This window comes from Ornithorhynchus anatinus, chromosome X1, assembly GCF_004115215.2.
Source record: "Ornithorhynchus anatinus isolate Pmale09 chromosome X1, mOrnAna1.pri.v4, whole genome shotgun sequence".
Taxonomy (NCBI): Eukaryota; Metazoa; Chordata; class Mammalia; order Monotremata; family Ornithorhynchidae; genus Ornithorhynchus; species Ornithorhynchus anatinus.
In genome coordinates this window covers 110,656,786-111,222,665 of record NC_041749.1, presented here as the reverse complement: position 1 = coordinate 111,222,665, position 565,880 = coordinate 110,656,786, and the positions used below count along the sequence as shown (strand labels likewise).

The window sequence follows — 565,880 nt, the reverse complement described above, 5'->3', positions numbered from 1 at the left end:
ACAGAGCCTCAGAACCCAATCTTTTTGCCCCGCTCTCCAACTGGTTATAGTTGCTTCCCCTCTCAGTGCCTTCTGAGTGACTTTCGGCTGGTCATCTTTTTGAGAGAAAGCTCTTCCCTCGGGCTTCTAATTCCCTTGGCTCTGAAGCCTGTAATTTCCTTTTCCGTTCCCAGGATAGGGTCCATTTCCTTCTTTCTTTATCCTCATTTCACCTTCATTTTGGTTTCTCTGATGAATCAGTAAAGACCCACCCATTTGGAATATTTGGACAGGTCAATTTGGATCATAGGGCAAGAAGTCATTTAGCCATTATGGAATAAACTTCTCATGGTGGGAAAGTGGGTCATTTGCAGTCTCTAGCCTCTTAAGGCTCTCTGAAGGTAGAGGGGAACCTCTAAGCCATGGCTCTTCTTTCTCGTAACTGTCCCTGCACCAGAGAACTTGTTTGTTCTTCAAATCCTAACAGTGGTGTCCATCACAATTGTCTCGAAGGCTACAGCCCTATGTAGCAAAGGAACAGAAGCGGCCACAAGGATGTATGGATGTGATTTTGATAGATGGTCATAATCTGCAAAAGACTTCGTACATAGATGGTGCTGCTGGCTTTCAAGACATTTTTAAGTTCACTGTGATATTAGCAGCTGGAAAGGTATCAGCAGTATTTATTGAGCTCTCACTTGGGGTGGTACACTATACTACTAATAATAATAATGTTGGTATTTATTAAGCGCTTACGATGTGCCGAGCACTGTTCTAAGCGCTGGGGTAGACACAGGGGAATCAGGTTGTCCCAGTGGGGCTCACAGTCTTAATCCCCATTTTACAGATGAGGTAACTGAGGCACCGAGAAGTTAAGTGACTTGCCCAAAGTCACATAGCTGATAAGTGGCCGAGTCGGAATTCGAACCCATGACCTCTGACTCCAAAGCCCGTGCTCTTTCCACTGAGCCACGCTGCTTCTCTACTAGGTGCTTGGGAAGTACAAAATAATAAAGTGACAAGTTCCCTGCCCACGGGGGCCTCACTCCCTAATGAGGTTGAAATGCCTTGATTGTTTTTGCCAGGGGTTGTCATCTCTCTTCTTCCCTGAGCATTCTCATCCACCCATTACCACTGTCCCAGAACCATCCCGCTAGAAGGGTATAGCAGTGAAACCAATAGAGCTAGGGGAAGGGCAGGGGGTGGGTAGTGAAGACCCAGGCTTCCTTTCCAAGCCACCACTGAATCTCAGTGCCCAACTCGAAGGAGACTTCCATGATACCTATTCCACTTCCTAGAAGGACTTGCCTACCTTATTCTTCCTCTTCACCATTTCCCAGATCCATAAATTCATTCAATAGTATTTATTGAGTGCTTACTATGTGCAGGGCACTGTACTAAGTGCTTGGAATGTACAATTTGGCAACAGATAGAGCCAATCCCTGCCCAAACCGGGCTCACAGTCTAATCCATTAAATCTTTCCCTCAGCATTAGGAACATATTCTGTCAGACCAATAGTCTATCCAGTCCAGGATGCTCAAAGGAAGAGTATGATGGTTGCTCTCTTAAATATCCATAAGACTTTTTTATGGTTCTTTGTTATGCACTTACTATGTGTCAAGCACTGTTCTAAACACTGGGGTAGATATAAGCTTATCAGGTTGGACACAGTCCATGTCCCACTTGGAGGTTACACAGTCCAAGTTGGAGGGAGGAGGATTTAATCCCCATTTTGCAGATGAGGTAGCTGAGGCACAGAGGAGTTATGTGACTCATCCAAGGTCACACAGCAAGCAATTGGCAGAGACAAGATTAAGACCCAGCTCCTCTGAATCCCAGGCCCGTGCTCTCTCCATTAGGCCACATTGCTTCTGATGATGATTGGACCTTCAAACATCCCTTACGGCCCTCTTAGTAACACGTTATGAACTGCTCCTGCATGAATTTATCCAAAGACCTCCTATATCTACTGATATTTTTGTTTGTACAACTTCCTGTGGGAACAAAGTCAATTATGCTTGCCACCTGATGTGTGAAGAAATATTTCCTTGGTTTTGTTTTGAACCTATCTCATGATGATCAAATGGTCCTATTAATTCCTTAGCCAGCTTCCTGATTCTGAAACATTTAAAGAATGTTTTGTTATTAGTTTTGGCATCCTTTTCCAGGTGCCCTTCAAACTCCTTTTTGATCCACCTAATTTCCTGCTTGTACATAGCTGCCACTCTTTAGGGACTTTCCTATTCTTAATAATAATAATGTTGGTATTTGTTAAGCGCTTACTATGTGCAGAGCACTGTTCTAAGCGCTGGGGTAGACACCAGGGAATCAGGTTGTCCCACGTGGGGGTCTCAGTCTTAATCCCCATTTTACAGATGAGATAACTGAGGCACAGAGAAGTGAAGTGACTTGCCCACAGTCACACAGCTGACAAGTGGCAGATCTGGGATTCGAACCCAGGACCTCTGACTCCAAAGCCCGTGCCCTTTCCACTGAGCCATGCTGCTTCTCTGCAGGTATTCTTATGTAGGTATACTCTCCATTTTTAAGAGGATAATCTTTTTTCCTCTGATATCCTCTTTTGCCAGTTAAACATTACAGTTTCTGTCTGGTCATATAGGTTTTTTTTTTCTATGACTCACATTTTACCTAACTTGTTTGGTGGTTTGCTTGTTTTAAACAGTCTCCAGTTATTGGGAAGTCATTTGTTTTTCTGGTTAAACCTTTCAACTTCTTCCTGTCAAGGTACACATGAAGCATTGTGACTTAATGGAATGAGCATGGGCCTGGGAGTCAGAGGACCTGCATTCTAATCGTGGCTCTGCCACTTGTCTGCCTGGGCAAGTCACTTAACTTCTCTGTATCTCAGCTCCCTCATCAGTAAAATGGGGATTCAATCCTAATTAGACTGTCAGCCCCATGTGGACCTTGATCAACTTAATTCAGTGTTTGGCACATAGTAAACACTTAACAAAAAACACTGTTATTATTATTACTATAATTATTATTGTACATATTTTCAGGTTGCTTTGCAAAAATTAATTTTCCTTGTGATGATTCCCCTTGCCAAGAATCCTGAATATCCCCTCTAGTCTGTAAGCTTGTTGTGGGCAGGGAATGTGTGTGTTTACTGTTTTATTGTACTCTCCCAAGTGTTTAGTACAGTGCTCTGCACTCAGTAAATACGATTGACTGACTGACTGACTGAGTTGTGGTCACTATTTTGGAGTGGCTCTTCCACAGATATTTCCTGCATGGATCCTACTACTCCAACTGTCAGAGCTCTTCTCCTCGAGCCTGTTTGGATGCTTCAGTTCCATAAAAGGTCTCTACTAGCCTACACATTACCCTTGCCTTCTCCAACCTTCAGGTGCAGCGTTTTTGCTAAAGGAGAATCACACCATGGTGTCTGAATTCATCCTCATCGGCTTCTCTACATTCCCCCGGCTCCAGGGATTCTTCTTTGTGCTTTTCCTGCTGATGTACTTGTCCACATTGCTAGGTACCCTCCTCATCATAGTCACAGTCCAGAATGAGCGCAAGCTCCATACGCCCATGTACTGCTATCTGTGCACTCTGTCCCTCTCAGAAATCTTCTACACCTTCGCCATCATTCCCAAGATGCTCTCTGATTTGCTCTCCACCCAAAGGACCATCTCCTTTCTAGGCTGTGCCAACCAGATGTTCTTCTCCTTCACCTTTGGTTTCACACACTCCTTCCTGCTGACCACTATGGGGTACGATCGCTATGTGGCCATCTGCTATCCCTTACGCTACAGTGTCCTCATGAAGCCCCAGATCTGCATCTGGCTGCTGGTCTCTTCATGTTTAGGAGGCTTGGTTATGGGGCTGGTGGTCACAGTTGCCGTTTTCCATTTGTCCTTCTGTGGGCCCAATGAGATCCACCACTTTGCCTGCCATATGCTGCCCATTGTAAAATTAGCCTGTGGGGATGTTTCGCTAACTGCCCTGGCAGTGGGGGTGCTGTGTATCATAGTCTTGATGAGCTGTTTCCTCCTCATCCTCCTGTCCTACGCCTTCATCGTGGCCACCATCATGAAGATTCCCTCAGCTGAGGGCCGCCTCAGAACCTTCTCCACCTGTGCGGCCCACCTCACGGTGGTGGTGGTGCATTACGGCTTTGCGTCCATCATCTTCTTCAAGCCCAAGACTCATGTCCTCGAAGGGGACTCCCTGATGGCTGTCACCTACACCGTCTTCACCCCGTTCCTCAGCCCCATCATCTTCAGCCTGAGGAACAAAGAACTGAAGAATGCCCTAAAGAAAACCTTCAAGAACGGTCTCTTCCCACACACAAAAAAATGAGGGTCTAGAAGAACTACAGAGACATTTGTACTGAATGGACTACAGTGCTAGAAAATACACTCTGTTCTTCTATAACATGTGTTTCGGCTAGAACACCATCAGCGGATTAGGAAATGTTCTTCCTTCAGCACAAGCCTGTTCAAATATAGCACGCTGTGGTGTCGGTTTGTGCCACATGCACGACATCTGACATGGAGGGAATGAATGAATTAATGAATGAGTGAGTAGTACAACCTGAGTTTTCTTTCAAGTGGGATTCTGCAATACAATTCCCGTGTTATAGGAGAACTGAATGTACAAGAAGATAGAGGTAGGTACAGCTTACACAGGTCAACCAAGTAATGGCTTCTAGGGCATGTTTTTGAGGAAGTCCAAAGCCTTCTAGTTATGCAGAGCTCCTGTCTTTGGATACATCTGCTCCCAATTTAGAGCACTTTTGTTCTTCTTGAATACATAGAAAGGCAAGCAGCAGAACACAAAATAGAACTTCAAATTGAGCATCAGGAGAGTTGGATTCTATTTTGGGACTGACTGAAGTGAATTCACCTCCCTGGGCCTCTCCATTAATAATAATGGTATTTGTTAAGCCGTTACTATGTGTCAAACACCTTCCTAAGTGTTCTCAAGTGACTAAGTAAAAAGTCCCAGTTCCTGAATTTTTTCTCCCAACAAGTTCTGTTTGGTTGGGTGGTTATGCTGAATAAGGCTCAGATCCAGGGGGTCATTCAAAAACTCCTCAGGACAAGAGCAGCTGAAGCTGAACAGACCCTCTCGGGACTAGTTGACAGTTATGACACTGATGATCGTCCAGATGAAGGTGACGGTGGCTCCTGATTTAAGGACGAAACAGGCCCAGAGAGAAGAGAGGCCTTGCCCAGGGGTTCCCAGTATCAGAAGCAGGATTAAGAACCCAGGCATCTTGGCTCCCAGCAAAGAACTCGTCTTTATTTCTTCCTATGTCCTCAACATTAGTACCCACCCTAAGTCTAAATAGGAGGGAGAACAGGTATTTTACAAATGAGGAAACTGAAGCACAGGGATGTTAATTGCCTTGCCCAAGGTCAGAGCAATCAATTGGCAGAGCTGGGATTAGAACCCAGGTCCTCTGACTCCCAGACCCATGCTCTTTCCAAATGACCAAGCTGCTTCTACTGTGTTGTGGCACTATAACACACCAAGGACCAGGGCCAGGACCCACTCCCAAATGGATCACATGGGAGAATCCTGAAATAGAAAATGAGAGATGATCTCACCAATTTATGAAACGACGATATGGCAGGGCAGGAACTCTGAGAGGCCTTTGCAAGCGGTTTATTTGTCCTCATTTCAGCAGTGAACATTGGCTACAACACAATTTTCCATTATCCATGAGTAGATGATATCCCTAATTTTATTTCTATTAATGCCTGTCTCCCCCAACTAGACAATAAGATCATGGTGGGCAGAGACCATGTCTATCAACTCTGTTATCCTGTACTCTCCCAACCACTTGGTTCAGTGCTCTGCGCCCAGTAAATGCTCAATAAATATAACTGATTGATTGACTGGAATATCCATTTTTTGGAGTTCTTACTATCTGTAAACCTAACCCCCAACGGCATCGCGGCATTGGTCCACAACAGAAATGCTCTCATGAGTCCATCCAATCTGAGCCTCCTGTCCCCAGCAGCCAAACATGTCTAACAGGTCATAGAATAGCTTTCCCCTTCCTGATCTCATGCCTCCCTGCCCAGAGCCTTCCCTGTTGGGCAAAACCTTAACCCGCCAATAGCAACAACTGTACAAACAATCAATCATATTTATTGAGCACTTACTGTGTGCAGAGCACTGAACTAAGGCTTGGAAGACTCCAGTATACCCGAGTTGGTAGACATGTGTTCTACAAGGAGCTTACAGTCTAGAGCGGGAGACGGACATTAAAATGAATTACAGACATGTGCCTAAGTGCTATGGGACTGAAGGTGGGATGATTAAAGGGTACAAATCCAAGTGCAAGGGTGAAGCAGAAGAGAGAGAGAGGAGGGGAAGCGATGACTTAGTCAAGGAAGGCCTCTTGGAGGCTATGTGGTTTTAATCAGGCTTTGAAGGTAAGAAGAGAGATGGTCTGTCAGATATGAAGAGGGAGAGAGCTTCAGGCCAGAGACAGGATATGCAGGGAAAATACCAAGCAAGAAGAAAAGAGTCAGAGCTCTCAGAGGGCAAACTCATTGGGCTTTATTTGAAATAATTAGCAGACCTGCTATTCCAGCTAAATCTATAAACCAAAGCAGAACACTTCAGAGACCCAGGCAAAATGCACTGCCTCAGATTGGAACAGCATGAAGTTACATATAGATAACTTGCAGCTAAGACAAAGAGATACAGATTCTGGGTTTCATGCTGACACAAGCCAACACAACTTCATTAACTTATTTACTTAATCAATTAATCACTTACTTGTGTGAAACACTGAGCACTCTACCTAGGGTGGGAAAAGGCCCAAAGATAATCATTCAGATGCCGTCTCTGGACCAGAAGGGGGTTCACAATCTATAAAAGGAAGGGGTGAGGAAGGCAACCCATAGGGAAGAATTAACCTAATAGCAGTAGTAGTAAAAAGAATAAATTAACACAACAACAATAAAACATTAAGAGCTGTGGTACATTATTCATTCATTCATTCAATAGTATTTATTGAGCGCTTACTATGTGCAAAGCACTGTACTAAGCGCTTGGAATGAACAAGTCGGCAACAGATAGAGACAGTCCCTGCCGTTTGACGGGCTTACAGTCTAATCGGGGGAGACGGACGGACAAGAACAATGGCAATAAATAGAGTCGAGGGGAAGAACATCTCGTAAAAACAATGGCAACTAAATAGAATCGAGGCGATGTACATTTCATTAACAAAATAAATAGGGTAATGGAAATATATACAGTTGAGCAGACGAGTACAGTGCTGAGGGGATGGGAAGGGAGAGGGGGAGGAGCAGAGGGAAACGGGGAAAAAGAGGGTTTAGCTGCGGAGAGGTGAAGGGGGGGTGGTAGAGGGAGTAGAGGGAGAAGAGGAGCTCAGTCTGGGAAGGCCTCTTGGAGGAGGTGAGTTTTAAGTAGGGTTTTGAAGAGAGGAAGAGAATCAGTTTGGCGGAGGTGAGGAGGGAGGGTGTTCCAGGACCACGGGAGGACGTGGCCCAGGGGTCGACGGCGGGATAGGCGAGACCGAGGGACGGTGAGGAAGTGGGCGGCAGAGGAGCAGAGTGTGCGGAGTGGGCGGTAGAAAGAGAGAAGGGAGGAGAGGTAGGAAGGGGCAAGGTGATGGAGAGCCTTGAAGCCTAGAGTGAGGAGTTTTTGTTTGGAGCGGAGGTTGATAGGCAACGACTGGAGTTGTTTAAGAAGGGGAGTGACATGCCCAGATCGTTTCTGCAGGAAGATGAGCTGGGCAGCGGAATGAAGAATAGACTGGAGCAGGGTGAGAGAGGAGGAAGGGAGGTCAGAGAGAAGGCTGACACAGTAGTCTAGCCGGGATATAACGAGGGCCCGTAGCAGTAAGGTAGCTGTTTGGGTGGAGAGGAAAGGGCGGATCTTGGAGATATTGTAAAGGTGAAACCTGCAGGTCTTGGTAACGGATAGGATGTGTGGGGTGAACGAGAGAGACGAGTCAAGGATGACACCGAGATTGCGGGCCTGAGAGACAGGAAGGATGGCCGTGCCATCCACGGTGATAGAGAAGTCTGGGAGAGGACCGGGTTACTTAGAACGGTTTGCAGGCTCCTCACCTCTTCGACAGGGCTGTCTCTAGTCCAACAGTTACAACTTCCCGGTGTTCCAACTTCTGCCTGATTCATTCCCCAGGGATACTAATAATAATAATATTTGTTAAGCACTTACTATGTGCCAAGCACTGTAAAAAGTGCTGGGGCAGATACAACATAATCAGGTCCCACATGGGGTTCATGGTCTAAGTAGGAGGGCGAACAGGTATTGAATCCCATTTTTCAGATGAAGAAGCTGAGGCACAGAGAAGTTGACTAGCTCAAATTGGTGGAGCAGGGATTAGAACCCAGGTACTCTGACTCCCAGGCCGGTGCTCTTTCGGCTAGGCCATGCTGCTTCCTTGTGGCCTAATGGAAAGATGTTTCTATGTTAGTTCTTGGTTAGTAGCTTGGCTTCAAACCCGTTAACCATAAACCACTAACGATTACTGTTAAGTTAGCCTTTGGGACCCAGTAAGTTCAGTGCTTACTGTGTGTCGAGCACTGTTCTATGTGCTGGGGTATATGCAAGTTAATCAGGCCAGTTATACCCCCTGTTCTACATGGGGCTCATACTCTAAGTAGGAGAGAGAACAGGTATTGAATCCCCATTTTGCAGTTGAGAAAACTGAGGCACAGAAAAGTGAAGTGACTTGTCCAAGGTCACACAGCAAGCAAGTGGGGGAGCCGGGATTAGACCCTACCTGCTATCTATCCATTTTCAAGGTACCAGGAAAGAAAAGGAAGTAATCCTCAGTAGGAGACATCTCTGTGGAGTCCTGCCAGAATATTCACATACTTGGAGGGAAGAGACAGTCCTTGATGGTTTTCTTTAGGATATTTTTCAGTTCCTTGTTCCTCAGGCTGAAGATGATGGGGCTGAGGAATGGGGTGAGGACAGTGTAGGTGACACCCATCAGGGTGTCCCCTTCAAGGGCACGGGGAGCCTTGGGCTTGAGGTAGATGACCGAGGCAAAGCCGTAATGCACCACTACCACCGTGAGGTGGGACACGCAGATGGAGAAGGCTCTGTGGCGGCCCTCAGCTGAGGGGATCTTCACGATGGTGGCCACGATGAAGGCATAGGACAGGAGGATGAGGAGGAAGCAGCCCAGCAAGGCTGTGATACACAGCATCCCCACCGCCAGGGCAGTGACCGAGACGTGCCCCCAGGCTAATTTTACAATGGGGGGCACATGACAAAAAAAATGGTGGATCTCATTGGGTCCGCAGAAGGACAAATGGAAAACGGCACCTGTGACCACCAGCCCCATAACCAAGCCAGAAAAGCACGAGGTGGCCACCAGCTGCATACATCTCTGAGGGCTCATGAGGACTTTGTAGCGAAGGGGGTGGCAGATGGCAATATAACGGTCATAGCCCATGGTGGTGAGCAAGAAGGAGTGGGTGAAGCCAAAGGTGAAGGAGAAAAACATCTGGTTGGCACAGCCTAGAAAGGAGATGGTCCTTTGGGTGGAGAGCAAATCAGAGAGCATCTTGGGAATGATGGCGAAAGTGTAGAAGATTTCTGAGAGGGATAGAGTGCACAGATAGTGGTACATAGGCGTTTGGAGCTTGCGCTCATTCCGGACTGTGATCACGATGAGCAAGGTACCCAGTAAGGTGGACAAGTACATCAGCAGGATTAGAACAAATAAAACGGGCTGCAGCCTTGAGGGTAATGTGGAAAAGCCAACAAGGATGAATTCGGATACTAAGGTGCAGTTCTCTCCAGGCATGGGGGCTGAGACTAGGAGGATTTAACATGAGAAGAGTTGAGGTCAGTCCAGATATATTAACCACATGATTCCCTACCCTTTCTCCCTCTAATCCTGGGAACCCTGGAGTGAGTGTTCTTAATAATAATAATAATAATTATGGTGTTTGTTAAGTGCTTACTATGTGCCAAGCACTGTTCTAAGCCCTGGGGTAGATACAAGGGAATCAGGTTGTCCCACGTGGGGCTCACAGTCTTAATCCCCATTTTACAGATGAAGTAATTGAGGCATAGAGAAGTTAAGTGGCTTGCCCAAAGTCACACAGCAGACAAGTGGCAGAGCCGGGATTACAACCCACATCCTCTGACTCCCAAGCCCGTGCTTGTCTACCTGTCCAGGAAGAATTCTATTCCTGGCTCTTATTCACCTTCTTTAACATTTTTATATTTGCCCAGGGCAGTTCTGGACTATTGCTACTCTGAAACCCTAGCCTTGTCTGCAAGTATCATGACATCACAGACTTTGTTGCTGACTGGGAACAGTAAGGCTGTAGCTTGTTGTGGGCAGGGAATGTGTCTACCAGCTTTGATATGTTGTCATATTGTATCCTCCAAAGTGCTTAATACAGTACTCTGCACACAGTAAGCACTCAGTAACTATGATTGATATTAAATACAGTCCTAATGTGATGATTAAGCACTCCTTCCTTGGAGCCACACGGCTATGACTCCTCTGGGCTCAGCAGATTCCTGGAAGGTGAAGGGGCAGGGTTATGAACTTCCATTTTAAATAGGGAAACCGATAACTCTCTTCCTCAAGAAACACGGAAAATCAGTTGAAGCTGCAAATCCCTGTTTAGGGATCATTCCACTCTATTTTACAAGGTCCGAGTCTTATTTGCTTCTGATCCTACCTTAAATGCAGGATAAGCAGCATGCTCAGGACTAACCCAGAGACCTTGCACTCCACAGCTAAATCTCTCTGGTCAATACTATTTTATGTTTATACACTCATTTTAAAAAAAAATAGTATTTGTTAAGCACTTACTATATGCCAGGGACTGCAGTAAGTGTTGGAGTAGGTACAAGCTAATCAAGTTTAGCACAGTCCATATCTCACATGGGGCTCACAGTCTTAATCCCCACTTTGCAGAAGAAGTAACTGAGGCACAGAGGTTAAGTGACTCATCCAAGGTAACACAACAGATATGTGGCAGAGCTGGGATTAGAACCCAGGTCCCCTGACTCCCAGACCCATGCTTTTTCCACTAGGCCACATTGCTCCACACATTCACACACATACACTATTCACAGCCAAATCCAATGGGCTCTACTGTATCCTAATCCTTGACCTCTCAATCACCTTTGAAACTGCTGATTACTCCCTATTTCTGTAAATGTTATTCAAACTTGGTTTTATTGACACAGTTCTTTCCTGATTCTCCTCCCACCTCTCTGGCAGCTCCTTCTCAGTCTTTTTAGCTGACTCTTCTTCCGTTTGTTACTCCTTAACTTTGGGGGTCCACTAAGTTATTTTGGGAGGCCCCTACTCTTCTCTCTCCATGCTCTCTCGGGGAGTTCATTCACCTACACAGCTTCAGCTATCGCCTGTATGTGGATAACTCCTAAATCCACCTCACCAGCGCAACCTGTTACACAACCTCACATTTCTTCTTTTTTCTTCTTTTTTGTATGTCATTTGTTAAGCACTTACTGTATGCCAGGCACTGTACTAAGCGCAGGGGTAGATACAAGCTAGTCAGTTTGGACACAGTCCATGTCCATGTCCCACATGGAGCTCTCGGTATTATTCTCCATGTTACAGATGAGGTAACTGAGGCATAGAGAAGTTAAGTGACCTGTCCAAGATCACACAACAGACAAGTGGCAGATCTGGGATTAAAACCCAGGTCCTTCTGACTCCCAGATCCAAGCTCTGTCCCCTAGGTCACGCTCCTTCTTACCTCCAGAATTTCTGCACATGAGTGCACATTTCTGTACACTGGAACCTTAAACCTAATATGTCTAAACTGAATTCCTCAACTTCCCTAAGCCTGCTCCTACTCCTATCTTCCCCACCTCCAGATAAAGCTTTGATGTTATCTTTGATTCCTCAGTATCATTTAAAATTCACAATCAGTGTCACTAAATCCTGCCATTTTTTTCTTCACATTTCCTGGATCTGCCTCTTCCTTCCCACCTAAATGACCACTACTCTGGTTCAAACTCTCAATTCCCAATTAGTGGCCTAGAAGAAAGAGCATGGGCCTGAAAGTCAGAGAACCTGGGTTCTAATCCTAGCTCTGCCACTTGCCCACTGTGTCCTTGGGCAAGTCACTTAATTGCTCTGGGCCTCAGTTTCCTCAACTAAAAGGCGAGGATTCACTATTCTCCCAGCTCCTTAGACTGTGATCCGCATGTGGGACAGAGCTTTGCTTCTGACCTGGTTATTTTGCATCTACCCCAGGGCTTAGCATAGTGCTTGGCACATAGTAAGCACTTAACAAACTCAAATAATAATTATTATTAGTCTACTGATCAGCTTCCTCCCTAGTTTCCCTGTCGCCAGTCTCCCCATTCCTTCAGTTCCTACTTTACAGGTGAGTCTCCCCATCCCTCTCGTTTTAGCCTTCTCCTCAGTTTCGGAAACACTGATAATATGCTATAAATGTTATGTAGAAGTCCGTGGTTCAGCAGTAGCCATAGTGACTTGATCATCTTTCTAAAATGACATTCAGCTCGCATCAGACTGTAAGCCTGTTCATTCATTCATTCAGTAGTATTTATTGAGCGCTTACTATGTGCAGAGCACTGTACTAAGCGCTTGGAATGAACAAGTCGGCAACAGATAGAGACAGTCCCTGCCGTTTGACGGGCTTACAGTCTAATCGGGGGAGACGGACAGACAAGAACAATGGCAGGGACTGTCTCTATCTGTTGCCGACTTGTTCATCCCAAGTGCTTAGTACAGTGCTCTGCACATAGTAAGTGCTCAATAAATACTACTGAATGAATGAATCACTCCACTCTTCAAAAACCTTCAGTGGCTACACATTTTTTATGGTATTTAAGAGCTTGTTATGTGCCAGGCACTGTACTAAGCACTGGGGTAGATAAAAGATAATCAGGTTGGACACAGTCCATGTCCCACTTGGGGCTCACAGTCTCAATTCCCATTTTACAGATGAGGAAACTGAGGCACAGAGAAGTAAAGTGACTTGCCTAAGGTCACACAGCAGACAAGTGGCAGAGCTGAGATTAGAAAACAGGTCTTTTGACTCCCAGGCTTATACTCTTTCCACTAGGTCACGGTGCTTCTCCATTTCCTTCTGCCTCAAGCAGAAACATCTGACCCTTGGCTTCAATCGTATTTATTGAGAGATTACTGTGTGTAGAGCACTGTGCTAAAAGCTTGGGAATGTACAATACAATAGAGTAGGTATAAGTGATCCTTGCCCACAAGGAGCTTTCAGAATAAAGGAAGAGAACAACATTAAAATAAATTATAGATGTAGAAGTACATAAGTGTTGTGGGGTTGGGATGAAAATTAAAATGCTTATAATATACAGACCCAAGTGAGCTTCAAGGTTCCCCATCAGTTTTCTCCTTCCTCCTCATCATATCTGCCCTCTTCACTTACTATTTCACAGTGTGTGCTCTAAGCACCTACCATGATCACCTCTTCCCTGTCTCTCAAACTCACCTCCTCCCTTGTCTGGTACATTGTTTACACCCTCCTGCCTGCTTGGTATTCCCTTCCCCTCCAAATCCTCCAGGCCACAGTTTTCCCCACCTTCCAAGCCCTCCTGAAATTCCCCCTCCTCCAGGAAGCTTTCCCTGACTAGTTTTTCTTCCTCCCAACTAACACTTCAGCTCATAGTTATCCACAGCCCTCATTTCTCCTACTCCTTACCCCTTTTGCGTTGACGTGCACTTGGATTTATACTCTTTATTCACCCCACCCTCGGCCCCGGGGCGCTTATGTACGTATCTGTAATTTATTTTAAGGTCTGTCTCCTCTTCTAGACTGTAGACTCCCTTTGGGGAGGGTCTGTGTCTACCGATTCTGTTATATTATACACTCCCAAGTGCTCAGCAGAGTGCTCTGCACACAGTAAGCGCTCAATAAATACCACTGATTGATTGATTCATTCCTCCCCAGGTGTCTTCCTCAGTGGCCGTCTCACTTTTCCCTCCTCTCCCTCCCTCAGATCCCTCCAAGATTCTCTGATTCCGGGCAGCCTCTCTGAAGTCCCGATTTGTCTATTATGCTAGCCTTCTGCCTCACCTTCTGCTCCCTCCTCCTGATCCATCTTCTCCTCTCCCAAGTTCTGTCTTACGCTGAAAGCCTGAGGACCTGGTGTAATGCTATACTCTGTGGCTCCTCCCAAGCCACAATGACTTGGGAAACATTAATAATATGCTGTAAATGTTATAGAAAACTGAGGAGAAGGCTAAAATGTCAGGGATGGGGAGACTCACTCAAAGAGGATCAGGACCCCCAGAGCTGCTGTTCTTCAGACTTCCTGTCACCATAAGATCCGTGTCTCTGCCCCCATGGTGGGAGGCTATGTCTCTCCCAGCAGCGGAAGATCTAGCTCAGCCCTCAGAGAAGACTGGAGAGGGTGAGGAGGTTCCCTCTCACCCAACACACTGAGAGGCTCTCTCTGAAGCCTGGAGAGTTGGGCGAGGGGTCAGATCCAGCAGGTCGACCCTGTTTTGCCCCGACCCATATCCTCCAGAGGCACTCTAGGCTACAGGAGTGGCAACAGCAGCAGGACTCGGAGGTCCTGAGGCAGCCCACTCCCTCTCCAAAGTCCCTCGTCAGCCCCTGAGTGAGACCTAAAGAGGAAGAGGGAGAAGAGAATGAGGCAGAGAGGCTTTGGAGAACAGAACTAGCCCAGCCCCAGAGGAAACTCACAACTCCCGCAGGAGAGAGGCAATTAGAGACAGATCTCTCGGGGCTCAGGCAGCGGAAGGGAAATAACTCCCTGCCTGAGCCCTGGACTAGTAGAAGGACACTTTCAAGAGCTAATTCCTTGTGCCCTCAAAACTGGGATTCGAAACCCCTTAGTTCTTTTCCCTCTGACCCTGTATTTCACTTCCATGCCAATGGGGTGATTGTAACTCTATGGCCAGCAGGAAGGGGACGGGAAACTTGTACCTGCTCACCGCAAGCCCGCCTGGTCTTGCTTTTGAGGAAAGCAGGACAGGAAACTCTAAGCTCTTTGTGGGAAGGGAACGTTATCTACCAACTCTGTTATATTGTAGTCTCCCAAGAGCCTAGCACAGTGCTCTGCACACCATAAGCAATAAAGAAATATGATTGATTGACTGAGGCATAATATTGTTCTTCCAGATTGAAGCCTTTGGCTTATCTCTCTGGGAGCTAAAGCAGGGCCAGACAAGCCCTGTGGCCTAATCACCAACATTCAAGCAGCAGGTAGCCCCACTCAAGTAGCAATGCCAGCTTTGCAGGCTGTATTATTATGATTATTATTGTTGTTATTATTAGCATTAAGAGCTTACAGTGTGTCAAGCACTGTTCTGAGCTCTGGGGCAGATACAAGTTAATCAGGATGGGCACAGACCCTGTCCCACATGATGCTCACAGTCTAAGTAAATAAGTACCAGGCAGTGAATCTTCATTTTACAGATGAAGAAACTGAGGTACAGAGAAGTGAAGAGACTTGCCCAAGGTAACACAGCAGGCAAGTGGCAGTGCCGAGATTAGAACGCAGGTCCTCTGACTTCCAGGCCCTTACTCTTTCCACTAGGCCACACTGTTCCTCATCATCTCTCTTGGGATAGCTGATATGAGGTTTGGGATGTATTAGCCAGTATTCTGGCTATGGAAAAAAATCACACTTCTTTGTTCACAATACCTTTCCTGATGATGCCCAGCATCTTATTGGCCTATTTGGCTGCTAAATCTCTAAGGCAGAAATGGAAGTCACAGACAATTTTATTTCACATTGTAACTCCCCCATAAAAGCACACATGTTCATTTCATGGTCCAGTGTACATGACCCTGTTGGCCTGCCAAGTGTGGCCCGCTGAAGGCTCTCCGTAAGTAGCATCCACTACATATCTTCTTAATTCTTTAATATAAATTCTTTATATTAATGTCTGTCTTCCACTCTAGACTGTCAGCTCCTTGTAGGCAAGGAATGTGTCTACCAACTCTGTTCATTCATTCAATAGTATTTATTGAGCTCTTACTATGTGCAGAACACCATACTAAGCTCTGTTGTATTATACACCCCCAAGTGCACAGTGCAGTGCTCTGCACAAAGTAGAGAAGCGGCATGGCTCAGTGGAAAGAGCATGGGCTTGGGAGTCAGAGGTCGTGGGTTCTAATCCCAGCTCTGCCACTTATCAGCTGTGTGACTTTGGGGAAAGTCACGTCATTTCACTGTGCCTCAGTTACCTCATCTGTAAAATGGGGATTAAGATTGTGAGCCCCACATGGGACAACCAGATTACCTTGTAGCTACCTCAGCGCTTAGAACAGTGTTTGGCATATAGTATGCGCTCAACAAATACCACCTCCAAAAGTGCTCAATAAATACCACTGATTGATTAATCCACTAGCCAAGGCCCCCACCCAGAGTAAGACACCTATGAACATCATGTAAAGGTGAGCAACAAGGGGAATTTCTGAGCCAGATGTGTAGCCAAAGAGATGGGAGGGCTGAGGCTGTAATAATAATAATAACTGTGGCATATGTTAAATGTTTACTATGTGCCAAGCACTATGCTCAGATGTGAAGTAGATACAATACAATCATGTAAGCCACAGTCACTGTCCCACATAGGGCTCACAGTCTATGTAGGAGGGAGACCAGGTATTGAATCCCCATTTTACAGATAAGGGAACTGAGGCCAAGAGGAGTGAAGCGACTTGCCCAAAGTCACACAGCAAGGAAGTGGCAGAACCGGCATTAGAATCCAGGTCCCTTGACTCCCAGGCCTGAGCTCTTTCTACTAGGTCACTCTGCTTCCCTCTTCCCCCTTCTCCCACACAGGGCTCACAGGCAGCAGGACTGTATATACATACATATCTATAATTCTATTTATTTATATTAATGCCTGTTCACTTGTTTTGATGTGTATATATCTATAGTTCTATTTGTTTATATTGATGCCTATTTACCTGTTTTGATGTCTGTCTTCTCCCTTCTAGACTATAAACCTGGTGTGGCTGGGATTATCTCTCTTTATTGCTGAATTGTACTTTTTAAGGGCTGAGTACAGTGCTCTGCACACAGTAAGTGCTCAATAAATATGACTGAATGAATGACTGGGGTTGGGGGGAGAAATGAGGAGAGGGTCAGAGACTTCAGGGGGATTGGCCAAGTGCATAAGGAATGAATTAACATAAACAAAAAGCAAAAACAATAAGTATATGAACACACCAGGCCAACAATAAAAACGGTAAGAACTGCTGTACATTATAGTTAATAGGATGGTTTTCGGGCTCCTCACTGCTCAGCTCTCTCTGACTCTAGTTCGATTTTTCAACATTTGGGAAGACAGATTGCAGAGGTGTCTTCTGCCCCAGACGATCAGAAAATTCCCCTAGCCGGGGCAAACAGGAGGGTAGCATCATTTGTCCAATCTCAGGGCTCAGGTGGAGGGAGAATTGGGTCTCTAGGACTGCATGGCTAGATCAGCAAAGAACTCTCCCTTTCGCTGTCAGCAGACATCGTGGCTTTACCAGCTCTTGCCCCACTGGGATCCTCCTACTTCTCCAGCTCTGTTTCAGTTCCACAGTAAAGAGCTAAGGGCTGGAAGATGTTCTGGACCCTTTATTCCCCTCCCTCAGCCCCAGAGCAGTTATGTCCATAACCACAATTCATTTTAATGTCTGTCTCCCCCTCGAGACTGTAAGCTTCCTGTGGGCAGAGCACGTGTCTACCAACTCCGTTGTACTCTCCCAAGCACTTAGTACAGTGCTCTGCACACAGTACGCACTCAATGAATGCCATTGATTGACTGATGGGGCTTACTATCCTTTCAAGTAGGGACTGTTCTGACATGCTTCTCCCCGCCCCCTCCCTGTTACACCCTGAGTGAGGGACCTACAAGCAAACTACCATCAGCGGCATTATCTTTGAATTCCTGTATAGCGAGAGTGTAGGCTCTGCCCTCTTGTTTCCGGCCCCACCCCCTCTTCTAATAATAATAATAATAATTGTGGGATTTGCTGAGCGCTTTCTAAGTGCCAACCATTGGGATAGATATAAGGTCATCAGGTAGGACACGGTCCCTATCCCCCAAAGGGCTTATAATCTAAAAAGGAGGGAGAATGGGTATTGAATCCCCATTTTACAGATGAGGATGAGGAAACTGAGGCAAGGTAACTGGCCCTAGGTCCCCCAGCAGGCAGGTGGAGGAGTTGGGATTAGAACCCAGGTCCCCTTAATCCCAGGTCCGGGTTCTTTCCACACTGCTTTCCCGCTCTTCTTAGGGAGCAGCCACAGAATGATCCGGTTCAAGGCACCTAACCCCTGATTCAAACAGTCTCTCCCTGCCCCTTCCTTCACTCCAGAGGGCAGATGGTGAGAGGGCCGGCGTTCTGTCCGCCATCAGCATGGTAGGGGTAGAGGTAAGGACGGAGTGGCTTGGCTGGCAGGCCGGTGAATGTGTAGAGGTGAGAGCGGGCATTGACATTGTAGAAGGAGAGCTCCCCAGCTGGGATATCCAAAAAGACACCAACGCGTCGGGGACGTTCCCTCACATGCAGAGTGGTCCAGGGTGAGGTCAACACCATGTACTCATCCCCATTGCGCAGATACGCTGCCCAATAGCCTGTCTTGGGCGAGAGAGTGATTTCTCCCTGACGGTTGGCCGCCTCCAGGCACACACCGATAGCCCAACGTGTCTTCTCGCCCACCTCTACCTCCCAGTAGCTGCGTCCAGCTGAGAAGACCTGGGCCCCCAGCACCATGGCACAGTGGCTGAAGCGGGTGGGGCCCGGGGTGACATCCTGTGGCTTGACGCCACAAGTCACGCTCCGGAGGTCTGGGGAGAGGATTAGGTTGGGATGAGCCGTGGAGGGGTCCAGAGTCACTTCCACTAGAAAGGAAAAGGAAAGATGCATCAGCTTTGGCAGCCACATCGTTGTCCAAGGTTAGTGACGCTCGGGTTTCTATTCCTAGTTTCCTTTCCCTTCTCCCTCCAGCCCAGTCTCACTTAGTGGTCCTGCCTCCCTCTGGGCCTACCTCCCTGTTTCTTCCTTTGTAACATGGTAAAGATTCAGGGGAGAGGGGAGGGAGAGATAAGAATCATTCAGTAGCGCTCTACTGAGTACCTACTGTGTGCAGAACACTGTACTCAGGGCTTGTGGGAATACAATAAAAAACCCTTGTGATACAGGAAAGAGAGACCAGAAAAATGGAATTTTGTTATTGATTTCTGATCTTAGGATTGTAAGTGGAGAGGTGACCCAAGGAGATTTGTCATCTCCTTCTCTGGAGACCTATACATAGTGCTTAGATGTGTTGCTGTCCAGGACAGATAGGGTTCAAAAGCATATGATTGGATGACTTTGACCTTGGTTCCTTCCAAACCTGAGGTTCTGTGGCCTAAGTAGATGGATGGGTCCAATCCTAAGGCGGCTGGGAAATTCAAGGCCCAAGGGCCTCTTGACCCTTCTCCTTTCCTTACCTGAATAGGTCCGGGCTCTTTGGAAACCTACAGACAAAGGAACAGACACAGAGTGGCTCTAAATCCAGAGTCATTGTCAAGATCAATATCAATGGTATTTACAGGGTTGGGGCACATTCAGAAGCAGTAGAGGATACAGTCCCTGCCTTCCTCGAGTTTACAGTATCATGGAGGAGATGGAAAACACAAATGTATAAACATAACCCATTTTAGAATAAAAGAATGGACATAAATCATAGCCCCAGTAAATACATTAGTAAATAATAAACAATGCCAAAGTGGCTGATGGGATAGCATAACTGGGAAAGTGGATGATTTCTCAGGGAAGGCCTCTTAGAGGATATGACTTTTGGGGAGGATTTTTAGGAGGGGAGAGATGGTCTCCCAGGCATAGAGAAAGGGGGAAGTAATGGGCCAAAGTGAGAGAAATCAATGTAAGGGGAAGTTGGGAGGTTGCTTGGGAAGGGAAAAATATAGGAACTCACCCAGCTCTGCCAGCAGCATCCGGGGAAACAAAGAAAAAGAAATTTGTCAACAAGCAGCCATTTTCAATTGACAGCAAATATGTCAATAGGCATCCCAGCATCATTAAGGGACAGCCCAGAGCCTAAAGCACTGTCTGGCGCAGCCCAATCCTGAAGCTCTTCCAGGGCCTGGAGAACGTTTTCTCTAGGCCTTGTGCTCCGAAAACTGTCTGATACACTGTGGACTCAGCAGAACCACAGGGATCAGGAGTTGGTGGAGAACCCAGAAATCTCTGAAGTTTTCTGACCTAGGGAGTCGCAGAGCCCCTCTCTCTGACCTCTCCGCTCCCACTCCCCAAAACGAAACCGCAATAGTAGCACCCAGGGAAGGCCTGAGCTATTATTATGTTATTATGTTGGTATTTGTTAAGCGCTTACTATGTGCAGAGCACTGTTCTAAGCGCTGGGGTAGACACAGGGGAATCAGGTTGTCCCACGTGAGGCTCACAGTCTTAATCCCCATTTTACAGATGAGGGAACTGAGGCACAGAGAAGTTAAGTGACTTGCCCACAGTCACACAGCTGACAAGTGGCAGAGCTGGGATTCGAACTCATGAGCCCTGACTCCAAAGCCCGTGCTCTTTCCACTGAGCCACGCTGCTGAGCTCCTGATAGACAATCAAGAAATATTCACTGATGGCGACCCCGAAGACAAACATGTAAATACCTTTCTCTGCCAGAAGTTCCTCTAAGAGAGAAAAAAGATTAACATAAGGGGAGAAGCAGAGAAGAGCTCAGACCTGTCACAACCCAGGCTTCCCAGTACCCTCTGCCCTGAAGACAACTTCCCCTTAGAGGGAATCTCTTCCATTCCCTTTCCCCTCCCCCATCCCCTTTTCCCACTTAAATTTACCCACCACTTCTCCCCTGCCAACTCATCTTCTTGACCCTTACAGTACACACCTCTGTCAGCCAAGAGTTTCTCTGCAACAGAAAAACCCAGAGTTAATGAGACAGGAGAGTAGTGTGGATCCGCCCCAACCAGCCCATGGTAAGCCTGGGGTTGGCTAGCCCTGGAAACCCTCTGTCACATTAAGATCTCGTTGTGAGGCTGACCATTTCCATGGGCACCAAGATCTTTAATTCTACATCAGCCACCGTCTGCCTGGGGAAATCAGTGATGCCACTCGGAAAGGCCAGAGGTGACCCAACCAGGTCATAGTGAACCTTGAGTCGGGGCCCAGGCTTCTAACTCCGTTACTGGGATGCCGGTGTATCCTCTAGTCTTCACCCAGGGATTGTCAAAGAGGACGACCATCACCCAGACCCCTCAAGGATCCTGGTGCCACCATTAGAGACAGAATACTGGGCTGGATGGACCATTGGGCTGACCCAGTAAAGGCACCTCATGTGGTCTTATTTCAGGTAATGATGGGTACAGCACCGAGGAATGGTGAGACCCGTGCGTTCTGCTAGCTGGGAGAGAGCAGTCAGGGAAATACCTGGCTGAGGCCACGCCATTAATATTATCCTCCCCGTCACTGCTCTTGTTGCCAATAGTCATTGTGATTCACCTCCATGCCCAACATTCATGGAAAAGGAAATCTGTGTCCCAGGGCTCCCTCCCAAGCCAAGGAATGGTTCTCCTGAATTTTGCCAGCCTTCTAAGGGCAGCCCTGATTGAAAGTGAAGTTCGTACCAAGGTGGTGGGTGGGTGAGGTAAGGAAGGATGCCACAGTTGTGTTTTTAACAACAAATCAAAAGGAGAAATGAGAAGCTACAGTGTGCCTGCTGAGTGATTTATTCCCCCAGCCCCATCCCCATAGCGGTAAGTTGGTTTCCAGCTTTGTTCTCCAACAACCTCTCTCCCTAATCCCTTCACAAACAGAAATGGCACCCAATTATTATTATTACTATCAATTATATAAGTATAATTGATAATAATAAGGCTGTCAGAGGTGCTCGCAGGCTTCATTGGAATAGAATTCAGGAACCCTGAATTCCCAGCCCAGAGCTTGTGTCCTCTATGTCCTGTTCTCTCAAGAAAACCTGCACTGAGAAATCTTTTCCCTGAAGAATCTTCTTGCAGCACCCACCCCCCTGCCCAGTAATAACACTCACCATTCTCAAAAATGAGGTTCTCTGCACACAGATAAAAAGAGGGTGAAAAGAAACAGAGAAATGTCAGAGTCCTAATCCCACCAGCCCCTCATACCCCCACCCCAGCTCTCCCAAATTCCTAACTCTTCAGAATTTCCATTCCCTAAAATTCAGAGTCCTCAGAAAATGGCTGATTCAAGAGGCTGCTCCACTATCAATCATTAAGCAGGCAGTAGGGAGCCACGTTTACTGAAGGATGCTGGCAGGAGGAAGGACTATGCTACTAAAACCAGACCAAAATTTCAATAGGTCCACCCCCCATCCTACCAAAGAAGAGTGGGGGAGGGGCCTGAAACCCAGAGCCTCACCTGGTTCTCCCCAACCCCAGAAAATAGAATCTCTTCCCTCAAAAAAAAAAAAATCCCAGTGCAGTTAGTTCTTCCTGGACACAACCCTGGGTCTTTGCCCAGAGTACTCAGTAGGCATTTCTCCTCAAATGAGCCGGGGGCTCAGACTTGTAAGAAGTGAGGACCATCACCAAAGTCAGACACTTAAGATCCTAATTACCTAAGGAAAGGTAATTGAGAACAACAGATCATGGATCTATGAGACGGAATGGCTTAAATTGTTAAAATCAACTTACGCTTTTCCTCCAATAGTGTTTCTAAAGGTACAGAAGAATAATAACAATTAACAACTATGGTATTTGTTAAGCACTTACTATGTGCCAGCCACTGTATTAAGCACTGGGGTGGATACAAGCAGATCGGGTTGGACACAGTCCCCGTCCCACCTGGGGCTCACAGTCTCGATCCCCATTTGACAGATGAGGTAACTGAGGCACAGAGAAATGAAGTGACTTGCCCAAGGTCACACAGCAGACAAGTGGAGGAGCCGGGATTAGATCCCATGACCTTCTGATTCCCAGGCCCGGGCTCAATCCACTACGCCACGCTGCTTCTCTACTATGCATTATTCTTCATCCTCTCCCCAACCTCCCACCCAATGGGGGCACACTCACCTCACTCACATTTTGACCATCCCTTCCTCTAAGAGCACCTCTGAAATCAAGGGTCATTCATGGAGAGCCCACCCCATGGAAAGGAAGAGAGATCAATGGGCATGAAAATGGAAGCAAAGAGGAGAGGAAAAAGCCAGAGAGAAGGCAAAAATAGGGGAGGGATAGAAAAGGGAGGAAGGTCATAGAAAGGAGGGTGACTGGGGAGGAAGAGGAAGAAAGGAAGGAGAAAAAGGAAGGGAGAGTTGAAGGAGAGGCTAAGGAGGAAGAGTAGGATGGAAGAGGAGACTGAAGTAGGAGAGGAGGACACATTCCCCACCACTCTGCTCACTTACCCTTTTCTTTCCAGTATATTTCTGAAAGAAACCAACAGACCGGGTTACTCTCAGGGAACCTTTCTTCCCTCCCACTCTCCTTGTTGCTCCTCTCTCTCTCTCTGGGTTACTTACGCTGCTTTGCTGAGAAGGCCTCTGAAACCAAACAGAGAGAAGTTGCTGGTGAGGAGAGGACAGGTTTGGGGAGCATGGTCTTGAGCCAAAGACAAGCCCAGGGTGAAGACCCAGCTCTCCCTCAAACCCAGCCTCCGCCCAGCTCCTGCCCACCCCCAGAAACTCCCTCACCTCGGGATTTCCAGTGCTTCCAGAATAGAAAGGCCACCAACAGAATGAGGCTGAGGAAAATTGCCAGGAGGACAGCAAGGGACATCAGACAATAAGAGAACTTGGGGAAAAAGAGACCTGCAAGAGAGAAGGAAGTCAGGAGTCCATCCTAGGAGTGCTCACCCACAGTGTGGGAGAAGAGAGCAGAGAGAGCTCCCCAGGGAGGGCCATGATAGAGAGATCACTGCATCCTACCAGCCCCTACCCCAGGCTCGCAACCATCACAGACTCAGGCTTGGGGTGAGAGCCGATGGGACAGCACTTACAACCGTGTAGCCCAAAGCCAAAAACCCCAAAAGACAAATTGATCAGGATGACTTGCCTGGACTTTAGGGCTCAGGCCAGAGCTAGTGATAGAGCTAAGGTTAATTTAGGAATAAGGTTACTTGCTAGGGATTAGGAAACTCTTCTTCACTTAATGTGAGGCTAGTGGTGAAAAGTAGGTAACATACGCTTCATTATTTAGTCTTTTGTCCCCTCTGCAGACTGCACTGTGCTGCTGCTCCGGCCCTCCCAGTAACCACATGGGCCGTAGCTGAGGAGATGTTAGGGACTACACCCAGCCCCTGCCCCTGCTGTCTCTTCCTCACCACAGCTTCCCGTCGCCATCTTCCCCCACCACCCAGAAGAAAGCTTGCTCTCTGCCACTCCCCAGGATGCCCCATCTGCACACTCTTCCCCATTAAAAATGCCTTTTTTGGATCTTTGGCTTCTGACCATATTATGTTGTAGGTTTGCCACTCTTCAGTTCCCGAGGCTTGGCCGTCCCTGGATTAGAGGTTGGCACTACTTACAGCGCTCTGCATGCAGGAGGTGCTTGCTAGGTACCATTCATTGATTAGGGTTGAATTTAGAGTTGGAGAACAGGGCAAATTTGCAAAATTATCCCCTCATGCCCTCCCCCAGCCACTTTTCCAACACCTCTTGGGAAAGGTGAAAGAAAGTGTGCTGAGGGGGTGGTGACTAGCCTCCCCAGCCCTGACCCTTGACCCTCCCCTCATCTCCCAGACACACACCTCTCCCTCAAACCATCGCTCCCATACTGGGTCACTGACACCACACCTGTTGCTGATAAAAAAGAGGCCACGGTCAGAAGAGGTACTGGTGGCAGAAGGAATTTTCCTCTTCCCCCTTGTAACTGCAGGGCTGGGGGCATGGTGACTCAGAACTTCAGCGGTTTCGTATTGCCCCACCCTCACCCCATCTATAATGGGGAGCAATATGAGATGAGGGAAGAGGAGGGATATGAGGAAAGAGACTCAAAGAGAGGTTGCTAGGGCCCAGCTGGAGCCACAGCCTGCAAAACCCACCTGTTAGGTAGATACGGGATTCAGCACTGAGGTTCCGCTGGGCGATGCTGATGTGGCAGGCTACAGTGTAGTTGGCTTCCTCCATGAGAATCAGGGAACTCTGCACCCTGAACAGGCCCTGGTTCTCCTGAGGTTTCAACTCCTTCTGAGCGGGCAAGACACGGCCTCCTTGCTCCCGCCACTGCAGATTCGGCTTGGGGTACCAGCCTTCTGAGGAGCACACCAGCAGCACCCCGCCAGCCTTATGCCCCGCAACCTGGAGCAAGGGGGCTGGACCCAGGCCTAAAAAAGAAAAGACCGATGTCTAGCTCAGGCAAGGACAGCTGACTCCTAACGTCCAAATCCCTGGATGTCTCTGGGACAGTCCCTTCACTTCTCTGTGCCTCTGTTTCTCCATTTTGGAGACTCGGAACCCTGCTCCACCACCCCCATCTGCTACCATCACTGAGAACCATTATTTTGTCACTTGACATCTCAGCCGAAATCTACTGGATAAAGCCCTGGGCCTCCTGGGATTCCTCCGCCATGTCTTCCACTAATAGAAGAACATAAGCAGTGCTACAGCTGAGTGAGACCCATGGTCCATTCAGCTCAGTGCCCAGTTTCTGACAGCATTGGTGGTCACCCTCCTATACCACCTACCATCCCTTACTCTTCCTCTGGCAACCGACTATGGACTTCTCATCCACGAACGTAGCCGAACTCCTTGTTAACTTATCAATGTTATCAGCTGCAAGACTTCCTGCCGTAACAGATTCTATGGATTTACCATCCACCGTGTAAAGAAATGTTTCCTTTGGTTTCTTCGGAACCCATTAACTTCAAGCTTCAGTGGACGGCCCCTCTTCCTGGCAGGGAGGATCTGGTGAACAATAATTCTGTGTTCACTCAGATTACTCCCATCATGACTTTTCAGTTCCTCTTCCTATACTGAAAAGTCTTGGTCTTTTCATCCCCATCTTTAGAGGGATGGGACTCTACTCACTGGATCACTTTGGCTGCTCTTCTCTGCACTTTCTCCGGCTCTGTTATGTGACCTTGGGCAAATCACTTCACTTCTCTGTGCCTCAGATACCTCATCTGTAAAATAGGGTTTGAGACTGCGAGCCCCACAGGGAACAGGGACTGTGTCCAACCCGATTTGCTTGCATCCACCCCAGTGCTTAAAACAGTTCCTGGAACATAGTAAATTCTTAACAAATATCATTATTATTATTATCATATACCGGCACACCCTGCCTTTGGCTTGGTTTCCCATCTCTTTCCCCATGGTGCCCAACATTCAGTTGACATTTGGAAACAAACCAGGAAGATCTCTCTGAAGCCCTCTGAGACCATCAAGTTGGAGGCTGCCCAGGTTGACACATCTCTCCTCAGCCCCTGCACTTTTTTTTTTCTAATGGTATTTGTTAAGTGCTTACTATGTGCCAGGCACTGTACTAAGTACTGGGGTAGATACAAGCTAATCAGGTTGAACACAGCCCATGCTACATGGAGCTCACAGTCTTAATCCCCATTCTACAGTTGAGGTAACTGAGGCCTTTCTGGGCCCAAGGTCACACAGCAGACAAGTGGCAGAGCCAGATCAAAACCCAAGCCCATGCTCTATCCACTAAGCCACTCTGCTTGACTGCTATCCTCAGCACTTTCGTACCTATGTATATTTTATTTGTTTATTGAAATATTTCAGCACAGTCTAGTGGAAAGAGCATGGGACTGGAAGACAGGAAATCCAGATTTCTCTCTTAGCTCTGCCACTGCACTGAGCAGCTGGGTGACCTGGGGAAAGCCACCCAACCACCTCGACCCTCGGTCTCTGCCTCTCGGCACAGGGCTCTCCTCCCTCGGACCCCAATCCCTCAGGCCCTCGACAAGTCCCAACACCCCGGCCCCAGCCTCACCGGTGACATTCAGCTCGACAACAGCTTGCTCATAGAAGTCCCGGGAGCGGAAAAAGCAGGTGTAGTTGCCCTCATCCCCAGGCCGCAGGTCTTTGAGCTGCAGAGTCACGACGCCATCCCCGTTGTCCCCGGAGAGCAGGTGGCTACGACCCCGGTACTGGGGTAGCTGGGGCCCAGGCTGATCGACCCCTTTCTCCTTCAGCAACACCACGAACTCATAGCTTCCACGGAACCAGCGCACCTCTAGGTTAGCTAGGCTCTGTGGAGGGGTCAGGAGGCAGGACAGCTTGGCCACATCACCCACCAACCCCGCCACACTGGGAACCTGGGCTCTGGCCGAGAACTGACCTATGGTTTTGAGGAAGAGGAAAGGAAGGATCCTCGTCATCATCGTTGTCATCATCAATATCAATCAATCCATCGTATTTATTGAGTGGTTACTGTGTGCAGGGCACTGTGCTAAGCATTTGGGAATGTATCAATCAGTTGTATTCATCGAGTGCTTACTGTGTGCAGATCACTGTACTAAGCACTTGGGAGAATCCAGTGTAAAAGAGTTGGTAGACACGTTCCCAGCATGCAATGAGCTTACAGTCTAGAGAGGGAGATAGACATTACTATAAATAAGTAAATTACGGAAGAGTACATAAGTGCTGGGGGCCTGAGTGAGGGGCGAATAAAGGGTGCAAATTCAAGTGCAAGGGTGATGCAGAAGGGAGTGGGAGAAGAAGGAAGGCCTCTTGAAGGAGATGTGCTTTTAAATAAGATTTTGAAGTTGGGGAGAGTGGTCGTCTGTTGGCTATGAAGAGGGAGGGTGTTCCAGGCCAGTATTTATTGATCTTAAGAGCATGGGCCTGGGAGTCAGAGGACCTGGGTTCTTATCCCAGTTCTGCCACTTATCTGCTGTGTGACCTTAGGCAAGCCACTTCACTTCTTTGGGCCTCAATTTCCTCATCTGATTCTAGGAGAACCCATCTCCTTGGACCCTGAGCCCCACGTGGGATGGGAACCGTGTCCCACCTGGTTATCTTGTACCTACCCCAGTGCTTGGGCAAGTCCCTTAACTTCTCTGTGCCTCCATTCCCTCATCTGCAAATGGGGATTCAATACCTGTTCTCCCTCCTACTTAGAATGTGAACCCCATGTAGGATCTCATCTTCTTGTATCTACTGCTTCATAAGAAGCAGCATGGCATAGTGGGTAAGGCACAGGCCTGGGAGTCAGAAGGTCATGGGTTCTAATCCCAGCTCTGCCACTTGTCTGGTGTGTGACCTTGGGCAAGTCACTTCATCTGTGAAGTAAGGATTGAGACTGTGAGCCCCACATGGGACTCACAGAGAAGCAGCATGGCTCAGTGGAAAGAGCACGGGCTTGGGAGTCAGAGGTCATGAGTTCGAATCCTGGCTCTGCCACTTGTCAGCTGTGTGACTGTGGGCAAGTCACTTAACTTCTCTGTGCCTCAGTTCCCTCATCTGTAAAATGGGGATTAACTGTGAGCCTCACGTGGGACAACCTGATGACCCTGTATCTACCCCAGCGCTTAGAACAGTGCTCGGCACATAGTAAGCGCTTAACAAATACCAACATTATTATTATTATAGGACAGGGACTGTGTCCAACCCAAGCCTGCCTTATACCCCAAAGCTTACTACAGTGCCTGGCACATAGTAAGTGCTTAACAAATGCCTTTATTATTAGTAGTAGTATTACCCAGAGCTTCCATTGTAAGCATTTGACAGATACCACAATTATTATTATTATTATTACCTGATTTATGGGGATTTCAGGGGTGAGTTAGTGTGGCCACGATAGGCTTAAGAGCAGGACTGGGAGAGTGATCTGGGTAAAAACCATGGAAGTATGGCCAGGAAGAGTAGGGAAAGGATAAAAAGCTAGTGCTAGATGTTTCCATGAAGGCTACAGAGAGATAAGAGGGGCTGAAAGGCAGACTGCCTGGTACCCACTGTTCTTGAAAATGGGACGAGGGATGAAGACAGTTAAAGACTGGGTGAATGTAGAGGGAGAGGCAGCAAAGGGGGTCCTGTTCTTGGAGGGGTGGACCTGTTTTTGTTTAAGAGAAAACCATAGCTGTGATAGGATTCATTCATTCATTCATTCAATAGTATTTATTGAGCGCTTACTATGTGCAGAGCACTGTACTAAGCGCTTGGGATGAACAAGTCGGCAACAGATAGAGACAGTCCCTGCCGTTTGACGGGCTTACAGTCTAATCAGGGGAGACAGACAGACAAGAACAATGGCAATAAACAGCGTCAAGGGGAAGAACATCTCGTAAAAACAATGGCAACTAAATAGAATCAAGGCGATGTACAATTCATTAACAAAATAAATAGGGTAACGAAAATATATACAGTTGAGCAGACGAGTACAGTGCTGTGGGATGGGAAGGGAGAGGTGGAGGAGCAGAGGGAAAAGGGGAAAATGAGGCTTTAGCTGCGGAGAGGTAAAGGGGGGATGGCAGAGGGAGTAGAGGGGGAAGAGGAGCTCAGTCTGGGAACGCCTCTTGGAGGAGGTGATTTTTAAGTAGGGTTTTGAAGAGGGAAAGAGAATCAGTTTGGCGGAGGTGAGGAGGGAGGGTGTTCCAGGACCGCGGGAGGACGTGACCCGGGGGTCGACGGCGGGATAGGCGAGACCGAGGGACGGTGAGGAGGTGGGCGGCAGAGGAGCGGAGCGTGCGGGGTGGGCGGTAGAAAGAGAGAAGGGAGGAGAGGTAGGAAGGGGCAAGGTGATGGAGAGCCTTGAAGCCTAGAATGAGGAGTTTTTGTTTGGAGCGGAGGTCGATAGGCAACCACTGGAGTTGTTTAAGAAGGGGAGTGACATGCCCAGATCGTTTCTGCAGGAAGATGAGCCGGGCAGCGGAGTGAAGAATAGACCGGAGCGGGGCGAGAGAGGAGGAAGGGAGGTCAGAGAGAAGGCTGACACAGTAGTCTAGCCGGGATATAACGAAGCAGGTCCTCCCTGGAGGCAAGCTAGAGCCAGAGATGCACATCCCAGAGGCCCTACTTGGGGTCAGTTGCGACAGCAAAAAGCGGGTGATCCCTACCTGAAACGGAGCTCCAAGGAAACAGGAGGCTCAAGAGGAACAGGAGGCCTGAGGCTGAAGCACAAACGCGGGGGCCAGGTTGCTGGGACTTCCCAGCCAGAGCTGGAGAGGGGAGAAAGAGAAGGGGACTGAGGACGAGGGGATCTGGGCCCACAGACTACTTAGGTTGTTGGCAGTCTGGGCTATGCCAAGCTTCCCCTAGGCACCTCTATGATGCCAGAAGCCAGATCCAGTTCTAAAGGATTGCTGAGGATTCTTTCTGCCCTTGACTCTCAGCTTCTCCTTCTTGCCCTTTCCCCTTGGGCTCAAGGAATTCTGAGGTTCCGTGGAAACGGAAACAGGCAGACATAAGTAATGCTGTTTGAAAGCAATGCTTTCAAAACCTTTGAATGGGGAGGATGGAGGATTCAACTTGCATCTCCACCCATCCCTGATCTCGCCATCAGTTTTCAAGCAACTTATCTTCACCACTGACATTTCTCAATGTTCCTCAGTTGCAAGCCATGGAAAAGAACAGTTTTCTTTTTAGCCCCTGCCTCGTCCCTCTCCGGGAAGGAACCTGGGGACTGAGGCCATTCTCCCTGCATTACAGAAGGGAAGCTGAGGCACAGAGAGAGGAAAGAGCTGGCCTCAAGGCACCCAGCAATCGAGGGATGAAAAATGGGACCAGAACTCAGATATCCTGCCTCCCACCTCCTCATTCTCTCCCCCTCCAGCCTTGTTTCTACAAACTGTCAGCTCTCGATGATTCATTCGGTAGATGTCGCAATCCCCCAACCCCACCCCAGAAGGGGAATTAGAAATTTGAGTGGAGATACAGTACTGGAGCCCAAGAAACTGAACGATACAAAGATTTACTCCCAGCTCGGGAGTAATGCTCCCCAGTAGAGTCACAAGAGCCCATCCCACGAAATAACACATCCGGTTAACAGCGGCATGAAGAAAAGGCTCAAAGAGTAACCAGTGGTATTTATTGAGCACCTGTGTTCACTGGACTAAGCGCGTGGGAGAGAACAATATAACAGAGTTGGTAGACACATTCTCTGCATGCAGCTGTCTCTCATATGAACTGCGGGCACTCACACTCCATTCCATCCCCTTTGTCAATCAATTACCCGCCCAGTCCAGATGCCACTCACATGCCATTCCCAGTGATCAACTGCCGTAGCCCGGGACAGTCGTCTCCCTCGGCCCCTCCGTGGCTCAGGCACAGGGAAAGTGCTGCTTCTCAGTATGGACTTCCTTGGCTTTACACGCCGGGTCATTGTGTAAGAACTGGTTTCCCCAAGAAACCAACACCCTTTAAGGCTGATAGGAAATCAAGAGTCATGAAAGAACGCACCCAGAGCAAGAAGTGAGTCAGCTCTGGGCTCGATTTCCTTATTGAGAAGAGGAGGGGCCTGGGAGGCAGGACCCTGAAAGACGGAAGTGTGGAATCCCAGGGTCATTAGTGTCCCCCTCTGCCTAAAGGGAGCAGCCACCAGTGGTGGAAGTTGCAGGTCCTGCCCGATGAAATTATAAACAGAGAAACGGAGCTTCCCCTGCCCCATCCCGCCTCTCCGTGTGACCCAGAGTTATTTCCTGAGCCGTTCCCGGCTAACGTTTCCTCCTGCGCCGCAGAGAAAGTGTCTGCCATCCGGGGGGGAGGAGAAGAATAGGCCTTTGCTTTGAGATCCTCATGAGAGCCGGCAGGGTGAAATGGCCCCAAGGGGCCACAGGAGGGCGATGCTGCCTCACCTAGAGAAGCCCTCCCTATCTGCTGGGTGCAACAGCACCGCCCCCCTGTGGCTTCTTGGCGTTACTTCCCCCTGTCAGCTCATTGGCTGGAACTATCGTCCGCCTTGGAATTTCCCCCACGTGACAGGGGAGCCTGATTGGAGGCCATTGGGGCCACCGGCTCGCCATCCGCCATTATTTGGGATTGGAGTTTACGATCCCTGTGGCTGTGTGATTAGGGATTAAGAAATATTTGTGAATCTGGAGATCCCCCACAGCCTCTCCTTCCCCTTCCCGATGGGAAACTCAGGAGAAAGAGAGACTAAAGCCAGGCCGGAGAGTTCTTCTAAGGGGAGAACGTCCCACAGGCCTCACCAGCCTTCTCACCCGTTGCCCGTAGGGACTTGCCCCACGTACCAGAAACCTGCTGCCCTATTAAATGACACACAATTCAGACCTGTGACAGTGAGCACCCACTTCAGACCATTTCTCAAGGGGCCCCCAGCAGAGGGAATTGCCGAATGAGCGGCAGGCCGGGTTAGACCTGACCCTGAGGGGCACGCAAGGGAAAGAGGAAAAGGTATGTGCCGTTCCCTCTAAAATACTTCTGTAGTTTGGTGGAAAAGCGAAATTGTGGCGGAGAGATCAGGGGCAGAACGGAAGATTTGAGCAAGGAAACTCAGAAACACGATTCCAGGAAAATAACAATTTATTGCCATCTCAGGTTCTCCCAGAGGATTTGATTTGACTGTCCTCAACTCATCCCTGTAGAGAAAGGGGGAGCCTACTCCAACTGCAAAGGAAAATTGAGGACCTGAAAGGGGAACAGGACAAGACTACCGACTGGCGGACATGTCTGTAACAGAATGGCATAGGTGCCAACTCTATGGGGACAGTGGGGACTTGCCTCCTTAGGTTCCCCTGTGGGGTAGGAAGGCAAAGCCGTTGTTTTAATCCCTCCTCCTCCTAGAGCCGTGAGGGAAAACGAAAGGACGGAAAATCACGTCTCCCTCAACGTTTACTTCTTTGATATTTGCTTGTCATTTCCAAATGCCAGCCTACTTGCTCCCCTTCTAAAAGCCCTCCACCTTTTTGTTATTGCATTTAAAATGAAAAGCTAGCAACTATTCCCGAGGGAACCCCACTAAACTCTAGGAAAGAGCTGTGGTTAGAACCCATCTGCCTTGCCCCTCCATCACATTTGCTGGAGCTGTGACGGGAGGAGGTCTCATTGCTACTGTAGTAGGAAACCTGTAACACGGATATTGTGGTAGCCAAATTGTGGGGGTTCCTAAACCCCTTTTCTATCTGTTTAAGATGCTCTGATGGTCTCTTTTCTTAGAGGACAGTCTCCCCCTCCCAGGTGAAAGTGTAATTGATGGCCCTAGAGAGGAACCTAAGTGTAGGGGAAAGATAAATGGTCCCCCACCTAGTGGAATCTTCCTTAAACAGGTCATCTGGGGATTCCCTTTCCCCTGCCTGCCCTGAGACAGGCTCAGCAAATCTGTTTCTTCTCACAAATCCAGTTATCAGAGTCACTTGTGCAGCGAAAGTCGTTCCAGCGGCCAGTGGTCAGCATCATGACACAATCCTCTACCCCACGAGAGTCATTGGGCTCCCCAGTGTTCCAGTAACTGCAGGGAGACCCCATATTTGTGTAAAGAAAGGTGGTCCTGCCACACCGATTGGGGTTCTGGACTTAGGAACACACCACTCAATTTGTAGATTTAGATACATGCAATCCAGAAGGGTTCTGGACTTCGCCCTGGGTCAGACCCAAGGACATTCTGCCAACTGAGGCAGAATGAGTTCTCAGGGTTGCGTGAGAACTTCAATCTGTCAATTTTGTGACAGGGCAGGATAGAACAGAAGCTCTGTCCTCTTAGAATTTCCACCATACCCCCTCCGCCCCCCCCCCATTAATTCCACCCATTCTCCAGCCTGCCCATTCAATCTGACCCACTTTTCCACTTGCATTTTACTTTTGAACTCATTGAGTTGCTTCATACAAGTTGACCGTGTGAGTGTCTGACTTTTCTCCCCTCTTAAACTTTTAGTGCCACAAGGAAGAGATCTATTCTCTAACCAGAGCTCCAAGAAGCTAGTATGGATCCCATCTGCACATTTCATTCCCTGGTCCTGCCACCATAATAATAATAATAATAGTGGTATTTGTTAAGCGCTTACTATGTGCAAAGCACTGTTCTAAGTGGTAGGGGGATACAAGGTGATCAGGTTGTCCCACGTGGGGCTCACAGTCTTCATCCCCATTTTATAGATGAGGTAACTGAGGCCCAGAGAAGCGAAGTGACTTGCCCAAAGTCACACAGCTGACAAGCGGCGGAGCCGGGATTAGAACCCATGACCTCTGACTCCCAAGCCCGGGCTCTTTCCACTGGGCCACAATGCTCCTCAAAGCAGACTTCCTATAAGAAGTCTGGGGCTGGACCTGCAAAGAGTCCTGCTTCCAGCTGAGACTAGAACACTAGTGAGAACTCTGAAAAGTCCAATCAATCAATTATATTTATCGAGCACTTGTGTGCAGAGCACTGTACTAAGCATACGGGCACTGTGGAATAGAGGAGAAGATAAAATAAAGCTACAGATGCTGTCACCCACAGCTCACCTAAGTGTTGAGCTCTGTCAGCCCGAGAGAGGTAAGTTCTATTCTTATTGTATGGCCCCAGATTCCTAGGACAACTCTCAACATTCAATAGGCATTCAATACTGATGATGTGTCTGTAAATGTGCACATCAGCATGTGTGTATGTGGGCCTTATTTCTACATCTCTCCAAATTTTTCACTCCCTGAATCTGTCTCTTTTCCTTTGCTTCCTTCACCTTCCACCTCTCCCCCCACCTGCTTTTGATCACTGACTCCATTTCCTGGAAGTCTCACTTTCTAGCCCATCTGGAATTCCAAAAAAACTGGTCATTTTATATCTGTCCCAGATCCCTTTAAATGGGGAAACAGAAAGTGATCAAGGGGGTGCGAGTGGAAACAGGGGCTCCATTTCCACCTGATCCTGAGCTTCGGCTACCCTACCCCGGTCTCCATAGGGAAACTCAAGCATCAGAGTTCATCAGCAAAGAACACTCACGTAAAGATAAGGTCAGTGCCATCAATCCACTGGTGTGTTCCTTCCGTGTCCATATCCGTGAGTCCGATCCAGTACCCTTTGCCATCATTCTGGGTCAGGAAATTCTTGGTGGAGAGAAGTTGGATTTTCAAGAAAATCCTCAAAAATCAAAATGCCTCTACCTCCCCATCCCTCACTCTCCTGACCCAGTGGTCGCACCTGTTCCTGCTGATTGTTGATGATGACCAGATGAGCTCCCTGTTCAATGCAGTGATCTTTGGCCTCCTGCCAGAGAAGAGTGGTGACGGAGAAGAAGTAACAGGAGTCTTCAAATTTCCTCCAACCAGGGGGGCAAGGCTGGCAAGAGGAAGCTGGGGGGGGACAGACAGGAGATTATCACACACCCCTAAGAGTTTGCCATGGTATTTGGAGATCTCCTTCCCCTGAGGAATCTTGAACAGACCTCATGTCTTTGGCTCTCCCCTGATGTCATTCAAGGTGGAAGCAAAGGGGACGCATAGCTGCTCAGGGAGAATCAGGATTTACTTACATACATATCTATAATTTATTTATATTAATGTCTAGCTCCCCCTCTAGACTGGGAGCTCATTGAGGGCAGGGAATGTGTCTGTTATTATATTGTACTCTCCCAAGCACTTAGAACAATGCTCTGCACAAAGTAAGCACTCACTAAATACGTCTGACTGATTTAGAGAGGAGAATGGGGGCTGGAAGGCAGGGACCTAGGTTCTCAGGGGTGGGTGGGGGTTTGACTTGAGGAAAGCTGGGTCCTGCCCTATCCCCAGTGGGAACAACACCCAGGGGTGGCCACCTTAGAGTCTTAGACACTGCTCTTTTTGCACCTGAAGATTGGCACCTGCATGTGCCTACCCACCCCCAGTCATGAGTGGGAGCTGCTGATCCCTTCTCAGCTTCTCCACAGACTCACCGTTGCCACTCTGTGAGGCACTCACGACCCGGAACATCTCGCCACGGAGGTCCTCTAGGGCTTTCCCAGACTGAGCCAGCTCCTTGGTCACTGAGAGAGAACAGGGTGCTGGGATCTGGGGGGCAGGCTGGGAGGAATGGGGGGCATGGGGAGAACAGTGGCAGGGAGATTAAGGTTGAAATCAGTCAGTGGTATTTGGGGGTGCCAAGCACTGTATCAGGTGATTAAAAAATGGATTCTGAGAAGGGGATTTGGGTTAGAAATAAGGTCTGATGGTATAAAAATGAGGAAAAAAGACTCTAGGCATAAGGTGGAGCACAACCTCAGATTTGAACAAAGAATGCATACCTCTGGTACTCAACCTGAACTGCTCGTCCTGCAATCGCCTCAGAGCTTCCGATCTGGCAGAGGCTGGAAAGAGCCAACAGAAAACCCAGTCTTGTCACACTCCCCTCTTGAAGATGTGGTGGGTAAGTAAAGTTCTCTCTAGGCCCTCACTCTACCCCCACCGCCCTTGGGTCTAATCCTTATATCCACTCGTATTTATTGAGTGCTTACTGTGTGCAGAGCACTGTACTAAGTGCTTTGGAGAGTAAAACACAACAAGAGACACATTCTCTGCCCACCATTCTCCTCACTAAGGTCAGGGGTAAAAACAAAGACTGGGGTGAGAGTTGATGGCTGGGAGGCAGGATGCCTGGGCTCTCCAGCTCTGCTCTTTACAACACAGCCCTGGTCTGTTTACTGCTTCAATTCTCCTGATACTGTGGGAAGTGGTGCCACATAAACCCCAACCACAGGCAAAGTGCTTCCAGAGCCTTAACTAGTGACCTTGCAGAGAGCCCGGTGGGTATTTATTCCTCACTGAAGAATTGAAAGGTTTCAGTTCCAAAGTCTTTCTTTCCCGCTTCTCCTTGGCTTACCCTGGGATTTGATCTCCAGATGTTGGCTGCCCAGTACCTCCAGTTTCCTCTTGATGGTTTCCAGCTGCTGAGTGCTAAGAGCCTCCAGTTTCTGCTTGGACTCCTGCTGCTGGCTACCCATTGTCTCCAGTTTCTTCTTGATGGTCTCCAACTGCTCCAACATCTCAGAACCTGGGGGAAAGAGAAGAGTTTGGCCAGGCTGCTGGACAAAGTTCTGTCCTGGAGGTCTGGGTGGGTGCTTTCCCACACCCTCACTCCCACTCTCCTGCTGTAAAACAGCCATGCAGAGCCTGAGCTCTGAGATCCCCACTGAAGGGTGGAGGAGCAGGAGAAAATGACTTCAGGGGGCCTTTTCCAGGAGTTGGGGAGAGCTCTGTGGCCAAATTACTAAGCTCCGTGGAGGAATCTGTTTCTGCCCCTCACACCCTTCCCATAATTCAATTTCTCATTCTGTTGGCCACTTCAGTGCCCAGTTCCTTATGGTTGGTAGGCAGCCTGGCCTAGAGGATAGCACATGGGCCTAGGAGTCAGAAGGACCTCGGTTCTATTCCCGACTCTGCCACTCGTCTGCTGTGTGACCTTAAGCAAGTCACTTCACTGGGCCTCAGTTACCTTATCTGTAAAATGGGGATTAAGACTGTGGGACATGGACTGTGTCCAACCTGATGAGCCTGTATCTACCCTAGCACTTAGGACAGTGTTTGATACATAGTAAACACTTAACAAATATCATTATTATTGCCCATCACTACTTGTGACTGCTTATGACTGGATTCTTGGTGGTGACCAGGAGAAAAAAAAACAAAACTCCATGGGGTGATGGAATTGCCTTACCAGAGACAAGAATGGGGGGAGGCAGAACCCAGGTGTGCTATCTCCCAAGTCAAAGTACCCATGAGCGAGGAAACAGGATGTCAAGAAGAGGGGGCTACAGAGTCCATGTAGGGACCCAGGGCAAGGGTCTCCCATGCAGGAGCACTGGAGGGGTGTCATTTCATACCATTTGTGCTCAGCCTGTTCTGCTCCTCCTGCAGCAGCCCCAGCTCCATGGATGTTTCAGAGCCTGGGTAGGGAGAGATACAAGCCTGTGATCCCACCCTTTTCCCTACTCTGAAGAGGAGTGAGAGGGTTGCATGTCCTCTCTGGGACCCATAGAAAGCATTTTCCTTTAAGGGACTCCATGAAGATTGTCAGAGCCTGAGTAGAACCCAAGGTTCAACTTGTCCCAGCTCAGGTGCACCTAACTAGCATAGGGGGAGGGCACTGTTGCTGACTGTAACCCAGTCCTCCAGTTAGCTGAGAACTTGGGAATCCAACCACCTCATCAAGTGGAGTTATTGCAAATGACATCAGACAGGGATATTTTTCTATGACAACTTAGCACAGAAGCAATTTGGATTAATTTATCAGATCTCTTCCTTAACTCATTCTCTGGTCTGTAGGCTCCTTGGGAGCAGGGATCATGTCTATCTACTGTATTGTACTCTCTCAAGCATTTAGTACGGTGCTCTGTACACAGTAAGTGTTCAATAAACACTTACTCTATCACCGTGGATGGCACGACCATCCTTCCCGTCTCTCAGGCCCGCAATCTCGGTGTCATCCTTGACTCGTCTCTCTCGTTCACCCCACACATTCTATCCGTTACCAAGACCTGCCGGTTTCACCTCTACAATATCGCCAAGATCCGCCCTTTCCTCTCCACCCAAACAGCTACCTTACTGCTACAGGCTCTCGTTATATCCCGGCTAGACTACTGTGTCAGCCTTCTCTCTGACCTCCCTTCCTCCTCTCTCGCCCCGCTCTGGTCTATTCTTCACTCCGCTGCCCAGCTCATCTTCCTGCAGAAACGATCTGGGCATGTCACTCCCCTTCTTAAACAACTCCAGTGGTTGCCTATCAACCTCCGCTCCAAACAAAAACTCCTCACTCTAGGCTTCAAGGCTCTCCATCACCTTGCCCCTTCCTACCTCTCCTCCCTTCTCTCTTTCTACCGCCCACCCCGCACGCTCCGCTCCTCTGCCGCCCACCTCCTCACCGTCCCTCAGTCTCGCCTATCCCGCCGTCGACCCCTAGGCCACGTCCTCCCGCGGTCCTGGAACGCCCTCCCTCCTCACCTCCGCCAAACTGATTCTCTTCCCCTCTTCAAAACCCTACTTAAAACTCACCTCCTCCAAGAGGCCTTCCCAGACTGAGCTCCTCTTCTCCCTCTACTCCCTCTGCCACCCCCCCTTTACCTCTCCGCAGCTAAACCCTCTTTTTCCCCTTTTCCCTCTGCTCCTCCCCCTCTCCCTTCCCATCCCCACAGCACTGTACTCGTCCGCTCAACTGTATATATTTCCATTACCCTATTTATTTTGTTAATGAATTGTACATCGCCTTGATTCTATTTAGTTGCCATTGTTTTTACGAGATGTTCTTCCCCTCGACTCTATTTATTGCCATCGTTCTCGTCTGTCCATCTCCCCCGATTAGACTGTAAGCCCGTCAAACGGCAGGGACTGTCTCTATCTGTTGCCGACTTGTTCATCCCAAGCGCTTAGTACAGTGCTCTGCACATAGTAAGCGCTCAATAAATACTATTGAATGAATGAATAAATGCCATTGACTGATTCTGACCCACATCTCCCACTTGTGGCCCTTCTAATTTTATCTCCCACTTTCCGTCCCACCAATCCCTCCCTCTGTCTAACTGGCCTCTCCCAACTGCTCCCCCTCACGCCTCGCAACTCTTTCAATCTCCCCTTTTCCCAGCGATCCCCTCTCCTTAGCTCCATCAGCTCAGGAAGTGGGGAACTCAGGGACCACCATCCCTCTCCCACTTACCCTTGGCCAGCATGACGCTGAGGAGGCTTCCCCAGAGGACCAAGGTCACAGCCATAACCAGGTAGCGGGGTAGTGTGGCCCAGCACCCCATGAGCAGCAGCCTGGACCCTGCGGGGGAGAAATATTGGGGGAAAGCAAAGCAAAGGGGGCTGAGGAAGAGAGGGAGCTGAAGTAAAAGCTTGGTCTTTGATCCTTGGCCCTGGAATGGGAGCAGAGGCTAATGGGACGCACAAGAGGCTAGGGAGCTCACTGTGGGAACTTGAACAAGTCCCTTCAATTTCCCCAGCTGGGACATAAGGCTCCAGGGGCAGGAGGATCAGAGGAAGTCCCAGAACCACAAGGGTTGACTAACCTCATTATGGGCAGGATACATGTCTGCTAATTCTGTTGCAGTGTACTCTCCCAGGTGCTTAGTACAAAGCTCTGCACATAGTAAGCACTCTACAAATACCACAATGATTTACTGATATGAAGAGAGGGTGGTTGAGGGCTGAAAGGGCGAGGGGGAGCTCGTTTTCAGAAGAGGAAAAACAGGCAGAGAGCAGGGAGGGGAGTTTGCCTAGGATCATGCGATGGTAGAAGCAGAAATTGGATCTTGGACACTCCGCCCCACCCCCCTATAAACACAGCTTCTCAGTATTAAGGACAGAACCCAGTCCTCCCAGGCATCTTGCCTCCCAGCTTACCACCAGTCCAGGAGTTGGAGGAGGATCTGGGTTCAGCCAAGGAAAATTGGTCAGTATCTTTCCACTCTCTGTAGCCCACCTGTTCCATGGTGGGCTGGGAATGGAGTGTTCTGGTCTGGGCAGGGGGTAAGTACAGTTCAGGATATTCAACTGCGTCACTTGGAAGGAAGTGCACCACAAACAGCCCTCCCTCCGCCTCAGAATCTCCTTTCCTCCTAGGTTAAGATTGCCCTGACTCAGCACAAAGTTCTTGTGACTCTGGAAAGTACCTAATCACTGAAAAGGGGAGAGATAAGGGGATCCCTGGGCCAAAAGTTAGGATTCCTGGATCCTGTTTCTGGCTTTGGGAAAGGCTCAGAAGCTGGTGAAATCACACCTAGGATGCCAGGAGTCTGTTCCCAACTCATCTATGTGCCCCGGGCCCAATCCTAATCCTTCCTGGCCTTCACTTGTCCCCTTCTTTGTGCCTCCATTTCTAAAGCATAGTAGGCCATGGCTGGAGAGGTGGCACTCTAAAATTCAAAGCAGCCCCATCTTATGAAAGCTGTTGCTGTGCTTCAATTCCACCCATGTGTAATTTTTCCAACCTCCCTCTAAGTGGATAGGTCTGTGACAAACTACCTGGAACTAAACCCCTAAATTCCAATGTGGACAAATTGATTGCTTAATGCTGAGTAGCTGACAACCCAATTAACTAAACTACCAATTGTTAGCAGGAGGCGGAGACCACTCTTCAAAAGTGCCAATCACTTTGCATACGCAAAAAGAGAAGCAGTGTGGCTTAGTGGCAAGAGCCTGGGCTTGGTAGTCAGAGGTTGTGGGTTCTAATCCTAGTTCCACCACTTGTCAGCTGTGTGGCTTTGGACAAGTCACTTAACTTCTCTGTGTCTCAGTTCCCTCATCTGTAAAATAGGGATTAAGACTGTGAGCCCCACGTGGGACAACCTGATTACCTTGTATCTATCCCAGTGCTTAAAACAGTGTTTGGCAAAGAGTAAGTGTTTAACAAATGCCATCATTATTATTATTATGAATGGCTGGGGTCTCCAAAGCCATTCAAGCCTTATTTCAAATAGTTGGTTGAAACTCTAATTACTCCCCTTTCACTTTCTCATCCCTTCCTTTCCCATTGCTCTTTCAGCAGCCCCCACCAACTCTGCTTAAGTACCCATCCTCTCCCAACCTAAAGAACCACAGCCCTTCTTCTCTTTCTCATCCTGGTCTATCCATTTCCTGTGGTGAGCCCACAGCAAGCTGCTTTAATAATGACTGTTTGTGATCCCGTGAACAACAACAAGGAAGAGACTTTGCGGAGACACTGATGGGCTCTCCCTGAGGCAGGGCTTTCTCTCCCTGTTCTACCCGGTAATGGGCCTGGACCAATTCACTGACTACTGTGTAGAGCCACAGCTGCCATGTCTAAGCCAGATAAAAGGTGGTTGCATGGGGGAGGTGTTCTGGCAGAAGTATGTAGAAGAAGCAAGCATGCTGAGAACAGCAGGAGAGCAGCACTGGGAAGCAGAAAGAAGAAGCTTTGGTAGAAAGGGCTCTTTTCATTCAATCACATTTATTGGGTGCTTACTGTGTGCAGAGCACTGTACTTAGTGTTTAACTAAGTGCTCCTTTGACCCCAGACTGCTATTGGACCCTTAGTGGAGGGAGGGAGTGTGTATATGTGTCACTCCCTTACATGTTGATAAAGCTAAGTAAAAACTTTCCACAGTAACCTTGGTGATCAGACATGAGGCCTGAACTCTACTTTGTATCACTGGTGCTTCCCTAGGTTCAGGATGGTCCTGGTTCATATGAACTGGGTGGACTCATGACACTTCCCTTTTTCTATGTTTATGCCTGGGCCTGAGAATTGAGTACTGGGTTCTAATCCTGACTCTGCCAGTTAACTGCTGGATGTCCTTGGGCAAGCCATTCTACTTCTCTGGGCCTTGATTTCCTCATCTGAAAAATGGATGTGGGAGTTGAAAGTGAGGTAAGAATCCTGGATAGTGCCAAAGTTATAGGGGCTTGAGGGACAGGGATGATGGAGGTATTTTCTTCTTAAATCCATCAGTAGTATTTATTGATCCCCTTACTCTGTGTAGAGCACTATACTAAGTGCTGGGGAGAGTACAATACAACTGAGTTGGTAGACATGCTCCCTGCCTACAAGGAGCTTACAGTCCAGAGGGAGAGACAGACATTTAAAATAAATTATGCATAGGTACAAAAGTGGTGTAGTGCTAAGAGTGGGGTGAATATCAAGTACTTAAAGGGTACAAATCCAAGTTCAAGGGCAAGCAGAAGGAAAGGGCATAGGAGAAATGAGGGCTTAATTGGGGAAAGCCCCTTGAAGGAGATGTGATTTTAATTAGACTTTGAAGATGGGGAGAATGGTGGTTTGTCAGATATGAAGGGGGAGGAGTTCCAATCAAGAGGGAGGATATGGGCAGGGGATCAGCGGTGAAATAGATGAGTGGAAAGACCATAGGCCTGGGAATCAGAAGGACCTGGGTTCTAATCCCTGCTCTGCCACTTGTCTGCTGTGTGAATTTGGGCAAGTCACTTCACTTCTCTGAATCTGTTACCTCATCTGTAAAATGGGGATGAAGACTGTGAGCCCCATGTGGGATATGAACCGTGTCCAACATGATTACTTTGTACCTCCTCCAGCACTTAGTACAGTGTCTGGCACATAGTAAACATTTAACAAATATCAATTTTTTTTTTGAAGGATGAGGAGGTGTGCACAAAATGTCATTTTAGAAAGATGATGCAGGCAGAAGAGTGAAGCATGTAATGAAAAGGAGGGAGGCCAGTAAGGAGACTGATACAGTAATTTAGTTAGGATAGGAAAAGGGCCTGAACCAGAGTTGTGGCCATTATGGGGAAGAGGAAGGGGTGGATTCTGAAGAGGTTGTGGAGGAAGAACCAACTGGATTTGGGAGTTGAAAGAGAGGTAGGAATCTAGGATAGTGGAAAGTTAGGGGGGCTTGAGGGACAGGGATGATGGAGGTGATGGGAAAGTTGAGTGGAGAAGAGGATTTTGGAGAGAAGAGTTCAGCTGCAGATCTACTGAGCTTAAGGTGCTGAAGGAACATCCAAGTGGAGATGTGCTGGAGGCAAGAGGAAATGCAAGATTGTAGAGGATATGAATAGATTTGAGTCATTGCATGGAGGTGGTAGCCAAAGCTGTGGGAGGAGTCCCAGACCAGTTAGAGGGTGAGAAGCGGAAGAGGAGCCAGCTGACAACAACTGGGAATTGACTCTGGTGGGAATGTAGGGAGGATTAGGCAACCAATCCCTGCTAATCTCAGCTCTGCCACTTGTCTGCTGAATGACCTTGGGCAAATCAGTTCACTTCTCTGTGCCTCAGTTACCTCATCTGTAAAATGAGGATTAAATTCTACTCCCTCCTACTTAGACTGTGAGCCCCCTGTGGAACAGGAACTGTGTCCAACTTGATGATTTTGTATCTACTCCAGCAGTTAGTACAGTGCTGGAACATAATAAGTGCTTAACAAGAACCATAATTATTTCTTCCCAACCAACTCCCTGCCACCACATGACCATAAAGCAGTGCTCTCACTGGAGGCCAGGGATTCTCATCCTGATGTGGAGCAGATGTGACTGGGTGTGAATGCCATTATTTCCTGGAGCATGGAGGCATGAGTGACTGCTGGCCCAAAAGGCATTTCTGTCTTCTGTGTTAAGCTTTGAGATACTGTAGGAATCATTCTTCATTCCCGGGTGGGATTTTTCTGGTATTAAGCACTTTGTACCAGGCATTGTACTAAATGCTGGGGTAGATACAAGCTAATCAGATAGAACACAGTCCCTGTTCCACATGGGACTCACAGTCTTAATCCCCATTTTACAGATTAGGGAACTGAGAAGTTAAGTGACTTGCCTAAGGTCTCACAGAAGGCAAGTGGCAGAGCCTGGATTAGAAACCAGATCCTTCTGAATCCCAGGCCCGGGTTCTATCCACTAGGGCATGCTGCTTTTAAGGACTGTTCTTCCAGGAGACACGGAGAATCCGCTAGCTCTGCTAACTCAGGCCCATCCTTGGATTGGGGGTGAAGGACAGAGGGGACAGGGGAGACCATCTGTGGCTCATGGCTGTCTCTATTTGGAAAAAACAATTTTGAAATAAGGAAAATGTGACAATAAGAGGGCCATAAAAATAAGCCCTGACCCCTGTGTCCAGGCCATAAGGAAATTAGCCAGAGAACCTAAAAGAAATTCATGCCTTCAGTTGCTCCTTTGTGTTTTATTTTATTTATGGTTTTTGTTAAGCACTTATTAGGCATTAAGTACTGCTCTAAGTGCTGAGGTAGATATAAGCCAATAAGGTCAAACACAGTCCCTATCCCACATGGGACTCACAGTGTAAGTAGGAGGGAGAACAGGTTTTGAATCCCCATTTTTCAGATGAGGGAACTGAGGCACAGGGAAGTGAAGTGACTTGCTCAAGGTCACAGCAGGCAACTGGCAGAACCTGGATTAGAACCCAGATCCTCTGACTCCCAAACCCATGCTCTTTCCAGCTAGGCCATGCTGCTTACTTTTTTGTTTGGTTTTCTTGAAACTCTATGGTGGTGGGAGGTTGGGATTGGGGGGAGGGGGTGGAAGAGAGGTGAGGGTATTTGCCATTGGAAGATCTGGGATACAAGAGGAAGAGATGCCAGTGTGGGTGAGGTCAATGCAGATTTTGTGGACCAAGTAGAATCTTTGCTGACTAATGATTTTGGAAAACGATTTCCAAAGATGGAATCAAATATTTTGTATCTCCTAGGAAATGTGTTACTGTGGAATACACTAACACATGTCTGATGTAGAATTTTCATGATTCCGCCACTTCAGAACAGGGTCATGAATTCCACTCGGGAAGCAGCCAGTTCATTGAACCTATTTTCCCGAGACTTGGAGGTTGGAACTCAAACCTCGGCCAACAACGGTTTAAGTAGAAAAACAGGAAATCGAATCGGAAATTGAGAAGGGCCATTCAGCTGGATCTGGATTAGGTTCTCCTTTAGAGATTTCCCCTTGGGGCCCCAGAGCCCAGAAAATTCAGAGATTAAATGAAAAAGGCCTAGGAATGGAAATGAACTGCAAGAGTGCTCATTCAAAGCTCAGCTGGGATGGTGTGAACACGAGTCTTGCCTTTCACCAGCAAGAAGGGGTCTCAGCTGGGTGGGCTCTGTCCCGTTTCTTTGACCCTTCCTATTGGCTATGGACTTGGCCATCTCTTATAGAGCCACTGCTGCTCATCACAGATTTGGTGGAAGGGGGTGATGACCGGGAAAAGGAGACCCAGAAAGGAGAAGGGGATAGTGCAAAGTCAGCTGGGAAAGCAACCTGGCCTGCAGCTCTTTCCAATGGCCCTAACTGCCCCAGTTTCCTGGGGAGAAGCAAAAGAGCTGGAAGGCTGTGCTAAGAACTGTGGTTAGAGCAAAATCCAGGAACCCCTCAGCCTATTGCACAAGTTGCATATGTTCATCCTCCAGAATAAATTTAGGATCCAAATATGGCTACTGCCATGATCTATTCATTCAGTCATATTTATTGAGTGCTTACTTTGGGCAGAGTACTGTACTAAGTGATTGGGAGAGTACAATATAAAATAATATAATATAAAACAGACACCTTCCCTGCCCACAATGATCTTACAGTCTACAGAGGGAGACAAACATTCATATAAATAAATAACAGAAATGTACGTAAGTGCTGTGGGGCTGGGCCGAGCGTTGCTTTGTTTTGCTGTCTGTCTCCCCCTTTGAGACTGTGAGCCCGTTGTTGGGCAGGGATTGTCTTCTACCTGTTGCCGAATTGTTCATTCCAAGCATTTAGTGCAGTGCTCTGCACATAGTAAGCACTCAATAAATACAATTGAATGAATGAAAGGAGGGATGGATAAAGGGAGCAAGTCAGGGCGACGCAGAAGGGAGTGGGAGAAGAGGAAAGGAGGGCTTAGTCAGGGAAGGCCTCTTGGAGGAACTGTGCCTTATATAAGGCCTTGAAGGTGGCGAGAGTCATTGTCTGTCCAATTTGAGGAGGGAGGATGTTCCAGGCCAGAGGCAGAATGTGGGCTAGGGGTCAGTGGCGAGATAGACGAGATCGAGGTACAGTGAGAAGGTGGACATTAGAGGAGTGAAGTGTGTGAGCTGTGTTGTAGTAGGACAGTAGCAAGGTGAGGTGGGAGGGGGCAAGGTGATTGAGCGCCTTAAAGCCCACTGTAAGGAGTTTCTGTTTGATGTGGAGGTGGATGGGCAACCCCTGGAGTTTCTTGAGGAGTGGGGAAACACATTCTGACGTTTTTGTAGAAAAATGATCCAGTCAGCAGAGTGAAATATGGACTGGAGTGGGAAGAGATGGGAGGCTGGGAGGTCAGCAAGGAGGCTGATATAGTAATCGAGGCAGTATAGGATAAGTGATTGTATTAATGTGGTAGTAGTTTGTATGGAGAGGAAAGGGTGGGTTTTAGTGATGTTGTGAAGGTGGAACGGACAGAATTTAGTGATGGATTGAATATAATAATAATAATGGCATTTAAGTGCTTACTATGTGCCAGGCACTGTACCAAGCAGTGGGGTAGATACAAGATCATCAGGTTGGACACAGTCCCTGTCCCACATGGGCTCACAGTCTTAATCCTCATTTTACACCTGAGGGAACTGAGGCACAGGGAAGTTAAGTGACTTGCCCAAGGTCACACAGCAGACAGTTGGAGGAGCAGGGCTTAGAACCCATGATCTTCTAGCTCCCAGGCCTGCGCTCTATCCACTATGTGGGTTGAATGAGAGAGAGAGAGGAGTCAAGGATAATGCCAACCCCCCCACACCCATCCCAGCAATTCCCTTGCCAAACTCAGCCGTCCTCCCAGAGCCCAAGAATTCCTCCCTTAGACTTTCTAGCCCTTTGACCTAGACAAGGAGGTGGGCAAGGAAAGTTAGCAGTGACTTAGTAGCCCACACCAGAGTAGCTCCCTGCCGCAGAGGAAGAAACTGAAATGGCGAGAATAGAAGCCTCAGGTGCAGGGCAACAGATTTCTAGAGACTTGGCGACAATGTAGATTTCGTTACTTTTTAGTGAGTCAAGAGGGTTTTGGTGGCAGTGGGATTCCTGAATCCAATGGGAGCAATGACAGGGTGTCCCCAGCAGGTGGCAGCACCAACTCGGGCGACAGCCCCGAAATCATTACGGGTGGCACTGCCCAGTCCCGGGCAGCTCTCGTTGCCAGTCATAGTCTACTGGCTCGGGAGCTGATTCCGATGTATCTATCGATTAAAAAAAGAAAGAAAAGTCCATGACCAGAGACTTTTCAGTTTCTTCTCCCCTTAACCTCCGAATCCCAGGGGTGGCATAAGTGGGTGGGCTGGGTGGGCAGGAAAAAATGTCATGCATAGGAAAGCCTCAGCGTTGCCCTTTTGGAACTGCCGGGAGGAGAAAAATCAGGTGACAGGGGACCTGGGAGTGGTCCTGGCAGGACTTGGTCCTAAGGGAAGGGTTGTGCCAGGAAGTAACTCCACTCCAATTCCCCCCAAGGCAGAAGCAGCCCACCAAGTCAGAATGGAAAATGAGAGTTGAAGACCAAAAAGCCCTCAGTAAAGGCCCCGTCCAATCCTTAGCCTCCTTCCTCCCCATCCCACCCCCGTGCCCCAGAAAGGAGCCTTTGGCTGTTTCAAGGGTGCACAGCTCCCCAGGTGAATAATCAGGCCTGTTAAGGCTCTGGAGAAGGGGGTGGATTTGGAAGACACTGTGAAAGAAGAAGTTGCAGAATTTGGCATGTAGACTGTCCTGGAAGAGTACAGGTTCTGAGCACTTGAAAATTTCTCTGACCTGGTGGCCTTGGCCACTGTGATGAGAAATGGTGGTAGATGAGCTGTTCCTGCCAAATTGAGTTGACTTCTGTCATAACAATAGTGATCCAGGGGCTAGCCCAAGGGGGATGGAGGATGCTTCTTCCCCGAAGGCACCCAAAATGTGACTATTATCTGACTGCACATTTCAACCTGAAAGACAGAGCTCTGGTGTACACGCAAGTGTGTATACACACACACACACACACACACAGTCTGCTTCTTTCCTGTTCCCACTGTGTCTTGACATTACTGGGGAGCAAAGTCAATCCCTAAACTCCTTCTGACTACCAATTGCCCTTTAAGGTCAACAGAAAGCGGGACCCATCAGATATGGACCAAAGCATTTTTATTTCTTCTTATCACAGCAATCACAATCAACTACAATTTGGTAAGCTTGGACTGGTCACTTTCTGACCAGGTCGGCCTGGTTATTCCCTTCCTGGCTTCAGGGGTGGGGCTGACGGAGCCTGAGGGGGATCCCTACATCCCAAATCAGTGCTGGGCCTGCAGAGGTACCACCTTCAGCCACAGCCCTTTCTCCGCTCGCAGGATCAGCTCCGGCTTCCGTCGGGGTGCGGCCTCTCCATTAGGTAGCACCCGGAAATGTAGAAGGGTCAGGGCCACCATTACCTTCATCTCAGACAAGGCAAACGTCTGGCCGATGCAGTTTCTGCCGAGCAAGGGGAAGGTGGGTTTGGAATCACCAACAACAGCCTCCTTGAATCTTGGACTCCAACCCACTTCTGGGGAAACCCAGGAGCCATCCTGGGGTGAGGTCTGGGAGCAGCCCTGATATCCCTGGGGCCACCTCAAGATGGGGGGTCAGGGGTGAGGACAGGGCAGAGAGTTACCTGGGTCCGGCTGAAAAGGGCACAAATGCCAGTGGTGACCTCTTCTCAGAGTTGTTAGGATCAAAGCGGTATGGATTATACACCTAGAGGGGAAATGACCAGAGGGTTATGTCCCAGAAACTAGTAACCATCAGTGGTCTTCCTCCTTGCAGGCCCAGGGCTGGTTTGGGCCAATCTGAAATCTGTGGTTCAGGTAGGGACTGGTCTAGTCCAGTTCCCTGGGGAGATCTGGACCTGAACATGGCATACCTCCTGTTCTGAGGACACACGGTAAATGGGTAAGGTGCAGGCTTCCTCTCACCCCTCATCCACCCCCACCTCGGGTTTAAGTTACACTCAAATAGCTCTCTTTCTACTTGTCAACTGTTTTCTCCTCAACTCTTTTCCTCTCAAGATAACATTTGTTTTTGTTGCTCTCACCACTGAACTCTTGTTCACACCCTCCCCCTTGCCTGGAACTCCCTCCCATTTCATATCTAACAGACCACCGAACTCACCATCTCCAAAGCCCTCCTAAGATCACATCTCCTCCAGGAGGCCTTCCCCCATTAATCTCTCATCTCCCCACTTTATAATCCTTAATCACATCAGCCTGTCCATGCCAACTAATCATGTAAGTCCTCATAACCCCCAAGAGATTTATCTATACCCATATCCATGTACATATCTTATACCCTGCATTGCTTCCTCCTCATTTATTTGTGTTACCCCCACCCAAACCACTATATTGTAAGATCCTTGAGGGCAAGGCTCACTGTCTACTAATTTTATTTCACTCTCCCAAACACATAATACAGTAGGTGTTCTCTAAATACTATTAATTGATGAATTGGTAAATATCAGTCTGTAGCACAGACTGAGAGCCAGGACACCTGGTGAAAAGAGGCTTAAATAATAATGATAATGGCATTTGTTAAGCACTTACTATGTGTAAAGCACTGTTCTAGGCACTGGGGGGATACAAGGTGATCAGGTTGTCCCACATGGGGCTCACAGTCTTAATGCCCATTTTACAGATGAGGTAACTGAGGCACAGAGAAGTTAAGTGACTTGCCCAAAGTCACAGAGCTGACAAGTGGCAGAGCCGGGATTTGAACCCATGACCTCTGACTCCCCAGCCCGTGCTCTTTCCACTGAGCCACTCTGCTTCTCTTAAAGGAGATTTTGGTTGGTTACCAGAAGGAATTTCTTGATGATCAAGGTGATCAAATACTGGAAGGGCTAATAATAATAAAAATAATAATTGTGGTCTTTAACCACTTATTATGTACCAAGCACTGGGGTAGATATGAGATAATCAAGCCAGACACACATGGGCTCACAGTCTAAGTAGGGGGGAATATAGGTATTGTATCCCTGTTTTTCAAATGAGGAAATAGAGGGTCACAGCAGTGAAGTGACTTGCCCAAGGTCATACAACAGTTAAGTGGGAAAGGCGGGTTTAGCACCCAGGTCCTCTGACTTCCTGCCCTGTGCTCTTTCCAATAGGCCATGCTGCTTGTCATCACTAACAAGGAGGTTGTGGTGGTTCCATCTTTGAAGAGCGTTAAGGAAAGATTAGCCCCCATCTGTCTTGGAGGCAGGGGACCTGATGATTTCTCAAGGGGGCTTCCAATTCCCTGATTCTGTTTCTTCTTCTAACTCGGTATGTAATGATGACCCGGCCCCTTCCTCCTCTCTGAGCCTCCGTCTCTCCCTGTGAAAGTGCAGAAGGCCAATTAAGGTGGCCAATGATGATGATGATGATAATTGTTAAGCACTTACTATGTGCCAAGCACTGTTCTAAGCACTGGGGGATATACAAGGTTATCAGGTTGTCCCATGTGGGGCTTACAGTCTTAATCCCCATTTTACAGATGAGGTAACTGAGGCACAGAGAAGTTAAGTGACTTGCCCAAAGTCACATAGCTGACAAGTGGCAGAGCCAGGATTGGAACCCAAGATCTCTGATTCCCAAGCCCATGCTCTTTTCACTAAGCCACGCTGCTTCTCGACCCTCGTCCCCTGTTACAATCCAGGACAGGGACAAACCAGTTACAAACCAGACAAATGGCCACCCTAGCTCCTGTTCTTGGACTCCAGCCCTTGGGAGGGAGACCATGTTCTGTGAATATATTTAGGGTGTAAAGATTAGAACAGCCACTGCAAAAAGGAAAAAAGGCCTGGTAACCATGGAAATGGAATTAGGACAAACCAAACTTGGATGACAGTTGACTGTCTCTGAAGAAGCAAAGTTGATAAAAGTAGGTTATCTGTGTAACATGAGGGAGGGATCAGTCAATTGTATTTATAGAGCACTTACTGTGTGCAGAGCACTGTACTAAGCACTTAGTGAGAGTGCAATAAAACAGGCACATTCCCTGCCCACAACAAGCTTACAGTCTAGAGGATCATCCGCCTACATAAAACGTTCAGGACATGTCACCCCGTTCCTCAAAAATCTCCAATGGTTACCTATCTGTTCATTCATTCATTCCATCATATTTATTGAGTGCGTACTGTGTGCAGAGCACTGTACTAAGCACTTGGAAAGTACAATTCAGCAGTGAATAGAGACAATCCCTGCCTAACAACGGGCTCATAGTCTAGAAGGCGGAAGACAGACATTAAAACAAGTAAACAGGCATCAGTAGCATCAATCTAAATAGAATTTTAGATATATACACATCATTAATAAAATAGAATAATAAATATGTACATACATACACAAGTGCTGTGGGGAGGGAGTAGAGCAGAGGCAGTGAGTTGGGGCAATTGGGCTGGGGGGCGGGGAGCAGAGGAAAAGGGGGGCTTAACCTGGGCAGGCCTCCTACACCTCCATATCAAACAAAAGCTCCTCACCTTTGGCTTTAAAGCACTCCCCCTCCTACCTCACCTCGCTTCTGTCATTCTACAACCCAGCCCACATACTTCCATACTTAACTCGTCTAGTGCTAACTTTCTCACTGTGCTTTGATCTCCTGATGCCAACCCCTGGCCCAAGTCCTGCCTCTAGCCTGAAATGCCCTCCCTCCTCAAATCTGACAGACAATTACTCTCTCCCCTACCTTCAAAGTCTTATTGAAGGCACATCTTCTCCAAGAGGCCTTCCCAGATTAATCCCCACTTTTCCTCATCTCCCACTCCCTTCTGTGTCACCCTGACTTGCTCCAGTAGCTCTCTCCCCCCAGGCCCACAGCGCTTATTTATGTAAATGTAGTTTTATTTGTGTTGATGTCTGTCTCCCTGCTTCTAGACTGTGAGCTCGTTGTGCACAGGGAATGTCACTGTTTATTGTTGTATTGTACTTTCCCAAGTACTTAGTACAGTGCTCTGCATACAGTAAGCGCTTAATAAATTCAAGTGAATGAATACACACACACACACACACACACACACACAAATCTATACCTCTCTCTCTCTCCTCTCTTCCTGCTCCCGCAACCTTTCACCACAAGATGAGTAGCAGAAAACCAGAGAGGAATTTCCAAGGAGAAGAGAGGGAAGTCAGAGAGAAATGGAACTTGTCAGCAGAGCAGAGGAAAGCAGTTCAAGGCCAGTTCAGAAGTGCTGTATTTTAAAACAGTCAGGCTGGGCTCAGATAAGGAAATTGAAATGCCCAAGGAAAGGTCACCTCAGAATAATAATGTAATAATAATGTTGGTATTTGTTAAGCGCTTACTATGTGCCAAGCACTGTTCTAAGCGTTGGAGTAGATACAGGGTAATCAGGTTGTCCCACATGAGGCTCACAGTTAACCCTTATTTTACAGATGAGGTAACTGAGGCACAGAGAAGTTAAGTGACTTGCCCACAGTCACACAGCTGACAAGTAGCAGAGCCGGGATTAGAACTCATGACCTCTGACTCCCAAGCACGTGCTCTTTGCACTGAGCCACGCTGCTTCTGTGCCCCTGGAACGGGACAACCCATCATCCCTGCAAGTGAGGGTGGGGTGCCTGACCTGCTGAGCCACTTTGCCAATCTGGTTCTGGACTTTTTGAAGAAGCATAATGAGTTGCATTCAATATAGCTGCACAGTAAATATCATTACCACTACTCAATCTGTCTTCTCCTAACCTCACTATAATAATAATAATTTTGGTATTTGTTAAGCGCTTACTATGTGCCAAGCACTGTTCTAAGCGCTGGGGTAGATACAAGGTAATCAGGTTGTTCCACATAGGGCTCACAGTCTTCATTCCCATTTTACAGATGAGGTACCTGAGGCCCAGAGAAGTGAAGTGACTTGCCCAAGGTCACACAGCTGACAAGCGGCGGAGCCGGGATTAGAACCCATGACCTCTGACTCCCAAGCCCGGGCTCTTTCCACTAAGCCACGCTGCTTCTCACTAGGGCATTGAGAGCAAATGCGATCATATCTGGGCCATGTCATTATAACCTTAGCACCCATGTGGAAGGCAGTTTATTTATTCTGCTTATTTATTCTTTCTGTAGTATTTATTCATGGTTGCTACCAGCTGTATCCATGGTTTCACTCTTATTCCCACTGAATGTATATGTTCTGTAGCTGCCTCTCTCTCATTAGATTGTAAGCTCCTCTAGGGCAGGGCTACTCCCTCTCCTGTGTCACCTATGCCCTTGGATATGCACCCTTTAAGCGCTTGATATTCACCCCACCCTCAACCCCACAGCATTTATGTACGCATCCATAATTTATTTTAAAGTGTCTCCCCCTCTAGACTGTAAGCTCTACCAACTCTGTTGTACCACCCTCTCCCAAGTGCTTAATGCAGTGCTTTGCCAGCGGTAAGTACTCAATAAATACCATTGATTGATTGATTTTGATTGAGTGTGCTCCCAAGCACCTAGTAGTTCAATCCATCAGTGATATTTATTAAATGTTTTCTGTGGGCAGAGCACTGTACGAAGCACTTGGAAGAGTACGATACAATAGAACTGGTAGGCACTAAGTAGGTGCTCCATAAACCCGGATGATGATCTAGGAAGCGTTTTGGCTCCTAGATCCGATAAGGCAGGGGAGGTAGAAGGCGAAGGCAAACTCTACTATATTGTACACTCCCAAGCACTTAGTATAGTGCCCAGGACAGTGTAAGCATTTAATAAATACGATTGATTGAGGAAGAAGAGGAGCAACAGAATGACCGTCATACCTCAGGATCCGGCCAGACAGCTGGGTTGTGATGAGTTCCAAAGATGCTGATCATACAGGTATTCCCTTCAAGAGATGAGAAAAGGGTACCATGCAGCTTATCCAACTTAAGGGTAGTGAGAGTGAGCAACAGGAGCTATGTCTAGAAATAAAGTCTCCTCCTCTTGGTCCGGACAAGAAGGGAGGGACTTCTTAAAATCCTCCTCCCTCCCCACCCCCCTGACAATGAAGGGTCCAGTCTCCTTAGTTGGGGGATTCAACAAGTCCTGGGGATCCAAGAAAGCCGGTACCTTTGGGGATGACCCGTCCATCGAGCAGGGTGATGTCCTCGGTGCAGCAGCGGGAGATGACCGTGACTGGGGGGTGGAGCCTCAGGCTCTCCTTGATGCACATGGTGAGGAAGGGCATCTGGGAGAGGTCCTCCCTGGGGACACTTAGATCTGTCACTTCTCTGCCTTATGGTCCACCGTGGCTCCCCAGGAACAGGCTTGACTCCAGGCCTCCCCTCTCCAGACAACAGGGACCTTCCCAAGGAGGAAGGGATCCAGACAGCCTCCCTGGGGCCAGCTCAGGCCTCCGCCCATCAACCCTCTTCCAGCCCAGGAACCAGAAGAGGGTTTAAAAGGACACCTGGAGAGAGAAAGCCCAGGGAGCAAAGGGAGCCAACACTGACCATTCAATCTCTTCTGTCTCCCTCCCCTTCACCAGTTCCCGGATCTCCGCCCGGCATTTCTCTTGATATTCCTGGTGTTGTGCCAAGTTATACAGCACCCAGGAGAGGCCGCTGGCTGTGGTGTCATGTCCTTCAAAATAATAATAATAATGATTATGGTGTTGGTTAAGTGCATATTACGTGCTCAGCACTGTAGTAAGAGCTGGGGTGGATTCAGTATATGCAGATTGGACAGTCCCTGTCCCACACGGGGCTCACAAGGGAGAACAGGTATTGAATCTCCAATTTACAGATGAGAAAACTGAGGTCCAAATAAATTAAGTAACTTGCCCAAAGTCACACAGCAGGCAAGCGGCGGAGCTGGGATTAGAATTCAAATCTCCTGACTCCAGGCCTGGGCGTTTTCCACTAGGCCACATACTGCTTCTGAAGGAAGGGAAATCCTCCCCAGCAGTGTCTGGGCCCTCTGGGGAAGAGCGGGCTCTATGGACAACTAGGCCTGAAGCAGGTGGGGGGGTATGGGGGTTGGTTGTCAGGTCCAAGAGGGGAAGCTGGTGGACGCCCACCCAAGCTGCCAACTCACCTCAACTCCAAAACCCAGTCCTCTCACTCCCACCCTCAGAGGTAAGTACCAACCAGGCTGCTGGGTTGGGATCTCCTGTCATCCCTTGTGCCCTCCCTCCCCACCTGGGCTCCAGGGGGACGTGACCCTCACCCTCAAACATGAAGGTGTCCACCTCTGCCCGGACATCCTCATCCGAAAGAGCATTTCCATCTTCATCCTGTAAATAGTAGTGGTAGAAGTATTAGTTGTAGTGGTAGTAATAGTTGTCATTATTTATAATAACGATGGTATTTTTTTAAGCACTTACTATGTGCCAAGCACTGTTCTAAGCACTGGGGTAGACATATGGTAATCAGGTTGTCCCACATGGGGCTCACAGACTTAATCCCCATTTTGCAGATGAGGTAACTGAGGCACAGAGAAGTGAAATGACTTGTCCAAAGTCACACAGCTGATAAGTGGCAGAGCAGGGATTAGAACCCATGACCTCCGACTCCCAAGCCGGTGCCCTTTCGTTGTTGCAGTTATTGAGCGCCCACTTGGAGAGGTGTACTGTTCAGAAGCCCCTGCGGGTGGTACCCAGCCTCCTTTATGCTTGGGCAGAGCTTGGCTTAAGGCACAACTTGCTTTTCCCATCTTCCCAGGCCTGGGACCCATCAGCCCCGAGCCTGAGAAGCAGCATGGCCTAGTGGAAAGAGCTTGAGTCTGGGAGTCAAAAAAAACCTGGGTTCTTATCCCTGATTCGCCACTTACCCACTGTGTGACCTTGGGCAAGTCACTGAACTTTTCTAGGCATCAATTCCCTCATCTGCAAAACTGGGGTTCAATGCCTGTGCTCCCTCCTACTTAGACTGTGAATCCCATGTGAGACCTGCTAATCTCGTATCTTCCCCCAGCGCTTAATACAGTGCTTGACATATAGTAAGCACTGAACAAATACCACAATTATCACTATTATCATGAGGTCAGAGTGGGCAGATGGGTGATACCCCTGCTCCCGACCCAGCTGCCCGAGGCCAGGGCTCCTCCCAGGAAGGTGGTGGGGCAAGAGAAGGGGAGAGAGAAGGAAAACGCTCCTCCTACTGTCCCCTCCCCAACCCAGACCGTTCACCTTGGCCAGCAGCAGCACATCAATAAAATCCACGGTCTTGCCCTTCTTGGCCTGCAGCCAGGACTCGGGGTCCTGGTGAGCGAGGGTGCGGCGCCGCTTCTGGATGACGTCGTCGGTGAAGTCGTGCACCAGGCGGCAGGCCTGGCGGAAACGGCGCCCTTCAGCCGTCAGGTTGTACAGGAAGTCCATGTGTAAATGTAGCTTCTGGTGCCTCTTCACCACCAGGGTGCTCAGCTCCAGGATGGCAGCAATGTAGTCGCTCGGCCTCCTGTCCGTAGCATGGGGGCGGAGGGGGGATGTAGAGTCGGGCCCTGTTCCACTCCATCTCCGCGGCTCCTTTCCCGGTGCCCTCACCCCCTCCACGTCTCTCCTGACTCCGTTCGCAATTCTCTTAATCCACCGTCGCTCCCTTCCCAACCTCGACCCCACTTCCATTCAAACCCCGACTTCCCCGTTCTACGATGTGTGTGCCTCCGAGCCCAGTTGCCCCTGGAGTTCCTCTCCATTGTTGTAACCCTACTCTCCCCGACACTCGGTCACCTCTTGTCTCCCCATCGACCGAGGGCCCCAGCCTCAAAGGTGTGCCTGGGGACTCACTCTTGGCAGTTGCTGTTGTAGCTGAAGACACATTTCTGCAAGCTGTCCAGAGTCATGAGGCTGATGTGCTCAAACATGTCCACGTTGATGCTGTTCCCCAGAGCCAGACGTCTCCATTTTGCCTACCAGAGAAAGTCAGCGTCTGCACTGAGCCCACCCTCAGTCCAAGGAGTCCTCTGCCTGCCCCTCGTCTGGGGCCTCGAGCCACTGGAGAGGGAAGGACACCTGGGTTGTACTTAGCAATAGGAATGAATCCTCCAATACTTAGGCACCCCTCATTCTGGCAACCAGGTGGAAGGTCGTTGTGGACAGGGAACGTACCTACCAACTTTGTCATAATGTACTCTCCCAAGCAGCGTGGAGGAGCAGTGTGGCCTAGTGGAAAGACCATGGGCCTGGGAGGCAGAAGGACCTGGGTTCTAATCCCGGCTCTGTAGGGATTGTCTCTGCTGCCGAATTGTACTTTCCAAGCGCTTAGTACAGTGCTCTGCACACAGTAAGCGCTCAATAAATACGATTGAATGAATGAATCCCTCATAATAATTGTGGTATTTGTTGAGCGCATACTATGTGCCAGGCACTGTACTAAGTGTTGAAGTGGATAAAAACAAATCAGGTTGGACACAGTCCCTGTCCCATGTGGGGGTCACAGTCTCAAACCCCATTTTACAGATGAGGTTACTGAGGCACAGAGAAGTGAAATGACTTCCTCAAGGTCACCCAGCAGACAAGTGGTGGAGCCAGGAATAGAACTCATGACCTTCTGACTCCCAGACCTGTGCTCTATCCATTATGCCATGCTACCTCTCACTTCCTCTCACTGCTATCTTCAACCCACTGACTCTGATGGCTCTTTCCCTTATGCCTTCAAATGACTTGTCTCCCCTCTCTCTATCTCGGCCCCCTCCAGCAGCGCCTCACCTTCCTGCTCCCATTCTGACCCCAACTCTTGGAATAGATCATATGCAACCACAGCCTTAATTTCCTTTCCAACAGCAATCTCCTGAACCCACCACAATCGGGTTTTCAACCCCTTCACACCACCGAGATTGCACTTTCTGACGTCAACAGTGACCTCCTCATAGCCAAATCCAATGGGCTCTGCTTTGTCTTTGTCCTCCTTGACCTCTCAGCTGCCTCTGACACTGTGGACCACCCCTTCCTCCTCAACACAATATCAAGCCTCAATTATGCTGACACAATACTGATCCGATTCTACTTCCCTGACAGTTACTTCTCAGTTTCCTTCGCTGACTCTCCTTTCTTAAGCCTAACCTCTCAGCCCCTGTCAGTGTCCCTCAGAGTTCTGGTCCGGACCCCCTACTCTTCTCACTTTACCCCCACTCTCTCGGGGAGCTCATCCAATGCCACCGCTTCAGCTCCCACCTCTATAATAATTATGGCATCTGTTAAGCGCTTACTGTGTGCCAGGTACTGTATAAGCACTGGGGTGGATAAAAGCAAATCAGGTTGGACACAGTCTCTGTCCCGCACGGGGCTCACGATCTTCAACCCATTTTACAGATGAGGTCACCGAGGTACCGAGGAAGTGAAGTGACTTGCCCAGTGTCACACAGCAGACAAGTGGCAGATCTGGGATTAGAACCCATGACCTTCTGACTCCCAGGTCCATGCTCTATCCACTATGCCATGCTTTCCTTTCCTCCAAGTTCATCCAAGTCTAAAGCTCTCCTAAAATCCTATCTCTTCCAATAAGCCTCCCCCAATTAACTCCCAACACCCTGAATGTATTAACCCATTGACCACTTCCAGCATTACTTCTAGCACTAACATCCTTATTTATCCCTCTTTTCGGCCCTTGTTATAATATGTATAATCAGCTGTACATTCCACTATTGATGGTAAGCAGGTTGGCCTAGTGGATAAAGAACGGATCTGGAAGTCAGAGGTCCTGGGTTCTAATCTCAGCTCTGTCACTTGCTTGCTGTGTGACCTTGCCCCATATGGGTCTCACAGTCTAAGAGGGAGGGAGAATCTAAGAGGGAGGGAGAACAGGCACTTTATCTCCATTTTACAGATGTGGTGACTGAGGCACAGAGAAGGGAAGTGACTCCCCAAGGTGACACAGCAGGCAAGTGGCAATTAAGAGTCCAGGTCCTCTGACTCCCAAGCCTATACTTTTCCCTGGAACATGTCTCTGTTCTACTTTCTCAAGTGCTTAGTACAACCATTGCATTCAGGAGATGCTCAGTTAATACCGATTCTATCACTGTTACCATGGGGTACTAGGCCAAACCAGAAGGCACGTAGAGAAATCTCCAACCAGCTGATCTGACAATCATTTTGCCCTGTGGGACACAAGGCGAGAAAGTGGTGCCATGCCAACCCTCACAACTACCCATAAGCCTTTGGGGAGACGCTTCTGAGAAACAAAGCTGCTCTAGAGTGAGTAATCCAGGGAGAATATGGAGAGTCAGCTCCAGGGATCCCCCCACCTTCCCTCCATGGACTGGACCATGGCCATGCCCACATCCTCACTCCCTCCTCCCTCACATGCAGGATATTCGTGCTCTGGTTGAAGATCTTTATATAAGGCTTGAGGATGTCAAAGTGGAAGGCCGGGGTCAGCATGCGGCGGTGACGGCCCCATTTCTCCCCTCTGCTCAGCAGCAGTCCATCTCCTGGAAGGGACAAAGCCAATGTAAGCAGAATTGACCAAACCACCCCTTCCATTGTAGGCACATGGCCTAGTGGGAAGGCCATCTGAGACCAGCACAGGTGGTTCCATCTATGGGCTCGTGTCTCCCTCTCTCCCTCTCTCCCCACCCCTCTCTCCCCGCCCCCCCTTTGGTTGCCACAGTGGTACTATCCCACTGGGCCCTCCACCCTGCAGTGCCCAGGATGGTGCCCTCATCTCCTCCATCCAGTCCTGTCTCACCACACCCCAGTACTCACCCAGCCAGGGTTTCAGAAAACCATAGAAGAGTTCATCCTTAGGTGCAATGGCAGCTGGGAGTAAGAGACAGGAGAGGTGACCAATCAGTATAGGGGACAGAGCTCCCAAGATGACAGACAGCAGGGGTGCCAGGCACAACACCCAAGCTCACAGGACCCAGGAATTGAGGAGACAAAGCAGGTAGATGAGACTGAGGAATTGCATAATGAACTGTGACTTTGAATTTGTTTTCTTCAAATTGTTGAATTTAGGCTGTCATTTGTTTTTCCCTGAATGTCCATCCTCCCACCTCTTTAGATCATGAGCCCCTCATGGGCCAGGGCCCAAGTCTGAATCAATGGCCATGGATTCTTCCCAGTGCTCAGGACACTGCTTTGCACTTCAAATACACTTTGCAAATGTTAGTATCGATTGAGTGATTGATTGATTAACAGAAGCCCCCTCCCCTCAGTCACAGCTGACTTAGCTTACACAGGGCAAAGAGAGAGGGGGAGAGAGAAGAAGGGAGAAGAGCTAGAAGAGAAGAGAGAAGAGGAGAGGAGAGGGAAGGAGATGAAAAGAGAGAAGAGAAGAGAAAATAGAGAAAAGAAGGGGAAAGAAAAGAAGAGAAGAGCTACAAAGGAGGACCCAGGCTAAGCAGGCTCTGAAAGAGAGAAATAGCTAAAAGCAGTCAGAGGGGATCAGGTAAATTCCCTGTACCCCCAACCCAAAGACAGAGCAAGGCTGGGGTCTCTGAAGAGGCGATAGCTTGGCTGGGCCACGGCCACAGGCAAGGCATGGCAAGGCGAGGCGAGGCTAAACTGTCTTCTGCTCCATCTCCCAGTGGGGCTCAGCCCATTCCCGGCCCTGATGTCAGTTCTGGGCACTCCCTGCTCCCTCGCTGGGCTGGCGGCACGGAGACATCATCGGCCAAGCAGGGAGCAGCAGGTGGCCAGGAACGGGGCATCTACCTGAGGCCAGGAGGACGGGTTTAATGCAACGGGGGTGGAAGAGCCGAACCACAGGGTTCCAGAGCCCAACCCACCAACAGCATGCGTCCACATAGGTCTGGGCCAGACCCTGCGTGTACAGCAACCCCTCCTCTGAGCTCTCGATCTGAGAAAGAACAGAACTCCATCTGAGGCAGGACAGATAGGACCCCCTCCCGAACCCTCACCCCCAGAGGTGGGCGGGACAAGACAGGAGTGGCACTCCGCTTTCTTCTTGTTCCTTTAGCGAGGCGGCTGGACAGGGGACGCCGGTCCCTCCAAGTGGCTTGGGAAATGGGTGCTGGGTGGACAGCAAAGGGGATGGGAGAAACTTTGCCTTGGCTCTTCCTGGACCTCAGCTTTCTCAGCCAGCACACAGGGTCCGAGACCTTTACCTCCTTCCCCAGGAGAAGCACAGACCTTCAGCTCAGCCTTGCCTACGTGTAGTGTTCCCACAGGGCTGAAGGAAGAGAAGGTAGCCTGGTCTCCCTCTCTGCCCTGGGAAACCACACCGGGCTCAGGGCCAAAACCCTAGACTTCCAGTCAAAAGACCCCGGCCGCTCTGCCGGACCCCTTCGCCCTCAGTCTTCTACAGCCCCTCCACCCCATGCCGGCCGGCCTCGGGCCACTACCTGATGCCCGCAGGACAGGGGAGATATCGTCAGGGTGGATAAGCCTCAGGATGGGGTAGAAGGGCCCCAGCCACCAGACGTGGACATGACAATAACGCCGTGAGAGCTCCTCAGCAAACCGCATTCCCTCCTCTGAGCACTGAGCCTATGGACAACGAGGCACAGGTTAGTCATCTGGATTCTTGGGGCCCAGGGTGGACGGGCCAGGGGGAGGCACTGCTACTGCATGACTCCCTGGCCTCCTCCTCCCCCTACTACCATGCTCCAGCCCCTGGTCTCTACCTGGGGAGGAGTGGGACCTCTCTGGGTGTGCGGTGCCAAACAAGAGTTTGGAGTAGGAAGCAACCACTCGTAAGAAGTAACCAGGCTAGTGCACCAGAGAAAGATACAAAGGATAGAAGAACATTTAAAAGCCTTGCTTCAAAGCCAACTGCACTAACCAGAAAGGAATCCCATGGAAAAGGCTGCCAGGACCCAGAATCTGGGCCCAAGGCTAGATTGTTTCCCACAGTATACCTCCCAGTTCTGCTCTGGAGGTTCATGCTATTTAGGGATTTCCAGGTATCCAGACACCCGTGGTGCCCTGCTTCTCCCGGGTAGGCCGACCTAGACTGAAGCTCCCTCTGCCTCTACTAGGGCAGAATTCCATGCTCTTTCTGTTCACCTGCACCTTCCCCTACTTCCTGACCAATAAAATTCCTGGTGGCACAAGGAGTCACAATGGGTATGTTCAGCCAATGCCTAGGTCAGGGCTAGGTACTAAGTAAATACTTGTTGACTGCCAGATTGAGTAACCAGTGTTTAATGCATTATTATCCATTTCATATCTGTAATTTATTTATTTATATTAATAAATATGAATATATTAATGTCTGTCTCCCCCTCTAGACTGTAAGCTCCTTGTGAGCAGGGAACCTGTCTACCAACTCTGAACCCAGAAAAGCACTCGATAAATACAGTTAAATGATTGATTGAAGTGCCACATAACTCTTAGGTCCGGTTCTCCTTCTTCCCACTCACCCTCCCTCCAAATTTCTTTTCATTGGCCTCACTTGAGCAGAGGCTCACCCATCATACAAATTAGAAATTCCCTTGGCTTGTAAAGACAGCTCTGCTAAGAGACGCTCGATTTCCTTCATAGGTCAGTATACACAGGGACAGGCAAACCCAGCTCAGAGTGGTGGAAAGTGAACCCTGATACACAAACACTATGTTTCTGCCAGGTCCTGGTCCCCATCGCCCAATTGCTTCTCACAGCCACCATCCTCCGCCTCAGGATGGGCTCTGCCTCAAAGCAAACTAGGCAACCACCTAGGGTGCTTTTCGGCTGGGGCATCTCCTTTCACTTTGTGGTTCCCCTCCTTTCATTTGCCCTAGGGTATCAGAATATCTTAAACCGGCCCTGCCAAACCCCCGTGTCCCTTATCCATCATCCTTCTTCCACCTCAGGGGGCCAGCGGACACTGAGGGAGGGCGATAAACAGGAAATTTACCCAGAGAAACTCATGACCATCAGAGACCTCACCACACTGCATCTCCCCAGCACCTTATCCTCCCAGTCCACCCCCAGAGGAAAAGAAGACCTTGCACAAGACCATTACTAGATCCCACCCAGGGCCTATCCAGTCCAAAGTTCTGTCTCCAACATCTGCAGTAGGATGTTTAGAGGAACTGGGAGAAACATGCCCAACTTAACATGCAACCTAATGGATATGGATGGACCATCAAGCATCCCTAACTTTCCCTCCTGTAATCCATTATGGCCCCCTCATCCATGAATTAATCCAAACTGCTCTTGGGCTGGCTGATATTTTCCATCTGCACAGCTTCCTGGGGTAACTGATGCCATACACTTACAACCCACTGTATTTGGAAAAGTGTTTCCTTTTACTTGTTTTAAACCTCCCATCCTCCAGCTTCCATGGGTACCCCTTCCTCCTGAGGCTGTTGGACCTGGTGAATAACAAAGAGGTTTGGGGAGAGGAGATTGTCCAGGAAAGAGCCTAGGGAGTCAAGACTCTCTTTATCCAAAATCCCATTTTAAACTATCACAACCGGAAATCTTTCTCTTCTTTCCTTTTTCTTTCTCTTTGCCCATGTTCCTTCCCTTGTCTTTCATTCAATAGTATTTATTTATTGAGCACTTACTATGTGCAGAGCACTGTACTAAGCGCTTGGAATGAACAAGTCAGCAACAGATAGAGACAGTCCCTGCCATTTGACGGGCTTACGGTCTAATCGGGGGAGACAGACAGACGAGAACAATGGCAATAAATAGAGTCAAGGGGAAGAACATCTCGTAAAAACAATGGCAACTAAATAGAATCGAGGCGATGTACAATTCATTAACAAAATAAATAGGGTAATGGAAATATATACAGTTGAGCGGACGAGTACAGTGCTGAGGGGATGGGAAGGGAGAGGGGGAGGAGCAGAGGGAAAGGGGGAAAAGAGGGTTTAGCTGCGGAGAGGTGAAGGGGGGGTGGTAGAGGGAGTAGAGGGAGAAGAGGAGCTCAGTCTGGGAAGGCCTCTTGGAGGAGGTGAGTTTTAAGTAGAGTTTTGAAGAGGGGAAGAGAATCAGTTTGGCGGAGGTGAGGAGGGAGGGCGTTCCAGGACCGCGGGAGGACGTGGCCCAGGGGTCGACGGCGGGATAGGCGAGACCGAGGGACGGTGAGGAGGTGGGCGGCAGAGGAGCGGAGCGTGCGGGGTGGGTGGTAGAAAGAGAGAAGGGAGGAGAGGTAGGAAGGGGCAAGGTGATGTAGAGCCTCGAAGCCTAGAGTGAGGAGTTTTTGTTTGGAGCGGAGGTTGATAGGCAACCACTGGAGTTGTTTAAGAAGGGGAGTGACATGCCCAGATCATTTCTGCAGGAAGATGAGCCGGGCAGCGGAGTGAAGAATAGACTGGAGCGGGGCGAGAGAGGAGGAAGGGAGGTCAGAGAGAAGGCTGACACAGTAGTCTAGCCGGGATATAACGAGAGCCTGTAGCAGTAAGGTAGCCCTTTGGGTGGAGAGGAAAGGGCAGATCTTGGCGATATTGTAAAGGTGAAACCAGCAGGTCTTGGTAACGGATAGGATGTGTGGGGTGAACGAGAGAGACGAGTCAAGGATGACACCGAGATTGCGGGCCTGAGAGACGGGAAGGATGGTCGTGCCATCCACGGTGATAGAGAAGTCTGGGAGAGGACCGGGTTTGGGAGGGAAGATGAGGAGCTCAGTCTCGCTCATGTTGAGTTTTAGGTGGTGGGCTGACATCCAGGTGGAGACGTCCTGGAGGCAGGAGGAGATGCGAGCCTGAAGGGAGGGGGAGAGGACAGGGGCGGAGATGTAGATCTGCGTGTCATCTTCTCACCCTCCCTCTTCCTCCATCTTGTCTCTGGCCCTAGCTCTACATGCTGCCATCTCTGACCACAGGCAACTTCATGATGAGTCAGGAGGAACTCAGGAAAGAGGGCCGAGGTGAGAGCAGAAAAGATAGAAGGTGGAAGAAAGAGAATGGGAGAAAGATGAAAGAGGGTGAAAAAGTGGAGGGTGAAAACGTGCTACAGGAGGTCTAGAATGTGAGGAAATTAAAGGCAGGATGTAAGGGAGGCAAGCACATAAGCCACTTCCCACTGGAGAAGACTGAAGAAAGGATGAAGATAATAATAATAGTAATGTTGGTATTTGTTAAGCGATTACTATGTGCAGAGCACTGTTCTAAGCGCTGGGGTAGATACAGGGTAATCAGGTTGTCCCACGTGAGGCTCACAGATCCCCATTTTACAGATGAGGTCACTGAGGCACAGAGAAGTGAAGTGACTTGCCCACAGTCACACAGCTGACAAGTGGCAGAGCCAGAATTCAAACCCATGACCTTTGACTCCCAAGCCCATGCTCTTTCCGCTGAGCCATGCTGCTACCGGTCCATGATCAGAGATGCATGCTGGAGGGGCTGGGGGGTCGGGAGGGGAAGTAGGCAGTAAGGAGAGGGGTGCAGAGGGGTGACTCTTCATCCCTATAAGCATAACGCAACTCCCACCACCACCGTCACCATCACCAGTGTTGCTGAGATTACTGTACCTGATGCTGTGACAATAAACTTGTTGAGGTCAGGGTGGTAGAAGTGGAGGACAGGAAGGAAGGGCCCCAACCAAGTCTTAAAAACCCCAGGATACATGGCAACCAGCTCACTCACCCGACCCAGACCCTCCTCCGTGGGTCTGATCTGCAAGCAAGGGAGCAAGGAAGAGTTACTACCACCAGTTGGCCAGAAAGGCAGTGGAGAACGAGAAGAGGTTAGGAAGGGCCAGGGCCTCAGAAACACCTCCTTAGGCATAGTCTCACACCGTCCCTCGGACGATGGTATCTGCAGAGTTAGTTGGAAAAGTATTCTCCCACTCTTGGAGCCAACTCCCTCGCTGTCAGCAGAGTGGGTGAAGGGTGCCCCTCAACGCAAAAGCACTCAATCGCCTTGCGGCATCCTATCTTACCTCACTGATTTCCTTCTACAACCCAGCACATTCACTTCACTCCTCTAATGCCCAACTATTCTCTGTTCCTCACTCCCGTCTATCTCACAGCCGACTCCTCTCCCACATCTTGCCTCTGGCCTGGAACTCTCTCTCCCTTCATATCGACATACCACCACTCTCCCCACCTTCAAAGCCTCATTAAAATCACAACTCCTCCAAGAGGCTGTCCCTGATTAAGCCCTTATTTCCCCTATTACTGTTCCCTTCTGTGTCACCCTCACACTTAGATTTGTACCCTTTATTCACCCCATCTGGAGCCCCACAACACTTCTGTACATATCCGTAATTTATTGTAAAGTCTGCTTCTGTGACAATAAACTTCCATAAACTCCCCCTCTAGACTCTAGGCTCCTTGTGGGCGGGGAACATGTCTACCTACTCTGATACACTGAACTCTCCCAAGTGCTTAGTTCAGTGCTCTGCACACACTAAGTGCTCAATAATTATGATTGATCCTAAGATCCAGAGAGAGCCTTCAACCTTCTGGCAGCAGGTCTCCCTGAAGAATTATGAGTTTTCTTGTGCTAATAATAATAATAATGATGATGGTATTGGTTAAGTGCTTACTATGTGCCAAGCACTGTTCTAAGCTCTGGGATAGATACAAGGTTGTCAGGTTGTCCCACATGGGGCTCACAGTCTTAATTCCCATTTTGCAGATGAGGTAACTTGAGGCACAGAAAAGTTAAGTGACTTGCCCAAAGTCACACAGCTGACAAGTGGCGTAGTAAGATTAGAACTCACAACCTCTGACTCCCAAGCCTGTGCTCTTTCCACTAAGTCATGCTGCTAAACCATCTTCCAGGATGGCAGGAGGCCACTGGCTCCAGATTAAGCAATTATCCCAGAGTTCAGAGGGTCAGTTGTTACACCCAAATGAACAAGAAAAGGGAAGGCTTCCCAAGGTTTAGGCAATGGTTACCTGTTGGGACATATCCGTCCATAGGGCCCAAATCTGCAAAGTCAGTCAGTTCACACCACCAGCTCCACTGCCCATTCTCACTAGAGGAAGGGCACAAAGCAACTCTTGGGCCACTCAGTGCCAAGGCACGTGACAGTCATTGCCCAAGGGTGCTGACGGCTCGATAATAATAATAATGTTGGTATTTGTTAAGCGCTTACTATGTGCCGAGCACTGTTCTAAGCGCTGGGGTAGACATAGGGGAATCAGGTTGTCCCACGTGGGGCTCACAGTCTTAATCCCCATTTTACAGATGAGGGAACTGAGGCACAGAGAAGTTAAGTGACTTGCCCACAGTCACACAGCCGACAAGTGGCAGAGCTGGGATTCAAACTCATGAGCCCTGACTCCAAAGCCCATGCTCTTTCCACTGAGCCACCATGAATGGTATTTATTGAGCGCCTTCTGTGTGTAGAGCCCTGTACTGAACACTTAGGCGAGAACAGTAGAATTATTAAACGTGAGCCCTGGCCTTGGTGCACTCAGCCTGCCACCGCCACTTGCCCCTTTCCAGCCTTCGCCACCCGGGTTCTGTGGCCCCCATCTGCGTCTCTGCTCAGGTCTTCCTGCTGCTTGGATCTCCTTCTGTGCTGCCTTGAGATCCCTATTTGCCAATTGCTAGGGCTCCTGGCAACCCTGCCCTCCTCTCATAGTCAGCATACACAGCCAAATGGCATTAAGACTGTGAAAAGGTCCAGGGGTCTCCTTGCCAGCACCATAATAATTATAGTATTTGTTAAGCACTTACTACGTGCCAGTCACTGTTTTAAGCGCTGGGGTAGGTATAAGATAATCAGGTTGGACACAATCTCTGTCCCACATAGGGCTCACAGTCTTCATCCCCAGATGAGGGAAGTGAGGTACAGAGAAGTGAACTGACTTGCCCAAGGTCACACAGCCTGCAAGTGGCAGAGCCGGAATTACAACCCATGACCTTCTGATTCCCAAGGCCGTGCTCTATCCACTAGGCCATGCTGCTTCTTCAGCACCATGGCCTGGGCTAGCCTCCAAAGGCGCTCCAACCCCGGCCTTAGGGACCTCATGAGCCTTGTTCCGTGACAGCCTGGTGAGTCGAGTGGAATTACCTTGGAGAGCTTCGGAGATGAGGCCACCGTAAAACTGATGACACCAGAGAAGGGACACTGGAGTGAGAACAAGAGAGGCCGAGGAAGAGGGAAAACACGGAACAGGAGAATGGGTCTCTCTGGGGATCAGTGTGGGGAGGTCACAGGCAGGCAGTTGGATAAACTAGCTTGGCTGGAGGGAGGTAGTAGCCAATAATAATCAAGGTATGTGTTAAGCACTTACTATATGCCAAGCACTGTACTAAGCGCTGGGGTAGATACAAGATTATCAGGTGGGACGGAGTCTCTGTCCCACATGGGGGCTCTCACAGTCTGAGAGGCACGCAGAACAGAAATTGAATCCCCATTCGACAGATGAGGAAACTGGGGAGCCCAGAGAAGTGAAGTGACTTGCCCAAAGTCACACAGTAGGAGAGTGGTGGAGACGGGATTAGAACCCAGGTCCTCAGGTCCCCGATCCTCTAGGCTAGCCAAGCAGGCTTCTGTTGATATTGGGGTAGGATGGGGATGAGTGAGAATCCCAGTGCAGCAGGGAAAGCCTGAGCCTCAGCCCAGCCTCTCTGTCACCAGCTCTTTGTGAGGGCCCAGGTTGTTTCTGCCTCTGTAGCTTGGCTCGGATTACTGGGAGAATCAGGTTGGGTGTGATAGTCACCCTAAAGTTAGCTGGCATCCTCGGGTTTCCAAGGGCTAAGGCTTATCATTATTTGGCTGTACCCTGCCTCAATTCACATTTACCAAGTGCCCCCAGCGGTCCTGGCACCATTTGAATCTATTACCATATAACTGAAAAATGGATATAATCTCTGCTCAACTCAGCCTGAGAAGCTGTGACATCTCTGCCCTTTGCCAAACTGCTTTGGAGAATGAAGAGAGAGAAAAGGCTCTGAGAGCAGCTGGCAGCTGCATCAGGCAGTCCCAGCCACTTCCCTTCCTTCTCACAGGATAGGGGCTTGGGAGATTGGGTGAGAGATCGTCCTCGTTCAGGGGGATCAGGCTTCTTCTGATGCTGAGACATCTGGTCTGGCCGGCTCTCTCCAGCCGCCCTTCTTCACAACCGATTCCCGCCTTCCTTGGCAGCCTCATTAAGCCCACCAGTAGAGCCCTGGGGCAGCTCCGGAAGAGCAGAACAGGTCAGGCTTCATCAAGTTCTCAGGGTGCCCCTGGCCAGTCTCTAAAGCCCATATTGGGCTTCTCCCAACCCCCACTAACAGTTCGAAGAAGCCAAGGTGGGCAGGGCCCTTCCCTCACCCTCACCCTCCCCACCAATTCCATCAAAGTATTTCCCCCTCCCATCCCCCAAAGCCCCGCTCTCACCATCCCCAGATGTCCCAGCAGCCAATTCCTCCGAGGTGGCTGGGGGAAACAGCGGAGCCGCTGGCAGTTGACATAGTAGCGGTGAGCACGGCCCAGTAGCCGGCTGAGGAGCCAGGAGAAGGCGAGGAGGAAGATGAGGAGCAGGAGAGATGGAGCACTGCCGTGGAATGAGGTCTTGTCCAGCCCTAGGAGCTGCAGGATGTGGTCCGGGCTGGGCAGCATCCTGTAGGGAATGAGTGAGGGCACGCGGTGAACAGAGGACACAATGACCAGAGAGGGATGATGCCTTTATCCAGAGAATCAGGCCAGAGGCTGGGCTGGGCTGGGCTCAGCTCAGAAGAAGCTCAAAGGAGGGGAGATGAGCCTGTTGGAAAAGTTGTGTGGCTTGGAGAGTAGAAAAAGGGCCTGGGGGGCTGCTGGGCCTCAGTCACCCCTTATGTAACTCCCGGCTCTCAAAGCCCCAACTAAGTTCAGAAGGCAGCCATTTTCCTTCCTTCCCCCACTTCCCAAATGGGGAAACTGAGGCCCAGAGCAGGGAAGGAATTTATGTAGCTAGGGTAGAACTACCACCCCACAGTCTTGACTCCCAGGCCCAATATACTCTCTCCACCAAGCCAAGCTGCCCTCCCTCCCAGCTGCTCCCCAGATCTTCTCCCTTTCACACAGTCATCAACCAGGTCCCATCCCTCTAGCCAACGGCTGTTGTCAGGATTTCACTCTCTCAGTCTTCAGGCTCCCTTCTCTCCTCTCCAGGGCCTGCTCTGTGCTCTCTGTGACCAGCAAGGCTGCCTAGGGGAAATCAACTCCTCTCTGCCTGGGACAAAAGACGCCTTTGTGTCTAAACACAATAACCGGGATTGGTTTTGCTACCAGATCACGTTACTGCCTGTCTCTGCCCCTGCTCTCCTCAAGGAAGCAACTGATTGGTTCATTTCCTGTCCCTCCCCAGAGAGCTCTGAGAGGGCATTGATTTTTCTCCAAGTGCAGTAGCTGGTGCAAGTGCCAGCCTGAGTCCAGTCCTTCTTCCAATTCCTCCTTGCATGGGAGGCTTGCAGAGGAGAGCAAGGGGTGGGCAGCCAGAATGTCGGAATTCTCTTCCTGGCTCCTGTTCCAGAAAGGGCCAGAAAGGGCTCTCCCCTTTCTCTGGGTCTCTAGTTCCAGTAAGTAAAAGCTGGAAAACCCTACAGGAAGCTCTCTTGAGAAATCAGTTACCAGTAAAAGGACCCAAGGGGCTGAGGAGGTGGAGGCCCAGCATTCTAAGGAGGAGGGCAGGGGCAACGCTGCTTTTAGTGAGAAAAAAAAAAACGGAGCAACATTCTTTCCCTTTGTTCTATCTTCTTCCCCTCCTCTTTCTCCAGGCTCCAGGGAATCAGATTCCCTTAAGAAACAGCAGCAGGTGGGAGAGGCAGAGAGTACTGGAGAGATCATTCAGGGACCATAACTGGAATCAAGGTTGGTCTTCTCCTCCCCCTACCACCTCTCCCACCCACTGATTGACCCAAACTGAGCCCAGAACTGAAGGGATTAACCCCTTTAACCCTTGATTAGGACATCTGTCCCACTGCCAGACAGTGCCTCATTTCCAGAGCTGGACCGCTAAGAGAGGATCATCCCAAGGGAAGACTGCCAGGTAGGTCCTGCGATCCCATCCTGCTGCTGCTGTTACCCTCTTCACCCAACCCAGAAATACTACTGTGATGTCCCAGGAACAGGATGGGTTGGAGAACCCAGAAGCCTCCCAGAGCCCAGGGAATCTCCCAGACCAGTTTAGAGCTTAGTGGGAGATGGAGAGATTGGGGAGAACAATAGTGATAATAATAATAATATTTAAGTGCTTACTACGTTCCAGGCACTGTACTAAAGCGCTGGGGTAGATTCAAGCAAATAGGGTTTGACACAGTCCCTGTCCCACATGGGGCTCATATTCTTAATCCTCATTTTACAGATGAGGTAACTGAGGCCCAGAGAAATTAAGTGACTTGTCCAAGGTCACACAGCAGACAAGTGGCAGAGCTGGGATTAGAATTCAGTTCCTTCTGACTCCCAGACCTGTGCCTTAGCCACTAGACAATGCTGAAGAGTTGTTCCCCCAGGAATCTGGGTCTGATTTGCCCACTCCAACATTCCTCCAGTTCAGTCCTCCCTAGGCTCACCCATTCCCATCTGGACTCTGCAGCCTTTCCCCCTCAAGCCTCCGCCTCAATCTACCACTGATATTTATTGAGCACTTACTGTGTGCAGAACACTGTACTAAGGACTTGGGACCTCTCTCTGCCATTAATCCACTGGCCCAGGGTCATCCAACGAGCCGATGAGGGAGCCTAGACAGGAAGCTGGTCCCCATGACCCAGTCCAACGCTCTTTCTCCATCAGGACATCAGCATCCTTCCTGATCTCCCAACCTCCTGCCTCTCCCCACTTCAGTCTATACTTCACTCTGCCACCCAGATTATCTTTCTACAGAAACGTTCTGGGCATGTCACCCCCCTCCTCAAAAATCTGCAGTGGTTGCCCATCAACCTCCGTATCAAGCAAAAACTCCTCCCTATTGGCTTCAAAGCTCTCAGTCACCTTGCCCCCTCCTACCTCACCTCCCTTCTCTCCTTCTACAGCCCGGCCCGCACACTCCGCTCCTCTGGTGCTAACCTTCTCCCTGTGCTTCATTCTCGCCTGTCCCGCCGTCGACTCCTGACCCACGTCCTACCTCTGGTCTGGAATGCCCTCCCTCCTCAAATCTGCCAATCACACTTCCTCCCTTCAAAGCCCTACTGAAGGCTCACCTCCTCCAAGAGGCCTTCCCAGACTAAGCCCCCTTTACCTCAGCTCTCCCTCCCCTCCTCATCACCCCAATTCATCCCTTTTGCTCTACCTCCCCTTCCCCACCCCACAGCACTTGTGTATATATGTACATATCTATAATTCTATTTATTTATATTAATGCCTGTTTACTTGTTCTGATGTGTATCTCTATATATAATTCTATTTATTTATATTGATGCTATTGATGCCTGTTAAATTGTTTTGATGTCTGTCTCCCCGCTTCTAGACTGTGAGCCCATTGTGGGCAGGGATTGCCTCTGTTGCTGAATTGTACTTTCCAGTACTCTGCACATAGTAAGCGCTCAATAAATATGATTGATTGAATGAATGAATGAAGGACAGGGCATGTCGTAGGCATTCCTAGCCCCAGTGCTCATTTCTAGCCCCAGTGCTCCCTAAGCTCCACCCCTCCCCCCTCCACCACCATTATCACCACCACCACCAAACTTCAGGACATTTCAAACAATCAATCAATTCCTGAGCACTTCCTGTGTGCAGATCACTATACTAAGCCCTTGGGAGAGTACAGTACAGTAGAGTAAGGTAGGCGCAATCCTGGCCCACAGGGAGCTTAGAGACTAGACGATCTACTGATAATCGACCTGATGCCATCATACCTGTAGGACAGCGGACACTTGGAGATGTGGAGTCAGAGCCGGGGTTGCAATCCCAGGAAGGTAGGTGGCCCAGGCTCAGAGGCGAACTCTGTGGGACAGGGCTCCTTCCTGGGCTTTTATGCATCAGCCAGGACCAGGTGGTGCAGCACTTCCTGTTTAGTCACTGACCTGAGAGAGGTATTAGCCATCTGCCCGGCAGAGACAGAGCAAAAGGAGGCTAGAGATTAGCCAAGCTTTCCAAAGGGAGTCACCAAACATCATGGATGTGGGGAGGAAAAAGTGAGAGGAGGTGATGTAAAATAATAATAATAATAATAATAATGATGACATTTGTTAAGCGCTTACTATGTGCAAAGCACTGTTCTAAGCACAGGGGAGGATACGAGGTGATCACGTTGTTCCAGGTTGTCCCACAGTCTTAATCCCCATTTCACAGATAGGGTAACTGAGGCCCAGAGAACTTAAGTGACTTGCCCAAAGTCACACAGCTGACAAGTGTCTGAGCCGGCATTTGAACCCATGACTTCTGACTCCCAAGCCCTGGCTCTTTCCACTAAGGCATGATGTGCAGGAAGCTCCCAGGCACCTCAACCCCAAGACCATCTAATACTAACAATAATAATGGTGGTGTTTAACTCTTCCCTCAGCTTCCCCACTGACTGTACATTCTTCCAGGAGGGACTTTGAGGAAGCAGAATTCAGGGTAGCCTAGCTGCAGTGACTCTAAACTCCTTGTGGAAAGAGAACCAGTCGATCAATCAATGGTATTTATGGAGCGAATGCCTTCTCTGTGCAGAGCACTGTCCTAAGCACTTGTATAATAGAGTGTGTAAATATGATCTCTTCCATCTCTCAAGGATTGTACAATGTAGTGGGGAAGACAGACATGAAAATCAATTACAGGTAAGAGGAAGAAGGAAAAGGGGGTGTATACATATGGATTAGTGTTTAAGTAATAGGGTGTGTAAGATATGCCCATTAAGTATGTCCAACCTAATTAACTTATACCTACCCCAGTGCTTAGAACAGTGTTTGACACATAGTAAGTGCTTAACAAACACCATAAAAAAGTGCTTTGGGAGGTTGCGAATACTTAAATGCTTAACTAGTGCAGAAGAGCTGAACAGACAAGTGGGATATAAAGTGCAGAGATGTGAAATTAATCAGGGAAGGCCTCCTGGAGATGTGATGTTAGAAGGGCTTTGAAAAGGAGAAGAGCTATGGTGTATTGAATGTGAATGGGGGGGAGGGGGCGTTCCAGGCAATGGGGAGGATGTGAGCAAGAAGTCAGTGACGAGAGAGACGGGAATGAGACATAGTGAGTAAGTTAGCTTGAGAGGAATGAACAGTGTGAGCTGGAATGTAAATAAGAGGAATTGACTGAGGGAGAGAACTCGTCAGAGGTTTCTGCTTGATGCAGAGAGGAATAAGTAACCATTTGAGGTTTTCAGGGAGTGTGGGGATGTTTGCAGAACTGTGTTTTATAGAAATGACCTGGGTAGCAGAATGAAGTATGGACTGGAGAGGGGAGAAACTGGAGGCAGGGAGGTCTGTGAGGAGGCTGATGCTGTAGTTGAATCAAGTTATGACCAGTGCCTGGACCAGTGTGGTGGCCATTTGGGGCAGATTCTGGTGATGAAGAGGAAGAGCTGACAGGATTTGGTGACAAACTGAATATGGGAGTTGAAAGGGAAAGAGGAATCAAGGGAAAAAGCAAAGGTTATGAACTTGAGAGACCGAGAAGATGGTGGTGGTGTCAGCCACGATGGGAAAATTAGGTGGAGGAGAGTTGGGAGGGAAGGTGAGGTCAGTTTCAGGAGTTGAGAAAATGTATCTTTTACTTTTACTATACTTTCCCAAGAACCTAGGACAGTGTGTCTCACTCAGTAGGCACTCGATAAATACCATTATTATCCAGTGTGCCGTAGTGGAAAAATCACAGGCCTCAGAGTCAGAGGACCTGAGTTCTAATGCCGACTCCTCCACTTGCCAGCTATGTGACCTTAACCTCTCTGTGCCTCCCTTTCCTCATCTGCCAAATGGGGATTGAATTCCTGTTTTCCCTCTCCTCTAGACTCTGAGCCCCTTGTGGGACAGGGTCTGTGTCCAACCTGGATTAACTTGAATCTACCCCAATGGCCTAATGGACAGAGCACTGGCCTGGGAGTCGGAAGGACTGGATTCTAATCACAACTCCGCCACTTGTCTGCTGTGTGACCTTGGGCAAATCACTTAACTTCTCTATGCCTCAGTAACTTAAGCTGTAAAAAGGGAATTAAGACTGTGAGCCCCATGTGGGACAGGCACTGTGTCCAACCCGATTTGCTTGTATTCACACCACCGCTTAATAGAGTGCCTGGCACATGATAAGCGCTTAACAAATGCCACAGTTATAATTAGTACAGTGCTTGGTCCTTAGAAAGCACTTAACAAATATCACAATTATTATTTGTTACCTCATTTGATGAAATCTTCAAGAGGGATCCTCGGCTCCTCCCTCCCGGACTCCATCTTTGCAAGATTCCACTACTCTCACCTTGTTTGCTAGTGACTTTTTGATTCTCCCCCTTTCTTCAATAGCAGTTCTCCCTTCTCCTTAGACCATGACCCCATATGGAACAGGAACTGGGTCTTAACTAACTTGCACCTTCCCCAATGTTTAGTACAGTGCTTGGCACATAGTAAGCACTTAACAAATAACCATAATTATTATGCACTTATTTATTCCCTTGTCTGATCCTGCATGTCTCTGCCTTATTTGCTTGGATGTACCGCCTGCCCCCACCTCCAACTCAACCCCATGTTAGCCAAAACCCTAGTCTTCCTCCCCTCTCAAGTTCCCTGCCCTTGATGTTCTGTTTGGCTTTGCTGTCTGTCTCCCCCGTCTAGACTGTGAGCCCATTATTGGGCAGGGATTGTCTCTATCTGTTGCCAAATTGTACATTCCAAGCACTTAGTACAGTGCTCTGCACATAGTAAGCATTCAATAAATACTATTGAATGAATGCCACCATTTGCCCTGCCCAAAATCACATTATGTCACTGTCAGTTAGTACTCCTCTTTCTTCTTTAGAATAATAATTATGGTACTCATAAAAAGCTAACTGTGCAGAGCACTAGGGTAGATAAAAACCCACATGGGGATCGCAGTCTAAAAGGGAGGGAGAATAGGTATTTTATCCCCTTTTAACAGATGAGGAAACATAGGCCCAGAGAAGTTAAGGGTCTTGCCCAAGATCATACAGCAGGTCAGTGATTGAGTCAGGACTAGAACCCGGGTTTCCCAACCCCAAGCCGCATGTACTTTCCACCAGGCTACGCTGCCTCACAAAAGTTGCCCAATCCTGGTGCTGTTTTCCTCCTTAACATCCCCCTTTCTGTCTCCAGCTCTCCCCTCCTAAATGCTTCATCCATCCTCTGGTCCTCACCTGTGCAGATAGATGACTGCCCCACATCTCTAGTGCTACACACTGTACCTCGATCCCATTTATCTCGCCACTGACCTCTCACCCACATCCTACCTTTGCCTGGAATGCCCTCCCTCCTCATATCAGGCAGAAAATTGCCCTCTCCCAGTTCAAAGCCTTACTGAAGGCACATCTCCTTCAAAAGGCCTTCCCTGACTAAGCCCTCCTCTCTTCTCCCACTCCCTTCTGCTGCACTCTTAGTTGCTCCTTCATTAATTCATTCAATAGTATTTATTGAACACTTACTATGTGCAGAGCACTGTACTAAACTCTTGGAATTCATGCTACCTCACAGCACATATGTATATATCTGTAATTTATTTATTTATATTAATGTCGGTCCCCCCGCTCTAGACTATGAGTTCCTTGTGAGCGGTATGTGTCTGTCTGTTGTTACATTGCTTTGCACGCCGAAAGTGCTCAATAAATACAATTGAATGAATGAACCTTCTCCAACCCCCACCACATCCCTCTCCAGCCATCACAAAGTGCTGCTGTTAAAATCAACATGTCACCCGCTGGGGCCACCTTAAGACTTGGGCCTACGCCTCTCAAAGCCTCCCCCAAGGTCGTAATAAAAACATTCCCCACCCCCATTCCTTAATTCTGCCAGAGCCCTGGAGAGCCACTGTCAGAAAGGGAGTTACTTGCATATCTGTGGGCAGTAGCGCGTGAGACTTCTGTGGAGGCTGAGAGACCATTAAACAAAGTCCAACCCCTCCTGGGCTCCTTGGAGCACACATCCCTTAATCTGGCCCTGTCTCCCCCTGCTATCTCTCTCCTCTCTTCACAGGGAGAAAAGGTAGGGTTCTGGTGAACAGGGGAGTTTGTTTTCATACTAAGTCGAAGGGGAGTTTAACTCTTATCACTGACCAAGCCAGCACTTGCCAAGACAAATGTCCTTTTCGTTTTGCCCCGCCCATTCCAATGGAGGGGGAAGGGAAGAGGGGAGGAGAATTGCAGCCTTGTTTTCGTGGCAAGGCCTGGGAGATTGGCAAAGATGGGTTTTGTCACAGTTTATTCAGAGAAGCTAATACCTAAACCGGGGGTAGGCCATTCCAAGTTCTTTTGATCTTGAGCCTGAGTCCTTTGACCGGCCTCCTGCCCGCTGGGGAATCTGCATGAGTGCAGCTCCCCTCACCCCACTGTCGGCTTGCCCGGTTCCCCGGACCGCCGCGTGGCCTGCCGTGGTGATGATCGGGTGGAAGGAAAAGGTTGGAAACTAGAGAAGTCCAAATATCTATTCATCTATGAGGAGGACACACTGGGGGCCTTGGGAAGCGCTACAGATAGTGTAGGGCTCCAAAATCATTCGTTCCCTTTATTCGGGAATCGTTTAGCATCTGAGGTATGTTGGGCCCTAAGTGGATTTTGGAAAATATGAAGATTTTCAGCAGCAAAAACATCCAAAAATAATTGAAGAGGTAGTGGGGCCTTGTGAAAAGAATCTGGAGCCTGTGGAAAGAGTCAGGAGACGCAGTTTCTAATCCCAGCCCTCCCACTGGTCTGCAGCGTGACCTTGGGCAAGTCACTTAATCGGTCTGTGCCTCAGTTTCCTCATCTGTCAAACGAGGCTGAGGGACCCACTCCCCCTGCCTTTTGGATCGTGAGCCCTGAACGGACAAGGGCCGCGTCTGTATCTATCCCAGCACTCAGTGGCTAGTAAGGACTCAATGGCTTCCAGAATTCTCATTAGACATTTTTCCTGCGAAGTTGGTCACTGGGGAGGTTGGGTGGTTACGGTGAGCAATGAGCTCAGGAGTTTAGAGCAGAGAAGGTGAGTCTTGCTGGGTTTTAGAATCCCCAGCCGAGCTCTGCAAACAGAAACACATACCTGCAGAGTTGTCACAAGGTATGTGGCCGAAGGGAAAGGCCAGCTCAGCAGGATCCCTGCCCCCTGGTCCACCTGCTTAACCTCCCTACTCCAGTTGCCCTCTCTGGAGTGTTTAGAACCAGAATTCAAGCACTCAGGGCCTGGGTCTCCGGACCAGGGGCTATGTGTTTGTAGGGACTTGGCTCAGGCTTTCCTGATCACCGAGGGTCCATGACAGCTCCGCTGGCTCTGGACAACTACAGAATCTCCATCTCCAGAACTCTCAGTTCTCCCCTGCAGACCCGGATTCTCGCTCTTCGCCACCCCCCCCCCCCCCCCCACACACACACACTTCCCCTTGCTGGTTCCCTATCACCTTGCATCACACATGCAAACTTGTCACTTCCCTTCCCACTCGCTCTCTTTTTCTCACCCGTCCCCTCCCCACCCCCATCCACCCCTCTCCTTTTATCCTGTTTTTTTTTTTATCATTTCCCTTTGTCCTGTACCTGCTGGGCAGGAGTGGTGGTGGCTCTTAGGAGGAAACTCTGTGAGTGAAGACAAGGAATCGGCCTGTTCTGTGCTCCAAACTGCAAGATCTAAACACCCTGCAACTGGTTCATCAAGGACGCTCAAGCTTGAGGTTAAAGTTCCATGCTCATCCTCCTCCTTCTCCCCCTCCGTCCCTCCTGACTCCTCCTCCAAAGCTCCATCCACAGCAGTAAAAAAACAAACAGGAACTAGACCAACTCCTATCCATATTCAGCTTTCTGAAATGATCAAACAATCCTAGTAGCTATGGAGTTGAGCTGTCTAGTTTCCGGCATATATAATAATAAGAAGAAGAATAGTATTTGTTAAACAGTTACACTCTGTTGGACTAAGTACTGAGATGGATTCAAGATGATCATGGGCCCAGAGAAGCAGTATGGTGCAGTGGGAAAAGCATGGGCCTGGGCCTCTGCTACGTGTCCCCTGAGTGACCTGGGGCAAGTTACTTAACTTCTCTGAGCCTCAGTTCCCTCATCTGCAACGTGGGGATTCAGTGTCTGTTTTTCCCTTCTACTTAGACTGTGAGCCCCATGGAGAACCTGATTATCTTGTATTTGTCCCAGTGCTTAGTACAGTGCTTGGTACATAATAAACATTTTAATATCCAAATTGTTATCATTATTATCATCATCATCAGGCTCCTGAAGGGCTAGAACCATGACTTTGCCTCTCTTGTGTCTTCCTTCTGCATCCAGTACAGTGCAGTGCACAGTGTAGGTGTTCAATATGTACTATTTAGCTAATGGCAACAACTCCTCTCCCTCTCCAATCTCCTACAGGTTCATCTGGGGACCACGCACCCATCCCAGTTGGACAGAGGACAAAACTGAAGCATAGGTAAGGGAGGCACGTGTGGTCCCCAGATGAATCTGCAGGAGCCTTATTCAAATCCCATCTCCTCCAAGAGGTCTTCCCCGACTAAGCCCTCATTTCTCCTACTCCCTCTCCCTTCTGCAACACCCTCGTGCTTGGATTTGTTCCGTATATCCACCCACCCTCAGTCCCACAACACGTATGTACATATCCCCAATTTATTTTAATGTCTGTCTCTCCCTCTAGAGACTGTAAGCTCACTGCGGGCAGGGATCGGGTCTACCAACTCTATTGTATTACACTCTCCCAAGTACTTAGTACAGTGCTCTGCACACAGCAAACACTCAAATACCATCGATTGATTGAGGGGACTTGACAGCTATGGTGGCCACCCTCCAAAGCAGCAGCTGAAGAGCAGAGGGCAGTGACCTCCAGGATATTTCTGATTTGGGGCCCAGCAGCAGAAAATTGATTGATTGAGAAAACAATAGGGGGTAGGAGCAGATGGCCAGCCCACTACCCCCCACCACCAACCCTCCCAACACACATACATATACCATCCTTCTTTCCTTTCTTTCCCATTGCTTCCTCTTTCCCCTACTCTCTCTCTCTCACTCTTTCCCTCTTCCCTTCTTCCTTTCCCTTTTCTCCTTCACCCTTCCACTTCTCCCCCTCCCTCTTCTTTCTCCCCATCCTCTCTTTCCTCCCCACTCTGTCCCCTCCCCCTTTTGTCCCCACTCTCACCCCTCTCAACATGACCCTATTCTGGTTTGCTTTAGGCACTGGCCTTATGGCCCCAGCCCCAGGGCCCCACAGGACCCCAGCCTCTTTCTACCCACCCCCAGCAAGAAGTCCCCGCCCCTCCCATCATTCAGCCTGACTCTTCTGCATCTGCATCTCCCAATCTATGATAAATGGCCCTATTTCTCCTTCTCATGCTGCCCGATTATTAAAATGGGCTCTGGTCCCTTCCAAAGCTGGTGATATTTACAACTCTTTCTATTGTCCTCTTCCAAGCACTTAGTACAGTGCTCTGAACATAGTAAGTTCTCAATAAATATTGATTCATTGAACTCTTAGGTCTCTTTGCAGTCCAGACTCTTGTTTCTGGGTGGGATAGAGAAAAGTACTGCTGGCAACTCCAAACCTGTTCCCAGAACCAGCCAAAGCCCACCCTGCCCCAGTCCCTGTCCCACCTCCTCAGCCCAACCCCAAACACACCTCTATGTGAGGCTCCTTCTACTCTGACTCCAGTATCTCTTGCTGGGACACTGCCTCTCTAGGTTCCTCTTTTTTTTAATGGTTTTTGTTAAGCACTTACTATGTGCCAGGCACTGTATTAAGCACGGTGGTAAGATACAAGCTAATCAGGTTGGACTTAGTCCCTATCCCTTGGAGAAGCAGCGTGGCTCAGTGGAAAGAGCACGGGCTTTGGAGTCAGGGCTCATGAGTTCGAATCCCAGCTCTGCCACTTGTCGGCTGTGTGACTGTGGGCAAGTCACTTAACTTCTCTGTGCCTCAGTTCCCTCATCTGTAAAATGGGGATTAAGATTGTGAGCCCCACGTGGGACAACCTGACTCCCCATGTCTACCCCAGCGCTTAGAACAGTGCTTGGCACATAGTAAGCGCTTAACAAATACCAACATTATTATTATTATCCCACATAAGACTCACAGTCTTAATTCCCATTTTATAGTTGAGGTAACTGGGACACAGAGAAGTCAAGTTACTTGCCTGAGGTCACACAGCAGACAAGTGGCAGAGCTCTGATTAGCATCCTCCTGTCTCCCTGCTCCAGTCTATTCTTCATTCTTCCTACAGCAACGCTATGGGCATGTCACTCCCCTCTTCAAAAACCTCCAGCGGTTACTTATCAACCTCCGCACGAAACAAAAACCGCTCACTCTTGGCTTCAAAGCTCTCCATCACCTTGCCCCCTCCTACCTCACTTTCCCTTCTCTCTTTCTACAGCCCACCCGCGTACACTCTGCTCCTCTGCCACTCACCTCCTCACGGTCCCTCATTCGCGCCTGTCCCACCGTCGATCCCTGGTCCACATCCTACTGCTGACCTGGAATGCCCTCCCTCCTCACATCTGCCAAACTAACTCTCTTCCCCTCTTCAAAGCCCTACTGAGAGCTCACCTCTGCCAGGAGGCCTTCCCAGACTGAGTCCTCCCTTTCCGTCTGCTCCTCCTCCCCTCCCCCCTTCTCCTGCCTTCTGCTCTCCCCCCTTCCCCTCCCCACAGCACTGTGCATATTTGTATATATTATTTATTACTCTATTTTGTTAATGATGTGTATATGTCAATGATTCTATATATCTTGTTGGTATTTACGCCAGACTACTTGTTTTATTTTGTTCTGTTTTGTTTTATTGTCTGTCTTCCCCCGTTTAGACTGTGAGCCCGTTGTTGGGCAGGGACTGTATCTGTTGTCGAATTATACATTCCAAGCACTTAGTACAGTGCTCTGCACACAGTAGGCGCTCAATAAATACGATTGAATGAATGAACCTAGGTCCTCTGACTCCCAGGCCCACACGCTTTCCACTAGACCACACTGCTTCTCTTTCACTCCTCTCTCTATTGCCGGATTCCACTGCTAACACCATCCAGTTCCCATCCCTCCTCAGCACCTTAGGGAGAAGATTCCCAGACACTGTAGATGGATCAGTAATTGAAGAGCTTCAGGGAGAAGATCTCGGGAAACAGCGTGGCTCAGTGGAAATAGCACGGGCTTGGTAGTCAGAGGTCATGGGTTCTAATCCCAGCTCCGCCACTTGTCAGCTGTGTGACTTTGGGTAAGTCACTTAACTGAGGCACCGAGAAGTTACCTCATCTGTAAAATGGGGATTAAAAGTGTGAGCCCCACATGGGACAACCTGATTACCCTGTTTCTACCCCAGCGCTTAGAACAGTGCTCAGCACATAGTAAGCACTTAAATACCAACACTTCTCTGCGCCTCAGTTACCTCATCTGTAAAATGGGGATTAAGACTGGAATCCCCACCTGGGACAAACTGATTTCCTTGTATCTCCCCCAATGCTTAGAACAGTGCTTGGCACATAGTAAGCGCTTAATACCAACATTATTAATGCCCTCCCTCCTCACCTCCGCCAAACTAACTCTCTTTCCCTCTTCAAAGCCCTACTGGGAGCTCACCTCCTCCAAGAGGCCTTCCCAGACTGAGCTTCCCCTTTTCCCTCTGCTCCCTCTCTGCCCCCCCTTCACCTCCCCTCAGCTAAGCCCCCTTTCCCTCTGCTCCTCCCCCTCTCCCTTCCGCTCCCCTCAGCACTCTGCTCATTTGTATAGATTTTTATTACCCTATTTATTTTGTTAATGGGGTGTACATCCCCGTGATTCTATTTATCGTGATTATGTTGCCTTGTTTTCATCCATCTGTCTCCCCCAGTTAGACTGTAAGCCCGTCATTGGGCAGGGATTGCCTCTATCTGTTGCCGAATTGTATATTCCAAGCGCTTAGTACAGTGCTCTGCACATAGTAAGCGCTCAATAAATACTGTTGAATATTAGTATCAGACCGAGGGACGAGCAGGGATTTAAGGGGACTTTTTTTAGAGGGAAACACCAATTCACACCTCTCCAGTAGGGGGAGCTCTGAGACAGTGGAAATCTCACCCAGGTATGATGGGCCAGATCCCTCTAAGTGGCCTCCTTGAGATAGGGGAAAAAGTGGCCACCACCCCCGCACCCCGTACTACATCACATCATTACGTTCCACCACATTCTCCATCACATCAGGCTGGGCACCCACAGCTCTCCTCAGTCACAGCATTTTGTGGAAAAGCGTTTCCCCACTGTCACCCTTTTTGATGGTATTTAATAATTATGGCATCTGTTAAGCGCTTCCTATGTGCCAGGTACTGTACTAAGCCCCAGGGGGGATACAAGCAAATCGGGTTGGACACAGTGCCCATCTCGCATGGGGCTCATAGTCTCAATCCCCATGGAGAAGCAGCGTGGTTTAGTGGCAAGGGCACGGGCTTGGGAGTCAGAGGTTGGAGGTTCTAATGCCGGGCTCTGCCCCTTGTCAGCTGTGTGACTTTGGATAAGTCACTTAACTTCTCTGTAAAATGGGGATGAAGACTGGGAGCCCCAAGTGGGACAACCTTATTACCTTGCATCTACCCCACTGCTTAGAACAGTGCTTGGCACATAGTAAGCGCATAACAAATACCATCATCATCATTTTACAGATGAGGGAACTGAGGCCCAGAGAAGTGAAGTGACCTGCCCAAGGTCACACAGCAGACAAGTGGTGGAGCCGGGATTAGAACCCATGACCTTCTGACTCCCAGGCCTATGCTCTATCCATTGCCATGATGCTTCTTAAGCGCTTACTACCTGCCAAACACCTTTCAGAGCAGTGGAGCAGATACAAGTTAATTAGGTGGGACACGGTCCCTGTCCCACATGGAGCTCACAGTCTAGGTAGGAGGGCGAACAAGAGAACTGAGGCACAGAGAAGCTAAGTCACTTGCCCAAGGTCACACAGTACACAACTGGCAGAGTCAGGATTAGGACCCATGTCCTCTGACTTCCAGGCCCAGACTCTTTCCACTAGACCACGCTGCATCTCGGCCTTCAACCAAACACCCTGGGCAGCTCGGCTCCGAGACCCCAAACTTACTCTCTGCTAAAGGTTCACTTCCATCAAGGGTGACACCCCACCCTGCTTCCGCCATCTTTGTGAGGGGTCCCAGCTCCCACCATGCCACGCTCTGAGGCACTTGCTTGCCTCGCCTGCCCTCTGAAGCCAGTCCAGCTGCAGAGTACAAGAGGATATGAAGTCCCAAGAAATTCATGTGGGGACAAGGAGATGGAGAGGAGAGGGGTTTGGAGGAGCCATTCTGGCTTCAAAGAAGGAGCACACAAATAGCTGGACAAGCCGACTGAGAGCCCAGGTCAATGACAAGGTGATCGGAACATTTCCGAACCGACTCTTGTTCCCAGTCTCCGATGGATGCAGTGACAGGTCTGTCACTCTCAGAGCCAAGAGGTTCATTTTGAGCCCCCAAAACAGCCATACTGTCAGATCAAAACACTGAAACCGGCCTTTGATGTTGGCTCCCTAGATTCACTGATTTATTAAAGTCACACCTCCTTGATTTTCTTTTGTACAAACATAACCTAAAGAACAAAATTAATGTCAGGTTTGAATTTTGTTTTCACAATCATCTAACTAGAGGGAAGAGTGGAGCCAAAATGGCTTCCTGATCCCCCACCCCCCACCACCCGCGCTCCACCCAGGGATCAAAACGTCTGCTCTGGCTCCATCCAGGAACTCCCTGCCATAGCAGGGCATGCGTGGGGGTGGGGATGGCGGCGACCATGACGAACAACCTCTCTCTGCCCTTCCCCTTCCCTCTGCCATAGACGTTCTCCTCTCTTCACCAGCCTAGGGAGACGAAAGGGTGCCCAAGGCTTTTCAATGCTGCCACCATGGCCTTCCCCCCTTTTCCACCCTGTCTAATCGCATCCCCAGTATTCACCCCTGGTAGGAGAGAGGCAAGTTTGCTGTCTGCAACTGTGGGATTTCCGATTCCAGTCCTCTCCCTGCTCCCTTTTTTGGTGCCCCTTCCCCAGTCTCTAGGGTGCGTGGGGATGGCAGGTCAGTAGGGATGGGCAGGGAGAGGCCCCGGGCCCCCCCCCTCATTGCCGGGCCGGTAGCGGCTCTACATTCAGCCAGATGCCATTCTCGGTCCGAAGGATCAGCTCGGGCTTCCGTCGCACCTTCTTGGTCCTGTCCACGACTAGCTTGAAGCGCAGGAGGGTCAGGGCCACCACCACCTTCATTTCCGACATGGCAAAGCTCTGGCCAATGCAATTCCTGCAACAGGAGGAGGAGGAGGAGGAAACAGCGTGTTGGCCTAAGATCTTTCATTAATAATAATCATAATAATGATGGCGGGGGCATTTGTGAAATGCTTCCTACGTGACAAGCGTTGGGTTGGAAAAGAGATAAGATCAGACACCGTCCCTGTCCCACATGAGGCTCATAATCTAAGTTGGAGGGGGAGAGGGCACTGCTTTCTTAACCCCATTTAACAGATGAGGAAACTAAGGCCCAGAAAAGTTAAGTGACTTGCCCAAGGTCACACAGCAGGCCAAGTGGCAGAGCCAGAATTACGTCATTATGGTATTTGTTAAGCGTTTACTATGTGCCAAGCACTGTACTGAATGCTACGGTGGATACAAGCAAATCGGGTTGGACGTAGTCCTTCTCCCACATGGGGCTCACAGTCTCGATCCCCATTTTATAGATTAAGTAATTGAGGCACAGAGAAGTTAAGTGTCTTGCCCAAGGTCACACAGCAGACAAGTGGCAGAGCTGGGATTAGAACCCATGACCTTCTGACTCCCAGGTCCGTGCTCTATCCACTGCACCATGCTGCTTCTCCAATGAGAACCAAGATCCTCTGATACCCAGGCCCGGGCTTTTTCAACTAAGGCCATATCACTCTTTCCCACTCATCTTCCCCAAACCTCAGACCAAAGAAGAGAGTTCATCTGTGGGGCCAGGGCTAATGGAGAACACCAGCAGGGGCCTCTGTGGTGGTGTCTTTTTCCAGTCAACCAATCAACAGTATTTACTTAGTGTTTACTGCGCGCAGACCACTGTACTAAGCTCTTGGGAGAATACAACTGCTAGTAGCACATTCCCCGCCCTCAAGGAGCTTACAGTTTTGAGGAGCATCACTGATAAGAAGCCCAGATTCCCTGGTCCAGGCTCCTATTAACTGCTCTAAATCTATAGCCACTATTCAGGAATCAATCAATCCATCAATCAATGGTGTTTTTAGGAGCAGAGTGGCCTAGTGGATAGAGCACAGGCCTGGGAGTCAGAAGGACTTGGAGTCTAATCCCAGCTCTGCCATTTGTCTGGTGTGTGGCCCTGGGCAAATCTCTTCACTTCTCTAGGCCTCAGTTATTTCATCTGTAGAATAGGGATTGTCGGGATTAGAACCCAAGTCCAGGTATCTATTGAGCACTTACTGTGTGCAGAGCACTGCACTGAGCTCTGGGGAAGGTACAATGCAACAGAGCTCATAGACACATTCCTTTCACCATCCCTCACCCCAACCTTCGCCTGAGGGAACAGGGGCACACCCAGTCCTGACATAACAAATGCCCCGAGAAGTGGAAGAAAGGATTTGTGAGACTGTGCAGGATTGGGGCCTGTGGGGCTTACCTGGGTCCAGCTGAGAAGGGCACATAGGCCAGTGGTGACCTCTGCTGGGGGTTCTCTGGGTCAAAGCGGTACGGGTTAAATACCTGGGGAGAGACAATGACTAGAGCTGGGGACGCAGCAACACACTGGTCCCGCGCCCAGTGAGCCAGAAGGAGGGACCCACAGCTTCACTAAAGCCCAATCGAGGGGCCCGACTGGATGAGGGGTTGAGTGGGAGGGTCCCATTGGGCAGGACTCCTCACTAACTCTGCTGAGGACAGCTCAGGGTAGGAGGTGGGAGGTCAGACAAGGTGAATCCCCGAGAAAGCAAACCCCAGAGAAGGGAGGTCACTGACCCGTTTTAACACAGCACGTAAGTGACTTAACACATGGCCCAGGTCTCTGCCCGCCATATTCAGCCAGAGCCCCAAACAAACATCTCATCGGACCCCGGTCCGACCGAGACTGGAAGAGAGGGGGAGCCGACCGGGGGCGAGAGGAAGAGGAGAGCAGCGTTACCTTGGGTTCTGGCCATACTGTTGGATTGTGGTGGGTCCCGTAGATACTGACCAGACAGATGGTTTCTGAAGGAGAGGGGTCAATCAGACATACGAAAGGTGGGCAGGAATGGCAGAAAGGGAGCGAGGTGGGGCGAGGGAGCAGGAAGGAACTCCAGAGATTAAGTCCTTTATCGGATCCAGCGCGGTGGCCTCACGCCATGGGGAGAAGTCCATCTCCCTGCTGAGGTCAGCAACCCTCCTGCCCCTGGTCCTCAGCAAACTACCCCAGCCCTGCATTCGGGAGATCCACTCTCCTTCGCCAGGGGGGATGGGGCAGTTTTCATGGGAGGCGCAACTTCAGGTACACAGATCCTGGGCTGCTCCTCTCCTGCTCCTGGCAACTTGGAGGCAGGGGAGACAGCAGACAGTACCTTTGGGGATGACCCGTCCATCTGGGAGCTTGATGTCCTCGGTGCAACGGCGGGAGATGAGGGTGACGGGGGGATAGAGGCGTAGGCTCTCCTTGATGCACATGGTGATGAAGGGCATCTGGGTCAGATCCTCCCTATGCCAAATAAAACAGCATCACCTCCTGTCATCAGTCGGCTAGCCCTAAGTACTCACCTGGATCCAATCTGGGGCAAAGTCTGGCAACAGCTAAAAAGGGCCAGGGCACTCAAGGTCTGAAGAAGGCCCTGAGGCTGCTCAACCCCTGCCCCGCATCAGATGTTGGTTAGGTCATTATTATTAGACTGTAAACTCATTGTGGGCAGGGAATTTGTCTGTTATATTGTACTTGCTCTGCACATGGTAAGCACTCAATAATAGTAATAATAATTATTACTATTCTAGCATTTAAGTGCTCACTATGTACCAGATTCTGTACTAAGCACTGGGGTGGATACAAGCAATTCTGGTTGGACACAGTCCCCTGTCTCACATGGGACACACAGTCTCAATCCCCATTTCACAGATGAGGTCACTGAGGCACAGAGAAGTGAAGTGACTTGCCCAAGGTCACACAGCAGACAAGTAGTGGAGCCGGGATTAGAACCCATGACCTTCTTACTCCCAGGCCCATGCTCTATCATTTAATGTGGAAAGTACAATACATTAGAGTTAGTATTCATTCATTCATTCATTCATTCAATAGTATTTATTGAGCGCTTACTATGTGCAGAGCACTGTACTAAGCGCTTGACATAACCTCTGCCCATAAGGAGCTGACAGTCTTCTATTCCAGGCATTTATCCTCTCCACCACTTCCCTGGAACAACTTCCATCTCTGGCTCACCTCTTTTCTCCCCTCCTTTCGCATTTTCTAACCCCAGATGAAATTGCTTCCCCTTCTCCTGGAAATATTATCCAACCTTGGCTTCACTGACACTGTCCTCTCCTAGTTCTCCTATTTCTCTGGCCACTCAACCTCTTTAGTGGGCTCCTCCTAAAGAGGAGCTAAAATCCGCCCTTTCCTCTCCATCCAAATTGTTACCACATTAATCCAAGCACTTATCCTATCCCACCTGGATTACTGTATCAGCTTCTTCGCTGAACTTCTTGCCTCCCGTCTCTCCCCACTCCAGTCCATACTTCACTCGGCTGCCCGGATCATTTTTCTACAAAAACATTCAGTCCACATTTCCCCACTCCTCAAGAACCTACAGTGGTTGCCCATCCACATCAAACAGAAACTCCTCACCATCAGCTTTAAAGCACTCAATCACCTTACCTCCATCTACCTCACATTGCTGCTCTCCTTCTAAACCCAGCCCACACACTTTGCTCCTCTAACGCCAACCTACTCACTGTACCTGGATCTCGTCTATCTCACCTCCGACCTCTTGCCCACGTCCTGCCTCTGGCCTGGAACGCCCTCCCTCTTCATATCTGACAGATGATCACTCTTCCCACCTTCCAAGCCTTACTGAAGGCACATCTGCTCCAACAGGCCTTCCCTGACTCAGCCTTCATTTTCTCTTCTCCCACTCCCTCCTGTGATACCCTGGCACTTGGATTTGCATCCTTTATTCACCCCTCCCTCAGCCCCACAGCCCTTATGTACACATCTATGATTTATTCATTTAAATTAACATCAGTCTCCCCCTCTAGACTGCAAGCTCGTTGTGGGCAGAGAACATGCCTACGAATTCTGTTATACTGTACTCCCCCAAGCGCTTAGTACAGTGCTCTGCAGACAGTAAGTGCTCAATAAATACGATTGATTGACTGATCGAATGCTGTACATTGAAAGTGAGACCAGAAAATTCCACGCAGAACACCTGTAGTTTCTATTCATTCCATCGTATTTATTGAGCGCTTACTATGTGCAGAACACTGTACTAAGTGCTTGAGTACCACAGGGTGGCAGCACTGGGATGGATTATTTTTCTGTCAAGTAGGTCCTGGCTTGGGATTCCACTAGTAATGGTATCTAGTAAATATTCATTCATTCATTCATTCATTCATTCAATACTATTTATTGAGCACTTACTATGTGCAGAGCACTGTACTAAGCGCTTGGAATGTACAAATCGGTAACAGATAGAGACAGTCCCGGCCCTTTGACAGGCTTACAGTCTAATCGGGGGAGACAGACAAAAACAATAGCAATACCCACTGGTACTAAGAGCTGGAAAAGTCCACCAGAAACAGAAGGCACATTCTGACCTCTAGTCAGCTATTTTGACCAATCTTACAAAATCATGTATATATTAATGACTGTCTCCCCCACCTTTCCCCTTAGACTGTAAACTCACTGTGGGCAGGGAATGTGTCTGTTTATTGCTGTACTCTCCCAACCGCTTAGTACAGTGCTGTGCACAACATAAGTGCTCAGTAAATATGATTGAATGAATGAAGCATCTGACACCATCAACAGACCTGGGCTCTGGCTTAAACGTTTACTGTGTGCAGAGCACTGTACTCAGCACTTGGGAGAGTACCGTACGACAGAGTTGGTAGACACGTTGCCTGCCCACAAGGAGCTGACAGTCTAGAGGGGGAGACAGCAGGCTAACTCCACACTTAGAAAGGGTGGAAAGGCCCAGAGATTTCTTGCTCTTCCTCCTGCTCCCACTATTATTATTATTATTAACAACAACTGTGGTACTTAAGTACTTACTCTATGCCAAGCACTGTGGCTGACAGAAGATCAGATCAGACACGGTCCCTTTCTCACACAGGGCTCACAGTCTTAATCCCCATTTTACAGATGAAGTAACAGGCACAGAGAAGTTAAGTGATTTGGCCAAAGTCACACAGCAGACAAGAGGCAGAGTCAGGATTAGAACCCAGGTCCTTTCTGACTCCCACGCCAGTGCTCTATCCACTAGGCCATGCTGCTTCTCAGTATGTTTGTTCACCCTTATAAGCTCCTTGATGGCAGAGGACATGTGTCTTGCTTCTGTTGTAATGATAATAATAATTTTAATTATCAGTGTACTTGTTAAGCATTCACCATGTGTCAGACACCATTCTAAATTAATAAGGTTGGGCAAAATTCCCATCCCACATGGAGCTCACAGTCTAAGTAGGAGGGAGAACAGGTATTGAATCCCCATTTTACAGATGAGGAAACAGACGCACAGAGAAGTTAACTGACTTGCCCATGGTCACGTAGCATGCGAGTGGCAAAGCCGGAATTAGAACCCAGGTCCTCTGACTCCCAGGCCAGGGCTCTTTCCACCAGGCCAAGTTGCTCCTTCCCAAGAGTTCAGGGCAGTGCTTTGCACTCAGTGAATTCTACTGAGGATAATAGTGATGATAGAATGAGTAATCAGCTCATTTCTCAGGAATCCTCCCAGGGGAGAGCTCTTTTGAAAAATATACCAATCACCTGGTGATACCAGTTAGACCACAGCCAATTCCTGATGCTACCTAAGAGGAAACCCCAGTAGCATCAGGAAAAGATAGTCCTTATTAAATGTCTAACGGGAATGGGTGTGGAGGTTGGTGTTCATTGAGAAGACTGAGGGATGATGAACCACAGAGCAGCCACTCTGAGAAATATAGCAGTGGATTAAAGCGGGTGGGTGGTAACTCTTGGGATTAAGTTAAGAACACATTTCAGATGAGGGATAGGTGGTTATTCAATAAATCATATTTACTGAGCGCTTACTGTGTGCAGAGCACTATATTCTCTCAAGTGCTTAGTACAATGCTCTGCATGCAGCAAGTGCTCAATAAATCAATAGATTCCAGTGAAATGAATGAATACAACAGAGTTGGAAGACATGGTCCCTGCCCACAGCGAACTAATTCCTGGAGTTAATTTTAATATCTTGTTGTATAACTACTGATGCCATTCAAATCCTTCACTGTGTAAACACCAGTTATTCATTTATAACCCAAGAGGGTGCCAGAACCATCTGTGTGTGGTTAGGGAGAAGCTGCAAATTCAGAGACTCGCTATTACAAGGGCCAGAGGGGCATTTAACCTTTCTCTAGACCTCAGCGGCCAGTTTGTCGGGTGTAGGATTGGCTAGCTCAACCCGTGATAACTCCTGAGGGTTCCAAATCTTAGAGCCGTGGGATCGTGGCCAAACACTGCTAGGGCAAACTCGGGGTGCTCTCATGTGGAGACCCAAGACAGTCAGTCCCCTCCCTGCCTCTAACTTGTCAGGGTTACTATGTTATAATAATGTCTGCCTCCCCCTCTAGACTGGAAGCTCGCTGTGGCCAGGGAATGTGTCTGCCAACTTTGTTATATTATACTCTCCCCAAGCACTTAGTAGAGTACTCTGCACACAGTAAGTGCTCAATAAATATGATTGACTGAATACTAGAAACTGGAATCCAACCCCCAGAGCAACTGAAAAGTCACACTTCAACAGCGTGTTTTTCATTATACATTTTGGAGAGAACCCCATTGAAGAACTAGGGAATGTTGTTTCCACATTGTGTGTCTGTGTAGACACAACATGATGCAGTGTCAGAGAAAACGGTTCTGCTCATGAGTGTGGTGTCAGTCAAGGTGTGAGTGCTTTGAGTTTTTCGTAACACAAGGTTCTTCAGAAGCACAACCACATAGAAGAATTGTCCATACACTAGTCAGTGATGCACTACTAGACACAAAAGCAGACAACCAAAACGAAAAGCTGTCGGGGATCTGTAATGTAGTAAGACTTACGCCAAGGGCTAACATTTAATGTCTGCTGTGTGATCTTGGCCAAGTCACTTACACTTCTCTGGGCCTCAGTTCCCTCATCTGCAAAATGGGGATTCAATTCCTGTTCTCTCTCCTACTTAGACTGTGAGCCCCTTGTGGCACCTGATGATCTTGTATCTACCCCAGGACTTAGTACAGTGCTTGAAACATAGTAAACTCATAATAATAATCACAGTATTTGTTAAGGGCTTATTATGTGCCAGGCACTGTTCTAAACGCTGGAGTAGATACGAGTAAATCAGGTGGGACACCATCCCTGTCCCACATAGGGCTCACAGTCTTCATCCCCATTTTACAGTTGAGGGAACTGAGGCACAGGGAAGACAGGTGACTTCCCCAAGGTCACACAGCAGACAAGTGGCAGAGCCAGGATTAGAACCAAGGGCTTCTGTCTCCCAGGCCCATACTCCTTCCACTAGGCCATGCTGCTTCGCTAAATAGAAGGTTCGCATACCCTTGAGAAAACTGACAGTTTGGTGACAAGGGGCATCAAACCTCATGCAAACCAAAAGTCAACACACTGTTATGGTGCCAGATTTTCCACAGGGTTGTGAGACCCAAACCCTTTAAGGAAGGTACATCTGGCTTCTAGAGCAGTTTCATCAGTATCACCTATGAGACATACTCAACAACAAAATGACAAGGCAGGGTTACCAATAATAAGGTCCTAGAAATCGGCCAGCTCAATAGCATATCGACACAGCATGACTGGGTGGGAAATAAGGCAAGGATAGACCAGAGCAGGATACCCAAGCCACTTCTGTACAGTGAACTGAAGTGAGGCACTCTTAACAGGGGGAGCAGAACATCAAAGTGACAGATTACTCATATGTCATTTCAAGCACCTTTCCCCCCCGACCCAAACATAAGGCTAGGTTCTTGCCAAAAATGTTACCTTCAAATATGAAGGATGGCTGTAATATAATAGTATTTGTTAAGCGCTTACTATAGGCCAAGCTCTGGACTAAGCGCTGGGGCAGATACAAGATAATCAGGTGCCACATGGGCTCACAGTCTAGATAGGAGGGAAAACAGGCACTGAATCCCCATTTTTCAGACCCAGGAACTGAGGCACAGAGAAGTTAAGTGTCTTATCCATGGTCCCACAGCAGGTAAGTGGTAGAACCGGGATTGGAATCCAGGTCCTCTGACTCCCAGGCCTGGCTCTTTCCATTAGGCCACGCTGCTCCTACTTAGCCTGCTATACCCATTACATCTCTTTATACTGTCCACATGTCTCCAACTGAGTTTACCAGGCATGTATGGCTCTTTTATAGAAAGACTATGGGTGAGGTCACTTTTTTATGTTATGTGTTAAGTACTTACTTTATGCCAGGCACTGTACTAAGCACTGGGGTAGACACAAGCTAATCAAATTGAACACAGTCCATGCCCCCCATGGGGCTCACGGTTTTAATCTTCATTTTGCAGATGAGGGAACTGAGACACAGAGAAGTTAAGTGACTTGCCCAAGGTCACAGAACAGACTAGACTGTAAGCTCATTGTGGGCAGGAAATGTGTCTGTTTGTTGTATTGTACTCTCCCAAGCACTTAGTACAGTGTTCTGAACAGAGTAAGCACTCCATAAATATGATTGAATGAAAAGTGGCAGAGAGGGGACTTGAACCCAGATCCTGCTGACTCCCAGGCCCATGATCTATCCCCTAAGCCATGCAGCTTCTCTGTTACTGTTAAACATCATCATAAGGGGTATCTACTTCTTAATATTCATCTCAGAGAGCAGAGCTGGGATGGTCAGAACAGTTGCTTGATGATGATGGGTCCAGGTTGGCTCTTGAAAAACCCTCCTCACTTAAGAGGCAGTATGCACCACTGTCCATTTTATGGATGCACGGAAGAGAGGAGGAAGAGGTAGGAAGGGATGACAAAGGAGGAAAGCCTGGAGAAGGCAAATTTGATGCCACAGTGGATGACAAAAGGAACTGCCACTGACCATTCAATCTCATCCATCTCTCTCCCCTTCATGATTTCTTGGATCTCTTCCCGACACTTCTCCTGATATTCTGGGTATCTTGCTAAATTAAACAGTATCCAGGAGAGGCCGCTGGATGTGGTGTCATGTCCTGCAGAGGAGAAACCAAGGAGAAACCCAGTGAGAGATTCCCGTGGGAGAAAACAGGCTACCAAGATACAGAGAAGATCAAAATGGCATCCAAATAACTATCAACCATATTTCTCTGTTTGCTTACGGTATTCTTTTAGCACTTACTAAGTGCCAGTTACTGTCCTAAGAGCTGGGGTAGATGCAAGCTAATCAAGTTGGACACAGTCCCTGTCCCACATGGGGCTCACAGTCTTAATCCCTATTTTACAGATGAGGTAATTGAGGCCCAGAGAAGTTAAGTGACTTCCCCAAGATCTCATAGCAGACAAGTGGTGGAGCCAGGTTTGCGCACCTACTGTTTGTGAGGGACTGAATTAGGCACTTGAGGAACATACAGAAATGTAAAACTTAGTCCTTGCCCTCAAGGATTCTAGAGTCTAAAAGAAGATAAGCAGACATCTCCCACAGCCCTATCTGTTATGGTCTATTTCCAAGGGAGAGGACCCATTTCCAATCATGCCCACAACTTCCTGAACTACTGCCAAATGAGAAAAGGACTTAGCTGAGATACCCAGAGATCAGCCACATTTACCAGTTCAGAGAATTGAACCGAACATCTAGGCTCCAACACTGTCATGCTGTGTGGCCTTGGACAACTCATTTAACTTCTCTGTGTCTTGTTTTTCCAAACTGAAGAAAAAAGAATGACATCTTCCTCACCCTACTCATAGGAATACTCTATGTATAATTCAAATAATATATGTCTGAGATTTTTGGAAGAAAGATATAAATTCAAAATGTTTTTACTATTATAGGCCTAATTAGGGAGATGGCAGCTGAATGCTATACCAGGGAAACTAGTAGAATCAATAAATGAGTTTTAGATCAATGAGCACTTAGATAAACACAACCTGTTGGGATTTGGATGGTCTGATTTCTGTCAGGGGAAATTGGGCCTTACTAATCTGCTGGAGTTCTCTGAAAGGATCAACAAGCATGTGGACAGACAGAGGGGAGCCTGTGAGAATGATACGGTCAGATTTTCAAAATCCTTTGACTAGGTTTTCCACCAAAGACTTTTTAAGTAATCATGGACTTGAAGGGAGTATTCTGTCATGTTGGAAAACTAGCTGATCGATAGGTAACAAAGAGCAAAGATAGATGGCCACTCTCCAGGTTGGAGAGGGGTAAATGGCGGGGTCACCAGAGAGAGGTGCTAGGAGTTGTTTTGTTTAACATCTTCATAAATGATCTGGAAGAGAGGGAGTATTCAGTGAAATCTCCCAGCCTGCAGATGCCACTGAGCCCTTGCGGGAGGTGGGAGGCCATGTGGACGGGGACAAACTGCCGGAAGGTCTCCTGGAGCTGAGGGAGTGGCCAGAAAAAGGCAGATGAGCTTCAGCATGAGCCCATGCCAGGGGACGCCCCAGGGAGAAATAATCCAAACCACAACTCCGAGATGAGGGGCTTGGAGCACCCAGTCACGACTGAGGAAAGAGATCTCCGTGCCTTGGTTGACTGTCTTTTTACATCGTCGGTCCAGTGTGGGGCAGCAACCGGACAGGCCAACCAAATGCTTGGCACCATGGGGTGGGTTGGGGCGGGGGGGAGAGGAAACTCAATCAAAGGCCAGGTTTGCCCCCGTATTAACACTGGGGCGCCCACACCTGGAACGCCATGTGCCATCCTGTCTGCTGCCTTTCGCGGAGGACATAGAACGGGATGGAGAAGGCACAGGGGAAGGCAACCAGGGGGATCAGGGGAATGGAGAAACTTCCACATGAGGACAGCCCGAAGAGATCGGGACTCTTCCATCTGGAAAGCGAAAGACTGACAGGGGACGTGATTGATACTTAGAAAGCAAGAAGGCCATTCAAAATGCATCACTCCCCTCCTCAAAAACCTCCAGTGACTACCCATTTCTCTCCACGTTTCTTACCTATTTCTTCTTCAGCTTGCACTCTTCACTCCTCCCAAATTAACATCCTAACTGTATCCCACTCTCAATTTTTCCTCTCCAGCCCACTGCTCACAACATTCCATCTGCATGGAACTCCTATCTCCCTCAAATCTACCAAACTACATCCCGCCCCACCTTCCAAGACTTCCTAAAAATAGTAATACTAATAATAATGGTATTTATTCAGAACGTACTGTGTGCAAAGCACTGGACTAAGTGTCGGGGTAGATGCACAATATCAGATAATGGGAAGCAGTGTGGCCTAGCAGAAAAAGCACCGGGAGCCTTAAGTCTACACCACACTGTTTCTGTAAGCCCGTCGATTAGACTGTAAGCCCGTCAAACGGCAGGGACTGTCTGTATCTGTTGCCGACTTGTTCATTCCAAGCGCTTAGTACAGTGCTCTGCACATAGTAAGCGCTCAATAAATACTATTGAATGAATGAATGAATGGTGTTCCTTGGGGGTCATCTGATACTTACCTTCAAACATAAACGTATCAGCTTCTGCCCGGATGTCTTCATCAGACAGATACTTTCCCTCTTCATCCTGCAACAGAGAGGCCCTAACAGTTAGTAATGGCCCCCCTCTCTGTCCGGGAACAGCTCAATCAAGGGACCAAAGAGTACAACATCCCAATAGCACCTTTTTTTCCCCGGAACTGATGGAATTAGGCTTAGGGACTGAATACTCGAGAAGCAGAAACACACCCCATCCTCTACTCTGCAAAGCTTTAGTTCTGGGTGGTTTTCAGGTGGAGAGCGCACTGGAGGCAGTAGGTGGGGCCTCGGGCTGGGGCTCATCAGGGTAAAGGGAAGAAATGGCCAGCTGGTGTGTGAAAAGAGAGGATTGGAGTCTGCCAATAGGAATCAGAAAAATAATAATAATAGCATTTATTCAGCACTGTGAGCCAAGCACCATACTAAGGGTTGGGTGGATGCAAGATAATCAGGTTAGACACATTCCCTGTCTACATGGGGCTCACAGTTTAAGTCAAAAGGACAACAGGTATTGAATCCCCATTTTGCAGATGAGGGAACTGAGGCACAGAGAAGTGAAGCGGCTCGCCCAGGGTCACACAGCAGAAAAGTGGCGGAGCTGGGCTTACCAACTTAGGCCCTTTCACTCCCTGGCCTGTGCTCTTTCCACTAGGCCTCGCTGCTTCTCACAGAGACCCGGACGATGCCCGGTGAAGGGAAGAATCCTCTCTGCTCCCCAGATGTTGCCAACAGGATACCCCTCCCTCAAATCGGCCTCCAGGCTCCACATCTACCCTGCTGACCCCACACACCTTGGCCAGCAGCAACACATCGATGAAGTCCAAGGTCTTGCCCTGCTTGGACTTGAGCCAAGCCTCAGCTCCCTGCTGGTTGAGGGCGTGCCGCCGCCCCTGAATGACTTCAGTGGTGAAGTGGTGCACAATATCACAGGCCTGCTGGAAGCGGCGCCCGTCAGCTGTGCGGTAGTAGATGAAATCCAGATGGTGGTGCAGTCGGTACTGTCGCTTCACGACCAGGGCACTCAGCTCAATGATGGCCGAGATGTAGTCACTCATCTTCCTGCCAAGCAACAGGGGTGGGAGGAAGATGAGGAGGAGGAAGAGAGTTGATATGTAACCATAATGGTGGGGAAACTGACGCGCTAACCAGGTCCAACATGAAGGTCACCAATTCCACATGAGAAGCTGAAGAGGGGAAGCACCATGACCTAGTGGCAAGAGCACAGGACTGGAACACCTGGGATACAATCCCGGCTCTGCCGCTTGTCTGCTGCGTGACCTTAGGCAAATCACTTACCTTCTCTGGGCCTCAGTTTCCTCATCTGTAAAATAGGGTCTCAGTTTTCCATTCTCCCTCCCCCTTAGACTGTGAGCCCCATGTGGGGCAGGGACCATGTCTGATCTGATTGCCTTTATCTACCCTAGTGCCAGGCACATTATAAACACTTAAACATTCAAAACAGTGCTCCTTATCTTCCCTCCCAAACCCTGTCTTCTACCGGATTTTCCCATCACTGTGGATGGCACCACTATCTTTCCCGTCTCACAAGCCCATAACCTTGCCGGTATCCTTGACTCCTCTCTCTCATTCAACCCACATATTCAACCTGTCACCAAATCCTGTCGGTCCCACCATCACATCGCTAAAACCTGCCCTTTCCTCTCCATCCAAACTGCTACCAAGTTAATACAATCACTCATCCTATCCCGCCTAGATTACTGAATTAGCCTCCTTGCTGACCTCCCGACCTACTGTCTCTCCCCACTCCAGTCCATACTTCACTTGGCTGCCTGGATCATCTTTCAACAAAAATGTTCAGGATATGTCACCCCCGCCCTCCTCAAAAATCTCCAGTAGTTGCCTACCCACCTATTTACCAAACAAAAACTCCTCACTTAAAGCACTCCATTATCTTGCCCCCCTCTTACCTCACCTCACTTCTCTCCTTCTACAACTCAGCCCACATACTTCGCTCCTCTAGTGTTAACTTTCTCACTGTGCCTCAATCTCGCCTGTCTCACCACCGACCCCTGCCCACGTCCTGCATCTGAGATTGTCTCTATTGCTGAATTGTACTTTCCAAGCACTTAGTACAGTGCTCCGCACACAGTAAGCACTTAATAAATACGATTGAATGAATGAACAAATAGCACAAGTATTATTTATTATCAGGAGAGTCTATCCCAGGCTCAAACTTGTCAAACTTTCCCATTTCCAAACAATCCCAACTATGAGATGGAACTGGCTTTGAAACTGGAACGCTCGTATTTCCCACATACAGAAAGAAAAGAGAACCCACTCCTGAGAGAAGACATTTTATTGGGTCCCCACCAGACCCTAATGGAAGAGTTTCTCTCTGCAATAGGGCTATTCCACTGCTCTAGAGAAGCAGCGTGACCTGGTGGAAAGAGCATGGGCCTGGAGTCAGAGGCCCTGGGTTCTAATTCGAGCTCCATCACTTGTCTGCTGTGTAACCTTGGGCCAGTCACCTAGCTTCTCTGTGCCTCAGTTTCCTCATCTGTATAATGGGGATTCAATCCTAATCCCTCCTATCTAGACTGTGAGGCCCACGTGGACAGGGACTCTGCCCAACCTGATTATTTTACGTCTACCTTGGGACTTAAAACAGTACTTAGCACATAGTAAGTGCTTGACCAACATAATAGTAATTCCACCCAGGTTCTGGGTGATGGAATCTCTCCCACCCAGACAGCGGATCTCGGCCTGTGAGCCTGTGAAGGAACCAGGATGGAAGAAACTGGGAATCTCAGAGGAAGAACTCACTCTTGACAGTCGCTGTTGTAGCTGAAGACACATTTCTGCAAACTGTCCAAGGTCATGAGGCTGACGTGTTCAAACATGTCTAGGGAGACAACGGCCCCTGCAGACAACCGCCGCCACTTGGCCTGTCAGAAAGAAACTGGCGTGTTGGAGCTGAGCACACCCCATGACCCGGAGGGCTCTCGAGACTGAAAACCGGCAGGGCGTGAGGCTGAAATGCTTCAAGAGAGGGTGGTTCTTGAAGTACAAAAGCGACTCGGGAGGGGCTTCCTGCTAGCAGTGATCGGAGGGGCCATAGGGAGCAAGCGAGTGCCACTCACGTGCATGATGTCCGTGCACTGGTTGAAGATCTTCATGTAGGGCTTGAGGATGTCGAAGTGGAAGGCTGGGGTCAGCATGCGGCGGTGGCGGCCCCATTTGTCCCCTCTGCTCAGCAGCAGCCCATCTCCTGAAAGAGACAAGGCCAGCATATGCAGAATAGACCAGACCACCCCTTCCATTGTAGACATGTGGCCTAATGGGAAGACCTCGGTTCCACCCCTTGACTGCTGGGTGACTTTGACCAAGTCTCCTCACTTCTCTGGGCCTCAGTTTCCTCATCTGTAAAACGGGGATTCGATAGCTGTTCTTCCTCCTGCTTAGACCATGAGCCCCAGGTGGGACAGGGACTGTGTCCGACTTGATGACCTCGTATCTACAGCGATTAGGACAGTGCTTGGCCCGTAATAAGCACAGCAGATAAATCACAATTGTTCTCATCATTAAGCAGTCTAATTGGCAGCAGGGATGGACCACCCCCAAAAGCCACTGCTTGAAAGATTTCCCTGAGTGCCCAGTAGGCAGGGCTAACCCTCTCCTAATCAATCTGATGCAGGTCACCCTCCTTCCCAAAGCATCTGAAGAAACACTCCTCTCCACTGTGGCTGGCAGAGATCCCACCCACGGCAAGCCCCCTCCACCCTGGATCGAGACCCTTCCCATTCAACCCCTTCCACTCACCAAGCCAGGGTCTCAGGAAACCATAGAAAAGTTCATCCTTAGGAGCTACCGCAGCTGTGGGGAAAGGAGGGGTGGCCATTGACCAGTATGTTCCAAAGGAATCCCTACACCCCCTGGCTCTGAGTATTCCCCCTTTACTCAATGTTGACAATCTGGGTCAGTGCTAGTAGGCAGATGAGAAGGAAGAGAAAAATAATACAAAAAATTTTAACCAAGGGTAAGAACAATGAAATTTGAACTTGAAAATTCCTTGACAATAGACTGCATGGCCTTTGGGGCAGATGCAGAACAATGTGGTGCCCCTAGTTTATTTCAGGCACTTGGATATGAGAAACAGTGTGGCTTAGTGGCTAGAGCATGGGCCTGAGAGTCAGAAGGACATGGGTTCTAATCCCAGCTCTGCCACTTGTCTGCTGTGTGAGTTTGGGCAAGTCACTTCACTTCTCTGGGCCTCCATTATCTACTTGTAAAATGGGAATTGAAAGTATGAGTCCCATGTGGGACAGGGACTGTGTCCCAACCTGATTAACTTGTATCTACCCCAGCACTTAGAACAGTGTTTGCAACATAGAAAGTGCTTAACAAGTACCATAATTATTATTATTATTAGGATTTAGGGATAATCCTTGAATAAGGCGATCATTCATTAATTCAAGCATATGTTTTGAGCGCTACTGAGTACAGAGCACTGTACTAAGCACTTGGAAAGTACAATTCAGCAACAGAGACAATCCCTACCCAACAACTGTCTCACGGTCTAGAAGGATCATAATAATGGAAGCTCAAAAGTGAGGCCTGGAGTGTGTCCAAGGGCCAGGCTTCCAGAGGTTGGGGCTGTAAAGGTAGGAAAGACAAACAGATAAGGGACCAGGGAGTTTCAGAGACAGAGGGGAAGAAAAAACAAAGACACAGATAAAGAAGAGAGTCACAGAGAAAGGAAAGCCAAAGAGGAGGGGAATGTGGGACGAGGGACAATGGACTCTCTCTCTCTTTTTCTCTCTCTCCTTTGCCTCCACCTCTGCTTTCCGGCCTGTATCATTGGGGCTTCCCACCCCCAGCTCTCTCCTGGAAGTTTCCAGCACAGCTAGAACTAAGTCTCAGTGGCCATGCTGGATATCTCCAGGAAACAACCAGGAAATAGTCATTTCATGGCATCAGCAGGCTGTGATTGCTGCTACAGAGGATAAGGAGGAGGAGAAAGAAGAAGAAGGAGAAGAAAAGAAGGTAAATGGGGAGGAGAAGGAGAAAGATGGGAAAAGGAGGAGGACGACGACTAGGCTGATAGCTTCTTCCTCCACAGCTCCACTGTCACCAAGGCTGTTGGATACCTTCCCATCAGCTCAGTTGAAAGCAAGACCCTAATGGATCCTTGCTGTTGTCTTATGTTATCAAGTCGTGTCCAACCCATAGCGACACCATGGACACATCTCTCCCAGAACGCCCCACCTCCATCTGCAATCGTTCTGGTAGTGGACCTTGAGAGTTTTCTTGGTTAAAATAAGGAAGCAGTTTACCATTGCCTCCTTCTGCACAGTAAACCTGAATCTCCACCCTCGACTCTGTCCCTGCCCAGCATGGGTGAGTTTTGACTTGTAGCAGATTGCCTTCCACTCGCTAGTCACTATCCAAGCTAGGAATGGAATGGAATGGATAGGCCTCTGCTTGACTCTCCCTCCCGGAGTCGAGCCTGGCAGAGTACTGGAAACTCCAGGTGCGACCCTGAGAGGTGTAATGGGTCCTATGAGAGGCATTTCTGGTAATGGGACAGAATCCCCACAAATCATGACCACCCCAAGGCTGACTTGTTGCATTATCCTAGGTGTGATCCCATACTCTAGAAGATCAGAGCACAGAGAGGGATACCTCTTCCTACCCCAGCTCCTTTCCCCTGAAATTTTCCAGCAAGATGCTCCCAATGAATCATCACGGCTTCTAATTCTATTGTCCTCTCCCAAATGCTTTACCTGGAAAGGGTGGAGCACTCCAAAAAGCCAAGAGTCTCATCAAGATGAAACTTAGCCACCACATAATTAGAGGTGGAAAGGTTTTTAGCCTCAGGGTCAGAAGCAATCAATCGATGGCATTTATTGAGTGTATATGGTCTGCAGAGCACTACAGTAAGTGCTTGGGAGAGTACTGTGTGACCTTGGGCAAGTCACTTCACTTCTCGGGGCCTCAGTTAACTCATCTGTAAAATGGAGATCGAGACTGTGAGCCCCCACATGGGAGAGGGACTGTGTCCATCCCAATTTGCTTGAATCCATCCCAGCGCTTAGTACAGTGCCTGGCCCTTAGTAAGTGCTTAACAAATACCATAATTATTATTATTACAATACAACTGTGTTGGTAGAAGGGGAAGCAGCGTGGCCTGCTGGAAAGAGCGTGGGCCTGGGAGTCAGAGGACCTGGGTTCTAATCCCGGCTCTGCCTATTGTTTGCTGTGTGACCTTGGGCGAGTCACTTTGTGCCTCAGTTTCCTCAACGGTAAAATGGGGATTCATTCATTCATTCAATAGTATTTATACCTGTTCTCCCTCCTACTTATGAGAACCAGCATGGCTCAGTGGAAAGAGCCCGGGCTTGGGAGTCAGAGGTCATGGGTTTGAATCCCGGCTCTGCCACTTGTCAGGGGTGTCACTGTGGGCAAGTCACTTAACTTCTCTGTGCCTCAGTTACCTCATCGGTAAAATGGGGATTAACTGTGAACCTCACGTGGGACAACCCGATTACCCTGTATCTACCCCAGCACTTAGAAGAGTGCTCTGCACACAGTAAGCGCTTAACAAATACCAACATTATTATTATTAGACTGCGAGCCCCATGCAGGACAGGGATGGTGTCCGACCTAATTAACGTGTACCTACCCCAAAATTTGGAAGGTGGTGAGCCTTAACAAATGCCATTAAAAAAGTCTCCTGGATTCTATTCCTGCTCCCTCCTTGGCTCATCAGGTGACCAGGAGGGAGGTCTGCTCTGGGACTTGATTTCTCCAACAGTGAACTGGGAAGCGCAGTCCCAGACCAGTCCTTCCCTCGCCCACCCGCAGCCTTCCTACTGTTCTAAGTGTGGGATAAGTGCTCCCTCTGCTGCCCAGTCAAGGAGGCTGCCTCTTGTTACCTTAGCCAGGGGTCTTGGGTGGGATCTGCAGAATTAAAAATAATAATAATAATAGGAGTATTTGTTAAGCACTTACTATGGTACATTTTATGGTATTTGTTAAGTGCTTTACTATGAGCCACACATTATACTAAGCACTGGGATAGATACAAGTCCCTGGTCCACACAGTGTTCGCAATCAAAGAGGGAGAACAGGCACTGAATCCCCGCTTTAATAATAATAATAATAATGATGGTATTTGTTAAGCGCTTACTATGTGCCAAGCACTGTTCTAAACGCTGGGGGAGATGCAAGGTTATCAGGTTGTCCCAGGTGGGGCTCGCAGTCTTAATCCTCATTTTACAGATGAGGAAACTGAGGCACAGAGCAGTCAAGTGACTTGCCCAAGGTCACCCAGCAGGCATGTTGCAGAGCCGGGATTAGAACCCAGGTCCTCCGACTCCCAGGCCTGAGCTCTTTTCACTAATAGTAATAACGGTTTTCGTTAAGCACTTACTGTGCGTCAAGCACTGTTCTAAGTGCTGGAACACTGTTCTAAGCACTAAAACCCTACCCTGAATAGAGAGGAAAAGTTTGTCCTTCGGAAGGAATGCTTAGGCTTAGTGTGGGGGTGGAGAGAGGGGAGGAGGAGCGATCATACACCCTACAAGAATATCGTTTGTGAGACATCAGATCGAGAGGCAGCATTGCCTAGTGGAAAGAGCACTGAACTAGGAATCATGAGGTACAGGTTTTATTCCTGGCTCTGCCACTTGCCTTCTGGGTGACCTTAGGTGAGTCACTTAACATCTCTATGTCTCAGTTTCCTCATCTGTAAAGCAGGGATATAATAATAATAATGTTGGTATTTGTTAAGCACTTACTATGTGCAGAGCACTGTTCTAAGCGCTGGGGCAAACACAAGGGAATCAGATTGTCCCACGTGGGGCTCACAGTCTTAATCCCCATTTTACAGATGAGGTAACTGAGGCACAGAGAAGTTAAGTGACTTGCCCACAGTCACACGGCTGACAAGTGGCGGATCTGGGATTCGAACCCATGACCTCTGACTCCAAAGCCCGTGCTCTTTCTACTGAGCCACGCTGATATAATACCGCCCCCTTAGACTGAGGGTCCCGTGTAGGGCAAGGGCCATGTTTAGTATTGGTGTCTTTTATCTACCCCAGGGCTTGGCACATAACAGTGCTTAATAGATGCCATCATTATTACCCATCTTGCTGAAAATCTTGGGTCCCCAACCTCAAGTGGAACCACCTTTTAAGATCTGAATGGGGTCCTTTGGTAATCCCTACACAAGTTCCTATTTCATGAAAACATGGGGAACAGAAGAGTGACAAATCATCTTAGTTGTAGAGATAACCAGGAAGCAGAGTGGCTCAGTGGAAAGAGCATGGGCTTGGAAGTCAGAGGTCATGGGTTCGAATCCCGGCTCTGCCGCTTGTCAGCCGTGTGACTGTGGGCAAGTCACTTCACTTCTCTGTGCCTCAGTTACCTCATCTGTAAAATGGGGATTTAAATTGTGAGCCTCATGTGGGACAACCTGATTACCCTGTATCTACCCCAGCTCTTAGAACAGTGCTCTGCATATAGTAAGAGCTTATAGCAACATTATTATTATTATTACTGGGTATGGAATTCTAATCAAAAGGGACTAAGGAAGCACTAGGAAGCTTACTCCTGTAACCCTCCCTTCCTGGGAACTACATTTCCCTAGATTCTGAAGGACATTGTCCTGGAATCCCCTGGAAGGCTGGCATTTTCTCAGAGGAGGTGGGGCCAGCCAATAGGAGAATAGGAGGAGTGCAGGCAATCAGCCAAACAGCTCTTAAATTCAGGGGAATCATTCAGTCGTATTCATTGAGTACTTACCGTGTGCAGACCACTGTACTAAGCACCTGGGAGAGGACAGTACAACAGAGTTGGTTGACGTGTTCCCTGCCCATAAGGAGTTTACTGAGGGGGAGACAGACATTTAAATAAATTTTGGCTATGTACATAAGTGCTGCGGGCTGAGATGGGGTGAATATCAAGTGCTAAGGAAGCAGTATGGCCTAGTGGATAGAGCCTGGGAGTCAAAAGGACCTGGGTTCTATTCCCAGCTCTGCCACTTGTCTGCTGTGTGACCTTGGGCAAGTCACTTAATTTCTCTATGCCTCAGTTGCCTCACCTATAAAATGGGGATTAAGACTGTGAGCCCCATGTGGTACATGGACTGTGTCCCACTTGATTACCTTGTATCTACCCCAAGCACTTAGAACAGTGCCTGGCACATAGTAAGCGCTTAACAGATACCTTAAAAAAGTGCTTAAAAGGTACGGACCTAAGAGCATAGGCGGTGCAGAAGGGAGAGGGAGTAGGGGATATAAGGACTTAGTCTGGGAAGGCCTTTTGGTGGAGATGTGATTTTAATAAGGCTTTGAAGGTGGTGTGTTTTTTTCTATGGTATTTGTTAAATGCCAGACATTGTACTAAGTGCTGGAGTAGATATAAGCTAATCAGGTTGGCAAAGTGAGGAGGGAGTTCCAGGCCAGAGGGAGGATATAATGAACTTCTGCTTTCTCTCCCTCTCTTTTTTCCTCTCCCTTTGTCTTTCCCTCTCTCTCCCTTTCCGCAGCTCTGACTGGCAGTTGTCTCCCTGCATAAGATGAACTGTGAGTATTGTACAAGTGTCCAGGCCCAAAAAAGCTTATATAGAGATTCAAGCTGGAATAATTATTGAAACACTTTGTAACTGGTTAAGTTTAAGAACTTAGGTCTAGGCTCATCTCTCCCCTTTTACTTTCATTTTGTATTAAAACTAAATTCCTTGGTCTAAGATTTATGTTGTCCTGGTTCTTCCACCATTAGCCCTGATAGACTAGCTTTCCCAGAACCCCACATGGATGATATCTGCAATCCTGTGGTGTGAAAGCATGATATGAAAGATTCTGAAGGCCTCAAAATCTAACACTATTCCTGCCAAAGACGCCTAAAGTCAGTTCTGTGAAGCATGGGGCAGAGAGGGAATAAGGAGTTGAAAATGAGGAGAGAAAGGATAGTGAAGAAGAGAGAGAGCAACCAAGGGGGCAAGTGGGAAGCCAGAGGAGCTAGTAGGAAGCCAGTGGCTAGAGGGAAGTCAGAGAGGCTACAGTAGGAAGCCAAAGAGTTTAGTAAGAAGTCAGAGGATCTATAACAGGAAGCCAGAGGGACTAGTAGGAAACCAGAGAGGCTATAGCAGGAAGCCAGAGAGGTACTAGGAAGCCAGAGGAACTACAAAATGATTTCCTGATGTCAAGACTAGCCTGCCTCCTACTAGGGGCTAGTAGGAAGCCAGTGGCTAGAAGGTAGTCGGAGACACAGTAGAAAGCCTGAGGGCCTATAGCAGGAACCCAGAGAGGTAATAGGAAGCTAAAAGGACTAGTAGGAAGCCAGAGGGGCTAGGAAATGATTTCCTAATGTAAATCAATCAATTGTATTTATTGAGCATTTACTGTGTGCAAAGCACTGTACTAAGCACAGAGAAGCAGCATGGCTCAGTGGAAACAGCGCAGGCTTGGAAGTCAGAGGTCATGGGTTCTTATCACGGCTCCGCCGCTAGTCAGCTGTGTGACCTTGGGCAAGTCACTTAACTTCTCTGTGCCTCAGTTACCTCATCTGTCAAATAGGGATTAAAAAACTGTGAGCCCCACGTGGGACAACCTGATCACCTTGTATCTCCCACTGCTTAGAACAGTGCTTTGCACATAGTAAGCGCTTAACAAATACCACAATAATAAACACTTGGGAGAATACAATAGAACAGCAGACACATTTCTGCCCACAACGAGCTCACTGGCATCTAACTCCCCTAAAGACCTACAAGGCCAAATGACTCCTGCCCCCCACCCAATCCCCCCAGGGTAGCCTGGAGGACCAACAGTAGAAAACTCCAGGGAACTGGCAGCTGTAGCTCGGAGACACATAGGGAACAGTGACTCCACAGTTCTTCCTCAGCCTTGCTTCTGGACCAGATTGGCCCCTGGAGGGAAAACATTAGGAAACCATGGCAGGAGCCAGAAGGGAACCTTGAACATGAAAAATGGAGCTAGAGATGCCAATCAGTGCATAGGCAAGAGGGACATTCCACTGGAGCCCAGCTCCCAGGGGATTCCTCCTACACAGAGAGGTCACAGGAAGAGAGCCAGCCTAGCAGAAGGAAGTGGGGGGGAGGGGAAGTAGAGAACTACAGGAGTAGGAAACAAAGGAAGAAAGTTATCTCAAAGTAACAACATTAAGCAATGAGGTTCTAAAATCAACAGGCTCAGGAAACAATTAGAGATTGGGACACTTCCCTCGACCTAGCTAGCCCAAAGCTTCTGAAAATAAATGGCTTCAGGGACCTAAAAACCAGGAACCACAGGCCCCACTATGAGCGGTGGAACCATTCTGCGAAGAGAGAGAGCATTTAAGTGCCAAATCCATAGTCAATGACCAATGGGAAGCTCATTCCCCATCCTCTAGTCTGTCAGTGCCTTGTGGGCAGGAAATGTGTCTACCCACTGTGTTATCTTGTCCCCTCCCAAGTGCTTAATACAATGCTCTGCACACAGTAAGCGCTCAATAAAGATGACTGATTGATTGATCCAGCGTGGCTTAATAGATAGAGCATGGGCCTGGGAATCAGAAGGACCTGAGTTCTAATCCAGAATCCGCCAAGTGTCTCCTGGGTGAACTTGGACAATTCACTTAACCTCTTTGGGACTCATTTACCTTATCTGTAAAATGGGGATTAAGAGTATGAGCCCCATGGGAGACAGGGACTGTGTCCAACCTGATTAACTTGTATTCATTCATTCAATAGTATTTATTGAGTGCTTACAATGTGCAGAGCACTGTACTAAGCTCTTGGAATATACAATTCGGCAACAGAGACAATCCCTACCCAATAACGGGCTCACAGTCTAAATGGGGGAGACAGACAGCAAAGCAAAACAGCACAAAACAAAACAACTCCATCAAGATAAATAGAATCATAGAAATATACACATCATTAACAAAATAAATAGGATAATAAGTAACATAAACAAATATGCACAATGCTGAGGGGAGGGGGGAAGAGCAGAGGGAGGTAGAGGGGGGAATGGGGAGCGGAGGAGGAGCAGAGGGAAAGGGGGGCTCAGCCTGGGAAGGCCTCCTGGAGGAGGTGAGCTCTCAGAAGGGCTCTGAAGAGGGGAAGAGATTAGTTTGGCAGATGTGAGGAAGGAGGGCATTTTAGGACAGCGGTAGGACGTGGGCCAGGGGTCGACGGCGGGACAGGTGCAAACGGGGGACCGTGAGGAGGTGAGCGGCAGAGGAGCGGAGTGTAGGGGATGGGCAGTAGAAAGAGAGAAGGGAGGTGAGGTAGGAGGGGGCAAGGTGATGCAGAGCTTTGAAACCAAGAGTGAGGAGTTTTTGTTTCATGTGAAGGTTGATAGGCAACCACTGGAGGTTTCGAGGAGGGGAGTGACATGCCCAGAGAGTTTCTGTAGGAAGATGATCCGGGCAGCAGAATGAAGAATAGACTAGAGTGGGAAGAGACAGGAGGAAGGGAGATCAGAGAGGAGGCTGGCACAATAATCCACTCGGGATATTATGAGAGCTTGTACCAGCACGGTAGCAGTTTGGATGGAGAGGAAAGGGCGGATCTTGGCGATAATGGGAAGGTGAGACCTGCAGGTGATGGTGACAGATTGGATGTGTGGGGTGAATGAGAGAGCAGAGTATGAGAGAGCAGAGCCAAGGATGACACCAAGGTTGCAGGCCTGTGTGACGGGAAGGATGGTAGTGCCGTCCACAGTGACGGGGAAGTCAGGGAGAGGACAGGGTTTGGGAGGGAAGATAAGGAGCTCAGTCTTAGACATGTTGAGTTTTAGATGGCGAGCAAACTTCCAAGTGGAGACGTCCTGGAGGCAGGAGGAGATACGAGCCTGGAGGGAAGGGGGGAGAACAGGGGAGGAGATGTAGATTTGGGTGTCATCTGCGAAGAGATGATAGTTGAAGCCTTGGGAGCGAACAAGTTCACCAAGGGAGTGAGTATAGATGGAGAACAGAAGAGAGCCAAAAACTGACCCTTGAGGAATGCCTACAGTTAGTGGATGGGAGGGGGAGGAGGAGCCGCTAAGGAGACTGAGAATGAGCAGCCAGAGAGATAAGAGGAGAACCAGGAGAGGACAGAGTCCGTGAAGCCAAAGTGTGGAGGAGAAGGGGATGCTCGACAGTGTCAAAGGCAGCTGAGAGGTCGAGGAGGATTAGGATAGAGTAAGAGATATTAGATTTGGAAAGAAGGAGGTCATGGGTGACCTTTGAGAGGGCAGTTTCAGTGAAGTGGAGGAGATGGAAGCCACATTGGAGGGGGTCCAGGAGAGAGTTGGAGTTGAGGAATTCAAGGCAACGAGTGTAGACGACTCATTCTAGGAGTTTGGAAAGGAAGGGTAGGAGGGAGATAAGACAATAACTGGAAGGGGAAGTGGGGTCGAATGAGGGTTGTTTTAGGATGGGGGAGACATGGGCATGTTTGAAGACAGAGGGAAGAAGACGGAGAGTGAGTGGTTAAAGATAGAAGTTAGGGAGGGGAGGAGGGAAGGGGTGATAGTTTTTATAAGGTGAGCAGGAATGGGGTCCGAAGCACAGGTGGAGGGGGTGGCACTTGTGAGGAGAGAGATCTCCTCTGAGGATACAGCAGGGGAGGATGGGAAAGTAGGGGAGAGGGTTGGGAGCAGGGGGGATGGGGAAGGGGGAGGGGTGACTTTGGGGAGCTCAGACCTGAGAGTGTTAATCTCCATAATGAAGTAGGAGGCCAGATCGTTGGGAGTGAGGGATGGGGGAGGGGAAGGGGTCTGAGGAGAGAGTTAAAAGTCCGGAACAGCTGGTAGGGATGATGGGCATGGGCGTCACTGAGGGAAGAAAAATAGGTTGTCCCACGTGGGGCACAGTCTTAATCCCCATTTTACAGATGAGGTAACTGAGGCACAGAGAAGTGAAGTGACTTGCCCAAGTCACACAGATGACAAGTAGCAGAGCCAAGATCAGAACCCACGACCTCTGACTTCCAAGTCCGGGCTCTTTCCACTGAGCCATGCTGCTCCAAATAATCAACACTCCAGAAGGTTTTAATAATGATCCCATCAAAGCCCGATATTGAGGCAGCTAAACCAGCCGCCTCCAAATCAGCAGGAAAGGAAAAAGGGTGATTAAAAAAATAAAAATAAAAATAGGGGATACAAGGAACGAAGAGTAAAATTCCGGGCTCTGGATCCGTCGGGCTGACACCGCCCCCTCCTGCAGGTTCCAGGTGCCCCCTACGCCGTGACTAACCCAGAACTGAGAACAGTGCTTGATACATAGTAAGTGTTTAACAAGTTCCATAATTATCATTATTATTATTATCATAAAGGGATTTTGGGTAGTCCAAGTGACAGCACCAGGAATTAGATGCCCTCAGGGGAAGTAGCTCAAATTCCAAGAAATAAGACAATCTGGGAGAGGGGTCACGCACAGGCCTGAGCCTCCAGGGACTGCACCAGTGACCTCTAAACAGGTATGTTCCCCATCCACACACAGCTCAGTATCACTGGAAAAATTTGGAGACCCAGATCTGCCTCCCACAGTTATCCCTCACATCTGAGAGTCTGGATGTGAGTCTAGACTGTAAGCTCCTTGTGGGGAGGTAGCATGTCTACCAACTCTGTTACAGTCTACTCTCCAAAGTGCTTAGTACAGTGTTCGGCACACAGTAAGCACTCAATAAATACTATTGATTTGATTAGAGGTTGTGGGATCCTCCACCGCAAAGGGGTAATTGAGGGGGGTAACGTGGCCAGATCCACAAAGAGGCAGAGTGGCCTCCTGGAAAGAACCCCAGGCCTGAAAGTCAAGGGACCTAGGTTCTAATCCCGGCTCCACAATTTACTATCACTATTATTATTATTATTATCGCATTTGTTAAGTGTCTACTATGTGTCAAGCACTGTTCTAAGTCCTGGGGAAGAGACAAGTTAATCAGGTTGGACACAGTCCCCGTCCCACATTGGGCTCACAGTCCCACATAGGGCTTGGGTTCCTGCTGGGTAAGTCACCTGACTTCTCTGAGCCTCAGTTTCTTCATGTGTAAAATGGGGAAAAAATAACCGTGACCTCACATATGGGACAGGGAATGTGTCCACAATGATGATCTTGAATCTAACCCAGTGCTTAGCACAGTCCTGGGCAAATAGTAAATGCTTAAATCCCATGATTCTTATTGTTACTGTGGAGAGACCAAGTGGGCAGTGCCATCTGACTGGCGCTCAGAAACAGGAGTACAGGTCAGGTGAAGCATCCTGTGAGGGACTGAGAAACCGGTGATCCCGGGCCTCTCAGAGACGGGAAATGGAGAGGATGACAAATGCCAAGAATGAGGAAACACGGTCCTCAGAGCTCCAGACCTAGGTGGGGAAGGGGCAAATTACTATACCTGAGGCCCCCACCAGGGGCTTGATGTAATCGGGGTGCACCAGCACCAGCAGGGGCAGGAAGGGTCCCATCCAGACCAAAACCACATGAAGCAGAGAATTCAGGACCTTCACCTCATCCCGTAGGCCCGTCTCGTTGGGCAAGAACTGCAATCGAGCACAGTATGGACCAAGGTAAGAGAGCAGTGCTGATGCAGCAGCCAGTTTTGCCTCTAGCTTTCAGTCTTATGTACCCGAGAGCAAAGACAAGGGTAAAAGCTGAGCTGGGGGACAGCTCAGGCCTTCACAGGCCAGTCCTCTTTCCCGATGCCCACTGAGTCTCGCCACCACGGCTGCTGTCGGACAGTCCGGTGATTCCCCCACCTGACTGCCCGGCCACCGGTCCCCGCCCATGTAAGTGACTGAAATGCAAATCTACTCTTTACTGCAAAAGTCAAGGCTACAATAGGGTCACCGAGGCAACAGGAAGCAACATCTTTCTGAGGTCCCGGCTACAGTCGCGGGGGCCCCTCATTTCCCACCCAGCCTGCAACCCAGATTTCACAACTCCCAAATGTCCTACTAGCTCTCCACTCCAGCTCCTCGCTCTCTAAAGGGAGTGGACGAAAGCTCTTACCTGCTTCCCTAGAAAACGTATTACTTAGAGTTGAATCATCTGTTTCACGTCTCTCCCTAGCCCCGGAAAAATCATGAGCATGATCCAGGACCCTGGTGCTATCCCAGCAAATGTCCTCCTTGAGTGTCTTATTTCCTGTCATTAGAACGAAATCATTCAAACCTCATCTGACAATCACCGGGCCCCCAGACTTCCGTAAATAGATAAACCAGTGAGGAAACAGTACCTAGAACCACACAAACAGCTTTTCAAAAACAGTCCCTCTAGACTGTAAGCTCCTTGTGGGCAGGGATTGCCTCTGCCAACTCTGCTGTATTGTACTTGCCCAAGTGCTCAGTGCAGTGTCCTGCACATAGTAAGTGCTCAATAAATATCATCGATTGACTGATTGATTGAAGTTCTAACTCCAAACTCCCAGGATCTATACCTTAGCACACCCCACGAGTTCTTAATAATAATACTAATAATAATTGTGGTATTTGTTAAGCGCTTACTGTGTGCCAAGCACTGTTCTAAGCACTGGAGTAGATACAGTCTTAACCCGCCATTTCATAGATGAGGTAACTGAGGCACAGAGAAGCTTGGTGACTTGCCCAAGTTCACACAGCAAACAAGTGGCAGAGCCGGGATTAGAATCCAGGTCCTTCTGACTCCCATAGCCAGGCTCTAACCACAAGGCCACACCACTTCTTGACCCTGTGGGGCTGCAAGCAGATTTGTAGTATGTTTTTGTGGCCCATGGGCTCCTGGCTTACGATTTCTCCCCTGCAGTATCTCACTGTAGCCACCAACTGGGCAAAATCTGGTCATAGGACTAGAACCAAAGAGTTCGTCAACCCAGGAAGTGCTAGGTGCCAGCAGGAGGAGACCATCTCCCTGCCAGCTGAGCTGAAGAAGCATTTGCAGCTTTACCCACCAACCTGCTCCTGTTATAATTAAATGATATTTATTCAATGCCCAGGTCCAGTGAGAACTGGATTCAACCTTCTTAACCATACCACCAAATCTCCTCCTGCTCCATTTCCCAGGAGGTCTGTGTCAAAATGGAGGCGAGGGCCGAAGGACTTGGTGTTTCACCTATCAGTGGATCTCTGGGACCAGGTAAGACATGGAGGCAGAGAGGGACAAGCGAAAGGCACCAGAAACCAAATTAGAATTTCCTCCGGCAAACTGAATTGGCTTCTTGAGTTGTCTTGAAATCAGATGTGATTCTAGCGTGTGATTGATTGCTTATACTGATGCTCTCACTCTGTTTTGGCCTAGGTCAACACAATGATCTGATTTAATAGCTTTCAACACAACACTGTTAGAAACAGATCTTCTCACACACACACACACACACACACACACGCCGCCCCTCCGAGTTACTGCAGCTCAGAGATGGGCAGCCAGGTCCCAAATCAAACAACTTGCACCCATCCCAAATGCAAAGATGAGAGTGAGATACACCAGAGAATGCATTAGGCGGATGTCAAGCCATTGAGTAGAAGCAATGAGGCCCAGTAGAAATAGCATGAGCCTGGGTATCAGGAGACTCGGTTCTAATCCCAGCTTCCCCACTTGCCTGTTATGTGACCTTGATCAAGTTATTTTACTTCTCCATGTCTCAGTTTCCCTATCTGCAAAGATGGGGATAAGACTCCCTCCTCCATTAGACCGTGAAATTCATGCGAGGGAGGGATTGTGTCTGATCCACTTCTATTGTACCTACCCCAGCTCGGTACAGTGCTCGGCTCAAAATAAACTCTTAACAAGTACTATGAGTATACTATTATGGTATTAACTATATTATTAACAATACTATTATCATTATTATTACTTAGAACTTAGCTTGACTGTTAAAGGCCTCTCTCAATCACTGACTGCTTTGACACTGGTTTTCTGATGCTTATTGTTGTTGATTTTTCAAGGTATCCTCTTGTAAATTTAATTTTTCCATGTGGGTTGTAGATCTCAATCCCCCTCAGATTATAGTCAAATTTATTGAGCACTTACTGGGTGCAGAGCACCGTACTGAGTGCTTGGGAGAGTACAATATAAGGGAGTTGGTAGACGCAGTCCCTGGGCAGTACAGTGCAAGCGCTTAGTACAGTGCTCTGCACACAGTAAGCGCTCAATAAATACAATGGAATGAATGAATGGCCACAAGGAGCTTACAGTCTAGTGGTTACAGTCTAGGTTACATATTCCTTGAGGGCAGACATTGGCCCTATTATCATTTCCATTGTACCATCCCAAAAGTACAGTCCTGTGCTCTGTCTATTGTATTGCTAGTTGCCCTGTGTTTTCAAAGACACCATTAACAGTGAAATTAACCTATGAGTGGCTGCGTGACTGAAGAGGTCAATGTGGGACTCACAAATCTGGCCCCACTGTGTGCACATGGTGGTCATAATGTGGGAATCCAGTAGATTAACTGATTGTGTTGGGCTTTTCTCTCAAGGGAAAGTAGGAACTGTGCCAGACGACTATGCTGGACAAGTTTCCATCAATCACACAATCAGTCGTATTTATTGAGTGCTTTCTGTGGGCAGAGCACTGTACTGAACTCTTGGGAGAGTACAATAAACAGAGTTTGTAGGCATGTTGCCTGCCGACAAGGAGCTTACGGTCTAGAAATGGGAAGGGTAAACTGATAAAGGGTCTGTCTTCAGAGTAGAGGGCAGAAAAGACATCTCTACTGCTCAACTTTTTGTTGGGAGTTGGTAACTTCTTGCTGGGAGGAAGAGGCTTGCAGTAATGGCAAATTCCCCTCTACTCCCTAGAATAGATACCACCGATCCAAACTCTGTTGCAAAACAATCTGGAAAAATTAAAATCTAAAAGCGAGAAATCATCATCAACTCCTTCTCTCTGTGTGGCCAAGGGGCCTAGGTGGAAGACCTGTGGGCGATTCAATCTATCATTGGTATTTATCAAGCACTTACTGTATGCAGACCGATCCACCAATCAGTAGTATTTCATTCATTAGTATTTATTCCGCTACTGTACTAAGCGCTTGGAATATTGAGCGCTTACAGTGTGCAGAGCAAACCAACAATCAATGGTATTTATTAAACACTTACAGTGTGTAGAGCAAATCAATCATATTCATTGAGCATTTACTGTGTGCAGAGCAATCGATCTATCAATGGTATTTATTGGGCACCTTTGTGTAGTATACTGTATTAAACACTTGGTGCAATAGAGTCTGTAGAGATTCAATCATTCAATAGTATTTAGTGAGCGCTTACTATGTGCAGAGCACTGTACTAAGCGCTTGGAATGTACAAATCGGTAACAGATAGAGACAGTCCCTGCCCTTTGACGGGCTTACAGTCTAATCGGGGGAGACAGACAGACAAGAACAATGGCAATAAATATGATCCCTACCCCTCAAGGAACTTACGATCTAGAGCAGTAGACAGACATTAGGATAAATTACAGATAGGGGAGTAGCAGAGTAGAAGAATAGGAACATAAGTGCCGTGGGGCGGTGGGGGAAGGGGGTATCAAAGTGCTTAGGGGGTACGCTAGGTGAGGCAATAGGGAGGAGAGACAGAGATTAACCAGGTAAGGCTTCCTGGAGGAGACCTGATTTTAAAAGATGGGAAGAGGGGTGGTTTGACAGATATGAAGTGGGAGGGAGTTCCAGGCAGGAGGGAGGGTGTGAGCAAGGGAGATGAGATTGAGGCAGAGTAAGTAGATTGGTGGTGGAGGAGTGAAATAGGCGGGCTGGGTACTAGAGGCAGAGGAGCGAGCATAGGTACGAGGGAAAAGAGCCAATTAAGTGCATAAACACAGATGGAGAGGAGTTTCTGCTTCAATCGATCAATAATAATAATAATAATAATGTTGGTATTTGTTAAGCACTTACTATGTGCAGAGCACTGTTCTAAGCGCTGGGGTAGATACAGGGTAATCAGGTTGTCCCACGTGAGGCTCACAGTTAATCCCCATTTTACAGATGAGGTAACTGAGGCACAGAGAAGTTAAGTGACTTGCCCACGGTCACACAGATGACAAGCGGCAGAGCCAGGATTCGAACCCATGACCTCTGACTCCCAAGCCCGGACTCTTTCCACTGAGCCATGCTGCTTCTCAATCAATAGTATTCATTGAGCATTTACTGTGTGCAGAGCACTGGACTAAGCGCTTGGGAGAGGTCAATGCAACAGAGTTGGTAGACACAATCCTGCCCCTACGGAGCTTACGGTCTAGAGGGGGAGATAGACATTAAAATAAATTACAGATAGGGGAAATAGTAGAGTAAAAGGCTAAGCACATAAGTGATGTGGTGTTGGGCTACCCGGTAACCGTACACCTAAACCAAGCAGGCTATAAGCGCTGGATAAATAATGACTATTAATACCTGTAGCTATCTGACTTGGCCAAGTGCCTTTGGATTACTGCCCAGCCACATATAGGCAACCAGAAGGAGTCAAATCCCTGTGATCAGAGAACTGGAACAAGTGCCTACATCGGCCCTGGGAATTCCACCTCAGGGAAACTCCCGCTCTTTGGGCCTGCCCACTCTGCTTGCTCTAAACCTGGGTTCTCAGCTCTCAGCCAGAGGTACATTCCCTGTCCACAGTGAGTTTACAGTCTAATAATAATAATAATGTTGGTATTTGTTAAGCGCTTACTATGTGCCGAGCACTGTTCTAAGCGCTGGGGTAGACATAGGGGAATCAGGTTGTCCCACATGGGGCTCACAGTCTTAATCCCCATTTTACAGATGAGGGAACTGAGGCACAGAGAAGTTAAGTGACTTGCCCACAGTCACACAGCCAACAAGTGGCAGAGCTGGGATTCGAACTCATGAGCCCTGACTCCAAAGCCCGTGCTCTTTCCACTGAGCCACGCTGCAGTCTAGAGAGGGAGACAGACATTACTGTAAATTATGGAGATGTACATAAGGGCTGTGAGACTGAGGGAGGGGTGAATAAAGGGGAGCAAATCCAAGTGCAAGGGCGGAGGCAGAAAGGAGTGGGAGAAGAGGAAATGAGGGCTTAGTCAGGGAAGAGATATGGAGATGTGCCTTCAATAAGGTTTTGAAGATGGGGAGAGTGATTATCTGTCTAATATGAAGAGGGAGGGCGTTCCAGGCCAGAGGCAGGACGTGGGCGAGAGGTTGGCGACGAGATAGACGTGGGAGAGAGGTTGGTAGCGAGACAGATGAGGTCAAGGTACTCTGTTGCATTGTACTCTCCCAAGCTCTTAGTACAGTATTCTGCACACGGTAAGCGCTCAATAAATACGATTGATTGATTGATTGAAACCCTACTAGTCCAAGTATCATGACTGCTACTTCCCCGTACTCACCTGGGAGAAGAAACAATTCCCTAAACCTCAAGGCTCATCAGGTGTTAACCCCCTGCACCCAGCCTGGCCATCCAATAACATCTACATCTGGATAGTAACTCATTTCCCAAGTGCTTGGAGAGGGCTTTGCACACAGTAAGCGCTCAATAAATATGATTGATTCTGGGCCCCTAAAGACAATTGTTTGGCTGTTATCTGCACAACCAGAGTAAGTTATTCATTAAAAAGTGTGGAAAACGCCCAAGCAAAATTACTGGATCCGTTCAGACTAATCTGAACTGGTGTTTCTTCACTCACTTCCCAGTGGATTGATTTGACATTGGGATTGTTTTCTTCAGTACTCACGGAACTGAGACTAAGAGAGTTTCCTTCCTCCACCTTGGGGAACTCATGCAGGCACCAAGAAGGGGCCAGCCCAGCTTAGTCCACCCCAGCCCAATCAATCCATGGAATTTCTTGAGCACTTACTAGTCAGTCAATCATATTTATTGAGTGCTTACCATGTGCAGGGCACTATGCTCAGCATTGGGAGAATTCAGTATAGTTATTAGTATAGTGCTTTGCACACAGTAAGCACTCAATAAATTCAATTCAACTGAATGGACATAACAGCATTCTCTGCCCACAACAAGCTTACCATCTAGAGAGAACTAATTCTCTTCCCCTCTGCAAAGCCCTACTGAGAGTTCACCTCCTCCAAGAGGCCTTCCCAGACTGAGCTTCCCCTTCTCCCTCTGCTCTCTTTGCTGCCTTTCTACCCCCACTTCACCTCCCCTCAGCTAAGCCCCCTTTTGCCCCCCTTTCCCTCTGCTCCTCCCCCTCTCCCTTCCCCTCCCATCAGCACTGTGCTCATCTGCTCATTTGTATATATTTTTATTACCCTATTTATTTTGTTAATGAGATGTACCTCCCCTTGATTCTATTCATTGATATTGTTTTAATGAGATGTACATCCCCTTGATTCCATTTATTGCTATTGTTTCTGTCTGTCTCCCCCCATTAGACTGTAAGCCCATCAATGGGCAGGGACTGTCTCTATCTGTTGCCTATTTGTATATTCCAAGCGCTTAATACACTGCTCTGCACATAGTAAGAGCTCAATAAATACTATTGAATGAATGAATATGGGGGAGAGAGACATTAATAGAAATAAATTAAAATTACACATCTGTACATAAGTGGTGTGGGTCGGGATGGTGAATAAAAGGAGCAAGTCAGGATGACAAAGAAGGGACTGGGGGAAGAGGAAAGAAGGGCTTAGTGAGAGAAGGCCTCTTGGAGGAGACGTGCCTTCCGGAGCACTTTACTAAGTGCTTGGGTGAGTACAATACAATAGAATTAGCAAACAGTTTCCCTACCCACAATGAGCTTTCAGTCTAGAGGACTAGAGGGCCAGTGTGGCCCAATCCAGCCTAGCTCTGCCCAGTCGGGCCTAGCCCGGCCCAGCCCACCCCCGGGCAACACTCACCATTCCCAGATGTCCCAGCAGCCAGTTCCTTCTTGGGGGTTGGGGGAAGCAGCGGAGCCGCTGGCAGGTGACATAGAATTGGCGGCAAACCTGAAATAGGTGCAGGAGGAGCCGGAAGAAGACAACAAGAAGAGAGAGGAGCAGTGCAGAGATGGTGTAGGTACGGAATGAAGTCTTCTCTAGATTGAGCAGCTTCAGCACTTGGTCTGTGATGGGCAGCATGCTGCAAGGGAGATAGCCCGGGAGAGATGATTGACAAACAATAGAGCCTGACTGACGCACAGTATCAATCAATGCTATTTATTGTGTGCTTCCTATGGGCAGAGCACTGTACTAAGCGCTTGGGAGAGGACCATACAACAGAGTTAGCAGATTACAGTCTGGAATACTCTGAAAACCAACCATTCAGTTCATTCATTCATTCAGTAGCATGGATTGGGGCCCTATTGTGTGCAGAGCTTTCTAGGTGCTTGGGAGAATACAATAAAAGTCAAAGACAGGTCCTTGACTTCAAGAAATTCACAAACTAATAGGCATTTTAGAATCCCATGAATCCCATTACAAATCATCCCGGCCAGTAAAAAGGGTTTTGTTTGTTTGCTTTTTATATTATTTGTTAAGCACTTACTATATACCAGGCACTGTACTAAGTGCTGGGGTAGATACAAAATAATCAGGTTGGACACAGTCCTTGTCCCACATGGAGCTCACAGCTCTTAATTCCCATTTTACAGATGAGGTAACAGACACAGAGAAGTAAAATGACCTGCCCAAGGTCACACATGCACAAGTGGCAGAGCCAGGACTAGAATCCAGGTCCTCTGACTCTCAGGCTATCAGGCCATGCTGTTTCAGAAAAAAACCCAAACCAGCACCTCTCTCATAATGGTTTTAATGGGGAGGAGGATAATCATTCATTTAATCAATCATATTTACCGAGTGCTTACTGTTTGCAGAACATTGTACTATGCACTTGGGAAGTACAATTCAGCAATAAAGAGAAACAATCCCTGCCCACACTGGGCTTACAGTCTAGAAGGGGGGAGGCAGCCATCAAAACAAATAAACAGGCATCAATAAAAATAAATAGAATTATAGATATATACACATAACAAGTAAACAGGCATCAATATAAAAATAGAATTAGGGATATATACATAAATACATAAGTGCTATGGGACGGGGAGAGGGGGAGAAGAACAAAGGGAGCGAGTCTAGGTGATGCGGAAGGGAGGGGAAGCCGAGGATAAAGGGGGTTTAGTCTAGGAAGGCCTCTTGGAGGAGGTGCACCTTTAGTTAGGATTTTGAAGGGAGGTAGAGTGATTGGCAGATTTAAGGAGGGAGGACATTCCAGGCCAGAGGTAGGATGTGGGCCAGGGGTTGACGGCGGAGCAGGAGAGGTCAAAGCACAGTGAAAAGTCAGGACCAGAGGAGCGGAGCATGCGGGCTGGATTGTAGAAGGAGAGAAGGGAGTTGAGGTAAGAAGGGGCAAGGTGATGGAGAGCTTTTTTTGATACAGAAGTTGATAGGCAACCACTGGAGATTTTTGAGGAGGGGGGTGACATGCCCTGAACATTTCTGTAGAAAGATAATCTGGGCAGCAGAGTGAAGTATGGACTGAAAAGGGGAGAGGCAGGAGGGTTGGGAGGTCAGAAAGGAGGCTAATGCAGTAATCCAGTCGGGATAGGGCGAGTGATTGTACTAACGTAGGAGCGGTTTGGATGGAGAGGGAAGGGCAGATCTTGGCGATGTTGTGAAGGTGAGATCGGCAGGATTTGGTGACGGATTGGATATGAGAGGTGAATGAGAGAGTGGAGTCAAGGATGACATCAAGGTTCTGACCAGAAGTACTAAAGATCCCGCTAGGGAACATGCCATAGAGAGGAACATGCCTGATACCCAGCTCTGTCAATCCCTCATTAACCCAAGCCCCACCTGTATTTTTTCACATTTCTTCTTACACCTAATACCTGTGGCTTGTGTTAAGCACTTACTATGTGCCAAGCACTGTAATAATAATAATAATGTTGGTATTTGTTAAGCGCTTACTATGTGCAGAGCACTGTTCTAAGCGCTGGGGTAGACACAGGGGAATCAGGTTGTCCCACGTGGGGCTCACAGTCTTCATCCCCATTTTACAGATGAGGGAACTGAGGCACAGAGAAGTGAAGTGACTTGCCCACAGTCACACAGCTGACAAGTGGCAGTGCTGGGATTCGAACTCATGACCTCTGACTCCAAAGCCCGTGCTCTTTCCACTGAGCCACGCTGTACTAAGCATCGGGGTTGATATAAGATCATCGGATAGGAGACAGTCCCTGCCCCGCATGGGGCTCTTAGTCTAAGGGAAAAGGAGAACAGGTCTCATCTTCTATGCTATTTTTTGGTGGTATTTGTTAAGCACTATCTGTTAAACACTGTTCTAAGAGCTGGGGTAGGTAGAAGTTAATTAGGTCAGACACAGTCCCTGGCCCGCAAGGGGCTCACAGTCTAAACAGGAAAGAGAACAGGTATTTAACCCCATTTTACAGTTGAAGGAGCTGAAGCACAAAAAGGTTAAGTGACTTGCCCAAGGTCACACAGAAAACACAAGAAGCAGCATAGCTTAGTGGAAAGAGCATGGGCTTGGGAGTCAGACGTCATGGGTTCTAATCCCAGATCCACCACTTGTCTGCTGTGTGACCTTGGGCAAGCCACTTAACTTCTCTGTGCCTCAGTTACCTCATCTGTAAAATGGGGATTCAGACTGTGAGCCCCAAGTGGGACAACCTGATTACCTTGTATCTACCCCAGCTCTTAGAACAGTGCTTGGCACATAGTAAGCACTTAACAAATACCATAATTATTATTATTACGGCAGTGTTGGATTAGAACCCAGGTCCTCTGACGCCCAGGCTCATGCTCTGTCCACTAGGCCATGCTGCTTCTCACGCTGCTATGGCCACAAAAGCAAAGAAGTAAAGGTTACAGCAAGCACACCCCTTCCGTAGATGCTTCTGGGCTAATGATTTGGGCAACTGGTTCCCTGAACAGCAACTTGATTTCTGTCTGGCCTGTTAGAAAGTGGCTGACTATCCATAGGCCTTCCAGAAGTCACCAATCTGGAGGCTCAGGCTGGCTGGAACTCTGGGAGTCCAAAGACCCAAAGGTGTTTGGCCTCACCTCCAGGGAGGGGCAGGGCCACCCTTCCCCAAGAGGACATGCACACTCGGTTGTTCCTGTTGGCTGCTGGGACACCTCGTCCCAGCAAACACAATAGGACCTCTGGGTGTGGATGTGATTCTTTACTCATGCACAGGGGTGTGACAGCACCACAGCTGCTATGCTTGGGGAGGCAGCACAGTCTAGTGGAAAGAGCATGGGACTGGGAGTCAGGAGCCGTGGGGTCAAACCCTGCCTCTGCCCTGCTGGGTGACCTTGGGCAACTCACTTTACTTCTCTGTGCCTCCAAGTTCCCTCATCTATTAAAGGGGGATTATGACTGTGAGCCCCATGAAGGACACAGACTGTGTCCAACCTGATTACCTTGTATCTACCCCAGTGTTTAGAACAGTGACTGGCACCTAGGAAGCACTTGAGTACCATTATTCAAAAAAAATTCCATCACTGTGACTCCCCCTGGCCCTGCCAGCTGAAGGACACAGAACAGGGAGGCATAGCTGACCCAAGGCCTGGCCTTTGCCATTTTGGAACCCATCCCAACCCAGCCTGCGCACGGCTCTTCTGCATCTTCCTTTGCAGCAGGTGTTGGGCTTTGTAAAACAAGGTCCAGTGACACATATCCTGGTAGGGACAGTGGTGGTGCCTCAAGATCAGAAGTGTGGGTGCTGGATAAATATTAACTGGTCACAGCGATGAGAAATGTAGGTTAGGGCCTCGTTGAAGGAAGGAGGAAAAGGAGCTCCCAATAATGGTCTTAATCTAAAGGCCCAGCCTACACTAGAGGATAGAGCCCCGATGCTACATAAATGATCAGGGAGTGAGTTAACCCCCACTCCCTGCCTTCTGAACAATCCAATGTGGTTTAATTTAATCTAATGGAAAGTTCCCCAGCTTGATCGAAGGAACTAAAAATTCTTTCCAGGTGTTATCGGATTCACCCACCCAACACCTCTATGAGATGGTAGGGGTTATTATTACTATCATTATTATTATTGTCCCCACTTTATAAATGAGAAAACTGAGACACCAAGGGCAAGGAACTTGGCTAAATCTTACAGTCAATGGGAAAGCTTGGGTCGAGAGCTCAGGATCTAGACTGAGCCAGTGGAGCACATTTCCAGTTCCTAAAATCCATCATAGTATTTATTGAGCATCTGCTATGTGCTATCTGCTAAGCACTTGGGAGAGTATGATGAAATTAGTATGTATGATCCTTGCCCTCTCATAGGGGAGAGAGACAGAAACTTCTTACCATGGGTTTTAAGCAGTCATCTTCACCCCCTCCTAGTTTATCTCCCTGATTTCCTACTACAACCCAGCTCCCTCCTCTAATGTCAACCTACTCACCACACCTCGATCTCGTCGATCTCGCCACCACTTCACCTACTTCTTCCCTGAAGCCGGGAACTCTCTCCCCCTTCATATCCAACAGACCTCCATTTTCCCCCCACCTTCAAAGCCTCATGACATCTCCTCCAAGAGGCCCTCCCAAAGCCCTCATTTGAGAAGCAGCGTGGCTCAATGGAAAGAGCCCGGGCTTGGGAGTCAGAGGTCGTGGGATCTAATCCTGGCTCTGCCACTTGTCAGCTGTGTGACTTTGGGCAAGTCACTTCACTTCTGTGCCTCAGTTACCTCATCTGTATAATGGGGACTAAGACTTTGAGCCCCACTGGGACAATCTGATCACCTTGTATCCCCCCAGCGCTTAGAACGGTGATTTGCATATAGTAAGCACTTAAATACCATCATTAGTATTATTATTATTTCCCCTACTCCCTCTCCTTTCTGGGTCATCCTTGCATTTGGATTTGAACCTTTTAAGAATTTGAAATTCACTCCATCCTCAGCTCCACAGGATCTATGTACATATCCAAAATTTATTTTAATGTCTGTCTCCCCCTCTTGGCAGTAAGATCCTTGTGTCTACCAACTCTGTTATACTGTACTCTCCCAAGTGCTTAGTACAGTGCTTTGCACACAGTAAGTGCTCAATAAATACCACTGGTTGACTCATAAATTAGAGAGAGGAGAAATAATGGTCAAGATGAGATAAATTACATGAGTGCTGGGGGTGCTGTGTGTACTGAAGCAGCATGGCTCAGTGGAAAGAGCCCGGGCTTGGGAGTCAGAGGTCATGGGTTCGAATCCCGGCTCTGCCACTTGTCAGCTGTGCGACTGTGGGCAAGTCACTTAACTTCTCTGTGCCTCAGTTACCTCATCTGTAAAATGGGGATGAAGACTGTGAGCCTCACATGGGACAACCTGATTTCCCTGGATCTACCCCAGCGCTTAGAACAGTGCTCTGCACATAGTAAGTACTTAACAAATACCAACATTATTATTATTATTATTATTACTGAAGTGCTTAGGTGGCTCAGAAGCTCTGAAGTGGCACTTGGAAGGAATATAACATGTGGGGATTTGAAATGAATATGGGAAGCCCCCCTGGAAATGGAATTTCAAAAAGATTTTGAAGATGGGGAGAGCTGCGGACTGTTGGATAAGAAAAGGGAGGGAGTTCAAAGCAGGAGGAACAGCATGAGTAGGAGATAATAATAATAATAATAATGTTGGTATTTGTTAAGCGCTTATTATGTGCCGAGCACTGTTCTAAGCGCTGGGGTAGACATAGGGGAATCAGGTTGTCCCACGTGGGGCTCACAGTCTTAATCCCCATTTTACAGATGAGGGAACTGAGGCACAGAGAAGTTAAGTGACTTGCCCACAGTCACACAGCCAACAAGTTGCAGAGCTGGGATTCGAACTCATGAGCCCTGACTCCAAAGCCCATGCTCTTTCCACTGAGCCACGCTGCTTCTCCACAGTACACAGTACACAGTACTAAGTACAGAGATCACAGTACAGTGCTCAAGTACTTAGTTCAGTGCTTTGCACACAGTAAGCTTTCAATAAATACAATTGATTAAATGAATGAGAGCACCAGCAGGAGAGACAAAACTGAGGAACAGTAAGTAGATTAGCTTGAGAGGATCAAAGAGTGCAAGCTGGAGTGTAGTGGGAGAAGAGAGTGGATAAATAGTAGGGAGAGTGCCCTGAAGCCAAAAGTCTGACGTTTCTCCTTGATGCAGAAAGGAATAGGCAACCAGGAGAGGCTTTTAGTGTCGTGCACACCAACGTTTTAGAAAAAAGATCCTCACGGCAGAGGAAAGTATGGGCTGAAGAGGAGAGAGATTAGAGGCAGGGAACTTGGCGAGAAACCTGATGCAGTGGTCAAGCTGAAACACGCCAAGTTCCTGGACCAGGGTGGTGGCTGTTTTGATGGAAAACGTCAGACTCTGGAAATGTTGTGGAGAGAGAAAGGACAGGCTGAATATGGGCGTTCAAAGAGTGAGAGAAGTCAAGGCCCTACACTGGTGCTTTGTGTTATAGCAACTAAGGCTCAAATCAGCACAAACTAATGGAGTCTAGCAGGGGAGTCACTGGTCTTATTGATATTCTATTGTACTCTCCCAGGCGCTTAGTAATAATAATAAGAAGAGGAATGATGGTATTTGTTAAGTTCTTACTATGTGCCAAGCACTGTTCTAAGCGCTGGGGGAGATACAAGGTAATCAGATTGTCCCACGTGGGGCTCACAGTCATAATCCCCATTTTACAGATGAGGTAACTGAGGCACAGAGAAGTTAAGTGACTTGCCCACAGTCACACAGCTGATAAGTGGCGGAGCCGGGATTAGAACCCATGACCTCTGATTCCCAAGCCCGTGCTCTTGCCACTAAGCCATGCTACTTCTCTAGTACAGGGCTCTGCATACAGTATGAGCTCAATAAATAGCATCGATTGATTAATTGATCAAAAAATCATCACTCAAGTAACTGGAATTCTTTGCCAAGCTCCTCTCCCCCCAAATTATAGTTTCAGAATCTGCATCCCCAAGTCCTGACTCCAGAAAGGTCTGAGAGGTATTCTGGCTCAACTCCTTCATTATGAAGCATTTGCAGAGCATCCATAGTGTGCTAGCGGTAAATATGCCAAGACTCTGCTTTATCTCCTTCAAAAGAGCTTACAGGCACCAGGTGGACCAACATAAATGTGTACCTGTTGTTACATTTTTCTTTTTTTGTTGCTTTAGTAGAGTATTTGTTTGTTTTTCAGGGTTACTTATTTGTTTTCGATTGTGTTCCAGTAGACTTGGGGTGGCCCTAGGTAGCAGATTAAATGTGGGGGTGAGTGGGTGATTTCACTCTGCATATAGAGGTCAGCGCATAGAGGCCAGCAACTTGGAGAGGAGAAATCAAGGTCAGATGATTGAAGGGTGAACTCAAGTTGGATGGATAAATCCTCCCCCCCCACCCCGCCCACTTCCAGGAGGAAGGGGGACCTGAGGAAACCTTTTAGGACTAAGACATCTGAGGGAGGCAGCTTGGTGGGAGGCTAGAAGGCCTGTATGGAAGCGGAAGTGTGATAAGGGAACAAAAAGAGTAGATACAGGCAAGCTTTGCTGAACCAAAGAAAGCAAAGAAGGAGTGGGTGTTGATTAGATGTATTAAATGACACATTCAATCTACTGACCTCTAGGAGTGTGAACCAAAATGCCACCACCAAACATTCAAATCTGTCAACAAAGAATAACATACATGATCCACTAGACTGTAGGCTCTTTGAGGGCAGGGATTGTGTCTGTCTATTGTAGTCAGAGAAGCAACAGGGCATAGAGAAGCAGTGTGGCCTAGTGGAAAGAGCCTGGGCCTGGGAATCAGAGGACCTGGATGCTAATCCTGGCTTCACCACTTGCTTGCTATGTGACTTTGGGCAAGTTACTTAACTTCCCTGTGCCTCCGTTTTCTCATCTGTAAAATGGGGATGAAATACCTGTTCTCCTTCCTACTTAGACTGTGAGCCTAATTAATTTGATTAATTTGTATCTCCTCCAGTGGACAAGTCGCTGACAGTTCTGCTTGGTAAAACTGCCCAGGTGGAATAAAGAAAGAGAGGACATCTTCAGTGTACAGAACAGCTATAGGTAACACATGCCAAAGAAGCATGGATTTCCCAATCATCTCACCACTTGCAGTTCAAATGAGAGCAGCGTTGGAACAAAAAGGGAAGATATTCATGGAATAATCATAGTAATTGGGGGTATTATTATGGGCTAAGCACTGGGGCAGATACAAAATAATCAGGTGGGACACAGTCCCCATCTCACTGGATCTCACTGTCTAAGTAGGAGGAAGAACAGATATAGAATTCCCATTTAATAGATGAGGAAACTGGGGCCCAGAGAAGTGAAATGACTTGCCCAAGGTCACCCAGCAGGCAAGTGGCAGAGCAGGGATTAGAACCCAGTTCTTCTGACTCCCAAGGCCCTGCTCTTCCCTTTAGCCCACACTAACTGAGAAACAGGACAAATCAACAGCCAGTAGGCTTGAAAGTCTCAGAAGGAATCACAGTCTGGAGATGGAATTCTTCGGAATCAATCAATCAATCAGACGTATTTACTGAGTGCTTACCGTGTGCAGCACACTGTATTAAAGCGTTTGGGAGTGTACAATACAACAGAGTTGGTAGACACGCTCCCTGCTCACAAGGAGCTTACAGTCTGGGGGGAGACAGGGTGGAAGGGGATGATCTAAGACTAACAAATTAACAAAAGATAGGCATAGTATTTATGAACATCCACACATATTTGACACAGTAGTAAACCTATATGAAGCAAGGGAAATGGACTCAGTGCCTGATCTCTAAGAACTTATATTCACGGAATCATAAGTTGACTAGATCTAGGGTGGAACTGAATCCACTGCTCTGAGAAAATGAGATTGAAAATAGTCAACCAGAGCCACCTGACAGGGGTCTCCAGCAACCTGAATGAAATGTTCCGTTCTTAGTCTATCCAGTGATCCGGGCCAAGGACTTCAGCCCTTGAGACCTCTAGCTGATGATCACTCAAATAATGAACGTTGATACATGGGAGAGTGGACTCAAAAATGTCAGGACCTTTTCTTCTCAAAGTCAAGACAATCCATCTATCCATCATATTTATTGAGTGCTTACTTTGTGCAGAGCACTGTACTGAGTTCTTGGGTGAGTACAGTATGACACAGATTTGGTAGACACATTCCTTGCCCACGACGAACTTAGAGTCTAGAGGACTCCAACCTTCAGAGAACTGAAATTCCCAGGGTGGCCTGTGGAATTCCCAGAACCACCTCAGTTTCCCATGGCCCATGCCCCCACCCCTCTCCCCTGAAAATAGGGTGGCTTTCCCGAGGCGGTCCTCCCTGGGTGACTCCCAGCCTGATGGGTGTCTACTGTGTGCACGCTGAGAGCCCCATGTGCGACAGGGACTGTGTCTGACCTGATGATGTTGCATCCATCCCAGTGCTTCGCACATAGTAAGTGCTTAACAAATACCACAATTATTATTATTGTAATCAAGCCACCCGGAGATTTTCATTCCCTTGAAGGTCCTGAAATGACTCTCCAAAATGACTCAAGTTGTAGCCCAGTTAAGGTTTCTGATGGCCCTGACTGTGCCCTTTGATCTTTCCTTTGATTTGCAGGTGACCTTTATTTGCTGTACATTTTTGGTAAAGGAGATCTGGAATCTCACTAGTAGATGACTGAGAAAGAACAGAGAAGAGAGAACACCATAAAGGAAGCAGTAACTTTTATCTGAAAATCACCTGAGATTCTAGACAGTGACAAATGATACAATACATAATTATTATGGCATTCATTAGGTGCTTATTATGTGCTATCCCCCCTCTAGACTGTAAGCTCATATGGACAGGGAACGTGGCTGCTAATTCTGTTGTATTGTCTCCCAACCTCTTAGTACAGTGGTCTGCATCTAGTAAGCATTCAATAAATACCACTGATTGATTGAGAGATTGTAAAGGGCTGGAGTTGATACCAGGCTATAGGATCAGACAATGTCCCTGAAGGGTGCTCCCAATCTCTCCTATCCCCATTGTACAGATGAGGAAACTGAGGCCCAGAGAGCCTAAGCAGCTTACTCAAGGCCTTCTAGCCGACCAGTGACAGAGCTGGGACTCAAACCCAGGTCTCCTGACTCTCGGTTCCTCTACTCTGCCCATTAGACCACACTGCCTCTCCCTCACTATATGCATTTTTCAAAGCAGGCTCTCTCGTGACTCACCAGACTATTTTGTAATAGGTCCTGCTTGAGCTCCTACTGGAGACCATTTGGGTAGACCAACTTGGAATAAATCAAATTCATTACCATAATCGGCTCTATGCAAAAAGGTATCGACAAATTCCCATAAACTGGAATGAAACTAACTGGCACCTGGAAAAACTTGGGGCTTTGAGCTGAAACCAGGGAACAAATTGTGCAAGAGAAATAAATGCATTTAGTCTTAGCAAGAAAGCTGCAGGCAGAAAGGCTCACTAGCTGCCGCCCAGAGAAAACACACCCTGGTCACTCCCCGAATCGGTTGGGAGGCAAAGAGGAGTATTAAAAGTCCCTAGTGTTTCTTCTCCACCCTGTGTGGGAGGCACTGCCATCCCAGGAAAAAATTCCCTCACGTGACTGGCAAGGTTTTCCCCTTTGTCGAATGAAGCCTTTCCTAATTTCAATGGTTACATCATCCAGCACAAACTTCTGGAATAACAGGTTTCCCTGGGATCCTTAACCTCTTGCAGGTCAGGGTAAATCCTAGGTCCATCTGCTCGCGAAGATGCAAGAAAACCTCAGCCGACAAACTGCACTTCCCGTACTCACGTAACCCCAGTATTGATAGCATTCACTAAGCACTTATGGTGCGCTGGGAGAAAATGCGCAGGTGGGAATTTAAAACACGGTCCCTGCTCCTCATGGGGCTGCCAATCACTGTTAAGGTGAAACCCACACAATGTCTAGATGGGTGTCAAAATGGCAAATGTCCAAGAAGGTTCCTAGCCTGAAGCAGGTCACCCAGCTGGTCCGGTGTTTCTGATTAATGTCTGTCTCCCCCTCTAGACTGTAAGCTCTATTTTGGCAGGGAATATGTTTGTTATACTGTACTCTCCCAGGTGCTTAGTACAGGGCTCTGCACACAGTAAGTGCTCAATATAACTGGACGAATGACTGTTCACTAATGTCCATATCTGTATTTTATTTTAATGTCTGTCTCCCCCTCTTGACCGTAAGCTCCTTGTGGGCAGGGAATGTGGCTACTAACTCTGTTACACTGTATTCTCTCAAACACTTAGTACAGTGCTCTGCACACAGTAAGTGCTCAATAAATACCATTTTTTGATTGATTGATGTTGCTATAAAGCAACTTAAAATTTCTTTAAGGTTTTGGTTCATGTCCAATGGGCTGAAAGCAGAATCAGCTCCCAATTGGGGAATTAGGAGACCTCAGATTCAACAACAATATGGTATTTGTTTGTGCCAAGCACTGTTCTAAACACTGGGGTAGATTAAAGGTAATCAAGGTAGATACAGTCCCTGGCCCACATGGGGCTCACAGTCTTCATCCCCATTTTCCAGATGAGGTAACTGAGGCACAGAGAAGTTAAGTAACTTGCCCAACATCACATAGAAGTCTAGTCACAGAGCTGGGATTAGAACCCACTTCCTCTGACTCCCAAGCCCATGCTCTTGTCACTAGGCCATGCTGCTTCCCATATTCAGATTCAGATCTGCCCCTGCCCTTAAATAATAAGAATAATAATAATGATAGCATTTGGTAAGGGCTTACTATGTGCTAGGCACTAAGCGCTGGGGTGGATACAAGCAAATCAGGTCTCAGTCTTCATCCCCATTTTCCAGATGAGGTAACTGAGGCACAGAAAAGCAAAGTGACTTGCCCAAGGTCACACAGCAGAGAGGTGGCACAGCCGGAATTAGAACCCAGGTCCTTCCAACTCCCAGGTCCGTGCTCTATCCACTAGGCCACGCTGCTTCTCTAAACAATCTCTTAAACAATCCCAACTCTTTGTTTCCAATGTAGTCCAGTGGGAACAATAGCACGTCTGTGCTCCGTGCATTGTATTCTCCCTCCCGAGCACTTAGTACAGTGGTCTGCACATATAAAACTTTGAATAAATACCATTGATTGATTGATCACTACAGAATTTTCATACCGGCTAGGTGCCTTAAGACACTTTGAGATCCTGGGATCCTATAGAATCCAAGGAGACAGGCAGGACCTCTAGCTGCTACACCTGGGCAGCCAGTGATTGGAACCTAAGCCTGCATTTAGGTCAGAAAAGTCCACAAGGCCTGTAACTTGAGCAGCAGCATTAGCCTAGTGGAAAGAGCCCAGGCCTAGGAGTCAGGAGATCTGGATCCTAATCCCAGCTCCACCATTTGCCTGCTGTGTGACCTTGGGCAAGTCATGTGACTTCTCTGGACCTCAGTTCCCTCAACTGGGAAACAGCGATTCAATCAATCCCTGTTCTCCCTCCCCCTTAGACTGTGAGCACCCTGTGGGGCAGGGACTGTGTCTGACCTGATTCTCTTGCATCTACCCCAGGATTTAACAAATACCCCTATCATCATCATCATTATTACTACCTGAAGAAGCAGAGCCACTGTTAGTCACACACCCCCATCCATCACTTGGTGTCCCCACCTGGGTGGATGTCTTGCACCCCAAACCCAACCTCAGATCCCCACTGCCCAAAGAGAGGTTGCTAGGGAGGGGCAGCCTAATGGACGTTCCAAGGACGTGAGAGATGCCACAGGGAAAGGAAGGCGGGGCACATGTTACACCCACACTGAGCCAGATGTTATCTGCTGATTCTGCTGCTGGTGGAGTATGATGCCACTACAGCTTAGCGGGGGTGCAGGCCAACACCCAAATAACTCCATCAGGTTTGGCAGGTCAGCCTCACCAACTTGTAAGGAGACCTGTTTTACAAGGTGTTTGGGGCAACATGAACCAGAGGTGGGAGAACGCGTGAAGTTTGGATTTCACTGCGCCTAGTCTGTGCCAGTCCCCATGGCACTGAAATGTATTTTTCTTGTTCATCTGGACACCTCAACCTCATCAGTGGGGCTTACATAAACTGTCAGCTTTCTATGGCATACAAGATCACCTGAGAAGCTTTGGGGAGAAGGGTGAGAGAGAACCTTTTTGCCAGGTGGTCTGGGTCCCGGAGACAATCAAATCCACAGCCAGAGAACCACATGGACTGCCACTTCTTGGGAGACTGGTCCCTCTCCTCCTGCCACTGAAAGATCGGATAAATTCTCTGACAAATAGACTGGAAGTTCCCTGTTGACAGGAAACTCCTCGTGGGCAGGGACTATGTCTAGCAACTCTGCTGTACTATCCTCTCCAAGTGCTTAGTTCACAGCTCTGCACGCGGTAAAGCGGTAACTGATAGGGAAAGGCAGGGAAATGAGGTGGTGGGTGGGTAGTGGGGGGGGTGGGGGGGAATCTAGTCAGTCATCCTAGTCTCCTAGGATATGCCTCGGCCACCTTGGGCCCCTTCCACCTTCATGGTAGGGGGAGGGACATATCGACGCACAGTGCCCTCTACCAACAACCTCAATGCTTTAACCCTGCCTCCTTCCAACACTCAAAATAGCTCACTACCATGAGAAGATCCTCAGTAGTTCATCCTCTGGGTACCAATGTTTCCCTCTGAAAGCTGAAACAAAAGGGTTATGAGGTTAAGCTCTGTGGGATTCTACATGTGAAAGCCCTGGAGGAGGAGTGGATGATGACTCTAGGAGTCCACCTGTGATTGCTTAGAAAAGGTATATAATTCTTTTTCATGCAACACCATCCACCCACTCCCAGGGCCCAGGGCAATTTAGCAGTACTTCTTGATTCATTGGGTCAGAAGTGAGTGGTAAGACTCACCATCTGGGGGGGAGGGGGGACGGATGACATGTCAATCAATGTCCACTGTCTGTTCAACCTTATGCCCTGAGCACGGCAGTCGGGGCTCTCTCAAATCCAAGCACTGGGGTAGATTCAAGACAATCAGGTCAGACACTGTCCCTGTCCCATATGGGGCATAAAGCCAATGGAGGAGGGAGAACAGGTACCGAATCCTCATTTTCAGATGAGGAAACGGAGGCATGGAGAAGTGAAGTGACTTGCCCACAGACACATGTTGGACAAGTGACAGAGCTGGGATTTGAACCCGGGCCCTCTGGCTCGCAGACCCTAGCTCTATTTTATGCCATTTGTTAAATGCTTACTATGTATCTGGCACTGTTCTAAGCACTAAGAACGTAAGTGGGCTCTGTCCACTAAGCTACGCGGCTTCATCTCTGCTCTCCTACCAATATGATTCTGCTGGCATCCAATAAAGGCTAACAGAAGCAACTCAACTGCTACTTCATCTCTAACCTATAAACCCACTAAAGACTTTACCTCCGTAGTTTCCAGTGGTTTACCCAAGGGTTGGGGGTGAAATGAGAGGGTTAATCAGGGCAAGATCAGAACACTTCTAAAATACGGTCCCCACCTATCTTTCAGAATTTTCCCCAGTGTATCGTGTTCAGTTATCATGCCCTTTCATGCCTCGCATGTGTTTTCCTCAACTTCCAACCTCCTGAAAACCTTCTTTGGCAAAGGTGTCCAGTCTTGGTTGGCTCCTCTATCACCACCTCTTCAAATGCCAGTCCATCCCTGTTTGACATGTCTGTGTCAAGTGGTGATTATTAAGGCCGTATCTTACTATTTAATGTCTGGGTTGGGCCCCAAATGAGTTGGAAAAGCTCACTCTCCTGGCGCAGACAGATGAGTAATTCCCAGACAATGGGAGAAAGAATAAAGATGGCCTCAGCTCTAGTAGCCCAAATTCTGCCTTGTACCAGGCAGCCTCAGACCCAGCTCATCACCTCTTCCAGGGCCTACCTACCAGGAAGTTGCCAGCAGGGTCTCAATTTGAGGCATTGAGATCCAATACTCCTCACTTCATTGGCTCTCAAGGCCCACTGTACTCCTCAGGCATTCGCCACACTATGAACTCTACCACGTTGCTTCACTATCAGGCCAAGGCACCAAATGGATGAACAAAAAAGTCAGGTGCCTTCTCCTGACAGACGGGAGCTTACCTACTGTCAATCAATCAATTTATTGCACGCTTACTGTGTGTAGAGCACTACACCAAGCACTTGGGAGAGTACAATATAACAGAGTTGGCTGATACATTCCCTGCCCACAAGAAGCTTATCGTCTACAGGGGACTATAACTTCCAAAGTAAAAATGTGGCCAAAGACAAAATGCTTCCAGGATAGATTTGACCTTAGAGCTTTGAGATAGCACTCTGTCCCTCCCGCTCCTAATTTCCCTCTTGTTCTTTGTCTCTCTCTTCCTCTCTCTCTGTCTTTTTGTCTCTCCTCCTCCTTTCTCTCCTCTCCACTCCTCCCTTAGCCCTCTTTCCCCTTCTCCTTCTTCTCTCCCTTACCTGGGTGCCTCGCTCTTCCAGCTCTCTTTCAGAATCAGTATTGATACCTAACTAGAAGTATTAATGGTATTTATTAAGCACTTAGGGTGTGCAGAGCACTATATACTAAGCTCTGGGAAAGAATACAGGTCAGAAAAAGACATGGTCCCTGGTGCTTACAATATAACATACTGAGATCCTACTACGGGTCCCTAATCTGTACTTACAAAGTAAGTAAAGACTCCCAACTTTTCCCCTTCTGCCTCTTGACCCATCTCCTCCAGGAAGCCCTCCCTGACTAAGCTCTCATCGCCCCCCCCCCATTTGCCCTCTCTTGTGCATCATCTCTGCATTTAAGTCTGTGTTCCCCTGAGGTCTTTGATACTCATCCCGCCCCTTGCCCTGCAGCACTGAGGTCTACATCCTTATAGTCTGCCGCTTCCCCTCTCTGAAATTTATTTTTATATTCATTCAATCGTATTTATTGAGCACTTACTGTGTGCAGAGCACTGTACTAAGCGCTTGAAATGTACAATTCGGCAACAGATAGAGACAATCCCTGCCCAACAACGGGCTCGCAGTCTAAAAGGGGGAGACAGACAGCAAAACATCTGTCTCCCCCACTAAACAGTAAGCTCCTTGAAGGCTGGGATCATGTCTACCAATTCTGTTGTACTGTACTCTCCCAAGCAAGCTCAGTACGGTGATCTGCATGCACTCAAATACAATTGATTGATTGATGACTCACACTGTGCAATCTGCCTAGAACAACCTCCCCATTCATAGCCACCAGAATGCGTCCCTCCCCAACTGCAAAATCTTCCTGAAGAACCACCTCCTCCAGGAGGTATTCCCAAATAATTTCCACCTCCTCAATTCATGGCATCCCAACAGCCACCATTATCACTTGTGGATATACTGATTCCACTCATTTGTATATTCATTTATTGAATTCTCCATATTTTGCTGTTAGCAGATGCCTCTGTTTTTTCTCCAGATCCCACTATTCTTATACAATTTCATTCATTCATTCAATCCTTATTTATTTAGTGCTTACCATGTGCAGAGAACTATCCTGAGCACTTGGGAGACTACAAAGTAACAATGAACAGACACATTCCCTGCCCACAATGAACTTACAATCTAAAGATTGAATACTATCTCTTCCATTACACTGTAAATTCCTAGAGTACAAGGGTAATTTTTTTTTTTAACTATTATTGTACTCTCCCTGGCATTAAACTATAGAGTTCTGCACACATTCATTCATTCAATCGTATTTATTGAACACTTACTGTGTGCAGAGCACTGTACTAAGTGTTTGGAAAGTACAATTCGGTCTCGGTCTCGCCTATCCTGCCGTCGACCCCTGGGCCACGTCCTCCCACGGTCCTGGAATGCCCTCCCTCCTCACTTCTGCCAAACTAATTCTCTTCCCCTCTTCAAAACTCACCTCCTCCAAGAGGCCTTCCCAGACTGAGCTCCTCTTCTCCCTCTACTCCCTCTACCGCCCCCCTTCACCTCTCCACAGCTAAACCCTCTTTTCCCCCCATTTCCCTCTGCTCCTCCCCCTCTCCCTTCCCATCCCCTCAGCACTGTACTCGTCTGCTTAACTGTATATATTTTCATTACCCTATTTATTTTGTTAATGAAATGTACATCGCCTTGATTCTATTTAGTTGACATTGTTTTTACGAGATGTTCTTCCCCTTGACTCTATTTATTGCCACTGTTCTTGTCTGCCTGTCTCCCCCGATTAGACTGTAAGCCCATCAAAGGGCAGGGACTGTCTCTATCTGTTGCCGACTTGTTCATTCCAAGCGCTTAGTACAGTGCTCTGCACATTGTAAGCGCTCAATAAATACTATTGAATGAATGAATACAATTCAGCAATAAGAGAGAGAATCCCTGTCCATACAGGGTTTACAGTCTAGTATGTATACAGTAGGTGCTCATCACCTGTATTGAAAAGACAAGATCCCTCCCCTCAAGTAGTTTATCTAGAGGGGGAGACAACAAATGTAAATAGACAACTATTCCTCTCCACCATCTTTCTCCCTTTCTCCACCAATTTTCCTTCTCATCTCTTCTCCTTCCCCTTTCTTTCCTACAGTGGAAAAAAGAGAGAAAACCAAGGGGCTTTAAAAGGGCGGCTTCCTTCTGGAGCGGCAACGGGAGGTAACATGAAAGGTAGGGAGTATGCATGAAGAGCCCCAACTATGATGGCTCTGCTATGGTCTCTGGAGAACCCAGCCGCTGCCACAGACCAGGACACCCAGGAGTAGTGGGTTCAGATGCCCCAGGCCCAGCCCCAAAACAGTGAAGTCCAATGATGCCCAGAGCAAAAGGGGCTAGGCCCACCAGAACAAAACTGGCCCTTAAAACGAAAAGTTTGGGTCTGCCCCTGCTTGTTTCCCTTTCATTCCTTTTGCTTCCCCATCTCCTCTTGACCAAAATGGTTCCAAAAGGAGCCTGCATTTCACTGAAATTGAGGCTGAAATTGAGATCTGGTCTACTGATTTTTAAAATCAGTCATCAGGTAATAACAGAGCCAATAATAGATTTGCAGAAAAATTCTATTTCCCTAAATACAAAATATTATTTATCAAATTACCATTAAATCACTATTACTAATAATAATGGTACTTTTTAAGCGCTTACTAATGCATCAAGCACTGTTCTAAGCTCTGGGGTAGATACAAGGTAATCAGGTTGGACACAGTCCCTGTCCCACATGGGGCTCACAGTCTTAATCTCCATTTTCCAGATGGGGGAACTGAGGCCCAGTGAAGTAATAATAATAATAATAATGTTGGTATTTGTTAAGCGCTTACTATGTGCAGAGCACTGTTCTAAGCGCTGGGGTAGACACAGGGGAATCAGGTTGTCCCACGTGGGGCTCACAGTCTTCATCTCCATTTTCCAGATGAGGTAACTGAGGCACTGAGAAGTGAAGTGACTTGCCCACAGTCACACAGCTGACAAGTGGCAGAGCTAGGATTCGAACCCATGACCTCTGACTCCCAAGCCCGTGCTCTTTCCACTGAGCCACGCTGCTGGTCACACAGCAGACAAGTGGCAGAGCTGGGCTTAGAACCCAGGTCCTTCTGACTCCCATGCCCGTGCTCTATCCACTAAGCCAAGCGGCTTCTCTAAAACTTGGTTTACTATAGCACTTTTATTACCAAAGCGCTCTCACATTAATCAGTTCATTTCAACCCTCACCACAACCCTGTGAGGTAGGGAGACAAGGCAGTATTATCCCCATTTTACAGATGGGACAATTGAGGTACAGGGAAGTTAAGTGACTCGCCCCCGGTCACACAGCAGGTTAACAGCACATCTTGGGCCCACACTTGAGTCCTCTGACTTCTAGACCGGCACTCTGCCGCTTCGCCAGATGGCTTCTCCTAAATACTATGTACTAATAGTAAATTCCCTTAATACTAGTTCCCTTACTCACTTACCTTTTGTAAAATCCAGAGCAAGAAAAATCACCCAAATACAGAGTCCCCAAATTCATTAAGCCCTCTATCCTCCCATCGAGTCAGCCGCCGACCCCAGTCCTTTCCGAGGGTGTCTCGAACTTACCCTGTTTCCACCGGTGCAGCAAGTTTGGCGATGAGAAAATGTACATTGAGTTTTGGTAGATGCTTCAGTGATTCAGCCACGCTGACTTGTATTCACTTGTGCACTGAAGTCATGACTAAAAATGCTCAGCTATAACCCCTTAACGCCTCCATGCTCGTATCACCTGTCTGCACATTCACAACCACCCCCATATTTTTACTCCTGTTGGGCGTACCTACAACCACCCCCATGCTCACACCTCCATCCTCCACCCCCACAATTCCTTCCAAGCTTGTACCCTCATTCTGTACACCAATAATTTTGCACACCTGTATTCCATACAAATATCTAATTTCTGGGTTCAAATTCCTTTCCCCCACCACACACATGCACAATTCCTCCCTGTCCATGTTTGGTCCCATGGGTTTTTCCCCCATTATACAAACACTGACTCCCCTCATTTACACCTCTTGCTTTCTTCACACAATCACTCCAATGCTTCTTCTCCCCCACGCACCTTAAGTCACATTTCCCCCACTCTCATTTCCTCCACCTTGAATTCAAGTTGCCCCTACACGTGCTTTCTTCCTAGCACTCAAATGTGGGAATGTACACACACACACATGGAAAGGGAATTTGGTGACTGCCCACTCCAAGACATTTTAAATTCCTCCCCTCTTCGGTCCTCTAAGTCCCTTCATCCCCCACGTTGTTATTCGTATGACTTCCCATCTCTACAGAACTCATCATCAAGAATTTACTGATGCCTCAAGTGTCTAGCTCTATGCTGGGCACTAGTAAGGCTCCATCAAAGTTTTCTCCAAGCAGGGAAGGAATAAATACATGGACCCTGTGGGTTCCTTGAGGGAATTTTCATTCAGCTCAAATGAGAGCGAGACCCCAAACCGCCAGACATGTAGATAGAACTTCTAGGAGTCCAAAGAGCCCCCCTCGAGGCTAAAAGGCAGAAAACTTACCTGGCTGGTGTCCTGGATTCAAATATCTTGCTGTCCAACTGATGCAACTCACACACCAGCTCCCTCCCACGCTCTCCTCCAGCTGAGACTCCAAGCATGCGCAAGGAATTGGTGGAGTTCAGAGACCCAGCCACTCGAGCTCTTTGGGGAACTGGAAAAAGCTGCTTCTGCCCTCTGGTGTCTGTACAGAGACATCATTTCCCTTCTCTGGGGAATGTCGAGCTCAACTGTACTTCCTATCTGCTGTTTCTGACAGTGGTGGGCCCGTGGTGGACGTGTGTGATGCAGTGCCAGCCCGAGAGATGTGGGACACAGATTTCATTTTAAAGGTCCCACTCCCTCCCTCCAGGACAGGATGACCTATCAGTGGGTGGGTGATCTCAGACCACTGCCCACACAACCGCCAAGTAAGCAGGAGGAAGAGCCAGGGGTCACAACCGGCCCTGGACAGACCATCCGACAGGGAGTGCCTGAGGGAGATTTAAAAGACCACGGAAACTCATCTGAAAGGGAGGAACTGCTCATGGGAGAGGAAGAATGACATTCGTAGGACTTGGGAAAAGGAATGGCTTGGATTAGTAAGAGTGATTAGAAATGTGGTGTTTACCAACTCTCTTATATTGTACTCTCCCAAGCGCTTAGGACAGTGCTCTGCACATGGTAAGTGCTCAGTAAGTATGATTGATTGTTTACTACCCTGGAGGAGATAAAATATATCAGATCAGACACAGTCCCTATTCGACACAGGGTTCACAGTTTAAGTTGGGGGGGGGAATAGACATTTCACCCCATTTTACAGAAGAGGAAACTGAGGCACAAAGAAGTGAAGTGACTTTGCCCAAAGTCACACAGGAAAATAGCCAAGCCATGATTAGAACCCAGGTCCTCTGACTCCCAAGCCCTTATTCTTTCCACTAGACCACACTAGGTTAAGGGGAAAAAATTGATATTTCCCATTCTTCAATGCCCTTCTGAAAACACATCTCCACCAGGAAGCTTCCCCCAGTTAACTGCTCATCTCCCCAACTGCTGCTTCCATACCACCTAAAACAACGCATCCACCTCCTCTACCAGATTACAAAGGCCTTGAGAACAGGCATCGAGTCTACTAATTCTACTATACTCCCCCAAGTGCTAAGTGCTGTGCTCTAGACACTGTAATCTCTCAATAAACACCCCTGCATAATTAACTGATTTCCTCCCTCCTCCCCCCCCCCCCCCAACCTCATGAGTACTCTGGAAACACCAAGCTCAATGTTGTAGTGGTCCTCCTTTGGTTCTTTAAATAGTCCCCTAAAGAGCAGCACTGAAAGGAACCAGAGGAGTTAACAGCCTCACCTGGGGTCCACCTGACAAATGACATCTTCTCTAAACCAGGTGATCACAATTCCCCGGTGTATCAAGGGACCACTGTAAAACATCTTTGTTGCTGGATGAGGTGTATAATATTTAACTTGCTTTGCTTCAGGAACCAGCATCAAACCTGAATTGCTCTCTTGCATCTCCCACTTTGGCAAGGATGGACTGTAAGCAGCCAACAGCTAGACAAAGAGGCCCATCCTCTCCCCAAATCAACATCACCTCTGTTGGGCCTAGTAATTAATGCCTCTTAAGTGGTTCCATCCACTCTCAGGATCACGCTTGGAGAGTTTCCAGTACTCTACCAATCTCGGCTACAGGATGGAGAGTCAAGCATAGGCATACCCATTCCATTCCTATCTTGGGCAGTGGCTAGTGAGTGGAAGGCAATCTATTACAAGTCAAAACTCACCTGGCCTGGGCAACAGAGGCAAGGGAGAGAGTCGAGGGCGGAGACTCAAGTTTACTATGTGGAAGAAGACAATGGTCAACTATCGTATTTTAACCGAGAAAACTCGATGGATACGCTACCAGAATGATCGCAGATGGAAAGTGGGGCGTTCTGGGAGAGATGTGTCCACGGAGTCGCTATGGGTGGGAGATGGCTCGACAGCATATGACAAGGCAAGCGGTTCCATGAAAATAGAGAAAATGAAGTATCGGTTCCCTAGGAAATAATGTAAAGCGCATTAGTGTGTTACCAGCATCCCAAAATAATTGTCTGAGACAATATAAATAGATATATTACACAAATAAAGTTATCAGAATTATATAGTTGCATGATCAAATAGCAATGAAAATATATAACAGCATAAAAGGTTTTTGAATTAGATGCAAATAACTTTCAGTCTTATCTTTCACACCCTATTCAGCAAAAAGGCATCCTGTGCTAACATACTGGATCAGTCATAGAGCAGAAGGACCTGGGTTTTAATTCTGGCTCCCTCACTTGTCTGCTCTGTGACCTTGGGTAGGTCACTTAACTTCTCTGTGCTTCAGTTCCCTCAGCTGTAAAAGGAGAATTAAGACTGTGAACCCTATGAGAGTCAGGGACTGTGTCCGACCTGATTACCTTCTATCTACCCCAGTGCTTAGAACAGTGTCTGGCACATGGAAAGAGCTTAACAAATAATATTATTATCAATTAATAATAATAATTATTAATAATAATAATAATTGTGGTGGAGGCACTGGTGGGATAAGAAGGCAGCTGGAAAGGAGTAGACTGAGAGCTCCTCTAGACTGTGAGCTTGTTGTGGGCAGGGATTTTTAGTCTTCATTGTTGTAATATACTTTCCCAAGTGCTTAGTACAGTCTTCTGCACACAGTAAGCGCTTAATAAATACAATTGAATGAATGAGTAGGAATGTGTGGTGGCTAAGTGGGGGTTGCCTTAAAGGTAGGAGGCAGCCAGTTGGGGCAGTGGGCCTATTTTGTGCAGAGAAGAAGCTGAAGACTGGGATTGTCAGATTCACCCAAGGTCACACAGCAGACAAGTGGCGGAGCCAGGATTAGAACCCAGGTCCTTCTGACTCCCAGGCCCATGCTCTATGATCAATCCAGTATGTTAATAATAATAATAATAATGTTGGTGTTTGTTAAGCGCTTACTATGTGCCGAGCACTGTTCTAAGCACTGGGGTAGATACAAGGTAATCAGGTTGTCCCACATAGGGCTCAGATGAGAGCCCATTAGAGAAGCAGCGTGGCTCACTGGAAAGAGCATGGGCTTTGGAGTCAGAGGTCATGGGTTCGAACCCCGGCTCTACCACTTGTCAGCTGTGTGACTTTGGGCAAGTCACTTAACTTCTTGGTGCCTCAGTTACCTCATCTGTAAAATGGGGATTAAGACTGTGAGCCCCACGTGGGACAACCTGATTCCCCTGTGTCTACCCCAGCGCTTAGAACAGTGCTCAGCACATAGTAAGCGCTTAACAAATACCAACATTATTATTATTATTATTATTAGATGAGGTAATTGAGGCACAGAAAAGTTAAGTGACTTGCCCAAGGTCACACAGCTGATAAGCAGTGGAGCCGGGATTACAACCCATGACCTCTGACTCCCAAGCCTGTGCTCTTTTCACGAAGCCACGTTACAAGGTGCCTTTTTGCCAAATAGGGTATGAAAGATAAGACTGAAAGTTACTTGCATCTAAGTCAAAAATCTTTTATACTGTTATATATTTTAATTGCTATTTGATCACATGACTATATAATTTTGATACGTTTATTTATATTGTCAGTTTATATTAAAAACTTAATCAATTAATCATTGGAATTTATTGAGCAATTACTGTGTAGAGCACTGTATTTAGTGCTTGGGAGAGTACAATACAACAATTGGTAGACGGGTTCCCGGCCCTCAAGGCGCTTACAGTCCAGAGGGAGAGCTAGATATTAAAATAAATTATGGCTATGTACAAAAGTTCTCAAGTGCATAGGCGATGCAGAAGGGAGCAGAAGTAGGGGAAAAGGGAGATGAGTCAGGGAAGGTCTCTTGGAGGAGATGAGATTTGAATAAGGCTTTGCCTGTAGGAAGAGTAGTGGCCTGTCTTTTATGGAGGGGGAGGGAGTTCCAGGACAGAGGGAGGATGTGGGCATGGGGTTGGTGGTGAGATAGACGAGACTGAGGTACAGTGAGTAGGTTGGCTTTAGAGGAAAGAAGTGCGCAGGCTGGGTTGTAATAGGAGATCAGCGAGGTAAGATAGGAAGGGGCAAGCTGATTGAATGCTTTAAACTCGGTGGTAAAGGGCGCAGATCACCTCTCTTCTCTGTTCCTCAGTTTCCTCATCTGAGAATAATAAAAATAATAATAATGATGGTATTTGTTAAGTGCTTACTATGTGCCAGGGACTGTTCTAATCGCTGGGGTAGATACAAGGCAATCAGGTTGGGCACAGTCCCTCCCACATGGGGCTCACAGTCTCAATCCATCCCCATTTTAAAGATGAGGGAACTGAGGCACAGAGAAGTGAAGTGACTTGCCCAAGATCACACAGCAGACAGGTGGTGGAGTCAGAATTAGAACCCACAACCTCTAATTAATATTTATTATTATTATTACGGTAAATGCCACAATTCTCCTTCCCAAGTGAAGAGAGAACTTGGGGGAACGTTCTAGTAGTAGTAACATTTATCGAGCACCCGTTTAGTGCGATACACTGTACTAGCCATTTGCGGGGGTGGTGAGGGTGGAGGTTGGGGGAGGGGGTGGGAGTTGGTGGAGTCGGGATTAGAACCCACGACCTCTGACTCCCAAGCCTGGGCTCTTACCACTAAGCCATAGTAAACGTACAAGATATTACACTTGATCTTAGCCAAAAGGCCGAGAAGCAATGGGAAGCAATGATAATCAGAGTTGAATAATCAGAAATGGCTTTTTCCAGCAGGCGTCTAGGCTCCTGTCGCCTTTATTTGACAACTGCCCTTGTGAGGAATTAGACGGTTCTTTGGGGCTGTCGTCAAGGTGAAGAAAAGTGTCTGGAAAGGGCTTTGAGCGGTGGGGAGGAGGTGGGGGCTGGGGCTTGGCGCTAACCTGGTACTAGGCCATTCTTCCTTGTTAAATAGGTCCATTTACTTCTGAATACCTCCTTGCCCCTGCTCTTGACCTTCCTGATGAAAAACTCCAAGACCTGTTCTCAGCAGCTGGAGAGTGTTGATCTGGGGAAGGTCAGGAGTGAGAGGAAATGAAAGATGTACATTCAATTACTTTTGATGATTTATTCTGATAGCTTATCCTGGCATATTTCGATAAACTCTCTTTCTGATGCTTGTTTTTCCTACTGCTCCTACTTTTTGTAAATATTTTGTCTGTCTCCCCCATTAGAGTTCAAGTTTTTTACGAGTAGGGAATGTGTCATTTGTTTCTGTTGTTCTCTCCCCAGCTCCTAGCACACAGTTTTGCCCTCAGCTGGCACCTAATAAATACTATTACCCCCATTACTATGCCTAAAATTAGATCGATGGGAAGCCAAGAAAGCCAGTGCCCTTCCAAAATAGGCCAAAGAAGGCTGGATAGTTGGAATGAGTGGAACGTGGGGCCTGATGGGAGAAAGGAAAGGAGGAATACACTCTTCGTTTAGTCTAGGATAAAGGTGCCCTGTAATGATAATAATGATGGTATTTGTTGAGTGCTTACTATGTGCCAAGCACTATTCTAAGCACTGGTGGAGATACAAGGTTATCAGGTTGTCCCACATGGGGCTCACAGTCTTAATCTCCATTTTACAGATGAGGTAACTGAGGCACAGAGAAGTTAAGTGACTTGCCCAAAGTCACACAGCTGACAAGTGGTGGAGCCGGGATTAGAATCCATGACCTCTGACTCCCAAGCCCGGGCTCTTTCCCCTAAGCCACACTGCTTCTCATAACCATGGATAACATGGATAACATGTAGATAACATGTTCTTGAAACCCTGGCATTGGGCTCTGAGGTGGAGATGCAGCATGGCCTAGTGGCAAGAGCACAGGCCTGGGAGTGAGAGGACCTGGGTTCTAAACCCAGCTCTGCCACTTCTCTGCTGTGTGATTCTGTGCAAGTCATTTAACTTCTCTGTGCCTCATTTGCCTCATCTGTCAAATGGAGATTGACTGTGAGCCCTTTGTGGGGCAGGGTCTGTGTCCAACCCGATGGTCTTGTATCTACCCTAGGGTTTAGTTCAGTGCCTAACACAGAGTATGCATTTAACAAATACTATTTAAAAAAGAGAGAGATGGATTCCATCCACATACCCAGTTGGGGCTCTCAGGAGTTCAGGGAGACAATGGGTACCAGGTCCTGGATCAGGACATAGACCCCTTAGACTGTGAGCCTCACGTGGGACAGAGACTGTCTGTCCTGATTATCCTGTATGCATTTCACAGATACACTTCACAAATACTATTATCCTTCTTCATTCCTTCATTCATTCAATCGTATTTATTGAGCGCTTACTGTGTGCATCATCAAGAGGGCACCTAGAGGAGGCACTAAGGGAGGGCGGCTCAGTGGGTTAAAAAACACAGGGTGGCGAAGGTGGATCTGGGAGAAAGTAACCCTTTCTCACAATGTTTTGAGGAATTGAATTTAGAATCAATCGGGAAGTTGGTAGTGCTGTTCCTTGTAGGGGCTTTGCAAATCATTGCATTCAAAATGCAAAAATCACTGACTAAGCCCTCATTTAAGAATAATACTAACAGTAATGATAACGGTATTTGTTAAGTGCTATGACCCCAGTCACCTCTCAGGGTCGCACCTGGAGAGTTTCCAGCCCTCTCCCAGTCTCGACTATGGGAGGGAGAGAGTAGGCAGAGGCCTACCCATTCCATTCCTAGCTTGGCCAGTGGCAAGCGAGTGGAAGGCAATCTGCTACAAGTCAAAACTCACCCGTGCTGGGCAGCAGCGACACGGGAGAGAGTCGAGGGCGGAGACTCAGGTTTACTCCGCCGAAGGAGGCAATGATAAACCACTTCTGTATTTTTACCAAGAAAACTCTCTGGATCCACTACCAGAACGATTGCAGATGGAGCTGGGGCGTCCTGGGAGAGATGTGTCTATGGCGTCGCTATGGGTTGGGCACAACTCGACAGCATAAGACAACAACAGTGTGCCCAGCACTGTTCCCTTACTCCCTCACCCTTCTGCATCCCCCAACACTTGGACCTGTACCATTTAAGCACTTGATATTCTCCCCACTCTCAGCCTCTCTGCAATTATGTCCGTATTCATAATTTATTTTAATGTCTGTTTCCTCCTCTAGACTGTAAGCTCCTTGTGGGCAGGGAGCATGTTTACCAGCTCTGTTGTATTGTACTCTCCTAAGCACTTAGTACTGTTGTCTCTCATTATGGGCAGGAAATGTGTCTGTTATATTGTTGTGTTGTACTCTCCCAAGCACTTAAAGAGCAGCATGGCATAATGGCTAGAGCAAGGGGCTGGAAGTCAGAGGTCATGGGTTCTAATCCCAGCTCTGACACTTGTCTGCTGTGTGACCTTGTGCAAGTCACTTAATTTCTCTGGGCCTCAGTTACCTCATCTGTAAAATGGGGATTGAGACTGTGAACCCCACGTGGGATAGGGACTGTGTACAACCCAATTTGCTTGTATCCCTCCCTTACAGTGCGTGGCACGTAGTAAGTGCTTAACGAATACCACAATTATTATAATTAGTACAGTGCCCTGCACACAGTAAGCACTCAATAAATATGATTGATTGATTGCCCTGCATACAGTAAGCGTTCAGTAAATGCCATTGATTGTTTGATTAATCCATTTGTCAAGGGCAGAGTTGAAAATAAAGCTTGCATTCGTTATTCATTCATTCGTGCATTCAATCGTATTTATTAATAATAATAATAATAATAATGTTGGTATTTGTTAAGCACTTACTATGTGCAGAGCACTGTTCTAAGCACTGGGGTAGATACAGGGTAATCAGGTTGTCCCACATGAGGCTCACAGTTAATCCCCATTTTACAGATGAGAGAACTGAGGCACAGAGAAGTTAAGTGACTTGCCCACAGTCACACAGCAGACAAGTAGCAGAGCCGGGATTTGAACCCATGACCTCTGATTCCCAAGCCCGGACTCTTTCCACTGAGCCATGCTGCTTCTCTATTTATTCTTTATTGAGTGCTTACTGTGTGCAGAGCCCTGTACTAAGCACTTGGAAAGTTCAATTCAGCAATAAAGAGAGACAATCCCTGCCCACACCGGGATTGCAGTCTAGAAGGGGGGAGACGGATATCAAAACAGGTAAATGGGCATCAATTACCTAACTCATCCTGGACCCCAGGCCATCATCGTCCCCAGAGAGCTATCCGGGGAGCAGAGTGACTCATGGGTGGCGGCTGGCCAGGACCAGGACATCAGCCTTGTTTGTGAAGCTAAAGGAGGGCAACCACAAGCAAGGTGGAACCTAATAGATGGAACTGTGACATGACACACCGAGATGCAATTGGAAGCAGTGTGGCTAGAGGTTGTGGTACAGGCATGGTAAAAAAAAAACAAAAAAAAACTGACCACACCATCATACAGCAGCCTTCAGAGTTGTGGGGTGGAAACACCAATTATGAATAATAATAGTCATATAATAATTATAGTAATAATATGGTTTATTGAATTTATAGCACACCTTTCCTCCAAAGAGCTCAAAGTACTTTCACACGTATTACCTAATTTAGCCTCACACCTCTGTGAAATAGGTCAGAGCAGGTATTATTATCATCTCACCCAGGCAACTAGGGCTCAATCTTCCAACCTGCACCGCTTCCCCTTTGAGCAAAAATGTGCTGTTGCCCATTATTATTGTTAAAAAGATAAATGAAAACACCTATCTGTGAGCACATCAATTTGCAACACTGCCTTCCGCAAACTCAGCACCTACGGGGTGCTAAGCATTCGAAATCCAACCCTTGATTTCTATCTATCGATCAATGGCATTTACGGAGCGATTACTGTGTGCCGAGCACTGTATTAAGCACTTGGGAGAGTACAACAGAGTCAGTAGACTCTGCCCACAATGAGCCGACAGCCTAGGACTGTTTTTGAAAAGCTGTTTGTGTGGTTCCAGGTACTGTTTGCTCACTGGGGTTATCTATTTATGGAAGTCTGGGGGCCGGGTGGCTGTCAGGTGGGGTTTGGATGAGGGACCATCTTCTCGCCACCTTCATTTCATTAGCATCAGAGGCAAAGTCCTTGCCCTATAAGTTGTGGCCACAGCCACTAACGAGAGACTCTGAGTCATTCAGCAGCGTCTCTGCAGCCTCATTCGTACTCACAGGAACAACATCACCAACAACCTCCGTTTGGAATTCGGGCACCCCAGTGTACGCCAGAGACACAGAGGATCAGTGACTCTTTTCAAAACTAGTAGTGAGAGGGCAACAGACCAGAAAAGGAGGCAGGAAGGCATAGCCGCGGGCAGTTACTCATTTCAGTTTCCGTCCTCTCGGTGTATGAAGGGAAGTAGTGGGCCGCCCCACATCGTGTCAGCAAGATTTTCGAGTTACATAGATAAAGGCTGAATTTGAAAAGAACAGGAGAGCAAAGCTCACTCATTGGGTAACCACCTTTAAGCTTCTGGCTCAGAATTCAGCTTGAGAACCATTACGGTGCTGAACAGGTTTTAGAAACTGATAGGGAACGCAGGGCCAGACTGAAGAGGAGGTAGGATAACAATCTAGCTGCATTGTTCTCTTGGGCGGAGAAGCTGTGTCCAATTTTCTCAAGTCTGACATTTCAGAGAATCTAGTTGCCTTCGGGGTTGAAAGATTGCTGGTCACGTGTCCCAGAAATGACCTTAATAATAGCAATGGTAATAATAACGGTAATCCGTTGTATTTTTATGGCTTCTCTTTTCCAGGAACTCAAGACAAATTACAAACCCGAACACCAAATCTGTTGATCCCTGCGTCATTCCCTTGAAATAAGGACAGTGCAGGTGAAGTGCTGTGCCTAAAGTCTAGGCCATGAATCAGTGGCCAAGCCCACAATACAAATCTCCTGACTCCTTTTCTAGTCCTTTTCTCTTGGATTTATGGACTGAGACCTAAGGAGGCTGGGGTAGCCCTGTAGACAATCCGGATTTTCAAGTCTATTCTAGGGTGAGGCCAAGGTGGCCCTGATGGGGGAGAAGGGTTTCATAGACCACACCAGACCAGACTCCCTCCCCGGCCCCCCAACCCAGCCAGCCCTCCCAACCCTGCCTGCCCTAAAGGGGCTATTCTGATTTCCCCCGGGTTTCTCAAATGAGGAAATGACTCAGTGCTGGGCCTGTGACTAATTGATTAACTTGTGTTTACCATTTAATCTAGTCTCACTCTAAACTGGTCCATGTATGTCCACTTTTTTCCCCTATTTGACTGTAAGCTCCTCATGGGCAAGGATTCTGTTTCATCCTTCTTCTAGTACAGCGTGCTGTACCCGGTAATAGGTAATACAGCTCGTTGTGGGCAGGGAATGTGTCCGTTTACTGTTGTATCGCACTCTCCCTAGCACTTAGTATAGCGCTCTGCACACAATAAGTGCTCAATAAATACGATTGAATGACTGAATGAATGATCCTGAACACTGGGCCAGATCCCTACATCCACTGTAGACCGAAGCGGAACCCCAAGGCTGATTCAGTCCTGGCTGTTTGTCTCACTCTGGCCTTCTCCCGGTCCATCAGTCAAACAGCTCCACCAGGACCAACCCAAATGAGGTACACACTGAGAACATGAGGACTTTATGCACACATTCACACACACATATGCTGTTGTTGGGCAGGGATTGTCTCTATCTGTTGCCCAATTGTACATTCCAAGCGCTTAGAATGTACACAGTAAGCGCTCAATAAATACTATTGAATGAATGAATGAATGCACATACATACACGCGCACACACACACCATCTGCCTAGTAGACCATCTGCTTTCAAAAGCCAATTAGAGTTAGGGGATGCATTAGGTGGGAAGCTGCAGATTATTACCCTTATTCAGGTTTCAATGGTCATACTGATGTCTTTAACATTCCAAGATAATAATTGGTATTTAATAATAATTGTCATATTTGTTAAGCACTTCCTATGTGCCAGGCACCGTACTAAGTGCTGGGGTGGATACAAGCAAATCGGGTGGAACACAGTCCCTGTCCCAGGCGGGGCTCACATTCTCAATCTCCATTTTACAGTAGAGGTAATGGAGGCACAGAGAAGTGAAATGATTTGCCCAAGGTCACGTAGCAGATGACTGGCTGAGCCGGGACTAGAACCCAGCTTCTTCTGACTCCCAGGCCTGTGCTCCAAGGTGAATGCTGCTGACACAATACAGGTATATCAGTAAAGTTGGACCTCTGGACACTTTTCCACATAGCATAGATGGTTTGCTGTGTTGCCAGTTTTAAAATAATTTGCTATTCTGACTTTTGTTCTGTGGTCTTCCGAGTACCTTTGCTCATAAAAATGCCACTGTTTCTGATTTCTGCCTACCTACTTGGTCTTCTTGCTGGGCTATTTTCTGACAGTTACCATGGCTCAGTCACATCATTAAAATGTTACTTTTGTTCATACCTCTGAGCAACCAGAACAGTATCACACACACTCTGTGAGTGTTCAATATTCATTGATGAGGATAATGATGATGATGAACCATCCATTTCATCAGTTCACCCGACATTGCATTCTTTTCACCTTGCTAAGTGACAGTGAGGTCATTTTTTTCTCTGAAATATTCAAAAGTCCCCAGTTTCAAAACTCAGGCCTAGATGCCATTTAGAAGAAATCATCTCCAATTTCCTCCAGCTGATGAAAACCTTTAAGTTGTGGCTGAGGTGTGACCCCTTGCTCGCGCCATTGACCCTGCCTGGAACTTCCTCCCCCTTCAAAACCAGACCACAGTTCTCCCCATCTTCAAAGCCTCCTGCAAGCCCACCTCTTCCAGGAAGTCTTCTTGGATGAATTCCCACCTCCCCCGATCCTATCAATCCCAACAGCCCCCTTAGCACATAAGCATTTACACCCATTCTCAGCCCTTATACATATACCAATCAATTAATCAGTGATATTTTTTGAGTGCTTACTATATGCAGCTCCCTGTCCTAAGCGCATGGGAGAGTACAACAGAGTTGGAGACATGTTCCCTGTCCACCACAAGTTTACATTCTAGAAGGGGAGATAGATATTAATATAAATAATACAATAATACACAGTAAGCACTCAATAAATATGATTGAATGATTGATTGACTGGGTGGAGGGAAAGGCTTTAAATGTGTGACATCTGGAAGACCATAAAGCATAAATGTCTGGACTTGCCCTCCTCTACTACATAAAATCACTTTTCTCACCCTAGGTGAGGAGAATTGCCTCCCTTTAGCATGCCAGGCAGATTCCCATAGTGCCAGGCCAGTAAGCAGAACATTCAAGGTGCGGCTTCTGTAGACACTCTGATTCTCTTTTAAGGTGGGATTTGGGACAAGAAAGAGGCGAAGCATCAGTTGGTCTTTGATGCTACATACTCTCTCTCTTTCTTTTCCATCCCCACCCTGGAAAGGTGCAGATTACTCCATGGGTTTCTAGGCAGATGCCCCAGTGCCCTCTGGAAGCATCCAACCCTGGCCTCAGAGCAAAGGGTGGAAACGAAAGGACTGCCAGGATCATGAACCTGAGAGGTGCCCCGGAAGAGAATGATGTCACCAGGTTTTTTCCCCTATTTTGTTTATTCCTTGCAGTTCCTAAACATATTCCCCAGAGTCATAACCTCGATGGGTGACTCAGCACTCTGTCTTCCCTCGGCTTTGCCTGTTCCCTTTCCTTTTCCTGCCACACACAATGCAATGAACAGCTGGCTATTAATAATCAGAATCAGAACCAGAAATTCGCCTTTAGAATTCACCTCTTCGGTTTCACTTCTACAGGCAAATACCCTATCCAGACTCAAGGAGTCACCCACCAGGGGAAAGGTGGGTGAGAAGCAGCAGGGTCTAATGGATAGAGCATGGGCTTGAAAGACAGAAGGACCTGGGTTTTAATCCTGGTTCCTCCACTTGTCTGCTGTGTGACCTTGGACAAGTCACTTCACTTCTCTGAGCCTCAGTTACCTCATCTGTAAAATGGAGATGAAGACTCTGAGCCTCATGTGGGACATGGACTGTGTTCAACCTCATTAGTTCCTGGCACATAGTAATCCCTTAACAAATACCATTAAAAAATTAAAATTAAAAAATAACAGTGCTTATGGCCATAGTGACATTCTCCAAGTCACAGGGTCCTCAGACACAACACTCCTGTCATAACAGCCACTTTCCCCCAGCGACCCCTCTGTTCTCCTGGGCTGCCATGGCCAGTGAAGGGAATTCTTACCTACCATCGGCAAAGAACCTTATAGAGGCAGAGGGTGGCCCTGGCCGGACCTTACCAACTTCACACCCAGCTTTTTCCCCCCAGCCCCTCAGCCACGAGGATTCTCCCTAGCCCCTGACAGACCCAAGACTCCTGCTAGTTATTCCTCAAAGATTTGCCCCTTCTCTATCTTTAGCTAACCTCCTTAATATATTCTCCCATCACTTCCCACCTCAACTACTCGCATGAAACTTCTCAATTTTCAAATAAAAGAATAAACTCCTTGCCTACTGGCTTCAAAAATTTCATTAGCTGTTTCTCTCTTATCTGTCTGCTCTCTTCTTCCACTACATCCAGATTGTGTTCTCTGCTCCTCCCAAGCAGAGCTTCTAACTGAATCTCGCTTTCCACTCACTAGCCTTTGACCCACTGCTCACACCTTTCCCCTGGCCAGGGGAACTTCACCAAACCTCATCCAACCCTCCCCTCTTTCATCCCACTTCAAAAGTCACTTCTTCCAGTAGGTTTTCCCTGATTAATCCTCCCAACTTCCTGGTCATCGATCAATCTATAATATTTATTGTCTACCCTGTGCAGAGCGCTGTATTAAGCACTTGGGAGAATACAAGAGAATTAGTAGACATGATCTCTGCCTTCTGGGATCCTGCAATCTAGTGGGGAAGACAGATGTGAAAAAAAAATTTCAGATAGGGGGAAGCAACAGATTTAAAGCTCTCTATGTAAATGCTGTGGGCGGGGTTGAGAATGGGAGTGGGGTGGATGGGTAGGTACACAGGTGTTTAGGTGGCACGGAAGTGCCAGAGTGGTAGTAGGGAGGGAAATAGGGTGGGGAGGTAAAAGACCATTAGCCACTTCAACACCTGGAGATTTATTTATTTAATTAGTTCATTCATTCATTCAATAGTATTTATTGGGCGCTTACTATGTGCAGAGCACTGTACTAAGCCCTTGGAATGTACAAATCGGTAACAGATAGAGACAGTCCCTGCCCTATGATGGGCTTACAGTCTAATCAGGGGAGAGACAGACAGACAAGAACAATGGCAATAAATAGACAATGGCAATAGTTATTCACTCGTGTCTATTATTTATTTCTATTCTCTTACTTATAACCATGGTATATCTGTAATTTATGTCTTCCGCACACCCACCTCATTAGATCCCTCCTCAAGAGCAGGGATCACCTCTTTTACTTTTTTGTATGTTCCCAGAGTCTAGTATGGAGCTTCACCGACAGTAGACATTCAGTAAATACTATTACTCTAAATACTGATTGAGAAGCAGTGAGGCCTAGTGGAAAGAGCACAGGCCTGGGAGTCAGAGAACCTGGGTTCTGATCTCATCTCTGCAACTTGTCTGCTGTGTGACCTTGGGCAAGTCATTTAACTTCTCGGTGCCTCAAGTTCCCTCATCTGCAAAATGAGGATTCAATTCCTGTTCTCCCTCCTACTCGGACTGTGAGCTCCATGTGGGATCTGATTAACTTATATCTATCCCAGGGCTTAGTACAGTATTTGACACATAGTAAGCGCTTAACAAACACCATTATTATCATTATTATTATTATTATTACCGATTACCACGGAATGCCTCTAAACTGAAGGATCTTCTCTTCTCCTGTGGGGCCAGGTGGGAGGATGAGAGCCTTCTCTTCCACAATTGACTGAAGATACCTGAGTCCCTCCAGCTTCTAGGGCCCCTAATTCTAGTCTCTAGTGCAATCAGGGAACTAGAGCCCCACCCCTCCCTCCACCCCCTCCCCAGTTTGCCTCAGGCGACTCCCAGCCCCACACTAACTCAGATGCTTAATCCCTTTGGGCAACACAGGGGAATCCCAACCTGACTGTGACGCCTTCCTCTCTCCTTCCCTCTCTCCTCCCGCCCGCACCCCCCTCCCCCCCCAGCCTGTTACTCCGCCTGGTGCTGCGGATAAAGGGTTGGCAGGGAGCGGCGGGCACTCAGCCTCTGAAGCCTGGGGAAGGAGGGACCCGGCTCGCCACTCTGTCACAGGTGAGTTCCCCTATTCTCCCTAGCTCAGAGCTGAGCTCTAGGATCAGTCTGTGCCTTAGCATCCCCCTTTGCCCAGGATCCATCTCCCTTGGGTCCAAAGGGGCCAAAAGGAAGCTAAGAACCAAACCTCGGGGGGTGGGACTCCTGGTTCTGTCCCCTGTCCAGGGAGAGAGAGAGATGGAATGATGGGAGCAGGCCCTGGGGTTTGGAAGGTCTCAACCCTTTCCCAGGCCTGTGCTGCCTCATAGGGTGATTCCTCATCATGGCTGGCGGTTTTCCTTTTATCTTGAGAATCTGCTGAGGTCAGTGGGGTGAGAATTGGTACATCACTCCAGGAATTGCTGCTGGAGAAGAAGAAAACAGGGATGAAGAGAGAGAAGACGGCTTTGTGTCCTGAAGAAATCCCTTCCTAGGGCAATGCTCCCCACCCCATTTTTTGCCTGAGCTGGACAAGGAGCCTCTGGCTATGGAATCATCTTTGCTGTGGTGGGGGGAAAATCAGTCGCTTGATATCCTGCCCTGGTAAACTTAAGGAGGAAGACTGCTGGACTCTATCCCTAGTTCCAATATGCTAGGTGACCTCAGGTGACCCTAGGACTCTTTCTCTCCCGAGGCCTCAGTTTCCCTTGTCTGTACAGTAGAGAAAGACTGTGGTCTGGCCTCACTCTCCCACCTTCCCCAACCCCCTTCCTCCCACCCCCCTGCCCACCACCAGCCCCGCCGCCCCCACACACCCTCCCTTCCCGGGTCCCACATAGGGGCAGGCCCTGTAGGGTAGGGGAGGAGTTGGTCTGTGGTGACCTCTCCATCTCACGCAAACCCTAGGGGGAGAACCTGTCTTTCCAGTTTGCTCTGGTACTGAACAAGTGCAGTCCCCAGGAAGGTAGTAGAAAGCTACCAGTAGCACAGATGAGGAGAGGAGGGAGTGAGCCCATGTGTGGCAAGTAGAGTGGGGAGAAGAGGGTGTGCCCTTTTGGCAGCTCTTAGAAAGCTGTGATTCCACCTTCTGGCTGCCTCTGCTTGCTGTCTGACTCCACCCTTCACACTGAGCTTTTTTTTTTTTTATGGTATTTGTTGAGCGTTTACTGTGTGCCAGGCCCTGTACTAAGCACTGGGGTAGTCACAAGCTAATCAGGTTGGACATAGTTCCTGTCCCATATGGGGCTCACAGCCTATCCCCATTTTACAGATGAGGTAACTGAGGCACAGAGAAGTACAGTGACTTGCCCAAGGTCACACAGACACATGGCGGGGCAAGGATTAGAACTCAGGTCCTCCTGACTCCCAGCCCAATGCTCTGTCCACTAAGCCACGCTACTTCTCCCAAATTCTCAAATTCTCACAATTCCCAAACTTCTTCCCCCAAATTCCCTGTGTGATTCTGCCAGCATCGTCCCCCAGGAAAACAGCCCATTCAGTTCTGCTCTGTGTTCTGGAAGGTCTATCCCCTTCCCTCATTCTGTCCCTTTCTCATCCCTTGGCGTGCCCAGTTGGCAGGGGAACAAAGGAGATCATCTAGGAGGGCTGAAATTGTATCTGGAAGTTGGGACTTTGAGATCCTCCCAGGGTTCTTCTGGAGCTGAGTTTACCCTCAGGTTCTCCCTCCGAGTGCAAGGGGCTCTTCTGGAGACCAGGACTTCCGAACAGTTGGACGGGAGGCCCCTCCTTTGGGTTTCCAGCAAAGGTTGGATGGAGGCAGGCAGATGGGAAAGAATTCCCTCAATCTAACGATTTGGTTGTCAGTGTTGTCGCTGAAGGAGGGTTCGAGAGCTGAACCTACCAGATGCCACAGTAAACTCTCCTTGCCATGATCCTCGAATGACCCCAGATGTCCTGGTTGCTAGTTTGAAAATGTGTCAGAATGAAAGGATCAAAATTTGGCTTACACATAAATAGCTCTGTCAGTTTCAGAAGCATTTTAATCTTGTTATTATTATAATATTTATGAAGTGTTTACTCTGTGACAAGCACAGTGCTGAGTGCTCGGGTCCATACAAAATAATCAGGTCAGATACGGTTCCTGTCCCACCTTGGGCTCACAGTCTAAATTAGGAGAGGAAACAGGCGTTGATCCCTATTTTACAGATGAGAAAACTGAGACTCAGACAAGTGAAGTGACTCAGATGGTCCTCACTTTTCCAACTGCAGTCCCCCAGCTCTCCCCATGGCCCCGTCCCTTCCTCCCTGCTCCGCCCCTTCATGTCCGACAGACCATCACTCTCCCCACCTTCAAAGACTTTATTAAAAGTACATCTCCAAGAGGCCTTCCCTGGCTGAGCCCTTATTTTCTCTCTTCCAGCTCCCTTCTGTGTTGCCTTGCACTTGAATTTGTCCCCTTTATTCGCCCCTTCCTCCGTTCCACAGCACTTATGTCCATACCCATCGTTTATTTTAATGTCTGTTTCCCCTTCTAGTGAGGGCCTAATGGACAGGGAACATAGAGAAGCAGCATGACCTCGTGAATAGACCTCAGGCCTAGGAGTCAGAAGGACCTGGGATCTAATCCTGGCTCCTCCACTTGTCTACTGAGTGACCCTGGGCAAGTCACTTAACTTCTCTATGCCTCAGTTACCTCATCTGTAAAATGGGGATTAAGACGTGAGCCCCACATAGGACAACCTGATTACCTCGTATCTCCCCCAACGTTTAGGACAACGCTTGGCATATAGTAAACGCTTCAACAAAAACCATCATCATCATCATCATTTAGTACAGTTCCTGGGACATAGGAAGCGCTTAACAAATACCATAAAAAACCACCCCTACCAACTCTGTTATATCGTACTCTCCCAAGTGCTTAGTACAGTGCTCTGCGCACACCAAACACTGAATAGATACCACTGATTCATTGATTGATTGAGGGAGGGAGGCAATGCCACGCTCAAGAGAGATAGGGAGTAGCGACATGAGGGGCCTGGTCACTGGTCACTGAGCTTGTGCAAATTCAACAATTCCCTTTCCAGCGAGGACAAAGCCCCTGAGGGGTCAAAGGTCAATCTTGTTTTGATTTCTGGGGACTTTCCCCAAATCACTCATCGCCCCAGGACTTTGGCCTCCAAAGGATTGATTTTCAACTCCGCCTTTTCTGCCACCCCCTAGTTGGAACGACTCAAACCAGGCCAGATCTGGCCTTCTCAGACCTCCCCACCAGTAGTACTTCATGATGTCACCCTGGGGTTTGATCTCTCTGCTGCTTGGTCTCCTGCTATGGCTGAATCCTAGCACAGGTAAGAGTCCCTTCACCCTAGATGGGCTTGGGGGTGTCAGGCCCTGAGGAAGAGAGCAGGTCTAACGGGCTCCAAGGGGAACTGGGGGAAGCTCAGTACTCCAGAGTAGAGGGAGAGAAGAGACAAGACGCTGCTTGAGGTTCTGTTCCCAGGGGGTCAGTGGGAAGGAATGAAGCTGGAGGTGTGGGGAAGTTTAGTGTGGGGAAGTTTAGCAGGGAGGGCTGAGTTCTTGAAGGGGAATCAGACCTAGGAGACATGGGGACTGGAGGCTGAACCCCTGAGTCTTATTGGACAGGATCGCGATCAGGAGGCTCTTGGGTTTTGAAGCAGAAAGGAAATGGAAAAAGGGAAGTAGAAGCCAGATGTCTGGGTTCTGTTTGAATAAGGGAGACCAAGAGGGGAGGTGAAGGTTTGTGGGTTGTTGGAGGGGGGAGGGAGGGGCAGGTCCAGAGGGTGAATGCTGAACCCCCCAGCCTTTGTTTCTGCTCTGCCTCCACAGATTCCTTGCCCCTGCACATGGATTCCATCATCCAGGTCCTCGCCCAACTGGAGCAGGGATCCCCCACGCACAACCACACGGCTCCAGGACGGCTACTGGCTGCCAATAGCCCCAGGGATGCCTTCCTCCAGCTCCTCCTGGAGATGGAGAGCCCCCCACCCGACGAGCCCGACCCTCTCAGCCCCGTACAGCGAGAGCTGGCCTCCCTCGTGGCCCAGCACAGTGTGGACTCAGGGCTGGAGCACGGGGTGGTACTGGCACCCGATGGCTCTACCGTGGCCGTGGCACCGCTGCTAGCTGGGCTGGAGGCTGGGCTACGGGGCAGGAAAGCTGTGGCCCTGCCCGTGGACCTCAGAGCTGCCCCCTTGGATGCCAGAGACAACCACCTGGGAGCCGGAGCCAACCTCTCCATCACAAATCCCAAGGCCTTCCCAGATGTCAGTGATGTTTCCCCAGAGCCTACCTCCCTTCCCCCAGATGGCAGTACGACCTCTCCAGGGACCGGGGCTCATTCCCCTCCCAGTGTGGACAACCTGCTGGCAGTGACCCTGGCCCGAGCCCTGGGTCTGGCCTTCCTCCCAGTGCCGGGGAACCCAGACCCAGATGGCTTGGGCTCCGATGGCTGCTGGGACCGCATATCTAAACCGAAGTCCTTCTCCTTGATGGGGAACGGGTCCTCGGCCCTGACTGTCGCCTTTCTCAATGGGGCTCTGGATGGGGCCCTGCTGGGGGACTATCTGAGCCGGGCCCCGGAGCCCAGGCCACCCCTGAACCTTCTACTGTCCCAGTACTACGGGACGGGACCAGGGGATACTCCCGTCCAAGGGGTAGCTGGGACCCCTGACCTCCGGAGCAACTTCCGGCGGCAGAACGCGGCAGACCTGATCTCCCAGGATGAGTTGACCGGCCAGGTGTGGGCTTCCCTGCTCATGTTGGGGACCACGCAGCCTGCACACCCCCAGCTGGCCCCTCTAGCCCGCACGGAGCTGGCCCACGTCGCTGCCCGGGCCGCCGAGGAGTTCACAGAGTCCTTCCTGAGTAAGTGGCCTGTTAAACGGCCCTTCTCTCCCTCCCTCCTCTCCCCCAGGTTCAGCTATCACTGTGACCACAAGAAACCACCCCAGACGATGCTGTCCTTCGGGACCCTGATAAGCCGCTGCTGGAGCCACCCTGGGCCAACCCCCGGTCGATTCCAAAGCCCCTTGGCGCTAGGGACCTGTTGGGACTAGGGAGAGTGATGGAGGGGTGGGGGGTTTGACGCTGCTGCTCACCCCCAAGTACAGCTACATTTCAGTGCTTGGAGGAGGAGCCGTGTGAGTTATTCTCAGTGGCCCCCAAAGACCTCAGAAGCAACCGTACTCGGGGCCGTTCCTACTTAGTTCCTGCGGCCCGCCCCAGAAACAGCCACCTTCCTCTCCCCAAATCCTCTTCTGACCCCGAGGTCTCATCTCCCCAACAGAGTGCCCGGCCATCTTGCCCCGCTGCCGCTGGCAGGCAGCTCCTTACCGGGGGAGCCCGGTGCCCCTGCGCCTGCCCCTGGGCTTCATGTACATCCACCACACCTACATACCCCATCAGCCGTGCACCACCTTCCACCAGTGCACGCTCAACATGCGTGGCATGCAGACCTTTCACCAGGATGACCGTGGCTGGGATGACATTGGCTACAGGTGAGGGACAGGGCTGAGGAAGAGGGCTGAGCCATAAAAGGGCGGAAAGGACGTAGGGCCAGAGAGGACTGGGACTACAGAGAATGATGAGAGGAAAATTATGAGGAGCTGGGGTCAGAGAGGGCTGGGACCAGAGAGGATCTGAGGCCAGGGAGAACTGTGAGGGGGTCAGTAAGCAGGAGACAGCAGAAGGAGCAAAGAAGAAGCATAGTGGCTTAGTGGATAGAGCACGGGTCTGGGAGTCAGAAGGACCTGGGTTCTAATCCTGACTCCGCCACATGTCTGCTGTGTGACCTTGGTCAAGTCACTTCTCTTCTCTGGGCCTCAGTTACCTCATCTGGAAAATGGGGATAAGAGTGTGAGCCCCACGTGGGACAAGCTGATTACCTTGTATCTACCCCAGCGCTTAGAACAGTGCTTGGCACATAGTAAGCACTTAACAAATACCATAATAATAATAATAATAAAAGGGGATGGGAAAGCAAGCCAGTGAAGGAGTTTGGAGCCTTGGAGATGCTCACCTCATCCCTCTCTCTCTCCCAGTTTCGTGGTGGGCTCAGACGGCTATGTGTATGAAGGTCGAGGCTGGCACTGGGTTGGGGCTCACACTCGAGGTGTGAACTCCAAGGGCTTTGGTGTGTCCTTCATCGGCAACTACACAGCAATGCTGCCTGATGCCCGGGCCCTGCATATGGTGCGCGATGCCCTCCCTCACTGTGCCCTGCGGGCCGGCTACCTACACCCCGACTATATCATGCATGGGCACCGGCAGGTCGTGGCCACAGATTGCCCCGGGGAAGCCCTCTACCAGCACATTCGCTCCTGGCCCCATTTCAAGGTGAGCCAGACTGCTGCTCTTCTCTTCCTTCTCCTTGTTATCTTCTCTTCTCCCTTTCTGGGCTCTGCCTCTGTCCCTGGGGCTTTGCCCCAATCCCCTATTCCCATCCCGGCCAAAACACATTCTCTTTCCCTTCAGTATGCTCACCTTTATCTGACCCCTCTCTTTCTTCTCTTACTCTTCAACCCATCACTCCCTCACCCTGGGGTCTTCCTTCCCACATATCTTTCCTCGACTCCTCCCACCCCCAGCACTGCTTCGTTCCCTCCCATTTTCCTCTCTGCCGATCCCAAGTTTTGATCTTGTTTCCAGCATCTCTTCCTGCCCCCTCAGATTACCACCACCCAGAGAGCCTGGGAGTCCAAGCTCCTGGGTTCTAATCCCAGCTCTGCAACTTGTCTGCTGTGTGACCTCGGGCACTTCCTCTATGCCTCAGTTACCTCATCTGTAAAATGGGGGTGAAGACTCTGAGCCCCATGGGGACCAGCACTGTGTCCAACCCGATTTCCTTCTATCTATCCCAGTGCTTAATCCAGTGCCTGGCGCATAGTAAGCGCCTAACAAATACCACAGTTATCATTACTATTATTATTATTACTGTTATCGTTATTACTCACAGCTCAGAGATGCATCTAGATGCATGGGGCAGGGAGCCTAGATGCTTCATCACTGAATCAATTCTCTTTCCCTATGGCTTTTTCTGTTCCAGGAGGTGGAGAAGAAATCCCCCAAGGGTCACTCATAGCCCGACTGTCCCAACCTGTGCCTGTGCAAGGGAGCTTGTCTCCCGACCCTTGGAAACTCAACCGGGAACAGGATCAGGTTCCATCCAATAAAGAGGCTGCAGGGATACACGTTTGAGTCGGTGATTCGCGGGGGCATGATCAAGTGTCACAGAGGGGAAACAGAAGCACAGGGGAGGCAGCAGGAGACTAGGGTTGACCAAAATGGGGGGGTTTAGCCATGGAAGGAACCCAGGCATCCTGACTTCCAGCTCCCCTCTCTTAAGTGTTAGACCTCACCCCCCACCCAGTGGACCCAGATCCTCTGGCCCTGCACTAGTTATTGTGCCCACCCAAGGAGGGCTTCTGGTGCTTGGGGGAATCCATCCGTAATAATTGGAGGCTCTGCCCACGGCCCTCTATTCCTCCTTCCCCTGAGGAAGTCAGAAGGAGTCTCTGGGAAGTTTTCCTGCTCTCATGCTCACTGAAGTACTGATGTTCTCTGTATCCTCTTACAGATCCAGGACAATCCCAGGTTGCTCCCAGTTAGCTGCAGTTGGCAGGTCATCGTGACCTCCTGAGAGCCTCTCGGTCCTGAGAACTTCTGCTCTGCCACCTCCTGTCTCATATCCCTGAGATCACACTACCCTGCGGTCTGACACAGTCCTGGGAGGAAAAGGAGTAGGATGGGGGGGGATCACATCCAGAGAACACAGGGGTTAGGGTCTCCACTCTGCCCAAAACACAAGTTCCTCCCCCACTGTTAAGGAATGGAAGGGTGCTGAGGTTGGGGGGCTGGAGGGGGTCCCTCTTTCCCTGTGCCAATAGAGGCTGTCAACTCTATTCATTCAATAGTATTTATTGAGTGCTTACTATGTGCAGAGCACTGTACTAAGCGCTTGGAATGTACAAATCAGCAACAGAGACAGTCCCTGCCCTTTGACGGGCTTACAGTCTAATCGGGGGAGACAGGCAGACAAGAACAATGGCAATAAATAGAGTCAAGGGGAAGAACATCTCATTAAAACAATGACAAATAAATAGAATCAGGGTGATGTACATCTCATTAAACAAAATAAATAGGGTGATGACAATATATACAGTTGAGCAGATGAGTACAGAGCTGAGGGGATGGGATGGGAGAGGGGGAGGAGCAGAGGGAAAGGGGGGAGAAGAGGGTTTAGCTGCGGAGAGGTGAAGGGGGGGTAGAGGGAGCAGAGGGAAAAAGGGGGGAGCTCAGTCTGGGAAGGCCTCTTGGAGGAGGTGAGCTTTAAGTAGGGATTTGAAGAGGGGAAGAGAATTAGATTGTCGGAGGTGAGGAGGGAGGGCATTCCAGGACCGCGGGAGGACGTGGCCCAGGGGTCGACGGCGGGATAGGCGAGACTGAGGGACGGTGAGGAGGTGGGCGGCAGAGGAATGGAGCGTGCAGGGTGGGCAGTAGAAAGAGAGAAGGGAGGAGAGGTAGGAAGGGGCAAGGTGATGGAGAGCCTTGAAGTCTAGAGTGAGAAGGTTTTGTTTTGTGCGGAGGTTGATAGGCAACCACTGGAGGTTTTTAAGAAGGGGAGTGACATGCCTAGAGCGTTTCTGCAGGAAGATGAGCCAGGCAGCAGAGTGAAGAATAGACTGGAGTGGGGCGAGAGAGGAAGAAGGGAGATCAGAGAGAAAGCTGACACAGTAGTCTAGCCAGGATATTATGAGAGCCTGTAGCAGTAAGGTAGCCAACTCTACCCAGGGACCCTGCCAGCAGTCCACTTCAGCTGTACGCACGAGTCCTATCAGCTGTACTATGGAAAAGCCTCAGCCATCAGGTGTCCTGGCTGTGCCAGCTGAGTTGTGTGACAGCTCTAAGGAAGTAGGGAGAAGCACCCAAGATTGGCCCCCGGGGGTCCTAGGCACGTCTCAGGGTCTGTGAGGAACCAGTAGCCTCAGGCAGTAACACAGACTTGGGAAGACAAGGCACTCCTCTCTGCTCCTCCACCATTCCCAGTCCTCTCCATCCTCAGAGCTCCTCAAAGATAGTAGTGTTATCGGGAAGCAGTGCGGCCTAGTCGAAAGGGCATGGGCCTTGAGGTCAGAGGACCTGGGTTCTAATCCCAGCTAAGCCACTTGTCTGCTGCTGTGACCTTGGGCAAGTCACTTCACTTTCCTGTGCCTCAGCTATCTCATCTGTAAAATGGGGATTAAGACTGTGAGCCCCATGTGGTATAGGGACTGCGTCCAACCTGAAAATCTTTTGTCTACCCCAGCACTTAGGACAGTGCTTGGCACATAGTAAGTGCTTAACAAATACCATCATCGTTATTGTTATTTATTAAGTGTTTACTGCGTGTCAGGCACTGTACTAAGCACTGGGAAAGAAATACATGGATTAGAAAGGGTGAATGGCCTACTCCCAAGGAGGCTATCCTGTCACCATTGCTCCAGAAAGGTCACCAGGCCCCCAGTATCCTTATTGATCCCACTGGCCCTTAGATTTTGTTTTAAAATGGTATTTGTTAAGTGCTTACTATGTGCCAGGTACCGTTCTAAGCACTGGGATCGATACAAGCTAAGATCAAGTTGGACACAGTCCATGCCCCACATGGGGTTCATAGTCTTAACCTCCATTTTTATGGATGAAGTAACTGAGGCACAGAGAAGTTAAATGACTTGCTCAAGGTCACACAGCAGACAAGTGGCATTGCTGGTATTAGAACCCAGATCTTTTGGACTCCCAGGCCCGTCTCTATCCAATAGGCCACGTTTCTTCCAATACATCAATCAATGGTATTGAGTTTTTACTGTGAACCAAGCACCGGACTAAGCAGCTGGGAGAGGATGATAAAGTAGGCAGGATCCCTTCCCTCAAGGAGGTTGCGGTTTAGCAGGGGAGGCAGACATTAAAATAGGCCCTTCCCTAGACCCTCCTGGTTAGGTGGGCTGACCCCAAACGTGGATCTGGGAATGGGGAAAGGGTCCGGGTGGTGATCTGGTACCCTGGAGCTGCTGGATATTTGTCTCAGAGCAAAAGGAGCTTGTTTGTTGGCTCCCATAAGCATGGATCTCTTATGTCTGTAAAGCCACCTTGTTGGCCCAGCTAGAATACCCAGTGGCTGAAGATTTTGAGGCCCTGTTGATAGAGTTCCTTAAGACTCACTTCCCAACAGGCAGCATGCTCCTTCAGAGCAGAAACCTGCTCTTAGGCATCGCTGGCATCCCCCTCAGTTCCCAGACTGACTGGATTATCTTGCACCTACCCAGCTGCTTAGCACAGTGCTTGTGCATAATAAACATTCAATCAATAACTAAATAAAAATCATTTTGCTGCCTAAAGTAGATATTCATTCAGTGCTGCCACCCATAAGGGCCGTCTCTAGGGGAGTTGGGGAACTGGAACAATTGCCTGGGGAGAGAGGGAGAAGAGTTTTAATCAGTGTTGCCAGCCCGACCGTACATTCGCTGATGTCCCTGAAAAGGAGCTAAAATTGGCCGTGTCCATAAAGCACGCACATCAATCAATCAATATTTGCATGGCGGCACGAAGAATCCCGAGGGCATCGCCGCCACCGCCGCCTCAGCTGCCACAGCCGCTGTGGCTTTGCTGTGACCTCCTTATTTAAAGCAGCTGGTGCCTGCATGTAGAGTTCATTGTGAGTCTGGCCTGCTGCTCCTGTGGGGATGGCTACCATCACCCAATCCCTACTGCCTGATATTGCCTGCCCTCTGCCACTTTTGATCCATTAGTAAAAAAAAAGGCTGAGTACTCTCAACAGTTGACAACCCTTGTTCCAAGAGTGGTCCAGCCACCCCAACTCCTACAAAACAGAGAGGCCGCTCTGGGGCGAGTGAGAGAGCATCAGGCTGTGGCTCGTGCTGGAACCTGGGGGTGGGACCATTCCCCCTCTCCGCCCCGCATGGCAGCAGATGCCTGGAGTCTCACTAGCCAGGAGGCACTATTGCTCTGATTGGCCTAATCCGAGAGTCAGAATAATGGAGAGCTGGGCCCAGAGAGAATTATGGGGGGCTGGATCAAGTCACCTGACCCAGCACCTCTATACCACAGACCCGGCCCCCAACACACACACACACAGCATATTCAGAGCTCAGACACATATACATACACACATGCAGACACTGGTAGATTCAGACATACTGTGATAAGGTGGTACGGTCATAGACATGCAAACACACACATACAAATTCATATCCTGTCCCACATAGACCGAAACACAAAGATCCCAAGAGGAGCCAGGCCCAGAGAGACACACGATGGACTTACAAGTGTACTGATGTTCATGTTTAAGAAATCTTTAGGCCAAGGCAAATTGTTAGCCCTAACCCTCTAAGCCTCTAGCCTTTTTTAGCCTATCCTCTCTGTCCTTCTGTAGCCTCCTACTACCCCTACTACCCCTGGCCTGTCCCCAGACGCAGTGCTGCAGGCCACAGGGTGCAAGCTGATAGGCGGAGCCGGGGAGCAGGGGCGTCATGTCACGTGGGCCCCAGAGCTGAGCCTGGGAGGAAGCCAGGCGGCTGGGCAAAGGCACGGGCTCTGGGAGCAGGAAACTGAGGTAATGGGTTGGAGAGGGGTGGCCCCGAGACCTCCAAAGACCCTGATGTAGGCACAATGAGTTGGTGGGGTAGGGGCCTCTTGACCACTCCGGTGAGATGGTGCAGGTAACAAAGGGCAGTGACCAGGACCAGGGGAGGAAGAGCAGGGCTGGAGGCAAAACAAACTGTTTGGGGAAGGAGGTAGCACATAAATGAGCAGGAAGCCTGAGGAGAGCCTGAGGGGAGCATGGGGAGAGGGTGAGGGAGGCTGAGGAAGGCTGAGGGGAGCCTGAGGGGACCCTGGGAGGAGCCTGTGGGAGGCTGAGGAAGGGTTAGAGGATCCTGGGGGTGACTGAGGGTGGGGTTGAAGAACCTTGAGGGGAGCCTGAGAGGACCCTGGGGGAAGGCTGAAGGAGTCTGAGGGGAGCCTAAGGGGAGCCTGGGGGTGGGGGGACTGAAGGGAGACTAGGGGAGGCTGAGGGAAGTCTAGAGGGAGGCTGAGGGAAGCCCAGGGCTAACAGCCTTTGTCTACCCACAGGAGATGGAGGAACCATCCCCACAGACCGTTACCCAAGTCCTGCAGCCCAAGACCCCATCAGTGCTCAGCTCATACCGCTGGCGCATGAAGGGTGAAAAGGCGCCGGGGAGCTCTCGCTGGGGCAAGCTGCAAAGCTGGGGCCGCGCCCTGAGTCACCCAGAGACCACAGAACCCCAACCCGGCCGTTCTACCCGCTCCCTCTTCCGTCGGGCCTTCTCTGCTCCATCCAAGGAGCTCCGAGGGGGTCGGGGCCTCAAGCTGCCAAAGTATTGGCGCTCCGCAAGTCAGCAGCAGGAGTTGGAACCGGAGTCGGGACCAGATACGAAGCCAGAGGCAGTGCCAGAAGCCAAGGCCACAGGTAGGGGAACCCCCCCTCCCCCCCCCCAACACAGACACACTGACTCTCTGGATCCCCATGTTTCCTCTGAAACCTCATAACTTGTCTTTCTGCCCATCTGGCTGCAGCCACCTTCTCTCAGACTTCAGTCTTGGAATAAACTATTTAATATACGCTACTCAGATGCTGGGCTCCTCCCAAGAGGAGGCTGTGTTGCGAAAATTCAGTCCTTTTCCCTGAATGCTCTGGGACTGTGGCAGCTTCTCCCCAGAGCTAAATACAATTGAGGGTGGGAACAAGAAGACCTTTCTCTTTCCCTTCCACTCTCTCAAGTTGGTTCCCTTCCTCTGGCCCTTTTTTCCCACCCACCCAAAGGCAGGGAATTTACAGGAAGAGGAAGAGAAGGCAGGTGAACTGGGGGGGATCCCAGCCAGAGAGGATGCCGCAAACCAGGATGGAACTCACCAGACAATCGACAGCAGGGCTCTGGGAATGGGGTTATGGTTGCTGGGGCGGATACCCACTGTTAAATGAGTTCCTCTAAGAAGAAAGGGAAAGGGCAGAGAGTGGTCTTTTTTACAGGTGGGGAAACCAACAACAGGGTGAGAAGTGATGGCTTTGGAGTGAACAGAACTGAGATCTGCAGGGGTGTGGCAACCCTGCAGAGTATTTCCTCTGAGAGCCCAGACCAGAGGGTGGCCTCTGGGCCTTCTCTCAGAATCTCTAAGGATCTCTAAGAACATTGCAGTCAGACGAAAGAGGATGGAAGGCAGAATGCTCAGGCCCCACCCCCACCCCCATCCCACCCACCAGTTAACATAAAGGAGTCATCTCCCCACCCGACTAAGACACACAGGAAACTGTGGTAAGAGCTCTAAAGGAAGTGGCGTGGGCCGGATTTACCCCCTCCCATCCTCTACCTGTTCCTGAGGAGAGGTTGGGGGAGGGGAGATGAGAAACTCCAGGTACAGGATAAAGTTGCGGTCTGTGACCCCTTCAACGCCTTCCCCCGACACCTACCTCCCAACCCCCTGTTCCCTAGGAGGGTCAAGATCTACCCAAAGTGTACTTGAAAAAGGAAATCATCACTTGGTAAAGCCACCTCTGAAATGAACAAATGTCGGTCATTTAGCCCGACGGGATGAACGCTTTCAAGAAAGTCAACTCACCTGTCGTGGTACTGGCAGGAGGCCTGGCTGGCTTCCGCTGCAAGACCGAGGGGAGTGTGGTTCAGTGGTTAGAGCCGTGCGGCTCGCAGCAGAGCAAGGCATTGACTCTGTGAAGAGAGTGTGTTCCTGCAATCCCCCATGCCCTCTCTGACTCCCTGGAAGAATGATGGAGGCGAATCCCAGCTCTGCCACACAGCTGTGTGACTGTGGGCAAGTCACTTCACTTCTCTGGGCCTCAGTGACCTCATCTGTAAAATGGGGATTAACCGTGAGCCTCACGTGGGACGACCTTATGACCCTGTATCTCCCCCAGCGCTTAGAACAGTGCTCTGCACATAGTAAGTGCTTAACAAATACCAACAGTGGTGATTTCCCCAGAACTTCCCCTTCAGCTCAATAAACTCCTTCCCCTTCCCAACCACCCCACACTACTGAATGCCCCCCAACACTTACCCATCCCCTTCCGCACCCCTCCCCTCCCATTTCAGGACAGAGGAATGTGTCTACTGGGCCCTCTTCGGTGGGTTTCCTATCAGTAGAGGCAGGGTAAAAAGGCCCAAGAACTCCCATAGTCTTGTCTCGCAGTCTTCCCTCCTCTTAGGATTACCCACTTCATGCCCCACCCACTACCCTTTCTCCAGATGTATATCCCCAGCCCCTGCTACAAACTGCTTGTTCTTTTTGCCAGAGCCCACCCCCCCTGCCCAGAGGATCCCAGCTGCCCCGGCGCCCAACGTGCCTGTCTGGGACATTGGTGGTTTCACCCTCCTAGATGGGAAACTGCTATTCCTAAGGGATGAGGAGGTGAGAGGGAGGCCTAGGAAAGGCCAAAAACTGTGGACCACGGAGGGAGGGGGAAAGGAGGGGCAAGCGGAGCAGCAGAGCCATCAGTCGGCACACTCTCTTCTGGGCAGGAATTATATGGGCCCCATACCCAGGCTGCGAATTTTGGGTCAGAGAGCAACCTGCAGCTGGGAGCTACAGGGTCCCGGGAACCAGGTAAGATCAGGAGGTGGGATGGAGGGAGGGGCATGGGAAATGAAAGTCTGAGGGGATGGAGGGGCACATGCCAATCAAAGCTGAAGGGTTGAGCTCCAGCCCCAAGAAGGTGAAGCCAGGGAAGTACAGTGAGATCTGCAGAGCGGGGTTCTCTCCCTGGCCCCCAGGCAACACACACACACACACACACACACACACACACACACACACACCCCTTGAACTAATCATGCTTTGGGGGTTTCAGAAAGGAACCCAGGGAGAGCAGAAGCCGAGCCCTCCAGCACCAACCAGTTTCACAATGTCAAGGTAAGAGCCAGTGGAGGGATGGGGGAGGGAGAAGGAAAAGACCAAGGAGAAGCCCCCTATGTTGCAAGGGGATAAGTATGGAGGAAGCTGTGGCAGGACCCGCCAGCAGGCTCTAAAGCTGAGTCAGGCTCTTGGGGGCTGCTTGACCCGTTTCTTCCTAGGGGCTGCTGTGGAAGAGACTGAAGGACAAGAAGAGGATGAAGGGTGACTCCATGACAGGGAGCCCTGGGGATGGGGACAGGTAACTGGGGAAATGAGGGTAAAGAGGAGGCCAGGAGAGGGGATGGGCAATGGGGTGAGTGGGAAGGAGAGAGGGAGAAGGGGGCCTGGAAGAGGGGGAGTAGCTGAGAGAGGGGAAGTGGGGACTGGGAGATCAGAAGGGGAGTCGGGGAAGGTATGATACTGGGGTGAATGAGAACAACCATCCCCACCCCCAGGTCTTCCAGTACACAGGGCTCCCGGGAGTCCCTGGTGGGCCTCGGGGCAGCCAGCGAACTGGACCTGAGTACTGAACAGGATGTGCAGGTGTGGCCACTGCACCCCAGCCTCCTCAAAGAGCCCTACTGCTTCCAGGTGCGGTCCTTCTTCCCTGCCCCCAAACCCTCAAATACCTTGGTCGGGTCTTCTAGGGAAACTCAAGAACTGGGCTTGGGGAGGAGCTCCTACCTCACCTCTCTACTCTCCTACTACAACCCAACCTGCGCACTTCACTCCTCTGATGCTAACCTTCTCGCTGTATCTCAATCTCCTCTATCTCACCGTCGACTTCTCACCCACGTCCTGCCTCTGGACTGGAACACCCTTCCTCCTCATATCCGACAGACAATTACTCTTCTGACCTTCAAAGCCTTACTGAAGGCACATCTCCTCCAAAAGGTCTTCCCTGACTAAGCCCTTCTTTCTTCTTCTCCCACTCCCTTCTGCGTCGCCCTGACTTGTTTCCTTTATTCATCCTCCCTCCCAGCCCCACAGCACTTATGTACATATCTGTAATTTATTTATTTACATTAATGTCTGTCTCCCCCTCTAAACTGTTAGCTCGCTGTGGGCAGAGAATGTGTCTGTTTATGGTTATATTGTACTCTCCCAAGGATTTGGTACAGTACTCTGCACACAGTAAGCACTCAAAAAATATGACTGAGCTGAAATGAGGGAGAAAGAGAAATTTAGAGGCTAGAGCAGGATGGGGCCTGGGAGGAGAATGAACCCCAGGCCCTGAGACCGCACCGCCCCCCGGCCTGATCTTCTCAGCCTCACTGTCCTCCCACCCCCCCCTTCCATCTCCCACTCCTTCAACACTTCCTTCCCTCACTCACTCTCCATTTTCTCCCTCCCCGGCTCCCAATCCTGCTCTCCGTGCAGGTATCCTGGCCAGGTGGGAGTCGCTGCTTCTCCTGTAGCTCAGCAGTTGAACGGGATCGTTGGATCGAGGATCTACGTCGCAGTGTGCAACCCAACCAGGTCAGCGTCCGATCCTCCATCCTGACCTTTCAGCCCAACCCCGATTCCTGACCTTGGTAGGGGACAAGGCTCCTTCCTCCTCTAGACTGTCAGCTCCTTGTTGGCAGGGAATACGTCTACTATCTCTGTTATACTGTCCTCTCCCAAACGCTTAGTACAATGCTCTTCCCACAGTAAGCAATAAGTACGATCGATTGATTGACTGGCACCCCACACCCTGACCCCTCCCACCATAGTCCCCTCGAGCCCCATCATCCCTGATTCCCTGACCTTTCTCCCATCTGCCTTACCCCCTCAGGGCCCTGAATCTCCAGGGATCCCCTCTGAGCCACCCCCATGATACCTCCCTGGCCCCAAAGGACTTCCCTGCTCCCCTCTGCCTCCCCGGTGACCCCTTTCCCCACCCTCTTCCCCCAGGACAATCATTATCGGGAAGAGACGTGGCTGAGCTTGTGGGTGTACGAAGCCAAGGGGCTGAGGAGCTCGGGGGGAGCAGGCAGTGCGGGCGTGCACGTGGAGCTGTGGCTGGATGGGGCCCTGCTGGCCCGCACCGCCAGCCTCCCTGGCCCCGGGCCCCACTTCTGGGCCGAACGCTTCCATTTCGAAGCCTTGCCCCCGGCCCGCCACCTCTCCCTGCGGCTCCTGCAGGCCGGCCGGCCTCTGGGTGCCGTGTCTCTGGAACTGGGCGAGCTCTGTGGCTCCCGGGGGGCTCTGGAGCGCTGGTTCCCGCTGTCAGGCGGGCCCCCGAGGGCAGCCCTGCGGGTGAGGGGCCGGGCGCGCTGTCTGCGAGTTCTGCCTACTGAACGCTATAAGGAGCTGGCAGAGTTCCTTACCTTCCATTATCCGGAGCTGTGCCAGGCCCTGGAGCCCATGCTGCCGGTCCAGGCCAAGGAGGAGCTGGCAGCCGCCATGGTGCGCGTGCTACACGGGACAGGCAAGGCCCAGGTATGGGGGAGGACCAAGGGGGTCGGGAGAGACACGAGGAGGGTGTGGGGTGGGGCGCCACCCAGGTGGGAAGGAGGGCCCTAGGAGCTGTTGGAAGGGGACAGGGAGCATGGCGGGCGAGCGGGGGTGGGGGAAGAAGAGGCTGGATAGAGGTCGGGGCAGGAATCTAGGGCATTGGCTAGTTGTCGGGGAGTTGGCCACAGGCTTTCCCCGAGGGTGGACTGGGAGCAGACACTGGGGCTGACCGGGAGCCGAAGGTATGACCTGTGAGTGGGGTGCCACAGGCTCTAGTGACGGACCTGGGTGTGGAGGAGCTGGCACGCTGCGGAGGACGGGAGGCGCTGCTCTTCCGGGAGAACACCCTGGCCACCAAGGCCATCGATGAATACATGAAGCTAGTGGGGCAGACCTACCTGCAAGAAGCACTGGGTGAGCTTAGATGGAGAAGAGCTGGGTGGGACTGTGGACTACGTTGGGGACAGGGCGGGACCACGGTGGAGTCAATGATGAAGGGCCCTAGGAGGTTCCAGAGGGCCGTGGGGGAAGGGTCCCAGGGAGGTGACCCGGAGAAGCCCGACGGTGGAGTGGCAGGGCGGGGGTTGGGTAGGGGAGCATCCCGGAGTGGTAGGTGAAGGTGTCTGTGCCCCAGGGGAAGCTGTGCGGCGCTTGTGTGCATCAGGCGATGACTGCGAGGTGGACCCCAGAAAGTGTCCCGGCCCTGACCTGCCCCAGCACCAGGCCAGCCTGAGGCGAAGCTGTGAAGATGTCTTCTTGAGCATCACCCGGTCCTATGAGTGAGAACAGCACGATGGAGGGCTATGTCAGAGGAAGATAAGGGCCCGGGGTGGGGTGTGGGAGAGAGAACAGAATAGCAAAGTGACCCCTTTCCGACTCACAAGAAGCGCCCACTCTAAAGGGAGAGACAAACACATTTACCACACACTGTCAAAATAGATAAAATGTCCTGGGTACTCTGGGTCGGAAACGACTCGACAGCATAAGAGACCCCTTCCCTTCCCCCATACCCCTAGTCACCACAGGACCCCCTCGTCATTCCTTGCCCCTCAGGTCCTCCTGAGCCCTGAGGCCCCCTCACCCTGGGTCTCCCGTGACCCCACAGGTGGTTCCCAGCAGAGCTGAACACAGTGTTCTCCAGCTGGCGGGAAGCGTGCCGGGCCCGGAGAGTAGAGCCCCTGGCAGAGCGGCTTGTGTGCGCCTCGCTCTTCCTCCGCTTCCTGTGTCCCGCCATCCTGTCCCCCAGTCTCTTCGGCCTCACCTACGAGTACCCAGGACCCGGCCTTGCCCGCACCCTCACCCTCGTCGCCAAGGTCATCCAGAACCTTGCCAACCAGGCCACGTAGGTGTTGGGGATCTGAGGGGGCTGGGGTGGGAGGGACCAAGTGACCGGCTGGAGCCATTCTGCTCCACAGGGCTCCGAAGGGAGATGGAAAAGGGGCTCATGAGGCTGAGCTCCGGCCTTGCCTCCTGCCCATATCCTCCCATCTACCCCTCCCTTGCCCCCCCGGGTCTCTGGCAATCCCACTCCCCCCCCCCCCATGCCACAGGTTTGGGGAGAAGGAGGACTACATGAGCTTCATGAACGATTTCCTGGAGCAGCACGGGCCCGCCATGCAGCATTTCCTGGGGCAGGTGGCCTCTGGGGATGGGAATGGGGCTCCGGGCGGCTGTCAGGGCAGCAGTGACCTGGCCCGGGGCCTTGCCATTCTGCACGCCCAGCTCTGCACCATCTTCTCTGACCTCAACCAGGTGCCCACACTCTGTCCTCCTGCTTCTCCCAGCCTTGCCTGTCCCATCCATAGCCGCCCCTTCTCTCAGCCCTGCCACCCTTGCCCGATCCCTGTGCTTCCCCTGCCTTGTCATCTGCCCAGCCCACTCGAATGCCCAGACATGGGGCTCAAAGCCCTGGAGGAGTGTGGGGGAAGGTGGTCTGGTATCAGACTGTGAGGGTGATGGCACCAGAAGGGACTGAGGGGCCAGAAAGATGGGAGGGACCGAGGGAGAGAGGGAGGCTTGCAGAGGGTGGGGTTAGAGGACCCCCAAGGGATCTCTGCCAATACCCCTAAAGACTCCCACTCTTTCTGCCAGCCCACCCGAGAGAGCTTAGAGCCACTGCCCACCATCCTGCGAGCCATCGAGGAGGGTCAACCGGTGCCAGTGTCGGTGTCCATGGGACTGCGCTCTACGCCCAACAAGTAACTCAGAACAGGATGGGATAGGGGAGGGGTGAAGGAGGCTGGAGGTGGTGGGAGCTGGGGGTGAGGCACAGGCACCAGCTGCTTGGAGGAGCTGAGGCTGAGCGTGGGACAACAGGGCTTGGGAGCTGGGAAAGAAGGGCTGGGGGGTGGGATGGGGAGGTTGGGGTGACATGGGACCCCTTTCCCCCCATCCCTCCTGGGGCACCTTCCTGCCCCTCCTCCTCCTCCCGGTGCCCACCAACTGGAAAGGGTCAGATATGGAGACCTGATAGATCTGGCATCCTGATGAAAAGCAAGGAGGAAGATGGGCTAGGGCCATGTGGAGTAGGGTGGTGTTTGGGCTTTTGAATTTGGGTCAGGGTCTGAAAAGGGCTGAATTTAGGAAATGGAATGGGGTCAGGATTTGGATCCGGCATATGGGTTGGAGCTGGGATTGGGGATGAGGTATCAAAATGAGAGTTGGGGTTAGGATTAAAATCGGAGTCAGGGTCATAGCTCAGGATGGGGTTAGGGGCTTGAGTCTAAATTGCGATCTGGGTTGAGGTTCAGGTGGGGTCACAGTTGGGTGGGGGTCAGATTGGAACTGGGGTGGTGCTTGGGGTTAAAGTTGAATTAGGGCTGGGGGTCCTAAGCAGCTTCTCTCCTGGGTGTCTACTACAGCTCTTCTGCCAGGGAGAAGCCAGGCTTCCTGGCCCCCCGAGACCTCTCCAAGCACACTCCACTTGTCTCCAAGAGCCAATCACTACGCAGCATACAGGGACAGGGGCAAGGCGAGGAGCAGCTCCCCAGGAGGCCTCGGGGTGGGGGCATCCAGCGCACTCAGAGTGTCCCCGCCCGTCAGGCCTCCCACCGGCCCTTCCCTGTAGGCTCTCGGACCCGGCCCAAGGGCTCCCCTCGGCCCCCCCGGAAAGGCCCTTCCCAACAGGTGAGAAAAGGGGGAGACTCCAGTGGAAGGGCAATGAAGGGGCTGGGGTGGACGGGAGCGCGATTGGAATCCTGAGCGCCCGCTCATTCTCCCCCCTCACCCCTCAGGGCCGTCCCTGGCTCGGGACCTCGGTTTCCCTCCCCCGGAAACCCTCGGTGCCCTGGCAGCGCCACATGGATAAAAAACCACAGGACACAGATGCGGTGCTCTTCGCCCAGCGACCCCAGGGGAAGGTAATTCCCAGGCCTCTTCTCTGTCTACCCCTGCTGGGCCCCAGGCCCCGGTCCACCTCCTCATCCTCCCGGTCAAGGGCCAGGTCCTCCTCGCACAGCCAGGATCGGGCTTCTGGCCCCAGATCTCAAAGCACTTTACCAAAAGAGCCAAGCGACTGTCATAGAATCCGGACACCCTGCTTTCAAGCCCACAACACAACTCCAGTGGGGCAGTGGTATTCATTCAGGGTCGAAAGTGTACAGCGCACTGTACTTTGAGCTGGGAATTAGAAGCTGGCCCTCAAGAGGCTCACAAGCTAAGAATGAGGGGGAGGTGATGGACGAAAACAATAAAAACACAAAAAACACCACGAAAGCCGAAGCCCAGAGTCCAACAGAGCCCAGAGTCCAACCAGTCCAGTGGTAAAGAGGCCTCAGGGTTTTCCAGAGTCCAGTCACAAGCGAAGTCTCCCGATGCTCTCAAATTTGTGGAGCCCTCATCCAACCGCGGCAGCAGCCCTGCAGGCCCAGGGCAGGTTGGGTGCGAAAGTCCAGGATCTCCTTCCAGAACCCAAATGTCCTGCCTCCCCAGCCTGGGCCACCCTCCCCATTTCCCCAGCGAAGCCCAGGCCTCCTGCCTCTCGGCTTCTAACGTCTCTCTCCGGTGCAGCTGGAAGAACTGCAGCAAGAGGTGTCCTTGTTACGAGAGCAGCAGAAGGGGCTTTCTGGGCAACTGGAGGCCCTCAACAACCACAACCGGACCCTGGGGGAGCAGCAGGAGAAGCTGCTTGCTCAGTTGGCAGAGGAGTCCCAAACCCAGGACAGGCAAAGGTGGGCAACAGGGCTGGCTTCACCCTCTGACAGCCTCCCCTCCCCACGCCCCACCTCCCCAACCCCTTTTCCGCCTGCCCCCCACCCCCCGGGGAGGGGGCAGATCAGAGTGGTCTTGGGGTGAGGGAAGAGTGCCCTCTGCTGCCTCCTCCCTATATGACACTCAGCGAAGGGTATCTTTGATATCCCCCCAACTGGGTGTCCCGGGGAGCCCCAGGGAGCCCATCATCCAGACTCCGGGGGGGCTCTAGCGGGAGCTGTCTGAGGACACAGCCCAGTGGATCTCAGGAGGCTATTTCTCCCCCACCAGGGTGACTAAGTCAGAGACAGAGCAGGGCCAAGATGATGCAAACCACAGGTTGGAGAATCTGGTAAGAGCCCGAGGTACCGCGGATGGGAATCTGAGCTGATGGAGATGGGGAACCGGGATGTGAGCCATCCTGGTGAGGCTCCCTCCAGTTGCCCTTCTGTCTCCTTTTTGTCCCCTTCCTTGCCTACTGCCCAACAGGAGCGCCGTCTGGCTCTTCTTGAGAGAGCAAACGCAGAGCTACTGGATATGGTGCAGCGACTGCAGGACGGGCAGAAGGATCCCGGTGCTCAACTCAGGCCCCCGGAGATACCCTGCACCAACGGAGATGCCACCTGACCTTTCTCTATGGGGACTGATCCAGGCAGACTTAGGTTCAGACTGGATGAACACTGCAAGCATCTACCTGGGCAGTCCCTAAAGCGCCAGAAGGCCTTCCCTTGGCAATCGCTGTGGGAAAAGCTGGGAACTCTGCAGTGCCAGCCACTTCCCTGCCTGGGCATTGCCACCTGCCTATCTGACTCCTATTTCCCCCAAGGTCCCAGACATCTGTCCTTCTGCTAAGGCTGGGGCCCGCCTTCAGACCTCTGTCTCCTTCTCAGCCTGAACTTGCCCTGGCAATACCCACCATGCTTTGCCCCATCTCTAGTTCATGTGCCCACTCCTTGTAGGCTATATCTGCCCCCAGCCCCTACTGACCGGAGAAGGAAGGAGAAACCTGAGACTGGGGATCGCCCTGAAGATTTCCCAGAGGAGCACGGAGATGGTGGGAAAAGAAGATCTGGGGAAACAGGCCGGGAACCTAAAACAGGAAATAAAATTCTCTTTTCAAGCAGCACAGACTAGGACATGGTTACTTCTGGGGTGGGAAATAGGACACTTGGAGCCATGGGGGCTTTGGACCCAGGATACCCAGGGGGCCAGGACGCTGGATTCCTAGGTTCTATTTCTGGCTCAGCCTGGATTGGCCTGGATCGGCCTGGCTCTTAGCTTTTCCCTCTGCCAAGGGGCCCTACCTTTCTGCCATGTCATTCTTGCAGGATGCCGTTGGATGAGGCGGGCACAGGCTTCTCAGGGTCAAGAAGGACCCAAGCCCTCCTCCCCAGAGTGCAGGGAACCCTCAGAAAGAATATTTTTCCCAAAATTGGTAGCATTAATGGAGTGCTCACTGAAGGCAGAGCACTTTACTGAGCACCTGAGAGAGTACAATAAATGTAGGAGACAGTGAGGCCAAGTGGAAAGAACATGGGTGTGGGAATCAGGAGATCTGGGTTCCCATTCCGCCTCTGCCTCATGCCTGCTGTGTGACCTTGGGCAAGTCAGTTAACTTCTCTAGGCCTCAGTTTCTTCATCTGTAAACCGGGACTCCAAAACCTGTTCTTCCTTCCCCTTAGAGCGTGAGCTACACGTGGAATAAGGTCTGTGTCCTATCTGCTTGTCTCATATCTATCCCAGTGTTTAGAACAGTGTTTGACACATAGTAAGCACTTCACAAATCCACAGTTATTACTATTATTAGGAGACTCCATGTCCGGCCATGAGGAACTTACAATCTAATGGGGGAGACAGACGCACAATAGTTTACAAATAGGGGAAGAAGGGCTTAGATAGCAAAGTAGGTCCATCGATAAATGCAAAAGTACATCGGAAGGTCATGAGTGCAGCCAGGACTCATTGTATACTGTAAGCTCCTTGTGGACAAGGATCGTGTCTACCGTATCTACTGTGCTGTACCCTTCCGAGCGCTTACTACAGTGGTCTGCACACACTATGCGCTTAATAACTGCTACTAATTGATTGAGTGATTGAGGGGCAGCCTTGCCCTGTTTCCAGGGATGTGGAGGATAGCTATTCATCCAGTTTTCATCTGATCCATACCCCATCCAATTCATTTACTCAACTGTATTTACCGAGCACTTACCATGTGCAGAACACTGTACTAAGCACTTAATCTGTTTGGGGTCCCCTCCAGCTCACAAACTTTTCACAGAATCCTCTGAAATCATTTTAGCTCTTTCCCCGCGTCGGCATGGGACTCTACTCGTTCTCAGAGATTCATTTAAATGTCAGAAAAGAGTTTTCCCCAAACTCTTCAGTGACCTGTTCGAGATAAGCAGTGTGGAGAGAAGCAGCGTGGCTCAGTGGAAAGAGCATGGGCTTGGGAGTCAGAGGTCATGGGTTCGAAACCCGGCTCTGCCATTTGTCAGTTGTGTGACTGTGGGCAAGTCACTTCAGTTCTCTGTGCCTCAGTTACCTCATCTGTAAAATGGGGATGAAGACTGTGAGCCTCACGAGGGACAACCTGATGACCCTGTATCTACTCCAGGGCTTAGAACAGTGCTCTGCACATAGTAAGCCCTTAACAAATACCAACATTATTATTATTATAATAATAACAACCCCCCCCCCCCCGGGGGTAGGAGCTCTCCTGGCCGGCTTGTCACAGTAGCAGCAGGCTCCAGCCAGCAGGGGGCAGCAAGCTCTTTACCTTGACACCCCCGTCTTTGGAAGGGGGGCGGGACCAGGGAAGGGAAAAGGAGAGGAGCAGAAGAAGAGATGGGGGTTGAGGGGGGCAAAGGAAAGGCGAAAAATGGAGAGGGGCAGAGGGGATGAAAGAGGGAGATTGGGGGGAAGAGGAGAATAGGGAGAAGAGAGGGGAAGAAAGGGGAAAGAATCCCCATGCTTCGCCATGGCACTACAAATGAGGGAAGGGGACTTAAGATGAGACTACTGTCCTCCACCTCTGCCTCCAGGGCAGCAGAAAAAAAAAGGGGGGCAGGGGGATTTGTTAAGCTCTCACTGTGTGCTAAGCACTGTGATAGGTACAGATAATCAAGTCAGCCACAATTCCCATCCCACGTGGGGCTCACAGTGTAAGTAGGAGGAAGAACAGCTATTGAATCCCCATTTGACAGATGAGGAGACAGGCACAAGCAGTTGGATGACTTGCCCAAGGTTACACAGCAGGCAAGTGGCAGAGCTGGGATTAGAACCCAGGTCCTCTGAGCCCTGGGGCCGGGCTCCGTCTACTAGGCCACAGCAAAAAGGGCCTCAGGACCAGCCGGGGTATGCCACATGGGTAAACGTGAGAAGCATGAGAAACATGAGAAGCAGCGTGGCTCAGTGGAAAAAGCCCGGGCTTGGGAGTCAGAGGTCATGGGTTCGAATCCCGACTCTGCCACTTGTCAGCTGTGTGACTGTAGGCAAGGCACTTAACTTCTCTGTGCCTCAGTTACCTCATCTGTAAAATGGGGATTAAGACTGTGAGCCTCCTGTGGGACAACCTGATTACCCCGTATCTACCCCAGTGCTTAGAACAGTGCTCTGCACATAGTAAGTGCTTAATAAATACCAACATTATTATTATTAAACTTTAGGGTGGAGGTTTGAGAGGACATGGTGTCCAAGGACATGAAGGATAGCTATTCATCCAGTTTTCATCTAGTCTATACCCCAACCAATTCATTTTTTCAACTGAGCACTTACTGTGTGCAGGACATTGTACTAAGCACTTAACATGAATATGACACCGTATGCCTTTATATCTGATATTCTTATTTACAACCCCCACCTTTCCCATCTCAGCTCTTGTTGCCCGGTACTCAGCCTAGGAATGGTGCCCATGTTTAGTGGGACCTGGGAGGGGAACACAAAGGCTCTGGAGCAGAGAGGAGAATCGGGGTCTCCCCCTCTGTGACACATTTTAGATTAACGTGAATTTGCTGTCCTTGGGCAAAATGGCACTAATGATGTCATTACGTTGCTCCGCATGCCTGCCATAACACTCTTAACATCATGCGCATCTGAGTGTCTGGTATCCACTTGCTCTGTTACTGGCCATCCTAGGGCATGGATCCTGGGGGATGGAACTTCCCTGGGTAAAAGCCCCTCCTCCTGGCCTTCAATGGGGGCCCAAAAAAGTCCCAGCCAATGCCATTCCCAGTTGGGGTGCAAAGAGTCTCCACCTGGGCCCTAGAACCCACCAGAAGCAAGAAGCCTCCCCCCTACGCTGTCCAGAACGGTCTAAAATGGGTTTTACCTTGGCCATTTTGAGGACCCCAAGTTCTGTGACTGCCCCACTCCTTTCAGGATATCTGGTCCCTTTATTCCTCTCAGCTTGCCTCAGCTTAATTCAGTCCCATGGCAGAAGGCCTTTGGGCATCTGAGGGCTCCCCCCACCCCACGTTGCTAAAGTCAGGTTTGAGAGCTGGAGTCAGGGTTCTCAGGGTTCCGGGCAGGCCACACTCCCAGACTGGGGACCCTCCGGTCAGCAGGATGAGACTCAGGGTGTCAGCCAGCCCCACAGAGGCACGTTGACAAACTTGTGTCTACCCCATCCCGACCCCTTTCCTGTCCATGCCTATCTGTCAGTCTCTCAGAGTATGTGTCGTCTATGGGGCCAGACCTCGACTACCTGCTCCCATTGGGTTGCCTCTCCTCGCCAGTGCAGGGAAATGTGATGAAGAGAGTGGGAATTAGAACTCTCCCAGCTCCCCCTCTAATCCTCCTCACCTCCTACAGTCATCGGGGCTTCCGATAAAGAATGCCTTAAAAGATAAGGCTGAAGAACAGTACTTATTTTATTAATTTATTTGTATTTGTTAAGCACTTACTATGTGTCAAGCACTATTCTAAGTGCTGGAGTAGATACAAGTTAATTGGGTGGGACACAGTCCCTGTCCCACATGGGGCTCACAATTTAAGAAGGAGGGAGACCAGATATTGAATCCCCATTAGCCCATTACAGCATTATCGCCCATCCCCCTCCTACCATTCCTTTCCAAACTTATTGAGCGAGTTGTCTACACCCGCTGTCTCAAGGTCCTCTCCTCCAATTCTCTGCTTGATCCCCTCCAATCCGGCTTCCAACCCCTTCACTCCATAAAAACTGCCCTCTCAAAGGTCACAGATGATCTCCATCTTGCCAAAACCAACGGCCTCTACTCCATCCTAATCCTCCTTGATCTCTCATCTGCCTTCGACAATGTCAACCAGCCACTTCTCCTGGAAATGTTATTCAACCTCTGCTTCACTGACACTGTCCTCTCCTGGTTCTCTTCCTATCTCTTTTTCTGCTTATTCTGAATCTCTTTCATAGGTTCCTCTGCCTCCCATCCTCGAAATGTGGGAGTCCCTTAAGGTTCAGTTCTGGGTCCCCTTCTATTCTCCATCTACACCCACTCCCTTGGAGAACTCATTCACTCCCATGACTTCAACTTCCACCTCTACGCAGATGATTCCGAAATTTACATCTCCAACCCTGCTCTCTCTCCCTCTCTGCAGTCTTACATTTCCTCCTGCCTTCAGGACATATCTACTTGCATGTCCCACAGACACCTCAAACTTAACATGTCCAAAACAGAACATCTTATCTTCCCACCCAAACCCTGTCCTCCCCATGATTTCCCCATCACTGTAGACAGCACCACAATCCTTCCTGTCTCAAAAGCCCGTAACCTTGGTGTTATCCTTGACTCATCTCTCTCATTCAACTCACATATTCAATCTATCACTAAGTCCTGTCAGTTCAACCTTCACTGCATTGCTAAAATTCACCCTTTCCTCTCCATCTGAACTGCTACCACGCTAATCCAAGCACTTCTCCTATCCCACCTGGATTACTGTATCAGTCTCCTTGCTGACCTCCCCACCTCCTGTCTCCCCACTCCAGTCCATACTTCACTCTGCTGCCCGGGTCATTTCTCCACAAAAACGTTCAGTCTCTGCTTCCCCACTCCTCAAGAACCTCCAGTGGTTGCCCATCCACCTCTGCATCAAACAGAAACTCCTTACCATCGGCTTTAAAGCATTCAATCATCTTGACCCCTTCTACCTCACCTCGCCGCTCTCCTATTACCACCAGCCCATGCACTCAGCTCCTTGAACGTCAACCTATTTACCGTACCTCGATCTCGTCTACCTCTCCGCCGACCTCTCACCCACGTCCTGCCTCTGGCCTGGAACGCCCTCCCTCTTCATATCCAACAGACAATTACTCTCTCCACCTTTAAAGCCTTATCGAAGGCACATCTCCTCCAAGAGGCCTTCCCTGTCTAAGCCCTCATTTCCTCTTTCCCCACTCCCTTCTGTGTCGCCCTGATTTACTCCCTTTATTCACCCCTTCCTCGGCACTGCAGCTCTTACGTGAATATCCATAATTTATTTATATCAATGTCTGTCTTCCCCTCTAGACTGGTAAGCTCGTTACAACTCTCTTATATTGTACTCTCCCAAGTGCTTAGTACAGTGTTCTACTCAGGGTAAGTGCTCAATAAATACAACTGATTGATTGATACTGAATCCATGGTGGAACAGTCTTCTTTTCCCCGCTTTTGTCCCCACACCTAATCGATCATTCCCTCATTCAATGGTATTTATCGAGTGCCTACTACGTGCAGAGTGCTGAACTAGTCACTGGGAGAGCATAACCCTTATCCTCAAGGACAGACCAGGACTTGCAAGGCGCTGTTACAAAATGCTTTCAATGGGGGATCAGAATCCTATTCTTACTCCCAGCAAGTAACCACCTCTTGGTTCTTCTAGCCTTTGACAACTATTGCACTTGCCACACCCGCCCCACGGCTCGATAGAGAGTCCCCAGCGTCTGGCTGCCATTACGAGACAGCTATATGGAGCTCTGCAGCATGGCTTTCCGGGACCCCTTTGAAAGTCTCCCGTGACCCCTGGCAGGGATCCCAACCCAACCCAGTTGGAAATTGAATCCATAAAAACACCCCAAGAGGCCTCTACTTACAGAATGCCAAAGAAGCCAGTGACATAGGAGCTGGTACTCGGGCCCCTTCAGGAGGAGGAACCAGGAGACGGGAAAGGAGGCAGGGCTATTTTAATGCTTGGGTGGAAGAGGCCACTATATGTGGCTCACTGCCTGCAGGGAGCCCCTCACCTGCTCTTCGGAGAGCCTGCTCTTCCCTCTATGGCAGGCAGTGCCCTGGGCTAAAAATAGCCCGGCAGCAGCACAGAGGTGGGAAATACGCACCAGTGAGATAGGAGCCGCTTTGGTGCCAGGTAAAATCTGGTCCTGATGGGACGGGGAATTACGTAAACCCACCCTGAACCTAGGTTTGGCCAATCCAGTTTCTGTCCCACCCTCCGGGCCTGCCCTCCCCGTACCTCACACGCATGTCACCTCAGCCCTCCTTCTGGACCTTCTGGAGAAGGCTGCTGGCTGGCTGGCTGGCTGCCCCTTGCTGAGAGAGATGATGATGGCAGGAATGACAGGCTCCTTTGTTTGGGGCGTCTCCAGCAGGTTCTCACTACTGATGTTGCCACTGCCACTGTGGCTCCACAACATTTCCAGAATCCGCCTCTTCCTCTCCAGTCGAATGACCAACGTGCCGGTCCAGGCACTTGTCATGTCCTGCCCTGACTACTGGGTCAGCCTCCTCTCTGGTCTCCCTGCCTCCAGTCTCTCCCCACTCCAGTCCTGGCTTCACTCTGTGGACCAGATGATTTTTCTGCACATATCTCCCCACTCCTCCAAAGGTTACTCATTCCTCTCTGTATCAAACAGAAACTCCTGACCATTGGTTTTAAGGCACTCAATTAGCATTCTCATTCTTAATTAAGTAATTAAGGTATTTGTTAAGCATTAACTATGTGTCTAGCACTGTTCTAAGCACTGTCGTAGATATGAGCTAATTAGGTCGGACCCAGCTCCTATCCCACTAGGCACTTAAAGTCTAAGTAGGAGGGAGGACAGGTATCGAATCCCCATTTAACAGATAAGGAAACTGAAGCACAGTGACTTGCCCAAGGTCAAACAGCAGACAAATTACAGAGCTGGGATTAGAACCTAGATCTTCTGACTCCTAGATCCGCGCTCTGTCCACGAGACCATACCGCTCCTACTTATCTACTCTCCTCTCCCACTATACCCCAGCTCGTACTCTTTGGTCCTCTCAAGCTAATCTACTCCCTGGGCCTTGTCCTCATCTTTCTACCACTGACCACTTGCTCACACCCTTCCCCCTGCCTGGAACTCCCTTCCCCCTCATCTCCAACAGATCACTACTCTCTCCATCTTCAAAGCCCTTCTGAAATCACATCTTCTCCAGAAGGCCTTCCCTGGATGATCTCTCATCTCCCCATTTTATATCATCCCAACTGTCACTTCAGCTAAGCTCTTAAGTACCCACAACCCCTCCATAACACATGCGCCTTCTCTCCAACACACCCCTTCCCCCAAATCTGTCCTGTTCCCTCGCAGAGACCTCCAATCTTTTGATCCCATCCAATTTTCTAAAGTCGTCACGCCCCGTTTAGTCTCCATACTTCAACTACCTTCCCTTGATGCACAAATTGACACCCTCAACACAGCCCCCTCCACATGTCCAAAACAGAACTCTTCATCTTCCCTCCCAGACCCTGTCCCATCCACCTCCACATTAAACAGAAACTCCTTACCATCGACTTTAAAGCATTCTATCACCTTGCCCCTTCCTACGTTACCTCGCTAATTTCCTACTACATCCCAGCATGCCGACTTTGCTCCTCTAACGCTAACCTACTCGCTGTACCTCGATCTCATCTATCTCTCCAATGACCTCTCACCCATGTCCTACCTCTGGCCGGGAACAACTTACCCCTTTCTTCATAATAACCACTGTGGCATTTATTAAGCACTTACTGTGTGCCAGGCACTGTACTAAGCAAAGTGAATACAAGCAAATTAGGTTGCACACAGTCCCTGTCCCACGTGGGGCTCCCAGATTCCACCCCCATTTTACAGATGAGGTAACTGAGGCACAGAGAAGCGAAGTGACTTGCCCAAGGTCACAGCAGGCAAGTGGCAGAACTGGGATTAGAACCCACGACATTCTGACGCCCAGGGCCTGCTCTATCCACTAGGCCAGGCTGCTTCTTATCTGACAGACCACCACTCTCCCGACCTTCAAAGCCCTATTAGAATCACATTTCCTCCAAAAGGCCTTCCCCAACTAAGACCTCATTTCCCCTACTCCTTCTCCCTTTTGTGTTGCCCTTGCACTTGGATTTGTATACTTTATTTGCCCCAGCTTTACTACTACTACTACTACTAATAATAGTATTTTTTAAGCATTTACTATTTGTCAAGTACTGTTCTAAGCACTGGGGGTAGATACAAGGTAATCAGGTTATCCCACTCATGGCTCACAGTCTTAATCCCCATTTTACAGATGAGGGAACTGAGGCGTGGAGAAGTTAAGTGAGATCACACAGCAGGCAGGTGGCGGAGCCGGGATTAGAGCCCATGTCCTCTGACTCCCAAGCCCGGGCTCTTCTCCTAGCCCCACAACACTTACGTACATATCCACAGTTTATTTTAATGCCTGGCTCCCATTCTAGACACTAAGCTCCTTATGGTCAGGGAACAGGTCTACCATTTCTGCCATACTGTACTCTCCAAGCACTTAGTACGGTGTTCTGCACACAGAAAGGAGCTCAGTAAATGATCGATTGATTGATGAACCTATCCAATATATGTCATTACTGCTCTATAATTTATTTCAGTGTGTCTCTCCTCTACTAGCTTGTAAGCTCCTTGAGGGCAGGGGGTCGTATTATTATGATAATATACACTAATTCTATTTTACTCTCTCGAGAGGTTAGAATAGTGCTTTGCGCTCAGCACAGACTTCATAAATATTAAGGCAGTGTGGCCTAGTAGAAAGAGCAAGGGTATGGGAGTCAGGAAACCAGGGCTCCACCAGTGGGCTGCTGTGTGACCTGGTCACTTAATTTCTCTGGATCTCAGTTTCCTCATCTCCCCTCTTAGAATGTGAGCCCCACGTGGGACAGGGACTGTGTCTCATCTGCTTATTTCCATCTTCCCCTGTGCTTAGCATATAGTAAGTACTTAATCACATCCATTAGTATTGATTGATGAGATGCTTCAGCTGCCATCAGTGCCATGCCCACCCTCCGGGGAAGAGAAAATCATATATTTCTGGTCACCTTAGGTGAGATGGGAATGGGGCCTCCAAAAGTGGGTCAGAATGAGGGCATGGAGAAGGAGGGAGAGAAGGAAAGACAGAGAAAGAGAGGGAAAAGGGAGAGAGAATCATTCAATCATATTTATTGAGTACTTACTGTGTGCAGAGCACTATACTTAGCACTTGGGAGAGTACAGTACAACAATAAACAGTCACATTCCCTGCCCATAATGAGCTCACAGTCTACAGCGGGAGACAGACAGTAATAGAAATAAATTACAGATACAGACTTGAGTGTCGTGGGGCTGGGAGGGGGAATGAATAAAGGGAGCAAGTCGAGGCAACACAGAAGGGAGTGGGAGAAGAGGAAAGGGGGGGCTTAGTCAGGGAAGGCTTCTTGGAGGAGATGTGTTTTCAGTAAGGCTTTGAAGGCGGGGAGAATAATCGAGATCTACTTAGATGGCCCACTGACACCTCAAGCTTAATAAATCCTCATCTTCCCACCCAAACTCTTTCCTCCTCCTGACTTTCCTATCACTGTAGACAGCACTACCATTCTCCCTGTCTCACAAGCCCGTAACCCTGGCATTATCCTCAACTCATCTCTCTCATTCAACCCACACATTCAATCTGTCACGAAATTCTGTCGGTTCTACATTCACATCTCTTGAATTCACCCTTTCCTCTCCATTCAGACTGCTGCCACCCTGATCCAAGCACTCATCATTTCCCACCTTGACAGCCACCTCACTGACCTCCCTGCCTCCTGTCTCTCCCCTCTCCAGTCCATACTTCACTCTGCTGTCTGGATCGTTTTTCTGAAAGAAAGTTCGGTCCATACCTCCCCACTCCTCAAAAACCTCCAAAAGTCACCCATCCGCCTCCGTGTTCAACAGAAACTCCTCACCGTCAGCTTTAAGGCACTCAATCAGCTCTCTCCCTCCTACCTTACCTCGCTGATCTCCCACTACAGCTCAGCCCATACACTGTGCTCGTCTAACGCCAACCTCCTCTCGGTACTTCGATCTCATCTATCCCACCATCTCCCCCTTGCCCGGAACTCCCTCCCCTTTCAGATTCAACAGTACACCACTCTCTCCACCTTCAAAATTCCCCCTAAAATCACCTTTTCGAAGATGCCCTCTTTTCCTCTATCCACCCATCCCTCTGCATCCTGGGTATCCCTTAAGCACTTTGATTCTCACCCCCCCCCCGTACTTACATAAGTATTTTTATACTTTACTCTTTCCCCTATGTTAATCTTCCCCTTCTCTTGACTATAAGCTCAGTGTGGGCAGGGAATGTGTCTCTTTGTTGTTATATTGTATTTTCCCAAGTGCTCAGTACAGTGCTCTGCACACGGGAAGCGCCCAATAAATTCAGCGGTCTATTGGCTAATCTATTTTAGTGTCCGTCTCCCCCTGTAGCCTGTAAGCTCCTTGTGGGCAGAGATCTCATGTACCAACTACATTATATTGTGCTCTCCCAAGTGCTTATTACAGAACTCTGCACACAATCAACACTCAATAAATACCATTGATCAATTGAATGTTAGACTTCCTGGGCTCATTTTACAAAGACTCCAGCTTGCCTTCATTTCTGTTTTCCTCCTTATTTCCTTAGCATTGCTTTAGTCCCACTCCCGCCGGCTGCCCGTTTTGTCCCTCTTTGTCCTTTTCCCTACAAACCCGCCTACTCTTCCCGACCACCGAGCTGTCCCTTTCTCCCCTCACCAAACCTATTACAAAGTAATTGCCCAGAGCTGAGTCCAAAACCATGCTGAGGGTGTGGCAGAGGTGGTCATTATAAGAGCTGAAGGACCAGGGGGAGCAAATCCTGGCCCTGTGAGTGTGTGTGTGCACGGGGCGGGGGAGAAGAATAGGAGGCAAATGGGAAGGATGGAAGATTTCCATCCATGTTACAGTAGCTGATTGGAACCATTTTAACCATGTCCTCGATCCCCCTACCAGAACTAGGTGCTAGCCAGGTGGGATTAGTTTGATGATTTTTTTTGTCCATTTCACTGGGAGGGGAAGGGAGGAGAAAAGGAGGGATGGTAAAAAAAAAACCCCTAACCCTACTGGGGGCTCAGGCCTGGTCCCATCAAAGACACCGTGAAGCCTCTAGGCACCCTGGACTTTATACAAATCCTTCTTTCATGCTGACCTTCAGGAAGTCCCTTATCCCATGCCATTGAGGCCTCCCATCAGTACCTGCTCCAGACTAGGAAAGGCAAAGAGACACCAGAGGCCTTCTTAACTTTTGAGAGAAGGTTGCGATTCTTTTGACTGCTGTGCCAACTGGACTCTGAGCTGTGAGGAGCCGGACGCTCTGCTGGTCTAGGCACAGTACCTCATTGCTGTTTCTGTGTCTTTGTAATCGTTCTTTCCTTTCATGTTGTCTTGGTGCTTTTCTTGTTATCTTTCCTTACGTGTCTGTCGCTAACCCACCACCCCCACTTTATAAGGTTTTGAGCCTCTTGGCCCCTCTCACAATTGCACCTGGAGAGCTTCCAGGATTCTTCCAGTCTCGGCTATGGGAGGAAGAGTCAAGCCGAGGCCTACCCATTCCATTCCTAGCTCGGGCAGTGGCTAACGAGCGGAAAGCAATCTGCTGCAAGTCAAAACTCACCCGGGCTGGGGAGCAGCGGCACGGGAAAGACCCGAGGGCGGAGACTCGAGTTTACTGCGAGGAAGAAGGCAACGGTAAACCGCTTCCGTATTTTTACCAAGAAAACTCTATGGATACGCTACTGGAACAATTGCGGGTGGAGGCGGGGTGTCCCGGGAGCGTCCATGGAGTCGCCGTGGGTCAGGAGGGACTCGACGGCACGAGACAAGACAAGACGAGAGCCAGGGATGACATCTAATTCTTAGAACAGTGCTATGCACGCATGTTTTAATGCATGCTTTTACTACTACTGACCCAGGAATAAATATGGTGATATACCAACGGTAATTAAAAAGTCCTGGAGAAATACCAAATAACTATCACAAGCCCAGAGCCACAACGAGAAATATGAACCCACTTTGAGCTATCAGGTACAGAAGATTAATTCGTTCACAACTGAAGAGGTTCTGCTCTCGGTTCTTCTTGATTAGGAGACAGTGGAGTAAATTAAGTTCATTACCTTTCTCATTTGTTAGAGGGAGGACCTATATAAGAATGGGGTGGGGGAAGCGAGGAAGAAACCAGAGGTGGAGCGGCCTTCTTCCGAAGTAACTAGGGAGGAGTCCGACAGGGAGGAGTCCTAGAGCGTTGCTGTCGGTGAGGAACTCTGCGGGGGGGGGAGTCGTTACGGGAAGCAGCAGGAATGCTCGACTGACGGGACTGTGGTGGTGTTGCCCCCTCGATATTTTGACCCACTTCTGCCCGGGTCGATGATCTCGTCGCAGGGAGTAGTGTTTCCTCTAAAATTCCAGGCACCTTTCAGGCGCATCTAGCCCCAGTAGTTTCCAGATGACACTGGACGTGTTCCCAAACCGCCTTAGGGGATGAAGGTGTGGCTCAGTGGAAAGAGCCCGGGCTTGGGTGTCAGAGGTCATGGGTTCGAATCCCTGCTCTGCCACTTCTCAGCCGATTGTGGGCAAGTCACTTCATTTCTCTGTGCCTCAGTTCCCTCATCTGTAAAATGGGGATGAAGACTGTGGGCCTCACGTGGGACAACCTGATGACCCTGTATCTACCCCAGTGCAAGCCTTTAACAAATACCAACATTATTATTATTATGAAGATCCCAGAGGAGGGAAGTGAGGCCCCCCGGGGGGGCGGGGGGGAGGAAAGGCAAGGTCGGGGGAGCTTCCGGGGGAAGGAGGGGACGAGGGCGGCCCCACCAGCTCAGAAGAGTCAAGTATCAGGCGCCTCGTCCGTCAGCCAGGCCCCGAGGGAAAGGGTGGCCGGGGAGGCGGCTGTCCTCCTTTCATTCGTTCATTCATTCAATAGTATTTATTCATTCATTCATTCAATAGTATTTATTGAGCGCTTACTATGTGCAGAGCACTGTACTAAGCGCTTGGAATGGACAAATCGGCAACAGATAGAGACAATCCCTGCCCATTGATGGGCTTCCAGTCTAATCGGGGGAGACAGACCGACAACTTAACCACGATAAATAGAATCAAGGGGATGTACACCTCATTGATCAAATAAATAGGGTATTAAAAATCTATCCAAATGAGCCCAGTGAGGAGGGGAAGGGCGGGGAAGGGAGAGGGGGAGGAGCAGAGGGCAAGGGGACTTAGCTGAAGGGGGAGGGAGCAGAGGGCGGAGGAGGAGCAGAGAGGGAGCGGAGGGAAAATCTCCCCTCGGCCCGTGGCGCCCCCTAGAGGAGGGGGCGGGCCAGCCCCGGACCTCCCCAACATGGCCGCGCGGCGGGGCTGTCGCGCTGAGGTCACCGTGGCGCGCCGGGGGGCGGGGCGGCCGGGCCGCGGGGGGGCCGGGGGGGGCCGAGGGAGAGATTTAAAGGGACAATGTCCCCGGCGCGGCGGCGGCGGCGGCTGCGGAGGCCGCGGGACCGGGCCAGGCGGCGGCGGCGGCGGCGACGCTGCTGCTGCTGCTGCTGCTGAGCGGAGCTCCGAGCGCGGCTGGCCGGCGGCACCGCCCCTCGGTGAGCGCGGGGCCTGGGACCCCGCCCGGCCCAGGGGAGCCCCCGGCGCCGCGGGCGGGGCGGAGCCGGCGGGAGGGGGGAGGCCCGGCCCGGGCCGGGCTGGGACCCCCCCTCCGGGGGAGGGGGCGCGTTGGGGCGCGGGTTCCGGGGGGGCGGGGTCTGGGGCAAGGGGCGGGGAGGGGGCGGGGCCCGGGGCAGGTGGGCCGAGGGGGCAGAAGGGGCGCCGCCGTGGGGGTGAGGGTGGAGGCTGAGATGATGGGGTGGGGGAGGGTCGCGGGGCAAGGGGGCCGGCCCCCCTAGGGCGGGTCTGCGGGGGGGAGGGCCGGGGGTGCTGGGCCGATGCTGACCCCAGGGGCAGGAAGTAACGGAGATGCTGGCAACTGCCGTGGGCTGGGGGTGCGGCGGCTGGGGGGGAGGGGCCAGCGTGCAGCCAGCTGGAGACTCGCCTGGGTCGAGTGAGGGCATCGGGTCTGTCGAGGCCACCGGCCGAAGAGGGGGCCGTTTGGGGCGGGTGGGCGAGGGGGGACGTTGGCACCGCCGAAGGGAGGGGAGGCAGGTGCCAGGCTGGCAGTGCCCCCGGCGCGGGCGGGATGCTGGCGTGGCCCGAGTTGCCCGCTGCACCTGGCGAAGACGGCCAGGGTTCGGCGAGGACCGCGGAGGTCGGCCGATGGAGCCTTCCGAGCCCCCTCCCCAGTAGTTGCGAGGCCTGTCCCAGCAGAGTCCCCGCCGGACCCGCCTCTCGGCTCTCCGTTAGGACCTCAGCGAAGGAGCCGAGGTCTCCTGAGGTCCTGGCTTTCCCCCCTTCCCGGCCCCCAGTCTAATGACCAATGGGCCAGATGATGTTAACTGGGGGGGTTGGGGGAGGGAGAGAGACAGAGGGGGAAAAGTCACCTGGCGGGGGGGGGGGGGGAGATGTGCCCCTCCGTCCAATTCATTTACTGCTCCCGGGATGGAAAACCTGGACTCCTGCTTTGTCTCAGCCCCAGGGATGGTCCCACAACCTGCTCTTGACAGGCCAGGGAACGTGTCTGTTTATTGTTGTGTTGTGCTCTCCGAAGTGTTTAGCACAGTGCTCTGCACACCGTGAGCGCTCAATAAATAGGATTGGCTGACTGACCCGGCCCCCTCTTGGACTCTCTCCCCCTCTGCCCACCGCCCCATCCCCCTGGGCCCGAGGCTGACAGGACAAGCCCTGCGCCTGTGGGAAGCTGGGTCTGAGATCTTCCTAAGGTTCACTCAGAACTCTGGGGGCAGGAATTCTCTAACCAGGGCAAGCCTCCTATTTTTTTTTTTGTCGTATTATTACTATTACTACTACGGAAATGTGTGAAGCGCTTACGGTGTGCAAAGCACAGTGCTTAAGGGGATAAAAATCAATTAAGACGATTAAAAAGATCAATGTAAAATTTCTCTTGGAGGGGGCTGCCCAGGTTGTCTCACTGTTCTGGCCAAGCAGGGCTGGGTGAGAAACAGCTACAGGTTTTCTAACGTTTTAAGTGTTGTTCGGTGGCTTGTGCCCTCCCTGTGCTCCTGTAGGGAGTTGAGATGATCTGCCACAGTGTCAGGTTGGGGGAGGGGAGGGAGAAATGCCCCAGCCCTCTGCGGACCCCAGTTGATGGAGGGCCCGTGGCCCTTCTACCTCTTCCACTCCAATTAGACCTGGAGAGAGGAACCCGCTACAGTCACCCCGCTGTTGGCTTCAAGGATGAAGTCAGTCAATCGATCAATCAGTCCGTTGTACTTATTGAGTGCCTGCTGTGTGCGGAACACTGTCCTAAATGCTCAAGACTTCATTAGAGTTGGTAGATGCCTGCCCCCTAGGAGCTTACGGTCTCGGGCAGGGTGCGTTCTATAAACTGTTCCCTGGGGCTGAGTCTCAAACTGGCCCTGGGTCAGAGAAGATGGGGTCCCGATCTCTCCCCCTACCGCTGGATGATGATCTGGATACTTTTCTTGGATGGTCCCCAAGTGCAGGGTTTTCACTAAATACTCCTGGTCCTGACTGGGCAATGCCGTTGTGCCCGGACACACTGCCAGGGCATGGCCTGTCTGCTGTTTCCCACACCAGCTGGCTTTAGTTGTGGGTCAGGCAGGTATTTGGGAAGAATGGGAGTTGGCACCTTCCACATACTTGGCTGTGATCTGAGGTGCGGCGGGCCCCAGGCACGTGTGGCTTGGCTGGAAGGAAGTGGGCCCGGGTAAGCCGACAGAGCTGGGCATCCGAACCAGCCGAACCGAATCGTGGCAGGGCCCATCGCTCCCCGTGCGGGGCATGGGGAAAACCGGAGGGGTTGCAGGGGTGATCCGCTGGCACTGCTCCCTCTAGACTGTAAGCTCCTCATCGGTAGGGGGGTGTGTCCGTTTACTGTTGTATTGTACTCCCCCAAGCGCTTGGTACAGCGCTCTGCGCACAGTAAGCGCTCAGTAAGTACAACTGAATGAACGAACGAGTGAATGACAGTCCCAGTACCGTTCCATCCTGGGCCCCTCACCTCCTTCCATCCCAGCCCTCTGGCACCCCCTGTCCCTGGTACCCTAGCTGGGTAGCTGTCACCCCTCTTTCACTTTTAACCTTTGTTCCCCCCAGGCCTCCCCCGCCCCGCCATCCCGTTCTGAGGGTCCTGGCCATTCTCTCCCCTGTTCCTGGAGTTGTGAGCTGAGTTGGTGGCCACCTCTTTCCCTCACCAAGTGCCAAGCTCCTAGTTCTGTCTCCTGAGAAGGCGCCTCATTCCCGTCCTTCAGTTCTGCCGTTACCTTGAAGGTATTTTTAGGCAGCAAGCATGTCCTCCTCCCTCCCCCCAGGGATCTCCTGGTTTCTGGACCATCCATGCCTCCTACTCCCTGTGCCTGTCTTGGGAGCCTTGCTGACACCGTGAGAATCCGAGGCCTTTTTAGGCACGACCTCATTTGTCCTCACATCTGGGTCAGGTGGAGGGAAACTGAGGCCGGGAAGGAAAGGGGAGAACAGTCCCAGTTTGTCCTGTGCTGAGTATGGGACCCAAGCATCCTCTTAATAATACTCTGTGCCAAGCACGGTACTAAGTGCTGGGGTAGGCGAGAAAATCAGGTCAGATCCAGATCCAAGGACTTAGAACAGTGCCTGGCACGTAGTAAGTGCTTAACAAATACCATCATTGTTATTATGCAGTCCCTGCCCCATCTGGGACGCTTAGTCTAAGGGGAGGGAGAACAGGTGTTTAAACCTCATTTTTACAAATGAGGAAACTGAGTCCCAGAGCAATGAAGTAACTTGCCCAAGGTCACACAAGAGACAAGTGGCAGAGCCAACAAGTTGTTCCCCTTGGGCCGCCCACTGGCCCCTGCTGTCTTCCTGGGTTTGGGGAGAGAGAGAGAGAGGTTATTCCTGAGACCTCAGAAAGGTGATGTTGGGAGAGGGGGCAGGACTTGAACACACAAGAGAAGCAGTGAGATCTAGTGGATAGAGCACAGGCCTGGGAGTCAGAAGAACCTGTGTTCTAATCCTGGCTCCGCCACTTGTCTGCTGTGTCCTTGGGCAAGCCACTTAACTTCTTGTCCCTCAGTTACCTCATATGTAAAATGGGGATTAAGACCGTGAGCTCCATGTGGGACATGGACTGTTTAGTGCCTGGCACATAGACTGTGAGCCCACTGTTGGGCAGGGATTTGAGAAGCAGTGTGGCTCGGTGGAAAGAGCACGGGTTTAGGAGTCAGAGGTCATGGGTTCTAATCCCGGCTCCGCCACCTGTCAGCTGTGTGACTTTGGGCAAGTCACTTAACTTCTCGGTGCCTCTGTTACCTCATCTGTAAAATGGGGATTAAGACTGGGAGCCTAGACTGTGAACCCGTCATTGGGCAGGGATTGTCTCTATCTCTTGCCGAATTGTACATTCCAAGTGCTTAGTACAGTGCTCTGCACATAGTAAATGCTCAGTAAATACGATTGAGTGAATGAATGAATGAGCATAGTAAGTGCTTAACAAATACCATTTAAAAAAAAAAAAAGGCCAGTGGTTTACTGCCCCAGGGTAGGAATTCCACATGGGTGGGGTTTGTGTTGGTTTTCTTCACTGCTCCCTTGTTGGAGGTGGGGGAGGTGGTGCAGAAGACAGATAAGACCCTTTCAATCCCCAGGGCCCAGGCACGGAGCCCTCAACACTCTCCAAAGGCTTGATGCTGCCCCGGCTGCTGGACCCACTGGGAGACCCCTCCTGCCCCCCACCCCCACCCCACCATCCACTTCTTCATCTCAGCTTTCTTCTTTCCTGTTTCTCCCCCCAACCCCACTCCTCCTCCAGGTATCTGGTGAGCGGGGTCTAGGCCATGATGAATTGCTGAGAGCCCGCTGGCGAGCCGAAGGATGGAGAAGTGTGGCCGGTCTCCTGCCTCCGAGTGGCCCAGGGAGCGTCAGGGAGAAGGGACACCGGGGCCTGCCCCCCTTGAATGTTCCCGGGGCCTCGAGAGAATCTCCAGTTTGGCCCAAGCCACGGGGACCCTGGTGGAGAGCGAGGATGGGACAGAAGCCGGGGAAGGAGAGGGAGACAGCCAGCAGGGAGCTGCCTTCTACCCAACCGGAAGCCCAGGCGCCCTGAGCGTGGAGGGGCCACTGGAAACAGGAGAGCCCTGTGTTGGAAGCAGTTTCTCGTTGGATTCCAGCTTGGATGCGGGTAAAGGCGGGCATCTGTGGTTGGGGGAGGAGGGCGGGCGGGATGCGCCTCTTCCGGGCCTGAGACCGAGAGAGTGGCTGGCAGTTCAGGGATGGAGTGGAGAGGGAGGGTCAAAGGGCGGAGGTCAGCTCTCTTGTTTGGCTCAACTTGTAGGAGCCGGAAGTGGGGCAGGGACCCAAGCAGTCTGGCTCTAAGCTTCCCGGGCCCCTGCTGTGCTAGCTTTCGGTCCTTTGCCCTGCCAACATTTGTTCCTGGCTCTCGGCTGGTGGCAACATGGAGAGTTGAGTCCCGGAGGGGAAGGGAGGGTGAAGAAGAGGTGAGTGGGATGCAGGCAGGGGACTCCTCAAGTCAGCTAGCTCTCTGCACTTGGGCAGCTAGCCGGCAATCCCATCCAGAGAATGTGGTGGCCAAGTCAGCCTGCTCTGGAGGTTGTCTCCCCACTCCCTGAAGGACTTTGAAGTAATGGGAGGAAGAGGGGCTGGGGGCATCCTCCCTCAGTTAAAGCGAGGAGAAAACCGAGACGCCCAGGGCCTCAGAGGGGTAAGCCAGGTGACTTTCTGGTTGCCGGCTGAGTATTCTGCCTTCTCTCCCCGGAAGGAAGCCTTAGGTCTGTCACCTACCTCTTCACCTCCCACAGAAAGTCATCCCTTGGGCTCAACCCTGGCAGACAGAAGGAGAGCCCAGGGAGTTGGAGGCTGGAGGAAAACTCCCAGCTTGGACTCCTGCCCCCTCAGCCTCAGTCTCTCCCTTGGTCAGAGAGGCAGCAACTCCATCCGGGCTTCCCCTTGTGCAAAGCTCAGCCCCTCTGGAAGCTGCATTTGCTCTCGGACTTCTGTGGTCTGAGGATGCCGAAGTTGAATGGGCTCAGTAATCCCCTGTGGCCAAGAAGTTATCGCGGCTTCCAAACCGGCCGCGTGTATTCCGAGGGAAGAGCCGAGGTCTAGGAGCGTTCGGGGAGGTCCTTGGAGCGACAGCGTAGCCTGGTGGAAAGAGCCCGGGCTTGGGAGTCGGAGGCTCTGGATTCTAATCCCGGTTCTGCCACTTGTCTGCTGTGTGAACTTGGACGAGTCTTAGTCGAGCACTTAGTATAGTGCCAAGCGCTTAGTACAGTGCTGTGCACACAGTAAGTGCTCAATAAATACGACTGAAGGAATGGAGTCACTTCACTTCTCTAGGTTTCAGTTTCCACATTGCAAAATAGGGATTCAATACCTGTTCTCCCTCCTACTTAGACTGAGAGTCTCATGTGGGATCTGATCAATCAATCAATCGAGCACCTACTGTGTGTGGAGCACTGTACTAAGCGCTTGGGGGAGTACAACACAGCAATAAAACAGATCCATTCGCTGCCCACAATGATCTTACAGCCTCTTGTATCTAGCACAGTGCTTGATGCATAGTAAGGGCTTAACAAATATCTCAATTATAATATTATTATTCTATTACATATTATTAGTATTATCAAGTATTGGAGCTGGTGGGCTGATTTCTTTATTGACTTGGAGAGACCCTGGATTGGAGCAGCTCAGAGACTTTACAAAGGCTTTATCATCCGCCGTCACAGGAGCCTTGTGAAAGACAGGCAGCTCCCCCCGGGGGAACCTCTTTCTATCTAGGTGGTGAGTGGCATTTAGCAAAGATAGAGACACCGTACTAGGTACTCAGACACATACTGCAGAAGTTCAACCTGGTCCCAGCCTTTGAGGAGCTTTACATCCCAATGGGAGACCAACCTCTCTAGATGAGAAGCAGCATGGCTCAGTGGATAGAGCGCGGGCCTAGGAGTCGGAAGGTCATGGATTCTAATCCCGGCTCCACCACTTGTCTGCTGAGTGACCTTGGGCAAGTCACTCCACTTTTCCCTTTTCTGGGCCTGAGTTACCTCATCTGTAAAATAGGGAATAAGACTGTGAGCCCCACAGGGGGCAGGGACTTTGTCCAACCTGATTTTCTTGTATCCACCCCAGTACTAGTACCATGCCTGGCACAGAGTAAGCGCTTAACAAATAGTATGATAATAGTCATTATTATTATTATGTGGTGCCAGTGGGATGTCCGTGGAGGAGCCAGGACTGCAGTCCAGTTTCCCTAACCCTATCTGTTGCCGAATCATACATTCCAAGCGCTTAGTACAGTGCTCTGCACATAGTAAGCGCTCAGTAAATACGATTGAATGAATGAATGAATGAATGAATGAACCCTAGAGCCATGGTGCTCTCCTCTAGATCCCAGAGACTGTCTGCTTGGCACTGCCAGCCTTGTAGAGTGTGGTGCCTTGATCCGCCCTGCTCCCTTCCTTGAGGATGGGTCCCCGTTCATCTTCCAACATATCTCTGCCTCTCTGCTTTGGATGTGAGTTGCTACAGTTCCCCCCTCAGGACCTAAAGTCGGGGAACCTGCGGCCCAGATAGGGCAGAAGCGGGGCCGGAATCCAGCCATTCTGGCACCCTAGTCCAGTCAGCTTCCTGCTGGAGAGCCTTTGTGAGGGAGAGGGGGATGCCAGCCCCCTTAGTACTCTGTGCCTCTACTTGCCCTGAGCTGGAGCATTTACCACCCAGGCCAGGGGTAGGGAGAGATGCTGAACAAGCCTCTAGCTGTCCCCCAGGTTGCTCCAAAACGTCACATGTCTTTGGGGCCGGAGTGCTCCCGTCCATTTTTTTATTCATGATAATAGTAACAATAATGATAACAGTAACAATAATTGTGGCATTTAAGGGCTTAGTAGGTGCCGAGCACTGGGGTAGATACAGAGTTCACTAGGTCCCACATGGGGCTCACAGTCCAAGGGAGATGGAGAACAGGTTTGAAACCCCATTTTGCAGACGAGGGAACTGAGGCTCAGAGAAGTGAAGTGACTTACCCAAGGTCACACAGCGGGTAAGTAGCTGACCTGGAAGTGGAACCCAGGCCCAAGCACTTTACACTAGGCCACGCAGCTTCTCCTAATTCAAGGAATCTGGGAGAGGGGTTCTGGAAGCCAGTGAAATTCCTGAACCTCTTCCCCACCCCCCGCCAGCCTCTCTCCTGCCATCTACGCCCCCAGTTTCAGCCTGTTTCTCCCCACCTTGGCCCCTGCCACCTGGAGTCCCAGCCACTTCGCGACACTGACACCCGGAGCCGGCAGCATTGCGGGATGGTCTGAGATGGGCTTGTCGGATCTAATCCTGGCCCCACTCTCAGTGGGAGGAGTCCAGACCACTCCCTTTCCCCGTATGGGTCTCTCTTTATCCACCTCAGAAAAGGAGGAAACCCTTAATTGTCACTGCTCCCCACTCCCCATAGCCCTCCTACCTGTCACTCCCTAGAATTGAAGACCTCCTGCTTCTTGGAGATTGCCCCCCAAACAAGGCAGGGACCGTGCACCCCAGTGAAGGGGAGGATGGGGGCTGGAGGGGTGCTGTTCATTTACCCTGCTTTGCCCTACTTGAAGAATAGGAATCTTTCTCTTCCCACCCAGATCTGTTCCAAGAGCAAACCTGATCCCAGCTTGCATTCCCCCTCTCCCCGTCCCCCCCTCCCCTTTTCCCCCCTCCCCCCCAGCCCACCCCCCCACGCCCCCCCACCAGGGGAGTAGTAGATCTCAGTGACCTTTGACCTGAGCCAAGGTGGAGGCATCTTGGCTCAGCTGCCTACCAGGGAGCTTTCTCTGAAGATCTCAAAGCATTTTCACATTGTTCATTTCCAGCATTCTTCCCTTTTTAAAGGGCAGGGATGGTCAAAGGACTTGATCTGCCCCCCCGTTTTACTTTTTATAGGAGGTAAAACTGAGGCCGAGGTGAGGGAAAGGTCATTCAGTGAATTTGCGTAGGCAGTAGGGGAGGAAAAAAGACAGGAATTGAGGGGAAAAGACACAGAAATCCAAACCCCCCCCCAGTCCAGCCTCTGATTCAGGCACTGACAGTTTCTAGATTACAGGGACAGATAATAATGATTACGGTGTTTGTTAAACACTTACGGTGTGCCAAGCACTGTGCTAAGTGCTGGGGGAGATACAAGAGAATCAGGTTGGACACAATCCCTGGCCTACGTGAGGGCTTACAGTCTAAGTGGGAGAGAGAACGGGTATTGAATCCCCATTTTACAGATGAGAAAACGGAGGTACAGGGAAGTTGTGAGTTGCCCGAGATCACACGGTGGCAAGCGGTGGAGCCGGTAGTGGAACTCGGGTCTCCTTGCTCTGTCCTGTGCTCTTTCCACTAGGCCGTACTGCTCTGATCACATCTCCAGCCGCCTTCCCTCACTTTGTCTCCCACTTCCCAGGCTCTTCTCACCACCATCTTGGAGCTGGCTAGACTAAGCCTCCAGGGCAAGACACTCAGGGTGAGGTGGCCCCGGGTGATTCTCGTCAATTCCGGCCAAGGAGACACAGGAGCGGTCACACGCGTTATGCGGGACTTGCGGTGTAAGGGGGTGGCATCGCAGGGGCCATTTCGCAGAGGTCAGCGCGATTCGACCCGTCCTAGAGCGTTTCTCTGGTAGGACCGTGCTCCACGGCCCCTCTCTCCACTCGCCCCGGAGCCCTCAGAGCCCCTCCTGAGTCCCCGGGGACATGAGCCCCAATTCTGAGCCCCAGAACACGGCGGCAGGAGCTGCGCAGAGGGATGCTCGGGTGATTAATACGATGACCACCGGACGTGAGGACGTCGGGTTCCGTGACGGTACCCGACGGGACAGACCAGCCCGAAATGGGACAGATGACCCCTCTATGCCTGGGGCTGGGGAAACTGAGGCAGCGAGTGGTTAAAGGCTGAAACCCTGGGTAGGGAGCCCTGAGGGTAGTCGAACCAGAAAGAGAAACCACATATCCTGCTTTTGTCGAAGTCCTCCCCCGTGTCACCGGCCAGTGGCAGGCGGGGGGATGTGGGGGGACAGTCTAGAGTGGAGGGTCTTTATTTGGGGAGCTTGCTCCCTCTGGTGGCTGTCGGGAAAGAATGCAGGGCCGGTCATGTGGCCGGGAAGTGGATTTGAATGCTGTCACTCTTCCTTCTCCCACCTTCCTCCTCTTCTGTGCCCGCTCCCCAAGACCGTGGGAGCTCCACTTCGACTCACTGCCTGGCCCAGAGAAACGCAGCACGAAAGCACTAGTACTCCTCGGTTCTTTTGACTTTGCTGTGTGGCCTTAGGAAAATTGCCAAACCTCTCTGTGCCTCAAAAGGGGATGGTAATTACCCCCCCACACACACACACACCTGTTTCACTGAGCAGGGCCTGGAGATAAGGCAAGAATTTTCTCCCGAGCCTCTCGCCTCTCAGCACACTCTCAATGCTTTCCAGTCACACACTCCCCGGGGAAGTTTGGATCAGAGGCTTCACTCTCCAGGTTACAGAGGAGGCTGTGGAGGGTCAGGGAGCCAAGAGTTGGGAACAAAATCCAGCTCTGCTCGATTTGAGGTGATGCTGCATAGCGGCGGTGTGCTCAGAGCCCCCCCTCCCCACTACCAGATAGCGATGCTGAGCTCACGGGGTGCTGCCCATTAACCGCCTCAGTTTCTCCAAGTACAGGTACGGTCTCGTGACCAGCGCGAGTCGCGGGATCAGGACTTAGGAGGTTTCGTGCTGCCACCTGAAAGGCCTAGGGCAGGGCCCATTAGGGTCTAGCTCTCAGTGGGTGAGGAGCGTTATGTTCGGCCCCCGCCAGGCACTGTACTGAGAGCTGGGGTAGAGCTGAGGGAATCGGGTCGGACACCATCCCTGTCCCACACGAGGCCCCCAGTCCGAGTAGGAGGCAGAACGGGTCTTGAATCCCCATTATAGAGATGAGGAAAGTGAGGCCCAGAGAATTGAAGCGTGGCTCAGTGGAAAGAGCACGGGCTTAGGCGTCAGAGGTCATGGGTTCTAATCCTGGCTCCGACACCTGTCAGCTCTGTGACTTTGGGCAAGTCACTCAACTTCTCGATGCCTCAGTTACCTCATCTATAAAATGGGGATTAAGACTGTGAGCCTCACGTGGGACAACCTGATTACCCTGTATCTACCCCAGCGCTTAGAACAGTGCTCAGCACATAGTAAGCGCTTGACAAACACCAACATTATCATTATTATTATTATTATTATTAAGCGAAGTGACTTTCAAGGGCACCCAGCAGGCATCTGTGGTGGAGCTGGCATTAGAAGCCAGGTCCTTGCCCTTTCCACTGTGCCACACTGCTTCATTCATTCATTTAATCATATTTATTGAGTGCTTACTGTGTGCAGAGCACTGTACTAAGCGCTTGGGAAAGGACATTACAACAATAAGCAGCTGCTTCTCGAAGCGTCCCCTCTCTGCTCTTCCCAGTGTGGCCACTCCATCTGGACTCCAGTCCTCTAGACTGTAAGCTCGTGGTGGGCAGGGAATATGTCAGTTTGTCGTTGTATTGCAGTCTCCCAAGTGCTCAGTACAGTGCTCTACACAGTAAGCGCTCAATAAATACCTGTTAACTGACTGACTGGTGCCAGCGGCGGCCGCCTTGGTAGCAAACAAGCCAGTTCATTGGCTGCCGCCACCCAGATGCAAGCGACAGTGGTAGCCTTGGCTAAACTGGTTAATAATTATAATAATCATAATTGTGGTGTTACTATGTGCCAAGCACTGCACTTAGCCCTGGGGTAGACACAAGGTAATCATTCATTCAATCGTATTTATTGAGCGCTTACTGTGTGCAGAGCACTGTTCTAAACTCTTGGAATGTCCAATTCAGCAACAGAGAGACCATCCCTGCCCAACAACGGGCTCCCAGTGTAAAAGATAATGATGATATTTGTTAAACGCTTATTGTGTGCCCAGTACTGTTCTAAGCGCTGGGGTAGATACAAAGTTAACAGGTTGTCCCACGTGGGGCTCACAGTCTTCATCCCCATTTTACAGGTGAGGGAACTGAGGCCCAGAGAAGTGAAGGGACTTGCCCAAAGTCACACAGCTGACAGGTGGTGGAGTTGGGATTCGAAATCATGACCTCTGACTCCCAAGCCCATGCTCTTTCCACTAAGCCACGCTGCTTCTCCTTTAATCAAATCTCACATGGGGCTCCCAGTCTAGGAGGGAGAACAGGTATTGTATCCCCATTTTGCAGATGAGGGAACTGAGGCAGAAAAGTAAAGTGACTTGCCCAAGGTCACACAGCAGGCAAGTGGTAGAGCTTGGATTCGAATTCAGGTCCTCCAACTCCCAGGTCCGTGCTCTTTTCACTGGGCCATGCTGCTTCTCGACTTGTCCGTGGTGGTTGGCCACTTGATCGCCCGGGGCCACTTTGTGGGTGGTGTCGACAAGTCTCCCCTTTCTCTCCTTTCTCCTCTTCCCTTCTCTGGTCCCCACCCTGCCTAGGTGACCAAAAATAGAAGTGTATGCAGTGAGCAAGACCCCAATTCCTTCTCGGCCTCTCTTTTGACCTTCTTTCAATCTCACCATCCCAGTCCTCCTCAATCCCTGGACTGCTTGCGGGGTGTTTTTAATAACAGTAATAATAATTCCATTCTCAGTCAAGGGTGAGCAACAGGTTAGCCCAGGGTGCTAAACCTCAAATAATGATAACAGTAACTGTGGGGTTTTTGTTAAAGCGCTTACTATGTGCCGAGTGCTGTATTAAGCGCTAGAGTAGATAGATATGAGATCATTCATTCAGTAGTATTTGAGCGCTTACTCATTCAATAGTATTTATTGAGCGCTTACTATGTGCAGAGCACTGTACTAAGCGCTTGGGATGAACAAGTCGGCAACAGATAGAGACAGTCCCTGCCGTTTGACGGGCTTACAGTCTAATCGGGGGAGACAGACAGACCAGAACAATGGCAATAAACAGAGTCAAGGGGAAGAACATCTCGTAAAAACCGATGGCAACTAAATAGAATCGAGGCGATGTACAATTCATTAACAAAATAAATAGGGTAACGAAAATATACAGTTGAGCGGACGAGTACGGTGCTGTGGGGATGGGAAGGGAGAGGTGGAGGAGCAGAGGGAAAAGGGGAAAATGAGGGTTTAGCTGCGGAGAGGTAAAGGGGGGATGGCAGAGGGAGTAGAGGGAGAAGAGGAGCTCAGTCTGGGAAGGCCTCTTGGAGGAGGTGAGTTTTAAGTAGGGTTTTGAAGAGGGAAAGAGAATCAGTTTGCCGGAGGTGAGGAGGGAGGGCGTTCCAGGACCGCAGGAGGACGCGACCCGGGGGTCGACGGCGGGATAGGCGAGACCGAGGGACGGCGAGGAGGTGGGCGGCAGAGGAGCGGAGCGTGCGGGGTGGGTGGTAGAAAGAGAGAAGGGAGGAGAGGTAGGAAGGGGCAAGGCGATGTAGAGCCTCGAAGCCTAGAGTGAGGAGTTTTTGTTTGGAGCGGAGGTCGATAGGCAACCACTGGAGGTGTTTAAGAAGGGGAGTGACATGCCCAGATTGTTTCTGCGGGAAGATGAGCCGGGCAGCGGAGTGAAGAATAGACTGGAGCGGGGCGAGAGAGGAGGAAGGGAGGTCAGAGAGAAGGCTGACACAGTAGTCTAGCCGGGATATAACGAGAATGTGCTTACTATGTGCATAACACTGTATTAAGTGCTTGGAATGTGCAATTAGATCAGACACAGCCCCTGTTCCACATGGGGCTCACATTCTAACCAGGAGAGAGAAGGCATTTTGAATTCCCATTGAACAGATGGGGAAACTGAGGCAGGGAGCAGTGAAGTGACTTGTCCAGTGTCAGACAGCGGGCAAGGGGTGGAGCTGGGGTTAGAACCCAGCTCCCTGACTCCCAGGGCCGTGCTGCTTCTCCAAGTGTCCACAGTAGTGGAAAGAACCTCATGGCCTGAAGAGAGGGGGAGGCCTTGCCCCCCAAGCCCAGCCTGGAGGTGGAACAGAGACCTTCCAATGTCTCTGCTTTCATTCATTCATTCAATCGTGTTTATTAAGCGCCTACTGCTTCTGTCTCTTGTCTTAGGCCAGCCTCTGAAAACGGTGGTCCTCTGCCCCAAGTTAGAGCCTTAACTTCCACCTGGGGAGACCAGTCGTCCAGTTGGGTACCAGACTGTCCAGTTTTCAGCTGGCCCGTTCCCTTTCCAGTATGAAGCCGGCACCAGATGCCTTTATTGTAACTTGTATGTTTATTTTTAAATGCCCAGGCTCCCCCTTCTTTGGCTTCTGCTGCCGAGTTCCACAGCAGTGCCTGTGTTCAGAGGGACCTGGCAGGGGAACACAGCGGCCCTGGAGCAACTGGGAGCGGGGCGGAGGAGAGGGGGGCAGGACAGCCGGAGAAACGCTCTAGGTTCGGACACAATCCGGTGGATTCCGGCACACGTGGAGTTCATGTGATGTCATGCGGTTTGGCTGCATGCCGGCCTAGCGCTTGTGATGTCACATGTGTCACGGCCAGGTTTGTTTTCTGGGTGCCTTGACTGGTCACCCAGCTTCTACCTTGGGCTTCAAAGCATGAAGAGGTGGAGATGGTGTGGCTGGGAGAGTCTATGAGGGGGGAAGAGAGGACTCTCAGCCAGGGTCATATGCAGAGAAGCTGCGTGGCCTAGAGGAAAGAGCATGGGCTTGGGAGCCGGAGAACCTGGGTTGATAATAATAATCGTGGTATTTGTTAAGTGCTTAAGTGTCCTCAGCACTGGGGGAGTGGATACAAGCAAATCGGGTTGGATGCAGTTCGTGTCCCACATAGGGCTCACTGTCTTAAACCCCATTTTACAGTTGAGGTAACTGAGTCCCAGAGAAGTGAAGGGGTTTGCCCAAGGTCACATGACAAAGTTAAGGACCTGGGATTAGAACCCAGGTCCTTCTGATTCCCAAGACCATGCTCTCTTCACTAGGCCATGCTGCTTCTCTAATCCTGGTTCTAATCCTGGCTCTGCCAAATGCTTGCTGTGTGACCTTTGGTAAGTACTTCACTTCTCTATACCTCAGTTCTTCTGTTGTCCCTCCTACTTAGACTGCGAGTCCCATGAGGGCCAGGGTCTGGGTCCGACCTAACTGTATCTACCCCAGCACAGCATTTGATACATAGTAAGCATTTAAAAAATACCATTTTAAAAAAAAAAGTCAGCCCAGCAGGCCGGGTGTTATTCTGCTGGAAACTTGTCGGGGTCATGTATGAAGACACTGGAGGTAGAACAGGGTTAGGGCTTGGCAGCTGGGCACCTCTGCATCCTCTCCCAGTAATAAGAAGAAGAATCATGGGGTGCTATCTGTTAAGCACTCAATGGCCACATTCAGTGCTAAACCCTGGAGTAGATGGTCTTGTCTTGTCTTACGCTATCGAGTCGTCTCCACATAGCAACACCATGGACACATCTCTCCCAGAACGCCATCTACAATCGTTCTGGTAGTGGATCCATAGAGTTTACTTGGTAAAAAATATGGAAGAGGTTTACCATTGCCTCCTTCCGTGCTATAAACTTGAGTCTCCGCCTTCGACTCTCTCCCATGCCGCTGCTGCCCAGCACGGGTGAGTTTTGCCTTGCAGCAGATTGCCTTCCACTCGCTAGCCACTCCCCAAACTAGAAATGGAAGGGGTATGCCTCTGCTTGACTCTCCCTCCTGTAATCGAGGCTGGTAGAGTACTGGAAACTGTCCAAGTGTGACCCTGAAGGGCGGCGGGGTGTAGGGAGGTAGATGCTAAATACAGGATAACCAGGTCGGACCCAGGCCCTAATACGGATAATAGTAATTGTGGTATTCAGTGCTAAGCACTGTAATAATAATGACAATAATAATTGTGGTATTTGTTAAGCGCTTTACTGTGTGCCAGGCAGTGTACTAATCGCCGGGGTAGATGCAAACAAATCGGATTGGACACAGTCCCTGTCCCACATGGGGCTCACAATCTTAATCCCTATTTTACAGATGAGGTATCTGAGGCACAGAGAAGTGAAGTGACTTGCCCAAGGTCACATGGCAGGCAAGTGGCGAGCCAGGATCAGAACCCAGGTCCTTTTAACTCCCAGGCCCGGGGTCTATCCACTAGGCCATGTTGTTTCTCACTGTACTGAGCACAGGGGTAGATACAGAGAATCGAGTAGAATATAGTCCCTGTCCCATTTGGGCTCCCATTCTAAGTAGGAGGGAGAATAGGTGTTGAATCCCCATTTTACAGATGAGCAAAGTGAGACACAGAAAGGTAAGGTGACTTGCCCAAAGTCACCCAGTAGGCACGTGACTCCCAGTCTAAGGGGGAAGGGAGAACAGATGAGCCACATTTTACAGATGAGGCACAGAGAGGTTACAGCAGGACAGTGGCAGAGCCGGGATGAGAACGTAGGCCTCCTGACTCCCAGGTCTGGGTTCTTTTACCCAAGTTAGCTGGAGAAAAATACAGTACCTCAGAAATGGCCACATGCCCTCAGGGGTAGCCCCCCAGACTTCAGGTAGAGGAAATTGCTCTCTGTCTCATATTGAGCCAGTCACCTAGATTCCCACACAGTCAGCCACACCGGCAGCTAAAGAGGATGTGAGTTGGGTAGAATCTCTGAGGATCTCAGATGAGGTGAAGGGAGAAGAGACAGGGCCGAGCCTTCATTTGGTCTGAAGTGTCGGTCAGTCAATCGTATTTATTGAGCACTTATTGTATGCAGAGCACTGTACTAAGCGCTTGGGAAAGTACAACACAACATTATAACAGACACATTCCTTTCCCACGATGAGAGGATAAAGGTCGGGAGCTGGTGAAAGCAGGGCCAGCAAAGCCCTTGGGCCTGGCCTTGCCCTGTTGTGGTGACCCTCTGCAAATGTTCTGTGAGTGCACACACTAGGCCTTGATGATGGGGGCTCGGGAGGCAGAAAGCTGAAACGTCTGCCCTCCGGGGATCTGGCATAAAGATTATGCAGTGACAAAATCTCCCACCTGCTCCTAGTCGGTCAAACATTCAGTCTTCAGTTCCCAGTAGGGCCAGCACATTGGACAGACCAGGGTGCACGCATGGGGTACATAGCTGGACCTGTGCCCGAGAGGGATCAAGAAGCAGGAGTCTTGGCATGAGAGTGATGGTGAATTCCCCTTCCCCGCTTGAGCTGCCTCTCCTCCCCGGGGGCTCGCTGAGGCCTGCAGCCCACCCCCCAGGCCCATAGGGGGCTTCACCTTCCCCCCCAGCACCTCTGAGTTAAACCCAGACTGAGGCCCCTTGGCGCCAGAATGCTCTTCTGGGCCCTTTAAGTGGCCGGCTCCCCATACGGGGCAGGGGGCTGAGCCTGGGCTCGGTTCTTGAACTGGAAGTTCTTGATGTAGGTCTCCATGACCCAACTTCCTGACTTGATGCTCTTCTTCTGGCGGGCAGTGCCTAACCAGGCGCCCTCCTGCCCCCTTACAGGTCCTCCCTTCTTCCTCTATTTCCTGTCTCAGAGAGCTGAGGCCTACCACATGGTCTTGGATTTCCTCTGCCTTATCCAGGTCCAGGTGGAGCCCATCAGCTCTGACTCCCCCTGAGAGAGCTAGGCCTCTGGGAGAGAGTTTCCTCTTCCCAGGATGGAGAGGATGGGTTTGGGATCTGCTCCCTCCCTCCCTCAGACCAGAACGAAGTCTCTGAGCCTGGTGGCAACTCCCCTTCTCGCTTCACCCAGCTCAAGGCTCGTTCCCTCCAGGTCTCACTGACCACTCCAGCGAGTCCTTTTTGAGCGAGCTTCTCTCCTTCTGGAGGAAACTGGGGATTTGGGCCTCTCCAGGGATACCCAGGGCCTCTCGGAGAACAGGGAGCAGCATAACAGTGTTTACCTTTCCTGGCTGGTGCTGAGTAGTGATTGAGTCAAGTGCGCGAGCGACGTCTGCTCAGTGTCGCAGAGCTGGAAAAGCGAGGTGTCCCATCTTGGAGGTAAGAGAGGATGCCCCCAGTTGCTGCACCCCCCCTACTCCTGGGTTCCTGCCAGGTGCCTCTCCACATCACTTACTTCCTCTGTGCTGATTTCCTCAATTGTGGCCTTTTTCCAACTCCCCCCCGCCCCTCCCCATCACCCCAGGTCTCCCCCTAGGAGCATTGGCTCCTAAATTGGCCCAGGCTGGGCCCAAATCTCTGCCCGTGCCCAGGAGAGGCATTGAGGCTCATCACTACTGGGGAGGGGGTAAACAAGTAGGTAAAAACAATGGGTTTTTTTGTCTTTTTTGTTTTTAAACCACTGTGGGGTTTTGGTCCCAAGCAGGCAGTATGTAGTCTGTCCCCTGCCCCTTTGCCCTACACCCCCAGCCTTCTTCAGGAGGAGCAGTGTGGCCTAGTGGAAGTGTGGCCTAGTGGAAGGAGCACGGGCCTAGGAGGCAGAGGATATGCGTTCTAATCCCGCTCTGCCATGTGCCTGCTGTGCGACCTTGAGCAAGGCTCTTAACTTCTCTAGGCCTCAGTTACCTCATCCGTAAAATGGGGATTAAGAATGTGAGCCCCATGTAGGACAGGGACTGTATCCACCCTGATTAACTTGTATCTACCCCAGTGTTTAGAACAGTGCTTGGCATTTAGTAAGGACTTAATAAGTACCATGATTATTATTTCATTATATTATGACTTCTCTGTGCCTCAGTTGCCTCATCTGTAAAACGGGGATTCAATACCAGTTCTCCCTCCTACTTAGATTGTTAGCCCTGGGTGGATCAAGGACTGTTTCTGACCTAATTATCTTAGCCCTTAGAACAGTGCTCGACACATAGCGATCGCTTAACGAATACCATTATTATTATTATTGTTGTTCTTATTGTTAATACTACTATTCCTAGGTGTGGGAGGGGAAAACTGAGGCCTGGAAAGGGACTTGTTCTGCTCCCACAAGTCCCACAATAAGGTGGTAGTAGAGCCAGGAATGAGATTTGGTGGTGGGGGGTGACCTCCCAGCGTGGCATGCTGGGCCCGCTGAAAAACTGTGGTGATTTGGTTTCCACTTCCAACCAGCTAAATGTCTCACCACCACTTCAGTAAGTGGGAAAGTTAGTTTTACATGTTCAGAGAAAGGTAGGTAGGGATGGCGGAGACAAGTAATAGAGCCTGGAAAGAAAGCCAGTTGTAGGATGAGGTATCACTGAAAGGAGTAAAAATATATATATATATGGAACTAAAATGGCTACCACCTTCCTGCTGGCAGCCATGTTGGGTGTGTCATGGGTCCCTCTGTACCTTCAAAGGGAGCCATTTCTCTATTCACTGATCTTTTTTTTTTCCCCCAAATGATTTACTATTATTATTGCCACTATTACATTTGGGAAGTGTTTACTTTGGGCCAAGCAGTATACTTTGGGTTGGGGAAAGGTACAAGAGAAGCACCAGGGCTTAGTGGAGAGACCAAAGGGCTGGAAGTTATGAGATTTCGGTTCTGATCTCAGCTCAGCCACTTGCCTCCTGTGTGACTTTGGGCCAGTTACTTGACCTCTCTGTGCCTCCATTTCCTCATCTGTAAAATGGGGATAAAATATCTGTTCTCCCTCCCTATTTGGCTGAGAGCCCCATGTGGGGCGGGAATGGTGTCCACCCTGTTGATCTTGTATTTACCAAAGTGCTTGGCACATAGTAAGTGCTTTATTATTATTATTATTCAGACACAGACTTGGCATTCCACCCTTTCCATTCTTCTTCTTTCCTGACTAGACTGGATGGTTACAATACTCTGAACATTCCCATCCCAATCAGTGACTTGGTGATCTATTGATCCCTTACTTGAATGTTGCACCTCCTAGCTTATCTCAAAGCCCTTTCAAAACCATACCACCTAATTCCTGCTTTGATTGATTCTCCCCAGGAAGGCGACTCAAGAGTAGAATTTCATGCACCCATTTTACAGATAGGGTGAAGAGAGTCACAAAAGAGAAAGGCACCTGCCGGCAGTAACCACCAAATTGAGAGCGGAAGTGGGAATAACCCCCTTGTGTGAGAGCAGCCATGGGTCTTCCTAGTTGGTGTCTTTCTCTGAAATGCCCAAACACCTTCCAGAAGTTGATTTTCACCTCCCCACATTTGCCAGGGATGGGATTTATGATGATGATGATGATGATAATCACAATAATTGTGGTATTTGAGCATCCGCTAAGCCCCATGCTGAACGCTGGGGTCGATCCAATCAGCTCGGACATTACCCCTATCCCACATGGGGCTCACAGCCTAAACTGGGGGAGAACGGGTATTTCATCCCCATTTTACAGAGGAAGAAACAAGGCCCAGAGAGATTAAGCCACTTGCCCGAGGTCACACAGAAGGCAAGTGGCGGAGCCGGAATTAGAAGCCAGGTCTCTGGACTGCTGGTCCGGCGCTCTTTCCACTGGGCCACGCTGCTTCTTCCCAAGGAAGAGAGCTCCGGAGTGGGGACGTGGCCTGCTTGGGATCTCCCCACGAGGCTGCGATGGAGAACCCAGGAGTCTGGCTCCTGGCCCTTTTGGTCTCCCTGCCAGCCCCTGCTGCCTTGCGTGTGATTGACACCCACTGGGTGGGCATGGATGGACACCGCCAGTCACCGTGGCAGCCCGGCCCGTCTCCCAGGGTGACTGAAGGCTGAGGGGTGTTTGTTTTGGATCGGGGTTGAGGGGGAAGGCCGGCGCCCTGTGAGTCGGGATGAACCGCGCTCAGGGAGCCTTGCCACTGTGTGTCTCTGGCAGAGCAATTTGGAACAGCTCCGGCGTGAGGGCCCCATGTCAAAAGCCGGGCCTGGAAAGGGCGGAGCATCTTTCCATAGCCGCTTCCCAAAGGTTTCTCCTTTCCTGTTGATTTTCCACGTCTCTGCCCGGGTGGGGAGAGGACAGCCAGGCCCTGGCTCCTCTCGGTGATTGTCTTCGCTCAGTAAACACCTGCCCTGCCAGTCTTGTGATCACTATAAATAGGCCCGGGGCGCCCTGCAGAAAGTCAGCCTGGCTGTTTCCCCCCCAACACACCCCCATCATTTAGTGCTGCCAGCCTCACTTTCTAAATAAGCTCTGGGAGAATGTCCAGGCCAGAGGGCTCCTGTTCCCTCAGCGGGACATGAGCCAACCCACGACTGGACAGGGAATCCGGCCTACCAGGGCAGAGCTCCGTGGGGCCCAGCAGGGAGCACCCTGCAGAGCTGCATTCTGGGAAGACTCCCCTTTTCCCATGTACCACCTCCATCCAAGGAGGCCTGTTCCACTTGCCCCTTGAGCAAAAGAACCCTTTCTTCCTTTTCAACTTCACTGATGCTTTCTCTATCCACTCCCCCTCCAACCTCAATCAATCAATCAATGCCGTTATTGAGTGCTTACTATGTGCAGAGTTACTGTACTAAGCGCTTAGGCAAGTACAGTTCAACTGAGTTGGTAAGCACGCTCCCTACCCTCAGTGAGCTGACAGTCTAAAGAAGCTTAAGTGGCTTCTCAGATTTTCTCCCCTCCCTCACCCCCGCAAAACAAACATCCTTTTGCAATCTGCAGCAGGAATTACTGAATGACACTTAATAGGGAACCACTCCCGAGTATCCTGGGGTTTTTTGGAAAGCTTCAGCAGGTGCCGGAGCTCGAGATACTTCAATCAATCAACTGCCCCAGGAAACGAGATTTGGGAAGCGGGTGGTGCAGAGGTCTCCCCTCTCCCACCCAAACCTCCCTTCTCCCCTCATCCTCTAGACTGTAAGCTCGCTGTGGGCAGGGAATGTGTCTACCAACGCTGTTATATTGTACTCTCCCAAGCACTTAGCACACAGTGAGCACTCAATAAATATGATTGATTGATTGGCTGATCTCCCGCCGCTGTTTTTGGTAAACTGGCATAGTGGTGGTTTTCATTTCCTCTTGGGAAAGGGTCTAGGGAGCCCAGTGCAGGGCCATGTATGGTGGTCTTGGGCCGGCAGTTCCATTTCCTGCCTCGTTCCCTGGTCTGAGGCCTTGCCCTGTGTGTGAGAGATGGCTCAAGCTTATGGTGTGACTGAGGGGGCGACTGTTTTCAGGTGGCCCCCTGGTATGGCAAGAGGATCAGTTGGCTCCCACCGCCGGGTATCACCAGCACACATAGGTCGAGCCCTTCCCGTGGGTGTGACTCCTCACTAGGTCCTAGAGGGCAGCCGGTTGGCCAGCCTGCAGTCAGTCAGTCAGTCAATCATATTTACTGAGTGCCTACTGTATGCAGGGCTCTGTACTAAGTGTTTGGAGGAGAGTCCAATATAACAATAAAACAAACACATTCTCTACCCTCCAGAAGCTTCTCGTCACTTTGAGGTTTCCAACTGGGGATTGTCAGCTTGGGCCTGGCCCCCAGTTTGGGGGCTGGTGAAAGGCACATGGCTCAGCTAGTGGCGAGGACACTTTTTTTTTAATACTATTTGTTAAATGCTTACTATACTGTACTAAGCACTGGAGTAAATAGAAGCTAATAATAATAATGTTGGTATTTAAGCGCTTACTATGTGCCAAGCACTGTTCTAATCGCTGGGGTAGATACAGGTCATCAGGTTGTCCCACATGGGGCTCACAGTCTTCATCCCTTTTTTACCGTGAGGTAAGTGAGGCACAGAGAAGTGAAGTGACTCACCCAAGGTCACACAACTGTCAAGTGGCAGAGCCGGGATTAGAATCCTCAACCGCTGACTCCCAAGCCCGTGCTCTTTCCACTAAGTCACGCTGCTTCTCGTTTGGACACCGGCCCTGACCCACATGGAGCTTTGACAGTGTTCTTACCAGTCAAGAAACAGGAGTGAACCGTTGGACCCTTTGCAGGGCATTGGTTCCACTGCTTACCTGCTGTGTGACCCTGGGCAAGTCACTTCACTTCTCTGTGCCTCAGTTCCCTCATCTGCAAAATGGGGATTCAATACCTATTTTCCCTCCTACTTAGACTGGGAGCCCCATGTGGACCCTGATGATCTTGTGTGTACCCCAGCGCTTGCTACAGTGCTTGAGCTCATTCTGTAGACTCTCAGCTCATTGTGGGCAGGAAATGTGTCTGCCATTGTTATATTGTACTCTCCCAAGCACTTAGTACAGTGCTCTGCACACAGTAAGTGCTCAATAAATACAATTGAATGAATGGATGACATGTAGTAAGCACTTAACAAATATCACAATTATTACTGGTGGGAAATGAGCAGTGCAGCTGGAGTTGGAATCAACCACAGTTAGGATTTTTAAATAACCTCTACTGTAATCAAAGGCCTCCTCAACATCCCCTCTTCCCTGGAGCTGCCTCCTCCACTCGATCAATCGATTATCTCGTCAAATGCCGTCGAGTCATCTCCGACCCATAATCGATTAGTGGTATTTATTGAGCGCTCACTGTTCTGAATTAGTACAAACGGCCTACTTTGGGTTGAAACCGGATGTCAGATTGGGGAGGGGAGGGCATGTGGGTGAGCGGGTGCCAAAGGGTTCCATGGTTTCTGGGGAGCGGTGGGTACCTGGTCTTCCATGTCCATCCGAATGGCTAGTAGTGGCAGTGACCACAATAATACCAAACCCTCTCCCTCCCCTTTCTTTTTCAAATGGCATTTAAGGGCTTACTTTGTTCCAGGCAGTGTACGAAGCACTGTGGTAGATGCAAGATATTCAGGTTGGACACAGTCCACGTCCCACAAGGAGCTCACTGTCTTAATTTCCATTTTACAGCTGAGGGAACTGAGGCACAGAGAAGTGAAGTGACATGTCCAAGTTCACACAGCAGACAAGTGGTGGAGCTGGGATTAGAACCAAGGTCCTTCTGACTCCCAGGCCCACGCTCTATCCATTAAGCCACGTTGCTTCCCTCCTGGAAGTCCAGGCCTACATCCATCCCTGAATCCCTGGGCTGATCTCTCCCTCTTTGTAATGTGCTCTCAAACCCTCTGAGAAAGGATTGCTGGAGGAAGGTGTTTTTCTCCTCATCAAATGATCTGGAGGTACAGCATATCCTTCCCCCTTCACATCCGACATCCAGCATCTGTCTCCCTGTCTTCAAATCCCTACTAAAATCACAGCTCCTCCAAGAGGCCTTCCCCGACTAAGCCCTCATTTCCCCTATTCCCTCTCCCTACTGCATCACCTATGTACTTGATACTCACCCCACCTCCAGCCCCACAGCGCCTATAGCTGTAATCCTCATACGCTACCGTTGCTCCTATCTGGAATTTATTTTAATGTCCATTCCCCTCACTAGTGTGTAAGCTCCTTGAGGGCAGGGATCTGGTCTACCAACTTCCCAAAAGCTTAGCACAGTACCCTGCACACAGTGGGAGCTCAACAAATACCACTGATTGAGTGATATCCAGCACAGATTAGGGACTTCATATTTAGGAGAGAAAGTCAGGAGAAACTGTCCAGCAGCAATCACTGCCCCCTTTGTCCTTCAGAAGCCAGCCGAGTGAGAAGATTTTTGTCTACTGAGGTTTCTGACGGAGGAGAGAGCAAGAGCTTGGGGCTGGCTCGGTGGGGAGGCAGAGGCAGTGTGTCTGTCTTGTCTCCCGCCCCCGACCCCAGGCCCTCCTCCCGGGGTCCTCTCCGGATCTCCCTCCCCACCCCCTCCTCAGGGTCCTCTCTGGATTGCAGGGTATTCGAGCATGTTTCCGGCCACTGACCCTGGATCCTACCCATCACAACCTCCCCCTCCCCGGCCTCAACCCGCTCTCTGGGGAAAAGGATTGGAATTGGGCAGGTCTCCATCCTTCAACTGCCCTCTCAGTGGGCTCCCCCTGCCCGTCATTGCCCGTCCCTGTTGCCGCCCCGGGGGCATTGGCCAAGGGCCCGTGTCTGCAACGTGCCTCTTAAATCAGCCTTTTGTTTCACCTGCCAACATACACAGCCCGGTCTAGGGAACTTGTAGCCAGCCAGCCAGGGATCCAGCCTCCAGCTTCGATTGAAGTTGGGGGCCCAGGGGGAGGGAGAGGCAGGCCATTTTGGCTCCCAGCCATGTGTTACTGGGGAGCGGTTCTGGACAGGTGGGAAGGGTGGCGGGAGACTCTAGAGCGTAATCTGGCTTAGCCAGAATTTGGGACAGAGAGTCCCTGCACTGGGGCCCTCTGCTTAAAAACTCCTCCCTCCGGCTCTGAGTTCTTGCCCAGAATGGACAGCTCATCGTCATCATCGTCATCCTCATCATCCAATGCGTTTCTATTTCTGTGTCACCTTTCTTTCCCAAGCACGGTCGCAGATATTAGTTCATTTTAACCTGAGGGCTTTTTGTTTTGCTTTTTGCTTAGAAAAATGTTTCTGGGGCAGCATACGAATGCATGTGCACATGCAATTCTTCAGAACACTTAAGCTACGTACAAATTCCATTGCACTCTTCCTGCATTACTCATCTGTGCACATTTCCATTTCAATCGGTTATTGCCCCTCCTCTCTCCTAAACCTCGACTTTCCAACCTGCCATGACCAGGACGATCTGTGAACCTCAATTTTCTTAGGCCTTCCCCGCTTCTTATGTTTTTCCAGCTCATGATTGGCTTCCTTGTCCTCTGGAGATGGGTTTATCTTTTCTCTCCTCTCCCCCCACCCCACCCTTCCTAGTACAGTTTCCATGTTTTTCCTCTATTGGCAATTTTTTTTATAATGCCAGTTTTGCCCCTAATGTATTTCCTGCCAAGACAGGCACCTGGTCCTCAATTCTCACCCCAAACCCCTCCTGTTCGGTCCCGTCCCTATTCCGTTTCTTTATTTTCAGATTCCCGTGTTCTCTCCAAAACCCCTTGTCATTGATCATCCTACAACTGGGGCTTCTTGTATTTCGTCTTCCTTCTCCAGAGTCTTTTTTTAATTCCCCCAAGACTTCCTTTCCACCACCCCCCTCCCCCCAAAGCAGGAGTTTCCCTGGCGCTCTTAGATTCTTAAAATCTCTCAGCATCTTTCACTTCCTTTTCCTGTAGTCTTCAAGCTCTCCTTGGTTCGTACACTTTCCCTCCAGGATATCTGCATAGAGCCTTTTATAGGCTGGGGCCCTCAACTCCCCCTCTCGCTATCCTCTGTAATCTCTTTTTCATATCCTGTCCCTTTCCAAGTTCTCTTCTTGAAGGGGAATGTGCTTCCCTCCAGGAGTCCAAATAGAGAGGATGAAATTTCAACTGTTTCCCGTCACTCTCCTTCTCTTCTCCTCCTCCCCCCTCCCCACTTTTTATTACAACGGTCACATCAAAACGCTGCTCGGATGGGCGAGCTCTCCTTTCCGGGGAGGTCAAACGTTAGCTGCCTTTTAATCCTATTGGCCCCAACAGATACCACAGAGCCAACTGGCAGTATTGCTAGAGATAACTCATGTAGAAAAAGAGCAGAGTTCAAAAACTGTTGGAAGAGGCAGACTCTGTCCCCCAGGGCTAATCACCCTCCCTATTTATTGAGCTCCTACTGTGCGCAGAGCACTGTAGTAGGCGCTTGAAAACCTCCATTCGAAGTGAAAGGCCCGATCCCTTCCCTCAAGGATCTTGCCATCTAATGATGGGCACAAACTGTAAACATTCATTTAGTTGTATTTATTGAGCACTTACTGTGTGCAGAGCATTCTACTAAGCACTTGAATATGCTAAGTTAAGGGGAAGAGCCTAGATATAAGTGATAAAACCAAAAGAAGGCAATTAAATGAGCAAATAGATGTGCATATTAGTGTTATGCAGATAGGCATATGTGCGTAGAGAAGCAGTGTGGCCTAGTGGAAAGAACACGGGCCTGGGAGTCAGAGGACCTGGGTTCTAATCCAAGCTCCACCACTTACCTGCTGTGTGACCTTGGTCAAGTCTCTTCATTTCTCTGTGCCTCAGTTACCTCATCTGTAAAATGGGGATTAAGACTGAGCCTTATGAGGGACAGGGACTGTGTCCAACTCGATTATCTTGTAATAATAATTATGGCATTTGTTAATAATAATAATGTTGGTATTTGTTAAGCGCTTACTATGTGCCGAGCACTGTTCTAAGCGCTGGGGTAGACACGGGAAGCAGGTTGCCTCACGTGGGGCTCACAGTCTTAATCCCCATTTTACAGATGAGGTAACTGAGGCACAGAGAAGTTAAGTGACTTGCCCACAGTCACACAGCTGACAAGGGGCAGAGCTGGGATTCAAACTCATGACCCCTGACTCCAAAGCTCGTGCTCTTTCCACTGAGCCACGCTGCTTCTCTAGCGCTTACTATGTGCCAGGTACTGTACTAAGTGCTGAGATGGATACAAGCAAATCATGCTCTTTCCACTAGGCCACAGTGCTTCTCAAAAATTCAGTGGCCCTACAGGGATTGAACCCCCGACCTTGGCGTTATTAGCACCATGCTCTGACCAACTGAACTAACCGGCCCTCACTAACAGGCCCTCAGTAAGCTGCCCTGACCACCGTCTTTAACTGTTCATTCATTCAATAGTACTTATTGAGCGCTTACTATGTGCAGAGTACTGTACTAAGAACTTGGAATGTGCAATTCAGCAACAGATAGAGACAATCCCTGCCCATTGCCAGGCTTACAGTCTAATCTGGGGAGACAGACAAAAACAATAGCAATAAATAGAATCAAAGGGATGAACATCTCATTAACAAAACTGTTCACACTCCAGTGGCTTCTTCACCACTGTTTTCAAACATGCTCATGTCTCCCCTATCCTGAAAAAAACCATTCCTTGATCCCACAGATCCCACAGCTCCCTCCAGTTATCACCCCATCTCCCTTCTACCATTCCTCTCCAAGCTCCTTGAGTGAGTCGTCTACACCTACTGTCTCAAGTTTCTCTCCTCCAGTTCTCTCCTTTGACTCCCTCTAATCTGTCTTCCATTCCCTTCACTCCACAGAAACTACCCTCTCAAAGGTCACAAATGACCTTCTCCTTGCCAGACCCAATGGCCTCTATTCCATCCTAATCCTTCTCGACCTCTCAGACGCCCTCGTCACGGTTGACCACCCCCTTTGTCAGCCTCAACCACCAGAGGACTGACACTGTCCTCTCCTGGTTCTCCTCCTATCTCGCTGACCACACATTCCCAGTCTTGTTCATGGGCTTCTCCTTTGCCTCCCACTCCCTAACTAGAAGTTCCTCAAGGCGCAGTTCTAGGTCCCCTTTTATTTTCCATCTACACCCACTCCCTTGGAGAACTCATTCACTCCCATGGCTTCAACTACCATCTCTATGTGGATGATTCCCAAATCTACATTTCCAACCCTGATCTCTGTCTCTCATTCTCTGCAGCCTCATATTTCCTCCTGCCTTCAAGACATCTCTACGTGGATGTCCCTCTGACACCGCAAGCATAATGTGTTCAAAACAGAATTCCTCATCTTTCCACCCAAATTCTATCCTCCCCGTGACTTTTCTGTCACTGTAGACAGCATCACCATCCTCCCTGTCTCACAAGCCCATAACCTTGACATTATCCTCGACTCATCTCTCGTTCAAGTCAGATTTTCAATCTGTCACCATATTCTGTCAGTTCAACCTTTTCAACATTACTAAAATCCACTCTTTCCTCTTCAAACTGGTACCATGTTGATCCAAGCATTGATCCCATCCCGCCTTGATTACTGCATCAGCCTCCTTGTTGACCTCCCAGCCTCCTGTCTCTCCCCACTCAAGTCCATACTTCACTTTATTGCCTGGATCATTTTTCTACAAAAACTTTCAGTCCATGTTTCCTCATTCCTCAACAATGACCAGTGTTGCCTATCCATCTCTACGTCATACAGAAACTCCTTACTATTGGCTTTAAAGCACTCCATGACCTTGCCCCCTCCTATTTTTACCTTGCTGATTTCCTAGTACAACTCAGCTCACACACTTCTCTCCTCGAATGCCAACCTATTCATTGTACCTCATCTTGGCTATTATCACCGCCGACCTCTCGACCACATCCTGCCTCTGGCCTAGAACATCCTCCCTCTTCATATCCAACAGACAGTCACTCTCCCCACATTCAAAGCCTTATTAAAAGCACATCTCCTCGTAGAGGTTCTTCTTGACTAAGCCCTTATTTCCTCTTCTCCCACTCCCTTCTGCATTGTTCCTGCACTTGGATTTGCACCCTTTATTCACCCCTTCCTCAGCCCAACAGCACTTATGTATATGTCCGTAATTTATATTAATATCTCTCTCCCTCTCTAGACTATAAGCTTTTAGTTTGTGTATCTACCCACTCTGTTATATGCACTCTCCCAAGCATTTAGTACAGTGCTCTGCACACAGTAAGAGCTCAATAAAAAAGATTGATTGGTAGGAGATCAGCGAGATAAGGTGGTGGTGGGAGCTGATTGAGGGGTTTAAAGCTGATGGTAAGGAATTTCTGTTTGATGTGAAGATAGATGGAAGCTCATTGTGGGCAGGGAATGAGTCTGTTTATTGTTCTATTGTACTCTCCCAAGCGCTTAGTAGAGTGCTCTGCACACAGTAAGTGCTCAATAAATACGACTGAATGAATGAATTAGAGGGATTTGAGGAGTGGAGAGATATGGGCTGAACTTTTTTTAGAAAAATGATCTGGGCAGTAGAGTGAAGTATGGGCCAGAGAGAGGAGAAACAGGAGACAAGGAAGTCAGCAAGGAGGCTGATGCAGTAGTTAAGGTGGGCTATAGTAAGTGCTTGGATCAAGGTGGTAACAGTTCGGATGAAGAGGAAAGGGCAGCATCTAGAGATGCTATGAAGGTAGAACCGACATGAGTTCATGAACTGAATGTGTGGGTTGAATGAGAGAGCTGAGTCGAAGATAACACCAAGGTTATGGGTTTATGAGACAGGGAGAAAGATAACGCTGTTTACAATGATGGGAAAAGTCAAGGAGAGGGCAGGGTTTAGTTGGGAAGATGAGGAGTCCTGTTTTGGACAAGTTAAGTTTGAGGTGTCACTGAGTCATCCAAGTACAGATGTCCTGAGGGCAGGAGGAAATATGAGACTGCAGAGCAGGAGGAAGGTCAAGGCTGGAGATGTAGATTTGGGAATCATCCGCATAGAGGTGGTAGTTGAAGCCATGGAAGTCAGTGAGTTCTTCAAGGGAGCGGGTGTAGATGGAGAATAGAAGGGGACCCAGAACTGAGCCTTGAGGGATTCCCACAGTTAGAGGTCCTATCTCGTCTTATGCTGTCAAGTCGTCTCCATCCCATAGTGACACCATGGACACATCTCTCCCAGAACGCCCCTCCTCCATCTGCAATTGCTCGGGTAGTGTATCCTTAAATCCGATTGAATGAATGAAGAGAGTTTCCTTGGTAAAAATATGGAAGTGGTTTACCATTGTCTCCTTCCGTGCAGTAAACTTGAGTCTCCACCCCGACTCTCTCCCATGCCGCTGCTGCCCAGCACAGGTGAGTTTTGACTTGTAGCAGATTGCCTTCCTCTTGCTAGCCCTTGGCCAAGCTAGGAATGGATATGCTTCTGCTTGACTCTCCCTCCCATAGTCGAGACTGGTAGAGTACTGGAAACTCTCCAGGGCTACCCTGAGAGGGTACAGTTAGAGGGCAGAAAATTTAATAATGTTGGTATTTGTTAAGCGCTTACTATGTGCAGAGCACTGTTCTAAGCGCTGGGATAGATACAGGGTAATCAGATTGTCCCATGTGAGGCTCACAGTCTTAATCCCCATTTTACAGATGAGGTAACTGAGGCACAGAGAAGTTAAGTGACTTGCCCACAGTCACACAGCTGACAAGTGGCCGAGCATGGCCCCCTGGAAGAGATATGATTTCAGAAGGATCTCGAGGATGGGCAGAACACTGCTGAACGTAAAGGAGAAGGGAGTTCCAGGCAGAAGAGAGAGGATGTGAGCAAGAGGTTGGTGTTGGGAGAAATAAGAACAAGGCCCAGTGAGTAGATTGGCTTGACAGAAGCGAAACGTGTGAGCCAGGATGAACCGGAAGAGAGCTGATTGAGCTCCTTAAAATCAGCGGTCAGGAGTTTCTGCTTGATGCAGAGAGGAATGGTTAGTCTTTGGGCAGCACCTATCATTCCACACATCCACCAGTGATTAAAAGCAGTCGATCGATAATACTGTGTGCCTGTTGGGTGCAGAGCACGGGACGTGGGTTGGGGTGATACTTTGGTAGATAAGATCCCTGCCCATCAGGAGCTTGCAATCTAACTTCCATCTACAAATAGATGGAAGAAATGCTCAAATATCAGAGGATGTATAACGGCGTGTACAAAAGTGCAATGAGAAGCAGTGAGGGTATAATTGCTGAGGTGATAGTAAGGAGGAGGCAACCTGGAGAGAAAATAATTCCAGTGGGAAGTGGGATTTCGGAAGAGTTTTGAAGATGGGAATAGTTGTGGTCTGGGGAATTTGAAGGGGGAGGGAGTTCCAGGCAGGAGGAAGGGAATGAGCCAAAGATCGCAGGCAGGAGAGTTGAAAACAAGGCGCAGTGAAAAGGTGAGTTTGGGAGGAGCTGAGAGTGAGAGCTGGGATGCAGGTGGAGAAGAGGGTGTGTAGGTAAGAAGGAGAAAGCCAATGGAATGTCTTAAAGTCAATGGTCAGGAGTTTCTTTTTGATGCGGAGATGAATGGGTGAGCTTGGGAGGATTTTGAGGAGTGGAGAGGTGTGGGCAGGATGATGTTTCCCAAACATGATCTGAGCAAGGGAGTGAAGTATGGCCTGGAGAGGTAAGAGGCTGGAGGCAGGGAGGTCTGCGAAGGGGCTGGTACAGCAGTCTAGCTGGGGTATGACGAGCGCCTGGAAGGGTTGTGGCCGTTTGGATGGAGAGGAAAGGGTGGATCCGGGAAATGTTGTGGAGAAAAACCAACAGGATTTAGCAACAGACTGGATGCAAGAGTTGAAAAAGAGCGATGAATCAAGGATAATACCAAGGTTGCGGCAACAGTGCCAACTTTTCATTTTGCACGTGGGAACGAAATGGGGGCAGGGATCTTTCTGAAGGGAGTGAGCCTTGGGAGGAGACAATCTTCAAAAAGCTAATTGGTCAGCCACAATTTGGGGTCAGTCAGTCAATCATATTTATCGAGTGCTTACTGGGTGCTGAGCACCGGGCTAAGCGTTGGGGAGAGTACAGTGAACTTTTCAGCCCTGATTGGAAACTCTGAGGTCTTTGTCAGAGACCTGTGGTGAGCAACTCTGGGAATTCAGCTCAGAAACTCTTTGGGGGGCATCACCCCCATTCCCCCTTTGGAGAAGGCACCTAGGGGTTATAGGTATCGGCAACAAAGGAGGATGGTGTTGATGCCAACTGTAATGGGAAAGCGAGGTGGAGCAAAGGTCTCAGGAGGGAAGATGAAGAGTTCAGTTCTTGACTTATTGAGCTTGAGCAGGAGGTCCATATGGAGATGTTTTGCAGGCAAGAAGAAAAGCAAGATTGCAGGCATGGGGGAGAGGCTGGAGTTAGCAAGATTCAGCAGCGTGGCCTGGTGGAAAGAGCCCGGGCTGGGGAGTCAGAGGGACCTGGGTTCTAATCCCGGCCCTGCCACTTGTCTGCTGTGTGACCTTGGGCAAGTCACTTCACTTCTCTGGGCCCCAGTTCCCTCATCTGTTAAATGGGGATTGAGACTGTGAACCCCATGTGGGACATGGCCTGTGTCCAACCTGATTAGCTTGGATCTGTCACAGCATTTAGTACAGCACCTGACATAGAGTAAGCATATAACAGTGCCATTTTAAAAAAAACAACACCCGGGAGTCATCCACATAAAGGTGGTAACGGAAGCGGAGGGAATGGGTTTGAAGTGAGAAGAGTAAGGGACCTAGAACAGAACGTTGAGGGACACCCACAGTTGAGAAAGGGGGTGAGAGGTGGAAAAGATACCCATGAAAAAGAGTAAGAAAAAATAGCCAGAGAGAAAAACCAGGAGAGAACCATATCCATGGAGCCAAGATTAGATAGCATTACTAGGAAGAGGAAATGTTTCTAGACTCTATCAATCAATCGATTGTATTTATTGAGCACTTACTGTGTTCAGAGCACTGTACTAAGCGCTTGAGAGAGTGCAATATAACAGAGTTGGTAGACCTGTTCCCTGCCCACGACGAGCTTACAGTCTAGAGGGGGAGATGGACATTAATATAAATAAATTACAGATAATTAAGTGCTGTGGGAATGGTGTGGGGGGTGGAAGTGAATAAAGGGAGCAGATCAGGGTGATGCAAAAGGGAGCGGGAGAAGAGGAAATGAGGGCTTGGTCAAGGAAGACTTCTAGTAGGAGATGTGCCTTCAATAAGGCTTTGAAGGTAGGGGGAATAATTGCTCAGGGCGGGGAGAGTGGGATTGCATAACAGTGCTCTGCACCCAATAAGTGCTCAATAAATACTAACGATTGATTGATTTCCACCCATGCCATAGGTGGTGGAGAGGTCAAGGGGGATTAGAACAGAGCAGAGTCCATTAGACTACGGCCAGGAGGAGGTCATTGATGACCTGGAGAGCATGATCTCAGTGGAATTAAAGAGGCAGAAATTGAGTGGTAGCAGGTCAAGATGGGAGTGGGAAGAGAGGGAGTAGAGGTAGAGGGTGAATTCGACCCAAGCCAGAAGTTTGGAAAGCAGCCATCCGTTTCTTTTCCTCTATCACAGCTGTTATAGCTGAGTTCTAGCTTTGGGCTCTACATTCACATTTCCTTTGCCTTATTTGCCTGTATCCTGGACTGATTGACCTTAAATCTGCTGCACAACTGCCCGTTGGGGTTTCTAATAATAATAATTATAATAATTGTATTTGTTAAGTGCTTATTTGGTGCCAAGCTCTTTACTAAACACTAGAGCACATGCAAGACAATCAGGTAGGATGCAGTCCCTGACCCGTATGGAGCTCACGGAGTAAAGGGGAGGGAGAGCAGGTATTGAATCCCCATTTGACAAATGAGGGACCTGAAGTAAAGATACAAAACAGGCAAGTGGCAGAGCTGGAATGAGAACTCTGATCCCCTGACACCCAGGCCCAGACTCTTTCCACCAGGCCATGCTGCTTATGGCCCAGACCCATGGCAGATGGCTGCATATTCATTCATTCATTCATTCATTCATTCAATCGTATTTATTGAGCACTTACTAAGTGCAGAGCACTGTACTAAACACTTGGGAGAGTATAATATAAGAATAAACAGACACATTCCCTGCCCACAACGAGTTTACAGTCTAGAGACCTTCTCCTTTCCACCTCTTTTGGTGATCTTTATGTAATTTCCAATCTACCCATTCACCTATGGAATGCCCATCACATTGGTTCCCATTACCCTATTTATTTTGTTAATGAAATGTACATCGCCTTGATTCTATTTAGTTGCCATTGTTTTTACGAGATGTTCTTCCCCTTGACTCTATTTATTGCCATTGTTCTTGTCTGTCTCCCCCGATTAGACTGTAAGCCCGTCAAAGGGCAGGGACTGTCTCTATCTGTTGCCGACTTGTTCATTCCAAGCGCTTAGTACAGTGCTCTGCACATAGTAAGCGCTCAATAAATACTATTGAATGAATGAATGAATTCCCATGAATCTCCCAAATATTATTATTATTAATAACAATAATAGTAATGGTATTTGTTAAGCTTTTATTATGTGTCAAGCACTGTACTAAGCACTACGGTAGATACAAGTTAATCAGGTCCCATATGGAGCTCCCAGTCTAATTAGGAGGGAGAACAGGTATGGAATCCCCATTTTGCAGTTGAGGGAACTGAGGCACAGAGAAGTTAAGTGACTTGCCCAAGGTCACATAGCTGACAAGTGGCAGTACCAGTATTAGACCCCAGGTTTTTTTTGTCTGTTTTTTAATGGTATTTAAGAGCTTACTGTATGCCAGGAACCATACTAAGCGCTGGAGTAGTTGTGAGCTAATCAGGTTGGACACAGTCCCTGTCCCACATAGGGCTCACAGTCTGGCTCAGTGGAAAGAGCCCAGGCTGGGGAGTCTGAGGTCATGGGTTCAAATCCCGGTTCTGCCACTTGTCAGCTGTGTGACTGTGGGCAAGTCACTTAACTTCTCTGTGCCTCAGTTACCTCATCTGTAAAATGGGGATTAAGACTGTGAGCCCCACTTGGGACAACCTGATTACTCTGTATCTACCCCAGCGCTTAGAACAGTCCTCTGCACATAGTAAGCGCTTAACAAATACCAACATTATTATTATTATTATTTTACAGATGAGGTAACTGAGGCAGAAAAACGAGAAGCGAGTTGCCCAAGTTCACCCAGCAGGCGAGTGGCGGAGCTGGGATTAGAACCCAGGTCCTTGCTCTTTCCACTAGGCCAAACTGCTTCTCTTGTCTGGCAACCCCAACTCCTACATTCTTTTCAGTCCAAAATGCTGCCTGGTCCTGTCAAATGCCTTCTCACTCAGTAATCCAGCTCTTTCTCTTCAGGTGACTCAGCAGTCTGGGAGCTTCCTCTTGTGGTGTGGGGCCCCGGGCATCGTTCCGCCAGCTCTTGCCCTGGTCTTGGCAATGAAATTCCCAGAAACACTTTACAGGCTGTACTTAATAGCATGGAGGGCCTCCTGCTTCCACTGCATCTCTCCTTTCTCAAAGAAGCCAGTAGCCAGGGGGTCAGGAACTTTTCTCCAAAATTATTCATTCAATTCAATTCATTCGGTCGTATTTACTGAGCGCTCAATGGGTGCAGAGCACTGTACTAAGCGCTTGGGAGAGTACAACATAACAATAAACAGACATATTCCCTGCCCATAATGAGCTTGCAGTCTAGAGGGGGAGAGAAAAGTTAATATAAATAATACAATATAAATAATTGCGCGGGCCCCTACCACTTTCCCCACCAAAGGCAGTTGAAGTGATTTTTCTGGGAACACTCCTTTCCCTCTCAGGTGTCATTCTGCTTTCTACCTCTGAGAAGGTGACTTTGGCCTCTCAATCAATCAATCAATTGTATTTATGGAGCGCTTACTACATGCAGAGCACTGCACTAAGCCCATGGGCGAGTACAACAGAACAGTACAACAGACACAGTCTCGCAATATTCATTTTCTCTTCGTGTGGCTAGAATTTAAGGAGGAACCCCAAATTCTGCCCATTTTATGCTCTAATAATATTAATAATAATTGTGGTATGTGTTAAAAGTTTACTGTGGGCCAAGGACTGTCCTAAGCCCTGGGGTAGATACAAGATAATCAGGTCCCATATGGGGCTCACAGATTAAGTAGGAAGGAGAAGAGGTATTGAATCCCCATTTTACAGATGAGGAAACTGTGGCACAGAGAAGTTAAGTGATTTGACAAGCAGACAAGCCATGGAGCTGGGATTAGAACCCAGATCCTCCGACTCCCAGGCCCGTTCTCTTTCCACTAGGCCATACTGCTTTTCTGCTATTTTAAGGTAAGGCGCACATAGGGCTCTGCACAAAATGTGTAGTGCCTGGCACATAGTAAACACTTAATACCATTAAATAAATAAATAAATAAATAAATAAATAAATAAATAAATAAAACTTCCCCATCACTGCTGACAGCACCATCATCCTCCCTGTCCCATAAACTTGAAAAGAAACCCAAACCCTTAAGCAGCATGGTCTAGTGGAAAGAGCATGGGCCTGAGAGTCAGAGGACCTGGGTTCTAATCCCCGCTCTGCCAATAATTTGCTATGGGACCTTGACCAAGTCACTTAATAATAATAATAATGTTGGTATATGTTAAGCGCTTACTATGTGCCGAGCACTGTTCTAAGTGCTGGGGTAGACATAGGGGAATCAGGTTGTCCCACGTGGGGCTCACAGTCTTAATCCCCATTTTACAGATGAGGGAACTGAGGCACAGAGAAGTTAAGTGACTTGCCCACAGTCACACAGCTGACAAGTGGCAGAGCTGGGATTCGAACCCATGATCTCTGACCCCAAAGCCCGTGCTCTTTCCACCGAGCCACGCTGCTTCTCAACTTCTCTGTGCCTCAGTTTCCTCAACTGTAAAAAATGAGGATTCAATACCTGTTCTCCCTTCTCCATAGACTGCGAGCCCCTTGTGGGACAGGGACTGTGTCTGACCTGATTGATTTGTATCTACTCCAGCTCTTAGAATAGTACTTGACACATAGTAAGCCCTTAACAAATATCATTTAAAAAAAATAAGACTCACAGGCATTCTGTCATGATTTCTAACTGTTTTTTTAGGTTGGGTTTTGGCTTGACCAGTGTTGTCTTCTAGCACCATGATGACTGACTTCCTTTGCTCTATCTCTAGGTGGGTTCCCATATCTTATTATTATTGTTATTATTATGATTATTATCATGGTATTTGTTAAGTGCTTACTGTTCATCAAGCTCTATTCTAAGCTCTGGGGTGGATAGAAATGAGGTTGGACAGTCCCTATCCCACATGGGGCTCTCAATCTAATACCATGACCAAACACTTAGCACAGTGCTCTACGCACAGCAGATACTCAGTAAATACAATGATTGATTGTGCAGAGCACTTTCATATCTCCAAAGCACTGGCACATCAGTTATTTCATTTTATCTTCACAACAGCTCTGTGAGGTTGTGAGGGGCAGGTGTTGTTATCCCAATTTTACAAATGAGGAAAATGAGGCACAGCAAGGTTAAGTGACTTGCCCAAGGTCACACAACAGGCCAGTAGCAAATGTGAAACCAGAACTCAGATGTCTCGAGAAAGATGAGGTAGAATGGCCTAGGGAAAGAGCAGGATAATTGGAGTCAGGAGACCTGGCTGTGGGGAAAATTTTATTTTGGATCTGCTTTTATTATGGTATTTGTTAAGCACTTACTATGTGTCTAGCACTGGGGTAGATGGCAGTTAATCAGATTGGATGCAGTCCCTGTCCCCCTTGGGGCTCACTGCTCATTGTGGGTAGAGAACGTGTCTGTTGAGTGTTACATTGTACTCTCCCAAGCATTTCATATAGTGCTCTGCACACAGTAAGTGCTCAATAAATATGATTGACTGATTGACTAAGGAGGGAGAACGGGCATTGAATCCCCATTTTACAGATGAGGACACTAAGGCTCAGAGAAATGAAGGTGACTTGCCTCAGGTCACACAGCAGGCAGCTGGCGGAACGGGGATTAGAACCCGGGTCCTCTGGCTCCCAGGCCGGTCCTCTTTCCTTATGGCCATGCTGTTCTTTCTCTCTTTGTATCACCTCAGCTTTCTGTTAATAAGCTTCTCCTCTTCTTTAATCTCCATTACTTGTGTAACCTTTCTTCCCCTCCCACCGCCTTTTTTCCATCGATTATTTTCCTGGAGGTGTGTCTCTTCAGTTTCGTGTGCTGATCCTGTTCCCTAAATTGCCTTGCAGTGATTCCTACTCCTCATTTTCTCCTTTTGTTCAGCATCTCCCACCCGTCCCAGATATTCAGAAAGGGAGCAATGTGCCTCATACCTTCTACTCTATTGTCTCAATCTCTCCATCTCTCTATTATCTCTTTCTGTCTCAATCTCTATCATCTCCTCTGTGGACCCGTGGCCTTTGTCTCTTCCTGTTCTAAGCCAGATTTACTCAAGCTCTTTCCCTCCTTCCCATTTCCCTGCCTTCCAAAGTGAATTGCCATTTTTAATATCCCATAATCCAAAGTGCACACCTCCCTTACTTTCATTCCACCGTCCCCGTGGGTCCTTTGTGTCTAGATTGGTAATCTATTCAGCCAGTTCTGTCTGAGAACTCAATAGCATTAGCGGGTGCTGGGAGGTAGGAATGCTTCCACCCTCCTATCTTACCTTGAATTTTTTTGACCTTTTCCTGCCCCCATCAGCTTTCTGTGAAGAGCTATTAAAATCTCTGAACCCTCAGAAAGGACTGATCTCTATCAACTACACTTCTGCTTTCTATTGTAATACCTAGATGTTAACTAACGTTGTCTTCTCTGCCCTCCCCATTTACTGTCTAGTCTCCTTCTTGCCCATCTAAGATCTAGCCACCTCTGGGGTCTGTGACTGAATGGCCAAGCCTGAAAGACTCCTTTCTCCCCAGGACCGACAGAGGCTTCCCCCTCCCCCAGCCCCCCAGGTTCAATCCTTCTAGCATTTTTTTGATGGTATTTGTTAAGCACTTACTATGTGCCAGACACCATTCTAAGCACTGCGATAGATACAAGCTAATCAGGTTGGACACAGTCCTCATCCTACGTGGGGCTCACCATCCCCACTTCGCAGATGAGGTAACTGAGGCCCAGAGAAGTTAAATGACTCATTCAGGGTCACCCAACAGACAAGTGGTGAAGCCAGGATTAGAACCTAGGTCCCTATGATTCCCAGGGCTTGCTCTACCCACCATTCATTCATTCATTCAATCCAGGCCATACTGCCTCTCTGGAATTCAGTGATCTAATTGGGGGAGGGAAGCAAACAGGGGACAGCTGACCTGGGCTCAGTGAGAACCTTTGAGGAAGAGGCGGGGACCCATCTGAGGGTTTTGGGGGAGTACCTGAACCATTAGGGGGCCCAGATTTTACAGTCATCCTCATCCCCCTGCCCTGCCCTCCAGATTGTTTTTGCCTCTCATCTGTGAGGTGGATGGGACCAGAGGTGTCCCATTTGGGCAAAACTGGGACAGACATGGTTTCCCTGGGTTTCACTGGGACAGACATGGTTTTTGAAATCTGCCCAGATTTCTAAGGTATTCAGTTAAACCTCTACTAAAATTGAATTCCTCTCTCTGTGTCCCTCCAGAGGGAGATAGCCAGCCTTTCTTCATTCCAAACCCCAATAGCTCTGGTCCTACCATCTGGCTCTTCATTACATTACTTTAAAGCACTCAGTCACCTTGCCACCTCCTCCCTCATCTTGCTACTCAGAGAAGCAGCGTGGCTCAGTGGAAAGAGCCCGGGCTTGGGAGCCAGAGTTCATGGGTTCATATCCCAGCTCTGCCACTTGTCAGCTGTGTGACTGTGGGCAAGTCACTTCACTTCTCTGGGTCTCAGGTCCCTCATCTGTAAAATGGGGATGAAGACTGTACGCCTCACGTGGGACAACCTGATTAACCTGTATCTCCCCCAACGCTTAGAACAGTGCTCTGCACATAGTAAGCGCTTAACAAATACCAACATTATTATTATTATTAACATTATTACTCTCCTACTACATCCCAGTAGCATTGACTCCTCTAATGCTAACCTTCTCACGGTACCTCAGTCTCATCTATCTTGCCACCGACCTCTTGCCCACGTCTGGCCTCCGGCCTGGAACACTCTCCCTCCTCATATCTGACATACTATTACTCTCCCCCACTTCAAAGCCTTATTGAAGGCACATTTCCTCCAAGAGGCCTTCCCTGACTAAACCCTCCTTTCCTCTTCTCCCATTACCTTCTGCGTCACCCTGACTTACTCCCTTTATTCATCCCCCATCCCAGCCCCCAAACACTTTTGTACATAGTAATTTATTTATTTATATTAATGTCTGTCTCCTCCTGTAGGCTGTAAACTCATTGTGGGCAGGGAATGTGTCTGCTTATTGTTACATTGTACTCTCCTAAGCACTTAGTATAGTGCTTTGCACATATTAAGCGCTCAAATACGAATGAATGAATGAACTGCTTTTGATCATCTCTTCCTTTAATGATGCTCTGCCATTGTTGCCCTGTGCTCTAGTCCATGCCCAGCGATGGTGTTGGTAATTGTGGTGTTTGTTAAGCACTTTACTATGTCCTAAATGCTGTACTAAGCACTGGAGTAGATACAAGATAATCAGGCTAGACACGGTCCCTCTCCCACACAGGGCTCTCTCAGTCCAAGGAATAGGGAGAACTGGTTTCTTATCTGAGGAAACCGAGGCACAGAGAAGTTAAATGACTTGTCCAAGGTCACACAGCAGGCAAGTGGCAGAGTCAAGATTAGAACATCTGACTCCCAGGCCTGAAAAGGATGATGCCACTTTCCATCTTCTTCCAACTCTGTTATTTCCCTGGTTCTGTTATTGCTCAAAGACCTTCTTTTTGAGTGTCACATCAATCCCATCAATCATATGTATTAAGTGATTACTGTGTGCTACTAAGTGCTTGGGAAAGGACTATATAACAGAGTTAATAGACACGTTTCCGTGCCCACAAGGAGCTTACAGGTCTGGGGGGGAGCAGACAATATAAATAAATTACAGGTATGTACAGAAGTGCTGTGGAACTGAGGGTGGGGTGAATAAAGGTTACAAATCCAAGTGCAAGGAGGACACAGACGGGAGAGGGGGTAGGGAAATGAGGGTTCAGTCAGGGAAGGCCTCTTGGGGGAGATGGGCTTTTAATAAGGCTTTGAAGTTGGGGAGAGTGATGGTCTGTAGGATGTGAAGAAGGAGAGAGTTCCAGGCCAGAGGCAGAGTATGGGCGAGGGGTCGGCGGTGATTTAGATGAGATTGAGTTACAGTGAGCGATAGGTTGACAGAGGAGAGAAGTGGGTGTGCTGGGTTGTAATCGGAAATCAACAAAGTAAGATAGGAACGGGCAAGGCAATTGAGTGATTTAAAGCCAGAGATAAGGAGTTTCTGTTTGATGCAATCAGTCAATCATATTTACTGAGTGCTTACTGTGTGCAGAGCACTGTACTAAGCACTTGGGAGAGTACAATATAACAATATTGTACCATATTGTATAAGACAGAGAATGAGTGGCCAGAGAGAGAGGATCAGTCAATCAATGGTATTTATTGAGCACTTACTGTGTGCAGAGCACTGTCCTAAGTGCTTGTGAGAGTCCAATGTAACAGAGTTGGTAGATCCATTCCCCACCCACAGACTCTTACACTCTAGAGGGGGAGACAGACATTGATATAAATGAATGAATTAAGGATATGTATGTAAGTGCTGTGGGACTAAGGGAGAGGTGATTAAAGGGTGCAAATCCAAGTGCAAGAGCGGCACATGAGGGAATGGAAGAAGAGGAAATGAGAATCAAGTTGGGGAAGGCCTCTTAGAGGAGATGTACCTTCAGTAAGGCTTTGAAGATGGGAGAGTGATCATCTGTTAGATATGAAGAGGGAGAGCGTTCCAGGCCAGAGGCAGGACATGGGCGAGGAGTCAGCAGTGAGATAGACTAGATCGAGGTACAGTGAGTAGATTGGCATTTGAGGAGCAAAGTTTTTGGGCTGGGTCGTAGTAGGAAATCAGTGAGGTAAGGTAAGAAGGGACAAGGTGATTGAGTGCTTCAGAGCCATTGGTGAGGGGTTTCTGGTTGAGGAGGTAGATGGGCAGCCACTGGGGGTTCTTGAAGAGGGAGGAAACATGGATTGAACATTTCTGTAGGAAAAATGATCCCGGTAGTAGAGAGAAGTATGGACTGGAGTGGAGAGAGACAGGCCTCAGGGAAGAGGTTGATTCAGCAATAAAGCCGGGATAGGATAAGTGCTTGGATTAATGTGGTAGCCGTTTGGATGGAGAGGGAAGGGTGGATTTAAGGGATGTTGCAAAGAGTTGAACCAACAGGATTTGGTGACAGATTGAATATGTGGGTTGAATGAAAGAGATGAGTCAAGGATAATGCCAAGGTTACAGGCTTGTGAAACAGGGAGGATGGTGGTGCCGTCTACCGTGTTGGGAGGGATAGGGTTCAGGTGGGAATATGAGGAGTTACATTTTGGGCATGTTATTTTTGAGGTGATGGTGGGCTATCCCAGAAGAGATATCCTAGGAGAATCAGGAGAGGACAGTGTCAGTGAAGCCAAGGTTGGATAAAGTTTCCAGGAGAAGAGGATGATCGACAGTGTCAAAGAGCTGAGAGGTCCAGGAGGATTAGCAAAGAGTAGAAGATGTTGGATTTGGCAAGAAGGTGATCAATGGTGAGTTTAGAAAGGGCAGTTCCGGTGGAGTGAAGGGAGTGGAAGCCAAATTGGAGGGGGTCGTGGAGAGGAAGTTGAGGCACCGTGTGTCGACAACTCACTCAAAGAGTTTGGAGAGGAATGGAAGGAGGGAGGCGGAGTGATAACTGCAGGGAGCTATGGGATCAAGGGAGTGTCTTGCTTTTCCCTTTTCTCCAGACCTGGGGTGGAGAGGGAATTCGAGTCAAGTCCCTTCCTACATGAAGGGACTCCCCACACCCCCCCCCAGCCTCCCCACCCTCTCCCCATCTCCAAGACTCACAGCACCTCATCTTGAACCCTCCTTAGGTGGACGGCGAGCTGTGCTGATTTTAATTTGTACTCTCTCCTCCTTCCTCTCCTGCCACTATGTCTCTCTCCCTCTCATTTTTCTCCTTTTGGCCCTATCTAGGTTTAAATTAACCCCCTCCCCCATCCTCCATTTCCACCCCCTGCTCTCTCCGACTTTAGTTTACAAACTCTTTCCTCCTTGAATCTGACCCCTCAGCCTCTATGCCCTCCGCAAGAGACCCTAGGTTGAGTCCATTAGAGTTATTCCTGCTGCCTAATAAAAATTGTAATATTATTATTAGTAGTGATTGTGATGGTTAAATGCTTACTATGTACTAAGTGCCAGGCTGGATACAAGATAACCAAGTTGGACATAGACTCCATCCCCCATGGGGCTCACCTTCTAAGTGGGAGGAAGAATTGAATGAATGAATGAATGAACTGGTATTGAATCCCCACTTGACAGATAAGGAAACTGAGGCACAGAGAAGTTAAATAACTGGCCAAAAGTCACATGGCAGGCAAGTGGTGGGACCGGGACTAGAGCCCAGGTCTCCTGACTCCTAGCCCTGTGCCCTTTCCACTAGGTCAAACTGCTTCTCCTCCTCCTCCCATTCGGTTCTGATTCTAGCCTTACTTGCTACTTCGTTATTTCCTCTCTATCGTGTCCCTGTTCTCCAGCCTTTAAGTGTTTAAGCATGAGATATCCCACACTTATGGTCTCCTTTGATCCACATGTATCTTATTTATTTCCCTTGTGCCTTCACCGTCCCACTTGGAACCAGCGCAACTGAGGTCCGCAAAGGTTCAACGACTTGGCCAGCAAGTGCGTCGCATCAAACAGAAACTCCTTTTTGTCAGCTCTAAAGCACTCGATCACCTTGGCCCCTCCTACCTTACCTCTCTGATTTCCTGCTACAACCCAGCCCACGCACTGCTCCCCTCTAATCCCAACCTCCTCACTAAATCTCGTCTTTCTCACCCCTGACCTCTTGCTCACGTCCCGCCTCTGGCATGCAATGCCCTCCCTCTTCATATCCGACAGACGATCACTCTCTCTACCTTCAAAGCCTTACTGAAGGCACTTCTCCTCCAAGAGGGCTTCCCCATCTAAACCCTGATTTCTTCTTCTCCCACTTCCTTCTGCCTCGCCTTCGCACTTGGATTTGAACCCTTTACTCACCACTCCTTCTGCCCCACAGGACTTAGGTACATATCCATAATTTATTTCTTTATATTAAAGTCTGCCCCTCTAGACTGTAAGCTCATTGTGAGCAGGGAATGTCTCTACCAATTCTGTTTTATTGTATTCTCCCAAGCGCGTAGTAAAGTGCTCTGCACACAGTAAGCGCTCAATAAAAATCATTGATTGATTGATTGTGTCACGTGGGCGAGCCAGAAGTAGAACCTCGGGCCCTTGCCAATAGACCATGCTGCCAAAGCCTAGACAATCTGGGAGTTCAAGGGCCTGTTTTGTCTCTGGGTCTCAGTCCAAAAGGGACCTTCAAGATTTGGGTCAGAACGCAAACTCAAACCCCATTCCCTCTTCACAGCAAAAACCAAGGACTGGGGTCAGGGCTTTTCTATGCCCCATCACTCAACCATATTTATTGAATGCTTATTTTGTGCAGAGCACTGTACTAAGCACTTGGGAGAGTGCAGTATAACATTGATAGGCATGTTCCCTGCTTATGTGAATTTACAATCTAGAGAGGGAGACAGACATTGATATAAATAAATTACGGATACATACGTAAGGGCTGTGGGGCTGAGGGAGGGGTGATTAAAAGGTGCAAATCCAAGTGCAAGAGTGACACAGACGGGAGAGTGGGAGGAAAAATAACGGCTTAGTCAAGTAAGCCCTCTAAGAGATGTGCTTTTAATAAGGCTTTGAAGGTAGGGAGAGTGATTGTCAGATATGAAAGAGGAGTTCCAGGCCAGAGGCAAGACATGGGTGAGGGGTCTGCATCTAGATAGTCGAGATCGAGGTAAAGTGTGTGGGTTGGCGTTAAAAGGGCAAAGTCAGCGTGCTGGGTTGTTCGACAAGGTGATGAAATGCTTTAAAGCCTATGGAAAGGAGTTTCTGTTTGTGGAAGTGGATGGGCAACACCCGGAAGCTCTTGAGGAGTGGGGAACCATAGACTGTGAACAGTTTCGTAGAAAAATAATCCTCGGCTTGCCCTGACTAGGCTCAGTAATTATAGTAGTGATCAGAATAACATTTACTAAGCACCGATTGGGTGCAAAGCACTGTAGTAAGCATTGGGAGAGAATACACAGGAGGGAATTAAAGTCGGTCCCTATCCCTCAGGGAGTTCCCAGTCTAGGAGTTCAGAACGGAGGAGTTGGCTCGGAGAATACTCAGATACACTGGGAGCTGGTGACCCGGCCCAGGCCCATTGTCTTCTCTGAAAGAGTCTCATGGGCCCTGAGCACTCACTCACCCGGAACCAAGGACCACAGACTCCTGGGCACCGGCAAGGGGGACGGGGTGCCCTCTGCCCGGCGCCCTGCCCTGGTCTTTGTGCTGAGACCTCTTGACCCCCAATTTCCCTGCAAGGGGGGGTAGGGAGGGGGCTGTAGAATTGGCAAAAGCATCTGGACGGAGGGGTGCTCAGTGAGGCAAGGACTCCTGCAGCTGCTGGCTGCTTCCAGCCCGCTTTGCAGAGAGGATAAAGGATAATCGCCTGCCTGGATGCAAATCCTGCACAGATTAGAGGGGACGGGGGAGGTGGCAGCTGGAATCCTCCAGTACTACAAGCCATCAAGCAGGGTCAGGGCTCGTTAGTCATTCAGAGACAGAAGGCCCCAATCTTCCACCTTCTCTGAAAGACATTCACTCCGGAACCCTCTTACGTTAGGCTGGTACCGTAGAGGGAGTCAAGAATAATAGTAGTAATTTGTGGTATTGGTTAAGTGCTCACATCTCTTCCAATAGGCCTCACAGTCGAGCGATCAATCGTATTTATTGAGCACTTACTATGTGTAGAGCACTCTACTAAGCATTTGGAAGAATATACTAATACAGAATTGGCAGACATGTTCCCTGCATATAATGAGCTTACAGTCTAGAGGGGGAGACAGACATTAATATGAATAAATAGGTAAATTATAATATGTAATTTAAAGATATATATGTAAGTGCTGTGGGCCTCCAACTAGGCCCTTATTTCCTCTTCTCCCACTCCCTTCTGCATCACCCTTGTACTTGGATCTGCACCCTTTATTCACCTCTCCCTGAGCCCCACAGCCCTTATGTACTTATTTATTTATATTAACTTATTTATTTATATTTTATTTATATTAACGTTTGTCTCCCCCTCTAGACTGTAAGTTTGTTGTGGGCAGAAAACGTGTCTATCCACTCTGTTAGAGTATACTATCCCAAGTGCTTAGTACAGTGCTCTGCACACAGTAAGCGCTCAGTTACAGAGAAGCAGCGAGACTCAGTGGAAAGAACACGGGCTTTGGAGTCAGCAGTCATGGGTTCGAATTCCGGCTCTGCCACTTGTCAGCTGTGTGACTGTGGGCAAGTCACTTAACTTCTCTGTGCCTCAGTTACCTCATCTGTAAAATGGAGATTAAGACTGTGAGCCCCACATGGGACAACCTGATTCCCCTGTGTCTACCCCAGTACTTAGAACAGTGCTCTGCACATAGTAAGCGCTTAACATATACCAACATTATTAATAAATATGATTGATTGATTACTATGTGCCAAGCACCATACTAAGTGCTGGGGTAGATATAAGATCATCAGGTCCCACATGGGACTCACAGTCAAAGTAGGAGGGAGAACGTGCAATGAATGTGTCTGTTTATTGTTGTGCTGAACTCCCCAAGGTGCTCAGTGCAGTGCTCTGCACACAGTGAGCCCTCAGGAAATATGATTGATTGATAAACAGGTTTGAATCCTCATTTTGCAGTTGAGGGAGCTGAGGCCCAGAGAAGTGAAGTGATTTGCCCAAGGTCACACAGCAGGTACATGGCAGAGCTGGGATTAGAACCCAGGTCCTCTGACACCCAGGCCCGTACTCTTTCCCCTAGGCCATACTGCTTTTCATAAGAAGAGGGTTGGTGGCAAGAAAATGCAGATATAGCAGATGAACACAGTCCAGCCCCTTCACAGTGCTTGGACAAAAATGGCACGTAGAGCCAGAGGTTGGGGTGAGGTTGACAGATGACAGTTGCAGCCCCAAGGCAGATGCAGGGTTCCCTTAAGGTTATTTTAGGGGGCTGTTGGCGCTTAAGCAGTGGTATTTGTCTTATAATTGTACCACGCACCGTGCTAAGTACTGGGGTGGATACAAGACAATCAGCTTGGACACTGTCCCTGTCCATCACTGGCTCACAGTCAGAGGGGGGTTGGGGGAAACAGGGATTTAATCCTCATGTTACTGCTGAGACCCAAAGAAGGCAAGTGTCAGGGAATGTGTCTGCTGATTCTGTTAAACTGTACTTTCCCAAGTGCTTAGTACAGTGCTTTGTACATAGTATGCGCTCAATAAATATGATTGATTGACTGGTCTAACATCCCACAGTGGGCAAGTGGCAGAGCTGGGATTAGAACCCAGGGCTTGCAACTCCCTGCCATGTGCTGTTTTCCCTAGGCTTCGTGTCTTCTCAGAGTAGTGTCTTCCCAGATGTGAGGCAGGGACTCGTACTCCCAACGGGCCAGATTTGCTCTTTCTCGGTAGTTTCAGAACTTGGCTCAGGTTGGGTTGTATTTATTGAGTGCCTACTGACTGTGAAGCATTGTACTAAACTCCTGGGAGGAGGAGAAGTGGTGATATTAGTGGTAATGGTATTTGAGTGCCCCCTGGGAAGATTCAACAGAAGCAAGAAGCACATTCCCTGCCTACAGTGAGTTTTTACACAATGAAATAGACCTAAAAGTATTTACAAGGAGTCATGAGAATAAATTATCAACTATCCACTTGATTTTACCTCTCTCTGCAAGTTCAGAGGAAGGAGCAAAAGTAAATACTACGCGCTAGATGTGGCTGATGGGGTTTATACAAGTTGGGGTGGTGGAAGGAATCGGGATGGGCCTGTTGGAGGAGGAGAGACTTGAGGAGGCTTTGAATAATAATAATAATAATGTTGGTATTTGTTAAGTGCTTACTATGTGCAGAGCACTGTTCTAATCGCTGGGGGAGATACAGGGTAATCAAGTTGTCCCAAGTGAGGCTCACAGTCTTAATCCCATTTTACAGATGAGGTAACTAAGGCACAGAGAAGTTAAGTGACTTGCCCACAGTCAAACAGCTGCCAAGTGGCAGAGCCGGGATTCTAACCCATGACCTCTGACTCCCAAGCCCGTGCTCTTTCCACTGAACTACGCTGCTGCGGGGAGAGCTGAGGTCTGTCGGATTTGGGGAGGGAGGGTGTTCCGAGCTGGGGAAACAGCATGGGCACGGCAGAGGGACATGGTTTCTTCCTCTGTGTCTTCAAGCACTTGGTGGAGTCCTCTAATTTTGGTAAGCTGGGAGTCGGGGGTGAATGGAGGGGAGGGAAAGGGAGTGGATTTTTCTCCCCAGGAACTGGCTGAGTTTATTCTCAGTGCTCCTGGGACCTTCCTAAGCCTCTGCCTGACACCTTCAATATGCCAGGAAACAGCAGAGCTTTCCCAGCTGGCGTATTCCCTGTGGGTTAATGATTAAGGTGGACGGGGAAAGGGTCATGCCAAGCAGTCAATAGAGGCCAGTGGACCACTCTTCAAGAGGGCAGTGGGGACACCCTAGGGAGTCCGCAACTGGGTTTGAGGCGTGCACGGGGTATTAGGTCTGGGTGGCCTTCGTGATTGGGTTCTGGTGCCGAATGCTGCTCTACAGAGGCCCAGTTGGTTCCCCCGGGGCAAAGTGGGGAGTCTCTGCTCCCCTGGGGCCCTGCCCACTGTGGTCCCACGTCCCCTGCTGGGGATCTGGGTGGTGAGAGAACAGAGTCCCTGGGCTCTTGGCAAACCCGCCTCTGGGGATTTCCAGCAGGGGGGGGGGGGGCGGGAGGGGGGAGTGAGTTGTGCAGCACTGTTGTCTCTCACCAATTGTTTCCAAGGAGCAGAGCCTTTCCAGGGAGCGCGATTCCGTGCTCATCAGGAGCAAGATAAATCACTGCCTGTTTCCTCGGAAGGAGACAGCATCTAAAAATAGGAGCAACGCTGGAACTACCCAGAACAAAGGAATGCCTGGGAGCCACCTCAGTCATTGTCCTCCTCTCTGAGCCCGGCTCCCTGCCACTCCCTCCCTCCGTCTCTGCCGCCGCTGGCCTGGCCAACACACTGCTCCACACACCCCATCTTCTGTTCCCGAGGCCATTTGAATTGGGGTTTCAGCAGCAGGGGCCTGAGCGAATGAACAAACGCAGCCTCCGCGCCTCTCCTCTCCCCCCACCTCCCCCGCCCCCCCAGCGCACGCCATGCCGACGTGGTGTCAGACATGACTGCTGTTAGCCTGAGTGCCCTTGAGCTCTGCTTGTTCTTCTCATGGCTGGGGCGTCAGGACAGTTTTTCTCTTTTAACTGCAGCTCAAAATGTCAAAGTCAGACGGGCCCTTCACCAGAGCGGACAGGGCTGGCTGAGGGGATGAAGCAGTGGCTTGGGAGCTGGGACTCCAGGGTTCTGCGCCAAGGGCGTGCCCTTTATTCCCTGCCTGGCGGCTACCTGGGAGGAATAGCGATCGCCTCTGCCCTCCCCGGAGATGCTGAGAGAATGAGGGAGATATGATTTGAGAAGCCCCAGCCACTGCTTGGTTTAAGAAGAACGACATTCATGATGCTCTCCTGCATGCTCGGTTTATTTATTTTGACCGCTCTAGTTATAAATATTATCTTTGTCTCCCCTGTTATAGAGGAAGCTCCTTGTGGGCAGGGAATCTGTCAGTTCTTTGTTCTGTACTTCAGTAGTTCATTGAGTGTTCAATATATGCCACTGCTACCCTCTGGCTTGGCCCACCCTTGCTGAGAGGACAGTCACCCTGTAACACCCTGAAGTTGCCCTTAATGGGAAGGAATTAGACAGCCACCTCAGTCCATTATTATGTGAATGGCAGAGGAGAGCCTCAGAAACCGTCCTTTTCCCGCCCCCAACCCCACCCCCGCAACTTCTTGGAGCAGACAGTAGCTCTGAGTCCTGGTGGTGCTGGAAGGAGAGGAGGGAAACGGGAGCTACAGAGGGTCAAGGTAGCTCACATCCTGAGAAAGAAATGACAGTCAAGGACAGTTAGGAACAGTCTTCCTGAATGAAGGTTCACCTCAGGAAGGGAGAAGGACAAAAGAGCAGATGGGAGAAGTAACCAACATAGGAGAGGCAAGACTGGGGCTGAAATGGTCCGTGGCAATTGAATGTGGCTGTTGAATGTGGCAGTTGGAGAGATGGAGTACGGGCCCCAAAGGTTTCAGGGCACTTGGACTAGCAATCTGAAGAGAAAATGACCCAGCTCTGCTGATGTTGTCTGGTCTGAGAGCCTTTCTGCCTGGGCATGGAGCCAGGGCACATAGAAGACTGTGATTTTTTGATGGACATCAATCAATGGCATTTGAGTGCAAAGTAGGAAAGTAGCAAAGACATGGTCTCTGCTCTCTAGGTGTCATATAATAATGTTGGTATTTGTTAAGCACTTACTATGTGCAGAGCACTGTTCTAAGCGACAGGCAAAGATTAGTTACTAATAATGCGAGAAAGAGGAAGAAGAGGGATATTATATTACTAATAATACCTTTTTTGTATATTGCTTTTATTGTTTCCCCCGGCGTTTTCACAATAATGGTCTCATTTTAGCTTTAAAACATTCCTGTGAAGTAGGTATTATTATTCCCATTTTATGAAGGAAGAAACTGAGTCTCAGAGAAGCTGTGACTTGTCTAAGGTCAAGCAGCAGATCAGGGGCAGAACTGAGACTAGAACCTGGGTCTCCTGATTCCCGTGCTCATTGTTCTAGGCCACAGAAAGTTATGAATATAGCCTTATAGATAAATAATTGACTGTACAATTGAATCAACACGAATGCTGAAGGGTTAAGGATGACTGTAAGTACAGAGTACTAAGCGTAGCAGCGGGGTTGATGGGAATTAATTGGGGCAAGCTTCCTGGAAGAAGAGGGATTTTAGGAGGGCCTTGAAGTTTGAGAGAGCAGGGGCCTGTTGTGTTTGAAAGAGAAGGGTGTTCCAGGTAGGGGGGGGCCCTGTGAGAGAAGGGTTGGAGGTGAGAGAGAGTGGAGAGTGAGGTATGGTTAGGAAGTGAGGTTAGGGGAGCAAAGATTGAGAGCTGGGGAGGAAAAGTGGGTTAAGAGACTGTAGACTGTAAGCTCCTTGTGGGCAGAGATCGCATCTGCCATCTGTCTTGTATTGTCCTCTCCCGAGTGCTTTCTATAGTGCTCTGCACACAGTAAGCGCCCAATCAATACCGTTGATTGAAGAGAGCCAATATATAAGATGGCCAAAGCTGGTGATGATTAGTCTTTTGAGGAGTACAGATCTGTGTGCAAAATGACATTTGAGAAAGATGCTCTGGGCGGCGGAGGGAAGCCTGAACTGTGGAGGCTCTTTATAAAGGAGACTGGCGAGGAGACCAATCTGATAGAGGATTCAAACTCATGCCATGGCAAAAGCTTGAAGCGCTTGGTGAGTTGGATCTGACAGATGATGTGGAGAAACGTGGGCAGGTTTTGGCAGTTGATTGCGAGCTGACAAGGCGTCGAGGGGGACACCGGGTCGTTGACTTCTGGGACCGAATGACCAAGAGAAGGAGCAGGAGGGCGGATGGAGAAGTCTGTCTCCCCCTATTAGACTGTAAGCCCGTCAATGGGCAGGGATTGTCTCTATCTGTTGCCGAATTGTACATTCCAAGCGCTTAGTACAGTGCTCTGCATATAGTAAGCGCTCAATAAATACTATTGAATGAATGAATGAATGAATGAAAAAAGAAGCCCAGCATCTGCCGAAGGACAAGGTTTTGCAATTGAAAAAGCAGCCTGGCTAGCGCTCGGCTCGCCTTTTTCCAGCTTGAGGAATGCCAGTTCAATATTTGACTTGACTCTGAAACCCAACCAACTTGTATCTACTGGCTTGGGTCCAGTTGAGAACATTCTCTGCTCAGGAATCCCAGGGGTGGAAATGAGAAAGGCCATGATGCCAAGATGGGGATGGAGGTTCGGGGGATGGTCAGGAAAACAAATGTGGGGAGCACCAAGGAAACCCATGCCTGCAAAAGATTGCCCATGCCTTGGCTTCCCAAAGGGAGCCAATGACCACACGATGTAGGGAACAGAATGCTGTTGGGGATCAGAAGACCTGGGTTCTAGCTCCAGCTCTGCTACTGATCTTCTGGGTGACCTCGGACAAGTCATTAACCTCTCTGTGCCTTAGCTTCCTCATCGGTAAAATAGGGGTGGTAATACCTGTCCCTTCCTGTCTCACAGGGATGTTCTGAGGACAAATGATATCATTGAATTGAAAGTGCTTTGGAAAATGAAAGTGCTCTACAAATTCAAGGTATTATTAAGGAGAGGATGGCTCAGGAGGTTGGTTGGGAGCCATGAAGCCAGATCCAGGTGAAAAAAGAGGGAAATGACAATGTGGGTGAGGGGAGATGGTTTAGACTTTCCACCGCTGTGGTCCATCAATCAATCAATCTATAGTATTTAGAGAGTGCTTACTATGTGCAGAGCACTGTACTAAGCCCTTGGGAGAGTACGATAAACCAGACATGATTCTCAACCTTCTTCCCAAGTCCCCATCCCCCCTCACACCCATTCCCCTCGGCTGCTCAGAGGAAGGAGAGGATGCTGGTGGTGGTGGTGGTGGGGTGTCCACAGTCAGCAGGAACGAGTGCACCGGGGAGGAACTAGAAGTTGCATTTGATCGAGGGAGCACTAAGGAAGAGGAGAGCCACATGATGAGGACTGACGCCTCAAGATTTCCATCTCTCTGTTGCAGAGGGGCCACCCCATCCTGTCCCGGGAGGCGCACTCCCCGCCACCATTCACCGGAAGAGCAACTGGTAAGTGCCAAAGTTGCTGGGTTCACCCTGTCTGGCTCCACAGCCCATCCCCATAACTCTTTGGGGGAGGTGGTGTCACTCCTCAGGGTGGAGCTGGAGGGATTTCCCAGGATTAATCGCCATTTCTAGCACTTCTAGACTAGGACACACTTCTTCTGGGGCCAGTCAGAGAGGCTCCTTTTAGGGATTACCAGAGGATCCTGACCCCTGTGCCCTGGGTCACTGGAGCCGGCTGATCCCTGGGTCCTTGTCCTCCAGACATCCCTCAATGCTCCATCTGGGAACCCTTCCCACTGCCATTTTTGGGCAGCTCCTCTCCAACCTCACAAGCTTGACTCTGAAATCCTACTTTGGACTTTGTGGGATACTGTCTCCTGCTACTTCCATAGTGGCGTTTTAGACAAACTCTTCTTGTTGGTCAGACTCTTGGGAGCCAGGCCCCACCTCAGGATTCCTTTCTCCCAGTCTCTCCCAGGAGTGTTCTGGCCTCCAGATCATTTTCCTCGGGCCAGAGCTGGCCTGTGAAGATGTTGGACATGCCTAGGCTTAGCATTCCCAGATGGGTCCATTTAATAATAATAATAATAATAATGTTGGTATTTATTAAGCGCTTACTATGTGCCGAGCACTGTTCTAAGCGCTGGGGTAGACATAGGGGAATCAGGTTGTCCCACGTGGGGCTCACAGTCTTAATCCCCATTTTACAGATGAGGGAACTGAGGCACCGAGAAGTTAAGTGACTTGCCCAAAGTCACACAGCTGGCAAGTGGCAGAGCTGGGGTACCTCAGAGCCCCTAAGAGTCAGTTCCATCCCAACCCAGAGGAACTGCCTCCTCCCTACCCCTCCACAGGGAAATCGCTATTGGCCTCCAAGGGCACAGGAATGTAGTCTCGGACTAGGCCTAGAGAAGAGCCGGGAGTTGGAAACCCTATGTCTCGGCTCCATCTAGAGTTGGCTGGCTTGGTCCATGCATGTCCCCTTTCTTGAATTGTACCACCTCCAGCTGGCATCCTAAAAAGACAAAGCTGGGACTCATACCAGCTCCCAGGGAAGGCTGACCTGCTCTTCAGCCTCGGGGACTGTCTCAGTCCCTGCAGAAAGCCCAGGTAGCTGGTGATTCTTCAGGGTCTTTCTGGTTGTTGCCAACCCCGCCCCCTGCCTAGCCACATCCCCAGTGAGGCCCTCTACTCCAACAGCTTACACAGAGCAGCCTTGTTGCCTTTATCTCCCTGGTCCAGTGAAGATGAAGGAGGGTCCTTGGGGCGGATAGTATCAGATTTCGAGCTTCACGGGGAGAAGACAGTGTCTCTATTCTATCTTTCCTTGGCAGGGGTGAGGGGGGTGGGGAAGGCTGGAACCTGGGGAGGCGTAGCTGCCACTCCAAAAGGAAAACTGGAGCAATGGGAGGGAAAAAAGTCCCAAAAAGCTGAGGTCTAGGGGAGGGTATTGTAACCGAGATCCGACTGCAAACTGGGGTGAGACGGTAACTTGCCAGAAGCCTGAATGTCAGTTTCCTCTGACCCTCGTGTTAAGCACAGGCCCTTAGCCTGAAGAGACTACAGCTCTCAGGACGCAGTGGGGTCAAGCCAGATGCAACACTGCCTGATGGAAGCTGCAGTGCAGGGGCCACATCCTCCCCATCCTTAGAAAAGTTGTACAGAAGGCTAGAGCTCACATTTGGGGCCCTTTGACTGCTCGTCTGAGGCTTGGGATGCCAGTCGGGGAGTGAGAGCCACCTGTTTCCTTAGCAGTTCCTTGGACCACCCGAGATTAGGTAACAGTTGGCAAAAATCTCCCACGGAAATGCCATGCTCGGTACTAATGGCTGCTCAGCAACAAAGCTTTATTCAAACAAATAACCCTGCCCTGGGTTCTTCAACTCTGCGAAAGACTCCCAACTCTCCCCACGTGTGAGCATTCCCCCCTTCCTCTCCCCCCCCCCCACCCCCACTCCTCTGAGCCGCAGATCCCGCCACGTGGTTCAACGCAAAACCCTGAGGGCGCCTTGGGCAACAGACAGGGAAAAGGTCTTCCAGGAACCAGTGCTGCCGGACAGGGAGCTGTGGAGAGGCGGCATATGTGGGAGAGGAGGTCAAGGGCGGGGCCAGAGGCACGGTGGAGAGGCCGATTCGAAGTGGGAGAGCGGAGAATGTTTAAGCCATCAAGTCAAGTAGACTTTCAGGCGCTAACTCTAAGAGCTAGGGAAATCCAGGGTGAGTGGTGGGGGTGGGGGCAGACCTTTTTTCTTTTTTTTTTGCTCTCTTTCTTCCAAATGTCAAGAGCCCAGGTTCCCCTCTACCACATCCCCCCTGCCTCTCCCCCACTGCCCCACCACCAGGCCCATTACTCCTGCCCAGGCTCAGGCTTCCCCATCCCACACCATGACCTCCAAAGGTTCTTTCCCGTGTCCCCTTTGGATTTTAATTGCAAAGGGAAAGCAAGGCCTATTGGATCGTCCTTGTATTTCTGCCTCTGGCTTCGGAACTAAACTATCGGCCCTTCTTTGCAGCTCCCAGGAAGGAGGCAGTGCGGAATTCCAGAAAGGCTCACTGCTGCTGCAAAGCCGGTTCCCGGGCTTGGCAGATGGGAGGAGTAGCCGGGTCTCCAGCGGCAGCCTGTCGTGGGAGTGCTCCCTGCGTGATATGAGAGGGGACACCACCAGGGAAGAAAGCACTTTAGAGAGACTGCCTGGTTCCAGGGAGCCCTTGAGCTCTAAGGAGGCCTCCTTCATGGGGGAATCCCCGAGTGTCAATACTGTGAAAATGAACCCCGAGCTGGAGGGTGAATCAGAATTGTTGGGCCCTCGGGAGGCTCCAGCAGAGACTTGTAGTGTCTCGGGAAGCCGGGAGGATAGACATGCCCACACTGAACCAAAGCAACATGAAGCCTTCCACAAAGAGCACTTAGAGAAGAGCAAGAAGGGTATCCAGAGGTTCGACTGGATTTCAGATCCAGGCGAGGGGCCCCACTACAAGGAGAAGAGCAAAACTGTGGAGGCTGGGGGGGGAGGATCGATCCGAGCCCAGGCCCTGATAGAAGTGCCCCCGCAGTTAACGCTCCCGGTTTTCAGGAAAACGGTAGCCCCTAGCGGGAGCAAGACCCAAACGATGGAGGTTGTGCCGGCTCCTCAAAGGAAAGGGCCGTCAGTGGTGGACTCGGAGCTGACCGAGTTAGGCCCGCTCGGCGCCCCCGAGTGGACCCTGCAGAAGGCGGGCCTGCAGCCTGGGCCCGAGCTGGCCATAGGCAAGCAGTCTTGGATGGTCAATGCCGAGGATTCGGTGGAGCGGGTCCAGCCCGGGTCTCTGGAGGCCACGTCCTGCGGCGCCTACGACTTGGAGCTGAGGCCCTACGTGTGCGACGTCTTGCTGGAGGACCCGGTGAAGGAAGACCTGGCCCAAGAGGAAGATCCCACTGTGTACACCTGCATCGAGTGCAGCATCTACTTTAAGAAGAAGGAGCACCTCTTGGAACACATGATGCAGCATTCCCGGGGGCCCGGGCAGGATCCCGAGGGCGAGTCCCTGGCGGGTCAGTGTCCGTTCTCTTGCAGCGAATGCGGCTGGGCGTTCGGGGACCCTGGCTCCCTGGAGCAGCACCGGCGGCTCCACCAGGAATCTCGGGAGAAGATCATTGAGGAAATCCAGAAGCTGAACGAATTTCCTGACGAGGGGCGGGAGGCCCGGCTGCAGTGCCCCAAGTGCGTGTTCGGCACCAACTCCTCCAAGATCTTCGTCCAGCACGCCAAGATGCACGTCAAGGAGAGGAAAGATCAAGGAGCCAAGCCCCTGAGCCTGTTTGGCTCAGCTAGTGAGGTGCGGGAGAGCTCCGGACCGCCGATGTACAGGCACTTCAAGCCCAGTGAACTCGGGCCTGCCCTGGTGCAGCCTCCTGGCGGCGGCCGAGGCCTTGGTGCCTGCGTCCTCTGCGGGTTCCCCGCTCCCAGTGAGAGCATTTTGAAGGAGCACATGAAGTACGCTCACTCGCACCCCTCCTGGGATGCCGAAGCATTCGAGGAGGACCCCGATCGGCCCGGGACGAGCCGGGACACCTATAGCTCCGCCCGACTGGTCAGGTTTCCGGAAACGGACTATTTCAGCAAGGGGGACCGGCTCTTTGCTCCGGCTCGCCGAGATACCAGCTCGGCCCCTTATGACCCCGCCCGCGGCTTTGTCCCGGGCCACCAGAGACAGGAGAAGAACAGCGGAGGGAAGAAGGACTACCCGGCAGCAGGGTTCCAAGCCAAGAAGATGGCGCCCTTCAGCTCCGCCCACCGGAATTTGGGAATGTCGGCCTGTTCCTCAGCCAAAGTGTACGCCCGCTACTCCCTGCCGCAGGGTAAAAAAACCAGCACGGTTCTCCTGAAGGAGGTGGAGGGTGAAGGCTTCCGGGCCCCCCCAGGTGGGTTGGAGGAGTTAAGATCACCTTGGGCTACCACCCATGACTTTGGGAACATGGAAGAGGAAATTTCCTTAACCACGGAGATTGACTTAACGGAGAACCGGAGCTTTAAGCCTTTTGTCATCCCCCAGTCAGCACTGGACCTCAAGAGGACTTTCCGTGACATCTTGAAGGCCACGGAGTCCTCCGAAGCGTTGGGAGCGCAGCAGCAGCAGCTCCGGAAGATGCTGCCCATTGTCCTCCTGGAGGAGATTAACTTGCGGCCCAAAAAGTCGAAACCCAGGCCCAAGAGCCAGATCTTCAAGAAGAGAGGAGCTGTGCCAACCAAGGAGTTTGTGATGGACGAAGCCCTCCCCTTGGACATTCTCCTCCTCGAACCTCCGCTGGAGGGCCCTCTGGGCATCGACGACCTCTTTGACGTGGATTCCCCCATGCTGAAGAATGAAGAGAGGAAGTGCCCTTATTGCCCAGACAGGTTTCACAATGGGATTGGTCTTGCCAATCACGTGCGGGGCCACCTGAACAGGGTGGGGGTGAGCTACAACGTGCGGCATTTCATCTCTGCCGAAGAAGTGAAAGCTATTGAGCAAAAATTTTCCTTCCAAAAGAAGAAGAAAAAAGGTAGTATGTAATCAATTTAGGAGTTTTCTACTTTTTGTCTTAACTGGTTTAAGTTGCGTCTTCCCTTCCCTGATGATGGGTATGTATCCCTGCCTACTGGGAATGTAGACACCTGGGTCTCTTCGAGGGACATCCTGGGGTTGGGGTGGAGGAGAGAATGGGGAGGGGGGGCAGCTTTGGCTCTGGATGAAATGCCGCTTTGGGGGAAGGCCACCCATCTCTTACCTTGTTTCTCCCAGGGTCGGTGTTCAAAAATGGGAGTCTCATGGAACACTTAGCGTGCCCAGCAGTGTACTAGGTGCTGTACCTAACGCTGGTACAGATCTGAGCCCTGCCCAGGAGGCAACTCATCTAAAATGATAGGACAGTATCGGAGGGTGTGAGGGTGTCGGGGTGCGGGGGAGCAGGGAGGCACTCAAGGGAGAGGTGAGGAAACTCCAGGTAGGGGAAAGAAGCCAGTGAGGATCTTAGTCTGCTTAGTTACCGCTGAGGCTCCGGTGCTGTTTCAGACAGAAATCATGGTCAGAGATTCGAAATTTACGAGGGAAGCCGACTGTTAATGGACCAGTGGAAAATGATTGCAGAGTCCTAGGACAGGAGATCCGAAGCAGCCAGGGTTGAGCAGATGGAGGAAAGAGGAGATGAGGGTGGTGGGGGTGTGTGTGTGTGTGTTGGGCACCTTGTTTTAGTCCCCTCCGTCTGTCTTCCCCCCGACCCATTCCCGCTGGGCAATGTGCCCTGGACCTCCTGATGCGACCATCTTGTCCTTCTCTCCACAGTTGCCAACTTTGACCCTAGCACATTCAGCCTGATGAGGTGTGAATTCTGTGGGGCTGGCTTTGACACTCGGGCTGGCCTCTCCAGCCACGCCCGGGCACACCTACGGGACTTCGGCATCACCAACTGGGAGCTCACCATCTCACCCATCAACATCCTTAAGGAACTCCTGGCCAACTCAGCTGAGCGCCCAGCCCTGCCGCCCGTGGCCGAGGGGGAGCCCGCATCTCCCAGCCGGGAGCGGGAGGCCCTTGGCTTTGACCCCAAGAGCCTGACGCCCATGTCTGAGGGCAGTATGCCCCGCTCGCCGCTGTCCCCGTACCCGCCGGCCTGGGGCGATGAGTCGGTGCAGTCCTACCGAGACGGTAAGGGATGCTGGTACGCTGAGCTCTTCGCGGGTAGGAGGAGAAAAGGGGAGGAGAGCTAGTCCCAGTGGGTGGGGAGCTTGGGCCAGAAACCGTTGCTCTCTTCAAGAGGTTCTAGTCTAGTAAATCTTCTCCTTTCCCTTATCACAAGAGAAGGTATTTGTTCAACTGTAGTAGTCAAGGAATTTACTGAGTGCCAAGCGCTTGGGAAAGTACGGCAGACATGAAAGGGAAATTCCCTACCCACCAAGAGCTTACATTCTAATGGGGAAGACATCAAAATAGACACACAAAATGGGATCAGTTGACAAGCAGCATGGCGTAGTGGATAGAGCACGGGCCTGGGAGGCCCGGCTCCGCCCCTGTCTTCTTTGTGACCTTGGGGAAGTCACTTGAATTCTCTGTGCCTCAGTTACCTCATCTGTAAAATGGGGATCAGGACTGTGAGCCCCACGTGGGACAGGGACTTTGTTCAGCCCGGTTTGCTCGTTTCCGCCCCAGTGCTTAGTACAGTGCCTGGCGCATAGTAAGTGCTTAAAAAATACCGTCATTATTACTATTCTGCGAAGCCCTTCTCTTCATCTGAAGCTCAGATCATCTGCCTCTACCCAGTCATTACAATTACGAGTTGCTGTGAACTACCACACCCTGGCCCCACCTCTAACTTTCCAAACGATTTTTGGCACCTTCCTCACCTTCCCTTTCTCCTTTTCTTCCTCCTCCTCCTTTTCTTTCTCCTCCTCCTCTACCCTGATCCTCCCGGATGTCACCATCCATCTAAATATTCCTGGTGGCCACCCACTTCCTTCCACTCCCTGATTCTACCAACTCCCTGCCCCTCTCCACCCCCCCCACTCCCCAACTTGGACACATGGTGGATTTTTTTCTTTTACGGTATTTGTTAAGTGCTCACTATGGTCCAGCCACTGTACCACGCACTGGGGTAGATACAAGCTAATCAGGTTGGACTCAGCCCCTTGTCCCACATGGGGCTCACAGTCTTAATCCCCATTTTACAGATGAGGTAACTGTGGCACAAAGAAGTTGAGTGATTTGCCCAAGGTCACACAGCAGACAAGTGGTGGAGTCGGGAATAGAACCCAGGTCTTTCTGACTCCCAGGCCCGTGCTCACTCCCCTAGGCTACACTGCTTCTCATCATCACCGGTCATCGTACCATATCTGACCATATCACCTCTGAATCTTATTCTTCAACCACAACTTCCTCACCTGCTCCTCACCCATAGTACCCCATTTGTATTCCCTACCCAGCCTCCTCTCTCAATGCACAAATCCACGCCCTCAACTCCACCTTCTCCTCCAAATTCATCCCACCCCTCACCCAAATCTCTGTGTCCCCTCTTGCACCACCAATCTCCAGCCCCAGATCACTTCCACAGTTAGCTTCCTCCCCTCCGCTGCTCCTGCCGTGAAGTACTCTTAGCAGAAATCAAGACACCGGGCAGATTTTGGCCACTTCAAACTCATCCTTACCTGGTACAGATATAACTCTGTCCTTTCTTCATTGACTCTAAGCCCATTTCCCATTCCCCCCTCAACAACTGTTCCAGACCTTTAACTCCCTCCTGAGACCCCTCCCACCTGCCAATGTCCCCACCTCGCCCCATCTCTTGCCCCTGATGACCTTGGCAACTATTTTGTTGACAAAATAACCTTCAGGAATGAGCTCCCCAGAATTTCCTCACCTCCCACCCACCCCCCACATCCACTCTCTCATCCTTCTCATCCATCTCTCAAAAAGGTCTTCCCACCTGTTTCAAAATCTATCCCTTCCACCTGTGCCTTTGACCCCATCACATTTTCTGAAAACAATTGCACCCACTCTTCTTCCCTCCCTGACAGCCATCTTCAACCGCTCACTCTCTAATGGCTTCTTTCCCTCCTCCTTCAAACATATCCACATCTCCCCTCTCCCTGGATGCCACTGCACCATCCAGCTGCTGCCCATTTCCCTCTTCCCATTCCTGTCCAAACTCTTCAGACGGGGTGTGTACACCCACAAGCTTCACTTCCTCTCCTCCAGTTCCCTCTGTGACCCTCTATAATATGGTTTTCGACCCCTTCACTCAGAGATTGTCTTCATGCCAAATCAGATCAATCAGTGGTACTCATTGAGCGCTTACTCTATGCAGAGCACTGTACTGAGTGCTTGGGGAGAGTACGATGTAACAGAGTTGGTAGACATATTCCCTGCCCACAACGAGCTGAACTCAGTCTATTCATTCTAACCTTCCTTGTCCTCTTGGCTGCCTTTGACGCTTATGCGCCTGAGTTCTTTTCCTGGAAAACCTACCTAACCTTGGTTTTTCTGATACAGAGCTATCCTGGTTCACCTTGTGCCTCTCTGATGGACCCTTCCCCATCTCTTTGGCCAGCTCTTCCTCTGCCTCCCATTACCTCTGTGAGTCTCAATCAATCATTAGTATTTATTGAGTGCTTACCGTGTGCAGAGCACCATACTAAGCACTTGGGAGAGCACAAAACAACAAGAGTTGGTAGACTTTAGTTAGTACATAGACTGTGAGCCCCATGTGGGACAGGGACTTTGCCCGACCCGATTACCTTTTGTCTACCACAGTGCTTGGCACATAGTATGCGCTTAGAAAATACCATAATTATTATTAGACATGATCCCTGCCCACAAAAACTTTAAAGCAAAGAGGGGGAAACAGAACAGAGCCTTAACAAGGTTCTCTTCTGGGTTCCCTTCTCTTTTAAATTTGCCCTTACTCCCCTGGGGAACTCATCACAGCTTCAACTACCACCTCTATGCGGAAATAGATTTGAATCACAAATCTACCTTGCTAGCCCTGACCTTTTCTCCTTCTCTACAGTTTGCATTTACTCCTGCCTCCAGGACATCGTAACACGGATGTCCTGCCTCCAACTCAATATGACAAAACTGAACTTGTCATCTTCCCTTAACTTTCCCAATAATGTTGACACCACCATCTTCCCTATCTCTCAGGTCTGCAACCTTGACATTATTCTGGAATCTCCTCTGGTTTTCACCATGTGTTCAGTCTGTCATGACTGTTGGCTCTGTTCTTCCTCCACCACATTGCCAAAACCTGCCCCTTCCTCTCCATCTAAAGGCCTCCACATTGATCCAAGGACTTGTCGTAGCCTGGCCTGTTACCCTTTCAACTATCCCCCTATCTCCCTGCCTCTAGCCTCTCCCCTCTCTAGACCATGTTTTGTTCTCCTGTCTGGATTATTTTTCTAAAATGACGTTCTGCATCTGTCTCTCCACGCCTCGGAGACCTCTAATGATTCCCCGTTCCACTTCATGTCAAGCAGAGCCTCCTAAACATTAGCTATGAAGCACTCCATCAGCTCTTCCCTCCTACCTATATGCTCTCTCCTCCCACTGGGTCTCAGTTCACATACTTCACTCTTCTCAAGCCAAAACGCACTGTGCCTCGGTCTCGCCATTGATCTCTGGCTCACACCCTCCCTCCCCTTTCACATCTGACAGATAACCGCTCTCCCTATAATCAAGACCTTCCTGAGATGATATCTCCTCCAGGTGACCTTCCCTGATTAATATCTAATCTCTCCACCCCCTCCAACTACCACTTCGGCACATCTGCACTACCGGAACCCTTAGATACTCACAAACTCCATAGCACTTTTTTAATATATGGTATTTGTTAATTACTTACCGTCTATAAGGCACTGTGCTAAGCACTGGGGGAGATACAAGCTAATCGGGTTGGACACGGTCTATGTCCCACATGGGGCTGATAGTCTTAATCCCCATTTTACAGATGAGGTAACTGAGGCACAGAGAGGTGAAGCGACTTGCCCAAGGTCACCCAGCAGATAAGGGGTGGAGCCATTCTAAATCAGGTCCTCCTAGCGCCTAGGCCCGTGCTTCTCCTGTGTACATATGTTTATTCTTTCGTTCTTCCGCTTGCCTATAATTTACTTGTGCTGGATTGTAAGCACTTTGAGTGCAGGGATCACATATACCGAACTCTTGCAAGCATTTAGGACAGGGCCCTGCACGCAGTAGGTGCTGAATAAACACTATTGATTAAGACTCAGAAGAGGTGCCAGGATAAAATGTCAGAAAAAATAATGGACTGTACTGTTGAAAACACACGCATCGGTCATGAGGGAGGCCATAAATATATATGCTATTGGTGGCTGCTGGTTGATATAACTCGAGGTATTGGAGAATTAATCAGGGAAGGGTTCCTGGAGAAGGTGGTTTTCTTTTTGTTTTTGGTGGTCTTTTTTTTTTTTTTAAGTGAGGGCACTGAAGGTGGGGAGAACTGAGGGCTGGCAGATTTCATTCATTCATTGAATCATATTTATTGAGTGCTTACTGTGGGCAAAGCACTGTACTAAGAGCTTGGAAGAGTACAATAGAACAACAAACAGATACGTTCCTACCCTCAACGAGCTCACAGTGTTGGGAGGGGAGAGGAGTTCCAGGCCAGGGGAGCAGTGTGAACGGGTGCTCGGAGGCAGGTGAAACAAGCGCAGGGTATAGCTAGAAGTGAGCTTGGGGTGGAACAAAGAGGGCGAGCTGGGGAGTTGTGGGTGAAGAGAGACATAGGTCAAATGGAAAGAACAAGTGGAAAGCCTTGAAGCCAATGGTAAAGATTTTCTTTGAAGAAGAGGGAGGTGAGCAGCAGCTAGTGGAGAGATGTGTGCTGAGCAATGTTGGTTTCATGAAGATGTTTCAGGCAGCAATGTGGAATGTGGATCTCAGTTGGGACGGGCTGGAGGCAATTTGGAGGAGCATCATGGCCTAGTGGAAAGAGCATGAGCCTGGGAATCAGAGGCCCTTGGTTCTAATGCCAGTTCTGCCAATTGCCTGCTGTGTGACCTTGGGCAAGTCACTTCACTGCTCTGGGCCTCAGTTTCCTCATTTGTAAAAATGAGATTTAAATACTTGTTCTCCCTCCTGCTTAGACTGGGAACCCCATGTGGAACAGGGACTTGTATCTACCCCAGTGCTTAGGGTTTGACTCATAGAAAGTGCTTAACAAATAGAACAGTGCTCAGTGCTTAGAACAGTGCTCAGCACTTAGAACAGTGCCTGGCACATAGTAAGTGCTTAACAAATACCATCATCATTATTACATACCATTTTTAAAAAAGGGCAGTGAGGAGGCTGATAGCATAACCCAATTTGCTTGCATATACCCCAGTGCTTAATACAGTGCTTTGCACATAGTAAGCATGTAACAAATACCATAATTATTATCCATCATTATAATCTAATCATTATTTGATAAGAGCTGGGACTAGGGTGGTGGCTTGGGGGAGGGGAAGGAGCAGTTCTGAGATGTTTGGAGGAAGAATCGGGAGGATTCAACAGTTGACTGAATGTGAAAGCTGAAAGACAAAGAGGAGATGGGGGGGGCGGGGGGGGCTATGGTAGAGGGCTAGAAAGACGGACAATGGTGGTGTTTTTGACTAAGATGGAAAAGTTATGAAGAGGGGAGCACTTAGGCGAGAAGGTGAGAAGGGAAGCAGCATGGTATAGTGGATAGGGCACGGGCCTGGGAGTCAAAAGGTCATGGGTTCTAATCCTAGCTCCACCACTTGTCTGCTGTGTGACCATGGGAAAGTCACTTAACTTCTCTGTGCCTTAGTTACCTCATCTATAAAATGGGGATTGAGAATGTGAGCCCCACATGGCACAGGGACTGTGTCCAACCCGCTTTGCTTGTATCTATCCCAGCACTTAGTACAGTGCCTGGCACATAGTAAGTGCTTAACAAATACCATTAGTATTCTTATTATTAAGTTCAGTTTGGGGCATGTTGCATTTGAAGTGCCAACGAGACAGCCAAGAGGAGATGTCTTCAAGGCAAGAGGAAGTGCAAGGTGGGATAATGGGGATAATTGAGGTGTAGAATCCCCTTGATTCTATTTATTGCTATTGTTTTTGTCTGTCTCCCCCAATTAGACTGTAAACCTAGCAATGGGCAGAGATTGTCCCTATCTGTTGCCGAATTGTACATTCCAAGTGCTTAGAACAGTGCTCTGCACAAGGTAATCGCTCAATAAATACTATTGAATGAATGAATAATGGAGAAAAAGTTGGTGTAGAGAGGTAGATTTGGGAGTTTCTCTGCATTGCAGTCATTGCATTAATGGTATTTATTGGGTAGTTACCGAGCACGGTACTCGTACCAATGCTTGGGAGATGCAGCAGAAGTACAAGACTTGTTCCTTGCCAATAAGGAACTTACAGTCCTGAGGAGAGAGACCTAGAAATAACAATAATAATAGTAATAATTATGGTACTTGTTGACCACTTACCATGTGCCAAGCACTGTTCTAAACCCTGAGGTAGATAACAGTTAATCTGGTTGGACACAGTTCCTGTCCCACATGGGGCTCACACTCTTAATCCCCATTTTACAGATAAGGTAACTGAGGCCCAGAGAAGTGAAGTGACTTGCCCAAAGTCACACTGCAGACAGGGGGAGGAGCCAGGAGCTGGGATTAGAACCTAGGTCTTTCTGACTCCAAGGCCCGTGCTCTATCCACTAAGACATGCTGTTTCTACTGAGTGTGTGTGAGTGCGTGTACGCACGCGCGTGCGCGCGTGCGCGCGCGCACACACACACACACACACACACACACACACACACTCCCTCTGGGATTGCACCAAGTGTATAGGTTGATAAGAACTGGTGTTCCCATTAGTTGAGAAAGACCTGTTGGAGGAGGAGAAGGAGGTGGGATTTTAGGAGGGCTTTGAAGATAGGAAGAACTGAGATCTGGTGGGGAGGGAGTTCCAGGCCCTGGGACAATACGAGTAAGGGGTCAAAGGTGGGCAAGACGAGAGTGCCGTAAAGCCAGAAGGTGGATTTGGGAAGAGTTAAGTGTACAAGTAGGGGAGCAGTGGGTGAAGAGAGTCAATGGTAAAGAAGTGGTAAACCGCTAAAATCCGCCCTTTCCTCTCCATCCAAACTACTACCATGTTAATCCTATCCCACCTTGATTACTGTTATCGGCCTCCTTGGCTCATCTCTCCCCACTCCAGTCCAAACTTCACTCTGCTGCCGAGATCATATTTCTACAAAACCATTCGTGTTTCCCCACTCCTCAGAAACCTCCACCTCCTTATCAAACAGAAATTTCTTACCATCGACTTTAAAGCACTCGATCACCTGGCCCCCTCCTACCTTACCTCGCTACTCTCCTACTACAACCCAACCCACACACTTTGCTCCTCTAATTGCCAACCTACTCACTGTACCTCGATCTCATCTATCTCACTGCCGACCTCTCACTTACGCTCCACCTTGGCCTGGAACGCCCTCCTTCTATCTGACAGACAATTACTCTCTCCACCTTACAAAGCTTTATTGAAGGTATATGTCCTCCAAGAGGCCTTCCCTAACTAAAGCCCTCATTTGCTCTTCTCCCGCTCCCTTCTGCATCACCCTGATTTTCTCCCTTTATTCATCCCTCCCTCAGCCCCATAGCACTCATGTACAGATCCATAATTTATTTCTTTATATTAATGTCTGTCTCCCCCTCTAGACTGAGCTTGCTGTGGGCAGGGAATGTGTCTATCAACTCCGTTATATTATATTCTCCCAAGTGCTTAGTACTGTCCTCTGTACACAGTAAGCACTCAATAAATATGGTTGATTGATGGGTAGCTGATGCAGAGGAGTTCTCCAAGAGAGTGTGTAGGATGAGAAAAGTAAGGGACCCAGAACAGAGACTTGTGGGCCACCCACAATAAGGGATGAGACATGGAAGAGGAGCCAGCAAATGAAAACAGAAGGAGCAGTTGGAAAGGTAGGAAGAGAACCAGTAATAACAGTGGTAGTATTTATTAAGAGTCTTCTGTGCGCGAAGCACTGTTCATTCAGTCGTATTTATTAAGCGCTTACTCTGTGCAGAACACTGGACTAAGCACTTGGGAAAGTACAGTACAACAATACAGTGACATTCCCTGCCCACAATGAGCTCACAGTCTAGAGGCGGGGAAACAGACACATATACATAAGTTCCGTAGGGCGGGTGGGGACCCAGGGGAGACCAAAAGGAGCAAGTCAGGGAGATGCAGAAGGGAGTGGGAGATGAGGAAAAGTGGGGCTTAGTCTGGGAAGGCCTCCTGGAGGAGATGGGCCTTCAATAAGGATTTAAAGAGGAGGAGAGTAATTGGTGGATTTAAGGAGGGAGGGCATTCCAGGCCAGAGGCAGGACGTGGGCCAGGGGTCGGTGTCAGACAGGCGAGATCGAGGCACAGCGAGAAGGTTAGCACTAGAGGAGCAAAGTATGCGGGCCAGGTTGTAGAAGGAGAGAAGTGAGGTGAGGTAGGAGGGGATGAGGTGAGGGAGTGCTTTAAAGCCAATGTTGAGGAGTTTTTGTTTGAAATGGAAGTGGATAGGCAAACTTTGGAGATTTTTGAGGAGGAGGGTGGCGTATCCCGAACGTTTTTGTAGAAAGATGATCCAGGCAGTGGAGTGAAGTATGGACTGGAATGGGGAAAGACAGGAGGTTGGGAGGTCAGCAAGGAGGCTGATGCAATAATCTAGGCGGGATAGGATGAATGACTGTATTAAGGCGGTAGCCGTTTGGGTGTTCTAAGCACTGGACACAGTCCCTGGCCCTCCTGGGCCTGGCAGTCTAAGAATAAGGTGGAGAGGGTTTGACCTGTTAGATTTGGCTGGAAGGAAGTCATTGGTGACCTTGTAGAGTACAGTCTTAGTTTCACTTTGATACCTCAGCCCTACAGCACTTTTATGTTCATATCCTTATACTCTACTATTTCCCCTATCAATAATTTATTTCATTGTATTATTTTACTGTCTTTTTCCTCCTGTAAACTGTAAGTTCTTTGTAGGGCGGGGGGGGGTTCAAGCATGTGTGAAGATGGATGGGAAGGAGCCACCAGAGAGTAGAAGATTGATAGTAGCAAAAGAGGAGAGGGAACTGGAAGCAACTGTCTTTAAGAGAGAAGCAGCTTGGTGTAGTGGTAAGAGCCCGGACATGGGAGGGCCTGCCTTCTAATCCCGGCTCCCCCACAATGTCTGTTGAGTGATCTTGGGCAAGTTACTTTACTTCTCTGTGCCTCGGTTACCTCAACTATAAAATGGGGATTAAGACTATGAGCCCATGTGGGACGTAGACCATGTCCAACCCAATTAGTTTGTATCTACCCCAGCGCTTAGTACTGGCACATACTAAGCACTTAACAAATACCATTAAAAAAATCAGAGGAGATGGGGACAGAGATGTGGGTAGATGCAGAGAGCCAGTGGGAGAGCTCCTGAGAGACCACTGGGAAGGAGGAGGCATAGTAGGGTAGTAAGAATGTGAAGGTGGGACTTGGGAAAGTTCACACCTGAAGTATAAATAATTATGCAGCTGAGAAGAGAGCCCAGGAGTCCTAATTTCAATTCAGTGTGCCATCCCACTAAACCATGCAGTCAATCAATCAATGGAATGTATTGATCATTTACTGTTTTTTTAATGGTATTTAAGTGCTTACTAAATAATAATAATAATGTTGGTATTTGTTAAGCACTTACTATGTGCAGAGCACTGTTCTAAGTGCTGGGCTAGATACAGGGTGATCAGGTTGTCCTTCGTGAGGCTCACAATCTCAATCTCCATTTTACAGATGAGGTAACTGAGGCACAGAGAAGTTAAGTGACTTGCCCACAGTCACACAGCTGACGCATGGTGGAGCCGGGATTAGAAGCTGACAGGTGGCGGAGCCAGGATTAGAACCCATGACCTCTGACCCTTAAGCCCGTGCTCTTTCCACTGAGCCACACTGCTTCTCTATCCTTACCCTTACCCTGCCCCCCTTACCCAAAACCAAAAGCAAATGTCAGTAAATCCAATTTATATTGAAAAGGCCCAAGCTTGCTGCTCTTCCTCTTATTAGATGCTGTAGGTCCTTTCCCAACCCTCAGGCTATAGAAGGAGCTGATGTCAACAAGGTAAAGTGGCTGGTTTTTGGTTCAGGGGGCTATTTGGCCTACAGAAGAGAGGCTTAAACGGCCACTAATGACTGTCTTGAAATATAGGGAGAGTCTTTATGAGGAGGTGTGATTAAACACTAGGATGGGCTACCGAGGGAGGTTGTGGAGTGCCCTGGGGCTCATAATAAGACAGTAAACATCAGAGTTAGATGATTTAGCCATTCATCCAGCTAGGGGCAGAGGGCCAGACCAGATGACCTGTGATTCTTCGGTTTTTCGGTAGGAAATTGGAATGGTATTTTATTGAGTGCTATGTGGCCAGCTAATCAGAGCAGCCTCTCCCTTATCCGTTTCCACACAGGACTGGGAATCTAACTAGGGGAGAACTGAACAATCAGAATAATAAATAACAATTACTAGCTGCAGTAAATTACAAGGGAAACAGACCGAGAGAACAGTGTTACAATGGGTGGAAAAGAAGTCACTGAAGAAGAGTGTGATCAGTTTGGAGGCAACAGTTTCAAATTTTTGCATCCTCACCAATCTTCTTAAATGTATCTTGCTTTTAGGAGAAGCCGCAGATCTACCCCCGGTACCAGACAGAATAAAAAATGAGCACTTATTCATTCATTCATTCAATCATATTTATTGAGCACTTACCTTGTGCAGAGCTCTGTACTAAGTGCTTGGGAGAATACAGTATAACAATAAGCAGACACATTCCCTGCCCACAGTGAGCTTTCAGTCTAGAGAGGGAGATAGACACTAATATAAATACATAAAATTACAGATACGTACATAGATGCTGTGGGGCTGGGAGGGGTGACGAATAAAAGGAGCAAGTCAGGATGACACAACAGGGAGTGGGAGAAGAAGAAAAAGGGGCTTAGCTAGGGAAGGCTTCTTACATTCATTCAATAGTATTTATTGAGCTCTTACTATGTGCAGAGCACTGTACTAAGCGCTTGGAATGTACAAATCGGTAACAGAGACAGTCCCTGCCCTTCAACGGGCTTACAGTCTAATCGGGGGAGACAGACAAAAACAATAGCAATAAATAGAATCAAGGGGATGAACATCTCATTAAAACAATAACATCTCATTAAAGCAATAGCAAATAAATAGAATCAAGGTGATGTACATCTTATTAACAAAATAAATAGGGTAATGAAAATATATACAATTGAGTGGACGAGTACAGAAGGAGATGTGCTTTCAGTAAGGCTTTGAAGTAGGGGTAGAGTAATTGTCTGTGGGATTTGAGGAGGTAGGGTGTTCCAGGCCAAAGGGAGGATGTGGGCGAGGGGTCGGCGGCGAGATAGACAAGATCGAGGTAGTGAGAAGGTTAGCATTAGAGGAACGAAGTGAGCGGGCTGGGTTGTGGTAGGAGAGTAGCAAGGTGAGGTAGGAGAGGGCAAGGTGATGGAGTGCTTTAAAGCCAATGGTGAGGAGTTTTTCATTCATTCATTCAACTGTATTTATTGAGCACTTACTGTGTGCAGAGCACTGTACTAAGCGCTTGGAAAGTACAATTTGGCAACAGAGACAATCCCTACCCATCAAATGGCTCACAGTCTAGAAGGGGGGAGACAGGTAGGAAAATGAAGCAAAATAAGTAGGCATCAATAGTGTCAATATAAATAAATAGAATTATAGATATGTACACATCATTAATAAAATAAATAGAATAAAGCCTCATCTCTCACACTCCCTCCCCCTGCAAATCTTCGCTACTGCCCCACAGAGACTTCCGCTCTCTTGATCCCATCCGTCTTTCCAAAAGCATCTCTCCTCACCTTGCCGCCCTGTCCTCACTTCCCACTCTCGATGATCAGGTCTCCGCTCTCAACTCCACCCTCTCTACTCATCTCAACTCTCTCGCCCCCCTTTCCCACCGCCGCTCTCGCTCCACTAACCCACAGCCCTGGATCACCTCCTCCGTCCGCCTCCTACGCTCCTATGCTCGAGCTGCTGAGTGCTGCTGGCGAAAGTCCAAGCACCAAGCCGACCTCACACACTTCAAATTTATCCTTTCCTGCCTTAACTCTGCCCTCTCCTCCGCCAGGCAAAACTTCTTCTCCTCCCTCATCGACACCCATGCCCGTCACCCCCGCCAATTGTTCCGGGCCTTTAACTCTCTCCTTAGGCCCCCTGTTCCTCCCCCTCCCCCATCTCTCACCCCCAATGATCTGGCCACCTATTTCATCACAAAAATCAACACAATCAGATCTGAGCTCCCCAAAGTCACCCCTCCGCCTCTCCCCTCCCCCCCACCAACCCTCTCCCTTACTTTTCCATCCTTCCCTGCAGTATCCTCAGAGGAGATCTCCTCCCTCATCGCAAGTGCCACCCCCTCCACCTGCGCCTCGGACCCCATTCCCTCTCACCTTCTTAAAACCATCGCCCCTGCCCTCCTCCCTTCCTTAACTTCTATTTTTAACCACTCAATCTCCAAGGGCTCCTTCCCCTCTGCCTTCAAACATGCCCACGTCTCCCCCATCCTAAAAAAACCCGCTCTTGACCCCAGTTCCCCCTGCAGTTATCGCCCTATCTCCCTACTACCCTTCCTTTCCAAAATCCTAGAACGAGTCATCTACAATCGCTGCTTAGAATTCCTTAACTCCCATTCTCTCCTGGACCCCCTCCGATCTGGCTTCCGTCCCCTCCACTCTACCGAGACTGCTCTTTCTAAGGTCACCCATGACCTCCTTCTTGCCAAATCCAATGGCTCCTACTCCATTCTAATCCTCCTTGACCTCTCTGCTGCCTTTGACACTGTCGACCATCCCCTCCTCCTCCATACCTTATCTCACCTTGGCTTCACAGACTCTGTCCTCTCCTGGTTCTCCTCATATCTCTCTGGCCGGTCATTCTCGGTCTCCTTCGCTGGCGCCTCCTCCCCCTCCCATCCTTTAACTGTTGGAGTTCCTCAAGGGTCCGTTCTTGGCCCTCTTCTGTTCTCCATTTACACTCACTCCCTCGGTGAACTCATTCGCTCTCACGGCTTTGACTACCATCTCTACGCAGATGACACGCAGATCTACATCTCCGCCCCGTCCTCTCCCCCTCCCTTCAGGCTCGCATCTCCTCCTGCCTCCGGGACGTCTCCACCTGGATGTCGGCCTGCCACCTAAAACTCAACATGAGCAAGACTGAGCTCCTCATCTTCCCTCCCAAGCCCGGTCCTCTCCCAGACTTCCCTATCACCGTGGATGGCACGACCATCCTTCCCGTCTCTCAGGCCCGCAATCTCGGTGTCATCCTTGACTCGTCTCTCTTGTTCACCCCACACATCCTATCCGTTACCAAGGCCTGCCTGTTTCACCTTTACAATATCGCCAAGATCCGCCCTTTCCTCTCCACCCAAACGGCTACCTTACTGCTACGGGCTCTCGTTATATCCCGGCTAGACTACTGTGTCAGCCTTCTCTCTGATCTCCCTTCCTCCTCTCTCGCCCCGCTCCGGTCTATTCTTCACTCCGCTGCCCGGCTCATCTTCCTGCAGAAACGATCTGGGCATGTCACTCCCCTTCTTAAACAACTCCAGTGGTTGCCTATCAACCTCCGCTCCAAACAAAAACTCCTCACTCTAGGCTTCGAGGCTCTCCATCACCTTGCCCCTTCCTACCTCTCCTCCCTTCTCTCTTTCTACTGCCCACCCCGCACGCTCCGCTCCTCCGCCGCCCACCTCCTTACCGTCCCTCGGTCTCGCCTATCCCGCCGTCGACCCCTGGGCCACGTCCTCCCGCGGTCCTGGAATGCCCTCCCTCCTCACCTCCGCCAAACTAATTCTCTTCCCCTCTTCAAAACCCTACTTAAAACTCACCTCCTCCAGGAGGCCTTCCCAGACTGATCTCCCCTTCTCCCTCTACTCCCTCTACCGCCCCCCCCTTCACCTTTCCGCAGCTTAACCCTCTTGTCCCCCCATTTCCCTCTGCTCCTCCCCCTCTCCCTTCCCATCCCCTCAGCACTGTACTTGTCTGCTCAACTGTCTATATTTTCATTACCCTATTTATTTTGTTAATGAAATGTACATTGCCTTGATTCTATTTAGTTGCCATTGTTTTTACGAGATGTTCTTCCCCTTGACTCTATTTATTGCCATTGTTCTGGTCTGTCTGTCTCCCCCGATTAGACTGTAAGCCCGTCAAAGGGCAGGGATTGTCTCTATCTGTTGCCGACTTGTTCATTCCAAGCGCTTAGTACAGTGCTTTGCACATAGTAAGTGCTCAATATATACTATTGAATATGTACATATATACACAAGTGCTGTTGGGTGGGGATGGGGGAGAGCAGAGGGAGGGAGTCAGGGCAATGGGGAGGAGAGGAGGAGCCGAGGAAAAGGGGGGCTCAGTCTGGGAAGGCCTCCTGGAGGAGGTGAGCTTTCAGGAGGGCTTTGAAGGGGGGAAGTGTGCTAGTTTGGCAGATGTGAAGTTTTTGTTTGAAGAGGAGGTGGATGGGCTACCACTGGAGTTTCCTGAGGAGCAGGGAAATGTGTCATGAACGTTTTTGTAGAAAATGATCTGGGCAGCAGAGCCAAGTATGGACTGGTTTGGGGAGAAACAGGAGGCTGGGAGGTCAGCAAAGAGGCTGATACAGTAATCTGTTGAGAGCATTTTTTAGTGGTATTTGTTAAGCACTTACCATGTTCCAGGCACTGTACTAAGTGATGGGGTAGATGCCAACTAATCAGGTTAGAACACAGTCCATGTCCCACTTGGGGCTCACCCTCTGAACCCCCATTTAACAGATGAGGTAACTGAGACACGGTGAAGTGATTTGCCCAAGATCACAGAGCAGACATGGTAGAGCCAGAATTACACCCCAGGTCATCTGACTCTTAGGCCCGTGCTCTTTCCACTAGATCACACTGCTTAGCATTGTATTAAGTGCTTTGAAAAGTACAATAAAATAAACACAACCCCTGCTCTCAAAGATCTTACAAACTAGTAGGGGAGACAAATACCAAAATACAGTACAGGTAGGGGGGATCAACCCAATTTAAAGCTGTGTAATAATTAGTAATAATAATTGTGGTATTTGTTAAGCACTTACTGTATGCCAAGCACTGTTCTAAGCCCTGAGGTAGATACAAGATAAATGGGTTGGACACAGTCTCTGTTCCACACAGGGCTCACATTTTATGGATGAGGAGACCGAGGCACATAGAAGTTAAGTGACTTGCCCAAGGTCACACAGCAGACATGGCAGAGCCGGGATTAGAACCCATGACCTTCTGACGCCCCGACCCGTGCTCTATCCACTAGGCCATGCTGTTTCTAATAATAATGGCATTTGTTAAGCGCTTACTATGTGCCAGGCACTGTACTCAGCATTGGGGTGGATACAAGCAAGTCAGGTTGGATACAGTCCCTGTCCCGCACAGGGCTTAAAGTCTTCATTCCCATTTTATAGATGAGGTAACTGAGGCACAGAGAAGTGAAGTGGCTCACCCAAGGCCACACAGCAGACAAGTGGCAGAGCCGGGATTAGAACCCATGATCCTCTGACTCCCAGGCCCATGCTCTATCCACTGCACCACTCTGCGTACGTGTACATAAGTGCTGTGGGGACTGATGCAGGATGGGGGGTGAGTATCTCGGTACTTAGGGGGTACAGATTCATTCATTCAATCACATTTATTGAGCACTTACTGTGTGCAGAGCACTGTACTAAGCACTTGGAAAGTACAGTTGGGCAATAAAGAGAGACAATTCCTTCTCACATCGGGTTTACAGTGTAGAACGGGGGAGACAGACATCAAAACAAGTAAATAGGAATCAATATAAATAAATAGAATTATAGATATATACACATCAACCCAGTGCATAGGTGACAGAAGCAAGGGAAAATAGAGTGTGGAGAGGATAGATTAGTCAAGGAAAGCTTTCTGGAGGAGATGTGATTTCAACAGGACTTTGAAGATGGAGAGAGTGCCGGTCTGTCAGCTATATGAAGGGAGTGAACAAGGGATCCTCAGCGAGAGAAATGAGATCAAAGTTGGAATTAGAGCAAAGTTTGTGGGGTGGGTTGTAGTGGGAAATGAGGGAGAGAGCTGAGTGAGGTGCTTAAAGCCAATGGTAACACATTTCTGTTGGATGCAGAGATGGATGGGCAACCAACCACTGGAGGATTTTGAGGAGTGGAGAGACATGCACGGAGTGACTTGTTTAGGAAAAATGATTGGGGCAGCAGAGTGAAGTATGGACTGGAGAGGGAAGAGGCTGGAGGCAGGGAAGTCAACAAGGAATCAGTCAAAAGTATTTATTCAGCACTTACTATTTGCAGAGCACTGTACTAAGCGCTTGGAAGACTACAATATAACAGGCACATTCTCTACCCATAACAAGCTTACAGTCTAGAGGGGGAGCCGGACATAAATATAAATAAATAAAATTACATATATGTACGAAAGTGCTGGGGGCTGGGGAGAGGATGAATAAAGGGAGTAAATCAGAGTGACGCGGAAGGGAGTGGAAGAAAAGGAAAAGAGGGCCTAGTCAGGAAAGGCCTCTTGGAGGAGATATGCCTTCAATAAGGCTTTGAAGAGGGGGAGAGTAATTGTCGAGTATGAAGAGGGGGGACATTCCAGGCCGGAGCAGGATGCGAGAGGTCGAAAGCAAAATAGACGAGATTGAGGTACAGTGAGACGGTTAGTATTAGGGGAGTGAAGTGTGCGGCCTGGGTTGTAGGGGGAGAGTAGCGAGATGAGGTAGGAGGGGTGGAGGTGATTGAGTGCTTTAAGGCTGATGGTAAGGAGTTTCTGTTTTATGCAGCAGTGGATGGGCAACCACTGGAGGTTTTTGAGGAGTGGGGAAACATGACGTGAATGTTTTTGTAGAAAAATGATCCCAGCAGCCGAGTGAAGTATTGCCTGGAGTGGGGAGAGACAGGAGGTTGGGTGGTCAGCAAGGAGGCTGATACAGTAATCAAGGCGGGATAGGATAAGCGCTTGTATTAACGTGGTAGCAATTTGGATGGAGAGGAAAGGGTGGATTTTAGCGACGTTGTGGAGGTCGAACCAACAAGATTTAGTGATGGATTGAATATGTGGGTTGAATGAGAGAGAGGATTTAGCATTGGCCTGGGAATCAGAAGGACCTGGGTTCTAATCCTGGCTCTGCCACATGTCTGCTGTGTAACCTTGAGCAAGTCACGTAACTTCTCTGGGCCTCAGTTACCTAATCTGTAAAATGGGGATTAAGAGTGTGAGCCCCAAATGGGACAGGGATTGGGTCCAACCTGATTAACTTGTATCCACCCCAGTACTTAGAAAGTGCTTGGCACATAGTAATCACTTCACAAGTACCATAATTAGTATTATTATTAAGGATAACACCAAGGTTATGGGTTTGTGAGACAGGAAAGATGTTGATGGGAAAATCAGGGGAAGGACAGGGTTTGGGTGGAAAGATAAGGCGTTCTGTTTTAGACATGTAAAGTTTGAGGTGATGGCGGGACATCCAGATAGAGATGTCTTGAAGGCAGGAAGAAATGCGAGACTGCAGAGAGGGAGAGAGTTCAGAGCTGGAGATGTAGATTTGGGAATCATCCTCATAGAGGTGGTAGTTGAAGCCATGGGAGTGAATGAGTGGGAGTGGGTGTACATGGACAATAGAAGGGCACACAGAACTGAACCTTGAAGGACATCCACACATAGGGGGTGGGAGACAGAAGAGGAGCCAGCAAAAGAGACTGAGAATGAGTGGCCAGAGAGATAGGAGGACCAGGAGAGGATGGTGTCAGTGAAGCCGAAGTTGGATAATGTTGCCAGGAGAAGGGGATGGTCGACAGTGTCGAAGGCAGCCGAGAGGTCGAGAAGGATTAGAATGGAATAGAGGCTGTTGGATTTGGCAAGAAGGAATTCATCTGTGACCTTTGAGAGGGTGGTTTCTGTGGAGTGAAGGTGACGGAAGCAGATTTGAGGGGGTCAAAGAGAGGAACTTGAGACAGCGGGTCTAGACAACTCGCTCAAGAAATTTGGAGAGGAATAGTAGGAGGGAGATGGGGTGATAACTGGAGGGAGCTGTGAGGTCATGGGAGGGTTTTTTTAGGATAGAGAAGACATGGACATGTTTGAAACAGTGGGGAAGAATCCTTTGGGGAGCGAACAGTTGAAGATAGTGATTAGGGAGGGAAGAAGGTAGGGGCCAAATGCTTTGATAAAGTGTGAAGGGATGGGGTCAGATGCAAAGGTGAGGGGGTGGATTTTGAGAGAAGGCAAGAGATCTCCTCTTAGATGCTGCTGAGAAAGATGGAAGAGTTGAAGAAGGGGCAGGAGGCGGAAGGGATTGGGGAGGGACAGGGGAGATTTTAGCGAGATCATGCCTAATACTTTCAATTTTCTCAATAAAGTAGGTGGCCAGGTCATTGAGGGCAAGGGATGGGAGATAGGGGAGATGGCAGGACAAGGGGTTTGAGAAGGGAGTTAAACGTCTGGAACAACTGATGAGGGCAGTGGGCATGGGTGTCAATAAAGATGAAGAAACAATTTTTCTGGGCAGAGGAGAAGGCAGAGTTAAAGCACGCAAGGATAAACTTGAAGTGGCCGAGATCGGCCTGATATCTAGATTTCCACCAGCAGCGCTCTGCTGCTCGTGCACAAGAGCGAAGGAGGCGGACTATGCAGGTGATCCAAGCCTGTGGTTTAGTGGTATGAGATCGACGAAGGGATAGGGTAGCAAGTGAGTTGAGTTCAGTAGAGAGGGTGGTGTCGAGTGCGTCGGTTTGGTCATCAAGGGAAGGTAGTTTGAGTATGGAGACTAAATGGAGCCAGATGAGTTGAGAAAATTGGATGGGGTCAAAAGGTTGGTGGTTTCTGTGTGGAAACAGCACAGATTTGCGGGGAGGAGATGTGTGGGAGAGAAGGTAAGTGAGGAGGTTGTGGTCAGAGGGATTTCAGAGTTAGTCAGGGTAGCCATTGTGCAGTGGCTAGAGATGATGAGATGGAGTGTGTGTCCAAGTTGGTGAGTGGGCGAGCTGGGTTGGAACAGGAAGTCAGTAGAGTTGAGGAGTGATAGAAAGCAGGCAGCGGAAGGGTCATCAGGAACATCTGGGTGGATATTGAAGTCACCAAGGTAGGGATGGAGAAAGAGAAGGAATGTGAGAAAGGGATCAAAAAGTATAAAGAAGGTGGTGGTGGGACGTGGGGGGCAGTAGATGACCATTACTAGAATTTGGAGTTGGTGGTAAAGGTGGGTGATATGGGCTTCAAAGAAAGGGAAAGAAAGAGATGGGGGAGGTGGAATGGTGCAGAAGCGGCACTGGGGCACGAGAAGGAAGCCTACACCTCCCCCTTTCCCAGTGAGTCTGGGGGAGCAAGTGAAGATGAGACCCCCTCTAGAGAGAGCAGCCGGGGAATCCATGTCATCTGGGGAGAGCCAGTTTTCAGTGATGGCGAGGAGGAGCAGTGATTGTGTCAGGAACAGGTCGAGGATAAAGGGAAGCTTCCCCACGATGGAGCAGGGGTTCCACAGGCTGCACTTGGCTGAGCCTGTGGAGGGAGTTTCCGGGGGAGGGAACAGCATGAGGAGTGGGGAGGGGTTGGATGGGAGTGAGCTCATAGGGGCCGGTGCAAAGGGAGGGGGATGGGGGGCTGCGGAAGTGGCCACGATGGGATATGGCAAGTACTTGGACCTTCGTGGTAGCAGTTTGGGTGGAGAGGAAGAGTCTAGCGATGTTGTGAAGATAGAACCAATAGGATTGGGTGATTGGCTGAATAGGCAGATTAAAGAACAAAGATGAGTCAATCAAGCAATCGTATTTATTTAGGGCCTACTGTGTGTAGAGCACTGTGCAAAGCACTTGAGATAGTGCAATATAACAGAATCGATGGACACGTTCCCTACCCGCAATGAGCTCACAGTCTAGAGGGGGAGGCAGACATTAATGTAAACAAAGTACAGAAATGTACATAAGTGCAAGGCATCACAGAAGGGATTGGGAGAAGAGGAAATGAGGGTTTTGTCAGGGAAGGCCTCTTGGAGGAAATATGCTTTTAATAAGGCTTTGAAGGTGGGGAGAGTGATTGTTGGAAAGGAAGGGGGAGGGCATTCCAGGCCAGAGGCAGGACTTGAACAACAGGTTGGTGGCAAGATAGACGAGATTGAGGTGCAGTGAGTAGGTCAGTGTTAGAGGAGTGAAGTGTGTGGGCTGGGTTGTAGCAGGAAAAAAGCGAGGTAAGGTAGAAGGGAGCAAGGTGATTGAGTGCTTAAAGGCCGATGGTAAGGAGGTTCTGTTTGATGCGGAGGTGGTTGGGCAACCACTTGAGGTTCTTGAGGAGGGGGAAAACATAGGCTGAACGTTTTTTGTAGAAAAATGATCTGTACAGCAGAGTGAAATATTGCCTGGAGTGGGGAGAGACAAGAGCCAGGGAGGTCAGCAAGGAAGCTGATACAGTAATCAAGGTGGGATAGGATAAATGCTTAGATTAAATGTTGTAGCTTTCCTGCCTTAACTCTGCCCTCTCCTCCGCCAGGCAAAACTTCTTCTCCTCCCTCATCGACACCCACACCCGTCACCCCCACCAATTGTTCCGGACCTTTAACTCTCTCCTTAGGCCCCCTGTTCCTCCCCCTCCCCCATCTCTCACCCCCAATGATCTGGCCACCTACTTCATCACAAAAATCAACACAATCAGATCTGAGCTCCCCAAAGTCACCCCTCCGCCTCTCCCCTCCCCCGCACCAACCCTCTCCCCTACTTTTCCATCCTTCCCTGCAGTATCCTCAGAGGAGATCTCCTCCCTCCTCGCAAGTGCCACCCCCTCCACCTGCGCCTCGGACCCCATTCCCTCTCACCTTATTAAAACCATCACCCCTGCCCTCCTCCCTTCCTTAACTTCTATTTTTAACCACTCAATCTCCAATGGCTCCTTCCCCTCTGCCTTCAAACATGCCCACGTCTCCCCCATCCTAAAAAAACCCACTCTTGACCCCACTTCCCCCTGCAGTTAGCGCCCTATCTCCCTACTACCTTTCCTTTCCAAAATCCTAGAACGAGTCATCTACAATCGCTGCTTAGAATTCCTTAACTCCCATTCTCTCCTGGACCCCCTCCGATCTGGCTTCCGTCCCCTCCACTCTACCGAGACTGCTCTTTCTAAGGTCACCCATGACCTCCTTCTTGCCAAATCCAATGGCTCCTACTCCATTCTAATCCTCCTTGACCTCTCTGCTGCCTTTGACACTGTCGACCATCCCCTCCTCCTCCATACCTTATCTCACCTTGGCTTCACGGACTCCGTCCTCTCCTGGTTCTCCTCATATCTCTCTGGCTGGTCATTCTCGGTCTCCTTCGCTGGCGCCTCCTCCCCCTCCCATCCTTTAACTGTTGGAGTTCCTCAGGGGTCAGTTCTTGGCCTTCTTCTGTTCTCCATTTACACTCACTCCCTTGGTGAACTCATTCGCTCTCACGGCTTTGACTACCATCTCTATGCAGATGACACGCAGATCTACATCTCCGCCCCTGTCCTCTCCCCCTCCCTTCAGGCTCGCATCTCCTCCTGCCTCCAGGATGTCTCCACCTGGATGTCGGCCCGCCACCTAAAACTCAACATGAGCAAGACTGAGCTTCTCATCTTCCCTCCCAAGCCCGGTCCTCTCCCAGACTTCCCTATCACCGTGGATGGCACGACCATCCTTCCCGTCTCTCGGGCCCGCAATCTCGGTGTCATCCTTGACTCGTCTCTCTCGTTCACCCCACACATCCTATCTGTTACCGAGACCTGCCGGTTTCACCTTTACAATATCGCCAAGATCCGCCCTTTCCTCTCCACCCAAACGGCTACCTTACTGCTACGGGCTCTCGTTATATCCCGGCTAGACTACTGTGTCAGCCTTCTCTCTGATCTCCCTTCCTCCTCTCTCGCCCCGCTCCAGTCTATTCTTCACTCCGCTGCCCGGCTCATCTTCCTGCAGAAACGATCTGGGCATGTCACTCCCCTTCTTAAACACCTCCAGTGGTTGCCTATCGACCTCCGCTCCAAACAAAAACTCCTCACTCTAGGCTTCGAGGCTCTACATCACCTTGCCCCTTCCTACCTCTCCTCCCTTCTCTCTTTCTACTGCCCACCCCGCACGCTCCGCTCCTCTGCCGCCCACCTCCTCACCGTCCCTCGGTCTCGCCTATCCTGCCGTCGGCCCCTGGGCCACGTCCTCCCGCGGTCCCGGAACGCCCTCCCTCCTCACCTCCGCCAAACTAATTCTCTTCCCCTCTTCAAAACCCTACTTAAAACTCACCTCCTCCAGGAGGCCTTCCCAGACTGATCTCCCCTTCTCCCTCTACTCCCTCTACCGCCCCCCCCTTCACCTTTCCGCAGCTTAACCCTCTTGTCCCCCCATTTCCCTCTGCTCCTCCCCCTCACCTTTCCCATCCCCTCAGCACTGTACTCATCTGCTCAACTGTCTATATTTTCATTACCCTATTTATTTTGTTAATGAAATGTACATCACCTCGATTCTATTTAGTTGCCATTGTTTTTACGAGATGTTCTTCCCCTTGACTCTATTTATTGCCATTGTTCTGGTCTGTCTGTCTCCCCCGATTAGACTGTAAGCCCGTCAAAGGGCAGGGACTGTCTCTATCTGTTGCCGACTTGTTCATTCCAAGCGCTTAGTCCAGTGCTCTGCACATAGTAAGCGCTCAATAAATACTATTGAATGAATGAATGAATAGAGAGGAAAGGGTGGATTTTAGCAGTGTTGTGAAGGTTTAACTGCCAGGATTTGCTGACATTTAATATGGGGGTTCAATGTGAGAGATAAGTCGAGGATAACGCCAAGGTTATGGACTTGTGAGTCAGGGAAGATGGTGGTGCTGTCTACAGTGGTGGGAAAGTCAGGGGGAGGACAGGGTTTGGGTGGGAAGATAAGGGGTTCTGTTTTGGTACCAAATCTGTTATAGTGTACTCTCCCAAGCTCTCAGTACAGCACTCAATAAATATGACTGATGGATTGACATGTTTAGCTTGAGGTGTTGGCGGGACATCCAAGTAGAGATGTCCTGAAGGCAGGAGAAAATATGAAACTGCAGAGAAGGAGAGAGATCAGGGCTGGAGATGTAGATTTGGGAATCATCTGCATAGAGATGGTAGTTGAAGCCATGGGAGCAAATAAATTCTCCAAGGAAGGGAGTGTAGATGGAGAATAGAATGGGACCCAGAACTGAGCCCAAATTTAGGGGGTGGGAGGCATAGGAGAAACCCATGAAAGAGACTGAGAATGATGGCCAGAGAGGAGAACCAGGAGAGGACAGTGCTAGTGAATGAAGGTTGGATAATGTTTCCAGGAGAAGGGGGTGGTCAGCAGTGCCTAAGACAGCTGAGCGGTCAAGGAGGATTAGAATGGAGAGAGGCCATTGAATTTGGCAAGGAGGAGTTCATTAGTAACCTTTGAGAGAGCAGTTTCTGTAGAGTAAAGGGAGGGAAGCCAGATTCAAACAGAAACTCCTTACCGTTACTTTTAAAGCACTCAATCAACTTGCCCCCTCTAACCTTACCTCCCTGATTTCCTACTACAACCCAGCCCGCACACTTAGCTCCTCTAATGCCAACCTACTTGCTGTACCTTTATCTCGTCTATTTGGCTGCCAACCTCTTGTCCACATCCTGCTTCTTGCCTGGAATTCTCTCCCTCTTCATATCCGACAGATAATCACTCTCCCCACCTCCAAAACCATGTCTAAGGCACATCTCCTCCAAGAAGCCTTCCCCGACTAGGCCCTCATTTCCTCATCTGCTCCCTTCTGTGTCACCCTTGCACTTGGATTTGCACCCTTTATTCGTCCCTCCCTCAGCCCCACAGCATTTACGTATGTTTCTGTAATTTATTTATATTAACGTTCGGTCTCCCCCTGTAGATTGTAAGCGTGGTGCGGGTAAGGGACGTGTCTATCCATCTGTCATATTGTACTCTCCTGGCACTTAGTGCAGTATTCTGCACAGAGTAAGTGCTTAATAAATCTGATTGGAGGAGGTCAAGGGGAGAATTGGCAGAGAAGAAGTGGAGGCAGCAGGTGTAGGCAACTCACTCTAGGAGTTTGGAGAGGAATGGTAGGAGGGAGTTGGGGTGATAACTGGAGGGAGCCGTGGGGTCAAGGGACTTTTTTTAGGACAGGGAGACATGAGGATGTTTGAAAGCAGTGAGGAGGAAGCCATCGGAGAGCAAACAGTTGAAGATGGCCGTTAGGGAGGGAAGAAAGAAGGGGGCAAGTGTTTTGATAAGGTGCGATGGAATGGGTTCGGAGGTGCAGGTAGAGGGGATGGATTTTGAGAGGAGGCAGGAGATCGCCTCTTGAGATATTGCTGGGAAAGTTGGGAAAGTTGAAGAAGGGGCAGGAAGAAGTAGGGCCTGGAGAGGAGCAGGGGCGATTTTAGGAAGGTCATGCCTGGTGGTTTCTATTTTCTCAATAAAGTTTGTGGCCAGGTCATTAGGGGTACGAGATGGGGAGATTAGAGGGGAGGCAGGGGATCAAGGATAACCCAAGGTTGAGGGCTTGACAGGATTGTGGTGCTGTCTACAGTGCTGGAAAAGTCAGGGAAAGGAAAGGGTTTGGAAGAGAAGATGAGTTCAGTTTTGGACATCCTAAGTTTTGAGGTGACAGCCGAATATTCATGGACCCCCGAGTCCCAGTGGCAAGGGGACTCATGTTATTACCCACATTTCGTGACCACTGGGGGTTCAAGGCTTTATACTGTACTCTCCCAAGCGCTTAGTAGAGTGCTCTGCACACCGTAAGTGATCACTAAATACGATTGATTGAGGCTTCTGGTACTTCATGGACAGACTTTATTGTTTCCCCACCCCAATTGGGAGAGCCCTGCTAAAATCGTATCTCCTCCAAGAAGCCTTCTCTGACTAACCTATCATTTCCTTACCCTATTTGCCCTCCATTCTGTGTCACCTATGCACTTGGGTCTGTAACCCCTGAGCACTTTGATATTCATCCTACCCTCAGCACTAATGTGCCTATTCTTATACTCTCCCATTTCCCCTATCTGTCATTTATTTTAATGTCTTGTCTCCCAACTCTACCAACTCTATTGTATTGTACTATATAGTATCGTACTCTCCCAAGTGCTTAGTACAGTGCCCTTTACACAGTAAGCACTCAGTAAATACCACCGATTGACATCTGGGTTGACCACCCTTTTGGCTTGATCACCAATGGATCAGGGAGAGTTTGCATTTCTTTCTTTTCTTTCTTGTACGGTGTTTGTTAAGTGCTTACTTTCATCCATTTATCCATTCAATCGTATTTATTGAGTGCTTTGTGTATGCAGAACATTGTACTAAGCACTTGGGAGAGTACAGTACAACAATAAACAGACACGTTCCCTGCCCACAACGAGCTTACTGTCTAGCAGGAGAGAGCAGGGCACGTGCTTACTATGTGCCAGGCACTGTAATAAGCGCTGGAATAGATACAAGCGAAAAAGATGGTGGTCTAGGGGGTAGAGTGCAGGCCTGGGAGTCAGAAGGACCTGGGTTCTAATAATAATAATTACAGTATCTGTAAAGCGCTTACTATGTGCCAGGCATTGTACTAAGCGCTGGGGTGGATATGAGCAAATTGGGTTGGACACAGGCCCTGTCCCACATGGGGCTCGCAGTCTCAATCCCCATTTTAGAGATGAGGGAACTGAGGCACAGTGAAATGACTTGCCCAAGGCCACCCAGTAAACAAGTGGCGCAGGCGGAATTAGAACCCATGACCTTCCGTGCTCTATCCACTATGCCGTGTTCTTCTCTGCCACTTGCTGCTGCGTGACCTTGGCTGAGTCACTAAAGTTCTCTCTGCCTCAGTTACCTTGTCTGTAAAAAGGGGATTAAAGCTGTGAGTTTTAATGTAGAACAGGGACTGCGTCCGCTCTGATTAGCTCACATCTATCCCAGTGCTTAGTACAGTGCCCGACACCTAGTAAGCAATTAAATGTCATAAAAAAGGGGCAAAAAAGCTAAAAATAACTTCGGCATTTGTTAAGGGCTTACTACGTGCCGGGCCCTAAGCGCTGGGCGGGGAATTACAAGCAAATTACAGTCCATGTCCCACATGGGGCTCGCAGTCTTAATGCCCATTTTACTGATGAGGGAACTGAGACACCAGAGAAGCAAAGTGACTTGCCCAAGGTCATACGTTAGAAGCCACGTCCTCCTGACTTCTAGGCCTACGCTCTTTCCACTGGGCCAGGCTTCTGGGCTGGCCAGGGGCTTCATCTCCATTGGAAACAGGGAGACTTTGCCTTTAAACTGTCACTGCCATCCTCTGGCCAAAAGGTGATCGACAAGGAAAACAGTTGCATTTGATCCACCTCCCAGGGGCTTGGCATGTAGACTGCCTCCTGTCCTGGAAGGTAATTGCCCTGGGGGGCCAAGGCAGAAAACTCAGCTCTCTGCTGGAGTAAATAGCCGGGTTCTCTCTTTTCTTGGCAGGTCGGTGCCATCTGCTGAGTTAGCAGCGTAAGTACAGTTCTGACCCCGGCCTCTCTTTCTGAACCAAAGGACCACCCTATCGATCAGTCAATTAATGGTATTTAATAAATAAATAAAGTTGGTATTTGTTAAGCGCTTACTATGTGCAGAGCACTGTTCTAAGCGCTGGGGTCGATACAAGGTAATCAGGTGGTCCCACGTGAGGCTCACAGTTAATCCCCATTTTACGATGAGGTAACTGAGGCACAGAGAAGTGAAGTGACTTGCCCACAGTCACACAGCTGACAAGTGACAGAGCTGGGATTTGAACCCATGACCTCTGACTCCCAAGCCCAGGCTCGTTCCACTGAGCCACGCTGCTTTTCTTATTTATTGAACTCTTCCTCTACTAAGCTCTTCGGAGAGTACAGTAGAGTAAGTGGACACCATTCCTGCCCTGAAGGAGGTTACAGTCTAACGGGGGGGGGGGGGGGTAATCTATGTAATTATGTAATCAAAGACCCTGTCCCCCACCCTCCCCTCCCCACTCCATCTCTTTCCCCTAATGACCTGGCCACACACTTCATCGATAAAACTGAGACTATTAGGCATGGCCTGCCTAAAATCTCCCTTGCTCCGCTCCAGGCCCTTCCTCCTCCAGCCCCCTCTTTGACTCTCCCATCCTTCCCAGGAGTATCTCAAGAGGAGCTCTCCCACCACCTCTCAAATTCTACCCCCTCCACCCGTCCTTCTGACCTCATCTCTTCTCACCTTATTAAAGCAATTACTCCCTGCCGCCTTCCCTCCTTGACCATTATCTTTAATCGCTCACTTTCCTAAGGCTCCTTTCCCCCTACTTTCAAACATCCCATGTATCTCCTACCCTAAATAAAAAAGCCTTCCTTGACCCCTTCACCCTCCAGCTATCGTCCCATCTCCCTCCTACCATTCCTCTCCAAACTTCTTGAATGATCTGTCTACATTCATTTGCTTCCACTTCCCCCTCTGCAGCTCTTTCCTCAATCCCCTACAATCTGGCTTCTGCCCCCTTCACTCCATGGAAACGGCCCTCTCTAGGGTCACCGATGAACTCCTTCTTGCCAAATCCAACGACCTCTGATCCATCCTGATCCTCCTGGATCTCTCAGCTGCCTTTGACACTGTTGACCACCCCCTTCTCCTGGAAACATCCAACTTTTGCTTCACTGACTGTCATCTCCTGATTGGTCACCCATCTCTATCCCCGTACCTTCTCAATCTCTTTCGCAGGCTCCTCTTCTGCCTCCCAACTGTGGGAGTGCCTCAAGGCTCAGTTCTGCATCCCTTTGTATCCTCCATTTAGTATTTACCCACCCATTTACCCACTCCTTTGGAGAACTCATTTGCTCCCATGTCTTCAACTACCATCTCTATGTGGATGATTCCCAAGCAGCGTGGCTTAGTGGAAAGAGCATGGGCTTTGGAGTCGGAGGTTGTGGGTTCTAATCCCGGCTCTTTCATTCAATAGTATTTATTGAGCGCTTACTCTGTGCAGAGCACTGTACTAAGCGCTTGGAATGTACAGTTCAGCAACAGAGACAAACCTTGCCCAATGATAGGCTCACAGTCTAAACTATAATAATGGCATTTGTTAAGCGCTTAACTATGTGCAAAGCACTGTTCTAAGCGCTGGGAGGGATACAAGGTGATCAGATTGTCCCACGTGGGGCTCACAGTCTTAATCCCCATTTACAGATGAGGTAACTGAGGCCCAGAGAAGTGAACTGACTTGCCCAAAGTCACACAACTGACAAGCGGCAGAGCCGGGATTAGAACCCCTGACCTCTGACTCCCAAGCCCGGGCTCTTTCCACTGGCTCTTCCACTTATCAGCTGTGTGACCTCGGGCAAGTCACTTAGCTTCTCTGTGCCTCAGTTCCCTCATCTGTAAAATGGGGATTAAGACTGTGAGCGGCACGTGGAACAACCTGATTACCTTGTATCTACCCCAGCGCTTAGAACAGTGCTTGGTTCATAGTGCTTAACAAATGCCATTATTATTATTACTTTTCCAGCCCTGACTGCTCTCCTCTGCAGTCTTGCATTTCATTCATTCAGTAAGTCGTATTTATTGAGCACTTACTATGTGCAGAGCACTATACTGAGAGCTTGGGAGAATCCAATATAACAGTAAATAGACAAACTCCCTGCCCATCTCTACTTGGATGTCCTGACACTTCAAACTTAACATGTCCATCTTCCTCATCTTCCCAGCCAAACTGTCTTCCCCCTGACTTTAATAATAATAATAATAATGTTGGTATTTGTTAAGCGCTTACTATGTGCCGAGCACTGAGCTTAGAACAGTGCTGGGGTAGGCACAGGGGAATCAGGTTGTCCCACGTGGGGCTCACAGTCTTAATCCTCATTTTACAGATGAGGTAACTGAGGCACCGAGAAGTTAAGTGACTTGCCCAAAGTCACATAGCTGATAAGTGGCCGAGTCGGAATTCGAACCCATGATCTCTGATTCCAAAGCCCTTGCTCTTTCCACTGAGCCACGCTGCTTCTACTTTCCCATCACTGTAGACAGCACCACCATCCTCCCTGTCTCACAACCCCGTAACCTTTGCAGTATCCTTGACTCAGCTCTTTCATTCAACCCACAAATTCGGTCTGTTGCCAAATCCTATCAGTTCTACCTTCACAAGAGCTTTCGAATCCTCCCTTTCCTCTCCATCTAGACTGCTACCACACTGATCGATGAATCATATTTATTGAGCGCTTAGAGTGTGCACAGCACTGTCTTAAGCACTTGGGCGAGTACAGTATCGCAGAGTTGGTAGATACCTTCCCGCCCAAACACTCGCTGTTTCCCCGCCTGACCTCCCCGCCTCCCATCTCTCCCCTCTCCAGTCCACACTTCACCCTGCCCCCCGGATCATTTTTCTGAAAAACTGTTCAGTCCATATCTTCCCTACTCCTCAAAGACCTCCAATAGTTGTCCATCCCCTTTTGCATCATTCTGAAACTCCTTACCTTTGACTTTAAGGCCCTTGATCCGCTCTCTCCCTCCTACCGTACCTCAATGACCTCCTACTACAACCTGGCCCGTACACCTGCTCCTCTAACACCAACCTACTCTGTACCTCCATCTTGTCCATCCCATGACTAAACCCTTATCTACGTCCACCTTGGGGCCTGGAACTCCCTCTCCCTTCATATCCGACAGTCTATCACTCTCCCCACCTTCAAAACCCCCCTAAGATCACATCTCCTTCAGGAGACCTTCCCTGACTAAGCCCTTATTTCTTCTACTTGCCCTCCCCTCTGTTCATTCATTCAATCGTATTTATTAAGCGCTTACTCTATGTCAACTATCACTTGGCGGTGGACCCCCTGAGCCCTTTGATTCTCACCCCAGCCCTTTTGTAAATATTCTTATCCTCTATTTTCCTTACCTCTAATTTATTTTAATGTCTCTCCCCCTCTAGACTGTACGCTCCATGTGAGCAGGGAATCGTGTCTACCAACTCTCTTGTGCCTTCCCAAGTGCTTACGGCAGTGCTCTGCACATGGGCAGTCCCCAGTTATTCCTGTTGATTGATGTAATGAGGTTGGAGCGTGTACCCAGCAGGGTAGAGTCATCTCCAGGGGGTGCTCCAAGGGTTTGGATGTCCAGTTCTACCGGCAAGGATTCAGCAGAGGAAGCCCTGAGGGCAATTGATGTCCTGAGGGCTTTCTTGCACTCTTGCTCCCCTAGATTATGGATGGTGTTGACTGAGGGGTAATGAGAGGACATCTTGGCGGCCTTTAACAAGCAGTCTGACTCAAACTAAAAACAGTGAGGAGCTTAAGACGTCCTGGAATCTATGGATCCCAAAAGAGTTGTGGCTTTGTGTTCTCTCCTCTCTATGACATTTCTTTTAGCTTTACTGTCTCTGGGACGTTCTCACATGGGTAGGTTGCAAGGGGTTTTAAGCTTCACTTCCTGCTTTAAGCTGCAGGGACCGATTATGGGCTTTGTGTACTATTGTGGGCTGAGGTTCCCCAAGGACAACAAGTTTCTCATCTTCATCATTACTAGTCAATATTGAGCCCCCACAAACTCCGTATCACTTTAATTCCACAATGACTTATAAATAGTAATAACTGATGTATCTGTTAAGCACTTACTATTTGGCAGGCAGGCATTGTTCCAAGTGCTGGGGTAGGTACAAGAGAATCAGATCGGACACAGTCCCTGTCCCACGTGGGGCTCACCGTCTTGGTGCCCAGGGGGGAGGAGAGAACAGGTATTGAATCCCCATTGGTTAGACGAGGAAACAAGCCTGGAGAGGTTAAAGGATTTGCCCAAGGTCACACGGCAGGCAAGTGGTGGAGCTGGGATTAGGACCCAGGTCCCCTGGCTCCCAGACTTTCCACTCAGCCACGCTATAGGGCTGCATCTTCCCTTCCTGTTCCCATGACCTGATAAAATACCTCAACAGCCCTGCGCATCCAAAGCCTGGATTGGACAGACTTCTGCTCTGGACCCCTTTCAGCCTCTCATCAGAGTCCATCGTTCTGCTTTGCTCTCTGCCCATACCCAGTGGTAGCTTCTCTTTGTCACCTTTCAAGACCGTGGCAAGGACAGGACCTGAGCTTCATCTCGCCCAACGGCCCTTAATCTGTCCAGCCTTGGAGCTGGGGATTGACGAGACGTGGGGAGAGAGAGCCGTCTTGCTTTGGGAATGGCATGCTAGAAGCCTGGCTGCTTGATTGGGTCAACTAGCTAGTCCTAGCCATGGAGTTTTTTGTTTGAGGGCTACGCAGGTTAGACTAATTTGTTACAGACGAATCATAAATCACTGGAATCGGGGGCCCCCTCTTCATTTGCCCCTACCTGGCCCGCAAAGGCTATCTCTCTGCTTTTCTGACCCCGGCCCATTGCCAGCTTGCTTCTTCGATGAATCGATCAAGAGTATTTATTGAGCGCATACCGTGTGCAGAGGACTGTACCCAGCGCCTGGGTGAATCCAATACAATAGAGCAGGTGGATGCCATCTGTGTCCCCAAGAAGCACACAGTCTAGAGAGGAGCTTAATAATAATGTTGGTATTTGTTAAGCGCTTACTATGTGCAGAGCACTGTTCTAAACGCGGGGGTAGATACAGGGTAATCAGATTGTCCCATGTGAGGCTCACAGTTAATCCCCATTTTCCAGATGAGGGAACTGAGGCCCAGAGAAGCGAAGCAACTTGCCCACAGTCACACAGCTGACAAGGGGCAGAGCTGGGATTCGAACCCATGACCTCTGACTCCCAAGCCCGGGCGCTTTCCACTGAGCCACGCCGCGCACTGATGCCTGGAAGTCCCGGAGGCTCTGGGGCAACCGCCTTAGACGTTAATCCTACCAAATCGGCTTGAAACCCTCGAATTTGACCTGGATCAGGGGAGGGGCTGGTGGGGAGAGAAAGCTGTTGAAACTGCCCGAGGACGAGGTGCCCTCCGGGATGACCCGCTTTCCCTCTCCAGCCAAGACCTGTGGTTTCCTCGGTGTAAGCGGCAAAAGGATGGAGCTTGGAGTGGTGGGAAGTAAAACTCTGCACGGGCTGGATTCGGGCCCCCGGGGAGGGAAGAGAAACTCATTTATAGTCCCACTTGCCCTCGAACGATATCTGAGAGGTGACTGCAGCTCCCTTCTGGGACTGACAGCCCGGACCAAACTCGGGACCAGCTCAGCCAAGTCAGCCCGTGTAGCAGTCCGCAGGGAAGTGCGGATGCGGCATTCATTCATTCGGTCGGATTTCCCGAGCGCTTACTGGGTGCAGAGCGCACTGTACTGAGCGCTCGGAATGCCCAATTCGGCAACGGAGGGAGACCATCCCTGCCCAACGACGGGCTCGCCGTCCAAACGATTCGGTCGGGGCCGGGGTCAGGACCATGGAGATTACCCTCTGCGGAGAGCAATAACGGGAGCCGGAGAAGGGGGGGCAATTGAGGGGGGGCGGGGGGTGAACGTCTGGAGGTCAGCGGCCCGGGAAGCTGGGGACGAGCGCGGGGTGGCCGGGGCCGACATCCGCGGTGGAGGGGGGGCACCGCTGGACCAGGGGCCGGTGGCTCCCGGTTGGCGGTTGGCCTGGGGCGCCGGGACCTCGCTCGCTCCCGCCCGGGTGCGCGGCGGCGGCGGGGAGGGGGAGGGGAGGAGAGGAGAAGGAGGGGGCGGAGCGGGGCGCGAAGGGGGGAGGCGGGCGCTCGGCGCTCGGCTGCTCCCGCCTGGGGCGGCCGCCCCGCGTGCGCCGGACCCAAGATGGCCGCCTCCACCGCCCAGTGCCGAGTGACAAAAGCGGAGAGCAGGGCGGTGGCGGTGGCGGGGCCGCGTGGGGGGGCCCGGGAGCGCTCGGCCGGGGGGGGCCCGCCCCCCTCGCCCCCGTCGCCCGCCTTGCTGCTGCCGCTGCCGCCGCACGACGAACCCGATCCGGGCCCGGGGGCCGCGCCGGGTGAGGAGAAAAGCCTCGGGGCCCGTTGCTTCCCCCCGCTTCCCCTCCCCTCCCTGGCTCCGCCGGCCCTCCGAGGGGAGCGGGGAGCGGGCCGGCCGGCCCCGATGCGGCCCGGGGAGGTCCGCCGGATCCTCGGGATCCACCCTTTCTCTCCAGCTGGGCGGCTCCGGGGCTGAGCCTCCCTTCTCCTTGACTCCCTCTTCTTTCCCTCTTCCTTCCCCCCCCCCCCAATTTCGCCGAACGGGGGGGGTCGTTTTGCGTCCATACTTTTCCGAGGATCTGTATGTAACCCCCCGTCCCCCGCCGTCCCCCGACCGCACCGAGGCTAAAGGGTCGGGACCGGATGGGTCGGGCGACGGGGCTCCGCGGCGGCGTCGGGCCCTCTCTCTTTCCCCCTCCCCGCTCACCGAGCCGGCCCCCCGAGATTCCCAGATGCCGGGCCGATGCAGGGCCAGAGCCCCAGTAGATAGATAGATAGATAGGAAGCGCGTTTCCCGATCGCAGAGTTCGAGGTACCCGGGCCTATGGCCAATTTCCTCTTTTTCGCCTAACGATCGAGCACGGGGGCTGCGGAGGAGAGCGCCGGACCCCCCGGCCGGCGGCCGCGGCCGCCAGGGTCCCGGATTGCGTCAGGCCCCGGAAGGATCTGCCGCAAATCCGGGCTGGAAACGACCCGCCGAGAACTCCGTTTGGAGTCGGGCCTCTCAGACTTCGCAGTACTCCTCGGGTCCTTTTCACGACTCCGACTGGCTGTTGTTTGACCCCAGAGAGAACTGGCGATTATCTTCCAGTGAAATGAGAGGAGAGCAGTTTTCCCAAAACGAAGATAGGCTTGACCCCGCCATTCCCTTTGATTAGAAACCAAAAGCCTTCAGAGGCTTCAACCCCCTTGACGCGATTAAGACTGAGGATGGATGGTGGGGGGGCCGTGATGTACCGCTACCACCCGGGGCCTCCCTTCCTTCCAGGAGCAGCCTCTTTCTTTACCTTCAAATTGTAATGTGTTTCCCCTAATCTCGTTTACTTTCGTAGAAGATAGTAACTCGGGACCCCTCTGTTTATAAACGGCTAGGGCGCCTGTCGCGGGGGAGAGAGGAGGACCGGGAGACTGTTTCCCCCAGAGGTCAGGAGTGAAAGGGGTGACTCTCGGGTCAGACCCCCAGGCTGAGTACTGGATGCACCGTCCCCGTCCCCGTCCCCCCCCCCCCCCCCGTGGCAGAGGACTATCAAGCCCCGGGATTACTCATCCCCCCATTCAGAACAATTTCTGAGCCTTGGGATAGCTTTGCCCCCTCCCCACTGGTTTAGGGAGGACTCACTCTAGAGAATTATTCCTTTTAGTTAGATGATTTGTCTACCCCCTGCTGTTGAAAGCAATCCTGGGAAAGGAGAAGCAGGGGTTCTTGTTTGAAAGCTGAGGAAGGATTGGGGGGCGGGAGGTCTCTGGTGTTGACTGGATTGAAATAGACTGAAGAAAAGCAGGAGAATTAAATGACTGAAGAAAAGCAATCTGGAAATGGATTGGGCGTGGTTTGTCTTAGGGCTCCCGTGGGGATACACTGGTAATGTAAGAGTAGAGGTGACCACGTAAGGGTAGAGGTGACCACGTCCTGCCAAGCGGGATTTCATTCACTCGCTTTGTTTGTTTGTTTTTCCTTTTTGAAGGTTCAAAGAGTAGGGGCAGACTCAGCATTAACTCAGTGTTTCTGGTTAGTGAAACTCAGTGCACAAGGACTGTTTTCTTTCTGACTGGTTCTGGGAGCTTTTTCCTCACGTGGGTTTTCAGACTTCAAACCAAATCAGACTAGGGACCGGCGGAACCTTGGGCTCCACTCCCTGCTGCTTTTTCTCGGACTCCATTCCATATGGGGCGTCCCGAGGCTTCGGGGCGTCCGGGGTGATAACCAGTCGATCGATGGTATCCGTAGAGTGCTTACTGTGGGCAGAGCGCTCTACTAAGCGCACAGGAGAGGACAATGCAGTAGAGTTTGGTAGACGCGGCCAGGGCTTCGAGACAGCCCAGGCAGCAAGGTGAGCGTCGGTTGGGTGAGGGCCATCGCTTGGCAACGAGGAACGTTTTGAGCGGGTGTCCGGCGGCTGGGGGTGCCGCGGGCCCATGGTGGAGCTTGCTCGTTTAATATCCCTTCCTTCTGAGGCCACTGGGTTTGAGGATGTCCCCTTCTTTTCCATCTCTCTTGCAGTCCTGGGCTCCGAGGAGGAGGAAGAGGAGGAGGAAGAGGAAGAGGAAGAAGAGGAGGAGGAGATGGTGGCCGTGGAACTGGGCTCCCCTCCTCTGTCCAAGAAGAGCGTCCCTCCCGGGCAGCTGGAACAAGCACCTAGTAGGTTGGACAGCAAGATGTCTCCAGAGCCTCCCCATGGGAGCAAACAGGAACTGCCAGACCTCAAGAGTGAGTGTCTTCCCCTGCCCCAGGGGCATCGGGAAGGGCCCTGGCCAGCTCTTTCCTACTGGGAGTGGGGTGGCGGGAGAGCCGATCTCGTCGGTCAGTTGCCGTCTGTGGAGCCGGTAGAGTTGCGTGGCTCAGTGGAACGAGCACGGGCTTGGGAGTCAGAGGTCACAGGTTCGAATCCCGGCTCTGCCACCTGTCAGCTTGTGTGACTGTGGGCAAGTCACTTAACTTCTCTGTGCCTCAGTTCCCTCATCTGTAAAATGGGGATTAAGAACTGTGAGCCTCACGTGGGACAACCTGATTACCCTGTATCTACCCCGGCACTTAGAACAGTGCTCTGCACATAGTAAGCGCTTAACAAATACCAACATCATTATTATTATTATTATTATTATTATTATTATTAATGGGGAGTCACAGTGGTGCCATCAGTCAGTGGTATTTTTGGAGCCCGTACCGTGTGCAGAGCACTCTCCTAAGCGCTTGGGAGAGTACAGTATAAAAGAGTCGGTAGACGTGTTCCCGACGGGCGAAGGTGGGATGGGGTGGGGTTCGTAAGTCTCTGGGCCCTCCTCCTGCTCGCTAGTGCTGCCCTGTTGCTGTCTGGGTTCCAGCTTTGGGACTGCTCGTTAGGCCTCAGGCTGGACCTGCTGCCAGAGGAAGAGCAGCAAGAACTGGGCAGTAGCGGTGATGGGAGTTGATGATCAGCCTGGTCCTTGGCTACCGTAGAACGAGAGCAGCTTTCTGGGCCTCATCCCAGCAGAGGCTAAGCGCTCTCCCATCTATTGCAGTTGGACTGATCTTGCCAGTGGCTGTGACCGAAACGTACTGGTTAGGAGGAGCAATTGGAGAAGAAATGATCCATTGTTACAATTCCCAGCCTGGGCCTCCACTCTCTGGGCCTTCATCCCCTGGGGCTCTTTAGCTCACTAGCAAAGGGGACAGGCAATTCTAAGACCCTCTTGAGCACTAGGACACCCTGGGAGAACTGGGAGCAGGGTAGAAGCTCCATCTCCCCGCAACCTCACCGTGTATGTGTCTGTCTCTCTCTCTGTCTGTCTCTCCTGCCTTCCAGCCCAGAACCTGACAACGTGCGAGGTTTGCGGTGCCTGCTTCGAGACTCGGAAAGGCCTCTCCAGCCATGCCCGCTCCCACCTGCGGCAGCTGGGAGTGGCCGAGTCGGAGAGCAGCGGTGCCCCCATTGATCTGCTTTATGAGCTGATGAAGCAGAAGGGCAAGCCTGACAGCAGCCCCCTCCCCCCACCCCTTGCTAAGAAGTCCAGCTCCCCCAAGGAAGCTGGGGCCGGTTCCCCCCGTTCGGCCCTGCTGACCCTCAACAAAGTGGGCGACAGGCCCCCCGATGCCCCCATCAACAAGGCCATCAAGTCACCCCCGGGCTTCTCTTCCAAGGGCTTGCCGCACCCGCCGGGCTCTCCCCTCCTCAAGAAGGTGCCGTCTGCCCTGCCGGGATCGCCACCGCCCAAGAATCCCGAGGACAAGAGCCCCAAGCTGCCTCTCAGCCCCCTGTCTGGCTCCCCCAAGGCACAGTGGCCCCAGCATGAAGAGGAAGGGCCCCTAAATCTCAGTGAGTTGGGATTTATTTGCAGTGGGAGGTGGGCAGTGACGCTTAGGGGAGAGTGGAGTTGCTAACAAGCTGCGGGCTCTCCCTTGGGGAGGTCAAGCTTTAAGGAGTAGGGCTGGCCGCTCTCTTTCCCCCTGAAGGGAGTTTTTGCCTCAGTTTCAGCTCAGAGGGGCCCTGGGTCCCCATCTGTTTGGGGCTGGGCTCAGACAGACGATTGTCGGGAGCCAAGAGTTCGGCTTGTGCTTCTCCACTGCTTTCCTTCGCTGATCTTCTCTTGTCGGGGTCGGTCCCCTCTGGCTGCTTTAATGGTCCATCTCTGTTGTGTCCCCCGGCTCGCCACCTACACTTGCCTACGCTCCTGATCTTCCCCACCCCAGAGATGGGGATGCAGGTGTTGGTCCCGAGCTGACCTGTACTGATCGCCCCATGGGCTGGGTCCCCTCTCGCGGGGCCTGTCGGGTGCTCTCCGCTTCGGGTCCTGGCTCCGATCCCTGCCGAGAAGTCGTGCCCGCTCCAGAGCTTGGTGGCCGGGAGCCCCTCAGAGTGAAGATGGCCAACGCCTCCCTTCTGTGTGGCGAGATCCCTCATCCGGCCCAGTTTCCTGGCAGCCGCCGTGTTGGGCTGGCAGGAGTCCCGCCGGACCTGGTTGATGTCGCACGGAGGTGTTGGTCTCTCCCCGCCCCCCCCCAACCCCACCCCCATCCCAGCCCGCCCCCACCCCCATGTCCGTCAGCACAGTGAGGCCACCGTGTTTGGCTTTGAGCTTCTGGACTGTAGTCTTGGGCCGTGGAACCGGCCTGCCCTCTTGTGGGGTCTTCTCTCCTCTGCCCCGGGCCTCGGTGCGCTGCCGAGAGAAGCAGAGGAGCAGGAAGGCAGGAAGGCAGGGACCCAGTGGCTCACCCAGAGTCCATTGGAGGTTTTCCAGCTGGCTGAGTCTCGGGTGGCTTCCTTGGCAGTGACCGCTGCCGATCCCCAAAGCGGTGCTCTGGCGGGGCGGGGCTGGGGCAGAGGAGAGGACTGCTCCATCCCGCAGGCCTCTTGAGCTGCCGTCTCCCCCCGCCCCCCTTTGGGGTGGATAGCGTGGCAGGGTAGAAGAGGTGGGGGCGAGGAGAAGGGGACACGCGAGTGCCAAGCAGCCTATCCCACGCTGGGTCCCAGAACAGACGTTGGACTTCCCGGGCGTTCTGCCTTGTTGCCGTCGGGCCAGGGAGGCTCGGGAGGACTCGGAGCTCGAAGGGGGAATCGGAGCCACTCCGGTCCTAACCTCGCTAGCAGCTCCGCTTGGGCCAGACAGCCTCTCCTGCCAACGGCGCGCCCGGGGCCGAGCCCTGCGGCTTTCGGCCTGTCCCGCGGGCGGGCGACGCGGGCCCCACCCCGGGGTCTGCCGAAACGCGGGCTGCCCCCATCCCCCCGGGGCCGCGCTCCCGCCCCGGCTTTGGTCGGGGCCGGGGCAGGGGGGACCCTCCCCCCAGCGTCCAGAGCCCCCCGGCCTGCGTGAGGGTCCCAACCAGAGGGCCAGGTTGGCCCAGGCGTCACAAGCGTGGGGATGAGGGACCAGGTCGAATCGGAGCTCCCCGTCCGACCGGCCGCCGCCGCTCAGACGGAAGGCCTGCCGTTGCCTCGTCGTCAAGCCTCTTGATGCTGAGAGTCGGATCCTCTTCCGGGGTGGGCAGGGTCACGCTCCGGCCCTCGGGGAGAGGACGGAGAGGGACCGGCGGTTTAAAACCCCAGCCGCCGTCACCTGCCACGGCCGAGGGACCGAGCCAGCCCTTCGAGTCTTGAGCCGGAGCTGCCTCCCCGCCCCCGGGGGCCACCGACCGGCCCCGGAGCCGGGGCCGACCGTTGCCGCGGGGCAGCGGCGCCTGGCTGGGGGTGGGGATGTCTTCCCCTCTTAGCCGTGGAGCCGGTGGCTCCCGGGGAGCTGCGGCCCCGGGGGAGCTAGTGTGGTGACCCCTCCCCCCTCCCCCTGTGTTTTGTCTCCGCAGCTTTAGATAGTGACTCGGGCAGAGAGCTTGACTGCCAGTTGTGTGGGGCCTGGTTTGAGACCAGAAAGGGCCTGTCCAGTCACGCCAGAGCCCACCTGCGCCACCTGGGGGTGAGCGACCCGGACGCCAAGGGATCCCCCATTGACGTGCTCCACGAGCTCATCAAGAGTGACGGCTTCCAGACCCGCCTACCGGCCGAGCGGGAGGCGCTGGGGGAGCCGGGGCGGCCCGGCCCTTCGGCCCCGAGGCCCCCCGCCACGGCCCTCTCACCGCTCTCCCCTCCGCCCGCCAAGAAGCCCAAGCCGAGGGCGTCGGGCGAGGCCGGCCTGCCGGGGAAGCAGGGTCTCTCTGCCAGCATGTTCTGGGCCTCAGACATGGAGCTGTCTCCTCTCAACCTCTGTAGGTTCTTTCTTCCGATGCCTCTTCTCACCCTTGCGTTCCCCGGTTCCCCTGAGGTCCAGTTGATCTTAGCCACGTGCCTTTTGGGGAACGGGAATAGGAAGGGTGTCGGTGTGATTGGTCTTTCCTCCCCTCACCCACCCACCCACCCTCCTTCCCTCTCCTCCCTTTCCCTCCCCTCCCCTCTCCTTCCTTTCCCTTTTCTTCCTTCCCCTTCCTCTCCTCCTCCCCTTCCCTCTCCCTTCCTTCCCTCCCCTTCCTCCCTTCCCCTTCTTTCCTTCCCTTTTCTTCCTTCCCCTTCCTTCCTTCCTTTTCCTTTCTCCCGCCGTCCTTCCCTCCTTCCCTCCTCCTCCCTCCCCCACAGAGAGCCTCAGGTTGTGATCGGTGACCAGGTGCATCAGTTGTACTGGCCCAGCTTTCCTGAGCAGTGACCATCCAGGGCTCCAAGAGCCTGAACCTAGGGGAAGGGGGACCTGATGTGCTTTGCGGACTTACCTGGGAAAAGAGCCCCAGGCCCACCCCTGCTAGGGGAGACTGTCCTCTTCGGGCTGGAAGCTGATCCCCTCTCCTTACTGGGGAAGGGGCTCACCTCCCCCTAACCCGCACTCTCATCCTGGCCTGCTGTGGCCAAATCTTCGCTGGTCTGAGGCCTACTCTCCTGTTACCAAAAACCCTTGTGATAAATACTTTGGTGAGAGTTAGGGGGAGGACGGTGGGTTCCCAGCCGGGACTGCCACCGCCTGCCCTCTGCCCCCAACCTGTTGCCCAGGGATCTCCTCCCACCTGGCATGGGCTGCATCTCGCTTTCTCCATCCTGTTGCGGTTTCAGGAAATTATTCTCCTCCTCACCCAGGGGCGCTCAGTAGGTACCACTGATTGCTTGCTCGATTGGTTGATTGGAGGCCTGGGAAATCTGAACAGTCGGGTGATGGATTAGAACTTGGCAGGACTGGAGGCGACCCAAGGAGCTGGAAGCAGGGATTCTCAAGGCGTAGGGATCCCTCCTCTGACCCAGCCCTCCCTCCTCACTTCCCTTCCTCCCATACTGCCCTCTCGGTGGGCGGCGCCAGCTGCTTCGGTCTCCTCGCGATGTAGAGCTCCTATCCCCCCCACCCCACCCGCCCGCCCCCAGCAGCCCTCCAGCGGCCCCTTCGACTTCTCAGAAATTCCGTGTCTCCGCCCCAGTCCTTGCTCACAGCCAGAGCTTGGCCGCTCAGTTTGGTCTTCTTGCCCACGCTCTCAGCCCGCCCTGCCCCCGATTGGCTGGGCATATCAGGTGGCTCGGCGGCCCTTCCCCCAGGCTCTCCGTCTGTAACCTCCCTCTCTTCCTCTCTCCTCCCTCTGCAGCCTCGGGCCCGGAGCCAGTGAGGGACATCCGCTGTGAGTTCTGCGGGGAGTTCTTTGAGAACCGCAAGGGCCTGTCGAGCCACGCACGCTCGCACCTGCGACAGATGGGGGTGACAGAGTGGTACGTCAACGGCTCCCCCATCGACACCCTGCGTGAGATCCTGAAGCGCCGGGCTCAGCCGCGGGGCGGGACTGCCCCCAGCCCATCCATGATGGGCCCCAAAGCCATGGCCAAGGCCGTGGGAGGGGGCCCTGCCTCCCTAGAGGCTCGCAGCCCCTCGGAGTTGCATGTCCCCGCTCTCCCCAAGAAGCTACAGCCGCCTGGTAGCCCCTTGGGCCACTCGCCGGCCACCTCCCCGCCCCCCACGGCCCGGAAGATGTTCCCGGGGCTGCCGCCGTCCTCTCTCCAGAAGAAGTTGAAGCCCGACCAGATGCGGGTGGAGATCAAGCGGGAGATGCTGGCGGGGAGCCTGCATGGCGAGCCCCACCCATCTGACCGGCCCTGGTCCCCCCGCGAGGAGATGTCCCCCCTGAACCTATGTAAGTGGCTCAGGGGAGCAGGGGAATGACAGGGAAGGTGGCGGAGCCCCAGGCAGAATCGAATGTGGGGCTGGGAGGCTTAGGCAGGAGGGCCCTAATTCCCTTTCCCTTGTCCCTGGGGAGAGGGGCTTCTCTAGGGAGAGCCAGCCGGGCTCGTGTGCACACTCACCAGCGCGACCCCGCCTGGCCGGGGCCAGGAGGCCCCAGGTGTTCAGGAGCAGCGCCTGACTCTGAGCCTCGTTGACGATTTGGGTGCGGGAGGGTCCGGTGTCCTTCCCCCCACCGCAAAGGGAGGGGATGAGGGATGGGCCCAGTGGAGGAGAAACGCTCAGACCCAGGTGGGGATCGATTCCGCCCCAGCTCAGCTCGCCCACTCGATCCCCCGGGCCAGAGCCCAGCCTCCACGCTCTCCGGGGAGCCGCGGACTCGCTCGTTCTGCCTTCTAGCTCAGCGAGCCCCGGCATCAAAGGAGGTGGGGGGCAGGCAAGGCTCGGAGAGTCGGTCATTAGCAAAACTGGGCCCGGAACCCCAGCCCGCGGTCCCGCCCGCCTGGCCCCTCCTGGATGCGGGAAAGGCCGCCCGAGCCTGATGACCTCCCCCTGCGCTCTCTTGCAGCCTCCCGGGCAGAGCCGGTGCGGGATATCCGCTGCGAGTTCTGCGGGGAGTTCTTTGAGAACCGCAAGGGCCTGTCGAGCCACGCGCGTTCCCACCTGCGGCAGATGGGGGTGACAGAGTGGTCGGTCAACGGCTCCCCCATAGACACCCTGCGGGAGATCCTGAAGAAGAAGGCGGCCAAACCCTGCCTCATCAAGAAGGAGCCCAACACAGGCGAGCTGCCTCCGTCCTTGGGGGAGGATGGGCCCAAATCCCCCGGGAAGGTGCTGCAAGCCCTGCCCCTGGCCCCAATTGGGGGCCGACCGGGCAAGCCTGGGCCCGGCTCAACCAACATCCCCCGCGAGCTGGCCCTTTCGCCCCTCTCCACCAAGCCCTCTGCCAGCTTCCTTACCCCTCTGGCAGCCAAGCGGCCCCTGCAGGAGGACCGGCTTCTCCCCGGGGAGATGAAGCCCAAGGCATACATCCAGACGGAGCTGCCCTTCAAGACCAAGACCGTGCACGAGAAGAGCTCCCACACCTGTAAGTGAGGTCGAGGGGAGGGCAGCACAGAGCGGACCGCTTGGTCACTTGAGTGTCTCTCCAGTCTCCGACCCTCGGTGTCGACCCCTCCTTGGTCTCGAGGAGGGAAACTCGGCCGGGCAGGCGGCCTGGTGGGGGCGGCGGGGGGGGATGGACGGACGATCTGCTCCGTGAGCCGTTGACGGATCCAGCAGCAGCCAGGATCCCACTCGGTCCTGCCCCCGTCTCTGGCCGTTACTACCTCCCCAGGATGGAGGTGGCTCCCAGCCCAACAGCTTGTCAGTAGTAGCTGGCATCTCCAGGTTTGAGCCAGCTCCCCCGTGCTCCGGGGGACAGGTCGCATAGGGACGCAGGGGTCCGGGAGGGAGAGTGAGAGGTGTCCCAGCATGCCCCTGGCGGGCCATGGGTGGGGAGCGCGGAAAGCGCGCTCAAGAGGAGGAAGGGCCCGAACCGGGGCCCTGCAGGATGGCGTAGCCGCAGAGAGCACGGGTGGGGAACTGGCTTCTGTTCCCGCCCGCCGCGCCTCGAGTGTAGAGTAGGATCCGAGCCTCACCTCCACCAAGGCTCCTGGTCTAGGCCTCTCCCCCTGCCTCACCACCCCAGATGCTCCGACTTAGCCGTGGGCTCCCACGGAGCTTTTCAAGCTGGCCTTGAGTGGTATGGTGAGAAGGTGGGGAGAGTAAGGCTTGGGTGGGGCCAGGGGTCCCCACGCCCCAGGTCCCTGACCCCCGCCCCCTCTGTGCTTGCAGCCAGCGAGGCTTGCTGCGAGCTGTGTGGCCTCTACTTCGAGAACCGCAAGGCGCTCGCCAGTCACGCCCGGGCCCACCTGCGGCAGTTCGGGGTGACGGAGTGGTGTGTCAATGGCTCCCCCATCGAGACCCTGAGCGAGTGGATCAAGCACCGGCCCCAGAAGGCTGGGGCCTATCGCAGCTACATCCAGGGGGGGCGGCCTTTCACCAAGAAGTTCCGTAACTCGGCCCACGGGCGTGACGGGGACAAACGGGGACCCCTAACGCTTTCCCCCGGGGGTCTGACCCTGGTGAGCAAGAGTCTGGGGGGCGAGCTAGGGTCCGGGGAGGCCAGTCGGGCCGGGGACGGCAGCGAGCGGCCCCTGGCATCCTCGCCTCTGGCCCTGGTGAAGGTGGAGGAGCACCAGCGGCAGAATATCAATAGTGAGTGCCGAGAGTGGGGACGAGTTAAGGGGTGAAGGCTTCATGGGGAAGTGGGTGGGGCGTCGCTCTGCAGTGAAGGTTTGGGGAGGTGGGGAGCCATCGTCTCTCATAGGGGGAGAGACTCCTGAAGCGAGGGACTGGGAAGACTGAGGGGGCGGTGACTAGCAGAGGTCTCGAGGCCTCAGAGGCTAATAGATGGGGCCGGCCTTTCCTCCTCTCCTCCCCACCCCGCTCTCTCTTTTCTCTCCCCCCCCCCACCGCCACCGCCCACCCTCCCGGTTCTTGAAATGCACTTTATTCTTAAGCGGTCTCAGCTTATTGTTGCAGCTGCACCTCGGAGGTAGCGTCAGTCCCTGGTGCTTCAGACAGCTCTGGCAGAAGATGCTTTTTTAAGCAAGGGTGTCTCCCTTTCCCCATCCCCCGGTTCTCCTCAAATGGGATCTTTGGGCAGCAGAGAATGCCTCCTGTGTTTCTAACTCTTTTGCTAGGTCCTAGCTCGGCCTCCTTGCTGGCAGCTCAGTTGCCCGATCCATTTCAAGTCTGTAAACTGAGCTGGACCCCGTGCAATTGCTGCATCCGTCCCACAAACTGACCCGTTGCTGAGGTTTGGGATCGTGGCCTGGGTGGCCTCTTCTCACGCCCCTTCCCTCTTCCTGGTAGAATTTGAGCGCAGGCAAGCCCGGCTGTTGGATGCTCCCACCTCCCGGGGAGAGGAGGCCAATGACTTCCAGCAGAAGCTAGAAGAGGTGCGTCAGCCTCCGCCCAGAGTGAGGCCTGTCCCCTCTCTGGTTCCCAAGCCCCCCCAGACGTCTTTGGTGAAATTCGTGGGCAATATCTACACCCTGAAATGCAGGTATGTTTCCCGGAGGATGAGTGGGTTGGGCGGGGAGGGGTGAGGCTTGAGGGGATGAGGAGAGAACGGTTGGCCGAGGGACGGGGGGGGGGGGGGGGGGGGGTGGAGGCTGGAGCCGGAGACTTCCTGGGGCAACCCACCGATCGGTGGATCCGTCAGTGGCATTTACTGATGAGGCGCTTATCCATCTCCCTGTCCCCAGTGTAGGTTAATGGGAGGCCAGCTGGGTCTAGTCTGGATGTTTGGTCCCCGCCCCAGATCTATAAATTTAGGGAGTTGAGCCCAGGTGATTGATCCTAGGTGCCAGAAATAATTTAGGGAAATAGACCCAGAGCAGTGCAGCATCAGTTCATGCAAGAAAATCGCATCCCAGAACAATCAACAGTGTGTACCCCTGCCCCCAAAAGAAATTCTAAAGAAAGCATCTCAGTGGAAGCGAGCCACCTCATCCAGAAATCACCAGCTTCCACCCGTTAAGGGCTCCAAGACCCGCCAACCGTTAGGAGCTGAATTTTGATGATTCTCGAAACGACCCCTGGAAAGAACAGAAAACGGTCTTGCGTCGTCTAGCTTGACCACCAGCGGTTTCAGGTCGAAGGTGTATATGGGCAAATAAGAACTCAATCTGCTACCTGAAGAACGACCGTTTCCCTGACAACGCTTGTGTCATTTTGATCAGTCGATGATTTTGTAGGCGGCCGAACCCCAGAACCGCTGGTATGGACAGATTTGTTCATTTAGCCACACTGCCTTGTTCCCGGGACTGTTAGCTAAACTGCAGTTGCTCCGCCTCGATTTCACATTCAGAAGGGACCCGAAATAGGGGGACCCGGTGGCCCATCCGGCATAAACTCCTGAGGCCGTCTGGCGGTTTCTTGTACTGGGTCGTACTGGGTAGCTCATCGGTTTTCGAGCTTTGTCAGGACAAGGGCCGGAGGCCGCGAATGGGCCCGTTGGCTTCGTGCCGTTCTTTTTTGATGTTTGGGACCGTTGGAGCTGATAGGACTGGCTCCTCTGCTCGGCCATCTGCCCGCTTCTTCCTCCTAACGGACGAGTCGGTGGGGGTCGGCGCATGTGTTCTTCCTTCTCCGGCCAGGTTCTGTGACGTGGAGTTTCAGGGCCCGCTGTCGATCCAGGAGGAGTGGGTCAGACACCTCCAGCGACACATCCTGGAAATGAATTTCTCCAAAGCGGACCCCCGGCCAGATGAGCCCGAGGCCCCTGAGGCACAGACGGTGACCGAGGCTCAGTAACGGGAGAGGCGTTGAGAAGCATTCCAGAGCCCCACCTTTGTTCCCTCTTCCTCCTTCCCCGCCCCCACCCCTCCACCAATTTCTCCTCTTCCCTTCTCCTCCCGCTCCACCCTCCTCTCCCGTTCTGTTTCCAAAGGAGCAAGCCACAACTTTGACACTTGGGCCCTGGCTAGGCCCCCAGAACCCCAAGCTTGAACACTACAGATGAATTGCCTCCCCAACTGCGGGGATGCGGGTTGTCCCCAGCCGTCACCTCCTCCCTCCCCGTTGTCCCTCCTCTTCCTGCCGTGGAGCCCGCTCCGCAAATGCAGTGCAAGTGAACATTTTTCCCCATCAGGCTGGGACAAGCTCCCGCATATGAGGACCGGGGGCTTGCTTGACCTGGGAGAAAAGGGGGCCCGCTCCTCCCCGTGGCCAAACCGCTTAAAGGAGCTGCAAGGGGGCATGGAAGACGGTTATTCCACAGGAACCCCGCAAAGGCTGTGGAACGAGGGAGTTTCCCAGTGGTGACCGGGCGCTCCTGTCCAGTCACTGACTCAGACTGGTGGGTTGGTTGGTTGACATCTGGCTCCTGTTTTGACCACACATTGTGGCTGCATGATGATCCTCCCTGCCCCCCCCTTCTTCCCCTTTACCACCCCCTCCCCGCCACCCCCCCCCAGTTCCTCCCAACCTCCCCATTCTTTCTCACTCCTGGCACATCTTGTGTCATGGCAGACCCCGCCCTCTCCTTCCTCTCTCCTCGAATCAAGAGACTGTCCACCACTCTCCCATGGTGCTTGCTCGCTCAACGGGGCCCATCGCTGGGTCGGCCAGTGACTCAGGAGAGCTGGCCTTCAGAGTGCACGGGCCAGGGAGGCCCACGGAGCCCCACCTTACCACGGAAATCCCAGTGGGCTTCCAGAGGCCTGGGTACCTCAGAGGGGCTTCCCCGATCCCGGAAGATCTCAGAGCCGACAGCTTTCTCCTGCCAAGTCATATATCCCCAAAGAGCGGGGGAAGGGGGGACTTTGGAGTCTGGGGGGGGGGGGGACTCTTTTTTTTTTTCTTCCTCTCTTTACCCCCACCCAACCTCACCCTGATTCACTTTGCTTTTTATGTATAGCTTCCTAGACCTTCCAGTTTTTTAAACTCTAGATTTGTGTAGAAATTAAGATGCATTGATTTTTATTTTGGAGTCCTGGGCCAAGTAAAGCCGGAGGCATTTGACCTTTTAACTTTTTCAGTGATCAGTGGCCAGATTCTGGTTTATTAATATACCTAGAATTATGTAAATTAGATTAAAGTTCTCTTCTGAAAACACTGCGGGGTAATCGGTGTGGTGTGTGTGTTTTTGGGGTTTTGTGTTTTTTTGTTTTCTTTCCCCATGGGGATCGGGAAAACCGGCAAGACTCCTGCTGGGGGCGGGGACGCTTGCTGGGGTTATCAGAATGGGATTAGATCTCGTGGCCTCTTCAAATACGAAGGACGACTACGTGGGGGTGGATAGACGGGCGTTTGTGGAAGGTAGGTATAAACAGGTGTCCTTCGTATATTATACGGAACTGCCAGAGGGAGCACAGTAGGAACGCTTGGCTTCCCTGTGAAGGGTCAGAGTTAGCGGTGATTGGGGGTTCGGAGGGAGATGACAGGGAACACCCACCTATATCCCAAGATGCATCTCCGATTCCCACCCCGCAGACCGAGAAGCTGGAAGCCGGTTGCAGTCGGGAGAGAGGGAAGGACGGCTTGCTCAGAAGCCTGGCTGGGATCCGGAAGGGAGCGGCCAAACTTTAAACGCCCTGTATTGTGGGGACGGGGAAGATCGATCCCCATGCCAGGAGGCGGTTCGGATGAGAAGGGTGGGAATAAAGCCTGGGAGTTGACCTCCCTTTGCCAAAATGGGGACTGGTAGTCTATAAGTGGCCGCCTGACCGGCTAGAGGTTGAAACTCGTCTGGTTCCTCTGGCTGGGTCGGGGTCTCTGTCTCATTTGTACACACGCACATCTGCCCCCCATCCCAACCTCTTCCCCACTATTTCCATCTCCCCGTTTTCCGGCCGCCACGGTAGATGGTGGCCAAAAGCGCCCCAGTGGCCGCTCCCACCCCAGTGAAGGGGATCTCCTGGAAAAAGAGCAGGTGGCGGACACAAGGGGGCGTTGATGCCAACTTTTGGCTTCACGTTTGAGGGGAAAAAACTGGACTGGGCAAGTCGGGTAGGGTGAGGAAGCGGCAAGGCCCACCGAGTTTTGAAGAGCTAACACAGGCCCGCGTCCAACTCACCTGTTTAGTCCCACGGGGCTGGCGAAAACGTTTGGCTGCAGCAGGGGAGCTGGGGGAGAAGAGGTGATCGTGGCCCCCCACGTTTTGCTGGAGCCCATCTCCTGGCTGCTGTACCAGGCCGAAGGGACTGATTTTGCTGTCCACGCTGTACAGAGCTCCAGGGCGGCTCTGCGCATAACCCACGCCGCCAGCAACTGTGGAGAGGAGAGGCTGACTTTGGCAGCTCCCTTCAGCTCAGAGCAAGAGGGGAGAGGAGCTTCCCAAGGCCTTTATTATTATTAATAATAATAATAGCATTTGTTAAGCGCTGACTATGGGCCGGGCATTGTCCCATGAGCTGGGGTGTACACAAGATCATTGGGGCAGACACAGTCCCTGTCCCACACAGGGCTCACGGTCTTCAGCCCCATTTTACAAATGAAGGAACTGAGCCACAGAGTAGCTAAGTGATTTGCCCAAGGTCACACGGCAGACAGGTGGTGGAGCCGGCATTAGAACCCAGGTCCTCTGACTCTCAGGCCCGTGTTCTGTCCACTAGACCATGCTGCTGTCTCCACCATCTCTGTTGGGGTCCGGTGAGATCGTGCGTGTATGAATCTGTGACGTCTGTCTCTGATGCTGTCTGTTTTTCTTTATGGCATCTACCTACCTTCTTCTGTAGAAGCAGCGTGGCTCAGTGGAAAGAGCATGGGCTTTGGAGTCAGGGCTCATGAGTTCGAATCCCAGCTCTGCCACTTGTCAGCTGTGTGACTGTGGGCAAGTCACTTAACTTCTCTGTGCCTCAGTTCCCTCATCTGTAAAATGGGGATTAAGACTGTGAGCCCCACGTGGGACAACCTGATTCCTCTGTGTCTACCCCAGCGCTTAGAACAGTGCTCGGCACATAGTAAGCGCTTAGCAAATACCAACATTATTATTATTCTTCCCCATTACCTTGGCCCACTTCTGCTCCCATGCAAGTCCCACTGTAATGCGGCTGTAAAAAATAAAGTTCTATTCAATTTAATTTCCTTCTTCAAGCACTTGGAACAGTGCTCTGCACACAGTAAATGCTCAATAAATACAATCGAGTCTGTTGTATTCAATAATCTATTAGGTTGCCAATTACAAAGAATTGAAAGCACAGCCCGCCTATAAACGTATAAGCACATAGGAGCACGGGGAAAGAACACGGGCTTGGGAGTCAGAGGGCCTTGGTGAGTCACTTAATTTTTCGGGGCCTCATTTTCCTCATCTGTAAAACGGGGATTCAGTACTTGTTCTTCCTCCTGCTTAGACTGTGAATCCCATTTAGACTGTGTCTGACCTGGTTACCCTGTACCTACCCCAGCGATAACAGTGCTTGACACATAAGTGCTTAACAAATACCATTATAATAATGTGGCCACAGCACGGGAATGAATTCGACATGCCTGAACTAATAAACCAGAAAGACCCAATTTTAGGAATTTTTATCCCCACTTGGAAAAGTAGTTTGTGGCAGCCCTGCTCAAAAATGCTTAGGGCTTATTGGAGATGGGGGATAAGTGAGAATGGGAGTCCAGATTACCAAGATTTTGGGAGTGAAACTGTGACTGTGGGATGTCTCAGCCGAAAGGTCAAGGAGGCAACGACCCTGGGACCTATGTGGGGGAGAGAGGTGGAAAAGGGCCTGCAGCCCCTCCTTTCCCACCCCCCAACCATCCATCACAGAGAAGCAGCATAGCCTAGTGGAGAGAACATTGGGCCTGGGAGTCAGAGGTCCTGGGTTCTAATCCCACTCTGCCACTTGCTTTGTGTGTGACCTTGGGCACTTCACTTCTCTGGGCTTCAGTTTCCTCAGCAGTAAAATGGAAATTAAATACCCGTTCCTCCTCCTTACTTAAGACAGTGAGCCCCAGACGGGACAGGGACTGTGTCTGGCCTGATTAACTTGTAGTCTACCTTAGTGTTTAGGACAGTGTTTGACCCATAGTAAGCACTTAACAAATACCATAAAAAGAAAAAAAAACACCCAGCCACACCCCCTGCAAGAGTGGAGGATAGATGAGGGAGGAAAGTACCTGGCTCACGGTCAGACTACTGGGGGGCTTTCTATAGTCTTGAACACAAATGGTACGGGGATGCTGATGTCCACCACTGCAGCTCCTAGCCTGACCCTTGCAGGAGCAGAAGGTGGGGAAAGTAATGGTTTCTACTAAGTGGCTACTATACGCAGAGTACTCTATTAAAAGTGCTTGAGAGATTAGTAGAAAACACCATCTTTGTTCTTAAGGAGCCCACAATCTAAGAGAGGAGGCAGTCAAAATAATTTACAGCTGGATAAGTGAAGAAGTGTTTAAACAGAGAGATATATGGATATATATACAAAATTACTGTGGGTAGCTGTGAGTGCAAGAACGCTGACATGATAGTTGGGAGGATATGACTTGAGAAGATGAAAAATCAATCAGGGAAGGCCTCTTGAAGGAAGTGGGATTTCAGAAGGGCTTTGGAGGCGGGGAAAGCTGTAGTCTGGTGGATTTGAAGGTGGAAGGATCGCCAGGAAGAAGGAAGTGTGTGAGCAAGGGGTCAGAGGCAGGAGAGTCTAGAATAAGGCACAGTGAAAACGTGAGCAAGGGAAGGACGAAGAACATGAGCTGAGGTGTAGCAGAAGAAAAAAGCAGCTAGGGAAGCAGGAGAGAGCTGAGGGAGAGCCTTAGAGCCAATGGTCTGGAATTTCTGTTGGATGCCGAGAGGAATGAGGAGCCATTGGAGGCTCTTGAAAAGTGGTTGCCCATCTCAATCAATGGTACGTTTTGAACACTTCCTGGGTGCAGAGCACTGTACTAAGCACTTGGGACCTCAGCCCAGGTGCATTCAAGGTTTTCCTCAAATCCCACCTCCCTCCAACAAGTCTTCTCTAATTACTAGAATACCAATCCTTATCAACCCTTGTCCTATGTATTTATTTCCATCTTCATCAGTTTTGTGTATATTTGCACATCTAATATTTATGTCTATTTCCCATGTTTTAAAAGGGGAGCACCCTGTGGGCAGGGAACATGTCTTGTGCTTCTGTTGAGTCTCCCAAGTGCTCAGTAGAGTGCACTATACTCGGTAAATGCTCAATAAATACTATTACTACTAGTGATGCAGAATGATGCCAGAGTGGCAGGACTTTGGGATCGCTGTAACGGTTTGAACCAAGGTGGCCCTGGTGGGAGCAGCAAGGAGCCCAAGAGTGAGCCCTGATCTTAATCAATCAATGGTATTTACTGAGCATTTACTATGTGCAGAGCACTGTACTGAGCACTTAATAATGGTGGTATTTGTTAAGCGCTTACTATGTGCAGAGCACTGTTCTAAGCGCTGGGGTAGACACAGGGGAATCAGGTTGTCCCACGTAGGGCTTACAGTCTTAATCCCCATTTTACAGATGAGGTAACTGAGGCACAGAGAAGTTAAGTGACTTGCCCACAGTCACACAGCTGACAAGCGGCAGAGCTGGGATTCGAACCCATGCTCTCTGACTCCAAAGCCCGTGCTCTTTCCACTGAGCCACGCTGCTTCTCACTTGGGGGGGCCACAATGCAACAGAGTTGGTAGACACATTCCCTGTCCCCAGTGAGCTCACAGTCTAGAATGAATGAAACATAAGTGCCCATTCCATGGGGGAGATGGCCACCACAGCTTTTGGAGCTGGACTCCACATCCTGTCTCTGCCCCTTGCCTGCTGTGTGACCTTGGGCAAGTCACTTAACTTGTCTGCTCCTTCTTCTGTAAAATGGGGGTGAAATAACCTGTTCTCTCTTTAACTGTGAGTACTCCCAAGCACGGGCTTGGGAGTCTGAGGTCATGGGTTCAAATCCAGGCTCCGCCACTTGTCAGCTGTGTGACTTTGGGCAAGTCACTTAACTTCTCTGGGCCTCCGTTACCCCATCTGTAAAATGGGCATGAAGACTGTGAGCCCCACGTGGGACAACCTGATCACCTTGTATCCTCGCCAGCGCTTAGAACAGTGCTTTGCAAACAGTAAGTGCTTAACAAATGCAATTATTATTATCATTATTACCATGTGGGAGGGATTGTGTCTGATGTGATTATAGTGCATCTATCTTAGCGCTTAGCAGAGTACTCGGCACACAGTAAGCACTTAAATGCTATTATTACTTATCATTACATTATTATTTTCATTATTATTACCATGAGATTGTGAACACCCCTGTGAGCCAGGGACCTTCCCCATGCTTAATACAATTAACAGCACATTGGAAGTGCATGGTAAGTATGAGAAGAGCATGGCCTAGTGGAATGAGTACAGGTCTGGGAGTCAGAAGATCTGGGTTCCAATCCTAGCCCTGCCACTTAGGCAGTTACCACTTGCCTACTTAAAATCACATCTCCAAGAGGCCTTCCCCAACTAAGCCCTCATGTCCTCTCCCTTATGTGTTGCCCTGGTACTTGGATTTGTACCCTTTATCCACCGCCTCCCCGCCAGCATCTGGGTACATATGTATGTACATATGTATGTACGACTCCTCTGCCGCCCGCCTGCTATTCCTCCTCGACTCTGCCGACCTCCTCCTCCACCATACCGCGCCCACTCACCGACTCAGTCACACCCTCGATCTCGTCATCTCCTACCGCTGCACTATCTCCTCCCTCACCAACTCTGAAATCCCTCTCTCTGACCATAACCTTCTCACCTGCCTCATCTCTCTCACTCCCTCCCCCTGCAAATCTTCGCTACTGCCCCACAGAGACCTCCGCTCTCTCGATCCCATCTGTCTTTCCAAAAGCATCTCTCCTCACCTTGCCGCCCTGTCCTCTCTTCCCACTCTCGATGATCAGGTCTCCGCTCTCAACTCCACCCTCTCTACTCATCTCGACTCTCTCGGCCCCCTTTCCCTCCGCCGCTCTTGCTCCGTTAACCCACAGCCCTGGATCGCCTCCTCTGTCCACCTCCTACGCTCCTATGCTCGAGCTGCTGAGCGCTGCTGGCGAAAGTCCAAGCACCAAGCCGAACTCACACACTTCAAATTTATCCTTTCCTGCCTTAACTCTGCCCTCTCCTCCGCCAGGCAAAACTTCTTCTCCTCCCTCATCGACACCCACGCCCATCACCTCCCGCCACTTGTTCGGGACCTTTAACTCTCTCCTTAGGCCCCCTGTTCCTCCCCCTCCCCCATCTCTCACCCCCAATGATATGGCCACCTATTTCCTCACGAAAATCAACACAATCAGGTCTGAGCTCCCCAAAATCACCCCTCCGCCTCTCCCCTCCCCCCCACCAACCCTCTCCCCTACTTTTCCATCCTTCCCTGCAGTATCCTCAGAGGAGATCTCCTCCCTCCTCGCAAGTGCCACCCCCTCCACCTGCGCCTCGGACCCCATTCCCTCTCACCTTATTAAAACCATCGCCCCTGCCCTCCTCCCTTCCTTAACTTCTATTTTTAACCACTCAATCTCCAATGGCTCCTTCCCCTCTGCCTTCAAACATGCCCACGTCTCCCCCATCCTAAAAAAACCCGCTCTTGACCCCACTTCCCCCTCCAGTTATCGCCCTATCTCCCTACTACCCTTCCTTTCCAAAATCCTAGAACGAGTCGTCTACAATCGATGCTTAGAATTCCTTAACTCCCATTCTCTCCTAGATCCCCTCCAATCTGGCTTCTGTCCCCTCCACTCTACCGAGACTGCTCTCTCTAAGGTCACCCATGACCTCCTTCTTGCCAAATCCAATGGCTCCTACTCCATTCTAATCCTCCTTGACCTCTCTGCTGCCTTTGACACTGTCGACCAACCCCTCCTCCTCCATACCTTATCTCACCTTGGCTTCACGGACTCTGTCCTCTCCTGGTTCTCCTCTTACCTCTCTGGCCGGTCATTCTCGGTCTCCTTTGCTGGCGCCTCCTCCCCCTCCCATCCTTTAACTGTTGGAGTTCCTCAAGGGTCCGTTCTTGGCCCTCTTCTGTTCTCCATTTACACTCACTCCCTCGGTGAACTCATTTGCTCTCACGGCTTTGACTACCATCTCTACGCAGATGACACGCAGATCTACATCTCCGCCCCTGTCCTCTCCCCCTCCCTTCAGGCTCGCATCTCCTCCTGCCTCCGGGACGTCTCCACCTGGATGTCGGCCCGCCACCTAAAACTCAACATGAGCAAGACTGAGCTCCTCATCTTCCCTCCCAAGCCCGGTCCTCTCCCAGACTTCCCTATCACCGTGGATGGCACGACCATCTTTCCCGTCTCTCAGGCCCGCGATCTCGGTGTCATCCTTGACTCGTCTCTCTCGTTCACCCCACACATCCTATCCGTTACCGATACCTGCCGGTTTCACCTTTACAATATTGCCAAGATCTGCCCTTTCCTCTCCACCCAAACGGCTACCTTACTGTTACAGGCTCTCGTTATATCCCGGCTAGACTACTGTGTCAGCCTTCTCTCTGACCTCCCTTCCTCCTCTCTCGCCCCGCTCCAGTCTATTCTTCACTCCGCTGCCCGGCTCATCTTCCCGCAGAAACAATCTGGGCATGTCACTCCCCTTCTTAAACACCTCCAGTGGTTGCCTATCGACCTCCGCTCCAAACAAAAACTCCTCACTCTAGGCTTCGAGGCTCTACATCGCCTTGCCCCTTCCTACCTCTCCTCCCTTCTCTCTTTCTACCACCCACCCCGCACGCTCCGCTCCTCTGCCGCCCACCTCCTCACCGTCCCTCAGTCTCGCCTATCCCGCCGTCGACCCCTGGGCCACGTCCTCCCGCGGTCCTGGAACGCCCTCCCTCCTCACCTCCGCCAAACTGATTCTCTTCCCCTCTTCAAAACCCTACTTAAAACTCACCTCCTCCAAGAGGCCTTCCCAGACTGAGCTCCTCTTCTCCCTCTACTCCCTCTGCCACCCCCCCTTTACCTCTCCGCAGCTAAACCCTCTTTTTCCCCTTTTCCCTCTGCTCCTCCACCTCTCCCTTCCCATCCCCACAGCACTGTACTCGTCCGCTCAACTGTATATATTTCCATTACCCTATTTATTTTGTTAATGAATTGTACATCGCCTTGATTCTATTTAGTTGCCATTGTTTTTACGAGATATTCTTCCCCTTGACTCTATTTATTGCCATTGTTCTTGTCTGTCCGTCTCCTCCGATTAGACTGTAAGCCCGTCAAACGGCAGGGACTGTCTCTATCTGTTGCCGACTTGTTCATTCCAAGCGCTTAGTACAGTGCTCTGCACATAGTAAGCGCTCAATAAATACTATTGAATTTACGTAGAGAAGTGGCACGGCTTAGTGGGATAAAGCACGGGCCTGGGAGTCAGAAGGTCATGGGTACTAATCCTGTTTCCGCCACTTTGCTGTGTGACCTTGGGCAAATCACTTCACTTCTCTGAGCCTCAGTTATCTCATCTGTAAAACGGGGATTGAGACCGTGAGCCCCATGTGGGACAGGGACTGTGTCCAACTTAATAGAAAAATAAAAATGACGGTATTTGTTAAGTGGTCACTATGTGCCAAACACCGCTGTAAGCGCTGGGGTAGATACAAGGTAATCAGGTTGTCCCACGTGGGGCTCACAGTCTTAATCCCCATTTTACAGATGAGGTAACTGAGGCACAGAGAAGTTAAGCGACTTGCCCAAAGTCACACAGCAGACAAATTAATTTGCCTATATCCACCTGACGCTTAGTAGAGTGCCTGGCACATAGTAGGTGCTTAACAAATACCATAATTATTCATTATCATCTGTAATTTATTTTCATTAATGCCTGCCTCCCATTCTAGACTGTAAGCTCCCTGGGGTCATAGGATGTGTCTACATTGTCCTCTCCCAAAAGCTTAGCGCATTGCTCTGAACACAGTAAGCACTCAATAACTATCAATGACTGATTGATCTTCGAAGCTTTACTGAAATCATATCTCCTTCGAGAAGCCACTAAACTGTAAACTCCTTGGAGGCAGGGAATGTGTCTACCAACTCTGTTTTATCGTACTCTCCCAAGTGCTTAGTCCAGTGCTCCACACACAGTAAGTACTCGATAGATACCATTGTTTGATTGACTGCAGGACTTTGGGCAAGTTACTTAACTTCTCTGTGTCTCCGTTGCCTCCTCCGTTACAGTGGGGAGTCAATAACTGTTCTCTTTCCTACTTAGATTTGGAGGCCCATGTGGGCAGGAAGCGCGTTCGATCAGATTTTTGCCTCTATCTCCCCCAGCGCTTAGGACAGTGCTTAACACATACTGAGTGCTAAACAAATACCATTTAGAAAAACAAAATGGTGCCATTGCTCCTACTGCTTCTCTATCCGGTCATCTCAGAGCCCTCCCAAGCGGCGGGCGAGCTTGCTAAGCTTTCTATCTTTCTCTCTCCCGCCCCCTCCCTCTATCACCCTCCTCCCTCGACCTCCCTTTCCCTCTTATCCCTTCCCCTCTCCCTCCCTCTCCCTTCCCCTCCCTCCTTCTCTCTCTCCCCCCCCCCCCAATCCTGCTTACAGAGAAGCAGCGTGGCTCAGTGGAAAGAGCACGGGCTTGGGAGTCAGAGGTCATGGCCGGGAATCCCGGCTCTGCCACTTGGCAGCTGTGTGACTTTGGGCAAGTCACTTAACTTCTCTGTGCCTCAGTTACCTCATCTGAAAAAGGGGGATTAAGACTGAGAGCCTCACGTGGGACAACCTGTTTACCCTGTATCTACCCTAGCGCTTAGAACAGTGCTCTGCACATAGTAAGCGCTTAACAAATACCAACATTATTACTATTATTGTTCTCTCTCCCTCCCCCCCTTTGCCCCTCCCTCTCCTCTTCCCTCTCTTTCCCCCTCCTTCTTCTCTCTCCCTCCCCCATCTTTCCCCCTCCCTCCCACCCTACCTTTCTCCCTCCCCCTTCCCCCGCTTTCCTCCTCCCTCTCCCCCTCCCTCCCCTCCTCTCTATCCCTTCCCCTCTCCCCCTCCCTCCCTCCTTCTCCTCTCTCCCTTCCCCTCTCCTTCCCTCCTTCTCCCCCTCCTTCCCTCCGTCTCCCTCGGAGCAGGTGTACTCCCATCCATCCTCGGCCATCCTTGACGGTCCGGGGAGAGGCGGCGAAGCCCCGCCCTCCGACAGCCGTTGGCCTCCCGGAGGGTCCGAGGTCCGTTGGGCCTCGCGGCCACTCCCGGTGGGCAGGGCCGTGGGGCCGGACCAGCGGGAGATTGGCAGGCGCACGGCCCAGTGAAGCCGGCCCGACCAGCCGTCGCGAACGTGGCGCCCTAAAGGCTCGGGAAGACGGGCGGCCGCCACGGGCTGGCTGAATGGTGGCGCCGGCGCTGCTTGCTGTTTTTGCCCATGTCGCCGCCGAGCAGCAGGAGCAGGAGAAGAAGAAGAAGAAGCGGCGGCAACAGCGGAAGCGGCAGCGGCAACAGAAGCAGCAGCAGCTCTGCGGGGGTTCTGCAGCTGCCCGCCCGCCGGCATCACCATGAGCAACCCAGGTAGAGGATCGGAGGGGCGGAGAGCGGGAGTTGGGGCCGGGCCTGGGAAATTGGATCTTGAGCGCCGCTGCCGTTACTTCAAAATGGCGTGTCTCTCCCCGCCCCCCCCCCCCCGCTCCTCCAGCTCTCCTGCCCGCGGCCCGCCAGCCAGCTAGCCAGCCGGCCAGCCAACCGTCTCCTCTGCCGGGATCTGGTCCTTCCCCTGCTCTCTTAGCTGCCGCGCCCCCCTTCGACGGCTCCTCCCCGCCCCCCATCCCCCACCCAGTCGAACAGTGGCACCGATCGAGCGCGTACGGTGTGCACGACGCTGTGCTAAGCGCCCGGGAGACCCCCGTAGACTTTTCCCCATCGCTAATCTCCCGTTCCACTCTCGAGCCGTCATTTTTCCAGTCCTTTTTTTGCACACTCTTTTCCCCACCGTCTCCGCGCATCCCCACCGCCTCTCTGTCCCTTTCGAACCGTTTTCTCCTTTAAACCTCCCCGTATTTGCCGGAATGGTCGCCGCAGAACGATTCCCAGAGAGGAGTGACGGCTCCGAGGAAACCTGGATTTGGGGCGGGGACCGGGGAGGCCTGGATTTAAGGGTGTATAAAAGAAGGGGAGCCCGTTGTGGGCAGGGCTTGTCTCCGTTTGTTGCCGAATCGTACTTCCCAAGCGCTTAGTACAGTGCTTTGCGCACGCAGTAAGCGCTCGGTAACTACGATTGAATGAATGAATGAATGAATGAATGAAAGGTGGAGGGAGGAGACTAAATTGAGCATTTCCTGGTGAAGGGTATCTATGGGGCTTGTTCAAATTCCCCTCTAGACTTTCAGCCCTTTATGGGCCGGGAACGTGTCCACCACCTCTCCCTAGTGCTTAGTGGAATTCCCTGCACATAGTAAGTGCTCATTAAATACCATTGATTGATTGAAACCTGTTGAGCATTGGTTGGGCTATTTGCTGAGTCTCCCTGTGGAACCGAGGAGTGTCGGATTAGTGATTCGCCTGTGATGGACACTGCTTTCTCTGAGATGCCCCGATTTTCCGTTAGTTACTAGGAATCGTACTGTTGGATCAAGGGAATTTTTAGGGCTTGGAAATTATCTGAGATATCCCGTCTCGATCACTTTGGTGTTGTAGGTGACAAGACAGTCAGATGGCCATCTTAGGGTCTGAATTGGGCCAGGGAAAACTCTAAAACTGGGAAAAAATCTCCAGTTCAGTGCCAATTGATATCAATTCGGTGGTGTGTTTACCTCATTGCTTAGTAATGGCTCAGTAAAAAATGGCCACTGCTACCAAGGAATCATCCAACCCACCATCCTACCTCAAACAGTGGCAAGGGAATACTTCGAGGAGCTGGGTGATGGTTGTCCTCCCTTAATATTGATCTAAATGTTTAAGGATATTGTATGGTACATCCCTAACATTGCATTGCACTGTGGCCCACTTGGCCATGAATCTAACCCAAATCCCTCCACCACTGGAGACTTTTTGCCTTTGCAATTTTTTGTGGAAACAAATTCCAATTTTCCCCGTGCTTCTTTTGAGTCTCCACCCCCCAGATGGTGAGCTTATCCCGTGGTTCACCCTGGCCAGACCTTTTGAGAAGCTGTGTGGCTTAGCAGAAAGAGCCCTGGCCTGGGACTCGGAGGACCTGCGTTCTAATCCTGGCTCTGCCACTTACCTGCTTTGTGACCTTGGGCAAGTCACTTCACTTCTCAGTGCCTCAATTCCCTCATCTGCAAAATGGGGATTCAATACCTGTTCTCCCTCCTACTGAGACTGGGAGCCCCATATGGGACTTGTTTATCTTGTATCCACCCCAGAGCTTAGCAGATAGTGCTTAACAAATGCCACAGTTATTATTATTATTTTATTTTGTAGACTTCGATCATGTTCCCTCTGCATCTTTCCAGGCTGAAGAATCCTAACTCTAGCCTCATAATAAAGTTTCACCATTCCCGTGATCATCTTGGTTACCCTCTCTCCCCGCTATTCAGAAAAAAAATGGAGCAGAGGTCAATTTTGCCTCTCATGCCAGGTTAGAATTAGGAAGGTGAGGGGTGAAGGAAGATTTTTTAGGAGGATCTTAAGAGCAACAGAGGGGTTTGATTTCTGGTGTAAATCTGGCAGGGGTTATTTTTTTTCTAAGTATTTCAGAGTGTCTTGTTACCTCTTAGTAACTTTCAAAGTCTGCTCAGAATCAATTTTCGTGTTTTTACATCCACATGCTTCCGGAAGGAGATGAATAGCGATCCATTGCAGTAAACTTTATTTATTAAAGAAAAATGAAATTATAACCCAATTTATCAATGAGATTTCTGGATTTTAAATGCAGAAGATATGTTGGTCATATTTGAGTTGCAAATATGGGGCTGGAAATGGGAAAGTTGGTCATTTGAGTAACACTGTTTTGCCTAGTATCACTTGCTCGTCTAAGAGATATTTTTTAAAATGTTGATGGGCAGGAGAAGGGGGGTGAGTTGAAACTCTGAAGTTACAAGTTTAAAATAGACCAGGAAAGAACAGAGCATTTAGCTACTTCCAAAAGGGACAGGATTTTTTTTTTTTTATCAAACCTCATGAAACTTAGTGTGCATGTAATCTCCAATTTTTGGACAGTTAGCTTTTGAAAACTCGTTAAAGTCATGTTGCTTGAAACGAAAATCTTCCACTCTGAATGCAATTTGCTCATGACATCTAAGATTGGGATTTTTTTTTTTTTTTAGGCTTAGAAAAAGTTATAGGCCAAGTTTGAAAATGCCTTTCTGTTCCTGAATCGAGTGATGGCAGAGCTAATGTTAATAACTAATGGCCCAGAAAAGGATACTGTTTTCTCTCCCCTGAAGTGTGATTTGAGGCATCAGTAAAATGGTGAATATTTTAGACCTCTGACATTTTGGATGGAGAGTCTGCCAGGTCAGGTGAGGTTGTTGAAGGAGGTTTTATTCAGTCTTGTGCATTTGGTAATTTTCATGTTATGCTTAGAGTAGTAACACTACTTTGTTACTTTATCTCTAGACTTCGTCCAGGGAACTGATCCCGCTGTGCCAACCACATTCTTTAATACAACTCTGCCTATCTACGATTATGGTAAGTGTGGATTTCCCCCATTAGGTACTAAGACATAGGAGGCCAGTAGCCCGCTTTAGGTGGCCGTGTGAGTTGGTGGCAAATCTAGGTTTAACTGAGATCTAAGAAGTCAGAGGACTTGGTTGTTGTTTTTTTAATGGTTTTTGTGAAGCGCTTACTATGTCAGCCAATCAGTCGTATTTTTTGAGCGCTTACTGTGTGCTAAATGCTTGAGAGAGTACAATAGGACAATATAACATACATTCCCTACCTACAATGAGTTTACAGTCTACAGTGTCAGGCACTGTACTCAGTGCTGGGGTAGATACACGATAATCAGGTTGGACACAGTCCAAGTCCCACTTGGCACTCACAGTCTTAATCCCCATTTTACAGATGATATGACTGAGGCACAGAGAAGTAAAGTGATTTGCCCAAGGTCACACAGAAGACAAGTGGCAGAGCTAGGATTAGAATCCAGGTCCTTCTGCCTCCCAGGCCCATGCTATAGCCACTCGGCTATGCTGCTTCTCTAACCCCGGCTCTGCCGCTGGCCTGCAGTGGTACTTTAGGCAAATCACTCCACTTCTCTGTTCCTCAATATCCTCATCTGTAAAATGGGGAGTCAGTGTCTGTCCTCTCTCCCCCTTAGGGTGGTTAGCCACATGTGGGACCGGGATTGACTCTGTCTCTTGTATCTACCCCAGTGCTCAGTACAGTGTTTGGCACAGAGTAAACTCTTAACAGATCTTCTTCTTCTTCTTGTTATTAGGATTAGATTTGGAGGCCTGGCCCTCAGAGAATAAAGCTTGCCAATCTGACTTTATTAAAATAATTCTGTTGGGCCTTCTTGAGTTTTTTCCTCATAAATCTGGGTAGTTTTGTAAAAAGTTCAAGAGTTCAATTAGATACTGCATGTAGCACTTTCTTTGGTACAGCAAGAGGGATGAAAGATCAGACAGGATCCCTTTCTGCTCCTGCAGATCATTTGGGGAGGTTTGATGCCTCTGGCAGGGCTGGGAGGGAAGTGGTTGGGTGGTGTGCCAGCACAAAAATCTACCTGCAGTACCAAGCGTATTGTTAAGAAACACTGATAGAGGGAGCGGGGACAGTCCTGATTGGTAATCCAGGTTCTGATGATTGGTCCCAGGAGGTAGGGAGCTATGTAATTTATCCCCAAAGGATGGAGTGCACCACCAAGCTTGAGATCCCAGCTAGAAAATCCATCTCAACTTGAGGTGCTGCTCGCACATAGATGATCATTCCAAAGTGAGAGGTTTGCCCTGAAGTTCTTTAGCATGGCCTAGAGTAAAGAGCGTGGGACCGGGAATCGGGAGACCTGGGTTTGAGGCCCAGCTCTGCCTCTGGCCTATTGTGTGATCTTGGGCAGGCCACTTAATCTCCCTGAGCCTCAGTTTCCTCATCTGTCAAAGGGGATAAAATGGATTGTGAGTCCAATGTGAGGAGTGGACTGTGTCTGACCGCCTTACCTCATCTCAAGGCTCTCCATCACCTTGCCCCTTCCTACCTCTCCTCTCTTCTCTCTTTCTACCGCCCACCCTGCACGCTCCGCTCCTCTGCCGCCCACCTCCTCACCGTCCTTCGGTCTCGCCTATCCCACCGTCGACCCCTGGGCCACGTCCTCCCGGGGTCCTGGAATGCCCTCCCTCCTCACCTCCGCCAAACTGATTCTCTTCCCCTCTTCAAAACCCTACTTAAAACTCACCTCCTCCAAGAGGCCTTCCCAGACTGAGCTCCCCCCTTTTTCCCTCTGCTCCCTCTACCCCCCCTTCACCTCTGCAGCTAAACCCTCTTTTTCCCCTTTTCCCTCTGCTCCTCCACCTCTCCCTTCCCATCCCCACAGCACTGTACTCGTCCGCTCAACTGTATATATTTCCATTACCCTATTTATTTTGTTAATGAATTGTACATCGCCTTGATTCTATTTAGTTGCCATTGTTTTTATGAGATATTCTTCCCCTTGACTCTATTGCCATTGTTCTTGTCTGCCTGTCTCCCCCCTATTAGACTGTAAGAGACTGGGAAGAGACTGTCTCTATCTGTTGCCGATTTGTACATTCCAAGCGCTTAGTACAGTGCTCTGCACATTGTAAGCGCTCAATAAATACTATTGAATGAATGAATCTCTATCCCAGTGCATAGCGCATAGTTGTGCTCAGATATTATTATTTGTATTACTACCATGATTGTTCTTATTATTTTGTGTTTAGCATAGTCTGGTGTGGGACTAAGGAGGAAGAGATTTAGAAGTAAAAACTTGGAAATCCCAAGCATCAGGGTGCAGCAATTGCTATAACTTTCCTCCAGTTAAATCCTGGCCTAATTTTCCCCTCAGAGCCTAAATGTTTTAGTATGCTCTTTTAGAAGTCAGCAGCATTTATCGAGTACCTACTATGTGTAGAACCTTGTATCGGGTGTTTGAAAGAGCCTGATTGAAGCAAGACGTCCGTCCCTGAGTTTAAATTGATTACCATTATCACTTCAGCCAGTGCCTGTCACTGTTGCCTTACTAAGAGCCTTCATTTTATTAGTCAGATATTTCCCTCAATCAGTCAAGCCATCAGTGGTATTTATTGAGCACCTATTAAGTGCTCGGGAGAAAACAACAAAAGAGGGATGTGTGTTCCCCGTAAGTTCGTCTCTAGATTGTAAACTCGTTGTGGGAAGGAAATGTGTCTACCAACTTTATATTGCACTTACTACAGTGCTCTGCACACAGTAGGAGCTCAGTAAATACCATTGATTGATTTCCCTGCCCTCAGAGAGCCTACAATCCAATGGGGAAGACACTTAAAAATGATTTACAAACGGTGGGAGAAGGAAGAAAAAACAAGGATGTAACAGAAAATAGTACACTATATCGGGAAGAAATAGCTGAATAAATAATTGAATAGACAAATAAAAGTTTATTTAGTATTCAATGCATAAAGCCAATGGCATTGCAGTTCCATTGAATGAATGAAATATCTAAATAATTGAACATATAAATAAAAATACAAGTGGTATTAGTACTATTGATGATAGTAGCACTTAGTAATAATTATTATTATAGCATAATAGTATTAAGCACTTATAGTAGTAATAATAATAGTAGTAGTATTAAGTGCTTAATAATAATATAATTATTATTATAGCATAATAATAGTATTAAGCACCTACTAAGCTAAACGCTGGGAGAAAAAAATACCTGGGTAAAAATCAGACACAATCCCATGGGTCTCCAGGGCCTCACAAGGTCAGAATAAAGCAAGGGGGGGTTTGGTGATGAAAAAATATAAATCCCAAAACAGCATAAGACAGAGCACAGAGTCAAACAAGCCCAGAGGTACAGGGCAGAGGTAGGGGCCTCGATCAGGGGGTCAGTCATATTTATTGAGTGCTTACTGTGTGCAGAGCACTGCCAAGCACTTGGGAGAGTACAGTGCAGCACTAAACAGACACATTCCCTGCCCACACCGAGCTCACAGTCTACAGGGGGAGACAGTCATTAAAATAAATAAATAAATTACAGGTATGTACCTAAGTGCTGTGGGGCTGGGAGTGGGGATGAATTAAAGGAGGCAAGTCAAGGCAGTGCAGAAGGGAGAGGGAGAAGAGGAAAGGAGGGCTTAGTCAGGGAAGGCCTCTTGGAGGAGATGGGCTTTGCTGTCACCCTGGTCATCAAAAGTCCAGACTTTCCCAATCCTTCCCAAGGTTCTGAGATCTCTAGACACCATGGGCTCCTGCAGCTTAAATCCCTCCCTCTCCATGCACACAGGGCCCATCATTCAGTTGTATTTATTGAGCGCTTACTTTTTTTGTGGTATTTGTAAAATGTTTACTATGTGCCAGGCACTGTACTAAGCGCTGGGGTAGATGGAAGCTAACCAGGTTGGACACAGTCCCTGTCCCACTTGAAGCTCACAGTCTTCATCCCCGTTTTCCAGACGAGGTGGCTTAGATCCAGAGGAAGTGAAATGACTTGACCAAGGTCACACAGCAGACAAATGGCAGAGCCAGGATTAGAACCCAGGTCCTTCTGACTCCCAGACCCATGCCCTATCCACTAGACCACACTCCCTTCTGCCTCATCCGTACAATTGGATTTGTGATGTGTGGGCATTTGATATTTTCCATCCAAACTCATTCCCTTGGAGAACTCATTCGCTCCCATGGCTTCAACTACCATATCTATGTAGCTGATACCCAAATCTACATCTCCTCCCTGATCTCTCTCCCTCTGTCCAGGCTCCCATCTCCTCCTGCCTTCAAGACATCTCTACTTGGATGTCCTCCCATCACCTCAAACTTAACATGTCTAAAACAGAGCTACTTATCTTCCCACCCAAACCCTGTCCTTTCCTGGACTTTCCCATCACTGTAGACGACACCACCATCCTTCCCATCTCACAACCTTGGCGCTATCCTTGGCTCCTGTCTCTCATTCAACCCCCATATTCAATCTCTCACCAAATCCTATTGTGATCCTTCACAACATCGCTAAAATCTGCCCTTTCCTCTCCATCCAAACTGCTACCACGTTAATAGTCACTCATCCTATCCCACCTAGATTACTGCATCAGTCTCCTTCCTGACCTCCCGACCTCCTGCCTCTCCCCACTCCAGTCCATACTTCACTCCGGTGCCCAGATCATTTTTCTACAGAAACGTTCAGGACATGTCACCCTCACCCCCCCAAATCTCCAGCGGTTGCCTCACCGTTGGCCTTAAAGTACTTGATCACCTCGCCCCCTCCTACCTCACCTCGCTTCTCTCCTTCTACAACCCAGCCCGCACACTTCGCTCCTCTGATGCTAACCTTCTCACCTGTCTCGATCTCACCTGTCTCACCGCTGACCCTGCATCCTGCATCTGGCCTGTAACGCCCTCTCTCCTCAAATCTGCCAGACAATTACTCTTCCCCGCCGCTTCAAAACCTTACTGAAGGCACATCTCCTCCAAGAAGCCTTCCCAGACCAAGCCCCGCTTTTCCTCATCTCCCACTCCTTTCTACGTCACCCTGACTTGTTCCCTTAGCTCTTCTCCCCTCTTCTAGCCCCACACCACTTATATATATATATCTGTAATTTTATTTATTTGTATTGATGTCTGTCTCCCCACTCTTAGTCTGTGAGCTCGTTGTAGGCAGGGATTGTCACTCTTTATTGTTGCATTGTACTTTCCTAAGCGCTTAGTACACAGCAAGCACTTAATAAATACAATTCAGTGAATGAATGGACATCCCACCATTGACCCCTCAGCACTTAGGTACATATCTATAGGTTATAGATTATAAAATATTTATATTAATATCTGTCTCCCTCTCTAGGCTATAAATTCTATGTGGGCAGGGACTGTGTCTACCAACTCTGTTGTTTTGTCCTCTCCCAAGCGCTTAGGACAGTACTCTGCACATAATAAGCACTCAGTAAATACCTTTGATGATGATACTGATTTTTCACTAAGCTCAGACCTTTTCACATCTCCTGGGTTTTTCAGCTCTTTGATACCTTGGCTCCAATCTCACAGTAGAGATAATCTAGGTTTTTCAGCTGTTTTCTATTGCCTCAGTATTTAATTAAAGTGCTGGAATGATAAACCACTACACCCTTCTCATTTGTTCAAGTGTGGCACGGCACTAGAGCAGAGGCAAATATGTTTTTTTGTTGTATGCTTCTCCCCACATTCTTGCTTTCTGACCTTGCTTCCGATTTGTTCTATTTTCAATCTGTTTTCTGAGGTGGTGGAACTTGTGTACACAGGGCTACAAGATGAAGTGAGATCTGAAATTCCATTCTTTAAAGGCTTCTCAAGAAAAATGTGGGTTTTCTCTGGGATATAGTGACGATTAAGTAGAACCAGAATCACTGTTTATTCATCTTCCCTCCTAAACCCATTCCTCCAACCTTTCCCATCTCAATTACTCCATGGTCCTCCCTGTCCCAGAAACCTCTGCAACCTTGATGTCATCCTCCCCTCCTCCCCGTCTTCTGAATCCTGCTGACTTGCTACACAACAGCTCTCAGTCTACCCCTTCCTCATCATCCAAAGAGCCACCACCGTGGTTACAAGCCTTCATCGTATCCTGACTTGACTAGGTAGGGAGTCAACTTCCTTGCTGACCTCCCTGCCTCCAGCCTCTTCTTTCTCCAGTCTACACATCCTGCTGCTGCCCGGATCAACTCTTTGAAGCATCACTCAGCACAGCTTTCTCCACTCCTTCAAACCATACAGTGACTTCCCATTTCCCTCCAAATCAAGCAAAAACTCTTTACACTCAGCTTTTTCCACCACCTCTCCCCACATTCCTGCTTGCTCCCTTTGCTCCTCCCAAACAAACCTTCTAACTCCACCTCACTCTCTATTATCCTACCTCCATCTCCTCCCTCACAGTGTTACCTGGCCTGGAATTTTCCCGCCAAAGCCATCAGGCCACAGGTCTCTCCATAGTGAGAGTTTAGCCCTCCTAAAAATCTCACCTCTTCCAGGAAGCCCTCCCCATTTAATCCCCAACATCCCAAGCTGTAGAAGTCCAGACATTTCCAGCATTGATTAATTTATTTACATCCCTCCTTAGCTCTTGTGTGCATATATATTTAATTATTTATTTTGATTACTCAAATTGTAAATGTTTTTATGTTCATCTCCCCCATTTGTATAAGTTTCTTTTGGGCAGGGAACATGTCACTTTTTTGGGTTGCATTTTCTCAAGTTCTCAATAGAGTGTATTTCATCCAGTGGATGCTCAGTAAATATGATTATTACTACCATTAAATATCTGGACATTAGGCTGCTATCAAACTAAAATGGTCCTGCAACGTTCAATTGGCTGCCCTCCTTTCAGGGAAGCTTTTTTTTAGTTTTAAATTGGCTCTGGAGTAGGCAAAATAATATCAGTTTATTGGGAGTAAATTTGCAAGAGTTAAAAATCTGTGTTACCATACTTAAAAATGAATGTGGTGAAACTGGAGCGGGTTGAGAGAAGAATGACAAAAATGATTAGAAGGTTGGAAAGGTTAAAGGATTTGGGGTTGTTTAGGCCAGAACAAACAACCTGATTGTTGAGCATTTTGTTCTACTTTACAATTATTTTTTCCTTTTCGAGAATGAGGTCTTGTGAATTGTTGGACCTCGGTTGTAAACGGGGCAACTCACAGCTGGCCCAGTGACTGGTTATCTGAAACGTGGCTCCTTGTAACTTAGTCGATTGCAATTCAGGGATATCGTTTTCTAGCCTTTTTCATTAGTAATGCGTTTACAGTGTAATAACTCCGTTGTACTCTCCCAAGCGCTTAGTACAGTGCTCTGCACACAGTAAACGCTCAATAAGTACCACTGATTGATTGATATTAGTCAACAAACCTCTGGGTCTATGACTGATGTGAAGATCCATCTGTTGAGCATTTACGGCATGCGGAGCTCTGTATTAAGCACTTGGGAGAGTACAATACAGTAGAGTTGGTAGACACGTTCCCTGCCAACAGAGAACTTACAGTCTAGATAGACACAGGCATTGAAATAAATTACAGATAAGGGCAATGACAGAGTATAAGGATACCTACATAAGTGCTGTGGGGCTTGGGTGGGGTGAATATCAAAGGCCTTAAGGGGTACACACTCAAATGCAAAGGTCACATAGAAAGGAGGGCAAATAGGGGAAATGAGGACCTAGTCAGGGAAGCCCTCTTGAAGGAGATGTGGTTTTAGGAGAGGTTTTGAAAGTGGGCAGAGTGGTGGACTGTTGGCTATAAAGTGGGTGAGAGTTCTGGCCAGAAGGAAAATTCATTCATTCATTCAATCATATTTATTGAGCGCTTACTGTGTGCAGAGCACTGTACTAAGCACTTGGAAAGTACAATGCAACAATAGAGACAATCCCTGCCCACAATGGGCTCACAGTCTAGAGGGGGGTCGGGGGAAGACTGACATCAATGCAAGTAAACAGGCATCATTATAAATAAAATTATAGATATATGCATTTATACATAAGTGCTGTGGGACAGGGAAGGGGGGAAGCGCAAAGGGAGCGAGGCAGGGTGATGTGGAAGGGAGTGGGAGCTGAGGAAAATGTAGGCAAGGGGTCAGAAGAGATAAAGGCACAGTGAGTACGTGGACATTAGGGGAGAGAAGTTTGCAGGCCAGGTTGTAGTAGAAGATCAGCAAGGTAAGGTAGGGGGAGAGCTGATTGATTGTTTTAAAGCCAGTGGTAGGGAGTTTCTGTCCGACGCAGAGGTGGATGAGCATACAGTGAAGGTTCTTGAGGAGTGGGGAGATGTGAACTGAGGGTTTTTTTGGGTTTTTTTTAAGGAAAATTGATTTGAACAGCAGAGTGAAGTATGGAACTGGAGATGGTAGAGACAGGAGGCAGGGAGGTCAGCGAGGACGCCGATGCAGTAGTCAAGGCAGGATATGATATGTGCTTGGGTCAGCGTGGTGGCAGTTTGGATGGAGAGAGGGTGGATTCTAGAGTTGTTGTGAAGGTTGAACCGATAGGGTTTAGTGACAGACTGAATATGGGGCTTGATTTTAGAGAGCTGAATTGAGAATAATACCTAGATAACGGGCTTGTAAGATGGAGGACGGAAGTGTCATCTACACTGATGAGAAAATCAGGGAGAGGACAGGATCTGGGTGGGAAGATGAGAAGTTCTGTTTTGAACCTCTTCGAGGTGTCGATGGGAAAGCCAAGCAGCAGTGTCCTGAAGGCAGGAAGAAATGCAAGACTGCAGGGTCTAGACAGGACAGGTAGCTTTGGGAATCATCCACATAGAGATGGTAGTTGCAGCCATGGAGCAAATGGAGAATAGAAGGGGACCCAGAACTGAGCCTTGAGGAACTCTCATAATTAGAAGATGGGAGGCAGAGAAGGAACTAGCAAATGTCACTGAGAAACAGGGGCCAGAGAGATAGGAGGAAAACCAGGAGAGGACATTGGCAGTATCACAAGTGTTAAAATAATCTAATTCATGCAAAAACACTTTGAAAAACTAAATGTTTGTGCAAGTACAAAGTATTATTATTATGTACCTACAAACTCTCACTTTAGGGAACACTATGAGAACACTATTCTGGTATAGATATCAAAATTTGTTTTTTTTTTAAAAAGGGAGGTGGAGCGCTTTGCTTGATTGGGAGAAAAGAGCTTCCAGATCCCTTTCCTTCTCTCTAGCTATGGTTGGATTTTTCCATGACATCCTCATTTTAACAAAGGTATCACAGCTAAAATTGCTTGGTGTGGCCTGTAATCTTTGTTTTTCTAGACTGGTTTTACATTTCCTCCATACTCTTTTTTACCAAAGTGACTTTTTAAATGTGTAGAATGCTCTGCACACAGTAAGCACTCAATAAATACAATTGAATGAATTAAATGAATAAACTGTTTAATTTCCCAAAATTAGCTTACACAGAATAATTTGTTTTGGTTTTCACATGTTGGATAGAGCCCAGGCCCAGGAGTCAGAAGGTTATGGGCTCTAATCCCGGCTCCAGCACCTGTCTGCCAGGTGACCATGGGCAAGTCACTTCACTTCTCTGTGCCTCAATTACCTCATCTGTAGAATGGGGATTGAGACTGCGAGCCCCCTGTGGGACAGGGACTGTGTCCAACCCGATTGGTTTGTTTCCACCCCAGCACTTAGAACAGTGCTTGGCACATAGTAAGTGCTTAACAAATACCATTGTCGTCATTGTTGTTATTGTTGTTGCTAGACTGATTCTTGGACCTGAGCAATCTCGTGATGAAGTTGTTCGAACTGGATTTCTGAACTGGAGTAAACTGTCTCTCCTTTATTTGGGCATTGTCTGAAGTATTCATGAGATCTAAACTTTTTATTTTTACATTGCAAATCTATCACTAAAGGAAAGGTAGTGAAGTCACTGCTTTCTACAGCCAGTTTTAGCCAAAACATTTTGTTCTGTGCATTGATATTTTGTCTACGTGACATAAGCAGCTAGGATAATAACAATAATGATGGTATTTGTTAAGCGCTTATTTGCCACTCCTCAGACCAGCCCCATACTATGTATTTTGGAAAATGAACTATTTCACATGACCTCCCGGGGACCCCTGTCTCTCAGTTGAAAGGAATCCGATTTGTGGTTCAATCTGACCATAGCAAGAACGAAGAATATAAATGCCTTTGGGCCTAAAACTCAACTCCACGGGGTTGTTGGGTAGTGAGTGTGAGATGTAATTACTAATTTTGCTTTTTGTAGGATATGGAACTTGGAACACTGAGACAAACAGAGGCAAGTACAAATGCATGCTTTTTGTGCAGCACTTTTAGTTGTGTGTGTGTGTATACATATATTAGAACAATGCTTTGCACATAGTAAGCGCTTAACAAATACCATCATTATTATTATATATAGAGAGAGATGTTCATATTTGAAGACACCAGTGAGGGTGAAGGTATGTGTGTGTGTGTGTGTGTGCGTGTGTGTGTTTGGGAGAGAGATGGAAAAGTCCAAAGCGAGTTCCACAGTCCCGACCACATTGAACACACAAAAAGTTGTCCTTTGTTGTGTTGTGCTTGATGTTTGCAGTGTCTGGCTCACTTGGACAGTGAGCTCAAAGTGGCAATTTATTCAACTCTGCAATTCACTGCAAAAATTTACAGTAGTAATATGTGTGGCATGAAGTGGGGCAGATAGAAGATAGTTAAGTTAGACACAGTCCCTGCACTGCATAGGGCTCACAGTCTAAGTAGGAGGAAAAACAGGTATCGGATCTCCATTTTACAGATGAGGAAATTGAGGCCCAGACAAGTGAAGTGACTTGCTCAAGGTCACACAGCAAACAAGTGGTGGAGCTGGGATTAGAGTCCAGGTCCTTTGACTCCCGGGTCTGTGCTCTTTCCACTAGACAACTTCTCAAGTAGAACTCGCTGATGGGGTGGGGGCGAGTGTGTGTGTGTGTGTGTGTGTGTGTGTGATGTTTTAACACTAACTCTGGAGGATGAATTTATACTAGAGCCGGACATTATTATCGAAAGGCAAAAGAACAATCTCTCCTCCTCTGCTGCTCCGGTTGACTCTTGTCCCTCTCTGCTCCTTCTGTGTATCCTAAGGAATACTAGAGGGAAGTCAGCGTAGTGGGACACTAGACTTGTGACAAAATGACTCTCCAAATGAATTCCTTTCATTGTAGCATTTTGCCTTTCTGGAGATCAATGTCCTAGCTAGAATTTCTATGAAAATAAGGTGGCCATCATTCTGCCAATCTCTAGTCTTGCCACAACAAAGAACAATAGGCTTTCACATTGGAGTTCTTGAATTCTTAAAAGGAGGTTGTTAATAATAGCCTCACATCATAGTCAAGTGACTAACCCAGGGCTATGCAATAAATCTTCGGAAGAAGCCCTGTTGAGTCCTTTGCCTTACTGGCAGTTGGATTTGGTCCTAAGGTCATGAGTTCACTGTGGGCAGTGAATGTGTCTGATTATTATATTGTACTCTCCCAAACAGTACAGTGCTTTGCACACAGTAAGCGTTCAATAAATGTGATTGAATGAATGAATGAGTGTGGGTGGGGGGTTTGTCCATGACAGGGGTAGAAGTGCCTGAGGAGGAGTAGATGTTTTTCCTCAGTCTTTCCAAAATGATCTAGTCATTCATTCATTCAATCAATCATATTTACTGAGTGCATACTGTGTGCAGAGCACTGTACTAAGCACTTGGGAAAGTACAATACAGCAATAAAGAGAGTCAATCTCTGCCCACAACGAGCCCGAGGCTGCATTTTCTGGAGCTACTATGAAAATGTTATGGAATAGTGTCTATTCAAAAAATCAGTTCTTGACTTTTTTTTTCCAACCCCCCACCTCCTTCCTGCTCCCAGGAGCCTGGAGTGGGAGTGTATAGCTTATATCATGGAATGGAAGGCTGCCTGAATGTCAGAGCATTCCTGACACGGCAGAAGATCCACATATAGCAATCAAAGCCCTTTTGGAGGGAGATCTAGCAAGGAAATAATTGAACTCCCGCTCTAAGTGGACTGAGGTATCTGATGGAACTGTTTTAAGTCTCTGGAATTGGAGCTATAAACTTCCCTAAACAAGTTTGGCAAGAGAGCCCAGGTCCAAATTGCTATTGCTTAAAAGGTTTTCTGCCTTTTCTAACATGACTCTCGTTTCTCTAGACTGTAAGCTCGTTGTGGGTAGAGAATGTGTCTCCCAACTCTTGTCCTGTACTCTCCCAAGGGCTTAATACAATGCTCTGCACATAATGAGCACTCAGTAAATACCACTGATTGATGCATTTTCAGGTAGGGTGCTTAATAATAATTATGGTACTTGTTAAGTTCTTACTATGTGCCAAGCACTGTTCTAAGCCCTGGAGTAGATACAAGTTAATCAGGTTGGACACAGTCCCTGTCCCACATAATAATAATAATAATGGTATTTGTTAAGCGTTTACTATGTGCTGAGCACTGTTCTAAGCGCCGGAGTAGATACGGAGTAATGAGGTTGTCCCACATGAGGCTCACAGTCTTAATCCCCATTTTACAGATGAGATAACTGAGACACCGAGAAGTTAAGTGATTTGTCCAAAGTCACACAGTTGACAGGTGGCAGAGCCAGGATTAGAACCCATAACTTCTGACTCCTAAGCCTGTGATTTTTCCACTGAGCTACACTGCTTCTCTGAGGCTCACGCTCTAAATATGGGGCTCACACTCTTAACTTGACTGGAATTGTCCATGTTTCCTTTTCGTTTCAGGTTACGAGAGCTATGATTATGGATATGGATATGGTCAGGATAACACTACCAACTATGGGTATAGTATGACCACTTCAAATTCTTGGGAAATTCCTAGTTCCAACACAAACGGGAATCCAAACATGAACCCTAACACTTGGCCGGCTCCAGAGCCGATACTATTTTATCCAAAATTAACCAGAGCTTAGTTATGGCGACCAGCACTTAGCTCTGTTTCCACACCTAGAAATGGACATGAAGGAGGACTGTATAGCTCAGGTGGAGACAGGTGAGTCTAACTCTAGGTGAGATGGTTTAGCAATAGGGTAGCAATCTGTTTCTAAAGAGCTCTAAAAAGCTGCTGCCTCTCAATTTCTTGTCTCTCTGCCTCATTCCTCACTTGATAATCATGTATGACTCAAGGGTGAAGGCTTAAATTTGGGTCAGCTGCATTTTCCTTTTCTGCATTTTAGGGAGGGCAGGGTTTATTTTTTTTCCCTTCCTGGGATAGTGGCATCTGTGTTGGGTTTGCAGCTTTTCCAATATAGAATCAGTGAGGATATGTATAAATCTGCTGAATTGTTTTCCCCCTACTTCCAAAGGAGCAAGGGGCATGAATTCTGTGTGCGTTTATCGGCTGGGCAGTGGTGCGGTCACCTTAAATTTCTGTTAATTGCACTTGAGTTAAATCACTTTTATGCTGGGACACTGTCTCCAAGGCTAAGTCAAGAAGAGCAGGTAAAAGTATCCCACTTCTGAAAAGTATATTTGAATTTGCTTTGCCAAGATCTGGATTGTCTTCTCAAACAGTTTAGTAGGGTAAATGGGAACCTGGATTTTGTTCTGCAGCAGACTTGGATTTGAAAAATAGACCAAGTGAGCGTAACTTAGAAAAACGGAAGGTGAGTTAAGAACTGGGTGTAAGAAGAAAGCTACTTTCCTTTCACACCTAGGGTGAGGGAGAGCTTAAATCAGGTGACTTCTCCTTTGCTAGTTTCTTCACATTGGAGTATCTAACAACACAGTTTGGAGTTTAAGGAGAAAGCATCTTCTGCTACAAGGAGGGTCCCCACCAATTATTTATTTTTGAGTTACAAAGAGAAATGCCAGCAGTGTCTATATATGAATAGATTTCCTTTGGAGATGCAAATGGGCAGTGGCATGGTTCTTAATCATATCTATCAAGTGGCCCAAATTCCCAGAGGAAACTAATTGGATTGTGAGGCAGAAGCTGGTCACTGAAGGTATGGACCTTTCTTTCACCTTCTTTTTTGCAGTCACTGAAAAACCATATAGGCTAAGATGAACCTCTAGGAGCTAGGCCAGATTTTATTTCCTAGAGTGCATCAAAGACCTTAAAAGTGTGAGATGCTGAGAGAGTGTAGGTGCATAACAGTGAGGGCAGTGTGGACTTTTCTTTCCTAGTCTGGCTTCAAAGGCAGGAATACAACTGTGTCTCTTCCTCAGCCATTGTTCCCTTGTTGTTTTCCCTACTGGGGAGCATACCGGACTGTTAGGGTTTGTGCCTCTTTGGGCAATTAGTACCTTTTTCTCCAAAGTGACATGCTATTCTGTTCTAAGTTTAATGGGAATTAGAGAAGCAGCATGGCAGAGTGATTAGAGCAAGGACCTGGCAGTCAGTAGGTCATGGGATCTAATCCGGGCTCTGCCACATGCTGTGTGACCTTAGGCAAGTCACTTCACTTCTCTGTGTCTCATTTACCTCATCTGTAAAATGGAGAGTGAGACTATGAGCCCTATTTGGGACAGGGACCATGTCCAACACGATTTGCTTGTAACCACCCCAGTGCTTAGTACAGTGCTTGGCATAGTAAGTGCTTAACAAATACCACAATTTTATTTTTTTTTTTACTTGGGGTAGGGGTGGAGGAGGGGCCTGTGACCTCAGACAGAGCCATACGCTGTCCCACCTCTAGTCTGTAAATCCTGGTATGTTCTCTTTCCTGATAATTGATTCATTCAGTCATATTTATTGAGCACTTACTGTGTGCAGAGCATTGTACTGAGTGCTTGGAAAGTACAGTTCAATTAAGAGGGATTGCCTCCCAGATTGACTGATGTATGTGATGTCCCAAATTCTCTATACCAGCTCTGTCTCTCTCCCTATCACTGAACTTATCTGTAAAACTAAAATGACAAGATCAGATCCCTTTTGGCACAAAGATGCCTTTTTTTTTTTTTAACATTGGGATGAAAGGTTACCAGGAGCACTTTGCCCTGAGCTGTGTAATGCATTTTAGGGCTTCCAGCTAGCTACTGGTTACCACTCAATTTGATCATTTGAGTCAGCCCCTCACAGCCAGGGAAAGGAAAGAACTGAGGCTATCCCATTGGGCACAAGAGGCTGCTTGGCATAACCAAAGCAGCTATAAGGGAGACCCACCAGGAAGCTTAAAAATCCTGGCTGGAAATTTTCTTCCCTTAAAAATCTCCTTTAATTAGGCTGTGCCCCTTTTTCATCTGTTTCTGCCAATCATTTGGAACTTTAAAAAGGCAGCTGGATTCAAGATTGCTGTTAAAATATCACTGTTTAAATCTTGGGCATGAGCGAAGGGACAACCTTGGTGCAAACCTCTTTTCCCCAGCTGACATTTCCAGCCCTGGCCAAAGGGACTTTTCTCGGTCTGGAAATTATTTGCTGCTTCAGCATTGGCTGCAACCCATTGCTGGTTTCGGAACCGATGGATAGATTAGTGGGAGGCGATTAGGGACTTCACGCAGATGTCTTTGGGAGTAGTGATCAATCAGTCTGTGGTGTTTATTGAGTGCTTACTGCATGCAGAGCCCTGTACTAAGCGCTCCCTTTGTGTTGGACTAAATGTCCATGTGGCTCAGCCCTGGGGGGTGTCTCCCCTGAAAGAAAGACCTCCCCCTTTGAGTGGCGCCTCTCCATCCAGTGGGAGATCAGAATGAATGGGGGAGGGTGAGAAAAGGACTCTATGTGGATTTAGAAGCAGTAACTAGAACTATTTCATCGATGACTGGGGGGGCCCCCCAAGCCGTACCCCAATAACTCACTGCTTACTGTGCACCTTTTGCAGGTATGATTCCTTCTCTGCCTATAACTCCAGGGCTGCACTGAGTAACCGTGATCTGTACAGATCCGGCTATGACTACAGTGAGATTGATCCCGAAATGGAGATGGCCTACCAAGGCCACTACGCTGCCTACCCGGAACAGGTCCGAGTTCACAGTGCCTTTAGCCAGAAGGCCCAGGGTTGGGCCAGAGACCACCACCGTGCTAATTGGCCCGTGGACACGGGCTTTGGGCATATGTGGGATCAACCCCTGGGGGCTCGGGCCCACTGTGGCCCTGCCTCCTCCCGGCTCCCGTCCCTCTTCTCCCAGAATATCATTCCCGAACATGGCCTGGTCAAGAGCATGAGAGCCTCTTGTGGGAAGATGCGCTTTGGCTTCAACAGTGGCCTGAAGCAGATGCGGAGGACCTGGAAAACATGGGGCAGCCCCGACTTCAGAGTAAGCATGCAGTCTTTCCCCCAATCCTTCGTCCTCGGATTTCATTTTTGAAGGTCCCTCTTTCCTGGGAACTTCCTGGAATCCAGATGCATGAACGTCTATTTCTTGGTCCTGTGGCTTTATTTAACTTTGCTCTCCCACCTTCATTCCATCCCAGCCAGAGGAAACTCCCCAGCCCGAATCACTGGACTCTATTCTCTCAGACAATATAGCCAAACTGCAGAGCACAGCCACCTGCATGAGCAGGTCTGGAGACAATCGATCAATCGTATTTCACCAGGCGCTTACTGCGTGCAGAGCGCTGGGAGAGTGCAGTATACATTTTTTCCTAGAACAAATAAAGCCTTTGGCTTCTCATTTGAAGGGGGTGGAGGAAATCTGAGCAGTTTGTGTGTGTGTACGCGTGCACATGTGTGCTCACTATTCCTGTTTTCTGGGGCTGATATTCCTTCCCTCTTCTATAGCCACAGAAGAAGAAGAAGAAGAAGAAGAGAAAACAGTTTAACAGCCCTGATGAAACAGACAGCAAAGCAACCAATGGCTCAGACAACAGTGACTCTGATAATGGTAATAATATAATAATAATTGGGGTATTTGTTAAGCACTTACTATGTTCCAGGCACTGTACTAAACATTAAGGTAGATACAGATAGTTGGGTTGGACACAGTCCCTGTCCCACATAGGACTCACAGTCTTAATCGCCATTTTACAGGTGAGGGAATTGAGGCCCAGAGAAGTGATGTGACTTGCTCAAGGTCACACAGCAGACAAGTGGCAGAGCCGGGATTAGAACCCAGGTCCTTCTGACTCCCAGGCCCTTGCTCTGTCCACTAATCAGCTTGTGTTTAACCCAGGGATCTTGATGACTGTCCTTCACTTCCTCCTTAATGCCTTGTGTCCTCCTTTCATCCCTGCTTGGTTGAGCTTTCAGACTCCTGCTCTACTGGCCTTTATCTTTCAGATGAGGGCACTGAAGGGGAAGGAACTGAAACCTTGGAAGCCACAGACCTGGTTGAGAAGAGCTCTAAGGCAGTAAGTAGCCCCAGGAAGGGGGCTTGGCTTTCCTTGCCCATGCTTGGGCGATTTCTTCAAGTTGCTTTTCGTGAGAGGGAAGAATGGAGAAATCAGGAATAGGTTCCAGGAAGGGAGGGACCCGATTCTCCTCAGCTCAGTGGGACTAAGCTGGGATCCTTTTGTGGGGACGCTGGGTTCGAAGACACATCCGATGCTTGGGTGGACCAGCCTAGAGGAACTGTGTAACAAGGGGAAAGGCCAAAAATTTGGGGACCCAGGCTGGGCCAAGCCAAGCTGGATGACCCTTCTGCATCACCTAGGCCTTTGGTGGTACCTCTTAAGCACTTTGATATCCAACCCCTACAGCACTTATGTATATATCCTCATACTCCACCATTTCCCCTAACGGCAATTTATTTTGATGTCTATCTCTTTCCACTAGACCGTAAGCTCCTTGCAGGCAGGGTTCATGTGTAACAATTCTATTATCCTTCCCAGGCACCTAGTACAGTGCTCTGCATGTATTAAGCAGGCAATAAATACTATTATTGGGTTTTTATTTTTTTTGGTGGAGCGAGGGGTGTGGGGACTTTGTACCTAGTCCCACACACTTTTTCCTTTGTGTAGCCTTCCTGGGCCTGACGTGACTTCTTGGGGCACGAGGGTTTCCAGGATTCAGGATTCAAGCATGCGTAGTGGTATCCTTGTGTGGGCTTTAGTAGCCCATCCAATGTGCAGGGATTACTGAGAATTGTAGTCTGCCAGTTGGATACTCTACTTAAGCATTTGAGGTCTGTCTGCTTTTCATCGAGGCCTGGCAGGAGATTGCCAAACTCAGAAATGGAGAGGGAGGCTTTAGGACAAGGCCAACTAAGGGATGCCGAATTGTACATTCCAAGCGCTTAGTACAGTGCTCTGCACACAGTAAGTGCTCAATAAATACGATTGAATGAATGAATAAACCACAGCCATGGTTTGGTGGAAAGAGCACGGGTCTGGGAACCCGAGGACCTGGGTTCTAATCCTGGCTCTTCCATTTGCCTGCTGGGTGACCTTGGGCAAGTCACTTAACTGAGCTGGGCCTCGATTTCCTGATTTGGAAAATTGGGGATTAAATACCTGTTCTCCCTCCTACTTCAGTCATTCAATCGTGTTTCATTCAATTGTATTTATTGAGCGCTTATTGTGTGCGGATTACTGTACTAAGTGCTTGGAAAGTACAATTCAGCAACAGAGACAATCCCTGCCCACAACGGGCTCACAGTCTAGAAGGGGGGAGGCAGGCATCAAAACAAGTAAGCAGGCATCAAAACAAGTAAACAGGTATCAATAGCATCAGTATAAATAAATGGAATTATATACATCATTAATAGAATAAATAGAATTATAAATATGTACATATATACACGCAAGTGCTGTGGGGCGGGGAGGGGGATAGAGCAGAGGGAGCGAGTGGGGGCGATGGGGAGGGGAGGGGGAGCAGAGGAAAAGGGGGGCTTAGTCCGGAAAGGCCTCCTGGAGGAGGTGAGCTTTCAGTGGGGCTTTGAAGGGGGGAAGTGTGCTAGTTTGGTGGATTTGAGGAGGGAGGGCATTCCAGGCCAGAGGTAGGACGTGGGCCAGGGCTCGACGCCGGGACAGGCGAGAACGAGGCACAGTGAGAAGGTTAGCACCAGAGGAGCGGAGTGTGCGGGCTGGGATGTAGAAGGAGAGAAGGGAGGTGAGGTAGGAGGAGGCAAGGGAATGGAGAGATACTTAGCCTGGAGGATGATGAAGGGCAGGGCCTGTGTCCATCCTGATTATCTTGTATCTACCGCAGCGCTTAGTATAATTCTTAGCACATAGTGAGTACGAAACAAATACCTCAAATATTATCTGTGCAGAGGTTTGAACTATCTTTTGAAATTGTGTTAGGAAGGAGAAGAGGAGGAGGAGGAGGGAAAAGAAGATTGGAAAGCCGATGCTGAGAGAGGTGAGCAACTGTGGGACTCGTTTGCTGGCTCTAACCAGATCCAACCTAGTTGGTGGCAGCTTGTGGTCAGAGCTGCAGGGAGATGGTTTGGGGACCCTCAGAGCCTAGGGCCAGGTACTCCTTGGGGGTGAGCCGTGGTAGGGGGGTGGGGGGAACAACTGAATGCACCTCCCGCTATTGCCTACCCTTACGCCTTGCATAGAACCCACCCTTCCCGGGCTGGATTTAACAGTGGCTCCGGAGCTGCCGTCCTCCTCCCCGCCGAGCCCGACCTTGTGGATAGTGCCGGTTGCAGCAAAGTCACCTTCAACCCAGCACCTGCTTTCCAGTGTGTTCAAGGGGAGAGGTGGCGGGCGTTGGGTTCAGGGGGTTCCCATGAGGGCAGAATGCTGCAGTACCCCATGACTCGTCCCAGGGCGCCACTCCATTTCAAGTTCTTCTCAGAGGCTGGCAGTTGACATCCGAGCCATGGGCCTCACGTTCTGGTTTTTATGACTCTGGCTCATGTGTCCTCTCCCCTGGCGCCTCTCCAGCCCCAGTAGGGAGTTTGTGCCCCCGCTGCCCCCCACAGGTTGCCACACACTCGGGCGTTCGTTGTGGGCAGGGAATGTGTCTGCTTATTGTCGTTATACTCTCCCAAGCGCTTAGTTCAGTGCTCTGCACACAGTAAGCACTCAATAAATCCAATTGAATGAATGAACGATGAGCACCAGCAGGTACCAAATAGCCACTCCATTGTTAGCCCACTTTTTCCACAGTGATTGGGGTGGAGCAGAGGGGGATGAGGAGGGTGCAACTAGTGCCGTAGTTCGTTCTCTCTCTCTCTCTCCCTCTCTCTTTCCCTCCCTCCCTCTCTCTCTCCCTCTCTCTCTCCCTCTCTCTCCCTCTCTCTCCCCTCTCTCTCCCCTCTCTCTCCCCTCTCTCTCCCCTCTCTCTCCCCTCTCTCTCCCCTCTCTCTCCCCTCTCTCTCTCTCCCCTCTCTCTCTCTCCCCTCTCTCTCTCTCCCCTCTCTCTCTCTCCCCTCTCTCTCTCTCCCCTCTCTCTCTCCCCTCTCTCTCTCCCCTCTCTCTCTCCCCTCTCTCTCTCCCCTCTCTCTCTCCCCTCTCTCCCCTCTCTCTCCCCTCTCTCTCTCCCCCTCTTTCTCTCTCCCCTCTCTCTCTCCCCTCTCCCCCCTCTCTCCCCTCTCTCTCCCTTTTCTCTCCCCTCTCTCCCCTCTCTCCCCCCCCCCCCCAACGACACCACTCACAACCACACCACTGGCTCCATAGCTTTTGCCCCTCTGCACGGACCAGAGTGAAACACCGATTGGACTGACAACAAGCCACCCACTTCTTCCCGGCTTCCCGAGCTGCCGTTTTCACTGGGGTTGGGGACCTGGGCTAGGGCGTCCCAGCAAGCAGTTTGGCGCATCTTCCATCAGAGCCACCAATCCAGTGGGTGGGGACGGAGGTGGGCAAGATGCCTTGGGAGGCTCTGAGCAGGAGGCGTGGGCTCCAGGGGGCATGTAGAACACTGCGAAAGCAGAAGGGGGTCAGGCGCCTCTCCCTGTCCAGCTCTTGGCCTGTTGGAGGGGTTCCATTCCAAAGCCCTTGGGCGTCACTTCTCTGTTGCTCAGGTTCAAGAAACGAGTTTTGAGATGGCCTGAGGACTGGTCCCAAAGGCAGTTAGGGGGTCCCCTCCCCCCGCCCTGGGCTTCTCTGAGGAGGTCTGGATGGGTGTAGCCTCTGGAACGTTTGGAGCGTGTGTGTGTGGCTGGGAAGAGAGGGGCCGAGAGATCCACTCTGCTTCCCAGAAAGGGGAAGTGACAGATGTCTGGGTTTCCCTCCCCTCCTCTTCTTTCAGGAGTCCTGACAATCCAGGAGGAGATCAGCCAAATAAAGCGTAAGCTGCAGGCTGACAAAAAGATCCAGGAGAGGCAGAAGAAACGGCAGCGGGACCGCTTGGTGGAAAGGTAACGTTTCTCCCCTCTTCTCTCCATGACTCCCCCACTCCAGACGTCAGTCCCCGTTGGGCCTTGGCCGTGGCCGGTAGCTCTCCTGAGAGAGATTCTTCATTCTAACTTCCTGTGAATTTCCACCTTGCAGCCCGTGGGGTCTTGGTCCCCCCTCAGAGACCGGGGGAGGTGGTGGCGGTGTACTTCAGGCACATCCTAGCCCTGCCTTCGGCCTTCCGTGGGGGACCCGGTGTTCCCCACGGTGGCCGGTGCCTGCTCTCCCGTGAATGGACCCTGCTTATCATCAGTAAGGCTCCCCTGAGCTTTGGTCGCAGACCCAAGAGCTGGCTGATTCCTGTCCTCCCCGCCCCCTCAGCCTCTCCCCATTCCCAGTCTCTTCCTCCCCCCACGAGAGGTTGCCTCATAACTGTTCCACTTCTCCGGCTCGGGAGTCAGACGCTACTTGGCATGGTTATGCAGCCGCTCCGACGCTTAGGTCACTGCACGTGCTCAGAGGTGCCAAGGGGGTCCCTAGCCCCTGGGGGAGGGGGCCAGTTCAGCGTCTACTCCAAGGCACCTTTGTGGCCCCCATCTTGTGGCTGATAAGCTGACACTGGGCCTGGGCAAGGCAGAAGCTCCAACGGGGGAATCTCAGCAGTTGCCCGTCAGCCGCAGAAGCTCCTGCTCCTTTGTGATTCCGAGCCAGCGGGGCCAGTGGACCGGCCTGCCTCAGCTCTTGCCCGGTGGGCAACTGGGCCCTTTACCACCCTCCCGGATCTATTTGCCCTCAGGGCCTCCGCGCCAGTTGCTTGCCTCCGCCTCAGCCTCCGCCTCTTTCTCTTGCTGGATCTTCCTCGGCCAAGTCAGCGCCGGGCCCCTGGGCTCTCCAGACAAAGCTGTTCCCGTGGCCCAGATATGGACGGCAGAGGTAGGAATCCTGAGTCCTCGGCGGAGGGTGGCCTCCTCCGTTCCCTGCCACGTCTGACGTTGCCTCTCAGCCTGGGCTCCCCCCCACCTCCGCAACACTGACCTCCCCGGGCGGGGGAGGGCCCGCTATAGATGGCTTGGCCTCCTCAGCGCAGGTGGCTTCCCGGCTGCCGTCTTACCGGGCACCCTCCTTCCAGGTTAGACTTTCTGTTCTTGGAAGAGGAAGATGAGCTGTCAGCAACCGGAGGCAGGGCTGCAGCCGGCCCCTCCTTCCCTTCTTCTGCCGCACCTCGCAGTGCTGAGCCGAGGACAGGGTGAGGTGGTGGGTTCCAAGAAGACACGGCTTCTCTCAGTGGGCCATGGTAGAGGATGGATCTCTTATTTTTTTTTCTCTCTCTTGCTCCCCCCCATCCCCCCCTCTTGCTCCTTCTCTCTCTCTCATTCCCCCCTCTCGCTCTCATTCCCTCTCTCTCGCTCCCTCTCTCTCTCTCTCTCTCTCTCTGTGCCGTGCGGCCTGATCCTCTGAGTTCAGCTACTCCCTTTTCCCTGCCCCGAGCTGGTCCTCTGGAGTGTGGTATCTCCTTGCACAGAGGGGACATCCCTGCTGGCCCCCTGGCAGCCTTCTCTCCACTCCTTCTCTCTTGTGTGGTTCGAAACCAGTTCCCTGCTATTGCCCTTCATGCAGCCCTTCCTCCTGATGGACTCTTCCTCTCTGGGAAGAATGCCCCTGTCTCCCTCCCTCCCCCTGGGCAAAATAGGGGACCTGCTTTAGTTCCACACAGTAATTCCTGACTTTAGCCCCATCCGTCCATACCCTCAAGGGTTTGGTCTCCTTCCCTTTCAGCCCCTGTGTCTCCTCTGGGAGGGAGAAGGGAACTGGTTGTTGGCACTCAGCACCACCCCCTCACCCTCCCTTGCCCAGCCCCTCCTCCCCCACGTTTCTGGAGCTGGTGCGGCCAAGCCCAGAAGGAAACACCTGAGAAGCAGAGGGTTGGGGCTGACCGGGCCCATTTCCAGGGCTTGCTGCCTCCTCAGGGCCAGGGACCTGGTGCTGGCGGCAGCGCTTCCTGGGTGGGTCCCTCCCCTCCCTGATGGCTGCCCCCTTTTCTTGGCAGGATCCAGTTCGTGTGCTCCCTCTGCAAGTATCGAACCTTCTATGAAGACGAGATGACTAGCCACCTGGACAGCAAGTTCCACAAAGAACATTTCAAGTTTGTAGGCGGGAAGCTGCCCAAGCAGACCGCTGACTTCCTGAAGGTGAGTGCCACTCTGGCCTGGGTGCAGCCTGCACAACCAGTGGCTCAGACACAATCTACCTGCACCTGGCTGAGCCCCCAAATCCGCTGTCCCGGAAGGGCGGTGATGGGTTAGGCACTGTAGAGGGATTAGTAAATTAGTAGAGGAATTCAGCCCTGGCCATCAGAGTTAGAAAAGGCTCTGGAGGAGCAGTGTGGCCTAGTGGAAAGAGCCCGGCCTGAGAGTCAGAGGACCTGGGTTCTAACCCCATCTCTGAGTACGGAGGCCCAGAGAAGTGAAGTGATATGCCTAAGGTCACATAGCAGACAAGTGGCAGGCCCGGGATTGGAATCCAGCTCTTTCTGACTCCTAGGCCCATACTCGATCCGTTAGGCCATGCTGCTTCACTTCTCTGTTGCTTAGGTGCAAGAAACGAGTTTTGAGATGGCTTGAGGACCGGACCCATAGGCAGTTGGGATCTTGGGAAGGGTGGAATTTGGACTGCAGAGGGAGGGTGACGGTGCTCCATCGGTGACTCTCGAACTCTGTTGACCCTGGCAGGAATACGTCAACAACAAAACCAAGAAGACAGAGGAGCGTCGCAGAAGCATTGAGGACCTCAATGGTGTAATCCAGCAGATCTATAAAGATCAAGACCTTACCCAAGGTGAGCCACCCCATCATTTGAACAGCAGATGGGAGTGAGGAAAGGGATTTATGAAGTAGGGTTCAGGGCCAGTTTAGCAGCCTCTGTTCTTCTGGATTAGAAGTGGCCCTTGCTCTCTGGCCTCTCGGGGGCTTGGCTAATTCTGGTGTGTTGTACTCCACCAAGTGCTTAGTACAATGCTCTGTGCATAGCATGCGCTCAATAAATACCATTGATATTGATCATTCAGTTGTATTTATTGAGCACTTACTGTGAGCAGAACACTGTACTAAGCGCTTGGGAAAGTACAGTACAACAATAAAGAGTGACGTTCCCTGCCCAGATCTCCCAGTGAGGGAGGCGCAAGTGGAAGCAGCCTTACAGGAACAGTTTGTTCTGTTTCAGGATCTTCCCCATACAGTGTTGATTGCTCCAGGGGGATCAGGTGGGACATCTTCAGAGCCATGTGGGGCAAATGCATCTCTGAAAGATATAACAGCACTCACTGAAGTGGCTGCCCACTTCTTACTTAACTCCTAAATCTGTAATGTCCGTGCCTTTTCCATTAATGGCTGCCTCCCCCTCTAGACTGTGAGCTCCGTGTGGACATGGATCGTGCCTACCAATTCTATTGGATCATCCTCTCCTATGTGCTTAGTACAGGGCTCTGCACACAGTCCTCAGTAAATACCACTGATGGATGGATTGGGGCTTTCGGTGAGGAGCGAACTACCTCCAAACAGGGGGCCCCTCAGTGCCTGCAATTTGCAGGCTTTCCTGCTTCCTTGATCCGAGGGGAGCCTCATTTCTCCATTCACTCTTTGAAGGCACTGGACCATAGATGGCCACCTCCCAAGCAGCTGATGTCCCACCGTGCCCCTCTCCACAAGCCTCGTGTCCGACACGACAGTCCTCGTGTTGACTCGTCTCTCTCGTTCACCCCACACATCCTATCCGTTACCAAGACCTGCCGGTTTCACCTCTACAATATCGCCAAGATCCGCCCTTTCCTCTCCACCCAAACGGCTACCTTACTGTTACGGGCTCTCGTTATATCCCGGCTAGACTACTGTGTCAGCCTTCTCTCTGACCTCCCTTCCTCCTCTCTCGCCCCGCTCCAGTCTATTCTTCACTCCGCTGCCCGGCTCATCTTCCTGCAGAAACGATCTGGGCATGTCACTCCCCTTCTTAAACAACTCCAGTGGTTGCCTATCAACCTCTGCTCCAAACAAAAACTCCTCACTCTAGGCTTCAAGGCTCTCCATCACCTTGCCCCTTCCTACCTCTCCTCCCTTCTCTCTTTCTACCGCCCACCCCGCACGCTCCGCTCCTCTGCCGCCCACCTCCTCACCGTCCCTCGGTCTCGCCTATCCTGCCGTCGACCCCTGGGCCACGTCCTCCCGCGGTCCTGGAACGCCCTCCCTCCTCACCTCCGGCAAACTGATTCTCTTTCCCTCTTCAAAACCCTACTTAAAACTCACCTCCTCCAAGAGGCGTTCCCAGACTGAGCTCCTCTTCTCCCTCTACTCCCTCTGCCATCCCCCCTTTACCTCTCCGCAGCTAAACCCTCATTTTCCCCTTTTCCCTCTGCTCCTCCACCTCTCCCTTCCCATCCCCACAGCACTGTACTCGTCCGCTCAACTGTATATATTTTCGTTACCCTATTTATTTTGTTAATGAATTGTACATCGCCTCGATTCTATTTAGTTGCCATTGTTTTTACGAGATGTTCTTCCCCTCGACTCTGTTTATTGCCATTGTTCTTGTCTGTCCGTCTCCCCCGATTAGACTGTAAGCCCGTCAAACGGCAGGGACTGTCTCTATCTGTTGCCGACTTGTTCATCCCAAGCACTTAGTACAGTGCTCTGCACATAGTAAGCGCTCAATAAATACTATTGAATGAATGAATGACAGGAGAGGGATATCGTAGGAACTGTCAGCAACCCTCCCTTTCTAGGCTCCCCCCCCGGAGACATTCCAGAACAGCTTGGCATGGGATGTCCCCAAAAACTAACCGATTCCTTTGCAGAAATCGGCCCGGAGCATTTTATGAAAAAGGTGGAAGCGGCTCACTGTGCTGCCTGCGACCTCTTCATTCCCATGCAGCAAGGGATCATCCAGAAGCACATCAAGACCACGGAGCACAACCGCAACCGCAGGGTGAGTCCTGGCACCCCCCACGGCCCCTCGTAGAGACGAGAATCCCGAAGGAGCGCAGAGTTGGACTGCTGGCTGGCCGGGGAGGAGGACGAGAACCACGCATTTCGACTTTCTTCTTTTTGATGGGCGGGAAGCCCCTTGACTGGGCTCTGAGGCGCAGTGAGAATTTCCCCTTGTACCATGTTGTGCTTTCCCTTTTCAGCTAATGATGGACCAGTCAAAGAAGTCTTCACTAGTTGTAGCTCGCAGCATCCTCAACAACAAACTCATCGGCATCAAGTTGGAACGGTATCTCAAGGTAAGAGCTGCCTCCCTTTCTGTGACTGTTTTATTCACTGCTACTTCTCCCACTCCCTTCTGCAGCCCACTTGCGCTTGGGTTTGCCCCCTTTATTCACCCCCTCCCTCAGCCCCACAGCACTTATGTACATCTCTGTAATTTATTTATAGTAATTTTATTTTATTTATTTATAGTAATGCCTGTCCCCCCCAGCTCTAGACTGCTAGCTCCTCGTGGGCAGGAAACGTGTCTGCCAACTCTGATACATTGTACTCTCCCCAGTGCTTAGTACAGTGCTCTGCACGCAGTAAGCGTTCAATAAATGATTGATCGCTTCCTGATCCAGCCTCTAAGAGGGAGGGAGGGAAGCAGCACGGCTTAGCGGAAAGAGCCCTGGTGTGGGAGTCAGAGGACCTGGGTTTTAATCTCGGCTCCACCACTTGCCTCCTTGTGTGACCTTGGGCAAGTCCCCTAACTTCTCTGGGCCTCGATTTCCTCATCTGTAAAATTCAACACCTGGGCTCCCTCCCCCTTAGACTGGGAGTCCCATGTGGGACAGGGGCTTTGTCCATCAGAATTATCTTAATAATAATGTTGGTATTTGTTAAGCGCTTACTATGTGCAGAGCACTGTTCTAAGCGCTGGGGTAGATACAGGGTAATCAGGGTGTCCCACTTGAGGCTCACAGCTAATCCCCATTTTACAGATGAGGTAACTGAGGCACCGAGAAGGTAAGTGACTTGCGCACAGTCACACAGCTGCCAAGTGGCAGAGCCGGGATTCGAACCCATGACCTCTGGCTCCCAAGCCTGGGCTCTTTCCACTAAGCCACGCTGCTTTCCTAGCCACGCTACTTTCCTAGCCACGCTGCTTTCCTTGTTTCTAACCCAGTGCTTAGTGCAGTCCACGGCCCAAAGTAAGTACTTACCAAATATCGTGATTAATCGATCGGTGGGCCTGACTTCATCAAGTGACTCATTGATTCAGGAGGGTCTTAGCGAATGTCAGGTTAAAGGGCCTCCCTTGCTGGTGCTGGAAAGCGCCGGGGGATGTCAGTGAGCTGTGTCATCTGTTTGCCCAACAGGGTGAAAACCCCTTTGCCGACGATCCAAATGTGGAGAAGGGGCAACAAGAAGGTGAGAGCAGTGAGAGCCAACTTGGTGGAAACCTGGAGAAAAGAGCGGCTGCAGGGGTTGCGAAGAATAAGAAGAAAGAGGAAACCGCCATCAAAGGGCAGGGTAGGGAGCAGCCGGAGGAGGGAGAGGGAGGAGGAGTCAGGGAACTGACAACTGAGACCCGAGCCTCGGCTGAGGGGAGTAGTAGAGAAGAATCTGCTTTAGACCGCCCGCCGGAGAAGGAATCCTGCAACAAGTACGGAGGTTCCCAGGGCTAGATGGAGAGATGGAATGAAGATGATGTGACGTTACCTGAGTGGAGCAGGAGGAAGAGATCATCATGTTTTGGACTGGACATTAAACTTTTTTTTTTAAGTGCCATCCGACACTCCCGGGCACGTGACTTGACCTCACGCTGGTTGTGGGACAGCTTTGCTCTGCAAATGTTTTGTGAAATAGTGTTGGGCTTTTTGTTTGTTTGTTTGTTTCGATGTTTTATTTTGCACACCCAAACCTCATCTTATTGACTCAGTTTTGTGACACTGGGGTTCTGAGACTGCTTTTCCTCTAAATACTGTCCTTTGGGGAATGTGTGCACAGGCCAGATGAGTGTGCAGTCAGTCAGTGGTGTGCATAGGATCTAGGGCGGATTGGAACTTGGCCAAAACTTCGTCCCAGCAAACTCTTTATATAAAATTTGAGTGGTTGGTTCCATTTCTGAACCAGGAGTCCTCGTGCTGAAGGGAGAGAACTTTCTGGGGTCTTATTGGACCTGTAAGATCCCCCCCGGCAGCTTTGGAAAATAGTAATACTACGTTCAGGTCTCTCTTCCTTGTAGTGCAAATGCTGAGGTCCACATTGCAGTATGTGTAAGTATTTTTTTCCTGTAGGTGAATGTTCTCAGCGAGACTGGATAAAAGTACTACCTGGAGCGTCTGCTTGAATGTCTTCCTGTTCTGGGGATGGGGAGACCAACTCTGCTGTTTTCATTCTGTGGTCCCGACCAGATGATGGCTGGTCCTCCCCTTTACTAGCCCCCAAGTGGCACAGTGCCTGGCTAGGAGCTGGGAATGAATCAGCTATTATTTCTATCCCAGGGCCCAGAAAAGCATCCTGTTCTGCCTGAAAATGTCAGCGCCACTTAAAGCTGTTCTAGGGGCCTAGCTCGTCCTGGGGTGGGGTGGGACAGGGCGGGAGGCGGCTGGGCAACGGTACACTGGGCTATCCAGTATGCAGTGGTTTTCTTGGGGGAGGGGCGGGCCTGGGGCCGGCTCAAACTCACCCCTGCGGGGGCTTCAAACCAAACCAGCCCTTCTCTGACCTCAGGAAGTGTGGATGGTAGCAGACTTGAAATCCCAGGGAGGAAAATGAAGTGATGGGCTAATCTCCATGGCACAGAACAACTTGGCCCTCAACTCCAGCTACACTGCTTGTGTGAAGACAGAAATTTTGAACTGAAAGCAGCATTGCGTAAAAGCCAGTTGGTCGCTGCTGCAGACAGGCACAGTGTTGCACATCCGCACAACTTTGCTACCGCCACCTGGCTCACAACTGTCTAACTAGAGCATTTCAGAGATGACTGAATCAATCAAGGGTATTTATTGAGTGCTCATTCTACAAAGCAGTTGGGAAAGTATAATACAACAGCTTTGGCAGATGTGATCCTTGCCCACAGGAAGCTTACAGTCTAGAGGGGGAGACAGACATTGAAATGGATTAGGGGAAAAATTAAAAAATGTTTACATAAATAGTATAAGGCTAGGGTGATTATCGAAGTGTTTGATGGGTACACAGCCAAGTTAACAGTTGTAGGGGAAATAAGGAGTTTGGGGCTTGTGCTGACATTCTTTGGTGGTGAAGTGAAGGGGCAGTCATTGACATCCCTCATTCCCCTCGCAAAAACAGGGGAGAGGGAAACAGAAGTGGGTGACACTGAGTTTTGTTTTTTTTTTTAAAGGAAAATTATGCCTTTACTTTTTTTCATGGTTTTTGTTACTGTGTGACAGGCACAATACTAAGCACTGGGGTAAATACAAGCTAAGCAGGTTGGACACAGTCCATGTCCCACATGGGGCTCACAGACTTAAGTAGGAGGGAGGATAGGACAACAGAGGCACAAAGACATGAAGTAATTTGCCCAAGGTCACACGGCAGACAATAATAATAATGATATTTGTTAAGTGCTTACTATGTGCAAAGCACTGTTCTAAGCGCTGGGGGGGATACAAAGTGATCAGGTTGTCCCACGTGGGGCTCACAGTCGTAATCCCCATTTTACAGATGTGGTAACTGCGACACAGAGAAGTTAAGTGACTTGCCCAAAGTCACACAGCTGACAAGTGGTGGAGCTGGGATCAGAACTCAAGTCTTTCTGAGTCCCCGGTCTGTGCTCTATCCACGAGGCCATGCTGCTTCTCTATGTATCTCCTGCAATATTTGTGGAGTGTGTTGCTTTGACGAGGCTGACCAAATAACCACCTAGGTCATCTTGGGTGGTGGCAGGCTCAGCAGGAATTTGGACTATAGCTGGCTAAAGGTGGGGGGAGAAACTGCAGCAGCTATCCTGGCAACAACCTGCTGGTCTCTGGTACTAAGGTACAGCATTGGTCTGCTGTTCCACTCACGTTCGCCATAAGGGAGTTTTGTAGGAAAAAGTCTTCCATGAACTTAAGATGCTTCACCACTGGCTGCCTACAGTCTTCTTGTAGTAATAATAATAATTGTGGTATTTAAGCACTTACTATGTGCCAGGCACTGTAAAAATGTTGGTATTTTTAAGTGCTTACTATGTGCCGAGCACTGTTCTAAGCACTGGGGTAGATACAGGGTAATCGGGTTTTCCCATGCGGGGCTCACAGTCTCAATTCCCATTATACAGATGAGGTAACTGAGGCACCGAGAAGTTGTGACTTGCCCAAAGTCACACAGCTGACAGGTGGCAGAGCCAGGATTAGAACCCATGACCCCTGACTCCTAAGCCCGTGCTCTTAACACTGAGCCACACTGCTTCTCTAGGCGCTGGGGTGGCTACAAGCCAATGGGTTTGGACTCCATCCCTGTTTCACATGGGGTGCACAGTCTTAATCCCCATTTTACAGATGAGGTAACTGAGGCACAGAGAAGTGAAGGGACTTGCCCAAGGTCACAAGGCAGACAAGTGGCGGAGTCAGGATTAGAACCCATGAGCTTCTGATCCCCAGGCTTGTGCTCTATCCACTATGCCATGCTGTACTCAGTGGTCCAGGTGGTACATTACTGGCAAGGACGAGCGTGTGAACGGTGCTGTGCAAATCACTGCAAGCAATTCCCCTGTGCAAATTCTCAGTTTCATAATCAATGATATTTAATGAGCACTGACTGTGTGCTGAGCACTGTACTAAGCACTTGGGAGAGTATGCTACAGCAGGGTTAATAGACACTGTTGTTGGACAGAGTTGTTCCTGGCCCACAAGAAAGAGTCTAGAGGTGGAAAGACCCTAAAATAAATTACGGCTATTCAGGAGGTCATGGGTTCTAATCCTGACTCCACCACTTGTCTGCTGTGGGATTTTGGGCAAGTCACTTCACTTCTCTGTGCCTCAATTCCCTCATCTGTAAAATGGGGATTAACTGTGAGCCTCATGTGGGACAACCTGATGACCCTGTATCTACCCCAGTGCTTAGAACAGTGCTCAGCACATAGTAAGCACTTAACAAATACCAACATTACTATTCTTCTCTGTGCCTGTTACCTCATCTGTAAAATGGGGATTAAGACTGTGTGCCCCATGTGGAACAGGGTCTGCGTCCAACCTAATTTGCTTGTAGCCACCCCAGCGCCCAGTACAGTGCCTGGAACATAGTAAGTGCTTAAATACCATAATCATTATATAGATTGGGACATGTGCTGTAGGGCCGAGGGTGAATCTTTGTGAGGGATTGAGGTATTTACATAGTTAAAATAGGAGATTCCCTCACCCTAGTGATGTGTGATCTTTGACAGGATAGATTGGTTGTCTGGGATGTTTTGAAGCAGAAGCCGCGTGGCTCGGTGGAAAGAGCCCGGGCCTGGGAGTCAAAGGTCACGGGTTCTAATCCCGGCTCCGCCACCTGTCAGCTGTGTGATTGTGGGCAAGTCACTTCACTTCCCTGGGCCTCAGTTCCCTCATCTGGAAAACGGGGATTAAGTCTGCGAGCCCCACGTGGGACAACCCGATCACCTCGTATCCCTCCCGCCCAGCGCTTAGAACAGGGCTTCGCACGGGGCAGGCGCTTACCAATGCCATCATTACTATTATTATTTCGAAGGGGGGTGGGGGGCGTCGAGTGGCGGTTTTAAATTAAATCCGCCCAGTCGGTCTATGTGTGCAGAGCGCTGAGCCGAGAGCAACGCAAGAGACTCGACCGACACGTCCACCCGCCCGCGACGAGCCGGCAGCCCCAGCACCCACGAGAACAGAGGACCCGCTTGAGGAAAACTATCTCAGGCGGCAAACGGTCGAGACGACGGTCGGGGGGCGAGAGGCTGCCGGGCGGGCGGGCCAATGGCGTTGCGTCTCGCGGTCCGCACGTTGTGCGTAAGGAGGTGCGGCCGTCGCATGCGCAGACCTGTTGGCGGTGGAGGCGGGGGTTGCCTGCCTGCCTGGCGGCTCGGCGGAGATGGACCCGAGTTACGGCGGTGAGTCTCAGGCTAGGCGTGGGTCGGGGCAACCGGCCTTCCCGCGGCCCGCCTCTAACCCGCTTTGCCTTTTTAGCCTAGCGGATGAAGGAGGGAGGCAGGGAGGCCGTCTTAAGGGGTCTTAAGGATCTTAGCCCGGCCCGAACCTGCGGCGAGAAGGCGGGACTTGGGCCTCCGGAGGGGTGGGGGGACGGGGGACCGGCTGATTGGCTGGAGTCAATGTCACTTCTCGAGTCGCTGATGGGGATTGGTGGGCGGCGCTTCAGGACCCGGGCCGCGCCTGGTGGTCGGTGGTCCGGTGGGGACCGCAGAGCGTGAGGCCCGGAGCGGACGGGGACCCGCGGAGCTGGCGCCGTGCCCCCTGCCCGGTTCTTTCGCGGCCCCTTCACCCACCCCCACGCGCCGCTTGTGCAAATGGAGGGCTTCTCTTTCTTGAAGACGCCACAAAATGGCGGCCGCCTATCGCCCCTCCCCCAACTTGAGTCTGTGTCAGCCTCCCGTCTAGGTCCCGCGTCCCGGCCCTTCCCACTGCGGTAACGCAGAGACCCGTCCCACCCCTTTCATCCCGTGCGTGGCGAGGTGTGTGTGTGTGGGGGGTCTCTCTGTTTTTTTCTGAAAAAGCCTGGCCTCCCCGCCGCCGAGCCTCTCTTCTGTCATTCCCTTAAAGTCCGGGGCGATGCGTGCTCATCCGCCCCGGAGCGGGATGAGGAGGGAGGAGCTGAGAGGTCCCCTTTGCAATCCCGTTCTTGTTAAGGGGGTGCGGGGGACTGGTAAAATGGGGTTTGGGTCTTCCGAGGTTCACCGATCTCCTCCTTTCCCCAGTAGGGGGCGCCTGGAACCTACAGGAGGGGGCGGTGTCGACCGGACGGAGCCCGGAATTTTAATAATGTTGGTATTTGTTAAGCGCTTACTATGTGCCAAGGACTGTTATAAGCGCTGGGGATAGATACAAGGTAATCAGGTTGTCCCAAGTAGGGCTCACAGTCTCCATCCCCATTTTACAGATGAGGTCACTCAGGCAAAGAGAAGTGAAGTGCCTTGCCCATGGTCACACAGCTGACAAGTGGCAGAGCCGAGATTAATAATAATGTTGGTATTTAAGCGCTTACTATGTGCAGAGCACTGTTCTAAGTGCTGAGGTAGATACAGGGTAATCAGGTTGTCCCACGTGAGGCTCACAGTCTTAATCCCTATTTTACAGATGAGGGAACTGAGGCACAGAGAAGTTAAGTGACTTGCCCACAGTCACCCAGCTGACAAGGGGCAGAGCCGGGATTCGAACCCATGACCTCTGACTCTTTAGTTGCCATTGTTTTTACGAGATGTTCTTTCCCGTGACTCTGTTTATTGCCATTGTTCTTGTCCGTCCGTCTCCCCCGATTAGACTGTAAGCCCGTCAAACGGCAGGGACCGTCTCTATCTGTTGCCGACTTGTTCATCCCAAGCGCTTAGTACAGTGCTCTGCACATAGTAAGCGCTCAATAAATACTATTGAATGAATGAATGAATGACTCCCAAGCCCGTGCTCTTTCCACTGAGTCTCGCTGCTTCTCCATAATGTTGGTATTTGTTAAGCGCTTACTATCTGCAGAGCACTGTTCTAAGCGCTGGGGTAGATACAGGGTGATCAGGTTGTCCCACGTGAGGCTCACAGTCTTAATCCTCATTTTACAGATGAGGTAACTGAGGCACAGAGAAGTTAAGTGACTTGCCCACAGTCACACAGCTGAAACGTGGCAGAGCTGGGATCTGAACCCATGAGACCTCTGACTCCCAAGCCCGGGCTCTTTCCACTGAGCCACGTATCCCCTATTTTTATATTCTTAAAATCACCCTTTTTCCTGTCCTGCTGATTTGGAAGTGGCTGGTTTAGCTGCCTTAATATCGGGTTTTGATGGGATCACTATTAAAACCTTCTGGAGTGTTGATTATTTGGAGCAGTGTGGCTCAGTGGAAGTAATAATAATAATGATGGTATTTGTTAAGCACTTACTATGTGCAAAGCACTGTTCTAAGCGCTGGGGTAGATACAGGGTAATCAGGTTGTCCCATGTGAGGCTCACAGTTAATCCCCATTTTACAGATGAGGTAACTGAGGCTTAGTGAAGTGACTTGCCCAGAGTTACACAGCTGAGACGTGGCAGAGCCAGGATTTGAACCCATGACCTCCGATTCCCAAGCCCAGGCTCTTTCCACTGAACCACGATGCTTCTCTGATCAGGTTGTCCTATGTGGGGCTCACAGTCTCAATGCCCATTTTCCAGATGAGGTAACTGAGGCACAGAGAAGTGAAGTGACTTGCCCAAAATCACACAGCTGACAAGTGGTGGAGCCGGGCTTGGGAGTCAGAGGTCGTGGGTTCTGATTCTGGCTCTGCCACTTGTCAGCTGAGTGATTTGGGTGAGTCACCTCACTTCTCTGTGCCTCAGTTACACCATCTGTAAAATGGGGGATTAAGACTGTGCCCCACGTGGGGCAACCTGATTACCTTGAATGCCCCCTAGTGCTTAGAGCAGGGCTTGGCACATAGTAAGTGCTTAACGAATACCATTACTGTTATTATTTATCTGGTGTAATGCGAGGAATTTGTATATTGGGATAAATCAAAAAGAAGTGTCCAGGTCCTCCCTAGGACCCGGTTTAGATTTCCCTAAACAGCGTGGCTCAGTGGAAAGAGCCTGGGCTTGGGAGTCAGAGGTCATGGGTTTGAATCCCAGCTCTGCCACTTGTCAGCTGTGTGACTGTGGGCAAGTCACTTCACTTCTCTGTGCCTTAGTTACCTCATCTGTAAAATGGGGATTAAGACTGTGAGCCTCACGTGGGACAACCTGATTACCCTGTAACTAACCCAATGCTTAGAACAGTGCTCTGCACATAGTAAGCGCTTAACAAATACCAACATTATTATTATTATTACCCGCTTGTAGTTCCCACTCTGAGAGATGTGGGTATGGATCGAGTCTCCCTTCCTCTCCGGTCATTCTCTGCTAAGAGAAGAGGGGACTTCCCTGAAAAATCCATCGTGTCTGAATGGTATTATGTGGGAAATTGTAAAATCTAGGACTGTCATTGCCCAACCATCATCAGTAGTATTCATTGAGCATTTTATGGTATTTAAGTGCTTACCACGTGCCAGGCACTGTACTAAGCGCTGGGGTAGTTGATACGACCTAAACAGGTTGGACAACAGTCCATGTCCAACATAGGGCTCATGGTCTTAATCCCCATTTTACAGATGAGATAACCAAGGCAGAGAGAAATTAAGTGACTTGCACCTGGAGAGTCACGGGTGGGATTTGCAGTTCTCCAGATGCCTGTGTTATCCCAGAATTGCACCAGAAATTGTTTCAGTAGAGAAGCAGCCTGGCCTACTGGAAAGACTATAGGGCCTTGGGAGTCACGAGGACCTGGGTTATAATCCCGGCTCTGCCACTTGTCTGCTATGTGACCTGGGACAAGCTACTTAACTTCCTTGCGCCTCAGTTACCTTATCTGTAAAATGGGGATTCAGACTGTGAGCCCCATGTAGAACAGGGACTGGGTTCAACCTGATTAGCTTGTATCTATCAATCGCACTTATGGAGAGCTTACTGTGTACGGAGCACTGTACCAAGCACTTGGGAGAATACAGTATAGCAGAGTTGGTAGACACATTCCCTGCCCACAACGAGCTCACAGTCTAGAGAGGGAGACAGACAATATAAATCAGTAAATTGCGGACATATACATAAGTGCTGTGGGGCTGAGGGAGAGGTGAATGAAGGGAGAGAAAATCCAAGTGTAAGGGTGATGTGGAAAGGAGTGAGAGAAGAGGAAATGAGGGCTTAGGGAAGGCCTCTTTTGGGAGATGGGCCTTCACTAAGGCTTTGAAGGTGGGGAGAGTAATTGTCCGATACGCAGAGAGAGAGCATTCCAGGCCAGAAGGGGTAGTACCTGGGCGAGAGGTCGGCGGTAAGATGAAATGGAGATATAGTGAGTACGTTGACACTAGAGGAGAGAAGTGTGCGGGCTGGGTTGTAGTAGGATAACAGCGAGGTAAGGTAGGAGGGAGCAAGGTAATTGCGGAGGTGGATGAGCACCACAGAAGGTTCTTGAGTGGGGAAGCATGGAATGAATGTTTTTGTAGAAAAATGACTTGAGCCGGCAGAGTGAAGTGGAGACTGGAGTGGAGAGAGATAGACGGCAGGGAGATCAGCAAGGAGGCTGATACGGTAATCAAGGCTGGAGAGGGTAAGTGCTTGGATTCACATGGTAGCAGTTTGGATAGAGAGGAAAGGGCAGATTTTAGTGATATGCTGTGAAGGTTGAACCGACAGGTTGAATCAGAGATGAGTCGAGGTTAACGCTAAGGTTATGGGCTTGTGAGACAGGAAGGATGTTGGTGCTACCTACAGTGATGGGAAAACCAGGCGGAGGACAGAGGTTAAGGAGTTCTGTTTTATTCATTCATTCGATCGTATTGAGTGCTTACTATGTGCAGAGCCCTGGACTAAGTGCTTGGAATGTACAATTTGGCAACAGGTAGAGACAATCCCTGCCCAACAGTGGACTCACAGTCTAAACGGGGGAGACAGATGAAACAAAACAGAAAGAAATAAAACAAGTAGTCTGGCGTAAATATCATCAAGATAAATAGAATCGTCAGTATATACACATCATTAACCTAATAAATAGTATATACAAATATGCACAAGTGCTGTGGGGAGGGGAAGGGGGTAGAGCAGAGGGAGACGGGGAATGGGGAGGGGAGGAGGGAAAGGGAGGGCTCAGTCTGGGAAGGCCTTCTGGAGTAGGTGAGCTCTCAGTAGGGCTTTGAAGAGGGGAAGAGAGTTTGGCAGATGTGAGAAGGGAGGGCATTCCAAGTCAGTGGTAGGACGTGGGCCAGGGGTCGATGGTGGGACAGGCATGAACGAGGGACCGGGAGGGGGTGAGCGGCAGAGGAGCGGAGCGTACGGGGTGGGCTGTAGAAGGAGAGAAGGGAGGTGTGGTAGGAGGGGGCAAGGTAATGGAGAACTTTGAAGCCAAGAGGGAGGAGTTTTTGTTTCATGTGAAGGTTGTTAGGCAACCACTGGAAGTTTTTGAGGAGGGGAGTGACATGCCCAGAGTGTTTCTATAGAAAGATGATCTGGGCAGTGGAATGAAGAATAGATTGGAGTGGGGAGAGACGGGAGGATGGGAGATCAGAGAGGTGGCTGACGCAATAACCTAGTTGGGATATTATGAGAGCGCTTACAGTGTGCAGAGCACTGTACTAAGTGCTTGGAATGTACATTGAGGCAACAGAGACAATCCCTGTCCAACAATGGGCTCACAGACATGTTTAAGTTTGAGGTATCGGCGGGACATCCAAGTAACAAGACATCCTGTCTTGAAGGCAGGAGGAAATGCAAGACTGCAGAGAGAGAGAGAGAGATCAGGGCTGGAGAGGTAGATCTGGGAATCATCTTCATGGTGGTAATTGAAGTCCAGTGCTTAGTATAGAGCCTGGCACATAGTAAGAGCTTAACAAATACCATTTTAAAAAAGTAGGAAATAAGGGAGGAAGATGATTCAGAAGCAATCGAGAAGTCTTATAAAGTGAAGTGCAATTGTTCAAAAATGAAACGTGTCCACACCCATTTAATACAATATATTGCACCTAGTGGTTGCACAATGAATATTACTACTACTTGAATTTCATCTGGAGTGAAGTTGCACTCTATATCAATTGTAGCCATTAGCTGATAATGAAAAAAATTTGCACTGCTTAAAATAAGTTTCTAGTAAATGGTGTATTTTTTCAGTGCTACTAATTGGTTCCATTTGAAGAGATAAGGAAGGGCTGTTAACTCCATTTCCACCCATCTGCTTGTTTCATCCAAATCATCTTAGGAAACCATATGTTACAGTAGAAATGATGTATAAATTCAGATTGAATAGTGTTGCTAATTGAATTAATGAATAGCTAGAAATTCAGCAATTTAAAATCAAACGAACCGAAATAGCACTCTATAATGGACAGTTGTTTTGAGGATCCAGAGTCCTTTTAGCCTTAAATGCTCAGTTTGGCACCAGCACCCCGGAAGGCCCTTGGAACTCCCACAGATCCATCAGTGGTGGTGGGAAGAGCCCGCACCTGGGAGTCAGAGGATCTGGGTACTGATCCTGGCTCTGCCACTCGTCTGCTGTGTGACTTTGGGCAAGTTACCTCTCTTCGCCTGTTTCCTCACTTGTAAAGTGGGGACTAAATTGCCCGGCCTGCCTCCCATTTTAGATGATGAGCCCCATGTGGGACAGGGACTGTATCCATCTTGTGTCAGTGCCTTAGGCTGTAAGCTACTTGTAGGCAGGGAACGTGCCTACCAACTCTGATATACTGTCCTCTCCCAAGTGCTTAGTACAGTGTTCTGCACACAGTAAGCACTCAGATATGATCAGTTGATCTTGATTATCTTTCTACCCCAGTGTGTAATAGTAATGGTAGTATTTGTCAAGCGCTTCCTATGTGCAAAGCACTGTTCTAAGCACTGGGGAGATACAAGGAGAACAGGTTGTCCCACGTGAGGCTCACAGTTTTTAATCCCCATTTTACAGATGAGGTAACTGAGGCACAGAGAAGTTAAGTGACTTGCCCAAAGTCACACAGCTGGCAAGCGACGGAGCAGGGATTCGAACCCATGACCTCTGACTCTCAAACCCGGGCTCTTTCCACTGAGCCAAGCTGCTTCTCAATACAGTGCTTGGTACATAGTAAGCACTTAATCAGTAGTATTTATTGAACATTTACCACGCAGAGCACTTAGACATGATCCTTACCCATAGGTGCTGCCTCAAAGTCTAATGGGAGAGATGGATATTAAAATGCCTTCCAGGTAAGGGAAGTAGCTGAGCACAAAGATAGATTTAAGTGCTTGGGGGTAGAACTAAGTGCATGGGAGAGGCAGTAGGGTGGAGGGGACTGGAGCGTAGTTTAGGAAGGCCTCCCGGAGGAGATACGATGTCAGTAGAGCTTTGAAGATGGATATTCAGATATGTCGGATATTCATTCAGTCATATTTATTGAATGCTTCCTGTGTGCAGAACACAGCACTCAACACCTGGGAGAGCACAGTTCAACAAATGTAGGGAGAAGGAGTTAGAGGTACAAGGTAGAATGTGAACAAGGGGTTGACAGCAGGTAGGGGGAGAGCGAGGGACATTGAGTAGGTTGGTATTAGAGGAGGTGTTATTGAACACTTAATTGTGTGTGGAGAATTGTAGAATTGTATTCAGTACTTGGAAGAACGCGACAGAGTTGGTAGATACGTTCCCTTCCAGTTCCGTCCACCAGGAGCTTATAGTCTAGAAGGGGAGACTGACAGGAAAACGGATTATGGATATGTACATGAGTGGTGGGAGGGGTGAATATCAAGGGCTTAAAAGATACGTGGGCAATCCAGAAGGGAGAAGGAGTTGGGAAAATGAGGGCTTGGTCAAGGCCTCTTGGAGGAAATGTGATTTTAATAAGGCTTTAAAGGTAGGGTGAGTGGTGGTCAGTCAGATGTGAAGGGGGAGGGGGTTCCAGGCCAGGAGGAGGAATTGGGCAAGGGGTCATCAGTGAGATAGATGAGATGGAGCAAAGTGGGGGGGCTGGGTTGTAGCTGGAAAGGAGCCAGGATAAGTAAGGGGGAGAGAGCTGATTGGGTGCCTTGAATCTGGTGGTGAGGAGTTTCTGTTTGATGTGGAGCTGGGTGGGCAGCCATTGGAGGTGCTTGAGGAGTGGGGAGATGTGTGCCAAATGATTTCATTTTTTTAAAATAGAAAAATGATCCAGGTGAAGTAGGGAAGGGAGAGGCTGGAAGAAGGGAGGTCAACGAGGAAGCTAAGGCAGTAGTCGAGGTAGGCTATGATAAGTGCTTAAATCAGTGTGGTGGCAGTTGGGATGGAGAGGAGTGGACAAATTCTGGAGATGTCACGGAGGCAGAATCGACAGTATTTCGCGACTGAATATGTGGGTTGAAGGAGAGAGATGAGTCCTCTCTCTCTCCCTCAGCCCCACAGCACTTGTGTACATATTGATCTGTAATTTATTTTAATCTCTGTCTCCTCCTCTGTTCTGTAAGATCCTTGTGGGCAGGTACCATCATCTGTGCAGAGTTGGTAGTTGAAGCCGTAGGAGCGAATGAGTTCAGGGGAGTAGGTGTAGATAGGACTAGAAAGGGACCCAAAACTGAGCCTTCAGAGACTCCTGCAGTTAGAGGTTGGGAGGCAGAGAAGGAGACCTAGAAGGAGTGCCCAGAGAGATAGCTGAAGAACCAGGAGAGAACTGTATCAGTGAAGCCAGGGCTAGGTATTGTATCAAGGAGATAAGGGTGGTCCGCAGTGTCATAGACAACTGAGAAGTCAAGGGGGATTAGGATGGAGTAGAGGCCATTGGATTTGGCAAGAAGGAGATCATTGGTGACCGTGGAGTGGGCAGTTTCTGTGGAGCAAAGGGGGCGAAAGCTAGAATGGAGGGAGTCAAGGGAGAATTGGAAGAGAGGAAGTGGAGGCATTGGTTGCAGACAACTCACTCAAGGAATTTGGAAAGGAATGGTAGGAGGGAGACTGGGTGGTAACTGGAAAGTGCCATGGGCCCAAGGGAGAGGTTATGGGGTTCTGGGTTGTTTTTTGTTTTTTTTTAATGGGGGAGGCAGGAACATGTTTAAAAGCAATGGGGAGGAAACTGTTGGAAAGTGAACAGTGGAAGAAAGCAGTCAGGGAGGGAAGAAGGGAGCGAGTTGTCTCCACCCGCTGCCTCCCTTCCCTCTCTTCCAGTTGTCTCTTTGACCCTCTCCAATCTGGTGTGCTGGTTTCTTTGGAAGCTGTCGATGCTGAAACTCACAGCGGAAAGCTGTGTGAGTCAGCTAGGCTAGCTAGTTTTCAAGTTACCCTTAAATTAGGAAAACACTGCTGCTGGTGAGATGCTGCTCAAGAGCATGAATGTAATAATAATTGTGGTACTAGTTAAACAGTATAGGACAAGCACTGAAATGTTCAGGTCAGAAACAGCACTTAGAGCTCATGGTGGAAGAGGGAAGAACAGGTATGTATTCCCCCTTTGACAGATAAGGTTACAAGCCCAGAAATGTTGTGACTTGCCCAAGGTCACCCAGCAGACAAGTGGCGGAGCTGGGATTAGAATTCCAGTCCCCTAAATCTCAAGCATCGATTGAGGGAGGGGAAAAGAAAAGCTCCCTACATTCAGCAAGGACATGGGCTAGAGATTGTAAGTGTCTCAAGGGCAGGGATCATGTCAACCAACTCTATTGTACTCTCCCAAGTGCTTAGTACAGTGCTCTGCACCTAGTAAACTCTTAATAAATGTGATCGATTGTTTTTGCAGTAGTCATGATGGTTTGTGATGAACCACCCACAGCTCTCTTCTAAAGTCAGTGCTGATGTTACAGAAGCAGCGTGGCTTAGTGGAAAGAGTGGGGGCCAGTAATCGAATCCAAGCTCCAGCACTTGTCTGCTATGCAAACTTGGGCGAGTCACTTCACTTCTCTGTGCCTCAGTTCCCTCACCTGCACGATGGGGATTCGATACGTGTTCTCCCTCCTGCTTAAGCTGTGAGTGAGCCCCATGTGGGACCTGATTATCTCGTATCTACCCCAGCACTTACTACAGTGCTTAGCACTTAGCAAGTGCTAAACAAATACTATGATTACTGTTGCCATTTTCGAATTGTGGCAGGGGAGTGGGAATCTCTGTTCAGAATATTGTGTTTGATTATTAAAGCCTCAGCCCACTGAGCATAACTTAGCTCTTTGAAAAGTTCTGTTGTGAGCTAGCAGGCCAAGTTTTGCGCAGGATGGGTGATTAAAAAAATCTGTCATCCATCCTGCTCCCCCGCAGGAATCTTTAGGTGCCTCACTCTCTCCTATCTATAAATGGTTAGTTTCATTTTGAATCAGTCATTGGCATTTATTGAGCGCTTACTGTCTATAGAGCACTGCACAACAGAGTTGGCTGCCAAAATCCCTACCCACAAGGAGCTTATACTCTAGCTGGGGAGACACACACATTAAAATACATTATGGATGTGTACATAACTGCTGTGGGGCTGAGGGTGGGGTGAATAAAGCATGCAAATCCAAGGGAGAGAGAGTAGGGGAAACGCGTGCTTAGTCAGGTAAAGCTTCTTAGAGGAAGTGTCTTTTGTTTTTTTTCATATGGTTGTGAAGGTGGGGTGGAAGATGGTCTGTCAGATACAAAGAGGGAGGGAGTTCCAGGACAGAGGGAGGCCGTGGGCAAGATGAGATTGAGGTACAGTAAGTAGGTTGGCATTAGAGGAGCATAGAGTGTGGGCTGGGTTGTGGTAGGAAATCAGCGAAGTAAAGTAGGAGGCGGCGAGCTATGTGTTTAGAAAAAGCACTTTGTTTTTACAAAAATGCCTTTTTTTAATCACTCCTCAGTATTTCCATTAGGTAAATCAGTATTATCCTCACATAGTCCCATGAGCCTTGTGTGTCAGTCAGCTCTTGGATTTGCACTCTTTGGTCTCCTCTCTTTTTCAAGGTAACTGTTTTCCCTGTTGTGTGGAGGAGGGGACTGAGATACAGAGAATGAAGGTAGCTGGTTATAGTTTACCCAGTCAGTTATAGTTAATGAGTCAGTAATAATAACTGGCATTTAAGTCCCCTCTCAGGGTCACACCTGGACAGTTTCCAGTACTCTACCAGTCTCAGCTGTGGGAGGTAGAGTCAAACAGAGGTATATCGATTCCATTCCTAGCTTGGGCAGTGGCTAGCGAGTGGAAGGCAATCTGCTACAAGTCAAAACTCACCCTTGCTGGGTAGCAGCGGCATGGGACAGAGTCGGGCGGAGACTCAAGTTTACTGTGCGGAAGGAGGCGGTGGTAAGCCGGTTCTGCATTTTTATCAAGAAAACTCTGTGGATCCACTACTGGAACGATTGCAGATGGAGGCGGGGCGTTCTGGGAGTGATGTGTCCATGACGTCGCTATGGGTCAGAGACAACTCAACAGCATAAGACAAGACAAGATTTGTTAAGTGCCTACAATGTGAGCTGGGGTAGATTCATTCCTTCAGTCATATTTATTGAGCACTTACTATGTGCAGAGCACTGTACTAAGCGCTTGGAATGTACAATTCGGCAACAGATACAGTCCCTGCCCAACAACAGGCACACAGTCTAAATGGTCGTCAGGTCCCACATAGGGCTCACAGTCTTAAGTAGGAGGGAGAGAACAGGCTTTGACTCCCCATTTTGCAGATGAGGAAACTGAGGCACAGATAAGTAAAGTGACTTGCCCAAGGTCACAGAGCAGACAATTGACAGGGCCAGGATTAGAACCCAGGTCATCTGGCTGGCGGGCTCGTACTTTATCCACTAAGAGCTGTTTCCCACTTCTCTGGTGTAACTTCATTTTCGTGAAGGGGCTGCATATTGCGTACAGTTGATTCTGCCCCAGTGTGCCTCTTCATGGTGTGTTTTTGGGTACGATGCTCTTGGATAGAATGTTCCTCCGACCACAGACGTCTGCGTAGAACGTGATGGGGTGTCAGAGGAAACGGTTCTGTGTGCAAATCAGGTGAGAGGTGAGTAAGCACTTCCTTGTGACTTACTCCTTAACGCCTCCTGGGTTTTAGGAGAACTGACTGTATTTGGCTTAGCGCCTGGCACAATGAAACTGCCTAATGGAATTGTTCTTGTGAGGGTTGTTGACTTTTGGTCAAGAGGTGCTTTGTGCGCGTTGCGATGAGCAAGGATAATGCAGTCTTTGTGTTCCCCAACCACTAGCTCAGACACTTCAAAACTGTCCCCTTTGGAGCATATTGATGAACAGTGAGTCAACACACCATGAAACCTGAGTAGGAAGTAGTAGCTCATTCAAGAGCTAAACAAGAGCATTGGCTTTGCTAACTCTCCTGCCTTAACAGTCGTCTTTTTTTATGGTATTTAAGCGCTTACTATGTATGAGGCACTGTATTAGGCGCTGGGGTAGATACGAGCTATTCAGGTTGGACGCAGTCCACGTCCCACGTGAGGCTCACGTCTTAATCCCCGTTTTACAGATGAGGTAACTGAAGCCCAGAGAAATGAAATGACACGTCCAAGGTCACATAGGCAAGTGGCAGTCAGGATTGGAACCCAAGTCATTTTCTGGTTTTATTTCAGTTTAGTCCATTTTTTTGACTAGCTTTTCAGATTCACCTGTGAGTTGGGAAACAGAGAGGAAGAAACTCTTTCTCCCGCACAGGGCAGCATCTAGCAGAAAATTGGTATCCTGTGGAAAATGGGATTAAGAGGAGAAATGTTTTAGGATTAAGTATAGCATGGGGGGAGGGAGCTCTATTTATGGAATTGATACTTTTTTTTCTTTAAACGGGAGTCAGGAGACCCTGGTTCTGCCACTTACCTGCTGGGTGACCTAAGGCCAGTTACTTAACCTTTCTGTGCTTCAGTTTCCCCATCTGCAAAATAGGGATTCGGTGCCTTTCCTCTCCACCTTAGATTGTGAGCCCCTAGCGGGATGGGGATTGTGTCTGATCTGATTGTATGTGCCCCAGCGTTTGGCTTGTAATCAATCAGTGGTATTTATTGAGCGCATACTCTGTGCAGAGCACTGTGCTATGCGCTTGGGAGAATATAACACAACAGAATTAGCAGACACGTTGCCTGCCCGTAACGACCGTACAGTCTAGCACTGAACAGGTAACTAGCAGCAAGGTCTAGTGGATAGACCACAGGCCTGAAAGTCAGAAGGACCTGAGTTCTAATCCTAATTCCGCCACTTTTCTGCTGTGACACCTCGGGCCAGTCACTTCTTCTCTTTGCCTCAGTCCCCTCATCTGTAAAATGGGGATTAAGACTGTGAGTCCTCTGTGGGACATGGACATCCAACCTTATTATCTTACATCTACTCCAGTGCTTAGTACAGTGCCTGGCACATAATAAGTGCTTAGCAAATACCACTTTAAAAAACGCTAATACCATTCTTAGTAGTAACTGTGGCCCCCTTGTGATGCCACTGCCCCAGCAGGCTAGAATATACTTTGGAGGGACAGGTGGTCTTCTACTCCTACTTGAAGGTGGGGTCCTTCCACCTCCCTTGGACAAACCAGCTGGGCAGAGGATGGGATTGGTAAGGCCCTAGAGAAATCTAAACTGGTGATGTTGTCATCCACATGACTTGCCATTGTGAGGCAGGAAAAATTATCTCTGTTTTATGAGGAGGAGGAGGACAGGGAAGAAGCAGGGCCAGAAGAGGAAGTTAGATTTTCTCCCTTGGCCGCTGGAAACTGTAAGTTTTTCTTACTCCCAATTAATAATAATAATAATGATGATGGTATTTGTTAAGCGCTTACTATGTGCCAAGCACTGTTCTAAGCGCTGGAGGAGATACAAGGTAGGCACGTTGTCCCACGGGGGACTCACAGTCTTGATCCCCATTTTACAGATGAGGTAAGTGAGGCACAGAGACGTGAAGTCACTTGCCCAGAGTCATACAACTGACAAGTAGCGGAGCTGGGATTGAAACCCACGACCTCTGACTCCCAAGCCCGGGCTCTTTCCACTGAGCCATGCTGCTTCTCAGCGTGAGACCCCGAGTCCAAAGTTGTGCCGTCTCCTTCCCGTTGAAGTGCAGCATTCCTTCTTTCTGGGCTTTCTGTCCTCTTCTTTCTCCAAAGAAGTGGGTGAGACTTACACCAGGACGCTTGGGGTGTCTGTGCTTACTCTCGCCTCCCTTTAGAGGAAAGTTGACCTTGTAGCGTGGCTCAGTGGAAAGAGCCCAGGCTTGGGTTTCAGAGGTCATGGGTTTGAATCCCGGCTCTGCCACTTGTCAATTGTGTGACTGTGGGCAAGTCACTTAACTTCTCTGGGCCTCAGTTACCTCATCTGTAAAATGGGGATTAAGACCATGAGCCTCATGTGGTACTACCTGATTACCCTGTATCTACCCCAGTGCTTAGAACAGTGCTCTGCATATAGTAAGCACTTAACAAATACCAACATTATTATTTCCACCAGCCCCAAGAAGTCTTTCAGACCGGGGATTGGTCTGAATGGATAATGTGCATGATCTCCCCTGTGACAAGATTGCTTTTTATATGGGTTTGACTTCTCGCGTATGTTCCCGTCCCTTGAATGTCTCTGGCTTCATCCAAACTCTCTCTGGTCTCAGGTTATGGAGCTTGGAGTGCTGCAGCTGCCAACCCTCAGGGTAAGTTTCTCTAGCTCGGTGAAGTTACCGATTTGGGGCAACCGCACTCTTTCTGTCTTGTTCCTCTACAGGAGTAAATTACTTCACTTTTGGGATGAGACTCTGAGCAGACCCAGTCCCTGACCTCCAGGAGCATATTTTGTAAAGAGCAGGAGCAGGCTCTTGTGTCCCCATTCTTTTTGGCCAGGCGGGGGGGCTCTCCTTTGGGTTTCTCTAGAACCCCCGGCAGGCTTCTGGCTGCAGCTCAATTGACACTGGTTGGGGCAGGTTCTGGGCTGCACACACCAGCCCTTCTGTGTCTGACGTCACCTCCTCTTGGGTGACAGGGATATGTGAGGGCCCCGGGATGATGGCCCGTGACTCTGGGGCAGTACCGGTAACTCAGCCCGGGAACCAGCAGCAGCCGCCGCTGCACCTCAGCTCCCATTAGGAATCCGACAGGTGTCCCGCAGCCTGCTTTAGCGCCTTTCCCCGAAGAAGCTCTAACTTCATTTCTCTAAAAGCGAATAGTCACCAGACCAGACCACGGGCTGAGTTCCACCTCATCCCCTCTCTCCAGATCATCTCCAGCCTCTCTATGGATTCTTTTTTTCCTGGCCGGTGCCATGTCCCCTGTTGGGGTACTTCGCCTGGGCCCCAGCCCCCAGGCCCCGTGTCTCTCGATTGAAGGAACTCCAGACAGTTTCATCTTCTGACACCCCAGCCTCCCTCCTAGTATTATTTGAAGGCACCTTCTCATTCATCTGTTGGCTCATTTAGACATTCCCTTTTTTGTGTGTATGTGGGTTTTTTTGTTTTTTTTTAAAATGGGGTGCGTGATGGGCCACACTGTTTCAGGAACTGCAGTGTCATTTTTTTTTTTCCACTCTCTGCGCCCCCTCCCCCCCCAAGCTAAAGTCAGCAGTGCCCAATCAGAGTTTGGGGGGGGAAAGGTACTGTTTGTGTTGGTTTTTTTTGTTTTGCTTTGTTTTTGGGGTTTTTTTTAAAGCCTCCTCAATGCTGTCAGCAGCTTATTTCTGTTTTTTATTTTTTATTTTTGTGGGGGCGGGAGCGGGAAATGACTTTTGTTAAACTACTCTGTCTTTGGGCTCAATCTTACCTTCAGCCCAGCTGAATTGAAGAGCTGGAAAGCAGCCTGAAACATGCTCATGGCTGTTTGGGCTCAAAGTTGCTAAACTTTCTGGTAAGTTTGCATGTTTCTTTCCATTGGGCCTAAAGGGTAACAAGTCCTGCCTAGATGAGAAGCCTTAATTAAACCCGGCCCCGCCATTTCTCCAAAACAGTGAGCGAGATGGAGAAAGCCAGCCTTCGGACTTAAGCGAACGGCAGCAGGGCTGATTGATAGTCAGTGCCACAAGCCCTGTTAATGATGTTCCTTTTTGTCTTCAAGTGTCATTTCTGACTGCTCTGAGGTTGCCGACAGCTGGGATTCTTGGCCCTGCTGCTACCGTACATAATCCCGAGAGTAGAATGGACATAATTGCTCTGTAAAAATCTATTGTCTGTTTCTTCCACGGTGAAAGCAAAGCTCTTGTGTGTGCTTTTTTCTTTCTCGTTAAGGTACATATGCAACCACTGCAGCGAGCTGGCAAGGTAGGTGTCTAGGAATTTGTCCATGCTTGGGGGTGGTGTGTGTGTCGGGGGGAGGGGGGCCGCGCAGAGGGGAAAGAGTACGTGTGTGTGTTTGGGGGTGGTGAGCGTGAGTCAGTCCTCTTCTGTGGGGATGATCCTGGCTAGTCCCTTTCTGACTGCTTGATTTGTCTGGCGGTGGTACCGATGACGGGAGAGCTGGTGGCTAAAGAAAGCATCAGGTACTTTGTGCACCAGCTAGATGAGAAAAAGCAAATCAAGTGAATATAGGTACTAGGAGGGGAGACTTCGGTCTGTGGTCCGTGGCCTTGCCCATTAAGTCAGGCAAAGGTATTTGAGCACTTATGGTGGGCAGAGCACTTGCTTGGGCGAGTACAGCGCAAGAGAGTTAGCAGACATGTTCCCTGCCCACAGCGAGTTTACATTCCAGAGGGAGCAGTGGAGAAATGCCTGGCTGGACCCTTGTTTGCAGCGGTGGTGGTGCCCCCCCCCCCCCCAGTCCTGCTGTCTCTGGTTGCCGCTTCAGTAGCTGGCTGCCCTCCCCCACACCCCCTTGCCCCAGCCCTCGAGAGCCCGGACAGCCATGAGCTGTTGAGTGAGTGAACTTTTGCTGTAGGGCGTAGGTGATCTTTGTGGTTTGACCTCCTTTATGGGGGTTTCTCAAACCAATCCCCTGTGCATTCCAAGGGATGACTGTAGCTCAAGAGGGTAAGCGTTTCGAGTAGACTGTTAGGTTTTAAGATTCATTCAGTCGTATTTCCGGAGCACTTACTCTGTGCAGAGCACTTGGGAGAGTACAATAAACAAACACGTTCCCTGCCCACGGCGAGTTTAGTCTAGATGGGGAGACACATTAATATAAATAAAGAAATCACAGATATATATGTAAATGCTGTAGGGCTGGGAGGGGGAGATGAATAAAGGGAGCAAGTCAGGGCGAAGCAGAAGGGAGTGGGACAGTTGTGCCTTCAATAAGGCTTTGAACGGAGGGAAAGGAATTGTCTGTCAGATATGAGGAGGGAGGGCATTCCAGGCCAGAGGCAGGATGTGGGCTAGAGGTCGGCAGCAAGATAGACGAGATCGAAGTACAGTGAGAAAGTTAGCATTAGAGGAATGAAGTGTGCACGCTGGGTTGTAGTAAGAAAGTAGCGAGGTGAGGTAGGAGGGGGCAAGGTGATTGCTTTAAAGCCAATGATGAGGGGTTTTTGTTTGATGCAGAGGTGGATGGGCAACCACTGGAGTTTTTCTGAAGAGTGGGGGAACACGCCCTGAACGTTTTTGTAGAAAAATGATCTGGGCAGCAGAGTGAAGTATGGACTGGAGTGGGGAGAGACAGGAGGCTGGTAGGTCAGCAAGGAGGCTGATGCAGTAATCCAGATGGGTTAGGATGAGTGATTGTATTAACTTGGTAGTTTGGACGGAGAGGAAAGGGTGGATTTCAGTGATATCGTGAAGGTGGGACCGACAGGATTTAGTGATGGATTGAATATGTGGGTTGAATGAGAGCGAGGAGTCAAGGATAGCGCCAAGGTAATGGGCTTGTGAGATGGGAAGGGTGGTGATGCCATCTACAGTGATGGAAAAGTCAGGGGGAGGACAGGGTTTGGGTGGAAAGATTAAAAACTCTGTTTTGGACATGTTAAGTTTGAGGCGACGGGAGGACATCCAAGTATAGATTTCTTGATAGCAGGAGGAAATGTGAGACTGCACAGAGGGAGAGAGATCAGGGCTGGAGATATAATAATAATAATTATGGTATTTATTAAGCTCTTACTATGTGCCAAGCACCGTTCTAGGCACTGGGGCAGATACAAGGTAATCACATCCCACGTGGGGCTCACAATCTTAATCCCCATTTTACAGATGAGGTAACTGAGTCACAGAGAAGTTAAGTGGCTTGCCAAAGGTCACAAAGCAGACAAGTGGCGGCACCGGGATTAGAATCCACATCCTCTGACTCCCGAGCCCGTGCTCTCTCCACTAAGCCATGCTGCTATCATCTGCTTAGAAGTGGTAGTTGAAACCCTGTGAGTGAATGAGTTCTCCAAGGGAGTGGGTGTAGCTAGAGAATAGAAGGGGGACCAGAACTGAACCTTGAGCTTCACCCACAGGGGTGGGAGACAGAGGAGGAGCCTGTGAAAGAGACTGAGCGGCCAGAAAGAGAAGAGGAAAACCAGGAGAGGATGGTGTCAGCGAAGCCGAGGTTGGATAGTGTTTCCAGGAGAACGGAGTGGTCGACAATGTCGAAGGCAGCTGAGAGGTCAAGCAGGGTTAGGATGGAGTAGAGGCCGTTGGATTTGGCAAGAAGGAGACCATTGGTGACCTTTGAGTGGGCAGTTTCTGTGGAGTGAAGGGGATGGAAGCCAGATTGGAGCAGATCAAGGAAAGAATTGGAGGAGAGGAGCTTGAGACAGCGAGTGTAGGTAACTCACTCAAGGAGTTTGGAGAGGAATGGTAGGGAGATGGGGCAAAAACCGGCGGGAGCTGTGGGGTAAAGGGAGGATTTTTTTATGTGCGAATGTTTGAAAGCGGAGGGGAAGAAGCCATTGGAGAGTGAACAGTTGAAGATGGTAGGGAGAGAAGAAGAGAGGAGGCAAGTGTTTTGATAAGGTGTGAAGGAATGGAGTCGGAATCACAGGTGGAGGAGGTGAATTTTGGGAGAAGGCAGGGGATCTCCTCTAGAAATACTTTTAGGATGTCATGAGGGACTGATTGCGACTTTCTTACTAGCTCCATCAGCTTTGGAAAGACTTCACCATCAGTAGCTTTTTATGAAGGCCTACACTGTGCAGACCACTGTACTGAGCGCCTGGTAGGGTACATTCCAGTAGAGTTAGAAGACCCTGTCCCTGCCTCAGAGCTGGGCACTTCCTGGAGGAGATGGTGAATCTTGAATAGCCTTTTTTTTTTTTTGTTAAAGGGAAGGAGTGGTACGGAAAGTAAGATCTTGGGAGCAGAGAGGCTGCTCTGCTTTCTAGCTTGTGCTCAAGTTGTCCCTTGTGCATGGGAGAGGGGAGGGTTAGGAGCTCAGGAAGACAAGCTTGACTGGAAGGAAGGTGAGCTGAGGTTTGGGACATGAGTAGAAAGCTAGGGCTGGGCCAGCTGCTAGAGAACTTTGAAGATGACTGAAGCTTTGGAGGGTAATGAGGAGAGCGGTGGGCTTGCCAGATGACTTTATTGCAGGGAGCAGGACACTTTGGAAAGGGGAGGAACCAGGCCCTGAGAGAGGCCTGCAGGAATCAGAAAAGTCGGGCTGGATGAGAAGCAGCATGACCTAGTGGATAGAGCAGGGGCCTGGGAGTCAGAAGATCCTGGATTCTAATCCTGCTTCTGCTACTGTCTGCTCTGACCTTGGACAAGCCACTTGGCTTCTCTGTGCTTCGGTTCCCTCATCCGTGAAATGGGGATTGAGCCTGTGAGCCTGATGTAGGGCAGGGACTGTGTCCAACCCACTTGTATCCACCCCAGCGTTTAGCGTGGCTCAGTGGAAAGAGCCCGGGCTTGGAGGTCAGAGTGCATGGGTTCGAATCGTGACTCTGCCCGTTGTCAGCTGTGTGACTGTGGGCAAGTCACTTAACTTCTCTGGGCCTCAGTTACCCCACCTGTAAAATGGGGATTAAGACTGTGAACCTCACGAGGGACAACCCAATTACCCTGTATCTACCCCAGCGCTTAGAACAGTGCTCTGTACATAGTAAGCACTTAAATACCAACATTATTATTATTAGTAGTATAGTGCCCGCCACTCAATAAGCGCTTAACAAATACGGCAATTATTATTATTCTCTGTGCCAGTTACCTCATCTGTAAAATGGCGATTAAGGTTGAGGCCCACAAGGGACATGGATTGCGTCCAACCTTGTATCTACCCCAGCATTTAGTACAGTGCTTGGCACAGAATAAACGCTTAACAAAATATCATTAAAAACAAAAAGAATTCAAGAAGTGTGGCTGAGAAGGCAGCGGCCGGACTTGTTTGCTAGGTGGTGGGACCGGGCTCTTCGCTGTTGGGTTCTGACGGAAATCTCCCCTCCTGCCAGGCTATGAAAGCTACAACTATTACAGTGCCCAAGACGCCAGCGCCGCTGCCGGGGCCACCTATAACTACAGCACTGCTACCTGGGAGGCCGCCAAGACCGACGTGAGCATGGCACCTGGAACCGCTGCCATGCAGGTGGCGACTTTCGGCCCAGAGACTGGCACGAGTGAGAACTCAGACTCCCTCATTGCAAAGATCAACCAGCGCTTGGACATGATGTCGAAGGAAGGAGGCGGGGGCGGGGATGGCGGCAGCGGGGAGGGCATGGATGACCAGGAGAGGTGATTATGGGAATTCTTTTTGTTCTGGGAACTAGAGAAGCAGCGTGGCCTAGTGGAAAGAGCATGGGCCTGGGAGTCAGAGGACCTGGGTTCTAATCCCGGCTCCACCACTTGTCTGCTCTGTGACCTGGGGCAAGTCACTTCACTTCTCTTTGCCTGTTACCTCATCTGTAAAATGGGGATTAAAGCTGTGAGTCCCGTGTGGGACATGGATTGTGTTCAACCGATTAACTTGTATCTCTCCCAGCACTAAGTACAGTGCCTCGCACATAGTAAGTGCATAATAAATGCCATTAAGAAAAATAGTATTCTACATTAGACCGCAGAGTGGCTTAGTTGCATCAACGTAGTGTTCCCTCTGGGGAGCAAAAGACTGATTATTCCTTCCTCAGTTTTTAAAAAATTGAATAAACTTGCCGGCCACGTTCTAGGCAACTTGAGTACATCTTTTTTTCTGTCTCCTTATAATTTTCCTTTTCTCTTTCTCTACCTCTTCTCTGCCCTGCCCTCCCCTCCCCGCCCAATGAAATATTGAGTGCTAGACACTACTAAGAACCTGGGAGAGCACAAGAGAAGCAAGAAACACCTTCTCTGCCTCAAGAGCTTATAATCTAACAGTGGGGGTGGGGAACAGACACAAAAATTCTGCATAGCTAGTGGGAGCAGATGTTACAGGAAGAAGCCCACCATGTTTGGATAAAGTAACTGAATAGAGTGTTAACTATACAAGCCTGCATAGGTACAAAAGTGCTGAGGAGAGGACTGACTGACTTAAGTGGGGGTTAGTTTGACATGCCTGGGGTGCCGCAAATTCTGCGAGGGATGCTTCTGATGAAGTTCTGATTATTTGTTTATTTCTGGTTGCTCCTTAATCTGTACCTGAACCGGAGGGGTCTGGAGATCAGTGGCCATAGCGAACCCTTAATTGGGTCTCACTGACCACTTACACTAGACCAGTTGAAATCTCTTGTGGCAAGAACCCTGGCTTTTGTCATTGGAAGAAGTGAACACTGCAGATGTGTCTGGGGTGGATTTACAGACCCTCGAGGTGGTAGAGGTGATGCTCTAGTGCAGGGCAAGCCTGATTGACAGTAAGATAAGGGCCTTCCAAAGGAGGCCCAAAGCAGTCATGCTTTTTGCTCAGCCGTCAGGGTGTCTGGACTCGGGTTAACTATCGGTCTTGTGGAATGGGACCTAGGTCAAGCTCGAATGCTGTCTTCTCGCTTAGTAGAATGCCTGGCATATAGTAAGCGCTTAGCAAACACCACGATTATTAAATGGGTGAGGGCCCCCGCTGGATGCACTCTCACCTTTGGTTTCTGGTTTCCTTTGCAGCTCTTTCAGATTTGAGTCCTTTGACACTTACGATTCCAGGGTTGCAATGGCCGACCGTGATCTGTACCATCCTGGCTATGACTACGATTATGACTTTGACCTGGGAGCTGAGCAGGACGATGCCTTTGGCAGCCAGTGTGATGACCGCCGAGATCTGGCCCGCCACTCCGGGTTCTCCCGGGGATTCACTCGGGGCCGGGGCCGGGGTCGGTTCCGGGGCCACTCCGGCACCTTTGGACGCAGTGACCACTTCATGCCGTCGTCGAGCTCGGAGCGCCTGTCGGCCCGCTGGAACGAGCTGAATTATATTGGTGGAAGGGGTATGGGAGGATCCTGTCCCAACAGACTGCCCTCTCTCTTCTCCCAAGCTCTGGGTCCGGATTACGGCATGATGGGCGTGCAGGGGATGGGTAGATTTGCCAATATGCCCTACGGATGCGGCCGATCGCGAAACAGGATGCGCGACAGGGTGAGACTTCTCCTGGTTCTGTTCAAAATAATAATAATGGTGTTTGTTAAGCGCTTCCTATGTGCCAAGCACTGTTCTAAGCGCTGGGGTAGAGGCCAGGTAATTGGGTTGTCCCACGTGGGGCTCACAGTCTTCATCCCCATTTTACAGAGGAGGTAACTTCTCTGTGCCTCAGTTAAGTGACTTGCCCAAAGTCACACAGCTGATGTGGTGGCGCCGGGATTAGAACCCACTACCTCTGACTCCCAAGACCGTGCTCTTTTCACTGAGCCACGCTGCTTCTCGTATATTCATTCTGTCTCTGCCTATGGGCCTGTGTCTCTTCCTTTTTGTCAAGTGCTGGGGTAGATACAAGCTTATTAGGTTGGAAACGATCCATCCCACATGGGGCTCACAGTGTAAATTGGAGGGAGACGGATTGAATCCCCATTTTATAGATGAGGTAACTGAGGCACTGAGAAGTGAAGCGACCTATGTCAGTCCCAACTGACAGATGGCGGAGTCAGGATTAGAACCCAGGTCCTTTGACTTCCGGGCCAGGACTCTTTCCACTAGGCCATGCTCTCACAGCTATGCTGGCTTCTCAGACCCGCAGCCCTCTCTCTCCCAACCACTCCCAATTCTTGGTTTCTGTGGCTGATCCACTGAGCTCGGATGTGATTTTGTGTTTGCAGCCCAAGAGGAGGGGGTTCAATCGCTTTGGCCCAGATGGCGTTGGCCGGAAACGAAAATATTCTCAGAATGGCGACGAACCAGATGGCAAACAGGCCCGGACTGACAGCGAAGGAGAGGATTCAGAGAATGGTGTGCTCTTCCCTAGGGCCCTGAATGGGGCGTTCCGGGTGGGAAGCAGTTCTGGCCCCCAGGTCCATCCCCGCCTGGTACTTTGACCTTGGGTCAGTCGTGGCCCTGGCATTTTTCCAGAGGCTGCGCATCTGTAAGATGGAGAGAACAGTTTTGACCATCGGAAAATGCAGGAAGCCCAGGGATGTTGCTGAAAGGCATTTTTAACAGGAAGGCGTGCCCTGTTGACATCAAGCTCAACGGTCTAAGGCATTAGGGTGCAGTATGTTGAGGTGATCCTCTTTCAGACATTTGCACTGAAGCTGGCCGAGTCTTTCCCACCATCCCCGAGAGCCCAATGCCAAGTATTATTGGGAAGGCTTGGCAAGCATAATATCGTAAAATTCAGAGTTTGGGCTTATTGACTTTTGCTGGATATTATGATCAACAAGCAGAGCAAGGCTGATAACGAGAAGGTTACACCTTTCCCTGTAAACAATACCTAGAGCCCCTCTGAAAATTGTCCAGAGAGGTAGCCTGGGCTGCCTTCTGATGCATATTATGTGATGGAACATCCTTAGTTTAGCGTGTGCTCGCTTCTGCCGGAAGACGTGTTTTCACTGAGTATTTTGGCATGACCCTTTCTGGATACAGCAGTGATGCCTGTACTTTTTTGTTGTTGTTCTCCATGGTATTTAAGTGCTTACTGTCTGCCAGTACTGTGTGTACTAAGTGCTGTGGTAAATACAAGCTAATCAGCTTGGACACAGTCCATGTTCCACATGGGGCTCACAGTCTTAATCTCCATTTTACAGATGTGGTAACTGGGACCCAGAGAAGTGAGGTTACCTGCCCAAGGTCATATAGGCAAATGGTAGAGCGGGGATTAGAACCCAGGTCCTTCTGACTCCCAGGCCCATGCTCTATCCACTATGCCACGCTGCTTCTAATCACTTCTGACTGGTATTAGTCCAAGATCAAGTATTATACCTTTGTGGGTCACGTTCTGCTTTCCTGTCTCAACTTTATCAGGCTATCAATTTTTCTTTAGGGACGGGTAGTCTTTTTCAGATCATCTAGACTGTAAACTTGTTTTGGGCAGGGAACCTGTCTGCTAATTCTGTTGTACCCTCCCAAATGCTGAGTACAGCGTTCTGTACGTAGTAAGCGTTCAGTAAATGCCATTGGTTGATCACGTGGCCCAAGTTTTTTTTTCTGCTCAACAAAGCAAGTTTTCTGACTGCTGCACATTCTTATGCTCTTCATCCAAAACCAGAAATCACTTGGGTTCATTCTCCTCCTTATGTCTTGTAGATGACGGTGATGGGGATGACGGGTCCGGAGATGGAGACCGAGGTGTAAGTGACCCTTTACAAAATCTCCTCTGACATTTGGATTTTGCTCCATTTTTCAACCCTCTTTTCTTACTTTGCAGTTCTCGGCATATATTGGTGGGTGTTTGTTTTTGTTTTTTGTTCTTGTAGCTGATTTCTCTTCCTCATTTCATCACATAAAATAAGTCCTCAGGTAGATTTAATCCAGTCTTGCAGACATAAAATCTTGTCCTGGCAAGCCTATTAGCTTAAAAATGTTTCCAAGTTTATCAAAGTCACAGAGTCAAGAAAAATTGATAACCTGAAAAAATCGTACCGTGGGTCATGATTCTTTATTTTAGGCTGTGGGTTTGGGTTTATTTGCATAACTAGTTTAATCTGATCATTTCTTTCTGTACAGCAGCTGATCTGCTTGAGATGTTTAATTCAAGGAGTGCTGTTATTTCTAACTGCTACATTTTGTGGTGGTGTTCAAATCACTCAGTTTAGTTTATCCTTTTGCAAGTGCCATTCTTCCAAATCCATTTCTAATGTGCCTATTCTTGATGCTTGGGGGCACCCTGACCATCTATGTGATGTTCTCTGGCTTTAGAAATGCAGTGGGTTTTAGTGAATGGAGAGTTCAGCTGGGAATTAGGGCTGTGTGACCTCAGGCAAGTCACCTCAGCTTAGTGGCCCCCTGTCTATAAAATGGGGAGGAATCTCCTTGTTTCCAAACCCCTCCCCCAAGGGGAAGATTTGGCCCAAAATGAGAGTGTTGCACCATGCTCTAGACCCACTCTGCAATACCTGTTCTCCCTCCTGCTTAGTCCTTATCCCACATGGAGCTCACAGTCTGTGTTCAGCCTGATTAGCCTTAAGAAAATCACAGTCTTTATTATTCCGGGCTGTCTCAAGCCTCCCATCCTTAGATGGGAAAGAACCCCCTCTCCGCCAAACGGTTGAACACGGCTGGTGGAAACCCGGACTCAGGGCAGCCTTCTGCCACCATCCATTCACACTGTCATGCTATAACTCCACTCTGTTTTTTGTCTAAACTGCTGCAGTGTTTCTCCTTCGTTGGCTGGCCACAGCCCCCTCTGACTTTTCGAAACCATCACCTCCCACCTGAAGACCCCAAGCTTCCTAGCTCCTTCCTCCCGAACCCATGATGACCTCGTTAGCTACTTTAACAAAATCACAGACACAAGTTTCTGGAAAACCATCCCATAACCACACCCATAACCCCCGCAACATTCCCACCACCCCCTAAGTAATAATAATAATTCATTCAATAGTATTGAGCACTTAGAATGTGCAGAGCACTGTACTAAGCACTTGGAATGTACAATTTGGCAACAGATAGAGACAATCTCTGCTCAGTGATGGGCTCACAGTCTAAACGATAATAATGATGGTATTTGTTAAGCGCTTACTATGTGCCAAGCACTGTACTAAGTGATGTGGTAGATACAAGGTAATCAGGTTGTCCCACGTGGGGCTCAGAGTCGGGTATTTGTTAAGCCTTTCCTGTGTGCCAAGCACTACTCCACACACCCCTGCTGCTTTCTCCTCCAGCTCCTGCTTCCCAGCTGTTGTTTTCAAGAGATCTTCTACCTGCTCTCTAAATCCACTTGCTTCTACTCTCTCACTCTCCAATGGCTCATTCCCCTCAGCCTCCAAACATGCTCAAATCTCCCCCGTTCTGTAAAAGCCTTGGCTTGATTCCCACAGCCCCCCTCCCGCTATTGCCCCGTCTCCCTGCTCCTATTCCCATCCAGTGTCCTAGAATGGGTTATGTCCACATCACTGCCTTCACTTCCTCTTGACCAAATGTCTTCTCCACCCACTGCAGCCTGGCTTTCTGCCCCATCACTCCGAGGTGGCACTCTTTAAAATGACCGATGACTTCATTAGAGCCACTCCCATCCGGGTTCCCCCTCGACCTGTCTGCTGCTTTTGATGGCACTGACCAATGCCCTCAGGCCTGGGTTTTGCTGACACAGTCCCGACTTGGTGTTCCTCCCACCTCTCTGATTGCTCCTTCTCAGTTGTGTTCGTTGGCTTCTCCCGTGCCTCTCCCCCTCTTGCTGTGGACATTGCCCCAAGCTGTTTGCTGGGTCCCTTTTCTCCCTCTATACTCACCCTTGTGGAGTTCATAATAACGTTGGTACTTAAGCACTTAGTAAGCACTACGATAGACACAAGATAATCAGGTCGGACATAGTCCCTGCCCCACATGGGGCTCACAGTCTGGCTAATCCACTCCCATGACTTTAGCTACTACCTCTATGTGAATGACTCCTAAGTCGACTTCTATAGCCCTGAACGGTATTCCCGTCATCCGACCGGCATTCCTGTTTCTACCAATCAGTAATCAATCACTCTGGTATTTATTGACTGCTTACCGTGCTTAAAGAAACCCACTTTTCTTCCCTGACAGATTTCCCATCTCGCAGATAACACCACCGTCATCTTCCCAGTCCCAGGCCGCCCACAACTTCCGTGTCATTTTCGACTCCTCACTGTCTTTCATCTCTCACCTTCAGTCAACTGCCCAATTCTGCCAGTTTTTTCTACACATCTCCCAGCTCTGCCCCTCCTCTCAACTTCAAACAGCTACCAACCCTGGTCCGGCCTCTCGTCGTATTCTGACTAGACTATTTTATCTGCTTTCTCGCCAGTCTCCCTGCCTCCAGCCTCTCCCCACTCCAATATACCTCGTGCTGACCCGCAGATCATCTTGAAGCTTCTGTTGGTACGCGTCTCTCCCCTCCTCCAAACCCAACAATGGCTTCCCGTGTCTCTCCACATCAAAAATAATAATTACGGTATTTAAGCACTTACTATGTGCCAAGCACTGCACTAAGTGCCGGGGTAGGTACAAGATTATCAAGTTGGACACGGTCCTGGTCCCATGTGAAGCTCATAGTCTAAGCGGGGAGGGAGAGCAGGTATCAAATCCCCATTTTAGAGATGAGGAAACAGGCTCAGGGAAATTAAATAACTCGCCCAAGGCCACAAAGCAGGCAGGTGGCCGAGACTGGAGTAGAGTAGAGGTCCTCTGACTCCTCAGATGCCTCCAGTGGTTGCCCATCCATCTCTACATCAAACAGAAAATCCTTATCATTGGTATGAGGGCCCTCAATCAGCTCTCCCCCTCCTCTCTAATCTCACTCACCTCCCACTGCAACCCAGCCTGCACATTTTGCTCCTCTAACACCAACGTACCCATTGTATCTCGAACTCATCGTTCTCATTGACCTCTTGCTCATGTCCTCCCTCTGGCCTGGAGCTCTCTCCCCCTTCGTATCCAACAGACCAGCACTCTCCCCATCTTCAAAGCCTTACTAAAATCATATCTCCTCCAAGAAGCCTTCCTTGACTAATCACTATCACCCTCCCTTCTGCATCAGCTATGCAGTTGGGTCTGTAACCCTTATGCACTATGATGCTCACCCCACAGCACTTAGGTGCATAACCTTCTGCTCTGTGACTTCCCCTATCTCTAATTTATTTTAATGTCTGTCTCTCCCACTGGACTGGAGACTCCCCAGCTCTCCCCACATTCAAAGTCCTCCTAAAAATCTCATCTCCACCCTAACCCATCGGTTGATTTCCCAGCGTCAATCAATCAATCATGCCTTCGTCCAAACTCTAATACTTGTGACCTTTTTTACACTGTCCTTAGCACTCATACAGATATTTCTGCTCAATTTCTTTGTTTTGACTGCTATCGTTTTAAACATTTTCCTATCTGTCTCGCTTAAAAAGCAAGCTCCTTGTGGGTGGGGAACGTGTCACCTGTCAATATGATGGCATTTAACGGATTTACTGTGTGCCAAACACTGTACAAAGCACTAGGGTAGATACAGAACCATCAGATCAGACACAGTCCCCGTCCCACACGGGGCTCATGGTCTAAGGAGGGAGTAGGATTTAATTTCCGCACTGTACTTTTGCGGTTTTGCAGTTCAGCTGCACGGTCCTTTCCTGCCTCTTATAATGGGCTCATTAATTGGCTTCTCAATAACCCCGGTCCCTAGGAAGCGGTTAGGCGTGGCAGATTCCATTCCAATCGCCACTTGTCGTTCTGAAGTGAGGTGAGTTATTGCCTTGGTGATGCAGGACAGGAAGTGGGAGCAGTTCCAGGTCAGAGGCCAGTTGGCACCAGGAGATGCTTGGAAGAAGATATTGGGTAAACTTGGCAGCCGGCTCCTGCAGAGCTGTTATTCTCTGCCATGGCCCATGCAGGGCGTGGAAGTGAGGAGTGACAAATGGGAAAGGTTGGGGTGGCGATCGCATTCTCCCCAGGGAGATGGCTCCTGGGTGGCAACGGTTGAGGTGGGCGCTGGCTGAACGTTAACCTATCAGCACTGTTAAACAAAACTAAAAAAAGATCTCGATTTCTGCTGCCGGCTACTCGGGAGTGGCATGTGGGAGCGTGCCAGCTTCTTTAGTAATAATTGTGGTACCTAGTGCTTGGCACATAGTAAGCACTTAATAAGCACTGGGGTAGATACAAGTTAATCAGGTTAGACACGGTCCCTTTCCCACATTGGGCTCACACTCTTAATCCCCTTTTTTACAGGTGAGGTAACTGAGGCAGAGATAAATTAAGTGACTTTGCCCAAAGTCACACAGCAGACGTGGCAAAACTGGGATTAAAACCCAGGTCCTTTTGACTCCCAGGCCCGTGCTCTATCCACTAAACCATGCTGCTGCTTTTCTGGCCACATCTCTCTTTCAGGCACTTGTTGGAATAAGAGCTACTCAGATGTTCTTTGCAGTATCCACATGTTAGAGAGGGCAGCTGAATCTCTTAATTGGCAGAAGGGAAAGGAGGGTTCGGCCGACGAGCCCACAAGCTGAGTTGACCTTTGAGCTCTCGGTTCCCGACTTTGTCATGGACTCTCTTGCTTTTCCATTGGCCCTACTGTGCTTGTCATTGAGATAGGCACCTCCAGTAAAAATCCAAGTCTTTATACTGCCTTTATACTTCTGTTGGTTGCACCAGGGAGCACCAAATGCCAAGAAGGGTCCTTATTTAATGAAAGTGGCGGCGTCTCTGATTTTTCCCCATGTTAGATGAGAGCGGAGGGGTGAGGTGTTTAACAGGTTAGCTGATCACATGATTTCTATCGAAGACTATCAGTTCTGATGAGTGTCTCTCTTTGTGTGTGTGTGTGTGTGTTTATATCTTTTTCAGGATGAGGAGTGCGATGAAGAAGGAAGGAGGAGAGGTAGGGTTTCTCCAGCATGCTCCTGCACTCTGATTTCCCCACATATCCACTCTGCTTCCTCTCCTCTCCAGTGGCCACTGGGGCCAGAAATCAGGCTAATCCTAAGCAAATGCTGGGCCTGGCTTGGAGATGGTATTCTGAGCCTTGGGGTGGAAGAAAGGACCTAAGTCGTTGGACATGGCTGTTAGGGTAGTAACTGGGCTTATTGTTTGGGGGCCTCACCCTTTGCTCCAAAGGCTTTTGTGTGTCGCACTTATTGGAAACCATCCAGTATGCACTATAACCTTGCTTCAGGGAACTGATTTCTTCTGGTGTGAGAGAGAAGGAAAAGCCTGTATCCATTTGCCTGGAACCAATCTGCTACTGAAGCGATGGGGGCGGGATGGGAGAGAAGGGGCCCTGCTTGGTGCCTCGGGTTGCAGGTGCTCTGGGTCGTGCTCATCTGGGCCTCTGGAGCCTTCTGGGCTTCGTTCAGTTCAGGCCTCCCTTGGCGGCTGGATTTGGGCGGGGGCCCTGGTCGTCCCATTCGGCCGTGATGGACCGGTTTGGGATACTCAGCTGGAGTGAAGCAGTGTGTTTCCGATACCTTTGCTCTGCGGCGGCCTCATAGGGGAAACTCCAGGCGTGGGGCTGGCTGCGGGGTGAGTATAGGGTCCTTTCCATCTCCCCACCGTGGCTTCTTCCGGGACTTTTGGGAGCCCAGAGTGAAGCTCATGAGGGACTGGCCAGGAGTTTCTATCAACCCCCGGTGTGGGAAAAGAGCCCCCGAGAAACATTAACAGACCCCAAGACTTGGCAGAGGACTGGATCCTTGGGTCCTTTCGGCCGGGGAATTGGGAGAGTGGAGTCTGAAGGGTGGCTGCTTTGGTTCTCCCCCTTCCCTGTCCCCTTCCGACCTCCCTCTTGGGCCCACCTCGAGCCAGACGCGGCTCTGAAAAAGGAAAGAGACTCCCTCTTGACTCTCTCTCTTGGCCGCATGAACCTGCTGCCTCTTGGCGGGTCCCTCCCTCAAGATTTCTCCCCTTCTCCCCCCTACTGCCTCCCCCAGTCATACACTTTCAGGGCTTAGCTGTCCCTTCTGAGGTTCTCCCAGCCCTATTTATTGAAGAGGGCCTGGGAACATTCAGAGCGTTCAACAGCTCTTGTGGCCAGGGTAATGCTAAAGCCAAGGTGAAATGTTTATTGCGCACAGGTCCTGGTACCCGGAATGACTTTGCTCTTAAACAGCAATAATAGTTTCAGGCAGTGACCTCTTGCCAAAAGTCCCACCTGCCCTTTTGAGAGGCTTCTGAGCAGCGCCCGCCGGTCGCCATCTTCGTGGGACGGTCTCGTGACTGGCATCAGGGGTAGGGGTTACAGTTCAGATGCTTATCGCAACCTTTTTCTGGTCTCCCGCCCCCTCCCCCAGCCCTTCCTCGGAGTGCCCATCCCTCAGGTTCCTTCCCCCTGCCCCTTGTCCCGTGTCCCGGTGGGCTTGTTGGCTCCAGGGTGTTGGGCTACATCCCTCTCTCTCTCTGTCTTTCTCAGCGGGAGGCTTCCTTGCCGACCCCAGGGGAGAGAGGTAGGATCGGGAGGTGGTCTTTTCCACCTCCTGCTGCTAGGATTGCTTCTCACTTGACCTTGGGAAAGCCCGAGGAGGGCCCCTCCTCCTCCTCCTGGGACTGGAAGGTGGGGGCTAGGCTGACAAGGAAGGTCAAGCCTACTGAGGAGGCCTATTGCTGCTTGTACAGGCTGAGCCCCAAGTTGGCAATTCAGCTGAGGTGGGCCTGGGGTTGGGCTGAGGGGGAACCATTTTGCTTCATCCCTGAGCCTCTGGCTTGCCCTCTCTTTTAACTACAGGAAATTGCGCAGCTCTTTCCTTAAATAATTCGAGGAGGAGGAGATGGGGTTTCCACCTTTTCAATCTGGAAAACAAGTGCTCTCCCAGGATGGGATGGGTAGGAGGGCAGAAGAGAGCAGTAGTGGGATCCAGCTGCAGATCCTCTATGGGCAGGCGGGCAACTGGAAGGAAGGAGGAGCAGCAGGCCTGGAGAAAGAAAGGGGAGACAGAGCCCAGGCAGAATCTTGCTGTTCTGGGGCCAGTGGGGTTGAGTCAACGCCCCGGGGGGAACGCATTCGCCGAGCGTCTCTTCCGGATCTCGGAGGTCCTCGGACACCAGTGACCAAATGGCTCTATGCCTCTCCTTCTAAGGAAGGAGACTAGTCCCTCTAAACAGAAGAGGGAAGAGGGTGACAGGGACATGCTGCCCTTTACAAGGTCCTCAGCGCTTGGCTTTCATTCATTCATTCAATCATTCAATCGTAGTTATTGAGCACTTACTGTGTGCAGAGCACTAAGCACTTGGAAAGTACAATTCGGCAACAGATAGACAATCCATACCCAACAACGGGCTCTCAGTCTAGAAGGGGGAGAGACAACAAAACAACTAGGCATCAATACCATCAAAATAGATAGTTATATATATACAATTATAGATATATATAGAGAGAGAGGCTTGTCCTCTGCCTCTTCAAAGTGATTCGAAGTGGGTATCTCTGTTGCAGGAGACAGAGACGACGAAGACGAGGAAACGAAAAAAAAGAGGGAGAAGCAGAGAAGACGGGACAGGATGCGGGATCGTGCCACGGACAGGTATGGCTAAAGGAAGTGGGGCAAGAGAAGAGCCGTTGCTGTCTGGGATGAGGGGAAAAGGGGGAGTCTTGGGGTGAGGGTCTCTGATCCTCCTGTGTCGAGTTGATCCTGCATGATCAGAACCACGGTTGAACGCCGGAGTAGGGAAGGGAGTGGAATCTGCCAGTCTCCTGGCGTTGAACCTTGGTCGCTTCAGCGTTGCTTCCTGAAGCCCTTCATGAACTGAACACCTGTGAGGAAATGAACTTTCTCGGCCTCTCTTGGTCGCAGATATGGACAAGAGTGAACCGGTTTGGGAAGTAAATTGGGGGTGAGGTGGGGTAGATAGATGCAGTAGCGCCTCTAGATCAGGAAGCGGAAAGATTTTAAACTTCATGCATGGATCGGCCGTGCTGAGCGCCATGACGATCATGTGATGTAAGGGTGTGTTTCTCTTGGGGGTCTGCTGAAAGAGTAAGTTAATCTATTGAAACCCCTTGTTTTCTCTTTTGAGATATGTGGGGACAACTCATTTTCCTTGCTCCTCAGTAGTGACGGGCTGGAGAACACGTCCCAGTCTTGCAAGCAACTGCCTCCAGGTCAACAGCAGATTAAGTGGCGATTTGCACACCTCATTATGATGGGAAGTTTGACGCTTCTAGGATGATGTTTCTCAAATTTTTGTAAGAGAGCTCCAGGTGGTCCATGGAACTGCTACTGGTTTAGCCCTATTCCCTTCCCACCTGGCCCCAGTCTGGTCCCTGTTGTGGCGGTTTCTGCTCTCCTTTCCCCCTCCGCCCCTAAAGTCAAACCTGCTGCCTTGGAGCTCAGCGCCTTGTGTCTGTACTCCACAAGTTTCCTTCTCCCTCGGAGGAAGGAAGTGAGAGGCAGTGTGGGGTGGGAAGGAAATGGGAGAGAGACTGGAGGGGACGAGGGCTTTTTGGAAGATGAGGGAGTGAAGTCTGCAGTTGTGGCGGGGCCCCCGCACACGCATGCACATACACATACCTTGGACTTGGAAAAGTTAAGTGGTTGCCCGAGACTCTGTGCCCCTAACAAAGCAATCTGTTGCCTAGACCACTTAGAGGAGTGTCCTCGGACACCTTTATTGGGAACCGTGGTCCTCCCCTCCCCATCCTCCACCTCGGTCCCCTCCACCCTCCCCAAACTAGACACTAAACGTAAACATTTACATCAGTGCAGCAGAGATGAAGAATAGCCAAACCCAACTTTCCTCGCATCCTTTACACTCAGTTCTGCCAGAGCAAGTGTTTTCACTACGCGTTTTGGATAGAACGCGACAGCAGAATTAGGGAGTGTTCTTCCGACAATTTGCGTCTGTCTGGATACAGCGCGACACGGTGTCGGAAGGAACGGTTGTGCGCATGCATGCATCGTTGGACACGGGGTGAGTGGTACAACGCGCGTTTTCCTTTATGTGGGGGTTCTGTGAGAGCACACCAGGCCCCTCCCTCCCCTCCACCCCCAGGGTTGTGGGAGAATTGGGCTTATTTAAAAGTGGCACACTTCAGTCTCTATTTTCAGTTCCTAGGTGCCATGTGGGTTGTCTGCTATGAGCCTGGACTTCAGCCCTTTCTCCCTGAGGGGTCTGCGGGGCCCAGGATCATTGGGTGTTTAGTAGTCTGACCTCCTGAATGGCAAAAGCCAGATGACCACCTCACTCATACACGGGCACCCGCGGACCGTGGGTTGGAGTGCTTAGACGTGCTCCTCTGAATCGTGATCAATCCTGATGTTTCAGCATGGACATTCACGTCTGATGTCTCTTTAAGCTGCAAACTAAGTCGGGGAGGACCCTTGGGAGAAGAGTGAGCTGTGGAGTCGGGGAAGCCTAAGGACCCACAGAGTTTACTATGTCGGGAGAATAATTACTGGAGAAAGTCCATTACAATTCTTGGTTTGGTAAATGGATTGATGATGTTTCCTGCAGAGGAAGTGGAATTAGGAACTGCAACGGGCCTTTTCCTCTCTTTGAGAGAGTTTCTTTCCCCCATCTAGTGGATGAGGTGAATGTTCCCAACTGAGGTAGTCTCTCCTCCTCTGTTCCTCCCCATCCCTCGGCGTTTAACAGGGGAAAGTGAATTGCCTGAGCCCACTTAATACGTCAGTGGCACTTCTGGAGCCTGATGCCCAGTTATTCTTCACCCCCGCCAGAGCTTCCAGATCAAAACCTTACCCATCTCTTCTCCCCCTCCCCCCCCCACCCCCAAAAAAATACAGCACTCTGGTGCTGCCTCAGATGATGAAAAAGGTCCATTCATTTAGAAACAGTACAGCCTCATGTTAATTTGCAAAAGAGGCATCTTGAAAAGGAGTAAGAAGCAGGTGCTAGGCGGATGCTGACGAGGCTGGCAGCACTGCCGAGATACTGCCTTTGAAACGTGCCAGTCTCGGTGCAGCATCCTAGAGTGATGATGAAATAGCAAAGAGGCACGGGGCCGGTGGTGGTCCGCAGGTCCCGTTCTCTCTCCCTCCCCCCCACTTAAGTGGGAGAGGGAAGGAACCCTGACAACTGTATGCATATGCCCTTTCATTTCCTTCATCACAGTCTTTCTCTTCTATTCTGCATACCAGTCAGGGGCACTTCTCTGTCTTAAGCACTCTCACTAATCCTCCCAGTATGCTCATGTGGCCTGTGTTCTGTCACCGACTTACGTGACCCTGGCTGCACCCCATAACTCTTCAGGCCTCAGCTGTCTCATCTGTAAAATGGACTGAAGTCTGAGTTTCCCCAATCCCAGTCCTCAGGGCCTTGCTTGTAAATTAGGTAAACCGTGCCCTTGCAAACAGTTAACACTCTCTGTGGTGCTCGATCTCCCTTCAGGATTCAGTTTGCCTGTTCTGTGTGCAAGTTCCGTAGCTTCGAAGACAAAGAAATCCAGGAGCATCTTCAGAGCAAGTTTCACAAAGACACACTCCGATTTATCGGTACCAAACTGCCTGACAAGACAGTGGCGTTTCTACAGGTAAAGGGCACGTTGCATTTGAGGAGCCTTAAATCATGCGGCAAGCAGCCTCCCCGGGAAATTTCAGGCCATCTAGCCTCCAGAATCTGAGTTGAGCTCTTGCTTGGCTAGAGGAAGCTTTCTGAAAATCCTTCAGCCCAGTAGCAACAAGGTGGCGTTTCTTGCCGTCTGGCAAGGTAGCTGTGTCTTTTAAGGCACTGAAGTCCTTGTAGCTGGGATCTGAAGAAACCAATTTGACCTGCCTGTCAATACTGCTGCCGAGGACGAGGCCGGTTAGTTCCATCCCAGGCTGTCAGCGGGTAATCATTGCAGCCAAGTGAGGCGTCCAACTCTACCCCAGTCATTTTCCCCTTGTTTGTCCTGTGCTTTCCTTCACCCCTCCAGGAATATATCGTGAACAGGAATAAGAAAATTGAGAAACGTCGTCAGGAGTTGACCGAGAGGGAGGGCGCCAAACACAAACCAGACCCTTTTAAGGGTGAGTCCAAGTTTTGGAGGAGGGGGTTTTGGAGGGGGCATTTAAATGACCTGCACATACTTAAGTCTGGCATTATTAGGGCTAATGACTATGCCTAAGCAGTTCTCTACAACCCACTTCGCAATTCTTGAGAAGAGGGTTTGGGAGGGCATGGAGTGGGAAACCTAGAGCTCACTTCTGCTTGGAGTCATTGTGATGAACAAAATAGGAAAGCCATGCCTAAATGCCCTTATTTTGCATCTCTGTCTCCCACCCCCCCTTTCAGACTTCAGGGGCCCCAAAGTGTCTTCTCCATGGGATAAGTGGAGAGAAGGAAGGTCGGGCCAGGTGCTCTGCCTGGAGCTTTGTAGCAACATCGGAGGCATGAGTGAAACCAGAGCGATTCCAATCCCAATGTCCTGCCTATATGTAGGCTGTGTAAAATGCAGTATAAATACCGGTTTCCCTCTCCTACTTTGGCTGTCAGGCTGACAAAGGGACAGGGACTGTGCCCAACCTGATGATCTCCTATCTACTCCAGCGCTCAGTATAGTGCTCGACCTGTAGTTGGCATTTAACTCATTGTCATCACCATCATTATTATTACTATATTATCATTATTATTTTTAGGAAGCAGCGTGGCTTAGCGGGAAGAGCACGGGCTTTGGGAGTCAGAGGTCGTGGGTTCTAATCTCCGCTTGTCAGCTGTGACTTGGGGCAAGTCACTTCACTTCTCTGTGCCTCAGTTACCTCATCTGTAAAATGGGAATTAAGACTGTTAGTCCCATGTGGGACAACCTGAGAACCTTGTAGCCACCCCAGTGCTTAGAACAGTGCTTGGCACACAGTAAGCGCTTAATAAATACCATCATCATTACTATTACTCTTACGATGATGCTTGGATCGGTCTGGTGGTTTGGCTTTAACGGATTAAATGATCCAAGTGGACACACACCTGGATGCATCCCTTGAACATTGAACTCTTGCATGATTGGTTTCCCAACTGGGGTTAGTATCTCAGAGAAGAGGTTGGAGTGAATGTGGACTGTGAGCAGCCCCATGTGGAATGGGAACTGTGTCCATTCTGACAGACTTGTATATACCCCAGCGCTTAGAAGAGTGCTTGACATAAAGTGCTTAACAAATACCATTTAAAAGAAAAAAAAACCACCTAGTATTCATGTTGGCCAAACAGTTCTCCCAACAGTTTGATCTCAGTCCTATATGCTATGCTTCTTGGGTATCTGTCTATAGGGATTGGCCAAGAACACTTTTTTAAGAAGATCGAAGCAGCTCACTGTATGGCCTGTGACATGTTAATTCCAGCACAGCACCACCTCCTCCAGCGACATCTGCGTTCTGCAGATCACAACCACAACCGCCGGGTAAGGGCCCATGGTACCAGTCGGAAGACCCAGGGCGGATATTTTACGGAGTGGAAGAAAGTCTAGGGAGCCAGGAAGAGTGGGTGGCAGGGTGGCAGGCACAATCTCTGGGCTCTGCTTTCCCACTATTAGTATTCACAATCACTGAGCTAAGTGCTTGGGAGAGTACAATATAACAATGTAACAGAGTTGGTAGACACAAGGGGGATTGTAAACCCCCTATGGGCAGGGATCAGGTCTCCTGACTCTGTCCTACCCACCCACCGGCCTACTATGGTGCTCAGCACACAGAGATCAAAAAATAGCATTGATTTTTAAAGCAAAAACCAGGACCAGGCAGAGATTGGGACCTTCTGCCAATGAAGAGGAGGAAGTTGAGGAAACAGGGCCCTTGAGGCAATTAAAATTTCTGTGGGTTTTGAAGCTTTCTTTGAAAGCACTGAAAACGGTGCTGGCCGATGCTCTTTCCCATTCTTCCGGAGAACAGTGTGCATGTGGAGGTCCCGGGAGAGCGGCTGTCTGTCGGCTATCGCCAAAATGGAAACCCACCAAGAGGCCCTGAAGCCCAAGTGACCAGAAGGGCTGGCAGTCCCGAGTCAATGAAATAATGAAAGAGCTAAACATACATTGGCGTGCTACTGGCGACCCTCTAAACAAAGCTCGTTGTGGGCAGGGAATGTGTCTACCAACTCTGTTACATTGTTATATTGTACTCTCCCAAGCACTTAGCTCAGTGCCCTGCATGCAGTAGCACTCAATGAAGACAATTGATTGCAGGGTTGACTCAGCTAGGGAATGCCTTATGGCGAATGGGCTTTGAAGGCGGGGAGGGGTGTTGATTTGATGGGGGTAGGGAATGCTATGCGAGGGAAATGGTGAGCATGGTGGAGTGGAAGTGGGAGAGTCACAAGCAAGATGGGAGAAGAAGGTTTGCTTGGAAGGAGCGAAGGGCGGGAGCTAGGATATAGCCAGTGAAGAGAGCAAACAGCTGATAGAGAGCCGTGAAGCCAGTAGTCAGGAGTTTCTGTTTGAGGTGGAGAAAAATGGGTAACCAGTGGAGGTTGTTGGAGGAGAATTGTGTGTCTGTTATACTCTCCCAAGTGCTTAATACAGGACTCTGCACACAGCACTCAAATACCATTGGTTGATTTAACCCCATTATCTGAACTGACCCAGGCAGTTGTATGTAGGAGAGACTTAAGAAGGGAGGGGCTGGAGGCAAGGAGACCAGTAAGGAGTCCAATTGAATAATCCAGTCAGGAAGTAACAAGGGCTTGAACCACGGTGGGGATCATAAGAGGGGAAAACCAGTAGGGTTTAGCAATGACCTGAAAGGGAGAGGGTCACGATGACACCAAGATTAGAGTGTGTGGATGAGCTCCATGGGAAGAGTAGAGGACCCAGAACAGAGTGGGGTGGAACACCTGCTGTTAAAGCGAGGAGATAAGATGAAGGACCAGCAAAGGAGACTGAAAGGCAGTGGTGGGAGAAATAGAGTACCGTGTTTGGTGGAGCCAAGGCTGTAGAGAGTCCTAGAAAGAGGAAGTGGTTAGTGTCCAAGGTAGTCAAGAGATCAAGAAGGATTAGGCTTAACGGGTGGAGTGTAGTCAAGAGAAAGCAGCATGGCCTAGTGGATGGAGCATGGGCCTGGGAGTCAGACGGACCTGGGTTCTAGTTCCGGCTCCACCTCTTGCCTGATGCGTGACCTCGGGCAAGTCACTTTACTTCTCTGGGCCTCATTCCCTCATCTGTAAAGTGGGGATTAAGACTGCGAGCTCCATGTGGGATATGGACTTTGTCTAACCTGATGACCATCTATTTACCCCAGTGTTTAGAACAGCTCCTGCCACAGAGTTAGCGCCTAGAAAATACTATAAAGGGGGGAATGAAGCTTTTTCAGAGTAGCAAGTGAAGTCAGCAGGGGTTAGAGAGGGAGGAAATCAGGAAGATCAGCAGAGGTAGAGTCCTGGTATTGAGTAGATGTAAGGATTGAGTTTTGCAAGGGAGGGTAAGTCTATAGCGGCAGAGGTCGACCAGGTATTTTGAGCGCCAAAATCGCTCAACCAACCCAATTACCTTGTATCTACCCCAGTGCTTAGAACAGTGCCTGGCAGATAGTAAGCGCTTAACAAACAATTTTATCATCATTTATTATTATTATTACAGTTTAGCAGACTGGAGGTCTCAAGGGGCAGAGGACAGTTGTGGGAGGAGGAGATGGCAGAAGTGGTGGTTTCACACTCCCCAATGCTGGTGATAATTGCTCCGGCTGCAATGGACTCCTCCACAGTCAGGACCCTGATCCTACAGCCATCTATTTTTCAAGAGTTTTGGAAGACTCACATTGTTGTCTGACTTTCTCTGCAGCTTGCCGCTGAACAGTTCAAGAAGACAAGTCTTCATGTTGCCAAGAGTGTCCTAAACAACAAGCATATAGTGAAAATGCTGGAAAAATATCTAAAGGTTTGTGATTTAGGGGGGAGGGCAAAAAGAATGGTAAGGGTCGAGGGTGGGGAAGAGTGTATCTCGGAGAAGGTAATAATAATAATAATAATGTTGGTATTTGTTAAGCGCTTACTATGTGCCGAGCACTGTTCTAAGCGCTGGGGTAGACATAGGGGAATCAGGTTGTCCCACGTGGGGCTCACAGTCTTAATCCCCATTTTACAGATGAGGGAACTGAGGCACAGAGAAGTTAAGTGACTTGCCCACAGTCACAAAGCCGACAAGTGGCAGAGCTGGGATTCGAACTCATGAGCCCTGACTCCAAAGCCCATGCTCTTTCCACTGAGCCACGCTGCTTTTCAAGAACCAGAAGGTGTGACTGTGGCACAGGATTCATTCGTTCAATCATATTTACTGAGCACTTACTATGTGCAGAGCACTGTACTAAGCACTTGGAAAGTACAATTCGACAACAGATAGTGGCAATCCCTACCCAACAACGGGCTCACAGTCTAGAAGGGGGAGACAGACAAAACAAAACAAGTAGGCATCAATACCATCAAAATACATAAATAGAATTATATATATATATATACACATCATTAATAAAATAAATAGTAATAAATATGTACAAATATACACAAGTGCTGTGGGGAGGGGAAGGGGGTAGAGCAGAGGGAGGGAGTAGGGGCGCAGGGGAGGAAGAGCAGAGGAAAAGGAGGGCTCAGTCTGGGAAGGCCTCCTGGAGATGAGCTCCCAGGATTTAGATTACTGGACTCAATAGACAAGGAATTGGACTGTAAGAAGTTTGACTTTTTGTGTGTGTGTACTTGTTAAGCGCTATGTGCTTAGCACTGTACTAAGCACTAGGGGAGATACAAGATAATCAAGTTGGATATCCTTGTCCCATGTGGGGCTCAGTCTAAGTAGGAGGGAGGACAGGGATTGAATCCCAATTTTACAAAAGAGGTAACTGAGGCACAGAGAAGTGAAGCGACCTGCCCAAGCAGTAGAGCTGCGACTAGAACCCAGGTCTTCTGATTCCCAGGCCTGTGCTCTTTCCACTAGACCACACTGCTTTGATTGCTGTGAGAGCCTAGGCCCCTCCCCGCAGTACCTGTTTCCAGGACTGGCAGCCTGTCACTCCTCAGGACCCCTCCCAGAGGGAAAGTCATTTCACATAAGGTGCCATCCGCTCACTTGATGGCGTCAACTGGAGACCAGACCATTCCTAGGGAGGTGATGGTTCAAGGAGGCGGGAACCAGTTGTGGAAGCAGCATGGCCTAGCGGAGAGGGCCTGGGAGTCCGTAGACCCGGGTTCTAATTCCAGATCTGCCACTTGCCTTGCCGTGAGACGTTGGGCAAGTCACTTCACTTTTCTGGGTCTTGTTTTCTCCACCTGTAACTTGGATCATGGGGATTAAAATACCCATCTTCCATCCCCCCGCCTTAGGCTTTGAGCTGCATGTGGGACCGGGGCCGTGTTTGACCTTATCATCTTGTACCTCCCCCAATGCTTAGCACAGTGCCTGGTCCAAAGAAAGCACTTAATAAATACCCTAATCTCCTCACACCCTCCCCCCCCCCGCAAATTGAAACTTCTGGAGCCAGGAAGTAAGAGAACTCACTTGGCTTCCTTCTAGAACAGAGAATATCTTGGTCTGGCAGAGGGGTGACCACATGGGAGCTGCTGCTGGGAGAAGCACTCATAATTCAGGGGGATTTGGGAACCCTTCAGCTCAGATTGAGAACAAGTGGAAGATCAGGCTCATTGCATTTCCTCCCAAATCTGGTTCAAGATTCCGACTCTACAGTTACCGTTGCACCCTCGACCCCTTAAACCAAATAAATACTGATGATCTGGTTGGAGCCCGAGATTGGACCTGCTTTGTCTCGGTGTGGTGAGCCTGCTAATTTGCAGGGGCTCCCTATCGCAGCAGGGGCAGGGCCAGGGCCAATTAACTGAAACCCGAATGCTCTCCGTGCCGTTTACCGGAATGAAACCCAAGAGAAGTGGGATGGTGACAGCAATCTACTGGGCCAGTTCTGGGCTGCCCTGTCATGAGCCCCAAGAGTGCCATAGGTACAGCTGGAATAAGCTGTTGGCAACGAGGACCCCAGTGGTGCAGTTGGAAGCTTATTCTCACAAAGCGATGAGAAGCAGTGTGGCCTAGTAGAAAGTGCCTGGGCCTGGGAGTCAGAAGGACCTGGGTTCTAATCCCGGCTCTGCCACTTGTCTGCTGTGTGACCGTAACTTCTCTGGGCTTCAGTGACCTCATCTGTAAAATGGAAGGTTAAGACTTTAAGCCCCAGGTGGGACAGAGGCAGTGTCCCACCTGATTAGCTTGTATCTACCCAGCACTTTTTAAAGCGCTTACTATGTCCCAAGCACTGTACTAATAACATTTAAAAAGAAAGGAAAAAAGCGATTAGTACATCATAGATGCTATCGCTGGCTACATTGGAATGGGGCTCCAAAATCCCCGAAGCCGGGTGGCCAGACCTCAGCATTTAGACAGTTTTCTGGTCTTCTCTTCAAAAATGTCTATGCTGGTACTTTTATGTGCATCTGTGGGATGCTAGTGAAGTACAGTGGAAACTTGTTTTTGTCTAATACAGTGCCTCACTATGCCCAATGGCTTACATCTGGTGGCCACCGGGGTGGATCTGAGAAACTTGGTAGAGGATCGAAGGTTACTTGAGATCAGGCTGGCCCGACAGCTCTTGTTCGTGCCCTCTGCAGACCATTAGAACTGCAAATTAAACTCAATATGCTTTTGAAAGCCAGAGAAGCACAGCTACCAAAGCCCATATGGATTTAAGCTATGGAAGCCAAGCTAGGCGCCTGCAATGAGAACCAGAATGGCATAGTAGAAAGAGCACGGGCTTGGGAGTCAGAGGTCGTGGGTTCTAATCCCGGTTTCGCCTCTTGTCAGCTGTGTCACTTTGGGCAAGTCACTTCTCTATGCCTCAGTTACCTCATCTGTAAAATGGGAATCAAGACTGTGAGCCCCACATGGGTCACCTTGATCACCTTGTATCTACCCCTGTGCTTAGAACAGTGCTTGGCCCATAGTAAGTGCTTAACAATACCATCATCGTCATCACCATCGTCAATGGGGGCAAAGACCCCCCCAAGGGCTTGGCACTGCTTTCTGGGCAAGGCAGACGGCCGTAGCTTGGCTCAGCCTGGGGACCTGTAGGGTTCCGGGCTTCCTCACCGGGCTGCAGGACTGGGTCAAGGGTCACTCCTGCCCCCGCAGTGACCAGGCTAGAGCAGCCTCCAGCCTGGTCCCTTGGGCTAATTAGCTATGTGGTATCCGCTCTGGAAGAGGAGGGGGAGTTGGATCCATTGCTGGGTGTGGAGGCATTTGGGAGAATACCATAGAAATCCAAGACACAGTCTTAAGAGCCTTCTTGCCTTCCTCTCCTCCCTCACCCCCCCCCCCCCCCGAGTGTTCTGCCCAAATTTTGTCCCCATACTCAAAATGACAAGTTGGCACTCTTGATTGGAGAAGTGATCAGAATTGAGGTTGGCTTAAAATACATCTATATTAGAATGGTGTGGGCTTCCCTCCTCCTCTCCCACCCCAATCAGAGAGCCAAAAAGAATACTTCCAAAAGGAAAGGTTTTTGTTTTTGTTTTGTTGTGTCTCCCCCCAGATTAAACTGGCATGGATAACCTTCCTTGACGGCAGGAACCAGCTAGCTGGAAGGCCTCAGTTGTGGGTTAGCTTCCAAAAACAGTGTCAAGCGGGCAAAGTTTCTATGGGAAGTAGGTCTCAAACTTTCAACGTGTGCCCTGTCCCACAATACCTCTCTACTTAAGTTGTGGGTTCTTTAGTATTGCAGGAGGAAGTGCAAGAGCAAGACGCGGGAGGCCCCGTTCAGAAAGACCAGTTGACTGCTCCTGGCTCAAAAGCTATTTGAGTCAGAGCTCTGCAACTTCAGTCTCTCTAACTCCCTTCAAACTCTTCCACGACCTTCATTATGAAACACTATAAAAGAAGCCCCTGCCTCCCTTCTAGTGTCTGCATATCTTGTAATGCCAGGTGAGAAGCCACAAAGCACTTAATCTTCGTGAATACAGGGAGGGAGGGATGAAGGTGAAAGAGCTAGCCGTTAGAAAAGGAAAATGCATCCGTCCCCAGAAGTGGCTCGACAAGATCGTTGGGCCGGTCGGTCAGTCGGTGCTATTTAGTGAGTGCTTACTTTGGGCCGAGCACCTGGTATGGGTTTGAGCTGGAGGTAGGCCTGCCCCCCAGCTGCCGGTGGCCCGGCCGGCCCTGTCGCCACACCTAAAGCCCACCACGCCTCCTCGCCTACCGCTCCCATCCTTTACACCCTGATGACTTTTCCCTAGAGGTATGGGGGCTACTGTTTTCGAGGCGGGGGTTAGGGTCCCCCCCAAGCAGATCTGATTCTTTAGAATTCACAAGTGGCAACGGCTTCCCTCAAATTCTCCCCCCCCTCCCCCCAAGATTATCACTGCCACATAAAAATAATCTCTGCTGCTGGTTTTTCTACATCCTAGTCCTTGGGGAACACATTGCAGACTTTCCAGAGGGAACTGCATTGGGCGACTCAAGTTCTGTCTCGTTCTCAGGTTTTTAATCCCCCGTGATAAGGCTGTAATCACCTGTTGTTCTCTGGTTCCTTTCACAGGGGGATGACCCTTTTACAGATGAAATAGTTGACCCAGATGTTGAAGGGGATGAAAACCTGGATGGGGCCGAAGGCAAGGAAGAGACCACTGAGGAGGTGGCTGCTGCAGCAGTCTTAGCGGAGATGATTGCAGCGGCAGTGATGGTAGTCGAAGGGGAAGAAGAAAAAGGAACAAGACAGGACAGTGAAGTGGTAGCCGAGGAGCAGAACACCATGGAAATGGATGATGCCGGTAACGCTGCCTCTCAGCCACAAGAGGAAAAACCAAGCGGATCCGAAGCAGGAGGTGGCAGCATGGCAGCAGAAACCGGAAGTGGTGAATTAAAGGAAGAAAGTGGTGAAAGAGGAGTGGAAAGTGGGGACCCCGCCCAGGCCGACGGAGAGGCGGGGACCGGTGGGGACCCCGCCCGGGCGGACGGAGAGGCCGAAGGCATCAACACAACAGCAGAGGATGAGACATTGACAGAATGATCTGTCTGCGATCTGTATACTGCACCATTGTATAAAATTGCTTTTTCTTTTTTTCTTTGTCTTTTCTGAATGCAGCCCTCTGGTGTGTTGCTGGAGGGTGATGTGCAACAGCTTTTCGAGAGGAGGGGCCCAGCTGTGATGTTCAGGGAGCTGTCCTGTGACTTACTGTCTTGTTCTGTAGATTTGCTTAGGTTGTCTACAGCCTGTCTTGGTTTTAGGTGGACTTTGCAGAAAGCTGTTTGTTCCCACAAAAACAGCGGAGTTCTCTCCTTTGAACTTTAGATTTCCAAATAATAAAATTTGATAAACTTTGACAGCAACTTTGGGTTTTTAAAGTGCCACCTGTCAGAATTGAATTATTTTTCATGAGAATGTCATGGGTCCAGTGAGAATATTTTCCTTTAAGTAGGGATATTTGCAAATTTCACTTCCTGGCCATTTTGGTCCCATGACTGGTCCATTATGCAGGGCACACCTGATTCAGGGGCTTGACTGATGAAAAGTGACTCCTGAAAGTCTTGTATTTCCCCCCTCTAAATTGAATAGGGTCCCATCCCCCCAGTATCCGTGACAGATAGTGTCACGGGATTATTTTCAGCAAAATCAGCTTCTTGAAAGAGATATCATTTAAGTGTTCTCTGTGCCTGTTATAAGTGTTGAGTCTAACAGACCCTCACCACTTGATCCAAACCAAGTGAAATAACCTGATTCTCCAGTGCGTAACAGGCTATTTTAATTGCTTCCATTTCCTGAGGACATGGTTGTTCCCTAGTAGCCAGCAATCATTTACCAAGAACCCAGTCGGCTCCAGTGGCCTGTAATCAGTCAGAATTGCTTATAATTGCCGCAGTCCTGAATATTAGGAGAGGGGAAGACTAAAATGAAGCAAGTGTTGGGTAAGTAAGAAATGGAGCTGTTAAACCTACTGCTTGAAACCAAATCTAACCTGGCACGAAATCTAATGCTTTAGACTGGAAAAAACAATATAGTAAAAACACTCTCCCTCTCCTTCGTCCTCTCAGCCTCTGTGTATATATGTGTGTGTTCTGTTTGTGTTCTTCAACTGTCCTTTACCCTTAAACAAGGTCCTTAGAGGAGAACGGGTGAGAGGGGTCATTGCTTAACTTCTGCTGTAGATCTGTCACAGAGGCTGTTTTGGTTTTGTTTGGTTGTTTTTTTTCCCTCCCTTGGGAGTTTCTTCTTTTCTCCCCCCTCCATCTTTGCCTATAGCAAAGGGAGGGGGACCTGCCCTAGAGACTTAAAAGCTCCAGGAGGCAGACCCTGAGAAGATAAAAGGAACTCAGAGCAAGAGAGGATGGAAGTTCCCTAAGTAATCATTTCACATGACTTAGTTGTCAGGTGCTTAAAATGAGGGGATGAAAAAAAAAAACCATTTGGTAGCAGTAACTGGATTTGTATCAACTTTCTTTGAGGTTTCAAGGCTGCTCAACCTAGAAGAGTAGCTTTATCTCATCAAGTTAGGGGCAGTCACGGCTTGTACTCTTCCTCCTCCAGGCAAAAAGTACATTTAGATCAATGTATTTACAAAACTGCCTGTTTTGAAAAATAACTTTAAAATCCTGAGCAGATAAGAGCAAGATCCTGTCCCTACAATGAAGGTCAGGGACAGAACAGTCCTAAAAACGAGCCAATTGGTCATGCGAGCTCTGTTTTGCTCCACCCCAACCTGAAAATGAGTCCCTTTCTTTCCCAGCCTTGGTGGAGGGGGGGAGGGGGAAGATAGGCATGGTACAGTAGTGATGACTGATTTGGAGGTTCAGGGGGAACCTAGCTGGGGGAAAAAACATTACCCAACTGATAATCCCAGGCCCACTCAAGAATAGGCCTATGTTCCAGGTTTAGCTCTTGAATCAAATCTGCTCCCTGGGTGTGGGGGGAGGGGACAGGGTCTCCAGATTAGGAATGACTCTTCTGGGTTCAGGTTAGACCACCTCTTCAACATGAAATTATCTCTGGGTGATGGGAGGCAGCGAGGCATTCAATGCTATGGCAACACAAAGGAAGCTACCTAGTACAGTCCCATGAACGTAAAGTTAAGGAAGAAGAAAAGGAATAATGCTTGACCGTCTTTATTAACTCTGCACCTCGACTAATTAGGTGGTATTTGGAAAACGCCCTTCTGTCGGTCCAGGGGGAAATAGCATTGCTCTGGGAATCGGGAGACCCAGGTTCTCATTCCATATGTGCAGGTCGGGGAAGGCCGGCTGGGGTTATGTCTGATCAAAGAACCACCTGGGGCCCCACACAAAGTGCACGGGCCCAGCAGGAATCCTGAAAAGAGCTGGCGAAGGCGGGTAGTGGAGGTGGCTGCGGCTACCGAGGCAACCGCCTGCTGAGTTGGGGGGTTGTGGTCACTATGGTCCTCAATGGTTCCTGCTTGTAAAGAATCATGGCGTACGCTGCTTCTTTGTCCACCTACTCGATGCAGTATCTGTCCCAGCAAGATCGTGACTGGCCGGACTGAAAAAGAGGGCACGTGGTGCTGGACAAACCAGCGCCAACGATCAATTCCTCTGGGTGGGCTCTCGGCCCTGAAGCGGCAGGATCGAGGCTTGTCTGTAACGCAAGAAACATTGCAATTGTTCCCCAAGGTTTTAAAATTCCTTCCCCCATCAGATTTAGCAAGAAAGGGTGGCCTGGTGGATACAGCACGGGCCTGGGAGTCAGAGGGACCTGGGTTCTAATCTTGGCTCTGCCACCTGTCTGCTGTGTGACCTTGGGCAAGTTAATGCATTTCTCTGGGCCTCAATTCCCTCATCCGTTAAATGAGGATTAAGAGTGTGAGCCCTAAGTGGGACAGGGACTGCGCCTGGCCTGATTTGCTTGTATCTACCCCAGGGCTTAGCTTGGCAAGTAGTAACTGCTTGACAAATAGCACAATTATTATTATTATTTCATCAGGAATAATCATAATAATGGTACTTGTAAAGTACTTACTACGGTGCCAAACACTGTTCTAAGTGCTGGGGTAGATTCGAGTTAATCAGGTAGGGCACAGTCCCTGTCCCAAATGGGGTTCACACTCTTAACCCCCATTTTACAGGAAGGGCGAGGAGCAGTGTGATCCCGTGGAACAAGCCAGGCCTGGAAGGCAGAGGAGCTAGGTTCTCATCCCAGCTCTGCCACTAACCTGCTGCCTGCCCTTGGGCAAGTCACTTTAACCTCTCTGGGCCTTGGTTTCCTCATCTGTAAAATGGGGATTCAATGCCTGTTCTCCCTCCTACTTAAAACCGGTAGCCCTACTTTGGGGAGGAACTGTGTCTGACCTGATTTCGCTTGTATCTAGCCCAATGCTTAGAACAGTGCTTGACACATTGTAAGCGCTTTAACTACCATATAATAATGGGGTTAATAACCAGGAGGAGCATCTGGTGTGGTAAGTCTTCTTTCTGAAAGGGGGCTGCAAGCCTGATCCTGTCTCCTGTGAGGCTCGAAGTGAAGGTTCTGCAATTGCTGCAGGGGAAATAGAATGCAGTGAGGAGTAGGATTGCAACTAATTATAGCTAGGATTTATCTGCACATTTAATCCAAGAGGTGGTACTGCCAGATCTGGGTTCTAGTCACGGCTCTGCAAGTAGGAGAGTGCAGGCCGGGGTGGTGCTATCAGCGTGGAAAGTTTCTTTAAGAACCACCTAGGATGGTTCCCCTAGGTGGACGGGCCCAGTAGGAATCCTGAAAAGTAGCCATCTAAACAGGCAGCGACGTGCAGAGGCTACCAAGGTAGCCACCTGCAGCACGTGGCCTAGTGGATAGAGCACGGCCCTGGAAGTCAGAAGGACCTGGGTTCTAATCCCAGCTCTGCCATTTGTCTGCTCTGTGACCTTGGGCAAGTCACTTTACTTCTCTGGGCCTCAGTTACCTCATCTGGATAATGGAGATTAAGACCGTGAGCCCCTCGTAGGACGTGGACTGTGTCTCACCTGATTATCTTGAATCTACCCCCCAGTGTTTAGTGCAGTGCCTGGCACATACTAAGCTAAAAAAAGAAGAAAAAAACCCCACCATATCATCAGCACTATGCTGTGTTCACTTTGGCCCAAAGTGACTCCTGAACGTAAAAAGCCCCCATGGGCACATCTGCCCGCCTACCTGGTCGTTCGACTCTTGTCCCCAGTGGAAACTCAACTGGGAGGTTGGCCCAGATTCTCACTACTGAAATCTTAAGACAGACTCGTCTGTCGTTCTTGACGGGAATCTCCATCGATGACTGGCATCGGCTCGGGCAGTAAGGTAGATGGTATCTCATCTATCTCGCCGCCGACCAATCGCCCACGTCCTGGCTCTGGCCTGGAATGCCCTCCCTCCTCAAATCTGATAGAAGATTACTCCCCCTCTTCAAAGCCTGACTGAAGGCACATCTCCTCCAGAGGCCATCCCTGGCTATGCCCCCCACCCCCCACCCCTTCCTCTTCTCCCACTCTTTTCTGTATCACCCTGACTTGTTCCCTTTGTTCTCATCCCCAGCCCCATAGCATTTACAAACATCTGTCATTTATTTATATTAATGTCTGCCTCCCCCACTCTAGACTGTAAGCTTGTGGGCAGGGAATGTGTCTTATTGTTGTAGTGTACTCTCCCAAGCGCTTAGTACAGCGCTCTGCCCACAGTAAGCACTCAATAAATACATACGACTGAATGAATAGAAGCACACTTCAAAGGTATGTTCAGCAGCAGGGTCCCAGGTCTGGCAGAAAGAATAGTCTCCCCACATGGCAATCAGCTCCCCCCCCCACCCACTGTGAGCCCATTGTTGGGCAGGGACTGTCTCTGTTGCCGAATTGTACATTCCGAGCGCTTAGTACAATGCTCTGCACATAGTAAGAGCTCAATCAATACAATTGAATGTATAAATGAATGAATACAGAACAATCTGGTAGAGGCTCAGGCTCCTCTGCCCGTAGTGGGAAAGCTCTACCCTCAAGGGGGTGGAGTCCAACTCTCCTGCCTGCTTCTCAGATCCCGTCCAAAGATTTCTTAAAACAGTAAACCAAATTCAGTGGAACCTGATAAAGTATATTAACCAAATCCAAGAAAGTCCTCATATCCCATTTTCCCAACACCAATTGCTTAGGTAGTGATTTAATTGGCATATTACCTCTACAACTCCCTGCATAATTGGGTAACCTGTTTTGTTTGAAAAAACAAAGGGGTTGAGCCAGAACCACATCAAGATTTACAAGTTCTCTCCAACCGAAGCTCTTGAGCCATATGCAAAGCTGCATGGCATAGTAGATAGAGCACGGGCCTGGGAATCACAAGGACCTGGGTGCTAACTCCAGCTCTGCCACTTTGCTGTGTGACCTTGGGCAAGACACTTCACTTCTCTGTGCCTCAGTTCCCTCATCTCTAAAATGGGGATTGAGACTCTGAGCCCCACGTGGGACAGGGACTGTGTCCAACTCAATTTGCTTTTATGCACCCCAGCGCCTGGCACATAGTAAGCACTTAAACACCATCATTATTATTATTATTCCTTGGCCCTACTATCCTCTCACTTTGTCATCATTAGATAGCTAAAAAGCTCTTGAGAGAAGGGCAACTCTGCATGGATGGTGTAAGCTGACTGTGGGCAGGGAACGTGTCTACCAACTGCTATATTGTACTCTCCCAGGTGCTCAGTACAGTGCTCTGCACACAGTGTTCAATAACTACCGTTCATCATGATGATGATGATTTTACCCGGAATGGAGTTGGCACAAGAGGGTTTAGTATACAATATTACAAGCACCTGGTATCCCGGAAAAGCAGGCACAGAATAATACGGGTGGAAAGGAATAACCCTTAATAATCTTCTTGAGACTTAACCAAACTGGAATAAGTCTCTGCTTTGGCAAGTTGGGAACCCTGAAAAAGGCCTTCGGGTATTTGCTGGGGAATTGGAGACAAGCATAATAGTTGTAATACTGTTTATTAAGCATTTACTATGTGCAGAGCACTGTATTATTCATTCAGTCGTATTTCACTCAAACCATTCAATCATACTTACTGAATACTTACTGTGTGCAGAGCACTGGACTAAGCGGTTGGGAGAGTACAACAACAAACGGACACATTCCCTGCCCAATACGACCTTACACGCTTACTGTGTGCAGAGTACTGTACTAGGCGATCCGGAGAGTACACTATAACAATAAACAGATACATCCACAACAAGCTCAGGAGAAAATACACGGGTGGGAAGACATGGTCCCCCTCCCTCACGGAGTCAGAGGTTCAGTCGCACAGAACCCAACTTCACTGTCTGTGGCTCTGCCTTTGATTACAGAAGGACAACAATCTATTATTACCATATGTAAAAATCAGAAAGTGTTAGCTGATGGTATAAACACACTCACTTTGGAGAACTGAAGCAAAGATTAGTCACTAAAAACATTCATTGACCCTTTTTTGTGGGCAGAGAATTGTTCCATTCCCTTAGGAACATACTTCAGAAGTGAGACTGACTCTCCATTCTCCAGTAGTTTACATTTCAATCGGGCAGATGCAAATGGCTGAGCACAGCCACAAAAGATGGACAAAAGTAAGCAAATAGATAACAAAATGTATCCACACAAGTGCTAAGGGGCCTAATGGGGGTGGCACTACCAGAAAGGTGGGGATTTGGGAGTGATAATGCATCTGGGGAAAGGAAATAAATGGTGGAGCAGGCTCAGTGCTTCTTAAATTTTCTCACTGCCATTCCCTAGAACAGCTGGCCTGTGTCTCACACAGTGAGGGAAATGAAGCTGGATTACCTTGCAGTACTTAAGTGGGAAGAATGAGGCGGCAGCATTCCTTTGTGACTAAAATTGAAAAGCACTGATTTAGGAAATTAGGCTTCTATTTAGCAATTTAAAGTAAATACGAGTGTTTCCCTTCTCTGTTCTACCTGATCCTGGCTCTTCAATCGCCTCTAAGCAGTGGGTTTACTTCAGATCAATGTTTTTTTTTAAATGGCATTTGTTAAGCACTTACTGTGTGCTAAGTGGTGGGATAGATACAAGTTTATCAGGTTGGACACAGCCCCTGTCCCACAAGGGGGCTCACAGTCTATGTGGGGGGAGGGGAGGAGCGAACGATTTAATCCCCATTTTACAGTTGAAACTGAGGCACAGGGAAGTTAAGTTCATTCATTCAATAGTATTTATTGAGCGCTTACTATGTGCAGAGCACTGTACTAAGCGCTTGGAATGTACAAATCGGTAACAGAGACAGTCCCTGCCCTTTGACGGGCTTACAGTCTAATCGGGGGAGACGGACAGACAAGAACAATGGCAATAAATAGAATCGAGGGGAAGAACATCTCATTAAAACAATAGAAAATAAATAGAATCAAGGTGATGTACATCTCATTAACAAAATAAATAGGGTGATGAAGATATATACAGTTGAGCAGACGAGTACAGTGCTGAGGGGATGGGACAGGAGAGGGGATGGGGCAGAGGGAAAGAGGGGAGAGGAGGGTTTAGCTGCGGAGGGGGGGGGTAGAGGGAGGAGAGGGAAAGGGGGAGCCCAGTCTGGGAAGGCCTCTTGGAGGAGGTGAGCTTTAAGTAGGGTTTTGAAGAGGGGAAGAGAATTAGTTTGGCGGAGGTGAGGAAGGAGGGCTTTCCAGAACCGCGGGAGGACGTGGCCCTGGGGTCGACGGCTGGATAGGCGAGAACGGGGGACAGTGAGGAGGTGGGTGGCAGAGGAGCAGAGCGTGCGGGGTGGGCGGTGGAAAGAGAGAAGGGAGGAGAGGTAGGAGGGGGCAAGGTGATGGAGAGCCTCGAAGCCTAGAGTGAGAAGTTTTTGTTTTGTGCGGAGGTTGATAGGCAACCACTGGAGGTTTTTAAGAAGGGGAGTGACATGCCCAGAGCGTTTCTGCAGGAAGATGAGCCGGGCTGCGGAGTGAAGAATAGACTGGAGCGGGGCGAGAGAGGAGGAAGGGAGATCAGAGAGAAGGCTGGCACAGTACTCTGACTTGCCCAAGGTCACGCAGCAAGCAACTGGCAGAGTGGGGATTAGAATCCAGGTCCTCTGACTCCCAGGTCCATGCTCTTTCTACTAGGAAAGAGCAGTAGGCATTTGAGCACTTACTGTCTGCAGAGTCATGGGAAAATAGAGTCTACTAGCTTTTGACCCCAAAAGTAGTTTATATCCATTAAGTACTTAAGTACTAATGCCACAGCCCGTGCATTAAACAAAAAAATTAAAATAACCCAGCCGAATCTTTTTCAAATTCTGGCACACTCATTTGCACAGCAGAGCTCGAGCGGAAGACTATGGGTACAGTTTACTCCTGCTGAGTTAACCCTCTTGCTCCCCCAGGGACATGGTGTTTCCACTCACTCTCTCTTCTGGTTCAACCTCCATCTTTCCTCTCCCGGCTTTGTTCATAGCTCCCTCAGTAATAGTAATGATGTCTGTTGAGTGCAGTGCGCCATACTAAGCACTGGGAAGATTAAAACTAGTGCCGGGCACAACCAATTTTGAATGTATGTTTTGGAAGTTTGGTTCTAATAAATGCCTTACCATCAGCTTTAAGGCCCTCAATCAGCTCTCCCACTTCTTACCTTACCTTGCTGATCTCCTACTACAACCCCATCCTCACACTCCGCTCCTCTAACCCCAACCTTCTCACTGTTCCTCGTGTTCATCTATCTCGCTGCTGACCGCTTGCCCACGTCTTTCCTCTGGCCTGGAACTCCCTCGCCCTTCAAATATGACAGACCACCTCTCTCCCCATCTTCAAAGCCCTGCAATAAAGGGCTTGGAAGCAGCGTGGCCTAGTGGAAACAGCACAGGCCTGGAGGTCACAGGGCTTGGTGTCTACTGCCACCTCTGCCGCTTGTCTGCTGTGGGACCTTGAGCAAGTCACTTCACTTGGGTCTCAGTTTCCTCATCTGTAAAATGGGTGAGTCAATACCCGTTCTCCCCACTACTTAAACTATTAGCCCTGTGTGGGACAGGGGCTGTGTCCAATCTGACTACACCAATCTGACTACCTCTAACTACCCCAGCACTTAGTACAGTAAGTACTAAGCAGAGAAGCAGCATGGCTCAGTGGAAGGAGCCTGGGCTTCAGAGTCAGAGGTCATGGGTTTGAATCCCGGCTCTATCACTTGTCAGCTGTGTGACTGAGGGCAAGTCACTTAACTTCTCTGTGCCTCAGTTACTTCATCTGTAAAATGGGGATTAACTGTGAGCCTCACGTGGGACAACCTGATTACCCTGTATCTACCCCAGCGCTTAGAACAGTGCTCTGCACATAGTAAGCGCTTAACAAATACCAACATTATTATTACAGTACTTGGCACATAGTGAGCACTTAACATTACTATTAAAATCCTGTCTCCTCCTCGAAACTTTCCCTAAATCCTCATTTCGCCCCACTATTCACCCTCCCCTCTGCGTCTCCAATGCACTGGGCCTGTTCCTCTTAAGCACTCTGATACTCATCCCACCACTGGCCCCACATCACTTAGGTACACATCGTTACACTCTGCTGCTTCCCCTATCCGTTATTTTAAGATCTGCCTCCCTCCTCTAGACTGTAAGACGAGATCCTTGCCCACAAGGGGTTATCAATTCTATTGGAGTATACTTTCCCAAGCCTATCAACTCTATTGCAGTATATTCTCTCAAGCGCTTAGTACAGCGCTCTGCACAGAGTAAGCACTCAAACACCACTGATTGAAGGTTTTGAAGTGGGCTTAGACTAAAGTTCAAGTTTTTAATGGTATTTGTTAAGCACTCAGTTGGCACTCTGCCTCCACAATGGAAGCATAGGAGCCGACCCCAAAGCAACTAATAATAATAATGCTGAGCTTCTTACATTTACATGTTACGACACCAGCTCTTTTGCTCAGTTCTTCCTTCAGTTATCAAACCACTTTGCCACAGTGTAGTTTGAGCACTTAGATACTATTTAAACCTAAGTAAGTTCGCATTCAAGTATTTTGTAAAACATACCCAACACAAGTAGTTTGGGGAAATTCCTACCTTGAAAATACTAGTCTTCTGTCGCCCCTCAAAAGTGGGAAAGAAAATCAATCATTCGCCTCTACCACCCCCTCCAGATACTTGTCGCTGTCATCTACCGCCCTCCTGGTCCCACCTCCGACTTCTTCAACCACCTAGACCCCTTTCTCACCTTCCTTCTCTCCTTCTCTCTGCCCACTCTGATCCTCGGAGACTTCAACATCCATATGGATGTACCCGATGACTCCTCTGCTGCCCGCCTGCTATCCCTCCTCGACTCTGCCGACCTCCTCCTCCACCATACTGCGCTCACTCACCGACTCGGTCACACCCTCGATCTCGTCATCTCCTACCGCTGCACTATCTCCTCCCTCACCGACTCTGAAATCCCTCTCTCTGACCATAACCTTCTCACCTGCCTCATCTCTCACACTCCCTCCCCCTGCAAATCTTCGCTACTGCCCCACAGAGACCTCCGCTGTCTTGATCCCATCTGTTTTTCCAAAAGCATCTCTCCTCACCTTGCCGCCCTGTCCTCACTTCCCACTCTCGACGATCAGGTCTCTGCTCTCAACTCCACCCTCTCTACTCATCTCGACTCTCTCGCCCCCCTTTCCCTCCGCCGCTCTCGCTCCGCTAACCCACAGCCCTGGATCACCTCCTCTGTCCGCCTCTTACGCTCCTATGCTCGAGCTGCTGAGCGCTCCTGGTGAAAATCCAAGCACCAAGCCAACTCACACACTTCAAATTTATCCTTTCCTGCCTTAACTCTGCCCTCTCCTCCACCAGGCAAAACTTCTTCTCCTCCCTCATCGACACCCACGCCCGTCACCCCCGCCAATTGTTCCGGACCTTTAACTCTCTCCTTAGGCCCCCTGTTCCTCCCCCTCCCCCATCTCTCACCCCCAATGATCTGGCCACCTATTTCATCACAAAAATCAACACAATCAGATCTGAGCTCCCCAAAGTCACCCCTCCGCCTCTCCCCTCCCCCCCACCAACCCTCTCCCCTACTTTTCCATCCTTCCCTGCAGTATCCTCAGAGGAGATCTCCTCCCTCATCGCAAGTGCCACCCCCTCCACCTGCGCCTCGGACCCCATTCCCTCTCACCTTCTTAAAACCATCGCCCCTGCCCTCCTCCCTTCCTTAACTTCTATTTTTAACCACTCAATCTCCAATGGCTCCTTCCCCTCTGCCTTCAAACATGCCCACGTCTCCCCCATCTTAAAAAAACCCGCTCTTGACCCCACTTCCCCCTGCAGTTAGCGCCCTATCTCCCTACTACCCTTCCTTTCCAAAATCCTAGAACGAGTCGTCTACAATCGAAGCTTAGAATTCCTTAACTCCCATTCTCTCCTGGACCCCCTCCAATCTGGCTTCCATCCCCTCCACTCTACCGAGGCTGCTCTCTATAAGGTCACCCATGACCTCCTTCTTGCCAAATCCAATGGCTCCTACTCCATTCTAATCCTCCTTGACCTCTGCTGCCTTTGACACTGTCAACCATCCCCTCCTTCTCCATACCTTATCTCACCTTGGCTTCATGGACTCCGTCCTCTCCTGGTTCTCCTCGTATCTCTCTGGCCGGTCCTTCTCGGTCTCCTTCGCTGGTGCCTCCTCCCCCTCCCATCCTTTAACTGTTGGAGTTCCTCAAGGGTCAGTTCTTGGCCCTCTTCTGTTCTCCATTTACACTCACTCCATCGGTGAACTCATTCGCTCTCACAGCTTTGACTACCATCTCTACGCAGATGACACACAGATCTACATCTCCGCCCCTGTCCTCTCCCCCTCCCTTCAGGCTTGCATCTCCTCCTGCCTCTGGGACGTCTCCACCTGGATGTCGGCCCGCCACCTAAAACTCAACATGAGCAAGACTGAGCTCCTCATCTTCCCTCCCAAACCCGGTCCTCTCCCAGACTTCCCTATCTCTGTGGATGGCACGACCATCCTTCCTGTCTCTCAGGCCCGCAATCTCAGTGTCATCCTTGACTCGTCTCTCTCGTTCACCCCACACATCCTATCTGTTACCAAGACCTGCCGGTTTCACCTTTACAATATCGCCAAGATCCGCCCTTTCCTCTCCACCCAAACGGCTACCTTACTGCTACAGGCTCTCGTTATATCCCGGCTACGGGCTCTCGTTATATCCCGGCTAGACTACTGTGCCAGCCTTCTCTCTGATTTCCCTTCCTCCTCTCTCGCCCCGCTCCAGTCTATTCTTCACTCCGCTGCCCAGCTCATCTTCCTGCAGAATCGATCTGGGCATGTCATTCCCCTTCTTAAACACCTCCAGTGGTTGCCTATCAACCTCCGCTCCAAACAAAAACTCCTCACTCTAGGCTTCGAGGCTCTACGTCACCTTGCCCCTTCCTACCTCTCCTCCCTTCTCTCTTTCTACCACCCACCCCGCACGTTCCGCTCCTCTGCCGCCCACCTCCTCACCGTCCCTCGGTCTTGCCCATCCCGCCGTCGACCCCTGGGCCACGTCCTCCCGCGGTCCTGGAACGCCCTCCCTCCTCACCTCCGCCAAACTAATTCTCTTCCCCTCTTCAAAACCCTACTTAAAACTCACCTCCTCCAAGAGGCCTTCCCAGACTGAGCTCCCCTTCTCCCTCTACCACCCCCCCTTCACCTCTCCGCAGCTTAACCCTCTTTTCCCCCCATTTCCCTCTGCTCCTCCCCCTCTCCCTTCCCATCCCCTCGGCACTGTACTCGTCTGCTCAACTGTATATATTTTCTTTACCCTATTTATTTTGTTAATGAATTGTACATCGCCTTGATTCTATTTAGTTGCCATTGTTTTTATGAGATGTTCTTCCCCTCGACTCTATTTATTGCCATTGTTCTTGTCTGTCCGTCTCCCCCGATTAGACAGTAAGCCCGTCAAACAGCAGGGACTGTATCTGTTGCCGACTTGTCCATTCCACGCGCTTAGTACAGTGCTCTGCACATAGTAAGCGCTCAATAAATACTATTGAATGAATGAATGAATGAATTTACTGAGCTGCGTGCAGAGTACTAAATGCTTGGGAGAGTACAATACAGAAGAGTTCGTAGACATGCTCTTGCCCCACAATGAGCTTAGTCTAGAGTTTGGTTAAGAAGCAGCGTGGCTCAGTGGAAAGAGCACGGGCTTTGGAGTCAGGGCTCATGAGTTCGAATCCCAGCTCTGCCACTTGTCAGCTGTGTGACTGTGGGCAAGTCACTTAACTTCTCTGGGCCTCAGTTCCCTCATCTGTAAAATGGGGATGAAGACTGTGAGCCCCACGTGGGACAACCTGATTCCCCTGTGTCTACCCCAGTGCTTAGAACAGTGCTCTGCACATAGTAAGCGCTTAACAAATACCAACATTATTGTTAGAGGGGGAGAAACACATTAATATAATAAATAAGTTACAGAAATGTACTTAAGTGCTGTGGAGCTGTGAGATGGTGATTAAGGAAGAGTGCCAATAATAATAATGATGGTATTTAAGCGCTTACTATGTGCCAGGCACTGTACTAAGCACTGGGGGAGATACAAGCCAACTGGGATTGGACACAGTCCCTGTCCCACATGGGGCTCACAGTCTCAAATCCCCATTTTCCCGATGAGGTAACTGAGGCCTGAGAAGTGAAGTGACTTGCCCAAGGTCACACAGCAGACAAGCGGCAAAGCCAGCAGTAGAACCCATGACCTTCTGACTCCCAGGCCAGGGCTCTAGCCCCGACGCCAAGCTGCTTCTCTGGGATTTTCATCTCAAGTCGCCAAAATTCTGAGTAGAAATGTCCAACGCTCTGTGTGAGCCCGTCATCGGGCTGGGATGGTCTCTATCTGTTGCTGAAGTGTCCATTCCAAGCGCTTAGTCCAGTGCTCTGCGCATAGTAAGCGCTCAATAAATACTATTGAACGAATGGAGTCCCCAGGAACTGACCTCGTAGTTTTTTTATTTTTTTGGAATGAGCGGAGTTCGTGAAAGAGCGAAGCAGCGTGGCTCAGTGGAAAGAGCCCGGGCTTGGGAGCCAGAGGTCGTGGGTTCAACTCCCAGCTCTGCCACTTGTCAGCTGTATGACTGTGGGCAAGTCACTTCACTTCTCTGTATGACTGTGGGCAAGTCACTTCACTTCTCTGGGCCTCAGTTCCCTCATCTGAAAAATGGGGATGAAGACTGTGAGACTAACGTGGGACAACCTGATGACCCTGGATCTCCCTCAGCGCTTAGAACAGTGCTCTGCACATAGTAAGCGCTTAACAAATACCAACATTATTACTATTATTATAAAGCGATCTGCTCTCCGCTGCGTAGCCCAGGGCAGAGAGGGGACCCCGCTGGGACAGTCAAATCACGCCATCGCGTTTCCCCCGCCTCCAGGGGCCCGGAAGATTTCCAGGGCGCCGATGACCACTTCTCGCATCGCGCCGCCCACCCGCCCAGGCAGTCCCCACTTACCTCTGGGCTGTCCCTCCCGGCGATCATCAAGCTCGGTCTGACCCCCCTCGCCCCACAGACCGGAGTCAGCCCGGTGAGCGAGCGGAGAGGGACGGACGGACAGAGGAAGGAAACGCCTTACGTCCCGTTCTACCGTCACCTCGGATGCAGGGTCAGGAAGAGAGAGGTAGGGGTTTGGGGCGGGCGGGCGAGAAGCGCGCGCACCGCTTCCCACGGAAGTAAGGCGCGCGGCCGGATCGTGGGTGGAGAAGGGGGCGGCGCCAGAGTGGGCGGGGGCGGTGCGCGTACGTGCGTGGTGACGGCAGTTCGCTGTCGGCGGCGGCGGAGCTGTTTGTTCTGGGCTCCCGGTCCCGAGGGCCGAAGCAGCGGCCCTCGAGGGCGCCCGGGAGGGAGCGGGCCCCTCGCCAGGGGTGAAAAGGCAGCGCTGAGGCCCGAGCGGCCAACTGCCTGCCGGCCGGGCCAGGGTCCGGCTCTCTGCGCCCCGGAGGAGTCGGTGGAGGTGGTGTGCGGCCTAGTCCCAGGTGAGGATAATGTGCCCTTCGGGGCGGGAGGGACGGAGGGAAGGGAGTGGGGAGTTGGGCCCTGGCCGCCGAGGGTGGCCGGGTCAAGAAGCGATGGGGGCGGGGAGGGGGGCTTTTACATTCTCGACGCTTACTTACGCCTCCTGCCAACGTAACCTGCATTGCGTAATGGGGCTAGTGCGCCAAACACACCTACGCCATCTGCGCAGCGGCAGCACGGGATTGGGTCTGGAGAGGAGAGGAAACGATCACCGGCCCCTTCCTCGCAGAGTAGCCCACCCTCCCGGGCCGCGGCTCTTCCCTTCCGGGAGGGGGGGGGGGGCTTGTAACGGGGGCGCCTAGAAACCGCTACGTCCTCTGCGGAGCGGGCCGGGCCCGTGGGTTGCGCTGCGCCGCCTGCGCACGGGAGTCCGGAACAGGCGCTGCGCCGTTGGCGTAGGGGGCGGTCTTCTCTCTCGGGGCTGCGCCTTTGGCGTAGGGCCCCGGGCCGCCCCGGGCCTTCCGCTGTTGGCACACGTGAGGGACCCCCTGCCTCGGCGAAGCGGAGGGTGCGGAGAAGCGCGGGGAGGGAAAGAACGGAGCCCGGCCGGCTGGCGGGTTGGGGAAAGGGGGAGTGGGCCCGGGAAGGAAGGGAGGGAGGGGGTTGGTGGGAGGACGGCGGGGGGGCGGGCTGAGATTGATGGCACTTCCTGTCGCCGCCATTTTGTAAGTGAGGAAGAGGAGGAAGCGGCGGCGGTGGCGGCAGCGGCAGCAGCAGCAGCTCCGTTGCTGCGGCGGGAAGTGCCTCCTCCTAGAGGCCCCCGGGTGAGCTCTGTCGGCGGGGGATTCGGCTCGGGACCCCCAGCCCCCCACTCTCGCCCTCCCTCCTAATCGGCAGCGGTGCTCGGACGGCGGCGGAGTCTCCGTTGGGGCTGATTCACCCGGCTCGGAGGCGGCGGCCAGGGCCCTACCCCGGGGCTTCCCTCCCCCGCGCTGGGCCCTTCTCCGGCCCCCGCCGCGCTCTCACGTGGGCTGGGCCCCGAACCCCGACCCGCCGTCCGAGCCGTGCCCTTCCGTGGCCTGAAGGCTGAACTGTGGACACGGTCTATGGGCTCTTTTTCTCCTCTTGTGTCCCCGCCGGGTTTCGTGGTTCGGTGCTGGGGGATCGCCTTTTAAGCCTCTCTCAGCCATCTGGGTGGTGGAAACTCAACAGCGACCCTTTTCAATATTTCATCTGCCCCCCCCCCCCCCGAGTGCCCGGTGCGCCGTACAGATGGAGCCGATGTTAATTTTGAATTCCGCCCGAGGGGTTGGGTGAAGGAAGGATTATCGAGCGCTCTGCGGAGTGGGGCGGGGGGGAGTGGGCGGCGGGGCACGGTGAGAGGAGGACTCAGGGGCTCTGGATGGGATGCGTTCCCGTGGAGAAAGTTGCTAGCAATTTGGTAAGAACTCGGATTACTTCCCCCCTCGCGCCCCCGCCCTCCAGCTGCCATTGCAGCCAACTTTATTTTGTTGAATTAGGCTGTTTGCAATCTCGTGTGTGTGTCTTCCTGATCTCACCTCCTTGGTTGGGGAGGGTGCTCAGGAGACGTTGAGCCCCAATGGTGCTTCCTCGTGAAACTCAATTTTTTATTTTCGAAATTGGGGATTGTATGTTGAGCGGGGGTGGCGGCTGTGGATGAGTCATGTGCCGCTCTTTTAAGAGTGCTGGAGTAGAATGACCTTTTGATTGCTTATAACTAAGTTAAAAGGGTAGTTCTTTTCTTATAAATTATTTTCTGAAGGGATTTGTGATCGGGCGCGAGCATCTCTCCATTTGCATGTTGGTGTAAATGACGATTCGTTACATTTTCAGTCGTTTCTCATGCACCTAGCGTTTGCCATTTTTGTCCTGCTAGTAGGCCTATCTCAGACTGAGGTTTGCAGTTGGAAATACAAAAAGCATGGGGAGGGCAAGTTTGCTTTTAAGCCATTTTTATATCGGTAGGCTCCAGCTAGGTGTTAAATTGTCAAGAGTGGATCTGTCGGTGTGTCCCCGTTTGATTTTAAAGTAGATGTAAGGTCTTGGCTGTTTTAAAACTGATCTTAAGCTGTTCTACAGCAAGGAACCGGAGGGAGTTGCGTCTAAGGCCCGGAGGACCCCGGTTTTGTTTCTTGGATAAAAATTGTTTTGCCAGCATTGTAATTCGGATGGGGGCAAAATTGCTCACCGGTTGAAGAGGAAAAACATTCTTTTTTTTTTTTAAAAAAAAAAAAGGATCGAAGGTTATCTATGTTAGCTGGTACTTGAATAGAAAAGCAAGTACCAAGTTGCCCTCACATGGAGTTGCATAGAATTGTTCACCAGTGCCTTTTTGTGAAGCTTGCTTTCACACGTTTTTCAGGGTGTGCTAGGACTGAACAGAGAAGGTAGGGTTCCGTCCTTATATCTAGGCATTCAGATGTCTCCTGTGCTACTGGAGATAGTTATTTTGCATTTTGATAAGTCAGAAATGTCAGTTAAAAGCCCCAAATGTCAGCAGTACTGTGAAAGTGGTGAGAGCGCACAGTCATGTTTAGAGCCAGGAGGTACCGCCTGCTTTTCAATCTTTAGGAAAAGACGCTCCAGATTTGTAAATGAAACTCGTTTGCCCAGGGAATAAACTTTACATAAATTACTTGATTTACATCACGGCTTGGGACTTAGCCTCAAAAACAGCCAAGTGAGCCGATTACAGTGAAACCGATGATCTTGATTAATAAACAAGTTAATTACACTTTTTTCAGTAAAAAGCATTGAAGTCATTCTCCTGTTATGTTGTTCTTAGCTGTGGGAAAGCTAAATTTAATGGCATTTTCTTTTAAGATACTTTCGATAGCTCTAAGTAATTAAGACCTTGGTCCCATAGTTCATCTACCTATCTCCCTACCTAACCAGACAATTTAGAGGATAAAATGAGATAATTGATGTGAAAGAGCTTTGGAGAAATAAGTGTTATACAGAGACAGTAGTAGTATTCCTTGTTTGAAGTTTTAATTATGTCATGGTAATGCAGAGGATTTTTATTTCTGGTTTGGAACATGCATTTCGGCTCATGTTCATAACTGCCATTTCTTTTCGATAAAGTGGCCTGTTAATAGAGACTCATTAATATTCCTCAAAGCACTAGAAATTTCTATGTTGTTTTAGTGACTTGAAAAAGCCTGATGTATTCCCCCCCCAAGACACTGATATTTTCATGTGATGCATTTCTGAAAAAAATCATATTTGGCAGATTTTGTTGGTCTTTGGTAGAAAATTCCAGCGTTGGAAGAAATCCAAAACTCAACTCAGATATAAAAAGTATAGCTAGTAATACAGGTACAAACTCCAGTCTCAAAGGATCTTAAGCTGTGGGCAGGGAATATATCACTTGATCAGTTCTGTACTTTCCAAGCTCCTAGTACAGTGCCACTGCCCCAGGGAGGTTCTCAATAAATGCTACAGCTACTTTTGTTAACTAAAGTCCTGAGTAAGAGCCAGTCCAATGACATGATGTAATTTCTAAGATTCCTCTAACAATAGATGTTATTTAACAACATGAGAGCAGTCGTGATTTCTATGGTAGAACTAGGCCACTTCTTTATCAGACTAATACCTCTCCACTTCCCCAATTCTAAAGTCATTTTTCTAGTCCCCTGTTGAGGGAGAAAAGAGTGCCTTTTGACAGTAACCTTGGTTTCCAAGTGGCTCTATTTATCGATGTAGTTCTCATCCTGAATGGGGGGGGGGGGGGGGGCGGAGATTGGACAGGAAAGGTACCCTGCTACTCTTGGATGCAGTCACAGAAGGAAAAAAATCTCATGGTCAAACCTTATCTTTGACCATGCAAAAAAAAGGTACATTTCATATTGTTTGGAGTTATTGCAGTACAATCTCCATTCAACAGAAGTTTTGACTGGGAAATAGGCTGTGATATTGGAAAGCATTTCTAAGAACAAAGGTTGAAATACACCCAGTTGATAATGATGGTCTCTATTAAGAACTTCCTATATGCCCAGCATGACATTAAACTTTGAGGTAGATTTAAAAAAAACAGATTGTACAGTCCCTGTCCCACATGGGGCTCAAGTGTCCTAGTCTACAGGGAGGGAGAGAGTTTGTATCTTCTCTCCATTTCTATATCCCTATTTCAGAGACCAGGCAAAATGACTTCCCCAAGGGCTCACAGGCAAGTAGTGGACTAGAATCTAGGTCTCAGCTCCGAGCCCTATGTTGTTTCCACTAGGCCATGCTGTCTTGCCATTCTTTCATAAAGTGTGTTCTTACTAGGAGTTTTGGCTAGAACACTTAGGGACTGTTCTGCCAATAAATATATCTGATAGCACACAGTAGCACTCTTGGAAGAAATGGTTGGGCAGTGCTGATCAAGGTGCAAGTTTTTTTTTATTATTTTAGCAGTTTCTCAGAAAGGTAACCCTAGTGTTAGGAGGATGGAGCATAACTAGGAATGTGCATAATTGAGGGAAAAGTGAATATACCGATATTGGCTCTATTGTACACTTTCAAGTGTCTTCTCTGACTGGATTTGACTAGTCCTTGCCAAATGCCCCCATTTGTGATCCTTCTGCTTGGGCTGGGGAAGAGAGTGGTAGGTTTGGGTTTTTTTGTTCTTTTTTGTGGGGAGGAGTCATTCCATAGAAGGAGTTGTTTCGATTTGAGAGATATAAAGAAATAAGCGGGCGTGTCTCTTCGAGAACGTAACAATTTTGTTGCCTCCAAATTCACAGGGTTCTTCCGCCCTGCCCTCTTAAAACAGAACTAGCTTGTTCTGTATCTCTCCCACTGTGACTTTCTTTGGTACTCATCCCTTTATTTTTTGCTTGAGCTACCAGGACAGACATTAGTACTCAAATTTCTCCCAAGTCAGCCCAATTTACAGGATAGTCAAAAAATTAGTTTGCACCTACTCGTCCTCCTACCAGTTTCAACTGATGCGTGCTATATACTACCATTCATTTAGTCCCATTTCCCCCAGACTCATGCTAATTTCTGTACCTATTTTCACCTATTAAATCTACCTTGATGGAGCAGAGCTTTTTTTTTAAAAGACATTTTAATGGCATTCAAGAATTTGGACCGCTTGCCTTCTATACCTCCCTGAAGAATCGTCACTCTCTAAATTGCCGCCTTTGTGGAGTGTCCGGAATATTAGCCTGAGGAATTCGTTCAATACCCAGAAGACAGAACAGAGTGGATTTCAATTTTCAGGGTGAAGATAGCACTTTGTACATGTATCAATCCAAAATTTTTGATTGGGTGATATAGGTGTAATTTCTGCTGTCTGTTTTTGCATATTTTTGTCACACATTTATATTTAGTGTGCCCCCAAGGTGAAACTAGTCATACTGAGACTCATTATAAAGTTGTTCAAAAACTTGATGATTCACTGGCCAGGAAAAATGAGCGTTTTTTGGTAAGAGTGTGGGCATTTTGGTTAATTCTAAATTCACTAAATCCTTTGTCATCATTAGACATCAAAATGTAGTGTACCTTAAAAGGCATCTTGTGTATATATACTTTTTAAAAAACAAAAACAGTATTTAACTGCTTACTATATGCCAGGCGTGGTGCTAAACCCTGAGGTAGATGATCAGGTCAGACACAGTCCCTGCCCCACATAGGGCTCACAGTCTTACTTCCCGATTAGCAGATGAGGTACTCAAGGCACAGAGAAGTTGCAACTTGCCCACGGTCATACAGCAGACGAATGGCAGAACTGGAGTTAGAACCCAGCTCCCCTGACTCTCAGGCTCATTCCACTAGGCCCTGTTGTTTCTACTGAAAGCTGTAAGGTTTTAACAACAAGGTAATAGTCAAATAGTTCATCATTGTAAACTTTGGGGAATGAATATCTAGATTAGAGTGGATGGGAGCTAGGTATTCTTTGGGGGCGGTGAAGGAGGGTGAAAGAACAAGACTTGAGTTGTATAGCAGAATCAGAATATCCCAAATGCAGTTGCTCTTGCCATTTGTAATTGAAAAAGATTATTATAACTTCCAATTTTATGTCCTCACAATATTACTCTTCCTCTGTACTTTAGGGGGAATTTTAAATACCTAGGAGTGTCGTATTTGGGGGTGGGAGTGGGGAGGGTGGATGGCTCTCGATGAGAAATTTAGTTAAAATTTCATGAAGAGTCCTTCTGGAAGCATTAACAGCACTTAATTCTAGGGCCAATTTGTTCAACTATAATTTGCATTCCATTTTTTAATACTGGAATATTCTGCCATATCCAAAATTAAGTTGGCTACAGTTCACTTCCTTCACACAGAAGGAAGTAGCTGGGGTTATATTACATCAGTTTAGATGGAGGAGCTGTGTGAGACTTCCTTAATTGATGTGACTAGTTCGAGGATATCTAGTACTACAATTTAATGCTTCCAGTAAGGTCACCTTATATCGGATTTATCTCCAGGTTTATCTCAGGTAGGCATATTCCAGTTTTTGATCTTTTTTTTTTCCTATTCTGATTTGCTTATAAAGCTAGTTGCTATCTTATAGCCCCAACTAGATTATAACCCCAAATGACAGCTGAGGAAACTGAGGCATAGAGGAATTGCCTAAGATGGAACAGCTGATACGAGGACCTGGGGTCTCCTGACTCCCAGTCCCATGCTTTTTCCACTAAGCCTGTAAAATTAACTTTGACGTTTCTGGTGAATCCACTCAAGTATTTCATCAGAGTGTGAATTACCAAATGAGCTCCTTTACACTGTTTGTTTGTTTTTTATTGATTCATCTTGCCTGGAAGAGTTGGTCTGGAAGCTAACACTTGTTTACCATGTTAAACTGGGTTCCCTCTCTATGGATTTTGCCCCTTTTTCAATCACGTAGCCAATTTAAAGCAAGAGGCAAATTGTGTGTCGTTGATCCATGTCTTAGAGCTCTGTAATCCTCTTATCCCATACCTGGGAGGGAGAGGGGGAGAGAGAGGTGCATTTGAGTCTTGAGCCTGACTCTTGAACCTAGCACATTTCTGGCCGTTTCCACCTTGTGCAGCGTGAATTAATCTGCTTCCTTCTGGCCTGGAATGCAGCCCTCAAGTAAAGTACTGTGAAAGTGTATTTGAAAGGTCACCTTCAAGGCATTAAGGTCCTTTGGCATCCATTATGCATTTTCAGTTTAGTGAACTGTCTGTTTCAAAAGTTTGGTTACTTATTCTTAATTTAGTTAAAAGGTTTAAAGCCTAATCCAGGCATACGTGATGGCTGGTGAGCCCAACAGGATGGCAGAGCCGACGCCGGCCCCAGCTTTAGTAGGGACGCCCACTTCTGGGTTGCAGTAGCTGCTCCACTGGAAGGGACCCCTGTTTGTTTGACCCTCTGCGGGTGGCCAGAGGCACTGGGGGCAGGGAGACCTGGGGACCGTAGCCATGGTTTCCAGAGCAGCAGTAACAGTCCTGCAGCCTTGGTTCCTTCTCTGTAAGCTTGGTCATGCCAGTTTACCCCAGACATCCCTCTCTTTCCTCTTTGGTCTAGCATGGCAGCCCATTTTTAATTGCTGGTGCAGTCCTAACCTTTTCTCACTGCCAAAGTGCCAGCTAGCTCCTCTCCCACGGAGGTTTTAGATTGGTTTGCGGCCACCCAAATGCCCATGTTGACAACTAACTGAAGGACCATGTGGAGAAACATAGGTCTCTTCACCTGTAATGGTATTTCTGTGTAACTGTAGCTTGCCAGATCGTACCATGGAATGAGTTCCGTCATAGCCCTCTTGTTCTCAGATCATCTCTAGCCTTCCTGCTGCCTGGGAACAATGAGAGGGTGTTCCCTCTAATCAGCTATTCTTCCTGTGGTACAGACCCCCATTTCATGATGCCAGCGTCAGTTGTGTCCAGAGAACACAGAGCCCAGGATTAATGGTACTGCAGTCTTGGCTGCTGTTTGCCTGAACGGTTGGGGTGGTGGGTGGAAATTCTGTTCTAGTGCGATCCACACAGTGTTTGAAAAGATTTCTCAAAAATGAACATTCCAAAAGCTCCTCCCTGGCTGTTTACTTGTTGGTATGTGAAGGAAAATCATACCCTGTCGCTTAACATGGGTAGTCAGCAGGGAGGAACCGATGGTTGGCCTGGTGTCCCAACCTGCTGGCCGTGCAAGGAGTAGGGCACATTAGAGGATGAGGTGCGGTCTATCCAGTGTCCACTTGAATAAAATATGAACTAACTAGATCCATTCAAGTAGATGAGAGAGATTAAATTGCTCTCAGCATATGGCCTTTGAGTTTGAGGAGGGAGCGGTTCGAGAGAATGGGAGGAGAGCAGATTGAAGGCAGTGAGAGGGTAAAGGTCAGCCACCAAGTGGGAGAGCATAGTGGGTTTTCACTTGGAATTACTTATCAATATGGTGGTTCAAGAGCTTAAGTTGTGCAGTTCTTGGTCCTGCCTTTGCTCTATAATGACCGTAGACTTGTAACTTTGGTCTCTGCAAATAAGTAGTATGAGTTAGGTCTGCTTGAGTCAGCACTTCTCTGCTGTGCCTCTCAAGAAGACATTTCAAAGCATCACCGTCCGGATTATCCCTTTTAAGCGAATGTATACTCTTCTGTAGACTCGGAAAACAGTGAGTGTGCCCATTCACTTAATTTGGTTTATTCTGGTATTTGTTACCTGGTACTCTTTTTAAGTACCTACTGTGGGTCAGGCACTGTGCCAAGTGCTGGGATAGGTACAAATTGATCTGGTTGGACATGGTCCCTGTCCCACATATGGCTTACAGATAGTGGGTTCTCAAATGTTATGTAGAGCCCTTTAGACAGTAGAACTAGAGAATTTTTGAGCACCTCCCATCTCTCTCCTGCTTGATTCTGCTACGTTCAGGATGGTTCAAGCCTGCGTTGGTGTGTGCCGCTTTTGCACCTCGTGGGCAGGGGTTGTATCTTCTAAATGCTCTTGAATAATCCAGGCACTTAAGTACAGTCCTTTGCACGCAGGCACTCAGTGAATATTAATGATTGGTTGTTTATGCATTAGTTGAGTGCATGAAAGGTTTTTCTCCCATTAACCCCACTGAAAGGGAAAGGACTCTTAATCCCTGTCCCCAGGTGCTTTCATTAGTATTTATCAAGCAACTACCGAGTGCCAGGCACTGTACTAAGCGCTCGGGAAAGTATTACAGAAGCAAAACACACATCCTGTACTCACAAGGAGCTTGCGTACTAATGCGGAGTCAGATGTCCGAAATAATTTACAAAGAGTGGGAGCTGGAGAAAGAACAAGGATAAAACTAGTAGTGTGACTATGCCAGGATGAGACTGGGGGGGACCACCCAGTCTCACCATAGCAAGGCCACGGAATTGGAAACCATGGGCAGGCCTCAGGAAAACAGTAAATAAATGATAATGCTGGAAGAGATAGAAGGTCTTGGGAAGCAGCATGGGTCAATGGAAAGAGTCTGGGCTTCGGAGTCAGAGGTCATGAGTTCGACTCCTGGCTCTGCCACTTGTCAGCTGTGTGACTGTGGGCAAGTCACTTAACTTCTCTGTGCCTCAGTTACCTCATCTGCAAAATGGGGATTAACTGTGAGCCTCACGTGGGACAACCTGATTACCCTGTATCTACCCCAGTGCTTAGAACAGTGCTCTGCACGTAGTAAGCGCTTGACAAATACCAACATTATTATTATTATTGGGGAGCCAGGAATCCTATGTTTGAGAGGTTTCCAGTCAGCAGGAAAGCTGGTGGATTAGGATGGGATTTTGGGTGGCAGGATGAAATCTGGACCCAAGCGGGAAGAAGTTTGAGGATGGGAGACCAGTGAGGAGACCGATTCAGTATGACAAGTGCCTGGACTAAGCGGGGGTGGATGCTTGGGGAGGCTAGGAAGGAGTGGATCCAGGAACTTGGCAGGAGAGTGTGGGGAAAGGAATCTGCAAGGTTTGGCAGTTGATTGAATGGGAGCACTCTGACAGGAGTCAAGGGTAGCGCTAAGGGTGTGTGCTTCTGGGACCTGAAGAACAGTGGTGGTATTGACAGGTGGGAGTGTTAGGAGAAAGGGAGGGTTTAGGAGGCATGCTATAGAATTGACAGGTCGATTTTTTTTTTTTGTAGTTTTTCTGGGAGGGTTAAGGTGCTTAGAGAAGCAGCATGGCTAAGTGGAAAGAGGAGCTTCGGAGTCAGTGGTCATGGGTTCTAATCCCGCCTCCGCCACCTGTCAGCTGTGTGACTTTGGGCAAGTCACTTCACTTCTCGGTGCCTCAGTGACCTCATCTGTAAAATGGGGATTAAGCCTGTGAGCCTCACGTGGGACAACCTGATTACCCTGTATCTACCCCAGTGCTTAGAACAGTGCTCGGCACATAGTAAGCGCTTAACAAATGCCAACATTATTATTAGTAGTAGTAGGACAGCCAAATAAAGATGTCCTGGGAATTTGAGCACTTGATTAGTCCTCTGGTGCTGCTTGTTACCTCTTTCACCGAGTGTTATTTCACACCTGAACATGTAAAGAAAGCCTTTAGGATGTAGAGAAGATATTTACAGTGATTTCCTTGCCCTTCTTTGGCTTGACAAATAAACTATTGAAGTTCTCTTCCACCCTCACCCCCCTTTAATAATTCTTTAACATTTTCAAGAATTTTTGCTTCCCCTAGTGGTGGTGTTCCCTAGATTTTAAACTATCGTAAAGGCTGCAATTCCCTCTTCATTAATTCTTGGTGTTATCAAGCTCTGGGTGTCAATTGTGGATTTCTTGACCATTAAGCCTTTCAGAGCTCTTTTAAAATTTGCCCGCAATAATTGAGACTCTAAAAGGGTCTTTCCAGTTTCAAGAAAATGGTTTGGTCTTGTTTGACTTTGAATGCATAAGACTCCATTTTAAAACTTGGCATGGGCAAAGTATTTGAGTGAAACAAGATTGCCTAACTTTGAACAGTAATCAGCTGATACTCCTGTAATTGGATGCAAGTAAATCTGTTGTAGAATTACAGATAAAACAATCCCATTTTATGGATTGTTTTCCATCTCTTCTAGCCATATTTAGCAATTATACTGTGGTAGGAACCACAGCATAACGGTGATTGTACGGCAGTTCCAAAGTGTAGTTGTCTAAATCCCTGCTGATTTTCATTGCTGATGACTGCTCACTAGAACCAGGCAGCAGGGATTTGATTCAGGTTGATTTAGGGTGAAGGTGAGAATGGTGTACAGGAGGGTGATAGTGAAGACTGAGGCAGAGGTAATTTTAAATCGGGTCATTGGTTAGTGTCTCTAGACTCCCAGATCTCACATAAAAGCATCCCTATTTAAATATCAGAAAACAGACTGAAACAAGACTTACCTTGCTATTTTTTATATGAAATTGCTCCAGGACTTCTTTGCTGTGTTGTTCTGAAGTGTACTGAAAATGGTTCTTTGACAAAATGTTTCAGTTAATATAGATTTGAGTGTTCATACCAGCTTGTGTGCGATCCTGTCATTCTAGAGATTTGTAGAAATTAAAAAACCTGGGACTGGAAGGCATCTGTTAGCTTGAAAATACGTGATTTTTTTCATGTTTGGGTAAGTAGTGGCAGTATATTTATGGATATTTTAGAATTGCTTAGGAGTGAAGCCACCGATTATTAGGTAATTTGAGAGTAACTTCATGTGTGATTTCAGCAGGGTGCAAATTGCAAGATGTTGTCTGTCAGGTTTTGTAGGCAGTGGGCTAAAAGCAAACAACTACGGCCGCACAAGCCTCTGTCAGATGGTAGTGATTCTCGATATAGCAAGTTGCATTGGATTCATGCTAATGACCTGGAGGCAGAAGCGGTTTTACCAGTTAGTCACTTTCTGTGCAGCAAATTGCATTTAAAAAATACAAGATAGCTTTTAAAAGGAGTGTAACGTTCTGTTCTCTTTGCCTCTGTTTTTTTTATGGTTGCTGCCAGAGCAGTTCCCCTTTTAATGAAGCCTTTACACTGGGGAGAGTTGCTGATATTGATGTTTCGCGGAGTGTTGTGTGTGTGTATGTGTGTGTGTGTGTAAATTACTGAAGTGTTTGTCATTCCGAGCCATACCAAGTCAGACTAATGGCTCATCCAGCCCAGTAGTCTGTCTCCAACAATGATACCAAAAGTCGCGTGGAATGTGGTGTTATCGGTTGCCCTCCTTTACCCCCGTTCTTGTGGTTAGGGATCGATGACCATTTCTCTGGATTTGCTAGAAATACATCACCAAAGGGGGTGGGGGGAAACAACTATAATTCATACTTTTGTATATTCTCAAATTGCAAAGAATTTCAAGTTACATGTTCCCGAAAGTGCTCCTATACAAGTGACGTTGGGAGCGGACTGTTCTGTGCCCATGCGTGAGTTTTGTGACTGAACTCTCCTAGTCATCACTCGCGTTCCAGCTGTACACACGCATGCCAGCACCAGTCAATGACCCACTTGAGCGCCATTTGATTACATTCCTAGCTCTGGCGGTCTGGTTACTGTATTTATGCCAAGAGCAGGGAGGGAGCTAACTAAGTTCTTGTCTTCTGCCCCATTGTTGCGGGCTGGAGGCTCCGCACCTTTCCTGCCTGCCGGAACTCTGGGGGAGAGATCAGCTGGTCCACACTTGAGAAACATCGGCCTCAGGCCAAGGCAACCAGGAGTTCTGAGGAGTTGGTCATCAAAAATGACATTAAATACTAAGGCTGAAATGGAGACAGGCATGCGCTTCAGAAAAGGACATTAATTCCAACATGGTGGCTTTCTGTAAGACAACACAGGCTCAGTATTTATCTTGTCTTTTATTGTTTGGTTACATTGGGATAGTTCTGTTTCATTACTCTACTTATAATAATGTTGGTATTTGTTAAGCGCTTACTATGTGCAGAGCACTGTTCTAAACGCTGGGGTAAACACAGGGGAATCAGGTTGTCCCACGTGGGGCTCACAGTCTTAATCCCCATTTTACAGATGAGGGAACTGAGGCACAGAGAAGTTAAGTGACTCGCCCACAGTCACACAGCTGACAAGTGGCAGAGCTGGGATTCGAACTCATGAGCCCTGACTCCAAAGCCCGTGCTCTTTCCACTGCGCCACGCTGCTTCCTTGAGGTTGGGAATTGTGTGTCTTCTGTTGTATGTACAGTGCTCTCCACACAGAAGGGGCTCAGTAAATGCCATTGATAAGAGTAGAGGGATGGCAAAGGTGCATACTAATGTAGAAAGGTAAACCCGAATGTGGATTCAGCTTCAGATTTAATGATAGGGAAAGGAAGCAGAGGGAACAAAACTTTGAGTTCAGTATAAGGGTGGAGGAACATGAGAGGCAGAGATGAGCAGCATTGGGTATAATAATAATGGTGCTTATTGAGCACTTATCTGCCAAGCACTGTTCTAAGCGCTGGGGGAGATACAAGGTGATCAGGTTGTCCCACGTGGGGCTCACAGTCTTAATCCCCATTTTACAGATGAGGTAACTGAGGCACAGAGAAGTTGTGACTTGCCCACAGTCACACAGCTGACAAGTGGCAGAGCCGGGATTCGAACTCATGGGGAGTCTTAATCCCCATTTTACAGATGAGGGAACTGAGAGGCCCAGAGAAGTGAAGTGACTTGCCCAAAGTCACAGCTGACAAGTGACGAAGCCGAGAATGGAACCCGCGACCTCTGACTCCCAAGCCCATGCTCTTTCCACTATGCCATGCTGCTTCTCTAATGAGGTGTGATGTGAGAAAGATGTGATGTGTGTGATGGGTATGAGATGTGAGAAAGCGAAGGGCCTGGGGCTGAGCCCCTATAGATAGTAGGTGAAGACAGCTGAGGGGAGCCAGTAAAGGAGATTGATCTTTCCAATCCCAAACTGGACATAGTACTAGTATGAAATGGGTAGAGATTTGAAGCTCTTTTGAGTGGCACCCATTGCTTCAGGTTCTCTTCAAGAATCTAGAGAGATGACATGGATATTGAATTCTACGCAGGGATAGAAATCTGAAAATTATAAGGGGGAAGGAGTGTGCCCTAGTGGAAAGAACCCAGGCCTGGATTCTCATCCAGCGCCACCACTTGTCTGCTATGTGACCTTGGGTGATTCCTTTAACTTCTCTGTGACTTTCAGGTCCGTCATCTGCAAAATGGAGATTCGGTACCTGTTCTCCCTCTTACTTAATCTGTGAGCCATATGTGGGATGAGATTATCTTGTAACTACCCCCAGCGCTTAATACAGTGCTTGGTATAAAGTAAGCGCTTAACAAATATTATTATAATTATCAATAAACCGCGAGCCCATCTTTGGGCAGGGATTGTCTCTATCTGTTGCTAAATTGTACATTCCAAGTGCTTAGTACAGTGCTCTGCACATAGTAAGTGCTCAATAAATACTATTGAATGAATGAATGAATAATTACTGTTATTGGAATATCAGCTAACCCTCTTTGTTTAGGGTGCTTCTGGATAACCCCATAGGAGAAAGTGTTGTTTGGAGATGTCAGAAATGCACTCATTCATTCACTCAATCGTATTTATTAGCACTTACTGTGTGCAGAGCACTGTACTGAGCACTTGGAAAGTACAATTCAGCAACAAGTAGAGACAATCCCTGCCCACAACGGGCTCACAGTCTAGAAGCGGGGAGACAGAGATCAAAACAAGTAAACAGGCATCAATAGCATCAATATAAATAAATAGATATATACATATCATTAATAAAATAAATAGAATTATAAATATGTACATATACACACAAGTGCTGTGGGGCGGGGATGTGGGTAGAGCAGAGGGAGCGGTTAGGGGCGATGGGGAGGGGAAGGGGTGCAGAGGAAAAGGGGGGCTAACTAGAAAGAAATGCTAACTGTTTGCCCCACTGCTTTATCTAGTCCCCTCAAAATTCTTCTCCACTTCTCCTGTTCAACCCATATGTAAAGGTAAAATCCACTCAATAAGATTCCTGAATGGTGAAGTTGGGTCTGCCCATTAGCCAGGGTGAGTCCTGGGGTTCTTCCATTAGAAAGTTGTACTGACGATTACTGGGAACCTTTATCTCACCCTGGCACCACTGCAGCAGTAAATTAGAGAAAGTTGCCCTGCTCCTGGAGAGGACAAGGAGCACTGAGGAATAATAAATGACTGGTGATTACTCAATATTGCACCATATGATCAGTCATGCTTTCTCAGGAGCAGCATGGTGTAATGGAAAGAGCTGGGGCCTGAGAGTCAGAGGACCTGGATTCTCATTCTGACTCTGCTGCCTTTTTTTTATTTTATTTTAATGGTATTTAAGTGCTTATTGTGTGCCAGGCACTGTTCTGAGCACTGGAGTAGATACGAGGTAATCAGGGTGGACACATTTCCTGTCCTACGTGGGGTTCACAGTCTTAATCTCCATGTTACAGATGAGGGAACTGAGTCAGAGAAGTTAGGTGACTTGCCCAAGGTCACAAAGCAGACAAGTGGCAGAGCTGGGATTAGAACCCAGGTCCTTCTGACCCCCAGACCCGGGCTCTGTCCCCTAAGCCATGCCACTTCCCACTTGTCTGATCTATGACCGTGAGCAAGTCATTTTACTTCTCTGTACCTCAAGTTCCTTATCTGTAAAATGGGGATTAAATCCTCCTCCCCCTGATTTAGACTGTGAGCCCCATGTGGGACAGGGACTGTGTCCAACTTGATTCTCTTGTATCTACCCCAGCCCTTAGTACGGTGCCTGGCACAGAGTAAGTGCTTAACAAGTACCATTAAGAAAATAAATGAATGACTATGGCGATTACACAATATTACACCATATGATCATCCTTTCTCGTGGTCAGTGGCACTGCATGCCAAACCAAATTACCGGATTAGATTGAATAAGATGTTCCCAACATTGAATGTTCAGGCAGCTTTTCTTTAGGCTGTGGTCTAACCCAGCCACTTGTGGGTACAGTGAAGCGAGAAAAATTCACTGAGAATTTGGACTTGCAGATAAATGTTTGGAAAATTGTTTCTATTAGAGTTGAATTGGGGTTACCTTAAAATTGCTATCCTCACAACTCCCTCACAATTGGACTTGCTCAGAGGTATATTCTTCTGCCACCGTGATTCGCTGCAGAACTGTGGTACCAGTGCAGGTGCCAGAGGTGGACTGCAGGTGGGCTCTGAGGTCTTGGGCCACTCAAGAGTACAAGGGCCGCCCCGATGCCTGTCACCACACCACTACTAATCGCAGGGGAGGAGAGTGATGGAAGAGGTGAATATTGGGGTGATTCTATTGGCTTAGCTGTTAATTAGAAGGGGGAATGGGATCACCATCCTCCTCTGAACAATCTTACCTAGTGACACTTATTTGCCAATGTGTCTTTTTATCCTGCTCTTTTTCTTCCCCCACTGAGTACATACATTCCCTATAGTAATATTGTGGTATTAAGTGCTTCTTATATGCCAAGCACTGGAGTAGACAGGATGATCAGGTTCCACATGAGGCTCATAGAGTAAGTTGGAGAGAGAACAGGTATTGAATCCCCATTTTACGCACAGAGAAGTAAATTGACTTGCCCTAGGTCACCAAACAGGTAAGTGGCAGAGCTGGGATTAAAACCCAGAGCCGCTTGACCTGTGTTCTTTCCACCAGTCCCTGCTGCTTCTCATGTCTTTCATTCTGTTTTTCTTGGTGTATTCCCAAGCACCTAGTTCAGGGCTGTCTCCTGTAATGTGGGAATTGTGTAATTGAAGAAAAGAACCTCATGTTGTAGGAAAATTGTGTTGTAGTAACCATTGGTTAAGTAGGAAATAACGGGGTGGAAAGTAGGGGGGAGGAGAGCGGTAGATGGTTCACCAATAACCAATACCATACCATCAATAGGAATTCCTATATTGTCACTGAGTTCACGTGTAGCAAAATGCTCTGCTCCTTTGCTGCTCACTGTTATTTAAGGCCGAAGCAGAGTTCTGGGAAGCATAGCAGTATCCCACCTTGACTCACCGCACACAACCGTTTATTCGTACAAGCAGATCTAGTTCACATGAGTCTCCTTGCTCCAACCTGTGAATCGGGTTACACCAGAACAGACCCGTTTTGTGGGAAGGGTGGTCCCTCATTCTTCCACCTTGTATCCCAGATGTGTGATGAAAGCACATGGTTGTAGCAGAACTAAGGGTATGGTATTGCGTTTTATAGATGCTCATATATTTTTCATATGCTGAAGTAATGTCTTGCCTTTTTACACCCTACACTTGTTTTCCAAGTGGGTAGGGACATAACTTTCTGGGAGAGAAGAAATGGGAGTCATCGCTTCGGTGTGGATCACGACACCTCATTTCTCTTTTGGCAAGCAGGGCTTTCTGTGGGAGGTGGTGGAAAATGGCAGTCCACACTTGCTTCTGCAGACCTGGTCATTCCTGAACACAACTTCAGTGCCTGAAATCTCAACCATCCTTCCTTGTAGGATGAAAACCGATCTCACTGTGAGAATGTAGGAGTTTTGAGTCAACAGCACCAATAATAGTTGGCTGTGACTAGTATGAGAAGTATCCACCCTAGAGAAAGGCTTACGTGACTAACGGCTGCATTAAAATAGAACACCCAAAATGCAATTGTGGGGACATGGAAAGTTGCAATTTGCCGATCGTTGTACGAAGGATATCATTTTTATGCTGATAGCCTGAACTAAATACAACTGAACAGCTATCCCCGCAGTGAAGGGAGGTAGGTTAAGCAACTCACCCTCGTAACAAACCTGAGGTGGGTACATTTTTCTTCCCAGTTCAAAAGATCCCTTTGTATTAAATGCCAATATGAATGAATAAATTAGTCATGGGTCTTGTTATTCCCTCCAGTGGCCTTTTTATTGACTGTGCGAAAATATTTCCGCTGACACAAAATGAGGGACTGTATTTTTGTGATTTGGGGAGTTGAATGCCGAAGGAGTCTCCCAGCCTGAGGGAACAACAAATGTTAGCTTAGTTTGCCTGTCAAACAAAAATAATCACCTCTTTGCTTAGTGGATGCCACAAGATTTACATGACCTTGGTAACTGCCTACGGGGAGCCGCTTGAGAGTAAGGACAACTCTTCTAGGGGGCCTAAGGCAGAAAAACCAAAGTACCTGTGACCATTCATTCATTCAACCTTATATATTGAGCTCCAACTGTGTGCAGAGCACTGTACTAAGCACTTAGATAAGTACAGTATAATAGACACATTCCCTGCCCACAACAAGCTCACAATCTAGAGACATCATTGCAGCATTACCCCCATTTTCAGTCACAACCTCACCCTGGGTGTAAAAACACACTCAGCCTTGCCATTGGAAGATTTTCATGTCTCTTTTGCAATTTTAGTGGATCCACCTTGCAGCAGCTAAGAGTGTGCTCAGTGGAGTCACGTGACTAATTATCAATTTCTCTTAATATCCCTCTGAGCTAAAGCCAAGGTACAAGAGGTGGCTGCAGGGAAGAGCAAGTTGGGGCTGAAGGAGCAGCAGAGAAAACTATTGGCTGGGCGGTGGTGATTACTTGATTACTTGAAGCCTTAAGTTATCTCTTCCCGCACACCCCCCAGTGTTTTTCTTTTTTTAATCATCGCCTAATCAGTGGTACTTATTGAGTGCTTACTGTGTGCAGAGCACTGTGCTAAGTGCTTGGGAGAGTGTAATACAGGAGAGCTGGTAGACATGTTCCGTGTCCACAATGAGCTTACACTACAGAGAGGGTGATATTAGTGGAATAGTAATTATGCTATCTGTGGAGTGCTTATTATGTGCCAGGCAGTGTATAAAGCGCTGAGGTGGATACAAGCAAATCGGGTTGGACACAGTGCCTGTCCCACGTGGAGCTATCAGCCTCAATCCCCATTTTAGAGATGAGGGAACTGAGGCACAGAGAAGTGAGGTGATTTGCCCAAGGTCACACAGCAGACATGTGGCAGAGCCAGAATTAGAACCTGTGAATGACTGACTCGCAGGCCCGTGCTCTATCCACTACGCCACGGCACAAACGTTACAGATTCAGAAGTTAAGTAAGAAACGGGCAACTTCTTTGGTGCTTCTTTATCTTTTGGAGATGCATTTCCTCTGTGAGATGCATTTCCTCTGTGAGATGCCATGCCTGCTTCATTGTCCCTGCACTCTAATAATAATTGTGGTCTCTGTCTATCAATCAGTTGATTGAGGGCTTACTCTGTGTGCAGAGCACTGTACTAAGCATTTGAGAACAGTATAAGAGTCGGTAGACACGTTCCCTACGTACTAAGTGCTACCACTCGTGGTGAGGTGCAGCGAAGAGAACACAGAGACCACAGGTCTCTCCAAGTCAGGTGTCTTTAATGTCCCTCCCGGGAGGGCTCAACACACGACCTCAGGTCCAGGTGCTGAGCGGTCCAAGGACTGAGCTCAGGCCGCTTACACAGGCAGGGTTTTAACACATCCTCTCATTAAGTATCAGGTCACCCCGCTGGCCCACAGAGGCAGCTCCCCTTGGCTCTCCCGAAGATGCTCCCACTGGAGCGAACCCTTATTAGTCCCCGGGTAGTCTGTCGGGTTCCACGGCTTCTCATTGATGGTTGAGCACCAAGTTGGCATCCCTCATTCTCCAGTGGTTCCCCTTTCATAGCTCTTAGTCCCTCCTCTAACAGTCCGTCGGTCTCCAATGGTCCGTTGGTCTCTGCTGTTCATCACTTAGTCCTTCCGATGATCCGTCTTGGAGTCATGTGGCTTGGGCCGGGGGGACCAGGGGGTGCCTCCCAAAATATCAAGGCGTTGGGAAAACATGGAGTTCTAGGGTCAATCCTAAACTGTGATAAAGTGGGGGTCGGAGATGTCTTGCAGCGGCTTCAGGAGTCACTGCGGGCTGCACTCTGAGGTTGGGGGTCGTGCCGCGGCACCCCGGTGTTGGGGGGTGGGAAGAGGGTGACGGTCCTAGGCAGCTGGAGCCGGTCAGAAAATGCAGCCAGGCTCTGGGACTAGTAGGGGATGGGAGGAGCTGCACGTGGGTACGGAAACCCCTGTTGAACACTGCGGGGAGCTCCAAAGCAGTGCCAGCTCAGGCTCTCGGCAGGCACCGCAGATAAGGGATAGGGGAGGGGAAGGGAGGCCCGTCAGCAGGTCAGAGCCTCCTGTGTGCACTATGAGGCCACCTTGGACTACGGGCACAATAACGCTATTCGAATCTCCCTTCCCACACCGCTGAGGAGCTCAACCCAGTCCGCAGTTTGGAGCCAGGGAGGACAAAGAGCCAGGTGGAAAACCCGCCTCCCTGCCCCGGAGCCCAAGCCTGAGGAGGGCAAGCGGAATATTAAGCAATGGGGGATTTATCAATCAATCAGTGCTATTTATTGAAGGCTTACTATGTGTGCAGATCACCGTACTAAGCATTTGGGAGAGTACAGTATAGCAGAGTCAGTAGATGTATTCCCTATGCTTTAAGCACTGGGGTAGATACGAGATCATCATGCCAGGCAGCCCCGTCCCACGTGGAGCTTACAGCCCTAAGTGGGAGAGAGAAAATGGCAGCCCCATTTTACCGTTGGAAACTGAGGCCCAAAGAAGTGAAGTGCAGAGAAGTGCAGGTCACACAGCAGGCAAGTGGCAGAGCCAGGATTAGAACCCAGGTCTCGGATTCCCAGGCCTATGCCCTTTACTTGGAGCCTCGCAGCTTCTAGCACAAGGTGGCAGAGTGAAGTGGAAAAATGATTAATAGATGTCTGGTGGATCAGTCAGCCATACTTAATGAAACTCTTACCTGGTTAAATACAGGCAAATAGCAGGTTATAGAGGTGCATCATGTGCCAAGAGCTCCGCGCCGAAGTTCTGTCCAGTCACTGCTGGCCGATCAATTGTCTCTCTGCCCCATCTCCCCTGGGGCCACTCCATTCCTGCCGTACCTTGTTTGGAGCAGTTTTCCTCCTCTCTCTCCAGCTCCTAAATCCTCCCCTGCGTTCATATCTCTCCAGGACCCTAAATCTCCTTTACCCAGCCCAGTTTTTTGTTTTTTTTATTTTTTGGGGGGGTAGGGGGAAGCTCCCCTGCTGCCCTTCTCAAGACTCATATCGCTGCTGTCAGCAGGAAGAGGACGAGAAAATGTTGCAGGGGTCCTGGCTGGGACCCACTGGCTGGCCAGATGTTTGAATCCTTCCCTACCTTCTTGCCCCAAGTGGCAGTGAGCTGGCTTGTTTTGCCCGACTGTCTCCCTTCTCCTGGCTCTCTCCACACTGCTCCTGGAGCCTCCTTGGGCCGTTATGGCTACTCTTGCAACCCCTGGGTCCCCCAAAATCTTCAGGGCCTGGTGCAACAGCCTGACATCCCTTCTCTGCCACCACCTCCTTGCATGGAGTTTCCCCTTTAGCTACTGCAAACTCTTGTGGGTTGATTCTGCTTCTGGTCTGTATGGCGATGGCACTGGCAGTTTAGCTCTGTTTTAGCAGGGAAGAGAGTAGTAGGTGGGAGCCGGCCAGAGACTGGTGCGAGGAGCTCAGTGGGCGTAGGCTAGAGCCTCCCTGGGGCTTGGGAGAGGGAGTGGTTGGTCGAAGCTCTGGGTGCCACTGCCGGGGGGCTCCAGGGGCGGAGGGGGAAGCAGCTGTTGAAAGGGCAGAGGCTGGGTGTGCACGGTGACAGCACAGGTCAGAGCCGATAGTGAACAGCGAGAGCGGACGTAGCTGGACCAAGCTGTGCCCACTCCCTGCCTCTTGGCTCAAGGAAGCAGGCTGGACTTGGGCATCTAGGCAGCGGTATTTTCCTGCTTCCCTTGGCATCCCTGGGGCTCGGTGGCTTACAGAAAAACCCCCAATGCTGAGTGGGGTAAAGGGGAGCTGGGAAGACAGAGGTAGAGGAAGTCACATTTGGGGTGCATTGGGTGGCAGGGTTCAAGAAAGTCCCTAAGAATGCTGGAGGAGGATCCACAGTGTAATTTTTACTTAGCTGTAGGACTTGGTTGTCGTGTGTCAGGGCTGGTTCTGGACTGTAAGCTCGTTCTAAACTGTAAATTGGTAGGCAGGGAACACGTTTGCCAACTCTGGTATTGTAATAATAATGTTGGTATTTGTTAAGCGCTTACTATGTGCAGAGCACTGTTCTAAGCGCTGGGGTAGACAGGGTGATCAGGTTGTCCCACATGGGGCTCACAGTTTTAACCCCCATTTTACAGATGAGGTAACTGAGGCACAGAGAAGTTAAGTGACTTGCCCAAAGTCACACAGCTGACAGGTGGTGGAGCCAGGATTCGAACCCATGACCTCTGACTCCCAAGCCCGTGCTCTTTCCACTGAGCCACCCTTCCAAGCACTTAATACAGTGCTCTGCATGGAGTAAACATGGAATAAATACCATTGAGCACTTGATTGAAACCTAATTGCATGAAAGTCTATGGGAAAACATACCCCACAGTACAGCCATCCTAGAATCTCAGGTGATAATCTGGGGTGGACATGAATTGTTGCCTTGGGACAGTTTTTTCCCATAGTGGATCACATAACCATTCAGTCATTTATTGAGTGCTTACTGTGTGTGGCACACTGTACTAAGTGCTTGGAAGAGTACAGTATAACAATAGACATTTCCTAACCATAACGAGTTTACAGTCCAGAGGGGGAGACAGGCAATATAAATAGATTTCAGGAATACACGTAAGTGCAGTGGGGATGAATGAAGAGAGCAAGCAAAGGCGATGCAGAAGGGAGAAGGGGAAGAGGAAAAGAGGACTTAATCAGGGATGACCTTTTGGAGGGGATGTGGCTTCAAAAAGACTTTGTAGGAGGGGAGAGTAATTGCCAGATTTGAGGAGGGAGGGCGTTCCAGGCCAGAGATGGGTGAGAGATTGGCAGTGAGGTAGGTAAAATCGAGGTACAATTAGTAAAAGAGGAGCAAGGTGTGCGGGCTGGGTTGTAGGAGGAGAGTAGCGAGGTGAGGTAGGAGGGGCAGGGTGCATTAAAGACCAGAAATCTATATGTGTGAGTCCCAGGAATTTTTTTAAATCGATAATATTGGTGAGGTGCAGCCTGTTAGCCGTTCAAAGATACGTGTTTCTTCAGCAGTAATAAAAGTTTTTAATCAACTTCATAAGTGCAAAATCAGAGTTGTAATCCTAGTGCTAGCCACTGATCAATTTGGATCATCAGCGAGAATGCTGGAATTCGACTGGAAAATTCTTGAACTCTGGGTTGTATTCATTCAGGTCACATCTAAGTTCTGATCAGGTCCTATCAGCCTCCTAGCTTGTTTATGCTAACTAATTAGGTAAAGGTAAAATTTACTTAAACTCTCAGGTGGGTTGGAGTCTGTAGGCTGTGAATTGAACACTCCTGTCCTAGTAATTATAGTATTTATTAAGCACTTGTAAGCAGAGCACCTCTTTTTTTAATGGTTATGTAAGTGCTTACTATATGCCAAAGCATATAGTTCAAAGCGCTGGGCTAGTCAGGTTGGACTTCGTCCCTATCCCACATGGGGCTCCCAGTCTTAATCCCCATTTTACAGATGAGGGAACTGAGGCACAGAGAAGTGAATGGCATGCCCAGAATCATTCAGCAGACAAGTGGCAGAGCCAGGAATAGAACCCATGCCCTGACTCCCAGGCCTTTGCTCTATCCACTACACCATGTTGCTGCTCTACTTCTTTACCAGTGCGATGAAGTGTGTTGAGCAGTTCTCAATCAGGAGATGACTATTATCATTATACAAGTGGGAACAGAGTAATGGCACCCACGGATCCCCTTACAGTTGGTGGTGTTTTTTTGTTTTTTAAGGGGAGGCAATGGAGCAAGGGAGGGGGAGAGAAGGAGGGGGCTAGGAGGGAATTGACTTTCCTTTAATGATTAGCCGTGTAACACCAGGGGTGGGGTTCAGGTATGCTGGGATAAATCAGCAAATGGTGCATGACACATCCCTGAGTTGTATGCAGTGGGGAGTGGCTGTTACCCAGGGTACACCCGAAACTATATTTTGTCTGTCTTCTAGAGGGCAGTACAAGTCTATTACTGCAGTACAATATGGAGTTTACTGTCTTCAACAGCAAAGTTTAAAGTAGAACAGTTGTGCTTCTCCCTCATTTCTCAATCTTTTGAGTTTCCTCTCAGTTGCACCCTCTCCCGTACCCTCATTTGTGTGGGGGGCTTGCTGTGTACAAGTTGGTACAACTCGGGACTGCAAAACAAGTATATTATTTGTATGTCACCTCGTGGGCGTGCTTTCAGAGTGTAACTGCTGTGATAAAAGAATTTTTCAGGAATCTGGAATATTCACATAATGAATTTGTATCAGTGATTTCACTTGATCCTCAGAACACCCAAGGAGGCCTGGAGAGGCAGATATTCACTCAATTTGACAGATGAAGAAACTGAGGCCCAGAGAGGTTACTAAAACTTGCCCGAGGTTATATAACTAAAGCTAGAACCTAGGTCTCCTGACGCCCCCTCCCACCAAAGAAACTTATGGATTTCTAGTAGTAACCAAGTATGGTTACATAGAAGAGGTTAAACCAAAGAGGAATTATACAGCTGTTTTACTCTGCTGGCGCTGGGGGAAGTGAGATCAGATTCTGACGTGATTGGCTCTATCAACTTGAAGTAATTTTCGGCTCTTGATGAACGTCTCCAAGCATCCAGATTTCTTTTAGCAGCCACCAGAGCGTAGGATTTACTGATAGGTGTCAAATGACTTTGTAAGTTGGACGAATACCTCATTGGAGACCTTGATGTTTTTCATACCTAGGTATCTGTTTGCTGCGAACATCTTCCCACGGTGGTCTAAAGCCACGTTGGAATTTTGGGAACATCTGGTTGTTACTGTTTTTCAGAGGCTGATCCAAGAGCCTCCAGGCTACCATCTTACCAATAATGGTGAGCAAAATAAGATGTCATCACTTTCCCACTTAACTTTCATTTAATCTTTATTTTTGAATAAGATGAAAGTGACAACTTGAATTTTTTGGTGGCTTTTTTATCCTCAGTGTCCTATGTGTTGAAGAAAAAAGCGCGTGCAGACATCTGATCAGTGTATCCCCTTTGCTGGCTATGCCATCAGGAGCTTTGCCATTCTTCATGGTTTTTAACTCGTGGGCAGGGAATGTGTCTTTTTATATTGTTATATTGTCTGTCCCAAGCACTTAGTACAGTACTCTGCACACAGCGCTCAGTAAATACGGTTGATTCAACGGGTTGGTTTTTTTAACAGTAAAAAGCAATCACATGATGATTTGCCTAGAAATTGAGCATCTTCGAATATTATGAAACTCAACCTCCACATTGCAGCTGTGCAATAATAATTTTCCCTATTAGCACAGACTTGGGTTTTTTTGCTGCTAAAATGCCATTAGCAGTTGCAACAAGGAGTCGATAATGTTAGTGCAGTGATTCCTTACACACACACACTCACACGTACACATTTAAAACCCATTGATTTGGGGTGCTAGGGGCCCATTTGTTTTTTGGCCTGAAGTCCACTTGTTACTGTTTTTTCAGGGTTTGCTTAGAGATTACATCCAAGCTGAGGGGCAGTTATGGAGGAGAGGTAAATGAAGGAAGGGAACCGAGCATTAGACATCTTGTGTTAGCACCCTTTAGCACAGCTCTTGTCTGGTCTTAGTCCTTCCTTCCAAGGGAGGAAGTACTTGATTTTGCATAGAGAAAAGTAAGGCTTGGCAGCATTCAGGGATTTGGCCAAGTAGAAGTAGGAAAGCTAGAAATAATCCCTCAAAGTTGGATTGCACATGTACCCTAATAGAGGTCCAGCTCAAAAGGGTAATTGAATAGGGCCCTCCTCCATGGGTCCATGGTGGGGTGGATTGAATGTTGGAAGCCCTTCCGTCTCTTGTTTGAGATTTTTTTCAGAACTTGAGTTTATGAAACAAGCCACTCCAAATACTTGAAGATGCCAGGTAACAGTGGGTTGCTTGGTATTATCAGTTGCAGTTAGGCTAGGAGTTTGAGGTGTTGATCCCAAGATCTGTGCAGTCACTCCATCACAGTCATTTTTGAAATGCTTACATTATGCAGTCCCGTGTTGAGCACTGGCAAGACTGCAAGGAAAGCTATTAAGGAGCCGTCCCTGGAGGTAGTTCGTAATCTCAGAGGCAGGCAAAAATGCAAATAAAATTAATGACTGGAAATTCAGTTGGGCCTGTCTCAACCTAGCTGGTGGTAGACAGGATGGGGAAATTCCTTCTCTCAGACCCTCTGGAGCTCCAGGCAGAGCACTCCCAGTCAAAATGGATGACAACTTCTCATCCATATAAAAGTGATGAGACATGCTGCAATTTCTTCTTAAAGCCCCTGGGGGTCCAAGATTTTCTGAAAACAAAGACTTTGGGATATGGGAGTGTAGGCTGTTTAGATTGAATGTGTGTGTGTTTGAGGAAGCAGATGGCCCTTCTAAAAAAAAAAGAAAAAGAAAAACAAACTTTTCCTGGCCAGCTCTGGACCCTGAAACCAAATACATAACACCCAGATAAGATCCTTGGGGTAGGTTCAGAGGAAGCTAATCCTCAGGGAGTCATTACTATGTTATTTATTGAGCATGTGCTGTGTGCAGAGCACTGTACTGAGCTCTTTGCTGCATGTTTGGGAGAATACAACTGAGGTGAAGGTCTGTGATCCCTGCCCTTGGAGTTTACAATCTAGTGGAGGAGAGACAGTAAAATGCTTTATTGATGGGAAGAAAAGTGGATTTTTCAGTGAGTGCTTAAATAATAGGGTACGTATGAAAGAGCTTCAGATGATTGGGAGAGCATAAGTGCCTCTTTGGCACAAAGTGCTGCAGTGGTAGTTGGGATAAAATTGGGGGAGGGGAGAAATGAATCAGGGAAAGTCTTTTGGAGTAGATGAGATTTCAGAAGGGCTTTGAAGATGTGCGACTGGTCTGGTGGAGAATGGGGAAGTAGTTCCCGGCTGGAGGAAAAATTATGGGCATTGGGTTGAAGGCAGGAGATGAGTGCAAGACATAGTAGGTTAGCATGAGAGGAACACAAAGTGTGAGCTGGGGTGTGGTGGGAGAAGACAGTGTATAAAGTGACAGGGAGAGAGCTGATTGTTTCTGCTGGCAAAGGAGTAGATTGAAGAAGTATTATGGAGGGAAGAGATGGCAGAATTTAGTAGCATGTTGAATGTGAGAGTTTTAAAAGGTAGCAAAGGGTCTTAAAGACCATCAAAGAGGGCAGATGACCGCATTAGGAGGAGTGGGCTGGGGAGGGAAGATGAAGAGCTGAGCCTTACACTTGTTAAGAGTAAGTTGCCGGTGGGACATCCTGTTGGCGAGAGGAAATCGTGGAGTTGTAGAACAGGAGAGAGGTTGGGGCTGGTGAGGTTGATTTGGGCATCACCCACAGAGTAGTGATACCTGAAGTAGGGTGGGTGGATGAACTCCTCCGAGAGAATGTACAGCAAGGGAAAAATAGGAGACCATAGGCTTTAAAGCACTCAATCACCTTGCCCCCTCCTACCTTACCCCATTGATTTCCTGCTGCAACCCAGCCCACACACTTGACTCTTCTAATGCCAACCTACTCCCTGTACCTTGATCTCGTCTTTCTTGCCGCCAATCTCTCGCCCACATCCTGCCTCTGGCCTGGAATGCCCTTCCTCTTCGTATCTGACAGACGATCACTCTCCGCACCTTCGAAACCTTGGTAAAAGCATATCTCCAGGAGGCCTTCCCTGACTAAGCCCCCATTTCCCTCTTCTCCCGATCCCTTTTGCGTCACCCTTGCACTGGGATTTGCACCCTTAATTCACCCCTCCCTCAATCCTTATCTGTAATTTATTTGTATTAATGTCTGCCTCCCCCTCTAGACTATAAACTCACTGTAGGCAGGAAACATGTCTAATATTGTAGTCTCTCGGGCTCTGAGTACAGTGCTCTGCACACAGTAACCGCTCAATGACCTTGGGCAGCACCCCCCCCCCCCCCCCCCCCCCCAGTTTGAACTAAACGTACAGAATATTTTTAAAAAACCTTTTTGGAAAGCTGATACGTTGAGCTTATAAATTGGTGTAGCCACCTGTTTATGAGGACATTGAACTCTTTCACAATTTTAGTTCACAATTTGAACTCTTTCACAGCTTAGATGCTCCATCCTTAGAAAACTTTACAAAAAAAGACAGTCACCTGTCTTGAACTGTTAGAGCATTGACCTGCTTGGAGGGAAGGGCCAGATGAAGCAGAAGGGCTGCTTCAAGTTCCGAGAAGCAGCGTGACCTAGTGGATAAAGCCTGGGCCTGGGAGTCAGAAAGACCTAGGCTCTAATCTCGACTCCGCCACTTGTCTGCTGTGTGACCTTGGGCAAGTCCCCTTAACTTCCATGCCTCAGTTTCCTCATCTGCAAAATGGGGATTAAAGCTGAGCTCCGTGTGGGACATGGACTGTGTTTAACCTGATTATCTTATATCTGCCACAGTGGTGGGCACAGAGTAAGTGTTCAACAAATACCATAGAAGGAAAAGTTCTTTGTAGCCCTATTGATTCTAGGTCTGATCTTACTTTGCCTGTGTGGGTGTGTTCCTCTTTGTGTCGGGGGCAGTGCAAGCCCAAAACCCTTTTTGAGTCTCATGACGATATCCATGAGCATGCACGTTCCCCAACCGGTGGTCTTGGGGGATTCGAGTACCTCAGACCATTCTTTTGATCCTCAACATGTCTCCCAAAGGTACCGATTGGGAAGCACAGTTGTAGAGAAGAGTTCCAGTCGACCAGCTTCTGAAAGCCACTTACAGTTGTGAACTAGGTGTTGATTTGAAGATTAAGTGCCTGGTCCCGCTTCCCCAAAATCGCGTTACTTGATTGTCCCAAAACACCGACACTTGTCTGTGGAGAGCTGTCCCTTTTTTAACCAGGAATTCCTCCTCAACTCCACAGAGTTTCCTGTTCTACCCTGGGTAGAACCAATCATCAAAGGAAAGTTCATGTAGTATCTAGTTCCCTTGACCCCATCTCTAAGTGCATTGACCCAGAAGTTCACAGAGCGTTTCATAATCTAAATTCAGCAGCCAGAACTGCCAACTATCTGCCAACATGATGGAATACTAGCAGAAAACGCCAAACGTCATCAGACCATTTGTTCCCCCACCAGAAGAGGTCATTCCTGTTGGGTGTGGCACCATCAAGGGCTTGGCGAATGGCTGCAAATACCAGTTTAGGGCAGTCAAGGACAGGGATACCACCATTTCTCGGTCTCTGGCATCTTGCCTGCCTGAAGTGAGCTACTCAAGCCAGACTGAAAAATCTGAACTCCAGTGGATGAGAGCTCTTCAGGAGGGCTGTCAGTCAGATCTTTTTCCAGGGCAGGCTGGATAAGGAGCGATACGTGATGATCTCCATCCCCTTTCCTCCGCTCAAATAGACACAAACCGAGTTTCAGTACTAATAGACCCGCTTTGTTCCAGTAAGGATCCTTTCTTACCTCTTAATGTCTATACATTTTAATGTGCTCAGTCCTGTCTGTAAATAACACTTTTTAGCATCCTGAAAAATGAGAGAATCGGTTTGAAATAATAATGGTAATAATTGTGATATTTAAGTGCTTATAATGTGCCAGGCACTGCACTAAGCACTGGGGTGGATCTAAGGAAAATGAGAAGTTAGCTCTCGGTTTCCACTCTGCTCCGGCTCTGGTCTGCAGCCACGTTACGATCGGGCAATCGAACCGTCAGTATTTTCCAGTACCTTCTCCAGACAGGTTTTGACAAGGAACTGATCTTGCCCCAGCAGTGAAAGCAATAATTTAAACTTTTTCAAATTTAAAAATCTTAAAAATCTCAAGAACGCTTTGGTTGTTAGTGGGCTTCTGGTGACCATGGCAGCTACACCCTGAGGTCCCTACTGGTCCCCTTTTCCTCCCAACTTGTCAGAACCCAAGCTTTGTCTTTTAAGGTTTTTTTTTCCCCCATAGTGTTTGTCGCCAAAACTTTTCCCTCCCTGTTCTTCGATCATAAGCTCCCGGAGGGCCAGGGGTCATGTTGAACTCATTCCTATGTGTTTTTGTTCAGAGCGCTACACACAGTAAAGGCTTTCATAAATACAATTACTACGACTTCTAGCTTCCGTTCTTCAGAGGTACCGAGATCATGTGTCTGGGAGCTGCTTTAAGATGAGGTGAAGTTCTTGGTTTAGTGGCATAAATTTGGTTCTCTTCAGCTTTAGTTAGCATCCATTCACTTGTATGTGTTTTGCATGCAACTTGTTTTTGCATGGCGTAATCTAGTTTTCCTTAGGCCTCTCTTTCTGTTTGTGTGTGTGTGTGTGCGCGTGTGTGCACGCATGTGTGTGTATATAGTTGGAGCCATGACCTGTGCCTTGTTCTCTCCTGTCCCACCGTCAACCCCTGGCCCACGTCCTACCTCTAGCCTGAAGTGCCCTCCCTCCTCAAATCCGCCAATCACTGAAGGCGCACCTCCTCCAAGAGGCCTTCCCAGACTAAGTCCCCCTTTTCCTCAGCTCCCCCTTCCCTCCGTATCACCTCAACTCGCTCCCTTTGCTCTACCTTCCTCTCCCTGCCCCACAGCACTTATGTATATATGTATATATCTATAACTCTATATTGATGCCTGCTTACTTGTTTTGATGTCTCTCTCTCGCTATTGCTGAATTGTACTTTCCAAGCACTTAGTACAGTGCTCTGCACACAGTAAGCACTCAATAAATACGAGTAATTGAATGAATGCTTCCAGGTATCACTGCATTCGTTGTTTTGCTGCAGGTAGTTCTCTGAGTCATTTCCATCAAACCAGTTTTGATGGCATTGATGTGTCCCAGCTAGTGTCTGCTGCTTGGTAAACAAAATGGCCGAGAAGCCCCAATTCGCTCTTTTCATTGGCACCTCTTGATCGGATGCCACGAAGGATTTTGTCGCTTTGGACATCTGTTCATTGAAAACATGACTTTTTCTGACAGACCCTTATTTCATAAGAATTCACACTCAAATTTGGATACGTGAGTTCTGTGGGCAGCTTTGTTCTTTTGTTGTAGCAGGGAAGTTGGAAGTGGCCTGTGAGAATCGTGACTCCTCCTGTAACAGGAAACTGGTTTAGATCAGTGGTGTTTCCGTGTTGGCCTTTAGCACGATAATTCAGCGTCAACTCCGTGTCCCTAGAAGTCTCCCTGGGAACTGTGGATGAGCCTCGGCAACAAGGCTTGTAATTATTCAGGCAGCTTCAGGTATCACAGTATCTGGTATCCGAAGTAGCCAGCATTCCCAGGCAACCTCTTTCAGGCTGGTTGGCATTGTGGACATTTGAATGACACTGCTTTTTTGTGAGAGCTTCTCCTAGCATTATGCTTAGGTTCGTGTGTCAAACTGAAGTGATGCTAATGTCTCTCTGTGTACCAGAAAGCAGTAATGTTTTGTTAACCCAAAACTCTCACCAAGATACTTTTTTGTATTTTGTTAATATAAAGCTGACTGCTTTAGAATGGGAGCAGCCTCCAGAGTAGGAAAGACATGTCTGAAAGATCTGGCGTCAGGCCAGCACTTTGGGCATCTATGTCAGTGTTTATTTTGTCTAATTTTGAAATATATTTCTTGAGGGCTATGGTTATTTTACTATGTAATGCTTTGTAGATCTGTTTAAAGTATTGAAGAGTAATAATAATGTTGGTATTTGTTAAGTGCTTACTTTGTGCAGAGCCCTGTTCTAAGTGCTGGGGTAGATGCAGGGTCATCAGGTTGTCCCACGTGGGGCTCACAGTCTTCGTCCCCATTTTACAGATGAGGGAACTGAGGCACAGAGGAAGTGAAGTGACTTGCCCAAGGTCACACAGCTGACAAGTGGCAGAGCCGGGATTTGAACCCATGGTCTCTGACTCCCAAGCCCGGGCTCTTTCCACTGCGCCACGCTGCTTCTCTTATTCCTAATAGGATTTTTAAAAGGTGATTTGAAATATCATTTCATGAATTCTGTCCCCAAAATAGGGGATCTCAAGTATGTTTTTATAGTGATAACTTTTTTTATGGTATTTAAGTGTTTATTGTGCGCCAGGTACTATATTCATTTGTTCAATTGTATTTACAAAGCATTTACTGTGTGCAAAGCACTGTACTAAGCACTTGGGATTGCACAATATAACAGACACATTCCCTGCCCACAGCAAGCTCACCGTCTAGAGATAAGATAACCAGGTTGGACAGAGGCCATGTCCCACATAGAGCGCACCATCTTAATCCCCATTTTACAGATGAGGTGACTGAGACACAGAGAAGTTAAGTGCCTTACTCAAGGTAACACAGCAGACAAAGGGTGGAGATGGGATTAGACCCCAGGTACTTCTGATCCTAGGCGTGGATTCTATCCACTAGACTCTGCTGCTTCTCTGGAAGGGACCTCGGGACGATAATTCAGTCTCCTGCCTCCAGGAAGAGTGAAAATGCCTGAGTTTTCCAGGCAGGACCAAGCCTAGCGTGGCTCATTGGAAAGAGCACGGGCTTTGGAGTCAGGGCTCATGAGTTCGAATCCCAGCTCTGCCACTTGTCAGCTGTGTGACTGTGGGCGTCACTTAACTTCTCTGTGCCTCAGTTCCCTCATCTGTAAAATGGGGATTAAGACTGTGAGCCCCACGTGGGACAACCTGATTCCCCTGTGTCTACCCCAGCACTTAGCACAGTGCTCGGCACATAGTAAGCGCTTAACAAATACCAACATTATTATTATTATTATTATGTGCTCACTCTGGCCAGTGACGTGCTCTCAAGAAGGTTCATTTGCCTGGCACGTAGTAAGTGCTTAACAAATACCATTTAAAAAAAACCCTCTATAAACAAGCGAGACATAGCCAGCTCCCAATAATCTTGATGTGGGGTTGGTGGGGCTACGAGAGTGAACATAAATGAAATCTAAATGCCTAATTTGAAGCCACAAGTTTCAACTGTAAAACCGTTTCCATGGTAAATTGATTGTTTTTTCACTCCTTCCTTTCCTGCTTATCCTTGGGCAAAGGTGCTCACAAGTAGTGGGCAAAGCAGAGCCTGGTCTGCTCTGATAGATTATCTTGACTTCTATGACTTTTATTGGAAAAGTATGATGGAGATGGTGGACAGTTTTGTGTGTCATGCAGATTACCTTGTTGAAGAGTCCTTCAATTCAAGTCAGTTAATGGTTTTTATTGCACGGCATCGACCTCTTGGAAGAGCACAACAGAGGACCCAAGTTCCCTGCCCACAAGGAACTCACCATCGAATGGGAAAGACAGACAGAAATTGACAAATGGTGTGAATAGGAGGACAGAACAGGAATCAAAGTGCCAATTTCATGGACAACAGTGAGAATACTGGCAATTCTTCACAGTTGTGGTAAATCAACTGGAGTTAATTTTGGCAGTGAACGTTAAAAAAAAAAATCACCATGAATTTTTTTTTAAAGAATTGAACAGGAGTGGAAATTAGGTGAAATCAGATAAAATCCTTAATATTCTGTAGGTGCAGCGTTTTCTGCTGTTGATGCTAGCTCTAGAACTAAACATGTTCGGGAAGGGGAGGGAGGCAGAGCTAAATGGAGTGGTCCAGGGCATATTTCCACTCAGCAGGTGACATTACTTTTGGTATCCTGCTCCAGGAGACAGAGTTTGGTGTCCCTTTTTTGGAGTTCTTGTTGGTATTACCTCTGACAGGGCCAAGGTTTATTCTAAGCAGATTCCTTTCTGTTTTAATATAACGAATGGATTAATGGATTCGTTTCATAATATATTTACAATTAACCAAGCAAGACACTGTTTCAGATTAGTATTGTTACTTTAAACAGCTGCTAACCCCCGGGCAATCAGGTTTAATATGAACCACATAATCAGTAATATCAGTAATCCCCCCTGCCTCCCCACCCCCAAAAAGGGAAGTTATTTGTGTGCCTTCATGCAAATGTGAGTCTAGATGAAAAATCAGTGAGAATTCAGGATTATCTGTCTGAGGGAAGGATGAAGCAAAATGACTTTGTAATTACCTCCTCCACTGACGGATCTCTGAAGATGGAGTTAAACCGTCTAAAAAAGGTACAATGCTGAGAGCATTAGCAATTGCTTTGTTATGGTCACAGTGTTTCTGCTTAAAGCGAGGACCAGGTCATTGCAAAGGTCCTTTTTGAAAGGACCCCATTAGCTCGGGATGTGGTGAAACAGAGTACAGGAGCCAGGTATGGGAGAGCAACCTAGATGTGTAGCCAGGTAGAGTTGGAGGGCAGAGAGAGCTGCCTTTTTTATTCTTTCAATCGGTCGTTTGCAGAGCGCTTACTGTGTGCAGAACACTATACAATGCACTTGGGAGAGTACAATACAATAGAGTTGGTAGACACATTCCCTGCCCACAACAAGGTCACAGTCTAAAGGGGGAGACACACCATTAATATTAATAAATAAATAACAGACATATACATAAGTGCTGTAGGGCTGAGGGAGGAGTGAATAAAGAGAACAAACCAGGGTGTCATGGGAGTGGGCAAAGAGGAAATGAGGGCTTAGGGAAGGCTTGTTGGAGGAGATGTGCCTTCAGTGAAGCTTTGAAGGTGGAGAGAGTAATCGGCGGACGTAATGAGGAAGGACGTTCCAGGCCAGAGGCAGGACATGGGTGAGAGGTCAGTAGTGAGATAGATGAGATCGAGGTACAGTGAGTAGGTTGGCATTAGAGGAGCATAGTGTGCCGGCTGAGTTGTAGGAAACCAGTGAGGAAAAATAGAAGGGGGCAAGGTGATTGAGTGGTTTAAAACTGATGGTAGGGAGTTTCTGTTTAATGCAAAGCTGGATGGGCAACTACTAGAGGTTCTTGAAGAGTTGAGGAAACATGACCTGAACGTTTTTGTAGAAGACAGGGTGAATTATGGACTGGAGTGGGGAGAGGCAGGAGGCTGGGAGGTCAGCAAGGAGGCTGATGCAGTAATCAAGGCAGGATAGGATAAATGCTTGGATTAACATGGTAGCAGTTTGAATGGAGAGGAATGAGTGGATTTTAGCAATGTGGTGAAGGTTGAACTGAACAGGATTTAGTTTCAGGAGCACTGGGGAAACCATGAGGCCAGACGGAGTAGAGCTGGTTGGACATGAGAAGTTGGACAGCTACCTGAGGGAAGAGGGACAGGTCAACAGTTTTGACCACCACCACAAACGTATGCTTCTAGATAAAGTGGGTTTCTCAGCAGACCTTTCTTATGGAAGCAAGTGGAATAAAATGCAGGCTATTCCTGCAGTGCAGAAGAGGATAATAATTATGGTATTTATTAAGCGCTTACTATGTGTCAAACACTGCTTTAAGCACTGGGGTAGGTGAGGCATAAATCAGGTGGGACAGAGTCCCTGGCCCACTGGCTCACAGTTTAGCTCCATAGAGAGTGTATTAAACACTAAGTGCAGAGAGCTTGGGTAATTTTAAGGTAAACAGATTAGACCAGGTTCCTGTCCCACTCATCGGAAAGAGTAAACAGACTGGGAACAATGGTAGGGAAGTAGAAGACAACAACAAATTGCTCAATCTACAGTCCAAAATAAATCAAGCCAAGTAACTAAACAAACATGCACACACAGACAGAACAGTGAGGCTCCAAGGCCCAGTCTTGGTTTACAAACTGCAGCAGCCTCCCCAGCCTTTAAAAACTTTTGTAGGAAGGATTCCTTTCAGCTCTGTCCAGTAGCCATATCTGGTGGGAGGCAACAAGGCCGGTCCTTGCTGGAAAAGCAAATAAGGAGCAACTGCAGGAACCATGGGGGGCCAGACCCCGTAGAGCTCTGCCTGTGCCCACCTATGTGTTTCTGCAAGGCAGTGAGGCTTTTGTTCTTATTTTTTTTAATTGTATTTAAACACTTAATATGTGCCAGGACTGTACCAAGCGCTGGGGTAGATACAAGATAACCAGATTGGACTTCTTCCCTGTCCCACGTAGGGCTGACCGTCTTAATCCCCATTTTACAGATGAGGTTACTGAGGCACAGAGAAGTGGAGTGACTTGCTCAAGGTCACACGCAAGTGAGTCGTGGAGTTGGGATTAGAACCCAGGTCCTCTGACTCCCAGGCCCGGGCTCTTTCTGCCCATCTGCGCAGTCCTGGTAGAGCTGCACGATGTGCTTCAGTATCAGCCTCCCCAAGGGGCAGTGGGATGCAGAACTTTTCATTCATTCATTCAATAGTATTTATTGAGCGCTTACTATGTGCAGAGCACTGTACTAAGCGCTTGGGATGAACAAGTCGGCAACAGATAGAGACAGTCCCTGCCGTTTGACGGGCTTACAGTCTAATCGGGGGAGGCGGACAGACAAGAACGATGGCACTAAACAGCGTCAAGGGGAAGAACATCTCGTAAAAACAATGGCAACTAAATAGAATCAAGGCGATGTACAATTCATTAACAAAATAAATAGGGTAACGAAAATATATACAGTTGAGCGGACGGGTACAGTGCTGTGGGGATGGGAAGGGAGAGGTGGAGGAGCAGAGGGAAAAGGGGAAAATGAGGCTTTAGCTGCGGAGAGGTAAAGGGGGGATGGCAGAGGGAGTAGAGGGGGAAGAGGAGCTCAGTCTGGGAAGGCCTCTTGGAGGAGGTGATTTTTAAGTAAGGTTTTGAAGAGGGAAAGAGAATCAGTCTGGCGGAGGTGAGGAGGGAGGGCGTTCCAGGACCGCGGGAGGACGTGACCCAGGGGTCGACGGCGGGATAGGCGAGACCGAGGGACGGCGAGGAGGTGGGCGGCAGAGGAGCGGAGCGTGCGGGGTGGGCGGTAGAAAGAGAGAAGGGAGGAGAGGTAGGAAGGGGCAAGGTGACGGAGAGCCTCGAAGCCTAGAGTGAGGAGTTTTTGTTTGGAGCGGAGGTCGATAGGCAACCACTGGAGTTGTTTAAGAAGGGGAGTGACATGCCCAGATCGTTTCTGTAGGAAGATGAGCCGGGTAGCGGAGTGAAGAATAGACCGGAGCGGGGCGAGAGAGGAGGAAGGGAGGTCAGAGAGAAGGCTGACACAGTAGTCTAGCCGGGATATAACGAGAGCCCGTAATAGTAAGGTAGCCGTTTGGGTGGAGAGGAAAGGGCGGATCTTGGCGATATTGTAGAGGTGAAACCGGCAGGTCTTGGTAACGGATAGGATGTGTGGGGTGAACGAGAGGGACGAGTCAAGGATGACACCGAGATTGCGGGCCTGCGGGACGGGAAGGATGGTCGTGCCATTCTGGGCAGGGGGAAGACAATTGGTAGTATTTACTGAGCACCTGTTGTGTACAGAGCGCTGCACCAGATGCATGGGGGACCATAATAGAAGGCATAATCCCTGCCCACAAGGAGTTAGTAATTTAATTGGGAGACAGAGTTGACAAATAGGAGGAAGGGCTCGAATAAGGAGTTCAGATGTACAAAATGGCACCCAACAGTGGTGACTGCTTAAGTACTAAGGTGGTGCAAAAATGCTGAGGTGATGATAGGAAGGGTGTGACCTGTGAGGAAGAAAAGTTAATTTGGGAATGCTTCCTGGAGAAGAGGTGATTCCAGGATGGTTTGGAAAAGTGGGGTAGAACTGAGGTCAGGCAGATTTGAAAGAGGGAAGGAATTGCAGGCAGCCAAGAGGATGGAAGCCAGCAGCGGTGGGCGGGAGGGTTGAAGACAAGGCATAGAGGGAGAGGTGGAGAGTGCCAACTGAGACGTAGAAGAAGAGTGGATAGGAAAAGAGCAGCGTGCTGAGTGGGTGTCCCAAAGTCATCGGTCAGGAATTTCTGTTTCATTCAAAGATAAATGGGTAATGACTGGAGGTTTCTGAGGAGTGGAGAGTCCGGTCCAGAGCAGTGTTTTAGAAAGATGATCCAAGCACTAGAGCTAAGTGTAAACCAGAGAGGAAAGAAATTAGAAGGCCGGGAAGCCAGCGACAGGTCTGATTCGGTAGTCAAGCCGATATGACAGGCACCTGAACCAGAGTGGTACCCATTTGAATGTAGAAGAGTGGGTCCAGGAAAATGTTGTGAAGGAAAAATTGAGTTGGAGCGAAAGACAGTGAGGGATCAAGGTTAATGCCAAGGCCAGGGAGGATGGTGATACTGTCAGTAATAACTGTGGTATTAAGTACTTAATGTATGCCAAGCCCTGGTGTGAGTACAAGAAATCAGATTGTTTTCAGTCTGTCCCATGTGGGGCTTACCGTCTGAGGTAAGGAGAGTGGGTAATTTTATCCCCATTTTACACCCTCAACACTTATGTTCATATCTAATTTAATATGTCTCCCCCCTAGGTTGTGAGCTCCTTTTGAGCCGGGAATACGTCTACCAACTCTGTAGTGTCCTTTCCCAAGTACTCAGTGCACACAGGGCACTCAATAAATACCTTTGATAGATGAGTACACTGAAGCACCGAGAAGCAGAGCAACTTGGCTTGGGTTCACATAGCAGGCAACTGTTGGAGCCAGAATTAATAATGATGATAATGTTGGTATTTGTTAAGCGCTTACTTTGTGCAGAGCAGTGTTCTAAGCGCTGGGGTAGACACAGGGGAATCAGGTTGTCCCACGTGGGGCTCACAGTCTTAATCCCCATTTTACAGATGAGGTAACTGAGGCACGGAGAAGTTAAGTGACTTGCCCACAGTCACACAGCTGACAAGTGGCAGAGCCGGGATTCAAACCCATGACCTCTGACTCCCAAGCCCGTGCTCTTTCCACTGAGCCACGCTGCTTCTCTAAGAACCTGAATCTCTTGACTCCCAGTCCTGTGATTTTTTGGTTGTTTCGGTTTTGTATTTTTTTCCCACTAAGCCATCCTAGTTCCCCAACTGTCAAGTTGGGTGGCAATTTAAATGGAGAAGAGGATTTAGGAAGCATGGCGAGGAGTTCCATTTTTGACATTGAGCCTGAAGGGCCATGAGACGTCCATCCTTGGAGCCCAGTGTCCCCCCAGTGTCATCTGGTATTTCTGTTGGGTCCTGCTCCAGCCAGTCAGGTGAGGACACAGTGGCAGTCAGTGTTCATTCCCTATTTTCCAAATGATGGGAGAGCTGTGACTTTGGAATTCAGAGGAGCCAAGGATCCTAAAACTCCTTTCATTGCAGTGCCTTATTTATTGGTTGTCTTGTATCTATTGTTATCCTCATATTATCCTTCTTTCTTTATGATTCCAATCTATGGTGAGCCCCTTGGAGGCCCCTTGCCAACTCTAGAGATGCGCAATCAACATTAGCAAATGAGATGAAAGCCCAACGGCCAAACGCTTCTACTTAATGGCAGAGTCTTCCTGGTGGAGAGCTTGTAGGCTGCTCTCCAGTACCTCTGTTGTTGATGTAGATCTTCTCACCATTCATTGGGTGGGGCGGGGTGTAATGGAATGGGCCCAGCTACGGCCATTTCTACTGTTTGGCAGTCATTCCTACCTGGACCAGGATGAGGCGATCAGCATTCGGGTCCATTGCTCCGTTGCCATATGTGATATAGGTGGTAGCTGATGGAAAGTGTAGCAGAGTCTCTCTCACCCCCACGTCCCCATCCCCCCCACCCCAACACGCGCGCGCGCACGGAGATTGAAGCTTCCTGACCCTTCCTGGGAGGACTTGTGTCGCTTGCCTTGCCAAGTGCTTCTGGAATGCCCCACTTTTGGGAAGAGGCACCCCAGTTCTCCCCAGCCAGTTATGGGGCACTTACAAGCTAAAAGGTTTTCTGCGTAGCTACACTGTTGATTCCATCTGGGATTTGAAGATGAAGCGGCACTCTTTCTACCTCTTACATCATCCCAAGTACTAAAAGTTCCGCAGTCAGAATGAGACCAGACTTCTCTAGCTTGGGGTTCTCTGTATTGGTACTTGTGCTCTAGCTGGAAAGAGGAAAATGGGACTTCTTAAGACACCAGTGCTATTGGCCTAATGTCCCACTGATGTTAAAATGGAATAATATCCCGACTAGACTGTGCTTGATTCATGGAGCTGTAACCCTGAAAAGGTACCATGGTTTTGCCATAATTCATAATTTAGTTCTGGGTTTGTGGATGTGTATTAGGTGGGCTTTCTGAATGGATAGCAGCAGTGAATGAATCGTCTACAACCCTAAATGTTTTGTGTCAAGGACTAACCAGGGCAAGGCATGAAAGAAGATTGTGAGCTCTTAAGGTTTTGATCTCGACCTCTACTCCCTCCTTCCTCTCCCCTCTCGCCCCTCCAAATTCCTGCCTAGAGCCTGGGATTTTTTTTCCCCTGATGGAATATGGTATGTGCATTTCTTATTTGTAAATAGTTTATAATTAGTATGCTGTTTGCCTGGCTGGTAGGCAAGAGGAACTGGATCAATTCGAAATGAAAAGGGAATGATTGGTGTTTGATTCCTTAAATTCCTAGCTTTCTCAGCCACCTTAGCATTTTCCCTTAAATGAAAAAATGAACACAATCTTAAAGAACCTATTTATGTGTGTGTGTATATATATACACAAAGTAATACTTTTAAAGGTTATAATAGAAATTTCCAGAGTCCATATGCTCAGTCATCTGGACTTAGATTGTCCTTTGTTTCCCCAGGGTACCTGCCTCAAGAGATGAAGTTTGGACTTTTGTAGTTAGGGATCAACAACTTATAATGCAATAACAGCCATTGTGTTCTTCTTTTTCATGCCATTGTATTTCTAGTTTCAAAGTGCAAGCAGGGCTATTTCAAGAAATCCTGGGAGAGAAATTATTTCAGCTAATGCTGGTAATAATTATGACATTCATGCATCAAACAAAAGCTCCTCACCATTGGCTTTAAAGCACTCAATCACCTTGCCCCCTCCTAATAATAATGGCATTTGTTAAGCGCTTACTATGTGCCAAGCACTGTTCTAAGCGCCAGAGGGGATACAAGGTAATCAGGTTGTCCCACATGGGGCTCACGGTCTTAATCCCCATTTTACAGATGAGGTAACTGAGGCACAGAGAAGTGAAGTGAGTTGCCCAAAGTCACACAGATGACAAGTGGCGGAGCTGGGATTAGAACCCATGACCTCTGACTTCCAAGCCCGGGCTCTTTCCACTGAGCCACGCTGCTTCTCCTACCTCACCTCGCTACTCTCCTACTACGACCCAGCCCGCACACTGCCCGCACACTGCGTTCCTCTAATGCTAACCTTCTCACTGTACCTTGATCTTGTCTATCTCACCGCCGACCTCTCACCCACATCCTACCTCTGGCCTCCAACGCCCTCCCTCCTCATATCAGACAGATAATTGCTGTCCCCCACTTCAAAGCCTTGTTGAAGGTGTATCTCCAAGAAGCCTTCCCTGACTAAACCCTCCTTTCCTCTTCCACTCCCTTCTGCACCGCTCTTACTTGCTCCTTCATTCATCCTTCCTCCCATCCCTACAGCACATATGTATATATCTGCACATATCTAATTTATCTATATTAATGTCTGTCTCCCCCTCTAGACTGTGAACTCATTGTGGGCAGGGATATGTCTGTTATATTGTACTCCCCCAGGTACAGTGCTTGGCACACAGTAAATGCTCAATAAATGCGATTGAATTGAGTAAGCGCTTGGAGATGCATGGTTGTCAGGATACAGTTCCTGACCTACATGGGGTTTACCGTCTCACCCCCATTTTACAGACAAGAAAACTGAGGCCCAGAGAAGTTGTGATTTGCCCAAGGTCCCACAGCAGGCCAGTGGCCGAGCTGGGACTTGAACCCGAGGCTCCCGACTCGCAGTATGGTGCTCTTTCCTCTAGGCCTCCCTGTGTTTTTCCAGACGAGGCCAGGCTTACCATTTTTCCTGTGTGATCAGAAGGGAGGGGAAGAGTACACTAAACTTTTTTTGATAGGGCATTTTATGTAGTCGGTAAACTAAGAGACATTACTCAATTCTTAATTTTCTGTACCCATATGTGTTTAATTTTGAACCAGCTTTTAATGAGTACCGCTTACTGCCAGTTAAAATGTCGTGTTGAGCTGCCTTTAAGAGGACATACCCCCACCCCAGAGCACAAAATTTCCTTATGTGGGTCTAGCCTATTTTCAGAGAACATGCTAGTGTTAGAGAAATTCTACCTAAAACGGTTTCCCTTAGGCTGTGAGCCCCATGTGGGATGGGGACTGTGTCTAACCTGATTACATTGTAGTTACCCCAGAGTTCAGCACAGGTGTAAGCACTTAATAAATACTACTGTTATTAGTATTTCACTCTATTTCCTCTGAAAAGTGTTTGCTTTTCTATTTGATTCTCAGGCTGCCCCCTACTTGGAGAATATCGATCCTTCAGTTATTAATATAAATGTTTCTCCAAATGGAGTAAACATGGCAATGGGGAGAAATCAGCAATAGCTGCCTTCCAAAAAAGGAGGTTCAGCATGTTTAAAGAAAATCAGATACATTAGAAACAGGTAAATGTGTTTTCCTTAATGGCTAGAGTTGGATCACAAAGAATTTTGTGAGGATGCCCTAGGTGGTTTTTCCGTCAATCAGTGGTATTTATTAAGCAGAGCGCTATGTGCAGAACTCTGAGAAAAGCGCTTGAGAGAGTACAATTCAACAGAAGTAGTAGACACGTTTCCTGCCCCTAACGAGCTTTTCGATGAGAAAGTTTCACCATTGCCCCAAACAAGCACTCCTACTTCCTGTGGTTTCACCCCCTCCCCTCCACCATCCCAGAGAGGTGCAGCTCAGATCTGGGGGTGGGGGATGGTAAGACTAGATCATTGCAGGTGAGTTGAAGGACCCATTGAAAAAATTTGGTCTAAATGGATCTCTTCACTTAAACTGGCAGGTATGGCCCTTTTGAACCCTCTGTTGCGATCCTCTTTGCTTCTCAAAGTATGGGCAACCTATGCAAACAAGCTGTAGAGAAGAATCATGTTCTTAATTAGCGCTTTAAAAATAGAAAAAATCCCCAGCTGCTACTGAAAGGCTGCAAAACCCTGGGGATTGTGTAAAGCAATTCTGACTTGCTTTACAGGCAAGGCAGGAAACTACTGCCCAGAGGGTTTGGAATTCCATTGTGAGGGAGTAGTGTTATGGCATCTATTGAGTATCCACTTGGCATCCTGTACTGTACTAAGCACCCTGGAAGTTGAAAACAAAGGAACGATAGGCTCCCTGCTCTACAGAGCTCACACCCAGAGACGACAGGGCCCTCCTTGGAAAATGCAGTTCTCTTAAAGACAGGCAAGGTGCCCGTCAGATCCATCCACTTCTTTTCTCTGAAGTGTGGGGCCTTTGTGCTGTCTTGGGCAGAGCTTTGAAAACTGGGAAGGGAATGAGCCAGCCTCCTTAGGATGGGGGAGGAGAGAGACCCACTTTAAAGGTCTGTCTCCCCGCTCATCTTCTCTCGCCCACATCCTCCTACCTTTGGCCTGGAACGCCTTCCTCCCTCATATCCACTTCAAAGCCTTATCGAAGGCACATCTCCAAGAAGCCTTCCCGGACTAAGCCCTCCTTTCCTCTTCTCCCATTCCCTTCTGTGTCGTTCTTATTAGCTCCTTCATTCATCCTCCCTCCCATCCCCACAGCACATACATATATATCTGTAATTTATTGATTTATATTGTCTCCCCCTCTAAATTGTGAGCGCGCTCTGATGTTATATTGTACTCTCCCAACCGCTTAGTAAAGTGCTTGACACTCAGTAAGCACTCAGTAAATACGAATGAATGAATGGTCAACCGTCTGCTCTCTGCTGATGCAGCCTGTTTAAGTTTTTCAAGGAAGAGTCCTGAGATTTTCCAGGGATGGCTGCTGGACAGGCAGCATGGCTTAGTGGATAGAGCACAGGCCTGAGAGTGAGAAGGACCTGGGCTCTAATCCTGGCTTCATCACTTGTCTGTGGCTGCTGTGTGACCTTGGGCAAGTCATTTCACTTCTGTGCCTCAGTTACCTCATCTGCAAAATGGAGATTAGTACTGTGAGCCCTATGTGGGACTCACATGGATGACTGTCCAACCTGATTTTCTTGTGTCTACCCCAGCACTTAGTACAATGCCTGACACATAGTAAGTGCTTAACAAATGCTACAGTAATTATAATTAATATTGGAGTCGTCAGCTGATGGGTCTCCACACCTCTAAAGAACTCAGGCATAACTTAAAAAAAAACCTTATTCACTGTCCAATCACAACTAAATTATGGGCACCCTAAATAACTGTAGTTAAATTGTAAGTTTCGTGCAAGAAGCTCAGAATAATAATAGCAATGATAACTGTGGTGTGTATTAAGCGCTTTTCTGTGCGTTAGATATAAGAGAATCAGGTTGGACATAGTCCCTGTCCCACATGGGACTCATGGTCTAAGTAGGAGGAAGAATGGATATTGAATCTCCATTTTATAGAGGAGGTCATTGGGGCTCATAGTGAAGTGACAGACCCAAGGTCATACAGTCAACTTGCAGAGCTGGAATTAGAACCCAGGTCCTTTGAGACCCTGGTTCTCCACTAGGCCAAGCTGCTTCCCTTGGGCCACCTACTGGCTCCTGCCATCCTTCTGGGTATGGAAAGGAGAGAAGGAGAGTGACCGAGTGCGTGAAGAGTCACCCCAGAGTCCCCAGAAAGGTGGTACTGGGAGGGTGCAGGGAGAAAGAGTGGTTTAGTGTAAAGAGCTTGGTCCCTGGAGTCGGAGGATCTGGGTTCTAATCCCAGCTCTGCCCCTTGTCTGCTTTGTGACCTCAGGCAAGTCACTTAGGTTTTCTGTGCCTTTTCCCTCATCTGCAAAATGGTGGAGTGAATGCCTCTTCCCCTTCCTGTTTAGGCTGTAAACCCCATGTGGGAACTGATTATCTTGTGTCTACCCCCATGCTAAGTACCATGCTTGGCACATAGTAAGCGCTTAACCAGTACCTTAATGATTGTTATTACTCAGGGGGCAGTCCTGCAGATGATGGTTAGTGCCTTTGGCTAGCACTTTAAAAAATGTGTATATTAAGGGTCTCTAGTCATTGCTACTTCCAGCAGTTTCACTTGCTGGCACCTCTTCTGCCTAGCCCTCTCAGGACCTTCCACAAGGCTCTGTCCTGGGACCTTTGCTCTTCTTGCGCTCCACTTATTCTCTCAGAGAGGTCATCTAATAATAATAATAATGTTGGTCATCTGCTCCCATGGCTTCAGCTACCACTTCTGTGCAGACGACTCCTAGCCTGCAATCCCACATCTCCGCCCACCTCCAGGGAGATTTTCTGGAAAATCTCCCCTTGGATCTCCTCTAGGCACCTCAAGGGAAATATGTCCGAATTCTTCATCCTTTTCCCTAATCCCACTTCTGACTTTTCCTTCTCAGATGACGTCATCCTCGCTGTCCTTCAGCTCTTTCGTAGGCTAATGCCAAACCTTGCCCTTTCGTCCAGACGTCTTCCAGATCCACCCAAACAGCTACCACCCTGGTCCCAGCTGCAGTCATATCGTTACTAGGCTATTGTGTCAATCCAAGTTGCTCTCCCTGCCTCCACACACAAAAATACACAATCTCGGCCTCACATTGCTGCGTGATTCATCCTTTTTTAAGTGCTTCTCGGCACCCATTTCCGCCTCCCCTTGCTCACGCCAGGCACAGTGAGTCTAAGTCAGGGATGTGAAGCTGTCCATGAAAATGCAATAGAGGACCTTTTCTGACTTCTTGCCATTCGGCTGAGCGTTGCTCGGGCAATAACGTTTAAGAGGAAAAAAATTCTCTGGCAAGCAGGGCTTGCTCTTCAGCCCCCCTTCTGCGCGAAGTGACTCGTGTTGTGAGATGGCTAGACGGAAAGTTAGTTGTGGGCAGGGGATATCTGTTTATTTGTTATATTGTAATCTCCCAAGCACTTAGTACAGTGCTCTGCACAGTAGGCGCTCAATAAATGCGATCGAATGGTGTGGATAATGGGTGCAGACTGTGGTCCCCCACAAAAGAATATCTCTTGAGAACCCAAAAGCCGTAGGGATGACTTGACCATTTTCTTGTTTTTTGTTTTCCTCAAGAAATAAAGGGCAGCAGGAGCAACAACTGCATAGCTGTCCTCCACACAAAAAAAGTAGATGAAAGCTGGAGGATCGGAGCAGGGCACATGCAGGCTAGGGCAGTTGTTTTATGGCATAGCACTACCTCTGGGCAGATCCCAGCAATTGTCTGGCCAAACCCCTCCTCCCCAACACCCACCCTTCGTCCCCTGCTTCTTCAGCTTGAGAGTGGAGTGGGACAGAAAAAGCCCCTCCTTCACCCCAACCAGGAAGCCAGCAACAGGGGAACTCCATCTTCCCATAAGTCCCTTTATTTGGATGAGGTCAGTGGAAGGGTGCACAAAAGAGAAATGGCTACTCCGCCTTCTGCCCTCCTATTACCGACAGCTATGTCGTCCAACAGAGTCCAGGGAGGCGCTCAAAAAGTAATGGACTAAATTGGTAGTGAGAAGGGAATTCAGTAATGGAAAGGTTAGTTGCTGATAGAGGGGAAGACATAGATTTTCCCATGTTAGCCAGGAGGCGTAGGGCATCCCGGTGTTATCCCTGACCCAGAATAGTCCCGTCCCATTCCCACCCACCCCCAACCCCCTTCTGGATTAGGTCAGTGAAAAGACATAGAGGTTAAAAGGCAAAACAGAGAAGTGGTTTATCCTGCTTGCCAAAGTCAACTTCATTAATGTACTGCTGCTTACTGATCCTTAAACTCTGGTATGTTCAACTCTTGCGCATATTCTGTGGATCGCTTGTTTACCATTGTGATTCGAGGTGTCCCCCATGTGTGTCACGTTCCCGTAAATTGGTAATCCTTTTGGAATTGTCGAGGGGTTTATTCTCCCTCTTTACTTGGCAAGGTTCTTGCCATTAGAGGTGGCTATCTTGCCTCTGAAACATTGTGTTAGATTTGAACTAAGCCTGCATAATGTTTAATTCTTGTACCGGTGGGTTGCAAGCTTCATTTTTATCTCCACTAAAGCATTCATTTAGTTGGTCTGTGGGAGAGCAGATGCCCCCTCCATACTGGAACCATGGGACTCTATTTTTCACCTTTGTTTTCTCACCAGATGCAGGATAACCCAGCTATAGTCTGACCGAAATATGCTGACCACTTTGAACTTGAACAATAAGTTTCAATGCAGGTGCAGCATAGTTTCCATAGATACTGAAGGGCCTTGAAGAGTTCCAGGGTAATTTTCTTGCTTAGAGGGCTCAGAAGTGGGGCTGTTTTAGATTAGAGGAGGTCAAGATTTCCTGCCCATTAATTGACTCAATTTCACCATTCACTGGCATTCCCTTATTCGGGAATATTACTAAATGTCTCATTAAACTGTGCAGACTCTGAGGGTGCTTTTCTTTTCTGGCACACTTTCTTTTCTTAACTGTAAATTTCTTTGTGCAGGCCATAATGGGCCTTGTACATTTGAGTGAAAAAGGAGCTGCATTTTAATCTACCATGGCTGTACATGTGAGGCAGTTGGGTTTTTTTGGTATTTTTTTCGCAATTCTTGTGTTTCTTCCCCACGCGTCCGTCCCATCCCCCCTGGACTTGTCAAACAGCATCCTCCATTTCCTTTGCTGCTGCCATGTATAGATGAAAACTCAGGTTGATTTGAGTCATGGCAGTTATGTGTCATTTCTCCATTGAGTTTTTTCATGAACGTGATTATCTGTTGTCCTCTCCCAAGCACTTAGTATGCACTCTGCAAGTAATGAGTGCTCACTAAATACCATTGAATGAGAAGTGTAAGTTTGAGGGCCACAATTTGAGATAAAAACAGAAGACCTAATAAATGCACTGAAATGATCACTTTTGGTGAAACCTTGAAATGGGGACACTTAAAAGGGGGGAGGAGGAAACGTATTTTGGGTTTTTCAATTAATCTGGAACTTTTAATGTAGCCACTTGAGATATCAGTGCTTGCACTTCAAAATCTGATAAGAACAGTGGCATTTTATTTCAACTTTTGTTTTATCTCGGTATCATGTTTTGGCTCTGTGTCAGCATTTTATCCTGATTTAGACTGTAAGCCCTTCAGGCTGCGACTGTGTCCCTGTTTGACCTGCACAGTGCTGCAGGCGGTGGTGGTGCAGAAGAATTATTATTCCTCGGGGGTCCTAGTTGAAGTACATAGAGAAGAAAGGCCGTGAAATTAAATGGCATCACTTCCCAGTTATTGTCTTAGATCTGTAGGTCCAAAATGTTCTGCCCCAAACCTGTCCTTGCCTAAATTTCAGGGGCCCCTTTCCAATTTGCAGTTGTTCCTTTCTTTTTCACAAATGACCACCTGCATTTGCTCCCATTCCAATGCCTAGCCAGTGTCTTCAAAAATATAAAACCTCTCTGAGGAACCAAGTGCATACTCAAATACCCAGTGTGGTTTCCAAAGTGGGGTCTAGGAACATAAGTTTGCAGGAAGTTAAATTTTTTTTAAAAAGCTGCTTTCAAATGGAAAGAACCCAAGCTTCCTCAGGGCCACTGTTGTTCTGAGGGAAGGGAGAAGTAGCCACCCTTAGGTAGAGCAGGAATTTAATGATATGAGAGATTCCTCTTTCAGCAGTGACCCCAAGGGTCCATGGTGATGCCGAGAGTAAAAAGGAAAACGCCCTGAAAACAAAGAGGTGGAGTCCTGTAGGAAGTGTGGGTGGGGGAGGAAATCAGAGGAAAGCTCTGTCCTAAACTGCATCACCGGACCAAGCTTCTTTCCTGAAATCCTCAGCCAGGGGGAGGCAGGAATTGGAAAGGGCTGTTGAGTCTATTTCTACTGAGGATTGGCCTCCTGTGCTTCCTCGCTAGCAGCCTTTTGGCAGAGACTCTTCTGGAGGCATCTAGGAGTGAATACCAACTCTCCCCATCTTTAAAGCCTTTCCTTAATTTGTTTCTAACCTCCCTAGGTTCACCCCCAGCTCCTTCCCGAATTGCCTTTTCAGCAGTTCAGCACCACCGAGCACTGGTGAACACACAATAAATAACCCCGAGCACTCATGTGTGTATTCCCTTTTCCTTCCTCCTATCCATAAATTATTTGCTAACTCTTTGAGGGCAGGGATCATGTCTACTGCCAAACACTCGCTGCTTATAGCAATGATCTACCCCCAGGCACTCAGTAAATTCTTGTAACCAAATGGATCCAGTGAAAGGAAGTGGCTTTGAGGGAAAATATTTCCTAGGGAATTTCTCCCCGGGCCATCCTTTGGTTGGCATACAAATTGAACCACAGTGTTGCTGTATCCTGATGGCAATTGTTTCCATGGGCACAAGAGTTTCCCATGTTTTCAAATGTTCATTTTAGGGACCAATGTTTGATATGTGTCATTTAAATTAAGTTAATCATGGTAAGTGACTAGTGCCTGAGGGTGGAACAATGGCTTGTGTACACTGTGTACATCATGTGGTGAGAGCATATTGTGAGGCTGCAAGCATTGAGTGTTCTGGGGGAAATTTGAGGAACAACCAGGGATAGGGCAACAAGGAAGTGATTTATGGACAAAGGAACCAGAGAAGGAGGAGCAAGGCATAAGAAGCAAGAAATCAATGGTATTTATCAAGTGCTTACTGTACTAAGCGCTTGGGAGTGTACAGTATGACAGTCAGTAGACACATTCTCTGCCCACAAGGAGTTTACAGTCTAGAGGGAAAGTGAGAAGTCTTCCAGGCGTGGGGTGGGAGAAGGGGGGGGGTGGTTCGGAAAATGTGCGAATCAAGCACAGGTGTTGAGATTAGGTGTGGAAGAGAGTGGGCCCGGGAGGTTGTGTGAGATTTGTTGTTTTAGGGACATTTTAGATTTCTAATTTGCCTCCCAACCCTTCCAAATGGAGAAAGAGGTTTGCGTGGAAAACATATAACATGGCCCATCATGCTTCTAATTCTCCTCATCCCATGCTCCTCCATGACATTCCCCCTGCTGCCAGCCTTTGCCTTATTTCATAGTGTTAGAGAAGTCTTCATAACAACTGGAGTAATTGAATTAGTTTTGCCAAATAGCAAACTGGGCCTTTTGCCTACATTTGCTGTTTCCCCACCCCCCAACACTCCTTCATGTCCTACTTCCTAAGACATTTGAATTCCTCCACTTTCCAAGGCCATTGAGTTAAAAACACTGCATTCTGTAGCCTGGTCCCAACTTCTGGCAACTCAAAACCTATTGCAGTAAATACTAAGGCCTTTGCAGAAATTGAGCCAGTATCAGAAAGGGCTTAATGCTTGTGCAGTGCTTGATTTACCGAAAACCTGTAGGAGAATCAGTCCATCCTTACAGCTTTTACAAAACAAGAACCTGTGGTTTGGGACAGGGCCCTTCATTGGCTGATGGATATCTTGCACTACTGCTGTCAGACCACGATTTGCAAAATGGAATAAATGTTCATGGTGTAAAACAGTTGGTTCTCCAAGGTGGGTGGGGGGATATGAGCAAATAATGGTAGAGAAGTAGAAGGATCCCCAACCATGAAGATGGGACTGTTTAATTGGAGGAGGGTAGGGGGAGGGAGAGGAGAGGTAGGGGTCAAACTAGGGCTCACCAGGTAATGATAGAGATCAGAATGTCCACAAGCGCCTGTGAATGAGGATTAAGGATTCTAATAGCAGACTCTTGCAGTATGACCATTGGATTTGTTCCAGACAATGCAGTCTGGCCGATGACATGAATACTGTTCTCACCAGCTGCTTAAATCAGTCAGATGGGAAAGTAATCCTATTTGTGCTTCCCCACTGACACAGATTGCATAATTAAAATAGGGAAGATCTGGCATGCATGTGAATTAGTTGGTTGTGTTTTGATTCTACTTCTTGAGGGCTCTGAAGTTGAATGGGTAGCCTGATGTAGCTGTAACCGTCATAACCCTGCATTTCACCAGCAAAGAATATTATTTCTGGTACAGCATGGGGTCTTCCAGGATGTGATGTGAGTTGACTGAAATACTAGAGGTGCTAGTTCTCTGGCCATAGCAGTCCACCCTTGTCTAGGGTTCAGGGTGGTCATGGAGGGGAGACGTGTTCCATTCATCCATACCTGCAGTCCCTCTTAATAATGTTGGTATTTGTTAAGCGCTTACTATGTGCCAAGCACTGTTCTAAGCGCTGGGGTAGACACAGGGGAATCAGGTTGTCCCACGTGGGGCTCACAGTTTTCATCCCCATTTTCCAGATGAGGGAACTGAGGCACAGAGAAGTGAAGTACTTGCCCACAGTCACACAGCTGACAAGTGGCAGAGCTGGGATTCGAACTCATGACCTCTGACTCCAAAGCCCAGGCTCTTGCTCTTTCCACTGAGCCACGCTGCTTAGTGGGAGAGAAGCAGCGTTAGCCTAGTGGATAGAGCACGGGTCCAGGAGTCAGAAGGACCTAGGTTCTAATCCCAGTTCTGCCACTTGTCTGCTGTGTGACCTTGAGCACGTCACTTCACTGTGCCTCGGTTACCTCACCTGTAAAATGGGGAGTAAGACCGTGAGCCCCATGTGGGACATGGACTGCATCCAACCTGATTATCGCATATCACTCAATGCAAAGAGTAGGGATTTGTCTTACCTTTTATACCTCAGTTCCAGGATTCGAGCAGGGATTACTGGAATGTATTATTAGCTCAAGTCGCAAACCATGGCTTGCTCCATGTCTCATTATAAACAGATTGCCAGATGCAGTGAGAGTTGTCTCCACTTGGTTTACAAGAACAGGAAACAGGATTTAACACGGCCCCAAAATGGTATTAAAACTCATTACTGGAACCGTACATTAAGACCTGGGGTGTGGGCCAGATGTCAGGGCTGTTCCTTGGGAAAGGCCAAAAAGCTTTGACAGTCTCACTTTCCAAAAGTACTTTCAGTGTGGGAAGTGTGGGGGAGAAGGAAGGAGGGTGAGAGTCAAAATCTCAGGCATGGAGGTAACCTCAAGAGAGAAGCAGTGTGTTGCGATGGCTACTTCACCATCAACAGCATGGATCGGAAGCCCACTGGGTGTAGAGCACTTTACCGTGTGCCTTGGCATGCCCAGCAGGAGTAGAATAGAACATGTGTTCTCTGCTCCAAAGGTGCTTAAAGTCTATCAGGGATGACTGACCCAAATTATTTTCAGGAGAGAGAGCAGACGATATTAGTAGAGTGAATATCAGGATAAAATAGAATGAAATAAAATCTCTCTTTCTACCACCCACCCCGCACGCTCCACTCCTCTGCCGCCCACCTCCTCACCGTCCCTCATCTCGCCTCTCCCGCTGTCGACCCCTGGGCCACGTCCTCCCACGGTCCTAGAACGCCCTCCCTCCTCACCTCCGCCAAACTGATTCTCTTCCCCTCTTCAAAACCTTACTTAAAACTCACCTCCTCCAAGAGGCCTGCCCAGACTGAGCTCCCCTTCTCCCTCTACTCCCTCTGCCACCCCCCTTTTTGAAGCAGCGTGGCTCAGTGGAAAGAGCACGGGCTTTGGAGTCAGGGCTCATGAGTTCGAATCCCAGCTCTGCCACTTGGCTGTGTGACTGTGGGCGAGTCACTTAACTTCTCTGTGCCTCAGTTCCCTCATCTGTAAAATGGGGATTAAGACTGTGAGCCCCACGTGGGACAACCTGATTCCTCTATGTCTACCCCAGCGCTTAGAACAGTGCTTGGCACATAGTAAGCGCTTAACAAATACCAACATTATTATTATTATTATTACCTCTCCGCAGCTAAACCCTCTTTTTCCCCTTTTCCCTCTGCTCCTCCACCTCTCCCTTCCCATCCCCACAGCACTGTACTCGTCCGCTCAACTGTATATATTTCCATTACCCTATTTATTTTGTTAATGAATTGTACATCTCCTCGATTCTATTTAGTTGCCATTGTTTTTACGAGATGTTCTTCCCCTTGACTCTATTTATTGTCATTGTTCTTGTCTGTCCATCTCCCCCGATTAGACTGTAAGCCCGTCAAACGGCAGGGACTGTCTCTATCTGTTGCCGACTTGTTCATCTCAAGTGCTTAGTACAGTGCTCTGCACATAGTAAGCGCTCAATAAATACTATTGAATGAATAAGATGAAGTTTCAAACCCAGCTATCAGTAAGCTGCTAATTATGCTTCCTTCCATAAGGATTGAGATCCAAACACATCACGGACAACTCACCTGCTTCTCAAAAAGTTGTAAATTGTATGCTGCTTGAGGGTAGGGATCATCTCTTCTAAGCTCTCGGCGGATACAAGGTGATCAGGTTGTCCCACGTGGGCCTTACAGTCTTAATCCCCATTTTACGGATGAGGTAACTGAGGCACCGAGAAGTGAAGTGACTTACCCAAAGTCACTCAGCTGACAAGTGGTGGAGTCGGGATTAGAACCCGTGTCCTCTGACTCCCAAGCCCGGGTTCTTTCCACTGAGCCACACTACTTCACTTGCCCGGCCCACAGGATCTCACGGTCAGTCGTGGTCAGTCCCTAGGGAGACCAGAAGCGGGCGGCCATTCAGCCTCCTCCATTCCCTTCACCTCCGCCAAACTAACTCTCTTCCTCTCTTCAAAGCCCTACTGAGAGCTCACCTCCTCCGAAAGGCCTTCCCAGACTGAGCTTCCCCTTTTCACTCTGCTCCTTCTTAGCTCCCCCTCCGCCCTCTGCTCCCTCCCCCTTCCCCCTTCACCTCCCCTCAGCTAAACCCCCTTTCGCTCTGCTCCTCCCCCTTCCCCTCAGCACTGTGCTCGTTTGTATATATTTTATTACCCTTTTTATTTTGTTAATGAGGTGTACATCCCCTTGATTCTATTTATCGTGATTATGTTGTCTTGTTTTTATCCGTCTCCCCCGATTAGACTGTGAGCCTGTCTTTGGGCAGGATTGTCTCTATCTGTTGCCAAATTGTACATTCCAAGCGCTTAGTACAGTGCTCTGCACATAGTAAGTGCTCAATAAATACTATTGAATGAATGAATGAATAAGTGGATATGCCTTAGTACAGAGTTCTGTTCACAGTAAGTGCTTAATAAATACTTATTACTACTATGAAGCAAAAGTAAATGGCTTAGTAGATAGAGCATGGGCCTGGAAGGCAGATGGATTGGGGTTCTAATGTTGGCTCTGCCACTTGACTGCTGGGTGACTTGGGGCAAGTCACTTCACTTTTCTGAGCTTCAGTTACCTCATCTGTAAAATGGGGATTAAGACTGTGAGCCCCTTGTGGGATAGGGACTGTGTCCAACCTGATTCCTTGTATCTGCCCCCAGGGCTTAGTGCCTGGCACATAGTAAGCACTTAAATGCCATTTTTTAAAAAAAGTAAAAGTAGCTTTCACTTATGCTCTTCATTCCTGCTCCCAATCAACACTTGTTTGGAGAGAGGTCGCACACGTTAGCTCTCAGTTTGACACTACTTCTATATTCTGCTTGTTATTCTTCCTTTGGCATAGAACGTGATGCCTTCAAGGCCGGGGCCAATGATGTACTTTTGTGAATTACTCTAGCACACTGTGGACTCGACCAAACAGCCTAAGTTTATTAGTTGCAAAGATACCACTGTCATATGCTCTCTGCTGTAACTGATTTAGTTTGATGTTTTTGCTATTTTTTTCATTGTCGGAGGAGCAGTATGGCCTAATGATAATAATGGTATTTAAGTGCTTCCCAAGTGCCAAGCACTGTTCTAAGCATTCATTCAATAGTATTTATTGAGCGCTTACTATGTGCAGAGCACTGTACTAAGCGCTTGGGATGAACAAGTCGGCAACAGATAGAGACAGTCCCTGCCGTTTGACGGGCTTACAGTCTAATCGGGGGAGACGGACAGACAAGAACAATGGCAATAAACTGCGTCAAGGGGAAGAACATCTCGTAAAAACGATGGCAACTAAATAGAATCGAGGCGATGTACAATTCATTAACAAAACAAATAGGGTAACGAAAATATATACAGTTGAGCTGACGAGTACAGTGCTGTGGGGATGGGAAGGGAGAGGTGGAGGAGCAGAGGGAAAAGGGGAAAATGAGGCTTTAGCTGCGGAGAGGTAAAGGGGGGATGGCAGAGGGAGTAGAGGGGGAAGAGGAGCTCAGTCTGGGAACGCCTCTCGGAGGAGGTGATTTTTAAGTAAGGTTTTGAAGAGGGAAAGAGAATCAGTTTGGCGGAGGTGAGGAGGGAGGGTGTTCCAGGACCGCAGGAGGCCGTGACCCGGGGGTCGACGGCGGGATAGGCGAGACCGAGGGACGGCGAGGAGGTGGGCGGCGGAGGAGCGGAGCGTGCGGGGTGGGCGGTAGAAAGAGAGAAGGGAGGAGAGGTAGGAAGGGGCAAGGTGATGGAGAGCCTCATGTCATCTGCGTAGAGATGGTAGTCAAAGCCGTGAGAGCGGATGAGTTCACCGAGGGAGTGAGTGTAAATGGAGAACAGAAGAGGGCCAAGAACTGACCCTTGAGGAACTCCAACAGTTAAAGGATGGGAGGGGGAGGAGGCTCCAGCGTAGGAGACCGAGAATGATCGGCCAGAGAGGTAAGAGGAGAACCAGGAGAGGACAGAGTCCGTGAAGCCAAGGTGAGATAAGGTATGGAGGAGGAGGGGATGGTCGACAGTGTCAAAGGCAGCAGAGAGGTCAAGGAGGATCAGAATGGAGTAGGAGCCATTGGATTTGGCAAGAAGGAGGTCACGGGTGACCTTAGAGAGAGCAGTCTCGGTAGAGTGGAGGGGACGGAAGCCAGATTGGAGGGGGTCTAGGAGAGAATGGGAGTTAAGGAATTCTAGGCATCGATTGTAGACGACTCGTTCTAAGATTTTGGAAAGGAAGGGTAGTAGGGAGATAGGACGATAACTGGAGGGGGAAGTGGGGTCAAGAGCGGGTTTTTTTAGGATGGGGGGAGACGTGGGCGTGTTTGAAGGCAGAGGGGAAGGAGCCCTTGGAGATTGAGTGGTTAAAAATAGAAGTTAAGGAAGGGAGGAGGGCAGGGGCGATGGTTTTAAGAAGGTGAGAGGGAATGGGGTCCGAGGCGCAGGTGGAGGGGGTGGCACTTGCGAGGAGGGAGGAGATCTCCTCTGAGGATACTGCAGGGAAGGATGGGAAAGTAGGGGAGGGGGTTGTTGGGGGGGGAGGGGAGAGGCGGAGGGGTGACTTTGGGGAGCTCAGACCTGATCGTGTTGATTTTCGTGAGGAAATAGGTGGCCGGATCATTAGGGGTGAGAGATGGGGGAGGGGGAGGAACAGGGGGCCTAAGGAGAGAGTTAAAGGTCCGGAACAATCGGCGGGGGTGACGGGCATGGGTGTCGAGGGAGGAGAAGAAGCTTTGCCTGGCGGAGGAGAGGGCAGAGTTAAGGCAGGAAAGGATAAATTTGAAGTGTGTGAGGTCGGCTTGGTGCTTGGACTTTCGCCAGCAGCGCACAGCAGCTCGAGCATAGGAGCGTAGGAGGCGGACAGAGGAGGTGATCCAGGGCTGTGGGTTAGTGGAGCGAGAGCAGCGGAGGGAAAGGGGGGCGAGAGAGTCGAGATGAGTAGAGAGGGTGGAGTTGAGAGCGGAGACCCGCTCGTCGAGAGTGGGAAGAGAGGACAGGGCGGCAAGGTGAGGCGAGATGCTATTGGAAAGACGGATGGGATCGAGAGAGCGGAGGTCTCTGTGGGGCAGTAGCGAAGATTTGCAGGGGGAGGGAGTGTGAGAGATGAGGCAGGTGAGAAGGTTATGGTCAGAGAGAGGGATTTCAGAGTTGGTGAGTGAGGAGATAGTGCAGCGGTAGGAGATGACGAGATCGAGGGTGTGACCGAGTCGGTGAGTGGGCGCAGTATGGTGGAGGAGGAGGTCGGCAGAGTCGAGGAGGGATAGCAGGCGGGCGGCAGAGGAGTCGTCGGGTACATCCGTATGGATGTTGAAGTCTCCGAGGATCAGAGTGGGCAGAGAGAAGGAGAGAAGGAAGGTGAGAAAGGGGTCAAGGTGGTTGAAGAAGTCGGAGGTGGGACCGGGAGGGCGGTAGATGACGGCGACAAGTAACTGGAGTGGGTGGTAGAGGCGAATGATATGGGCTTCGAAGGAGGGGAAGGAGGGGGGGGGAGGAGGGATAGTGCGGAAGCGGCATCGGGGCGAGAGGAGGAAGCCGACGCCTCCTCCCTTACCAGTGAGTCTGGGGGAGTGGGAGAAGGAGAGGCCTCCGCTGGAGAGAGCCACGTTTCCGAAAGGGCGAGGAGGAGGAGAGAGCGGGAGAGGAAAAGGTCATGGATGAAAGGTAGCTTGCCTGTAATAGAGCAGGGGTTCCAGAGGCCACACTTGAAAGTAGCCGTGGGTGCAAGGGGGGGGGGGGGCAGGGCGGGGGGAGGGGAGGGTTTGGATGGGAAGGAGGTGGCGGGGCCCTGGACGAGGAGAGGGGGATGAGGGGTGGCGGTGGGACAAGAGGACTGGGATGGGGCATGGGTGGGGAAGAGAGAAGGGGGGAGGGGGTGAAGAGGGGGTTTGGTGGGGGGAAGAGTAGGGGGAGGGGGAAGAGGGGTAGCGCTGGTAAAGTGGGGTTCTAGGGCGGGAGAGAGGAGGGGGGAGGAGACAGAGGAGAGAGCGGGAAAGAGCTGAGCGAGAGAGGGGAAGGGGAAGGGGAGGATAGGAAGGGGCGGGGGGGGGGGGGGAGGGACATGGCGAAGCCAGAGAGGTGGGTGGCAGCACTGACAACAATAAACGGTAATAAACGAAATCGGTAATATAGCAACATGATACAATATGATACAATACAGTGGTGCTAATATAGCAACATGATACAGTATGATACAATATAGTCATGTTAATAAAAGGGGTGATGATCAGGGTCGGGGGTAGACTCGATTAAGGGGTGACCTGATCAAATTCAAAGTCTGACGACGATAAACAATAAAAAGCGAGATCGCAAATATAGCAACATGCTACAGTAAGGCACACTACAATAGTGTTAATAAGCAGGCGATGACCAGGGTCGGGGGACGAGCCGACCCTACCCGATCAGACTCCAAGTCAAGCGGCCAGCGGCCGAGAGAGTCCCAGAGCTCATGACCAAATAACCCTGTGGCGGCGGGGGGGCCCTGAGGTTGTCCGGGGTGGGTGGCGGCCGTAGGCGGCGGCTAAGGCAAGGTAACATGGTGAGAACAAGGACGTCGTCGCCCGGGGCGGGGGCGGGAGAGATGAATCACCTCAAGGGGGAAGAGGGAGTGAGGCCTTCCCAAAATGGCCGCCTCAGGCAGAGTGGGGGCTTCCTAAAATGGCCGCCTCGGGCGGAGTGGGGGAGCGGTTGGGGAGCACAATGTCCCCGGGCCCGAGCAGGGGGACACAATGTCCCCCGAGGACACAATGTCCTTGGGGCCGAGAAGGGGAGCACAATGTCCCCAGGATCGAGAAGGGGAGCGCAATGTTCCCGGGCCCGAGCGGCGGGGGGGGCGGGGGGGGGGGTGGAGGACTGGAAGCTGGTGGCTGGGGGTCTGTGGGGGCGAAGATCCGTAGTGTCGGAGTTCCCGAGCGGGGGTGCGGAGATCCAGGTTGTGAAAGGCTGAGGCGGGCGCGGGTCCGGACGGTCCGAGGCTCAGCTCCCCGGTGGAGGCGGAGGAAGCGCAGGTGAGTCAGCGAGCGGTAGGCGAAGGGGGGCTTGTCGGGAATCGGGGCAGGGGCCGGGTGGGCCGAGGCTGCGCCTCAGGGGAGCAGAGATCCCGGGGGTAGATAAAAGGTAATCAGGTTGTCCCACGTGGGGCTCACAGTCTCCACCCCCATTTTACAGATGAAGTAACTAAGGCACAGAAAAGTGAAGTGACTTGCCCAAGGTCACTCAGCAGATGAGTGGCGGAGCAGTGATTAGAACCCACGTCCTCTATCTCCTTAGCCTGTAGAGAGGCCTGGGCCTGATAGGACACCTGGGCTCTAATCCTGGTTCCACAACTTTACCTGTTGTGTGACTTCCGGGCAAGTCACTAACCTTCTCTGTGCCTCAGTTCTTTCATTTGTAAAATGGGGATTAAATACCCATTCTCCCATCCCCTTAAGGCTATAAGTCCCATCTGGGCCAAGGACTGGCTTCTGTGCCAAAGCACAGAGGGGCACGAATCCATAAATGTAAACTTCTGGAACCAGCACTGCGGCTGACTATTTTGGACTGATGCTTGCCCGTGCCTGCCTCGCATCTTCGGATACCTTGTGGATGAACCTGCCGCCAGTCAAGCATGGTCGGAACAGACTCGAAGCAGCATCCAGAGTCCCACCGTACCCAGCTGCAGTTGGGGGCCGGGAAGCAGCCAGAAGTCGGGGAGCACCTGCTGGGGCCTGCTGTATGACCTTGGGCAAGTCACTTTTCCTCATCCGTAAAATGGGGGTTCAGTGCCTGCTCTCCCTCCTACTTAACACTGCGAGCCCCATGTGGGACAGGGACTGTCCAACCTGATTAACTTGTATCAGTCAATGGTATTTATTGAGCACTTATTCTGCACTAAGCACTATACTAAGCACTTAGGAGAGGACAGTACAACAGAGTTGTTACAGACACATTTCCTGACATTTACAGGAGCTTACAGTCTAGAGACTGTACCCACACCAGCACTTAAAACAGTGCTTGACACACAAGAAGCGCTTAACAAATATCATAATAATCCATGGTGAAGCTTTCTGACCAAAGAACCACCAGAGGCATCTCAAATGATGGCCAGGCCAGTAATAATCCAAAAAAAAGCCAGCTGATCTGGGCAGCAAAGACCACAGCAGCAGCTGAGGTGGTTACCCTGGCAACCCCAAAATATCAACTACTGTCTGTCTTTATTATGTTAGCGGTTCAAATATCTTTTTTATCTGAACCCATCCTCTTTCTCCCCACCCCTCTCGACGTAGGTTTTGTTTTTAAGGTTTTGCAGCACCATTCCTCACACAATATATGTTTCTAATGACTCTTTTTTCCCCATAAAGTCAGTATGTGAAAACAAACTTGAAGCGGGCCACAAAGTGTCAAATCTATAGAACTCAATAACAGTCCTCCTAATGGGATTGGAGAAAACTTTAGGTATCTTGTCCTAGCAAAATATTCACATTTCTTCCCCTAAGTGGTTCTTTCCCTTCTTCCTTGGGTTAAATTTAAGCAAATCCTGGTGAATATTGACAGATGATTTAAAAAAAAAAAAAGCGAGCCACAAAAAACCCTCCCCCAGATTGACATCTCCATCCCCAATCCCTAGTACTCTAGTTTTTCTTCAGTTCCTATTTAGACTTAATTTTTTTTTTCATTTATACCTTTGACTAAGCAGTTTCCCAGTTTTATTTTGATGTTAACGTTCTCTGTTTCCTTACTCCCTCTCTCCCATGTATTCTCTTGGACAAATTCAAATAGGGAAAAGATCCCAGAGATTTATTCCCCTGAAGTGGCAAGTGGAAAATACCAGACTAACAAGGGCATTCAGCCATTTTCTCAACTAAATCAGGAAGTAATTTCAGATGGTTTGTTTAGTTTCAGTGATTTGAAGGCAGAGAGCCAAGGAGATCCAGAAACTGAAACCCCACTTAGAACAGTTACTCTGAGGTGTTTGTCAGTATTTTGCCTTAACTTAAATGGGAAGAAGTCACAGTACACACCAATGACTAAATTAGAGACATTTTGACCTCTCCCGTATAGTTTGCTCACTCAATATAATGCAGCCATCACCCCAAAGAAAAGTAGCTATATCCTTTAGACCTGATGCATAAGCTTAAAAGCAAACACTTTTACTGTAGCAGGAAAGCCAATCTTACCAGTTCAACAAATCCCAACCAGTTGATAATTTTAGTGTTGTGTAGCGCATCTTTAATGGGTTTGACTCATGCATGGGGTTAAATTTAACTTCAGGGTGGGTTTGTATACATTTTGGGTTTTTTGGGGGGTAGTTTGGTGGGTTTTTTTGTTGTTTTTTTGTGGTGGGTGGTGCCGGGGATGTGTTCAACTAGCAAATGATACTCTAACCAAGATAAGTTTGGTTCAGGACTGCCATAATGGTTTGGGCTGACATATTTCCCCACATGTGGGAGGAGCCAACTCCTTTTGTGGCCAGTTGGATGACCTGGTCCCTTATATATACAAAGCCGCTCCCTTTAGGAACCCACCCTGACAGCCTGAAGGGGTGCCCCACAGTTCTGGTGGTGTTGGATTGGTGAAGACTTCCAGGGTCTTCTATTCATACCTGTCCTGATTATGTAGGCTTCAGTCATGTCCCTTCTTAGCTGGTGCCTTTCCAGACTAAATAATTCAAATCTTTCTCCGTCTCCCTTCACGTAGAAGCGCCCCAATCCTCTTGATTGTCCCTGTATGTCTGTCAACTCTATCATCCTCTCCCAAGCACCTAGTACAGTGCCTTGCACATGGTAAAGCACTCAATAAGTCCCACTGAGGAATGGACATGTAACTGTGACTGCCTATAGCCCTAAATGGGGGAAAAGAGGTTGGGCTTCTGGGGGACCTCCAGCCAGACTCTGACTAGTTGGACCTCCAACCAAGTGGCTCTGCCAGCAGCTAATGTTGTTGTACCACTCACACCGAGGGATTTTGGCCGACAGCTTGCTAACTGTTTCCAGACCACATGGAGCCAGGCACTGCTGTGCAACCAAGCCAGTTGAACCGACAGAGTGCCGCCTTTGTTCAGAGGGATCTTGTTTCGACCTCTCCATCTTTTCTTCCTCCCTCTACCTGTGTGTAAAACTCATCTTAGCCTGCTTATTTTAGTCCCTGTGCTTTTGCATCGAACACCAGTTGTTGATCCACAATTGAATAAAAGTATATATGCACACACACACATCATTCCATTAGAGAACCCAGAATGAGGCCTCTTGGCTGAAAATGAGCCAGGTTTGGCGCAGGATCTGCCCAAGGTGTCAGTTTCCTCTATTGCTAGTTCTTCTAGTCAACCATATATTACCATTGCATTCAGGGAACAACTGTCCATATAATTCAAGGTGGTGGTCATTTGGTGTGTACCCACAAAATGTATGTTGTGGCAGCCACCACTCTGGGTTCCTACAAAGCCAGAATCAAAGATGGCTATCCCGGATCCTGCTGTAGCATCCCCTGTCTTAGGGCATGTCCATTATTTCCCGTAAGTTTGTCTGCCATATTTCTCCCAACTGCGTTGTTAATCTGTTTTCACTTTCACCCAGAGAAATGGAACAAATCCCTCTCCTGGAACAAGTTGCTCAGAGCACTAAGCACATTTCCCCATCTTGCCAGGATTAAAAGACCTCATCCACCCTTTCTCCTCTGGGGCTTGGACAGACCAGTTCCCAGGAGGTGATTTCAGCCAACTGATAGACCCTAGCTCAGTTCCTAGGGCCTCTGTACCACGATATTTTCTGCCCAAGTCCCTCATTATGACTTAGCAAATATTTGCCAGATTTTCAACTCAGCAGAAGTTCAGTGTGGGAGGGAAAAGCATAGAAGAGAAGTAGTTTGGTCTGGTGCGAAGAGCAGGGAACTGGGAGGAGTCATTTGTTCAAGTGAATTTAAGTGCTTACTGTGTGTGGAGAGAGCACTGTAGTCAGCGGCTAGGAAAGTATAATACAACAATAAACCGACACTTTCCCTGCCCACAACGAGCTTACAATCTAGAGGATCTGGGTTCTAATCCCCAGGCCCGCCACTTGTCTGCTGTGTGGTCTTGGATAAATCACTTAATTTCTCTGTGCCTGTTACCTCATCTATAATATGGGAATTAAGACTGTGAGCCCCATGTGTCCAATCTGATTAGCTTCTGTCTATCCCAGCACTTAGTACGGTGCCAGGCACATAGTAAGTGCCTAACAAATATTTAAAATGGGGTGGCAGAGAAGAGGGTGTAGATTAAGATCCAGTTCACCTTTGAGCAAGATCCTGAAAAGTGTTCAGTGTAATTAAATGGGATCTGGCCATAATGTCTCATAAGACACCGAGCCTGGAAAGGCTGGGGAAAAGGGGAGGTGACTTTTTTTTTTTAATTAAATCGTGGAAGAGGAATGCTTAATTCATTCTGTGGCCAGCTTTGTGCCTTTACCACTTTCTCCCCCACATGTTTTTCTCAACTCAGGTAGGGCCCCATTGTAGAGGTGGCCTTTGCTGCAGAATGTGTAGTTCAGGTCCCCATCATGCTAGCTCTCCACCACATTCAAACTCCTAAGAGTGAAACCCCAGCAGCTGAGGAAGGCGTCAGAGCGAGGCTGGGCAAACCATGGCCCGGTAGTTCCATCCTGCCTCCCTTCCCGCCTGTGGAAGTGCCTCATTGCACATAAGTACACCAGAATACACTGCTTTTTTAGTAGCATGTATGGAAGTGTTCAAACACTGTGTGGAAGTGACCTGAAGAGGTTTTTAATGCAATAAGCCCCGTACTTGTATGGAGAGCTCTCAGGACCTCAGCCCAGATGATGGTCCATAATTGAGCCAGAAGCCCGTGGAAGGGTGCTTGTGTCCCGTGGGAAGAAGCTGAGTACTGGCAAGTTTGGAAGTGGAAGGGAGAGGCTTAGAATGTTTGAAGGCTACTCCAGGTGACCCAGCAGGCCCCATACAAGTCTGACTTTCTTGCTCCCTCTTTATTGAAAACCTACTCTGTATAGAGCATTGCCCTTGGGAGAGGGCATTGAAAGTCAGTGACAGAGCTTACAAATCTTACAAGTTTACAAGAGCAGTGTGTCCAGGTGGTGAGGACCCGGGCCTGGAGGTCAGGGGACCTGGATTCTAATCCTGACTCTGCATTTGCCTTTTGTGACAGACCAAGTCACTTCACTGCTCTGAGCCTCAGTTTCCTCATCTGGAAAATGGGGAAACAATGCCTGTTTGTTCCCCCTACTTAGATTGGGAGCCCTATGTGGGATAGAGACTGTGTCCAACCTGGTAACTTGTATCTACCCCAGAACTTGACTCATAATAAGCATTTAAACACCATAACAATAGTAATTAAGACAGTAGATAGACTGATAACTGTCTCTCTAAATTCCCTAAGAGATGCTAGCTGTAGAGATCAGGGAAACCAGTGTCAACAAGGCCAAATTTCGGCCCATTCCTACTCATGGAGGACACCAGCCTTTCTAATGTAGCACTGACCCTCAAACTAAAGGTCTGGGTGTATTTATTGAGCGTTTTCTGTGTGCGGAGTACTGGATTAAGCACTTGGAAGAGTACAGTACAATAGAGTTGGTAGACGTGATCCCTGCCCTCAGAGATTACCAGATAAGAAGGCTCCGGGCAAATCTCACGAGATCTTTCCACAAATGATTTTTTGGTGATTTTTTTAGTTAGCATGCTGGTCCCTTTGATACAGATCTTTGGACTCCGTTAATCTTCTCCACAGGCTTGGTTTTACAGCTAGTTAGGGCAACATCCCCTGTCGATGCGTCACCCGGTTTTGCTGATGCAGTCTGCCCCGCCCAGTTACCTGTTGACTTCCTCCTTCCTCTCCCATAACTGCTCGACTCCAACTGTCTGCCTGTGGAGTCCAAAAGTAATTGCCGACATCCTAAACTAGGGTGAGCCCTAATCTGGAGAATTACTTACACATCCATTCCCCCTGCCTAACTTTGAACTACTCCCTTTATCGTTTTGACTGAGGCCTACGTGTTCCTGTTGGAAATGCTTGGTTCTGCCTCCTGCCAGTGACCATGGTATATCATATCCCAGATGAGGATTCCCATTGTGTCCACCATCCTTGGACAGGGTGCTGCCGAGCCCACAGAACTCTGAATCTCCTTCAGGGCTGCAGTGTCTTTTTGCATCTGTATCCAATTCCTGAATCGCCGCTGCCTCTAGAACTTCAAGATGATGTCCTAGAGGAGTGGGGGTGGAGAGGAAACCCTTCGGTTTGCATGAGAACCACAGCGTCCAGGTAAAATAAATTAACCATGACACCGCCCACCCCGCAGACCTATATTGCCCCCTTGGCAATGGGGAATGGGTCCGACAGGTTATCCTCAGCTCTGAAATGATCACTCGGGCCATCACGGAGCAGACTTAACTATGAGGGACTCCTGGGTAGCCAAGTTTGCTGATCCCCAGAGTCCAGATACACTGACAGTCTGGGAAAACTGAGCAGAGGTCTTGGGTTACTTCTTGAATTTCTCCTGTATCTGACACACCGCAAAGGGCATCATGTCCCACGATGGTTTAAAATCATGTTGTCATTCCAAGCCTGTGCCTCCTTAATGATAGTCTTCAGTAGTCCAAAAGGACTTTGTCTAGAATCTCGCCATCCACAGAGAGCAGTTAGATGCCACAATAATCACCAGTCTGGTCTCTTGTTTTTTGTTTGTGAAGGTGGTGATTTTCGGGTCTCCAAGGGAGGTGTATCAGGGGACCAAGGCAACAGATCTTTATGCAGCAGTACTGGTTGTATGGTGGCAAAGAACATCTTGATCACAGTCCTTAGGGACCAATTTCTCCTCCTTCCTCACCCTGCAGATTTCCCTATGGCTCTGCTAATTGACCATCTCAGGTGTGGTTTATTCAAGTGTCTCTCTCCCTGCTTTCCGTCATTTCCAGCAGAATGGGACGATTACTGTGGTACAGGCTTGGAAACCCCGACCAAATCGGGGGCGGCAGGAGGTTCCGTCCAGTCGCAATGACTACACTCTTAGTTGACCCCAGCGGCACATCAGGGTATGCGTTGTGTTTTACCACTTAGTTGAGCGAGGCAACCATGCACATGGCCCCTTTTGTTGCATTGAGCAAAGCACAGTGGTAACTGTTGCCTTCCCTCCCACCACCAAAGGTTCCCGCTCCTGGCATGCTCCGTGCATGTCGGGCCAGGGAGGAAAGCTGCTGCTTTATGCTCTTGGACTCCTCCGTCGCTGCCAGGAAAAGTACAGCAGCAACCTGGGCCTCCCGCCGCCAAGGGGCCCCGCCTGTGGCATGTTCTGGTGTGCTCTCGGTCTCTTCCGTCGCCACGGAGCAAAGCACCATGTAACTCCCCACTCCGGGCTTGCTCCCGCGTGCTCTCCTCAGACTCCATCATCGCCGAGACTTTGAGCCCGTTCTGTCTGTTTTCCATCACTTCTGTTGTCTGTTTCCAGTCCCTCCTCCCCACTTAAACTTTGTCAGTCATATTTATTGCGTGCTTTCTGTGTGCAGAACATTGTACTACTCTCTTGGGAGAGTACAATGTAACACACATTCCGTGCCCACAACAAGCTTATTGCAAGCCCCCTGAGGGCTGGGACTGGGATTCATTTCCACGGGTGTATTTTCTTGCAGTGTTTAGTACAGTTCTTTGTACCCAATAAGCACTTAATAAACACTGTTATTACTCCTCCTCCTAACTGGATCCCCCCCTTCTGTGGCCCAGGGTCCCCAACAGTGGCCTCTCTTTGGTGTTTCATATACTGGGGGAAGGATCGTGTAAGTGCTTAAACTAGAGTAGCAGCTCCTTGAGAGCAGGGAGCTTGTTAATTGTCTTGTGCTCTCACAAGTGCCTAAAACAATGCTAGTCACACAGTAGTTGCTCAAAAAATGCCACTGATTGATTAATTAAGCATCCCTCCCCTCCAGGCTCTGAAGGTCTTGGCAGGGTTGCCGTGTAGACTCTGCTTTGTAAGGCTTCATGTTTGGCAGTAGAATGTACGTTCAGGAGAATGTCGGCATGTCACTGCAAGCTTCCCATTCTCATCATTAATTCCAGTGCTGGTGCACAGAGCAGTGTGTTAAGTAAGGCCTTGGGAGAGCACAAAAGTCCTTGCCCTCCAGGAGTTTACAGGTTACGATGGGAGACCACCCTTTAAATGAATTCCAGGTAGGGGAAGTAATATGGGAAGCAGTGTGGCCTAGTTGAAAGAGCCCAGGCCTGGGAGTCAGAGGACCTGGGTTTGAATCCTTGCTCTGCCACTTGTCTGTTGTGTGACCTTGGGCAGGTCACTTCAGCTTCTGTGCCCCAGTTCCCTCATCTGCAAAATGGGGAGTCGGTGCCTATTCTTTCTCCTAGTTAGACTGCAAGCCCCGTGTGGAACCTGATGATCTCGTATCTACCCCAGTGCTTAGTACGGTGCTTGGCGCATAGTAAGTGCGTAACACATGCCAATGTCATTGATAGAGTATATCAGATTTATGAACATAAGTGCTCTGGGGACCATGGTAACTCAAATGCTTAGGTGGCACGGAAGGGCCACAAGCAGCAGTTGGTACGTGAGCTCAGAAGAGCTTTGAAGATGGGGAGACTGTGGTCTGATACGTATGAAGGTGGGTGGTGGGGGTGCCCGGGCAGGTTGGGAGCAGGAGCACGAGGTCAGCTGCAGGAGAGGCAGAATTAGTAAGTAGTAGCGGCAGGAATAGTACTATTTATTAAGCGCCTACGTGCAGAACACTCACTGTACTATATGCTGGGAGGAAATACCCAAATGGTAATTAAACACGATCTCTGTCACTGGTGGGGCTGGCAATCTACAAGTAGGTTTGAGAGGAATGAAGATTGTGAGCTGAGGTGTAGTGGGGAAGAAGAGTGGAGGAGTGTCTGAGGGTGAAACCAGCCAGCTTCACTCCTCAGAGGTGCTGCAATAATGTGGGGAAGGCTGCTTGACCTTTCCAACCCTGGAGTCTCTTCAGCTTTGGCATTTTATCCCTCATCTTGTCTTTAGATCAGGAGTAGCGAAGTGTTGGATATGTAAGTGTGGTATTAAGCACTTACTATGCTAGGCATGGTACTAAGCGCTAGGGTGAATACAAGCAAATCGGGGTTGGACACAGTCCTTGTCCCGCATGGGACCCTCAGTCTTAATCCCCATTTTACAGGTGAGGGAACTGAGGCCCAGTGAAGTGACTTTCCCAAGGTCACACAGCAGATGAGTGGCGGAGCAGGATTAGAACCCAGGTCCTTCTGACTCCCGGGCCCATGCTCTATCCACTAGGCCACAATAAACGGTAAGTATTGAGGAGCAAAGCCCGTCTGCAGTCTTGAGATCATCTATCAAAATACTCACTCTAATCAGATTTTACAGCCTCCTAACATAAGAATTGTGGTTTTGGGTAAATGTTTACTGCGTGCCCAGCACTGGGGTAGAGACAGTGCGATCAGATCAGGCACTGCTCTTGTCCCGCAGTGTGCTCAAAGTCTAGGGGCAGGGGGAGGGAGAATGGTTATTTCATTCCCATTTTACAGATGAGGAAACTGAGACACACATCCCAGGCCACGCAGCAGGCAAATGGCAGAGTTAGAACCCAAACCTCCTGACTCCTCTTCTTCTTGCTCTGGCCCACCTGGTGTTTTTGCTCCTTGTGAGCTTTTAGGGTAGATTCCAACTTGACCATCGTGGCTTAGTGGAAAGAGCACGGGCTTGGGAGTCCCAGGTCATGGGTTCTGATCCCAGCTCTGCCACTTGTCTGCTGTGACCTTGGGCAAGTCATTTCACTTCTCTGTGCCTCAGTCAATCCATCTGTAAAATGGGGGTGAAGACTGTGGGCCCCACGTGGGACAACCTGATTACCTTGTATCTACCCTAGAGCTTAGAACAGTGCTCTGCACATAGTAAGCACTTAACAAATGCCAACATTATTATTATTATCTCAAACACATGACACTCTTCCCCTAGTATGGGCCTCTGGAGAAAGCAGCATGTTTGCCGGGGGGAGAGATCAATATTCCTTCTCTAATAAAAAATCACATTTCCTCCAAGGGGCCTTCCTCAAATAAACCTTCATTTCCCCTACTCCCTCTCCCTTCTGTGTGGTCTTTTGCACTTGAATCTGTACCCTTTAAGCCCTTGGTATTCACCCCACACTCAGCCCCACGGCACTTACGTACGGACCCGTAATTTATTTAGTCTCTAGGGTGTAAACTCTCTATGGACGGGGAACGTGTCCATCGACTCTGTCGTACTCTCCTGAGCACTTGGCACAGTGCTCCGCACACAGTAAGCGACAGGGAGAAGTTTGGCCCCCTCTTTCTTCATTGATTCTGCTTCTGGCCAACTCTGCCGGTCCAGAAGAGAGTGTTCTCATCTGGTTGTTCCGAACCAGCGATAACACCAATCAGTGTCATCTTCTCTCAGGTAGTGTGTTTGTAGTTGGGGAGCAGAGGGTGGCGGTTGGAGCTAAGAGCGGGTCACCTCTCCCTCCAGGAGGCGAATTTGCTTGACACACACGCGGAACAGGCCGATTTCCTATAATGTGCAGACCGATTTACCGTCAGTGACAGCCGCCTAATCTTCCTCCTTTAGAAACTGACCCCCAAAGCCGTCCTGGTGTCATTCTGCAGTCCCCAGAGCCAGGCTCCTTGGCAGGCAATGAGTCAGCACTCTGCCCATGAGTCATGTTAGTCACATGCCCTTACTGTAGAGGACAGCTGAGGGGAACAAAGGCTTGCAGCCTGAGAAATGCAGTATGAAACTAGAGAACAAGCCGGTTTCCTGTTTACAAGGGGTTTAGAGAGCAGAGAGCAGGACTGAATCATTCCAGTGGATATTGTTTGTGTTTTCCTGGAGGTGGTCTTGTTTTTTTATTAGATTTTATTCCCCTTCTCCCCACCCCCCCCACCCCAGAGAGATGGTCACTGGTATTTTCCATTTTAGCTGGCAGTCTTGTTCAGGCCATCTAGATGGAGGATTGTATTAAGCATTTCCTTACTGGTGTGGAATGGCCTTGCAGGTGAATGTGGTCTGTTTCCTGTCAGTGGAAACGCTCTGTTCCTCTGGCTCCTATTGTTGGAGAGTTAGTTGGATCTTCTAGCTAAACCGTGTTCGCTTGATTCGGAGAGCTGCCAAAGAGGGATGTGTTTAAATGGGCTAAAGTGGGGAGGGAAGGAGACACCGTCAAACTATTTATAAGGAGAGTGGGTATGGGTTGGTTTGCCTCTTGTTTGGGGAGTCCCCCTGAATAAAAATCCATTTCACCCGTTTTCTCTTCCTGCACTTCTTTACCTCTGAATTCTTGTCCAGACACAAAACACCCGTAGGGTGTAGAGCACTGAATGTTCAGTTCAGGTCCTAAGCACCAATTTACCTCCCCTCTTTTTGGGGGGGGTCAGCGGTTATGGCTGCATACTGTTCTTAAAACTAGCATTTTCTCTCAAACTGTGTCCTAAGCAATTTTCGGATACAAACATTTTCCCAACTGGTGCGAATTTGAGTCAGATGGTGAGATGCTTAAAGGGTTTTGGAAGCGCCAACTCAAATGATCAGCTGATTCTGAATAAAGTAGATTGATTTAATTTGCCTGAATAAAATTTGCTAGTATAATAGTGAGCAAACTGTTTAATGCATAATCTGGGAAACATTTCTGGCTCTCTTGCAGAAATAAATTAAGGCTATTTATGTAAAGGCGTTCATTTGTTAGTGTTACTTAAAACCTTGTGCTTTCATGTTAAGTTGTTTTCCCCTGACAGAACCCCATTAAAACGCTGGAAAGATATTTTTAGCATATTGTCCAATTACCAGAAATGAAACAGGCAAGCAGAAATAAAGTACAGTCTCTCCTTTCTCTGCCGCGCCCACCCGCGTTCTCCCCCCCGCGTTACCGGATTTATTACCATATTCAATTCAAGGATGATAATTTGGAATATTTGAATGGTTACACGACTGTTTTTGTTGAGGAGGTCTGTGGCTTACATTTAATTTGAGGGAAGAGAGCCTGTTGGATGTATAATCCCAATTTGGTCTTTCCTCTTGCCTCCTGAGACTTCATTCTCGAGCACTTGCTTGCCCACCAAATATGTGGCTTGCAGATTTTGTTCTAATCTTCCTGAAATTGCCTAAACTGTTGTCCTTTCCTGAGTGCACTTCAGGAAATAGGCTAAATAGGCTACAGACTGATGACATTGTCTAAATAGGCCACAGACTCTCCCCCCCCCCCCCTTTTGCAGTATTAAAGGAAATCTGTGTATTAAGATCGCGAAAAGGTGTAAACAAAGGCCAGTTATGAGGGTATGATCATGAAAGCCCCTCTCAGGGTTTCACCTGGAGAGTTTCCAGTACTCTACCAGTCTTGACCAAGAGAGGGAGAGTCAAGCAGAGGCATACCCATTCCATTCCTAGATTGGGTGGTGGTTAGCGAGCGGAAGGCAGTCTGCTACAAATCAAAACTCACCTGTGCTGGGCAGCAGCAGCGTGGGAGAAAGTTGAGGGCAGAAACTCAGGTTTACTGCGCACAAGAAGGCAATGGTAAACCACTTCCGTATTTTTACCCAGAAAATTCTATGGATACACTAGGAGAACGATTGCAAATGGAGGTGGGACTATCTGGGAAGGGTGTGTCCATGGCGTTGCTATGGGTTAGAGATGACTTGACGGCATAAGACAAGAAAAATAATGGAAGCAATAATACAGGTGGGTGGTAGAGTACCAGCACAAGCCCCTGGGTTTCCCCTTTAAAATGTTTTTTAACTTTGAAGGCCCAGCTCCAGATAGAGCAGTTGAGTCAGGCAGCTCAGGGGGCCTGCAGGGAGTGGCACCCATTTAGAAACAGGTGGTCAAGCCTGCCTGAGCATTTGCATTTAAGGAATCAAAGGGTTGGAAGGAGACTCTCGGATCATAGGCAAGAGTGAAAGTCTATTAAGCTAAGATATCTGGGCACTTTCATTTTTGGTGTCCACAGGCTTGGGCTGTTCACCATTCTGAAAGTTGAGACCCTTGCAGAAGAATCTCAGAAAAATATCTCCCGTTGAAAGACGTATTTCAACACGTGATCTTTGGGGAATGGCAGGGAGAGAGTAGGGAACGGTTACAAAGTGTATATCCAGAAGTTGGTGTACTTCAGGCAGTTGCAGAGGAAACTGTAAAATGAGGATTAAGACTGCGAGCCCCATGTGGAACAGGGACTGTGTCCAACCTAATTAACCTGTTTCTACCCCAGCGCTTAGAACAGTGTCTGGCACATAGTGCTTAACAAATGCCACAAACAAACAACAGCGACTATCCAGAGAGCTAGTTTAAGACATGCAAGTAAAAGCGATCTGATTGCAATGGAATTTCCACCAAGAGAAACTTTTTTTCCTTGGGTGCAGTGCAGTCAAGCCATACTGTCTGCTTTGGTACACGTTTTGGATAGAATGGTCATCGGGGGATCTGGGGATAGTTCTTCCCCGTCATGCTTCTTTCCATCCGTCTCCCCCTCCTGGCTCCCCATGCTCGTGGGTGGTGAACGTGTCTACCAACTGTCTTAAACTCTCAATCGATCAGTGGTATTAAATAATATGGATTTCTATTATTGAGAAATTATTCTATTATTGAGTGCACAGCGCTCCAAGTGTCCTTTATCACAAGCTTCGTAAGACAGCTAGCTGTCCAAGCCAAGTAGCTTGGGAACTCTGAGATCACTCCTATTTACTTCATAGTCCCAAGAAAGCCAGGAAAACTCTCTCCTCTTGAGAGAGAGGAGAGCTTTTAAAGTGCTAGGAGAAATGCAAGCTTTTCTGCCAGTGAATCACAATCAGAAAATTAACTGGTGGACGTCTCTGTGGAACCTGAGCCTAAGTAGCCAAGCCGGGCCAGTGTATAGCCCAGCCCAGTCGGATCTGGATAGGTTTCGTGCACCCCCTCCCGACATGCTGCCTCTCGCTGCTTAATATTGTCGGGTAAGGGGTGGCTAATGCACCCCTACATGGTCTCTTCATGTTCTGGCTTTGCTTCTAAGTTGCCCCTTCACTAAGGGCCATCCCCCCACCCTTTGAAATACCAACCTTGAAAATTCCAGGGTTTGAGTGGGCAGGACCCCAAGTTGTTGCCTGTCGGACTGGGGAGGAGCTAAACTGGTTTGGCCCTAAGGACCCGTGCCAAGCTAAATTATGGGCTTATGTCTCCGCTGAGGTAGTTAGGCCTTTCTGGCATATATTTGACCCATAAACGTAAGTGGCACGACACGAGTTATATGTAGGCGGGTTGACGGCTGGGAACCCCATGTGCAGATATCTGTTAAAGCGTGATTGTTTAAGCTAAAGCCTATCGATCCAGAATGGGTAGGGACTGGGTCCCCAAACTGTTCTGGAGGTGAATTTGAGTAAAGGGCTATTTTGTGGGTGTGGGGTGACCCACCTTGGAGCTTTATAAGAAGCAGCAGCTTCTCTGGGGTTCGATGTGGACAGGTGATGTCACCCCGAGCAGAGAGGAGCAAGAAAGCAAGGCAGTGAGCACGGGGACTGCTTTCAGATGTAAAGGTACTCAGGGAAAAATGAATGTGACCAAATTTCATCAGTCACCCCTCCCCTCCCCCCCGCAACCAATCAGTCTTGGATTGCAGTAGAATTTCCCATCTCCTCGGTACAGTTAGAGCCCCGGCTTCCAGGAAAGCTGAAGGAGAATTTTAAATTCAATTCTTATTGGCATCTTTGTTACTGGTATGTCTTCATCCGGAAGGCTTGGCAGCTAAAGGTCTCTGAAATTAGCAATGTGGAATCGTTTTTAAAAGTTGGGGGAGGGTTCTTTCGATCACACTCAGCTCTTCTATGAAGTGGAGGTTACCTTCCTGCTGAGCCCCACATTAAGGAGGGCCCCCCAGGTGCAGTACGCACGCCCCAACCAGCGCCGTGGGCCTGCCCACACAACTGACTTCTGTCATTGGTATTTATTAAGTGCTTACTATGTACAGGGCACTGTACTAAGTGCTTGGGAGAGTACCTTACAGAGTTGGTAGACACATTTCCTGCCCCCAAGCATTCTAACCAGAGAGATGCATGTTGTTGGAAGAACGTTCCCAAGTTCCCTAGCAAGGTTTTCCCCAAAACTCGTAAAAGACAGCACGTGTTATGGCAGAAGAGGGTGGGTTGGGTTTTCACAACTTAAGGTCCACCTGCTTAAGACCGTTTCAGCTGCTACAGAAGTGACTGCCAAATGTGGAGGCTGCCTAGCAAGAGCTCAGGCGTCCTTGGTTGGACTACTTGCTGAGGGCAAAGGAAGTCTGTCACTTGGATGTGTAACGATTGGCAATCTTGTTTTCTTTTTATGGTATTTGTTAAGCACTTACAATGTGTCAAACACTGTTGTAAGCACTGAGGTAGATAGAAGTTAATCAGGTTGTGTTCCTCATGTGGCTCACAGTCTAAGAGGAAGGAGTTTGCAGTTTAGGTCTGACATAAGCAAGGATTCCAAGTTAAGACCAACTCCAGAAAAATAGAACCTCAGTAGATGTAGCCCAACTGGCAGTCATCTTTTTTTTTTTTTAAGACAAATAGGATGGTCAGGAATCATTCGTTAGTGTTATGTATTGAGTATTCGCTGAGCGCTTGGGAGCATACAATGCAGCAGACTTGGTAGACACATTCCCTGCCCTCAAAGATTTTGCAGGCTAGAGAGATAGGTTAGTACCACTGCAGTTATTTTGAAACTCGCGTGCCCTGGTTTGCTGGTGCGGGGGTGGAAATCAGCTGTCGTCCAACAGGTAACCCAAGGGGCTAGCCAAACTGGCAGGACAGAGCAACATCCCACCAGAAGAATGAAGTAACTGCTTGTGCGTTTGCCATTAGATAATGGAATTTTGGAAGTCTCCAAGGAGATCTCTTTCCAAATCACATTCTCAAGCAATCGCAGTATTGAGTTGCTCTTCTTCCCATCCCATCTATTCGGTGAGGTGGGCTGCCTGAAAAGGTTTTCTCCCTCAGTCCAACTTACTCTCCCGGAATGGCCTTTTCCATTTCTGTTTTCATGACAGCATTGAGTCTCTTGAAATTTTCCATTTTTTGTTCCCTTTTGAGAGTGGGAAAAGTGAACCAGTGTATGGTTACTGCCTCTACATTTCGTTTGACTTAAGACTGGACCCCAAGAAAAAGGAAATCTCTGAAATCTGGTTACTGAGGATGTGTAGACCAAGAAGGCAAAGACAATTTCTGCAAGCACTTCAAATTTCAGGATCAGTCATTTGTATTGAGGACTCACCGTGCACAGAGAACTGTACTAAGCTCTTGGTAGAGTACAGTATGGCAGGGTTGGCAGACATGCTCCTTGCCTATCAGTCCTACTTGCCCTACAGTCCAGAGGGGAAAAGCAAAATAAATTACAAATATTTTTGTGAGTTCTCTGGGACTGAGGATAGGGTGAATATCAAGTGTTTAAAGGGTACAAGTGCAAGGGCGAAGCAGAAGGAAGAGGGACTTGGGAAAGGGAGCACTTAGGAGGGGAAGGCCTCTTGGAGGAGACGTGATTTTAATAAGGCTTTGAAGGAGGGGAGAGTGATGGCTTGTCAGATACGAAGCAGGGAAGGAGTTCCAGGCCAGAGTTAGGACGTGGGCAAGGGATTGGCGGTGAGGTAGATGAATGAGGTGCAATGAGTCGGTTGGCATTAGAGGAGCAAAGGGAGAATGCTGGGTTGTAGACCAGTGAGATAAGATAAGGAGGATGAGAGGTGATTAAGTACTTTAAAGCCCAATGGCAAGGAGTGAGTTTGTTGAGGTGGACAGGCAACCACTGGAGGCCCTTACAGAGTGGGGAAAGGTGGACTGAACTTTTTTAGAAAAAAAAAGAAAGTTGAGGAACAACAAGGCCTAGTGGATAGAGCACGGGCCTGGGAGGCAGCAGGACCTGGGTTTGTAATCCCAGCTCTGCCACTTGCCTGCTCTGTGACCTTGGGCAAATGATGTAAATTCCCCCTGCCTCAGTTGCCTCATCTGTAAAATGGAGTTTAAAACAATGAGCCCCATGTGGGACAGGGAGTGGGTCTAGCCTTTAATCTTGTATCTACCCCAGCACTTAGTTCCGTGCCTGGCACATAGTAAGTGCTTTATCAAAAAAAAAACAAAAACAAATGATCTGGGCAGCAGAGTGAAGTAAAGACTGGAGTGGTAAGGGGCAGGGACGTCAGCAAGGAGGCTGATACAGTAATGAAGGTGGGATGGGCTAAGTGCTTGGATTGCCATTTGGATGGAGAGGGAAGAATGGATTTTAGTGATGTTGTGAAGGTAGAATTGACAGGATTTGGTGACAGATTGAATGTGTGAGTTAAGTGAGAGAGTTAAGTTGAGGTTAATGCCAAGGGTATGGACTTGGGAGACAGAGGACGGTGGTGCTGTCTACAGAGATGGGAAAGCCAGGCGAGGGCCAGGAAGGAGGGAATTTGGAATTCCAAACAGAACTGCACTATTCCGGGAAGAGTTGATTATGTCGCTTGGCTATCTTACCAGGTGGATTTAATGATGATTGGCAAAGCTATCTGGTAAAATGTACTAGTTGAGACCCATTAGAAGAAAAGATTTCTTGGTCCAAAAGCCCTTAGGGAGTTAGGACAGACAGGACCAAAGAGCAAAAGATTTTGCCTGCTTCAGCCCTGAGCCTTCTCCCCTTGCCCCACACCTGGAAACGCCAGTGATGATAAGTCTGCCAAGATGGTTGAAATTGCAGAGAGGCCATAGTCCAGATGAGCAGACCAAACAGATAAAGGTTAACCCATGAATTTATTAGGGTTTGAAGGTGAGGGATGGTTGTTTTGGGAAGACATATATGAGGAAAAGAGTCTAAGTCAAATTAGTGCTGAGAATCGAATCTCTGACTTCAGGAAGCAAGGTTAATAAGTAAATCACCTTTTTATTGATCCTTTTTGTTGTTTGCCTTTCCCTGGTCTGCTAGGGTTAGGATCAGAAAACAGACAAATGGTTTGAAGGGAGAACTAAGAGTCAGGCCCTCTAGGAGGATTTAATCCTGGCTTTATTTTTTGTCTTTGCAGCTTTCCTCTAATTTGCAGATATAATAGAGTGGATAATTTCTTATCTCCCCCCCCCCAGACCTTTACCCCTGAAGCACTGAAGTATTCCCTCCCTTTCCCCCTGTCATTTAGCTACAACTCTTTAAATTCAGTTGCTTCCCCCTACCAATAATTTGGTTTAGGGTCTTACCCACTAGCTTGTAGGTCCTTGAGGGCAAGGAGTTGTACTCTCCCAAGCAGCTAGTAGAGTACTCTATCTACACAAGTACTCAATAATGATTAGTGTATGTACTGTCATTCCTGAAGCCAGAATTTGGTAGGAAGAGGGCATGTATAATTGATGCCCTCCATCCCTTCCAGAAGAAACAGACTAAAGATAACTTTAATGTTAGGTTAAACAATGGAACAAGGAAGTGCAAAGTTTTTTCTCCAAAAATCTGGGAAAATTAGCCAGTTTATAGGAGCTATGAAAACCTTGGTTATGGAAGAACTGACGGCATCAATGTTGCAGAGTTGAACAGTGTTGGAAATGGATCAGGGAAGGTTTTTTGATAGAGAGTTAGATTTCAGGGGGCCTTTGAAGATGGTGTGGATGGTTGTAGGACAGAGAGGAAGGAGGTGATGGAGGGAGTTTGGGGAAGTTCAGGCCCATTGGTTTCTGCTTTACCAACGAAGTAGTTGTGGTGGGGTCAGGCAGGGAGGTTGTAGGGGTTAGGGATGTGGGAATCTGAGAGAGAAATAAGAAGTGTAGTTGAGCAGAAGAGGGACAAATTCTGTAGCAGGTCAGAATCAATTGGAGGTGATCAAAGTTGGCCTGGTGCTGTAATTTTCACCAGAAATGCTCAGCTGGAAGGGTTCGGGAACAGACAACGTGATCCAGGCCTGGGGGTCAGGGGTATGCCTCCTCGAGAAGTATGAAGGCACAGGAGTCAAGTTTGGTGAAGAGGGTGTTCACTTTTTGCATCAAGGGTGGAAGTCCAAGAGGGATGTGATAGTCCGGAAGAGATAGAGCAGGTCCAGAGCCTAGGGCACGGCAGGTACCGAGGACAGAATTAAGGGATGGGCAGGGCCTGGGGGTTAAATGGCGGGTAGGGAAGTTACCATTGGATAGTGTTAAGTCTGAGTTGTTGAGATTAGAAATGGGGCAATGTCTGGAGTGAGAGAGAATCTGGGTGTAGGCTGATTTGGGTTGGAGCAGGTGTTCAGCAGTATTGAGTAACATGTGGAAATGGCTTGGCTGGTGGGGTCGCAGGGGTCAGCAACCCGGAGGTTGAGATTCCCCAAGGATGAGAGTAGGAAGGAAAGAGGGACATCAATCAGAAATGCAGCAGTGGGGCCAAGGTAATTTATGGGCACCAGTCGCCGCAGTAGGTGGTAGAGCCATGTAGAGGCAGATCGAAGGTGGTCTATCCTGGGGTGAAGGATTTAATGGGCTTTTCTGTATTAGGATCCACCCGCTGCCCTTGTAGCAAATGCCTTGAGTAAAGAAATCATTCCATCTCTGATCAAATTTGCTGATGGTACCAAACTAAGGAGGACAAGGTGGACTAAACCAGAAGTGTTCCTTAAGGGGGGGCAGGGGGAATATATGAATCTATAATGTGGTGGTGTTGCAGAATTAGAAATGAGTTCCCAAGAAGTTCTGTTGTGGTTATTTTGAAATGTGTTTCAGGTTATCACTTGGGAGACGGCTGACTTTTTTTTTCTTAATGATACTTTTCTCTTGCAGAGTGCCTAGTGAGAAATGCAATGGGATCAATAGCATGTCTATGGAGAGCGGCCCTGGAACGAGACTGAGAAATTTGCCAGGAATGGGGGATGGACTAGAAACTCCACAAATGTCTACCACGCAGGCCCAGGCCCAACCCCAGCAAGGCAGTACTGCAGGCAGTAACCCCCCACCCCCTGAGACTTCCAACCCCAACAAGCCCAAGAGACAGACCAACCAACTGCAATATCTGCTCAAAGTGGTGCTCAAGACACTATGGAAACATCAGTTTGCGTGGCCTTTCCAGCAGCCTGTGGACGCTGTCAAGCTCAACCTCCCTGTAAGTAGCGTTTGTTACGAGTCTTCATCACTCCGGTTCCTATCACTGGTTACAGGTGTCACTTGTCCAAAATATCAGTTGCTCGAGGTCCCTCCGTCCACAGGAGGGGCACTCTTGGACAGTCTTTTCCAATGGGGTGTTGGTTGGTTTTGCTTTTGTCGGTTAAGCACCCCTGTGGGCAATGGAAAACGGTCAGCAGAGGAAGCGTGGGGAAGAGGGTTTTAGCATGCTGTGGGAGACAGGTGAATTGAGCCGTTCTTTCCATTGCAGTTATTTTAGGGGGATGATGGGGCTGATCTGAGCAATGAGATTTGTAAAAGGGGGGTACCTGAAGGTCGGGTAGTGAATGGCGGTTTAGGCATTGGGAGTTAAGTGGAAAGAATGGAAAAGCCAAGGGGTCATAGAGCTGGGAAGAGCACCTAGAAGGTGGATTTTCTATGGAAAACTACACTACCAGCCCCCATGTTTGCTGGAACTTGCCATGACTTTTTACACTTCCCTTTCCCTACCAGGAGCTCCTTAGTAAGAACAAGCAGAAGAAAGGCAAGAAACCTTCCACTTTGGGGGTTCCTCTGTATTCGCATTTATGTTTTGTTTTGAGCAACAAGACACGTTTTCCCAGTGTGTCTCAGGGAAATGAGAAAATACTCTCAGGGTAAAATGCAGGATGATGATGATTTCCATAGCACGCTGAGGTGTGGGGGAAAATCTGCTACACCTCTGGGGGGTAAACGTGCAACCGAAGAAAAGGATTGAGGTGATAGACGGGTCCAGTGATTTGAGACCACTCCAGGACCTGACTCCCAGATAGAAACTAGAGAGAGGTTAGAAGAGGAAGAAGCACAGGAGTAGTATGGTAAAGCAATCTTTTTCAGCCCTCTGGTGGTGGGGTTTTGCAAAGATGAGAGAGAACCAAGTTTGAATGTAATATGTAGAAGGATGGCTGATTGATTGGGGGAGGCGGGGGAGCACGTTGGAGGGGGGAGATAGGGGCTGTCATGACTGGGAAATTGGAGGGATTAACCAGGGATTGCCTCCTGGAGGAGGTGGATTTTTAAGAAGAATTTTAAAGGAGGGGAAGGGTGCGGTTTGGTGAAGTACTAACGGCCTTTTCTTTCATTCAACCCTCTATCATATCTTCAACTTTCTGTTTCGCAATTTCTCCATTTGCTGTATTCAAGCCGAACAAGCAGTTCTGAGGAGCAGAACATGCGACTCAGTAGCATGGAGAGTCTGAGTGTGTGCAAGTGTGTGCGTGTGTGTGTGTGTGTGTGTGTGTTGTTTTTGTTTTGTTTTTGTTTTGTTTTCCTTTCAGGTCTTAAGGAATCGTTGTTTTCAGTATGCTACTACCAGATCCCAGCAATCAGTCACTAGTTATTTTCTGAATTTCTAGCTCCTCTGAGGTATTTTGAAAAGAGTAAGGAGTCCAAATTGAAATTAGACCGTTATGGTTGACCAGTCAAATTCTTGGCCTAATAAGGTGCTGGTCAAACACCAGAATCTTAATTAGAAAGTGTACTTTTTGACAGGTGAAATGTACTCGAGGATTTGGTATGTGGTTCTGGTTCATAGAACGTGGGGATATTGAAGGGAGCTCAGTAGTTATGAGGCGAATTCTCCCTCCTACCGTTGTAATGATAGATTCGGTCCGCAAAGTACAGTAGTGTTTGGCTTGCATTTGTGCCCTAACTCCTTCCATTCTAAGCTCTTGCTTTCTCTTAGCCAATTCTATTTTAAAGGGCAGGAGCAGTAAAAGGAAGAGGAAGGGCGCTTGAATCTTTCTACAAACCTCTTGAAAATGAATATTTGTAAACTGCAGCCCAAAATCTGAAGACTGGACCATCTTGAAATCAGGGTTGAGATGGGTAGATTCTCCAAAAGTGGATAAAGATGATCACTCTGGTAGCCGCTCCTGAATACCCTCTGGACTCGTCCTTGTAAAGTTTGAGGGGCTGCCTCCCCGGAGAGCAGGTCAAGCTTCGCTCCTCTCATGGTCCTAGAGAGGACGGCCCTTCTCCCCTCCAGTTTCCCTCCTGACACCTTGCTGTGACGACCTCAGACACTCACCTCAGGTAAGCTAATCTCAGCTTGGGCAGGTGGAGGATATTATATCCTCCCCACCCTTCCACCCGTTGGCACGACTAACAGGGTTCCCATTCCTTATCAGCCAGTAGGGCTCCAGAACTCCTGCGTTAGTGTCGGCCCCCCTTTTTTTACACCCCTGCGTATTGTGGGGTTGTCTGGGAGGAGAGTTCATTGTCTTCCCCCGAAGCCCACCTTGTCTGCCATCCCCCCACGTTCCAAAAAAAACAAGCCTTTTAGTGGTCTCAGGGGAGTCTTCTCCTCCCTGTCCTTCCCCCTCCCCCCCACCTTTTCTGAACGCCCTTCCCCACCCCCCATGCGGTGTGCGGGGGGGGCGTCGGGGAAGGGGGGGGCAGAGGAGAAGGTGAGAGGTCTGCTTCGATAGAGCCGTCCTGCAGCACCTGTTTTAGCCACGATCCTACTACCTCCTTGGGATCGGTTATGGAGTTGTACCAGAGTGATCATCTGGCTTGTCCCTTGGCTACCATTGGAGAAGCAAGGGTTACTTACCATAACCTAAGTTCTCTGAAGGTTTGTAGACATACCAGATGATCACGCCCGCCTCCTCCCCATCTCTCTCTCCCTCCTTTTCTTTTCTTTCTTTCTTTCTTTCTCTCTCTCTTTCTTTCTCTCCTCCCTCCCTCTCATCTCTCTCCCCCCACTCTCTCTCACACTCTTGTGTGGTGCATTTTGCTCTGTGCTCTTCGACAGAGCTCTGACTCTGTCTGAGAAACTGGAGGGCAGAGGGGCCGGCCTACCTGGACCACAGAAGGGGGCAGAACGTGACCTTTTTCTGGTCAGGCTGCCTGCTATCCAGGGAGACAGCCCCTCGAGCTTTACAAGAACAGGTCCAGAGGGTTTCTGGGAGCACCTGCCAAATTGATCACTGGCATGTCTACAGGTAAGTAGCCTTTGTATCTTGACACACCAGGAATTCAGTCATCAACGGGCCTTTATAGCCTTCCAACTGGCCAGTGGAGTTTGACATTTTTGTTGTCTAGTGCCTGATTGAACAAATTACTAAGCGAGCACTGGCAAATAGTGAAGTGAATTATTGGCTCTTCACTAATTCCTTCTGACAGGACAATTCTGAAGGTGTGGATTCAGGATTCAACGCTGGATTCTTTGAGATTCTTAAGTGGTTGTGACTGAGTTCCCGATATATAATTTTTTTTTTATATACCAATTGTATTTAAGGATATCCTTTGTGTCTCAAAACCTACTTGTTCTTAATAGATTCCTTTCCATAGTAGTCTCTTGCAATAAGACCTGGAAGTTCAGTGTCTTATTCTGGTGCAGTTTTTGCAGTAAATTTTTGGGGGTGGGGGGATGGTAGATGGCATTACTCCAGCTGTTACTTCCCACAAGTCAGTAAGATTGCGAAAATCCAGTACCCTTCCTCACAGGTTGTGACACTTCCGGGGGGCCTGCGGCCTTTAAATCCCAGGCAAAATACCCCCCGGAGTCACCTTTGGAGCGCTCAGACCTTGTTCAGACTCCGCTGGATCCTGAGGTCCTCCAGTTCTTCCCTTCCGGGGGCTGCAGGATTTGAGATCTCTGCCTAGCATAACTCAATTCCTTGCACCCTTATTGCTGTTACCACTTTCCCCTTGTCTCAAGCCCAGGCCTCCCTGTGAAAGCAAAGGGACTCGCCTACGACCCCACCTCTGGGGGGCCGGCTACAGGAAGCTCACGGCCCCCGGCTTCTCCTCCGAGCTCCCCCCAGCAGGGAGACTACCTAGATGAGAGATCTCAATGGCATTTAGCAGTCTTTTTGCAAGTGTTCTTAATTGGGTAACAGACGAACAGAAATCGGGTCCAAGCCACCTTTCCCCAGTTCTAAATACTTGCCCCCTCCAGGAGCCTCTCTACTTTCCCGTAAGTGTCCCGGGGCTCCCGTTGCATTGGTCCTTTCGCCTCTTCTCTCGGGGTGTCCCCGGTTCCAGTCTCGCCCATCCCTCCAATGCCAAGGCTGAACTGTGCCATTTCTCCCTGCTCAGGGTCAGGAGCCTTGCCCTTCCAGACTTCTAACCTCTGGACCCTGAAACCTTCCCAGTACCCCTAATCCTCTGGGATCATCCCCTAGATTCCCTCCCTGCGCCCCTGTGTATTCCCCAGGTCATGGCTCCGAGTCCGCCCTCCTGGGATCACGATGCAAAACCTCTCTTCCAGATGGCCGAGGGTCTTGTTCCCCAACTACCTGGCCGCACTAGGCCCTTCCCAGTCCTTTCCTGATTGGCTCAATGCCAGGCTAATACCACGTAAGGCATTGTAGCTGCTTAATTAAACTTCCCTGGGGGACCGGGGGGCACACTTTAGGATTCCTGGATTCCTTTTACCTCTCCTGAGCATGGGAGCCGCCACACAGGTTAACTCGTGTTCATTTTAGCCAGGCTTGGAAAAAAATGTTCCCCCTAGGACACTGCCCTCTCAAATAATCCTAGGGGTTAGTACTCCAGAGCTGCTGGGTGGGTATTTCAGTTACTCCCAGGATTGTTGGACTAAATCTGAGCTTCCCAAACGGTTTTCTCTGGTGGGGGCACACCCAGCACACGAAGGAACAGTCTGTGGCTCCACCACCGCCCTTCCCCGCTTGACGTTTTGTCTCTCCTATCACACCCTCTAGAAGAGAACCTTGGGGAGCAGCAGGGAGGAAGTGCTCACAGACCAGTTCTTGCGGGCTGTAAGGTTCCTGTTTTTTGAGGGTGGGTAGCCATCGGGTTCTTACTAGTGGATGAGCTGTGCCTCAGCTCTCCAGATCACACCCAGCCTCCCTGCTGACCACTGGGGCCGACGGTCTCGGCGGACAGGAGCGGCAGTGCGCCGTGTCCGGTCCGGTCCGTCCACGGACCAACTGAAGAGGGCCACGGCCGTGCGTGGGATTTAATGTGAAATTGGCTTGAGCTGTCTTCCTTTTCTGTTTTACTGGAGGAAGTATCTCCCCTCAAGAGACTCCTCCCTCCTCTCTCCTTGCTTTACAACTCATTTGTGTTTGTGATTTTGTTTTTCTCTGACTATGGTTTAGGGGTTAGATTTGACACTCATCTTGAGCCAGCAGAACAGCCTTCCTGCTGTCGAGCTCTGGTTGCTCATAGCAAAGGAGGCAGCGTTCTGGCCCGGTTTAGGACAGCCCTTTAAGCAGCACAGTCTTCAGTCGTTTCGAAGGCTCACACAAGGCAAAGAATAAATGAGCAAGATGACAGAATCCGACCAGGTCAGCACTGTTGTACATCTGCCAAATGGTATTTATTGAGCACTTACAATGTGCAGAGCGCTGTACTAAGCACTTGGGAGAGGACAGTGCAACAGAGTTGGTAGACACGGTCCCTGCCCACGAGGAACTTTGCCTACCTTTTGTTTTCGGGGGAAACTTGTGGGGATGTCCCAAGAATTGGCCACTCTGCCGTCTTTAACGTCCCCGAGGGCTCAACAGTGCTCCCGCATAAATGGGGATGTCTGGGAGTACTCTTCCCTGCATGCCCCACTGTTGTTGGGTGGGGTTAAGAGGATATAGCCCCAGTCAAAACAATCAGTCGTATTTATTCTGCGCTTATTACGTGCAGAGCACTGTACTAAGTGCTTGGGAGAGTCCAATACAACAGAATTATGTACAATAGACACGTTGCCTACCAGTAGCGAGCTTAGACTCTAGAGGGGGAGACAGACATTAGTAGGAATTAACATTAATATGAATAAAATAGCAGAGGTTGCTCTAATCTCTTGCCCAAGGTGTCTACTGTTTTACCCCTTTTACTCTTTCCTGTGTGAGTTCTTGGAGTTACTGAAGACTTCTGTTCTGAAATCCATTGTTTTGACCTTTTTTTATGGCATCTTTTCCGCCACCTCACTCAAGGTATACACATCGTGCACCTTTCATTAAAATTGAGCTCAGGGAAGGATTTGGGAGTGGGAGAAAAGGGAAAGAGGTGGACGGGAGAAGAAGCGAAGGATTATTCCAGAAAACCGGCTGATAGACTATAAAACTTTGCCAACAGCCAGTCGCGGCTTTTGTCCTTGGGGAAAGCTCTAAGGAAACCTCTTCCGACGAGTCAGTGCCTCTGGTAGTAGTAGAGGAGAATGAAGATTGGCTACTGTGCTAGGAAGAGGAAAAGAAAGTCCAATTTAGGAGTATGCCAGAATTTGAGGGAGGGTTGGGTTGTTTTATGGCACCTCAAGACTTTGACCAGGGCAGGCTACTGCTCTATAATTGGTGTCGTGAGGCACAAACCAACAGATCCACTTGTTAGGCCAGAGTTTCAAGAGAGCTTTTCGAGTGGGGCTTTTGTAACTAATGGGGAACCTAGCCCAGTTATCGTAGCATCATGGCCACTGAGGCAAGTCATGGCCCTGTCCACTAGACTTGGAGGGTGCAAGCTTGTCTGCTCTGAGCCAGGTATACCCAGGTTCTCCTGGAGTACGGGGGTGCCTCCCATCGAAACCCGGCCTGCATTAAAGAAGCAGTCGCCCTGGGGCCGACATCCCACGCCTGAGCACAACAGTTTCTGATAACGACGTCATCGTGCCATGTCCAGATAGATACCCACTGTAGAAGAATGCCCCCTAATTCTGCCCCCTCCACCTTCTGCCCAAAACTGGTTGTGAAAACGTGCCCTATGGCGGGACAGTGGAGCAGTCTAGCGGGGCCACCAACCCCTGTTCTTTCCCTCCCTTACTGAGATCCCTTATGGTGATCTGCCTGTATCCCGTAGACCCTCGATATATACTCTCTCACTGACTCTTGGGGAACTCTTTGGCTGTCTAGAAAGCTCTCTGAACTTCGGGGAAGAATAAAGCTTTATAGTGGCTTTGTTGTGATGTTTATGAAAAATTAATACGCTGTGCTGTGCTACTGTTTCCATTGACCTGTCTCTTTTTGCTCTCCACAGGATTATTATAAGATTATTAAAACTCCTATGGATATGGGAACAATAAGGAAGCGCTTGGAAAATAACTACTACTGGAATGCTCACGAATGTATCCAGGACTTCAATACTATGTTTACAAATTGTTACATCTACAATAAGGTAGGATTTCATTGACGAAGGCATTCCCTGGCCTACTTTTCCTCTGATTTCTCGAGGCTCAGTACGTTTTCACCTAGCTTATTGGGGAGCTGTGTTTGAGGAAGCAAGACCTCAAGCTGTGGATGTCACAAGTAGGCCACGCTTAGGGTACCGGGCTGCCAGAATGCTTCTAAGCCATACCTCTTCCCGGTGACCGAAACGTCTCCAATTTAGGCGAGAACACTAGGAAATCTGCAGGCTTGCCTACGACGCTGCCTAGGGAGAAGCAGTGTGGCCTAGTGGATAGAGCCCCGGCTGGGGAGTTGGAAGGACCTGGGTTCTAATCCCAGCTCCGTCATTGGTCTGCTTAGTGACTCTGAACAAAGTCCCTTAACTTTTCTGGGCCTCAGTTTCCCCGGCCGTAAATTAGGGATTAAGACTGAGAGTCCCATGTGGGGCAGGGACCATGTCCAACCTGATTGACTTGTATCTACCCCAGCGCTCAGCACAGTGACTCGGCACGTAGTAAGTGCTTTAACAAATACCAAAGCGGGGAAAAACACTGATGTGGCAATTTACAACACTGCTTGTGGCCTAGCTGAAGTCGCTTCTTGAGCCATCTACAGGGAAGCTGGCAAAAATAGCAAGCAATAGAAATGGAGTAGGATGGGGATCTGTTTATTTGCACACAATACAGAGCGCTTGTGGTTTTGTTCCTCTGTGAGCCGTAACTGGTTCAGGAGGAAAAAGTGCCGTCCTTGAAGTTCCGGCCCTTCAGGATGCTCTCATTAGGTCAAGTGAATGGGAAGAGTGATGAGGGAATCGGCACGAAGAATCTATTTGAACAATGCAGTTTGTTACTCTGGGACAGTCCCATACCGCTATGGAATTACAGGAACATAACGGTCTAATGATGGGTGTCTAGTTGTAGAGCAGTTATTAGCAAGCACTTTGGCAAGGAAGCAATATTCCCTTTTCCTCTAACAGATGTGTAGAACTAAACATCTCGTCTAGCCACCATCCAGTAAATTTATTCTGCCCGGTGCTGCTGTGAAGCGATAGACTTTGTTTATAGTTTTGGCTTCCGTAGCGACAAACGAGACCCGTTTGGAAGTTTAACTTCTCTTCAGAATCAAGTAGAAGAACTCCGGGGAGAAATTCAACTGGGCTTTTGATGGTGACTTGGTAGAAGAGAGGAAAAGTCACCACTGAGACTCAGGGTCCCTTCTCTCTGTCCCTCTGTCTCCCTCTGCTAGCTTTCAAAAGTGTTTGATGTTCAGCCTCTTGTTTAAGGCTGACTCGCGAGGCACGGACTGCAGCACCTGTCATCTTTCAGAGGGTGAGCTGCCCGGGCATATTGAAACCATGTATTTCCAGAATAGCCCCGTAGCAGATCGGAGCTCTGTGAAGAAAAAGAGAGATGATGGGATTACGTAAAGAGCCTGAGAAATGAGGCTTGGACTACTTACTGCGAGCCGTTCAGGGGAGTGAGGACTCGATTACAGGAAGGATATTGTTATCTGTGCTCGGAAAGCAAGTGAAATAAGGAATGTGGTTATTACATAGATTTGATATGCGTTGATCAGCGAGGAGAAAGTTGGCAGCAAAGTACAGAAAGTGAGGGGGAGAACAGCATAAGGTTGGTGGCTGGGGAGGGGCAACCTTCAGCAGGGTTACAAACTGGACACTTGAGCTACACCGAGGAATTCCGGGCCTTACTCTTTCTACTTGGAAATTTGTGCATGGGCATTTAGAATGGCCACAGTGGCTAAGTCCCGGGTCAGGTGTCAAACATAAATAATGTGGTTATACTGCGAGTTCTGAATATCTAAGTTGTCGGTCTCTCCGTCAGCGTGTGGATTGTGCTACCCAACTAAACTGTGTGTCTTGTTCTCCAGCCAGGAGATGACATAGTCTTAATGGCGGAAGCTCTAGAGAAGCTCTTCCTGCAGAAAATCTCTGAATTGCCCTCAGAAGAAACCGAAATTGTAATAGTCCAGGCGAAAGGACGAGGACGTGGGAGGAAAGAAGCAGGTAGAGTAACAGAACGTTGACGGCCCCTTAAATTCAGTCCTTCATTCTCAGCCCCAGTGGCTTTCCAGGAACCAAATGGGCCCCTACCTGGCTCTTATTGCATAGCTCTTTGGCTTTCCATTCCATCCCTCATAGCCACGTAAGAACTGAGAGACTTTTTTTGCTCCCCTGGCTCTTCTGAGTCACCCAAGATGAATTGTTTCTGCCTCCTTTCCAAGAACTTAATAGAAGGGAAAACCCATTGTTGATGGTGTACAATGGAGTGAGCAGAAATCTGGGAGAAGAATCTGAGCTAAATTAGGCATAGAGTGGAAACAATACTGCCTTGTGGGCTCCCATTAGACAGAGGATAACTGATTAGATGGCACCTCTCCCCGACCCAAATTTTCCTGTAACCAGTAGTAAGTTTTCCGCTGTGAGAGTTGAAATTTTGCTCCCTTGTTGCAGGATTCTCTGCTGTAGTACTTTAAAATATTAGAAGGAAATGTTTCGAGTAACTCTTTGTAATGCACATTTTAGAACTGACAAAATTTCACTGACATAATCCACCCTGCACAACCCCATTATAGAAGAAACTGCTATCTAGGTGGTTTGAAAGGTTCCCTATAGGCCCCAAAGTGGGTCAGAAGCCAAGCTGCATTTGCAGCCGAGTTCTTTTTGCCTGAATTCCACTGGAGTCTGTGGTTCCCCAGAGGGTAAACCGTTAAGGTGATGTGTATTTTGAAATATAAATAGTGTTGTATAATGTCAGACTGTTACCTATTTTGCTTACATTTTTGTTTTTCTGAAATGGTCTTTTGCTTTTTCATTCCTTGGTTAAACTCAGGGGTTTATGGGTACCTGGTTTTGGACTGGGATGGGGAGGGGAGAAGCATTCGGTCTAAAAAGTGTCCGTTGGTGCGTTTTGGCACCTCCTGCTAGCAACCCTGTCCAATAGATAGGTGGCAGATGTGCCACTGTAGATGGTGGCCTACCTTGGCGGAATAATTTCCCTCTCAATATCAGCTGTTTGTTTCTAGTACAATTCCTGGGAAAGAGCTCTATGAGAGTGGGCTAAATCTGAGGGCGTGAGAATGGCCGTTTCCCAAATTCCTTCCAGTAGCCTTTTGGCGTTCCATTATCATCGTGAACCGATGAACCGTCCCATTTCACTCAAGTTGTTCTCCGAGGTCCTTTACACCCCCGCGGTATATACCTCTCAGAGATTGTTCTGGGAGTTCTGAATGAGAGAAGCGTGGTGCCCAATGCTGTGAGTCAGCAGCAGAGCTGGCCCTCAGAGTGCGAGGGTTTTTTGTTTTTTTTGTTTTTTGTTTTAACATTCCTCATCGGATCCTCTGGTTTTGCTACCTCTGACTTGCCGTTACTGTTCAGGACTGTGGCTCTCTTCCCCGTTGGGTTTCTGATGTTGTCACCGGCAATATGCTGCAATAACAAATGGGCCTATGATGTATTTGTGCCCTAAGAAAGCCTGCCCCTTCCCTTTTCCTTTTTCCTTTTCCTCTTCCTTTGCCTTGCTTTCCTTTCCTTCACATGGGGGGAGCATTCCCTCGGTTGCTGCCTGTGACAGGAAGTGGGAAAAAGTTGGTCTTCTGCTCTGGGTGGTGGTTACCAAGAGTCCAGGAGACTTCTAGGTTACAGATTTTGAAGTGCTAAGCGTGAAGACCTTAAAAGCTAGGGTCGGTCTTCCACTCCTCTATTTCCTGACCTCCAAGTCATGATTGACAGACTACTCCTAAACTGGTGGGCAGAATTAAGGAAAGTCAGGCACCCTTAAAATTGGAGGGTGTATTACTTTGTAAAGGGAGGAGTCTGATAGAGCAAATGTAATATTTAACCTTCTTCAAATGTTATAAAGATGGTGGCGACCTGGGTTCTAAGCCCAGTTCCACCACTTGTCTGCCCTGTGACCTTGGGCAAGTCACTTAGCCACCCTAGGCCTCCGTTTCCTCACCTGGAAAATGGAGCTTTGATCCCCGTTCTCCCCCACTCCTAGTCGGTGAGCCCCGTGTAGGATAGTGACTGTGTCTGAGCTGTTTATAGTGTATCTACCCCAGCACAGAGCCTGGTGCTTGGCACAGAGTAAGTGCTTAACAAATACCTCTACTGCCACTGCTGTCGTCATTGTTATGGGTGCAGAACCTAAGTGGCCATAGATTCAGAAACTGATGCAGCAAAATAGTTTGGCTGGAGGGCAGCACCTGCTAAGGGGAACAGGGATCTCCCAATAAGGCAAAAACACAGACATAACACAAGATAAAATAATTGAAACGAAACCAAAGTCTACAAAAACAAGACAAGCACATGCTCGGGGCCTACGCACTCTGCTTTGAGGAGCTTCCCCACTAAGTTGAAAGAAAACGCAACCTAAGATGAAAGCGGATACAAATGACCTCCTCCTCTCCCCTCCCCCCGCCCCCACCATAAATCTGCAGACCGTGACCTTGAGAGTTAATAAAGGGAAACGTCTCCAACTCCTTATCATCCGGGTGTTGTTAGCTTTTATGATTGATAAGCAGAAGGAAAAAAAAACAGGGACGTGTAGTTATTGTGACCCATAGGCAATTTGTTTCTTTCTGTAAACAAAGAAACTGGGGGTGGGGAGGGCCGAGGGGGGCGGAGGGGGTGGCTTGACGGCAGAAGAACAGCCATATCTGTTCTTCCAAGAAAACACCCCATTAGCCCCCAATACCTTTCGCTGTTACTGGCATTGCAGTGTTGCCCAGGGGCCTTGAGCAATGGCTCCTTTTAAACGGGGCCAGATGAAATTGCACGATGAGCCAGAGTGTGGGTCGTATCTGGCTCACCCTTCGGTTAAAGGACTGGGGGCCGCCTAACCTAATGAAAAGAAAGACTTCAAGTATCCGGAGAGCTCTCGCAGAGAGGGTGCTCATTAGTCGGTCTCTGTCCGCCGAGGATTGAACAAGAGGAAGTGGGGATTATGTGTGAGGAACAATTTGTTCATTATCAGGATGCCAAAAACTGGGAACGGGCCACCAAGTGAGGATCTTTAAGGAAAGATTAGGTGGCCATCTGTCCTGATAGACTTAGTATTTTTTTCCCAAGGTGGGTACGCCATACACCGGCTGTTTTCTGATTCCCTCGGGACTTGGCCTTGTAAAGCTTGAGGGGCTGGGTAATAATAATAATTGTGGTATTTGTTAAGTGCTTACTGTGTGCCAGACACTGTACCAAGTGCTGGGTGGATACAAGCAAATCAGGTTGGATACAGTCCCTGTCCCATGTGGGGCTCGGTCTCAATCCCCGTTTTGCAGATGAGGGAACTGAGGGAGAGATAAGTAAAATGACTTGCTCAAAGTCACGCAGCAGACAAGGGGCAGAGCTGGGTAGCAGGCAGCCGGACCAGAAAGAGATGCGGCTCCACTGGATCCTGGGACCTGATGGTTGTAGAGAGGCGCTGGCGCTTCTCCCTTCCATTCCTCCATTTTCTCTCCCAGTGCTTTGCTGGGAGGAACGCAGAGACTTGCCTCAGGTAAATCATCATACATTGGGCCGATGGAGGGTTATTACTCCTCCTCCATCTGCTCTTGTGTCCCGTCGCATCCTGCTGTCTCCCTCCTTCCCACCCCCTGCAGGACCAGTGAGGTTCTTATGCCCTAATAATCTGCAGGACACCGGCTTCCCACACCTCAGAGTTGACGGGGGTAGGGGGGGAACTCCCTCACCATAGCTCCCTTGCTTAAGGGAGCTCCCTAGTACAGTCTGATCACCCCATCCTCTCTCTCTCTCTCTTCTCTCCTCGCCCCGTAGGGCTCTTGAAGGAATTCCCAGCCCTGCAGTGCCAGAAGACTAGGGGCCAGTTTTTAAAAATGGTAAATGAGGAGAACAGTAAGGCCCATTAGCTCTCTCTGGAGAAAGTAAGGCCCCATAGGAGACTCAGACCCCCAGTCCCTTCCCTTTCCTAGGGAGAAAACTCAGCCGAGGTACAGCCTAGCTCAGTGGGGTAGGCGGCCCCACACAGTCAGGCCTCCCTCCCTCCTCCTCTCCCCATCAAGAATACAAAGCCTTACTGCCATGAAACAGCAGCAGCCTCCTTGGCTTTCAGGGTGGCATCTTCACTTTGGACATATCCACATCCCAGCTGATCATATACACCTGTGACTCCCCCTCCCTTATGGCGTATCTTTGTCTCGCTCTCTATGGCTCCTCCTAAGTGGGCTTCAAGCGTAAGTGTCTGTCATGCTGAAAAAGGCTTCTCTTGATTACCATCAACCCTCCAGCTATCGCCTCATCTCTCATCTCATCTGCCTTGCCTGCGCAGACTCCTTCAACGGGCTGCATACCCTCTTCCTCTCCACCACCCTCTTGCGTTCCAGTTTTTTGTCCACATGGCTCTCCTGGAGCCATGCTCACCTGGGTCTCTGATGACTGCCTTTTGGCCAAGTCGAATGGGCTGTGCTGTGTCCTAATCTTCCTAGACAGATGTTGATCGTTTCCTTCTCCTCTCTGTCTGTACCTCGGTCTTCTCTACTGACCCTCCTTTTCCCCCTCTTCCCCCTCCCCCCCCACACACACGCACACCCTGTAAATGCGACTGTCCCACGAGGTCGTGCTCTGGTTCTCCTACTCTGCTTGCTGAGTACTCAGGTACTCAGTGGTACTCTGTGGTTGACTCCCAAATCTACCTCACTACTTTAGTCTTGCATTTCCTCCTGCCTCTGGGGCCACGCTACATGCAGGCCTTGCTGGCATCTTCGGCTCAACCTGACTAGAACTGAACTCATCTCCTCACCAATCACCAGCACTACCACCTCCTCTTAATTTAATCTCTCTCAGATGACACCACCATTTTCCTTTTTGTTCCTTGAGCTCACAACCTCTGAATCATCTTTGACTTCTCTGCTTCTCACATTTAGTCTGTCTTTCTAAATCCTACCAGTTACCCCTTATTCTCTGTCCTGGTTCAGGCTCTGGTCACTGCCTTACTGATCTCCTGGCCTCCAGTCTCTCCCCTCTTCAGCATATTCTACCCTCTGCTGCCTAGACCCTCTTTCTAAAACTCTGTTGGGAATACAACACCCCTGACATCAGATACCTCAAATGTCCAAAGGGTAGCTGTTTCTCTCCCTGTCCCAGAGTCACCTGACCGTCAGCTTAAAGGACCTCCGCCAGCTCTCTGTCCTTACCTTTCTGCTCCTGAAAAGTCTCCTCCCCGAGGCAGGCCATCCCTCAGAACTTGCCTCTGTATCGACTTAGTCGGTTTTTGGCTCTCTTCTGCTACCTAGTTGTCTGTTCTCTCTCCTCTTCCCACTCTTATATAAGTGATTTGTCTGCGTGCCTCCTCCGTTAGACTGTAAGCTCCTCGACAGCAGGGAACGTGTCTTGTATTCATATTGTATGTGCACAGGCACCTAGTTTGGTGTTCTGCATACAGTTGGCGCCCAATAAATTCTGCTGCTGAATGAATCAAACGGCCTCTTTTTATGATCCTTCTATTCTCCCCTTCCTGGTGCCATAGTGTTCTTTTTCTTTGGTCACACTCCCCCGGCACCTCGCCAGAATGTGCTTATTTTCTCGTGAATTTATTTTCAAGGTTTTTTTCCCCCTTGGGTTTCAGGAGCTGCAGTGCATACTGTTCCCTCAGAGTCAGTCTGCTGAGTGGGCCAAGTTCAGGGACTCCACTCCTTTGCTTTAAGCACTGGGCCATGCACACTGAGTTAGGTATCTCCTGTGGCCTGCATCGGGTCAGGATTGCTTGAACTGAGGTTCCGGCAGCCTCCCCACTCCTTTACCAGAGTCTGAATCGGGGGGCCGCCCACCAGGTAGCACCTGTCCCGGGCAGTGAGGTTCCCCCAGTTCCACCCTTTCTGGCACCCACTTGGCACAAATGCGCTGAAATTTCTGAAGCGGGGAGAACTGTGGCACAGGAAGCAGCGGGGCCTAGCGGATAGAGCCCAGACCTGAGAGTCGGAAAGACCTGGGTCCGAATCCGGGCTCTGTTACTTGTCTGCTCTGTGACCGTGGGCAAGTCCCTTCAGTTTTCCGTGCCTGTTACCTCCTCTGTAAAATGGAAATTCATTAAGACCGGGAACCCCCTTTGGAAAAGGGACTGTGTCCAACCTGATTCGTTTGTATCTACCCCAGTGCTTAGCACAGTGCCTGGCACATAGGCGCATAACAAATACCATAAAAACAAGCAAGCAAATGTTGGGTTTTGTGAGCGGAGGCCACGCAAGCGGTGGCTTTTCAAAACGTGGTTTACTGTTCTGCTGCCGGTGTTTCCTCCGGAGGAGTATCCCTGAGCCTGCGCATCCATCCGGCCTCGGGAGGCGGCCAGTCGAGTCAAGTGTTAACCGACCCCGTTCTGATGTGGAAGGCGACTTTTTGAACCTCGTCCTGAGCGTGAAGCGGAGGTAATTAAGCCATTGCCTGAAGACCCCGAAGAGGAAACTCCAGCTCTCCTGCTCTTAGAAGCTGACCGTCACCATTATGTGCACCCTCGTCCCTTGCCTCACCAATTCTTCAGGGAAGCAGGCGTGCCTTCCTTTGGGAATCCGGGGTCTGCAAAGCCTCATCAGTTACGGTGGATAAGTGGTTTTGTTTGGCACGGAATTCCTCTCGCTTCAGTCTCAACCCCACAGAGTCAACGCACTCATTCCCTCCTTGGAGCACCCCTCTCTTCTAGAAACTCTTGTGCTTCAGCTGGACACGTCAATAAGCTTGTAGAGATTTTTTTCACCTGCTCAATTCTCTGCCCATGTGGTAGAAAAATCAACAAAATAGGAGTGGCTATCAGAGGTCATTGGTTCCTCCTACCAGAGGTAGCCTTTTTAGCTGGGCAAGAGAACCGTTAGGGCTAAGCCAGGGCCTGTGTGTTACCAGCTTCTGGGCAGTTCAAAATGGGGCTACAGCCAAGTCCATCGTGGTCAACTCTCCAGTGTTTTACCAAGCACGTTAGCTGTTTTGCAAGTGGAAAATCTTTACTGAGGGAGATGATCGGATGACCTCCCGGAACAAGGAAAGCCCATCCTGTTACCCTATTCCCTGCTTTGATTTTCTGCTCTGTCCAAGTGGAGGCCCTGGAGGAGGGCTTCCACCCGGCTACCACTACCAGAATAATCAGGTGAACAGCCAACAGCCACCTCCATGGCAGCCCAGTCAGGAGGTCGGGGACGGGGTCGGCCACCTAGCCAGAGTCAACAAAATTCCTAACAGTGCTTTTAGGAACGAGTTGCACTTTGACGGTCCCCGTCCCCGTCTCCCCCGCCCCTCACCCCAGGGGATACGGTGTCCTTTCTTTTAGATATGAGCCGATGTACGTCGGCACCATCCTTCTCCCTTTCTGCTGGTCTCTGGCAGGACTGACGCTCATGAACAACCCCTCAGGGATGCTCAGAGCTGGCTTTGGAAACAGGCACTGGACCCCAGCTGGTCCCAGGGAGGCAAAGAGGGCTGTTTGCCAAAACATTAGATAGTCTACAGCTCGTTGTGGACCTCAAGGAACGAATTTGCACAGGAGAGGGGCTGGTGGGGACCTGTCCCTGAGAGATCTTCTCCTTCACCTCAAGAGACTGGCTTACGTGTCCGTAACAGCCACAGCCCTAACCGCCTCGAGGGTCCCAGAGTCTTCCATTTCCACGGCGATGATTTTTCCACTAGCCGATAGAGTCCGTCTCTGAGTTGTCTGCCTTGCCGGTTCAGGAAGACCCCACGGTCCTGCTCCAAGCCCTGGCCCTCGAGCAGCATCCCGATAGAAGAAACGTGCAGAGCAGCCACACGGCCTGCTGCGCTTAGATTCCTCAGCCACTGCTGTTGGGATGTGACCAGTAGGCAAGGGCACTTGTCTCGGTAGAGCCACCCTGCGGTGCCGATTTCAGTAGCTTTCGATTATCAGATGGTCCCAGCATGGCCGGCTGGCGTCATCCCCCTGTCCACCTCAGAAGTAGCAGTTTGAGTTGCTCTCACAAACCGGGGACTCTGGAAGGTTTGGAGCTTTATGTATTTCACCTCTGGGTGCGGGGGCGGTTGAACGGGCCAATGCAGTGCCTGTTTCCGGAGCCGCGATCCCACCTCTTCCTTGGGATCCGTGTCTGAGGGCGATTGTCACCAGAGTGATCATCTGGCCTGTCCCTATCTAAGACTACCTGTGGAGAAGCAAGGGTTAGTTACCATAACCTGGGTTCTCAGAAGGTTTGCAGACACACCAGATGATCACAACCGCCCGCTGCCTCCCCCGTCTCGAATGATGCTTGTTTTTTGCTCTTTCCGCTCTCTTCGGCAGAGCTCTGACTCTGTCTGGAGACCTAGAAGGTTGTGGAGGAGGGAGCGCTGGCCTCCCTCAGACCAGGAGAAGAGCGGAGCCTGACCTCTTCCTGCTCAGGCTGCCTTGCTAACCAGGGAGGGAGCCCTTTAAGCTTTAAAGGTGGGGAGGAGGGAGGAGCAGCGCGGACTGAAGCTGCTGCCAGCACGATCCTCCAGCAGGTCTCCACCCCTCCAGGGAACTCGAGTTACGGTAAATAATCCTCATTCACCTGCCCAGAGCAGAATCTTCCAACTCGATTCAGTGATTCTAATGGGCTGTTGGTCAGAATGGCCCTCGGAGTTTGTAGGCTTTGTGCCTTATGCCTTAAATGTGTGCACCTTTACTTAGGTGCCTGTGCTTTTTTATTTTTTTTCCATCCTCCCCCTCCTTAATCCCCTCCCATGCGTTAAAATCAGCATGGAGTAGCAGCATCCACGATTAAGATCAGCCTTCCGGTCCAGGAGTGTTAGTGGAATCCCCCTTCTGTCGAAAGCGACTACCGACCGACCTTGGCTCCTGATTAAGATGGCCTTCACGCACCGTCCCTCTGGGGATGGAGCTGTCGGGCCAAGCGGAGAGCGGCTGTTTCTTCCCTTTGATTGAGCCACACTTATCGACTCGCCCCGCTGGGTGGGCGGAGAGGGCACTCTCCTTACCCAGAAGCCATACGAGAGAGAGAAAGGGACAGGACCCAAAAACCGGTGGTCTGAGCCGAAGCTAGAAGCTTCATACATGAGCCTGGGCCTTGAGAGCAGTCCCCGGCTCTCCCCTTCCTCAAGTGCTGCTGCGGATCTTGCTGGAACCTGGCTGGCAGAGAGGTGACGGTGGGCCGGCCGGCCACGGCTCTTACCTTACCGCCGCTTGGGGTCTGTCCCATCTAGAAGCGCTGCTGTGGGAGGCAGCACTTCTGGGAACGGTGATGGCTCTTCCGTGATGAGCTGCTGAGAAAATGGTTCTACCTTCAAAGCAGGCTGCTGCCAGCCAACTTTTTTTGCTCAGTTTCTTCATTGCGGGACCCTCAGTGCCCAGACCGCCCAAGGGAGTTCAAGTAGCGAGTTGGAAAGGTGGCACCCCTCTGGCTTTCCGTGAGGGTTGTCTGGCCATACCGTTCTTGCAAAAAGGCCCATCCCATCCAACACGTCGATGTTATGTATACTATCCTGTGTGTGTCCCCGCTCTCCCCCTCCCCCCCGCAACTCAGATTGACTTGTCTCCTACCCTGGGCATGACATCTCTTCCCTTTTGTCTTTGACAGTAACAGCTAAACCTGGAGCCTCAACGGTACCAAACACAACTCAAGCATCAACCCCACCCCAGACACAGACCCCACAGCCGAATCTTCAGCCTGTGCCGACAACTCATTCCTTTCCCTCCGTCACTCCCGATCTTATCGTTCAGACGCCGATAATAACAGTGGTGTCTCCCCAGACTCTCCAAACTCCGCCGCCCCCGCCGCCCCCTCCTCCGCCCCCTCCGCCCCCTGCTCCCCAGCCAATTCAGACCCATACACCTATACTCACAACTGCAGCACAGCCCGTGAAGGTGAGTGGCCATGTTGGTTTAGTTGCCATTCTGTAAAATGGGGGCATTTGGGGGTATGCTGTTGCCACCTCAGAAACCCCAGCAAATTGCAGTCACGCAGCGCTGAAGAGATCGATTTCTTCTTCAGAATCGAAACAGTCAGCGGGCCCCGTTTGGGGATCGGGACTGGGTCCGGGCTTTCTGACGGTTCCCCAGGAGGGCCACACCGAGTTTCGAGAAACCCCGTTCGGGCTCAGCTTGCCTGCTTAGACCTCCGAGCCCCCGTTTGATTTTATTAAGCACCTTCCTCTCAGCGGTATCATGATCATCATCTTCCCGCTTCTAATTTAAGGTGGCCCATGTTGGCAGAGAACATCCAAGTAATCTGTGAGATCTGGGCTCCCAGAACCACTTGAGGAACACTTGGGCCTTCTGGATTTGGTGCTTGCTTAAGATTAGGACTCTTTTTGTTTTATGAGGATTTGGGGGGTTAGGGGAGGGTTTTTCGTCTGTTGGACATTTTGGTTTGGGTGTTTGGTTTTTTCAAATTGCATTTGACCTCGAAATGAGAGATTTTCACTTTAGCCAGGCTCAAAAAATAGCCGTGTTCAGATCACTTGGATGTTGGCGGTCGTCTTCAGACACAAGTTTCCTGCTGTCTCGAACGATGATGCTTACTGCCGTGGTTGGTTGTGGCAGCCACTCGCAGAGCACCCCCCCCCCCCCCCCCCCCCCCCCCGTGGTTGGCAGGAGTTAAGGCCAAAGACGGGTTTCCCCGGGCCTCCCTGACGCCACCGGCCTGTTACTGGGCCCCGTGCTCCGGTCTTCACTGCCGTGTGAAACGACCGCAACCCCTCTAGTGCATCTCAGACTCTCTCGGGTGCCTGGTTTAGTGGATCCCTCCCTCCACTGGGTCCAGGCTGCTGCAGCGTCCTAAACCGACCCCTAGTGGTCTGAAAGAGTCCGTGCTCCTCTGTAGCATCGGAGAGCGAGTCACGCTCTTGGGCTCCGTTTGGTAGCCAGGAAGCCAACTCGGGTCCCAGCGGACGTGGGGAAGAACCGATTTGTACGGAGAGGAGGAGAGAGAGAGAAAAAAAGGCGAGGCAACTGAGGGGTGGAGGTAGTTTCCGTGTCAGTGCTCTCCTTCCAATGTTCTCCTCCCTGTCTCATGTGTGAACAGACAAAAAAGGGGGTGAAGAGGAAAGCGGATACTACCACCCCCACCACCATGGATCCCATTCACGAATCGCCCTCACTCGCCGCCGAGCCGAAATCTGCCAAGTTGGGCCCCCGCAGGGAAAGCAGCCGCCCCGTGAAGCCTCCGAAGAAGGACGTCCCCGACTCTCAGCAGCACGTGGCGGAAAAGAGTAACAAGATATCAGAGCAGTTGAAGTATTGCAGCGGCATCATCAAGGAGATGTTTGCCAAGAAGCACGCGGCCTATGCCTGGCCTTTCTACAAACCTGTGGATGTGGAAGCCCTGGGACTGCATGATTATTGCGATATCATCAAGCACCCCATGGACCTGAGCACAATCAAAGTAAGGCCGTTGGCTCTGTAGGGTGCATTGGGTGTGATGTGAAGTTTTGAGGAGTGACAAGTTTCATGTAACCGAGCAGAGGTCTTCTGCCTTGGCCGCCGAACTCGCTACCCGAGGCCCGCGTTTGGGGGCAGGTTTTGATTCCTTTTGGCCCCCCACGGTCAGTTGGCGCTCTTAAGACTTCGGTCGTTTTCCGGCTTCTTTCTCACTTCCAGCTTGCTCAGAGGAATAGGCAGCTCCCCTTGGTGGGACACGTGGGAGGCTCCTAACTCTAGGCCAGCCGTGCAAAGCGTTGCCTGAAATCACACTGGTGTACCGATGCTAAGATCTTTTTTTTTTTTTTTTTTTTGGTCATTATGATTTTTCCCCCCCCAAGTATTGGACATCAAGAAGCAAAGCAGAAATCCTTTCTTTTCCTCCACCACACCAGCCAGCCCTCTCTCCTGCTCCGATCACGGAGTGCTTTGGTTTTTTGGGGTTTTTGTCCTCTTAACCAGTTCAAACCAGCAGGCAGGGTTTTCTTGTGGGTTTTGAGAGCCCTCTCTCTGAAGGTTATGAGTTAAATGCATCCATTCTACCCTTACCTCCCTTCCCTGCATTTGGTTTACTTGGAAAAACGGTCAGTTGGGAAGAAGGTCCAAACCACCAGCTGCGGAAAGGGGCTAGATTGGGTTCACTTGCCTGTGCAGTTAGTTATCCCAGGGAGTGGAGAGGTGGCTACATAGGTTGGGGGGCTGCGGCGGAACCCAGTGTTGGTATCAACAGCGTCTTGGCAGGACCTACTGTTTGCGGTTTGCTGCTCTGGCTCCCGCGGGGCCCACCCGAAAGGGGGAAAGAGGCGATTCCCCCGCCCTTGAAGTTCACCATTCAGTGGAAGAAGGGGCAGACCTGAACTAGTGAATGTGCCATGGTTAGGAACGAGACAAAGTTTGGGGGAGAGAAGTGGGGAGGAGGGCAGAGAGCAAGCATGGTAAAGTTGTGAGCAGTGGGTCAGAAAAGAGGGCGGAGGGCAAGAGTCAGGAGGTTCGTTTGGGAGGAATGTCATCTACGAGGCTAGGGTGGGGTTGGAGGGAACGAGAAAAGAGCAGATGAAGGAACGGGCAGATAGGGAGGCCTTGGAGACCTTCGAGGCGCGGAATGGCTCTGGGCCTCTTTCAAAAAAGGAAAAGACAGCAAACTGTAGCTGCACGTTAGGAAATCGTGAAGGAGGCTGCTCCGGGACTTTTGACAGGAGTGATGAGCGCTTGTACCAGAGTGGCAGTTGCAAGGGTGAAGAGAAAGGAAGCAGGTTTGGGAAATGATCAACTCTCACAACGTGGCGGGGAACCGGGGAGTCATGTTCTTCAAGAACCTCAGGTTATGGGAGAGCTGCTGTAGACTCACATCCAGTTCGCTGCCCACCCACATGCCCCAACCGTTCATTCATAATCGGCAGTACTTCCCGAGTATCTATTGTGTGCAGAGCACTTGTGTTAGGCTCTGGCAGAGTACAATGGAATTAGCAGGCCTGATTCCTGCCCTCAAAGGTCTTAGAACGTCCAGCATTGTTCGCCTCACACTCTAGTCAAGTAGATGTAGTCTGTCAGATGGACACTCCCTAGTTCTCCAATACCCTTCTATCCCAAGCAGGTGGTGGAAACTGACCCTTCGTGGTAGAACCAGCGAGGGAAACTGAGGAGAGACTACCGCCAGGAGAGAATTGACCTCGGAGCCTTGGCCGCAGGGAATTTCTAAGAGGTGGTTGACGGGGCCGCGTGTGACAGGTCAGAAAGGATGAGGCCGAGAAGCAGCTGCTAGAGTTTTCACCGGAGGAAGGTGCTGGCCCCAGTAGAGTGGAGAGGGCAAAAATCGAGATTCTGGAGAGTCAGCAGGGAGCAAAGCAGAGGTGGGGGGCAGTGTATACCAACCCGTTTGAGGGACATTGCTAGAAGGGCATTTCGTGGTAAACTGAGTGTTATGGAAGACTGGGCAAAAATCCCCACCAAGCTGATGCCGTGGGCAAGCTTTTCCTTTCAGCAGGCCTCTGCCACCTTTCTGGGTGTGGGTGTATGTGCGTGCGTGCTATTAATTGCAGTACTTTGTTCTCTTTCTAGTCCAAACTAGAAAACCGGGAATACAGAGATGCTCAGGAATTTGCTGCGGACGTCCGATTGATGTTTTCAAATTGTTACAAGTACAACCCTCCTGACCACGAGGTGGTAGCCATGGCCCGTAAACTGCAGGTAAAGACTGGCATTAGGGGTGAACGTCTGTCTTCTGGCCTAAATTGGTGACTTCCCCAGGTCAGGTTAAGCAAACAGCTAGCTGCTGTTCTAAATTTATGAGGGTCTGAAGTTCTTGATGATGAAGACGATGATGGTATTTATTAAATACTTACTCTGGGCCCCGCGTCATGCGCATCGCTGGGGTAGATACGAGATCATCCAAGTGGCCCGAGGCACGGAGAAGCTAAACTAAGCCCAGGGTCACACACCAGTCAGGTGGCGGAGTCGGGACTAGCCAGGAGCCCGGGTGGGCTCAGCAGCATTTTGCCAGTTTCTGCACCCGACTGCCAAAGTGGTCCGGTAGCCCCGGCAGTCTGTGACAAAAGCCGATGAATAAATCCGCGAGCGCTGATGGTAAAGACGGCCTTTTACAAGATATAACCCTTTACTCCGCAGTCCTCTTCCTCAACGGTACCTGTAGAGTGCAAAATAGGTGCCAGGGCAAGTAGCACAGATGTTAAACAACGGTCTCCTACCACCTAGTGGTGGAAGGCAGCGGATTCAAGTTGCCGACCGAACGCTAGGTGAAAAAGTAAGAGAAGAGATGTGAAGGAGCAAAAGACAAGCAAGCAATAAGTAAATGAGATAATATTTGTGTGCGATCTAGAAGGCGATGGGACCTATAAGTTGCAGGGTGAGTCAGGAAGTGATGTTTTAGGGGAGCTTTGAGTGGGGGGGGCAGGGGGAGGTGCCGAATCCATCAATTAGTGGTATGGATTGAGCGCTTACTGTGTGCAGAGCACTGTACTCTAAGCCCTTGAGAGAGGACAGTCCAGGGGGGTTGGTTAGACATGACGTGGTGTGGCGAGAGAGACTCGGGGACTGGGGGCGATGGGAGCGAGGATCCAGAGGTGGGAGAGTTGAACAAAATGCACTGCACTGCAAGCTTGGAGAAGAGTCAACAGGTAAGAGGGTGGCTGCCTTGAGGCCAGTGATTAGGGTGAGTAGCCAGTCGAGGGAAGAAATGTGTTCCAGATGGGGTTTTCGAAAGCTAACAGGCAGCTGTCAGCAGGACTTTCTGAAAAGGACATGGTGACTCCGAAGTACGTTACGGAGAAGGGACTGGTGAAAAACTAAAGCTGAAATAGGAGAGGGAAGTGTCATCGAGGAGTCAGATGACCCTGAGGTTGGGAGCTTGTGAGAACCCCTGGGATGGGGAGGATAGGAAAGGGCAGAGGATTTAGGAGAGCAAGCGAGTGAAGGACTCTCCAACCAACGGTCCTCGCATTCCGTTGGCAGTTGGTGCAGATGAGGTTCAACAGATAAAACGACTTTGAGCTCGGTGGCGGGGGGGGGGGGGGGGGGGGGGGGGGGGGTCTTCCGGTCACTCCTAGGGAGCAAACTCTCACACGAGCAGGGATTCCTCCGTTGTAACGCTCTTCTGGCATTTTTTCTTGAACGGTATTGAATTTTAATTCTGGTATTTCTTACTCTGGCTTCATGCTAGGCGGTCAGTGGTGTTTGAGTGCTTACAGTGTGCAGAGCGCTGCACTGAGCACTTGGGGGAATACAATAGTGCTTTGGTTTTGCCCCCCGGCTGCTCTGCGCAGAGAACGTGACTTCTCGGTCAGCGTCAATTAGTGGTACATATTGAGCGCTTACTGTGTTTGAAACTAAGCGCTTGGGAGCGTACAGTACAACAGAATTGGTAGACATTTTCCCTGTCCACAAGGAGCTTACAGTCTAGAGGGAGCATATCTTCCGTGTTGGGCATATGTGGGCCCACTGTACAACACACGGTTGCTGGGTTGCCTCTCTCCCCCTCTCCGAAGTGTATACGGTACAGTTTGACCTCAAAGTTTATCAAAACTACTCCCACCAGGTTAAGACAGTAACATCATAAGAACCTGTGTGACTGTTAAATGAAATGTGCTGACTTGGCTTGACTCAGGCGGGGTTCAAATTGATGAACGCAAAGCATTTGGTTTGGCGCTCCCAAGAAGGACAATTCCGTAAAGGGTTTTTTCAGATGTACTAGTGTTAACATTTGTTTCAATTCCATGTCTTTTATTATTGGTACGTATTTATGTTGCTGTTTCATCGGGCAAGTGAATGTTAATTATACCTAAAATTGGGTCTTCCTGGTCTGTTAGTTCAGATTTGTCGAACTCATTCCTGTCCGTGGCCAACATTATTATTAGTAGTAGTAGTGGTATTACATTTAGCATATAGTATGTGTCAAACGCTGTTCTAAGCTCTGGAGTAGATACCAGTTAATCAGGCCAGTTACAGTCCCTGTGGCAAATGGGGCTCACAGTCTTAAGAGGGCAACTAGGTATTGAATCCCCATTTGGCAGCTGAGGAAACTGAGGCCCAGTGAAGTGAATTGCCCAAGGTCACACAAAGTGGCAGGTTTGGGATTAGAACCCAGGTCCTCTGACTCCCTGGCCCGAGCTCTTTTCACTAGGCCACACTGCTTCCCAGAGCTGTGCTTTACCCACCATACCAACAGCAGGATGAGACCGGGACAAGGTACCGTCAGTAGTTAATTTGAGAGGAATGAAGACTACGAGTTGGGGCATAGTGGGAGAAGACCATGGCTAGGAAGGTGAGATCTGCTCTCCTGGGACACAGAAGGAAGAGAGTGTAAAGGCCTCGAGGGAGAGGATGGCGACTTTTGGGGAGCTTCAATCTGATAGCCTCTATTTTGTTAACAACATAGTTTGCTGAGTCATTGGCGGTTAGGAAGGGAGGAGGTCGGGGGACTGGGGAGTCAGAAAGTAAGCCTACAATTTTCCTCTATTGGTGTTGCAAATTTGGTATTAAAACCTAAAAATAATTTTTAAAAAGCTTAGCGCCAACATCCTCCAAATAATTGTTGGATCCTATTTTAGCACACAAGAATCTTTGTCAAAATGCAGTCATCCTTTTCGCCTTGGGTTTGTTTTTGGGGGTTTTTTTTAATTTTAAAAAAGAACCTGCCTGCATTCCTGACCCACAAGGTGCTTTGTAAATAGCAGTGTGGCTTACAGAAGGTAGAGTGCAGCACTCAATATTGAAACTTCACTATTCCCTGGAAGTGTTTGTTTACCTTCCCATGCCCCAGATCCATTAATCTGGGGTAACCCCCTTCATTCATTCCTTCCCCCTGGCCTGGGGGTGGCAGGCCAGCCGCTGAATCCAGTCGTGCTCTCTACCGCTCGCACCAAACCTGCCCTCAAAGACCAGAGTCTACTCCTCTATTCCTCACTCGTTAATAGTTGTAGGAATGATATTTCTGAGAACCTACAGACAGCAACGTTAGTGTACTAAGCGCTTGAAGTAGGACACATGGGCCACATAGAAACAGCACTACAATGCTCTGCACACAGTAAGCGCTCAGCAAATATGATTGAATGAATGGATAGAGCACGGGCTTGGGAGTCAGAAGGTCATGGGTTCTAATCCCAGCTTTGCCACATGTCTTCAGTGTGACCTAGGTCAAGTCACTTCACTTTTCTATGCGTGTTACCTCATCCATAAAATGAGGATTGAGACTGTGAGCCTCAAGTGGGACAGGGACCGTGTCCAACCTGATTTACTTGTATCCAACCCAGCACTCAGTGCTTGGCACGTAGTAAACGCTTAACAAATACCATAGTTATTATTATTTACTATTCCCTGCTCACCAGGAGCTTACATTCTAGTCGGGGGTAGACGTAGAAATATTTATCAGAGTACAAGTAATGGGATAGGCAGAAAAAAAAAAGCACCAGTGAAAGTCGTGGAACTGAGGATTAGTCGGGGAGGGCTTTTTTTTTTTTTTTATCAGCCGGGCGCCAGGGAGGACTTGGAAGTTGGGGAGGGTTGAGGTCTGGTGGATGGTGAGAGGGAGGAAGTTCCTGGCCCTGGGAGCAGCGTAAGCACGTGGTCAGAGGCAGGTAAGATAGGACTGGGGTACAGCTGGGAGTTGGGCTTGGTGGAGGGAGGAGCGAAGAGTGCAAGCAGAGCCATTGAGGAAGATGGCGAGAAATAGTGGAGACCCTTGAAGCCAAGTGTAAGGAGTCTGTTTGATGAGGGTCGAGGTGGGCAACCAGCGAAGGCGTATGAGAAGAGGGAAGAGGTCTGCAGAGCAGTGGTTCAGGAAGATATCTGGGCAGCCACATGGGCTGAAATGGGAAGAAGTGGGGAGACCAGGGTGGCGGACGTGTGGGTGGAGAGGAAGGGGTGGGCCCGGGAAATGTCTCCCAGGGGAAATGGGCAGATTTTAGTGGGAGACTGGATGCGAGAGTAGAGGTCAGGTAATAACGCCATTGGAGGCTCGGGTTTAAGGGAGGATGGCAGTGTTGTCAACGGAGATAGAGAAGGTGGGAGATGGGGAGGGTTAAGAGGGAAGACGGGAGGTGTCGGCCAACCCAGCAGAGCTCTGGCGGGGCAAGGGGAGCTCTGGGCTTGGATCACGGAAATTGGCTCTCTACCCAAGAGGGTGAGGGTAGAGGGAGAAGAGCACAGAATTTTGTGAGTGGTGGATGAGAAGCCAGCAAAGGAATCGAAAGGAGCTGTAGGAGAAACCAGCAGAAGCAAGAACAGAAAGCGTTTTGGGGTGAAGGGGTCAGGTGGCCCCATCAGAGTTATTCTTTGTACAAAAAGAACCTCCTGGATCACAGTGCATCCCATTTTCTACCTGGAAAGAGCACCCACCGGAAAACTTTGAATTGCCTCAGAGACTTTGCTCTTACCGTAAGTCAATACGGGCCACCCGCCCTCAATGGGTTCTTGACATTTACTTGGAATTTTTTTTCCTCCTCTTAATTTCCCTCCATTTGTCTTAAGATTCTGACCCTTATCCCAAGTATAAATTGGTCCCCACCCTCTGTAGTGTGTACCTTTTCAAATATTAGTAGGCTGTTATCTTGCTCCCTTCCTTAGTTGTAAAGCAGCTAAGCCCTCCAGAGTAAGTTCACTTGGCCTCTCCTCAGAATCACTTTCAGCTTTTCTGCTGTTTTCAGTGCTCCAGTGTCCCAGGTGCACTCCCCTGTGAAGAGGAAGTGTTCCCTTGCTGTTCTGTGACCCCACCCCCACCCCCGCCCCCTCACCCGCGCCAGCCATGTTGCCGAGTCTGGTTGATGGTTGACTTGCTCTCCTATCTCCCAGCAAGAGTGTGGCCTAGCGGAAGGAGCTGGGCCTGGGAATTGGGAGCCCCAAGTTCTAATCCTGACCCCACCACTTGCCTGCTGTTTGACCTTGGACAAGTCACTTTACTTCTGGGCCTCCATTTCCGCATGTGAAAAGTGGGGATTCAAACACCTGTTCTCCCTCCCGCCTAGACCATGAGCCCCATGCAGCACAAGGGACTGTGTCCAACCTGATTATCCTGTCAGTACCCCCAGCACTTAGTACAGTGCTTTTCATTCATTCATTCATTGTCATATTTATTGAGCGCTTAAAGACAATCCCTACCTAACAAGGGGCTCACGGTCTAGAAGGGGGAGACAGATGACAAAACTAGTAGACAGGCATCAATAGCATCAAAAATAGATGAATAGAATTATAGGTATATACACATCATTAATAAAATAAATATGTACAAATATACACAAGTGCCTCCTTTAGTTTCCTAATCACCTAGATTTTTTTATGATATTTGTTAAGCGCTTACTATGTGCCAGGCAGGGGTAAGCGCTGAGGTAGATGCAAGCTAATCAGGTTGGTCACAGTCTTAACCCCCGTTTTACGGATGCGGTAACTGAGGCACCTAGAAGTTGAGTGACTTAATGTTGGTATTAAGTGCTTACTATGTGCAGAGCACTGTTCTAAGTGCTGGGGAAGATACAGGGTAATCAGGTTGTCCCACGTGAGGCTCACAGTCTTCATCTCCATTTTACAGATGAGGGAACTGAAGCACAGAGAAATGAAGTAACTTGCCCACAGTCACACAGCTGACAAGTGGCAGAGCTGAGATTTGAACCCATGACCTCTGACTCCCAAGCCCGGGCTCTTTCCACTGAGCCATGCTGCTTGCCCACGGTCACACAGTGTCTGGATATTCGTTCTGTATTTGTAATGTTAAACCTATGCCATGGCAGTTCCCCGAAATGACTTTTTAAGTTCCTTCTCCCCACAGATGTCACCACATTTGCAGCTCTGTAGGCTATCAATTATCAGTGGCTGCTCGGATAGAGATTGGTAAATCTGAGGTTAAGGAAACAGCTTTCAGTCCTTTTTTAAAAAGTGCCCCGTTGGGAGAAGTGTTATTTTTCTCCTTCAGAGTACTTTCAAACGGACCCAGCGTATTAACTTGGTTATCGCTCCTTTGAAATATTTCAAACGTTTAGCAAGTGACCATAAATTAGGCTGCCATCTAAGAGTGAGGATTTAGATTTACTGGGCCGACCAGCTGGAGGAAATGGCTCCTTCCTTCTTTTTAAAGCCAAAACCCATTCTCTGCATTTCATTTAAAAGCGAGCTCCAGTGCTTTTCCTAGTGTCCAGAAGAGGTCTCCACAGAAGCTGCAAGAGCTTCCTGTTGCCTTCCCTTTGGAGTAAGATTTTTCCCCCCACCCCTTTTTTCCCCCCTTTTAAACTCCTGTGCTGCTGCTCACTCGTGTTCAGATTACTAAGGTCATTTCGTGTAGCTGCTTCCAAAATGCTCCGTAGGGACTGAGCGTCTGCCTGTGACATCGTGTTAGAAGCCTCCAGGAGAGAAGTCGATCGCATTCTCTGCCCACCAAACTTGGCGTGCCAGGCTTTGCCTCTGTCTCACTCGTCTCGGGTGAGGCGTCTTTGTCGAAAGGGAAACAACTTCCAGTCCTGTAAAAATCTCCACCTAGACACCGGCGTTTCAGAATTGGCCAGATTTCCGAGGGTGAGATTTTTCGATTTGTGATTGGGCTTTCTCCGGATTGGTGTGTGAGTAGAAGAATAAATGGAAATGGCAGTCTGTGACTTTTCAGTAGAAGAAATTGAAGGTGGAGAGGTGCGGCGGGGGGTGGTTTGGTGTTTTTTTGGTCGGGGATTGGTGAGGGGAGCCCCTCAGAGACAGTAAATTAGCTTCCAGCTGCCCATCCTGGAATCTCTCCCTCGCCTTTGCACAGAGAGAGCTTTACTCCGTTAGACAAACTCTTCTGGGAAAGGAATAGCTGCAATAGAGCTTCCTACCCGACCTCTGCCACCATCCAAGATAAATATTTAGTCATTCGTGTTTGGGGACAGCGCCTCCACTGACCTTTTTTTCTGGGTTTTTTTTTTTTTTTTTTTTTTTTTTAACATTTGGCTCCCTTGCGTTCTCAGACTGTCTGGTGTGAACAATTGTGTGCTCTTGGCCATTGGAATTTCCCGTGGGGTGTCTGGACAAACCAGCATGCGCAGAATGGGGCTGCAGTGTTTCTGAACTTCCTTCCTTGGGTTGTCCCTGAGTGGAAAGCAAGGAGGGCTTTTCATTGTTCTCGCTTGTCCCGGCCCCACAGTGGGTTGTGGGCGTCGGGGGACAGCTTCCTCCTCCTGCTTGCTTGGTAATGAGTCGACAGTTTCTTACCACCCTTGGCTTCTTCCTGCTGCCTTCGCCAAGCCCCGGCGGCCCCCTCAGCTCACACGAATACACCCCCAAAAGAGATGCTCTGTTTTGGCCCAAGCGCCTAGTACAGTGCTCTGCATCCGGTAAGCGCTCAATAAATATGAGTGAGTGAATGCCCGTGCATCCTTTACCCATTAGCTCAAGCACTGTGTGAAGGTGGGGCCTTAATAAAACTTTGGTGATGACGTGAGCTCCGGTGGGTGGGAGCTGTGATTGTGCTCTGCTTTGCTCAGTTGGGATCGGTCCCTTGCCCTACCTGGTGTTTGGAAGAGGTGATCCTAAATACTATTATTATTATTATTGTTATGAATTATTGTCGCAGGTGCTTACTATGTGTCAAGCACTGTTCTAGCAGTGGGGTAGTTACAAGTCCCTCACTCCTTGGTCGTCCTGGGGCTTCCTCATCCCTTTCTCTAAGAATTGAGCCGAGGAACCTCTAATGGAGCATCGTGACCAGCCTCCCTCAGGCAGTTCCTCCATGTGGCATATATGTACCCCACAGTCCACCTCTTCCACTCCTCGCCTGAGCCGTGGGGCGCTGCTGCTGGAAATCCAGTAATCAGGCTAGATCTGGTCCACCTCAGGCTTCTCCTCCCCAACTCTGCCCTCTCTTTCGCCTGGCAACTATACTTCTCCGTCCTTTATTGACTCCCGTGCCCGTTGCCCGCAGCATCTGTTTCAGACCTTCAGCTCCCTCAGACCCCCTGCCGTGTCGTTCCTTTCCCAGTTTCTTCCCCCATCTTTTGTTCCTAAAGACCCCGCTATGGATTTCATTGACAAAATTGAAACTGTTAGGCGTTGACCTCCCTAAAACCTCCCTTGGACCTCTCCAGGTCCATCCTCCTCCAGCCCTCTCTTTGACTCTCCCATCCTTATCTCAAGAGGAGATCTCCCACCTCCCCTCTCGACCTGTGTCTCAAACCCCATCCCTTCACATTTTATTAAAACACTTGGCAGTCCTTCAGTGGCTCAGTTCTGATTCCCCTTCTGTTCTCCATGTATGCCCACTCCCCTGGAAAGTTCATTCTCTCCCACAGCTTCAACTACCATCTCTGCACAGGTGATTCCCAAATCTCCCTCTCCGGCATCTGCCTCTCTCCTCTGCAGTTTGGCATTTCCTCCTGCCTTGAGGACATCTCTTTTGGGGTGTCCCCCCCAACACCTCAAACTTAACATGCCCAAAACTGAACTCCTCATCTTCCCACCCAAGCCTTGTCCTCCCCCAGATTTTCCCATCGCTGTAGACAACTGAAAAGCACAGTGGCCTCATGGAAAGAACCCTGGCTTGGGAGTCAGAGGACCTGGTTCTAATCCCAGCTCTACTGGCCTTCTGTGCGACTTAAGCACGTCAGTTAACTTCTCAGTGCCTCCGTTTCCTCATCTGTAAAATGGGGATTCAGTACCTGTTCTCCCTCCTATTGGACAGTGAGCCCCACAGGGGACCTGATTATCTCCTATCTACCCCCGTGCTTAGTACAGTGCTTGGCGTAGAGTAAGCACTTAACAAATACCATTATTAAAATATTATCATTATTATTATTAATATTATTAACACCACTATCCTGTCTCACAAGCCCACAACCTTGGCATCATCCGCCACTCATCTCTTTCCTCATTCAACCCGCATAATCTGTCACCACATCCTGTCCATTCTCCATTTACCGCTTTAGAATCCACCCTTTCCTCTCCCTCCAAACTGCTACCGGTTAGATTCTGAGCCCCACGAGGAAGAGACTGTGTTTAACTCCCACCTGTGCATTTTTGCCCCAACATTTAGCACAGTGCTCTGCACATAGCACTTAATAAATCCTGTTACTACCACGTTGATCCAAGCACTTATGCCACCTTGCCTACTGCAGCATCCTCCTCACTGACGTCCCTGCCTCTCACCTCTCCAGACCGTACTTCACCATGCTGCCCGAATCATTTTTCTTGAGAATGGCTCAGGCGACATCTCCCCACTCCTCAAAAGCCTCCAATGGTTGCCTGTCCATCTCTGCAAAAAGCAGACTCCTTACCGTAGACTTTAGAGCCCTCAATCAGCTCACTCCCTCCTATGTTACCTCAGCGATCTCCTGCTAAAACCCAACCTACCTACTCACTGTAGCTCGATCTCGTCTGCGTTGCAATGTCCTCCCTCCGGCCTGGAACTCCCTTCCCCTTCGTATCTGGCAGACCACCATTCTCTCCACTTTTAAAGCCCTCTAAAGTCGCCTCTCCAAGAGGCCTTCTCCAACTATGCCTTCATTTCCCCTGTTCTCCCTCCTTTCTGCATCACTTCTGCATTTGGATCTGTACCCCTTAAGCACTTGATATCCGCCCCAGCCCTAATGTCCACATCTTTATACTCTGCCATTTCCGTTATCTTTAATTTACTTTAATCTTTCCCATCCTCCCTTCTCTTCCCCCCCCCCCCCCCCCGCCACCCCCTCATACACACACACTCCAGTCTGTAACCTGGTGGGCAGGGAACGTGTCTGCCAACTCGGTTGTATGGTCTCTCCAAGCACTTAGTACAGTGCTCTGCACACAGTAAGAGCTCAATAAATGCCATTCTATTGATGGTATTGCATGGCTAAAGATCAGAGCAGGAGAAAGGTCTGTAGCCGAGCTAAAATTCTGATTGAGACCCATGGGAGAGGTACCCTGTACCTTGTGTGTATTTGCACCGCAAACCACTTCAGTCCTTGGAGTTGTTTTCAGAGACTCCCTCTCCCTAGGAGGTAGCTTGGGTTGGGAAGAGCTCTCCTACAGAAGAACAAGATAGAGAGCTCCCTCCTCAATTGTGAGCTCCCAGGTCAGACAAGGGGGCTGGGTCCCGTCCTGCTTATCTTGTGCCTACCCCAGCGCTTACTAAAGAGCATAGCAAAAATCATAGAATCGGAAGTAGAGTTGCAAGGGCTTGGCTTGCGGGCAGTGGGACCCGGGAAGGCGAGCTAGTTAAGAGAAGCAGCGTGGCTCAGTGGAAAGAGCATGGGCTTTGGAGTCAGAGGTCATGGGTTCAAATCCCTGCTCGGCCACATGTCAGCTGTGTGACTTTGGGCAAGTCACTTAACTTCTCGGTGCCTCAGTTACCTCATCTGTAAAATGGGGATTAAGACTGTGAGCCCCACGTGGGACAACCTGATTCCCCTTTGTCTACCCCAGCGCTTAGAACAGTGCTCAGCACATAGTAAGCGCTTAACAAATACCAACATTATTATCCATCAGCGCTGATCACCTTGGCACTGGCTGCCTCAATCAGGGAAGACCGCGGCCCCTCCTCAAAGTATGCTTCCCCTTGGACATCCTCCGAGGGTCTTAGCTCTCCTGGGCTTAATGAGACCAGTGGCACAGGCCCCGTGTCACTCGGTCAATCGTATTTGAGTGCTTACTGTGTGCAGAGTACTGTACTGTGCACTTGTGAGAGTACAGTGTAGCAGATAAACATTCCCTGCCCACCACGAGCTTACAGTCTAGAGGACTGTAAGTCTACTCTCTAGACTCGCTGTTGTGGATGCTCACATGGGCCCGGGACTGGGCCTGGCTACATCCAGGCAGTTAGGGATGGGGCCCAAGCGAGCAGCTAAAGAGACTTTGTCTCGGACTAGCTGCCTCTAGTGTGGACTTGGGAGAGACTCGAAGGACAGGAAGGCGTATTGGGCCCTCCTGACGTGTGGGCTGAACTCTGTCCTTCCCCTTAGTCCAGATGGGCCCTGTTGGTTAAAAATGTTACCCTGGCCAGGGGCCCATCATTCCAGTCGCGTGAGTTCAGTAGGCACGAAAAGCTTCAAATTTGAGTTGGGAATTTTCCCCCTTTCGTTGTATCCTCGTCATTGGCGTGCCTGTTTCCGGTTGGTAAGTGATGCCGCCCAGCTGCTCCCTCCCGGATTCATTCGTCCCCTGGGGCACTTAAGTTGAAGATTTATTTCACTTCCACTCACTGAACCGAGCTCCGGGGGCCTGAGACCAGCGGGGAGGCTGTGGAACTGTTGTCTTGGCCCATCCAGAATGGGGGCGACTGAGGCTTCTATAGGAATGGGGAGCCCCATCGTCAGTGAGCCACAGAAGCCCTTTCTGGCACCGTTGGCTCTGCCATAAGCCATACCGAAACTCGAAAGGCCCTCGGGCTGAACCAGATAGAACCGGGACCGTTTCGGATAGAATTGAGTCAGATGTTCTGATGCCCATCTCCCCTTCTCTACTGTCAGCTCCTTGTTGGGGCAGGGAATCGCGTCAACCGACTCTGTTGTATTAGAGTAAAGCCCCCCTTTCCTCTGCTCCCACTCCCTTCTGCATCACCCTGACTTGCTTCCTTTCGTCATCCCCTCTCCCAGTTCCATATCACTTGGGTACATATCTGTAACTTATTTATATTAATGTCAGTCTCCCCCTCTAGACTGTACGTTCATTATGGCAGGAAATGTTTGTTTATTCTTACATTGTACCCTCCCAAGCGCTTAGCACAGTGCTGTGCACACAGTAAACGCTTGATAAATTCAACCAAATGAATGAATGAATGACCCTTTCCAGTGCTCAGCACACAATAAGCGCTCGATCAGTAGCATTGATTGGGGTAGCATGGAGGAATGGAGCCAGCCATCAGAGTCAGAGACTTTGGGCATTTGAGGTCGTCGCCCGAAATCCACTTCAGGCCACTTAAATCATCCCCACAGCCTCCCTCCCTGTACCACTTTCTTTTCCTGGGTGGATCAGACACTTCAGCTGGCTTTCAGTGGCAGGGCTGTTGCTTGGGATAAGGTGAGCATAGGGCAGAACGGAGTTTGCAGTGCAGGTATGAGGCACGTTATTTCGGCAGGAGCACGTTTGGTTAGAGAGAGAAAGATGTGGTTGGATCACAGGGTACGGAGACTTGGATAGTCTCAATCTGGAGCAGTTTCAAAGCCTCTGGAAAAGTAATAGGCAATTCCTTTGGGTGCTGCATCCTGGAATGTTATGCGTCACTGAACTGTTTAGTCTTCTGTGAATTCATGGAAAGCAAAACAACATAATGTGAAGTGAGGAGTCGCGGTATGATTTGAGCCTTTGCCGGAGGCCGCTGAAGTAGAAACCTGCTCGGTGCAGTCAGCAGATTTTTCAACTAGGGAAGCAGCATGACCCAGTGGAAGGAGCCAGGACTTGGAGTCAGAAGACCTGGGTCCTCATCCCCATCTCTGCCACCTCTCTGCTGTGTGACCTTGGGCAAGTCACTTCTCTGAGCCTTCGTTTCCTCACCTGTAAAGTAGGAATTCAGTGCCTGTTCTCCATTCTACTTAGACTGAGAGTCCCTTGCGGGACAGGGATTGTGTGCCACCTGATTATCTTATGTCTACCTCAGCGTTTAGTACCATGCCTGGCTTTTAGTTAAGCGCTTACCAAGAATCATTTAAAAAAAAAAAACCCAATAGAGTTGGTAGGCACAGTCCCTGCCTAGAAGGAAATGTGCAGACTAGAAGGGGAGCCGAACAAGGATAATGCCAGGATTTCTGGCTGTGAAAATCCACCCCAAACTGTGGGCAGAGCTTCCCCCAAGATCCATTCATTGCATAATCTCAGTCCATTAAGGGGAAGGGGGATGAGAAGAACTCTCCTTGCTGTGGTGGACCCGTTCCGGGGGGAATGACATCAAGCGGCGGGGTGGATGTCTCTCTCCTTGGGGCAGATTGGAGTCTACAGGTATCAGGAGGAATCTTTTTACAGGTCCCAGGTTTTAAATTGAGCAATGCGAAGTTTTAGGGAGTTGAGTGTGGAATTATATTCGTAGGACGTTTGTGACGTCTGTGTCACTGTTAAGAGAGTTAAAGGGTCAGGCAGAAGGAAGCCTTGTGGTTAGGTCCAGCGTGCTGTCTTTGCAGCAGTCAGAACGAGGCGGCGGACCATCAAAATGATTGGTTGGGAAGCAGTTGTAATGGAAGGAAGATGGGTAATTTAGTTAGTTTTAAGGACCCAATCACTGCTTTTCACGTGGTGCTTCCAAGGAGCCGTGTAGGACTTCCCAGGATTTTATTATCAAAGTCAGTTAAAGCAATCCAGATTGTCTCTATCTAATAAAAGACAAAAAAACGAAGTTGGAAAAACCTGGTGCCAAATGAGATCTTGGAAAGACGCATGAGGTAGAGAGCAGAAGCTAGAAAGAGTAGTCTTTGGGGAGTAAGCAGCCATCCCTTTTGATGCCTTTATGAGAAGAATCGATGCCAGTCTCCGTGCCATCTGTAAAGGAACTCCTGTGATGATGATGATGATGACGATGATGGTGGTATTTGTTAAGAGCTTAGTATGTGCCAAGCACTGTTAATAATAATGATAATAATGTTGACATTTGTTAAGCGCTTACTATGTGCAGAGCACTGTTCCAAGTACTGGGGTAGATACAGGGTAATCAGGTTGTCCCACGTGACGCTCACAGTCTTAACCCCCATTTTACAGATGAGGTAACTGAGGCACAGAGAAGTGAAGTGGCTTTCCCACAGTCACACAGCTGACAAGTGGCGGAGCCAAGATTAGAACCCTAGTACGTATGGATCGCCTGCTGAGTGTGGAGCAGTCGACTAAGTGCTTGGGAGAGGGCAATAGAGTTAGATCCAATCCCTGCCCTCCAAGGATCGTGCAATTCAGCGGGGGAGAGAGGGACTCAAATTACAGCTAGGAGGGGGAGTAAAAGCGAGGGATATGTACATAAGCTAGTGCATAGGTAATGGGATGTTAGGTAGGTCCAAAGGTGCTTTGGGATGTTGAGAGTAGTCAACTGATCAGTTGGCCTGGTGATCCTGAAGTGGAACTTGGTGGGGATGTAAACTGGGGAGATTAGAGGTTCATCAGGGAAGGCTTCCTGGAGGAGATGTGATTTCAGGAGGACTCTGAAGGTGGGGGAGAGCCTGAAATGAACTGAAGATATGAAGGGGGAAGGGAGTTTGAGGCGGCGGGGAGGGTGGGAGCAAGACAAGTGAGTAGGTTAGTTGGACAGAGAAAGGAACAAGGATAAGAAGAGTAATGGTATTTGTAAGGTACTTACCGTGTGTCAAGCACCACAAACAGTGCTGGAGTAGATACATCATCATCAGGTAGGTTCCAGTCCCTGCCCCTCGTGGGGCTCACAGTTGAAGTAGGAGGGAGAACAGGTATCGAATCCCTGACAGATGAGGCGACTGAGGCTCCAGAAAAGTGAAGGGACTTGGCCCAAGGTGCAGCAGGCAAGTGGTGGAGCCGGGAGGAGGATCCAGGTCCTCGTCTCCCAGTCTCTTTCCACTAGGCCCGCTAGACCCATAGGCTCATTATGGGCAGGGAATGTGTCCACTGATTCTGTTGTATCGTCCTCTCCCAGGCACTTAGTACAGTGCTCTGCACATAGTAAACACTCAATGAATACCATTGTTTGACTGATTGATAGGCCCCGGCCTGCTTCCCTTTTATACCTCAGACTCATTCCCTGACAGCCCACCCTGGGGGCAGGTAGGGGAGGAATGTGAGCAGGAGGTCAGTGGCTGGAGAGAGAGAAAGAAGCCTAGATTGAGAGAAAGAAGCCTAGATCGTAGGTTAGCCGGAGAGAGAACAGCCCGAGGGTGAGACTTGAGACGGTTCTGTGGGCAGGGAACAGAACGTATCACTTCTTGACTCTGTCTTCCCAAGCATTTCTTCAGTGCACCGCACCAAGTGGGTGCTTGTTAAAGGCCGCCACCACCGCCTCAGTCCAAGGACCCCCAAGCGTTCACAGCCCAATAGCTCCACATCTATTGGTTACTATCCTCCATCTTGTTGCCTTGGAGGCTGCATTCCCGCCTTGTTAATAATTCCCACCCTGTTAATTCCCTTGCCCAGGATGTATTTGAGATGCGTTTTGCAAAGATGCCCGATGAGCCCGAAGAACCAGTTGTAGCCGTGTCCTCTCCTGTGCTGCCGCCCCCCACCAAGGTCGTGGCTCCCCCGTCGTCCAGTGACAGCAGCAGCGACAGCTCCTCCGACAGCGACAGCTCATCTGACGACTCCGAGGAGGAGCGGGCCCAGCGGCTGGCCGAGCTTCAGGAACAGGTATCCGGGAGCGCTAGATAGGGTCACCGACCCCGGCACCTTGATCAGGGACCGCCGGCCCTCGCCATCACATATGCCATCCCCGTGATCGATTCCAGGAGGTCGTCTAGGAATCATCAGTTCCTCTCTAGCTGTTACACCTGGCTGCAACAAACCAAGGCAGTGGGGAATTTTGCTGGGGGTGGGGGCGGTGGCGGGGAGAGTCTGTTGTAGTTTGAGTCAAGACTTCTCTATCCCTTCTGGTCCCTAGAAGGAGCTGGCTAGGTCGAGAGGCCAACTCTGGCCCTGCTGCCTGCAGTGGCCCAGCGTAATCCTTGTCGGGGAGGGGCAGGAGGAAGAGGCAACGGTCCAGGGGAATACTGATGTTGATCTCTTCCATCTGTCTTCTAGCTCAAGGCAGTACATGAGCAGCTTGCTGCTCTCTCCCAGCCTCAACAGAACAAACCAAAGAAAAAGGAGAAAGACAAGAAAGAAAAGAAAAAGGAGAAGCACAAAAAGAAAGAGGACGTCGAGGACAACAAGAAAAGCAAAGTCAAGGAACCACCTCCCAAAAAGGCCAAGAAAAGTAACAACAACAACAACAGTAATGCCAGGTCTGTGCATCAGACCCTTCTGGAGTGGGGAAGGGAGGGGAGGAGATCCTCTCTGCACTCAGAAATGTCTGCTGGGTCATCAGAGTTCTTTCTCTGGGGAGGTGACACTCTAGCAGCTTTTCCACAAAGGAACCCGGCCTCAAGAGGCCTAGTTAGAAGAACCCAAGCGTGGCTCATTGGAAAGAGCACGGGCTTTGGAGTCAGGGCTCATGAGTTCGAATCCCAGCTCTGCCACTTGTCAGCTGTGTGACTGTGGGCAAGTCACTTAACTTCTCTGTGCCTCAGTTCCCTCATCTGTAAAATGGGGATTAAGACTGTGAGCCCCATGTGGGACAACCTGATTCCCTTGTGTCTACCCCAGCGCTTAGAACAGTGCTCGGCACATAGTAAGCGCTTAACAAATACCAACATTAACATTAATTCTTTATCACTTCCCTGAAGCAATGGGATTGGGTTTCCAAGGCCTTTTTTCCCCAGAGACTGTCTCATTCTCTCATATTCCTTCATCTCCCCTATGAGAGACACAGAGGAAACTGAGGACATCATCCAGAAGGGGAAAACGGAGAGCGAGGGTGGGAGGGGGCGCATCCGGTTCCTTGCTGGTATTCCCCTGGCACATCCGGGCCAGAGCCAGACCCAGAACCAGATTCCAGGTGTGCTGTCTCTCTCTGCTAAGGGGGATTAGATTGCTAACATTCCCTGGCTTCGTCAGAGAAGGGAAGGGCGAGGAAAGGGATATGAAACTGGAGGAGGCGGAGGAGGAGGAGAGGGAGCGATTGGCTGGCATCAACTTGAGGTGGGGCCAGGAAATTCCTCTTCCTCCCACTTTCCCCTCCTCCCCTAGACCTTGAAAAGGTGGTTAACTCCTCTACCGGTTACCCAGGACAACCCCCTCAAGGCTATTTGAGGGTGGAGGGGCCCCCAACCTTGCTCACTTGTAAATGATTGTCTAACCGCTGCTTTTCCATGTACCTGTGCCTTCTGCATCCTTCAATGGTGTCTGTAATTGTTCTTAAGTAGTAAGAAGGAGCCCATGCCAGTGAAGAATAAGCCCCCTCCTGCCTATGAGTCAGAGGAGGAAGACAAGTGTAAGCCAATGTCCTACGAGGAGAAGAGGCAACTGAGCTTGGACATTAACAAACTTCCCGGAGAGAAACTAGGCCGGGTGGTCCATATCATCCAGTCACGAGAACCCTCGCTGAAAAACTCCAACCCTGATGAAATCGAAATTGACTTTGAGACCTTGAAGCCCTCCACCTTGCGGGAGCTGGAGCGATATGTCACCTCGTGTTTGCGGAAAAAGAGGAAACCCCAAGGTACCTTTCTGCCTCTCTGCAGTCCCTTTCCCATTAGGGGAGTTAGGCGCGTAGAGAGAGCCGGGTGCCCCAGGCACCTTGGAAGGGTTTGTACCTTCCTTTTTAGAGCCGTCATGAACAAAGTTGGGCTTGCCCAAGGGCATTTAGCTCCTTCCTCCTCCCTTGCAACCCCCCATCAGCATGGTGTTTTGGATTGTCTGGAGCTCAGTGTCCTCGGACTCTGACCCCAGCCGTAACTTCCCTCTTCCACTTTTAAACGCTCTCCTGTCTGCCGTGAGACTACTAGTCGGGCATTAAAGACTATCTTCGGCAGTTAATTTCTTCAGCCGGCCCCCTTCCCCTCCTCCCACGGTTGAAATCAAGCTCCTTTCCCCGGGCAAGAGACACCTCTCCAGCAGTGGGCGAGCCACGCCGCTTTAGCAAGTCCGCTTGAACGGAGAGGAAAGTAGCTGTTGGGTTTGAGTATCCTTCCACCAGAACCCTCCACTGATCTGCTTTGGGCTGAATTAACCCGCTAGTGCCTTCTATCTAGCAAGCCACAAGAACTCTGAAACTGCCTCGCCTGACCCTAGGGTTGGGGGGCTCCAGCATTGACCGGTGGGGGGGCCTGTGGCCCACAAGTCTCTGATGGTGGAAGGAGTTGAAAATCAGCACTCCCTAGCTTCAGGGGTTCCCTGAAGCTGGGCTCACAGCTGTGCTTTAAAATCGACTCCCAGCGAAACCGGACACCGCACATCAACATTCCTTTACGAGATTTTCTCGGTGGTGGGGGACAGGGGGTTGAAAAAGTAGATCCTCAGCATTTTGATAGAGCTATCTTATTGTCCTGGATCAGAGCTCTTGCTTTTAGGTTGAGAAAACAAACTGGAGGGGAGGGCCGGGGGGGAAATCTCGCCTTAGATCCAGGTCAAGGTTCACCACACACAAGCCTCCTTTGTAACAGCCCGGCGTGGATGAAGCTGGACGCTTCCAAAGTTGCAAAGTTCAAATCCGAACCGAGATAAGAGTTACAAAGGCTTGGTTTGAGCGCTCGGCCTTCCCTTTGCAGAGCGATTCAGGTCCTCTGTAGTTTTCCAGCCTTGAGTCCTGGACTCTCTGTTATCATTTCAGGGTAGGAGGGCCCCCAAAGTTTCAGATGCGTGCCAGAGAGGAGCTTTGCCCAATCAGAAATTTTGCAGCCTAGGCATTCCCGGGCAAAACCCCACGACCTAGACCATGTCCCTGCCGAACCTGGAGCCGTCCCTCAACCTCTTTCTCGGTTTGAAAGCGCCCGGGAAAGATGGCAAGGAGTTAACTCCACAGCTAGAAAAGAGTGTTTATGGGGGCTAGGTCAAATGAGAGGTTTGATTTCCTATCGTTAATTGTAGAGAACAGCTGTTTGCTCTTCTTGGGGTATTTGACGTCAGCTGATGAAGTGACAGAAGGTCCTTAAACACCAGCGTGAATTGAGGCTATGGCTTCGGCTCTATCTCCAGCAACATAAACTCCTCCCCTCCAATTCTTAAGTCCTGAACCAGCGTGATTAGGAAAGGGATCCATGGGTGTGTGGAGCCCCAGCAGACGCAACCAAGTCATTAGTTGTATTTTTTTGAGCGCTCACTGTGTGCAGAGCACTGTATTAAGCGCTTGGGAGAGAACAATATAGCAGTGCAGTCATTCATTCATTGTCATATTTATTGAGCACTTACTGTGTGCAGAACACTGTACTAAGCACTTGGGAGAGTACAGTGTAACAATAAACAGACACATTCCCTGCCCACAGTGAGCTTTCAGTCTAGAGGGACTGGGGGGTGGACTGCTGACCTCAGTGCGTGCCCCAAAGAAGCCTGGGAGCCAAAAATACTGGGGACCCCGAGAATCGAGACGGTCCTTAACCTGAGTAACTAAGGTTTTTACACAACACAAGAGCAGCCTTTTCAAGCGACAGCGCCGCTCAGTCATCAACAGGCAAAGACGGGCTAGCGGCGGCCGTCGCTTCTAACGTTTTCCCATTCTGTTGGTGGTAGGAGGTAGGATTGCCCGGCTTTCCATATCCCTTGGCCCAAGTGAGTTGTCCTCCTCCTTTTCTGTACTCGGCACCCCAGGTGCCCATCAGGAGAGGAGTGTGCATTTAGCCACCGGGAGACCCATGAGACAGAGCCCCCTTGCCACGTACACCCCTTTGATGCTGTTGTGCTGTTGTCTCCTTGCAGCCGAGAAAGTGGATGTGATCGCTGGGTCCTCTAAAATGAAGGGCTTCTCGTCCTCAGAGTCTGAGAGCACCAGTGAGTCGAGCTCCTCTGACAGCGAAGACTCAGAAACAGGTTAGACGCAGCTTATTTAAAGACTCCATCCTATTCCGTGCCTGTTTCCTGTGCGAATAAATTTGTTTTCAGTCCTGACTTGGTCTTCAATTTTTGGGCATGGAGAGAGCAGGGGTCAATTCTTGAGAGTTTCCCCATTGCCTACATGATCACCACCTTCCTTGGGGGAGACGGAAAGGGGTAAGTCGGGATCTGATGTTCTCCGTCTGACCTGACCTGGCCGTGAACTTCTAGCAGATGGCCTGATGTTCGGTTGAAGGGAATGTCTTTCATTGGCCCTGGTTTTCCTTCTCCCCCGGGAAAGTCACAGCACTGGAGATGCAAAACTTCAGTGTAATAATGAAGGTGCACGTTGTAATGGTGAAAGAAAAGACTTGGGCACCGGGTGTTGGTTCGGGAGAAGATGGGACAGGAGAGTCTTTCTACTTGCTTGGCTGTGCCGTCGCATCAGCACTGCTTTGATTGATCTGACCTGGGTGAAGTGAGAGGGTGTGAGCCCAGGAAAAAAATCATCTTCAGTGGTTTCTCCAAACCATTAACACTGCTTTCTTAGGCTGTGCTCTGTGCTCTGCTGCCTCTTATTCCACCTCTCTCAACCTTGAGGATAGCAAAGGTTTTCCCAAAGAGGGTGCAGTCTCTTAAACCGGGGGTGGGGGGTATTACTTGGATTTCCGAAACCGCAGTTATGTAGAAGAGGAACTTGGAAGCCCGCCGTTGCTGAGGGCTTAGTTCAAAGTTGAAATCATTTTGAATGTGAGAAGCAGGGTGCGAGCTCGTGGCTAAGCCGTGGGAGAGGAGATTTTGGGAACCTTGGTTTATTGTACCTTAAACTTCTTGTGCTGTGCCTCAGTTTCCCCACCCTTGGCTTTTCCGTCTAGTGCTTTCTGTTGGAGAATTCCCCAGCCACCTGAATTATAATAAATTTGTCCCACCTGGGGTCAGTTTTGAAACTGAAGTGATCAGAGGAGTCCTGCCTTTACTTAGGGATTGTGGACTGGCCCCAAGTGCTAAAGAATCCTTTGGATGAAAGAAGGAATGTAAATGCAGCCACATGGGAACCTTTGCACAGATGATGCAATTCCAAATGTGCATCCTTTTTGTCTCTTTCTTTCTTTCTTTCTTTCTTTCTTTCTTTCTTTCTTTCTTTCTTTCTTTCTTTTTTTTTGGTGGTTGGCCTCCCTGCCCTGGAAACTCTTGCATTGTAATATATTGAAAAACACTTCCTGGAAAAGCTTTGGAATGGATGGGGACCTGAGTTTCGGATTTGCTTTTTCAAGGCTACGGGCTACTCAGTTAACGAGCAGATCTCTTCCTAGCTTGTTGTTTAGGCCACCAGCCCATATTACCCCCCCTCCCTGAAGTGACAATAATTTCCAGCATGTTTTAGAGTATCCTTTTATTTTAACTCTCCTGACTCCCGAACCTGGTATTTTGGTGTCTTGCGTGGGAGCTACACCCAACTCTCAATTCTTCGGGTGCCGGTGATCGAATCAGTCATCCAGTGATATATATTGAGTGTTTTCTGGGTGCTCAGCACTGGACTAAGCATTTGGGAGAGGACAGAAGAAGGAGACAGGATCCTTGCCCTTGAAGAGCTTTCCATCTAGCGGGGGAGGCAGGCAATTAAAACAAAATACAGGAAGGGAAGTGACCAGGCAATCGGTCAATCAGTGGTATCTATTGAGCACTTACTGCAGTCAAAGCCCCATGTACTAAGCGCTAGGGAGAGAACAACAGAAGTGCACGATCCCTGCCTTCGAGGAGCTCACGGTCTAGTGGGGAAGCCCGATGACAAAAGAAGTCACAGCTGGGGGAACAACCAAATATGAAGATACATATGTGAATGGTGAGGGTGAGCACCTAAGTACTTAAAGGGTACTGACTCGAATAAGGTGGGGAAAATAGGGTGGGGAGGCGAGGGGTTAGTCAGGGAAGCCTTTCTGGGGGAGATATCATTTTAGAAGAGCTCTGAAGCTTGGGGGAGCGGAGAGTTGTCTGTGAGATCTGAAGTGGATGGGAGTTCCAGGCAGGAAGGAGGGCGTGAGCAGGGATTCAGCAAGAGACAGAAGCGCAGAACACAGTGAATCGGTTGCTGTTAGAGCAAGGTGTTTGGGCTTGCATTGGAGAGGGAGAGGAGAAGGGAAAGGACTCGTGGACTGCCTTTAAGCCGATGGCAAGGAGTTTCTGCTTGCTGTGGAGATAGATGGGAAACGGCTGGAGGTTTTTGAGGAGGGGGGAGACTCGTGCAGAACAATGTTTTAGAAAGCTCATCTGACAGTGAAGTGTGGACTGGAGAGGGACGAAGCTGAAGGCAGGGAGGTCAACCAGGCGGCTGATGCGGTAGGCCAGTAGGGAAATGTCGACTGGTTGGACCAGCAGGGAAGCTGTTTGGATGGAAAGGAAGGAATGTATTCTGGAGACGATACGAAGATGGAACCGGCAGGATTTGGTGACTTTGTGAAATAGCATTCGCTCACATGGCTTCACCTACCACCTCTATGAGTGATTCCCAAATCTACATCTCCAGCCCTGATCTCTCTTCCTCTCTGCAGTTTCGTGTTTCCTCCTGCCTTCAAAACATCTCTACTCGGACGTCCTGCCGTCACCTCCAACTTAACATGTCAAAATCAGAGCACCTTATCTTCGCACCCAAACCCTGTCCTTCCCTTGACTTTCCCATCACTATAGACAGAACCACCATCCTTCCTGTCTCACAAGCCTGTAACCTTGGCAGTAGAGGACAAGCCTGGGAAGCAATAGGACCTGGGTTCTAATTTTGGCTCTGCCAAATGTCTGCTGTGTGACCTTGGGCAAGTCACTTACCTTCTCTGTGCCCCACTTACCTCATCTGTAAAATGGGGAGAAGTGTGTGAGGCCCATGTGGCACAGGGTCTGTGTCCAACCTGATCAACTTGTATCTACCCCAGCTCTTACAACAGTGCTTGGCACATAGTAAGTGCTTAACAAGTACCATAATTATCATTATCCTTGACTCTTCCCTCTAGTCAACCCAAGTGTTCAGTCTGTCACTTAATCCTGTCGGTTCAACCGCCACAACATCACTAAAATGCATCCTGTCTTCTCCATCCAGACTGCTACCTCGTTAATCCAGACGCTCATCCTGTCCCACCTTAATAACTGTATCAGCCTTCTTGCTGACCTCCCTGCCTCCTGTCTCTCCCTACTCTAGTGTGTTCTAACGCTCTACTGCCTGGATCATTTTTCTATGAAAACATTCAGTCCATGCTTCCCCATTCCTCAAGAACCTCCAGGTTGCCCATCCACCTCTGCATCAAACAGAAACTCCTTAGAGTTGGCTTCAATCACCTTGCCCCCTCCTACCTCCTCGCTGTTCTCCTACGACAACCCAGCCCACACACTTGGTTCTTGGAATGCCAACCTACTCACTGTACCTCGATCTCACCTATCTCACTACCGACCTCTGGCCCACATCCTGCCTCCAGCCTGGAACGCCCTCCGTCTTCATAGCCAACAGATAGTTTGTCTCCCCGTCTTCAAAGCCTTATTGAAGCCCCATCTCCTCCAAGAGGCCTTTCCTAACTAAGCCCTCTCCCTTTTCTTCTGCTCTCTTCTGCATCTCCCTGACTTGCTCCCTTTATTCTTCCCCTTCCCAGCCCCTCAGAACTTATGTACATCTCTGTAACTTATTTATATTAATGCCTGTCTATCCCTCTAGACTGTAAGCTCATTGTGGACAGGGAACGTGTGTGTCATATTGCTGTATTGTACTCTCCCAAGCACTTAGTCCAGTGCTCTGCACAAAGTAAGCGCTCTAATAAGACTGAAAAGTGAAGGAGAATACTGAGGTAATGGGCTTGAGAGACGGGGAGGAGAGGGCTTGAGAGGGAAGACGAGGAGTTCTGTTGAGTTTGAGGTATTGGTGGAATGTACGAATAGAGGTATCCTGGAGGCAGGAGGAGGTGCGAGGTGGCAGAGCCGAGAGGTAGATTTGGGAGTTGTTCATGTAGAGCTGAAAATGGAAGCCATAGGAGCAGTTGAGCTCCCCAAGTATGTCAAGTCTGTGTATGTCCAGTTTGAGGGGGATTTTCTCTTCTGCTGTTGGCCGCCTTATTTCTCCATGTATCCACCAGTAATTGCTTCGCTCAAGAGATTGGGATGAGAGGCTGAAACTGAGACTAAAATTGAGTTGGAGAGTAATAATAATAATTAGTTTTTGTTAAGTGCTTATTATATGCCAGGCGCTAAGCCCTGGGGTGGATACAAGCAAATCAGGTTGGACACAGTCCCTCTCCCACATGGGGCTCACAGTCTTAATCCCCATTTTACAGATGAGGTAACCAAGGCAGTTAAGTGACTTGCCCATGGTCGCATAGCAGACAAGTGGCAGGGCCAGGATTAGAACCCAGGTCTTTCTGACTCCCAGGCCCGGGCTTTATCCACTAGATCATGCTGCTTCTCTGAAGTGATACATTTATCTTTAAATTTATGTGAAGTGATAAATTTCATTTATTCATCTTGGATCTGTCCCAGCACTTAGCATGGATCTTTGGTGTCTAGTAAGCACTGTTATTTAATAAGTACCATCATTGATTACTTCAGATAATGGAGGATTGACTGCGCTAGGAACGGCCCAATCCAAAAAAATTTGAGGTTAGGAAGTGTAGAGTTGGAATGAAGAGAAAAGTGTATTTTCAAGTATGTTTATATTCCACAAGATAGGTTTGGGAGGGTTGGGTTTTTTGGGTTTTTTTTTTTGTTGGGGAGGCGTTGGGTGGTTGTTTTTCTAAATAAACAAAAGTAGAATAATTAGAGAGTGCTCAGACTTGTCAGTACCATTCCAGTCCCGTTGGAGAGGAAGCATCATGCCCAGAGAGGATGGCGGTGACCGGGAACCCCCAACCCGCCCATTTGCTACACCTAGTCCCTTTCTGCCTCCTTCGGGCTGTGAGAGCAGCAGGTCAAGGGGCAGCGCCCATCCCGCAGGCCCCTGGACCTCAATGCAGAATTGCCCGGCGCTGTGGACAAGGCCCAAGTTAAAGGCTGACCCATCTGACCAGCAGATGGCGCTCCATCCAGCCTAAGGCCGTTGGCGGCCACGGTTGGCGGCCACGGGGTCCCATCCCTTCCTCGGTAGTTGGCAAATCTAAGTGCCCGTTGATCATTCTCCGAGACATCTGGCTTTTCTTTTTCATGCTTAGTGTTGGGTTTCTCTTGATTCTCCCACTTGGTGCATCTTGGCTGGTGTCTTCCGGGGGCTAACAAGCCCTCACCCTCGGGGAGCCGCAGCGCCACCTCTTCCCTTCAGGGTTCCTGGCGACCGAAAATCACAATAAGCTACCGACAGCGGGGCACCTGGTCGTAAAAATGCAGAAGGGACAGTTGGGTGTAGAGGAGCTGTTGGTAATACTTTGGAACCGGATCAGGCGTCTTATCTAGACTATAAAAGTTATATCCTAATTTGTGACTTCTTATTATAATGTTGCTTTTGTTCTGTACTCTGGAGAGTCTTTGGGGCGAAGCTTTGTTTCTGGATGGTAAATTAATTATACCGTGCTTCCCGTGAACCGTTAGGGTTTTAGACACCTTGTGTAATGGTTGTGTGTTGTTTAAGTACTTGCCATCATACTATCTCGGTCCATTCGCCAGCTTCCTATCTCCCTGGAGGATGATGTTTGCCACTTTTCCAGTGCACTGCTACAACTCTTGTAATTTTAGGGTGGTTTCTTTAAAAAAAAATCGCAACACCCAGAGTAATCTGAGAATCCTGGGAACAGCTGTCCTGGCTCTCAGGGGAGAATGAGATTTACAATCTTTACAGTTATCTTGAAAACTCAAACAGCGTCAGCTCTGACACACTGACTGCCTTTCGATCCAGCCTTTCCCTCTCTCCGCAGCTCTCGCCTTTTAGGTTTCACTTGGCTTCCTTTTGTCTTGTTCCCTTGGCCTCGCTTTGCCTGACCGCGCTGCCTGTTGGAGAGCTTTTTTCTTGTGTGCGTTCCAGGCATTTGAGATCATGGGCAGTTCTGAAACAACTGGCAAACTTCATTTTTGTCTTCCTGGGGGCTTTTTAAAATTTATTTATTGTAAAGCCTCTTGCGTGTGATTAGTCCGGCTCAAGTACTGTTAATCCCATGGCAGCTTTCGATTTGTGTATGAGCTGTATCGGGTACCCACATATCACCCGCATCACACCCAGATCACAATACAAATTTCACCTTAGTATGACCAAGTTCCTTTCCCAGGTTTCTACTCCACATGCAGCCTGGTAATGAATAGAAAGTCTAGTGAGCTTGCTCCTTTCTAACTTCTGTGACTAGTTTATGAAGCGTTGGGGGGTGTGGGGTGAGTGAGTGAGTGTGTGTGTGTGTGTGTGCGCGCGCGCGCGCGCACACGTGCATGTGTATCCCGGAGACCTCCTTTTGTTTCTTAAGTCTCCATCTGGACCGGAGCCGAAATTCCTGAAAAAGAATATTTTGTCGCTTGGACTAAGGGTCGGCTCTCAGGCCCAGCCCTTGAAAGACGGATCATTACATTAAGCAGAACAGAGACCCAGAATGAAGGGGAGAGCGGTGTTGAACTCCTCTTTTGGCAGAGGCAGACGAGAGTGCCGCAGGATTAATCAGTGCAGTGAAAGACAGATTCCTTTCCTATCCAAGTTCCAATCTGGGATTGAGAAACCCACACACAGAGGCCACACAGGGCTAGTGGGAAGTTCCTTTCCCCCTCTTCCACCCAATTCCTCCTCCTAGCAGAATGAAATGTAGTCAGCAGACTCCACCGGGCCATTTATGAACCCAGTTGTCATTTTGGTTCTCCTCATTCATTTAGCCTCAACAGCTCAGGGTCCTCCCTGGGCTCAGACCTTGAGGGAGAAACAGAAGCTGGGCCATTCTGGGTCTCCTAGCTCATGCACTCAGACAGGTTTGCAGGGTGTCCTCACCCTTGGCTGCAGAAAGCTTTGTGTTTAGGAAACCAAGACAGCTTGAGGCCCTGTGATGCCTGGCACTTCATCTAACAGTCCCCTCAACCTTATGTATTCAGGCTTTGGGGAGGAAAGAATCATGAGAAGCAGGGTGGCCTAGTGGAAAGAGTGCGGGCCTGGGAGTCACAGGACCTTCTTTTTTTTTTATGATATTTAAGTACTTACTACCCCCCAGGAACTGTTCTAAGCGCTGGGCTAGTGCAAGCTAATGAGGTTGGACACAGTCCCTGTCCCACATGGGGCTCACAGTCTTAATCCCCAGATAATCCCGGATCCACCACTTGTCTGCTGTGAGACCTTGAGCAAGTCACTTCATTTCTCTGGGCCTCAGTTTCCTCAACTGTAAAACGGGGGTTAAATCTTACTCCCTCCTACTTAGACTGTGGAACAGGGACCATGTCCAACCTGGTAAACTTGTATTTACCCCAGTGCTTGGAGCAGTGCTTGACACATAAGCGCTTAAATACCATTTTTTTAAAACCTCTGCTTGACAACTCAGGTTTACTTGTTTTTACCTCTTCTGGGGGGGGGGGGGGGGAGAAAGATTAAGGGAATCTCTCCATCTCTCTCTTCCCTCCTCCTCACCCCTGCCTGAAACATTGCTCTTTGTACTTCTCCAGGCCTCCCCTCCTGACTTATTCACTCTTCCACGCCCATTAAGAGTGATGCCACCCTCGGTGAATGGCAAGCCCCGGTGAGCCGCGGAAGCGCCCCCCCCCACCCCTCCGCCCCCCCTGTTTTTTCCCCAAAGCACCCCTAAGGATTAGAGCGAGCCTCAAGCACCCTTCTGCTTCCCACACGAGCTTGGCGTTCAGGGAAAGAGGAGGAAATTTTCTCTGGATTTTATTGTTGAGGGGCTAGGGCAAGCCAGCTATTTTAGTCTCCTGATTTCCTTTTCCCACGACCAGAGTGTGTGGGTGTTTTTTAATAGCTCAGGGGGGAAAATGGAATGCTTGATGTTTTGGAAAGAGTCGAGCTGAAAGTGCAGCGAGAGGACATGATGCGTAGTTACTAAAAACACATCAGGAGCTATGCACCAGCCTGAGGGGTGTGGAATGGCGCTTCCTTTCTCTCTCCCCCCCCCCCCACCTAACACCCCCACCCCTGTGTGCATGTGCATGTGCCCGTGTGTGCGTGCCCGTGTGTGCGCGCGCATGCATGCGCAGATGTGTGCAGGCATGCTTTACTTAGCCTTCCAGTGGGGAATGAGGCCCACATATGGGTTGGCTCTGCCCTTCCCCTGACAACTTGAGTCTTTACAACCAGACTGACCGATGTGTTCCCGCCTGCGAAGCCAGAGGGAGCTGCAGCCCGTGTTTGAGTAAACAGCAGGGCCTTTGTTTTATGCTGGGGTGGTACCAAAAAACTTCCTCATCCCAGGGGATTCGCCGCCCTTTTTAAGACAGCCCCGTCGCAGAGCCTCCTGAACTTTGACTCTCCCTGTTGAGTTACCCGAGCTCGTGAGGGCCCCTGCTGCATTGAATCTGGCCCTGCAGGAGAGGCTCTGGGTTTTATTTAAAGCCTGATAGGTGGGTCTCTGTAAGTCTTAGCATTGTTAAAGCATTTTTCTTCCAGTACGTTCCTGTTTGGTTGATTTTTGATGGTGTTAAAAAAAAAATAAATGGAGGGGGGTGCGGCTTAAAGGTCAGGGGATTGGTTTTTCTGTTTTCAGTTCAGTGTGTAACTGTGATTCTCCAACTGTAATTCTAGATTTTCTGCAGAAATATAAATGACCCACCAGCAGTGCCTAATCATCCCTTCTGTAGTTGTTACAGTCAAATATAAATCACTTGAATTGCATTTATTCTCTAAAAATACCCAGCCTCTACAGATGTGTGTTTTCTATATTTTTACCGCATGCATTTTAAGTCATGTAACCAATCTTTTAAAAAAATGTATATAGTGCTCTTATAGTTTTGTTTAAATAAAAAATAAAGTGCTGGATTCGTTCCAGAAACTGTTGCTCTTGTATAATCATGGGCTTGTGTGGAGGGCGGGGGAGGCCACTGTTCCCCCCCACCCCCACCCCATATCCTGGCTTCAAGACCCTCCCTCTCAGTATGTAGAGTCTGAATTTTTCCTGTGGCCACCCGCTGTGACCCTGCCTCAACTCCAGCCTTCTAGCAGGAACTTGAACGAACTAACCAAACGGTGTGTCTCCCTCTGGATTTTCGGTCCCCCTCCCAGCAAGCAGATCCTTCTTATTTGGTCACTGGACGACATGCCGATTGAAAGAGACGTTTTTGTGATCAATAGTTTCTGCCCAGTTGGTGGTGCCCCCACTGTAATTTTACCCTACCGGTATATCATAACTCCATTTCCTTCTTTGGAATGGGCAGGACTCCCTTTCAAGCTCTGAAACCTTCCAAACCCTACCTGTTGCAGGTGGGCCGCCATTTGGCCTGACATCCGAAGGTAGACTGGGGAAACCTCACCAGCCCGGAGCCATTTCCCCCTTGGAGAAATGTGCAGGTGGTCCCATCAGTCTCCTTCCCCCTGCCTCCAGTGTGAAGTCTTCTTAGTTATCAGCTCTCATCCCAGGGCTCCCTGGTCTCTGTCATCTCAATGTCCAGAGAATCCTTCCTGCCCAAACTGTCCCACCAGGCTGCTCCACTGCTGAGGCTCTCTGTTTGGACCATCCCCTCCCTTCTTCCCCCTTGGCCTCATCTCAGAACGGGACACGTGGCAGTCTTTATCAGGGGCAGCGACTTGAACTTAATTTCTCCTTGGTTGAGTTAATTCCCCCCTCCCGCCTCGCGCCCCCCCCCCCCCCCAACATCTGTGTTCTCTGCCTCTGGCCTTTCATCCTGAAACAACTCCTACTCCATTCCTACGGCTTCCTTCCGGATCTCTTCCGGGATCTTAGGAGTGGGATAGGGCATCTTGTTTCTTTCCACTTGGGCTTGGGGATGTCCCACAACGCTGAGGCACCCTCTGCTTTAGCACTGGAGTGGAGGGGAGAAAAATCATTTTTTCCAGGTGGGCGGCGGCAGCAGCGCAGGCTGTGCTATCAATCAGTGGTATTTATTGAGCGCTTCCTGTGTACAGTGCACTCTACTGAGCACTTGGGAGAGTACCCTCAATCACTGGTATCTATTGTGCGTTTACTGGGGGCAGAGCACCAGTGCAAAGCGCTTGGGAGAATACAACAGAATTGGCAGGCACTTTCCCTGCCCACCAGGAGCCTCCGGTCTAGAGGACTAAAGTGCTCTAGTTGCAGACTTGTCTTCAGTTCTTCCTTCTTCTTGGTCTCAACTCAAAGGCAAGTTACTAGTGGGGTCCAGGGGTGGAGAGCCTCCGAGTTTGAGGCAGGGAAAAAGTGGCCTTTGGTATTCTTCTCAAAATAAATATTGGCCTGTGTTTGGTCACCAATCCCAATGTTGAATTAGAAAAGCAGCGTGGCCTAGGGTAAAGGGTACGGGCCTGGGAGTCAGGGGACCTGGGCTCTAATCCCAACTCTATCCCAAGCCTCTTGCATGACCTTGGGCAAGTTCCTTCTTTGTGCCTCGGTTACCTCATCTGTAAAACGGGGATTCAATCCTACTCCTTCCTGCTTAGACTGTGAGCTCCATGTCAGACAGGGACTGAGTCCAACCTGATGAACTTGCATCTACCCCAGCGGTTAGACCGGTACTTGACACATAATAAGAGCTTAATAAGTACTATGATTATTATTATTAGTGAATAGAAGTGTCCAGTGTCGCGTGCGACAAGGCCTCTGAGGGGCTGAAATCTGCATGTATTTTGAAAGAAGCATCTGGCTGCCCGCGTGCCATCGTTCTCTGGCCACGTTTCCTGGGCATTCGGGAATTTGCCATTGCCCCGCTCCCAGAGACCCAGGGTTTTCTGTTCGCTGGCGAAGGTGCCGAACAGAAGGATTGCGCGGGTAGAGCCAGTTGTGCAACGTGGTAGTTCAGACTGCCATTACAGGCCCTTTTTTCTTCCGGTTCATTTCCTCTTAGGGGAGGGGGTGGCGGGGCGGGCCGGGTGGGGGTGCGGGGGTGCGTGTGTATGTGAGTGTTTGTGTGTGTGCGCGCGAGATGGATGTGTTTTTAATAAGAGTCTGAACTGCATAGAACCATGTTTATGTTTCGGGCTCCGGACTCCCAACACCAAACTCTGGCGTTTCCTGATTCCTTGGGTTCTCGGAGCAGCAGTAAGTTGGCGGCTCTGCCTGCGTCTCGTGTTACAGAACCCAACTTGAGCCGAGTGGCCGTTTCGATGAGGAACTTGTTGTTTTTCCCGGTTGCTTGGCCTGTGAATTACGCAGCGTCGGTGCTGCGTCTGCCTAAGCTTTTGCGCCACCTCCTCTCGGTTAGCAGGCCGGCTCCTCACCTGGGTTTCTGAAAGCCCAAGCCACAGCGGTTGTTTCCCGGCCGTGCTCCTTCTGGGACGCAGGCTATTTTAAGAACCCGCCTTTGGTTACCCTTTGCCTTTGGACTAGCGTATTCCCACCACAGCTCCGGAGGGGGGAATGGGCTTGTTCCAAAGAGATTCCCACGGATGGACTCTGTATAAAAAGCAGTAGCTGGAGGATATGTTGGCCTTTATCGTGTGTTAGTGTAGAAGATATGCCTCTCTCCAGAAAGGCAAGTTTTAGAACATCATAGATTCCTCTGACCCTGGTGCCCAATAGGCCAGCTGACAGCACTGCTTTGGGGCCCTTCTCTTCCCACACCGTTTGGGGAGCCGCCATCTTCCTTGGCATCGGGCGGGTTTCTGGCAAAGAAATCTCCAGAGTCCAGTCTTTCTCCTGCCCGTCGAAGCGGAGAATGGAGAGTAGAACCGTTTTCCCATCAATCTCTAATAGAGCGTCCAGCAGTGGCAGGGTGGGAACCTGATTTTTCAGGGATAATCAGAAGGAGAGGTTGGCGAGTCCACCTGACTTCTCTGGTCAGACTGAACCCAGTGTGTGTCGGGCCCAGGGCCCAGAAGGCACTCGGTGATGGTTGCTAGTAGCTTCCCTCCTCCATGGATGGGAAAACAAACTTGTTTTGTTGGTTTCCAAACCAATCTGAATGGGAGTCGTTAAGCCTGGGGAGTTTCTCTCTCTTCTCTCTCTCTCTCTCCCGCCCATCCCCTCCCCAGCCCAGCTCAGTGGGGGCATTCAAACCCAGCAGAGTCTGGCTCCCTCTGAGTCTGGAGGGACTTGGAGAGGGAAGCATTGTGTTTGCTGCTGGAGCACACCATGGTCTCAGAGCCCTCGAAGGCAGCCCTCAGCAGCTGGAGAACGGGGCCCAGGAACAGCTGGATAAGGGGCGGAGTAGCAGGACTTGGAGGGCTCTGGGCTGGGTTTTCCAAGGTAGGCAGAACTGAAGAAGGCCGGGCAGAAAGTTTTCCTGTTTGAAAGCCAGGGGAGCCTGTGGACAGGTCAGGTCTAGAGTTCTGGCTCTTCCTGAAATCTGAGGTGTTTGGATCTGATTTGCTCACCAAAAATACCTTGGATAGCTAGGTGAAGGGAAGGATGTACATGGGAAGATGGGCTCTTCAAGGGAACAGGCAGTAGGGACATATACCTATCACGGGTGGGCAACGAACAGGGAACCGGTTGCCATCTTCCTCTTTTGGGGGGCAGCCTTCCCAAGGAGTAGCCCTACTTGAGTCTGAACCGGCCCTAATTTGTGGCTTATCCTTTGCCAGCCCAATGCTGTATGACCTTGGGCAAGCCACTTAACTTCTTTGTGCCTCAGTTTCCTCATTGGTAAAATGGGGATTAAGACTTTGAGCCCCACATGGGACAACCTGATTACCTTGTATGTACCCCAGCGCTTAGAACAGTGCTTGGCACATAGTAAGCACTTAGCAAATACCATAATTATTATTTTTGTTGTTACTCTTTTGATTGTCGGGCGGATCTTTGCCACCCCAAATTGTTGCCGGCTCACAACAGGGCCTGTCTTTTGGGGGACTGGAGCCGTTGCCAGCTCCCACAAGCCTGCTTCTTTGCCCAGGTGAGCCGTCCCACAAGCTTCCAGGGCATCTTGGTAGCAGGAAGTGGCAGATACCTATCAGAGGGACTTCCTTTCCCAGGTTAAATACGGAAAGGTAAAACTCGCTCCAGAGTAACTGGGCAGTCAGGAGAGGCTGGGGGAGGGGAGCGCATTGGGAAAATGACCTAGGGCTCTGGCGGAGGCAGGAGAGTTCCAGCTGCCGAGGAAATGACTGAGCTCACGTGAGGGAGTGTCCATCCTGACGTTGCCGCTGCCTCGCCAGGTCAGTGGCCGGGCGTCTAGTTCTCCCGAGGCCAAAGAGAGAGTTGGCTAGTGGCTGGCAAGTGAATTGTAAGCGGGCCGCGCGGTAGGAACCGACTAATGGTGTGTCTTAAAATGATCCAGACTTCCAACCGCTATTGCTCTGCGAGCTTAAAGAGCCCCCCCCCCCCCCCCAAGAACCTCACCCTCTTTTCTTCTTCTCCACAGAAATGGCACCAAAATCTAAGAAGAAGGGGCATCCTGGGCGGGAGCAGAAGAAGGTGAGCCCCACCAGTGCTCCTGCTAAGCAAATGAGACAGGGGTCAGGGGACTTGGGGGGCGGGGAGCACGGGGGGAGCCCAAGCCCAGTGACTTCCCTTACCTCTTGCCTCCGCTCTCTCCTCAGCATCACCACCACCATCAGCCAGTGCAGCCGGTGCAGCCGCCTCCACCCCTGCAGCAGCTGCCGCAGCAGCCGCCACCCCCACCTTCGATGTCTCAGCAGGCGCCGCCACCCCCCAAGTCCTCTCCTCCCCCCTTCATTGCAGCCCAGGTGGCTGGCCTAGAGCACGCGCTCCCAGGGAATGTATTTGATTCCATCCCTCACTTCCCCCAGCCCATCCTGCATATCCCCCAGCCTGAGCTGCCTCCTCACCTCCCCCAGCCTCCTGAGCACAGCACTCCACCTCATCTAAACCAGCATGCGGTGGTATCTCCTCCAGGTGAGCAGCAGAAAGGGCAGGTGGGCGAGGGAGGGAGGGATGCTTCTTCCTCGCCCCAGCCGGACAGCCTGGGGAGGTGCCATCTTTTTTGGCGAGGGATTCTGCGGGCCCCAGTTTCCTGCTCTGCAGCCTTTTTTCACCCCACCCTCAGCCCCATGGGACTTACGTCCATATCCGTAATTGAGTTTCACGTCTGTCTCCCCACACCCGTAGACCATAAACTCCTTGCGGGCGGGGAACGTGTCTGCCAACTCCATCGTATCACCCTCTCCCGAGCGCTTGGGTATGGTGCTCGGAGGGTGGCCAGAGAAAGTTGGGGAGGATTCCTGGAATGCCTCCCTCCCCCCTCCAGCCCAGTCCGTCATTCGGTGGTATTTATCGAGCGCCTAAGCGGGATGTTTGCTCCTCTCTTTCAGCTTTGCACAACGCTCTGCCCCAGCAGCCATCGAGACCCAGCAACCGAGCCGCCGCCCTGCCTCCCAAACCGACCCGCCCCCCAGCCGTGTCGCCCGCACTCTCCCAGCAGCCCCTTCTCCCTCAGCCACCCCTGCCCCAGCCGCCCCAGGTCCTGCTGGAGGATGAAGAGTCCCCCGCCCCACCCCTAACCTCAATCCAGATGCAGCTGTATCTGCAGCAGTTGCAGAAGGTGCAGCCGTCCACACCTCTCCTCCCTTCCGTGAAGGTGCAGTCCCAGCCCCCGCCGCCTCTCCCCCCGCCCTCTCATCCCTCAGTGCCGCAGCTGCAGCAGCACCAGCCCCCACCGCGGCCCGTCCACATGCCGTTCCCCCCGCATATTCAGCAGCAGCAGCCGCCGCCGCCTCCCCCCCAGCAGCCTTCTCACCCACCCCAGGGGCAGCAACCACCCCCACCACAGCCAGCCAAACCTCAGCAAGTCATTCAGCACCACCCCTCGCCCCGACACCACAAATCTGACCCCTACTCGACGGGTGAGTAGCCGCGGCCTTCAGCTGGAGGAAAGAGGCCCCCGGATGAGAGGGGAAGTGGCTCCGGCCTATGGGCTGGGATTGTTCGTATCGGGCTGAGGAGAGAGTGTGGTGTTTCTTGATCTTCCTTGTGGAGAATTGAGCCTTCTTGGAGGGTCATTCTGGGGTTTCGTCTTGTCTGCTTGTCTTGTGCTCTTGAATCCGAGCCTTTTCTCGGGGTTTTTCTGGATTCCACATCCTTCCACTCTGTCAGGCCATCTGATCCAGGCAGTCACTTGCCTACAGGCAACCCCCCACTTTGATCCCTGCTGGCCTCTAGCCGTGTGGCTTTCTAGTTGCAAACAGACTAAACCCCAGACTTTATGCCTGCCTCAGTGCATTCCAGCCATCTCTGGAGTCCAGAGACTCTGAGAAGCGAATTTCTCTTGGCCCCATGATGTCGGAATCCTAGTCCCGTTGTGATGCGCGGGCTCTTTTCTCCACATTCTGGTTGGAATGCGGTCAGGGATTCCGGAAGTATTCTTTCGACAACGGGGGCCTATCTGGGTGTGGCACCCCGTGGTATCGGAAGAAACGGACTTCATGTAGACGTGAGGTTTCCTAATGCAGGGTTTTGCAGGACCGAGCCACTCCCTCCAACCTCCTGCCCCCCACCCACAGGGGACGAGAACTGGGATTTGGGGGGGGGGGGGTGCGGGGGGGAACGGTGTTTGGGGCTTTGGAACGAGAGGCAAGGCTCTCATCTGACACTCCAGTGGGGCAGATGCCCTAAGCTCAGCCTTCTCTGGTGCCAAAGCAAATGGAAAACTGCCCAGGGTGAAGGAAGTAGTCCGGAGTCACCAGGCTATTTCAAGATTAGGACAGCAGAGAGAGTGGCCTTGGTAGGACGTGAGCTATCCAGGCATGGACCTGAGCGTGGCCAAATGAACAAAATGGACATCCTGCTGGACAGCTCAGAGAGAGTAGTACCGGGGCCGTCATCTTGCCAGCAGAGCTAGTCATGGGTCTCCAAGTCGTAGAGAGAGGAATCAGTGACCATCCGATCCTCTGACCTTTCAAAAATGAAGAAACTCATCGCAACTGTCCCAACCTGTGATTGGCCACTCCTACCTGGGGGTTTCAGTTCAGTGGTCCCTTCCTCTCTTCCTCCTACCCGAGCCGCGCCTCCCCACCCCTGGTCCCCCAGCACAAAGACATCGCCAGTCCTCATGGAACTGGAAAACTCAGCAATTGCAGAGGTTTGGCGACCGCACCAGCATCATCCACCCAATTACCGGCATTAATCTTTTGCCCTCTGAGCAAGGGATAAATTGGTGGCCTGAGATCGAACAGAAACTCACAAATGGCCTCGTGATTCGTCAAAAGAAATGGGAGGGCATTTGGGCTAACGTGCTTAATGACGCTGAGTCCTAGGCCGGAACGGCAAGACATCGACCTTTCTGGCACAGGGACAGATGTAAGATTGCAAGATCGCAGTCTAAATTTCTGGATCATTCATTGCGGGACTGCTGGAAGCCCCACACCTGCGAGACACTTGACAGCGTTATTTTGGCAGCTGCCTTGAATCAGGCCAACCCTGGCTGGGAGTCAGGATGAGAACAGCCTCCTGAGCCGAGCGGCCCTGAGCCCTGAAACCCGACACCTCCAGGACTCGTTCGGCGAGATCAACTCTGAGATGGGGATGGCTGCTTGTGGCAGAACGTGTCATGCATTGCCGACAGGTTGTGGTGCTTCTATATCCAAGCACCCAAAAGGGCCCTTTTGGAAGCTTGGGACGTGACATGCCAGTCAAGTGGAGGAGCCTTCCGTTGACAGCTGGCAGGGTGCGCAGGCCTCGGGGCCCCAGGGCTCACCCGCCCGGGCCGAGCTGAAGGCCCACCTCGCGCGGCCTCTGGGAAGTATAAAGAAGGTTCCAGCGTTGAGGCCATCGAGACTACCCCAAGAAGATGGGCCCCCCAACCCTATGGGGATTTTCTTCCTGCCCCCATCCACCGGCACAGCAGCAAAGCTCGGGTCTGACTCTGGCCTCGGCCCCAACTCCTAGGGAAGTTAGTGTTGTAGTTGCAGCCGGGCCAGGATTTTCAGGTGAACTGCGTGGGTGGGGGCCGTTCAGACAACAGCAAAGGGTCTCCCTGATATGGGGGCAGGGGCCGTGGCCACGAGGTTGCATGGCTTGCCCTCGATATCTCTCATCCAAGAAAGGCAGGTGAGTAAGCGCCAGGGAGCACGGGAGGGCAGTGGGCACCTGGGGCTCTCCGTCGCCAGCAGAGTTCTGGCCAGAGCTGCCCTGGCCCAGCGACTGCACTTGAAGGAAAGCCTGCACCTGCAGAAGAACAGTATGGCTTTAGCCCCAACGCAGCCCCACGCTAGGTGTGACCTCAGCCGCCTGGCGAGTAAGAAGTCTACAGAGGCCGGGTCTAGTCGACCTCACAGGAGCATTGGTGCCCAAAGACGTTTCAGCGAGTGTGGCTTCCCAGAGGAACGAGCTGGAGTCCCTAGGCGCCTGGGCGCCAGCCGAGACCAAGTGGGCACTCGGCTCTCAAGGCTGAGGCTGCCGACTAGGGTGGTTGGCCTTGCCCGCCCTGGCTCTAGGCCCTGGGCTCTGTGACATCCCAAGGGCTGACCCAGCACCCTTCGCATTTTACCCCCTCCCCCAACCCCAGTTTTCCTTCCTTGAAAATGCTCTTGCTGCCATGGCATCCGGGTCCTGGGCCAGTGGTGCCCAGGGCCCGATCCGGTCCCTGGTGTCACTGTTCCCTGTCGAGAGGCCAGGCTCGAGGTGTCTGAGCCCGGAACTGAGTGGCACCCGGTTGCGGTTGGAGCTTTGCTAACAGGCCTTTGTGTGGCTCCTCATTGACTTGCTGTCTCTCTCCTGTGGCAGGTCACCTGCGGGAAGCCCCGTCCCCTCTCATGATACATTCCCCCCAGATGCCCCAGTTTCAGGGCCTGGTCCAACAGTCACCGCCTCAGCAGAGCGTCCAGACTAAGAAGCAGGTAAAAGGGGAGGGGCGCCACCGGCGTGGGTGCCAGAGGCGAGGGAGCGGGCCGCGGGGGTCTGGGCTCTGACGGCCCTTCCGGCGATGTCGTTGCAGGAGCTCCGGGCGGCCTCAGTGGTGCAGCCCCAGCCCCTGGTGGTACAGGTGAAGGAGGAAAAGATCCACTCACCCATCATTCGCCATGAGCCCTTCAGTCCCTCCCTACGGCAGGAGCCCCCCAAACACCCAGAGGGCATCAAGGCCCCGGCGCACATCCCCCAGCGTGAGTGCCCTTCCCTCCTGCCACCATCCCATGGGCTGACGGCACTCACACCATCTGAGGGTGGGCCTCCTGAGCCTCGCCTTTGCCTTGCAGGGCCCGACATGAAGCCACTGGACAGTGGGAGGCCCGTGATCCGCCCTCCGGAGCAGGGCGGCCCGCCGCCTGGAGGCCAGGACAAAGACAAGCAGAAGCAGGAACCCAAGACCCCTGTCGCTCCCAAAAAGGTACACGGGCAGCCCCCGCTCTCTGCAGGCCCCTGGGGGGACGTTGGTCCCAGGCCCCCGGGGGCCTCCCCGCAGTTACCGGGCATGAGCCGAGAGGAGCCGAGCAGGGCAGGCGGCCCGGGGACCCGACACAGCGCTTTCTCCCTGGCAGGATCTGAAGATCAAGAACATGGGTTCTTGGGCTAGCCTGGTCCAGAAACATCCCACCACCCCCTCTTCCACGGCCAAGTCATCCAGCGACAGCTTTGAGCAGTTCCGCCGGGCCGCGCGGGAGAAGGAAGAGCGCGAGAAGGCGCTCAAGGCTCAGGCGGAGCAAGCGGAGAAGGAGAAGGAGAGACTGCGGAGGGAGCAAGAGAGAATGCGGTAAGAGGGGCAGTGTCCAGCGGGGGCAGAGGGAGACGGGGAGCCCGAATCCTGGGGCATCCCACCGTGACAGGGTCTTTGGCTCTCGGCAGGAGCCGCGATGATGAGGACGCTCTGGAGCAAGCCCGGCGGGTGCACGAGGAGGTGAGGCGGCGCCAAGAGCATCATCATCAGCAGCAGCAGCCGCCGCCACCCCAACAGCAACAGCAGCAGCAAGTGGCTGCAGCAGCCTCTGCTCCCCAAGCACAGAGCTCCCATCCCCAGGCCTCTCAGTCTATGCTGGACCACCAGAGAGAGATGGCCAGGAAACGAGAACAGGAGAGAAGGCGAAGGGAGGCGGTGAGTAGGGTCTGGTGGGGGGTGTTGGAGGTGTGGGGGGGGTGGGGAATGGAAGGGGCAGCGGGGGGCCCTTCCACAAAAACTGGAGCAGTTGAGCTGTTGGTGAGGCCCACTTTCTAATTTTTCCTTTGTGTTTCTCTCTCCTCTCTCTCTCTCTCTCCTCTCTCTCTCTCCCCCCCTCAGATGACAGCTACCATTGACATGAATTTCCAGAGTGATCTGTTGGCAATATTTGAAGAGAATCTTTTCTGATAGCGCCTGGGTTTCTTCTGACTCTATTTTCCGGCAAAACTTTGACTCTTCATAGTGTTATCGGCGGCTGGGAGGGGGCGTTCCTGGGGCACGGCCCTCCTGCATGCTATGCCCAATGCCGATCTTTCAGCTGAGGCTTCGGAAGATCAGCAGAGTCTGCCTTACAGTTGGACTTCCCTCCACACAACCCCCTCCTCTACCTGCCCTCGCGCCCCTCCCCCAGGTCCCATCCTGTGCCCTCCCCATCACACACTGAAGTCAGATCTGAACCCCCAAGGAACCAGCGCCGGACCAGGTCGTGCTTGGGGGCAAGGCCCTTCTGTATGCCAAACATATTCACAGTATATCCAGGACGTCACATTCTTTGAGTTTTCTGACCATGAGAGTTCCAAGTTAGTGACCCATAAGCAGCCCCGTCACTCCTGCGGCAGCCACCTTAGCTCAGGACTAGAAGGCCCTGGGCGTGAGGAGGGGAGCCCTAGAAGTGGGAGTGAGGCCGCCTGGCGCGGGAGGCCAGGGGTAGGAGGGAGGGGGTGTGCTCGGGGCAAACCGGGACCAGTCGCCAGCCATCTCCGGTCTACCGTCACTGACTCCGCCTTGACCAGAACTCCCCCCCGCAAGCCTTGAGCCCAGAGCCGTTCTCTGTGAGTGTGTTCGCTTGTGAAAAAGGGAATAATAGTTCAGTGGAGGTGTGTGTGTCCATGGCGATTTTGGAGTGAGGTGGTTGTCGTAGCACGCGTGTATGTGTGTGGAGGTCTCGCCCTAGCAATGGGATTACCAACCAAAGTCATTTTCTTTCCGCCTCGTTTTTGGTTTTCTCTTTTTTTGTCTTTTTTTTTTTCCTTTCTCTCTTTAAATTTTTTTTCCTCCCCCCTCCCCCCTCCAGACACAATGGCACTGCTTAACTCGAAATGGGTGTTGTCGTCTCTCTTCATTGAGTGGTGGCGTAGGGGAGCAGGGGGAGCCGCCGCCACACTGTGGGTAGTGTGTGACCGTGGCTGTATTGTATAGTGAATATAGTTGGCATATATTTGTTTGAGGTTTGTTGGTGATTTCACCAAACTTGGTGTTTAAAAAAAAGCAAACAAAAAGACAAAACGCAAAAAAAAATCCTGCTTATATTTTACTCAATTTAAAACTTTTATTAGTCTATATTTTTAAGTGTAAAACCGGAAAGCTGCATTTTTTTTTTTTTGTTTTGGGTTTTTTAACGTCAAATCTGTTGTTTTTGTACCTGGGAGGCGCCGTGGCCAGGGTGGGAGCAAGTGTGGGAGCCGACACCACAGCTCACCACTCTCTGCGCTGGCAGCAACCCCACCTCTCAGCCCAGGGCGTTTGTTCTTTCCTTTTTTTTTTTTTTAATTTTATAATTTGAACCCTTCACAAAGGTTATGTGCCATGAGTACCCACTATACAGTACAATACTGGTGCCTCAGTATTGGCCAAACTCTGGAGTAATAACAACTGGTTTGACTTTAATACGGTGAATATGCATTTGGTCTGTACTGATCATGGAATAAACTCATCTCTTTTTTTTAAAGCTGGTGTCTTACTGACATTTCTTTTGAAATCTCCCTGGGACGGGTCCAGTAGAGTCAGCCCGTTTGGCCTTTTTCCCAGCACACAGACTTTTCAGACAGAACTTGCCCTGGAGCTGGAGCCATAGGGCACAACCACCACAGCGATGGTGGCTGACACAGAGGCACCGCAGTCAGCCAGGTCTCCCAGTCCTGCAACCTTCCCCTTCACCCCCACCTCGAGCTGCCTCCCATTCTTCCCATCCTCCCCACAAACGCGCAGGCACGCACGCACACACGCGCACACACACACACACACATATACATACACACAGGTTCGCACTGACTCCCATGTAGTCAACACTGTAAAGATAAGCCAGAGAGGTGGGGACCCTGAGCCTTATCTGGCCACTTTTCCCCAGCTCTCCAGGTTGGAGGAGGAATATGGAACTGGGGCAGGGGATCAGGGCAGGGGGAAAGTCAGCCCCCAGCTGTTCTCTGGGGAAGGGGGCTGCCTGCTGCCTGACGAGGGTGGAGAAAGAGGCCCACGGCACCGAGCTGAGGCCGTCTCCACCTCGGATGCCATCGCTGTCCCCCTCCTCCAGCTGGAGCTGCGGGCAGGGCAAGGCCACAGGGTGCCCCAGGCAGACAGGGCTAAAGGCCAAGTGGGCCAACTAGGGCCAGGTCTGCGCTCCGGCCCCATTTGTGGGGCAGCCCTGGGGAGCTCAAAGCGGGTACACCCTTCCTTGGAGTTAGCGGGGCACTGGAGTGGGGGGTTAGTCACTTCAGAGACAGCAACGGAGAACCCCCGGTCCCTGATGGGGGGAGGGGGCTTAAAGGCAATCCCCATCACCAAAGTCCAGTGTGCAAGGGGGCTCAGCTGCGTCCATCCCCTCAGGAGATGGGTGGCTCTGGTAAGAGAAAAAAGGGACTCAGTTAAGGCTCCTGGGTCCCAAAATTGGCAGCAGAGGCAGCCCTGGTCCCCTAGACTGGGCATTAGGGAGTCGAGTTGTTCTCTCGCTTCCAGCCTGCAGATAGGGAATCCCACCTTCACCCCTGGGTTCTTAGGGCCATGGACTCGATGCCACAGACAGTTGGGCAGTATTCCTCTTCCTCCCTCTCTCCTTGTGAAAGCACTTTGGATGTTTCCTCTTCCTCTCCCTTCCTTCTTCCTTTAATTTTAAGCTCAGGGTTTACCAGGTACTCTTACCAGGTACATCAGCTGTAAGACTGACCCTCTTGCCCCTTCCCAACCCACATCCCAGCCCCAAGAGATTGTATATATATATACGCCATCACATTGAGAAACACAGATACACACATGCAAGCACGTACATACACACACACACACACACACACACACGCCCAGCCAAAGAGGTTGGGATGCCACTCGAAGCGTACCCTAGGATGTAAAAATAGAAATTTTAAAATATATAATTTATATGTATGCAAAGAAAAACTGTATTAAGTCCGTAGAGCTATTTAGTCCCTTTTTGTACACACAACTTTAACCCTTTCTCTTGCATTTGGGATTTGCCAAACATTGGGCATGAAGGCTAATGAAGTAGTGGTTGTAGCCAGGGGTGTGATGATGTGCCGCTCCCCGTTCATGAGTTGCAAACCCACCTGGTAGAGCGTTGCCGGGTTGGGATTTTTTTTTTCCCCCCCTCTGGTTTTTTTTTTTTCCTTTGTTTTAAATCAGCTTCGACTCGACTGTCGGTTCTTTTCCCTTGCAGGTCTGTGTTCAGGTTTTTCCATTTTATTTTTATTTTTTCCACTTTGACCCCTCACAGGCCAGGCGGCACAGTTGTAGGAATGTGTAGCAGGAGAAATAGTTATTGTTCTGCCAAAGGTATTGCTCTCCTTCTGTTGGTTTTTTTCCCATTTGACTCGTTTGTGTGTTTATGATTGGGTTGTAATTCTGATGGATCCACTATTTAATTTGTTCTCTTCCTTCCCTCTGCAAACCACTGCCCCCACCCCCACCCCCGCCTATGATTTTTACCGTTCTGGCGATGCCCCAGTCGGGACCCTTCCTTTCCCCTGCTCTAGAAATCTAGTCAACATGATGTACTCCTGGTTCTTCCCCCCCATCCCCCGCCTTCTCTTAGTCCTGTACAAAAGAATAAAAGACTTGTACAATCTCCCACTGTACTTTATGCACGGATCGCTTGGCCAATAATTGTCAGTGAATTTGAGACTTGTATTAAACACTTTAGACATTTGTAGAAGGGAATTCATAGAATTTTCACTTATATACTAAAGGTTTTTTGTGCAGTTCTCATTGCAAAAATAAACATTTGTACTGAATATAAAGTTACCCCCTTTTGTGGTGGCTGCTCTTTCTGGGGAGAGGGCCCCGGGGATTGGCCGGGTGGGGTCCTGGTTGAGGGGAGTGGGCGACGGCGAGTTTCATTCATCCCATAGTATTTATGTGCAGAGCACCGCAACAAGCGCTAGGAATGGACAAACTAGAGAGACACTCCCTGCCCGACGATGGGCTCACGGTCTAAACGGGTTTGCTTCCTCCTCCGGGTTGGGGAAGGAAAGGGCTGGGGCAGGGGAGGGTGGGGGGGCTCCTCCTCCCCAAGTCACCCCGCACTCGCTCGGCAAGCACCCCTCAATAGGGTGGGTGCCCCTGGGAAATTCATCCCGGCTCTGCCACTTGTCAGCTGTGTGAGTGGGCGAGTCACTTCACTTCTCTGTGGGACAACCTGATTACCCCATATCTACCCCAGGGCTTAGAACAGTGCTCTGCACCTAATAAGTGCTTAACAAATGTCAACATTATCATTATTATTCATTCATTCAATAGTATTTATTGAGCAATTACTAGGTGCAGAGCACTGTACGAAGCGCTTGGAATGTACAATTCGGCAACAGATAGAGACCATGCCTGCCCAATGACGGGCTCACAGTCTAATCGGAGGAGATGGACGGACAAAAGGCGAGGGTTTGGAGGGCTTGGGAGAGGGGGGCGGGTGGCGGGAGTGGGGAGTCCCGGCCACGCTGTCCAACCCTGGCCGTTTCGGCCCCGCGTGACCTCCGTGACCCCGAGGCCGACGGTGGGAGCCGGGGCCGCTGGAAGCGGTCAGTCCTCCCGCCCCCCGGGGGCTCCGCCCCGCTCCAGTGGGAAGGCGATCGCCTATTGGCTGGCGGCGGCAGAGTCCCGCCCCCGCAGCCCGCGCATTGGCCCCTTCCCCCGGCCCCGCCTCAGTGACCTTTCCCCCAGTTCTCAGATGGGCGCCACCGCCTAATCGGAAGAGAGGGAGGGCGGAGGAGGGCGGAGCCTCGCGTCGGCGCCGTCCAATCAGTGGTCGGAGACGGGGAAACGGGGGAACGGAGGAGAAGGGGCGCGGGAAGTGAGAACTAGAGCCGGGCGGCGAGGGCCGGGGCCCCGCTGGCCCCTCTCGCCCCCTCGGCGCCCCCTAGGGGCCAGAGAAGCCGAGGGCAGGAGGGCACGGAGGCGGCGCCGAGATCCCACCGACAGGGGATAAGGTGAGGCGGCGGCTGGAGGAGATGGAGGGAGGGGGACGGTAGCCTCGGCCGCTGCAACTCTTCCCGGCCGGATCAACCCTGGCCACACCTGCGGCGCCCGGGGCCCCACCCCCAAGGCACCCCGGGGCCCCACCCCCTGCATCCTACCTCCTCTCCCCGTTCCCCAGAGGCTCACAGGTGGGGTGGAGGCTCAGTGCCGAACAGCATCCTTCCCTGCAGGAGCCGGAACGGGAACTCCCTGGGACCCAAGCCATCCTTCCTCGCCCTCCTCCCACACGCCGGCCCGGAGCCCCTGAGCCACCGGTCCCCCAGCCCGGGGCCCCCGCCATGCCCGACTTCATGGTCTCGGCGCTGCTGGCGCCATCTCGCCTGACACTGAAGCTTCTCCGAGTCCTCACGTGGACTCTGGTGTACTGGGCGGCCTGCCTGACCGCCACGGTCTACGGCCTCGTAGCCCTGGGCCACGTGCTGCGGCACCCCCAGCGGGGCTGCTGTGGGCGACCGCACCGGACGCCCCCGGCCTGCCTCTCCGACAGCTCCTGCGGGGAGCACCGCTACCTTTCCCTGAAGGTGAGCTGGGGGAGAGGGCGGCCTGGAGCCGGGCGGGATGGCTGTGTCGGTGGGCCGGGGGCGAGGGGAGAGGGAGACCGGGGGGCCCGACGGGGCGGGGGGGGTGGCGAGCCTCGACCGGCGGAAAGATGCCTAGCGTTAAGGAGCTCTAAGTGACCGGGCCAAGGGCACGGGGCAGTGCAGCAAGAGAGCCAGGAGAACGGTCCGGGAGGCCCGACTCCCAGCCCGCGTTCGGCCCACCTGGAGCGGTCGGGGCCCTAGGCCAGGCCTCGCCAACGGACCCCTGACGTCCAGGCCCAGGGTGGCCCTCTCCGCCGGCCCCCGTGCCTCCCCGGATCTGACGCTACGGGAATGAGGGTCTGAGTCTTGTCGCTGGCTGAAAGCGTCGTGGGTAGTGGATCGGCAGCCCTCGGTGGTGATGGGGAGGGGAAGGCAGCTTGAGGCTAAACTGACGTTCCATGGAGAGTCGGACCTTATCCTGACAGCGTCCTTCTCCCCAGAGCTCTGGACTGCGTCTGCACTATGTCTCGGCTGGCGAGGGCAATGGGCCGTTGATGCTCTTCCTTCACGGCTTCCCCGAGAATTGGTACGTGGCTGAGGTCTCTAGGGCCACACTCCTCACTTCCCCGGGTTGCCAGCTCCCTCTCCCTGCCCACCCGGATCCCAGGAACTGGAACCCCTCCACTCCCGGGGGCCAGTGGCTACCCATCTCTCCGGTCTCTCGGCGCCAAGGGGATCCTGCCCCGAACTCCAGATGTCTCTCCCGGGTTTCTCCCTTGGGGTTGGGGGTGAGGCCCCCCCCACCCACTCCCCTGGGAAATCACCCCCGAGCCGAGCCAGAATGGCTCTGGGTGGGGCCCCGGCCTGGAGTTGGCCCCTCCTGCTCCAGTCGGGCCAGTCCCATGGGGGTGGGGGTGCGGGCCAGGGAGTGACTCAGGCCCGGCTCGCCCTGCAGGTTCTCCTGGCGCCACCAGCTGCGGGAATTCCAAAGTCATTTCCATGTAGTGGCGCTGGATCTAAGGGGTTATGGGAGCTCGGATGCCCCTTCCAACCTAGACTGCTACACTCTAGAGGCCCTGACGATCGATATCAAGGACACCGTTGAGGCGCTAGGTACCATGGAGAGCGGGGTGGGGGCGATGGCCTGTATCCCTCTCCCCTCCGGATGCCAGCCCTCCCCCACTGGCCGGATGCTGGCTGGAGAGCGGATTGCGCTTAAGATGCCCTGGACTCGCCCTGGCCACCTGCACTTTGGGGTGATGATGGGAGAGGGAGTCACTGGCTGGATGTCTCCTCAGCCTAGGGTCCCTTAACCACCCCTACCACCCCCACCCCCACCCCACTGCAGGTTACTCTAAGTGCATCCTAGTAGCTCACGACTGGGGTGGAATCCTGGCATGGAATTTCTCCATCTATTACCCGGCGCTGCTGGACCGGCTGGTGGTGGTGAGCGCTGCCCCCATGTCTGTGTACCAAGGTACGGGTGGGGAAGGGAGGTGGGGGGGAAGGAATGGCCTGGTAGGGGAGGGGATCTGGCCAAGCTCCCCCACCCAATTTTTGAGCCTCAGGTGACCCATCCCATCCCCACTCCCCTCTGCCCCACCAGACTATGCCCTGCACCACTGGAGTCAGCTGTTTCACTCCAGCTACATGTTCCTGTTCCAGCTGCCCTGGCTTCCTGAGAAGCTGCTCTCCATCTCCGACTTCCAGGTCAGAGGGATGTGGAGCTGGGGGCAGGGTGGACCTCGAGCCCTTTTGTGAGGCAAGGAGGTGGAGAGGGGAAGGAGGGGTGGCCAGGTTGCTGGAAGAGGGGAAGACACCTCCTCAGAAGCGTGTCCCAGAGAGTGGTCTGGTTTAGGTTTGAGGAACGGGGCTGGAGGGAGACGGGGAGAAGGTGCAGAGTTCCTGGGTCATGGCCAGTCGGAGGCAGGCTAGAGACCGAAGTGTGACTATACAGATCCTGAAGACCACCGTGGCACACCCCAAGACAGGGATCCCAAACCTGACCCCCGAGGAGATGGAGGCTTTCATCTACGGCTTTTCCCAGCGCCGGGCCCTCATTGGCCCCCTCAACTACTACCGCAATCTCTTCAGGTAAACTCCAATTTGGGCCTCTGATAGCTTCCTCTCCCTGTTCCCCCACCTCCACCCCCAACTAAAGTTACCCTAGAGAAGTGGAGGGCAGGGGGAGGGGGGTTGGAGATGATTGGCAATCCAAGAGTAAAGATCTGTCCCCTAGTTGCAGGGAGGTGTTGGGAGCAAAGAGAATCTGCCCCCCCAGGCGTGGAAAGTGTAGATTCCCCTGTCTCCCTTTCCCCAAAGGCAATTCCCTCTGGAACCCCAGGAGCTGCTGACACCAACACTGCTGCTATGGGGAGACAAAGACCCCTATCTGGAGGCTGGGCTGGTCTCTAGCATCAGCAGCCGTTTCATCCCTGGCCGGCTGCAGGCACACGTACTGCCTGGTGAGGGACACTGGATCCCACAGTCTTGTCCTGAGCTGATGAACCAGTACATGTGGGCTTTTCTGCAGGAGCCCAAGGACTGAAGGCATTTGTTTGTTCCCTGGCCTCCCCTCACCCCTGCCTGCCCTTCTTCCTCCTCCTCTTCCTCCTCCTCTGCCTCCCTCCGGCTAAACGGTCCAAGGGCATGGGGAGAAGGGGTCCCAGCCCACCCTTCTCTTCCTGGGAAGGACCCCACCCCCTTGGGCAAGATGCCAAACGTTGGAACTCGGTTAGCTCATCTGCCCAGCTCAGCCAGAACCCGGTGCCCTTCTCTCCCACTGCATCTCTTAAGCCCCTCCACCGTACCTGGACCATTTCCCCTAGCCTGTGGAGAGATTCCCTCCCCACCCCGTTGTGAGAGGGCAAACTGAGGCACCAAGTTTGGCTGAAAGAAAGGAATCGAATCGGGGCTATTCTATGAAAAGCAAGACAGTATTAGGCCTTTGCCAAGACCCCAGATTGCCTGCCTCCTTAGCGCTCCCCCCCCCCACCTCCCTGTTCTAGCTCTAATGTTCCTTTCCTCCTCTCCCTCCCCCCTATCTCCCTGGGCTGATCCCTTCAGGGGCACCAGTAACTGGCCCCACCCACCCCCTGGCTGGCAGGACGCAGTCTGCCCACGTTGCGCTGTGGGCCTTGGCTTGGACCCTTTCCCCTCCCGGGATACCAACCCTCTACCCTACTGCCCTTCCCCAATCCTCCAGTCCATCCCCTGCTGGCGGCGCCCAGCCCAGTCCCCCAAAATGCAACAAACCAGCGAGGACTCTGCCACCTCCCACACCATGAGCACCTGATGATTTGGGCCGCCTCCCCTTGCAGAAGAAATAAAGCCCCTTCTCCTCTTGATGCGGTGGTTCTTGCCCCTTCTTTCTGGGATATCAATTCCGGGAAGCTCTCCCCCGGGACCTGGTTCAGCATGGGTCCCGTTCCCCCCCAGGAACAGCCAACTCCGCCCTTGCCCTGGCTCCATGCCCTGGCCTTCAGTCAGCCCTGGGAAACGTCTTCAAGAAGCCAGACGGAGGCTTTTCTTAGCTGCCCCCTGCCCTCCCTACGCGGGCACATTTTTCCACTGGGCCAGACCCCAGAATCATCACCCGGGCTATTTCGGCTCTTCCTCGTCTCCTGTGAGCCCAGCCAGCTCCCTGTGGGAGAACCCCGCCTGGATGATGGAGGCATCTTGGTTTTTGCCAATGATTCGGGAGCGACGGAGAACTGTGGGACCCCCTTGGACTCCGGGGCTGACTCTGTCCCAGATTCCTTCCCCACGTCACCTCAGCTGCACCTGAACTCTGGAAAACACTATTGAATTCTGCCTGGGCCCCACTCTGGCAATATTTGGGGTGTCCTGAACAACCCTGTTAGGGTATGGAGAAGCCCCATTCGGCCAGGGTGCATAGGCGCTCAACCAACTAGAACTTCCTAGGGAGGAAGTCAGCTGGGCGTGATGGGAAATGAGAGACAGAGAGAGGTCTGAAGCTAGAGGGATTGAGGAGATGGTCAGGAAAATGGCAAGAGGGAAAAGAGACAAGATTTAGATAGAGGAAAAGGAGGGTGAGGGAAAGACCTTGCAAGGGGCAACAGTTGGGCCAGGAGATGGGGCAGGGAACTGATAAGAGGTAAGAAGTTGAGGAAGTGTGTGGGAGGGGGTGGGAGGGTAGAGAGTGGAGGAATGGGAGGGGGTGGAGACTGAGTGATGAGGTTGGCCGTGTGGCCATTCATCTTGGAATGAGGGAGGTTTGGGGTGACAGCTAGTGGAGAGTGAGGTGAAGATAGGGGGTGAGGTGATTAAATGGAGCCTCGGACCTCCCCAAGCACCCTGTTCCTCTCCCTGCCACCTCATTCTCTCGAGGGCCCTCACCTTTGGGACACTGCCTCCGCCTTCCCCCCCCCCCCCACCTGCCCCAAGGGTTCTTCATCCCGGAGATGCGGCCACCTGGCCTGCTACCATCCCTGAGCAGGGGCTCCCAACTCCTCTGGAGAGCGGATCCCCTGCCCGCTCCATCTAAAACCCAGCAGGCTTCTCCTTTCCCACTTGTTTCCCCACCCGGCCTCCTCTTCCCACAAACCTCTCCTTGCTCCTCTCCACCCGCCCAGCTCCTAGCCCCCTCTCTCGGTCTCGGCCAGAGACGCTGCCTCCCCGCAACCCTATTCATTTAATCGTATTTATTGAGCGCTTACTGTGTTCAGAGCACTGTACGAAGCGTTTGGGAAAGTACAATACAGGGCCGTCCCTCCCTCCTGCCCGGGCCCCCAGCTTTGGATGAGGCAGACCCAGAGCCGGGAAGGCAGGAGGGGCTGGGCCTGATGATCCCCAAGGTCACCCCGGTCACCCCTCCCTCCCCCATCCAAAAGGAACGGAGCGTGCCCCCCAGCTCCACCGGACCCCGGCTCCTTGAACTCTGAGTCGGAGAACCCTAGCTGGGCTGCGCGAGGGCAGAGCGGGCTTTAGGTGCCAGCGATTTAGCTGGGTGGGGGGGGCGGGAGGCTAATTATTACTACTGTCATTAGTGGAAACTGTGATTACTCCGAGAGTTAATAACTCCATTCGCCTTTCCCGCCGCCTCCCTCCGGCTTCCGAACTCGCCCAAGATTGGCTCTCTCCCCTCAGGGGTGTCAGGGTTTGGGCTCGGAAGCCTGGAGGAAGGGCGAGGTGATTCGTCCCGGGACGGTGGGGCCTGGCCCACTGTTGAAAGAAAGTGCGAGGGACGGCGCACCTGGCTTCTCTTCCCCGGGTCTGCCGGGGAACTGGTGCGGATGGCGGTAGGAAGTGAGGACGTATCATTCATTAAATCGTATTTATTGAGCGCTTACTCTGTGCCGAGCGCTGTACTGAGCGCTTGGAATGGACAGTTCGGCAACAGATGGAGACGATCCCTGCCCAGTGACGGGCTCGGTTTGGGATGGGATCACGGGGAGTCATCTGGGAGGCAGGAATCCTGCCTCCCGTCTCGGCCGCTGCCCTGGACTTTCAGAGGCCGGGACCTAGAGGGAAAAGACCGCAGCTCCCTCCACTGCGGCCCACGGCCCCGCGGCCCCGCATGGGGAGTGGGGAAAGGAAAGGGGGGCTGGACCCGGTCCCGAGAGGCAGGGGCAGACCCGGGCCTGGTGGGAAAAGGGGGGAGGGGGCGTTCCTAGACCAGGAAGAGAGGGCAGGCGACCGTTTGGGCTACGGCCCTTTCCCAGAAGCTTCCCCTCGCACCCCTCCCCTGCCCACTCCGGAGCGTGTCTAACCCTTCGGGCTCGGAGCCTTGGGCTCCAGCCGGGCCGGGACTCCGGGAGACAATAGGAGCCTCAGATGGGGCTGGCGGCGCCCCCACCCCGTCCCCCTGGCCCCCTCCCCGAGCCTGGCTCCCGCCCCAACCCACAGCTGCCGGGCTCGGGGCGAAGCTCGCCCTGCTCTCCCTCCTCTCCCGTAAACCGGAGGCCCCCTGCCGCCCTGGCCTCGCTCTCCCCGCCCCTTCTCGGAGGAGACGGCTGGGCCACTGCGGGCCTCAGTTTCCTCCAATACGACGCGCCGAGGGTGGAGGTGGGGGGACCACCTTCCTTCTCTTCCCTCTTTCCCTCCCTCCCTCTTCCCAGAGTTAGGGGTGCGGCGCCTGGGAAAATGTCCTGGACTCGTTGCTGCTCGCCGTTCCCCAGCTCCTCCCCAGATGCAGCTCACTTTGATCTTTCCTAGGCTCCCGGGCAAGGGGGCCAGAGGGCCTGGCCGGGTTACTTATGCTCCTCAACCCCGCCCCGTCTAGCCCCCTCGCCCGCCCCGGTTCTCCCCCCACCCCCACCCCCTTTCCTTCTCTCTTCGCCCCAGCAGCTGCTGCTTGGCCCAGTCCCAGGATCTGAGCCGCCCGGGCGAAAAGCCGCGGTCCGGGGTCCCTGGGGGGCTGAGCTCATGGAGGAGAAATGCAGCGGCCAAAGAAAAGGGGGGCCCCCCGCCCCACCGTTGCGACCCCCCCACACACACACACGGCCCCTCCGTTCGTGCGGGGCATCTCCTTCTACCCCGCCCTCGGCCTCGAGCGAGGTTTTAGGGGAAGAGAAGGCAATGGGCCGGGGACGGGACTCGGAGGGCCCAGGCCTGACCCCCAGAGCCCCCGGGAGAGCCGGGGCCGTGGGAACCGCTAGCTGGAATGTCCCGCCGGCTCGGCTCGGGGAGCAAGAAGGGAGCCCGGCTGGGGACCCGGACAACTGGTTCTAAAAGCCGAGAAGTGGAGGGGGCCGAGGGGGCGGCGGGCACCTAGCATCTCCGCGCAACCCCGCAAGTCTGGCAGGATCCTCCGAGCTTTGCACCGGGGAGGGCTGGCCAGAGAGACCTTCCCCGTGCCCCTTCGGCCTCCCCTGCTGCCCCCCATCCCCCACCCCTGCAGCTTCTCTCCCTTTAAGCTTTTTCCCCCCTCGACTTTCCCCCTTCTCCATCTAACTCTCAGCCTCAGCCTCCCAGCTTCTCTCCCTCCCAGCCTCTCTCCTCTCGGCTTCTCTTCTGCTCGGTCTGGATTCCCAGTCCTTTTTCGGAAGGTCAATAACCAGTCAATCGATGGGATGTCTTGAGCGCCTACTGTGCTCCGAGCTGTGGACTAAGCCCTTGGGAGAGGACGATACAAGAGAGTTCCTAGACACGATCCCAACAGATGTTCCTCTAAGCCCCTTTTAATGTCAAGGCTCAATTTGCACTCTTCTCCTGCAGTTGGACCTAGATTGGCCTCTTATCCTTTATTCCCAGTTGACAACATCATCATCCTCCCCGTCTCTGACGCCTGCAAGCTTTAGCATTATCCTGACTCCTCCCTCTCTTTGAACTCCCCCCACCCTGGTCTGTCTCCAGATCCTGGCGATTCTTCCCCCAGGATCATTCTTCCCCCAGGATCCTACCCTTCCTCTCCATCCAAAAGGCTAGCATGCTGGTCCAGGCACTGGTCATATCCCGGCTGAACTACTGAACTACCGATTAGACCGTGAGCCCATCACTGGGCAGGGATTGTCTATCTGTTGCCGAATTGTACATTCCAAGCGCTTAGTACAGTGTTCTGAACATAGTAAGCGCTCAATAAATACTATTGAATGAAGGAATACTGCATCCGCCTCCTCGCTGATGTTCTTCAGCTTCTCTCCACTTCAGTCCGTATCTCGCTCAGCTGCCCAGATAATTTTGCTAAAACATCGTTTTGCGCACAACTCTCCGTTCCTCAAGCACCTCGATGGTTGCCCAGTCCTCTCTGCATCAAGAAGAAACTCCTGGTCATTGGTTTTGGGGCACTCGATCTTTTTATTTTTAATATGGTGTTTCAGGCACTGTACTAAGCGCTAGGGTAGATCCCCAGCACTAACAGTCTTTACTCCCATTTAACAGATGAAGGAACTGAGACAGAGAAGTTAGGAGACTAATCCATTCTCCTTCCCCCCGACACTCCAACTCACGCTCTTCATCCCTCTCACGCTAACCTCGTAGCTGTGCTTCATTCTCACCTCTCCCACCGCTGACCTCTCTCTCATGCCTGCGACTCCCTCCCTCCCCCTTATATCTCATAGACCACTGCTCTCCCCATCTTCGAAGTCCTCCTGAAATCACGTCTCCTCCAAAAGGCCTTCGCCAATTAATTGCTACTCTCCCCAGCTCACCACCCCCACCCCCCACCAACTCCCTCTTCAGCATTTCTTTACCATCTTGGGAAGCAGCATGGCCTAGTGGATAGAGCACGGGCCTGGGAGTCAGAAGGACTGGGTTCTAATCCCAGCTCTGCCGCTTGTCTGCTGCTTGACCTTGAACAAGTCCCTTCACTTCTCTGTGCCTCTGTTACCTCATCTGTAAAATGGGGATTAAAACTGTGAGTCCTATGTGGGACAGGGACTGTGTCCAACCTGATTATCTTGTATCTATTCCAGTACTTAGAACAGTGCTTGTCACACAGTAAGCGCTTAACAAATGCCATTATTATTATTATTATTGTTATTTATCGAAAGCACCCCGACCCCAAACACTTAATGTGCATATCTCACATACTTTGTCGTTTAAGCACTAACTCATGTTCAGACTCCCTTTCCTATCTTCCTCCAAAATCTGTAATTTACTTTAGTGTCTGCCTCCCTGACTACACTGTAAGCTCCTTGAGGGCAGGGATCATATCTACTACTACTACTAATAATGATGGTATTGATTAAGTACTTACTTGTGCCAAGCCCTGGAGTTGGTACAAGATAATCAGATTGGACAAGTTCCTGTCTCGAAATCTAAGAGGGAGGGAGAGCAGGTATATTATGTCCATTGTGCTGATGAGGAAATTGACGCCAAGAGAAGAGCTTGGGCCTGGGAATCACGTACCTGCTATGTGACCTTGGGCAAGTCACTTTTCTTCTCTGTGCCTCAGTTCCCTCATCTGCAAAATGGGGGTTCAAAACCTGTTCTACCTCCTACTTAGACTGTGAGCACCATGTGGGACCTGATTAGCTTGTATCTACCCCGGTCTTTACAGTGCCCCCCTGGTGCTTAGTACAGTGCCTGGCACATAGTAAGCGCTTAATAAATACCATAATTATTATCATTATTATTATTACAGTGCTTGGTGCATAGTAATCACTGAACAAATACCACAATTATTATTGTTGTTGGTATTATGATTTTTTTATTATTATTATTATTATGTGAAGTGTCTTGCCCCAGGCAGTTGGCAGAGCTGGGACTAGAACCTGGGTCTGCTGACTCCCAGTACCATGCACTTTCCATTAGACCATACTGCCTGTCATTCTCTTGTAGTAATAATAATAATGATGGCATTTGTTAATCACTTACTATGTGCCAAGCACTGTCCTAAGCACTGGGGGGTGGGTGGGGGGAATACAAGGTAATCAGGTTGTCCCACATGGGGTTCACTTGTACTCTCCCAAGTGCATAATTATGATGATTGTTGTTTATTTTGTTTTTATTTATCCCACATTCCCTTTCTCCAGCTCCCTTTGTCCTTCCAAAACTTTCCTAGTTTTTCATTAGCCATCTTGGAGAAGCAGCGTGGCTCAGTGGAAAGAGCACAGGCTTTGGAGTCAGGGCTCATGAGTTCGAATCCCAGCTCTGCCACTTGTCGGCTGTGTGACTCTGGGCAAGTCACTTAACTTCTCTGTGCCTCAGTTCCCTCATCTGTAAAATGGGGATTAAGACTGTGAGCCCCACGTGGGACAACCTGATTCCCCTATGTCTACCCCAGCGCTTAGAACAGTGCTCGGCACATAGTAAGCGCTTAACAAATACCAACATTATTATTATTATTATTCTCAGCCACCTATGCTCTAGTTATTTTCTGGGATTTACATGCCCACCTAAACTCACTCTATAGAAGAGTAAAAAACCAGTTTGGAAGATTATCATCTCTTGACCTGACCACACCCTCCAGCTATCACTCCATCACCCTTCTCCCTTTCTTGTCTAGACTCTTCCATGGCACCTTTGCCAACTTCCTCCTCAATTTTCTCCTCCCTATCGAGATTGCACTTAACCCAGAACTCCGATGCTCCGATGCTCTCCTATCGAATCGAATGCTTTCTTCTCTTTAGACACAGTTGATCTTTCTTCTCCTTTAGATACAGTTGACCATCCTCTCCCTGACCTCGACCTTACACATAGTTTTCATCCTTACACCCTTCGTTTTCATCCTACCTCCCTGACTGCTTCTTCTCAGACTCTTTCTCTGGCTCTTCTTTCTTTACCTGTGGGTGTTCTACAAGACTCGCCTCTGTGTCCCCTAGTCTTCTTGCTCTACCCTCCCTCCCTCAGGGAGCTCAACTGCTCACATAGTTTCAACTACCAGCTCTGTGCATTCTCTGTGCCTCATTCTCTGTGCCTCATATCAGAAGGGAGTACGGCACCCAGAGGGTGGGTGAAGTTGAACTCTGAATCTGAATATGGTAAAAATGCTAATGTGTGCACAGACCACAGGACTTAGGGTCTATTTGTTTCTTGGAGAAGCAGCATGACCTAGTGAAAAGAGCCCAGGCCTGGGAGCCAGAAGACATGGGTTAGAAATCCAGCTCTGCCACTTGACTGCTGTGTGTCCTTGGGCAAGTCATTTCACTTCTCTATGCCTCAGTTCCCTCATACGCAAAATGGGGATTCAATACCCATTCTGCCTCCTCCTTAGACCGTGAACCCCATACGGGACCCGATGATCTTGTATCTACTCCAGCACTTACTACAGTGCTTGGCACATAGTAAATGCTTAACAAAAAACACAGATATCATTATTATCCAGTCCCTTAGCACTCATGGATATGGCTCTTTCATTTTGCTCATTCTTTATTTCTAGGATTGCTTACTTTTGTCTTCATCATCTGTGACTGTCTTCTTGCTCTTTTACGTACTTTAGTCTGCATCGTATGACTACCAGTCTCCCCTCCTTAGATCGTAAGCTCCTTGAGAGCAAGGACTATGTCTGTTGGTTTTTTTTCCAAACACCTAGTACAGTGCTCTGCACAATGTAAGCCCTCAGTAAATGTTGATGATGATGCAGTTAACTCCCAGATCTAAATATCCAGCCCTGACCTCTCACCTGCTCTCTAATGTAGTATTTTCCACCTGCTTTCAGGACATCTCCATTCGGTTGCTCCACCAACAATACAAACTTAATGTGGATTGAACGCTTCATCTCTCTTCCTCTCCTACTCCCCCAAATTTCCAATGGCTCCGCATTGCTTCACATATAAAACAGTCACTCCTGACCCTTAGCTTCAGAGCTTCTCCACGAGCTGCAATCCCTTTAGCAGTGTGGTCTAGTGGAGAGAGCACAGGACTGGGAGTGAGCAGATGTGGGTTCTAATCCTGGCTCTACCAGTTGCCTGCTCTTTGACCTTGGGCAATTCACTTCACTTCTCTATGCCTCGACTTCTTTATGTGCAAAATAGGCGGTCAGTACAGTTTTCCCCCTTCGACTGTGAGGCCCATGTGGGACAGGGATGACGTCCAACCTGGTTCTGTTTTTATCTACCCCAGCTCTTAGTACAGTGCTTGGCACATAGTAAGCTCTTACTATTATTCCCTCTTATGTATCTGCTCTCTTCTATTGTTCTCCAGCTTGAGCACTTTGCTCTTCAACAAACTTTTCTCTTTCAACAAGCCTTGTTGAAGGCCCATCTCCTCCAAGAGGTCTTCCCAGATTAAGCCCCACTTTTCCTCATCTCCCACTCCCTTCTGCATCACCCTGACTTGCTCCCTTTGCTCTTGCCCTTCTCAGTCCCAAAGCACTTATGTACATATCTGTAATTTTATTTATCCCTTTGCTCTTCCCCCCTCCAGCCCCAAAGCACTTATGTACATATCTGTAATTTTATTTGTATTGATGACTGTCTCCCCCTACTCTAGACTGTGAGCTCATTGTGGGCAGGGAAAGCCGTTGTACTTTCCCAAGTGCTTAGTACAGTTCTCTGCACAGAGTAAGTGCTCGGTAAATACGATTGAATGAATGGATGAATGAATAAATGAATGAATGAGCAAACCCAAGTGTCCATCACTCATGATTCTTCTGCCTCTGATTGTTGTTCACACCTTTCCCCCTGCAGGGAACACCTACCTGCTCAGCTTCACCCAACCCTGTTCCATGTTTGTTCTGCCCTCCCTGATTTGCACTTGACCCAATTAAGTTCATCATTAGGGTCAGGTTTAGGGTAGATGTTATTTAATGATTTCTGGCAGTGATAGAACCAACCAAGATTAGCATCATTAACCTTTTGGGTGCCGAACTGGGCATAGCTGCTAACACCTCAGAAGGTAAGAGGTGGTAACATTAAACACAGAGAGTCAGGCGTATGAGAACCAGAAAGTAATCCCCTGAAATATAGTCAAGTCTTGGTTATCTAGATCAGGAGTGGTGGGTAACCTGATACAAGCTAGGTGTGGGCCCCTCCCAACTCAAACTACTGGTGTTTCACCATCTTTTGGCACAAAATTTTTGATTTAGTCTATGGGTTAATAAGAAAAAAAATTGTCCAGTGTAAATAGGTACACTAAAGTAATTTGAAATAAATCTCTGGAAGTCTGGCTTGGATCAAACCACAGCTAGATGGAGGGGAGTTTACTTTGTGTGTGTGTGTGTAAATAATGAAGACCAGCTCTAAATGTTTCTATAGAAAGTTCTTCTTGTTTCAAGATGATGTTATTGACAGTGAAACCTTATCTGTGTGTGTAGGAGTGGCTGCAAAGACCATTGCAAGATTGATGTTCTAGTCCACATTGTGTGCATGTGGATGTGCATGTGTGCTCTCTGCTGTGCTGACGTATTTGCTCCACACAAGATCTGTCTCTGTTTTTGAGACTGCCTCTTGGCATCCTGATCTTCGCAAAGCCTCCACTCAAGGACTCATTCTCCCTGTCCCGCCGTCGACCCCGGCCCACGTCTTACCACTGACCTAGAATGCCCTCCCTCCTTACATCCACCAAACTAACTCTCTTCCCCTCTTCAAAGCCCTACTGAGAGCTCACCTCCTCCAGAAGGCCCTCCCAGACTGAGCCCTCCCTTTCCCTCTGCTCCTCCTCCTCTCCCCATTGTCCCTACTCCCTCCTTCTGCTCTATCCCCTTCCCCTCCCCATAGCACTTGTGTATATTTGTATATATTATTTATTACTCTATTTTATAAATGATGTGTATTTATCTATGATTCTGTTTATCTATTTTGATGGTATTGATGGCTGACTACTTTTGTTTTGTTGTCTGTCTCCCCCTTTTAGACAGTGAGCCCATTGTTGGGCAGAGATTGTCTCTGTTGCTGAATTGTACACTCCAAGTGCTTAGTACAGTGCTCTGCACACAGTAAGTGCTCAATAAATATGATTGAATGAATGAATGAATGAATGAATGAATGAAAGGCCAGCACTACCTTTTCCCATTGTTGTCTGGCAGACTGGTCTGTCTGTTTCTCGTGGTCCCCCAGCATTCTACCTCTTCATCATAATCTTTGAGACTGTGCTTCACTTCTGCCCTCCCCACTTGCTTGCATCCCGTTTCAATTCACCAAACACACTGTAGTACGTTTGGGGAAACTGCTATTATTCATTCTCCTCCCATTTACTGCTCAGTGAAGCTTGGTTGCTGTAAGCATTGCCTTCATGCTGGTGCACTAACTGTGTCCCAGGACTTCACTGTTGATCATCTTGACCTAGATTTGATGTTGAGTTTGATCCGTTGGGGATTCTGGTAAAGCTTAAGAAGCTGGACGAGTCTTTCCTGATTGGTTGAGGTCTCAAACTTGAAGTCTCATTGTTGTCAAATACTGTCTGCCAATCCCTCAATAGCCTTGCTGACCTTTCTTATTCTGCTTCCCATTTCTTTGTCTCTCCTCACATCATTGGCTACTCTATTGCCTAGGTAGCAGAATTTGGTGACAGCCTGAAGTTCTGTGTTGTTGCCGTTGAAAACTTTTGGTTGTGTGTAGCTCTAGGGCCTTATCCAGCCTACCAGAACACTGCTGAAGAGTACAGCAGTGGAGGAGGTGGACAGAACAATACAAAGATCTGCGGAACATGAATGAATGAATCAGAGCACCATGAATCAGAGCAAAGATCAGAGCACCATGAATGAATGAATCAATCAATGGTATTTATTGAGCACTTACTATGTGCAGAGCACTGTACTAAGCACTTGGTAGAGTACAACAGAGTTAGCAGATCCCTTCCCTGCCCATAATGCTTACAGTCTCGAGGGTGAGACAAACATTAATATAAATAATTTCAACCAATCAATCAATAAATTGCATTTATTGAGGGCTTATTGTGTGCAGAGCACTTTACTAAGCACTTGGGAGAGTCCAATATAACAGAGCTGATAGACACGTTCCCTGCCCACAGGCACTGTACTAAGCACTGGGGTAGATTCAAACAAATCAGGTTAGACACAGTCCCTGTCCCACATGGGGCTCGCAGTCTTAATCCCCATTTTACATATTAGATAACTGAGGCACAGAGAAGTTAAATGACTTGCCCAAGTTCACACAGCAGATTTGTCTTCTAATTGTACTGCACTCTCCCAAGGGCACAGTACAGTGCTCTGCATACAATAAGCACCCGATAAATACATTGCAGATAAATACATTGCAGCTTAACCCTCTTTTCCCCCCATTTCCCTCTGCTCCTCCCCCCTCCCTTCCCATCCCCTCAGCACTGTAGTCGTCTGCTCAACTGTATATATTTTCATTACCCTATTTATTTTGTTAATGAAATGTACATCGCCTTGATTCTATTTAGTTGCCATTGTTTTTACGAGATGTTCTTCCCCTTGACTCTATTTATTGCCATTGTTTTTGTCTGTCTGTCTCCCCCGATTAGACCGTAAGCCCGTCAAAGGGCAGGGACTGTCTCTATCTGTTGCCGACTTGTTCATTCCAAGCGCTTAGTACAGTGCTCTGCACATAGTAAGCGCTCAATAAATACTATTGAATGAATGAATGAATGAATGAATGAATATGGATAAATAAATTACAGATATGGACAAGTAATGCTGTGGGGCTGAGGGAGGGGTGAATAAAGGGCAAAAATCCAAGTTGCAAGGGTGACACAGAAGGGAGAGGGAGTAGGGGAAATAAGGGTTTAGTCTGGGAAGGTCTCTTGGAGGAGTTGGGATTTTCGTAAGGCTTTGAAGGTGGGGAGAGTGATTTTAGACAGGATACTGAAGAATCGAGTCAGTCATGCACTCCCTGGATCACAGTGTGGCTTCAATGCAACATATGGACCAGGGGCAGTGAGCTTTGCATCATGACACATACAAAAAAGGTGCAAGGAGCAATCACAAGCCTCTGATACTGTTTTCTTAGACCTTACTAAAGCATTTGACCCCCGCCAACAGTTGAGGGCTCTGGCAATTAATTTGCCCTGAGAAGTTCACCGAGACGTTCACAAAGATCCTCAGGCTACTCTGTGACAGTAATGGTCAGTCAAATGAGAGTTAAAGGGGCTTTGTCTGACCCTTCTCTATCACCATCAGTGTAAAGTAGGGTTAAGTGGTAGGTCCAGACCTGATCAGCCATACTTAAGGATGTGCCAAGGGGCCTGATTCACAGAGTTTCTCTTTCAAACTAACCGGTTACAACAATCATTAAAGTATTTGGGGGACGTTCATTCATTTACTCATATTTACTGAGCGCTTACTGTGTGCAGAGCACTGTACACATTTGGGAAAGTACAATAGAACAATAAACAGTGACATTCTCTGCTCACAACAAGCCAAAGTCTGGGTGGAGGGTGGGGGAGGAGGAGAGAGAGACATAAATACAAATAAATAAAATTATAGATATGTACATAAGTGCTGGGAGGCTGGGAGGGGGGAAGAGCAAAGGGAGCAAGTCAGGGTGACACTGAAGGGAGTGGGGGATGAGGAAAAGTGGGGCTTAATCTGGGAAGGCCTCTTGGAGGAGATGTGCCTTCAATAAGGCTTTGAAGGAGGGGAGAGTCATTGTCAGATTAGAGGAAGGAGGGCATTCCAGGCCAGAGGCAGGACGGGGGTCAGGGGTCAGCGGCAAGACAGGCGAGATCGAGGTACAGAGAGAGGGTTAGCAATAGAGGAGCAAAGTGTGCGGGCTGGCTTGTAGAAGGAGAGAAGCAAGGTGAGGTAGGAGGGGGAAAGGTGATGGAGTGCTTTAAAGCCAGTGGTGAGGAGTTTTTGTCTGATATGGAGGTGGTTGGGCAACCAATGGAGTTTTTTGAGGACTGGGGTGACCTGTCCTGAATGTTTCTGTAGAAAAATGATGTGGGCAGCAGAGTGAAGTATGGGTCCAGGAACTGCTATATGCTAGTGCCTGTGGTCTCGAGGCGTGCACACACACACACACACACACACACACACACACGGAGAGGATTATGAATGGCTTCCCAGATTTGCCCCAGCAGACTGGACTGCCGGGAAGTCTGAAGAAAACCAAGGTTGTACTCCAACCCGCATCCTGGAATCTTCTGTTGCATTCAGCATAGCCCGGGCCATTATTAGAGCTGGGGAAAGGGCTCAATAATCATAAAAAGGGTGGAAAAGGGTTTTTGGAGGGAAGGTTAAAGGAGTTGAGGCTCTTCTGTTGAGGAGAAAGCTGAGGGTTTGACAGAATAATGAGGCGGACACTGACCAATTGTTCCCAAGCTCCACAGAGGAGTGAATTGAGTTCAATTTGCAGCAGAGGAGATTTTGGTTAGACCAGTGTGTGACCAGCTGTGGCCCAGAGGCCAGGGAACCTCGCTGACCCCTTTTCCTGCCTTTGGCTCCCTCTCTCCCTTCCCACCCCCTTTGTCACCCCTTTCCCAGCCATTGGCTTCTTGTGTAAAGGACCTGAGATATTGATAGTGGGAGCCTGAAGGCACAGAAGGAGGGAGGGAGAGAGAAAGAAAAAGAAAGAATCAAGATAACTTCAGGCCATTAAGAATATTATTTGAACTTGCAATTTTCCTGAGAATAAACCTCAGAGCTGTCCTATAGCTCTAAAATGAGGCAGCCGATGGTATGATTTCTTTTTTTAGTGGTACTTGTTAAGTGCTGACTATGTTCTAGGCACTGTACTAAGCACTGGGGTAGATAAAAGTTGATCAGATTGGACACTGTCCCTGTGTCACATGGAGGTCACAGTCTAAATTAGCAGGAGGAGGGTTTAATCCCCATTTTGCAGATTAGGTAACTGAGGCACTGAGAAGTGAAATGACTTGTCCAACATCACACAGCAGACAAGAGGCAGAGCCAGGATTAGAACTCAAGGTCCTCTGACAGCCAGGCTTGGGCTACTTCCACTAGGTCATGCTGCTTTCCCCCCTCCCCTGGCACTGCCCTGATCCCACTGATGAGCCTGCCTGGGGGCTGACCTCCTCTTCCTCCTTCTTCATTCATTCATTCAATCATATTTATTGAGCACTTACTGTGTGCAAAACACTTTACTAAGTGCCTGGGAGAGTACAAAGTAGCAGTAAACAGACACATTCCCTGCCCACAACGAGCTCACGGTCTAGAGGGGGAGACAAACATTAATATAAATAAATAAATTACAGATATGAGCATAAGTGTTTTGGGGCAGGGTGAGGAGGGGAGAACAAAGGCAGCAAGTCAGGGTGATATGGAAGGGAATGGGAGAAGGCGGAAAGGGGGCTTAGTCAGAGAAGCCCTCTTGGAGGAAATGTGCCTTCAATAACGCTTTGAAAAGGGGGAGAGTATTGTCTGTTCCCCCCCCTCCTCCAGGCAGCTTCCAGGCTTGGCTAGACTGGGAGCTCCTAGAGGGAGGTATTTAGAGAGACTTTGGCTGGAAATTTCCCACAACCCCAGGTTGGTGCATTGCCAAGTGGGTGCTAAATTCTACCATCACAGATGATGAGGGGACCGGTATCTGGCCTGGCCTGGCCCAGCTGAAGGGGTTGACTGACCATCCTGGCTCCCATGGGTGCTCCCTGGACCAGGGCCTATGTCTAACCGCCTCAGATATCCCACAGACCCACATCCCAGGGCTCAGGGTGGGAGGGGAGGAGCTGTCGGGGGGGGTCGTCATCGTTGAGAATGGCAAGGGGAACGATCCCCTTGCTCTTCCTGGATCCTCCCACTGGCCCATCCTTCCCCAGCCACATCAACCCTCCCTAACCCCGGTGGCTTTGCTGGGTCTAGAGTACCGGCCATACTAGAGATCCCTCTCTCTCCTCTTCCTCCTCCTCTTCCTCTCTTCCCCATCCCCTTTCCACTCACCGGGAGCCTCCCACCGAGGCAGCAGCCAGACCCACTTGTGGGAGGAGGGACAGTCTACACTCTGGCTGCTTCGTGGGCTGCTGTGTGACCACAGAGTGACTAAAGAGTAGACTATCCCTGCTCCCCGCAACAACAGCACTCACAGCTCTGGGTCCCCCTGCCCTGACTGCATCAGTGAGGGTGAATTCCTTTAAGAGAGACTCTCCTGTGCATTTTATCTGTGAAAATACACTGCACCTTTACTGAGTCCTTGCCATTTGGATAAGCAGTATTCATTCATTCATTCATTCATTCATTCAATCATATTTATTAAGTGCTTAATGCATGCAGAGCACCATACTAAGCACTTGGCAAAATACAATAAAAAATAAACAGACACATTCCCTGCCCACAGTGAGCTTACAGTCTACTCAGTCTTGTCTTGTCTTATGCTTTCGAGACATCTCCGACCCGTAGCGACACTATGGACACATCTCTCCCAGAACACCCTACCTCCATCTGCAATTGTTCCAGTAATGGATCCATAAAGTTATCTTGGTACTCAGACACCAATGGTTAAGAGGGGAAAGTTGTGCTTGAGGGTTTTGTTTTTTGTTTTTTTTTCAGTGATGCAGTGATGGTTTGTCCTGAGCCATCCAAAGTCTCTGTCCAGACCCTGGAACTACTGAAAGTTACACACTGCAAAACAGCTGGCAGGTAGGGAGAGGGGTTGCAATCTGCAATCACAGAATGGAATATCTCTGAGATCTCCACAGCAGCAGACACCACTGGGCCCTCACCAGTTCCATAAATCATCATTGAGTAGGATTCTTAGAGTGGTTTAGTAAGGGTTGGAGTAGAGGGGGCTGGGGTCTTTTCCACCTTATTTAAAAAACAAGAAACTATAAACAACAACAAGAACAACAACAACAAAATACACATTTGTCCTCCACATAACTGTCAGACTGGGGAAGCAGCATGGCTCAGTGGAAAAGAGCCTGGGCTTCGGAGTCAGAGGTCATGAGTTCGATTCCCGGCTCTGCCACTTGTCAGCTGTGTGACTGTGGGCAAGTCACTTCACTTCTCTGGGCCTCAGTTCCCTCATCTGTAAAATGGGGATTAACTGTGAGCCTCACGTAGGACAACCTGATTACCCTGTATCTCCCCCAGCGCTTAGAACAGTGCTCAGCACATAGTAAGCACTTAACAAATACCAACATTATTATTATTATTATTAGACCAGAGCTGGAAAATAGCAAGAGGAGCATGAGAACAGGGGCCACT

At 49.8% G+C, this 565,880-nt stretch overlaps 15 protein-coding genes, 2 long non-coding RNA genes and 2 other non-coding genes across 33 annotated transcripts; 12 read left to right on the top strand and 7 right to left on the bottom strand.

Annotated features, from left to right (window-relative positions):
- The first annotated feature begins 538 nt into the window (after positions 1-538).
- Positions 539-4,306, top strand: LOC100681972 (olfactory receptor 10H1-like). Its single transcript, XM_007670201.2, has 4 exons — positions 539-649; positions 2,664-2,725; positions 3,224-3,255; positions 3,351-4,306. The coding sequence occupies exons 1-4, from the start codon at positions 539-541 to the stop codon at positions 4,304-4,306; spliced, it is 1,161 nt and encodes a 386-aa protein (XP_007668391.2).
- Positions 4,307-8,758: 4,452 nt separating this feature from the next.
- LOC100074467 (olfactory receptor 10H1-like) lies at positions 8,759-9,921 on the bottom strand. Its single transcript, XM_029051907.2, has one exon. The coding sequence runs from the start codon at positions 9,774-9,776 to the stop codon at positions 8,829-8,831; it is 948 nt and encodes a 315-aa protein (XP_028907740.1). The 5' UTR covers positions 9,777-9,921; the 3' UTR covers positions 8,759-8,828.
- Positions 9,922-18,139: 8,218 nt separating this feature from the next.
- Positions 18,140-31,616, bottom strand: LOC100074509 (butyrophilin-like protein 9). Its single transcript, XM_029049737.2, has 14 exons — positions 31,083-31,616; positions 29,944-30,045; positions 26,880-27,227; positions 24,979-25,260; positions 23,630-23,746; positions 23,459-23,479; positions 23,345-23,365; positions 22,635-22,655; positions 22,013-22,033; positions 20,855-20,875; positions 20,619-20,639; positions 19,913-19,918; positions 19,428-19,454; positions 18,140-18,836 (listed from the first exon to the last, which is right to left on the bottom strand). The coding sequence occupies exons 1-14, from the start codon at positions 31,087-31,089 to the stop codon at positions 18,301-18,303; spliced, it is 1,551 nt and encodes a 516-aa protein (XP_028905570.1). The 5' UTR covers positions 31,090-31,616; the 3' UTR covers positions 18,140-18,300.
- Positions 31,617-32,350: 734 nt separating this feature from the next.
- LOC103167973 (C-type lectin domain family 4 member G-like) lies at positions 32,351-40,468 on the bottom strand. The gene is made up of 9 exons (XM_029049764.2): positions 40,124-40,468; positions 39,438-39,545; positions 37,612-37,674; positions 36,612-36,782; positions 36,037-36,099; positions 35,689-35,778; positions 34,959-35,110; positions 34,761-34,864; positions 32,351-33,293 (listed from the first exon to the last, which is right to left on the bottom strand). The coding sequence occupies exons 1-9, from the start codon at positions 40,209-40,211 to the stop codon at positions 33,155-33,157; spliced, it is 978 nt and encodes a 325-aa protein (XP_028905597.1). The 5' UTR covers positions 40,212-40,468; the 3' UTR covers positions 32,351-33,154.
- A 7,843-nt stretch (positions 40,469-48,311) lies between these two features.
- LOC100089116 (cytochrome P450 4F3-like) lies at positions 48,312-78,655 on the bottom strand. Of its 5 annotated transcripts, XM_029051198.2 has the most exons (14): positions 78,505-78,590; positions 72,716-72,903; positions 69,279-69,501; positions 65,467-65,611; positions 59,808-59,861; positions 59,406-59,533; positions 56,892-57,013; positions 56,295-56,562; positions 55,334-55,400; positions 54,619-54,748; positions 54,236-54,369; positions 53,947-54,011; positions 48,834-48,916; positions 48,312-48,652 (listed from the first exon to the last, which is right to left on the bottom strand). In XM_029051198.2, the coding sequence occupies exons 3-14, from the start codon at positions 69,498-69,500 to the stop codon at positions 48,475-48,477; spliced, it is 1,596 nt and encodes a 531-aa protein (XP_028907031.1). In that variant the 5' UTR covers position 69,501; positions 72,716-72,903; positions 78,505-78,590; the 3' UTR covers positions 48,312-48,474. The 5 variants fall into 5 exon arrangements, with proteins under 5 accessions (XP_028907031.1, XP_028907030.1, XP_028907032.1 ...); XM_029051197.2 differs by lacking the exon at positions 72,716-72,903 and having other exon boundaries at positions 78,505-78,655; XM_029051199.2 differs by lacking the exons at positions 65,467-65,611; positions 72,716-72,903 and adding an exon at positions 61,409-61,553 and having other exon boundaries at positions 78,505-78,655.
- Positions 70,292-106,462, top strand: LOC120638041. 2 transcript variants are annotated; one of them, XR_005659496.1, is made up of 4 exons: positions 70,292-70,438; positions 70,637-70,730; positions 70,827-70,908; positions 106,260-106,462. It is a non-coding gene; the product is annotated as an uncharacterized LOC120638041 (long non-coding RNA). The 2 variants fall into 2 exon arrangements; XR_005659495.1 differs by lacking the exon at positions 106,260-106,462 and adding an exon at positions 78,516-78,600.
- Positions 84,448-139,664, bottom strand: LOC100074551 (cytochrome P450 4F22). The gene is made up of 13 exons (XM_029051194.2): positions 139,515-139,664; positions 119,481-119,703; positions 112,095-112,239; positions 100,529-100,582; positions 99,850-99,977; positions 99,533-99,654; positions 97,540-97,807; positions 96,731-96,797; positions 94,178-94,307; positions 87,487-87,620; positions 87,075-87,139; positions 86,577-86,659; positions 84,448-85,214 (listed from the first exon to the last, which is right to left on the bottom strand). The coding sequence occupies exons 1-13, from the start codon at positions 139,610-139,612 to the stop codon at positions 85,037-85,039; spliced, it is 1,695 nt and encodes a 564-aa protein (XP_028907027.1). The 5' UTR covers positions 139,613-139,664; the 3' UTR covers positions 84,448-85,036.
- Positions 139,665-146,091: 6,427 nt separating this feature from the next.
- LOC114806903 lies at positions 146,092-146,230 on the top strand. Its single transcript, XR_003754956.1, has one exon. It is a non-coding gene; the product is annotated as a small nucleolar RNA SNORA7 (small nucleolar RNA).
- An 11,573-nt stretch (positions 146,231-157,803) lies between these two features.
- PGLYRP2 (peptidoglycan recognition protein 2) lies at positions 157,804-161,791 on the top strand. The gene is made up of 5 exons (XM_007670196.2): positions 157,804-157,930; positions 158,430-159,467; positions 159,889-160,099; positions 160,643-160,937; positions 161,647-161,791. Exons 1-5 carry the CDS (start codon positions 157,864-157,866, stop codon positions 161,680-161,682), a joined length of 1,647 nt encoding a protein of 548 aa, XP_007668386.2. The 5' UTR covers positions 157,804-157,863; the 3' UTR covers positions 161,683-161,791.
- Positions 161,792-166,164: 4,373 nt separating this feature from the next.
- RASAL3 (RAS protein activator like 3) lies at positions 166,165-177,267 on the top strand. Of its 3 annotated transcripts, none has more exons than XM_029052081.1 (19): positions 166,165-166,206; positions 166,725-167,082; positions 168,919-169,034; positions 169,145-169,229; positions 169,474-169,535; positions 169,697-169,776; positions 169,973-170,108; positions 170,898-170,996; positions 171,414-171,941; positions 172,226-172,370; positions 172,591-172,735; positions 173,062-173,298; positions 173,507-173,708; positions 174,048-174,154; positions 174,818-175,082; positions 175,190-175,315; positions 175,965-176,125; positions 176,436-176,496; positions 176,634-177,267. In XM_029052081.1, the coding sequence occupies exons 2-19, from the start codon at positions 166,728-166,730 to the stop codon at positions 176,769-176,771; spliced, it is 3,048 nt and encodes a 1,015-aa protein (XP_028907914.1). In that variant the 5' UTR covers positions 166,165-166,206; positions 166,725-166,727; the 3' UTR covers positions 176,772-177,267. The 3 variants fall into 3 exon arrangements, with proteins under 3 accessions (XP_028907914.1, XP_028907916.1, XP_028907913.1); XM_029052083.2 differs by lacking the exon at positions 166,165-166,206 and adding an exon at positions 166,247-166,312 and having other exon boundaries at positions 171,855-171,941; XM_029052080.2 differs by lacking the exon at positions 166,165-166,206 and adding an exon at positions 166,247-166,312.
- Positions 177,268-190,886: 13,619 nt separating this feature from the next.
- Positions 190,887-249,612, top strand: LOC103166948 (protein Wiz-like). Of its 3 annotated transcripts, none has more exons than XM_029050260.2 (5): positions 190,887-190,970; positions 195,248-195,616; positions 243,293-243,356; positions 245,867-248,379; positions 249,156-249,612. In XM_029050260.2, exons 2-5 carry the CDS (start codon positions 195,310-195,312, stop codon positions 249,578-249,580), a joined length of 3,309 nt encoding a protein of 1,102 aa, XP_028906093.1. In that variant the 5' UTR covers positions 190,887-190,970; positions 195,248-195,309; the 3' UTR covers positions 249,581-249,612. The 3 variants fall into 3 exon arrangements, with proteins under 3 accessions (XP_028906093.1, XP_028906092.1, XP_028906096.1); XM_029050259.2 differs by lacking the exon at positions 190,887-190,970 and adding an exon at positions 193,568-193,731; XM_029050263.2 differs by lacking the exon at positions 190,887-190,970 and adding an exon at positions 193,568-193,731 and having other exon boundaries at positions 245,867-248,376; positions 249,156-249,609.
- A 34,045-nt stretch (positions 249,613-283,657) lies between these two features.
- On the top strand, positions 283,658-296,024 carry WIZ (WIZ zinc finger). Of its 3 annotated transcripts, XM_029050265.2 has the most exons (10): positions 283,658-284,358; positions 284,529-284,735; positions 285,811-286,320; positions 288,303-288,701; positions 290,049-290,588; positions 291,204-291,416; positions 291,606-291,722; positions 292,472-292,894; positions 293,555-293,747; positions 294,844-296,024. In XM_029050265.2, exons 2-10 carry the CDS (start codon positions 284,591-284,593, stop codon positions 294,998-295,000), a joined length of 2,697 nt encoding a protein of 898 aa, XP_028906098.1. In that variant the 5' UTR covers positions 283,658-284,358; positions 284,529-284,590; the 3' UTR covers positions 295,001-296,024. The 3 variants fall into 3 exon arrangements, with proteins under 3 accessions (XP_028906098.1, XP_028906097.1, XP_001518622.3); XM_029050264.2 differs by having other exon boundaries at positions 283,659-284,358; positions 291,204-291,722; XM_001518572.4 differs by lacking the exon at positions 288,303-288,701 and having other exon boundaries at positions 283,662-284,358; positions 291,204-291,722.
- Positions 296,025-306,233: 10,209 nt separating this feature from the next.
- On the top strand, positions 306,234-338,150 carry AKAP8L (A-kinase anchoring protein 8 like). Its single transcript, XM_029051780.2, has 14 exons — positions 306,234-306,680; positions 309,687-309,758; positions 319,953-319,985; positions 322,458-322,515; positions 325,499-325,934; positions 326,399-326,501; positions 326,897-326,967; positions 328,861-328,918; positions 330,761-330,869; positions 332,894-333,035; positions 333,576-333,681; positions 335,690-335,820; positions 336,023-336,118; positions 337,184-338,150. Exons 1-14 carry the CDS (start codon positions 306,668-306,670, stop codon positions 337,490-337,492), a joined length of 1,737 nt encoding a protein of 578 aa, XP_028907613.1. The 5' UTR covers positions 306,234-306,667; the 3' UTR covers positions 337,493-338,150.
- A 3,654-nt stretch (positions 338,151-341,804) lies between these two features.
- AKAP8 (A-kinase anchoring protein 8) lies at positions 341,805-386,472 on the top strand. Of its 2 annotated transcripts, XR_003754364.2 has the most exons (15): positions 341,805-341,871; positions 356,021-356,059; positions 357,620-357,652; positions 361,690-361,969; positions 363,305-363,773; positions 364,448-364,577; positions 365,871-365,914; positions 371,079-371,112; positions 373,657-373,744; positions 376,569-376,710; positions 377,095-377,188; positions 378,422-378,552; positions 380,920-381,015; positions 384,843-385,050; positions 385,664-385,789. XR_003754364.2 is itself a non-coding variant. In XM_029049853.2 (14 exons), the coding sequence occupies exons 1-14, from the start codon at positions 341,853-341,855 to the stop codon at positions 386,132-386,134; spliced, it is 2,070 nt and encodes a 689-aa protein (XP_028905686.1). In that variant the 5' UTR covers positions 341,807-341,852; the 3' UTR covers positions 386,135-386,472. The 2 variants fall into 2 exon arrangements, 1 of the variants encoding a protein (XP_028905686.1); XM_029049853.2 differs by lacking the exon at positions 384,843-385,050 and having other exon boundaries at positions 341,807-341,871; positions 385,664-386,472.
- A 1,506-nt stretch (positions 386,473-387,978) lies between these two features.
- LOC114806336 lies at positions 387,979-401,208 on the bottom strand. Its single transcript, XM_039910288.1, has 3 exons — positions 401,185-401,208; positions 400,526-401,036; positions 387,979-388,711 (listed from the first exon to the last, which is right to left on the bottom strand). The coding sequence occupies exons 1-3, from the start codon at positions 401,206-401,208 to the stop codon at positions 388,245-388,247; spliced, it is 1,002 nt and encodes a 333-aa protein (XP_039766222.1). The 3' UTR covers positions 387,979-388,244.
- On the top strand, positions 400,969-542,409 carry BRD4 (bromodomain containing 4). 2 transcript variants are annotated; one of them, XM_039910237.1, is made up of 20 exons: positions 400,969-401,046; positions 478,883-479,201; positions 486,170-486,307; positions 488,185-488,320; positions 497,836-498,122; positions 499,282-499,641; positions 501,735-501,863; positions 517,191-517,400; positions 517,791-517,993; positions 519,011-519,309; positions 521,502-521,612; positions 534,996-535,048; positions 535,174-535,489; positions 535,906-536,436; positions 539,315-539,427; positions 539,526-539,691; positions 539,785-539,915; positions 540,067-540,278; positions 540,371-540,617; positions 540,801-542,409. In XM_039910237.1, exons 2-20 carry the CDS (start codon positions 478,917-478,919, stop codon positions 540,867-540,869), a joined length of 3,996 nt encoding a protein of 1,331 aa, XP_039766171.1. In that variant the 5' UTR covers positions 400,969-401,046; positions 478,883-478,916; the 3' UTR covers positions 540,870-542,409. The 2 variants fall into 2 exon arrangements, with proteins under 2 accessions (XP_039766171.1, XP_039766172.1); XM_039910238.1 differs by lacking the exon at positions 400,969-401,046 and having other exon boundaries at positions 478,917-479,201; positions 519,014-519,309.
- LOC114807292 lies at positions 471,468-471,605 on the top strand. Its single transcript, XR_003755343.1, has one exon. It is a non-coding gene; the product is annotated as a small nucleolar RNA SNORA7 (small nucleolar RNA).
- On the bottom strand, positions 532,646-536,890 carry LOC114806338. Its single transcript, XR_003754366.2, has 3 exons — positions 536,424-536,890; positions 534,974-535,067; positions 532,646-533,413 (listed from the first exon to the last, which is right to left on the bottom strand). It is a non-coding gene; the product is annotated as an uncharacterized LOC114806338 (long non-coding RNA).
- A 3,307-nt stretch (positions 542,410-545,716) lies between the features above and the next one.
- Positions 545,717-549,801, top strand: EPHX3 (epoxide hydrolase 3). Of its 2 annotated transcripts, none has more exons than XM_029049778.2 (8): positions 545,717-545,884; positions 546,104-546,454; positions 546,955-547,040; positions 547,410-547,567; positions 547,803-547,931; positions 548,061-548,164; positions 548,412-548,548; positions 548,777-549,801. In XM_029049778.2, the coding sequence occupies exons 2-8, from the start codon at positions 546,212-546,214 to the stop codon at positions 549,000-549,002; spliced, it is 1,083 nt and encodes a 360-aa protein (XP_028905611.1). In that variant the 5' UTR covers positions 545,717-545,884; positions 546,104-546,211; the 3' UTR covers positions 549,003-549,801. The 2 variants fall into 2 exon arrangements, with proteins under 2 accessions (XP_028905611.1, XP_028905612.1); XM_029049779.2 differs by having other exon boundaries at positions 546,052-546,454.
- Positions 549,802-565,880: the final 16,079 nt, after the last annotated feature.

What these genes read in the sequence shown, in the direction of transcription:
- RASAL3 (XM_029052080.2), top strand. An exon ending in GCAGTGTGCAACCCAACCAG is followed by an intron (nt 170,997 to 171,413) that starts GTCAGCGTCCGA and finishes CTCTTCCCCCAG; the next exon opens with GACAATCATTATCGGGAAGA. An exon ending in AGCATCACCCGGTCCTATGA is followed by an intron (nt 172,736 to 173,061) that starts GTGAGAACAGCA and finishes GTGACCCCACAG; the next exon opens with GTGGTTCCCAGCAGAGCTGA.
- LOC114806336 (XM_039910288.1), bottom strand. Translation starts at nt 401,208, where the DNA reads ATGCAGGTTACGTTGGCAGGAGGC. An exon ending in AGGTTACGTTGGCAGGAGGC is followed by an intron (nt 401,037 to 401,184) that starts GTAAGTAAGCGT and finishes ACCTGGGACTAG; the next exon opens with GCCGCACACCACCTCCACCG. An exon ending in CCGGGAGGGACAGCCCAGAG is followed by an intron (nt 388,712 to 400,525) that starts GTAAGTGGGGAC and finishes CTTGCGTTACAG; the next exon opens with ACAAGCCTCGATCCTGCCGC.
- PGLYRP2 (XM_007670196.2), top strand. Translation starts at nt 157,864, where the DNA reads ATGATGTCACCCTGGGGTTTGATCTCTCTGCTGCTTGGTCTCCTGCTA. An exon ending in ATGGCTGAATCCTAGCACAG is followed by an intron (nt 157,931 to 158,429) that starts GTAAGAGTCCCT and finishes CTGCCTCCACAG; the next exon opens with ATTCCTTGCCCCTGCACATG. An exon ending in TGGGATGACATTGGCTACAG is followed by an intron (nt 160,100 to 160,642) that starts GTGAGGGACAGG and finishes TCTCTCTCCCAG; the next exon opens with TTTCGTGGTGGGCTCAGACG.
- LOC100074551 (XM_029051194.2), bottom strand. Translation starts at nt 139,612, where the DNA reads ATGCTTGGAGTCTCAGCTGGAGGAGAGCGTGGGAGGGAGCTGGTGTGT. An exon ending in TTTCCTGAGACCCTGGCTTG is followed by an intron (nt 99,978 to 100,528) that starts GTGAGTGGAAGG and finishes TGTCTCTTTCAG; the next exon opens with GAGATGGGCTGCTGCTGAGC. An exon ending in TGATACGTTTATGTTTGAAG is followed by an intron (nt 94,308 to 96,730) that starts GTAAGTATCAGA and finishes TCTCCTCTGCAG; the next exon opens with GACATGACACCACATCCAGC.
- WIZ (XM_029050264.2), top strand. Translation starts at nt 284,591, where the DNA reads ATGGTGGCCGTGGAACTGGGCTCCCCTCCTCTGTCCAAGAAGAGCGTC. An exon ending in GATGTCCCCCCTGAACCTAT is followed by an intron (nt 290,589 to 291,203) that starts GTAAGTGGCTCA and finishes GCTCTCTTGCAG; the next exon opens with CCTCCCGGGCAGAGCCGGTG. An exon ending in CGAGAAGAGCTCCCACACCT is followed by an intron (nt 291,723 to 292,471) that starts GTAAGTGAGGTC and finishes CTGTGCTTGCAG; the next exon opens with CCAGCGAGGCTTGCTGCGAG.
- AKAP8 (XM_029049853.2), top strand. An exon ending in CCGGAGATGGAGACCGAGGT is followed by an intron (nt 365,915 to 371,078) that starts GTAAGTGACCCT and finishes TATCTTTTTCAG; the next exon opens with GATGAGGAGTGCGATGAAGA. An exon ending in ATCACAACCACAACCGCCGG is followed by an intron (nt 378,553 to 380,919) that starts GTAAGGGCCCAT and finishes CTTTCTCTGCAG; the next exon opens with CTTGCCGCTGAACAGTTCAA.
- LOC100074509 (XM_029049737.2), bottom strand. An exon ending in GGCCTTCTCAGCAAAGCAGC is followed by an intron (nt 23,366 to 23,458) that starts GTAAGTAACCCA and finishes GGTTTCTTTCAG; the next exon opens with AAATATACTGGAAAGAAAAG. An exon ending in GAAACTCTTGGCTGACAGAG is followed by an intron (nt 20,640 to 20,854) that starts GTGTGTACTGTA and finishes TTTCTCTCTTAG; the next exon opens with AGGAACTTCTGGCAGAGAAA.
- LOC103167973 (XM_029049764.2), bottom strand. Translation starts at nt 40,211, where the DNA reads ATGGAACAGGTGGGCTACAGAGAGTGGAAAGATACTGACCAATTTTCC. An exon ending in TCTGGAGATCAAATCCCAGG is followed by an intron (nt 36,100 to 36,611) that starts GTAAGCCAAGGA and finishes GGCTCTTTCCAG; the next exon opens with CCTCTGCCAGATCGGAAGCT. An exon ending in GTTCAGGTTGAGTACCAGAG is followed by an intron (nt 35,779 to 36,036) that starts GTATGCATTCTT and finishes GTTCTCTCTCAG; the next exon opens with TGACCAAGGAGCTGGCTCAG.
- LOC100681972 (XM_007670201.2), top strand. Translation starts at nt 539, where the DNA reads ATGGATGTGATTTTGATAGATGGTCATAATCTGCAAAAGACTTCGTAC. An exon ending in TGATATTAGCAGCTGGAAAG is followed by an intron (nt 650 to 2,663) that starts GTATCAGCAGTA and finishes TGTTTTAAACAG; the next exon opens with TCTCCAGTTATTGGGAAGTC. An exon ending in TTCAACTTCTTCCTGTCAAG is followed by an intron (nt 2,726 to 3,223) that starts GTACACATGAAG and finishes GCTCTTCCACAG; the next exon opens with ATATTTCCTGCATGGATCCT.
- BRD4 (XM_039910237.1), top strand. Translation starts at nt 478,917, where the DNA reads ATGTCTATGGAGAGCGGCCCTGGAACGAGACTGAGAAATTTGCCAGGA. An exon ending in ATTGTTACATCTACAATAAG is followed by an intron (nt 486,308 to 488,184) that starts GTAGGATTTCAT and finishes CTTGTTCTCCAG; the next exon opens with CCAGGAGATGACATAGTCTT. An exon ending in ACGTGGGAGGAAAGAAGCAG is followed by an intron (nt 488,321 to 497,835) that starts GTAGAGTAACAG and finishes TGTCTTTGACAG; the next exon opens with TAACAGCTAAACCTGGAGCC.
- EPHX3 (XM_029049778.2), top strand. Translation starts at nt 546,212, where the DNA reads ATGCCCGACTTCATGGTCTCGGCGCTGCTGGCGCCATCTCGCCTGACA. An exon ending in ACCGCTACCTTTCCCTGAAG is followed by an intron (nt 546,455 to 546,954) that starts GTGAGCTGGGGG and finishes CCTTCTCCCCAG; the next exon opens with AGCTCTGGACTGCGTCTGCA. An exon ending in CACGGCTTCCCCGAGAATTG is followed by an intron (nt 547,041 to 547,409) that starts GTACGTGGCTGA and finishes CTCGCCCTGCAG; the next exon opens with GTTCTCCTGGCGCCACCAGC.
- LOC100089116 (XM_029051197.2), bottom strand. Translation starts at nt 69,500, where the DNA reads ATGCTGCCCAGCCCGGACCACATCCTGCAGCTCCTAGGGCTGGACAAG. An exon ending in CTGTCTGGCCGGATCCTGAG is followed by an intron (nt 48,917 to 53,946) that starts GTATGACGGTCA and finishes TTTCCCCTCTAG; the next exon opens with GTGTATAATCCATACCGCTT. An exon ending in CCCTTTTCAGCCGGACCCAG is followed by an intron (nt 48,653 to 48,833) that starts GTAACTCTCTGC and finishes CTTGCTCGGCAG; the next exon opens with AAACTGCATCGGCCAGACGT.
- AKAP8L (XM_029051780.2), top strand. An exon ending in GAACACTGAGACAAACAGAG is followed by an intron (nt 319,986 to 322,457) that starts GCAAGTACAAAT and finishes TTTTCGTTTCAG; the next exon opens with GTTACGAGAGCTATGATTAT. An exon ending in GGGGCAGCCCCGACTTCAGA is followed by an intron (nt 325,935 to 326,398) that starts GTAAGCATGCAG and finishes CCTCTTCTATAG; the next exon opens with CCACAGAAGAAGAAGAAGAA.
- LOC100074467 (XM_029051907.2), bottom strand. Translation starts at nt 9,776, where the DNA reads ATGCCTGGAGAGAACTGCACCTTAGTATCCGAATTCATCCTTGTTGGC.
- LOC103166948 (XM_029050260.2), top strand. Translation starts at nt 195,310, where the DNA reads ATGGAGAAGTGTGGCCGGTCTCCTGCCTCCGAGTGGCCCAGGGAGCGT. An exon ending in GGATTCCAGCTTGGATGCGG is followed by an intron (nt 195,617 to 243,292) that starts GTAAAGGCGGGC and finishes TCTCTGTTGCAG; the next exon opens with AGGGGCCACCCCATCCTGTC. An exon ending in ATTCACCGGAAGAGCAACTG is followed by an intron (nt 243,357 to 245,866) that starts GTAAGTGCCAAA and finishes CCTTCTTTGCAG; the next exon opens with CTCCCAGGAAGGAGGCAGTG.